General features: G+C 39.4%; 6 protein-coding genes and 3 long non-coding RNA genes across 20 annotated transcripts in view; 5 read left to right on the top strand and 4 right to left on the bottom strand.

The window, feature by feature from the left end:
* The first annotated feature begins 21 nt into the window (after window positions 1-21).
* Window positions 22-39,104, top strand: ZNF143 (zinc finger protein 143). Of its 6 annotated transcripts, XM_027700405.1 has the most exons (17): window positions 4,688-5,838; window positions 7,104-7,218; window positions 12,451-12,581; window positions 13,326-13,418; window positions 13,878-13,961; window positions 14,183-14,263; window positions 15,356-15,552; window positions 19,356-19,430; window positions 23,687-23,806; window positions 24,841-24,916; window positions 26,694-26,819; window positions 29,810-29,989; window positions 31,116-31,343; window positions 32,576-32,724; window positions 34,367-34,528; window positions 34,981-35,127; window positions 37,120-39,104. In XM_027700405.1, exons 3-17 carry the CDS (start codon window positions 12,458-12,460, stop codon window positions 37,201-37,203), a joined length of 1,926 nt encoding a protein of 641 aa, XP_027556206.1. In that variant the 5' UTR covers window positions 4,688-5,838; window positions 7,104-7,218; window positions 12,451-12,457; the 3' UTR covers window positions 37,204-39,104. The 6 variants fall into 6 exon arrangements, with proteins under 6 accessions (XP_027556219.1, XP_027556200.1, XP_027556240.1 ...); XM_027700418.1 differs by lacking the exons at window positions 4,688-5,838; window positions 7,104-7,218 and adding an exon at window positions 22-127 and having other exon boundaries at window positions 12,451-12,569; XM_027700399.1 differs by lacking the exons at window positions 4,688-5,838; window positions 7,104-7,218 and adding an exon at window positions 22-127.
* Window positions 39,105-46,047: 6,943 nt separating this feature from the next.
* WEE1 (WEE1 G2 checkpoint kinase) lies at window positions 46,048-56,636 on the top strand. Its single transcript, XM_027700381.1, has 11 exons — window positions 46,048-46,751; window positions 48,818-49,026; window positions 49,531-49,597; window positions 49,681-49,853; window positions 50,730-50,851; window positions 51,489-51,635; window positions 52,026-52,121; window positions 52,203-52,288; window positions 52,385-52,555; window positions 52,646-52,791; window positions 55,268-56,636. Exons 1-11 carry the CDS (start codon window positions 46,191-46,193, stop codon window positions 55,416-55,418), a joined length of 1,929 nt encoding a protein of 642 aa, XP_027556182.1. The 5' UTR covers window positions 46,048-46,190; the 3' UTR covers window positions 55,419-56,636.
* Window positions 56,637-68,066: 11,430 nt separating this feature from the next.
* Window positions 68,067-107,875, top strand: SWAP70 (switching B cell complex subunit SWAP70). Its single transcript, XM_027700358.1, has 12 exons — window positions 68,067-68,266; window positions 76,693-76,833; window positions 82,290-82,463; window positions 91,440-91,667; window positions 94,704-94,850; window positions 95,110-95,218; window positions 96,479-96,660; window positions 100,786-100,893; window positions 102,369-102,535; window positions 103,336-103,534; window positions 104,997-105,093; window positions 105,795-107,875. Exons 1-12 carry the CDS (start codon window positions 68,168-68,170, stop codon window positions 105,902-105,904), a joined length of 1,761 nt encoding a protein of 586 aa, XP_027556159.1. The 5' UTR covers window positions 68,067-68,167; the 3' UTR covers window positions 105,905-107,875.
* On the bottom strand, window positions 100,921-105,870 carry LOC113975843. Its single transcript, XR_003536949.1, has 3 exons — window positions 105,613-105,870; window positions 101,848-101,990; window positions 100,921-101,431 (listed from the first exon to the last, which is right to left on the bottom strand). It is a non-coding gene; the product is annotated as an uncharacterized LOC113975843 (long non-coding RNA).
* Window positions 107,876-111,658: 3,783 nt separating the features above from the next.
* Window positions 111,659-123,348, bottom strand: LOC113963265. Its single transcript, XR_003532700.1, has 4 exons — window positions 123,193-123,348; window positions 118,845-119,088; window positions 115,481-115,640; window positions 111,659-111,718 (listed from the first exon to the last, which is right to left on the bottom strand). It is a non-coding gene; the product is annotated as an uncharacterized LOC113963265 (long non-coding RNA).
* Window positions 123,349-165,027: 41,679 nt separating this feature from the next.
* On the bottom strand, window positions 165,028-421,982 carry SBF2 (SET binding factor 2). 5 transcript variants are annotated; one of them, XM_027700310.1, is made up of 42 exons: window positions 421,800-421,977; window positions 373,133-373,221; window positions 314,527-314,664; window positions 302,304-302,417; window positions 300,543-300,653; window positions 298,160-298,265; window positions 277,602-277,734; window positions 275,923-276,031; window positions 275,073-275,186; window positions 274,176-274,253; window positions 271,827-271,940; window positions 271,173-271,301; window positions 270,322-270,420; window positions 267,740-267,944; window positions 265,418-265,527; window positions 263,742-263,891; window positions 238,976-239,044; window positions 221,779-221,949; window positions 220,195-220,457; window positions 218,777-218,949; window positions 218,448-218,521; window positions 217,870-218,065; window positions 216,588-216,715; window positions 214,180-214,355; window positions 213,122-213,267; window positions 209,087-209,285; window positions 207,310-207,506; window positions 202,261-202,398; window positions 201,011-201,106; window positions 197,480-197,551; window positions 194,658-194,842; window positions 191,265-191,441; window positions 188,205-188,306; window positions 186,839-187,024; window positions 180,334-180,460; window positions 179,155-179,282; window positions 176,999-177,232; window positions 172,275-172,379; window positions 170,669-170,862; window positions 170,166-170,253; window positions 167,867-167,998; window positions 165,028-167,592 (listed from the first exon to the last, which is right to left on the bottom strand). In XM_027700310.1, exons 1-42 carry the CDS (start codon window positions 421,852-421,854, stop codon window positions 167,494-167,496), a joined length of 5,709 nt encoding a protein of 1,902 aa, XP_027556111.1. In that variant the 5' UTR covers window positions 421,855-421,977; the 3' UTR covers window positions 165,028-167,493. The 5 variants fall into 5 exon arrangements, with proteins under 5 accessions (XP_027556111.1, XP_027556121.1, XP_027556128.1 ...); XM_027700320.1 differs by having other exon boundaries at window positions 167,039-167,592; window positions 373,133-373,218; XM_027700327.1 differs by lacking the exon at window positions 197,480-197,551 and having other exon boundaries at window positions 167,039-167,592.
* Window positions 421,983-428,107: 6,125 nt separating this feature from the next.
* On the top strand, window positions 428,108-430,221 carry ADM (adrenomedullin). 2 transcript variants are annotated; one of them, XM_027674230.1, is made up of 4 exons: window positions 428,108-428,212; window positions 428,805-428,915; window positions 429,229-429,369; window positions 429,878-430,221. In XM_027674230.1, exons 2-4 carry the CDS (start codon window positions 428,818-428,820, stop codon window positions 430,188-430,190), a joined length of 552 nt encoding a protein of 183 aa, XP_027530031.1. In that variant the 5' UTR covers window positions 428,108-428,212; window positions 428,805-428,817; the 3' UTR covers window positions 430,191-430,221. The 2 variants fall into 2 exon arrangements, with proteins under 2 accessions (XP_027530031.1, XP_027530030.1); XM_027674229.1 differs by having other exon boundaries at window positions 429,875-430,221.
* Window positions 430,222-457,459: 27,238 nt separating this feature from the next.
* LOC113975817 lies at window positions 457,460-464,657 on the bottom strand. Of its 2 annotated transcripts, none has more exons than XR_003536938.1 (3): window positions 464,545-464,657; window positions 463,776-463,895; window positions 457,460-457,480 (listed from the first exon to the last, which is right to left on the bottom strand). It is a non-coding gene; the product is annotated as an uncharacterized LOC113975817 (long non-coding RNA). The 2 variants fall into 2 exon arrangements; XR_003536936.1 differs by having other exon boundaries at window positions 463,776-463,873.
* Window positions 464,658-465,028: 371 nt separating this feature from the next.
* Window positions 465,029-465,236, top strand: part of AMPD3 (adenosine monophosphate deaminase 3) — a 32,687-nt gene continuing 32,479 nt past the window's right edge. The window contains exon 1 of the mRNA XM_027700218.1: window positions 465,029-465,142. The gene's annotated coding sequence lies outside the window, so the exon portion shown is untranslated. The remainder of the gene's footprint in view (window positions 465,143-465,236) is intronic.

The raw sequence follows: 465,236 nt of genomic DNA, 5'->3' as shown, positions 1-465,236 counted from the left end.
CGCGGTCGGGCCCCGCCCGCGGGGCGCGGGGCGGTGCCGCGCGGGCGGGCGGCGCCGAGGCGGCCGTTTCCTGTCCTGGTGCATGGTGGGGTCGGACGGAGGAATTGTTGGAAAATTTCTCGGCGAGGTTCGTATATAAATGTGCTTTTACCCAGTGTGCCTTATGCTCCCTCCGCCATCTCCGGACGGGGCTGCCGCACCGCGCCGGGCCGGGCCGCGCCCGCCGGCGGCACTCGGGGAGGCGGGCAAGGGGCAGCGGCCGCGGGCGGCACCGAGCCGAGCGGCGGAGCCGTGGCGATAAAGCCGCTCCGCTCCGCGGGGCCTCTGCCGGCCCCTCCCCGCCCGCGGGGGTCCCCCAGGGCCGCCCCCCCCGGGCCCGCTCGGCGCTGCGTCACGGGCGGGGGCGGCGGGGGGCCAGGGGGGCGCGGGCCGGGGCGCGGCGGGCCCCGCGCTCGGCGGGCGTCGGTCTGGGGGCTTCGCCTATTTTTATTTTTTTCCCTTTTTTAATTTATTTTTTATTTATTTTTAATTATATTTATTTTTTAAAGAAGTGATATTTCTGGTTTTTTGTTGGCCGCTCAGCGGCAGCGGAGCAGTTGCCGTGGGAGCTCCCCGGGCCCGGCCCGGCCGGACCCGCGCACGCTCCGGGAGGGAAAATCCGCCGCTCCGGCCCCGAGTCGCTGCTGTTAAACGCGGCTGCGGTCGCGTTCGCACCGGAGAAGGCCCTGGCACCTTCTCGGCTTCTGAATTCATCTATTTTAGTGCATCTTTAGTGCAAGAGCATCTTAATTTTTTTAAATTTTTTTTTTTTTTAACAACTGCTCTTGTCGTTCCCGTCAGCTTTTCTCCTCCAGAACTTCCAATAGAACGGGATAACGAGAAGCTGCCTTCTCTAGAAAAACTGCCTGCAATAACGCAAAGATTTTTTTGTTTTATTTTCTGATAAGGTCTTAGTCGTGGTGCTTTTTTTCGTCGAGAAAAAATTGACGTGACTTCCATGGAAGTTTTAATTTTCTGTTAGGACAAGCCTGCGGTTGAGCAGGTCCAGTTCTGTATGAAGTCTCTTAGGGGTTGGTTTTGAACTATCAAAGAATTGCATTTGCCGTCATATGCAGAGTGATACCTGATGTCGTAGGGAATGTTATTCCTGTTTCCAGTGATACAGGAACTTCAGCCTTACTGTCATTCAAAAGAAACATATTTCTCTTGTCATACAGTTTTATCGAGATTCTGCTTCGGGTGCTATGAATCTGCAGTCTTAGAGGAGTATGCACCAGATATTTCTGTTGTAGCTTCAAGGTGCTAGTACCTGAAAAATTAAATTCGATTTACTTAGTAGATTTTTAAAAGAATAATGTATGCATAATACATTTTTAGCTTTATGCATTTGCCGTACGGCTTTAGAATGGCAGAGTACGATGTGGCCGTGTTTTCATGGCTTGTTTCTTTGTATTTCTGCATTAAGCTGTACACGTGTCAAAAGCGATTTGTCTGAATCAGTGTACACGAAACTCAGGAATATGTAGTCAAATAATAGATTATTGTTTTGGTAGTAGATGGCAGCTTAAATGAGATGTGAAAATAACCATTTTAAAGAGTTTTGAGAAACGTATTTCAAATTGATTTCGTAACTTATGTAAACTATTCTCATTGTTGTAATTAACATTTAATTTGTAGTACTGTATTTGAGGAAGAGTAATTTTGCTTTATATTAAAGGCTCAAATAAAGCAAATAATTAAACAAGTGTGGAAGGTTCTTTAGCTAGAAAGTCACGCGGACTCCTTTATGTCTTCATGCTGGTGTAGTATTGTGCTTTCCTCAGGAGAGGGGCATAGCAATAGCCAAGTGATGAATAGTCCTGGTAATGGGTGCCAAAATTAGTCTGTAAATTTGGGGTTTTCTCTAGAATATCTCCAGTTATGTGCAGCTTCAGTTCAGTGGACTGTTGGTGGCCCACATTTTTCTGTCCTGTGCTATCCAGGAGAAGGGAATTGGCAGGACTTGGAGCAGTGAACAGGTCTAAGCTGCAGTCTGCTGCTGGTGGCTGCTTGCTCACCTGCAGTTTTCTGTGGGATGTGCACAGGATTAGGCTAAGGGTTCCTCCGTTTAAATTTGGTCAGGATGGCGTCGCTTAAGACTGGGATGTTGATCTTCCCTTGTCATTGCATGTGAGCCTTAAGAGTTTTGGGTTAAAACGTGCTCAGCGTAGGTGGAGTCTTTGAGAAACGCTGTTAATTAAGGTATTGAGGAGTCTTTAGTTGGCACCTGTGAAACTCATTGTTTTCTAAAGTGTAGGGCTCAGCTGAATTTGGACGGGTTTCCACACAAAGGGAACAGCACATTCCAGATAATCAAGGCACTAATCAGGGCAATTCTTCCAATTTCAGGCGCTACAATGGACAGTGTAAATATTCATGAGGAAAATCGAACTGTCTCAGTGCTCTTGTTTTCCAATTCCAGTATTACTCTTTCCTGTCTGCATTTTGACTTGTATCTGCTTCCTTGATCATCCCCACGATTTCTGCTGCTTTTATAACTCCTGCAGCCTCTGACATGTGTATGTACATAGGACAGCATCGCAGGCCAGCCTTTCCTTGCCACTGGCGTTTTTTTCCTGTGTTGCCACATCTCTTGCCCATGTCTGCAGCTCACCAGTAATGATTTTCTGCTCGGCATCAATAGGGGGCAGTTTGTTTTTTCATCTCTTCTGTGCTAAAAGGAAAACTGTGCACCTGGTAAAGAGAGCATGAATTGAGTAGTCTGTTCCTGTACCTTGTGTCTCAAAAGATGGAAGGAAGGGTTTTGTGTAGCTTATGGTCCGTAAGATAGACTGTGATCTAAACAGATGGATCCTCTTCTTGAATCTGAGCACAGGTATTGTTCTGAGTCTGAGGGAGGTGCCTCTCCACGGACACAACTTCTAGGGAGGAGGGGAAGAAAGCCTTGCAACCCATCATGGCACAGTGGGTATTGTGGGGTTTTGCCTGTACCCAAATATGTAACTTGTCTGCTCTTGGTTGTATTTACTTAAGAGAGTACGATTTTGGTTCTCTCGCTCTATGCACTAGCAACTGTTGATCAGTTACTGAAAACTAGAATTGGATTAAATAAGTAAATGCTTTTAGTGATTTAATCTGTTAAAATTTTCAGGTTTACAATGCTTTTTTAATTGTATAGTGGGGTTGTACTTTGCTCCACCAAGATAATATTTGTTAAATAAGCGAAGTTCTTGGTTTGAAGGGAATTTACAGTTCCAGCAACTTTTGTGATTTTTCAAGGTTGACACCAGAGTTATACTTGAAAACTACGTAACACTTCCCTCAGTCTGTATCTTACAGACTACATAAATGTCTTCAGAATGTTTCCTTCTCTATAGACTTGAGACTTTCCACTTGAGTGGAAAATTGTGTTACCTGCCCAATGCCCTTGGACTTCATTTCTGATGACAGACTTTTCTAGAATAGGAGGATGGGTCCATATTTGCAAGTTAGTTGGTGTTACCCATATTTTAAGTATTTGCACGCTGAGCTAATGTACTACACAGACTTTCACAGAATGTATTTAGATGTACTGCTTTTCAATTTACATTTGTAATGTGGTTTTGGCAATCCAATAGACTGCCCGTTCAGTTCCTGAAATACAACCCTGGCTTAAAACACTGCCGTTAACTGTCATGGCTAATGCTGATACATCTCTAATGCAGTTATCAGATTACTAATTAACTCCTAACCACACAAAAAATCCCACTCAAAATTCCTTCTTTTGTTGGCAGTCTCAGTGGATTTGCAGGATTTGAAAGGGCATGGCCGGGATTAATTTGTTTTGGTGATGTAAATAAGTCACTTCTGTGATTTCTTGACAATTAAGAAAGAGGTCTGTTTGACATTAAAGTAAAACATGGATAGAAATAGTTGGTCTCAGTTGCTTTCAGATTTTTGGCCCTTAAGTATTCACCTATTCACCAGATGTTCCTAGTTTTATTTAAAACACTGATATAACTGGAGGGTTTATGATTTAAGAATTAAGTAACTCCCTGAAGTACTTCAGACATTAACTATATCTTTTTTTTTTTAACTGCATATAGGCATTATTGTTTCTAGGAGTAATTTGGATACAATTCTGACATGCATCACCTGGATACCTTCTTGATATAGCCAGCATTTTAGGTATATACACTTGATGTCAAGAACAAACAAACAGAAGCCAATTTTTTAAAAAACACAGTTTCATCTGTTAAGTGCTTTAAATACATTTCTCACTTCATGACTTTCAGGGTAAAACTCCACTGGAATGAAATCTTGTGCTTTCTCTCATTAGTGTGCTGAAAAATTATTTTAAGTTCGAGTGTTTTTTTCATCTTTGTCAATCACATTGTAAATTTTTTTCAGAAAATCATATAACCTACCATAGTTTCAGGCTTTTTTTCCCTGAATTTGCACTTTATAATTATTTATCCTTACTTTTTTTTACTCTTAAACTCAAGTGATTTATTACCAGTTAGTCTACAGTAAAGAAAATGAGGTTGTTTTGTTTTTTTTTTTAGTAAAGGTGTGCCTGAGCATTAATAATACAGGTTTGGCCAGGAGAGAAGAAACGTGTCTTAGCTTTGAGCAAGGAATATCAGCTGAGTTGAGAGAAACTTGATGGACTGTTTTGGTAGGTGAGTTCCATTGTTCCTGCTGCAGTAGGTCTGCAGGCCATTCCATGCACACAGCCAAGCATTCCCAATGACAGAGGTGTTTTCAGTCTCACCTGAATTGGGTGTTTTGGTACAGATTATATGGATGGCCCTTTCTCAAGCCAGACCTCTGCAGCACTGTACTACTAATAATAACTCTAATTACTGCATTACTCATTGGCCAGGTGCATTAGTACACTTTGGTACTTTATTAATAAAGTTTTCAGGATCCTGGTCTCTCTACATCTGCAAACAGTGCTGTACAGATCTCAATTGCTTGGCAGCTTCCATGCAGGATTTTTGGAATCCGTGCTGTCGGAAGACTCCTAAATTGTTCCAAACTGCTGGCTGAAGGCTGTGCTGCCCACTGGGGTAGTCACTTGGAAGCAGTGGTGCTGTAATAGTGCACCCAAGGCAGATGTGGTCATGGAACTGGGTGTCTGCTGTGAGGTGCTTGTCCCAGAGCTGCAGCAGGAGTTTAATTAGCTTTCTGCCAGCACTGCTGACAGCTCACATGCTGATGGAACTACTCTGGCCTCCTTTGATTAACCAGTAATTTCTTCTCTCGTATATCCAAGAAGCACGTGAAGTAAGCAAACATATTTGGGATCAACCTGAGTCTTTTCTACACATGTAGGACTTCTTGGTGGGTGGCTTTTGGATCTGCCTGTTTTTAAATGCCATACATTTGGAAATAATAGCAACCTTAGCACTCCCACAGTGTGAAATTACACACATATGCATCATCTCATAATATTATATATAAAATGCCTACATTGATCTCTGACAATAGGTTTAACATTCATAATTTGTAGATGGTATTTGCAGTGTAAACTGTATGGTAATGACTTTTGGGGGAAAAAGACTGCTGGAACATGAAGTAATTTTGTGAGGCTAAATATGGTTCTCACTGCCCAAGTTCTCACTTCTCTCACTGAAGTCAGACTTGTGCATTGTTATGGCAGTGATAAATTTGGTCTTGCATTTATCTGTTATTTCTGAGGAGATAGCAAACACTGTGGCAGTGAATTAGTCTTGAACTGCATTATTATCAGATTGTATCTCTTGTGGAACAGAAGAGTTGAAACTGTAAAAAGAGTAAAAAGGAGCCTTGAGTTTGACTGCAAGCCTCTGCTTTGGGCACCATGAGTCTCTGGAGGTAAGCTGTGCTGCCACCCTGAGCATGTACATTGAGCTTATGCAGTTGGCAGTGCTGTCAGTCTTGGTCAGGTTCTTTTCCAGGGCCAGGCTTAGAGCCCATGGTTTATAATTCACACACCTTTACCATGTAGAAAATTAGAAAATGATTGTGTAATTTGCTGTTAAATTACATATCTTGCCCCTTTATCTGAATCCAACTATTGTTACCAGATTCTGTAGTAGAGATTTTTATTCTGTGTTTCAGCCTTGTTTCTGTTTTATCGCGTGGATGATTAATGTGGTGGAAACTGATGTTTAATTATGTTTTGCATTTACAAAAGACTGGAGAAGGTACAGTAAAAGACACTGAGATTATATGAGAAATATTTAGAAGTGCCTGACATTAAATAGTCTGTTATATTTATTTGTTGGAAGTCAATCTGAATGATTACAGCATAAACCCCAATGTTTCAGTGCACTGGTAAAGTACTGGAAAAGGTAAGGGCTATTGATGAAAAAAGAAATCCACGTCTATTGAAGCATTTGTTCAAAGCACCCACAGGATCTAGATTTCATTTCTGACCCTGCTCCAGATTTCTCCTGTAATACTGGAAAAGATTAGCATAAAGGTACATAGGGGAACAGAAATAAGATTGTAAAGTCTTTAGTTCTCCCATGTTTGTATTTCTAAGCTTATAGGTGACAAATGACTTCATGTAATTAGTGAAAAAAAAATGCTAAAAGTCCTCTTGGGTCCTCTAAAAAAACTTTGTGTGGGCAAGCAATTTTTCAGTCCATGCCAGACATTTTTTGCATTGAGACCCAGAAGGCTGTACTGCATATGAATTATCAATTGAAGTGTATTTGACCAGATTGTTAATTGTAGGTACTAATTTTGGTTTTTCACAAATGTTTGTTACTCAGACTAGTTTTGTGAAATTACTGATATTTGCAATCATGTCAGTTGTTAAGGGCCCTAATGCAGCCAGTATCTAATTCAGAAAAAGCTTAATTACATTACTGTGCTGACATACTTGAACTGATTTTGGGATCCAACTTTGTCAAACACGAGAGTGCTGTTTTCTAAAATTTCTTAATGAAAGTTCTACTACTATGAAGTTATATGTCATTTGCTGTCTTACTTTTCTTGATTGGTTTTTATTTGCTACTTTTATGGATTTTATAAAATTACAATGGTTTTGTACATTATTTAGAAGTGTATTAAAAATAAAAGTGATGTTTCTTTTAAAATGAAATAAGTGGGTATTATTTCAAACTTCTCAGTGCTGTCTTTGCAATGGGAGTGAACAATGACAAGGTTACTGAATGTCTGGAGTAGCTTTTTTCCTGTCTGTCTTTCCCAGTTCTTTCCGCCCATTCAAGATTGTATTTTATAACAGTAAGTTTTCCATGACTGCTATTACAAACTTTATTCCATTTCCTGTTAATTATCCTCTAAGCATCATCTTTTTTTCTCTAAGGAGTTTCTGCTGCTGCAGATTTTTTCCTTTGTCCAGCAATGCAGTGATATAGTCATTCCTTAAATGATGAATTCCTGCTACTTTTCAGTTTCACTGGGGTCTTCCCATGCAGTACTTCCTCTCAGCTGCTGGAGTTCCCAAGTGCCCCAAGCCCCCTTTGTGCTCCATGGCAGCCATGCCCTCTGCCAGCTCTTCCCTCGCTTTTTAGCTGCCTGAGTCCACCTGCTGTGTCATAGTTGCTTGATTCCTGGTTTTAGTGGAGATTCCTGTTTCCAGTTGCTGAATTGAGTTTACGTGAAAACCACTCTTTTAACCTTGCGTCTTTTCTCCAAAACAAGTGATGGCACCCAGAAGATGTTATTTGAGTGTTAGTGGAGGGAAAAATAAAAGAGGTGGTCTCCAGATGGGCAACTTGATGAAGTCTTCATGAAAAATACTTTATTTTTAACCACCTCCCCTGAGTGTTGAGAATTTAACATGTACCTGAGTTCACAGTTTTTTCTGTTCAGGCGATTTGCAGGGGGGGAAAGGGGTGGTTTGGGGTTTTTTTGTGTTTTGTGGTTTTTTTCAATAAAAAATTGTCCCTGTGTACTTGATCTGTCAGTGTTGTACTGGGGTTACTGGCTGTTGCTTCCTTCTGTCAGACACTGTTTTCAGTTCAGAGATTTTTAGTCTTAACTTTTTTGTCTGGGGCTGACTTTATTTGAGAAGTGTTCTAACCACCTTAAAGAATGGTAAGATTTTCTCTGCATGAATACCATAGGAGTATTTTGGTGACTAATTGTTTCAGGAATGCAAGATGTGTTACTGTCCTTGTGAAAGTCTTCCCAAACACCATTAACGTGCCTTTGAAAATTGCAGCTTGAGTATGATCTGTGAAGATTTGCAACAGAGTTCAGGAAGTCAAGTCTCAAATTTTCACTTCAGTGAGACTTCATGACTGAGCCTGTACTTGTCTTTTCTGTAGGACAGCTCTTAAGATTAAGCAGAACACATGTGCATCAATCTTGCTGAGCTGCCACACAGGCCGCACCCCAGGGTTCCTGTCTTTTCCTAAAAATGGGTGCTTTCAGCTGTTTTTCAACTAATGAGTTGCAGTATTTGCAGTGGGTAAAGGAAGTCTTCCCAGATTTTTGCAGACAAAACTCCTGACAGGTTTAAAGAAAAATGCCTAGTGATGCAAATGCACAGAAATACAAGCAATGAGGTGGGTTAGGGGAAAAAAGCTGGTGAGATCCAGATTGGAAAAAGGATGGAGACAAATATGCTGGAAGCTCAGGAGAAAGCAGCACATAAGCCAGTTAGGGGAAAAGAGGATGGAAGAGAATGACAGAGGTGGACGTAAGGGAAGAGATTCGAGTTTGATGAAAACAGGCTGGTTTAGAAAAAAGCAAAGCAAATTAAAGTATGTTAGGAGAGTAGATTTGCAGGGTGGATGATATACCAACAGCATGGGGATACTGTTTTAAGTATGTGCATTATGAAAATTATCCTGGAGCAGTTCAAGTTGGAAGGGACTTCCAGGAGTTATCTGCCCTGATCGAGGCAGATCTCATTAGACCAGGTTGCCCAGGGCTGTGTCAAGTTGAGTCTTAAACACCTGCAAGGATGGAGAGCCCATAATCTGTTTTGGCAATCTGTTCCTGTATTTGACCACTCTTACAAAATAATGCTGTAGCAGCAATCTCTCTGATGGGATGATCGTTTCTCTACAGGCCAACTTTACATCTTTCCTTGTTCTCAGAACTCATAGCCCTGTCTGGTTAGTCTGTGTTCTCCACTGGGGAGAAGGAAGAGAGGCTGAAAGGGAGCAGCACATCCACTCTTGGCTGAGGGTTCTCCTCCCTGCACAGGAGTGACAGAGCAAAACTGCTGTCACCAAAGAGGGAGTGAGAGCTGGGCTGGGGGTTGCTGTCTGGGAGGGTTCCAGTGCTCCAACCTCTGTTATGAGGGATCTGCTTCCAAGGTGGGTGTAAACATGAAATCTCTTAAATCAGAGAGGCAGGAAGGTGATAGACAGTGGTGTGATGGGCATGTAGAACAGACCAGCAGTAAGAGAAGACTTGGAGGCTAGTGCAGAAGGAGCTGGTGTGGACATGGGAGTATTTTAGATTGTTCTGATAAGAAGGATGGGATTATATTTGGGAAGAGGGATGTCCTGGAAATTTGGTATCGTGGTAAGACTGGCTGAAGAAGGAAATTAATACTTGAAGGAGAAGGGATGGAGCTGAGGGTAAGAAACTAGTGGAAGGACAGAGGATTGGGAAAAGGATATATTGGAAGGGATCATTTAAAGTAGCTAAAACTGGGAGAAAGCAGCAATACAGTCTGTGTAAGTTACTGTGTAAGATGGTAGTGATTGTCCAGATCACGTGGAATAGAGGAAAATAGTAGACGTTGCTCTGTGTGCAGCAGTTCACTTTGGTTCTTTTCAAGTGTGTGATACTTGTTAGTCAGCAACGCTACAGTAACAAACACTGAAACAATTTAGACAAATACTATTGCTCCTTCAGCCCTTGAATTTATCTCGTATTAGATTTCTTCCAAAATAGCTACTGACCCATTAAGCCATTGGTTCTGCTCAGACTCTGTCAGAACTGTGCAGCTGTCTGTGTTGATGGGACTCCTCACTCCTGCCCCAAAGGTGAGAGAAAAGCCCTAAGCCCTGGAGGAATACTCGTCAGGCTTACCTGAGCTGAAAGGCCTTTGAGGCGCAGTCCCTGCTGGAATTGTTTCACTGTACAGTTCTAGTCAAAACCAGTGGTGGTGTAGCCTTTCTTTGCTGTGTGAAATGGTCTGGCTGTTTTGCAACCTGCTTCTGTGAGGTGTCCTGAAGATTCAGTGAATGGAAAATACTTACACCACAGACCTCTGTTAGCAGTTAAGAAGACAGACCAGACCCTCTGTGCAGCACTAGCATATAATACCATAATTACTTAATTTAACTTCCTACAAGCTGGCAGTACCTCCAGAGAAGCAGTCCTTCAGACTGGTCTGGAATAAATCTCATTTTGCTGCTAGTTGATTTTTTTTTAACTGCATCAGTTCTCTTATTTGATACATAATACATGAGTGCTGAGAGTAGGGCCACTTCAGTGCCTGGCTAGGCTGATTCTGGTTAGGCTACAGCATGTTGTCCCATTTTTAGTTTGCAAGCAAAGTGCTTCTTAAGTATTTTCTCCCTATTTTGAGATTGGGGGTCATGAGTAGTAAGGAAAGAAGTTACTTGTCGAAAGGCACTGATATGGAGATGGCAGAGGAAGAGGATCTCTTATGTCCTCATACAATTCCTTGTCCCTTAGATTATAGTATCCAAAAAAACTTTGCTATTTCATTTTCTTCAGAAACATCTAGTATAAATGCAATTTAGTCTGGATGGCTTCTCTGCACTGGCTCTTTTTTGGTTGTATTAGAACTCTTTAGTGGCCTCATTTTCTGTAAAAGCTTTTCTTGAAAAGGATGCTGGGAAGAATTACCCATCTTCTCTTGGATGTTAAAAAAAATCTCTCACACCCATTTTGAATTATATTTTGGATTTGGACTCCGCGTCCAGTTTCAGGAGGTGCTGTGGGTACTTGGTGTAACAGCACATTAAAATTTAGCGGGGTTTGGGCTGTGGGGACACACCGATTTGTGCACAGCCCTCGCTGAAGCCCTTCACGTGGCCAAAGCTGCTGCTTGTGCCTCGGCTTGTCCTCTGCTCAGACTAAGAAACTGAAGTAGCTGCCTGCAGCTCTAGGAAATAGTCTGGCTCACTATGTACACTTGGATGTATTTGGAAAACATGGCGTGGGTATAACTTTCAGCTACTAAATGAGTGTACCAACCTTTTAAATACTGTAGGCATGCTGGAGTACCTACATGGTCTAATTTTGCATTCCTTATTTACTTTCAATATAGGCATGGTTTTCTCAGTAGTCTCTGACACTGTTGATGAATTATCCAAGGGCAGATTTCCGAGAGTTGAAAATAGTTTAGTTATTTAGAAACGTAATCAAAAGTAAATTAAAAACCTTAGATTATTCTTCTCAGCCTTGAATTATAAACCAGCAGGTCATAGAACCATAGTAGGAATAAAAGCCGTGATTGTTTATCTGTAACCTTTCTGTGAGATTATCTAACTGTTTCTTACTGTAAGAAAAACTCTTGACTATCAAGAGGTTGGAAAGGGGGGAATATAATGCTCTGTAGCCTGGATTCCAGTTCCATGTGATGTTTTTTTTCCCCTCACTTTTCATCCACATCTAAGTGGATGTCATATTAACTAAAGGGCTTGCAGAACTCGGTTTTATGTGTGGTTGAGGTTTTTTTTCTCCCTGTGGTTAAAGCCAACATCTGAGTTAGCAGAATGCAATGTTGTATATTTCCTTTATAGCTTCTTAATCTAGGAATACTGAAAATTATTAATAGCCTTTCAGGTTCAGTAAACTTATAAATCTCACGTATTGAAACATGCCTGGGTAAAAAATCAGTATCCAAAGGGGTGGCTATATCTGGTTCTGTGAGATACAGCAGTCACTCCCTAGTCACTATGCTGTTGTCTAATTAACACATTTCATCATGAGATACTTCACTATTTTCAAGGACAGATTTTTTTTTTTTTAAATTTAAACAGAAACCTTTCTGGAAAATCTAGGAAAACAGCTGGATCATTCTGTTAGACTTACTAATGAAGTGTGCATTTCCCAGTGTGTGCTAGTTTCTGTCTGGCACTGGAGAAATGTTTAATTTATGCAGGTAAAGGTCCACTGTTGTCAGGGGTGACCGTGGATGAATTGTCAGCTTTATTTTAATTCTGGGGACAAACAGATATCATTACTTATACTGTCATTATGACCATTATTCTTTATACATTGGTTAAATAATTTATATTTAACTGAAATCTGAATGTGGTTGATGCGCTTTAATTTAGTAACTACTACCTGAAGTCCTTAACAGCTTAGTTAATTCAGGAAGTAATGTGTACCTATTTCAGATAACTTTTATTCCTCAGAAGTATTTTCCAAGTAAGTCAATAATTCTTTGCATCTTTTTTTATGTAAAACATAACAAAATATTTGTAGCAGCTGTATAAAAATCACATTAAACTGGGATTAACTGTTTCTGGTTCTGTATTTAAATTTTCTATTTTGTGAATGCTTTCTTTCTAGGTAGACAATGTTATTAGCTCAGATAAATCGAGACTCTCAGGGAATGACTGAATTTTCTGGAGGAGGAATGGAGGCCCAGCATGTGACTCTGTGTCTAACAGAAGCTGTAGCTGTGCAAGGTGAACCTTCAGGTTAAAATATCTCTACATTATTGTGTCTTTCCTCTTTGAAACTCAGATAAAACACTAAAATTCATGTGCATTTGAAATGAAAAATCTAACAGGCAATAGTTAACTGAGATTGGTTAAATTCACTAATTTAATTCTGAAAGGAAATTATCTCTTAATTAAGAGAATAGAAGTGTAAATGTGCCAAAATGCAAAATATAAAATCTGACTTTATTCTCAGTATAGTCTTACTGTTTTATACTTTGTAACTTTAGTTTATATCTGTGTATTAAACAAGTTTTAAAATAGATTAATGACCTGAGATTGGCTTAAACTTAATGTTTTCTGACAGCTTTATTATGATTTTACATGATTACAAACTCTTTCTCCTATTTTAATCTAAATAGTTTTGTTTATCAATGACAGCTAGTGTTGTACAAAACAAAATTATCAATAGAAGTATATATATTGTTATTTAATTGTTAACTGTTGTGACCTAATTTATAGTTAGTTATTTTGTGTCGTATATTTTTTTAGTTAAGGAAAATAAGATTTTAGCTGTCACGTTTACAGAGCAAAATCTTGAACATATGACCCAAATATGTGGTCAAGGTTCAAAAACCAGAAGGCAAGTAAGAACTACTTCCCATTATTATTTCTGAAGTCAATATGCTTTAAGGGGATGTAATAATTTATAGAGATCTCTAAGTTGAGATTTCTAGGGTTTGATGCTGGTTATAGTGAACATGAAATTTTTTTCTCTGCCAGATGGGGACAACTTAGAAAACATGGAAGGTGTAAGTTTGCAAGCAGTTACCCTGGCTGATGGCTCCACTGCTTACATACAGCACAATTCTAAAGGTACATAAAGGACTGGAAGTTGATGAGTATTCAAATGGTATCCCCATTTTTAGCCCTCTCTTTGGATTTTAAAGTCAGGCAAAATCTGTACAGTGTTTATGAAGTTCCAATTCCAGTTGGAAATTACAGGTATTACAGTAATAGTATAAAATAACTATTTATTTCTGCTACTAATAAGATGCAAAAATTAAATTCAGAACATATGTCAAACAAAAGTGAAGTGATCTTTACAGTTCAAACCGAAATACCAACATTCTACCTACTGGATAGGACAGCAGACCTTTTCCATTTTTATAATTCCAGAATTTTAAAACCTCCATACGGTCACACTGTGCTTACTCTTTACCAAACATTATTTCTTGCTAATATTTTATTTATATTTTAATCCAGAAAGTATCAACTGTGTGTTTAAACTGTGTTAGACAATTAGAATTCTTAAAAATATTCTGTATATTTCAGATGGTAAATTAATGGATGGCCAAGTGATTCAATTAGAAGATGGTTCTGCTGCTTATGTTCAACATGTACCTATGCCTAAAAGCAGTAAGTGCAATAATACAAGAAATATGTTATAAAATAACGTATTACTGATAAATATTGATATCAATTAATTAACAGTCATGATAATAGCTTGATTTCTTATTTTAATGGAAACAGTCATGAAGAGATCTTAGGTATTTTGTAATTCTAGGTATTTAGTGTTTAATCTTTCCAACTAAGGTATTCTTCAGACTATTGTTGAAGTTCTGTAATTCTGTGAACAGGGGACAGCTTGCGCCTGGAAGATGGACAGGCAGTTCAGCTGGAAGATGGAACTACGGCATTTATTCATCACACCTCGAAAGGTAACTTTCTTTTTTGAAGTGTGATTCATTACATTAGTGTTCAACAGAACTTGAGCAGTATCAAACATGATACTCTTGTAAACTATCACGTTAGGTAGTGTGATTCCCACTGTAAATGACTTGTTGCCTTTACTTTGTGACATCTGAAAATTGTTGAAATGAGACTGGTTTGGTTCCCTTTTTGGGTCTCATATAACAGTTGTAAACAGAATCCAAACCAGCATATTCCACTTTTTTTTTTAACCCAGGGTCACATTAGAGTAAGTGCATGTCATGTTAGTAGAGAATGTAAGGCCTTATACAGATGTCAGCAATAATTGCATGTGAAAATGGAAGAGAAAGAATTAGGTAAGAATCAGTCAATCCTGCTTGAGCTGAAGAATGTAGAGATTGGCTTAAATTTTAAAGATCATGCTATTGATGATTTTGCCATTTGACAGTAGGGCAGAAGATGTGACAGCTGGCAGTCAAGAATGCAAATGTATTTATTTCAAATGATAACTTATGTTTCTGTAGAAGATGATTATACTAGTCCTGGAAATAATACCACTTCTCTAGAAAAAGTGATCAAGTATATATTTTAGGTCTGTTTAAACCAGTGTGACAATACCAAGAGGAAAGAATGTAATAAAGAATTTTTTTGTTAAAAGTAATCATATAGTTTCTGTGTTTCTTTGCATATTTGCATGATTCTGTTCTTAAAATGATCAGATCTACGAATTCTAAAATCTGAAGTATTGACATCAATACATGTTACTTTAATTTTATTGTGAGTGGATATGAAATGGAAAGCACGTTTGTGTTCTTGGTTTCCTTTGTAAATAAAGACCCATATAAATTTTTGTTTGTACTTTCATAAGTGCAGAAATAAAACTATAGAAGATATTGTCTTCAAAAACATTTCCTCAGTGCTATTTGTAGTGTTGTTTTAAATGTTTATATTTCTCATATACTAGTGGCTGTATTTCTCATATATTTCATATATATTTATGACTTTAGGAGACATTTCCTAAAGAGCAGTAGTTTCCCATGTAACATGCAGACATTGCTGTTCCTTTTAGAATCCTAACACTTTGTAATACCCTTTCTCAGACAGTTATGACCAGAGTGCATTACAAGCTGTCCAGCTGGAGGATGGAACCACTGCCTACATCCACCACACGGTGCAAATGCCACAGTCAGATACCATTTTAGCCATTCAGGCTGATGGCACAGTGGCAGGTCTTCACACAGGAGATGCTGCCATCGACCCAGACACCATCAGTGCTTTGGAGCAATATGCAGCCAAGGTACACTGAGAGATGTTTTCTCCATCCGTAATGTTTTAGTGTAGCAGCAAAAGCCAACTGTCGTCTAAGAATTAAAATGATAATTAAGAGAGTCTTAGAATCGTAGAAGAGAGAACACCAAATTGTCATGACAGTGCTTCACTATAGTGAGCAGCTCCAGTGCGTAGTGTTGTGGAAAAAAGAAAGAGTGAATGCTGAAGTCAGACCAATTTGGAAAGCAATTTACATAGCTAGATAATAATCTTCTCTATAATACAGCATTGCAAAGGAGCCTCTTGAAAGGACATTGGGAAGAAGGACAAAGTTAAATTATACTTGTTAGCCACTATTGCTGGATTTCTTTTTTTTCCCGAATGGGAAGAGATTGGCCTGGTGGGCAAGGACAACATATGGTATGAAGCGTAAAACAGATAATTGACAGTTACTGAGTTTGGAAAAAACTTCTTTGATCCATATTTTCAATAGTAAAATGTAATATGATGCTCAAAATTCATGCTGTTTGCTTACTGGTCTTCTGTAAAGCATGATGTAAGTATTGTAATGGGTGACGCAACTTCAGGACTATAGTTTAGCGGTGTCCCAGTTGCTAGATAGTGACCATCAGTGCTTATATTGCTCTGGAAGAAGAGTAGAATAAATTTTAAAATCTGTCTTCTAGTGTCACTGAGAATTGTCAAATCCTGGGAGTAGGCCAGTTAGGATAATTAAATGGCTTATGCACTATTCTTTCCATTAGGCTTCTGTCTGTTACAATTGAGAGATCCTAACACAGCCAGTCAAATTGTGTTGTGTTTGACTATGCCTTAACATTTCATAAAATAAAAGATAATTCAAGGTTAGTTGAACTGTAATGACAAGCTTTTACACATTCTGTAACTACTGTTTTGTTTAGGTTTAAATCAGTCATAACTTTGCCCTTCTTAACCAGCAACTACATTAATCATAATTTCTGATAAGTTTCTGTTTTGAGAAGGTGAAAAAAAACCAGAAGAAATGCAAGTAAATTTGCATTTTTGCCCTATTTATCCCAGTATGTCTTTTTTTTAATTCTGTAATGTGAATTTGTTTTCTGTAGTGCACTTGTGTCTACGTTTAGGAAAAATTCTATTTATTTTATTTAAACTTTCATCTCAGAACTTTATTCTGAAAGGTACTGCTCGAACCTCTGGAGAAAGTCAGTAGAAGTGAGTTTCCAAGTACTACACCTGGTTTACTTACAAAAGCAAATAATAGCTCACTGGTCACAACCCCAAAAGGAGAATCGTAGTTTTGGGGTTCTACTCCATGTCTCTGTACACTTCACAGTGAGGCAATGTGCACTTTCCATAGCAGCTTTTCAATGTTATAGACACATTGAAAAAGGTATGGGAAGAAATTAAATACATGAGGTAAGTGTATGATAGAATTTTATAAAATTTTAAGTGGCACAAAGAAGAGTAGTGACTTGTCATTGTCTGTACCAGCTTCAGAACTGGAAACATCAGATGAAACTCTCAGGTGATGCGTTCAAGAAAAACAAGGGAAGAATACTTTTTCAAAAAGCACAAAATCAAGCCATGGCACTGCTTGTAGGATATTGTGGATACTAATATATCCCTGGATTCAAAGAGTAATTAGGTAAATTCATAGAAGAAAAATGTGTCCATGGCTATTAGTTGGGAACATGTGACTTCTGGTTCAGGAAGTTCATAAGCCGCAAATTGCTTGGAGGTTGGAAGAATATTTTAGGGAATGCATCACTACATGCTTGGCCTGTTCGTTTAGTATTCTCCCGCATCTGCTACTGGCTGCTGTTGGAAGTGCACTAGTATAGCCTTTAATTTGACTCACTGTAGGTGTTGTGTTTTTAATTGAAGGCAGACTAAATCTTTCTTTAGAATATAAGACAGTCTTTTAGGAGGAACTCAAAGATCTGCCTTGGAATCCTTCCAGAATTCTCACAGTATGGCAAAAGAGAGGTTAAAAATTGGGTGTCTTTTTTTTTTTTTTAAGGTTTTCTTTTCAAAACTTAAAAGGGCAAAGAAAATTTTAAAGGCAGGTTGGAGAGTGGTGGTTCTTCTGTCTCCCTGTCCTACATAACAGGCAGAAACAGCAAAGATCAGTGGGCTGCCCAGAATCAGTACAGAAACTATAAGAGAGTTCATACAAAGAGGTCCAAGGAGACTACACAGAAGCTCACTGGAAGTGGTGGAATATGTACATTTTTCATTGCCCCTCACTTCTCCTTCAGACATAGTACTACTTGCCCACATCTTGCAAAACACATGCAGACTTAACTATACTCTTAATTTTGGGCTGAGTCAATGCCACCTTCCTTCCAAAGCAGCCAAGGAAAAGAGATCCTTGCTCTTGTGAACATAAAGTCAGGAGGTATGTGATAGAACTGTGAAGAGGTTACAATACATACTATCCTTGCATAAACTCTTTTCCTGCAACATTATGGCTGCTGGCAAAGTACAGTTCCTGGGATTTGTGCATGTCTCCGCATATGCATGCACGTTCTGTTTGGATCATTTGTTTCCAGTGGCATTTATGAAGTTCTAATTTCATTTCAGCAGTTACTTTCTCAACCAACAACAGGAGGTTCACCATGAAGTAATTTAAGTCTCCTTTCTGTGAAGGTTCTCTCCCATGCCTTTAAAAATTCCACAGGAGAAGGTCCCAAAATGGCTATTGTTTCCTCTAAAAAAAACCACCCAAAAATTACCTGCTTTCAGACTGTTTGCAATCTCTTTGTAATGTAAACTTGCCTCTGCTTGGGCACTTTCCTCTTCATTGTTTTACCTTGAAGTTCCCAAGAGTTTATTGCTCACAATTGTCTGATTTAGAGAGATAGTACAGTCTGAAAACCTTCTTATGGGACAAGTTCATCTCCCATCTCCAGGCGAACTGTTGGTACCTGATGCTTTGGGCATCAGCTTTACACAACCACCAGCATTCTCAGGAGCCTGCTCTGGCCTCCTTATGGAAAGGCCATGAGCATCCCAGCTGAGGTAGGGTTCCTGCCAAACTGTTTTAGGGATTAAAAAAATCACTTAGACTAAGTTTAAGTGCATTAATCTTGGTCTTGAGTATAATGGATGCAGAGAGTATTGTGAATGCCTGTGCTTAATACAGAGGCAATTAAGGAATGGGAAACTATATAAAGTATACTTTAATTTTTTCTACAGTGACTACTAAGACTGTTCTTTGAGTTGTTGCATGTGAGAGAGTTGGGGTTTTTTTAAACTGAGTAATTATGTTTTTATTTAAATAAAAATGTCACATTAACATCTAATATTCTTTCAAATATTTTTATAATCTCCTAGGAAAGCAGCAATACCTTTCTTCTCCTGTAGAATGTTTTTAAAAACAAACCTATAGAGCACTACATAAGTCCTTGCTTAGCTGTTGTAATTTGACTAGTTCAAATTGAGATGTAATACATATTGTCTTAACTCCTTTGGAATCAAATTACCTGTGCTGTTCAAAACAAGTAATTTCTGCTTAATAGGGAGTGAGATAGATCCTTATGAAGGAATAAATGTTTTCTTTTTTTTTTCCTGTCGGAACTTAGTATTGTTAAATTCACAAAATTTATAAGACAGCTTTGATGCACTCCCTTTGCCTGTCCTGTAATGCAGGTGCTGCATGTGTTGATTTTAGCTTTATGACAGCTAATGTACTACAGGATCACCATGTTTCAAGAGGGAGCTAGAGAGCTATGAAATAATAAGCCTTCAGGATCCATCTGTAACCCTCTGTCTTTCAAATGAGTAAAAATAACCTGTAAATGTTTTTCCCATTTCAATTTTGTTTTTCAGGTGTCTATTGATGGAAATGACAGTGTCAGTGGCACAGGAATGATAGGTGAAAATGAACAAGATAAAAAAATGCAGGTATGTGCCCAATACAAAATAAGTCTATTAATTTCTTCTGTCTTCTCTGCCCAGCAAGGTGCATGATAGGTAGTCCTGTAGCCATGAATTGGGGTCTGCTGCTACTCCTCAGGAGTTTTAGATCTCAAACCTGTACAGATAGATTATATTCTCTCACTTTGCACAAGATACTGTCACAAGATTTTAAAAAGATCATCTAATACTTACTGTTTTCTAGGGGTTTTTTTGTTAAAAGGTAATTGATTTCTAAGATTTTTCAAGCTGACTTGGGTATTTCATCAGTAAGAGTGTAAGTATTTTGGAAGTTCTTTTCCAGAGAATGAACTGACTTTTGACAGTATTTAAAGCAGAAAGAATGCTGTCTCAATTAATTACTTATTTTCTTCTCAAGAGAGACCATTCCAGGCATATGTCTGGAACTGTTCTCTCTTTGATGACTTATTTTGATTCCACTTGCCCTGTTAGGGTCTCTGACTTTCATTGCAGTTTTATAAGGAATCAGTAGATAAGAATGTTGTTCCTAGTGAATGCTTAAAGAAGCAGAAAAATACTTCCATTTCTTATTCTGGATTCGTGTTGTTAGTACATAGAAATATAAAATCCTTTTGTGTAAAAAGATTATCTTAAAAGTTCAAGGGGTAATAGAAAATACAGGTGCAACTTTGTAAGTCTCAAGCTGGTTTCTTTTCCCTGGGATCCTTAAAATTATGTATTTGGCATAATATTTTATTAAAGGAAAAGACAAAGCAAAATGTATTTTGGGCTTCAAAGAGTTATGGCCAACAGCAAAAATAGTACTAAAACCTCTACACCCTCACATGTTCAGATGACAAAATCAAAACTGGAAAAGTCATTGCATTGAGAAAGGTTTGCCCAGAGAAGCCCCATCTTTCCTTTTTGTTTAATTTAAGAAATAATGAACTAGATAAGGAGGAAAAATATCTTCCAACATAAAATACAGTATCTGTGATACAAGTTAGGTTCCACAATATTTAAAGCTGCACACGCTCTACTTTTGCCTGTGTGGCACGACTGTGGAAAGAGAGAATACCTAATACATGCATTATTTACTGTATCTTACTGTATTCCAGAAAATAAAATTAAGAAATTCAGAGGGTTTGCACACTTGTAGGTTGGAATAGGGATACAACCCCAATAAAAGGTAAAATTCAAGGACGAGTAAGATAAGATCTTGGTTGGTTTTAACTGAAAGTAAGAGCCTATGAAGCAAAATTACCTGTGACTAGAATCCACTTAAATGTTGATTTTGGCCTCAGCCCCACACAAAGTAAATCTAAAGGTTGTTTTATCTTAGACATGTGTGGCAACATATGTGCCATATGGAAATGTGCCAATCTTATGGAGCATTATATGTTCCAAACAAAAAGAGATCTAGTATTTCAAAAGGTATTGAGGCTTAGTCTCAAATTCTGACCCATATAAGGTGTCTTCAGTTGGCCAACTGAAGGGGCCCAAAGCTATCAATTATGTATGAAAATACAAATAATGTTTATATCTTGATTTAAGTAGATACCTACTTGTAACTCATTCTGAATTAATATTACTTGGGATAAAATAGACTCATATTTACACGTAGAATTAAATAGATGTATATTTATAAACTTTTAAAGTCCAGAGGTAACAGCTGTAGTACTGCTAAGCAGTCATTTAGACTTGCATGTGGTTAGTGAGGTGTTTCACCAAAGAAAAAAGCATAAACCCTCTTTGTGATTTCTACATGTGGAAAAAAAAGACTCTATGTGCCCAAATGGATATCCTACACTATTTCAAGTCTGTCATACCCATCTGTTCGTAATACAGACTTTGGTTATATGATTCTGCTTTTACTTATGCAGTATAAAAATCTTACCTGAGCTCTTTGTTACCTTTGTTTTTCTCCTGTGTTACCTATCTGAACTCAGGATGCATTTGTGATCTCTTAAAAATAGGGGGTTTTTAATTCTGTGTATTTTAAAGTATTTTGAAGCACACAGTTCCTCTCAGTAAGTTTCACGTTATTATAAAGGTGCTTTATTTGCTACATTCTTCTGACTTTGTGCCTCCTAACATCAGAATTTTTTAGTTTCCCTAATGTATTGTCTTTTAAGAACAGTAATTTTAATACTATATCTGTTCTTGTTGAATGATACTAACTGAATTCTTAATAATGCTCGAGTCATAGCAACTAATGTATTGTGAAGAAAACACATACTTCTGCAAACAGTTGTTTGAACAAACCAATGCTCGTAATGTTAAACTGATTTTTTTCCTCAGTGTTCTGTTTGATACAAAGAGGGGGAGAAAGAAAACAATCTTAACACTGGTAAAATTATATCTGGTTATTTCCTTACAGATATCAGCACTATAGAATTGTTTTCATTTTCTTTTAAGCTTTGGCATACTTCAGGTTTATAGCAGATCTCCGCAAGTATTTACATATTTTACATGCTGAAACAACTAAGAAATAGTAGTAGGTTTACTGATAGAAAAAACAAATCACTGCTTCAGTGCGGATGCTTTTTGATCCTTAATATATTGAAGTGACTTCTGTGATTCATGCATCACAGGTTAAACAATAGTATTAATAATGAGTTTCTTGATTCAGTAGGTTTTGTTTTTCTCCATGTTCCAGAGAAGCTTTTCTGAAGTGATGGAGTTGAACGTTTCAGTTGATTAAAAATTTTATATATAACTTTGCTTCCTTAGTCTTAAGGACAGTCTAAAGGTAACAGGGGGTATCCCATCCTGTCTGAAGAATCTGTAGGAATATTGTTCCCAATCAAATCTCTGATCTATCTGAATGAGGAAATAGAGGTTGATGTGCAGTTGCAGGGCTGCAGTCTTGCTGAGATGAGAGGGATGTGGTGGGAGAATTCAGACAACTGAAGTGCTGTGATGGATGGATCCAGGCTCTTTAATAAGGCCAGGTGGGGAAGGAGAGAAGCGAGAGCTGCCCTTCATGTTGGAACAGCAGGACTGCAGAGGGCTCTGCTTTGGGATGGGTGATGGGTCAGAATGACCAGCATGGGTGGGTTGTGGTGGTTGTGGTCTGCTACAGAGTCCATGGTCAGGAAGAACATGAGGCCTTCTTCAGATAACTGGAAGAAACCTCATGTTCACAGGCCCACGTCTTCATGGGGAATTTTAACAACCTCAGTATCTGCCAAAGGGCATCACAACAGGGCACATGAAATCCAGGAGGATTCTGGAGTTCAGGGATGGCAACTGGCAATCTAAAGGAGGTTACAGAGCAGCTGGCAAGGTGAGAGACACTTTGCCAAGAAGAATTAGTTGGGAATGTGAAGGCTGGGGGCTGCCTTCAGGAGTCTCCATCCTTAGAGATACTTGGAACCCATTTGGATACTGCTGTGAGGAACTTGCTGCAGCTGACCATTCTTTGAGCTGAAGGTGTTGTCTCCTCATCCATTCTGTGCAATGTTCTTTTGTACAGTTCAGAATAGAATTGGATCCATAAGAAAAGGGAGGTGGTCTAATAGGGCAGACCTTTTAAAATAGTCTCAATTACTTTGCATACAGTTGTATCAAAGTGCTTACATTTGGGCTTCTGCCTCTGTTCAGCCTGTATGAAAGGTTCTTGCATGTCAGTGTAAGCCTTTAAAAGGGGTTTAAGTTGCCTCCTGAAGCTATTCTGTCTGTTTTCCTATTGTGTCATGCCAGAAGGGAGAATAGAACCTAGCTCAAATTGCTCCAATTAAGTTTGATCAAAATACAGGCATTGCGGACCAAGGACAGAATGCTTTCCTTCATTTTCAAAAAGTGCTCATTATAAGTGCATTTAATTTAAATTGACCTTTCCATGAACTTTATCTTTGAAGGTGGTCTGATTTATGGCTAATCTCCCTTAGGAACAGGTCCAGTGCCTTAGATGTAATCTAAGATTCTTCTGTCTACTCATTTGGTCATTTTGCCTCTGTCTTATTTTTTAAATTATTTTGTCTTTGCTATTTGGCTAATTAATGCAAGCATTTAAATTTGCTAGCTACAAGTATGTTTTACAGTTTCTCTCATCAGAATTTATGCTTTTCAGTTATTTATTTCTAGTTAGTTTATTTATTATGGACTAAGAAATATGTGCCACAGCAAAGAGAAACAAAAGAAACCTGTCATAATCAGCTCTGGCTTGATAGCAAAATAAAGTTGTGTGACTTCTCTGATCCATTTTGGTTGTTGGGTTTTTTTTAGTGTGTGGTTTGATTGGGGTTTTTTTGATTTCTTTTTTTTATTTTTACCTTAAGATTGTCCTGCAAGGACATGGAACAAGAGTGACTGCAAAATCTCAGCAGACTGGAGAGAAAGCCTTTCGCTGTGACTATGATGGTTGTGGCAAACTGTACACAACAGCTCATCATCTTAAGGTGAGGAGATGTACAATGGGCATTGTTACTTTGTAGACACGATTTTTTTGGAAAGCTTTTGGTTAACAGTAATGGAAATGAACAGAGAGCCAGTTGCAATGGGGCTGTTTTGTCAAATGTTTATTGGATTGATTTTACAGGTTTATTGGATTGATTTGTCTCAGGTGCTCAGCTGATTTTACTTAGTGTTCTGGGTAGATGCAGGTGTGGGATCATGTTAAGCCACTCTATTGCCATAATATAAGAAATCACTTGTTGAGATTGTTTCCACCAGCATTGTCACAATAATTCTGGAATCCAGTGTTCACTTTATCAACTTTTTTTATCATGTATGCATGATCATGCAAAAATTCTATTTTTTTAAATATTTCACCATCATAATACAAAGTCTGGCTCTTCAAAATGATCTAACATTCAAAGTGAAAAGCTGGAGCATCTTTTCTTTACAGATGGCAACTCCTTAATACTCTTCCTTTTTTAAATTAAGTAAAGGGACTACTGAAACAATAAGGGTGTAGAGCTGTTCCGGTTCCAGCTGAGGCTGAGGTAATCACTTGCTGATGAGGTAATCTCTTTGCAGTGCTGCCTTGTCTCTGACTAAATAGAGGAGCCAGTGAGTAGCTGACTCTATGGATCACGTGCTAAAATGGTGTCCTTGCTGCAGAGGTTTCATGCAATATAAGAGGATCATTGGAAGCATTCAGTGGAGGCAAAAATCAGATAGAGAGTGGGCTCTGAGGCATGTTTGCATATTGCCTTTAATGTAGATACATGATGGCAACTCTGCCTGTGTTTACAGAAGTGTTTTGTGCAAAACTGACTGGAAGGATCAGCTTAAACTTTGGAAAGAGACATCTTTAGTTTTAGGGAAAACATTGTTACCATATTTCATTATTTTTCATCACTGATATAAACAGACACTTGAATGTGAATCTTAGGAAGAAAAATAAAACATGTTGACTTTGAGAATGAACTGTTTCTGCGCTGAAGTAACCAGATACGTTTCATTAAGTCTCTGTCTTGGATGTCAACAGGTGCATGAAAGGTCACACACAGGAGACAGACCGTATCAGTGTGAACATCCTGGATGTGGCAAAGCCTTTGCAACAGGTGAACTTTTGTAGACTAGCTCCTCCTACTTGTTACTGTTTGTCTCTGAATAAACTAAGATTTTAGTATTGCCTTTTTAATCTGCTAAGTTGGTTGGCAGAACTGCAAAAAAAAGTAATCTTTTCAGCTAGTGTAGCACATAGAAATGGCAGAGAATGTAATTCTTAGTTACTGAAGGAGGAATGAGATGAAACACTCAACACTTCCCTTACTCTTCACCTGTTACATTACAGTCAAATTTTAATGTTGAAAAATAGACCTTTCTTAATGTTTAACTAATAGCAAAAGTTAAACGGGGTGATAATAGAAAGCTGTTGGCTAGAGGTAGATTCATGATCTTCTGATCTAAATTTGAAAGGGACTTTGATGGAAGATGCTGGTTTAAGTTTTCTTTACTGAATTCGTATCAGAATGACATCTCATGAAGTGAACTCTACATTTCATACAGACTGCTCTGTTCATAAATGATGCTCTTCCTGAGATTGAATTTGATCGTGCAAAATGCAATTATGAAGAAGGAAACAAGGAAGAAAGTGGGAGAGCAAGTCTTGTTTCAAATTTTATTCTTTTTCTTTGAATGTAAATTAGTATGTTGCTTAGAAAAGTTAGGCTTTTTTTTTAATAAGGTTTTTTAAAATAAATTCATGTGATCTAATACATTAATGCTGGTGAGAAAGGTCAGAAGAGAAACAACCACACTTACAGAACTGCACCTTTAATTGCATTGTGTTGGTAAAGGGATTTCAAAACTACACAATGAAATATTCTCTTTTGCAACAGACTGTATGGCTATAAACAGCTATTTTCTATAACTACCATATTTTTGGTCAGAGCTGTTGTACCACTGTAGTTCAGCAATCTTCGCCTTTGACAAAGTTCACTTGAATTACTGAATGCTCTTGGTTTAAATATGAAGCACTCTCCTGGGTTGGATCATGAAATTGAGTTCATTTTACATGTAAAGAGTCAATTAATGCTCAGCTTGGTACACATGCTTTGTGTTTTTAAGAACATCAAGAATAGGAATTTCAGTTGTTTTTGGGAGAACACGTTGTGAAATTAAAGCAAATGCCATTTTCTTACAGACTTTCTTTATTTTGTAGAAATATACACATCATTTGTGGGTACAAGTAAAATTCAGGTTTGTTTTCTAAAATGGCTGTTTCAGGCTTCTTTAGTCATTAAATTTTCAGGAAAGTGCTGAAAGGAAAATCTTGGTAAAATGCTCATTGCAAAATAATCTACAGAGGGCCTGATCCAAAGTCCACTTTCAACTGGTAGAGTTTTGGATGATGATGAGTTCCTAAAAGTTATTTTAAAGGGAATGAATGTCTGTGCTATCAGTTAGCACCTATATATGTGCTTTTACTGCTGACTTCATGAGTGGTACTGCTTTTTCTGTGAGCGAATGTCATTTTGGTGACAGTAGTGGGAAGAGGTAAAAACTAGATGGAATGCAGAGCACACAGCTTCCTCAGAAGGCAGAATAAACATTTGTCCACATTATAATGATTACAGTTTATCCTTCTGAAGGGAAGGAGAAGCATTATGGAAGTGTATTTTCTTCACAAATGAAGGATGAAAGAATTTCTAAACTGTTATCTGGAGTTTTGCTGCTCTGTATGGTAGAATGAAGAGCTTGTGAAGAATGAAAGCGCAAATTTTACTCATCATCCAGTTTCCTGATTGGAATGGCAAGCGCAGGTTTTGATGGTGATGGTTTATGAGTATCCTAATTTTGTGTTTACACCACTATAACATCCTTTCTGATCTTCAGGGTATGGGTTAAAAAGTCACGTTCGAACACACACGGGTGAAAAGCCTTATCGGTGCACAGAAGAAAATTGCACTAAATCATTCAAGACTTCAGGAGACCTGCAGAAACATATTCGAACCCACACAGGTACTATTATCACTCAGTACTTTTCTGTTAATTCACTGAGGTGAGGGGTTTTTTTCTGTTTCCTCATTTTGTGACTTTATACTTACAAAATCAGCCTGTGTGTATTCTCTTTTTGAAGCCCAGTGAGCTCAACAGCATTTCAGCATGGTAAGCATTTACTGCAAATCCAGCATGCTTTTCTTGGAAAAAGTGCCCAAGCATTCACACTGCTATTGTAAATGCACTAACTTTAGCAATGCCTCACTTAAGTTGTCACTGAGTCACTTGTTGCCTTTACAGTTTCATCTGCAGCTGTAACAGAACAAGGAACTTTCCTCAATAATATGTCTCACCTTTTTGAAATGCCATCAGTGTTCTTCAGGTTTGGTGCTTTAATACAACTTGCATGCCAGCTTCATGAAGGTTGATACTTCTGAGCTTGTTATCCTGATTTCCCTTCTCTTTATGCAGCAGAAAAATGAACAATGACATCATAGAAAACCAACTGTTAATAAAGCTTCCAAATGCATTAAAAAAAAATCTTATAGTTTTTCCAAAAAGATTCATTTGAAAGGCAAAACATAAATATAGACAGCATACACTACAACTCTGCAAAACTCTGTGGGTGCACTCATGTAAAAAAGCTTGCACAATGTCTACTTTGCTCCTGAGATCTTAAAAAAACCCAAAACAACCCTTAAATCTAGGAAGAACAATCAATCACTTGCTAGCCTATACCATGAAGTATATTTGTCTCTGCTAGAACAGTGACAAGTTTTTCCACTGCACATTCTGAATCTTAGTGAGTAAAGAAGAAAAAACAAAAGAAATAGTTGGGCTTTTTTCTCAGATTAAAAGATCAACATGGGGAGGTGGGATGTAAATGCAGGCAATAAAAATTGTAAAACCTACAGATTACATTACAATATTTCTTGTGCTTTCTTGAGCTTCTATATTCAAAGACAGTCTGTTGGGATTAATGCTGTCTTGATGTTAAATTGGTCATCAGGATGAACATCTCAGTTCTAGAAGAGAACTGTGGATCTTGTGTACTACATCAAGTACAGACTGTGGACTGAAAAGTTTCTGGAGTATGGACAACTTGATTAGCTGTAGACTTTTTTTTTTTTTACTTCTTTATGGCCACAGAAGTTGTGTGGTAATTTAATCTCTTTAATTTAATTAGTAGTTGAGGCAACACTTGAGCCAGCCTTATGTAACCTACCCACTTGAACAATATGAATAATAGAATCATAATCTCCCACCAGTCCAGGGACTAGAGTGCAGGAGTGTCTTTTTTTAGATTTCTGAATAGTTTGGGGAAGCTAAAGAATTACAAGATTTTGCGCCAAGTCCTTTGTGCAGATGGATGGAGCAGTGTATGCTCATGCCCTATGCAAGGTGCAGCAGTGCACCCGATGGAGGCAGGTCTGGGCTCTCCTACTCTCTCCCATGGCTCTGAAGCCTTTTCCTTCCTTTATCAGGCAGATTGGGGTTAGTGCTTTCTTAATTTTCTGCCTCTTTTAACCAAAAGTGATTTTTTCCCTCTCTTTGAGTAGCAGTCCTGTCTCACTTTCTGTGCCATCAAATGCTTGCCTCGAGTTCCTCGGTGACTTCCCCGGGCACACAACTCGGGGATCAGAGAAGCTGCTGTGGATGGTACCTCATGCTGCAGTGGGGTAGAGCTTGAAGGCTTCGGACTTGCTTTGCATTTCTAGTACTGCAATTCTCGGTCACCTGGAAACAGGTCGCTTTGCTAACTAGGACATTAGAAACTGAAAAGGCTGCCTTCTCTGACCGGTCGGGTGACATTCCTGCGGGCATTCTTTAAAAGCACTTTGTTTTCGTTTCTAGCGTAGGGTCTGTTGTTGGGCGGGGTTGGCTCTGCACCTCTGCTCCTTTCAGGCATGTTTGAGGTCCTGGCAGAAGCAAGGCTTAGGGGAGTCATGGTAACACAACACTGAGGCGTGTGTGCGTAATACACATGCTCTGCCTTGGCAAAAGCTTGGAAAACCTTCCCGAAACAACTGCCTGAAGGAGTGAATAGGAGTTTCCTCTGCCAAGGAGTTAACTGCTTTGGAGTTTTGTGGTATTAGTGTCTCTATCAGGACTTGTTTTTTTATTTCTGTCTCTAAGTACCTATTGTTGTATCTGCAGTGGTATTCTGCCCTCTCTTGCTCTTGGATTCTTCTCTTCGGTAAGCAGTACAGTGGGTGGAACGTACTTAGCATTAGAAGTGCTGAGGTGCACGACAGCCTGTCAGGTGGCTCGAACTTCTCCAGACTTAACCCCCTTCAGTCTCCCTCTCTGTGTCCTTTAATAGATCTGAAGGGTCAGGGGTATTGTGGTGTTAGTGGTTGGCCTTGTCTGGTGTTCACAGTGAAATGTTCTGGTGCAGGGTTGTAAGTTATTGTGCTTAAATTTATATTACATTATTAGACCTACTTTAAAAGAATCTGTATTTGTGATTGCTTTGGTTTTGGGGTTTGAAACTTGAGTTTCATGGCTGTCTCTCTTTATAAAGTTTATTCTTCTCAGTTAAAGTTAAGTGCTCTCTAGAGTTAGTTTTATTTACCCATTTTCATCTTGGTTATATGTTAAACCATGAAGGGTTTTTTTCATTTCATGAACTAACAATTGACAAATGTGCAAATGGTATGATACACTTGTTTTGGATAATATAGGTATGAATTGGGGAGGGTATTAAGTACTTGTTAGAATACAGACGATGTGGAAGCTCATCAAATCAACTGAGTCTGTTTTATACATTATAAAGTAGTAATCTAAATGCTTCATAATTTAGCTTACAGACTGTATAATTTTCCCAAATTTTGCCTGTTTTGGCTAAACCAGAATACTTCACAGTGGCGTGTTCATGGTATTTCTGACTGAGGATCTCAACGATAGAATTGGTAGCTTTGGATTCCTACATTCAGTCTAAGTGTAACTGAGTATTTTTGTTCTTTTATAACTTTTGCATATGTACCTTTTCTTGTCTTTTTTTTTTTCAGGTGAAAGGCCCTTTAAGTGTCCCTTTGAAGGATGTGGCAGGTCATTCACAACGTCTAATATTAGAAAGGTTCACATCAGGACACACACAGGCGAAAGGCCTTATTACTGTACAGAGCCGGGATGTGGGAGAGCTTTTGCCAGTGCAACTAATTATAAGAATCATGTGAGAATACACACAGGTATGTGAGTGATGCTTTGTATTTTGAAGTGGAATCTGCTTGGGAGAGGCTGTCATTCTCCTTGTGAACAATGTTTTGGTGTGTTGTAATTGGGTATAGTCATGTTCATATGACCTGGCTTGGTGCTTCTCTTTGGGTCTCCTCTCCCCTCAGCTGAGGATAGTTAAGCAGTTAGGTTTCCCACCTTGTTGTCAAGGCAGAATAATTTTGGATTGGATACAAAGTTTTTTAAAACATGCAAAACCTTGTCTTCAGTAGACATTGGGCTAAATCTTAAATGTGGTTCTGGGGCTTGCGTCACTTGTGAACTGTTTCATAAATAAATAACAGTAAAGGGCAAGTCTGAGCTTTAACTTTGGCTCACTGTTATGAGTCACTCTTTCATCCCAGCTGTGTTTTCCATGCTGCTGAAACTGTGGTCAAAACTTCCTTTTTATAGACTGGAGGTGAAAATACTTACCCAACGTGATTTTCAGGGTTAGTTGACAGAAAAAATCACCACAAATTTGAAGATTTTAAAATGTAAAAGCCTGTAATAGCCATATCATCTTGGTAGCATTATGTATTTTATAAAACACAGGCTTCCTAGATCTATGTTTTGTATCTCAATTTTTATTTTAACTTTACAATGTAATTTAGACATTTGTTTCATTGATTTTTAAATAAAAGTTGTTTCTATGTGAAACCATAATTGTTTAAACATATGCTTCCTGTAGATTTCTTCAGAGCTTCATAGACTCAAAAGTAGGTGATACTACTAGTGAATGGACATACCTGATCATTGAGGAAAAGTGTGGGGTTTCCAGTAATAAAAGAAAAAAGTTCTCAATAGAATGGCAAACTGACATGGCAGCTTTCAGCCTGTATCATTCTGTCTTCATCAGAAGGATGTTTTAGATGGGATGAAAGAGGGAAAAAAATGGGCCCAAATTGTACTGGCAGTAGTTTTTAAAAAAAGGCAGTAAGAGATTGCATTGGTAAACTTTGTGAGGATGAGCTTCACTGTTGCCTTTGAAATAAAAGTATGGTTGGTAATTAAGGTGCGTCACTAAATATCATTTGCTGGCAAATTTTTTCTGTGTATCCTGGATAAAGTTCTCTTTGTCCCTTTTGTTTTCCTGTATAGGGGAGAAGCCTTACGTCTGCACAGTTCCTGGTTGTGATAAACGTTTTACAGAGTATTCCAGTTTATACAAACATCATGTTGTACACACTCATTCCAAACCCTACAACTGTAATCACTGCGGGAAAACCTACAAGCAGATTTCTACTCTTGCTATGCACAAGCGGACAGCACACAATGACACTGAGCCCATTGAGGAAGAACAAGAGGCTTTCTTTGAGCCACCTCCAGGTTAGAATTTCAGTCTTCAGTTCTCTTGTTTTAAAAAAAATGGGCTGGATATTATTTTTCTGGGGTTTTCAATAACCAAGGAAATTAAAGCATAGATAAAAATTGGAAGTACTTAATAAAGACATCTTAATTTCTCTGTAAGACTTTAGTGTGGTAGGCAACTTGTAAACAGAAATTGAGAGAGTAATTGATCAGATAATAAACTCATTTATAGCAGTCCTGGGGATAAGAGAGAAATTTGAGTCGCAGTCTCAGCAAACCTGCAATAAACATGAATGTGGAAAAGGGACTGAGAAAATCTAAACTACATTGATTGCAACCTACTGGATTTTTCTAAGAGTATATATAATGCCATGGTCGGTGACAGTCTTTTGTGCAGGAGTAAAGGGTCTGCCTTGATGAAAAAACATTGTTTTTGCAGCAGGCTGATAGTGTGCTGGTTCTGCTGTGGTTTATAGGAGTTCTGTGAGGTGTCCTAGAGGCAGAGATGAAAATAAGCTTCTGTGCTGCAGCACCCCTCAGAGTATGTTTTTCATGGTATCATGAGTATTGAATCCTATGACTATAAAAGATGAGACCAAATAAGGTTCTCTGGCAGGAAAAATACCACTCGTCAAATGGTGATATTTAGATGAGACAGAATATCGGAAGTGTTGTTTTGGCTAGAAAAGTTGTTTTGTCATGTGTTCCTGGGAAACTGCACTGAATGCCTCAAGAAGATTTGGTATAGCCTAATTTCTTCTCTTAAAGGAATGATAAGATTCATTTGCTGAGGTTAAACATTTCTTATGATAATGAACTTACTTAAATCTCCACACAAAGGTATCTCTGTGTTCTTCTGTATGTTCGTTAATTAATAACTTTTTTTAAAAAGCTTTCAGTTGTGTTTGCATGAAGTCCCTTGTGTGGAGAAGTTAACATTTAATGATAATTAAATTAGGAATGTTTGCCACCATTTTAATATTTGCTTATAAGCTAAATGTATAGTTTCTTCATATGTAGTATTTATGTGTGTAAAAAATCATTGCTAGAAGATTACATCCCGTGTTCCCAAAATAACAGACTTTCTGACTCGTTTTTGGTCTCTTTTATTTTTCTCATCTTTCCACTAAATTTTTCCATTGGAGTGTTTAAAAACTTCAAATCAAGCTGGGACTTAATCCTTGTCATTTGCTTTCGTGGCAGCATTTAGAGTATGTAAACTGTCCTTTTACCTTCTTTGTCTCAAATAGGTCAAGGTGAAGATGTTCTCAAAGGCTCCCAGATAACCTATGTGACAGGGGTAGAGGGAGAAGATGTAATTTCTGCACAGGTTGCTACCGTTACTCAGTCAGGATTAGGTCAACAAGTGGCACTAATATCCCAGGATGGAACCCAACATGTAAGTAACCACAGTGTTTGAGGCTGACAAAAATAAACTGAGAGCTGAGGCACGTGTTTGCAGATTCTCGATAAATATGTACATGGGTTTCTTAAGGAAAGAAGCTTCTTTGGAGCTGCATCAGGATATATTTAGTGTTGTGCCTCCTGTGGGATACCTAAATGAAACCACATATTCTGATATGTGAAACTATTAATACAAAGGTAGGGGTTTTGTCTATCCTTGATATCTTTGTCACTCTTAATGAGCTGTTTTAACAATTGTCATATATACAACCTAGTTTCTGAGGTTTCTCAGAATTTCCTAATTATGCTATTAATAGATGATGGTCATCTTCTCTGTTGTCTGCACACACTTTGAGGGGCTGAAGGAGTGGGAAGTCTTTCCATTCCAGGTGCCTGCTTTAAAAGCAGTTTGGTAGTGTGCAGTTCTTGCCATTCCTAACATAAGCCAAAGGATAAGGAATGCTTTGTTACCTCCTCCACTTGAAAATTCCTATGGCTGTATTTTTGCAAGGATTCCCATGGATATATATTTTTAAGGATTTCATATGAAAGTTTATTGGGAAGGGACTTCACCACAACTCTCTTGATTCACTACAACAATATACTGAAGGCTTGTGAGGAAAAGTTTTTATCTCAGATGGTAGGGCAGCTGAAATACCAGTAGCATATGAAAGATAGATTCTGAATTCAAACTGAAAATGAAATATTCAAGGGGGCTGTTACATTGCCAGCTCTGGACATTGCAGCAGTACTGGCATTTTTACCCTCTAAAATAAATGTTGGTCTGCAGAAGCCTTGACATAGAGTTCCTACATTTATTTAAATTATCCTTCAGCTTGACTTCAGTTCTGGGATTTATTGCCTTGTAAAACAGACATCAAATCATGTATCTGATGCCCTAATGCATTTATACTGGAGACATCAGTAATTTAGATCATTTTTATGGATTTATTTTTGGTTCAAATTCTAAGCCTTCATAGGCCTCTTTAGTATTTCCATTAAGGTCAAAGTATGTCAGGTGGTACTACCTTAAATCCCATTGTCCACTGTGTAAGACACATGCATAGATAATCTATCATGCTGTTATTTGGGATATGATGTGATTAACATGGAGTTGTAGACTCTAGGTTTAAGTATGCAACCTCTTTTTTATTACTGGGAGTCAGATTTTTATTGCTGTAAACAGATAAGTGTGTCTGAAAGGTCATGAACTGTTAAATCCCAATGAAGACAAAAACAAGGGCTCTTTGTCACAGATGGGGACTTGGCCAAAGAGTGATGGTGATTCCGAAGGAATGAATGAGCACACTGGTCAGGAAGTGGAATAACGCCTACTAGATCTTTTGGCCAGTTTACTTGAGATCATGGCTTAAAATGTTTTTCCCTGCTGTTGTGAACAAGTTGCCTTTTTCTTCTGGGTTGCTACACACTGTTTCAAATAAAGAAACCGAACTAGCAGGAGTATTCCTGCTGAACCAACTAGCAGGAATTTTTGATAAATGTTGTTAAGGAATATAATTTTTTTGTTTAAACCTTACTTAAAAACATATGTTATTGCCAAAACCTTAAGACACAAGTATGACTTGAGCAGCAACCAAAGCTTCTATTTTTACTTCATGAATTATTTTGTGTTTCAGGTCAACATATCCCAGGCAGACATGCAGGCCATCGGCAATACTATCACTATGGTGACACAAGATGGCACCACCATCACTGTCCCTGCCCACGACGCCGTCATTTCTTCTGCAGGGACACATTCCGTGGCGATGGTTACTGCGGAGGGCACCGAAGGACAGCAGGTAAGAGATCATCCTGCATACATGTGTAATGTTTTCCTTTATGAACTGATATAAAATGGGCATCTAAGCCATCGCAGTTCTGGTGTTCATGTAGATTTATCTTAGTAAAGCAGTTTTCAGCACCTGGCTGTAGCATTCACCCCCTAAGTGTCTGATGTGTTCTACTCCAGTGCTAAACATCAACATATGGCAGAATGTTCATATATTCTGCCAGGACAAAATTCTGAGGTACCAGTCCGATAATTCATTTAGGTGAGTGGCAGAGCTAAGAATAGAATACAGTATGAACTGTATAATTTTATTGCTTAATATTACGGGACTGTAACTTATTTGGCAGATAAGAAAAGTTGAACAGTCACAGGTTTGAATTTAACTGTGAAGACAGTGGTTGTATGAGGTCAGTACAGTACCAGATCTGTCACCCAGCTGATTCTCTTCTTTTGGTCTTGAAGGTTGCCATTGTGGCTCAAGACTTAGCAGCATTTCACAGTGCCTCTTCAGAAATGGGACATCAGCAACATGGGCACCATTTAGTGACTACAGAAACTAGACCTGTTACATTGTTGGCTACATCCAATGGGACACAAATTGCAGTACAGGTAAGATGGGGATAATTGTTTTTGGAGTGCTTCTGCTAGAGTTAGAAGTTACTAGTCACGTAACAAAATTATTCAAGTTAGCTTGGCATTCCTGCAAAAAAATTGGCCATAACCATGTGATCTCATGTTTTAAATAATATATAGGGTTAGGAAGAGGAATAAGCAGCACCTGATTTTCCAAATCTACTTGTAGCATTTCCAAAAAGGGGGGAGGTTAGGGGTGAGTTAAACTTCAGGTCAGCTGAATTGTTCATGGAGTCACAGGTTTTCAGTGGAAATGTGCTTTCATTCATCCTTCAGCTTTACTTATAGAGCTGACACGTATAAAACCAAACTCTCCAGGGTAAATTGCTATGAACTTATAAAATTAGTGAAATTATTTTATTTGAACCTTGAAATGCTAACAGTGAAAAGGTGCAAACAGTTATATAGAAAGATTAACAATCAGAAATCTCTGGAAATAGGGACCTTCTGTGTATGTGCCAAACCAGCACAGTACAAGCAGTAGTCTCTGTAAATAATTCCTCACATTGTTCAAACACTGTAACAAAAAGGTAGTTTCTAGGTATGAAAGCGCTCTTAAGAGCTCAAATTGAAAGGAAAAGTGTTAATATCTTCAAGCAGAAAGGAGAGATTGTTATTTCCTCCTTTGTTAAATGGAAAATAGCTGGTTGAAGAGCAATGAAAATTGAGAAGTGCTGAATTCTGAGCTCTCTTTTGAGCTAAGTTGGCAGTAACTAAAACTGCTTGTAAGAGAAACCATATCAGAAGGCAATTGTTTGCCGGAAAGCAAAGTTGCACTGTCAGCAGTGTGTCCTTTGAATGAAAGGAAAATATAGGCACTCTATGCTAATGCTCCTCTTTTTTACCAAACTGGAGCATTTGGTGAAGTGTCTTTACATTTATTAAACTTAAAATATATAATACAAATAGAAGAGAGAGAATTCAAAATTAAAATATTATTGATTATTCCTGAGGTTTTGATGGGTTTTTCTTTTGTACTCTGATTCTAATAAATTAACCTGTTTTGTTTCTAAATACTGGTAAAGCCAGTAGCCTGATGGTCAGGTAAAGTCCTAACGAGGTGATAAGAGAGGTCTTCTAGATTTGAGTGGCTCCAGAATGTGATATGCAATGACTGTAAAAATAACAAGGGATACTTACAACTGTCCCATTAGGTAAAATAATCTCGTTTTATCTTTCACACTCTCATATGTGTTTCTCCCAGGCCAACAGGTAATGGCCAGCTGTATGTTTTTTTTTGTGAGGTTGAGATTGTCTTCATTGTACCAGTCATGGTTGTACATGCATAGCATCCATATTATAAAATTCCATGGATTCTTTCCCCAAATCATGTCTCCAGTTGTCTTTATTCAGGTTATGTTGCTTCTGGTAGTACCAGATACATTGATGACTTTGTAGTTGCAACAACAAGATAATTTCCTCTTTGAACTACTGTGGAATCAAACAGTGTCATCACAACAGGTTTTTTATACAGTCAGGATTCTGCAGTAAAGACACACTTTTTCTATAAATTACTGTTATACGGTCTTCCAAAGAGCTGACTTTCTGTTACAGAGTTACGAAAAATGAAGATGTTTATTTGCTTTACCAGTGTTAAAATGTAATCCAGCAGCCACCGTGACTTTAGAAAGCCTTGTTTTAGTTTCGTAATATCTGCCAACTTGAAATATCACCTACTTTGTGTGTCGTGAAGCGTGTTTACCTTGGAGCAGTTCTTTGAAGCAAATGTATTCGGTAGATACTTAGTTTAATCTCCTATCAGCAGCTATCTTAATTGTCATGCTGATTAGATAGCTGCTGGTATATATTTACCCTGGAGAGGTGTGACAATACTGATCATGCTTATTTGGGCTAAAATATTGTTTGATATCTAGATCTTTGCTTTCATATCTTTTTTTTTTAATGCATTTTTAATGCATCCATGTATAACACTTTGGATTTACCTATGTTTAAATGCATTTGTTTCAGCTTGGAGAACAACAGTCTCTGGAAGAAGCCATTAGAATAGCCTCCAGAATACAGCAGGGTGAAACACCAGGGATTGATGATTAACTTCTAAAACTGCTATCAGAACAATAGAGTGAAAGGTATTTTATTTTCAATCAGCAAAGGTCCATGCCAGCAGCAAACCATAAAAACTTTGAAGTCACCCACTCACTGATACTGTGTACACATTTTATGCAAGAGTGAAGAACATTTTCTAAGTTTTGTGTACATAACCCTTGGAATGGACTGACATCATCTACTTCCAACCGTTGTATTCAGGAATATGGAATTAGGATTATATAGTAGACTTCCTTGTTATCCTTTCATCAGATTTCAGACTGGTCTACAAGCAAGTGAAAAATAGAAGTATTGGAATTAATTTTTAATGTCATGTACAAATAATGAAGGCATTACTGAAGATTTCAGATGTTTAAATCACCATTTCAGGAACCCTTACAAATAATAAAGGCAATAAAGCCTTTTAAATTGCATTCCATCAATGGAAAAGTCTTGGATTTTGAGCCTACTACTGTAAATCTTCGTATTTTGATTTGTTTCATACAGATTTGAATACTCTTTAGATTATCTACCCCATCTCATTCATTGTAAATACAGACTGTTAATGCTGGAAATGCTAATTATATTATCTTTAAATTGGATTATGTACAAAGGACAAACTGGTTGTTCAATATTAAAGAAAGTAAATCTAATGGTTTTGTTTCTTTACATATTTTACTTAAGATGTTACTCTCAGATTATTATGCAATAAATATAGCAAGATTGTATTGTTTAGGTAGGATGATATTGTTGTGTGACGTATTGTTTTATTTCCTAATGAGACTGAAGTTCAAATTATTTATTTACGGCCTTGTATAAATTTTTCCAAAGTTTATTTATCATAAACTTAATTTTTTGACTTATTAATTTTGATCATAATCCACTACAGTGTGTTAAGTAATTAGTGGTAATAGTTATTTCAAACATTCTAAAACACTACAAGAATGATTTTGACTAAAAAGTAAAGTTGCCCGTTTTCAAGAGAAGTATTTTCAAATGGTGCATTTGCAGCACAAGTACTAATAGTCTATTTTCAACAGTTCTGAATGCCTGCTGCTACCATTCAATACCTAGGATATGCTGATAATGAGTGCTTTTGAAAATCAGGACACAAGTTACTAGAAAAAAGGGATTAATTAATGATGATGTAAGTACAATGCTCGTCTCCAATGATCATTCTGTAAAGGAACAAAAACTTTGTTGTAGATATGTCTTAACACATACAGCAAAATGTAACATTTTTTTTTTATATGAAAAGGTATTTCTACTCTTGTCTTGTTAGTAAGCTGGTTAAGCAAGTTAAAATTTTTTGACTTCCTGTAAGTTCAGTGTTTATTTTAGATGAGTGTCAAGAGCACTCCTGAAACCGAAGCCTCATTTTTTTTTTTCCTTCTCAAGGGAAGGATTAAACATCCTCTGGACAAAGTCTTTATCAAGGAATCACAAGTGTTGTGAGGTGCACATTCTACATGAAAAAATAAAGTCCATAACTCCCTACTTTGAGGTATTTGACCTCAAAAAGGCCAAATTTGAATAGAATTAAGCTGATTAATTGTGAATTACTATATCAGTGTGGGTTGCAGCCTTTTATGTTTTCTACACAGAGGCCAACTGTAAAGTACAGTGAGAGAATACTGTACTGTGGGATAGATGGGGACAAAGCAAAGACTATTCTCTGGATCCATTAGAGAGTACAACTTGGAAACAATTAGGCTGTCTGTAACTTTTGTATAGGATTGAGGCTGCTTGCTCACTTAGGTGCCAGTTTTCCTGAAGTGTTGTAAATCTTGATATCCCATGGAGATAAATGTACTATGCAAGGAGGATTAATTGCCTGTCAACTAGACCAGTTTCTTAGTACTTATCACCTTTTAGAAATTAAAGTTGTATCATTTGACATGAACGTTCAAGGTTCTTTTTTCTTTTTTTTTCCCTTAAATTTCATTGCTAATAGTTTCTGGAAACGGTGGCTGGAACAGTGGCTTTGACTTAGCAAAGAAATAACTTCAGTTCTTACTTCTTCTCATTTCCCAGGACACTTTCTGACCACTGTGCAAATGTGAGTATTCCTTCCCTTTCATACCAGTTGGTTTACTGCAAAGCGTTCATTCACAACCAGCTCAGTCAGGAAAAGCTGTAGTGTTTTTTCAATTATTTCTCTGTTATTTTACTGATTACTCTTGCAAAACTCCCAAGTCAGAGGTGGTGCTTCCATGTCTTGCTAGGTACCTCTGCAAAGGAAAACATACTGAATAAATAAGCTAGAGTTTAAAGAGAAGCTGAGGTGATTACATTTGTCTTAGCTGGGAGGCCTGCATTCATAACAGACTTGTCTTCCCCGTGGAGGGACCTGGGTGCTTTTTCCATCCTGCTTCCATTCAGGCATGAGTGGAAGGAGCTGTTTTGCTAAGATGATGCTGCATGTTGGTGTTGGAAGGTCCTGGAGTGGAGGTTAGACAGGACAAAATCGGGTTCAGTAGGAAAACTGGCAAAAAGGATTTCCGGAGGAGGAAACAAAGAATATGACCGAAAGGACTGGTCGATTGGCAGTAGAAATCTCTATGCTTTCCCCATAGATTTTACCCCTCTTGAAAATTCTTTCTCAAAGGCAGTGCTTTGGCAGACTAGAAGGAAATAACTTGTAAAAGATGATTCCTATTAAGTAAAGCAACTCAGTATACTACTTTCTGTTACAAACTGACTCCCACATTTCCAGTCACAATTTTTCTTTCAGATCTGAATTTCCAGGCCTACACCAATTCCCCTCACAAAGAAGTAAAACCAAAATCTCTGTAGACTTCGCAGTCAACTTTCCTCTTCTGTTTCTACAGTTTTTCACCACGGTGGGTTTCTCTTTACTGTGCTGCTCCTGATAGTAAAAGAGAGGATTATTTTCCTGGCTCCAAGCTGATGACCTGTTGTGCCAGACACACTGTGCATAACAATAGGACGGCTTTTACTCTAAAGAGCTAATGGTTTTCATAAGAGTAAATCCTGTTGTAAACAGCCATCATCCCTGATGGTCTAATTAACCCCAGCAACCATCAGCTGACCGATACCCACAGTGTGCGAGACAAGGCACGGGGTGCCTGCTCAGCACACAAGGGAAGGACAGAGCTGATAGTCCTGATAAACAGAACGTCTGAGCTCAGGAGGCAGTTCTCCTAAACTTTACTCTAGTTCCTGACCCTCCTAACCCCTCAGATACTGCCGGGATTTGTCTGACTGGATGCTCTGGTTTCTGTGATGATCGTGCCGTACTGGAGTACAAGAAAGCACTATGCATTGCCGTGTCCCGAGTGCAGTCAGGGAGCCTTCCCCAGGGGCAGGAAGCTATTTAATCGGTATTTAGCCACCAAGAAAAGAGGGTGTGGAGCAAGGATGTGATCAAGAGTGTTTCTGAATCTGGCAACTTCAGCTATAGAGCTGTTGAGGTTAGTCAGACTGTACACTTTACATGACCACAGCTTCTACTTACCAAGATGCAGAAGTGCCCTGTAACAAACCTATTCCACTCTTAGTTTGTCACTGAATGAAAACAAATGTTCTGTAAAATTTTCTGTGTAATTTTCAAACATAGCACAGATGAAATTTCCCTAATAGTTGGGTGGGAAGCAAACTGATTTTCTTCAGCAGAAAGGTGTTAGAGAGACTGGAAATGACGAGTAACTTGTGTCCTGTTCAGTTATTACTTTACAGGTGTTTGGAGCTTTAAAAATGTATTTATACAGCATGCATCATTCTTGTCTTGAAAAAGATGGAAATTGCCTTTGCAGATGCAGAAATTCAAACTCCGGATGGTTGTTTATAATAAGGTACTCCTATTTTTTTTTATTTGCAAAGTATATATTTAAACACCATATTTTCCAGAAGTATTTTGTGCTCTACTGATAAAAACCTTCCAAAGCTTGGACTCCAGAACAAAATCTAGAGCCACTTTCAGTTTTTTTGTTGTAAATAGTAAACTACACTCGAACTGAGGCATAGAAACAAGAGTTTTTCCTTGTTGTGTTATGTGTATTTTAAAACATCCCATTAGTTTGGCATTCCTTTGATTCTATTTTTCATGCTGCTGGTGAAGTTCACTTGGCCAAAGGAAAATCTAACAATATAATTAGGCCATCACCATTAGCAGTAAGTGCTTGACACCTTGCCCTATCAGGAGTAGGGTGATACCAGACTTTTTCAACTGAAGGTTATGTTCAAAGCAGACTTTAATTATCCCAATAAACATACAAACATATCAATTATCCCAATAAACATGTAAGCTTGTATCAACAAGGGAGCATTTTATCTTAGATAGTCTGTGTATTTATCTCTCATGGAAATGTGACCCTCCCCTTAAATCCCATCCATCTCAGGTTTTGAAACAATAAGAGATTTTGTTTGGATTATTTTTGTTCTGTTTAGATTATTTGCAGCATTTTGCTCGAAGGAATGACAAACCATTTACATTTTCAGGGCACAAGTGATTGTGTGGAATTTTTTCTGTAACAAAAACGTGTCTTATGTTACTGTCAAATCCCAGCATTTCCTTTATTTAAATCCATCACCAGCCTTTAGGTTGACTGGCTGCCAGGTTTTACTTGTTTTATTGGAGAGTTTTAGCCTCTCCATCATGTTACTGCTTGATTCTGTAGAGGGGGTCCCAAACAGCCTTCTTAGTGAGGCAAGACAAGGAAAAGAGGCTGACTTCCCAAGGTCTGGCAGGTCTGCTGGCATAACAGAAACTACCACGCGGCTGTAGAAAGCTCCTGGAGATGTGACAATGTCCCAGAGCTACATCTCCAGTGGGCTTTTTTCTTTGGTGTAGGGCTAATTCAGATTTGAATATAGTTTGTAATGACTGAAAAACCAGAAAGTACAAGAACGGTTTGTGGGACCAACAGGAATAGCTGCTTTTTGGTTTTAAACAAAACATTCAAGACAATAAGAGACAGCTTTTTGAATATATGTAGGTTCCTGAGGATGATGTTAGTGGGAAGAAAATGGCTGAGCTGCTTGAAACTCTTACTAGGCTTTTATATTTTTTTTATCTGCACATCTAAAAATGTTTGCAAAATGGCTCACCTTAAACGATATGCATAAGAGATTACTAAAAGAACAGTAGTAGATTTGAAAAAAGGCTGAGTACCTCTTTTGTGGTTTTTCATGTTCCTTGAAAGAGAAAAAGGAAACAGGTTAGTGATACAGGTAATTAGTAGTGTAGTGACTACTTAGTTTCTCTGCATTAAACATTTTGAGGTTTTTAATTGCTGGTACAATATCTTTCCATTTCGATCATTTTAACTTGACTTCAACACAGGAATGGGACATTCTGATTGTACCTGGTTTCAGTCATGGCAATCATTCTGTCTCTTCCACTTTTCAGATCTTTTGGAGGAAATTTCTTACCTGAAGACAACTCTTGGGAACAGATTTTAGGTGTTAAGAGTCAGACATGCAGACAAAAAGGGAGTCACTAAAAACTGTTATGAGTGTTTGCTCTCAGTCACAGAGAATTACTGAATTGTATGTGGCTGCTTGGCAAAACCTGTGCTTTTTTAATATACCTTGTGCATTGTAACTTCTTTTTGAGTATCTTCAGATCTTTCTTTAAATTCCCAGATTTTGAGCCCAGAAGCTGCTTTTTACTTTGGGGAGACATCCCAGGTGCTATCAAATTCCCTGTTCTATTCTCCACCTTGTTATCTTATTATTAGGAGTTCCTGGGTGAACACATCCTTGAGAAATGCTCTCTCTGCCTGCAGATTATAGGCTAAAAAGAGTGAAAGGATGCAAAGTCCATTTTTGGTGGGGAACCCATTCAACTCTGGACCTTGTAATGAAGAAAACGAGGTTGCTAGCTAACAGGAGCTGTTAGCAGCACAGCCCCAGGTAAAATAATCTTTGAACTGCTCACCTTTAAGCTGTCAGTGCCCTGGAGGCAACATGTCCCACTTAGCACCCAACCACTGAGATCTGTTGGCCTGTATATGTCAAGTCTTGGGTAAACACGGGAATGCCATCACTGGCACTGGTGACAAACACACTGGTCCCCCAGGTACCTGCTGAATGAAGCCCAAGAGAAAAGCTGGTAATAGCAAAGATCTGTCCCTCCTCTCAGTTCTCCACCAACATCTACAGATGGCTGTAGAGTTTCTGTTTTTCATTCAAGCAACTTGACCTTCCTCCTCTTCTGCTTTTTCACTCCATTTATGCCTCTCATAATAAGATGAACTCATCGTAGACTATTCTGGCTGATGTAGAATGGGTTTCATCCAGATTTTGGCAGAACTCTTCCAGTTTGAAAGTGGTCTTGGAGGACTGCAGGTGAACTTGCAAGTGCAGGAATCCCGACAAGATGTCAGTGTATCCACTGCTGTGGCAATTTTCTCTGACAGCCAGACAAATTGGCCATTGTTCCAGTTCCTCCCTATTCATCACTATTTGGGTTCCCCTGATACCCACAAAAAATGAACAACAGCTTCCCTTGAGCTTGAAAACTCCTAGTTAAAAACAGTTGTTTGTCTGTGAGTGTGTGCTGCCCCAGATAAGTGTTTCTGGTAGCAAAATCTTCAGTGCACCATATTGAGATAGATATATATAGCGAGATATATAGATATACATATAAATTTAAAAGCAAGTGTTATTAAAAGAAATCATCCAGACACCAATTTTGCAAATATATCCCGAAAACTCTTAAACCACTAAAATTTATAGGAATATCAGTCAGGCACTGCCTGGGCATCAGTTTATGTGCTGTTATATCTGTTAGGAGAATCGGGGCTTTGGTTTGCAAGATCTGTAGTGGCTCAAAGGTGCAGTTTAAGGAAACTGCAGCTTTGGCATTACGGGGGGAGGGATTTATCGAAAGCTCAAAGTCTTTAAATTTTTTTTAAAAAAAGGAAACTTCATATATTTCTAAAGCAAGCCACAGATAGTGGCTGGGAAGTTTTGAGTCACTTATTAAGAATTGATTTGCATCTCCCTCTGTGGGCTATGAACTGAGAAAGAGGGGGGTTGTAGTTTTAATAACCTTCACTTACATCATCTGTTCTAAAACTTGAATCCTTCAGTTAGTATTTGCTACACAGTGCATTTCATCTTTAAAAATGAGCATTTTTAATGGGATGTTATTGTGATTGTAAATTATTGCACACTGAGTGTGTTTGCACTTGGCTTGGTTTAGCCGTATCTCTGTAAATGCTGCCCAGTCCCATTTTCATAGGTTATGTTGGCCACTTTCAGTTTTCTGAAACTGTTTTTCAGTTGGTTTCTCCAAAATGCAAATCTCAAAAAGTATGTTCCTGAGGCTCACCACTGCTTGTCCTGAAAACAAAAACTGTCATAAGCTTTCAGACGATTGGAAATATGAGAAATACATAGGGATGTGATATTTCAGCAGAAATGTTTCTATGGAGGCCTTACAAAGGAAAGGGTAGGGAAATAATTGTCTTTTGGAGATACAAGTGTCCTGTTACAGGAGACAGCAGAAAAGGCACTCCAAGCCCTGTTCTTGACCACAGCCCTGCCTTCAGCAGTGGGAACATCTGCACATCCACTGGAGCTGGAGCTGTGTCTGAAGTTGCTGCTGAGGCCTCTCCCCATGGACATCGGGGACCAGGGACAGGAGACCAGCAAACAAAAGAAACATGGTTAAGTACAAACATCTATTTTCTATTCACCGCCCTTAGCGGTTTTAGCTCCTCACCTCTGAAGCTTTCAGGCTCCCATTCAGAGGTGCTGCTCTCCGTAGGACTGTGCCATGGGCAGCACATGAGGATTTGTCCTCCAGGTAAGGAGGGGCAGGCTTTGGGGAGGAGGCAGGAAAGGGGCTGTGCTGCAGCGTCTGAGCATCCCGGTGCCCTCAGCTCTGAGAGGTGAACCCTGGCACTATGTCCATGTCCAGGGAATCGAGTATGTTCCCAGAGAGTCTGGGGAAGCAGAGAGGAACTAAACACAGATGCACACCTGGCATTCTCTGGGACTTCTGTGGCTGGAAAAAAATCCTATTTTTTCATGACCTTTGTTACCCAAGGGGTTCGTTTTAGGGTGATTTGGTACAGGAGATTGGCAGGTTTATTTGTTGGGTGTCACGTGATGGGAAATGAAGCCAGGAGGCAAAGTGGTGGAATCTGTAGGGAGATGACCTGGCTGATAAACGGCATCGGCTGTCCATCCCATTGGCTGCGCCGGGACTTGGAAGTGTCTGGTAGGAGCGCACGGGGTGCTGTATTTGAGGCTCCAGTGCTTGACTGCATTTTAAACCACGTGAATCAAGTTATCAGAAATACTTTCTTTTTTTTTTTGGTTGAGCTTAAAAGGCGTCTTTAACAACTCCTTCTGGGCCAGTTACTGTATTACTACTATAGATTAAATAATTATTATAACGTTATTATGGAGATTTCTGCGCACCGAGTTCTAGTAACCAGAGGGGAGGAAAACCACGTTGCAGTGAAGCGGGGAGGAGCTGCATCCCGGACGGGGCGGCGCGGCGTCCCCAGAGCTCCCCGGCCTCAGGGCTGGGAAGGGCAGGGCGCTGTCTCCCGGCGGTGTTGCCGGCGCTCCCCGGCAGGGTGAGGCGGTGTCCCCGCCGTGTCTCGGCGGCATCCCGGCGGTGTCCCCGCTCCTCCCCGGGCGGGGCCGCCCCGGGATAAGATGGCGCCCGTCTCGCGCCGCCCGGGCCGACACGTCCGCGCGGCCGCCTCGGGGCGTGGCCCCGGCTCCGCCCCGCCTCCCCGCGGCCGCGCCGCTCGCGCCAAAGCTGCCCCGTGACGCGGCCGCGCGCGGCCCCGCCCCCGCGCGCCGTGTTTTCAAACCCGGTGGGCGGGCGCGATTGGCCGGCGTGCGTGTCACGTGATCAACGGTCGCGGGAAAGCCGCGGAGTCCGAACGGCGCGCGGCGGGGCCGTTCCCGGGCAGCGCGAGCCGAGCTGAGCCGGCGGCGCACGCGGGCGGAGCGCGGGCAGCGGGACCGGAGCGGAACGGAACGGGACGGGACCTCGAGCGAGCGCCATGAGCTTCCTCAGCCTGCAGCGGGCAGCGCCGCCCCGCCGCGTCTCGGCACGGCGGGCGGCCGCCCCAATCCGGCAGAAGCTGCTGTTCCTGAGCGGCCACAGCGACTGCGAGGAGGAGGAGGAGGAAGAGGAGGAAGAAGGCGGCAGTAGCAGCGCCAACAGCACCGGCGAGGACTCGGCGTTCCAGGAGGCGGACTCGCCGCTCTCGGCCGCGCGCACCCCTGCGCGGAGCGAGCCGCCCCTGATGGAAGAGGAGGAGGAGGAGATGGAGCCGGCGGCGGCGCCGCTGCCGGACGAGGGGGACTCGTGGGAGGAGGAAGGGTTCGGCTCCTCGCCGGTCAAGTCGCCCGGAGCCTATTTCCTGCTCGACTCGCCCTCGCCGCTGGCCCCGCACAAGGGCCGCCGCTGCTGCGAGCGCTCCCCGCCGCACCCGGCGGCCGGGGGATACCGGGGGCCGCGAGGCGAGGAGCCCGGCTCGCCGCTGCCCGACTACCCGGGCACGCCGCCGCACAAGACCCTGCGCAAGCTGCGCCTCTTCGACACGCCGCACACGCCCAAGGTGAGCCTGCGGGCGGGTCGGCGGCAGCACCGCCCCGGGCCCGGCCCCCCCGGCCGGCCCGTGGGTAACGGCGGGGCCGCCGCCGCTCGGGCCCCGCGCTGGGGGCACCGGCCGGGCGGGGCAGGGCCGCGCCGCCTCCCGACGGGACACGGCGGCACCCAATGAACCGCTTCTTATATATATTTTATTCATTTATAAATATACAGGTATGCTGGGTTTGGCCGTGTTTTGTGCAAAATATATTTTTAAAAAGTAAGAGAGCGTGTTGAAACTCCTCAAATAAACGCTGTAGTGTCGCGGGGGCGTTCGTACGTGTGCAACCAGAAAGTTAAAGCTTGAGTTGGGGTTTGCCCCCCGCCCCCTGCGTGTCTGTCAGTGAACCGGCACGTCCTAGGAGAAATTCCTAGGCTGATTTAGACATCGGAACGAGCTGCCTAGAGATGTGGTGGAGTCATTGTCCCTCGAGATGTTTAAGGAAAGACTGGATGTGGCACTTACTGCCATGGTCCCGTTGACATAGTGGTGATCGATCACAGGTTGGACTCGGTGGTCTCAAGGTCTTTTCCAGCCTGATCAATTCTGTGATCTTGCCTTGCTGGAGCACTGCTGCTGTTGTGCCGTGTGCCAGCGCTGGTTCAGTGCCTGCACTCCTGCATCAAATGTAAAAGGCTATTTGAGTAGCCGATACTGTTAAACTGGTGAATTCCAAAGCTTAAAGGGATAGATGGGCAGCTCTTAACTCTGTCAATAAAAGACTCTTGGAAGGCATCTCAACTTTTGAACTCGACGCTCCTGTAAAACACTGTAGAGTGCATTTAAATCTAGTGGTAATTGGCTTCCTTTCTTCATTACTTTTCGTATAGCCCTTTAGAAGTAATCCTGGGATAATCCCCGGGGATAATCTCCCAGGGGTCTATGGACTATAGATGGAAAACAACTGACTTAAGGTGCGAGGAAGGCAACCTTGTTAATTGGTTTTCTACAGCTTCCATCTCCAATGAGGTTTCACTGCTAGAAATCAGTGGTACAAGTTTGAAAATGCTAAAATTGGTGATGATTTTTATACTGAATTAGGAGCAGATGCTTCAGAGATCCAAAAGTCTTGTGGGTTGTGACACTAAAAACAGTTTTAACACAGTAGCTCAGTGGGATTCTTAAATTAGGTGCCCAGAATCTACATGGGTTATCTTTGGAATCTGGAAGAATCAGTTGGTTAAGGTATCTAGTGGAAGTACTGAAGTGTGTCCTGAGATGCTCAGTGACTTAAAGGTCTTTATGCAGTGAAGATTTGAGGAGCACAGTTGAGATTCCCAAGTATTGAGCCTTCTTCCCTATGGTGGTTTAGGCAAATGTCACATCTTTGTTTCAAAGGCTGTTGTTAGGATAAGGCAATACTCCTGCTTGTGATCCAGTCGTTGGCATCCTCACCAGGATGAAGGAGACTCAGGTGCAAACTTCCCAGTGTAACTGGGAGAGGTTTTGTCATGTGCCAGGAAAATGCCTGGTCTGGCAAATAACCAGCTATTGGTTATTGGATATTTAACTGACAATGCAGCAGAGGTATCAATTCTTGAACCTTTTTTTGTAGGCTCATGAAGATGCACCTGTGCATCAATATTAAATATTTTATTTGCTAATGTTTTAAACTTGCCACGTAAATTTGTAGTCATCAAGGATAATTTCCCATCTGATCTAACTTGACTGTCTTGTATGTGGAAATCACGGCGATGTAGTACAGGATGGTCCATGGGTTTCATCTATGTTCCCTTCATGGACAAAAAATTGTCCAAGAAGTTTAGATGATGACATGATTAAAGACAGAAGAACATTGCTTTCATCATCTTTCTGTCTTGTAAAAATTATTTCAACATTCAGTGTTTACTTGAACTATTTTTGTGTGGAGTAGAAAGCATAATAGTTTCTTTGAAATTTTTTTGATGGAAATGCAGGTATTTAAACAACTGATCCCAACTCTGATTAGAGAATATTGTAATGATGGCTTCAAGCATGATCTGATTGTTTTATGTCTAAAGCAATATCAATGTGTTTGGTTTTTTTTAATACAGAGCTTGCTTTCTAAAGCACAAGGACTAGGCTCCAGCTCAGTCAAACTTCGAGGGGGCTCACTGTTTATGAATGTTGGGAAATCTGAGAAGCAAGAAGAAGATTTTAGACAAACACCTCATGTGAACATCAATCCCTTCACTCCCGATTCCATGTTCCTTCACAACTCTGAAGGAAAATGTCGTAGGAGGAAGAGGATACACTGGAACGAGTGAGTAACTTGGAGCTTGCTTTGTTAAGCTTATATTTAGAACTACTTTTAGCTGCAAAAGTTTTGTTACAAATCGCTTCTGTGAAAGTATTTTTACTTGCAAATTGTCAGTGATGTATAATACAGCTCTTAAAGTATGTGCTTGGAGATGCATGATACCATGAAATAACCGTTTAGCACCAAGTCTGTTGATTAGTGTGCAGGAGAGGATAGACTAGGTTGTGTCCTACGATCTTTTTCTCTCATGGAATGAGTTATGCACACAGTCTTTTCTTGAGGAGGAAAAACACATTAAATACTAGTATGGAACATGAAGAATGAAATGACAAATAAATTAGCATGGTACCTTTATGGGTTTGCACTTACAGATGTCTAGCGTTCAGTTAGTTAAACTAAGGTAGAGTGGGAGAATTAGATCTTAGAAAAAAAAAAGTAGCTGTTGGACTTTAGTTTTAAGTTTGCTTAAGCCGTTATTGCTGCAAAAGTAACTGGTGTGTATTTCAGCTCTTGTGGAGAGGACATGGAACCAAGTGATGGAGAGCCTGAAGAGGAAACCATGAGACCTGCTAAGGTAATTAATCTTTAGAACTTGATACTAATTTTGGCATTTTGTGTATCTGTAGATCTAAGTGTTTCCCTTTTTAATCTTTGCAGAGGATAACAATAACAGAAAGTAATATGAAGTCACGGTATGCAACTGAATTTCATGAACTGGAGAAGATTGGATCTGGTGAATTTGGTTCTGTGTTTAAATGTGTGAAGAGGTTAGATGGCTGCATTTATGCAATAAAGCGATCCAAGAAACCCTTGGCTGGCTCAGTGGATGAGTGAGTACTTCCTGCTATTAAAAGTCTCCTCTTGGTGCTTCTTCTTCATATGTCTCTGTATGTTGGTGTCTAGAGAAGGCGTTTAAGAGAAAAGTATAAAACAAAGATAAATTAAACATAAAACAAATACAATTTTGAAGTCAACTTACTTTTCTTCCTTCCCCCTTCCCAAATACTGTGCAGTACTGTGGAGAAAAGGCTAATTGGCCTTTCTCCTAGCAGATGTTTGTCCCGATATTTTGTGTGGAAACAGGTTGTTCTCACCTGGAAAGTAAGAATAAAGCTTCCTTGCATTAGTGGCAGGAGAGACTATGTGAATAAATTCCAGTGGTGATCCTTTGAGAGGTGAAAGTAATATTCCCAACTAAGTCTGAGGACTTAGTCAGCTTGAGTGACACTCAGATGAGTCAAGTCAGTTTGGGGGTAATTTTTGACATTTGTGAATGAGCCTGTGATTCGTGACTTTTCCCCACACTGTTCTAACAGTTGTAATATAAAACTCCACAAGTTTGAGTTGCGCAGAATTGCATACCAGACTTACAGACAAGAAGTTAGGAATGCTGAGTTTAGTCAAACTCTTGACTTATGATCCTCATTATTTTTTTCTTCAGACTTCAGTGATGCGTCTCAAAGCTTGCTATTGCTACTGGTTGGCAATTACATAATGGAAGTGGTAGCTCCCTCAAGAATTATCTGTACCAAGCTGTGGGGTTTTTTGATGTTCCACATACATAGTCTTTTAATACAATGTCAATTATTTTAGCTGTTTGGATATAATTACAAATCCAGCTGAAGGTGCCACTGAACTATTATAATAAGAAATTGTACTATTTCACCTCATAATACTCATGTGCTCTTATTTTTTGTGACTAACAGGCAGAATGCTTTAAGAGAGGTCTATGCACATGCAGTTCTGGGACAGCATTCTCATGTAGTGAGGTACTACTCTGCATGGGCAGAAGATGATCATATGCTTATACAGAATGAATATTGCAATGGTAAGTGAAGTTTATGGCTTGTTCTGAACTTGCTTTCAAAAAACTTTTTGAAGATATACAGTTGTTATCTACAAATTCTCAACACTAGTTAGGAATTGATTACCGTACTCATAGCTCGTACCACCTTTCTTTCAAGTGTCTGATGTTCCTTCTGTTGGAAAAGGCATATCAGATATATGAAGCAAAGACTGTACAAAATTGCAGACCAAGTTGTAAGTGTTGAAGCATGTTGGAAGTACAGTGAGGCGTTTGCGAGCAGCAAAACTGTTCTTTCTTCAGTACAATAGTACAAGCTCGAATACAGAGAATTACTGGAGAGTTTCCATTTAAAAGGGAGATTAAACTTGATTTCTGAAGCATTTTGCTATTTTTGATGCCCTACCAGAGATTTGAAAGAGGGAGAGAGGCCTTTTCCCTTGTGTTGGTACCATGTTAGTTTGTGTGGCAACTATAGCAGAAAATAATTTTATTATATTACATGGCTATAAAGAGAGGATACAACTCTAGATTTTACACTTACTGTATATCGTCAGCAAGTTCTTGGTTATATATTAATTAAATTTTGGAAGCTATTTGTCATTACTTTGTCAACTGTTTGATGTAAAAAAATTTAATGTTTTCTTTATTGTCATTTTAGGCGGCAGTTTAGCAGATGCCATAAGTGAAAATTACAGGAATATGCGTTACTTTACTGAACCAGAACTGAAGGACCTGCTACTTCAAGTGGCTCGAGGTTTAAAATACATACATTCAATGTCACTGGTACACATGGATATCAAACCTAGTAAGTTTGTAACTGCTTTACTCTGTATTGACAATTTCCTCAGTTACTTTAATCTGCTGTAGAAAAATGAGCAGTTAACCACACCTTACTAACTGTAAATTCTTCACTGAAGTTCTGAATAGCAATACAAAGATGTCAGTTATAAAATTGGCTAGCAGACCTAAACTGTTGGGTTTATCTTGGGCCCTTTTTGTGTAATTGACTCTACTTGCATAACACTTGGCTGCCTTCCCAGCAGAGGGGTCACAACAAGACAGTTATAGTTTCTCAGTCTATGAACTGGATGTGGATACAAATAAAATTTCTGTGTTGCTAAAGCAAGCTGTAGTGAAACTAGATGAAGTAGAAATTATACAGAAGTGTTTTTTATACAATTCTATTCTTTTTCAGGTAATATTTTCATATCTAGGACATCAGTCCCGAGTATAACTTTAGAAGAAGGTGATGATGATGACTGGTCATCTGATAGAGTCATATTTAAAATAGGTGAGAAGCAGCACACTTGTGGTCAAAAGAATTGCATCATCTCGTTGTCTTCTGAAAGATAACTTTCTTTTCTTTTTGCAGGTGACCTCGGTCATGTAACTCGGGTATCCAGTCCCCAAGTGGAAGAAGGCGACAGCCGTTTTCTTGCAAATGAAGTCCTACAAGAGGTAACTGTTCTGTTTGTGGAAAACAGTGATGTTAGGTCTGCATGCTGTTTTCTTTACAAAAATTAGTAAATTTATTTTTCTTTTTTTTTTTCCAAGAACTACACTCATTTGCCTAAAGCGGATATTTTCGCTCTCGCTCTGACTGTCGTCTGTGCTGCTGGGGCTGAACCACTTCCAACTAATGGGGACCAATGGCATGAAATTCGACAAGGAAAACTACCTAGACTACCACAAGTGCTTTCTCAAGAACTACTAGACTTACTAAAAGTATGAACTCTTGTATTAGTGACTCGCTGATAACTGAAATTTATTGTGCTGTTGACTTTAACAGGAATGCCATATTTTCTTTTTTCCAAGGTTATGATTAATCCTGATCCAGAGAAAAGGCCTTCAGCTGTGGCACTAGTCAAGCATTCAGTGCTGCTCTCTGCCGCAAAAAAGAGCGCAGAGCAGCTCCGGATAGAACTGAACGCTGAGAAATTCAAAAACTCGCTCTTGCAGAAGTAAGTAGTTCCTTGGGGTCCTTGAATATGACTTAATTTCTAATAGGTTTTCACGTGATAGTGTCCTTGTTCGTGTGTGAGGTCCCCAGATCCATAGGCATGTGTGTACCTGAGAGTACAAAATGGGTCATGGAACTTTACAAGGAACTTTCTCCATAGAAGGAACTGCTGGGCACTGAGCTATTAGTATTCAAGGCATACACAAAACATTACAGTTTTAAAAAAAATGTTTGAAGCACAATGCACGCTTCTGTGACAGGGATAGCCTAACTTACATCTCTATATTATTTGAGTCTGTGTTTTCCTATGTCATCTGTACATTAAAACATGTTGGAAAATGTGACTTAAATGACCTAATTTGAATTTACATGGAATGGCACATCAGGAATGTGTTTGGATTAATTTGACTTGCACACAGCAGTGTTACTGGGTTACCAAAGAATCATGTGTATCAGGAAGTCATCTTGTTCTTCCCCCTGCTCAACACTCAACTCTGTATTAAAATTAGGAAGAAGAGATTCTCTTTCCTAAAGTCTGATTTCTGCTTAAGTTTCAGAGAAAGAGCTAGTAAATTAAGCAACAATTGTCTGAATCTTTCACTGCAATTAACTTTGCATGTGTTATGCATAATAGGCAGGCTTTTATGAGGGAACATAGAACACTGATTTCTTTGATTGGTTTGTTTTGAATGAAGACAGTAATTTCATGTCCGGGTTCACTCTGGGTTCACTCCATTGCTACAGTCTGACCAGAGCCAGACATACCAGTTTAGATAGTTATCTTTATAATCTTCTTGATGAATGAATTACACTGAAAGAATAATTTGACAGTTTGTACAGCTTAAAGGACAGATTTGCTGTGGTAAGTCGCTTGCTTGTATAAAGACAACATATTTTTTATCACATAGAAGGGAAAGCTGGCAAAGGTAGTATTTTGTGAAAATTACTTCTGGCCCGGCAACAAGAAGGATACATCCTTATAAAATAACTATAAACCCAAGAATGATTTAAAAAGAAAACTTAGCCACAGTGATTTTTAATGTGTGGCATAATGTTCCATAAAATACTTCAGGTAGTTATTTGGGGGTGGAGGTGTTCGTTTTTGTATGCTGTTGTTTTTTTTTTTAATTCCTGCATTTGACACATTTAAAATACCACTTGTATATGTAAGTTATCTTCAGTGAAAAGTATCCTTTTAAGGAAACTCAGCTTTTCTACTGTGTTCATCCTCTTCAGAGGAAGGAAGAATTCAAGATTTCTAGGGAAGAATTCAAGACTTCTAGGGAAGAATGGAAGGATATTGTAAAAATTTCCTGGTAATGGTGTGGTAGTTGGGTGGGCACACATGTGTGCATTTGTGACTGATGTTCACAACGAAGAGGACACCGAAACAGAAATTTGAGGAAAATTGGTTATATTCTGTTGCAGTGAACTGACACAGTAATAATGTGGGGATGATTAGATGGGCATGGGCTCTTAATGAATAATACTTGGGCTTACAATAATGGGAATAGCTTACTAAACTAAAACATGTAACTTAAATCTAAATACACCTACACCAGTATGCAACAAGCTTGTAAAATTTGATCTTGCTTTGCAGTCCAGATGTGAAGTGAGAATATGAATCTCTTACAGTAGAGAAAGTTCTTTGACAGATAGTTTGAGATCGGAGAAAGAAGAGAGTATGGGGGGAGGGCTTAGCTTAGCCATATGTCAGTATTTAAAAAAGGAGAAAAGCAATGTGTGGAGAAACCCTTTGTAAAGATAGATTTGCTCTCCAGTCTGACTATTTTGTACTTCTGTCCTGAGTTTTATTTAACTGTGTCCTCAGACTGAGTATTGGTAATTCTCTGAAGCAGAGCAGTTGGCAGAATGTTGCACAGGGACAATGGCCTGTGCTACCTTCAGTGACTCTGCCTTGCAGGCTTAAATTTTTATTAGGCAAAAAAAATGTAGGTGGTGCTAAGCTTTTGATGTGGGTATGCAAAAGGGAAAGGATGCTTCCTGAATTGTCTGTTGCCAGTTATGTACTTCTGTGTTCATCTAAGTGTTGTGTCTGTTTGAGTCTCCCACAGAAGTTCAGTTGTGGCTGAATATGCTTCATTTGGGCAAACCTCAGTAATTAACTCTGGTTTAGCACATGGCTCATGCGAGGAAGTAAACAGCACCCTACTGTGTTCTGGTGATTGAAGTGTTGAGCTGCTTATAACAGGCTGGGCTTCAAAATCTGAGTTGTGTGAATTTTTCATTCCCTTCCTGTGATTTTCAGAAGAAAGAACATCTAGACAAGTAATGAGCATCCCACTTCTGTCCTCTGGGTTGTGAACGGGTGGATGCAAATGATAACCATCTTAGTATGACCTAAATTGCCAAGTCTTAAGTTCTGAAATGCTGTAGTTCGTTTGAAGCACTCTTGCTGTGATCTGCCTGTATTCCCTGCGGATACTGCCGGGTGTGACACTGTCCATGTCTTGCAGAGAGCTGAAGAAGGCACAGATGGCGAAGGCTGCGGCCGAGGAGCGAGCGCTGTTCACTGACAGAATGACAACGAGATCTACAACACAAAACAGACCATCTCGACTCATTGGGAAGAAAATGAACCGCTCCCTTAGTCTTACTATCTACTAACTATGAAGTCTGAAAGAACTACTGAGATGGCTGTAGCATCTCTGCTGGACTGAAGCCTCAGGAACTGAAGGAAGCATTCAATTCCTGGTTTCTTGTCCTATCTGTGATCAGTGTCACTAGTTTTACATCTATTGCTTCTGGGTTTTCACTTGTACTATATGGCTGACTATAGCTGTATTAACCATTTGAGTTTATGGACTCGGTTACTCTCTTGTCTCTAGAGGATCCTGGATGTTGATCCATAAGCCTTTCGGTTACACTGTTAGATGTTATGTTGTCCCAGGGTTAACCACTATAGTGGTGTGCTGCTTTGTAGCGTTACAGCATTGTAATAAGAAGCAATATCCCTAATCTTTAAGAAGGAGGGAGGGGGCCTTGCTTTGATAGTTAATTTTTTTTGGAGCAGTGGGGAATAAATTTTGAAAGACAGGCTTTAAGGCCACCTACAGTCAATGTACCTGATGTCAGGTAGACTTTTGTTGTGAATTTTATTTGTGTATTCAACTGGGAGCACTTTGTAGGCATTGCATAAACCACAGCTTAGAAACCTGTGGAATTAAGTGCCATGTGGAACTGCTGCTATTTTTAGTTTGTTGTCCTTGCTGTAAACTGTAGCATTAAAACAATCATTATTGTGTTAATAGGCTTCTTGTTAAAACAATTAAGTGAAACATGTAAGCTGCATTTTAGTGAAGGCAGCATTTTTCTCTCAAAGCTAGTGCATTGTGAAATAATGCACCAATTTAATATTTGGACTCTGTATTAGTGTAGTGCAATTGTTAATGTCTTTGCTATTGACGTTTTGTAATTCTTTCTAATAAGGTTCTCAAAGTGTTCATATTTTCTTCAGTTGCCTGTTCTTGAGGCTATTGTACGTTTGTTTCTTTTATGTTGGAGTACTTGTAAATAGTTTAGTGTGTTCAGGTTGTTTTTCATTGTTTATGTACATAAATTTGATTGTGCTTATAGTGTACTATACTGAAACTGCAGTCTGGGGTGCCAACAGCTTAACTGTTCGGTTTTAAGTTCCAAAATATTGAGCAGAATGTGGCCATCAGAACCGGTGCTGATACTGAACCTAGGCTGACAGAAGAACTGTTCTAATTACTGGCTTGTCTCTTCATGCATTTTACTCTAAAAAATGTTTCCCATTTGTGCTCTATTTGTTCTTACTAGTGTTGAATTTGAATATTAAAGTTAAAAGTTTCATTTGTTTAACATTGTCTAACACTTATTTAACTTTGTAGTTGTGGAAATAAAAGATTGAGTCAGGGTTATACTATGGCAAGTCCTAATTAGATCTGCTTCCCTCTCATGCCTAGTGCTTGTGGTTCCATCTCCTGAAAGTGGGACAAAGATAACACACGGTTAGGAGAGGAGCACCCCTGTCCATGTGTAGTGTCTATAGCAGTCTGTCTCTGCAGCCTTAGGAACGGTATTGCACTGGGGAAGATGAAACCCCTGGAAGATTTGAAGTGGAACCCATGACTGAAGATGGAGGACTAAAAACTATGTGAAGAAAGACCTGGGTCTGAGGTAAGGAAGAAAACTCATGGATTGCTGGGAATGGGAAGAGAACTGCTTATTTAGAAGTTGGGAAGAAAACAGTAGGAGGAATTAGAATAGTTTCGGGAACACAATAATGGCACATTCTGTGGTATGGATGCAAACATAAAGAAGAGAGATACAGTAAATAAAGGCTTAATAGATCAGTCTGTTGTGGAAGTTTTTACATAGCTGTATTAAAGAGTTGCAGGTGACTATCAGAGAAGCTATATCTGAATTGAACAGACAGTCATAAAATTCAGCTTTGCAACTAGCAAAAAATAACTGCTAAGTATTTTTAAGAGTTCTCAGTTTGATTCATACATGACAGTGAAATCCAGAGGCTTGGTTTAGGTAACTGAATATGCAGTTATCAGTAAAATTGATACAACCTTTAAGTTTTTACTTTATATGATAGTACTGTTTTGTTTGTGAGAGAACTTGGAATATCTGGTTTTGTTACAGTGTGTTCGTCTACACTGAATGACACCTTTCTTAAAGCATACTTAACAGTCAGAAATATCAATTGGTGAGGGATCAGTGAAATTAAGTCTTTCTTACCCTCTACCATAAAAAAATTTGGTCTACCTGTGGTACTTCTGCATCACCCATTTTCAGAAGTCTGTCACAGCAGCACAAGTACTGCTGCGCAAACAACCATGTGCAGTAGTGCTGTGGGCTTATAGAGCTGTGTCTTGACTGGTTTAAGAACTGGCTGGATGGCTGGGCCTAGAGAGTGGTGGTGGATGGAGTTCTGTCCAGCTGGCAGCTGTGGTGTTCCCCAGGGGTCAGCAGTGGGACCAGTCCTGTTTAATACCTTCATTAATGATCTGGACAAGGGGATTTGAGTGCTCCCTCAGTCAGTTTGCAGGTGATGCCAAGTTGTGTTGGAGTGTCTGTCTGCTGGAGGGCAGGACGCTCTGCATAGGGACCTGGACAGACGGGATCAATGGCCTCAGCCAGTTGTATGAGGTTCAGCAAGGCCAAGTGCCAGGTCCTGCACTTGGGTCACAATAACCCCAGGCAACGCTGCAGGCTGGGGACAGAGTGGCTGGAAAGCTGCTCAGTGGAAAAGGCCCTGGTGGTGCTGGTTGACAGCAGCTGGACATGAACCAGCACGTGCCCAGGTGGCCAAGAAGGCCAATGGCCTGTATCAGAAATTGAGTGACCAGCAGGACCAGGGCAGTGATTGTCTCCCTGTACTCAGCACTGGTGAGGCCACACCTCGAGCCCTGTGTCCAGTTTTGGGCCCCTCTTTACAAAAAAAGACATTGAGATGCTGGAGTGAGTCCAGAGAAGGGCAATGGAGCTGGGGAAGGGTCTGGAGCACAAGTCTCATCAGTGGCAGAGGGAGCTGGGGGTGTTTAGCCTGGAGAAAAGGCAGCTCAGGGGAAGCTTTATTGCTCTCTACAAATATCTGAAAGGAGACTGTAGCCAGGTGGGGTTGGTCTCTTCTCCCAGGGAACCAGTGACCAGATAAGAGGATACAGCCTCAAGCTGTGCCAGGGGAAGTTGGATTGGCTATTAAACATTCCTTCACTGAAAGGGTTATCAAGCACTGGAACAGGCTGCCCAGGAAAGTGTTTGAGTTTTCATCCCTGGAGAAATTTAAAAGCTGTGTGGGTGGGGCAATTACAGACACGATCTAGTTGTGGACTTGGCAGTGCTGAGTTAAATGGTTGGACTCCATGATCTTAAGGGTATTTTCCAACCTAAAGGATTCTATGGGTCTATTCTAGTGCTGGTCACAGGTTCTGAGTACCATGGAAAGGATGCCCAGCTTTAAACCATATGACTGAAGTGACTTCAGATGTTCTTTCTCCTGTGTGCCAAGGACAATGTTTTAAAAAGGAACTTCAGCCTTAGGTAGATTATGGGGGCAGTAAGAATGATGAAATTTTATCTCAAATTTTCATGAAAGTCTTCCTGATGCCAATGATGAGGCTGCAACGATATCCAGTGGGAACAGGCAGAGAATTTGGAAAGTGTGTATTAATGCTTCCTATGAATATTCCCAGCATCCAGTGATTCATGATTCAGATGCTTGCTGAGTAAGAAGTGGTATCTATTTTTACTGATAGTGATGGGGTTTTTGTTTTTTAATGGAAACAATCTTACAGTCATTTTAATAGGTTACAAGCTTATTACAAAAACAAGACTTGGGCAAAACTTTATGTAGTTAAGCAAACCGACTTTTCAGGAGGAAGAACAAGCCACTAACCTCTCACAAAAATGTAGAAAGTCAGACATCAGTTGAAGAAATTCTACCAAGCTCGGTGTAACAAGATGAGCCTCAGGACTCTAAGAAGAAAGCTTTATCTCAATTTAAGAAGCAAGCATTAGGGTTTGGTGGCAAATGTGTTCTTCAAAATAGCTACATTTAATGTTTAACCATTCTTTTCACGAATTCATCTTGCTTAACTCTCCAATACAGATGTAGCATAGTAGCTTAACTTTTTTGATCAGTCTATGTGACTTCTTGAAGAACTCATAGAAAAGAGAATGTAAAAATACCTGAAAGCAGGTATTTCATATCCCCACCTCCACTAGACATTTGTCTGCTCCTTTATTTTCTCTATCTTCTAATTATACATTACAGTACCTGCCTAGTCTTGCTTAGTTTTGCCGCGTCTTGTGCCCGAAGAGTGGGTGGTGTGGTGGACTAAAGCTCTTACAGAATTAGTTTCCTGTAAAGACATGATACCATTTAACACTGACAAATACTGCTTTCCAAAAGAATATTCTGAAATTGTTCCATCTAAGTTATTTGTTTGTGAATGGATTGTCTTCCATTTGTACAAAAATTAATTTTTGTTGGAAACAAACAAAAATAGTATTAACAGCCCCCAGCTTCTTAATATGAATTTCAAGTATCAAGGATTGATTCACTTTTTAGACAATTCATCTTGTGAATCAAACCTTTCCATTGACTATAGAAATATTGATGGGTTTGCAGGCTAAACTATCATTAAATCATAAATGCTATATTTAAAAAAATATCGAGTCACATCTGGTGTTCAAATACCATACGAAATTCTATTTATGCCATTGCTGTCAAAATACAATTAGATTTACTTGAATACTTTTTTCAGAAACCAATACTGTGATAGTCATGCGAAATACTGGTGTATTACAGCCATGAACACCAACAGTCAGATAAGGAGTGTGTCTGCAGAGAAGATGGCACCTTCCAGCTGGAAACTGTAGCATAATTAGAAATTGTTCTACTTTCATAGATCATATATCAGATTTCCAGCAATTTTTGCCATGAATTCACACAGGGTTAGCCAGATGAAATTGTGATGGTCATCTTTGTCTCCTTTTTTTTTTGTTTCTCTTATGTTTTTGACACACAGCAGTTGTCTAGGGTCTTTTTGTGGTTTATGTTGGGTTCATTTTTCAGTTTCTAAGTATCGTGTTGTCCTATTGGCTTTCATGGATCTAAATTAGTAAAATGTAGAACCTGAAAAGCTTACTAGCAACTTGGCTTTTTTATAAAGTTATAGACAAGCTTTAGAAATGGAGTTAGGGATTGCTTATATATTCGAAAGTAGGATTTCAATGTCATAGCTTGCTTTACTTTAGACTATAACGTTGAAAAATGTCATGAGTAAAAGTATAATTAGTCACCCAATCCTTGCTGGTCTGGGGCAAGGGAGCACCGTCAGTGTTTGACACCCTCCCAAAAGCTGGCCTGCTGGACCTTGGCTGAATGTGTTTTGTAGTCTCCAGCAACACCTGCTGGACAAAACTGTTAACTGTACACTAAATTTTTGTCTTTGAAGTGTTTGTGTGCTGGTATGACACTCGACCCTGATTGTTGGAAATCGTTATCTTGTTCTGCATTACTGATTGAGTGCTCTTGCCAGCAGTAGCTCAGGTCTTTCATCCACACTCACCCCTTTGGTTCCATTGGCTTGGGAAAGGCACCCTCACGATGTCACCGTGTGTGATTTTTTTGTAACATATATGTATGTTTAACAACCCTCTGTGTCTGTGCTACCTACGAATGTCACTGGGTTTGAGGACTTGGGTCTAAAGCAAGAGTCAAAAGCAGGGCTGTTCCCTGCCTGAACCCAGAGAACTTGTGGGAACGCTCTGAGGGAGCACTGCCAGCTTTCCTGGCCACGGCAGCCAAGCTGATGCAGAGGTTCTCAGCTCAAGAAACATGGCACAGAGAAAGCAGGAAGAAGTGGCAACTGGGCAGGACAGCACATAGGAAATAGAGGTCCCGCTCCTGTCTAAACAGTTGGAATTGGATGAAGATGCTATCTTCCCAGAGTATAATGGGACTGGGCTAGGGGAAAGGGAGGTGACCCGAGGAGAGAATATTGCTGTGCCTAATTAAACAGGAAGCAATTTATTTATTACTGTTTAGCGTGTTGCTCAGAGATCTGAGGTTGTACATCCCTAAAAATGAACTGAGATTCTGGATAGTCTTGAGAAATCTGGAGAATTGGGTTTAAAGATCTTCCTTTTGCCAGTCATTTGACTCCCTTGTAATACTCAATATCAGTATTTAGTGTGACATCTGAATAATCATGCTGGTCTGAAGTGATTTCTATTTATTTCAAGATGAAAGACTAACTGGCCTGATTCTAATTAATGATCTTCTATGTATCCCTAGGGTTGCTGCCAGATAAGTGGGCGAATGGACATAAAACCTGCTGCTGTTGCTGAATTACCATTTATGCACAGGCAAAGGTGCTGCGTGTTCAGCCTGCATCCTGATGGAGAAGACCTTGCTCATCTATTGAATTACAGACAACAGAAGGCACCACTAATGAAAGTAGTTTAGGCAAGGTGTTTTGGAGGATAAGGATGGAGGGGGGGTGGGGACGACAGGAGAAATACCTCCCGTTCGCAATCTTTAGTAGTCTCATCAACCTTAAGTGATCTTTCTACCTCTGTAGCTGTTTCCTCTTGCCTCTTTTCACTCTCATCTACTTAGGTGTTAGGATGTTTAGGGCAGAATTTCCCCATATATTTGATCCTTGCCTTAGCAAATGGGATTTTAAACTCCTTTTGATCTTCTAGACATTGAGTCAAGGCTGGATCAATCAGCTAAGGCCAATTGTATGAGGTTCAGCAAGGCCTGACTTGGGTCACAACAACCCCAGGCAGCGCTGCAGGCTGGGGACAGAGTGGCTGGAAAGCTGCTCGGTTGAAAAGGCTCTGGCGGTGCTGGTTGACAACAGCTGAACATGAACCAGCACGTGCCCAGGTGGCCAAGAGGGCTAATGGCATCCTGGCTTGGATCAGGAATAGCATGGCCAGCAGGACTAGGGCAGTGATTGTCCCCCTGTACTTAGCACTGGTGAGGTCACACCTCGAGTCCTGTGTTCAGTTTTGGCCTCACTACAAGAGGGTTGGACTTGATGGACTTAGAGGTCTTTTCCAACCTTCATGGTTCTATTGTTCTAAGAAACCATAGAATCTACATTGAGGCACTGCAGTGTGTCTGAAGAAGCACAGCAGAGCTGGGGAAGGGTCTAGAGCATAAGTCCTATGATAATGGCTGAGGGAGCTGGGGTTGTTTAGCCTGGAGAAAAGGAGGCTCAGGGGTGACCTTATTGCTCTCCACAACTACCTGAAAGGAGGTTGTAACCAGCTGGAGCTTGGCCTCTTCTCCCAGGTAACAGCAATAGGACAAGAAGAAATGGCCTTAAGCTATGCCAGGGGAGGTTTAGACTGGATATTAGGAAAAATTTCTTCACTGAAAGGGTTGCTAGGCATTGGAACAGGCTGGCCAGGGAAGTGGTGGAATCACCATCCCCAGAAGTCGAGAAACATGTGGATGTAGCACTTAGGGAAATGGTTTAGTTACAAAACCAAACAAATCCTGTTCTGGCAAAATGAAATGATTTAGTGAACATGGGCAGTGCTGGGTTAGCGGCTGGACTCAGTGATATTGGAGGTGTTTTCCAACCTTAAACATTCTATGCATCTGATTGACTGCCTTCCACATTAACCCTGCTTAAATAGCCTTTTCTGTTGACCCTTTCTCTTTCCAGTTTCCATCCCAAAACATGGTATCAGATGGTTACTGCAGCACACATCGGATTTAATTTCCTCTTCCTTTCTGCAAGTAAGGTATCTGTGGTATTCTGTTCTATGGTGAGTTCTGTAACTTGGTGAGAAATACCTTATCAGCTACATGTGTAGAGTAAGATGTGTGTTACCAGGGAGGAACTGAAAGGTAACCTAATGCTTTACCCCTTCATTGTGTTTCTTTTGTCAAGTTTGAATAAAAATGCATGTGTTGTGCATATGTGTATAAATAACAGAAAACTATAATGAAGTAGCTGTGCTTTGCTGGAATCCCTTTAGAGATTGCTCTAGAACTCTTGGAAGTGAATGGAAAATTAACCTTTTTTTTTTTTTGTAGGAGAGACTGAGCTGCCATTCTGATTCAGCATCTAATGCTGCTTCCTGTTTCATCTAAAACAATTTTCATGCTTAATTTCTGCATAGTTCCAGTGAGAATGTTTAAAGCATGTGTATAAGGCCAGAGATAAAATTTTTAAAATATTTTAAAATAACAAAGAGCAAGTCCCAAGATGGCTTGAGGACTGGGTCATGGTATAATATCAAATACACTTACTGTTTTTTACACTGACCCCCAATGTTTCCTTGAGATGTTTTATGGCAATCTGTTCAGAAACTAAAATATTGATCACGAACATTAGCATTTGGTTCAGTTTTATTTTCTACTGAAACATCACTGTGAAGTGGCAGATACTGGAAAAAGAATTTGCTATGAAGTTGGCTTAATGGTCTTCAATTTCTGTTTGCTTCCATTTAGTTTTCCTACAGAGAATGAAAATGACTGGTCTAGCCACAGGTCAGGAAGATTTTCTCTGGGCAAACAATGAGCAGAAAACTGAGTTACTGGTGTGCCTGAATTCTTTCCTTGATGTCAGTTTAACTGACTCAGTGGCATAAAACAAAATTAGTAACGGTTCAAGTGCGTAATCTTTCCTCTGGTTAGAACCTCCTTTACAAATACTTATTATTTGGCTAACAAGGAGTAATTAAGCTTCTGCAAGGAGGACCAAGAGAGAAGTGATTGACCTCTTAAGGCTGAGCCTCAGCAGGGTCTAACTAAAGCTCCTTCCTGAAAGCATGAGTCACTCTGTGAGACTGTGAGCCAGTTTTCCCTCCCCGATCTTCTCAGCACCCTTCAGACATGTTTTTAACTGTGGTGAGCAAACAAAATGAGAATAAGCACAGATTTAAAATAAAGTTGCTGAGATCTCAGGCAACTTTCAAGAAAAGCAGAAGTATGTGAAGTTGCATCAGAGCTTACTTTTGTACTATGCAAGTAATTCAGAGCCTATGTAGTGCTATCAAGGGTTTCATGGTTAAGTGTGATTGCTGTTAATTAATGTTTAATGGATTACATGTCAATCTTATCTTCAAAGGTTTGGAATGTAAAGTCTTTGATAAGCAAAGATCCAGACTAGCATATCAGAACAGAAGGGTTGCTTAAAATAACTCACGCTTTGGGTGTGGATGCAGTTAGTCCTGTAACTTTGTTAAAGCTATTTTGGGTAAGTATAAAAAACAACGTTTTTTTCCACAGTGAGTTTATGTCTGCGTATGAACTTCAGTTTAACTGGTTTTGCTCAGTTAGTTCAATCCTATACAAACAATTTTAAATATGAGCATGACTATATAAAATCATGTACTAGTTTTATGCATAACTTGTAAATATCCTTTTGATTAACCTACCGAAAGCTGGAGCAGCTGAGGCTTATATAAACCACTCATTTTAATGAAACATTTAAGCGTGCACTGCTAACCTAGTGCCCTGAATGGAACTATTTATATTCTGAGTGGAAAACAAATCCTGTTCTGGCAAAGGGTTTTAGCATTTTAGCTTGTCATTTAAATCAAGAATAACAGAAGTCAGCAAAAAGAATTAAGAGCAAATGAAAAGCTGAACACAGGTTTTGGGTGTTGGTTTTCTTGTTGTTGTTTTGGCAGGTGTTTTGGTTGGGTTTTTTTGGTTGGTTGGTTTTTATGTGTGGGGTTTGGCAGTTGTTTTTTGTTGTTGTTCTTGTTGGGGTTTTTAACAATTTCTGGGGCATTTTGTTTTTATTTCATTTTTCAACTCTATTGTTTTTACAAAAATGAGCTGCCAAAAAATCACTGTACTCTATTCAAAATAGAAACTAAGTCTCTGCCATTAAGAGATTCATGTGTGAACTATATTAATTGCTTTTCTTTAGTGACATTTCAGAATCTAACTATATTTTAATGCACTTAAATAAGGATGTTCTGTGACAAGTGCTCAGCTACCAAATAAGATTTTTAGGTTATCTGCATATGCAAAAGTTGTCTCTTTCCTTCTTAAGTGGAATAGCTGTGGTCAAGTTGATGAAATGCTAATGTATTTCAAGATGTTTCTGGTAATATTAACAGCTATAATGTTAGCAAATCAGTTTCATTAGGAAATTTAATTAATATAATTTTTAATGTTAATTGTGTAGTTCACACCATCCATCTTGAGGAAGGAGCATAAATAATTTCTTGTGGATTCCAAAGTCCTGAATAAATTATGGAGAAAGACATTAAGAAAAAAGAGGGGAAAAAGGCTGCTAGGATATGTTTTGTGAATAAGGGAGATTGTGTTTGTTGACTGTGGTTCTGAGAGACTACAAAGTCTCTGCTAGACACTAAAGAATAAAAATTACTGGAAATCTGTGGATGATTCTAGTTTTCAATTCACCACATATGGAAAACTAATTTTATGAATTATCACCTATGAGAATTAAAAGTACTTCCTGCAGTGGACTTTGCTATCTGCTCATCTGTCCAGGTACCACTGTACCAGGAGGATTAGCAGTCCATGTAAGTCAGACCTGTGCCTACCCAGCTTGTGCTGAACTGTGCTGCCTGTCCAGCCTGGCCTCCAGGTCCGTGTGGGACAAATTTTACCTGGTTCATTGTCCCAGAGAAGCTTGAGAGCAGCTCTTACTTGGTACATGGGATTATATCACATGTATCCTGCCCTTTATCTGAAAATGGCAGCAAGAGGTTCTGGTGTGAACATCCTTTCTGTTTAGCAGTAGAAACAATGTATAGAGTTGTTTTCTTGTAAGACAATCTCGTAATTGTTTGAATGACCAAAATGGTATAACTTTTCCAGGGACAGGATCCGTGTGACATGCTGCACCTTGCTCAGAGATGCTGCACAGCTCTGGGTTCCAAGCACCTCAAGGAATGTAAGGTTATCCACACTGTTCTCTCCATTATAATGTTAGCTCCAATAAATGATATTCTAAGTAACACTTCAGAGTCTGAGTACCTTTCTTACTGGAATCATAAAGAAGCAGCGCCACCTGGTACAAAACAGCCATCAAACTGTACCTGCCAGAACTATTTCACTTGGAGTGCTGTTTTTGTTCTGATGATGCAGTTTATTGAAGACTAAAATTGGACAAAAGTTAATTTTCCCCTCCCTTGTTTATTTATGTGTCTTGAGTTTGGGATCTTAATGATTCTGCTCAAAATCCATGAAAGTGAAACCTTGACAACATCATGGGCTATGTACCATGAATGACAGTCACATGCAGCAGTCAAAGCAGTGTACATGTTCAACTCCTACAGGCAAAAAGATGAACAGAAAACCCTGAGCTTTGCCATCAGTTGCAAGAAATATTGCATGCAACACTCTTATTTCTCAGCCTCTGCCAGTCAGTAAAGATTAGAGTGATTTACACATTCCGATGTTTAGTCCATGCCCACCATCGCTTTCGTCATCTCACCCATTGTCCTTTACAGCAAAATAACCTCACAGAAGTCTCAATGGGTGGCTGACATTTGGGCCTAGGGCTTCAGTGCCTTTGAGGTTTGGATCCTGGCTGTGTTGCTGACATTATTTATAGTATTTGCTGTTCGGATCGAAATGCTGAAGGCATCTGTCAGGTTGTAGAAAACAGCCATTCCATCATTTCTCTCTCCAAAGTGTGTCTGAAGAAGTATTTTTGGCTAAGTATGACAACCAACACTGCTTAGCTGGAAAAATAGAGACTCTATACACAGAAAAAAGGGCTGTTGAGGTCACAGCACATACATAATAAATATTAAGTTGTTTTTCCTGCAAAATGTAACAGAAATGCCACATAAACTTATTTTATTAATCTTGGTTGAATTCTAAGCACAGCATCTGCACTTACCAGTACTAACTCCCAACCCACAGCATTAAAGAGGAGTTAACACAAAACAAACAAACAAACAAACACCCTGCCACCCTAAAAAAAACTCCCATCAACACAACTCCTTCCTTGTGATCACATTTTCTCCTGTTTCTGCTCTGGAAGTAGTGGAGAAGGAGGTTTTTTTGAATCTCCCCCTGCACTGCAATTGCACTTCACTCTCTCCAGCTGTGTGCAGCCTTCTTTCCAAGCTGCTTTTTGACAGTCTTGGGACAGGAAGATTCCAAGAGGAAAGCTGCTCTCCTCGGTGTGTATATCCTGCTGGGAACGTTGGACCCAAGACTTCAGTGAATGGAATTTATAGACTCAGTTGTATTCCTATTCTCCCAAAAGTCACAATTGCCTAGAGGGGAATTATTTGGAAAGACAAAAAAAGTATCAGGCTCATTGATACCTTCAAGACAGTTTTCAATGCCATGCAGTACTTATTTTGTCTATCTAGTGACACATTACAATGACAAGACTGTTTTATTTACTATCTCAACTGACGCGTGAAAATCCTAATCGGCATTTTAACAGTACTGGAGAACAGTGAAGTGACAAATGTTAATTTATTCACACGCGTTACAGCACGACATCAGAAAAATTGAGAAGGACAACATACGGCGAAGGACAAAATTCAAAATTGTTCATTAACTGTGTGTATCTCCTCAATTTCCTAATGAGAAAACAAGGCAGGACTGCAACAGGAAAGAGAGATTTGGAGAGCAGTAAGCCCGAGGAAAAGAAACTTAGAAGAAGGGCTGATGTGCAGTTCAACTCTGAGGGCGATCCGGGCCTCGAGGGGCGCGGGGCGGGACCACCGAGGGCTCCCCCGGCCCCGGGCTGGGCCGGCGGGGCGGGACGCGGCTCCCGGGGCGGTGCCTTCGGGGCCGGGCAGGGCCGGGCAGGGCCGGGCACCCGCCCCCGGGGCGGGCGCGGCGGGGCCGGAGGAGGCGAGGGCAGAGCGGCGCTGGGAGCGGCGCTGGGAGCGGGCCGGCCATGGTGGGGCTCAAGGAGGAGCTGCTCAAGTCCATCTGGCACGCCTTCACCGCCCTCGACCTCGACCGCAGCGGGAAGGTCTCCAAGTCCCAGCTGAAGGCAAGCGCGGGGTGGCGATCCCGGGGGACGCGGGGCGGGGGCCCGATGGGGTACGAGGGGCCGTGACACGGCCCGGGGTGTCTCCACCGCCCGCCCGCACAGCCGACATGGGGGCGCGGGGCTGAGACCTGCCCGGGCTGGGCACGGACACCCTCTTTCAGAGCTCCTTTCGGGCTGGATGTTGCGTTTTCCCCACCCGGGCTGTGCTTCATCCCACGGCATCGCCTGTCCCCGCTCCCCTGGCCGCCTCCGTCCCGCCGGAGGCTGGCCCGGATTCCCCCTGGAGCCCGAGCAGGCTGATTTTCATTCAGCCCAGGCAAGCGCTTCGTCCTCCCCGAGATGTCACTGCACAAACCCTTGTTGTGCTTCTGGTCCGCTTTCAGCCACATGTCCTTGGTACCCTTTCTGGCCAAAATCTTTTGTGGGGTAGCCACAAGGTCCCATCTATAGGGGTTGGCTGCGTCCAAGTGAAATTCACAGCTTGCCAAGGGGAGGACGAGGTTCCACAGTGCCCTCTTATTTGGATATAAACAGGAGAATTAGTCAAGAGGCTCCAACTGTGCCATTCTTTCCTTAGCTTATACGCTGAAGTAGTGTTTGTGCTCTTAAAAGAGCTCTCAGGCAGCTCGCTGAATCCAGTCCCATCTTGGCCCTGCTTTATGGGACCATCTTGGCCTGGGAATAATAGCAGGAATCTGGCTAAATAAATATTTTGAATAAGAACGCAACACCTGTTGACATTTGGGACTGTGGGTCCTTGTACTGAGTGCTGGGGTTGTGTGGGGCGCAGCAACTAGCTGAAGTTGGCGCCTTTCGTGGGATTAACTCCGTGAGTGGCCGTGCTGTGGGCGGCATTTCCAAGCGTGGCTGGTAGCTAATGAACTTTGCTTTTAGAATTATGTAATGAGTGTCCAGAACAGGCAGCATTCTGCAAGCAGCCTGTTCCTCTTCTCCTTTTCTCTTGGGGCGATCGGGCCGTGAGATAGAGCTGAACTTGGCCAGAAGTGGCTGCGGGGCAGGAGTCAGGCGAGAGGCCAGACCTGACTGAGCTCAGGCTGAAAACATGTGCAGGTCCCGGATCTTTCACAGGTGGTGTTGTGAAAGTGAGTATTTGTGTAGCAGTGTTACAGGACTAACTGAAGCAGGTTGCAGAGAGGCTTTTTTTTTCATTGTCCTGCTTTTTAAAGGAATCGTGTTTTCCTGTCACTCTGTCTTCCACACCTTGTGTGCACTGACGTGATAGGTGCGCTCAGTGCACTCACCTGGGAATGTGTCTGCAACATGTTGTGCTGACTGGTGGGAAAGCTGCAATGTGGTCCACAGGTGCTGGGCTGAATGAAATGGCCAAGGAAGCAGCCAGGATGCTGGTGGGCTGGTTCTGCTGCTTCTCCTCTGAGATCACTGACTGGCCCAGGTTGACTAAAGTAGCAGCAGTGTTTCCAAACTGAAGCACAGTGTTGTGCTCTGCTGTCTCACTAGAACCCCATGTTTTCAAATGCTTGTGTTTAAAAAAAGGTAAAAAAATGAAAAGGAGAGGGAAATTAAACTTGTCTCCTTCTTACCTGTCAGACATCTTCCTGGACAGTTTCGGTGTTTCCATCTGCCTGTGAGAGAGAAGGGATGAAAAAAATGTGGGGCTCTATGTGTCTGTGCAGTTCTGTCTGTGATATCAAGGCTCCTGAGGAAAGTGTCAAGTAGAGGATCTGGGAGTGCAGAAACAAGTCTGAAGTGAGGCTGCTGCCTTCTCCTTTGGCCACCAAGAATTAGTTTTTGGGAGACACAGGAAGGGGTTGTTTTTCCATAGATTTTTTTGTGGCAAATGATGAATGTGGTGTCAAACTGATAGTCCTGCTTGGGAGAAAAGGTGTGCACGATGGCAGCAGCCCCACATGAATGTGTTGGATGTGCTTCCAACATGAATGTGTTGGAAGGGGCAGGCAGGACAGCAAAGAGGAGTTTCTATCTGATTGAGGTAGGTCTATGTTGTACTAAGAGGGTGTTTCACAATAAAGTATTTCTCATCCACATTACCACGAGGAAGATAAGCACTCTTGTAAAATGGAGAGATGGTGCTTGGAGATAAAGAGGTTAGTATAGATCTGTGACATGAGGAAAATATGTTTAATAATTTAGTGGAATTAGTTTTTTAAAAAATATAATAAAATCATATTTTTTTTCTGAAAATGGTAGTGTTGTAGCCTGCTGAACTCTTCCCTTCTCAGTCAGAAAACTTACTGACAATGAATCTTTGGTTTGTGTAATCCAGTATAAGGTGTTACCATCATGTTGCACAGACGTTCCTAAGTATAACAGGTTTCATTGTTAAAGACAGTGATTTCTAGTTACTCTGCCTAGAAGTGATCTTTGAGCCTTCCATTAAAATAGATAATTTTCTTTAAATACTATGAGTGTGTGTGTGTTATGTAGCTAAGGCCCCACTGTGAAGGGTTTGCATCACACATTTGTTTTTAATACATCTGGAGCAAAGGATTGGAGGTGAGTCAGTTGGGTCTGGAGAAACAGCAAGTGCTTGGAGGAAAAACTAAGACTTGCTTGGAATAGTAAGGATTTAATGAGATGTCTTTTATCCCTTTGTATCTTTTGTATGTGTTCTGAGCTGCTGAGAGAAGAGACAGTCAAATCAGTCCTTTGTGTAATTTTGAATATTGTCTTCTTCCAGTATGCACTGATTTTTATTTTTTCTTTTTTACTTTTTTTGATCTGTAATCTTCAGAAATTCTACTGTTGTGCTGGCTGCAGATCTTAGCCCTTTATCTACACCAGCAGAAACATTTGTGTATTCTGTTCTTAAATTACAGCTTTAAATCTGGACACAGTCATTATTTTATCACTGTGTTTCAACACATTCAGACACTGATACAGCAAGGCTCAAGTGTCAGTTCTGTGTATGCAGGTACAGCTGCTGCTGTGGTTTGAGCATGAGCTACATGCCAATACTTCCTCTCCTATATTTAAATCCAATTTCATCGGCAATCTGCAATTTTAAAACTGACTTATTTTTAAAGTTTCTGTAATGTGCCAACATTAAATCCTCTTTTCGTCTGGATCTTGAAACACTGTGATTTTAAATATAGTTGCACTTGAGAGCCAGCAAAACTGCTTGTAGTGTGTGTGTGTGTGATTGGGTCTTGGAAAGAATACACATCAATTAGTTTTTACACTCTCTCTGGAAGCTCTTTGTACGTTGCTTTGTGGCTTGTCTCTGCTTAGGAAGTGAATTTATTTGGCTCTTCTTGTTTTATGTGCTACATTGGGGTGGATTTTCTAAGTCCTAGGGTCTTGGATTCCTGGTGTGATACCTCCAGAATGTGGATGGTGAGCCACTTGTGAAAATACTGTCTCATTTGGGCCCGTAATATGTGGGTGACCAAAGTTACTCATTAGGCTTAGAAATTTTAAACCAATCTTTTCTCATATCTGGGATGTTTATAGGGTTATTATACCTCTTATCTTTGTTTTACCTTCCTGCTAAATGTGAAGTCAGTGGCCGGTGGGAAGAGGAAGAGGAGTGTAATCAGAGGCAAGAGGGATGGTCCGAAGGGAGAGGAAGACCTCGAACAATGTAGCAAGGTAGTGGCAGGGGTGAGAACCTGTGACGAGTGGGCAGGACCCAGGCTGGACAATTGGCTTTGTGCAGCAGTGAAGGGTGGTAGGAAATTAGTCACTGTGACTCACTATGAGAGAGTCGTACTCTCGTGCTCTTAACGGGGCTCAGAAGTGTTTGTGCGAGGAATTCCATGAGGAATCATGTTGGTGAAGTGAGAGGAGGGATGCTCCTCTTCCACAGGAGGTGGCAAACCAAGGCAACTTGTAGACCAAAACAGGGGGCATTAGGAAATGAGCCATGAGACGGTGCTTAAGGGGAGCAGCTCTCAGTGGAAAAACAGGCCCGTTTAATCTTTGTTCTTGAGCCAGCAGTGGGCCCAGGTGGCCAAGAAGGCCCATGGCATCCCGACCTGTATCAAAAATAGTGTGACCAGCAGGACTAGGGAAGTGATTCTTCCCCTGTATTTGACACTGGTGAGGCCACATCTCGAGTCCTGTGTCCAGTTCTGGGCCCCTCAATTCAGGAAGGACATTGAGGTGCTGGAGTGAGTCCAGAGAAAGGCAACAAAGCTGGTGAAGGTTCTGGAATGCATGTTCAATGAGGAGCAGCTGAGGGAGCTGGGGGTGTTTAGCCTGGAGGAAAAGAGACTGAGGGAGACCTTATTGCTCTCTACAACTACCTGAAAGGAGGTTGTAGCAAGTGGGGGTCAGTCTCTTCTCCCAGGGAATCAACAACAGAACGAGAGCTTAAACTGTGCCATGGGAGGTTTAGGTTGGACATCAGGAGGAATTTCTTCACAGAAAGGGTGATCAGACATTGGAAAGGACTGCCCAGGGAGGTGGTGGTGTCACTGTCCCTGGAGGTGTTTAAGAAAAGACTGGACGTGGCACTTGGTACCGTGGTGGTGTTCAGTCAAAGGTTGGACTTAATGATCTCAGAGGTCTTTTCCAGCCTAATTGATTCTGTGATTCTGTTTTGTTCACTGGTTTCAGGGGAGATGTAGAAGAAGGGTGCAGTACACAGAGTATGTTTACAAGGAGCTTTTCCTAAGGTCTAGGAACCACAGGACAGAAAGGCAATTCCCTCGGCAACTGGACAGATGCAGGCTGGCACCAGTATATGTCTGGGGGCCAAAGGGGGCACGCTGGTAATGTTGGCAAGAGGAAGAGCGAGCCTGTTGGAAATGGTGACAAGGGGTCTGTGAGTGCCCAAAGGGCGAAGGGAGCAAAAGAAGGAACGGGAGAGGTGATGTGGGTGAACTTGAGCTGGTGGAGGCTGGGCTGGAATACGCTCGTGTGACTGCGAAAGAGGTTGTTGCACTAACCCCAGTGCTAAATAATGAGACTCCGACAAGGGGCATATACGATGCTACTTTCACACTGGTCATAAAAGGAAAAGGGAAAGCACTTGTGAGTAGCCTTATTTTGGCTGGCTGGCTGCTGACATGGATGTCAGGGAGAGATGAGCCAAGAATGTCTTGGAATGAATTCACACAAAGCCTTTGAATGGAGCTGTCGGGATCTGTGATGCCAACATTTTAAAATCTGAAAAAGAGACGGGGGAGGAGAAGACCCCCTTGACAGATGGAAAAGGAAAACAAAAAAACCACCGAATAAGCCGACAATAGCCACTGCAGGACTAGTCTGCCCTGGTAATGCTCCTACTGTCATCTGGGCCAAATTTTTGTTGCTGAGCAATAAGTTGTCCAGCAGATCTTCCCATTCCCTGTAGAAACACAGGTCACTTTTACGGACATGGTTAAATGGAACTACTCAGATGGTAACAATTCAACACGTGCTAAAGTTTTGGAAAATAGGAGCTCAGAGGGGAGCAGCTATGGCAGAGTAGAGCTGAATGTAAAGCGACATGAAATGGGCCATAAATAAAGTAAATCCAAAGTCTGTGATGACCTTTGGTGTTCAGCTGGCGTGTTTCATCTGGATATTTGTATTTAGAGCGGAACACCTTCAGTGTTCCTGGGGAAAGATGGGATGCCACTAGGCATCTTTGTTACAAAACTTCTCAGGGAAAATGAAGGAATGGCACCTGGAGTACACTGGTGTCGTGAACCCTGTGCAGGCTGCTTGTGCTGTGTCATGTACTCCAGTTTGGGGACCCTCTGTGTACCCATGTGCTGCAGCACAGAGATGAGCCCCTGGGCTGGGATAGGAGTTGGCTCTGGCATGAAGGTAGATTGTTAAATGTGGCATCTAGAGCACAGTAAGTGAGGAAAGAAAAAGCTGCCTAGCAACCCTGTGGGCATGGTGAGGGGGGGAATAATCCTTAGTGGTGGAAAACTTCTTCATGGTTCATAGAGTTTCTGCAAGACAAGGTGATTTTTGTACCCCAATTAACCTAGTGCTCATCTAGGTGTTTTTTTTTTTAGTTGTTCCTTAGAATAGAGTATCTTATGGTCCAGATAATGTGTTTTGAGAGAACAAACCAAAACAAAACGAGACCTCAGTGCAGAATTTTTCAGGCTTACCCTGCAACTGAAGAATTCAGCTGGCGCTTGGCCCCGTTGGAGAACGGCAGGCTTTGGCAGGCACCGAGGAATTTCCTCAGCTATGAAAAGAGAGCACTGGGCACAGGAGAGATCGCAGATAAGGCAGATATTAGAAAATCATTGAAAGTGGAATTCTTTCCTGGTAAATTGCTTGCTTAATGCGGAAACCACCTAGGTTTCTGACAGTCCAAGCACAGCAAGCAGGCTGAAAAAAGGAGAAGAGAAATAGGTAGAAAGGACGTGATAAGAAAGTATTTTATTGAGACTTTTAGTTTACTTTGGTAGTAAGCTTAAATGAGTTATGCTTTTAGGATATTTTTATTAGCTGGGTGTTTTTTTTGTTATAGTACTAGCAACTACAGTGTGGTTGGGAAATGGTGTTCATCTCTATCTCTCAGAAATTCAAGAATCCCTCAGGCTTCTATAAATAACAACAGAAGCCTTAAATAGAAAGGGAAACACACATGATAGTATGTTCCCCCAACCTATATGTAAATCACATGGACTCAAATACTTGATTTGATGTGGTGGTTAGAAATAAGGATAGATTGAAGGAAAATACACTGTTGATGAAGAGTAGTGTGAAATGTGATAACTTCTAAATGCTATTTTGCTGCTTTCTGAAATACAGCTTTTGTTGTAGTATGGCTGATGCTGTTGTTTTAAGTGTTTTTAAACTTTTACGCCTCGTTAGCTCCAATGCCTTAGTGCTAGCATTCATCGTACAAAATATGTGTTTCTCATGGAAATGTCTGTTCTAAAAGAAAGTTTAACTTTGGAGGTATGTAGAGAGGAATTCTCTTCTGAACTAATCATGCATTTTGGGCTATCCTTGTAGAATTTTCTGCTAACTAACTTAGATTCTGCATATCTCCTTATCATACATAAGAAAAGTAAGTGTACTTTTTTTGGGGGGGGGAGGGAGGTGGGTGGGGGAAAGCCCAGACATTTTAAGTATGTAGCATTGGTTTGATTTCCTAGGCTTTGAGAACTTCAGACTTTCACTTCTTGTTTTGCAACTAACTCCATCTTGACCACTTTATGTCTGCTCACCTAAACAGACATGCTTATAAATTTTCTTCACATTTTTTTACTGCTTTCTGTTTGCATCATTTGGGTCTGGTTTTTTTTTTTTAATGTTATGAAAAACTAAAGCATATGCCAAAATTCAGTTGCAGTCTGTTCCATGTAGTTGATGATTTAAAAAAAATAATACCACCAGCAGCACACCTTTTCAAAAGATGTGATCTGTTTTACTTCTGCTTAATTTTGTTTTACCTTTATTTTCTGCCTTTGGTACATTTTTTTCCATGCAGACCATTACAGGGCATGTAAAATTTAACAGGGAAGTTAAATCCTTAACCCAGTTCATGTAGCTGGTACATGACCTTCAGAGGCTCAGCTCTGCATCATGCCAAGGGAGAGGGCTTCCCAGTGACAGGGTGCTTCAGATGTGGTGGGCAGGACTGACCTGACTCCAGGCAGTGTGAGCAACGAAAGGGATGGTGCTTTGCCTTTTTTGGGGAAAGTGCCAGTGGCACAGGAGTCGCTGCTGCCCAAGCTCTGCCTTCCTCTTGGCACTGAGGTGTTGGTTTGAGTGTGCAAAGCTCAGCTCAAGCTGAAGAAGTTGAGGTGTGTCGGCTACCAATTAGTTTTCAGTAACTCAGCACTTCCTTAAAATTAGTCAAGTGTGTAGTCTCTTCTTGAAGGTCATTTCTCAATAACAGACACGAGTGCTGGTGGCTGTTATGCTCTTGATATAATTCATGCAAATACCTTTTTAAAATAAAAATTTGAGAAGCACGGCTAAACCCTTCCCCTTTCTGTAACATTACTTTTCATTTGCCAGCTGAAACATGGGGTGAATGTTGAGAAGCAGCCCAAAAGCAGATGACAGAAATCCATAGTTAATGCTTTAATCTGAGTGGTCGCTTCTTTGTAAACTTAAGGCACATATTGAGTTGTTTTCTCTCTTACTCATTTGCAGTAGATATAAATATTTATAATTTCAAAGGCCAGGTGTTTGTGGTTGTTTTCAATAGCTATCTGATTTCACTTTGTAAGTATTGCCTCAGTGTTTCTGCATGCCTCTCCTGGTTTTCAGCCACATGGGTATATATGTACAAAGGGGAACTTCTGTAGCTGCCTTTGCAGTGCTGTAGGACTGGACCTCTCTGTGCTTGCACTGCCTCTGGGAACGTGCAACTGTCTGAAGCCATTGAATCCATTCTTTTAGTTATGTTTTGTTTTCTGACAAAAATTCATGGGGCAGAACTTGTGCTGACATCAAAGTGTCACTTTGCACGTGGTTAAGGCTGACAGCAGTGTCACTGGTTTCTCTTCTGTCCATAGGTCCTTTCTCACAACTTGTGTACGGTGTTAAATGTCCCCCACGACCCGGTGGCCTTGGAAGAGCACTTTAGGGACGATGATGAAGGGCCGGTTTCCAATCAGGGTTACATGCCTTACCTAAACAAATTCATCTTGGAAAAGGTAAGTTTTGAATTCTTGTTGTTGTTTTTTGTTTTGTCAGTTGTTGTTGTTGGAGTGTCTTTGCAGTAAACTGGTGTGTGCAGGAAGTGTGCTGGTGTGAAGACACTGGTGGTGAGTGTATCTGTGTGGGGTCATGATGGGGTGGGTACTCTGGAGAGCCTGTGCCTAAAAATGGAAGGGTGCACTGTTTTCTACTTCTTTCTTCTCTCCTTGGTTTCTATTTCCTGTTACATCTGGCCCTTGTCTAAGCTGTGTTCATGCAGAACTGTGTTCGTATTGATAGAGCACTTCAGCTTGAATTTATCAGAAAGGGTCTTGGAGCTGTAGATTGTCCTACTTTATACTACAGCTACAATAGAATGTTGTCATAGACTCCTTTGCAAACAAAAAGGGCAAAAATATCTTCAATGTTCTTCACAAGGTACTCTAATAAGTACATCCTTTCAGATAAGTTACAGTGGGTGACATCAGGCAGCGTTGTTAAGTTTTGTCTTGTAAGTTCTTTCCTTTCGTGTCTGAGCACTCTTCACTCTTCTACTGTGCCTTGTTTTGGGGGAATCCCTACTGTAAAGCCAGCAGGGTTTCCCCTGCTCTCCTCTCCATCGTGTTCTAAGAGAGGTAGTCACGGGGTTTGAAAGTTAAAAAACCCCAAGCGACTATCTTCCTGCTCTTTTTCTGAGAGCTAATGTTGAGTTACTGCACTGGACAGTAAAAAGCAGCCCACATGATAGTGCTAACATGAGCTTCAATACCACTGGTTTGTCGTACACTTGGGGTCAACCCCAGAAACTTTCAAGCTCTGATGTTGTGGCTGCAGAGATACAGAGCTATTTGCTTGCTTTTATTATGCTAAAAAGTCCTGAACTGACACACCGTGGAAAAGCCCAAAGCAGCAATTGCAGGTGATGCAAACTCTTTAGCCTGATTTGTTGAATTTTACTCCTTCTTTACTCTATGTGTAATACTGGTGGAAAATGTGATGTATGTATATAATGCAGTCTGGCAGCTTGGAAGTAGTAGAAGCATATCTAGCTAAGACTTATCAGCTCCTCTGCCTCTCTAGTCTGTGTTTCTCTTGTACTCAGAGAGTATGAGAGACGCCCCATCCTGTTTGATGTGTGGGAGTTGTTGGCCATTAATACACAAAAATTTACCAGATTAATGTCTTGAGACATGCTGAAGACTCTTGCTATGTCCCTAAGAAGTTGTGATCTCATTTCTGCTTCATGTTGGCAGTCTGAGCTCCTGTAAGGTTCAACAGAGAGCAAGCAGTTTAGATAAAAATTCTGTGAAAAAAGAAAAGGCCTTAATTTATTTTGACCAAAGGATTACAGTGGGAGAGGCTGAACCGAGTCGGTTTCTACTGTTTGTAGGCAGTAGCAAGTCATTAGGTTAAAAAAAAAAAAAAGAGAGATGGAAGACTTTTTCAAATCTAAAAGTGCTTTATTGTTAAAGGGTGTTTATAGGAAAAATAGTTAAGGAAATGAGGAGCAATTGCATGTAAATAACATTTTAATTTGAAAATGACAGACCCGCCTATATAAGCAAGTAGGTGAGAATTTGCAGTGCTACCCCGGGGCACCTTCTTACTCCAGGATAAAAACAAAGGGGGAGCTACCTTGCTTTCTCATGAAAGGAAAGAGCATGACTGCATATAGCTTCTTGTGTTGTTTTATTCAGACACTGATCTGGCCTCCAATGGTTGCCTGATATACCCCGCCATTAGTTAATCTTGAAAGATGAAAATGTTAAGGAACAGGATTAAATTACCTGTAACTTCATGTTATTTAATCCTGGCTAAATGCTTGTAAACAGTTTAGATATGTACTATTAAGAATTAGTGGAGTTGTTTTGACAGAAGGCTGTCTTTTTGGATGGGAAAAATCTTGACTATGACATCTCTTCTTTTAGAGATGACTTTACATCAGTGCCAGAAAACATCATGCAGTGGGATGAAGTCACTGGTTCACAGCATGTCTCCTTTGTTTATAACAAACAAGCAAAAAAAGCACACAAGAAACTCCTTCTTTCTTCATTCTTCCAAGGCGTAATCTGTTCTTTTAGCTGGGGTGGTTGTAGAAGAAATGCTCTTATTCTGTGCTAGTGAGCAGAGCTACTAAAGGAGTGATGCTTTATAGCCCCAAATACAGAGGCAGTCCTCTCAATTTTCAGTCAGACATCTTGTGGTAAATTAATTGATTTGAGTAAGAGCCACCTGCTTAAGAGAGGTTTTTTTGATCTCAAGATATTTTGCTTTAAGATATTCTTAAAGTGTTTAAAGAACGAATTCTTAGAACTCTTTTAAAACTACGTATCTGTGACTTACAAATTTTATTGGGAGGACTTTGTAACCTTTGGAAATAACTTCTGTTGTACTCTTAAATGTAGTTGTAGCTTTTTATGTTTTTTGGTGCTGGCTTACGCTGTGTGTTACTCTGCACTAAAGCCTCTTTATATAGAACCAAGAAATTGTCAAGAAAGACACAATTGTCAGGAAAGACAAGGTAGTTAAATGAGGTAAATTGGTTGCAACTAGTTTCCTTCATCCACATAGGGAATTTCAATAAACAATTTGAATAATTAGTATTGCCTAATTGATGATTTCCAGTATCACACAGCTTGTTACTTAGCAGATAAATGTATCTAGAATTTTGTTGCATCTGAAACAAAATCTGCCTTGTTCTGTGAGTGTCTCTTTCAGGAGAGAGCTGTCATTTGCCAATATAATCTTTTCATGATTTGTTTTCCTTGGTTTCATGACTATATTTTAGCATGTTCTGTTATTTTCAATCTATATCTTTAAATACCTGTTGAAATGTTTCCTTTTCAACAATAGCAATGGTGGTATTTTACAGCAGGCATTATTTATAGCAAGGGAGAGTCGTAGTGGGGGGAGACAAAGAAGGACATTGTTCTAAACCTTCCAGACAACTTCATGAGTGCTAGTTACACTACCATTGCTTGTTATATTTTTGGAAAGCTGGGGCTCGTGTGCTGATGTAATCATTGTTCCTGAATAATTCCTAATCAGTGCCTCTGCTCTGGATGACATGTGGGCTCCACAAAGTCCCTTTCAGAATCAAGTCTGTAAAAAGGACTTACATGTCTAAAGTGGGACTGGTGGCAGAGAAGAACCTATTCCCCTGTGGCAAAATGGTTCTGAAACCTCCTATTTGACTGCTGCATAATCCTGACGGCAGTAACAGGTGACCTGGGCTCTGACACGAGTTCCTGAGGCAGGTGCAGTCTGACTTTGCCATGTCAGCAGGAACTGTGCACTTGCCCAGCCAGGGCCTGTGCCTTTCTCCACCCGTCTCCCTGTGGTCACTGATTGCTGCCATGCCTGAAAACATGAGCTGCTCAGAGGGCATCCCATCTTATTTACAGTGCCTAGAGCACTTGCCAGGTGGTGGCTGTAGGAAAGGAGGTTTCCCAGCCTGTTGGCGTCTTCCTCGGGAGTAGCATAACCGCTAGGACATTACCAAGGTGGAACCGCTCATCATCTGGGTGGGAGAAGCTGTTCTAGAAAAGAAGTCAGGCTTCACTGGGCAGGGTGGGGAGGACAGACAGAAAAAGCACAGGCAAGAGCAGCCAAGGGGTGAAGCACTGACAAATACAAGGAAGGAGAATGAAACATGGCTTCCAGCCCTTCTTTCAGGGAGTGTTTGTTCACTTAGTTGGTGTTTCATTCAAGACCCATGTTTCTTGCACCTCTCATATTAGGAGGGGCTGAGAGAGTTGGGATTGTTCAGCCTGGAAAAGAGAAGGCTTTGGGGTGACCTAACTGTGGCCTTCCAGTACCTGAAGGGAACTTACAGGGAAGATGGGACAAGACTATTTGCAAGAGCATGTAGTGGCAGGACAAGGGGAATGGCTTCAAACTGAAAGAGAGTAGGTTTGGATCACATATTAGGAAAAAAATTCCTTACTGCGAGGGTGGTGAGGCACTGGAACAGGTTGCCCAGACAAGTTGTGGATGTCCCATCCCTGGCAATGTTCAAGGCCAGGTTGGATGAGACTCTGAGTAACCTGGTCTAGTGGAAGGTGTCCCTGCCCACAGCATGGAAGTTGGAACTAGATGATCTTCAAGGTCCCCTTCAAACCCAAATCTTTCTATAATTCTATGATTCCTGTGTGAACAAGATGGATGCTGAAGCAGCTGTAGCAGCTGTGGCTCCTACAACTTGCACCTCATTCACAGGACAGTTCCAGCCTGGAGCTGGCCTCTTGCATCAGCACTGACATTGGTGGCCCGCTCTGCAAGCATGCAAAGTCTATGGTTTTCTTTCATAGGCTCACTTTTATGCCTGGAAACTGTTCTGTAAAGTGCTTCTTGGCATAGGGTTCTTTTCTAGTTTATTTCTGTCTTGTTTTCTTTTTTTCCCTCCACCCACATCAGTTCAGTGACTTCCTCAGTCTGTGTTTGACTTGGCCACTGTGGCTCACCCTCCACTATATCTGACCACTTACCAGAGTGGATAGGAAATCATACAGTTGGCATTGGTGTTCTCGAAGCATCTGAGATGTATTCTCTGGCCTGTCGTAAGAAAATACCACTGACCATTATTGGTGCCATTACCACAAGAGGTACAAGAACATGTTTCTCAGACACGTTTTCCAAAATCTCAAAGGGGCTTCCATTACAGTGCAAAACATACCTTTATCAGTTACATGTTGGCAAACAAATATCATTGCTAAGCTGTAGAGAGAGGACAAATAGTTTAATCTATAACATAAATGAGGGTTTAGAAAGAAAACAGAGGACATTAAAGCTCTTGCATATGCAAATAATTCACTGATCAGTATGTGCAGTTGATAGGTATAATAAAGAATAATGAAAACAGGAAGCATTTTATTATCAGTGAGGTGAAGATTTGCAAGTCTGAGAAAAGGGGAAGGTTTTAAGTGGATTAGCATTCGAGAAAAAATGACTCTATGTTTATGAATATCCTACAAGAGTTACATTTGAGTAACGTGAAGTGGAAAAACGTATTAAAGGTCTTTCCCAGCTGTTGTTCCAATATTGCCTTTAGCATATCCACATGTAGTTTTGGCTGTGCTGGTTTCCAGATTTGCTGTATACAATCTCAGTAACTCAGCGCAGTAGGAGGGCAGTTGGAACTAAGACAGTTCTGAAGATGGTTTGGAAGCTAAAGCTAATGTGCCAGAGGAAATGCAGAATGCAGTGTAGCCTCCTTCCCATGAAGGCAGGGTGTTATTAACTCGACCAGAAATTGGAGGTTGGATGTTTATTTTGCTGGAAAAAATTCCTTATTTGACTCCACACAAAAAGTCAGACTAGGCTGCTACGAGATGCTCTTTTTGGACCTTGATGGTTCTTGCAAACTAGAATTTTCTCACTGCGTTTTGTATCCTGTTAAACTTTGTCTGTCTGCTATTCTGTGTCATTCGTGCATATCAATCTTTTTTGTTGTTGTTCAATTTCTTCTTTTTAGGTTCAAGGAAACTTTGACAAAGTCGAATTCAACAGGATGTGCTGGACTCTCTGTGCTAAAAAGAACCTCTCTAAAAGTCCTTTGCTGATTAGTGATGAAGATGCATTTAAAGTGTGGGTTATTTTTAACTTCTTATCAGAGGACAAATACCCTTTAATCATTGTACCTGAGGAGGTAAGAAACAAAAACTTAAGCTGTTTAACACCAGTTTGCTTAATGTCCCAGTTGAACTATGTTAGTTTTCTATTCTTTAGATATTTAAGAGAAAATATAGTTTAATATAAAACTTTTATTCCCCTTCTTTTAATAATGTAAGGCCTTGGGTGCATTTTTCTTGTCTTCCAGGATGCATATATGGGGATTTCCACAGGATATTTTAGATATTGATAGCTCTGTGCTGCTTGTCCTCAGTAAATAGCTTATTTTGCTTTTTGTGAGGACCAACTGGTGCTGGGGACACAAGCTCCTGTACCAGCACTCAGAGCTAGTGAGGTCCTTGCTTCACTCATGAGTAGTTCATGAATGTGATCTTTAATCACTATGCTTGCTTATAGGTAGTTAAAATTTTGCACAGCCACTACATCAGTGTGATTTTGAAAAAAAAATCCCCCCCTCTTTTCCGTGTTACTCTGACTTGCAAGATGAGTCTTCAGTCTCATGTCACCCTCCTGATGAAAAGGAGACATACTGACTTTTCTGATGATGTCTGTTTCTGATCAAAAACAGCCACCACCTGAACACTTTTGCTTGAAATGGCTAAAGGAATAATAGCACAGAGATGTCTTTAAGTTCATGAACAAGTATCAGCAGTGCTAAGATAGTTATTTTAACCCTAAAGCAAGATTTCAGTATTTCTACTATTCTCCCCTTCGGGAAGGGTGGGGAAAGAAGCGGAAAGATCAGAACTGCAGGCATAAATAATCCCTTGCAAAACCATGTACAAGAATCCCAGGGGTTTGCAGTTTAGCACTGGAGTACTGAATAATAAATATTTGCAAATTGTTGAACAGCCAGAGATCAAAACAGTGTGATTACCATGCCAATAACAAAGTAACCGTTGGACTCCAAGGTGTTGTGCCAAACCATAAAGTACAGATAACTTGCCTGTCAAAATAAACTGCTCAGTTTTGCTTTCTTACTCACGTTTTAGCAGGAGACTTTCATTCTGTACAGTGTTTCTGTTTTTGCCAGTATGGCCCATGCCAGGGCTCTACCTGGCATGCTGTATTCCCATGAGAAATGGGACAGTCTTCTTGCTTGCTTTCCTGTTTTTGTTGTTGGTTCTGGGAGATAGGGATCATGGTTCTAAAAGGTAGGACAGCTCCTTTCTTAGTGTTGCCAGATTTGGCTTCGGTAGAAGGTCAGAGCCGCTAATAAATTCAAAAACTGAGACTCAAATTCAGGCCTTTGACTTGTCGGTCTGTTCCCCACTGTGCAGCCTGCCTTACCTACAGGCAGACATTTCACATCTCCTAAACTGTTGGCATGGTTAAAAGCTTCAGACCTGCCAGCTCTGGGGTGTTGCTTCTTGCTCCCCCTCCACAAGCAAGCCCCAGATTCGTGCTGCCTCCTGTAGCTGATGCCAGGTGATGACAATGTGTCTGTGTGTTGGCAGATGGGCTGCAGAGTCGGCTCTTAGCCGAGGTTTTTCAGATTTCCAGCTTTCATATCTGCTGCTGTTTACTTTCCTTACCACCCTTAATGCGCAGGGTTAACCTGTATTGCTCTTCTGCTTGGATTATTTTTCAAATTCTTAGTGTGGATCTGTGTCTGCATCTCTTTGATTGCAGCAAGATTTAAATTGTGCAATCTGTTTAAAGGGAGCTTACGGGAGCCTGACTGACAAAGAAAGGCTGCTCTGTTCTTATCATATACAATGCCTGTATTCACTCCACTTTCTGCCTCAGACCACACAGGTAATGTAATCAACCACTGGAGGAATGCTGGCTGTTGAAAGCACTCCTTTCTGGTTTGCACTGATCCTCCATCAGGTTCTCTGTGCTTCTGGAAAATTCCGCATTTACTCATCTACCCTTTACACAAAATTCCAAAAGTAAAGATGCAAAGTCTCAATTTCAGTCAGTTTTGCTTTTTCTCTGCGTGACCTTTCATGTCTGCCTTTTTTTACAAAATGGCTTGCACGTCATGTGTAAAGTGAGGGGAATTTTGCAAAGTGAAAAGAGAGGAGAAGGGCAATGGAAGCACCACTGTCATATTGATGTTTTGCTGAGGGCAATGTAAGCCACTCATGCGTGACTACAGCTTCCCACCCAGGGAGCAGGCTTTCCTTCCCTGCCTGGCTGTTGCCCTTATCGTTGGCTGAGAATATTGCAACACACAATTTACTGCAGTTTCTGGCTTGGAGTTCTTTGTGTGGTATCCAGCTGTTTCCCCTCCTCCCTCCCTTCCACCTTGTTGGCTTTTGGTTGTTTTTTTTTCCCCACTTTATAGGTAACTGAGAAACTTGCTGCATACCTTCAGGTTGGAAGGGTGATCCCTTGAAGATTTTTGCCTCCTGTGTTGTGGATGGCAAGACTTCTTAGATTTCCAGTGAATGTATTAACACAACTTCATGTAGCTAAAAGGTTGCCTTTTCTTCCTCCTTGCGGGAACTGCTCTTTGGGACATGCTCAGGAGTCTGAATTTCCTCTTTTTTTTTTTTTAAATTTTTAAAATGAGATAAGTGATTTCTGCAGTCATTTCATCTCTCATATCTGGAAAATTCTCCAGTTTGAGTGCAGTTTGCTCTTCTTTGCACTGGCCTGATGAAATGCTGAAGCTGCTATCCTTCCTTCTTGCCCACATCATGAACTTCTGCATTAGTGCTGCAGTGCTGAGCCTTTCATATTAGACAGCTGATTGTGGTGGGGCTGTCACCCCCATCAGCAAAGTGTAAAGTCATGATTCCCTGCTGAGGTGTTGAACAGGTAGTAAATTGAGAATGGCTGCAGCTCAACCAGAGAAGGGAAAGCAGGCTACCTTGGAAAGGTTTCTGAGGTGCAGGGTGAGAACAGCTTTAGAAAGAGCAAAGTGGGGAAAGGAGTTATCAAGAAAGAATTTGCAAGCAGTGGAGAGGTGACACAAGGGCCAGAAATTGCTTGTTTAGCAGAGGCCAGGCTGAAAGCCAGGAGCAGTGACTGGCCTGTGCTCTTCACCTGCCCTGGAAGGAGGGATGTCAGCCCTGCACTTGAGGGAAGTAAAGTTAGTAAAATCCAGCATGGGGTGTGCAGTTGTGGAATGTGACTTCAAGCTTGAGAGGATCCCTCCATATTATGGAGAGAAGTCAGATAACAAAGAGGCAGGAGCTGGTGGCTACGCAGGGCACTGGGCTCAGCTGGTAATGGCCTTAGACCCCAGTGTCGCTTCTGCTGGGTACTGGTGGGCAGCACTTAGGAAAGTTGGAAAGGAGCAGAGATCCATGAATGTCTGTTTTGCAAAGGTGCTCATGTGCCAAGCAAATGGTACCAAATCTGAAAGCTCCCTCCCCTTTCAAGTGAGAGGCCTTGGCATGCAAAGTGAAACACTCCTGTGAACTCTCTGTGTGGTATTTCAAAAAGATACAGGTGAACTGGAGGAAAACAATGTTGTATTTTGTTTGCTGTAGTTAAAACTAGTCCTGATGGACAGCTTTCAGTGTTGATACAATTCCTGGCTAACAGCAGAACTGCCTTCTGGTGCAGTGGGCGAAGCTCTACCAAGCAGTTATCTTGCTAACATTCCCAGAAAACAGGGAGCCAGGTGGGAGCTCCTTCCCTTCCTCACAGCTGGTCTCTTCCATTAGATCACCTGAGATGCAGACATCCAAGTGTGTGTTTCCTTCAACTCTTGCAGGCATTACCTCTTCCATGAGAAGCATTAAATAAAGATGGAGAGAACTGAAGCCATAAGAGGCAAAATACTCTATTTTGTCATGAGCTTTCCTTACAACTCGCCTCTTGGTTGTTACAGACTCATTTGTGTGTCTTGGGATTGTTTAACCAGACGTTTTCTGTTTTATAAAAAGGTTTCCGAACACTTCCCCTTTCTTATTTTTGGACATGTGACTGTAGCCTTGGGAATGCTTTATCGCCTGAAAGCTGTGGTATGTGGTTTAGCTGTGTTTCTGGGCCATCCCTCATGGTGAAACTCACAGATATGTCCACTGCAAGCTGCATGCCCTGTGTTGTAATCTAGCGTTCACACAACTGGTTTCAAATAAGCCAAACGTATTTGCTGTCTTTGCTTTTTAAGCCTGGCTTCATGAGGAAAGATTTGTACAGTCATTTTTCACTTGTCCTTCAGCCTTCAACCGTATTAACACGTGGCATTTCTAATCCTCCTAAGAGGACCAAACCTCGTGTGGCTTTCTGTGCATTGCAAAAGGAGATGATGTTTTTTAGCCTGAGAAGGTGAAAGTCTGAAGGTGTCCAGTGGTGATTCTTCTGGAAGCATTTCTTGCAGAAAAGGTTATTTTGTGACCATGTTTGCTTCCTTGTTCTGCATTCTAGTATCAGAAACTGAAACACTAATAAAGTACTGGGAATTGACCCTTGCCCCTTCAGAAATAACATCAAAACTGATACAGAAAGAATGAAAGCTACTTGTGTGGGGTTTTAATTGACCCATGATCTCTACTATTTGATATCAATGGTTAGAAAGATTTTTAGTCCCTTACAACTTGCATCAGTTCTTTCCCTTTCACTACCCTTTTCCTGGATTGCTGCAGGAAATAAGGCAGTTTTCAGCTTATGCAGCAGGTTGGTTTTTTGGATTGGCCTCTATTATACTACTTAATGCTGATTTAACTTTGAAAAAAAGAAAGAAGGTAGTGGCTTACAGTGAATAATGAACGTAGTTATGCTGGTGAAAAGGAAGAAAGAAGTATTTGACTGAAATGTAACTGATGTTCTGTTGGGATGAAAAAAAGGGGTTGTTGATGACTGTGAAAGGGGATATGATTGCTTTCATGTGTATTGCCCCATAACATATGCTTCTACAGAATTTTGTACTTTGTGAGTAGACTTTTGACATCTACTCTGTTAATATCACAAAGGTTATTTGAATATTATAAACCAGAATAGCCTCGTCTGCTGTGCTCTGCTGGGCATTAAGGCCTCCTTGGCATTATTTTTCTTATTCTGAGATACCCACTGGTATATCAGAAAAATATGTGAAACTTCTATGATACTTCATTCCCCAGGGAGGATAGTGCCAGGAATACCTGGAAAAGAAATAGGTACTGAAATATGGGGAAAAGAAAGTACCCTCTGAAAGAAGATACCAAACAGGCTGCATAGCTCATGTTAGAGCTCTGTTCTTTATATTATATTTGCTTTCTCTTGTCAAAATTCTGGCTGAAAAGTTTCTGTTGATTTGAGATGGCAGCTGTTTTTCACACTGTGGAGTCAGTTGGTCCATACTGATGTATGTACTGGTGTGTGTAACTCCCATGTATTTTTACACCTATCTCTGGAAGTAGGGTCCATTGAGAATAGCAGCAAAAGCTGCTTCACTTTTGCTTTTCAAAACTGCTTTTTAACCACAAGAGTAGGTTATATGTGAGACAAGAGACTTAATTTGTCAGTTATTTGCTGTGTTGACATGTCTGTGAAGGGGGGGAAGTGCCATTTGCCCCAAGGTTCCTCATTTGAGCACATAATGAATGGTCTCTGTTTGCTTTCACACTGATGCAACTTATTTCTGTATATTTGCCTCAGACTTCCATATTCATACTGCAGTGCAACAGGCACTGTTGGTGTTGAGCAGATATGTTAAATTTTTTGTGGGGAGACACTGGTTAGCCATGTATTTAAGTAAAGGCAAGATAAAGCTTGAAATGTAGTTGTTTGGGTATTTTTAATTTTAGAAATTGAATTGTAAGATGCAGAGGTAATTAATCAGTTTCAAAGAAGAGTTAATTTATTTTAAAATAATGAGATATTTTATGTACTTTAATGGGATTATAGAATATTTATCATCATGTTAGTGACTTGTAGGTGGGAGGTTAGCAGACTTAAGTGTTTAATTCTATGAATCAAAATAAGATAAAATGTGTACCAATTACATTAAAGGCAAGGATGTATTGGCTTATTTTTAGTGTATTATATGATAATGTGTACTAGCCAAGTTTTGCATTGCTTTATTTCCAGACCATTAGTTTGATACACATTTTATTCATATGGCTTGAGCAAAAATTGGAAAAAATTTATTCAGGTATGCTCTTTTTTTCTGTGTGTGTTCCATTGTCAGCAAGAGAGTCCTAGTACTTCGAGATAATTAACCAAAGGAATTTCAGAGCTGCATGCCTCAAGCAGTGTAAGAGGTTGTGAAATCTTGGAACAATACATTTTAAAGTTAAAAAAATCATTGAAACTTAGGAACTTTAGAAATTATTATTACTGTCTAGCATTTTGGTAGGTATAATATCTACATAATTAAGCCTGGGTTATTTTAGCTTTCCTTCCAGCTAAAGTCCAGGATTGTAGTTCAGAAATGATGCTGCTCAGAGGGAATGAGCTGAGTGGCTGGAACAAAAGTGGGTAAAAAAGTTACTCCTGCATTGATGCCAAAGCTTGTTCCAGCTCATCAGATCCAGGTTTTAGGAGGTTTGTTTTGAAACAGCTTTGCAGTGCTCCTGTTCTTGCATGCTGTGAAGGCTTTTTTGTGTTGTTTTTTTTTTTTTCTATAAAACTTGTCTGGAATAGGAAGTAAGCTGCTTCCTGCCCTTAACTGAATTCTGAGGATTTATGGTAGCTGGTGCTTGTAAGCCTTGAATTAGTTTTTTAACCTGAGGGTTTAGGTAAGTGAAAATCAGCAAAGCATATTTTAAAGATTTTGCATTTGAATATCACTTTTGCAGAGGCCTCTGTTAGACAATATCTTTGCTTGTAAGAATTGCACGAGGAGCTAAAAAATACTGAAGTGTCTTACTCGGTGAAGCTGAAATAAAAAGCAATGCTCTCCACAACCTCTGGATCCACCGTGGAGGCATGTTCTGTGCCTGGCTGGCCTGTTTTCTAAGGCAGATTTAACAAGGAGGATATAACAGCCACATCTCGGAGGTATATGCACTTCCCGCTCCTTCAGCAGAGGGGGAACTTTCCTCCTGGCAGTGCAGCAGCTTGCTGTAGCTTCTCCATTTTGCTGTAGCATGAGCCCATGTGCTACCAGAGCAGGGGCTGTGAGACCAAGAGCAGCGACTGAGCTGAAATAGTAAGAAAACCCAACTTCTCTGTAGGGTGAATTTGGTAATTTGCTGCTTCGCCAGATATGTGTTCCACTACACATTTGTGTGTTTGCTGGTCACAGATGTGAGGGAAAGGGAGGCATTTGCTTGTACCAGTTGCAAGGGAGAGAAGCAGCCACAAAATTAGTATGTGTGCTGCATCAAAACCTTGGGAGTCCTTGTGGTGAAATGTGTTGGGGGACAAAAACACTTCTTTATTTCCTTGTACTCCGAAATCTCTTGTGTAGAGACTGCTGGGTGCTCCAAAGCGTATTAGACCAGCTGAAAGGTGACTCTGAGCTGTAGCCAGAAAGTTAATGTGTTCTGTGGTGAAACATCCTCTGGCTCTCTTGGCCACGGTTTTTCTTACCTGTAGGAGAAATTACACTGGGTTTTTAAGCAGTGCCGAGGAAGAGAGGTGAACCGGCACTGGTGATTAGGAAACTGAAGTCCTGGAAATCATTTGGTTTCACCACTTTTCAGTGAGGCATGTTCATGGGATCATGATGGGATTCAGAGTCTTAAGTCACTCAGTGTTTCCAAAACCATAGCTAAAGTAGATAAACTGAAAGTGGAGCAGACTGTCCTGAAGGACTGACCATCAGAATAGCAGCACTTGAGCAAATCCATGGTTTTTCCACATGCACAGAGAGAACATGAAAGGATCCTATTGCTTTCTCTCCCCGCCTCCACTGGGCAGTGGCAGTTCCCACCCTGTCGCATCCCTCATGCCTGCAGAGCAGCAGGGCAGCCAGGAGTGAGGATGAGCCCTTCCCTGTGGCTTTGTGTACCAACCCACCAGGAGGTGGTTCTGTGTTGGGCTTGTGGTGGCTGAAGAGCCAACTCTTGGGGGACCTGCTGCTTCCCTGTCCCTGCAGTGCCTAGTGTGGGATTACTGGGCACCTTCTCCCCAGGCTTCCCCCTTGGGAGGGTTTCCTGTCTGCCTTGTCTGGTTCCCTGCAAAGCTTGGAGAGGAAATGCAGTGAGCCATCACCCAAAATAGCAAAAGGCTTGGTCTGTCTTCAAAACTGGGCTAAGTGCTGTAATTGGTATCCTGCTATTCTAAGTCACAGAAACTCAGAAGCATGACTTTTACTTTGCTGTGCAGAGGTCTTTCTAGAAAGGTCCTCACTGGTTATTTTGTTTAAAGAGCAATTAAAAGCATTTTGCATGTACTCAGAGCTGTAGATGGGCTTAATTTAAAATACTGTGAATGAACAATGATGAGTTTAAAACCAAGATAAAAACCTGGACAAAGCTAGAATCTGAGCCTTCTTTCCCTCTTTTTCATTCTTGTGTTTGTTTTGACTAGTGTTATTGGTGTTATTATCCTGTGTATGGTAGTGCTTACAGAAAGATTAAAGGAGAAGAGTTTATTTTCTAAACAATAAAAACGGACATGAAAAATTTGTATCTCTCTTGATACCTCTGCCAAGATTGTGTCCAGGGATGGAGTGCTTGAGAGCCAGAGAAGAAGGGTCAGGTGAAGACTAAGTTATATGATCATACCTTGGTAGTTTTTGATTTTTCTTCCTGTCCAAATTGCCATACTTTCTTATTTTTTTCCTACTTTATTTGCTTTTTGTCTTACAAGAATGCTTTCTGAAACTTCTTGCTTTCTCACACTTCAGTCATCACAGTTTGGAAGCTGTTGCAGGGAAGGTCCCTTGTGTTCTGTAGGAATCTGAAATATTAAGTGAGGCTGTCAGGTTCAATTCTTTGTTTTACTATGAAGAGAGTAGTTGTGGGATGGGCTTGGCAGTCAAGAGTTCAACTGAGACAGGAGCTTAAAACCTTTGATAATTAAACTACCTACGCTTAAGGGCCTACATGTGAGCGTAGGAATCTTGGTGTCATGTCTCTGGAGAAGCTTAGTTTACAGCTCTACAACACTTGACTTCCAGGCCTGCTGAAAATGATTGATTTCTGTTTGTACTTCTGCACAGATTGAATATTTACTTAAAAAAATCACCGAAGCAATGGGAGCAGGCTGGCAGCAAGAGCAGTTTGACCACTACAAGATTGCCCTCAACACCAGTCGAGAGGGTCTCTCTGCGTGGGAGCTGATTGACCTCATCGGAAGTGGGCAGTTCAGTAAAGGCATGGACCGACAGACCGTGTCCATGGCCATCAATGAAGTCTTTAATGAGCTCATATTAGATGTACTCAAACAGGTAAGAACCACAGAGAACTGGTATTTTAAAGCAACAATTTATTGGGTAATTAGAAAATGCTCAGTTTATACCGGAATTTTTTCACCCAGTGAATAATGAGCAGGAGGAAATCAGATAAATTATGTGTAAGGGTTCTTTAATATGAGTTTATTTTTATAAAGGAGAAACTGTGCTGCTGTTCAGATTGTCGTAGTTGTTGCAGTATTATGAATGAGTTGCTTGTTGGGAGAGCTTGTTTCTACAACGTGAAAGAAGTGGGCTCTGACTTGAAATATGGCCTTTTTTATGCTACTATCAGCTGCTTGTTAGTTGACAAAATAGCTGCAACATGCTTCAACTGGTGACAGCTCTTCAACCTTTGAGAATGCTTTTTTGTAGTTTCAGTTACGTTGCAGGAAACACAGTTGTGCTGGTGATAACCTCTGTGTTCAAACAGGGGGGTCTGGACAAGGATTTTGCTCCAGATGAAAGATCTGCTTTTAAGTTCCCCCACTTTGACAGGGCAAAGAGTTGTGGAAGAGCTCCAGAGCACTCTCCCTTCTTGTACTGCTTTGCAGGCTACGTGACTGACAACTTGCTTACCTGCACTCAAACACAAGAAGTCATGCTGACCTTTATATTCTTAGCAAACTTTCTTTCTTCAGATTTCCAGGGGCTGGATTATCAGTTTAGGAGTGTCTTTAAAAACTGCATTTCTTTCATAGGACGTAAAAATATCACAGGAACCTGAGGGGTCACAGCAGAGTTACCTAGAGAGCTCTTTAAAATTGACTTCTACCTGGCAGAGAATTTTTTTCATCCTTGATTTCTTGGTGAGGAGAGAAACAAAGGCTTTCTTGGCAGGCTTTCCTAAGCTGTTCTGAAGAAGTGGCACAGGAAATTCTTTCAGAATATCCACAGAACAATGCAAAAGTCTATTTTTGTTAACTGCTGGTTGCCTGTTGGAGGTGAGGGCTGGGGACACACACACACATAGTCAGTTGAGGGCAAAATGAAGTCATTCTGGTTTTTGATACCATGAAAATAAAATAACCCGTGTCAGATCAGTCCTTCTTGAAACTTGTGAGGAAGTCAGATTTCTTTTCAGTTTTGATACCGCACTGTGTGTGTTCCTTCCCCCCCATTTTCTTTTCTTTTTTTTTTTTTTTTTTTTTTAAACTGTCTCCTTTCTTTCCTCTCTTGGTGCCCGGGCCTCTTACTCAAGGATGTCTGCATGCCTTTGAATGGTTGCTTGACACTTAAAAATAGTTTGTGTCAAGGTTTGGCCCAGCATCTACTGGAGAGTCACTGGGCCAGTGGAGAACAGAGTTCCCTGTGTGACTTCTGGATGTAGTTCAGTCACAGCCTGTATCCTGATACCTTGTTGATTCACAGACCTGTCCTGTTTATTGTAGTAATCATGTGATTACTTATTGTAGCCAAGTGTTGTGCTGCCCCTTTTATTGTACACATTCTGGATCTCCAAGGCTTATGGAGGGTAACAGTGTTAATTACATTTATAATACTTAATTTTCTGAGAGATATGTCCATGTGATAGTTGGTGTGAAAAAGCTCTGGCTTTTCAGGAGCTCTCAATGGGCTTTTGGAAGACGAGAAGCAGCTGATACACTGAAATAATAGGTAAAGATTTTGCAGAAATTTGAGGGGAAAATATCAGTCTGACTTAGCTTTGAAAGGAAATCCAGTATGTCAGGAAGGGAAAAATACCTGGTTATGACTTAGACTGTGCAAAGCATGAGAGATTGAAGCTGCAAGAGTCCTTCACATGGCCTTGCACCCGCCCAGACCTCACACCCGAGTATGGAGGCGGCAAACAAAGCCATTTCTCTGTGCATTCCTGTTTTGGAGCAAGGGAGTGGGGTGGCACATGGGAATAGGCACGGCCTTGGCTCTGGACATGCTTAAGTGGCTAGAAGAGCTGAGTACAGATAAGATGTATGTGTAGGAAGTCGTTTGGTTTGGTTTGTTTTTTAAACAAAAACGCCTCTCCAATGGTACTGAATTTTTTTTCCCCTTCAGACCTGCACAGAAAGATACCTTTGGCTTAAATGTGCCACATTTGCTTGTATCAAAAATTGTTACAGATGAAAGCCATTACAGAAAACATGCCCCTTGGTCTCCTTTCCAACTTTTCCATCTCTTAATCTGGAATATTTTGATTATACTTTTTGTACGGCTTGTTCATAGCTATGTTGGTGTTTCAGTTTCATAACTGCACTTAGCATTGCTGCTTATATTTTAGATATGTTAATATTCAATAGAGGCAAACTTGTATGATTTGACCATGATACCAGCCTTATCTATTGTAATTACAGAAGGTTGTAATTTTTATTCTTTTATAAAGCTCAGTGGCAAATTATGGGCTTCTCTTTCTTCTTTTGAAGTAGTGTTGGTAAGGCTTGCAAGTGTTTTTCTCATATAAGAAGTTGAGTGGATCATCATTCAAGGACAGTAAAATACTATGAGGGAAATCTTGACATTAAGTTTCTCTGACATACTCATTGAAGTGTCCTGTATAGGATCACTTCTTCAGTGGGATGCAGCTGCAGGAGTGTATTGGCAGGGCAGAGCCCCTCCCAGGACAGAGGCGCTTCTGCTTTGTCCGTGGGAATGTCCCATACCTGGCTGGATTTACGGTGCATGGATGCAGGCCCACATCTGTCACTGGGGCGAGCACCCACGCAGGACTGACTGTTACTATCAGCTGTCATTGAAGTGTCACAGGTGAATCTTAGTGATGGCAAATGTCTCTGCTTCAATGAAGAGAATTAAATAGTGAAGGTCATCAAAGAGGACCAAAGACTCATAATAACAAATTGGTAATGACATAATAATTGTTCTGGACAGAACAATTCCCCCCTCACGGGCTAAAGAACTAGCAGTGTGCTGGTATTAGGAATGGAGTGTGTAGATGAAATGTCTGGGGCCATGAGGTGACTTTTCCATGTGCTCTATTGGGCCTTTACACCACATAACCAAAAGACCAGGTGGCTGAACAGAGGTCAGGCATTTCAGCTGATGTGTTGCTTTTAACAGGGCTATATGTTGAAAAAAGGCCACAAAAGGAAAAACTGGATGGAACGATGGTTTGTGCTAAAACCCAATATTATTTCCTACTATGTAAGTGAAGATTTAAAGGACAAGAAGGGAGACATCATACTGGATGGCAACTGTTGTGTAGAGGTAAAACCACTCCAAAAACTAAGTATGTCTCTAAAGAGAAGAATTAATCCTTTTTTTGTGGGGGGGATTGAATCCTTATATCTTTTATTAACAGAGCTTTTTAAACTTTATAGAAAAAGAGTTCATAAACACCCTTTTAATAAAGGCTCTTTTTGCTGGTGTTTACAGCTCTGTGGCTTACATAACTGCATACATGTGGCTTGACTGTATAACTTGATTTCAGTGTTTGCAAGGCTAATCCTTTTGTTACCCATTCTAGGCCTTGCCTGACAGAGATGGAAAGAAATGCCTTTTTCTCATAAAATGTCTTGATAAAACCTTTGAAATCAGTGCCTCTGATAAGAAGAAGAAGCAGGAATGGATTCAAGGTGAGGTTTCAAAAATGCTAGCTGTGTGAAAGTTAGGGTAAGTGGAATGCTTACAGCTGTGCTTTACTCAAATTTGAAATTCTTGGTCTTGTGATTTTTTGATGTCTCTGTTTTGGGCACATGGAAAGGATCTTTAAGGGGCCGGAGACTCAGGAAGAGCTAAGGATCCATGCAAGGGATATCAGTTTCTGTCATTTAGATGCCTTAATTTAGGCAGCCATAACCAAAATGAAATGGTTATTATTGTTGCTTTTTCTATAATGGCTTTACTTCTAGGGATGGGGAAAGAAAACAGCATTGTAAATTGTTGCTTTGGGAGAGAAAGGGAAAGCTTGTTCACTTCAGCATCATAGACTACTGGCTTAGCTTTTACAGTTTTGCATGAAGTAATATGGCTGGGTGAGCTGAGGATAATTAGGGCTTTTGTTTCTACTCCATGGTGAAGTCAATTCTCCTGTGAGACCTTCCCAGATACGTGCTGAGTGATGGTTACATCCATCTGCAGAGTGAGGTAGAAGCCCTTGCAAAGCTGCTGTTGCGAGTGCCATTGGAGTATGTGCAGCAATTAAATATTTGGAGCTGAGGTTTCCCTCTTTACCTGCAGCATGTGTTTCATTGCACCAAAGTCAGATGTGTGACGAATGATTATGTAGGTCCAAAAAGGAGAATTTTTTTTGCAGTTGTAGTAGGTAAATAAAATACCAAAATCATCTGCTGCTCCTCAGCTTTGCTCTCTGAATATTTCCTCTGAATATTTCACTGCATATAAGTGACCGAGAGCTACTGTCTTACTGGGAGAAAGTTTTTCCCTGGAGTGTCAGTAAAAATACAGGGTTGGTTCTAGGGAGCTAAGTAATGTGTATGTTAGATAACATCTTATTCCTTGATGAGAGTCACTGAATCTAGGTAGTAAGAAATCCTGAAACATCGGGGTTTTTTTCTTGCAGCTGCTCGTGTAAGTCCACGGCCTTTTAGAAATCAATATTGGCATTGGCATAATGCAGTGGAATTACCAGACCTTGTCCTTGTGGCACACAGCCAGTGCTGAGAGCCAAGTGTCTTTCAGTTCTGGTTTGTGTTGACAGCTAGCCTGATGAGAATTAGGGGACTGACACCAGTTATTTCTCATTTAAAAATATATTAAAAAAACCCCAGCCCAAGGAACAACACCGCAAGTATTCATTCGCAAAGTCCATCCAGAAAGCTGAGCACTTCCCTTCAATGGTGTTCGCTTCCTGTCCCTTTACCTCTCCTTTCCAGCCATCCAGACCACCGTAAACCTGCTGAGAGCAGGGAGCCCCCCACCCCACAAAGAGGCGCGGCAGAAGCGGAAGGAGTTGCGGCAGAAGCTGTTGGCTGAGCAGGAGGAGCTGGAGCGGCAGATGAAGGAACTGCAGGCGGCCAATGAGAACAAGCAGAAGGAACTGGAGGCCGTGCGAAAGGTGGGAGTGGGAGCTGCCAACCCTCAAGCCTTAAGCTCAATCCCTGTGGTTGAACTGGGCTTCTTGGAGCATGATCGGGCATCTGTTTCCTGTTCAGGTGTTTGAGGCACATTGTCGGCACCAGTGCCCTGAGCACGTGGATCTGCAGGTGGAGCCTGCAGTGATGCTCCAGCAATGACTGCAGCCCTTTCCAAGGACTGCTCAGCAGGCTCAGGGAACTCACTGGCCCAGCCCTGCCCCTGTACTTAGCAGGGTGTTGTCAAGCTACTGTAGAAGGTCATGCCAGCTCTGTGGATGGGGCTTGGTGACTGGAGAGACTAATTTTCAGTTACTTGTGGGGTTTTTGTTTTCCTTTTCTGTCAGATGTATCTGTCAAATTTAGGGCTTTCCATTAAGGTTTTTTTACAAGCTTTCCAAAGTTATGTTATGTGATTTGTATGTGTATGGGAACTGTTCTTTTCACACAGATGTAGTTTCTAGCAATATAAATTTAATTTACAAAGATTCCAAAGAGGGAAAGTGATTTTATGAGCATGTCTAGGCATAATTTTATTGGAGTAGTTTGGGAGAGATTTGTAGAGCTGAGGCACATAGTGATGTTTAAATGCACATTTCCTGTAAATGCTGGATTAACTTCTGAAAGCCTGAGAATTGGGTTAGAAATGTCCACAAATTAGAAGAAGACTTGGTGAATACATTGTCCTTGTGGACAGTCCTTTAGTCTGAAGACCGGCAGGAGACACCAAGGTACCTGTACTGTGGCTGCACACTCCAACAGCAGATTGAAGATGCTGATCCATCTTTGGACTTTGGAACAGCTGGTGCCTCTGCAATAGTTCTCCACAGACACTTGATTAGTATCCAAATGTAATTTCTATCTTTTAAAAAAAAGACTTGCAGGAACAGTTACTGTGGCTTTTATTGCCTTGATAGCTTTTAGTGTGGAGTGGGCCTTGAAAACAGCACATCAAACACCTCCCTTCCCACTGCTGTCCCACGTTTCACCTGCTGAGTCCCTGCTGCTAGAGCAGACCAGGTCTTGCTTTGTGCTTAGTCTGAAGAGTCTCTTGGACACTGCCTTCCTAAATTAAGGTCATTTTTCACATTCCCGTTCAGAACAAGTCGGCATCATTGCTTGAGTTTTTCCTAAATCAAACCCACTAATTTTAGCCCTGTTAGAAAAAACTTTAGTGATCTTTGCAATGGGGGGAAACTGTAAATATTGTGAGAGCATGTCAAAGCTTTTGAGTCTAGAAAGCAAATAAAACCATCCAAAATACATATTTTTAAAAGTCTTGTCATTAAGCCACAATTTGTGGCAGGGACAAATTTGTCTTTTTTTTTTTTAATTAACCCTGCACTGACAGTACTGTTGTGGGTATTATTCTGTTTGCCTTAAATGGAATCCAACAGCAGAAAACCATTTTTTAATTTAATTTTAGTACCTGTAATCTACCACATGTTTCAGTATGAAAAATAGACTTTAAAGGATAGCCTGTGTTACCTGCAACTGGCAAGTAATATACCTGTTAACACAAATCATAAGGCTGGATTTCTGTGTTGTTGACTCTATGGAGAAAAGGTTAGAGGGAGAGATAACATGAGAACAACCCCCAAGGAGCGGTAGGATGTTGACAGGCTTCAGGGAGTTTTATAAAAATTGCAAACTAAAGGGAGGGAGTTGTGGCCAGAAGCACCTTTTGAAGGGGACTGGATTAAAATGACTTCTCACAGAAAGCAGCTTAGGCTCGGACATGAACTACTGCATTTTGCCTAAGTGGAATTAGTGGGGAGGTACAGTGTTGTAGGAACTGAAAGTGTTTGATTAGTTAAAAAAACGTTCTTCAAGGAAAAGGCTTTGTAAATGGTTCAGGAAACTGAATTGTTCTGGAAAGCTTAGAGATTGATTTGCTCCTGATGGCAGTGAGCCACCATTTGCACACCATTTACATCTGCACTCTGAAACTGGTTTGTATTTTGATAGCTCCTGCAGTAGAAAGCTTCAAAAGAATAAGAACTTTTGTCTAAAACGGACTTTTTTTTCATATTTTTTAATGGAGTTTTGAGATGTGCACATTGAACAGACTGGAAGGTAAGTTTTTCTAACTGTGAGAGCATGCACAAGGTGTGTGCACCCTTTCTGTTTCAATTTGGGGTCTTGCATGGGCTTCAGAGATTCTGTGCTATCTAACAAACATGTGCTGGAATGGTGTGTTCTTGTTGATCCCCTCCCCAACATTTGTGACTTTTCCCTGAACTGCACAGTTCCCAGTAACCTTACAGGTTACTAACAGGAATTGATGTTCCTGAATTAAGCAGGAAGTTGCTGATATGGAGAGGACAAACAGAGTGTTTTCTTGTTGGCACCCACCCTTGGCTGGGACTCTGCACGTTCGCCCTCTTGGCTCAGTATTGGCAATGCTTGTTTAATTTGAAAGCAGGGAAGGAAATCAAAAGGAAATTTCACTTAAATAGGCATCTTGAATTTGACTACAATTACATGCTTTTGAATGTTCTGGCAGAGGAGGAATACTGCTTCTAAAGCACTGGCATCATTTAAGCCTTTCAAAGGAGAGCAATTCTGTACTATGTTCTGCGGCTTAAAAGCAGAAATTTGAGCCTTCTCCTTCACTTCTTGCATCTATTTCAGACTGGAGTGATATAACAAGCACTTATAATAATGAAAGTTTTAGCTTGGCAGTTTTAATTGCTTAGGCATCTCATTAGTTCATCTAGGTTGTGGGAGAGAGGATGCTTTAAATGTGGTGCCTTCCAAAAATACTAACGAGTATGACGGAACATAGAAAGGTTTGGTTTGGCAACGACCTTAATCATCTACTTCCAGCCTCCCTGCTGTGGACAGGGTCACCTTTCACTAGATGAGGTTACTCAAAGCCCCATCCAAACTGACCTTGAACACTTCCAGGGATGGGACATCCACAGCTTCTCTGGGCAACCTGTTCCAGTGCCTCACCACCCTCACAGCAGAGAATTTCTTCCCAATAGTCAATCTAACCCTGCCTTCCTAAAGTTACCCCTTGTATTATCACCACATGCCTTTGTCAATAGTCCCTCTCCAGCTCTCCAATAGACCCTTTAGGCACTGGAAGGTGCTCTAAGCTCTCTCTGGAGCCCTCTCTTCTCCAGGCAGAACAACCTCAACTCTCTCAGCCTGTCTTCATAGGAGAGGTGCTCCATCCCTTTGATAATCTTCTTGGCCTTCCTCTGGACTCACTCCAACAGGTCCATGTCCTTTTTGTGTTGTGTCCCACTCGTATTGAAGGTCTGTGAAAACAATTTCCCCAGCCCAGCATACTATAAAAGAAGCATCAGATAAGTTTCTTTAGAAAATTCTGTGAAAGAATTGTTTTGCTTTCACTGTTGGTAAAGCTTTGGCTGGTACTTGAAGATTTCTAACCTTATGTGCATCAAAATCCTGATGCAAGGAAAAACAGTGACAGCTGGTTTTATTTGTAAAGTGAAGATGCGACAAAAGTTTAAAAAGTTGCAAGAAGGCACGAAGGTACCAGCAACTGTTTCCTAGGCCTTAGCTCTGAGTAGGCTAATTCTCCCTCTAATTTCAAGTGATGATTATCAACCAGAATGTTATTTACCTTACTTGGCAGTTTAGGGGCTGTTAGAGGGGTGTGATTCACAGTAGCACAATCACTTATTCTAGTCAAAGTTCATGGCACTTCTGCTTTGCCATGCAATTCAGTGCTTCTCACTTCTGTTTCTGTATGAAGTCTATGCATGCTGGCATGTTTTCGCTATGGGAACTCCGATGCAATCCTACCTGAAATGTGGTTTTCCGTAACAGTTTTCTATCCCATATGAGGTAGAGAAGGAAATACAGTGATTTCTCTCACTTGTGCAAAACAGGACTCAAAGGAAACTTGGAGGTAGTTGGGATAAGTACCTTTTCATTGATAAATTTCAAATTGTCGTGCAAATAAACAAGATGGAAAATTATATTTAGACATTGAGAAGAGTGTCAGACATTAAAAAAACCCCCACATTGGCACCTTAATGCGTTTGAAGGTTTCTTCCATTTTTGTTTTAGCTTTGACAAATTGGTTTTGTCCTCCTTTTCTTCCCCCCCCACCCCACACCTTTCTCTTCCAGCAACTGGAAGCAGCAGCTGCTCGTGCTGCTGAGGAGGAGAAGAAAAGACTTCAGACTCAAGTTGAATTACAAGATCGCTTCAGTTTGGAGCTGGAGAGAGAAAAAATGGTGAGCAGAGCACGTGGGTTTTTGCTACGATTACACACAGTGAGCTGTGCCTTCAGCAAGGGCTTCCCTCACAGGAGCCACTGAAAAGATTCCACAGATTTTGCAGGAGGCTGGAGAATGCAACCTGTGTTGCATTTGCTAGAGATGTAGGACTAAAATATTTTTACTGGTGAATTCAAATACTGGCACAGCTTGGCTACAATTTGTATAGCTTTCAAGGCTTAAGTGTTACTGGAAAATTGGGAAAAAAATTGACAGTTTGAAGGATAAATGCAGGCTGAAGTTCTTGGAGTTTTCAAAGGCAGAGAACCTGAGGCTAGTATGTGCTATATGAATATGCAAAATGAATCAGGCATAATCAAAATGCATTTTATATATTCCCAGAACTATTGCTTATTTATGCTGTGTCCTCTTTTACATTTATGCACACACACAAATATAAAAAGTAAAGTTGTTATTAACCTACACTGGGAATTTCCAAAAGAGCTAGTTCTGAATCTTCAAGGGTTTTGTCAGGCATGACGAGTTTTTCTGTTATCTGGAGAAAAGAAGCAGAAATTGTTAAGTCAGTGTGATGGGACATCTCAGGACATAAATGCACACAGTGCTGCTTTATGGGTGAGTGTGAATTCCTGAATGCAATCACTTTCTGGGTCACTGGGATTTCGGTTAGCTGAGGGAAAGCAGACTGCAGACCAGTGGGGCAGGACATGCCACCCTCCGACGCGTGACTGCAGCCTGTCGGGGCTATGCAGGACATGCCATGTGTTGGTAAATGCCGAGGGCTTGGTGCTTTATCCCAGCTGCCTCCTGCTGACCCAGCACAGGAATGGGCTCAGTGGGAGTCACAATGCTCCTGGTTTAACTTTCGGGTCGGTGAAAGAGGGATGATAAGGATCAGAGACTGAGGGATTGAGGATAGGCAGCATTCCCTCACCTTCCTCTGTCCCTTACCTTTCTTTGTTGTAGTGGCTCTTCTCTTAGCAGAGCCAACCTCCTTAGCTGTTTTCCAGTCCTTTATCCATCCTGTGCTGATGTGGTGCCATCATCCAGGCACATAAGTCTGTGAGATACATTGCTGCCAATGGAGGACTTGCCTGAGGAGGGGAGTGGAAATTGTCACTAAATCAGCCTGACCTTTGTCTGGCCACTCTGCAGGCTTTCTCTTCCTTCAGTTTAGTGTGTGTCTGTAAACTAAGCAAGAAGATCAAACTAACTGAAGTTAGGTTTGAACCTCCTGTAAAAATCTTGTGCTGCAGGAAGTAGGGCAACGTAAGTAACCTGTATTATTAATTTATTTTTTTTTAATGCTCTTACTTACACATCTGCAGTTCTAGCCACAGTTTTGGCAGTTCCTGCTCTGCAGGAAAAGGTTTGTCTCTGAAAACATCATCTGAGGGAAACCTGGCAATTCCTTTAAAAATTGGAAACCTGAGTTGAATGTTAGCTCATGTGTCCCCAATTTATGCTGCTAGGTAAGGCAAAAGATGGAAGAGCAGGTTGCTCAGAAATCATCTGAACTGGAACAGTATTTACAAAGAGTACGTGAACTGGAAGAAATGTATAAACAGCTACAGGAAGCTTTGGAGGATGAGAAACAGGCACGTCAAGATGAAGAGACTGTGAGGAAACTTCAGGCCAGGTATGGCTTTGACCAGGTAGAAAAGTATTTCAGTTCCCCACCCCTCCCTTGCCAATAGTAAGTAACTGTGCCATGCTACTAATGTTTGTTTGCCTCTTGGACGTGCTGCTGGAATGGGGGAATACCTTCAAGTCAAAACACAGGATTGATTTTATTTTTCCTCAAGATATGAAGGCTGAAGCTGGTATTTAAATATGTCCGATTAGTCCTTAGTAGAGGGAGTGCTCAGCAATTTCAGAAAAGCAGGCACACTTATTTTTCCATCAGGTGGTGTGCTTGTCAGCATGTGGAAAACTGAGATCACTCTGTACAAGCTTTTCAGTTGTTTATTTTATAAAGCACTAACTGTAAATATGACGTTCTACTGTATTTTATCGCAGGTTTAAACTGTAGTGATAAAGGGTTAAGTTTCCTCTTATTCACTTGGGCTTTTTCTACTGTGGTTTCTTTCTTCATATATTTGGTACTAAGACAATGAAGATAACTTATGCATGCTTGTTTCTTCTGGGGTCTGTGTTGTGTATATGCATTATTGACTACATTTTCTGAATAGCCCTTTGTAGCAGTCAGACTGCTTGCACTGCTGGCATGATCAGCAGCTTGATGCTGAAGGCAAACCAGCAAGCAATAATTTTTTCCCTGCTTCCCAAGCTTTTTTTTAGAAAACAATATATTCCTACCCTTTAAAAAAAAAGGGGGGGAGGGGAAAATGAACAATTAACTTTGCTTCCATACATGTGTGCTAGGTAATGGATACAACTTACTTTAAAGTGCAGTTAACAAAACAATGCCCATTGCAGATTGCTGGAAGAGGAGTCAGCAAAGAGAGCTGAACTGGAAAAATGGCATTTGCAGCAGCAACAGACCATTCAGATGACAGAAGCAGAGAAGCAAGAGCTAGAAAACCAGAGAATTATAAAGGAACAGGCTCTTCAAGTTGCTATGCAGCAACTGAAACAACTTGAACTGGAAAGGAAGGAGGCCCTTGAGCAGTACGAGGTGAGCTGTTCTGTGCATCAGCCTCTCATCCACAGATTGACTGAATTTGAAGTTCATCACTGTTATGCTTCTGTAAGGATTAGTATGGCACAAAGGTTATAATGAGAGGTAGGATAGTTGGGTCAGGTTTTTTTGGTCTAGACCAGTGGATACATTTGAAGAAGAGGACCTATTTCAGACACACCACCTCCTTTATTTATTTTTGTCCCAATTTGCATACAAGCCAGCTCAGTCATATCCTGAAACACTCTGTGTGCATTTGTCTTCTACTGTAGACTCACTTCATATGCAGTCCTGTTGCCCTCATAACTGAATGCCTTTTGCTTCTGAATTAGTTATTCTTGCGGTGCTTTGATGATGTAATGGCACAATATTGTCTTCTACAGATGAAATATCAATGTGTTACTGTAGGCACTCGAAAATGTATTTAAGCACTGAATGGAAGTCAAGGATAGCTATGAATTAGCTCAGATTCTAAGTGTGTAGCAGTGCCTCCTGTCCCAAATGCCAGGCCTGTTCTCTGCTCTGCTGAGTGTTTTTGGTGAAGGTCAGTAGCTGTGTTTGTGGAAGAAATAAGAGCCAGAATCCAGCGAGTACAGAGTCTGAAGTGCGGCACAATTTCCAGGACTGGGGAGGTGTTGATCCTGCATGTATTTAGGTCAGGAAACAAAACCTGGCTGGGTTTCTGTTTAACTGGAGAGGGTGTTTATGCTGGCCTCCGTGCCATTGAGGTGAGCTCTGTGAAGGACAAGCCAATGAGCTCTCGACTGGCACAGAATACAAATGCTGCAGTGACTGTGAACAAGGGCCCACGTGGGGTAGTTGTGGACTCTTTACAAGTTCCCATGTTGATGTTACATCTCACACCATCATTGGATTGCTTTTCACTAATACTTGCCATTTCTTTAGGTGACATTTTACGTTTTTGTATGCGAAGCATCACTTAGTACTCTGAAGGAATTGCTGAATACAATAGACATAAAAAAAACCCCCAAAAATCCACAAAACAATTATTTTAGAAATAATTAAACATTCTAGCCTTGCATTTGGAATTGCCTAAAAGCCCAGTTTAGACTGAAGAATGCCTCTGTCTTGCTTGGGTGTAAGAGCAGCGGTCCTTTTCCTTTTTTTATGATTTCTCGTAGTGAGAGATACTTAGTTTGGAACAGAAAGTGTGTCTTCCTATTTTGAAACTACAGTTTACACTTCTAATCTTTGTGAAGATGAGCCCTGCTTACACAGAATCTTTTAAAACCAAGTTATTTTGGGATTCTGGTTTGACAACTTTTTTTTTTTCCAGCGATGACTAAATTACTTGGGATGGTTAGAAATGAAGCTCTCACTAAACAGAGGGCTGGCTGAATTAGCATGGTTCTGGCTTTGGGTTTAAAAGATGTTTTATCTCTTTATATGAACAGAGTTAAGTTGTTCTTGTTTTCAAGCAGGCTGTATCTTATTTCAGGAGGTTAAGAAGAAGTTGGAAACGGCAGCTAATAACACCAAGAGTTGGAAAGATAAAGTAGCTCATCATGAGGGATTAATTCGACTAATAGAGCCAGGTAAGCTATCAACAGAAAAGTTATAAAAATATGCATTCATTCTGTCTCAGGTACTTAAATCACCTGGTGATTTACTGAAACCTGCCTTTTCCTGTAACTTACTGGTTTCATGGCAGCCTATAAATATCCCAATTGTGAGAACTGCTTTCAAGTCTTTACATCTACTGGCCCTACTATAAAGATTTTATTGTCGTTATTATTGTTGTTTGTTTCTTTTATGTTTAAAACAAAGCAAGGATCAGCCTGAGCATGGCATCGTGTAGGTGCTGAATGCAGTTAGCATTCAAAACCGTGAAGTAAATATTTGATTTCTGAAAAAGTTTAATTTCTTAGCTTAATTAATAGCATGCCAGCCCAGAGGAAAGTGGCTTTGTAATGCTGTTCTGGAGAGATCACTTTTCTTCAAGGACATCTCTAAAGGCAGGAAGAAGAGGGGCTACTTAAGACAGAACTATTTGAGGGTGGGGGTTGGAAGTTGGGAGATAAAGATACAAAAGACTGCAGCAGTTGGCAACTCACACTAAGCAGCTTCAGTGACAGCAGCCCAGGCATTCCTCCCTTCTTGGACAGGCAGGTCCTTGGGTCACCTTTGAGAAGGTTTCCAGTCACAGAAGAGGCAGCATTTTCCAAATCCTCCTGTGGTGGGTGTGCAACATCCCTGTCAGAAACGCCCCTCTCAAGTATTGCACTCTGTCTTCCAGGCTCCAAGAATCCTCACTTAATCACAAACTGGGGCCCAGCTGCCTTCACTGAAGCTGAACTGGAGGAAAGACAAAAGAGCTGGAAAGGGAAAAAAGCCACTTCTGAGTGACGGCAGTGGCTGACGTGTTGTCCGTGAATGGCAGCCCACCTCCCCTCATCCTGCTTTGCACAGAGCAGCCTCTCGCTTGCAAAGTTCTTAGTTTGCTCAGCAGATTGGGCCTTTGTACAGATGAAATACTGTTTACCACATCAGAGTGTCTGCTCAGAGCTGAGCAATTACAATATGTGGCGTCTGACAGTACTCGCAGTTTGTTCTCCCTCGTGTTTCCAGAAATTCTCTTCTTTTATAAAAGACTTCTCAACTGAAGGTTTTTATTGAAATGTAGCTTGTGACGGAGTTATTTATGTACTAGCCTGTAACAATCTGACAGCAGCTAACCAATCAAGCAGCATCACTTTCCTTCCAAAAAGTGAGGGAAGCAATTGTTCCATTGGTTGAGTTAGTATAATTTAAACCCAGGATAAGTCAGTCCTGGAGGTTGTGTCCAACTCTGAGACAGAGCATTATCTTTCCTTCCACTGAGCCTCCTTCTACTCTGTCCATCTGCTGCTCTTTGCTTGGTGCTTAGTGCTCAGATACATCCTTTAGTGAGGGTGGGCTGGCAGTACCTGCTGCCTGGTTGGATTTGGTGTCCTGTTTTCCTGTTTGCAGGAATACAAACAAAAGAACTGGAAATAGACATGTAGAAAATGCTGCTGGAAGACATTTGGAAAAAAAGTAGTCGTGCAAGACTGTTTTTGTACTGTCTCACACTTGAGAAGTGCTAAATAAAGCCTTGAGAATTCTCTTAATAGTTTAAAAGATGGAGTTTTGTCTCACAGATTTGTGAGACTGGAATGGAAGGTGATAGCACAGTCCAGATACCATCTGCATCAAGGCTGTGTTTGTGCAAGAAATCTGATTAGAACATACCACCATTTTTAGATGTAGCACTTTAATCTTAATTGGAGGCCAGATTAAAAAAAAAAGTAAAAGGAAAACCAAATTTCACTTTTTTAAAATAAAAATGATAAATGTGTAAAAATAACGGCTTTAGAAAAAAAAAATCATTCCTGTCAGTAAAATAACTTCAGTGTTTCTAGTATCAGGGCTTCCCAAAGAGCCTGCTGCTCTGCCTCACAATTCTTTCCAGGGACAGAGCCAATTATTTCTGTTTCTTTAGGGAAAAGCATCAAGTCCGTGACTTTGCTCTGTAGATCTCCCACACCAGACAAGAAGTCTGTCTATTGCTCAGTAAAACAGGATTCCTGCTAACTTGTACAGAGATTTTTGAGACACCCCCCCTCAAGGAGCAGGTGCCCACTGGTGTGGCTTTGAGTCAGCTTTGACTGTACCCCAGACATCCATCCCTTAGCACCTGCTTGTTAGTTCAGCTACATGTTAAATTATTTTTCGTAAATAAGAAGTGAACTTTTCAGGCGGATAAGCAGTGCCTTTGTGTGCAGCACTGTGATACTTGGATCTTGGAAAAGCAAAAGTTGTACAGAAGTGGTGCCCAGATTTGGAAGTCAATACCATTTTATTTGCCTATTAACTAAGACTCACTCAAATACTGAATCTTCTCAGACATTTATTCTCTGGTTATATTTTTATACTAATTGAAATCTTTAATGTTTCAGTAAATGGAGTGCTGATTAGAATGGCAGGAAAATCCAGGATCTTTGTATTTGTACTTACTGTACAGGAAAACAATAGTTCCTTAAGTTTGATAACAAGGCATTTTTTTAAAAAGATTGATCACGTTTACAGAACCATTGTGAAGAAAAAAAACATCCAACTGTAATAGAAATACTAATGTGCACGTGGTTAAACTTTGCTAAAGGAGCTGGAACAGTATTTATAACTACCAACATCTTTTATGTGGAGAGCAAAAGGTGTATTGGGGCTAAACTTGTTTAATTTTTCTAACAGTCTTTATTTTGGACAACTGTTTTTTAAGAACACCAAATGATGCATGTTTTGATATTTTTTACTGTTGTTTAGAATTGGCTGTTTAATAAAGTAATATAAAGTCATTTACATTTTGGAATTAATTGGTGTCTTTTTGCCTGGGTTTCTTTTGGTTTACTGGTGTTCAAAATCCAGTAACTGTTGTGTGGAAGTATTACTTTGATGGAAGAAGGCTAATGGTCGGATCAGTGGGATGTAGATTAAAGCCATAATAGAGGCAGTGGTCACACAGATAACACAAATATAATTTAACAGCATTGCTTCTCTTACATGTTCATATTCAGTGCACCTTGGTACAGCATCATGGTGCTCAGCTCTGGCAGCCAGTCTTGCTCAGGAACAGTATTTGGAGGGTGCAGTTTAGCTGCCTCTGAAAGACAAGGCATGCCAGGAGGGAAATGAGTTGATGCAGCTGTTGTGCCTACAGCAGCACAGGAACCTTGGAGTGGGAACCTGGGACAAGGGCAGAGCAGGGCTCAGCAGGAGCTGACGGGAACACGGCTGCGGCAGGAGGCACCTGGGCACAGGCGGGGACATGTCAGCCCCATATGTCTGTCTGGAGTCAGCTCTTACTCACTTGCTAGAAGAGGAAATGAGACAAGTTTCCTTTTAGCTTTATTGGGCCTGCTTGCTCTGACAAATTAAGAAAGCTTTGTGTGAAGCGCGGCACAGTAAAGGTGGGGGAGAGGTTGGTTTAAAAATTAAACCATTTGCATTCTGAGCAAAAATACCACTTTAGACTAAGCCCCTTAAAGTGACACTGAACAGCATTCAAAGGGAGCACAGAGCTGTGAGTCAGAGTCACCACAGCTCATGGAACAGTGAGCATGGGAAGCTGCATCCCGTTGTGGTATCATTTCCAGTGAGGCCAAGGGTTCCAGCTCTGCTATTCCAACAAACCAACGAGCCTGCTAATGGTGAGGATATCCTCAGTGAACTGTGGGACTAGGGATAACTCTGTTCTGCCCCAGGAAGCCTCACCTACACCCTGGGCTTAGCCACGCAGAGGCCAGTGAAAAGCTGTGGCTGCTGTTCCTGAACCCTTGGGAATGCTCAGCCCACTTTCTTTTGTTCACCAGATTCAGGTTTAATTTACCTGCTGCTGGTGGAACAGTCCTGCAAACCAATACCACAGTACCATGCTTTTCCCTCTAAAACCAGGATGGGATGTTTTTTTTGCCCTGTGACCATTTTATGGAGTTGATCTATGAGCTGTGCGTAGTGAATCACACGTTGCCAAACTAACAGGCCAGTTTCCAGCAACTTATGTTACTTCTGTTTCAGTGTCCTGCATGAACATCCACAAAAGCAAAGCCTATGTGGAGAAAAGAAACAGTGTCTTAGGATAGAATCCATATCCTGGGGCTGATAGGGGGACCCAGCCCCGCAAAGCAGTAACTGTTTGTACCTGTTCATTGTGGGGGGTGGGAGTTGGAAAGAGATATCTTTAAGGTCCCTTCCAACCCAAGCCATTCTGTGATCCTATGGCTCACTCACACAGGCCACCTGGAACACGAGCTGCATCATCTATCTCAGTAAAAGTGAACTGAAAATAACTGCTCTGATTTTTATCTCAAATATGTGAAGCAGTTAAGTAAACAATTTTTGAGCAAACCAGTTCAGGGGCAAGAAAGGGGATATCCATAAGGTCATTCGGGGAGAGAGGTCATTATTTGTTCCCAAAGGAAAGGGCACAGAAAGGAGGCAGTAGTACACTCTACTGTGCCGCACACTTGTCCCCTCTCAGAGAATGACAAATTCCTTCAACACTTAAGATTTTCGGGACTTTCCAACTCTGCCGGCACCATGCTGATTATTTGATAATTGTGGCTCTCTTTTGTTTGCTTTTTTTAAATAAATCTTTTCGCGCCCCCCACTCCCCCCGCCTGGCTGCCCCCGGAGTTCCCAGGGCAGGAACACCAAGGGGGGCTGGGGCAGGAACACGTCGGGCCGGAGCTCCTCATCGCTTGGCTCCGGCTGCCACCTCGTGGTGACCCAGCTCAGCGTCCCCAGCCCTCGTTCCTGCGGCATTCCCTACCTGTGGAGATGTCCCGGGACAGCCACCCTTCCTCTCCTTTCCCCCGCAGCGGGGGGTGCAAGGGAAAAGCACTGTGAGCCAGGTCTCCTGTTGCACCACCATCACACACCTCCCTGTTGTCCCCGGGTTCATGAGCCAATTCGGCTCCTCTCTCAGCTCAGCTCAGCATGCCTGATCCCAGACATCCCATCAGCCTAGGAAAAAAAGATCTTATGAATGTTACCACTGGCTTAGGATAAATTTAGGCTCAAAGCCTCGAAGCTAAGTCATGCATGTTTTCCCTGAAAACCCCCACTGCAGCAGAGAAGGACAACGTGTACAGTTGCATACAGCATCCAACAATCTCACACCTGCAGGCAAAGCTTGGGCTGCCATAGAGCTTTCCGAATGGCAGTAAAGCAGAGCAAGGAAAAATGGGTAAGGAAGTTTCCTGAGCTGCAAACAGTGTTTTCCCAGGTGCCTCTTACACATGCCCCGAGGCTGCAAGACGGGGGCTGAGAGGAGGATGTGCTCAGCATCACATACTCCCCTTTTGAGAGCAGGACTCAGACTCATCCCTTCAAACCACAAACAGGGTGGGCGTTAGGAGGAGGGGATATCAGCCCATAGTTTGAAACACTTTGGGGCTCCCCACCTGGCAGGGTGAGCAGCCATACAAACATCATGTCTCGAGGACTCCTGGTAGTGCTAATGGGGCCATGAGGTCCAAAATAAAATGGAAACAGAAATTTGTGACACTACTTTAATTCAGGGGCTGTTGTGACTTCCACACACTGAGTCTCACTGTGAACTTCAACTACTTGGAAATGCCAGGAAGCAAAAGTGCAGAAAAGCACTGTTTTCTGAACTGGCTTTCTGGGTATGTCAAAAATACTCATCCTTCAGAAAAAGGAAATGCCAGTGGTTGTTTGAACACATAAGATGAAAATAGATTTGGAAAAAGGTGACTGCTTCTCACTTCCAAAAGAAATTAAAATTGGAACAGTATGATGCAAAACAGTAGATTAAAAACATCCTGAAAAGCCTTAAGAGGGAGATTTAATGAGGCAGTTTTTAACACCTATATACACAGCCCTGGAAGCCCTTCTGCTTTTTTTCCTTCTCATATTTTAGCCTATTTGACAGAGGAAATGTAAAAGGATATGAGCAGCGGGTCAGAGGAAAGCCCATGGCAGACTGGGCAGAACGCTGACCAAAAAAAAAAAAAGAAATCACAACCTCCATAACAACTGCACTCACTTCTCCCCATCAATTAATTCATTAATAAATGAAAAAAACACACAAAAAATAACCCTTTCTATCCTACTCAGTGTGCTCATTGCTCACATCGCCTACCAGAGGAGCTTGATCTAGCACCAGCTTTATTCTCTGTTATTAATATCATTGCTAATTAGTAGAGCTACTTGCCATGGCTACAGCACACAAACAGCTTTTACAGCAGCTGGGCCTAAAAATGTCTTCATGCAAACACTCGCTGTTATTCCTGTTGTTGCCTGTTTTCTGAGCACACAACAGTGATTTGCTCAGGCAACACAGATTTCACCCAGGGGAACCTGCCAGGGTGTTTGTGGGGATGTTTGAGGTGATTTGCACAGGTCTGCGTTGGCAGATCTCGCCCACGGTTGCACAAGGCGCCCGTGTCCTTTCACCTACCTTGGCCAGCAAGTCTAATTTGAACACATCAGTATCTCAGATGGGATTAAAAACTCAAGCATAGACATGAGAGAGTTTCAAAAGCAGCCTGGACTTCCTTGGTGTTGACATTGATTAGCTGTTTCAATGCCTACCAGAGCATGGGGATTTCTCTTTCCATTCTGAAGGTGTGAGTGCTGGGGAGCTGCAGGTCCTCTGGAGTGCTGGTTCCTCAGTCCTGACTAAACAAGAAAAAAAAAAACAACTTAAAAAACTTATTTACGGTCAGACTCTGCTTAGCCACCTTCAGAAAGTCCCTCTCACAGCGTAACTGGGACTGAAATTTTGCATTTGGAGCTGCCCAAAGTTGTGTTTCCTGAACCACTTCCTTTGCCAGTGATGCATTGGGCCATTTTAATCTCTCCCAGACATGCAGTCAACTACCACATATGCCTATGAGAGAGAAACATGCTGTGTTTTGCAGCCAGGCTTTCCCTCCCTGACAGAAAGATTGTGTTGGCCCTGGACTGCTTTTTCCCAGGCATAAGGTGGGAAAAGATGGAGGCAGGGTATGGCCTGCTCACACACAGGCCCCACCAAAAGCTGAGCGGTGTGGCTGCTCCCTGTGGAGATGGTGGTGGCGTCTCCTGTGTTTTCTGTTTTGCTTTAACATGGCTACTGCCTGCCTGTGAGGGTTGCACGATGCCCAAGGGGGTCGCTGCTGGCCCATGAAGCTTCCTGGGAAGATGGCTGGCCCAAAACACCCATCACCCCAAGTCTTTCTCTCTGCATAGCTGCACGTGGCCCTGCTCACAAAAGAAACTTGCCTGCCCGTGCTCCAGCATGTTCCCTTCACTGTCACCATTTCAGATGGCAAGAGCCAAACCTACAGCTGCTCTCAGACCACCTCCAGCCAGAAAATCCTCCCCGACAGCAGGAGAAAATCCAGAGCATATATTCCTTGAAATCATATTTCAAGGAACGGCTCAGACACGGGGCATGGTACAAGAACCAGCTTGGCAGAGCAGCTCACCAAAGGAAGAGGGAACAAGAAAACAACACCAGGTGCCCAACACCCTTGCTGGGCCAGGCTGCTCTCCAGCAGTTCTGCTGTCGGTGCAGAGTACAGACTGGTCCCATCAAGCTTCAAGAACAGCTCTGTGTCTGCCTCTCCCTTCACCCTGTTCTGACCAGTCCCTGCTACTGGTGTCCCTGTGCCTGCCAGCATCCCAGTTAGGGGCATTTCCCACCCAGCAAATTCGAGGTGCTGTGTTGCTGCAGGCTGGCTCAGCTACTTCAGCAGAAAGCTCTTGGGTTGGTGCTGAGCTCAGGGCAGCCTGTGCCCAGCCCAGGGAAGTGTGTGCCAGGCCCAGGGAAGCATGTGCTGAGCCCACACCACCCCTGGGAGAGCAGTGCTGCACGACCGCTCGCTGCTCTTCCAGTTTTCCATTCTTTTCTAATTTTTATCTTGCCCCTCCTGATGAGCCCCAAGTCCCTACATGCCGAAGCAGGGCAAGAAGACTGACACGATTTTTCCAAAGCCCCCGGCGAGTCGTGGAACCCGCAGCCCAGGGCCCCGCCAGCTCCTGCCCCGGCAGGCCGGCCAGGCAGCGGCAGCTGCTCCCCCAGAGACGGAGAGAACAATAAGAAATACCAGATCTGCCGCAGGAATGCGGGAGATACCGTGGCGGGGGGCCCTGGTGAGTCTGGGCAGGATTTGCTCACAGCTTGGCCTCAGCCCAGGGGATGCCACTGAGCCCGGGCTGTCCCGCGGCGGCGGGAGATGCGCGGGGGATGCGCGGGGCCCCCCCGGGCGCCGGACACCAGATGGCAGCCGGACACCGCCGCACGGCCCGGGAGAGCCCGGGGAGCACAGCCCAGCTCGGCAGGCTCCTAATGAATCACATGTGCGGATCCTGCTCCGGGAGGCGGGTTCGCGGGGATGCGGCACCGCGCGGGTGTTGCACAGCTGAGCCGGGCGCACGCCTGGAGCCGCGTCACTTTGTGTACGTGCAGCAGCACACTGCTGTTGCAGGAGGAAAAACCCACACCTAGCACCGAGCCAAAACCTCCTCCTAGGGCTGGGATGACTTATCTCACCAAAGAAAAGGAAAGAGAGGGAGGATCAGGCCGATGACGGACAAGGCTGTCAGTATAGCCATGATGACAGCTCAGGGGGCTTCACCGACCTGCGCCTCGCTCACTCCTGTGCTCTGGGCACGCTGGTCACACTGATTTATTCAGGTGACTGAAACCAGGGTCTGCACCCGCCGCTGCAAAGGCCTGACACACTAATTTGAGACTCATACAGTTACTCTGTTGGGTAACAGTTTCCCTCAATGACTTACGAACTTTAATCCAATTTTGAAATGTAGGGGAGGCTAAATTGGATTACCTTAGCTAAACTGTTCATGCCATAAGCCCTTGAGAAGTGGAACTGGAGGGTTTTTTTCCTCCAGAAAACTTTTGTTGGCCCACAAAATCCTTGGTTTTTTCTTAGCTCAGACACCAAAAGGAGGAGTTTTCGACTTCCAAAAATAAATCAAAGACACCATGATGCCTGCAGGGTATTTGTTTCTCCATAGGAACGTGAACCTGGTGGTTTAGTTTAAGAGAGGCTAAGCTACCTCTCACATTTTCTACATTCCTCTTTCTTCTGATATATCGAGATCGACAGGTTCGAACTGTTGTTTTAATGAAAACCTACTACTCCTGAGAGGGTTTCCTGCTTTAGAAAGATGATATGTCAGAGCTAGAAAATTCCAAACAATTTGACTCGCTATCACCTTCGTCAGGTCCCTTAACCTCCCTATGCCTCAGTTGTGCATTGATGAAACATGAGTGATGTTTACCCATTAAAAAAGCACAGAGACATCTGCAAAATAGGAAGCTGTCCTTGAAAAGAAGGCTCTTTAAGTGATACCCTGAAACTGTGTCCACAAGGTGCAAATCAGATTGCTGCAAGAGGCCTTGGGAAGGGCCATGTGTACCAGGGCAAATCCTGTACAACCAGAGCCCCCTGGCACCAGCCCCTGCCAGGCCCTTGCAGGGTCACCTCCACCTATATGCCTCATTCCTGGCAGTCAGAAAACCTCCTCTGAGCCTTGGGAAAGAACTGCAAATTGAAACAGCCTTCAACTCTCTAATTAACTGGAGCGAAACCCCACATAGTTTCAGGAAAATTAAGCCAGCACTCCTGCCAAGCCCCCTTTTATCACCTCTCATTCAGGCTTCTAAATCAATCCCAGGTAGGTTTTCTTCTCTTTTGTGCGTGTGGAGTTCTGGAAACATCCTGGGGTAAATCTAAACACGACCAAGCTCGACATTGCATCTCTGGAGAGTTTCCAGAGCTTAAGATCTGCAACTCGGAGCAACAAGTTTGGGGGTAGGTGCAAATCACTTGTTGAAGGCTCAAGTATTTGTGTTAAACTCACAAGTACAAGAGGACTCCCTGAACATATTTTTGGTCTTGGAAACTAATCTTTAGCTCTCAGTTTTGTTAATTCTGCAATCCAAAAATATTTTCTTTGCTGTTTTTTTTCTTGACTTCTAAAGGCAATTAGGATTTTCCAACTGTTCTAACAATTTAGAAGCTCTAATATGTGAAAACACTTTCTTGCATTACAAATGTTTCTCCAAATCATAAAATGCATTACAAAGGGGAGAGAGCCAGTCCCTTGTACACTGCTTGGGCTCTCTTCTGGCAGAAAATGACCACTGGCAGCTTGCAAGGCATGGAAAAAGGACTTATCACCCAGATCCTTCAAACACAGTCAAAACTGCCTTAGCTGGGCAAACCGGCACTGATTTCTCAGAACTAATTCCTGGAGGTACAGGTCTGCTGACGTCAAGACTGCTGTGGTTATTGCAGGACTCACAGCCTTTAAAACGTTTTATCTGCAAGCCCCAGTCCAGCCCACTGCACAGAACAGCTCTTCAAACCCTTCTGATAGGGACGGCTGGGACATGAGAATGTCGAGTGCTCTTGACGCCTCCCCACTCACCTGTTCCAACAGTGTAGCCAAATATTTTAGGGATCTCTGAAATCCACACTTTGAGGAGCCAGTTGCTCTCCTGATGGACTCAGAAATCCTCCTGGAACATTGCTGCTTCCTGTCTGAACTCTTTTAAAGCCAGGCTTTCTGCCTGCTATCTGAAAGAAGCCTGTAAAAAAGGGAAAGACAACAAAGTTCAGGAAAGCAGTTATCTGATATGTAAAAGCTCACAGGTGCAATGGGAAGGAATGCACTACTCAGGATTATGTGCCCATTAGGAAAACGGGAAAGGCACTAATGATTTTCAAAGCTAGACTCTCACTTATTATTTCTATCTGGCTATTATTTTTGAGACACTTGAAGATTCCTTTTATCAGGGGATGTTTCCTGAAAACGCCTTGCAGAAAGAGCATTTTTTTAAATTCCCTTTGCATTTCAGGTAGGTGAAGCACTTCATAAGTTGCTCCTACTCAAGGGCAGGAGTAATTGGGGTTTTGGGCGGTGAGGGGATGCTGAGACTTGTCAGCTTGCTGCAAGAGCTGGAGCAGAGCCAGCAGCCATGCAGTGGTCCTGCATGTGGTGGGATGGCATCCACAGAGCTGCCAGTCAGCTGCTTCCTTCTGGTGCAGCAGCACAAAGCTGCATGTAGGTTCATTTTCTGTTTCCCTGTGTTCTGCAGCACAAACACCCCCGGGGTCCCAAAGGCGCAGGATGAAAAACTCATCCTTCCTTTTGGCCCAGATCCTGGACAGACATGTGCACATGCTTAGTGCTGAGCATGTGAGTAGCAACACTGATCTCCATGGAGCAATCCACATGCTTGAGCCTCTGCACATTTGGGAGTGAGGGAGAGAAGGACACTCGGTTCTTTGGTTGCCTGTTTTACATACCACTGATGGAGATCCCACCCAAAAGAGAGCAGTGCAGCAGGATGGCGCTGAGCTATATAGCTATTTTTATTTCCATCATTCATGTCCTTGCTGAGACCTGCTAGGAATTATCTGGGATATTACACCCCAGTCGAGTCGAAATAACAGGTCTTGCTGCAGACAGTCTGTGTTTAGTGGGATGATTTAGTTACTGTTTTCCCCCCACCCCGTCTTCTTCCTTATTCCCATTAGTGACACGTTGGCTGCAGAGAAAAGTTATTCATGCTCCAGAAATGTAATATTTACTCAAAACAATTTTTATTTGGCTTGGCTCCTTCCCAGTGCCATAAAGTGATAGCCAACCCCAAGTGCTTACATAGACAACATGTGCATCTGAGTCATATTTATGATCCCGGTTATAAAAAGCACACAATCTTGTTGTTTGGTGCAATAGGATGGGACTGAAGGCATCAGCACGTCTTGAGCATAGCCTGTCTCTGGAATCTGCAGAAATTTGCCATGCTCCAAATTTAGAACTTGTGGGTGGAAGCTCGGGCAGGAGCCAACTTTTTATACCATTACATCACAGGAATTGAGGGCTTCGTGCCAAAGATCCAAGGAAATTAATAAAGAGCAGAGGCTGTCCAGCTGTTTGAATTTAAAGTCATGGCACAGAGGTAATGATTAATAAATACAGCTTTATTCAGAACATAGTAATCTTGCTGCTTAAATTGAACATATCCCCTCTCTTTACTGCAGCTTATTATTCTGTTAGAACTTGTAAAGATAGTAGGAAGGAATTAACATCTGTAAGAGAGAGGCCCAGTGAACTGGGATCCTTCTGGACAGAGGAGGACACGCTTCAGTGACAACTCTCCAGCTCAGTAACGTTCAGCGAGCGCACGCGTTTGCCAGGGGCATCACGGCTCCCCTGGCTGGAGGAGGTGGCTGGAACGTGGCATGCATTTTTCCAGCTAAAACACACACAGTCTCAAATGGACAGTGATCAAAGCCACATACAGCTAATTTGAAGAGAAATTTAATTTGTTTGACCTCCCTGTGCTGGGGCAGCCAGGGTAAGTTCAAATGTCACAGTCTCCAAGGAGCCGATGGTAAAGCACTGGGGGCTATTACCAAGAGGCACGGGATGACCTGACTGACCTTCCAGCCTGTTTGGGAGGCTCTGTGCATGCCCACAGCCCCAGCAGTGCTTGGCCCTGTGTGCAGTGTTTGGCCCTGGCTCAGGTAAGGGCTGTGCTGGTGCTGGGAGAGGGCCACTGCACTACTGTGCCCTGGCAGACTGTTCAGGTCTACAAGATGCTGCTTTCAGCACCTCTGAAGCACAGCACGCACAACAAGCACCTTCCCAGCTCCACCCTGCAGCCCCCAGCAGGACAGGCTCTGCAGAAACACCTAGCTCTGCACACAGAAAGGGGATGTGGGGTTGAGGTGCTGAGGCTCTCCATGCCAAGGGCCGAACGCAGGCTTGCCATGGAACACATAGCCAGGAGAACACGGCAGTGTCTTTGGAAAAGGGGCTCCCCTGATGCTTAAACCACAGAAATGCTGATATATAGCTTCAGAGATTTACAGCTTATACTCTCCTCAAGGGTATGCAAAAGCTATGAGTAATTAACAATGTAGCTCTAGGTTCTCTAGGAAGTTCTCTCTTTCCATTCTACAGATAAACAAACTGAGGTGGAAAGAAACTAAAAGCTGCTTCACTGGAGCAATATTGTCAGCAAACCAAACACTAGAGTTCCCAAGGAGATGCTCCTGTACCCACAGATATCTCATCATGTTTGCACATGTATTTCTTGCAACAGCACATACCAAACAGCCTTATACATCCATGCCTCATCAGGAGCCAGCACAGCAAAGATCAGGACCTGCAGCTTCCAACATTCCCTGCTTTAGTCTAAGCTCCCACACATGCACAATATACCTTTCTCCAGGGAGAGCACGTTAAAAAAAAAATTTAAAAAAAATCACTTCAGCCATGTGGTCACAGGGTGACAATTTCCACAATGCAAATAAGACAGTTAATAGGGATAGGGAATAGTAAGGGATAAATAGCAGAAATCAAGTCAGATCAACTTGATGACCTTAGAGGTCTTTTCCAAGCTAAGCTATTCCATGATTCTAAGCCACTCTTCATTTCTTAATGTAGTGTTTCCACCTGCAACACAGGCATGTGCATGCAGGGGGTGTTACAAGAATTCAGGCTGCTCTAGATTCAACAGGCTCTATTACTAGATAAACTTCTTGCATTTTACCTAGAAAAATACGATGCCAACCATTCATTCTTGCCAGAGAACCCACAGAGATCCTGGCTGTGCTCAAGTACAGTGCTGTGTATTTTTTTCCCAGCATGTAGCTCATCACAGTGGACTGTGTATTTTACTTTTTGTGAACAGCTGTGAACATCTAAAGATTAAGAAATCTCAGGTTTATTAACATCCCCCTTATAGTTAAGAGACACCCTCCTGCGACACATGACTCACGAGGTAAGGTGAGGGGCTGCAGTGGGTGAGAAGAGCCTTCAGCTTCTGCTTTGCTGGGGGATGGGAGGTGGCTTTCTGGGAACCTGTAGCTCCTGGAGCTGGCTTGTCCATGTGGCTGCATGCTGAAAAGCACTGACATGGCTCTGAAGCATTTCTCTGCCTCAACAAAAAATGGCACGAGGAGGCTTTGAGGAGGAACAATACACAGTTTTCCTGGAGTGCTAGAAACACCTGTATAATGGGACTGAAATGGAAAAATGGACTTTAGTAATTGGATAACTTGAAGAGAAAATAAAAAACAAAAAGTTATTATCAGGGCAGAAAGCACCCCAAAAGCTATCACCAGATGTTTGCCAGAGGAAAAAGGCAAAAGACTCCTTTTTTCCCACCTGAGTGCCCCATGGTAGGTTCAGTTTGAGGAGTGAAGCAGCCATTTTACCTGCAGTCTAATGCTGTTTGTTACTGCACAGTTTTTTTGCACGAGCTCCTCTTGCATTAGAGAGAGTCTGGAACAGCACGTTCCTGTGCCCTCGACATATGGACAGAATGTGGAAGAAAAAAGGTCAGCAAAACAAACAGTCTTAAGGGTACCAGCGTGCACCCCAGAAGCTGGGAATGCCTACCTGTCAGAGCTAGACAGGGGATGCTCCCTGTCCTCAGCCCTTCCTTTCAGGAGCTGCAGGATGGTAACCTCACCTCCTTGGAGCACTGCATCAGACAAGTAATTGCAGTGAGCAAGTCATTCTATGGAAATAGCTAAAATGCTTCAAGCTATAACCCAACAAGTTTCTAACCCATGGCTAATGTCCAGCTCTCTTCCTGCTGAAGTCAGCACCAATCTCTCCTGCCCCATCTACAGTTGTTAGAAATGCAGCAAACATTTAAAAATTTGGAGACGTTGCCCATTCTTATAACTGGACAAGAGTCAGATTTTCAAAGTGCTACTTATGCTGCATAGAAACTTCCTTCCCAGAAGTCCCCTTGTTTCCAGCAGACAATCCCTTATTTCACTGCTGGTTCTAGATGCAGCCAACCATCATCCTATTTAAAAGTCATTCTCTTGGATGTTGTCTTCCAACAATAGGAGCAATAAACATGTTTGGTCAGCTAATTTACCTTCTGCAGTCGCTAATAGACTAATGACCTGTTTTATCTTCTGGCACGTAGCTTTTGAAACCAACTCCAATTGGTAGCACAGAAATCAATACTAATATATAAAATATGGAGAAGAGTTTTATGAGAAGATGGGTTTGTGGTTCTTATTTTGACTTTTTTTCCATGAGATTCTTAAAAGTTTCAAACCCTGAAACTAAGGAACTTTGGTTGTGCCTTATTTTCCAGTAGTTTCTCTAAAAGATGAGTCGTTCGGAAAGCATGGAAAGTATTAGAGTAATTGCTTTGATGTCTTTAATAGAAATTCAGGATGGATTTGAAAGAAATGAGGACAGTGCTGTTATTTCCTTTTGGCATGGCAGTCTGACATGACTGGTACTGTTATACAACACAGCAACCAAACAGCAGTGCACACACAAACTCAGCAGTGGGTTGAGGAACTTGTCCTAATCAAGTTTATAGCTGGATGCTAATGGACTCAGCAAACAAACACCCCTGTTTATCATAACAGAATGAACAGAATGTACCACAGACAATATGACTCACTTTTCCATAGGACGCCTGTCAATTCTGCAGGTTTCAATAATGAAATATTGCACCTCTCACTTACAGTTTGTTTTACAAGGTTTTAATGAGTTCATCCCAATGAGCTGTCACTGTGCCACATAAAAACTGATTCATTTGCCTTATGAAAATAAGTGTGCCTTTTGACGGGACACTCTGCACCAGGCCCCACTAAATCAGCCGGAGAGGCTAGACTAACTCACAGGTGGTTTTAGTCTGGAGTGCTTTTTGAAACAAAAATATGCAGCCAGCTTCAGCAGCATGTCGGCTGTTTTCCCTTGGGTGACAGGCTGTCCTGCTGCATCCAAAGTACCCCTCCTCCTCCTCCACAGTACAGAGTCTGTCTTTTAAACTGGTCCTTTAAAACCATGACTTTCCGTAAGAAAAGGGTTTGTTTTAAAGCAGAGTTTGGGAAAGTGGCAATTAAGAAATGATTACATTTTTATTTCAAAACACATAAGCTGCCTATTAACTCACAGGAAATTCTGATAAAAGTAGGTGTCCTTATAAGACCCTCCTGCAAGAAATTCAAATGAAGGGAAAGGGAGGGAAAGAGATTTCTAAGTAAACAAGTGAAGAAAGCCAGGGAAAACAAGAGCAATAAGCAGAGTCTCAGGTGGCTGACTTGGCAGAGTGGGGCGTGAAGGAAGGAAGAGACTGTGGGACAACGAACTGCTGGCGTTTACAGTAGTCAAGAGGTCTCCGGAGTTTGTGACTTTAACCACAAGTTGCTTAACAATACTGTATGCTCCTTCTCTTTCAGATCTAGCCCCAGTCATGTGGGTAAGTCCCCCTTCCAGTCAAGAGGGTGGATGCACGTGCATGGGTGGTGTTGTGGATGGTGCTGTTGGACAAAGGAGGAGAAGGAGGAGGACTGACAGAAGGGATGTTTCACTGCCCCTTGAAATTACAGAGTCATGATGAGAAAAGACAGCTCCTGACTCAGGTCTCAGTCCCTGGACAGGAGAAGGCTGGTGAGTAACAAGTTTGGGACTGAGGGACTGCCCTGTGGTGTAGAGCCAGTTACAGCTGGAATGAACTTATTTTTTTCTCCCCTGAAGCCAGTGAAGGCCTTCAAGTGCCAGAAGAGAGTCACGAGAGAAGAGAAATGGTGTATTTGTCACTTCCCAGCAACAGATGCAGGAAAGCAGAGGATCCATTAGCAAAGAGGCCAATATAAGCTGGCACTTCAGAGATCAACTTCTTGCTGTGGCTTTCTATGAAGCATGGACAGTTACCACGGAAGACACACTCGATTCACGTTTGTGGTGGACATTAACCGTAGCTAAGACTCTGCAAGGTAGAAAACCATTTCAAATTAAGAAATTAAATATTCCCCAGGTTAAAGATTGCTCAGGTTATATCTCACCCCTATGGGAATTTTCAGCAAATGCATTCTTTCAAAGTTATTTAAGCACTCTTTTTTATCACGAAACACTAGCTGCAGTAATGAAGAAACTAACTGAATGACAGAGAAGCAGACCCTAAAATAGCTACCATTAACACCAGGAAGGCTGGGGGTGTGTTATCCTGTGGTTTTCTGTGCTCGGTAGTGATGTGTCACGATAAAGAACGTGCATTTAACCGCTGAACAATGCTGTGCATGGTGTCACCTTCCCAAGGGCTAACCGTGCAACAGCTTCTCCAAACTGCTGAATTTCCACTGCTGAAGCAGTTCATTAAAAAAAACCCTCATACAGCTGGGAATTATAAAACTCTGCAAGAGCCTGTGATGCCAAGGACCTTCATTTGGAGGCACACCTATGTTTCTAGTGCTTCGGAAGCTGGTCTTTTCCAGAAATCTTTCTATAGACGCTAGAGCAAGGATGAATCTGGCCACAGTCCATTCACCATGAGTGATTATATCTTAAAGGGATATTCCCTCTCTCTAAAAATTCTGATTCTTCACATGTTTCTGGTTAAAAAAACAAAAACCAAACACAAAAGAACCAACCCTTGTGCCTATGTCAGTGTCTTCACTGTATAAATTTAAACATTCCATTGTAAGCTAAGATTATCTTGCCTCTTGCCCACTGAGACATGTGGGTTTGGCTTTATAAGACTCCATAACTGGCCTGCTTGAACCCTGTCCAGCAAGTTTTCATCTAAATTGATTAGGACTTGGAACATATTTTCTTGGACAAATTGTGTTCTAATGAATAGAACACTCCCTCACAGCTGTTCTGCCAGAAAGCCAAGATTTTTTCTGTCTAAAAATCATCCCAAAGTGACCCTTAGATAAAGTTCAGAATCCATTTTCATTTTTTAATTAAGAAAAGGTTTGCTTAATTCCATTCCATACATTTCAGTGCTAGGCAGCTGACACACGATTCCCTCTAAACATTTTATTTTAAAGAATTTGGTTGTGATGTCAGGTCTGCCACAGACAATACATTTCTAAACACACTGTTTACATTAAATGCAAAGCATAAAGACGGTTTCAGCAGGAGGAGAAGCCTCTCTTATCCCAATACCTGTAAATGGCACAGAGAGCAAGCTCAAGGTCAGCTCTATTCTCCACTCAACAAATTTAAACATTAATGAAGACAAATAGGGAATATCACTATGAAGCCTCACCCAGCCACCAGAGATTTCCACAATACACTTCTCCAGGGACAAGGCTCCCCAAGAGACCCCTCCTCATGCCCAAGAGGTAGCTTCACGAGCTCACCTTCAAGTCCAAGTGTGGACTGGCTGGGAAATCCTGTCATTAATTAATGCTGGTCAAATGAAGACGGCATTTCCCTTCGGTAAGGAGCTCTGGCCACTCCGAGGTAAGAGCCATCCCCAGTTAGGATGAATGCACATTTTCTTTTTAGCATTTTGCTCTATATTGTTCTCCCAGATGTCCCAGCTTGAAACCTCAGTAAATGTGTTATGATTAGCCCATCTGGAATTTTTATTCTATGACCATTCCCATGGTACACAAGGAGGATTTCATTCAATCCAGAATACCCAGTGGACATCCATGGTTACATCATTTTCCTTATCTCCTAGCAAAAGTATTTCTAGGAACCAGGAGTACAATTTGAGACAAGATCAGATCTTTTTTTAGTCTTGCAAAAGATGGTTCTGACCCATGTGGAAATAATGCGCCTTCAGCATGTTTTCAGGACTTTATTGACACGTGGCATTCAGAAATTAAATATGTTTGCAGGAATTTAAAGGAACAGGTCTTTCAAGAAACACAACTTCCTAACTCTTTAAACACTGGCTATATCTCTAACAAGACAGGAAACTGAAGCAAAGTTTCAACTGAAGCACAGTCTCAAGTGGAATTTGACTATTTTAATTACTAACTATGCTTACAGAAGAAAAGTCAATGAGGAGAAATTACTCTGCTACAAGAGTAATTAGCATTGTGGTATTGCTTGTGCAAAATGTGTCATAAGAAGACACTAAGAATGGGAAGTTTCATCTGCTCTCAACAGCCTCTGTTTGCTCACACTTGAGAGACACACTGAGCTTCAGAAATTTACCTGGAGTCCCCTGGAGAAGATGATAGCTTCTGCAGTCATTCTCCAATGTCATTACTGAAAGTTGGTCCAGTCACATCAACATGCTTAGTCAATCTGCATAAATAGATAGAAAGATCTTATTTTAGCTTATGCTGTTTTTACAGACAGATTCAGATGGAAAAATATCTTGCACCTCGCCTAGAAACCATGTCATCTTTGGTTGTGGACTACAAAAACCAAGTATATCTGCAGTCATTGATTTCAGCCCTTTTTTTCTCTTATTTTTTTTTTCCCTGTGTGCACTTAAACCATTGGAATCTAAATATAATGACAAGGAACGAACATAAACAAGATTTGCCAACACGTTATCGCACTGTGTTCTGCAGCCTGCTATTGTCTGGAAATGTGGTTATAGTGGGCAGATTATCCAACATTAAACCCTCCTGAAAGCATACACAGAAAATAAGATATAATCATGCTCAGAGCAGTTATCTTTAAACACAAGCACGGCTTCAGCACCCAGTGGAAAGCAGCAAGCAAAGATATGGGCCCAAGGCAAAACAACGACCAACTGCCAAGAAATATCCTTGTTAGCCTTTGTTTGTCTTTTTAAAGTCATTGTGCAGTATAATTAATTTGGTAACATGCAGATGAGAAAGTGGAAAAAAATGTGAAGACATAGGGAGATGAAATGCTAAAGCACTGAAAGATGTCACCTCCTCTGTGAAATGCTTACATTGTGAAATAAAAAGAGAAGAACGAACGAGTCATTTCAGGATATGTCTGGAAGGAGAGATAAAACCAGAAGATTACAATCTTCTAGTAGTCTCACACAAAACCTCTGTATTTGCATTCTACATCATGCGGGCTGAGTATGAACACAAAGCAAGAGGGTACTAAATGCAGAACAGACAAGATGAAGTGCAGTCTAAGAAATAGGATTTCAGGACATGGTGGCACTTTCAAGATCCTGAGAACTCGATCCACATGTTCCTTGAAGATGGCAACAACATTTGTTCACAAGAGCTGAAGGTTGATCAAGCCCAAGTTATCAGATAATGATTAACTCAGAGAAAGCAGCAGAGGGAGCAGAACTCAAGTCAACCGTTGTGATCACCCCTGGTGGCCCCTGTGTGCTACCAAGTTGATTGCGGACTTTAAGTCCTTTTTTGGTTGTATTCCAGCTTGTTAAACACACGCAGCTCTTCTCCCTGTTTATCTGTTTTGCAGTGTGGGATGTGTGAGTAGTTTTGCGAACTTATTTAAAGCTTTCAAGCAGAGACAGACAAAAACATTTAGACAGAGACAGCAAACTATTTCTTGAGCTGAAGAGGAGATTTCAGGTCAGATGTCAGCTATCATGTCCAGGTTAAGTTCCCCTTGCACCATTTTCAGATTTGAGCTGTCTTTGGGAGCAGCTGGGGATTTCCTTTTCCTTAAGTGACCCATGGGTGGCATAAGGCCAGGCAAAGCCAGACTTCTGCTGTCTGCTCCCCAGCTATCTGGTGACAGGAGTGGACAACAGGCACCCAGTGTTGTGGTCCCCCAGGCAGGAGCCCAGCAGGCTGAAGTCCCACGAATCACATAAGCATTTCCTGCGTTCACCTCACCTAACAGCTGCTTCTGTGTGCCACAAGCACAGGTACTGAAACTAGAGAAAGAAGTGAGCTACTACCAGGGGGCCTGCCAGGATATTTACCCCTCACCTGTGGAGCTTTGCCCTGGCTTGTGCTCGTCTGCACGTGTGGCTGCCCTTGCCCATGACTCAAAGGCTGGCAGGTGAGCTGTCCCCCTTGCACAGGCAGACAGGTAGGAGACTATGACAGCAAGACCAGACATTACATTACCTTTAACTCTTATGTACCCAAGCAATTAATCAGCACTCCTTTCACCCAAGTCACGTGGATTGCCAACATCCCAGAGCAGTCCTGGCTCAACAATCTACCTGCAGACTGAATTTCTGCTCTGCTTAAATGACAGTTTTGTCCAGGGACTCAGTCTGCCTCCAAAAAACCAACAACAACAACAAAAACCCAAAAACCAAACCAAAACAAAAAAATCCCCCAAAACCCCCAAAAACCAAAAAAACAAACAAAAAAAAAACACAAAAGAGAAAAGCAAAAGAGGTGCTGGGCACCAAATACAAGCTCTTGGTAGTTGGTATTTTGCAAGATCCATCCTTTTTGAGAGACTGTACGTTTGTACCCTCCACTATTAAATGGAGGGACAGAAGGGCCACTTGAACTCTCTGTAGCCACTATACAGGATGGTAGGGAATGAGCCAGTGTCAGTGGTAAGGAAGCAAAACAGAGAACCGAAGAGAGATGAGAGTGGAGTAGAAAGCTCAAAGTTATGGACAAATTAATGAACCAGCAGTACTGGAAATGGGAAAAAGCTCTCAGACCATCATCCCATACAAGGGACAATGAAGAAAAATCATAATTTCTGATGCTTTTGATTGAAACAGAGTTATGCAAGACTAATATTGTTCACACTAATTTAATTAAGACTCTGTCAGCGCTATCAAGCTCAATTGACCTGGTATTTAAAATTTATAGAAGTCAGTTATAAAAATGTGCTCTGCACTAAAAATCAGCATTCTATAAATGGTCCCAGTCCTAGAAGGGTCGTCTTTTTGACACAGCAGGCTCTTGAGAGCATCCCACTCAGGTGCTAAGATATCTCTAGCTGAAAACATTGCAAGCTCAAGCTGCATTCCTTGCCCACAGAGACCTCTCTTTGCAGTTTGTGGGAATCTGGGGTGTCCAAGAAATGCAGAGTCAAGCTTTCTGGCAGCATCCCATCACCAAAATTATTTCACAGAGAATTAACCCCCAACTCTGACACTTCTTGTCACGTTAGATTCAAATCTCTGCATTTGCTGAGCTGTAACGAGCATGGAAAGGCAAAGGCTAGACAATAGACTTGTACCACTTGTGAACATTTTGGTTTCTGGGCTGGTCAATGACAGAAGCAGTTCACTATGTAGAGAAACAAGCTCGTCTGGGTGTCAGCAACAGCCTATGGGTAGAAGCATACCACAAACCTCAGCTACTGTCATGTACAGCCCTATTTACTGGGGCCACAGTATCTCTAAGCACTACCTCCTGCAGCTATGGGACATGCCTTTCTTCTTGCCTTGTGGGCAGCAAGCACCCACCAGCCTGAAGTCACTAGTGAAATCAGTTAGGTCTCTAGTGGGCTGTCTCAGGGAGTATTATAGATAAGATTCAAATAGAGGCTGCAAAATTAATATATATGCGAACAAACAACCAACACTCACAGAAAATCCCATGTTCTGCAACTGTTATTGCTTCATCGGTGACAGGAAAGAGCAGTGTTTTAAAATAGAAGTTCATTTAATTGAATTTCCCTTAAGGCACAGAAAATAAGCTTCCATGAAGTGGTATCAATTGTTCAACAATAACACGCTCTCCCGACTGAAAACTGGGTTAGGAATTTGTATTGTATTTTCACAAAACATAATTCCTAGCCCAGTTTCCACCTCCTCCTTGAGATAGGCAGGCAGATTCCACCTCAGTGGTTACTGAGTTGACTATGGGGGTCAGTCAATGTGTAACCAATGTCCAGCTTCTCCACATACTTGCTTAAGAGAGCCTGGTGGATCCACTGTAGGGCTTTAGATGCACAAAGGCATTAAAGGAGCTTGTTGTTTAAATACCTTCGTAGATATGCATCCTTATCCTCTGAGCTGGGGCCAGAGGTTCACAGCTGTGTCAAGCCCAAGTGAGGTCAGCTGAGCACAGGACCCCCATCCTTCTCCTTCCTGGGTTACAGGGCAGGTAGAACTGTGAATGTCAGGATACTAAAAAAAGGGAAATAAAGGAACACTCAAAAACTACAGAACAATGAGGACCTGTACCTCTTTCTGGTAATACAGAAAGTGTTAAGAACCAACAGTCATGTATTTATGTGTGAAACATTATTTTTCCGAAAGTTTGTCATAAACGTGGCTCACACCACAGGGATGGCCACGCTTTCCAAGTTTGTGCAGCAGGAAAGAATATTACCTGGGGAATAGGGTCAAAATATTAGTATTCAACTGAATCACTATGGGCCAAATTAATGAAGTTGCTACTCCATCATAGACTTCCATACGTGAAACCTGAGAAAGTGGTTGTATCAACAGCACATCAATCCATGGCGCTCGTCAGCGGAACAAAAAACCTAACCTTAAGTTTCACAGTTTCATTCAACCTTGGCACAGAAAGGTTAACTTGTGTTTAAACAATGCTTCTGAACAGATAATGTTAATTAAATGTTTGCATTCAAATCTTATTACACAGTGCAATAAGTTTGCTTTCTATACAAACACTGCGCATCCGGTGCGGAACAGAAAGCAGGGGGGGGCAGGCACTAATGAGTAATAGTTCAATCTCATGGATCTTTTTTTTAAAACTAAAAACAAGGAGGGGAGAACGTTTGCCATCTCCAGACTCCGTGTGTGTCCGCCTCTAAGTTTCTTCCTATTCTCCAGGGATTTGCAAAATTATGTGTTTAAATATTCATTATCCTTCTGCTCTAATACTGCTTAAAACTCCTTTTTCAAGCCCAAGAATGACATAGCCAGTGGACGAAAGTTATATTCAGTAAAAGCAGAGTCTTGTAGCAGCACTGGGTAAGTCAAACGCCAAGCTAGCCCTGATGAGAAGCAAAGCAGCTAAATCATCCATCCAGATGGGAAATGTTGACAGTCCTTTAACTGTAGCAGTTCTAGTTGCACTACAGAGAGGTGTACAATTTGGCTTTGTCAGGCAGACATCATGGAACTATTTATTCTGTCCACAAATCGAGCAGGAAGTTTATTAAACTTGCATATCGCCGGACATATCACCTGGCTGCTGCGTTTCCTATTGGAATGCAAAATTGGATGGTCCATTTCTGTACTGACGTAATCTACTGCCATGCGGCGGATTTCTCTGCGAGCCTAAGACCTATTTCTCTGACCCCAGGAGCACATTGGATGTTGTGCATCCAATTCCTGACAGGAATTTTGCTCTTGAGCAACCATTTCTGAGCAAGCCAGGAGCAGAATCCAGATTTTCTTGGCTGGAAGAATTGGGATGTCCCAAAATGGGGCTTTTTTAACAGATGAGTGAAAAAGCAGAGAGCCCAAAGGACCATCACTCTCCAAAGAAAATCATACATATCAACAAGGAAAAATTCCTCTTTGTAAGTTAGACTTTCTACGATGGTAAAACAGCTGTGTGCTGTTGAGCTTAGCTCTGCTCCAGCATACCCTGAATATCCGTTCGACTGTCTCAACAAGGCCCTGGGGGACACAACGAAGTTCCTGGTTCTGCCTTTGGCAGATGCTGGACAAATTGACTTTAAACGTGCCCTAGATTTCCTGTGGGAGACTGTCTTGGTTGGGCAACTCCTCCTTGCAGTGTCCCTTCCTGCTGCTCCAGCACACTATCACTCTCCCTCCCCACAGGCTGGAAGCTTCCCTTCTGTTGGGCTTCCCTGGGCTGTGGCTTCCCCCTGTGCCAAAGTGGTGGGTTGCAGCCAGCACGGCTGCTGGGGACACGCTTGCTGCTGCCACTAATGCAGTCACTCTGGCAGGCTGGAAAGCTGCAAATACAGCCCTGCTTCCCATGCAGGAAAGCTCTTACCTTCCTTCCCCCAGGATGGGAAGCCCAGGTCCGGGACGTTAGTGAGGTGCCAGATGATGGTTGGGAGCACAGCATTATGTACCTGAAGGCCCAAGGGAGAAAATGGGTGTGGATGATTGAGCTTTTCAGACTTCACTTGTCGAACCACCAAGTTGCCTTGAAAACGTACCAGAGAGAACAAGGGAATCCTTGTTTTGTGGCTTCTCTTTTCTGTGCAATGAGCTGAGCATGACCAGCCCCAACTTACCAATATAGGCTGTGGGGCAGAATCGATTTTTCGCCAATTGATTTGCCCTCCAGAAATAACTAACAGTTCAATATCAATCCCAAATAATTTCTCTTCACCCTGATGAAAGTTTTCTTTTAACAGCAAATAGTGTTGTTTTCAGGCTTCTCTTAACACCTCCCAATGTGCATGTAAAATTTTGCTGAATTTAGCCAGTGAACATCTTTTCAAAGTGGATAATTAGAAAGATGATTTGTTTTCAGCTAAAACAGTACAAAATATACTAGGTGTTTTGTCCAAAGAATCCCTCCCAGAGTTACAGCAGGCCAACTGGATTCATAAACTGTTCACAGGCGACTAATCAGACAGACTTAAAATAAGAAACATTTTCTCCCCTGTTTGTGCTAATTTTTTCAAAATCAGATGACAGATACAACATCAGCATGATGTATCACTTTATAAATGTATAAAGGCCCCTCCCTGGCACTTCACTCTTCACAGCAGCCTGCAGAAGGTAATTTAAGATGTAGGCATTTTTTGAAATATGAATAGAGACATACTCATCCAAAGCACACCAATCTTTTTGGCTTATTCTGAGTAGAGAAACTTTGACTGCTATAAACATTTCAAGGAGGCTGGATATCTCTTGAGATGGAGCATTAAATTTTTTCACTTCTAGCTTAATATGGTGGGAGTAGACAAACCCCAACATATGTACAGGCATGTGAACTGCCATCCCTCAGCACCCCTTTGTGTCCTGATGCTATTGTAATTATTTCTTCTATTTCTGCATCTTGCCTGCTTGCTTGGCCTTGCATTTTACTGAGTCTCAGCATCACGCCCATGAACTACCACAAAACTTGGGTTGGATGGGTGTTACTTAGCCCAACCTCCTGCTTGAAGGAGGTCTATCACCAATGCCAGAGCAGATCCCCAGCTTCAGATGTCTCACAGTCACCAGCAAGTTTTGGCATAAAACCCATAGCAATTGTCAAATTACAGCTCTACCTGAACCAGTGACCACTCCAGGGACCACTTGAATCTTTACAATCCTGACAGTGGCCAGGAATTGCCTCCTGTGAAGAACACGGTGGGGAATGAAGGTCCTCAGCTATGCAGAAGTTGGCTTTACCAAGCCTGACAACATTATGAATTTTCAGAAACCATAAAAATGACCAGATGCCAAGCTTTGAGGTGGGGGAATAAGGATAACTCTATACTATAGTTACATTTGATTTGGACTTCTCTTTCCATACGCAAGAGCTGGGGTTGAAAACACTCAGTACAAAGCAGAGAAGTTAAAGCACTCTCACTTATTTAAACCAGCTTCCAGCATTCTTGTTCAAAGTAGATGCACAACAGAGATAAATTTTAGTGTAACAGGACAATGCTTTTTAAATTGCCATCCTGTCTATTCCCTTTCCAGAGGATTAACACTCATCTGTAAGCACTCCTGTGCTTACAGGAGAGGGACTGGTAGGTTAGGACTGCATAAGACACTGCTCCTGACATGTTCATCCAGCTATCGAGGTTCCCCACTGAAGAGTGAGCAGAACTGGTACCTGTTATATTGACACTTCTCAACAGGTTCCTCATGCAGCTGCAAAAGGCCAACCAAAGAGGATACCCCCAGAGCAGCCTTCTGGGCAGGCCAGGTGCTAAGGAACAGGCTTTGACTTTGGACTTTATGACACCCTCATTTTGCTCTAAAGTTTCTTGCCATTAGTCATAAGTCCTACGCATTCCATTTACTTGCATGGTGAAAAGCTTTTTACAGTAAAAAAATTCAGATATTTTCTGCAAGTTCATCGAAGTTCAGTAAGCTGTTTTATCTCAGTGGTAGGAACATGTCTACTTCAGCTGGAAAACTTCCTGGCAAAATGCAAGTCTTTAGCAGAGGAATCAGTACTGGTCAACCATGCAGAAAACTCAAGAGGTCCTTTCTCAGCAAGCCTTACACCTTCCTCACAACTCACCATGCTTTTGCACATGCCTGCAACCACACGCCCCAGAAGAATATGCTAGTTTGAAAAGTTAAATTTTTTTTCCCCAAGTTTGAACTTTGGCTTTGTTTTGGAACCTTCCCCTTTTTTCCTGATTCATGCAGCTCATAAAAGAACGCCTCCCTCAGGCCAGAAGTGTGGAAGATGCTTGTGATGATCTGCCAAGGTTTTAACAAGGGTGTCCTCAGCACCTCGAAGCTGCACATCCGTGGAACGTGGCCCATATTAATAATACTTTAACTTCTCTCAACACGCTCAGAGACAGCCTTGATGCCAACCCACAGGTTCCCCAGGGCAGAATGACAGCATCCACACGGGCTATTAACCTGAAAGACAAACGCTTGCATTTTTTGCTAATCCCCTCAAGTACTTAGTATTTCGGAATCTCTTTCCTCATAGTCGTCCTCACAAGACCATGGAATTACTTATTTTAGGCTGAAAGAGGCTAGTCATGTGCTGGCATTAAATGTGTGAACTGTCACTTGTTTATTACCATAGTGCTACTGGCATAAAGCAAATGTACCAGATTTACAGTTGAAGGATTTTGTTCAGGAAATCGCTCAGACACATGCAAAACCTCACTCAGAAAGAGCCTTTAGGGGATATAGGTGTGAGTCGCTCACAATATGCCCAGTGAGCGTTTCTCTGCACAGCCAGGAGTTAGCCTGGAAGGTATGGACCCTGCCTCTCCACCCTGTCCCTATCCTGGAGCAAGCCAGGGAGCAGAGCAGTGCTGTAGCACTTCACTCAGTGTTACAAAGATGCTTTCAAAATACTGGACTACCCAGAGTGCAGAGTGACCATTGCAGAAAGTGGGCCAAGTCTTACAGTCTTTTCTATGGTAGATGCCACCATGGCTGTAAGAGAGATCAAGAACATCTTGATTTGGACCTATACATTTGAATTACTTAATCAGAAAGGATATTATGGGCGACACGGATTTAAGAGAGTCACGTAACCAGGGTGATTTTATACTGGTCTTATCGGAAGATGTTGCAACAAGATACTTTGTGCATTGTTTGTATTTCCAAAATGACGAAACCAGAGGACAGAACAAATGAAACTAAACCCCTGGCTGCTTCATGTAGTTTCTACACCTTGGCAAATCAAAGTCAAACTCCTAAAATGTCCCCACACCATCTTCTCCCCTCTCACAAGGGGGTAAAGAAAGATTCTAAAGTGTTGTTAAACGGCTAACTTTTAGCATCACTTCCTCATCTCAAGTTTGTTGAGAGAACACAGTAGTGACCCCTGAGTGCCTGGAGAAGAAAGCTGACATAGGAAGGTGAAGAAAATACCAACAGTACTGAGAGAAAGAACAGCAAGAAAGCAAGTTTAGTGTTACGGACTTGTTGCCAAGTGGAGGCAGATCTTTTCTTGTTGACATGACACAGGCTTTACTCTTGGGCTAGGTGTGCTGTACAGGAAAGAGCTGGGATCCCCCCCAGCTGCTCCGCTGCTCTTGGTCTGGTTAATCTCTACTAGAAAGACACTTGCCAACCCTCTCCCTTTTCCAGCCATCATAAGTATTAAGGTTAAAGATCAAAATCGGAAAACAAAACATGTTGAAAGACTTGTCTTCTCTGAAAGTGAGAAGAAAGCATGTCTAACTATCCAGACTGCATGCTTTTCAGTGTGGGCATGCTGGATTATCAGAGTTTACACGATAGCTTTCGTCAGGGGATCACACCACACCGTGCAAACAAGCCACGTGTTAACCCTGTAAGGCAAAGATACATTTTCTGTATTTCACTGAGCAGAAGACTGAAGAACTGAGAAATGTAGGGATTTGTGCACAGAAGCAGCAGCACTGTGAAGTGAGCCTCTGACCAAAATAATGTGGATGCACAGGAAAAAGTTCACACTCCACTGCACAGTTTGTCTAATTCTCATGGGATCACAGGCCCTAAGATCACAGGCCCCAGGTCAAGTAAGTCACAGCCTGCTCAAGGATATACATTCCTTTTTTATCATGTAACCACTATGTGACCCTGATAAACAGTTCAGAGAGTTCTTTTCTCTAATATAGGCTCTTACTGCCTTTTCTAAGGAGAGGAAAAAAAGGAAACAAAACCCAGGTAAGCATACAACATCAAAACAATCGCTCCAGCCTCACTTCATTTCACTCGCAAACAACAGAAGTTCTCTTCTTTTCAGGTATATACTCTTTATATATACTCTATAGGTATGTACTTTATACATACGTTTCTGTTCCGAAATAATAACAAGCTATGTCCAGGGCACAGCTCAAGCAAGAATGTCACATTAGAAGATAATTATCTTGCTACAGTCATGTACCAAGAAGCAGATACTCTAGCATGGACTGGGAGTATCTTATCTAGGAAGAGGAAACAACAACTTGGAATTGAAGATGCTGTGGGGCAGATACACAGTCATAGAAGGATCTTTAGTCCCTATCCCCAATCACCCCTTTTCACAGAGCTGTGCACTGCTATGAACAGCAGCAGCATTACACTTCCCTTTCTAGGTTACAAGGGAGGAGTGGGGGAGATGCAAGAGCCGGCCTTGTCGTTGGTTCTAGGAACACAGTAAGAAAAAAAACATGGCTGTTCAGCAGCACCTAAGAAAAATAATCTGGGCATCCCACAAAATCATCCAACAAGTCTATTCACACTCCTAGTAAGTGACAGCTTCTGCCTTTTGCAGCCAGTGGCATCAACAAATATTATGAAATTAGTGATTCAACATTTCAGTGAAGTGTAAGCAAATCATAGTGAACAAATGGTCTTGAAATCTGAACTCAGAGATACTTTCTATAACTCAGAGCTTGATAGAGTGTGCTTACAGATCTAGCAGGGAACTTCCATCCAACTCTGGAGAAGCTTACAGGGAGTGCAGTCCCCTCATTTGCAGCAGACAAACTTCTTGGGAGATTTGTTCTTCTTTAGCAAAAAGCATTTTAGACATTAAAAAAACCCTTAACTTCAGAACTAGCAGGCATTCTGACGCTGCATGCAGAAGACTAGATTCTCATTCATTTCCCAGTAGGCTTGAAGACTGCAGCCAAGCACATACGGATGCCAGAAAGATGCCTCCCACAGACTTGCAAGAACCCTTCTTGCTTTTTAAAACCTGAGAAGACCTCTAGTCCAAAGTTCTGCAGTGTGGAGTTCCCAGAAACATGAACATACAAAAAAAAAAAAAATAGCCCTGGAGAGCTAACCTTATAATAATCTGCTTCTCCCTACTTAAAGTCGGTTCGGATAGAAACACTGAATCTCAAACCCAGGAAATTATGAGTATGAAACTGTCATGCCCAAATAGGCATGGCAGAGCTCCCGGTGATTTCACACTGTCAGCTCTCAAGTTACAGAAGTTGGAGCTGGATTTACAAGTGGCATCAACCAAACCTCCAAATCCTGAGGTACCTTCAAAGTCTAGACCCATGATTTCTGCCATTAGCATGGACATACAGACATTTAAAGGATGAAGTGTTGCTCTCGGTCCACTCGGGGGACAAAGAGTGCACACACTCTGGAAAGGTCAGAGATGGAGTTTGTTCTGCGCTTTTATCATATTTGAGGAGCAGACATGGGTGGATGGAGAACTGACTGCTGCCAATAGAAACATTGTTTCTTATTCAGAGGGACATGCAGCAGCAAAACCAAAATTACTCAAAACAAATAGTACTGAAATTACTCAGGTCAAGGACAGTGGAGCCAAGAACACCCAAGAAGGGTGGGACACAGGTACCTTACATCATCTTGACATTTAAAGGGACTTTCAGGGTTTAACTCTCCTGGTCTCATGGAGAGAGTTGATGGCATGAGAAAAATCCCTCCTTTCTCTCCTGTTCTTGAGTTCTTTGAAAGGGGCAGCCAGTGTCTCTGACTACTGACAGAGGCTTTTCCTGCCGAGGAGGGCTCCAGCAAACAGCTGGTGAGGTGCCAGGAGAGCCACACGCAGCAATTGCAAGTGCAACCACCACAGCAAAGGAGTGGGTTTCATCCACCCATCAAAGCACCACAACTGGACTTTTTGGCTTTGTAGTAGCCGTAGCTGCATGAGCCACTGGTGTTCAACCAAACCACAGCAGGCTTCCGAATTTGCCCAAGTGTAGCTTTGCCTGTTACAGTGACAGCACAGCTCAAACCACATAAAGGCAGTGTGTATAGAGACATACAAACAAGTTTCAAACTACCACCCCAAGCAACACAAAAACAATGCCAGTCAAGGCCCCAAAAATTCATTCTCATTTCTGGCTGGGTTTTATAGGCTGCAGAGAACTTCTGTCTGCTGCTAGCACAGGTAGAGGAAATGGCATTACAAAATCTCCTGCTCTGGTAGCAAATAATTTATCAGATTACATAACTGCATCAGAATCTAGCTCTGCTAAGCCCATTTAGGGGGCAAGTGTTTTGCACCTGGTGAAATGCTCCTGTTCTGCTGCAGCCCCGTGGCACGGTGCTCTTCCCCACGCAGGGATCACCCAGGGCCCGGAGGAGGAGGAACTGAGCACCTCCTTGTGCAATTCACTGCCACATTGCTGGGGTGCTGCCAAAGCCCTTTCCAGAGTGGTACTGGCACAAATAGTTTTGTGTGACAGGGGTCAGGGAGCTGCTCGCCTGTCTCCAGCGCTGGTGTCCCGTGCCTCAGTGGGCCCGGCCTGGCGAGCGCAGCCACCCCTGCAAACCAAAGAGTACACAAAGCCAGCCAGTTCAGAATCCCAGATTAGAAAGTGTCACCAGTTAATATCACCTGATGGCATTGTTTAGCTAGGGATTTTTTTTTTTAACTACATGTTTATAGCGGTCTTTTGATAGAATAATCACAGTACTTAGCGTTGGCTTTCATCTCCCTCATGTGACTCACTCCTTCCATTTTCTAGTGCTCAGCTGCGATTGCTGTAGTGGTTCAGCTATCTGCACTGGTGCTAGAAACTGGCTTGTGCCACCAAGCTCAGATCTGGATCAGAAGTGCTTGGAGTCTGTGGGAGTTCAGATCAGGAGGTTTTAATCACCCTGCTGCAGGGAGACTGACTCTTATCTCTGCAGCTGGCTCTGCGGCCTGTCTGCTGACTGAAAAGGGACAGGGGCAATCTGGGGCTTAAAAGGTAGATTTGGCTTCAGTCTCATCTCTAAATATGTACGCCCGGAGATATCTTTATTTTACAGATCCATATAGCTCTAAACATACACATTAAGAGATATCTTTACTTACATATCCACATAAATACAAGGTTTTGAAAGCATCCCCTCACAAACAACGAAGGGAAAAAACCCTTGTTCTGGAAATACCAAAAATTCCCACGGGAGTTTGAAAGAAACATCTCTGCCTCCCACCTCGAAAACATCCTCAGGGTCCTTGAGGAGGTAATTCCCAGGTGCCAGGGGCTGGCAGTGCAGAGCACAGGCAACCAGAGCCCTGCCAACCCCAGCACCGCCGGCCCAGCCCTGGCACGGGGGGACGCGGGGGGGTGACAAAGTGGCTGTGCCTCCTGCCCCCTATAACGAGGTGACTGGCACAGCAGCTGCATTGAGCAACATAAAGGTGGTGGGGAAATAATTTCAGTTTCCCGAGCGTTTCATCATTGCACATATTTTTGCATAAGCCAGTATAAAAACCTATTGGCTTTTTCCAAGAGCATTAGAAGTACAGATAAATATACAGACTTCCATCAACACTTCTGAAGTTCACTTTCTTGCCAGTTTTCAGAAAAAAACTGTCCTTACATGATTTTCCAATTTTTATGGAATTTTGGCTCCAGTAATTTTTAACTACTTAATAGAGATCACATTTATTATCACCATGAGTGGAAAATATTATCTCCCCAGATTTCCTTGTATTGTAAGCAGTGGGAATAAAATTAATTCATTGTGCAGTTATACAAATATGTAAATCCATTACAAATACAACATTGAATGCATTTTCTCAAATTCCTATGCTGTTTGCAGCTTTATTTCTGGCAGCATCATTATCCTTCTGCTGATGATTGGATTACCCTTCAGCCTTAGAATAATTCCTGAAGTAAACCTATTGATTAATGCTCTTGTAACACACTAACTCATATGGCATTAGGGAACTATTTTTATTGCTGGAGCCTATTTGTCCCTCATACGTGCACATATTTTAACTTCACATTCGATGCATCTCACAAGCTGTCCTATAGTTTGATGGTATCCATCATCCCACTGCAGCTCCAACACTTCTGCTAAATTCCATTAAGCACTAGGGGTCAGTCAACTGTCTTAGAAACAAAAAGCAATTTGCTAAAATATACATTTAATGAGACTTCAGGGAGAGAAAGGGAGACTTCAGGGAGAGAAAGGATGACATGTATAAATTACTGTTTTAGAAATCAGATCCAAACTTATAGTAGATAAAGTCTGAGCTATGATTAGTCTGTGACAAATCCTCAATACAACCCCATGCCAGGATTCTATCAGCAGACTGTATGATCCACACTATAGCATCTTTTAGGACTTATCTGTAGCTGTTATTTACCATGCACTGATCAGAAAATTTTTCTACTTAAACAGCAACAACAAAACAAACATAACAAACACCTCAACCCCCCCAAAGTTGTTTGCGACTTCAAATTTTGTGACTGCTCCCTGAAGTGGGATGTACTTCCAATAAAACCCATCACAGCACTTTGTGGACATCACAGAAGAAATCTGTCCCTGCTGCAGGTGATTAGGGAGCCAAACTGGACCAATGTAACAGTGAAACCCTCAACTTCAGTACGTTCAGCTGGAGTAGAGATAGTGTGAAATCTGTGGTGCTGATCAGTAAAACAGGATGCACCACAGAACTGAAGGTTGGAATGTTTCTACTGTGTCAGAGCTCCTCTTGCCCTACCAGCTGTATCATTAAGACAGCCTGGTTGCAAGCAGCCTACAAGGGCTGCTGTATTCATCTACACTATCCCCACCTTCTGTTTTAACTAAAGGTAGTATCTCTCACTCACTCCAAGTAGAAGCCACACTGGAAAAAATATAGGCTCTTTGGATTCCTCCTAATGATGAGCAAGAATGACCACTTCACATGCTCAGTCCTGCACTGTACTGTCTGGCTGCTTACACCATCCTTTTTTTAAAACTTCCTCTTCCTCCCCACCCTACATGGTCACCTAACCGAAGGTTACAACACTACACCAAGTAACAGAGCAAAAAGACAAGCTCTAACTGTAGTGGCAAAACAGCAGCTGAGGATTAGAAAAAAGCAGCCAGAGATTGCAGAAATACAAATGATTCAAGGCACAATGAGGGTTTCACATACCTCCTTCTGGACTGTTGGGTCACTTAACTGTTGTGCAATTCATGCTGACTGCAGTTGTTGGGAAAGGTAAGAGAACCAAACAATAAGAGCAACCTTAAGGAAATCTAATTTACGGAAGGGAATTGCACAGTGGTGCAGTTCTCTCAAAGTGACTCATAACAGATGGTACCATTCAGAGCCAGTGGTGTCCTTCCAGTCCAGTGCAAAAGCTCTTTTTGCTCGATGCCTCTTAGAAAAGAGATACCTGCTTGAGTGAGGACAGCCAGTACCAATGTGCAAACAAACACTACCTCGTCTCTGCAGGCAAAATTGTTTTCCCTTTGCCACAACAAGCTCTGTAAGGACAGATGCAGACATTAGTCTGATTTGCACTGAATTTTTCTAAACTCCTCTCCTCAAGGTAGACTGATGCCCCGCCACATTCTTTAAAGGCAAAAGATTTTGAGAATGTCGTGCTGTCTCCAAGACTGGGAAGAACCAGAAAGCTAAAACAAAGGGGGAAGGGGGAGCAACCCAAGCTCTTTGTTCCAGTTGGCATGAAAGCATCATTCTTACAATAGCTCATTTTCTCCTTCCCCCCAACAGCTGACAACTCATGGCAACTAAGGACAGGGCTGCTATTGTCGTTAAGCAAATACTTGTCCAATCTACGTAGGAAAAAGAAGAGCTCCAGAGATGACGACATGTTCAAAATGCTCGCAAGGCATCCCAGGAGGCGAATAAAGAGACAGAGCAGTGGAGGAAAGGGTTCCTGAAGTGAAAACAGGGGACAGAGAAGTGGGCTCACAGATGCAGCTGCTGCAGAGGTTGAAGAGTCAGACTGCTTGACCCAGACAGGGACTCAGGCTCTAAGAGTCCGCTGCAGAGGACAGACTGCATCCTGAGCATCTTCTGTAAGCCCCTGCTTCTGCAACCACCCTTTTCTGGAGCATGCCGCACCCATCAGCGTGCATTTCTGCATGAAGTGGTGGCAAAGAGAATTCTGAGCACTTGCAGACCTTTTTCCTAAATCCTACCAATAGGACAGTTTATCTCAAGCATTCAATGACCAGTGTGCACTGAGGACACATACTTATGATTTTTCACCAATAATTGTTTTAAAAACCCGTGAACAATCAAGCAAACAAACAACTCACAACACACCCACACAAAATGTGTTTATTATTAGAAATCCTCTCTTTTGGTACAAAGCATGAACTCTCCCCCATATAAAGCATTTCTGCATGTTCACCACTCCAGCCACACACTTAAGGGGAGGATGGAGGTTATACATCACAACGTTAAACATGCAGGATGAGTTCCAAACAAAGCACAACACACATTTTTCCATGAGCAGCCCTAATCCTCAAAGCAGGAGCATGAATGACTATAGCCCTGTCGTGACAGCATTTGTTTAGGGCTTTGAATTGCTATAGGATGAGTCTGCCTTCAAGGTCTATCAGCCTCCCCCCTCCCAATCTATTGCATGAGGCTGCAGCACTTTCTTTCATGAAAAGTTGTGCAGAAGAGTTTGTGCAGTCACTATAAAGATGGGTGGTGAGATGCTTGACATGGAGACAACAGGAAAACAAACCAGTCTCTGCAGTAGCAGCGAGGGACACAACCAGAGGCCACAAGGCCAAGGATCCTAAGTGTGGCCATGGGAAGCCTGGCACAAGGGACTTTTCAAAACCCTTATGCCTTAACACAGGTGAACCTTCAATTGCAGGCTTTGTGGACCCTTCTTTATGGAATTATTCCAGGGGCTCCAAGAGTAAGTAACAGGGTCATCCAAATCAAACAACCTGGGGACTCACAAATGCACAGACGTGCAAGTATCTATTATGGACTGTTCAGCTTACCACATGTCCATGATAGCAGCACGTGGCTCCTGTGCAGCAATCATCCAGCTTGGCACAGATGGTCAGCAGCTAACTCACAGTGGAGAAGCACGAGTGAGAGGCAGAACTGCATTTACATAAGGAATCCCCTGTTACTCCTGCAGAGGGCTTTGGCCAAAAGGGATTTTACCCATCTGCAATCCCAGATCTACAAAACTAACCTGCTGCCAGCCATCACTGACCGCCCAAGGCGGACCACACTCCACCGAGCAAGGCTGTCTGGTAGGGGTGAGGTTCTCTGTGCCTGGTGCCAGACTCCTCCTTGGCTGCCCTTATTGCCCTGGTCCTGACAACTTTGCATGTCTTCAGACACGTTTGCAACAGCCTGTTTATATTCATCACCATGAACATCTTGATGCTTGCCAATGCTTTTAAACTGGTGCTGGCTGGGTTGCAAAAAACAAGATGGATGTGAGGATAAGAAGAATCATGGTAATTTAAATTTCACTCCAAGCCTCAAAATTCCGTCTTCTTGCAGTTGAATGCCACAATGCACACTATGTAAAGTCCCAGGATTTTACACAGCAGTGGCAATGCCTGGCTAAAGAGCCCAGCACTTGTTTGGTAACAACACTGCAACACTGGACAGTTGTAGTGATACATAGCTAAAACTACTTTGGTTGTGGAATGGCAGTGCTCCCAGCACAATGTTCGTGGTTGAACAAGTCAACTATACAAAACTGCTGCATGTATCTTGTTACCAGCCTCATACAAAGCCTTAAGCAAAACGTTGGTTACACACATCTGTGCTCTGGCAGCAATGAAGTGAGGCATGTAGCACCATAAGACAGCACAGTCACAAAAAATGGCTATTATTATGCTGGCCCTCAGCAACGCTTTCACAGAAGGAGAAAAAACTGTAGTTTCAGTCTGACAGTTCTTCTGAGAACATTGTGGTTCGGTTCTCTTATCAATTTGAAAACTACTAAAGAGTTTTGAGCTTCTCAGATTGTGAAATACCTAAGAAGCCACAGCAGACAGGCACTATGCAGATAAACAATCTCAGTACAACAGCAGCTGCAGAAAGGCAGTAAACATGGCCTTCTGCAGCTAAACATTGTAAGACAAAAACAAGAAAGCATCCATGATTAGGGCGATTTATAGCCTAAAATAAACCTGAAGATTGATGAAGAACACGAGACCGAGAGAAACCATTCCTTCCATTTCACCAGTTTTGTAATTGCTTTGGAACGGGAGAGGAGAAGAATTTAAGAGATTAGGGGAAAGTCATTCTTCATTCCCCATGGGTCTGATCCAGAGCTTATTGAAGTCAATTAAATGAATCCCATTCCAGCTCCACTGGATTTTTTCGATCAGGCCACATGAGATGATTACTAAAGCGGCTGTGCAAGAAGGATCAAGTTTGTTTCAGAAAAATATATTTAATCGGCATTTTCCTTTAAGGTAATCACAGACCCCCATGAGGCAGTAAAAACTCAATGCATCTAACCTCAGCACTCAAAGGTGAATTGCTGTGAATAGCATCAATTTAGGAAAACAACATTTGTTTTCGACATTTTTTCCACCCATTTACTGCTTGCATACCCAGGATGACTGGAGGTGATAATAGAAAATAGTGTTGCTCTGCTCCTTCTCTCCAGCCCAGTGAACTTGCACATTTGAACTTGTGCAGTCCAGCTCATTGTTTCCTCAAATTTTTGTGTAGCTCTTTTACAACAGCAAGGAGAACCTGCAAATGTGAAAAGCTGATAGCATATGACAAAAATGGGAGAATCCACATGCAGATTTGACTTAAACTGCTCTTAATTCATCATTTACAGTTGTTTGGCTTGAGAGTCAATGATGACTCTTTAAGTTGGAGTTTCCCCTGAAATTCTGCCTTTATATGCGAGTTTTTTTCAGGCCTCTGTCCAGAAGGGGAAAACTAATGATTCTTGGAATCATTACCACTTTTTTGGTCAAGTTTTTCTTTCTTTTTTTTTTTTTTTCCCCTGATATGAACTTTCTGAAACAAGGGGCCAGTACTGGTTTCTGAGCTTCCATTGTGGTAAAATGGAATGTTGTTCTTTAAGAAAACAAACCCACAAAAACATAAGCAAAAGAATCCCTCAGAGCCACACTGTATGCAGTGAAGCAATGTTCAGCAGTTCCATCCAGGTGACTTCACTGGGTCAGTAGCTGCCCGTGCTCTGGAGCTCCTGTACAAACATTCCTGTCTTCAACCTTTCCAAGACTGAACTAACTTGTTGATGTCTGTTTTATCAGGGTACATTGTTAAACTGCCTGCAAATTTAAAGTCGGTCAGCCACCAGAGAACTAGTTAAAAGTTGCAGTTCTTAGCTCTTCATGATGCAGAGAAGCAGCTGAACAATCAAAAGAATCAGCTAATTATGTTCATAGGGACAAAGAGGGAAACCTGACACATTTCCAGGGCAGTGTCCACAGAACATCTCCATGCCAGGGCTGTGCCTGGGTAGGGATTAGGCTAAATCTGTAAGCAGAATCACAGCCTGTGGAACAGCAAGGTAAGGCCTCTGGAAAGATACTGCTCTCTCCTTTCTCTGAACTACTTCTGAAGGTAATCCATTCCCTGGTTTTGGATATAGAGATGTAGAAGGGAGGCACGTCCTGTGGCCCCTGCCACATAGATATTTTGGTAAAGTGGTCAGAAAGGCTGACCACCCCTTCACTAAGGAATTAGAGTCTGTGGACTCTCACACCTTAATCCCAAGTTTATAAAAGTCCTTAGCAAACCCACAGACAATTTACATGGCCTAAAGGAACAGAGTATTCAATCCTTGTCTTAGCAGGTCACCACTGACCAAGAACCAGGCTATTATGGCTTTTGTCCCTGTATGACTGCTCTAAATCAAGTTACTGAGATGAGGTTCTGTGTCTCTTCCCATCTCTTCCTCTAGCAATGAATTGGTGGTCCTCCACTTGCTTCATTCTCACTTCAGTGTGCTTAAGCCAAGCTTCAGTCTCGTTGCCTTCATCATACTTCACATGAGTCCACCTACAGATGAATACAAGTCAACTTTTCAATTTCCTTAACGAGAAGGATATGATATTAAAGGAATTAGGTAGAAGCATTTTGTTAATTAAGATGATTTTGACAATTTTGTTATTTTGGCGAATAAATATTCATCCTCATTGGATGGCTGGAAAAGATGCTCTTCCAGATATGTCCAGTCTTACTACAGAGACATGTTACAACTCCATTATTGCTGTACTAGCAGACACTTTTATTTCCTCATAACCTAAATGGAATGAAACACATTCATAATGAATGTGGGGCACAAATTGCCTCCTGTGTCTGTACTCAAAACAGGCCTTAGAAATAATGATGTTTATGGGAGGAAATCTTTTAATTAGGCCCACGTCAACAAGGTATCTTTCAGCAATTAAAAAAAAGAAAAAAATTCCATGTTCTATTCTGATTCTAAAGTCAGTACTGACTCCTGCTGCTAAGGTTGGTCTCATGTTTCATCTCATCTAGAAAAATACTAAACATGGTTGGTTTCCTGAGGCATGTCATGTGCACACTTACTCCACTATCAGTGTGCCTAATCCCTACCCACGTTGCCCAAAAACTTCTCATCTTGCATATCCTAAACACATCTCTCCTGATGCACTGACAGCATCACCAACCATTGTTACACCACAGAAAACAATAGAGGCTCATAAATATCTAAAAGTGAGTGATTCTTCGTGCCCACATGTCCTCTACTCTGAATACTCAGTTGTGGCATGTGAGTACTTGGATCCCATGTGAGTTTGAGCTGCCACTTTGCATCCCTGGAAGTGTGGAGGTTTTACCTGAGGGGTCATGTAGTCATGGGACTGCTGCCGCATTTGGGAGCAAGGAGGTGCACAGAGTGTTCCCGCTAAGGAGCTTGTTCACTGTTTCTAAGTTCAAGAGCTCTGATGGGAAACCATGCAGCCTGTTATAGCTCCTGCATCGACAGCAAGGGAACTTGCTGTTTTTAGGGAAGGAACTTGCAAAAGGATCAGACTGTTGGAGCATTGATGGCCCCTTTCCAGCTATTACCCAGAAAACCCTGACTGTATCCTATGAGGAGGAGGTCCTGAGCAATGAGTTTCAGCTTCTTCAACTGCTTTGGCATTATCTGTGCTGTTCACGACCCATCCTACTTACCCATACTCACAGCAGACATTGCAGTAGAAAGTAATATGATAGTTTTGCTGTGTTTCCACTCTTTATTTAAACGAGAGCTCCTGTTAAGACAGAAGTAGCTCCTCTCAAATAATGCAGCCAAGAACAGGCAGCAGGACTTTTAAGAACCCTTAAGAAAGACAAGGAGACCAGAAAAATTTCAAGTCAGAATCCCACTTGTTATAATTCCTGGCTTTTCCATTCTATAGAGTGCTGTACATACATAGTGCTGAAGCAAACAGTATATCTTATTGTTGCTCAGTGCTACTAAGTCTGGCAATCACACCATTGGATCAGAGGGTTGCTGTTCAGGTCTGCATTAATAATAGACTGGCCTGCACAATAATTTTTAAACTGGGGCAGGAACCACAAATGATTGGGGTTGAAGTAGTTGTTATCCATGAATGATAGGTCTTTTGAGCTTGCAAGCCTGTTTCAGTTGTTGGTCAAGATTTTTGGAAGACTTTTCACCAGTTAAACTAAGAAGTCAAAATAATGGTACATTTGTGTATTCTATGTGTCTGTTTTTTGTCAGCGTATTTGCACACATTTAGTTTTCCAGGACACGCTGATTCTGGAGAGAGAGCAGATATCTGAGAAGGCTGAACTGAAGTGCAAACTGACCAATATATTAAAGCAGCAAAAGCTGCAGATGAGCCAAATTCCTACAGAAGCGAACACATGAGAGAGAAATAAAAAGACGCTAAAAAATGCAGTGATATAGCCAGTTAGTCCTACCTATTTTTTGTTATTTTAATCTCATCTCCTCAAGTAATTTTGCAAGAACCCCTAACCTTCTTGGGCAGGAGGAAGAGGAGGGGAAAAGCAAGCCTACTGGGTTGGAAGTAGAGGGTCTCTGCAAGGATTATTCTCTAGACACGTCCCTCTACAAGATAACAAACAAAGTTGCAGAACTTCTCTTGGAAAAAGAACACTCTCAAAGCAGGTGATCAAGAGTACTTCTGCTGCAGCTTTTAATTTGCAATATTCCTGCCAGCACAGCTCCATAGCTTCCCTGCTGTCCTGATCTGGTCTGTCTGCCTCGATATTTTTAATTTGGAAAGTGATTTCTAAATCAGAAACATAGTGAAGAAAGAGGGACATGCCATCAGTCTCCATGGCCTATTTGAACTTCGTACTAGTCTGAAAAACACTGACTTGCCAATAGGATTCCAAGAAAGTATGGAGGCTGCTTTATTTTTAAATTTGCTTGGGAATATACTTCTCAGCTGCTACACAGGAAACAGTCAGCCCATCCACTAAAATTGCTTTCTTGAGACCAGGTTTGAGGTATTTTATGAAGTTTTAATATTAATTATGCAAGATCTGGGTTTCTTTGAGATCCCACAGATGGGCACATAAAGGACAAACAAAATAAGTGCTGCAAAAGACAAACATAAACATGCCTGCAAACACAATTGTTCACTCTGCCTTGAATTACAAAACAGCATTTTTCACATGGCTGGAGTCTTAGGTCATAACAAGTGTCAGTGGAGAAGAATTCAGAGAGGCGAGGATGCAATATGCGAGCAATACGTCTGGTAGGACCTGGCTTTGGAAGTAACTTTTCTCAGAGAAAAGGCTTTAATAATAAGCAAGTGTATCAGATTTCTGCAAACACACTGTTAAGGTCGGCAGAGCAGCTGGCAGCAAGGCGAGTTCTGTGACCTGCTCCTGAACCCTTCAAACTCATTTCCTGTCAAACATCAGACCCAAGAGGACAAGCAAAAAGCTGTTAAGCTCTTTTCTAGAAGAGTCTGAGATTAGAATTCCAGTAATGGCTCAAATTCCTTTCCAGTTGTCCTGAACTGGCCACTTCCAGCGCTGAGGATTGCTATGCCGTATGGCAGCACTGTCCTCCTCTGGGTGAAGGAGGAGAGAGTGGGGGTGGAAGGAGGAGTAAGGCCATGGAAATTAGGATCCAGCTTTTCCGACAGCAAACAGGAAAGTTAGATGTGCCATTGATTTAAATAAATTAGAGCTACTTCCTGAAGATCAAAGCAGTTGGTGGGAATTGCTTAGCTTGTCCTGGAGAGCAAAGGTGAGTCTGGATGCCATGTGCCTCTGCAGTGCTCTCCTGGAACTGCACATGAGGAGGCCAGGAGGAGGCCGGCCCTGCCCCAGCTGGAGCTGGTGCACACAGCCAGAGCCAGCCACCCCTTCCCGGCACGTGGCACGGGAGACGATAAAAGGGAGAGTCACTCTGCTCATTTCAGAGGGTTGGAAGAGAGAGAGCTGCTCATTTCCACATCAGCCACTGTGAAAGCACAACAGTGGGCAGATCAGAAGCTCTAAAGAGCTGGGCATTTTTCCCAAGGCAAGCAACCAACAGTCAACGGGCTTATTTTGGTACATGAAACATACAACTGCACAAATTTTGTGAAAACAACTCATAAGATCAAGTAATACCATTTTAGATTTTCCTCTGTCCCAAACTAGATCCAACAGTCCAGAACACACAAATTAAAAATGCCTAGCAAGGAATATCTATCGATTTGCTTCTGCACAGAACCTTCCCAGTTCTCTGCACCAGTTCTGCAAGGGAGTCCAAGTTCACAAGGAATTACAGCATGAAACCAAACATCTCAAATCCCACTTGGGTTTATGTGGCAAAACCATTCTGGAGGCAAACGTTTCCATCTGGTACCACATCTATGGACAGAAAGTTATAGTACAACACCAGGAGAAATCCCCTTTCATTCCATCCTAAGAAATCACAAGTATTTCCCTCTTTCTCTCTCTCTGTTTTTTTTTTTGATTAAATTTAATCAGCCATCATCAACCTTTCTGTCAGCACCACCATCTCTACAAGGATAAATTATGATGAAATGTTGGGTTTCTACCTTTCACAGTTAAGATCTTTCACAGCAAGGATCTGAAAACAAATCTGATAAACTTTAATTTATTGGATCTCAGTTGCTATCTTCAATTTCATCTCCCTTTCCAATTATATTGTTATAAGCTAAACAATATACCTAAATATATAGCAGACTATTTGTATTAAGATGTAAATCCAATAATAAAGAAAAATGTTAAGGAAAACAAGAGAAGTAAACTGGCAGCAAATTAATCAAAACATTTGCCTTCCATGTGAATGAAAATGTGAATAAATGATTATGGACAGATGCTTGTGATTTTGTTTTTGTTTCTCTATTATTCTGTCTATTACTGGCCAGAGGCTTATAGTCTTTTCTGGAAATGAGCCAACTTCCGACAAAAAGCACTTCTACAGCAGGTGTATAAACTGAACAAATTCTACCATCAACAAAAAGTTAATATTTGGCAGGATTTTTGGATTTTGGGTCTGTTTCCTCTGCTCAGTACATTAATATAAAGTTTAACTGCCTTCCTTCCCAAACCCAGAAATAGCAAACAACCTCTCCCCTTTCCCTGCAAATCACACAGCTCCTAATCACTGGTTTGTGTCCCAGGGACTCCACTGCTGCACACAAATCACAACGGTCACCACACAATCCTTCATGTCAAAAAAGTTGGAGAATGCTTCAGTGGGATTAGATGCATTTTCCAGATTTACTGCTGAAAATCCTGGGAAGCCTAGGGATGAACAGACAAGCCGATGTTTTAGTTCAGTTTAGCGACTCTGAATTGGCCAGTACAGCTGCTGGCTGAGCAATGACTGACCTGCAGCCAGCATGTAAAAATGCAGGGCTAAACAAAGAACAAATAAATAAGAAAAATGCCACCCTCTGAGAACAAGGCTTGAGCTCCTCTAGACAAACCACAGCTTAACAAGATCAGCTCCCTTGCCAAGGGCACAGCCAGACTGTGCTTTCCCCTCGCAAGCTTCCTTTCCTGAAAGGAAATGTTCTGTTTCACAAATCAAGGTGGGATTCCTATATTAATGTGATCTGATGAACAACTACAGCCATTAACAGTGAGCTTCACGAGGCTCCAGCTGGATACCTCCCCTTCTCTGCAGTATTTATTATAGGGCTTATGACTGGTGTCTGCTCTTTCCAAACATTTGGGTCTGAATTCGAACTTCACAAGTTCTTCCCCTTGAAGTCATAGACGTGCTCAGAAGTATTCCCGAACTTTGAAAAAGCTGGGATCCAACCGAGGTACATTTCTAACATTCACTTGAATGAGATCAATTAAAAGCAGTTCTAACCTCTCTTAAGCTGAGGAGATATGCATAAGCAGAAGTTTTTACCTATCAGGCTAGTTTGAAGAAGTTTAGAAGGACAGAGATTTATAACTAATATACACTATTAGAGTGTACTGAAAACTATATTCCCAAGAAACTAATCAGAGAGTGTCGAGAGGCAAAGGCTTCCAGACAAAAACAAGTTTTTCTTTCACCTATATAAATCATTTTGTAGCAACCAAATCAAAAACTAAACTTGACAGTGCCAGGTCTTAGTGACCTCAGTCCAGGACAGCAGTAAATACATGTCTACCCTAATTAAGTTCCATTTGAGCTAACAAGTTAAAAACATACTTACTGCTGTTTTGAACAAGAACATTTGCATTTTCATCTGTTCTTACAATTAGGACCCTGTGGAGAGGTAAAAACAATTCCAAATTCATTATCAAAGTATAAATAGATCAGAGCAGAAGAACACACACTTCCCCATGCTGATATGTATGGTCATGGGATTTATGCTCAATAAACCACAAAATGCTATCTGAGGTTTATCCTTGAGGAAGGATATTGCAATAAAACTAGAAGTAAACTTCGTACTGCAGCTGCATTTCAGATTGTAGTAGTGAATATTCTTGAAAATCACCACTCTATATTGGGTAAGTTTTTTTTTAGAAGATATTACATACACTGTGTAAAGCTGGTACCAACTGACGGAGATCAATCCTTTTCAGACATGGGGGTTACTTATACCTTTGTGAGCCCCAAGTGAGCCCCAAACGAGTGACACAGCTGAGGACGGGAGCAGAAGCGGCTCAGGAGATCAGGATGGAACTGTGCACTGATCAAACCCAACCAAGACAGTACTTGAAGGCTTTACACATGCTTAGGTAGTCCTGTACCAATGTGATTAATTTGACATCCTTTTTTACTGCTTAGTAGACTTCAAGGAAAAGTAACACTAGAGGAGGCACAGCAGGGCACATTAAAGCTGGGTTTAATAGAAAGCACTGGAGTATTCTCAGTATTATACAGCTTTGTAACTTCCTGGATTACTCTGGAAACCTCCTCTGGAATATGGACAGATTTAAAGACAGATGGTACATCTTAGGGTTTTGCTTGTTCTGGTTGACCACCACAGGAAAGAACCGTACAAAGCTAAATAAGAATAGGAATATATGCAGGGTGACTGAAATTTAAAGGCTGCCTTCCTGCCAGAAGCAGTAGAAAGAAAGTGGAGCATGGTTGTGCTCCTACCCTTTCTGCTTTTGGGCAGAGTAGGTGCCAGCTGCCCATAGAACAGAGAGGAAGCTGGGCTGCAGGTAGAGGCTGTGAAAGAAGACTGTCTCTGTCATGAAAACTAAGGCAATCAATGTGGATAACCCCTGAAGAAAGAGGAAGCTACAGCTAATCACATATCCCAGCAAGCAACATAGTTCATTAAATGAGGTTACTAAAAGAGGCAAAAAGAGGACAGGGTTAGAACACTGCAAAAGCCAATGCCTATTTCCACATTGAAGAGTTTATAATAATAGTTCCCGAACAAATTGAAAACAAGAAACTGAATTAGGTTCAGATAGTTTGCTCCTAAATAAACCACACTGTGCAAGATTTCACAAGGCACTGCTGAAGCATAAATATCCATACTCAGTATGACAATCCATTTAATCTTTGGGGATGGGGATGGAGTGGGGAGAAAAAAAACCCTTACAGGTCTAGACAAGGTTAGATCAGCATTATTTAGTATCAGTGAGAGCTAAACTCTATTTATTACCAAAGGCTAATGAAACATGACCTCAAGTCTGTCCCAGGCCACATGAGTATGTGGAGTCCTTTGAAAACAAACTAGGTCCATCCAGTAACTCCTCTCCACTCTCCTTCCCCCCTGCCCAAATTTGATATAAACTCTATAATAGCATTGGCATTTTGGAATCCAATCTTACAGATATCTCAGTGTCTGACATAAGAACAAACTGTTGTCATCTGGAATAAAGTATGTAAGAAACTTGAGCAAGTTAAATAGGAACTGGTCTGAGTCCTCATAAAATCTATATTTTTAGGAATTAAAAAGGTAGAAATTAAGATTAGTTGTTTGTTGAACAGCATGAAGTGAATTTCACTCAGCATGAAAGATATACTTGTGCTTGAATATTTTGCAAAAGTTTCTGAAAGACAGTGCCTAACAATCTGAAGTCATATCGAGGAATTCTCTCGAAAGCATTAAGAAACATACTGTATAGTCCTAGGATTCACTCAAGAGTAAGAGTTTGGTTGCAAACCAAATATTGCAGCACTTTCATAAATGCTCTATAATAGAGATACTATTAACAGTAAAAGGAATTTTTAGTGTCTCTCTAATAAGATTCCTAAAGACAAAACCCCCACATCAACGAAAACAAGCAAAAATTACCAAACCCCTCTCATCCAAGCACTTATCTCCTATAATCCATAAGGTCATATTTTCAGTCCAGAAGCTGTTCCATATTAAGAAGGGAAAGAAAGTCTCAAAAAGAATCACAAACCCAAAGTGGAAGCCACCTTCATTGTAAATTAGGAGATGCCCTCTGTATTTTAAACTACAGCACACAAAAAATAACTGTGCACAGAGCTACATACAGAAAAATAAACTACACTGTCTGATCTCTTGGTTTTGCTGCACAAAGGACTAGAAGATCTAGAATAAGGGTACATAAATAATTTTGATACATGCCATAATTTTGGAAATGCCCACCCAGAAAAACTACAGAATGTAAGTTTTTGCTTTAGTCAAGCCAAGAATTTCCCTAGATAATGACAACAAGATGAGGAACTCAGGATAATCAGGGTAAGTAGAACATCTGGATGACTATGAAAAAAATGTAGGAGTAAACGATCACATTGCAAGACTGAAAGTCTGACCCTGGTGCATAATTTTGTAGGACATCAGAGACTGCAAATACTCTCTGGTATTATCAACAACAGTATTTTTTTAATGGAATAGGCAGAAACCCAGTGTATTTGCCCCCATGGCCAAACAGCAGGCGTAGAACACTCTCACTTGAAATTTCTCTGCATCAATGGACAGTTGCAGGCCATCATGTAATGTTCCTCATTTATAAGCACCCATTACACTGTTTCAGCTTCCTCAAATCTGATGTTGGGATACAGATGGGATTGGTTTCTGTTTCTGAGATAAATGACTGCTAAGATAAAAAGCAAAGGATATTCAAGTACAATTCTCTGCTGTTTCTGCTTCTTGATTCACAAGATCTATCTGTTCCATTACAGAACAGAGTTTTTGGTTAGCACTTCCAGAATTAGTTGCATTCTTCATGGGTTAAATACACAAGTACTTCATATTCAGCTTGAGATCATCTGGGCTTGAGCAAATTCCTTATAGAAGACTAACGTTTTATTATTTTGCTACGTGTCTATGCTTTGGTTTAGTTTCTTTTTAAATCATGAAGCTGACCTCATGATGACTCTGAATTTGTGTCTTTGGAAAAATGAAAGTAATATCAAACCAGTGTCATCTACCTGGACTTGTGCAAAGCTTTTGACACTGTCCCACATGACATCCTTGTCTCCAAACAGGAGACACATGGATTTTACAGGAAATAATGAACTGACTGGATGGCTACACTCAGAGTTGTGGTCAATGACTCGAGGTCCAGGTGGAGACCAGAGATGAGTGGCATTCCCCAGAGCTGGTACTGGGACTGGTACTGTTTAACATCTTTGTTGGGAACAAGGACAGTGGGACTGCGAGCACCCTCAGTAAGTTTGCAGACAACACCAAGCTGTGTGGTGTGGTCAATATGCTGGAGGGAAGGGAGGCCATCCAGAGGGTCCTGGACAGGCTGGGGAAGTGAGCCTGAGCAGACTCCATGAAGTTCAGCAAGGCCAAGTGCAAGATTCTGCACCTGTGTTGGGGCAATCCCAAGCACAAGTAAGGGGTTGGGTGGAGAATGGATTGAAAGCAGCCCTGAGGAGAAGGACTTGGGGCGTAGGTTGATGAGTAGCTCAACATGACCTGGCAATGTGAGCTCTCAGTTGTGAAAAACAGCCCAGCCAAACATATGCTGGGCTGCAACAAAAGCAGCCGGGCCAGCAGGTCGAAAGAGGGGATTCTGCTCCTCTACTCAGCTCTCCTGAGACCCCACCTGGAGCGCTGCATCCAGCTCTGGAGCCCCCAGCATAAGAAGGACGTGGATCTGCTCGTCCAAGTTCAGAAGAGCCCAAGATGATGATAACAGGGCTGGAGCACCCATCTCCTACAAAGGTAGGCTGAGAGAGTTGGGGCTGTTCAGCCTGGAGAAGTGAAGGCTCCAGGGAGACCTTACAGTCCCTTCCAGTATCTAGAGGGGCTACAAGAGGGCTGGAGAGGGACTTTTACAAGGGCTTGTGGTGATAGGACAAGGGAGAACAGCTTCAAACTGAAGGAGGGCATGGTTAAATTAGATATTAGAAGAAATTCTTTACTGTGAGGGTGGTGAGGCACTGGCACAGGTTGCCCAGAGAGGCTGTGGATGCCTTATCCTGGGAAGTGTTCAAGACCAGGTTGAATGGGGGGCTCTGAGCAACCTGGTTGAGTGGAAGGTGTCTCTGTCTATAGCAAAGGGGTTGGAAATAAATGATCTTTAAGGTCCCTCCCAGCCCAAACCATTCTAGGATTCCTTCCAATGAACAGAGCCGCAGACCCTTCAGAATGAATGTTTCTAACTATATCAAAGCCAGAGTTAAAAGGAAGATGTGCTACTGTTTCCACATTCTAAATAGTGGATATTCAAAAGGAAAAAGATGTAAATTAAATAAATAGTTCCAGCATGCAGAGCACAGATGCCAAAGACACAGAAGCATTTTTGTGGTGTCTTGACACACTGTAATGATAGTCTAGGAAACTTAAATGCAACCCTAGGACTGACCAATACAAAGCCATGTTTAAACAGAGAGCAATGCAGGATATGCATTGCAAACCATATGAAGTGCAATGTAAATAGTTTTTCAATGCAAACCATATGAAAAATCTCCATCTGAAGGGTCTGAGGTAGCGAAATACTGGCAAAGCTGAGTTTGAAAGGATTGCATGTCTTGCTCCCCCAGTAAAAATGTCATTGGCAAACCATGTTGGCAACCAGGTTAGAACAGGACATACGTCACATGGCATCAAACTTATGTAAACATCAACTAGCTTCATAAAATATCAGGAATGCTGAGTTTTTTTGCCATAAAACAGTGTAAGTTACATCACATGACTTCACTGAAGTTTGGTTTGAACCAGAACAACAGCTCTGAGTTTCCCTGTGCTTTTAAAGAATTTCTTGGATTCAAACTGCTCAGTTGGTCTGTAACTTGACTGGAGTGATCCATCAAGTCTGGCCCCGCACTGAATCATGACAAAGAAATGTTTCCAAGTTGTGTTACTTATCCAGGTAGATCTCTCTCAGCACAGGACATCAGGAGAGCAAACAGCCCACCTCACTCTTCTCTTTAGCTATAAACAATTATGCTCACTCTAAGAGGCTGTACCAAAGAGCTGCCTTGCACATCACTTCAGGAACAGGTTTCTGTCCTATCCACTGGACCAACCTCCATTTTCTAATCGTAGAGCTGGCCATTTTAAAATGTTCAGTGACACTGAGAGCAATACTAACATGCTACAGTAGTTTTTTTCCGGGAAACTGAGCACAACTGGATGTCTCCTTTAAGTGCCTGTGCACTCACATCCAGCTCAGCCTCTTAGAGGGGTCCCTTCATCTCCACAGCCCCATGTCTACAGACCTGAATCCCTCCTTGGCAACTTGGCCTGTGTCAAAGCCTGTGCTGATCCAGGGGCAATTGCTCGTTATATATAGTGATGAATTTTATATACCTCATACCATCAGGCATTGACCTGACAGCCAGGAATATATGCTTTACTTATAAATAGTTCCAGAGATAACTGGGAAAAATTCTGTAGCCAATATTATAAATTATGACTCTGCACCAGTTTATTTTGAACTCTGTAAGTGTTGAAGGACTGAGTCCCATTTAACACAGCAAACGTAACCAACCTGAGCAAGATCTCAGGGTCACTCCTGATCACTATCACACTATCTCATCATTTGTGAAATCATAAATCCACAGAATTAAAAGCAATTTATGGTGTCACTCTCAAACCCATTTGAAGTTTCCCTTCATCCCATGGTTATTAACATGTATTATTTTTGTTCTTTATCCAAAATGCAGTATTTTGGAAATTATGATGGTAAATCCAGAGAGGACAGAAACATGGTTCCAATGTATACTGCTGAGAGAAAAGCAACTTTAATAATAACAGCAAATATTGGTTTCCATGTGACTAGACCTCAAACTCAATTTAACAGATATGATAACATTCATACGGGATGGAACCTCTTCTTTGCTGAACTCAGGGCGAGCTTTGCCAAATAGTTAAGCAGGCCATAAATTCACCCCCCAAAAAAGAATTCAGGAATAACAGTAAAAAAACAAGTGAACTAAGAATAGCCCTTTTCCTGGTCCCACATATATGACAGCTGTTCAGCTGCATGTTTTCCTGAATTTTGCTACCTATGACAGCAAAGAAACAGGCCTGTCAAAAAACGTGCCAAGAAAATGGAGAGCTCCAAGTATTTTTATTGTTGACAATACTATTCAGGAAGTTAGTTATAAGTCAAACTAAGAGCTGTAATATCCTCTATATGCTGTTTATATTCATGTAACCACAGAGAAATGCTCTAGGTGGCTATAATATCACTTAGGAACAGAGCAATTGATCCCTTCTGAGAGTTAGCTACACCCAGAAGTACTGCAGTAAAGCAAAGGAAGATCCACCTACCTCACTTAAGATGGTAGGCTGTGATTTGAAGTTACTGCTATAGCCATTACAATACAGTAGCTGAGGGATCTTTAACAAGTGTTTTAAGATGATGTACTCATCCTATTGTGCAGAGAAAGAGGGCTAACTGCAGGTTTTATCCTATTCCATGACTCCTAAACCAGTCGTCTATATGGAATTAACCTATACCATTCACCTGCAACTTATAGGGAATTTCTTCAGTTAGCCCCTTACTAAGTCATATCATGGTTTCCAGCCTGAGCTGTTTGGATGGGCAATGTCATGTAAAAAGATTCTGCCTCACCTGGCATGCCATACACATGTCAATAACATATGTAATTGCACAAAATGCAAAGTATGCAAGTATACCTCTCCCTTGATCAGAATATCTTATCCCTTCTGAGCACAGGAGATTTCTTGTTGTTCATAATGGTAACAGAAATAAAAAAAAATTAAAATATTTTCTAAGTAAGCAGAAGCCTGAAAATTTTTCAGATAAAACATAAGACATAGTTAACAATGGGAAAAAGCTGAGTACCTATGAGTGCTTTCTAACACACTGTAATGCAAAATGAATCGAGAATCCTTGTTTGGGAGATGGAAACATTTACATCTGTGAACAGTCAGTCTGATTTCAGTGCCTCATACAGCAATTACTTACACATGCTTTTAAAGCAAATTACAACATCAAAATATTCTCCATCACATTAACAGAATGTCCAAACTTTTATTCTACACAACTTCAACACGTTCAGCACATGTGCAGATTTGGTATTTTATTTTGCTGTGGAAGAACTCCACTGGTGTGATTAGGCTCAGAGGTATTTCTGATCTATACTGAGTCCTTTGGGGAGTTGGGATTGGACACAGAAAGGCTCTGCTGTAACGTAGAAATTAGATGCTGAAGGTGGGTTAGCTGCACTTATCTTCTCCAATTTGTATAATTCTTATTTGCTTATTCTGAAGCATTTCTTTTCCACAGAGGCACATATGGAACCAAACTGTGTACTAATGCAGTAAACAACAGCTGCAGCCACCTTTTGCCTTGTTTCTATTTCTATAGCATATTAGCAGTTTTTGCTAGGACTTGGCAAAGCTCCAGAAGTTACCACTGAAAGGAAGAGAAAACACCTCTGAATTTACCTCAAAGTTGACAGAGATCAGCTCAAGCAGGATGTGCTCTAACAATTTTGCATAAAGTGTACTGTAAGAAACCAGTGCAACACAACCCAAACTCCAACCAGCAAGTCATGCAGCTGGTCATTGAACAATTATTTGAATAGCATGTAGAAACTTCTCACGGCCAAGTTCATCACTTTCAGTCTTACACCACACACTTCAGAGCTCCCTATGAAGCTAAATGGCACACAAAAAGATCACCAGGGAATTCCTCATTTCAGATAGTAGGTCCTTTAATACAAGAGACATCTGTGACTATCTGCCCAACACAGGCTGCAGACAAACCATCCAGAGCAGAACATACCCTCAAGCACAGCAACACCATATTCCCAAAATACCACACTAAAATACTGCTGCATCCTGAACTGTTACTGTTCGAAAGCCCTTTGTTCTAGCAGTTTCTAGAGGACAGCAATTACTCAAATTACACCAAGATATCAAAACTTCCAACACTTCCCTTCAAACTCCACATGCCCTCCACTTACCTTTTGGAGCCTGGGGAGTAGTTTCTCTTTTTCCCTGGCCACCAAGTTCTGCCCCGCAGCCTCCACTTTTCTCTAGGTACCGAGGACTACTCTTGCCAGAGCCTTCCATGTGCCCAGGCAGGAACAAAGTAAGACCATGGACATGACCATTGCTGTAGGTCTCTCCCTGCCCAACCAGCCCTGCCCCAGAGCCAGGCACAGGTGTCCCTTGTCTGGGTCTGCAGCTCCAGCTGGGCTGTGCACCAGAGGCACCCAGGCTCTGCACCCCTTTCCCTTCTACAGGACACGTAGGAGTAAACCCCACTTGGTATGGACAGAGTGTTTCAGGATGCATTAGGCATGTTTCTCTTCTAACATGTTTGCTCTGTTTATGGCATATCCTTTTTTAAGGATTTAAGTTTAAAAACAGATCTTTGTGGAGATGAAGCACCACACTCCTCCCCCTTCTCCCCACTACTAGGCACAGCTGAGCAGAGCCATGTGCAGCTGCCAACACTTTCAGGCTGATTAACCATTTCCAAGGATTTCTATGGTGTTGCCCACTTTCAGCTGTTCTAGGCCACCATCCCAGGGCAGGTGTCTCATGCACAAGCTGTCATTTTGTCCATCCAGAATGTGTTTCTGGCAAGGGCTTTAAACAATCTCATGGCAGTCCTCTTTTCCCATTCGGAGTATCAAAGTATTAATTTAAATAATATCTACTAAAATGGTAAAATTAATGCAAATCACAAGTGTTTCTACCCGATTTTGTTCTCAGTCTTTTCCTTTGGAAGAAAAGATTGCCATGCTCCTGCAACATATTTCAAACACATTGACCCTAGAAAAAAAGGCAGTTAGCAATTTCTGTCCATCCCAGGCTTGAGATTTTTAGTCTTTCATTCTCCTAAGCTCTCTGCCAGCCTGTGCAATACCAAGCAATAGGGCAGCCTTCTACAAGTTCTGTATGTAAAAAACAATTTCCCATTTTCTCCATTTGCCTGGCTGCTGTTCTGCCCACTCCAGATCAGTTCCTCCTCGCTTAATGCTACCTTGTGTAACAAGGCAAGGACTAACAGTTTTAGGATTTACTTTATACTTTTCTTATTATGCATGTGTTGTATTTGTAAATGCCCTCTCATAAAGGCCTGGACTTTGCACTTTATATAGAAATTCAGGATAACACTATAATTTAAGAGAAAAGTATTTTGTACCATATTAGCATTAATTTTTTTTAATTCAGCGGTGACTAATTCAGATGTTGGCCCATATGAGGGTTTGTTTCATAAGTACACATCTCCCTTTGTAACTACTATCCATGTTTGTTGTCAAAAAAAGTCTACAGGTTTCTCTCTCCTTTCCCATTCCCTTCAAGCCTTGCAAATCAGTGTTTGATAATGTTCACTTCTGATTTTGCAAGAAATTCTGCATATTGTTTTTATTGTAAACTTTCTCAAGGGCTGTACAACTATTTCTTGTTAAAGTGTCTACTACACAGTGTCACTGTGCTTGTGTCTTTAAAGGAACAGCTTTACCTTACGCACCAGAAGCTCAGGTTTGTTTGTGGTTATGTTACCTACCAAGTTCCTTTAAGAGGAGCAAAGGTAACAGTTCTAAGTAGCACTACTTTCCTCAAGTATTTACTAGCACCAATGACTGATATTTGGGCCCACTTTTACTGCCCTAACATATGTTTTGCTTCTTCCCTTTGCACGTGTTTATTATTATTTTATTTCCACAGGCGTGTTTGCTGTGAGGTTTCTGGCTGAAAAACATTCAGTTTACATACCAAAGGATATTTCACTTTAGGTGTGCTGTTTGTGTTTCAAACTGCTGGGAATTCTGTCCTACAGGAAATAACAATATTAATGACATATCTTAATATGCATATATTAGCAATAATTAGTAATGCATATATTAGCATATATGCATATATTAGCAATAATTAGTAATAAGACACGGCATTGTATTAGCAATTTTCGGTCAGCCCACTGGTCCATTTTGTCTTCTGTGCTGCCTCTGACAGTAGCTCATGCTCAGCTACGCTGAAGAAACGCCAAGAAAATTTATAACCAAATTGTTTTGGTTAAAGCAAAAAACATAAAGCAAAGACATCAATATTCTCCTATACACATAAAATCCTATATTATTAATTATTGCACATTTGAGAATATCCATTTAACAGATAAGTATGTTACATCATGGAAAGAATGGCCCAAATTTGGAAATTCAAGTAGAGACTTGACAGTGCATCCTTTGTACCCATCTCCAGCAGCTGATAATAATTTGGCTAAGTCTGCGCTTGATAAACAAAGCTGTGATGTTCTACTGGAAATACACTTATAGTAATATTAGCAATGGTATTTTCAATGACCAGAGTTCAGCATACTTGACGTTGGCTTCACGTTAACCTCTTTCCCCAGTGCTGTTAAATCTAATTCCAAAGAGCGATAATCACATGTCAAATGCTGAGAGTGTCTGAAATCCAGGCTCAGATCCAGTTTTACAAACTGGCCCCTTATCCCTTATGACACACCACGCTCAATCACCAACCTTGTTCTCCCTGCTCCCCAAAACTGCAAAATATAGATGTACAACTTGAATTAGCCACTAATTTCAGAGCACTTGGAAAAACAAAGACTTTTTTCCTTTTGGCTTTAAGCATATCACAGCACCTGCAAGTATTCGAGGCATCTCCAGGGAACAAGTTAACATGGATCATCTTTGCTTCTCAAGAATTTCTCATCTAAATTTAGACACAATCAGACAAGTAAAGGTCAAACCCACAAAACAGGGAGTGAGACAAGTATGGAGGGAGATTCTGGTGAACAGATAATGCAACTGCTCAGAGGAAAGCAAAGGAGACGGGAAGTCTTCCTTTGCTACTGGAGATGTGGGTGTATGGAATCGACTTCCAGGGCCTGCTTACCTGCAATTCTTCCCATTTGCACTGTAAGCTTTCCAACACTCCACTCTGTCACAGACACCTTTTTCCTTTCTAATTTTTTGATCCTCTGTTTAATGGATATGCACTCACAGCTGCTTACATCTGCTGTTTTGATCTCTGCTTTACACTGGCACCAACTCATTCCTATGTCAGCCACCAACTACCAGCCGGGTAGTTGCTTTTCCCCTCACTTCTCTACTTTTTGACATCCATAGTCTTCCTAATCTCTGTTCATCCTGGCTTGGTGAGAACAAAATATATACAAAGGTTAATCTAAAATGTTAACTTCTAATAAAAACCAGTGAGAGCAGTAATACAATAACTTGTAATTTCAGGTGTCACTGGAGGCCTCATCACACTTTCATGTAACTCAGACTGATAATGAAAATTTACAGAAATCATTGGGCAGGAATTTCAAGATAAACGGAAGGATCTCTGCCTCTTTTAGATGTACATACTCATTTTTCAAATAAAGTTAGCAAGTTGTCTTTAGAGACATCATCAAATAAGGAAAGCTGTCCTTATCTCAAGTATTATATGAATTTAATTTAAAACAACGTAAACGCGCAGTGTTTCACTGTGGAATGGTGAGCAGGTCTGAGAAAACAAAAAGCAGGAAAGTTTCACAGAATTGTGTTTCCATGAAATACCTGAACACATAAAGGCAACATGCATGCAGTGGCCTAGGACAGGGGAGAAATATTTTTAAATTGAGGCCTTTCAGAAAACAGCTAAAAAATTTGGTGGTAGTCCTTAGCAAGTTGCTAGAGTATACATGACCTTATTGACAGCAAAAATGGAAAATCTGCTTGCATGACAAAAATCTGTGTGCAGTAGTCTTTGAACTAAAACACATTCAGTACCATAGGAAATAGCTCCAGGTTTGTTTTTTGTTCTTAGGTTGAGAAACCTGTCACTGTGTGGTCAGCTGTGTGGTTTTAACAACTGAAATAATAATTGATAAAAATGAGTTTAGCTGTAAAATTATTTTCTCTCCAGAAATTTGTGCCACTAAAGAGACAAAGTCTCAGAAGCCTATAAATGCAGGGAGCACACAAATCTTAGATATTTCAGGGTTAAAAACAGATGCCATAGCAACAGCATGATACTTTCTGAGGTTGTCACAAGACCTACAGCCTGTCCTGACACTGCTAACATACATCATACACACAGTGGTCAACGACACGATTCTACATACCAAAACCAGCTCCTCAATTTATTCCTGGCTCTGGTTCATTATCACTTGATGGGATATTTTCCAGGTTTTCAGGCATTGCTACATACTCATACCCGAAAAAGGGACTTACTGCGAGCTTTCCTTTCAGTCAGGAGCCTGAAGTGGAAGAAACCAAGTTAATTTTGACTTAAATTTTGACTGGTTTTTAGTCAGAAAACAGTTCTAAAGATGAAGAAAACTAGTTCTTATGAGTAAAGTAAGAAAAGCAGAAGGGACACTTGAACTTAATTTCATTTCACTCTAAAGAAAATACAGGAACTGCACAAATTCAGAAGGCACTGAAAATGAAATTTCTTCAAAAGTTTTAAAAGAAGTATAATAAAGAAAAATACCTTAGAGGCATCTCAGAGAAAAAGGCTGCTCAACTTCACCAAAGTTCAATTGTAATTCCAGCACTAACTCTCCAATGTTTTTTTCAAAGTTCCAATCCTAAATCATTTGCCTGGATGAAATGTTACAAAGATACTACACAATATAAGCATTTTTGATTAGTTAGCATAAGCAATTGCTTCAACTACTCCATTAAAATATTTAATGTGAGGGACAATGTGAGCACAGAAGAAATAAAAGTCAGTTTTAACTATTGTGATGGCACAAAACCAATGCAACATATGCAAAACCTGTGCATGCAAGTATTTAAACTTGAGAGTGACTTTACCTGTACTCTAACTTATATTGAGCTTCATTCATAATTATACACAACTTTATAAAGTTATCATTTTGAACTAAATTCAAAGCAGTCTCATCTGTCCATCATTAAACAGGGATGTTGTACCTAGTATAAAACTTGGACAATTAATTGAGATTTTTAACACAAATGGACACTACCAAGTTTTTGAGGTCCTGTTTGGTGACGGGCTTGAAATACAAGAATCCTCATTGAATTGAACAGTGAGAGAAAGTCATTAAACAACAAGGTATTCATTGATATACTCTGATAAATAATCATCAATAAATAAATCTTCAAGTAAATCAAGACTATGCCTCAGGTTCTTCTAGGTGATTAAGAGGGTAAGGAAGGAGTACTACTTAATACCTTAAACAACTGCTACCTTTGTATAGCATAGCATATGTATAACATATCCTTTCAGCATAGTATTGTGCTCCTTTTAGCCTAACTATTTCCATCTTCTACTATTGCCTATTTTAGAGATAAAAATACAGGCTCTCCATGAGTCCCTTAGAAGATACTTAAACAAAACATTGTTACCAAAGAGTAGACAATGAAAAAACAGCAAACATACACAAATCAAGCAACATTTCTGACATCTAAGCAAAATTTGAAGAGAAAGCAAGAATATTGAATTGTATGCTGCAACCTTCAACTGGACAAAACGCAATTTCCCACTGACAGTGACAACAAGCAATATTTGAGAGAAGCAGAGATCAGATTAGACCATCACAAATAAAGTAAGAGAGCATTTTGGCTAGATACGACTAACAATCTGGAATTATAATTCAGCTGCCACTAGTACATAAATCTCCTGGTTTGTAGGGTCTGCACAGAGATCAAGGTATAAACAAAAAAATATGTTGGGGTGTCTGCCTTTAAAATGGCTTTTACCTTTCGTTCCAAGATGGGGCTTTGAGAACTTTCTAAGAAACAACATATGGAGTCTATGTAAGAAATCAAGTATGTCAGTTTAAGAAAGACTCTTTGTCTTCTCAGGAGTGATTCAGATGAGCATTATGACAATCTCAAGTCATTAAGAGCTGTGTTATTTCACAGGTGTTTGCTAAATTGGAAAGAACATCAGTGTTAGTCCCTTTGGCTCCCAAAGGCAGCTTTGTGATGAAGGAGAAACTTCCATAACTGTCAGTAGTAAGAAGAGGAGTTATTTAATTATTTTAATATGATTGTGGATAAAGATGGTAGCTTTCATTGATTACATTTAATTGATTTGAAGATTCTGTATTACAGAAAAAGAAACACAAAACCAATTCTCATCAGCAGCACTTGTATTAGCAATCCACTCCTTCGAGAGGCTGGTTGGACTAGTAAGTGAAGAGAGGAAACAATGCAGCATCTTCATTTGACAGTCAATTAAGAAAAAGTTGTATGTGAAAAAACTCAAAGATGAAAATTTCCCAAATGAGAGCATGGATGCTGACACTGCCCTTGGCTTGCCCAGTAGGCAAAATCTGGGAAGCAACTGATCAAGTGCAGACAATACCCCAGAAAGTAGGGGCGACAGTGATACTCAGCATGAACTTTAGCATAACTGGGGAATGGGTAGATTAATTTCAGTTTTCTGACTCCCCAAAGCAACCACAGGATAATCATGAACAGACAAAATATTTGGATGATCACAAATATGAAAAATGAGAAATGTGGTGCAGCCACTTACACATACTCCAAGAATATTACAGGATGAAAAGGCGAAATGACAGTATTTGGACAAGATCACCACATTTTTGTTATGTCTGAAATTCACAAAATATCAGATACAAATAATGTGTGTGGGATGTGATACAAAATTCTGAACATTTGTTCTTGAGTCTGTTAGCTGTTTGTGTATCATTACATAACCACTGACCCACACTTGTGGCATGCTAAGTATTTTATTTTTTAGTGTACTAATTCTAAGGTTCCTTGAAAAGTAAGAATTTTTATAGAAAACACTTGTTTTTTAGATAGGAAAAAGAAATCACTAATATAATATCCCAGTAACAACTCTTCAAAGCTTAAACTTGGTTCATTCCATCGCCTACTATGTGGATGTTTTGTTACTGAGCACAGAAGGGCAAACAATCTTCTTCTCTTATGTAAGGCCCACTGTAATTCTCTTTTCTACAGCAGGAACGTTATGATTCACAGCACAGGAATAGTGATATGACACACCAGAGGAAGCACGTTTGCCTCATCCCCAACTCCTGGATGGGTTCCTTTTTTCTGGAAAATTTTCATTGAATAGGAAGATGAATCCCTTTGTACACAGAATTTTTCCCAAAGAAATTCTCAGTTTCTAATGCTCTACTGCTGCTGCCACAACTTAAACACACAGGCAAACCTTGCAGCTCATGCTATGAAAACCTCCACATTTTTATTTAAGTCTTTGTTTGAATGTTCATTTACCAAAGAAGAGACCCTCAGGGACACTGCAAACCTTGTGTCTTCACACCAAGAGCCTATTTCTACTATTCCCTTGCAAATTCCTTATACAAACACCACAAATATAATTTATCTCATTTCAGCTTTTATTTGGATATTTTTAAGTTAAGTTGCTCAAGTCCATTTTCCATCAATACAGACACTAAAAATTGAGATCAACATTTAAGGCAACATTAGCATCCATGCCAAGCTCAATATGCAAACCGTATCATCTAAGCACCACAGCATCCCAGAATTGTCACAGGTCCCCTACCTCCGTCACACGTTCCCTTTCCATTTTACCTCTGCTACCCCACACTGCACTCAGTTACTCAATTTAGATGCACATTCTCAAGCAAGACCTTGCCATTTTTCAGATTTTATTTCTTATGAACTAGATCATTGTTGCATAAAGTGATATGAGTGAGAGACGTTTCAGGGTGAAAGTATGCAGTTGACTTATGTTGCAACACAACAGAGAATCTTCTTTTAAAAATATATTTAACGTCATTTTTCAATGACTTAGTACAAACACTATATGTATTTTTTAGCCTTTTAGTAAAGGCTATACATTGAGACTTGTTAGAATGATAATTTTGCTTTAAATTCTGATTTCTTTAGTGTTACTGTTGACAAGTGTTTGAGTTAAGGATGCTCAAGTGCAACTTTGATGTAAGAATATTTACAAGTATACAAAAGACCACATAGTTTTTAATACACCCACTATTCTCAATACAGAGTAAATAAGGATTTGTCTTGTGCCCATGGAATATTTCAACATGTGGGTTTTGCTTTTTTCTCTTTTACAGTAAAAGGAAAGGTTTTACTTTTCCTTAAGAAGTGTATTTATTACAAGATGGTTAGCATACATATATCACATAACATACAAGAGTTAAAATTAACTAGTTACAAAATAAGCAGTGGTATGTATATTTTCATATAACCTAAGAACACGATCAGTATTTTACAAAGTACATATAAAAGTACTTCATATACAAAGAAAAATACAAATGTGCAAACACCATTGTCACAGGTGGAAATTTGTCAATTGAAAAATGCTAGAAAAATCCTTCATATTTTTGTTTTGAAATTGCAAAGGCATTAAAAACAGCTGCATTTCCTATTGTGTGTGGTGAGAAATCTAGGTTCCTTTCTGACAAAATACATTAGTTATAAAAAAACCCACAAAATTTAATAACTGAAAAATCTTGTAAGTATAGTCAGTTTGGTTAGGCTGACATTAAATTACAAGCAGAACGTCTGGAAAAATGAGAAAATAGTGAATCATATATACAGACCTTTTGTAATATTAGTGTGCTATTTAACATATTAACATTTCAAAGTAAAAACAATGGCTTTATTACCTACATATTCTACTCAATGTCCTCACTATTTGTAGACTGTAAAATTTCTACTAATTTGGGGCTATTAAAAATGTTTTGCCAGGATCTTAAGCAGAACAAACACAATTTCATCAAAAGTAAAAATCTATAAACAGTCTTCCAATTAATGTGCAAAAAAATGTTTAAAAAGTATCAAATCACAACACATCAAACTGGATTATGTACATATTTAATATCTGTAAATGTTGTTAACTAGCTAGTATTGTTCTGCTACAAATAACTTACCTCTGTCCTGCAAAATGTCTGCATTTTAAAGATTTCAGTGCAAGTGCTTGCTTCATTGTTTAGTGCATTATCATGTTCGTTATTTTTTATTTTACAATGAGCAGAACAGCATATAAATTAACATATACAACTCACACATAAGAGATCTTTCTTCTACTGAATTCCTAGTTTGTTGTTTTCCATTTCTCCTGGATCGTGTTGGCCAGTTTTCTTTCATTTATCCCATTGTAATTGCAAACAGGATCCAAAATAAAAGTGCTATGGTCTTCAGATAATCCCTAGAATTTGAAATTCCATAACGACATTGCAGAAGCACTCAGCAGAGCACAAGATTAGAGAATGACCAGCACACTGAGAAGACACTTGAAAGTCACTTTTTGGTCTTTAAAAAATATCAACTGTCTATAAACATTGGCAACCTGATATGTATGTCACTGGACCCACAAGCTTTATTTTTTTATTTGTTCGGAGGAATTGTAGACATGTTCCCTCTTACTTTTGACTAGCTTGGAAATAAGGACATTCTGCTTAAAAATCTAAATAAAGTAAAAATACACTTCTTCTTGGAGGGAAAATTTCTACAAATTCCTTTAGACAAGTTTCCTAATAGAATAGCTCTGAAATGAGAAAACCGGGATTGGATGATAGTGCAAGTACAGCTCATTTTTATAGCTAGGAATTGTACTGAAGAAAGAGGAAATTCAGGATAAATGGATTATTATTTTTCCAAGTCCTCCCTGCAGGAAAAAAAATAGCAGTTACAGTGGTTATAATCATTAAACAGAAAAGGAACTTTAGCATATTTTGAACTTTAATGGCTGAAATGTAAGGAAGGCGGGTTGTCTGTCAGTAACATTCCAGAACTTAGCTTCTTCCAGGAAGAGGTGCTTTAAACGTGACTTTATCATGGAACGCTTTTCCTTCCTAAGCATCTGAAATGCAGCTCTGGATCCTATCCATCCATTGTTGAGCACTCTGTGCATCTTGGGCACAAAAATTATACACACGTTTATTTGTCTTCAACTGCAAAGGAAAAACAAGAACACGAAGACAGACAAGTCAACACACAGAAAAGGAAACTCTGAACTGTAATAATCAATGTGCTAATTGGGTGTGAATGTCACATTTTTGAACTGCTGCTGTTGAGAGTGATGCTAGCTATGTAAAATCTGGTCTAGAGATGGTATGACAGCTCCTTCCCAGCTCACACCTTTCAAAAGGGCTGAAAGCAGTAGGTTAAACACACCAAGGGAAGAAAGTTTCACATAAAGATCAAGTAAAGACCAGATGTACTTACATCAAAAAATGCTTTTTCACTTGCATGTTTCGGGGCTCCAATTGTTGGAGAAGCAGGAATCACAGTTTCTACTTCTGCAAGGTCTATGTGTCCCTTGCAGCTTGTATCCTCCCCAGAGTCATAGTATCGCAGCTGGAACACAAGAGATAAAGAAATCCAAATATGTTATTTAGATGGACCTTTCACTTTTCTTCCCTTTTCCTGGGTACAGTCTGGGGGCATGGAGTGGTAAGGGTGGAAGCCACAAACATTAGGACCCGAGGAGATGGGGGAAAAAGTATTTTGTCACCAGGGTTTCATGGCAGAGAAGCAAGTAGTCATGGATTGCTTTTGGGCAGAGGACATGTGAAGCATGAAAGTAGAACCTGGTCTTTAGGATTCAGCATTCCTTTTTAGTTTTTGTAACAGAACCAGCTCTTCACTGTCCATTACATTCAAACTAACTCAAAAGCTTTACTTCTTTAGGGCATTAACAGAACACTTTGCCGCTGTATTTCAAGAATTTAAAATGATCAGCAAAAATTCAAGTGTAATTTTATGTAATTATAAATTACATAGAAAACTCACATTTTCCTATACTGCACATATTGGTTGAATGAAGTTTGCTTTTTCTTTTTTTCCTTGCAAAGATACTTTGATATGAATATTATTCACTCTGTAAACTGAGTTTCAACATGCAAACAAGTTCCAAAAAAACCCCAAACCAAAAACCTGACAAAACCCCAATAAATTCCCAAAAACCAATGCAAAACAGTAACACAAATCTTCACAGCAAAGGTCAAACAACAGAATTCCAACTAAGATTGACCCGTATTACTTGTACATTTATGATACTCAGAAGGATATTTGGTTATACAAAAAATGAAAGTATTTTTTTCTCCTGCAAAATGAACCTTCTCTCCTGAGTATCAGGAGGAATAATTACAATCAGCACTTTTTGCTGATATTTTACCACACTAATCTAAAAATTCTCAATCAGCATTTCAAAAGATGACTGTCTTTATCTATATTACATATTTTTAAGTGTATTGACTACAATAAATTAATATTTTTTAAACAAAAGCATGACACGAGTCTCAAAGGTTACAACCCCCATTGTGTGGAATATTTGGCTCAATGAAGATTACTGCCTCATGACCCACCATTATTTGAAGTACCCGAGGCCAAAAATTTCTACTGCAGAATTCTGGCATACATTGTAAATTGGATAAAAAGCTTAGACCAACAGATCTTTTCTGGTTTTGGTGCTCTTTGCTGTAACAATGATTAGGTGTAATATAAATGAATAATTTTGCTACTAAATTTATGTGACTATGACTAATCTAAAGTACGCCTGAAATGATTGTGCAATCAGGAACATGGCATTTCAGGATTTTTAGAAATAAAGGTTTGAGATGAAATTTTAACCCATTTTAAGCAATTCACGAAATGCAAACTCATTTCAGAGATATCTGTGTTCCTGCTCTCCACACTAGACACTCATACAGAGTTTCCAGGTCAGGTTTCTCAAATATAGGCTACAGAAAGCCACTAAAAAGTCAAGTGAGGTAAATGGATTTTTCTGCTAAAGTAATTCAGATTATGGTTTTCCAGAGTAGATAATGTCCTTTTATTGGCAAAGAAAAATGCTCATGTTAAAGTGCTTGAGGAGTAAAGAGGCTACAAAATACACACTGAGCGTACAATAACTACTGCAGATTCAACACGAACGCCTGAATTAAACTTGCTCAGTTATGATATTAGCTCTCAGCAGCCCAACTGCACTCCAGGATATACCTTCTAAGTTTTTCCCCCTAGTTCAAAAAAGAGTTTTCAGTTCTTTTGGAAACTAAAGAGGTCATGTTAAAGGGCAAATTATGTTCACCACTTAATTGCTTAATTATATTCTAGAGTTAGTAGTGCTTAAAAAAATTGCTTGTAGTGCTTGTATACCACAAATCCCAGAAAATGTCCTCAGGCACTACATGGTTTTTTTTCCCCTTAGCTGTGAAGTAGGTAAAAAATGTTTGGGTCTAAACACAAATGCATGACTACCAGTCCAAAAAGTCTTTCAATGATTACATGCTAAATAGTTATCACTCTTTCAAAAAAAGCAAAATACTAAAACCCCTCTGCCCACGCAGAGTGCTGTATCAGCTACTCAAGATAAACATAGATAGGTCTAGGATGATGTGACACACATCACATCTGAAAATAATCATTATTAGTATTGTTTGTAAAATCAATCCATACAAACCCAGTAAATAAAAAAGGAGCAAACTAATAATAAAAGAAGTCCATTATCTGAAAAGGTTTTTACCTGGTGTTTTGTCACATCCAGCACAAACCAGCGAGGTTTCCAACCTTTTAGCAATGCCCCTCTTTTGTACAGCGTACCTTCAAAAGACCTGAAAGGTACAGAAAATATGAGTGGCACGTGATTCCATAATATGAATATGCTGATATACAAAGGCCCCAAAGTGGCTATATACATATTCAAACACCTCTTTTACTGCAGTAAAACTAATCAGTTTTAAACCTGTAGTTTAGTTATTGGTAACTGTGATACACTGATAAATACTGCTTCAGTACTTTGCATGCATTAAATGTACACCTATTTGCTTGTGCACCTACTAAAAGGGAAGATGGAAAGATGATGCTAAAAGATAGAAGCCGAGACAATTAAATGTAATCAAAACCACAAAGAAGGAATAAGGTAGTCACAAAGCACTCTGTGCCTATAAAAATTTCATTTTTTCCTAAGGTGGAGATTTTACCAATCTAATAAAATATTCATAAATACTCCATGATTATTTGGTTTACCTATTTTCATCATTCTTTGATGTGAAATGATTGTACAGCGTTGTTGTTCTTCTGTCTACTCCATTAGAGGGAGAGATGCTTGCACTCTGCTCCTCACCCAGCCCACTGTCAGGTATTTCCAACAAAGACCTCTTTTGATAGGAATGTAGATTAGCTGGCATCATCCCTGAGGAGCCAGAAGGATGTTTCTGGAGCTAAAAGAGATGAAAATAAAAGAAAAAAGGTAATGCAATGTGTCTTGCGTTGTGAGACTGTCTCAACATTATAATGACAATACGTGGTACAACATGTAAGTTCTGAATTATTACGAGGCCAAAAAAAAAGATCTTAATGCAAGTCAGTGCTGCCTCAGAGAAGAAGCCAGAGGGATGGCAATCCCATGTTTTTCTTAAGCAGAAGGGTTCACAAGGTGTGGGAAATTAGTATTTCAGAAAAGCCTCATGTATTGCAGTGACGGAACGTTGAACGATATTTCCCTTGCTTTCTCAGAAGCACCTAGAACTAATCAGATATTTGGATACAATAAATTTACCTAATTTCATGGTGAAGGAAGGGAGGAAAGAAAAAGACTGCAGTTTCCAAGGGCTACTTTATAGATTCATATCATTTTACTAGAATCTCAGTAACCTGGAAAAAGGGGGATCCTGAATTTGGTCTTAATCTAAATGACAGCATTCTAGAGATAGAGTTCCTTTGGAGTTCACCCTTAGCTGTTGTATGTATCTGAGCATCCTTAAATAACAGCTAGGACAGGAGACTGACATCAGATATATTTCTACTTGCATTTTATTTTCTGCTTCCAACTCAATCGAAAAATATCCTCTGCTTTGCTAGGATGAAACTTTTTTCATCTTGAATTTGTCCAGGATATGAAGTGAATGTGAATGACTGACAGACATAAAGCATATTGCTTTCCTGACAGCAAAGGACAGATAACAAAGCAGTGCTGTGGACTAACCACTGCATGGAGTGGGGCAAATCTGAACAAGCACAGGAAGCTGAAGAGTTAGGGTACAGTCCTGAGCTGGTAATTACTGTGACAAGTTCATAGGGAAAGCTCACCAAAAAAAAAAAATCTAACATTATTCCTAGTGCACACAGATAGAAAAGAAGCAGCCTTTGACTTAGGAAATATCTATATTGTCAACTATTCTTTTTACCACAGCCAAGAACTGGAAACACAAGCATGAGTACTTCCTACCTTTATTTAGAAACTGATAATTCCATTTACTCATGGGAATATCTTTACTTATCTCTGAAACTCTGTGATGTCCTTTTGGCTACTTTCAGTAAGTGAGCTTTTTTTGTACTTAAAAAATCTTTTAGATAGATAAAATCATATTTTTGTGTATTAGTAAAATGCTCAAGCTCGTTTTATCCATATGCCTTCATCTACTCTGGAAAAGCAATTAGATAAATAGCACAAGCATAAATATATTTTTCTACACTAAGAAATACAAAGCCAGTATCATGGGTTAGAACAACATATTCAATTTTTCAAAAGCAGTATTTTACTCCAAGAAATACAGTGATTTTGTCAGTGCCCCAGGTAGCCTATATAGCAGGAACGGAATCATTCTATTGGACGAGCTCTTTTACTACTTACATTGTCTTGTCTGGTGTCATCCTTTAGATTCATTTTGACCCTTTCCCACAAGAGCTGCCACCTTTCTGGGCTCTGATTTAATTTACTTTCCAACCTTTCGATTTCCTGAAACAAATAACAAGGGTTTTCTTAAGGATAAACATTTCTAACTGATCACTTCCTGGCAATCGTTTTTATACAACCATCTTTATACAACCATCTTCTAGCCAATGTTTTTACACAGTGACCCTTCAGGCCATGTTGTCCAATAAAGTTCAAAAACCTCTGTCAAATGAGCTATAAAATGAAATCCACCGGACTCAGGAGTCAAAGGCAACCAAGTACAGCATCAGCCACATCATTCTTCCTGGATGTCCCAGGTTGGGGGAGCCATTACGCTTTCAATTCTCTGCTAGTTCTCCTGAACACACAAAATTAAACACCAATTGTCCCAACAGAAACACAACAATGATAAGGACAGGCTGTATTTTATGAAAATATTTACAAAGAACAAATTCTGCGCCGTGACGCCAACATTGCACATTGCCAATGTTAACATTTACCCTGGTTTATAAAATGTGATACAAAGCTGTAATAAAAGAAGGAAATGAAACAGAAAGATTTATTCAATTTGGATGCCAAACTGTAACAACATGTTCTTGTTGTGGACCTTGGGAATATGACCTATGTTGATAACCTCTAGTTAGGGTTATTTCCTGCTAATAAGATAGTGCAAAGTTAAGTAAAAAGAAGCAATTTTATTAGTTTATGTTTACTTGTGAACACTCATTGATACATTTGTCATGACTTTGATGTGTGGTCCATATTCCTTGCCATGCTTCCTTTCTGCATTTTTACTTTCAACAACTGTATTGCTATGAAAATCTGATTTTTAATAAAATAAAATTAAAAATTCAATTTTGCAAATGCAACTAAGAATTGATGATGGAATGAAAAATTGCCATAGGGCAGAGACTTCCCATACTATACAGAAGCCAACTAAACCCCAAGACATTTATTTTCAAAGTAGAGAAAGTAGGTCTCTACTCATTAGGTAGTAAGTCTCTACTCTACCTAATAATTAAAGTAGATTTCATAATATTCTCCAAGTCCTATTGTCTTTTTGATTGAAAAATTCTTTAGGAAATTGCTATTGATTGAAAGACAGAAAATTATTATATTTTTAAAGTAAGAAAACATTTTGACCATGAAATTAACTTCCAAACTATATTTTGAACTCATAAGTGAAAATAAAAAAGCCAAACTCTTCCTTGCTGAAGGTAAATTAGAAAACTCGAAAGTGAAATTAAATATAAGAAATGTGGTTTAACAGCAAGAATCAAACCAGAAGTTTTAAATTCTGGTAGTCAAAAGCCACACAAGCCACATAGGCTCTCTTCCTGTTACAAAATAAAACCAGAATAGTTTTGTTTGGAGTATCTTCACAGGTAGATACAAAAATAAGGAATGATGAACACAAGCCAGACTAAAGCCTTCTCTAGATTACTTGTTTCTCTTTCAAAGTGCTGAACGTAAAATGCTTCTGGATGGGAGACATAAAAAGGAATCAATTTACCACAAGACTTCTTATGTTCAAAGGCTTTCCAAATTGCTGCAAAAGGATACAAGCTCTTTATTGCTAAAAGTTAGTCAGGTTTTAATCTGATCATTCTCTTTCTGCCCTAGTCTTGACTTCTGAGCACGAGTCTTTCTCTGCAGAATCTGGAAGTAACTGAAACTTGTTACTTAGCAACTGGGTCACATTCCTTCTTTTTTGGCTCCACAGTGAGTAGTGCTTCCAGAACTTAAAATGAAAAACTTTCAACAATCTCCTATATATAACTGGAAAAGTTAGGAATAAATTCTCATTTAATAAACTCCATGTAAAAAAATATACATGTCAGTAAATCACTAAGATTTACTCTTGCCCCTTCAGTTTTAAATTTTACTGAAAACCTCAGATTTTTTTTTCTTCCATGTGTGGAATGGACTATGAATAGATGCATTTCCTCAAAAGAAAAAAAATCCTTAAATTTATCTCTCTGGTTCCTCTTCTGTTGCAGGTTTACAGAAGCATAAAGAAAGGTTACAACAAATACAATTGTAAGAATATCCACTTCCTGCAATTAGCAACTATAAGCAATTAGCATTACTGTGCCTTTCAAAAGATCTGCTAAGTAACCTGCTTTGTAATATTTGAATGGTAAAGACAGGAGTTAACTCTGCAGAAGCTCCAGAACTATGGAGACTGATCACCTTCTTTGTATCCACAGCGTTTTCGTGCACACACAAACCAACCTGGACAAAGTCCTACACAGTGAAATGTCCTGAGTGTGACAGAGAATTCTATTTTGGAAGTCCTTCCTTGTCAGTACAGTCTCTTCAGCTCCTGGGCTAAAAGGCTTCTGAGACCACAAATGGGGAGATGCTGAATGTGCATCCTGTGATCCAGATGCTGCCTCTGTCAAGTGTTCAGACTTGCGAGTGCAACAAGTTGCACGTGGCCAGTTGTTCAATATTTGGAATAAACTTTTTGGTTCATGGTCTTGTTGGACAGATCAGCTTTTTTGGCACATAACTGGAAGTCATAAAACAGCACACAATCAGAAGTGCCATTTTTATTGTTCTGCTGGTTATTCATTGACCCCTTACACAGCTTTATTTCTTTACAGTGTATATTTACAGCACAGCTAATTTCAGGACTGGCACCCAGAAGTGGCATCTCTGCCAGCCCTGCTCGAAGCAATCACCATGTAATGATCAGTGATGTAAGTGACACACAGGTTCATCTCTCACAATTCTTAAAACTACTGGAATCTGATCCACTCTTAACAGAAGAGCATCACATTGTACCATGAAAATGCTGAATTAAGCCACTCAATAACTCCTCTGTTTCAGCTTTACATCCTGAAGAGCATTGTCTAGTTTTTGATTGAAAAAAAGCTTTAGAACAAACAAATTTGGGCTTATCATTATAAACTAAGTGAGAATCAATCTTCCCCAGTAATTTACGATGCTAAATATGGTCTCAGTTCAAACATTTTTTGGATACCAACACATTCTCAGTGGATTTATGATTAAAGAGAGGTCTTTCTCTCGCATCAGCAATAGCCCTAAATTAACAACTTGTTTTAAAAGAAAGTTCTCTTTGCTTTTTAAACTTAGAAGAATATTTTTGTAACCTTTATACAACCTCTCCAGAGTTTTCCAAATGTTCTTTCCATCGCTATCTTTTATTACTATAATCTAATTCACAAATAACATTTAAACTCTATAAAACCTGACCCACATATCTTTAGAATATAATATGGCTAATTTCCCTGCTATATGGCAGTTTCTCACAGTTGTGTATATGGATAGTTTGGCATCTACCCCAGGAAGAAATGCAGAACATCATTGTTGCTGTATTCCTGATGTACTTGTGGCCTCCAGTTACCTGATAGGAAAGTTCTCTGTACTATGCTGAACAATCCCTGATATGACCCCTGCTGACAGACTGTTCTTTCTTTGTATTTGTGAAGTTACAAGTGCTAAGAAGTCAAAGGGAGTTTTATAAGAAATTATTTTTTTAATTGGGCATTGTTCCTGTGTTTGATCGATTAGGATTGGAAGGAATAGACCAAAGGAAATTTGAGGAATGTGCCAGAATAAAGCTAACTTTCTTTTAAAAGCAAGTCTATCCTCAAGGACTCACTTCCATTCACAAACTTCCTGCATTAAGACTTTGCCAAAAATCATTGATTCAGGGGAATTTGGGGTCCCACAGCATATCCCAATTTTCCAAGCATTGCAATATCAAGCTCCATAAACCCAGCTTTAATACAAGGTAAAGTCTTCAAAGAGTTTTCAAAATAAAAAACTGCATACTGATGTGTATCTGGATATATATGTGGCTTGAAACATTGGCTCCAGGAAGTGAATAATGCCCTTGTCATTTTCCTGCACCATCAATTAAGATGATAACCAAATGTTAGGACTGTTAATTAATTACAATCAACAAACAAACATTTAAGAGAAGACAGATGTTAAATCACTCCAAATAACTACAACAACTATCATGATACTGGGATCATTTTTCATCTGTTGATGAAGAAAGGACAAAACCTAAGCAGCCTAAATGAGCCCAAACAAGAAAAATCCAAAATCGAGCATCTATTTCAAGTACCAAAATATTTTGAAGAATCTAAATTTACCAGTTTGGTTCTAGTAAACATGAATAAAATAAGAACAATCATGGAAAGGTTTTCTGAGAAATGTGGGCCAAGTTGTTCAGTTTATATTTGTGTATCTGCCTCCCACTTGTTTAAAAATCAACAAGTGTCAGATTCTATTCTGATCTGTCTGGAAACCCGCGGCTCTGTTATTTTACCACACACCTAGAGAGGTCAAGAAAGCAAGATGCAACATTTGCCCAAAAGAAAACAGTTTCTTACAAAAGACAATCTAAAATTTTATTTTTTAAAACAGACAGGGAATAAATGAATCCATGACTAGTTAGTAACTACAACTGAAGCATACTCCTAGAAAAGTGTTCATTCAGAACAACATAAACTTTGCAGGAAGTCTCATTAATTCCCAGAAAAACCATAATTTCTCAAGCTCAACCAGTCAGTTTTACTACACACCAGTTTTGGCATCTATCATGATCCTTTTAATACAGTATATCTATAAGGTAACAACTTAAATAAAAAGCAAAATTCACGAGCATAAGAGAACTTACTGTTCTGTGTAACACGTGTACTTACATTTAAAAGGCTGGTGATGGCATCAGGTTGTATTTTTTTAACATCATCATAACATGGCCATACTATTTTCCTCTTAGTCTGAGAGAGTGAACCATCTGTTTGGTCCGTTTCCTCTGAAACACTGCACTTTGCAGGTACCATGGTCCAATCATAAGAAGGACCCGTAGCCAAAATCTCTTCTACATAATAATCCCACTTTTTGAGGCTGGACATATTTACATTTGGTTTCAGCGCCTATTTGAAACAAAGTGTTATTATAATGACAGAAAGGAAGCTTTTGAATTTCAGACTTAGAATATCATACATGCATTTTTCAGATTATTCTAAATTGGACAGCATATTGCACTGGGTGAGTAGTGCTGCAGTTCACTAATCTGCTAATTGGCTAATTGGCTCAGTCACATCAAACCCTAAAATTAATAGGTTTGGGAATATACCCAAGCTTTGGGAATATACCACTCAATTTTACCCTTTATTAAACCAGGTGCCTTCCAAGAACTCTAATTCAGCACATGTAGTTACCATCCTCACAGTCCACATGCCTCCTGTTAAAGACACAAAAGGCACCCAACAGCAATCACCCTTCAGTTTTTCTCAGCAGAAAATCCAAGACTCTCTACCATCAGAGAAAGGAGACAGGCTGTGTAATGGAGGTGGACGTGCCACTTGGAAAAAACACAGTAATATAAAGTAGGCAGCCAGAGACTTAGGGTCTTTCAGAGCAGTTTAAAACAGATTGTTGTATTAAAAATGTGGGGGTTTCTTTTCTGTCAAAAAAAGGGTAAGAATTTCAGTTTGCATGCACCTTACTTGAAAGGAATGACTGACTCAGGTGAATGGGCAATTTTGAAGTCTGAAGACTGATGCTCATTCGTAATGACTGATTCTGTTATTATGACTAATTATGCAACTATGACACCATTTCATATGAGGAAAAATGTTTTCTTCATAAAAAAGAGAAAGAAAACACTACTAAAGTATTGAAAGCTACTCCTGACTGCTTACAGCAAAATGGATAGAGCACACAGTGAACAAGCACCCAGCAAGCTTCAAATTCATCAGTGATGGTCCTACAGAAAAAATGGATGTTTCTCTAAAACAGAGAGAACTGAAGCACTTTCTATCCACTTTCTATCTACTGATTGACATCCTCCTGTTTTCTCCCTGTTCCCTCTTGCACCACCACATCATTAGGTGAGTATAAATGTTGTGTGTGGGCTGAAAGTGGCTGCACTGTTGACTGCAATAATGATCTGATGCAGATTCAAGACACCTTAAGGAAAATAATCTTATTTTTTCTTCTTTTTAAATAAGTTTGGTCTATATAGCAGATTTGAGTGCAAAGTATGTTAAGATAAAATGTGGTGAACAACTGGAGGAAAAAGGAAAACCAACGAACACCAACAAAAACATCAGTGGTGCCATGGCCTCAGAGGCAGTGGAGATGTCTTGTCATTATGTTTTCTAGTGGACAGACACACAGACAAATGATTTATTAGGGTGAATCTCACTGCCAAAGCAGGAGAGAACAGCACAGGAATGAATATCTGTGGGACAGTGGATGGTAGGGACACCTTAAATCAGTCTTGTCTCCAGAACTACATTAAGAACAGCACCTTTTTCTCGCAGCTCTTGAGATATCTTGACTTCTTACCTGGCTATTGCAGAATTCTACAATGGTGAGTGTACTGTGAATTTTACCTAATTACTCAAGACAGTCCAATCTAGTGGGCATACATTGTCACATGAGACAGCAATATAGATCATGTGATTCAATCAGATTGTTATGAAAAGTTGTTATGACTCTAAGCTCAGTTTCCCTTAACTGTGGTTTGCACTATGCAATTTTTTTTTAACAATATGTGTAAACTTTAAGACAATTTTTAAATAATTCATATAATTAATGAAATCAAACAATGATCCTTATTTAGATCACCAGGATGCATAAATGCACGTTCCAGAGTTTGGCCCTTTAAATGATATTTCCATGACTAAGATGACTGAGATTATCAACCTATGAGACATTGCTGAGTCAGTCAAGTAGGGTCAATTTTGTCCACCAAATGTTTAATTCAGGTCAGAACAATTAAGACATCAAAATATACTCAAGGAATCACTCAGAATAATAAAACACTTGTACTTAGAAAAAATCATACCTCCATCTCAGCAGGGGCATAGAGGTAATTGAAGAAAATAGGGCTCCTTTTGTGCATCTTTTCAATACATTCCCAAATACAAATTCCTTTTTTGGCATGTTTATCTCCTTTATCTTCAAACAGTGTCCCTAGGGAAAATAAGAGCAGCTAAAAGATAACTTTATGATATCACAAAACAAATGCTAAAGCACAGCCTAGAGGAATTTCAGAGAGTAAAGGTACAGTCAAATCTATATTAAAGGCCACTGCAACAAGAAGTCGTATTTGATGAAATAACTGCTGTGATTTGCAACTGCAACTATTCAGTATGGTTATATCTATAAGCCTGTTACAAAATTTACTGAGATACTTGAGCATGTTTCTGAATGTCCCTCTCTGCCTGCAGCTCTGCTGACTCAGCAGAGCACCAACTCCACAATCCACACTGGAAGGAACCACAGGAGGTCATTGACTCCAACTCCTTGCTTTTGTTAAAATGAAGGTAAGTAACAGAAATTAACTTTTTTGTCGAAATAAAAAGGTCGCTCAAATCTAGTCTGTCCCCAGGTACAACAGGTTCTAAGAAAAGTGTTACAATTGACCAGCTGACCATGAGAACCAGCCCACAAAGCAAAGGAATTCAGAGCAGGTGTTTAGTGAACGAGTTCCAAGAACAGCCTCGACTGTGGTTGTGTAGGCTTATTACTATGGTAGGTAAGGCCTTGGAACCAGTAAGGTTGCACGTGACAGATGGAGTAAAAAAGAAAATACAAAAAGAGAAACACTGAAGAGGATGCAAGAGAAAGAAGTGAGAGATAATAGGTTGAAAGGCTTTTCTTTCTTGAAACTTCATGCACACTCTGAAGGATTCCCAAGGACTCTGTTTCTGTTAAAAGAAGGTATTTAGTAGGGGAAACAGAACTATGTGGATAAATTGCTAAAAACCACTGAGGCAAGGCACTAATTTCTTTCACTTTCTCTTAGTCCCATCAATGGCACGGCTCAGGAATCACTGATGCAGAAAATTCTACATGTTCTTCACCTCCATTTTGATTTTTTATACCTGAAATGCAATTCATTACATCATCACCATGAAATTACTGGACCACCTTAAACCAGGTAAACTTTTGTAAACCAAACAGAGGAGAAAAATACCAAAAACTACAAAAGCAATATGCAATAAACAAACATCACACATACCATGTTCTAGTCTTTCATAGTCTGAATCCAGAAGAAATGTTTTAAATCGATTTGATATGTGATGAAAAGCCAGAAACTTCAGATAATATTGATTGAACTCAAACTCTGTCGGGTATTGGTTATGAATCTAAAAAAAATTAAAAAAAGAAAAAAAAGGAAAAAATGTATATTGAGGTATAATACAAATAGATATGTAAGAAATAATAAAGTGAAATGACAGCAAAATAATTCCACTGTGAATGCTGAAAAAGAATGGATCCATAAGCATTTTGTCTAAAAATATTTTAAAGTTAAATAAATTCATGTATTGTCTATGCTGCAGAAACATTTCAGAACAGAGTGTACTTTATAATAAGCAGTATTATACTCTGTACAAACCCCAGGATTCTTCAAAGGAATCAAACTGGATATAAATCTTCTGTGATGACTCTTGAGACACCATGTAACTTCACAGGCAAAGATGCTACTCCTTGGATGTGGCTGGAAATCAAGCTTTAATTGGAAGGTTTTGCAGTGGATTTCTTGCTATTGCTCAGAACCCCACATAGCAAACATGTACAGAGACAATGCTGCAAATGATATTCCATCTACCACCCCTGAAGCAGCTAATTTCTCAAGTACTTTCTAGTCTACACATATTTCTTCCATTTCAAAATTTGACCCAAAATATTACAATATGAAAAACCTCTCACACTGATCAGGTGCCTTGCCATTATTCTTTTAAAACAGTGAAATGTATGTAACACCTTAAATGGTTATCCTTATTAGGCTGGGTATCTATCTAATTCAGTGAATGTCTCCAACAGGAGTCAGGAGCAAATACTTAAGAAAACTATACAAGATCATCAGAGTACAGCACTGTGGGATAGCTGATTCTTCACAATTGCTTCCTCTTTAACATCATCCTAAAGACCCTGGTGTAAGATTTTACACATGAAGTTTAACATTCATGGCAAAAGTTTTGAGCACTAGTTATTGATACTCATACTTGATATCCACATAAAATGAACGATTCTAAAAATATTGATGAGATATTGCTCAGAGAAATTTCATGTTGATTTAAAATTTTAAAATTACTCTTCAAATAAATTTATGACTCATGATTGTTATTTTCAGAATTAATCACGGTAATTAACTGAAAATTCCTAAGTACAGTGGAAATATGTACAGCTTGCAATTGAAAAAGAAATTGCTGATTGAATTTCACAGTTCAAATATGTCCCACTGTGCTTTATTTAGCTTCACATCAACCCTGTAAAATACCTTTAGTTCTAAAATCTTACCCTGCCTTATCTTTTTCATTTTCACCACTCATTTTCCCAATCCATGTTTTCAATCTAGTCTCTACTTATCAGTTACTCAGTGGAGAAATGGGGCTTTTTTCAGTACTTATGGGACTTGTACAAGACTACTTGAAGCTCCTTATGTTTAGATTTTGTCATATACCAACTGAAAAAACCCCAACCAGCTAAATAAAGGGAAAAAAAGTGTTTAGCAAGGAAAGGTTGTCTACCAAACAGTGACGGGAAAATCCCTTGAAAGGGGCTAAAAACACATCCACAGCATTTCAGTCAGAGAATTTGTTGCTCTCATATCTCACCATTAGCTTGGGGCTAGGCATTTAAAATGCTAAAATACTTTAAGACGTCTCAGTGCAATATAACCACACTGATTTTATCCCCATTTCTCTCCTCATACAAATTACTACATTCCTGCACTGATTTGTAAGAACAAAGTTAAGTAGAATTTTTTCTATAATAAATTCAAGGCTCCAACCTCATAGACTAAGCAACATTGTAGTTCTCTTTATAAAAAACCCCATTTTTTTCTGCCACATATTAAATTAAAATATAATTCAAGTACACTAATTCTGTTCAAAAATTACCATTGAGCAGAAATCCAAAAAAGCTCTGCATGTGTGTGCATCTGGACACACACATACAAGTACTTCAGTACACATTTTCTCCTTGTGTTAGGGGAAGTTTTCTTTAATATACTGTAAGAAGGAAAGGTGATATTCTGCTAGTTTACATGATTTATACAGGGTCTAATTTCTACTTAATTTCTACTTATGGTCCAATAATTATTTTAATACATACAAGAATTACAAGAATAAGCTGCTTGTAAAATCCTGTCATGGATCTAAGTGTTGTGGGTGATCGCATTTATGAGATTTCTGGAACTAGAAGCAATTAGAAGTTACTATAATAAAATTTACTTTTTAAGAGAAAACAACTATATGACATTTCTTTGATAAAGGTTAATAATGTAGTCATTGATATTGTCTGTGTTTTAATGGTTGTGGCTGATTTCAGAACAATTGGAGATTGGGAAAGATTCCACAGTTAGGTGAAGTGAATACTATTACTGCTGATTTATTTAGCAGTTAAACTAAGCTATCAGGGATAAAAGCTGCTGATAAAATAAAGCTCCAGCATCAGAAATGATAAATTAGAAATTTAACATAGGAGAAAATAATTGTGTTAATTTAAGCAATTAAAAATAACTACAAAAGAGATATTTTTATTACTGTAGGCAAAATAGCCACTTAGGTTGAGGTTAATAAGAGCTGATTTTTCTCTGATAATCCTTTGGTGGTATTTCAGTTAATTTATTGATTTTAAGGGTTATGCTCAAATTTTACATGTAAATTACAAGCAATGTTTTATACTTTATAATTTCAACACTTACCACCTAGAAAGATAAGTCTACAGGGACAAGGTAACTGCATTATTTTTTAAAATGCTTAATCGCCATAACATATGAACATTTAAAACCTGATTAGACCTATAGGTGTTTCTAATATTATGATTAAAGAAACTCAATGTTTTAGAATTCTTTTCAAAATTACTGTTCCCACAGAAGTATTTTCCAAATGTATTTAATAATCTTGCACATTTATCAGCCTTCTTTAGTTTTCCAATACTTCTATCAGCCTTAGTTTTCTAAAACATTCTGTTTTTAATAAATTCCATTATATATCAATATTTACTTAGCATGAATGAGAAATATAGTACTCCAAACGTCCTGTGCTAGTAATTACTACTAGGCTACTCCTGCAAACACTGGAAAATCTGAATATATCTACCATGGGAGTAGCACACTCACCTCCTCTTACACAGGGTGCTGTAACAGAGCTCCTTATTGAGCTTAAAAGAAGTCAGCTCTAGAAAATCATCCTGTTTTAATTATATTTAATAAATTACCAAATAGATACAGAAGAAAAATAAGAGAAGCTCCCTCACTGACATCACTTGCATAAACTCCGTCTCCTTAGAAGCAGAGAAAGTATGTGCCAGATGCTGCTATTGTGAAAGACTGATTTTGCATTAATAATTCAGCTGACACCTGGAGATATTGGCATAAACAATGACTTTTTATAAGATGATGCAGTTCTAATTTAGGAATCACTGCTTCATTTGTTTTCTCTGTATCTTTAGTTTAACCCATGACACTTAATGCATGCAATGGCTCTGTGGTAACTTTCTGACTGTACCTCCTATACGGACACTAATGGTTAAAAATATTTTGAAAGGACCAAACGTCTATTTCCAGTTAATAGGCAATTTTAAAAAACTGATCATAATATATTACACTTCAAGGTCAAATTGCAATCTAGCTGGATTCTGTAGTTGTCTAACAAGTTGTATAGAAACCAATGAAGCTTAACAAAAATTTTCAAGTACAAATGTTTAGTAAATTTATTTTTTACAGTAAATTCCTAGGAAATTTCCATTAATTTGACTCCAAAATAATTTCCCTAGAATTTACAACCATACTGTTACAATTTGATAAGTCAATAGTATGCCATCATGAGTTAGAAGACTAATCTTCATAAATTTGGTTCTAGAAAACTTACTCAGAGTTGCATTCTCAATGGGATTCTAAGTCATTTATCTTACAGATTTTTTTCTGATAGTAAACTAGTCTAAATTATCTATATTACACTGATTATGCAATAAAGCTGTGTTCCCATGCCATGTCTTGGATAAAGACAACACTGGGTAAAAAGATTATAACCCCTACACAGCCCTATCTTTCCTCACATGAAGTTACTGCCTCCTTCAGATTGAGCTGCTGAACTGCTTCTAATGGTCTTTTCTACCAAATCTCTTCTATCATTTTGGCTGGAAAAGGCAGGCAGGGTCACGTGAACAGCTACAGACTGGAAGGGTGCTGACTCCAGTGGAGGAGCAGTAATGAACAGCTGCAGATGGCCTGCAAGAGGTAATCCTCCTGCTGACACTGCTGCAGGCAGGGCACGTGGACACAGCCCAAACTCACAGACCAGAAAATACAGACCTTTCGTAAAATGTATCTGTTAATAACCTGTACACTTCATAATGCCTCGGAAGGATAGAGAAGAGTCAGATATCCGTGACACGCATCAAAGCCGCTGTCTGAGATGAACTACAAAGGCAAAGCTCTTCCGTTTCCCTGACACATTCACATTTCAAGTAGCAATATTTTAGGCACCTTGCAGCCTGAGGTAAAATCATACCTGACAGTTGTTAACATCAGGGATTCATCCCACTTTACATTTCATCCTAACCTCTAAAGGTGGGATGATTATAACCCACTCTTACACATTCCTAGAGCTGCAGACTGCGTTAAACATAACTTAAAAGAAACACCAAGAGTTCTGCCATGAAGAAAACATGGTAAATTCTGTTTCACGACAATAAACCAAAATCGTTGAATTTAAATTTTAACTTTGTTCTGGATAACCCATTTGTTTCAAAGTTTGTGTGATCTCTGGACTCAAGAAAAAAACACCATAGAGGTATGCGTGGATAATTTCCTTGCTTCTCTTTATGTCAACTTTCTAAGATTTATTACAGTAGAACTGGAGCAAAGTGTTTCCAGGGTCAGAAAGAGGATGTAGGCATCAACAAATGGTAAGGGGAGATGTTGGAGGGATTCACTTCGAAATTATACTACTGCTTAAAATCAAATGTTGGTTCACTCCATTTTACTAATAGACAGAGCTATCCAATCAGCTAATTTAAGCTTAGAGAAGACTCCTGACAGCAGAGAGAATACAGCACCATGACCAAAATGTATGATTTACACGCAGAATTGAACCAACCACCAGGCAGATGGGTTTCAGTATTGAAGATGGGTTTCAGTATTGAATTGCCATTGCAATCAAGAATATTTTTTTCTACTTCAGAAAAGGAGCAACAACCCTATGCCTATTTTAAGAAATAGTTAGTGTGACAATTGGGCAGATTAGGAATGAAAGATGCAGTACTGATTCTTTTTAGAGAAATCTCCCTATTTCAAATAAAACAAACCTGAGGACCACAACCATTGGGAAAGAGTACCATTGGGAAAGAATATGATGGAACAGGAGATGTGACAAACACTTCTAAGGTTTCCTTAAGGGCAATGCTGTAGGAATCAATCCAAATTCCAAGGATATGATTCATTAACTTCCAAGACAGCAATAATGATGACTGTTGGTGTTTAACATTGGGATGCAAATAAAGTTTTTCTTTTCAGTAACATGTTCTTCTGTAAGTCTTTACTTATCTTCTTATAAGCTCATTCATTATCAATCTGACTCATATCTGAAGATTGTTTTTCATTGGTTTAGCAAGTTATTTAATCTGTGGAGTTTGCTTCAGGTAGCAGAGTAAGTCTACTTACTGACTTCTCTTTCAGGGTCTACTTCATGCAAGTATTCACTATGAATGTGTCTTCCCAGTAAGAAGGCTGGTGCTTCAACAGTTACCTTCTGTGAGACACAGTCATCCATAAATTTTAATACAGGTTAATAATGTCAAGGAGACTTTCAGCTTTTCCAGCGAGAAAAATGAGAGAATTGGGACAAGAAGGACACGTACAAAGGAACTGTGCAAGTGCCTATCATGTATTTATATACACAGAAACTCTGCAAAGAATTTACACTGACTGGTTTCAAATGAAGTAAAGGATAGACTTCAGAATCAACCTGAAATGAGTATAATATTCTTAACCTAACCTCTTCCTACACAACACAATTGCTGGTGTCCCTCTTCTTCCAAACATGTACTACATAAAAAAATCAGAACATCTCAGGACCCCTGGTTTATGGCTATCATTGTTTCCAGAATTAATGAAGTACAAGGCCTCTTCGAGGCTCATCATCAGCACAAGACATTAAAAAATGTCACTGTAAAAATCAGTCAATTCCTTCTTCTGAACAAAGATGTTTTTAAGCTAAGACTGCCAAAAGCCAGTCTTTGCCTAAAAAACTTCTATTTGAAATCTCCACATAAATGACCTTAATAGATCCATTCTGCCAATCATCCTTCTTAGTCTGCTTTGTGTGGATGGGTCAGTCTCCTCTAGACAGCCACTCCTCTTCTTGAGGTGCAATCCATTCACTTCAATAAAAACTAGAGAAGGACATTACTAGCCTTCTCAAACCCTTATCCACAACGTCTAAAATACTGGCAAATACACATTTCTTTATGAATCCTTCCTGTAAATAAAGTTAGATAGATAGAGGTTGACTTACCTGATGCACACAGTCTAAGAACTGTAAGAAAACAGGAGCAAATCCACTACCCTGACAATTGAGAGTCAGATTACTACGCTGACTGAATTTATGACCAAAAGAGAGCCATTCTTTTTCCACCAGCATTCGGAAGCCTTCAAGTGTCCTATAGAAGGGATCACTGAGTAACTGCACCAGAGATACCACCTGGATCACAAGACAGGATATATTGTGTTAAGAGTGACAGAAGCTAGGAGAACCCTTTAGTAAATGAATATAAACATTCAGTAATCTGTTTATTGTTCAAGAAAACAAAAGCTTTCATATAAACTCAATGACAAGTATTTTATCACACAAATTAAGTATTTTTATAAAACAAGTCAAATAATATCTCACATGAAAAAGCTTCAATTAAACTGAGGCTTTACGATATCAGTAAAAGTCAAACCTAAGCAACTACAGACTGGGGAAGTCATCACAATGATTACTACATTTAGTGACATTTGAAATAAAACCACTTTTATCATAAACATTTTTAAGGCAGTATCTGCTACCTCAGCAAAGAAAGCATTAAAGAATTGGTCCTGAGCTTGACTTTAGATTTCCTGCAGCATTGCCATGCTGTGGTGATTACCAGCCAACTTCAGTCTGTTTTTACAAGCAGCATCTCAGGAGACTTGAAAATACAGCACAGACTGCTTCCACTTCCAGCTATGCATGTCCTGTTCTCTATTTTTCACTGTTTGACAATGATTCCAATAATTATGTTAACATTCTTTTGTGGGTTTGTTTACCTGGTATTAGGATGCTGGCTGCACATGAAGTTTTTATTTACAGACTTATTGATATCTGTGTTTATCTTTTGAGTTATGAAACAACTACATGGACACAATGCCTCTATAAGATGAGGCACCGGGTCTTCATTCACTTAATTTACAGTTTGTGGTGATCTGTCCTTGCAGCAGGAGCTACAGTCACTTTGGCACAAATTTAGTTTTCTCCCTGTGTGTGGTCTCCTAACTCCATTTATGGAGTGAATGGAAGAGAATGAATTTCTTTTGTGTTTAGAGTGTAGTATGTTTAAAAAGATAAATCAACAGTTGTGGCAACTTTTAGCTTTCTGGTCAGGTGCAGGAATGTCGATTTTATATCTAAGCCTTAGAATTGTTAAGTACATCATGACCTTTGGAACAAATTAATTTTAAGGGACTATTTCATGGTGTAAATTGCAAATGAATACAAGGATTCATGCATTCTAGTTTCGTCTCTGCTGCCACAACACAAATTTATCAATATTATAGCAAATTATCTGTCACTTGTGTAAAACAGTAATGCCTGGTGTTTTTTCTTAATATTTAGCTATTTCAAGGTTTTAATAGCATCTTACTTGTGCAGTTATATCCCAGCCATCTTCCAAACAAACCATAACAGAAGAACCATTTTCCAGGAGTTCAGAGATGATCACACCCAGTTGCATTATCCTGTGAAGCTATAAAGGATTATGAATGAGTAATGTACTCAAGCATAAGATAAATTTCTAGGTAATATCAATAACTAGAATATTTTAGCACTTAATATTTAAAAAGGTGTTCTGAGATTAACACATAGCACAGAGAAACACATTGATGCAACCGATTAGACAACAATAATGTGTAGCCGTCTAAGAATTTCCATCTGAACTACAATAAAACTAGGGGAATTTTTGAAGATAGGAACTTAAACTATTAAAGCCAATGAGTACTGTAATAAAATAGCTGTCATAAAAAGGAGAATGCCTGACAGATTTACTGTACAGAAATTCCATCCTGGGCTTAACACTAAAATAATTTCCTGTGAAATGTTAAGGTTCCATAAAGTCACTAAGTACTTTGATGGAGAACCTATGTAAGATATTTACAAGATAATACTTTTAATGCTTAGTTCTCATGGAAGTTGGAAATTAATGAATTGAAGAATAATAACATTACTTATAATCAAACCACAAATGCAAAAACAGACCCAGAAACAGTTCAGATAGTTGGGCAGACAGGCTAAAACATATGGAAAGAGGATACATTAATTATTTGAACTTGATACTCATTATGCAGTGATGCTAAAATTCCTTGAGCAGGTGGGTTAGTTAATTTCTCTGAAAGAGGTATTGACTTGAATGATGCCATTTCAAATGTGATAGGTATAAGCAGGTTAAAAAAATTCAGGCGAATCTGAGCAACTTTATCTTACAGTGAGACTTCACATTGTTATTACTAAAAGGAAAAACTATATGATGTTTCCACTGTTTTTGTTGTACTATGACAGCACTCTTGGTAAACAACATGAGATAACAGAATATATAAGCAATTCAGCTTTTTACAGTATTGCTGTTCGTAGAGCACTGAACATAACCAACCAATAGAAGCAGCAGGAAAGATGAAAGCCAGAAAGAAGGAAGAAAACAGTATAGGAAGACAAATAAAAGATGGCAAGAAACATCTAAGATCATTTATGCAAGGAAAAAAGTAAGTTCAGAAAGGACAGAAGACACAGGAAAGTGGGAAGAAAATTAAACTGAAGAAAATAAGAGGAAAAAAGGTCAACCAAACAAATAGCGAAACACTAGAAAATTCATCGTTGTTTCGGGCAATCTGATTTTTTCCTCTTAAAAAACCACCAATCTGATGAATATTACCATGGAAATTATGATGGAAAAACCTTGTCTCCTCTGAGCATTCAAACAGCCATTAATTAGGAAAAAAAACCCTAAACAAAGTTTCCTTCAATTTGTTATAGAAAACCATTGAAAAAAGCACCACTTTTACAACCACAAGCAGCTAGTTTATTGTTCTATACTTTCTCAGGCAGTAGAATAGAAGAAAGGTTGTTTTTTTTCCCATTCTTAATGAAGAAACTTATATGCAATCTGGTTATACAGATTCAGTCTTAAAAATGCAAACCACACATTTTTATAATTTGCATTCAGAATATAGGGCAGCACTTCAAATTTCTTCTTATGTATTCACATTCTTATAAAGAGAGAGTTAGTCCTTACAGTGTTAAAATCAATAACATTAAACTTCTATTGCCCAGAAGAGGAAGCATAATACAATAAAAACACATTTCCTAAATGGCAGATCTGTGTTCTTTCACGGGAATAGTAGAAAATGTGCCAGATCATAAATTAACTTTATCACATAAGTCACATATGACATGATTTAAAGCACAGAGATGTGGTTTAAATGTCACACAGCTATTGTGTGACATTATGATCTAATCCTGAGCAAAGAGTGACACACTCAATGCAAAGAGTGATCCTCTGAAATATGCCAAAAGGGAGTAACTCCAGTGTTATCTCCCCTTAATCTCTGTGCTGCTATAGGGACATGTTTATTTCCTCAAAGTGACATTCAATTCGTTTATCTACACTTATCAACTCGCTCAACTCCACTGCATCTGAAAATGTTCACATAAGGGAGTCACCTCCTCACGCTCTTCCCACTTTTCCCCTTTCTGAAAAACATGTTGGCCAGACACAGCCATGACCAGTTCCTTGCTCTCTATGGAGTGGCCAAGCCTCAGGGAAGAAGTTAAGCCACTTGTCGCACTGCAGCACATTTCAATCAGGAGTGTATTTTCAAATGTGGAATTACTGAAATGACTGTGTTACTCACATGTATTTCCTCTCTGGGAAATCAGCATAAAAAATTCTGTTTTGTATGATTAATTGCATTTGAGAAGAATATATACAGCAGCAGATTCCAAACACAACAAGCAACTGTTAAAAAACATTCACTATAATTAAAATGGTTTTAGATTTACAAAGAGCTGGCTTTCCCATATCCTTCTTCATCTGAATCTTGCAAGGTGTGTTCCAGTCTTGCCTTTGTTTGGTTAATATTTATGTAAGGGAATATGGGATAGGGAAATAAAGATACAGATTCAAAGAGATCAGATTAACACACATACAAATCCTCTCTTCTCAACAAGCACTTCCCCATTTCCCACAACAGGCAATAGATGTTTGCTTTATTTGTTAACTTGTGCATATCAAAATTCAGGGTGGGAACACATAAGAAGAGTAGAATATTGGTTTTAAAATAAAAAAACTTATTTATTGCTCTACATTTTTTTCCTGATTTTTAAAATACATAAAATAAGAAAAACCAGTTAAAACCAAGACCATAAATTTATATAGACAGAAAAACCAGTGATCTCTACTTGTGTATGAGTTCCATGTTACAAAACATAAATTATGCTATAAAAAATGCCTCCCAGATTAGTAAATGTTATGATTGTATTAAAATAATAATGCTTAGGTAATGACAGAATTGATAGTATGTGAAGTAATTGAAATGAGCAAAGAAGAACAGCTGGTTAGAACACAATAGTTCTCTGTCAGAAGAGCCTGAAATTTATTTTGTGTGAGCAGTACTGCATATAGATTATCAGAAGTATCTGTCATATAAATTACCTGTGGGAACCACTCTGACTCCCCAAGTGCTTTAAGGAATGTTGCCTCAGAATCAGTAGGAATTGTGCTGGGAACACAAGCTCTCATCAGCTTTTTAAAGCTTGCCTTTGTCTGTCGGATGTCACTGAATTCAACAGGAACAAATTCACAATTCAAAGCAAAATCAAGTTTGAACCCCTGTATGAAAAGGACAACAGCAGATGTAATTTAAAAGGGAAGCATATTTTTCACTGACAGACTCCTTAAATCCCAAAGTGTTGTCTGCTTTATTGCTAAATAATTTAATTCCTAATTCACCTGCCCAGGATAATAAAAATCCTTACACCACTTGGAAAATGTACCATAACAAAGTATTCTTCTACTACTCATAACAGCAGAATTATCTGCACAGCAGTCATATTTTAATAATAAATTTAGTTGTAATACTAGTGAAAAACTAGAGTTGAGTGACAAATCTGTTGAGTTCTTTATACACAACATAATGTGCTTCCTTTAGCATTTTTAAAGCAAATTAGCAATAAATAAATAAAAATTAAAATAACTATGGATGACATACCAACAGTGCAGGACAGATTCTGGGAGTTCAATAAAGCAGAAAACCTCTCAAACACAAAAAGAACCATCGCAACTGCAAACTAGCTGACTCATCTAAGCAGTCACTGTACACTGAGACAGCTGTTTGTCTGAAGTACCTAGCTCAGCACAGAACAGCAGTCAGAGAATACCAGATGGTTTTCCTAGCAGAATTCCTCTTGTTTTATTTAACTTACTACATTTAGAGAACCAGGAGTAACAGAGAAGCACCAAATTAAGAAAACAAGTTAGTTAACTGGAAAAAAACCCCAAAACAATGGACTATGATGAAAAGGATAATATGGAGAACATTAATAGGAAAAACAATTCTCATGTATGAAGCATCACTGAAGATGTTAATGCCAAACTTTTTGAGTTTTCTTCAGAAATTGCTCTTTCATTGAATTAAACTTGGCCTGCAAATAATCTTCATTAAGCTCCTTCATAGAATGCCAAGTGAAAATGCGGTAAAGTGAAAGCCCAGGTTTAATTCTGTTTGTATTTTGTCATGGTTCAACCCCAAATTTAATAACTCAACTAGCAAACTTGCTTTCTTAGAATGTAAGTTGTAATAATGTATGACAAAAGCAATGAGAAAAGTACCACCATTTCCTTAAAATGTTGTACACTTCTGTTTGTATCATCAATTTATGTGACATGATATTTAGCAGAATAAAGCAGGTTTTTATAGGAGTCTATATCAGTAATGCATGCCCTTTACAAAGCTAAAAATTTCCAAGTTAGCAGGATGCTAACAAAAACTAGGAAAGTACTTCACAATCAAAAATCAACAAGATTTCTTTACACTAAAACAAAACTCGGATGAATTTACAGAATAGATACAAATCATTAATAGAAGGTTTAAAACACTTAATCATTATGTAATTTTATTCTTACATTTGCTAACACAATACACTCTTTTTTAGAGATGCCCAAAGGTGACTAATCTTCTGCAAAACTGTGTTGTTAAACAAAACAAACAAACAAAAAAGTGAAAACCCCATGAGCTCTAAATCAGCAAGGAAATCATCCAGCATAATATAATGATCCTTGAAGTTTCCAAATTATATACATCCTACTGTACTTCAGAATAATTCATGCTGATTTTGTCCAATGCTTGTTGCTTGTACATCCAACAGTCAGCTCTTTCAATATTTTGCATAATAATACACACCTGTATGGTAATAGATTAAAAATGTTTTAATCTATACCAAGCACTAACATATTATCCTCAACTGTTTGTGACCACTGATACATTAAACAGCTTCTGTTGTTTGCACAAGTGGCCTAAAGGGTCACTTCAAAGCAGCAGACTGAAGTACAACTTTAGATTCATGATTGAACTCCTCATCAATCATTCATTAAGAAATCAAATAAATAGAAATGTGAATAGTTGTTATTATTGGATTATGGCAATTCAATTCTGTGTAATTGATGCATTATTCTGGCACAGCATGATTCCTCCACCTCCCAACAGAACATAATTTCACAAAGAATTGAATACTGATGTATTTTCCTACTACCAGTAACTGTTTTTGAAGGTTATGTATTTAAAAAAATACGTATCATTTTATGTATGTTCACATTTCTATTGAGAAAGTAGAAAACAATTGATTTTTCAATCTTTGAATGCAGAGGCTTAAAAAAAAAATCTGCAATCGTTTTCGGAAAACAAGTAAAACTACCAAAAATTCATGTAGAGGACACTTGTTTCTTAAATAACTGCCTATAAAATATTAAAATCTATCCAAAAAGGTGTATGAAACTGCAGACACCATGGTCCTCTTCATGTAATCAAATCAGGATGCTCAGAGTCCTATCACCATCAATTTGGCTTAATGCGAGTTTAAGCACTGCCCACAGTAACGAAGGTTTCCTTCTCTGGTAATCGCTTTCCTGATTTACAACATTCCATTTCCTTCATAGCGTATTTCATCACATCGGGAAAAATAAAACTGCACTTTGAACTACCAAATAAGCTTGCTTTCCTATTTCACCAAATAGCAATCCCTGAGATGATGACTCAGCTGAACATCAGACAAGCAGTCAGCAGATTCAGAGTACAGTAGTATGTACTTAGGTGTAATTAAGTGTGGCTCTGAAAGAAAGAACTTGTAAATGCAGAGCTCCAGCACTTCCCTTGGAATATGAATGGTATGTGGAAGGGGCAGCAAGCTCCACTGCCACCAGCCCCACTCCATCTGCCTACAGTCCCATTGTTCAGCTTTATCCCAGCAGTGACAGAGCAGAGCCCAACCGTGCTGCCCTTGCTCCCTGCAAAGCCAAGGCAGGACAGCAGTTGAGACAGTGAAGACACAGTGACTTCTGAATATGAAGGCTTTTCTGGATGCTCTGTTGCCTAGTAAGGTATTTCTTTCCTAGCCATGCTTTTCCCAGTTTGAATGCTCTTAATTTGTACAAAAGCTATTCCATTCCTCTCCAGTCATCTGTTGCCCATCTTTGCATCTCTTAGTTCAACTGTACATTAATATTTGACCAAAATAGAGTGCTACACACAGAACTTTTGTAGGTTTGAGCCTGATCTTTAACTGCCCTTCAAGATAATTTAGTATATTTTATGTTAACTTTGTTGTATTACATGACTACAGAGCTTGATTTTTACCACCCTAGTCCCCACTAAGTTATACAGCATTAATTGCTATTCTGCATATAGAAATACTTCTCATAAGACTTTACACCTTTAGGAGAGTTATCCATCTGCCTTATCTAGAGTATTATTTACTGATTTGTAACATTACAGTTATTAAACTCAAACCAAATAAAAACTGTGTTAACACAAAAAAAAAAAATTGCCATTACCCGTAACTGAGATTTTTCTCCAAATATATAGAGGGCTGCTTGTCTTCTCAAAAGCTGACTTTGCAGAAAACTGCTGCTACTGTAGGAAGGGGTGTTATCTTTCCCTGCAAGTCTTGCACCAACATCAATGAATGGAGTCTGAGTGTTGATAAATCGGTTGCTTGAACGAAGACTCGCCCATACACCTTCGCATAAGGATGAGAAATATTTAAAAATCTCTTTGTGTGAGGCACTGGAGACCATAATTATTAAGGCATATGCTTAACATAATTTAGAAAGTAGAGTGCTTAAACATGTCACGTGCACCCCTCACAGGACATAATTAACAGCACATACTGGAAAGAAATATTTTCGTAACAAAACTTGTCGAAACCATCCTACTGCATTATCATGTAACCTAAAACACTAATCAAGCTCTGCACCAGCACTTTCTATTGTAGAGAAAATAGTTGCTATGATATCAGTAATACAATGATAAAATGAATCAGACCTTGCAAATAACGTCTATTTAAGTGTACAGAAATGAAATTACTAGTGTTGTTCTTTTCAGAAAGTGAGACAAAAGTTTGAAGTATTTCCTTGTCAGGTATATTATTTTGGAAGTCTAACTATTAAGAATATTATATAATTGCTTTCTTCAAAAATGGAAATACTATCACTTAAAATTCCCTATTACCTAGAATTCTTATGTTCTTTTCACCCTACACAATGTAATAGTATCAACCATATCATACTCTAATGAAAATGTATGTGAGGATGATCAGTTCAAATATTACATTTCAGGATAAAGCATTCCATATTGACTCTTGAAATGCCATGATTAAAATGCAGAATGCCACAAACTTTAGTTTTTAATTGTCCTTTCTAATAGACAATTAGAAATCAAAATGAATTTAAGAAAGTTCTTCTTTTAATCACATTGTAGCAGATGGGACAGTGGTACAGCTGTGTGAGCAGAAGGACGTCTAGAAGATCACAGCCCTACAGTTCAAATCACTGCTCTGGCAGCAGGGCATGGTACAGAAATCCCAAAACTAGCAACAGCATGAGCTTGAAACAGTGCAGTGTGATGTGGAAATGTGGAACCACGGACTTGCATCTGAAAGCAGCACAGCAATATTTGAATGGCTTCACATCAACCTCTCAGCAGCACTTTTAGTTTGCACATTGTGCCTTGCTGCTGCAGCTGTACTGTCATTTCCAGAGGAGGAAATTTTTACAGCACACAGACATGCTCTGATCTGATCATGCTTAAACAAGTTTTGTGATTTTATCATGATAAAGCAGCAATAAATCAGATTGCCAAGGCCTGTTTAGCACTAGCAGAAGAAAAGACAAGCAGTAAATACTTTTCTGTTTCTTGTGCCTAAGTTAATAACCATGATTTTGTGAGATTGTCTTTCTGTGTCCACTGTGAGGTAGCTGAAAGGTACTCGGTTTTCAGAATATAAACAGCACTACTTGAAAAATCAAATTCCTTAAAGTATACTAAATTTGGTGTTCAAATGGCAGTGTGAAATTCTGTAACCCGATATGCACTAAATCAGATTATCAGAAGAGACTCTTGTCCATAAATCTGCAAAGAAAGATATCGAAAAGAGGCACCAGAAATATCTCACAGTAGTAGAAATTTAGATACTGTAGGACCAACACCCCACACTCTTCAGGAAAATCTAATAATATGCATAGTTAACATTTCTTGCATAGAAGAAAAAGCTGCAGATAACAGTAAATTCCACTGAGATAGCTCAACCAAGAAAATAATTTTATTCTGTATTTTAGAAGCAGGATTACATTTTTATTGAAAAAATAATTCTGTACAATAATCCTCAACAGGGACTTGTCTGTAGAGTTTAGCTTGTCTGTTTGTCTGTCTGTTAGCCTGAGAGGTGAGCAAAGGAACTGGAGTAACTGGGAATGGCTGGCAGGAGCTCATGAATCAGTAACAGCTCTAAAGAAGCTTCCACTTCACAGCCAGCCAGTTTTATAAACACCTCACCTAGTAAACTAGTGTGTTTAGTATAAACTTTTATTCCACGTCTCAGCTACTGCAGATGAAATATATAATAAATACTTCAGCAAGCAGAATTCACAGCAAACATTCAATAAGAGAAGTAACTTCTCGTTCATTTGGTATGAAAAATGCTAGCTCCAACACAGACTGCTGTCCCCAAAGACGACATACACAGAAATACACAGTGACACTTGGGAGCATTTCACAAAAGCAGCCATCATTAGCATCTGTAGCACACCAAAAGCAACAGAACTGGTTACAAATACATGCAGATGAACATGTTTACCAGCGATGGATAGCACGGATTAAAAGGAACAATTATGTTTCTATCCTAATTTTGCCTAGTAGCTTATTTTTTGTTAGCAGTATGTAGCATTCATTATTTAGCATATTCTGCATTATTTTGACTTTCTGATGTGACAGAAATCAATTTTTCCCTGTTCACTAACATTGACAATAATTATGGAAAGAAACTAATTGACTAGGTAACAGTATTTCTTAGCTATTTTATTAAAGCAGCAGGAATACTAAATACTCTTTTCCAGAATTATTTTTTTGCTGTTTAAAATTTTCACACCGAAAATTTTCTATGTATCACTCTGTGTTAGATCATTGTCACTGCATCATACATTCAATGGCCAAAAAATTCCAAAACAAAACAAAATCACAACGCTGAGCTAAAAATTAAAAATTTTGTTAATGCAGAATCAAGGTTGTCTGTCAGTATGACTTTAGAGTGTATTAGGATATTGTAGCAGCTATGAAGATGGTAGAAAAGAATGTGCTTTTAGGACACAGAATACAGTACCTTGATGGACTCTTTCCTTAGTTGCTGATTTGGAATTTGAATGAGTGAAACATTTATCTCTGTACCCAAGCACTGGTAGATAACAGTTAAGACAGAGGGAGGAGGAATGGAATGCACATTGCAGCGAAACACATTGCAGGAGAAAAGAAAAGGGTTACTTATTAATTTTCAAAGATCTAGTATATATTGCATTTCTTTAAAGTACATGATTTATCAGACAGCACAAATCTTAGTCATCACAAGACAAAACATCAATCAAGCCACAAAACCAATATAAAATGGGAAGGAAGCATTCATTTATCAAAAAGGAATAATTTTCATTGTCATTGCAATAGCTTCAAACATGTAGCACAGCCATCATATGCTTTTCCATAACTACAATACCAAAGGAAATGCAGCAATTAAATCATTCTTATTGAAAGCTTCTACCCAGCTGAAAGTTAGCTTAATTAAAAATCCCAAACTTAATGCCTTTTTAAAAAAAACTGTTTTCATCTAGGTGCATTAAATGCATAATTTGTTGGACCTCAAAATCAAAGCAGAGTGAAAGACATTTGTTCTACGCACCTACAAACATTTTTAAAGGACTGTGTACAAGTATATAATTTAGAAAACATGTAATATCTACCACACAAAGAGATATCCTCTCCCCTTGCAAAAATTCTCATTTTCTGTGGGAGTCTTATATGTTTATCAGTGCATATATCTTTGGCTCAAAAAACACATCAACACAACCAAGTTCTTTTAAATCAAATATTCTGTTGAATCATACTCAAAATGTTAATGTCACCTGCTATTAATTCTCTGAGCTGGGTCTGTATTTATTAGTTATAAATATCATAGTATTTTGCCAATAACAGCAAATCATACTCAGAAAACTTTTTATTCTACTAAATTACACAACAATGCCAGGTAAGAAGTGCTGCTCTGTAGAGCCACACTATATTTATGAAGTAATATAAGAAGAAAAACTATGGATTTTGAGTGAACTTGCAATTCTTATGAAAGATATCACCCAAGGTATTGCCAAAAAAAGGTCCAAGAATGAAATATAAGGAAATATAATATTATGAAATATAAATATTTGAACAAATATTTCAGATCAAAACCAACCTGACTGGGCTTTGGGCAGATACTTTGTTACAATGTTCCAGATAAAGTAAAAAACCACATTGACACAGACACAAATATTCAGAACAATTGATGAGTATTCAGAACAATGATGATTTAAAAAAATGCGAAATACTGCTCAAGCACTGGAATGTATCTTTTAACTTAAATTTTAAAATAATGTGCACTAAAAATACATTGTCTATAGCACAAAAAACAGAAAATGTAATTTTCAGCTGGTGTATCATAGCTGAACCTGGCTTTTGAGCCCTGGTATGTGTGATAATTTAAACAAGGAAAGAAAGAGTGATCCAGAATCCAAACCACAAAAATACTGCTATTGTATTTTGTACAGTGTAATACATAATCCATGGCTGCTTGCTACTTCACATATGAAATATAACTAGCTATGAAAAAGTAACAAAAAACTTTGCAATAATGAATTTGAGAACAATTTTAAAGATTTCATATACTTTGTGTATTTTATAATTTCTTTTAAAAGAATTGTGTCAACTAATCTAAAAAACCTAGTGTTTACTTCTCTGCAGGGAGATACTCCCTCTCTCTGTTCCCTCTTACCCTGTCAGCTTCTCACCTTCACTAGGGCTCCCATTGTACTTGTCAAACATTCTTATGTTTCAGCAAAGTCCTCACGTATCCTGCTGAACTGTGAATAGACACCTTTCAGATATAGAGAGCAGGTGTGGCATCAATCCAGCAAGACACAAGATAACTTCTCTGCCCTCTTCCAGATTACTGCTCAAATTTAGCCAAGAGACTTTAAAGTCCAGCAAAACAACACGCCTGTGACCTACTACTGCCTTGAGGCTCCTTTTTTCTTTGCTGAGTAGCAACAAACTCATCCTATCACACTTAACACAAACTCTAATCCTAGAAACCAGCAATAGTTATTTCAGTAATCCTTTTATCTTCAAAAGACAACTTCCATGCAGTCAACCAGAAAGCTTTCTTTTACTTATCTGGAGCACCTCCTCTGCCCCTCAGCACCACTTCACTGTTGGCACTTTTGTCCCAGCACAAGGGGATGGAATCCAACCAAACATCTCCTGTCAGCTACCCAGCATTTTCACTATTTCAGTACTAAGTCAGGCTGGGCACAGCCATCACTTTATCTTAACAACTGCAGGCACTTTCTCCCCTGCTCTCTTTGGTCCCTAATCATTTTACCTAGCCAGTTAAAATCACTTGGTTTTTTCATCTCCAACTACAATACAACACAGTAACAAGACAGTGAGCAGGGAACATACACAAAACTTTTATATATGAAATATGTATATACTATGATTAATGAAGATGCACAGAATTTTCTGGTTTTTGATGACCACCATTTCTTCTCCTGCCCTTCTTCTCTTCCCTTCTGCTACAATTCTCACATCACTTCTCTATACAGCTCTAAGCATTTTCCTTTCTTTTTCCCTTTCCCCTCCCTCTCACATTCTTCCTTCTTTCATTTCCTTAATCCCATCCATCTCTTTTGGAGGTTTTTCTCTACAGAATTGTTTTATCCTTCCCCCTATGAAGCTACCTGTTTTGTATAACACAGTAAGATTTAGGCTGGAATAGACCTCAGCAGGTCAACGTAGGTCTAACTAATTTTAGATGAGGTATCAAAAAGGAAGAAAAACAACTGTTAGATGCTAAGAAATAATTGTAAGAGGAGCCTTCAGGGCTAAAAGGTAATAAATCAAATATAAAATGTTCCCTTTTAGGAAATAGATGATTTCCTATATTAACAAACATGTATTTAAGGAATTTGGTGCACTAACTTATGCATATATTGCAGATAGAAAAATCATAATAATTTCATCAGACTAGAAGTATAAAAGTAGTGTAAAAGTATTTGGAATCCACTTAACAGAATGAAATGTTCTTGTAGAAATGACACTGATGAGCCCCTGTATCTAAGAATAATTATTTCCAAAGAATGCACTGTATCTCCCTTCTTATTATGCCTGGCCAAAAAATTAACTGCTACCTAGAGTAAAATTATTCAGATGGATTATTTGCAACTTCATGAAGCATCAGCTAAGCTTCAGCCAACATATGATCTGCAACTGGAGACTCTAAAGTGTATTAAATGATAAAATAAAATATGCATTTTCAGGCACCACATTTTAGACAAATTAAAAACATAGATGAATCCTAAAGTATTTAGAAACATAATTCCTCATCGAATGCTTAATTTTTCACTAATTCCAACATGAAACAAACTTTATTTCAATTGTAAAGGTTTTGTACAAAAATTTCATACTTAGATAATGTTGTGGGTTAATTTGTAATTTCTGTTTTGTTGTTTCACAGAGCAATGAATCAGCAAGAAGTATAATTATTTTTATTTCATGAACACTTTTTTTATCATTTAATACTTTAAATAATAGACTTTGAGCTAGTCTTACTAACCTCCTCGAGAAAAGCTATTGGATAGATTTACATCCAAATGTCCTGGCACTACCTGCTTAAACACAGTAGACATTCTTGAAGCCCTCGTTTCAGTGCCTAAAGTCAGCCAAAAAAAGAATAGGAGATTAAAAAACTACAGCGTTAACCAGACTAACACTTATCATAACTGATAAAATGCCCCTTTTTCACACAATAGAGCTAATTCTTGCCAATTTTGTACTTGAGATTTATTTTTTAAGACAAATATGTACATTGGCAGCAGTATGGAGGTGTTAGATACAGTTGAGCAATCAACATATTTTATAATAAATGAAGCAAAGCATGCACACTTTGGTAATGGTGTTACTTTACATGAAAAGCCACTGTTTGGCAGTATTAGGCCAATTACAACCGAGTAAGACGAGACAGACACAATTTCAAGTTACATGGTCCTTTATGACACCTTGGGTTTACCTTCACATAAACCTTATCAGGTTTCATCACAAAATAACTGAAATAAAACATGGATTAATTTCTTCGTGGTTCCTCCTAGGCATAACTCAAATAGGGTATTTTGAAAGAGTTTTCACTGCAAGAAAAGCTCTATTGGGAAATTGCATTAGAAACCCACTATGAGTATGCAACACATAAAAATGCCTATATGCCTTCCATTGCTGCTGCAGCTAAATAGTCCATCTGTTCATATAAAATCTGAGCTTGCAATCACATTACTGCTTCATTACATGAAATAGAGCAGTATTTTGTGTTCTTTTCAATCTGGCAGCCTCTTATTCAATATGTAGTTTACAATACGCTTAATTTGCTGTAAAAGACTTTACTTTTTAGTTTTGCTTCTTTATATAATGTAATTGTTGTATCTGATATCGTAAAAAAACAAACAAAAAAACTAACTGGAAAGTTTTGGCATCTTGACATTCTGGAGAACTTTATTTTATTTGTTCCAGAATTGTAATAAATGACTAATGCCTCAAGACTGACCATCATACTCAAGTGAATTCCACCAAAAACTATGACCCACAGGTGGATGATTGTTTACTGTCAGACTAATACCAAAAATATTTTGGGAAGGATTATAAACATCCTTTACATACAGAAAACACATTCACTGAAGCTAAGAGTGAATAGGCTATCTGTAAAGTCTAACAATAAAGAAACAACAGAATTCATATGGGACATTGAAATAACATCCTATCAGAGAAAACTCGTTCTTCAACTTAATCACAGAAAAGCACTATACAAACCAATTTTACCTGGAGACAGAGCAATTGTTGGGCTAACAGTTAGAGTATTACTGCCATTCATTTTGCAGTGGACGGATATCACATTGAGTAAGGCTTGTAGGTATTTTTCCTGTTCTATACTGCTTGAAGATTCTAAAGAAGCAGGAGCTAGAGGCACAAGAAGAATGGAATACATTAAAATACAAAAATATAATTTAGAAATACACAGAATAGTAAAGTAAAAGGCTTCTTGTGTAAAGCAGAGCATTGAATATGTCATAGTTTGTCTCTCAAAGGTTCAAAAAGCCTTCAGCTGTTCACCACCTGGCTGCAGAGCAGGAATCAGCAATGTTCTCTTCCACACAGAGCTGAACTTCTGAAACCTCATGGTCACTACTTAAAATCCACTTAAAATCCACCATTAGCCAGAGATGAAAACAAACAGTGAAAATAATGTAGCACTCCCTTCACTCTCCAAAGGAAAAATAACATTTCTAAGTTTGTGCTACTTGTCAGCAAATTTCAGCCTTTGAAAACAATGTGCAGACAACAACAGACAGAACTGTTTCTTTGACAAAAGTAAGTTGAAACCACACTCAAGAAGCTCTTCCTCATTCCAGAAAAGGAAGGTTAGTTACCAGTACCTGGAGGTTCCCTGAGATGCAGTGCCCATTCACTGGAGTTCATGTGTACCAGACACTGGTGTTCATACACTCTGCTGTATTTAGAGACATCAAGGGACACAGTCCACATGTCCTTCAGCTACCCTATGCCCAGAATCTGATGATTTCAATGGATTACAGAAGAGAGGACAGAGGATGGCCAGAGCATGCACACCTGGACTATACACCTTAAGGGATCTCCAATGAGGAAAAGTAACAGTGACAGTCCACCAGCTCACCAGCAGGTAACTTCAGGAAGTGTCTTCCCACATGTTTGGGTAACTTGTAGGAGGGGGGGATGCACTGTTGAGAGCACCACAATTCCTTCTCTGAAAACCCCTGAACAATCCTTTACAAGAATGTTGTTTCAGATGACCATAGATCTCAGAAACAGAATCATTCTCCAACTGTTACCAATGTTCCTTAATTTGCTGGAGACATGGAAAAGGACCACTTCAGAGAAAGAGAAGTGGCTCCAAAAGACTGGATGAAAGTAAAGCCATAGAGGAAACAGAGAGTTTAAAAACAGAGGGCAGAGAAACAAAAAGCAAGATAAGAAGGTATGATGCCTTGAGAAAGTGCTGAAGTTAAGCAGACAGTTCACTTAAGACCATCTTAAAACTTAAGAAACTATCATAGAAACACAGAACCAAGGAAAAAAACCCTTGAAAATAAGAAAAATTAAAAAACCACACCCATTATGCCCAGATGCAAGGACTTTAAGGAAGGAAAGGAGATGAAGGTCAGGTCTTGTACCACACTACAATGACAAAAAAAGTATCCAGTATCAGCAAGTCAGGGTTTTTTTCAAATGACTAACAAAATTTTTGGAATTCTTGTTTATTGCAGCCAGCTCTGGACTTACTAAAGGACAAAAATTTCATAGCCGCTTAAACAGAATTTTGTAGCTTGACCACAAGAGCCAAGATTTAGAATAAGAGATAGAGTCAAAGAATTTGACTGAACACATTTTGACAAACAAACATGGTAACTTGTAAATCGTGTTCTCCTATGATGATCCAATCATACTCTACGCTGGAGACTAATAGACAGTAACCTAATTAGCTGGAGGTGGCAAAGGAAATTTCATGATAGCCCTGTTAAAATTACTGTCTGAATTGAAAGTACAATTAGGAAGTGATTAGATAACATACATGCTGTTTCTGCCTGACCAAGTGGAAACAGCCTGAAGAGGAACATTATTTTCTCTTCAACTCCTAAGTCTGGAATGATCTCTGGGCCTCCTAGTCCTTGAAACAATGCCACAAAAAGTCAATTTAGGTCTAAACAATTTAGTTAAATGAAAGGAAATGAAATGTCTAAATGAAAGGATGATGTCCATACCACTTGCACTTACAAAGTTTTCTTCTCTGAAGAGTGTTGCATGTGTTTTAGGAAAAAGAGTCAGAAGACAAACAGTTTGACTTATATGAAAGTCTGTCATTGAACTAGGCAGATATCAGAATTAAAGATTGAGGGCAAAAATGTCCTTGTGAAAGATCAGAGACGGAAAATTTGCCCTTCATCCTTACCACCAGTCATCCCATCACACAGGGCTTAACAGTAGTATAAAGAGATGAAAGACTCCAGGTGACTCAAAAGCATGAACCCCCTACTGCACAGGTGAACTGGGTTTTCTACAAATGACTAATCTTTTAAGTGTTGTATCACGAAGGTCATTACAGCAAAATGGATTTAAGCATTCTTCATTTTCCAGGAAAGAAATGCATTGCTTAGCAATGCACTAAGATTGCCTCTCTGCTAACATGTGCTCTATTATGCCTGGTTGCAGGTTGCTCCTAATACAGTCAATAATCCAGCCTGCACCAAGATAACTGTTCTCTTGGATAGTGTACTACATACAAGAAACATAAATGGTTTTCCTACAGGGCAGCTGACCAAGACATTGTAATTCAGGTGTAGAATATTTAGAACAACATTAGAAATTTCAGAACTACAATGTTCTGCAACGAAATTCCCAGAAAGGTCAAAGTGTATTTCAGAAACCAACTTTCATGTATGAAAGGAACTTTTCAAAAGACCTGTATACTCTCCATTCCATATTCAAACATCTGTTAATAATCCTTTTAAATACAATTCTGTTGCACACATAGTTTAGTTCCAGACAGAAATCCAGTGCTGTGCATAATTTCTCTACAAAATATGTTCTGTGCTTCTTATATAACATATGGATCTCCAACTACGCTTTGAAAACGTAAGCTTAACTAACCACGTAACAGGAAATCACAAAAATGTTCATTGAATTCCAGCAGGTCCTCTTTGTTTCCGTGTATCAATCCAGATAAAAATCCATCCTAATAAAAATCTACTCCCATGAAATCTCTGCTTAGGAAGGTATGAATCTATCAGCTTGAATTTAACTTCAGATTATCGCTGCTCTCTTAGCTTGCATCATAATGCATTTTTCAATATAAACTTTCCTTCATTCTGCACAACTCCTACTGAGGCAAACACATGCACCTGTGTATAACTACTTTTGTTGATCAGTTTTGTTTCACCAGGCTTCAACTTCATTTTGAATAAAATAATTATCCTATAAATATATTCAATTTTCCTTGCAGTACATTCCTGAGGAGAGTCTCCATTTTTTTCCACATTTGAAAACAAACTAACTCCAGAAGCGAGTATCTCTGTCAGATATAGTTACTGTCAGTCAGTTTACCTACTGCCTAATATTCTGCTGGAAGTGTGGCAATGGCAATATAAAAGACCATAAAAATATTAAAAAAGAAATCACCTACAAAAGCAATAAGATCACACACACAGGAAACACATTTTATTGGGTCAGGCTTTGAAGATCTTGTTTTGGAAGGCTCTCCTACTCCCATGCATTTAGAAATGATAGCTACTACAGAAAACATGGAAGTGTTTGTATTTATATAATTTCAAGACTATTCCTGCACATTTTTTTCAACTTATTATATCTATACCAGGTTAAAGATGCCTAGTCAGTATTTCAGCTAAGACAACTGGTATTAAATCAGTGTAAGATTAACATTTGAATTGCCATGCTTAAGATTCACACCATAAGCCTGTGGAAGAACCGGTGTAGCCATTAGCTTTGGGAGCTGCTGGTAGTGCTGATACATTTCATTAATCCTTTCAACATAAATGCCATATATAAATTTAAATTCATTACCTTGCTCACCACTCCAACTGAAAAATGTCCCCACAAAACATGGAAGAGGTACACTGAATCAATGCTATAGCAATGAATATTCAGTAGATAATTAGTGATTCACAAATTACTGTTAATAGCCAGTTCAGATGCTGTCTAATGTAACAAGCATTTTTCTAATAGCTCTGAAATCATGAGATTTTAAAGCTGCATTTGATACAGATACAAAACCTCATTATGTCTGATATAAACTGCTCTTTACAAGTAAGAAAAATGTGGTTTTCATAAAGCAACTGTGAAGGAAAAATTCAGGAGGACTATGTAGAAAATATTTAAATCATGTAATCTTCAAACTACTTTTATGTGACTTGCATATAAGTGTAGAGTATGCCTACTATAGGTTTTGAAAAACTCTATAGAATAAACTTCAGTAAAGTCAGACCTTTTAATTATGCTTTAGTCAATATTAACAGGACAGAGGAATTCCTTTGCTCCCTTAATGAGTTCCTGGACTCAAAAAAGAAAAATTATGGCCTAATCTTTGAAAAATTTCTAAAAAACTATTGGTTTGATTACAGAAAATACTGACTCTCCTTCTTGGCATGAAATTAACTCTGAAAAAATTATCAGCATATGACATGAAAATCCAGGCAGTCATAATAAGCATCCTAAACACTGCCTGTGAATAATGAAACTCAAATAATGTTCCTTCTAAAATTAATGCTGCCCTAATATTATATTCTGAAAAACTAACTATTCTGATAAATCTTGTGTTGGTCCAGTCTTGATCACACAAAGGAAGAGATTTCCTTAATGCAAAGACTCCAACTAGAATCTTTCAAGTCTATGTTTTATAAAAGAAAGAAATTAAACTAGTATTACAATGAAAAACATGAGAAAAATCAAATAGGCAATGATATCTATAACATTTTCTGTAGTCCTCTATTAAAAGGGACACCATACACTCGTTACATAAACCATGTAATGGAAAAAGTCAATTTAAGGGAAACAGGAGAAGTTTGCATTGTACTTAAGAGATATCAGATTTTGCTGAAGACTTTTGGTATGTCTGTAATCTCTGTCCAAATTATTCACTGACATTTTTGAACCACTTTCATACCACTCAGAATCTGCTTCTTGACATACAGTAATTAATAATATCGGATAACCACTCATATCCTAAGACTTCTGATTCAATCAAATCACTGATTTCCTCCAGAAAAGTAAGTATTTCCACGTACAATTCCTTGTAGAGAAAGCCTAGCTGCATCAACTCACCTGTAGGATGTGTGTTTTGTGATTTGAAGAGGCCCACAACACTTTTCCCGTGAAAGCCCCCCGACCTTAGCAGAAGAGTGCTGTTTTTAGTGTTCTTCCAACAGACCACGGGCAGGCGGTTGTGTCGGTAACAGCGAGCCACTCTCTGCAGGCTGCTGTCCTGGACAGACTGGGGGACCACCAGCAGCCCAGGGTAACTGCAGGGACAAGAAGGAGGGAAAAAAAATTGAAAAACAATTAAAACTGCTCAATGATGAAAAAAAAAACCCAACCCAAAATTACAAGCTGAAAATACTTCTTAAAGAAAAGACGCCTTAACTGTTGGAATGATTTTTATTTACTATGTAATTTTTAGTTCAATCCCAGTAAATACCTTAATTTGTAAAGAAAACTGCATTTTAAATAGAACTTGAATTATGAACAAATTGCAAGTCTATCACTATTAGTCATTTTCCATTTAAGGTTACATTTTATTTGGCAGTATTTTTCTTCTTAGTGTATCTCTTATCTGTCACTGCAATGAATTTTGAAGCATGACAGAAAACAGAATTTTGAGGCATGCAAATGATGCAGTAGTTTTGTTTTGACAAATGAAATATGAGAATTGAAAGGAAAGAATGTTAGATTGCCTAAAGTATCACAATGAAAACAATAGTTTTTGGTTTATGGCAAAATACATTTAAATTTTACAGTCAGATTCCTTAGAACACTGCTTGAAACTGTGTACTTTTAAAAACACTACAATACAGGGAGAGATTAGGAAATTCACTGATATAATACCTTTAAAGGTGGAAATCCCAGCAAGACTGTAGTTGTGTTCACGTATGTGAAAGAAGGATTCAAGGAATATGAAATATTATTTTCTACCTCCTCCTCAAAAAAAATCAACTTAAGTGCCAATTTCATATGCTAAGAAGAAGCTAAGATGAGACACAGGGAACAGTTACTGCTTACTAAACAACTTTGTTTCTCTATAATATACATTGTTCCTGTAAATTCAATTCTTTAACATTTGTTGAACTTCACTCAGACAAAATAAATGTACGTGACATTTACAGTCAAACTTCTTAAAACGCAGTAATCAAACTAATATAGCAGTAGATTAGTATTTATATCCTGAGATTTTTAATCTGCTCAGACATTAATTACCTTTTAAAAAAAAGCACCCTGTAGAATATTAAAACCCAGTGGTTTTAGGGGAGGAAAGAGTTGTCTGCATAATATTCAATGCATAATGAAAATGCATAGATTTAATGCATTCATCTGCGTTGTACTCAATGGTGATTAAACAAAAACAGTACTTTAGATAAGTCATAAAACAAGAAAGGATCTAGAATTTTTCTTCTGTGCTCTTCTTCCACAAAGAATTGGTGATTCCATTGTCCATAATGAAAGCAATGACTAGTCAAAACTGGCTTTAGAGAATGCAAATGTCTTTTGATATGACTCATGCAGATATGCTTTTGTATTAAAAAGAATGTTTGTGGGCCACGGTAGTAAACTACATCAGCTTTCACAACAAAAAGAGGAGTTAGTGACATTCATGTGCTAAAACAGAGTACGTGACTTTCAGCACATGACAAACTTTGAAAGTAGATACTTTCACGAATTTAATTTTAACACACTTTTTAATTTGAAGAAAATATTTATTTATAATTCTTTCTGAGGCTTGCTTCTTTATTTCGGAACAGAATAGATTTTAAATGCAAATATATTTATGCAAATATACATATACGTGCCTCTACTTTCAACTCCTTAACCGAGTTGGTAAACTCACCTCCTGCAAAGTGAATACATCCTGTTCAGTGCAGTTATTCTTAAGTACTCTGTTTTTGAGCGAGAAGAGTTAGTGCTGATGGTCCCCAGTCCCAAACGCTGGTAGTCTCTGAAACAGGCTCTTTCTACTAATTGCTCCATTGTTGATTTTTCTGATGCTTTCAGAGTACCTCCTGTGTGCATTTCGCTGTCGTCTGAAACTAAAGTCAAAAATCTTCAGGAGTTTGTGACTGGAGGCCGGAAGGTACACAGAAAACAGTGCTACTTTCTTCTAAACAAAATATTGTTCTGTCTTACTCTCAGTGACAAGTGGCAAGAACTAAGGCATACAAACCACAGTTTATAAAATTTATAAACAATAAAATAGTATCTTAGGAAACCTGACTCTATCGCGCAGTTACCTCCAGCACTTGTGGCTGGCATGGCTGACATCTCTCTTGCTAAAATCCTGGGAAAAGTCATCTCACATATTCATTTGAACCAAAGACAGATAATATTTTTTACAAATTTACAAATTATTTACGAATTCTTTACAAATTCATTACACATTCAAGACAAAAATGGACCACACAATTCTGTTATTTTTAAACTATCTTCAAAAGAGGTATGATCTCTTAAAGGCTTGGTTCAACTTAAAAAAAGTTTCAGTGTTCTAATTTCACAACAGATGACTGTTGGTTTCTTAATGTCTCTGTTTTGATGTCAAACAGCGTCAAACAGCATCAAACAGCAGCTTTCTTCAGCCGTGCACATCAGCTGCACTTCCCAAAGCAGAAAAACCTTCAACTATGAGAGATAAAAAACTATGTCACAAGTTCAAACTACTCTGAAATTCAAGTCAAGCAAGGTCTTCGTACAAAACCTGCCACCTGCCTGTTAGTGACACTTCTAGCTATTTCCAAATACTTCTGAAAGTAGATTTACTGCTCACAGCATGTATCAGTTACTTGCTACCACCTCAAGCATTGAAATATGTGTGTATGAGAAGTATTTCTTCAAGAATGATGCCCTGGAAAGTACATAAGGATTTAAATTTAAAACAGCACTTCATAACACTGGAAATTAAAATTATTTTAAAAAATTAAAATTATGATATAATTAAAATTTTACTGGCAGTAAACAACATTCAGAATTTACAGTAGTACCTATACAGATTTTTTTTTTCTGTGCATCTTAGCATAAAAGCTGAATGAGTCATGTTTTTTGCCCTTTCAGCTCATCAAACAAAATAAAAAATTCTCTATTTGATCTAAATAACAGAGTTTAATACTGTGGATATCTCCTCTTTTTCCTGTGTTTTCATATTTGTCATGGTAAAAAAGAAGTTACACAACATTTAAAGTATGAAGTGTACTAATGAGAAAAAAAATTAAATGAGTTTTAGAATTAATTTTATTTTTGGTCATACAGAAACTTGGTATTTAACAGATTTCAATGGAAAACTGTAACTGACCCAGGTAAGATGAGGTTGCATTTTTCGAAATACTTTTTTCTAAATGTACTTTTCTCTCATGAAAGCAGGTATACTGGTGATCAGCATTTGCAAAACACTTTCCTGTGCATAAAAAGCTAGAGATAAGAGCTCATATCAATGTCCTTAACCTGGAGAGACAACACAATATCTTCAACTTGATTTATTTGATTTTGAAAAGATGAGGGATAAACCCCCTATTTTACTGTTCTTGAGACATGACTATTTGCAAAAGCAGGTTTTGCAGTCTCTTGTTTTATTAAACACACCAATATGATCACCTATAAGAAACGGAATTTATTAGTGATTTAGAGATTATAAACTCTGAAAATAAAATGATGAGGAGGAATTGGAGAGAAGTTAGGTGTTCACTGGCAACAAATAATAACTACAGTGTCTAGTTTTGGAAATCACATTGTAAGTTACACGTGGACTAGTTTAAGAAGTCTGAGAAAAGAGCAATGAAGATGATCATAAGCCTATCAAGACTAATAAACAAAGAACTGAAAAAAAGAACTGTGGATATTTAATATCCAGAAAAGAACACAGAAATATTACAATAGGCCATAAATACATTAAACTGCAATCAGAATGAAGGAATTCATCTCTTCTATATGTATACAGAGGCAGAGTAAGAAATGAAGGCATCAAATTGCAGCAAGATGATGTTTAGTCCTGAATATTAGAAAGTTGCTTGTTTTCCTCCAGCATTAAGGATGGTTGTATGATCTGCCTAGAGTTGTGAAACCCTCATCTTTGAAAGCTTCTAAGAAAAAGTTAGGTAAACACCTACAAGGAACAGTTTACATATGTTGATCTTGCCCTGGGGCAGAGAGATGGACTAGTTGACCTCTTGAAGTTCCTTCCAACCCCATCTTTAACATTTCTTTTTTAAGACAATGCATTACCTGCTGCAGATAGTTCCTGTTTGACTCATTGTTGGTAAAGCTGCATAGTTTCCCATACTTCAGTTTTTGAGACTTGCAAACAAGTCAAAAACACAGCAGTCAAGATAAAAGAAATTGCAGTGATTACTTCCTATGGCTATTTGTACTCTGTCTGAAACAGAGTCACTCACCACTGTTGTCAGCTGACTATACCTGATGTGCTAGTGCTGCATGAAGAGAAAAGCAAACTGTTAGCTCTTGGTCACCTTACACATTCCCAGCCAAAACATCTGTAGAACAGCAGGCCTGAAGACTCACCATAATTTATATTTTTATATTTTTGTTAGGGGAGGAACAAATATATATTCACTAATGTTTATATAACACCTGTGTTCACGGAAGAACACAGTTGTTTTGTGTATCAGCAATGCAAAAACTTAAAATTTCTTCATCATCAAGGGCAGTATGACTACACAGGTATGACTGTGCTTTGTGTCTCTGGGTGAAGGACACAAAATCACCCCCAAATCACCCAGGTACAGCCTGCAGAATTGCTTCTGACCCAAAGAATCTGAACAGAACATCAGAACACATGCTAACTCAGCCCTTAAGGAAGATGCTGGAAATTCAATTAAGAAAGTAATTTTTCAGTACTCTAAAGACATTCTGTATTTTCTAAATCTTTGGTTTTGCCTTTTTCTCACCACTTTACCTGGAATGAAAGAAGAGAATCAATATTTTTCAGCTCAACTGGAATGGCTTTCTTCCATTTTGGAGAGATCAGAGACAGTGCTTTAGTCCTGCTTTGGACAACTTTCACACATCTGCTCATAAGTCACATAAGTTGCCCTGCTCAATGACCAAATATTCAAAAAGAAAATTTGGCTCGTTTGATGTTTTGAAGAAATTATCAGTGTTTGATAAACACTCAATTATCTGAGATGCTTATGTTTTTTTAAAAAGAAAGAATGGTATGACAAAACAACACCTGTTTATGTACAGGAGAATCTGGTTCCCTCTAGTGGTTTATTATAAATTAGCAGTGGTCCAGATAAGGATATATTGACAGCACCACACGGAAAGAAAAGAAGATTTTCGGAGAAAGTCAAACTCCACACCATAACACAAACAGCACAAAGTGCCCAAATCCCCTTTACCTTCTGCCCCAAATCCTTCCAACCAAAATTTTGGAAAGTGGTATATTCAATAGTAATGACATCTGCTGCTTTCAGAAATCATTTGTCAGTTCCACATCCACAAAAGCCTCCAATAATGTTTGCTCATTCTTGCATCTCACCAGTTACTGCTTTCTCATCATAGACTAATTGCAGATGTCAGATGTACAAAGATAAATGGAGGTTACAGCATGCTTCTGTGCTGTTTCATCTATGCTAGTGTGATGTAAAAAAAATGATCTAAAAGATACGATATCTAAATAGTTTGATAATAAAAATTAATCTCATACTTCACCATACCACTCAATTAAGTCAACTTCCTCTTCTGCCTTGTCATGGCAGAAGAAAACACTCACTAAACGTACAGATTTGAAACCCTTCTCTTTCCTGTCCAGGAAGACTCTTCGATTTCATTTTGAAAACATTTCTTATTCAATAGACTGGAAAGGAAGCATAATAGGACAGACTTATTAAAAACATGGAAAAAAGTATTTTACTATTACCAGAGATATCATCATCTTCATTCCAGCCTGGGCGATTCCCTCTTTCTTCCACTATTGTGCCTGTCTTCTTCTTTAATAAATACTGGCGTCCAATTGTCATCTTCCCGGCACGTTTTGCTCCTTTCACAATGCTTTTTGAGAAGGTACTATAAATTCAAAGCAAGAAAAATATTTAGAAAGATGCATATTATTCTCCCTAATAGCATTTACAGATTTCTATGATGAACACAAATAAAATGTATTTGATAATTTTTCACTTAATACAAAGTCGATAATTGTAAACTTCAGAAAAATTACTTCCTATATTAATTTTTAAACACAAATTTTATTACTTTGAGATAAATTTATGTCTATAATGTCTAATGGCAATGAATAAGCAGAAATGATCTTTCTTTAGGTATTTTTATTTTGCTGGCAATGTGATAGATCTAGAAAGTTGACAAAGTAAAGGCAGGAAAGATAAAAATTACCTTAAACTTTTAGAATTTCATGACTACCTTGGGATTCTACTTTTCTGTGTCAACAATGCAATAATCAACAGAAAATCACAGGAGCTATCACTCTGGAATAGACTAATGATGCTGCTGGTCCAGTAAAATTAATGTATAATATAAAACTTAAAAGTAGAGCTAAAGTTCAAACTCTAAATTAAAAACCACTAGAGCAAATGCACAGAGTAAAATTAATTCTAATCCAGATTAGGTTGTTAACCTATAATACACTATGAATCTTGTTTCCATGTTGTCACAGGTTGCACAGCTCAAGATGCTACTTATATTTTCAAAACATAAGTATATTTCAAAATGTAATAAGATGCCTGTCCAAACCTACTGCGTCAAGAAATTTAGATAAATAATATAATTTCCATATCAAGTAAACATCTGTATCATACTAATCTACCTCTTGTTCAGGAAATATAAAGAGATGCAGAATAGCAATCACTTATTTTGACATTTCTGAAAAGTGATCTACATTTGTGCAAAGCTCTCAGACTGTTCAATCTGCTTGACTAATACAAAACAAGAACATCAGCAATAAAAGAAGAAGAAAGTCTATACCGGAATGAAGTGTTCTTTTCTTTCTGTTTTGGTAAAATTATCTGTGGTGCTGTTTGCCCAGCTGCGAATGCAAAAGTGCTGAAGATAGACTGGGGATAACGGAACTTCATTAACTGTTTCTTAAATATTTCCACCACTTCGGGACTTACTTCTTCATCAAATGCTACTTTAATTAACTGCATATTAAAGACATGACATGTTAGAAACTGAAAAAAAATAAACTACAGAATTACAGAAATTAAAAGATTCTAAAATTCATTAGCAAAATTTTCATACTTACGCAGTACTATGCCTGTCAGAAAATACAAATATATTTACATATATCTTATTTATTTTGAGGGATATTACACATTTTAATAATTTTTTTTATTTACTTTTTAAATTTATGCCCTAATACTAAGGTATTTTCACTAAGAAGCATCTGGAATTCTCATAATATCAAATACAAAATATTTTGGTAAATCCAAGTAGTAGTGCTGGCACTAAGATGTCTCCAACAGTTCAAATACTGGTCACATGGGACAGCTTAGTTTGGAAATATTCTGCCAGCTCTGCCACTATACTGGGAACTAAGGTTGGTAATGCACTTCAAAGACTCTCACCAAAGCAATGATTCCAGCATTCATATGTCACAACCATTATATTTCTATTACTTAGACAGTCCAATTTTTGCCTTACCTTGCAAACTATAGAAAACTGGTCATAACAAAAATGTGATCATGAAATCTGGTCCTTAGAAAGGAAATAACCTTATGCTATTCAACGCTGATCCCTCCACTTGACTAAAAACATTTTTTTTAAAAATTTGGGGAGAAAAGAAAATCCCATCCAATCATTCTCATCCAAAAGGAAGACAGTCAATAATTCAGGGAAAAAAAAAAGAGACAGAAAGTACGGAATCCATAAAAAGGCCCAAAAGAACTTCAAGAATGTGGAAAAAGCAAACAAAGAAATATCCTAGAGCTTTACTCTTGAGCGCATACCTAGACACCTTTTGAATGTATTTTGCTTGCCATCCAGAAGGTGGATTTCATCCTTGCTTTTCTAATTCAACTTATTTTGTAAATACTTTCCAAATGACTAATAACTTTGTTGTTCTAGGACCTCCTTGAAAAGAGCTCTTCACTCTTTCGGGGTAATGCTGATCTGAAGTTTTAGAGATTAAATAGCATAACTGCACACAAAACCATCTGAAAAATCATTATTAATAAACAAAGAGGAGGGGCTATTTCATACTGCACTGAACTCTGGCTGTTACATAGGGAACAGAGAGTAAACTGTTTGCTGATTGTTTTTGTTCTCATAACCTAATACAAAACTATGCTAAACAAAAGCAAAGATGATGTTTGACCTGAATCCAGCACTAAAAACACTGTGTCTGTATTTACCACATCGCTGAAGCATGCTAACTATTCTGGTAAAAAGATTCCCGGAAAATAAGAGTCCTCTCACAAGTCCACAAGAACAACACTTCTTTGCTTATTTTACTCACTTGTATTCCTAATCTTATGCTCTTGAAGAGGATATTGAAGGATGATTAGCTAAATAATGTCGGTTATTGTAAGGAATTAGTAAAATGCTGATGATCCAGGTTGTTATGTTTTCAAATGTTAAGAGTTATTGTTCTCAATGAAAATATACTTCTTCAGTCAGTCAACCCAACAAAGTATTTCATATCTTAAGCACTGCATTCTACTTTCAGTCCATGATATAAAATTCTTTGCTTTCAACTTTCAATCTCTTATAGTTTGACCACAGCCAATATCCCCATCAAGGGGAAGAATTCAGGGAAGACTTCAGGATTCCTAATTCTTAGAAGCCCATCTCTGTCAACTGCCCTGCAGTGCATGCTTCTGTTGAACACACTGAGGAGGATCCTACAGATAGGAAAATTCCAGGATCTGTGCCAGTCATATAGAGGCTCACTGGTTCTGGTCCATGGTGGCTACTCTAAAGACTCCTGGAAGTGCAGCTTCCACATGCGACATACCATGACTTTGTCATGGATTTTAACAGAAAGCTGGTAAAGTGTCAAGTGTTGAGAAGAAACCAACACTTATAGCTTTTCCATATTCATTCCATGTAGCTGGAGGAGAGAGAAAGCATGTTTCCATTGGTCTGCATAGGCCTTTACTTACATGAAGATATTCTGGATCCAAAGCAGCCCCTTACTGGATCCAAAACAGACAGGTGAGGAAAGCAGTGAAAGAAATCCAGTGTGAAAATGGTAACCCTCTGTAAATATTCACTGGGTCAAGAAAGGTCAGGGTTTCTATGAGAACTGCATTCTCTGTCGACTTTGCAGGGCAGAAAACTGGACTCTTCACAAACAGCAGGACAAAGAGCTGCTCATAAGTGTATTGAGCTGACTGTGCAGTCACATAAATTTTTCAAAAACTTCCTTTTACCTGAAAGGTAGCTGAACTGATCTGCAGTCCTTCCTGCATACTCTGCTGCAGCTGGTTCTGGATACTGATCTTCTTCTCCTTCGTAACAGATGCAATAGGGAAGCTCCGGATCACTGTCTGCTCTCCAACTGAGGACCACAACACACAGACACTTGTTAGATCACAGAGTCAGATCTGCTTCGGTGATGTTGTCATTTGAAAGGATAGGAATGAGTAAGTACAAAGCAACATGAACATAATGGTAGAGAATTAATTTCAGGCAAAATACCTGAAAAGGTGGTTAATTTCTAAAGCATTATTTGTAATCTGAATTTCTGCTTAATTTCAGCTGGGATGAAAATAGTCTCCTTCCTTCTTTCTACATGATGGAAGTGCACCCCCAAAATTTGGGTTGGTAGGGGGTAAAGAAACGATTTCAAGCTTATTCAAATTTCATATTGCATCATACAACTTATAAACAAGAAATGGTATATATTGATATCTTTACATATGACCACAAACTTTCCACAATAAATTTATACTTTTGAATGGCAATCTGCTTAGAAATGGCAGATGTCAAAATATGAAAATTTATCATTTAGAAGAGCTATTTCCATTACATATTAAAAAAATACTGCATTTACAAACAATAATTTTAGGTAGACTACTAACACAGGAATATTTTTCCTTTAACTTACTTCCAATGTCTGAAAAAAAAAATTATGGGAACCTATGAGTAGTGGAAGCTGCAGATCTCACGTGGATTTTATGTTCTCTCTTAGTGGTGAAGAAGCTTACCAACATTGCTGTGCAAAGCAGCAATATTAAACCAACCTTACAGGTGGAACAGAGATATAAAGATACCAAGCATTTTATTCCATTCTAAAGTCTATGAAAATTACTGAAGTATGATCAGGAATGTCCCTGTTTTCTGTCTCCAGTTTTAGGTAGTCCATAAAAGTCCATGGTGCCATGTGACAGCTACTGAACTTTTCTTTAAGACATGCATATATGATTTTATATTACATAAGTTACTGAAGACAGAACTCTAAATATCTACCAATACATAGGAATAAACAAACCTTTAGCATCTGAAGAAGCAAGCTGCAGTTAAGTGCAAAATCAAAATCAATCATATTCAGTGATAAAAGCTTGTATTAAGAGATTATTTTTATGTAACAAACGAAAAATTATACTGTGAGGTATGTGCATTTTGATGTTGATACTTGAATAGGTGGACAGGCCAGCTCAAAATCCTACCTATCCTGAAGGATCACAATTATAATTGTTTGGATTTTCTTACCCAGTTGGTCATGAGGAGTGCCTTTAAATATAATTCTGTAAGTGGTAAGGAACAAAGCTCCTTCAGCAGGGAGGATATGAGGACCTCCAAGCAGTCCTCCTGTAGCTTCCTCTCTGCCATCAGGATCCAGCAGCACACGGAGACCTTCACAAACAAATTCTTCTCCTGGCAGTAAAATTGGTCGTAGAATTTTGGGCTGATGCAAATAAATGAAATGTGTAAGTGTAATGGCAATATCAGTGTCATACCTCAGTCTAGTTACAATATTTGGTTTTAAAAGCTTCAAAACAAAATTATTATGAGACTGAGTCCAAAGAAGGGAGATGGGGTTTGGACTCAACTAAGAGAAATGGGTCTCAAAAAGCAGTGGGCATGCAATGGCTTGTTTATGATCAGAGGTTTGGCTCTAGTAGTTTCATATTTCATGAGACCAAAGCCAAGCACTTTATTTATCACTGCTGGAAATTTTCTTTTAATGTTTTGATGTTTCCTCCTAACATTATGAGAGGAAAAAAAGATTACTAAATTGCATGATTCTAATACTTGTAAGGAATACAAATATGTTTCATAATACTTGCCTTCTGTATTGGTGGAAGCCGCCTACTCTCACGATGGACAGCCTCCAGAGTCTCTATGTGCATTGCTACAATGCCTGGAAAGCAGGAATACCATAAGTGAAGTCTCACACAATGTGAAAAAGAAAGCTGTAATCTAATTAAAATTCTTGATGCTCTGAAATTCTCAAATTTAAGCATCAAGGGAATAATTATCTAAAATTCAACAGCAATTACAGCCTGGAAAAGAAATCTAACCTTCTGATATAACTGAAAGTAACTGAAACTAAAAAGTGCATTTGTCTCACTAGGAAAAAAAAAGAGTACAAACCACCTTTTGGCACAATTCCTACCTGGTATCATGCAATGCAGCCCCTTGATGTGATCCTGGGTAACTCCACTTTCTGTGCAGACCTTGTCAATAAATCTGGTGATGAAGCGCACAACTGCATTGGCAACGTCATTGTTCTCCGAGTCCTCAAATCCACTCTCAGTGTCATAACTCTCTGCAACACTGCCTGCAATACTACAGGCATAAATAAAAGCAATGTCAAGTGTGAAAAATTCAGCTGTTCATGCACATATGATACCTGGCTAGACAAAGACAAGCTGTGGGGTTTTTCCTCTAGTTACAATTCACAAACCTTGCTAAAAGCATACGGTGGTACCACAGGTACATTGTACTTTCACTGCATTAACACTGGCAAAACTTCATGGATGATGACAGAGAACTTTCCCTTCATGAGCCCAGTGCAGAGAGGCCCACAAGAGAAAAAAGCTCTTTTGAAGTGAGCTCTATGTCTTCTCTTCATAAAGTCAAGTACAGTATTTACAACCCATGGTAAACAAATATCCAGTTATATAGAGAAAGACACATTAAATGCATATTTTGGTTGCAGAGCAAAGGAATCAAAATCTAAAAAGACATAGGAAAAGCTTTTTTGTGCATCAGATAAATGAGCAACTCAGTGATAGATGTACTTTGAACATCTAAAAATGCCTCCCATAATATTAAGGGCCAGATTCATAGATTGCAACATACACCACCAACCACATACAACTCACAGGCATACTGAGCATGCCTGAGATTAGAGGTGTTTAGTCAGAAGAAATCAGTAACAGCATGGGGAGTTTTGTCCTGATAGCCTTTTACTTGATATCAGGGTTTTCACATGGTGTTCTATGATTTTATCAGGTGGGAATTTTGTACAGATTAGTGATAATGAAGACAACAAACAGAGAGGGAGGAAGGTTTGTTATGAAATGTTCTGGATTTGCATGCTAGGGAACATAACTGATGTTATACTCCTCCTGCTTCCTTAGTAATTTAACCTTTGCCATTGTGGTTTAGCCCTCTTGCTTTTTGTGGCCTCAATGCCTTTCCTCCTTGCAGCTGTTGCACAGAAATTGTGATTTTATGGATACTATACAAATGGTTTCTTGATTTTAGGTTCATACACAGGGTTTTTTTCAAGTTACATAAAAACTAACAGAGTGGTTTTCGGGCTGCTGTTTTCTTTCTCACCATATCCTGTGTTTGTCTTCAACATCCATACAACTTTTACGTTCTTTTAAATGGTGGTAAATTACTCGAGATTAAGTTCTGTTATTCAAGAGGAACGATATCGGACTTCTGCTCTCCTTAACTAATGAACTTGAAAAGAAGTGAAGAAACTGAAATAATCCGGTATTTAGAATAAGCCCTAAAAGGTAAGACCACTCTGCAAACCCTGCAAAACCTGACTGATGAGCACTGACCTCGCAGACCCACCTGTTTGTGACAATGCTGTTGCTTCCGCTCTCCCAGTCACCAGTGGCTGAAGTTCTCAGCAGCTTGTTCTTACTCGTGTCCAGTGGTACCAGCAGATAGACCATGAGGTTGGCAAAATGAATTGCCTGACTGAAAACTGTGCTTTCCTCATTCTGGACTAGCTCCTGCTGCGTCTGTTTATTAAGAGTTGGCCACAATCGCAGCTGCTCGGCAGCCAGGTCCATTGCTGTCTTATCCTGGTCTGAGCTTGCAGAATTCTTCTCCTAGAAGACATACAGAAAGAAATATAAAGACACAGAAGAAATAATAAAGCTAAACTTAAAGAATGATGTTTAGTCAAAACTTCATTTATTAAATTTCTTAATAAAATTCTTCAGTTATTTAAATGATATAGTCATTTAAAAAGAAAAAGCAAATAACTACACTCAGTAGGGTCTAGGGAGAGTTATGATTATGGGAACTGAGCTTTGAAAGTGGTTTACTGAAATACACAAGTAGCACAACGTAGACAGATCTAAATAACATAATTTCTTTTGAGATCTTTTCTATGTCGTACAATGTTCCCTGTTTCTTCAGAGTGGTTTACTGACTTTAATATAGCTCCCCTCCTGAGCTTATCCACTTAGCTCACATATGAACAAGCATAAATCAGATTGAGAATCAACATGCAGCTCATTGCCTGATCCAGGCGATATTCTCCAAATTCCTAGGATGCTCAGGTGAGAGAAGCTTGCCTATAAATAGTTTCCAGACCAGCTGAAACATTCATGTTTTAATATGTTGGAGTCCAATTCTAGCATTAGCTTGAAGCAAACTAGGTAGATGGCACACAATCAAACTACAATAAAGGAATCTGGCAGCCAATATTAGCGACCTAATGCCTGATGTTAAATTAATTAAGGACTAGATATCTTGCAAATGCTTTTTCCATACTAAGTTGAGCTAATTTTCCATATAAACACATGTGAGAGTTTAAAGGAGATGCTTCCCTGTAAGTGCTACTGTTCTTCACATTTTTCTTTACATAGTGTCAGATTGTAGGAGGTTCCCTGTACACAAACCCACAGTCCTTTTCTCTTTATCCCTGAAATGTCTTTGCAGTTCTTCATTCTGACTACTATTTCTAGGAATAGCTCTGTCTGTTTTACTTCCTCTCTTTACAACACTGTATACTTTGGGTAGCATATACTTTTCAGTCACATAGTTGATAGTGATATTTTCATAAAAGAAGAGAGATTACAAGTGGCTGTTTTCTATGTGTATGTGCTCCTTAAAAAAACCCCATAATCTAATTTTAGCATGCTGCAAGGCATCCCATTATACTACTCTCGGGAAAAATATACACATTAGAGTGTGGAAAATTCTACAAAAGGTCTTTGTTTGAAAAATCGTAAATGCAATATCAGATTATAATGCTTTGCAAATAAATGTACATTTTTATTATTTCTCATGTTATTGTATGCTGCGTAATATGGGGAAATGAAAGAAAAATACGCAGAATAACTTGGTTCTCTGCAACTTAGGAGACAATTAAAATGTGAATAAAAATACTCCTTTAACATTTACTTTCATGTATTTTCCTACCTTTTGTTTTAACTGTACTGCATGGTTGTCATCTTTGGCTGTAAGGTAAAGGGCACGAACTTGATTTTGCACGTTGCTGTAAAAGGTTGTTTCCCAAAACTGTTGGTTAGTCCAGATAGGATGATCTTGTACACAGGTGTAAGCAAACTGACTAACTCCAGGTGCTAATTTCTGAAAGTAAAAAATGTGCAAAGTTAACAAATAAGTCCTATTTTTTAATTTCTTTCAAAGGCTATGACTTGAGTACTGAAATATAAATACATATATTTTTATATAGGTATAGATATAGATATACATAAAATTAATTGTATAGACTGAAATATGCCACTGAGTTCTTCCAAAAAACTTCATTTGTTGCAACAGCAGAAGATTAGATAAATTGTTATCTTCAGTGTTATTTACTGTACTCTATGACCCAAATCCAGCTTCTGAAAGTGTGCTAAATTGGGTATGTTCTTTGAAGTCACAAGGGTCTGGATCACTGTAAGGTCTCAAACAAACCCAGGATTGTTACAGCATTAGTCATTATGAATGAACCATTTTTTTCAAGTAGATTTATTTATTTAGGTTGCAGTAGTCTCCCAGTGAGTTGTTTAATATTCCTGATAACAATATACAATGAAAGGAAATTCATTTCAATAATCTGAATCATGAAGAATGAAATCCTTTATCATATATTCTTACTTTTTGAAAAGAAGAAGGTCACAAAAAAACCCCCTGTGTTGTATACTGCATGTAGCAAAGAAGGAGGTAATCTAAATATCTGCTTTGATTATTTCTGCAGTAGAACTGAAGAATAAAGTATATTACTGGGTGCCTCATTTAATGAATTTCAGTCACAATACTACCCATACCTGAAATACACACTATATCTAGAACTTAAATTTCATTTTGGTATTATGTTGTAAACCGCTTTCCTGGAGAGCATGACTACTACTCAATTTAATATTTGCAGTTGTACAACTGTTCACAACAGCCAGTACATATAAAACTCTCTTAGCAGGCACTTGGGCATCCAAATGGAAGGCTAGGAAATTACAACTGAAAATTTTAGAGTCTGGTTTACAGATTTCTGGTTTTGCAATTCTTCAAACTGTGTTTTCCACACTATGCTCTTCCAAGTACATCATGAACTAAAAGTCCTGATCATGTGCCATGTATTCATTCCTTATCAAAGGACCTTATTCCAAAGTCCTTTCAAATTGTATGTTGAGAAAATGCTATGTGACATGCTAATAAAATTTACCCAATCAAAACGCCTCCTTGTGATTGACCATCAAAAAGTGAGCAATAAATTGTTTATTTAATCATGCAGAATATCATCAAAATTTCTTGGTAAACTGTTACAAAATCTAAACATGTAGAAGATTCAAAATGTGATTTTGTTTATTAAATACAGATTGAAAGAGAAGATAGTTGGTTTGTTTAACAGATGCCCAAGTTTCAGTTGTGGTGATGTTTTATGGCAGCTCACAGGAAACAATAACTGATCACACATTAACAGCTCCCACACCTGATCCAGCTGTTAAATCACAGAACAGGTCTGCACAAACACTACAGACCTTTGTAGTGACTGCTGAACATCCCTTAAAAAAACCTAAGGCATACAAAATATACACTAACTCTTTCATATTTTTATATATAAAAATATATAAATATTATACAATTATCTTACTATATATAATAAATATTTTATATATATAAAATGCACTATGTCAAGCCTATTAATTAGCAGGACAACTAACTGTATATGAAAATGAGTCTTCTAATACTAAAAAAAAATTGAGAAAAATGTTACAAAATATAAAGGAGGACTACCTCCTTCCTCCTCTAAAGCCACCTCCTTTACAGCAATCTTACTTCTGCAAGAGCAGGACACGTCATGAATCTTTCATTGTTGGAAGATGTGGTAGCTCAAAATGGCCTCATTTGTTCAGCTGTGGTAATTACCACAGGCCCCACAGCAGGGATTTGCCCCAATCATTCACCTAATTAAAAATCCAGATGCACAAAAGCCTGTGTTACAGAGGAATGGGGATGATGGGTAAATCGTGGAATATAAATATGGACAACATATCTTGAAAGCCATATCATGACTTTTACTTTGATTTATTCTTCGTTTTTTTTCACCAGCAGTAATTCTCAGTCACAACAGATTTGCAAAAAGGGAGTATGATGTGTCAGGAAAAGGGGAAAGGAACAAAAGGGGAAAGGGGAAAAAAGGGGGAAATGAAAAAGGAGAAGGGAGAAAGAAAGGGGAAAGGAAAACACTTGTTGAAGCCCAGCTAGCTGGTAGTTAGCTCATGCCAATTTGTGTAGTAAATGCCACACAAAGGAGTGAATTGACTATCAGCCTCTTCAGTCGCCTTTGATGCCTCGGCCCAAATCAGGCAATTGTGTAAACTAGGTGAAGAGGGGGTGATCTTTGACACAAAAGCAAAAGAAAGTTCAAGTTCATAACTCTGGGTCCACAGCAACAGTGTTGCAGATATAAAAATGAAATAAATGATTTTCACACAGGGACAAACATGACAGGAAAGCTGAGGGGCTTTTAGATGCTCTTCCTGTGCTCATAATTTAAAAACATGAACAGCCATTTCAATAGATAATTTTTAAACAAGGGAGATTTATGTTCAAATGTAACAACATAAATCAACGCTGACAATAAGTCCTAGACAAACTAAAAACATTTTGTTTAAGGAAGGATGAAAAAAACCACATCAAAAAGCTCAGCGATCATAAATGTTATCCTTCTCATCACCTGCATGTGTCGAAACAAATGGCAAAACCTGATATTGGCCAGAGCACAGAATCAAAATCAGGACTTCTAGTTCCTGGCTCTACCAGTTATTTTGGGCAAAATCACTTTGGATTCTCAGTTTGTTTCAGTCAGTTTGTCTGCAAAAGAGGAATATGAATACCAGCCTCAAGAAGCACACTGTTGTTCCATGGACTAAAAATACTCTTGGTACAAATATAAGCATTCCATAAAGCTTGCAGTGTCTATATTCTTTATCCTGGGAGTGCTTAGTCAGCCCACTTGACTAGAATGGAAGCTAATCTAACACATCAAAAGGACCCCAATGTTGTATTCAAAACAATTGGCTCAGAAATTCTCCAATTTAATTAAAACAGTAGTTCGGTGTTTTCCATCAAGAAATACTATACATATAAGACATATATTCACCCAGCTTTCCATAGGACAGCTAAACTACATTGGTATTTATGCTCTTCCTCTCTGTCCTGATAATTCACTTCTGCCAGACAGAATGAACGTAGGAGGCAGCAAAAGAATTTCCTACTTGTAAGGGAGGATTTAGAGACTGACAGCTTAAAAAAGACCCCAGAAGAAAATTATAAAAATAGTTCTGAACTGCTGAAGTCCTCGTTCTGACAGCTTAAAGGAGCATTGAGGTGTAAACTGTAACAACCAACAGGAAATTGGTTAACTTCTGCAAAGGACATTGAATACTTCCAATAGACTAACAGAACTTAAAAAAGTCCAAACAGCTCCCTCCCAAATTATGTATGAAACAGATGTTACCCATATCAAAACGATGCATTACATTCTATAGTTTGTGAAACACAACGTAGATTTGGGACTTGCTACATGTGGCTATAATATAGGCAACTTCTTGAATTCAGGAATTATCTTTCCATTATTTCCACCTTACTGAGGGGTACTGGATAACACCTGCCTAGAATTTTTTCCCTGCTTCCCTACATTGGATGCTTCTGATTCTGACTGATACTCATGGTTCAGTAAAAAACGTGCACCAGCTGTAAGACTCCCAAACTTACTGTGAGGTGTAGGCTCTCAAAGAGCTTCTCTATGACATTATATTATCTAGACTGCTTGTTTCTGAAAAAAGAAAAGCATGTATTGTGCTGATCACTTATCAGTTACTATCCTTTACACCACAGAAGCTTAAAGAAGATAGTAAGTTTATTCTAGTAAAACAAAGGATGCAGTTATTGATTGTGAAGTTGGAAAAAGATTTTCAAAACAAAAAGAGTAAAAACCAGAATATAATACCTGAAACTGCTCTTTTATCACACAATTTTGCTGCATGCCTCTCAGCTAGGGAAATGAAGAGGCAAACTCAACAGGACTCTTTTCTAGAGAAATCCAGTTTATTTCAGAAATAAAGTAGATTTCTGTCTCCAACTTACAGCCCAAGTTATTGGTTTGGGTATATTTGGTGAGAAAAGGAAGGAAAAGAAGTGAGGAGGAGGTTGCTGCTCAATGCAAAAAATAGCTTCCTCCTCAGCTCCTTGAGGAATCACTGGCTGTGGGTTATCCCTTTGACCTCTGTGAGAGCGCTATTGCGACACCTTTGCATACCAAAGGAGATCACAGCACTTCCCCTCCTGCATTGGTTAAGGCTATCCCTGGAAGCTGGTAAGTGTAAGCTTATGGGTCATCCAGGACACAGTGCATTGCTAATTTAAAGGGTCACTCCCTATCCAGGAGCTGTTTTATACAGACATTCAGTCAAATACCACCTATTGCATATCATGAATTGGCACCACTTCCTGCAGGCAACACGCTGCCCTTGCCTGAGACAGTGTAAACTAAGTTTTGCACATGAACACACTCTATGAGCCAGTCCTGCATTCAGATCTATGTTGCGCCCACACAGACACCTGGTAAGTCCAAAAAGGCTTCAAAGTTGTCCCACAGGATCAACCTACATCTATTGACCTTATCTATATATTACTTGCAGACAACACTGCATCACACTGTACATATACCACAGAATCATAGAATGCTTTGGGTTGGAAGAGACCTTAAAGATCATCTAGTTCCAACCCTCTTGCCATGGACAGGGACACCTTCCACTAGACCAGGTTGCTCAGAGCCCCATCCAGCCTGGCCTTGAACACTTCCAGGGATGGAGTATCCACAACTTCTCTGGGTAACCTCCTCCAGAGTCTCATCACCCCTACAATAAATAATTAATTCTTAATATCTATTCCAAAATCTATCCTCTTTCACTTTAAAGCCATTACATGCACATAAACAAGTGTTAAGTGTATATGTTTCCAAGTCTGACTGTGTGCTGCATAGATAACATCTGCAAAAAATGCAACTCAACGAATGGTTTTCTCATTTGGTGTAAAGTATAAAATTATACCCACATGTATTGTACACGCAAATGTGGAGAAAGGTCATAAAAGCATAAAGTAAGAATTGTGAAGCTTCTGTTTATTTTTTTTAAAGTTTTTATTTTTACTGTTTAAGAAAAAAAAAGTGAAATACTAAATCAAACTTATTCTCCAACCAAAAATCCCAGCAAAAAAAAAAAAAACAAAAAACACAAAACAATTTGCCACCTCTTCTACCTTCAGAAAGCCACCAAACCAGACAGGACCCAAGATCGATTTGTATTTTAAAATAAAGTTAGTTGCAAACCAGTTCATTAAACTTTTTATCTATTATTATTTCACCATGAAAAATAAAAGGAATAATTCAGTGCTACCAAACCACAGACAGGTACATTAAACCAGCAGAGGGCAATAGAATTCTAGAATTTTGCAAAAATGGGATGTAATTCTGGATGGAGCTTTATTTACTGTATACATTTTCTGGCAAAAGTCACTTAAACATCTAATTACTCATGGTCTCTAACCCTAGATTCCTGAAGTTCATGTAATTACTTAAAGCCAAGCAGAATATCTCACATTTCTATATAGATGTATCAAGATAGACAGATACACGCTAACACAAAGTTCCATGTAACATTAAATAATGTGCATAGAAGCAAACCTTTTCTCCAAAGAGATACCAAAGATATTTTAAAAGGTCTGTTACACACAGAAGGAAAGGAAACTAAAATCATCTAGAATGAAGTATGTTCAGATCCCACAAAAAAAAGAGAGAAGACATCTTCATACCACAACTTCACAATTCTCAATATGGTTAGGTTCCAAGAAATGCATAAGAAATAGGTTGATTTTTTCCCCAGTATACAGTACATTAAAGTGTGGGTTTTTTTAAAATGTAATTTCATTATAGAGATTACCATTACACTATTCACCACTGTTTAAATCCATTAGCTAAGTTACAGATGTCACAAATTCTCAGTTGCAGTGTTGAATCCATCTGAGGAGTATTTTAAATAGTGACACAGCTATTTTGAAAATCTTCTAAAATGTCATTGTATTCCTTTGGCATCAGGTGGCTCAGCAGTGAGCGTGTGCACTTGTGACTGCATTGGAATGATGGTATTGGAGCAACAAAGCTGTTACCCATGTCTGTGCTCAGAACCAAACAAACCCTGTAAATCTCACAAGTTTATGGGTTTTTATTTATATTCAGATAGTGGTTCTTAGAATTATTGATGATCTGATATGTAAGCCCAGCTAAATAGAGCATCTAAGTAATCCCCCAACGTATTTCTTTAATTACTATTTTCCTTCTTCTATGGCAGCTTTCTCTGTCTTCAGTGGTAGAATTCTCTCTGAAGTTCTCTTGATATACAGGATTCCCCTATCTGAAGAAACTATTAAAACAATAGTCCTCAAGTAGCTCTCAAGAACAGGGTGAGCAAATTAAAAATATGTAACAGTACAATACTGAATATAAACTGCAAATTAATAAAATTAGAACAGTTGTACATCTCACCTTGGCAAGTCAAATTATATATACTACATGGTTCAGAAAGTGAGAGAGAGAGGATGGGCAAAATGGAGAATATTATGGAGAATTCTGAAAGTAAGGAGAAGAAAACTGAACTTATTGCACTCTGAGCTAAGTCATTTGGGAGATTTGAAGATCTAGTCTGACCAACAGGCAAAGAAAATGATTGTGGAGGTGCTAAATGCAAGTGCCTTACAGAGCAGGGTACTGTAAGGAACAATTCTGCCAAATGATAAGATCCAGTTATGGCATGTGCAGTGCATGAGGAAGAGGAGAGCTGCACATCTACCCAATAAATTCCTATTGGTAGAGTGTTATGAACTAATGACAAAGAGCTGATGTGGTATTCAGAAAGCCAGTAACAAATCAGAGGAAGCAAAGAAGAGGATCCTACCAAGAATTTCAACTGGAGGTACTATCATAAAGGATGTAGAAGCAGCAAATGCATAAAAGGACAAAAACAAGAGTAGGAGATACAAACTGCGATTATGGGCTTGAATTACTGGGATGATAATGTGTAAGGAAAAAGTGTAAGACAGGAAAGCATTTGTGACAGCTCAATTCTCTGGTCACATCCAGTTCAAATTGTTGATGAGATATCTAGGACAGCAACACAGAAATTCACACAAAAGCAGGTAATATACACAAATATATCAGCAACTTCTCTCCCTTGCCATCTGTAAGCATTTGCTGTCTCTTGGAAATGTAAAATAATGCTGCTCAGATCATGACAGATAATAATGCTACAATGAAACTGAATTCAATGAAAGAAATTGTATTTTCATTCAGAAAATTAAGTTCCATTCTACTGGGACAGGGACATAGTGATCAGGAGAAGTCGAACTTACGCATATGGAAAATGCACAGGACTCTGTTACTTCATTTACATTCCTACAGCTTAAGGTCAGAAGTTTTACCAAAAATTTTAATTAAACCACCAGAAATTCTTTCATGGTGAAAATTCTAAGTGAATCAGAATTTCTGTAACACTGTAATCCCTCCTAGAAGTAACAACGTAAAGAGATGAGTTATAAGTAAATTAAAATTGTTACATTTAAACCAGAGTTCCGTATCATGGCTAGAAAATGAGCTCAAGTGAAATCAGGGATAGTCACAAATGATGTGATCCAATAACAGCGGAAATACAACGAAAAAGTTTCTGTTTATTCTAGGAGATAGTGGATCAGTTCCTCAGTTACAGAACTAAGTATTTACTATAAAATTTATCATTACATCTTATTTTAATTGTTTGGGGTTTTTTTCCTGCCCAAGCACTTCCTCCCACAAACCACGAAGGAAAGGAATTACAGATTGCAAAGTTCTCTTCCATGTTTCCCATGATGTTATCATTCTGGGAAAGCCAGCTTCTTCAACAGAGCAAAGTTACCACAGTAATTGATTCCCAAAATTCCTTGTAGAGAAACATGTTTTAAAAAATCCTCTAGTTAGTCTCTCCTACTAATATGCCATATACTGTCATATTATACTTTCCTGTTTAACTTCTTCCAGGTTTGATTTCCCTGCCACACACAAATCTAAAAATAGTTAGGCAACTGGGATATTCTCTACCTGCACAGACATAAGATCTGTTCTACTGAATGTATTATGTATGCATTCAAACCAAAGTGCACAAATTAAAATTGTAAGGATCAAAGATGACATTTCAGCATCTATGTTTGCAAGTGATACTGCAGAACCACTCAGTCATAGCTAATAAGAATCCTCAGATTCCTATTTTAACTTAGTATGTTTGCTTTTACAAAGATAATTTACTGAACTATAATATTTATAAGAAAATAACTTCTAATGGATGTAATAAAAACCCTTGACTGGAAGAGTGTTTGGAAATATTGACAGAACTTTGGCCATTGCCTTACAAATTCTCATCCATGACCCCACTCGTATTCATAAGCACCTGCCAAGTAACCACATTATCCTCTCTCAAAATTCAATAAAATACTGCTTTTAGATCATGTCTACAAAAACTTCAGCCATAATTAATTTACTGGTGGACAGAATCACCAATAATAATGATGACTATTATGAATAATGATAACTATTATGAATCATGAACAATGATGACTCCACAGCTTCCTTCCAATGATTCAAACTTGGCTTCAAGTATTATTACTAATTTCAAATACATATTGTAAGCTCTTGAGGATAAGTATCATCATCTTTCTGTTCTTTTGAACAAAATCAAGCCCAGCAGTTCCGGTCCACAATTAGGGCTCCTGGATTTTCCAGGAATGCAAATAATGCCAATATACACAACTTGATAATATTGTAAAATGTCCTTAATCAAATTTTTGTCTGTCAACTTGAATATGTGCAAAATGAGCAAGATGTCTGAATGAAGAATTGTTAAACAAGATGATATATGGAAAAGCATTAAATTAAGATTTAATAATCCATCTTATATTTTAAACATACTGCATGGTGTTTTTAATTGCACTAGTGCCAGAAGTCTAGGAACTGACCACAAGCTGAAGAACAAACACATACTTTTTTCCCTTAGAAAACATGAATAACCTGAAAGAATTAACACCCAACCCTACCCCTGCTAAACAGGGCAGGCGTATCATGCCCTTTTACACTTTCCACTCACATTACCATCCACTTTCTCCTAACAAACCAGGCTGGTATCTGCAGTTGAAACGTTACAGACTATGCTGACATAAAGAAGCATTAGGGCTCTGATAGTTAAAGAACAGCAAAATCCAATGAGGAAGGCTGATATATGTTCTTTTGATACTTATTCCTTCATTTGAAGTCCTGCAGAAAAAGCTTTCTTCTCTCCTGTGTGATGGCCTTCAATTCACTGTTGTCTGTTTTAGAAGAGTTATGTAAAGGATAGAAACCACAAAGTGTGCCTACATACATTTTCTTTTGTGGTTCAGCTTGTTTCCGATTATCTACTGTATGATACAGGCATGCTCTTGCTGTTTTTTAAGCAGGCAACTTAATGTATTTCTATATTGAAGGGATTAGCATTCTGAGAATGGATAAATACAAATAAATTTAGTACTAAAAATAATGGTGCTTAATACTATTTCAGTCACAAAAACAATTCCATAGACTAAGATAGTATCAGAACTGGCAGGATAGAGATACAAGAAGAAAATTAATGGAAGCAGACAAAACTTCTTGCCAAGACAATAAAGGAAGTCTTTCATGATGGGAGTTTCCTAAATTAAAGCCAGCAATTCAAGAGTGGAGAATTTTAAAGCAGAAGTGACTTCAATGCAAGCACACCAGAGTAGAACAGGAACTTTTAGAAGGAAATATAGTAACTAGGTGTAAGAATGAAAATATTTCAGTATAGAAAGCTAACATATTACAGAAAGTCCTTCTGGCTTTCTAGAAGGCTGATCATGCTGATGGTTATGAGAATTACTTGGGCCAATCATAGTCTTGCAGAAATAGAAGTTAAGAATCAAAACTCATGGTAAAGGCAGAAAACTGCACTAATTTTGCTCTTCAAAATCAACTGTATCATCCAATAACATTATGCATTTCCCTGGTATTTACAGAGATTCTAAAACAATTGCTAATATAATATTGTTATAAAGTAACAGAGGTAACATTAGTACCAAAATTTTCACTGTTTTCCACAGTACAGTTGGACCAATATTCCACTGATTCCAGCTGGTATTAATTGTAAAATCTGCCTGACAAAGACATAAAAATGGAATCCTCTCTTCACCCATCATCATAGATTTCCACATAAGCCTTTCATTGGGTAACTTCCCTGTGGCTTTGTAGCTGGTGCTCCACAACAGCTGGTGCTGCACATTTCAGCTAATGATGCTTCTGTTACATAATTAACCTTGAACTGGGTCTCTCTTGGAAAAGTGGTTGATGACATTAGTTAAAATATTATAAACTATTCTGAATTTCTCTAGTCCTGCCTTCAATCTTCAGAGAAATGCCTTATCCTTGTAACTGGGAATTCTTCCCACACCTAACAGGCTCTGAAGCAAAGTGGTCATTATTCAGGTATTTCAAGGAGTAAAGACTATCTTTCATTGAGCATCTGATGTAACTGTTACTGAAACTTGGTAATCCATTTCAGCTAGAAAAGTATACACTCAAATTACTTTCATTTTATTATTATGCAAAAGAACATAATATATTTCACTATGGAAAACAGAATTATTTTTATTTATGTCTTAACATGGAATGATTACAGTTTCATGTTTTATTATTAACTTCAATTCTTTTACTTAAATCATAATTTTGTACTTCCCTGGAAGATTATAAAAAAAATGAAACAAAACCCAATTTCCATAAACCTGGACTAAAATCCTTTTCACCTCAAAAATGCTACCAGGATAATTTGTAAGATGACATGAATAAATGTTCTGTCTAATAACAAAAGTTTTAAGTAAAATGATTTACCAAATTTTGGTAATCTTTTAAAAACACTGAATAAAGGAAGCCTCCTATTTTATGAAATTTTATTTCATTCTCAATAAAGAAAGGTATAGGCATATGGAGTGATGAACACAGATGAACAGCCAAAAGATAGCATATCCTAAGGATTTCTGTTAGCCCCAATCTGCAAAATATTTCTCTCATGTTTCATTTCAAGTTCTAGGATAAAATCAGCATCAGTATCCAATTGAACTTTTATTGGAAATCTTATGGCTTAGAAGCATTAAAATGAAAGAAAATTAAAAAAATACCTCCCCCTAATCTTTCCCTCCATCCTTCACAAGAGTTATGTAATTTAATAACATAAAAATTATGAAGCACTTTCCAGTGTATCTCACTGCATTATGCTAAATGACAAATGTCAATTTTAATGTAATACACCTAAACTGAGAAACAGGTTACTTTATTTGGGTTATTTTTGATGAAACCAGATCAGCACTACACAAATGTACAACAAGCCATCCAAAACAACAAGTGGTTCAGAAATTTAAATTAAATATCTGTGATTCTATAGTACCATACTGCTCTGGCTACTGCAATTCAAAGAAATGTTTGTATATACAATATGGAAGCCCATTCATCCTATTTCATTCACCACAGAGCAAACTTTACTGTCAGAATAGTATATTTTTATTATGCCACTTCCTTTACTCAAACACTTCTGAATGCCAAGTAACAAAAATTTGCAACTTTGTTACTATGTACTATGTAATGTGGTAGAATATACTTAGAAAGGTATGGAAACAAAGATGATTATTTACAGTTCGACCATAAAATTTTATTTATAAAATTTTCAAAAACACCACTGAAACTTAAGAAATGGTATTATAACCTGCACATTCAGGTTCTACAGTGGTTGAGGGATTGAAGAAAAATGTTTGATCATACTGTCAAACATCACCTTAGCTGCAAAGGGAGGGAAGGTGAAGAAGCGGCCTCTGGCTGTGACTTGCCATGGGACAGCAGTGAGGACACAGGTTTTGCTCCCTCTGCCTGTTGTCCAGCAGCTGGAACTGGTGCCTGCCACTGATCATCCCTCTGGCTGCACACTGAACCTTCCAGAAACGCAGCATGCTGTACACCACATCTTGCCACCTTGGCAGAGACTCTTAACTGAAGCAGGGAATCCAAACCCTGGGAATTTGATGATGCCAATTATACAATTGTAAAATTGTCTTCCTTGATGAGGTAATAAAATGAAAACACGATTAAAATATGCCCTTTTCATCTTGTCCTTTCCTCCAACATGTAGAAAAAGACCTTTTTTTCCGCAGCACCAAGGAATACTACATTTGTATTTTATACACAGAAGAAATGACTGCATACCGAATAGGCATGGGTCATCCGTACCGAGAAAACATGGAAAAATTCTTTTATCTTCATGTATAAATACTTTTTATTTATATTGTTTCAATTTTAAACAAAATTCCAGTAGTATTACTAACGGTAAACTAAAACCTTTTTCTAACCCAGAAGCAAAAACTTGTTTGTTTTTGTGACATTAACAGTACACACCAAAGTCCACTGTCACTGATGAGTCACATTTTGCTAACAGCTTGTGTCCAATATTGAAAATTTTTAAAAAGCATTGTGACTATTTTTTCAAGAAAAATTCAATTATTACTCCAGGCCACAAATATGCAACCAGTGCTGACTTCCTGTCTATGAATATAATCCCATCAGCTATGAGTTAAGAGTGCGATCAAATCCTGCCTGATCAGGTTTCACAATAGATCACTCACCAGACTTCAGGGAGAATTCTGAAATTTCACCAGCCATCCCAAGAGCTCATAGCGTGCTGTACACAGCGTGATGTTTCTTGTAATTTTAATGGGATCTGTAGAAATACCCTAGCCTAGTTTTTACATAAGCAAAGTCTTTAAGACAAGACCAGTTACATCATGCAAGCTTGTTCTTTTCTATAAATTTTTTGCTGTTTTCCCAAGAATATTTTAAAATACCTCAACGATAGTGCATTGACTACTTTGTGAGACAACCGTTCCAGAATCTTACTAATATCACCTCTAGGAGTATGGTTCTCTTACTACTCAGTTCCTTGGTTTATCTGCTGAACTCAAACAAAACCACATCTTTCTCATTATTTATATGCCTCAAACACTTGGTGGGTGCACTACATGTGGTCACATATAGTAAAGTTATATAGGAAGAAGAGTTAAGTGTTTCTTTGTGCTCTGCTTTGTCTTAGATAAATAAAATGAAACTTAACATTTCATATAAACAACAGTCCTTTCGCAAAGGGACTGCCATGTTGTGTAACTTTTTATTACTTCACTTGGAGCAACACGAGTTATATTAACAATAAAATGCTGTAACACAAAATCCCATATAATTTCCCATCAAAATTCTATAGCAAATATTCATGGTAAATTACCTATTTCACAGAATCAACTACGTTGGAAAAGATCTCTGAGAACATTGAGTCCACCCTTTGACCCAACACCACCTTGTCAACTAGGCCCACATCCAGTCTCTTCTTAAATACCTCCAGGGATGGTGACTCCACCACCTACCTGGGCAGCCCATTCCAATGCCAAATCACTCTCTCTGTAAAGACCTTCTGGGTCACCTGGGCACACTGCTGGTTCCTGTTCAGCCTGAAGTCAATCAGTACCCCCAGGTCCTTTTCTGCCTGGCTGCTCTCCACTCACTCTGTGCCCAGCCTGTAGCACTGCATGGGGTTGCTGTGGTCAAGGACCCAGCACTTGGCCTTGTTAAACATCATACCACTGGATTCAGCCCATCTATCCAGCCTGTCTAGGTCCCTCTGCAGAGCCCTCCTATCCTCCAGCAGATCGACACTCCCCCCCCAACTTGGTGTCATCTGCAAATCTGCTAATGGTAGATTCAATCTCCTTGTCCAGATCATCAGTAAAGATATTAAACAGGACTGGGCCCAACACTGATCCCTGGGGGACACCACTAATGACTGGCTGCCAACTGGATGCAGCCCCGTTCCCCACCACTCTCTGGGCCCGGCCCTACAGCCAGTTCCTAACCCAGCACAGAGTGCCCCTGTCCAAGCCGTGGGCTGCAGTTTTTCCAGGAGTGTGCTGTGGGAGATGGTGTCAAAGGGTTTGCTGAAGTCCAGGTAGACACATCCACAGTCATCCCCTCATCCCACCAAGAGGGTCATAAAAGGAGATCAGGTTGGTCAGGCAGGACCTGCCCCCTCCTAAATCCATGCTGGCTGGGTCTGATTGCCCATCCATCCTGTAGGTGCCATGTGGTCGCACTCAAGATGATCTGTTCCATAACCTTGCCACTTGACTGATATAACTCTACAACACTTTTAGATTTACTGAAGATTTTTTCACTGATAACTTGACTTGGAATATCGTTTGTGCAATAACACCAATGCACACACAAATAAAAACGTGTGCTGCTATTAGACTCAAAATTCCTATCTACTCCTGGCTATCAAGAACATTGTGCAGTCTCAACAGGGTTAAGTGAAATGAGGTTTAATATGCTGCCGGCATTAAACACGGTATTATGGTAACAGAAACATCAATAAAACAAGTACACATCGCCAAAAACTACTTCATCTTTGGAAAGCATGAACACAATCACACAGCAAAGGTAAGACAGTTGTGCACGCTGAAGCACAGGTTCATGCCAGGTAGAACATTTTCACTCTACTCTATGAAACAGTTTTGAAAACCTCTAGAGAAGTTGAAAAAATGCTCTAAAAAGTGTAATTTTTAACTCAAATTCCAAACTGAACCTTAAAATGTTAATCTTAATTTTAACTAATCACTGTGAAGTTTTTCTAATGATCTTATGTTCTGAACAACATGTCAGTTTGTGTTTAGTATGAATAGTTTCATACCAAAATAAGTACTTTTGCCAAAGAATTGTATCTAATGGGACATACCAAAGGGGACCATCACTGAACCTGAGGATTAGATCTGGGAAAAACAAAATTCTTTTTCTATTATGCATTAACAGCTGGCTTTTGCAAGTTAATAGTCAGGTTACATTAATTTTTAATTCAGGTCAGGAAACATTAAAAGACCTCATCATGCTTCTTCCATTCGGGGACTCACAGATTCCTCAGTGTAAAGCTTTAGAGTTAAATAGTAAGTATGGGGTTAGGACATTAAACAGAGATTTCAGAGAACTTTTTGTGAGAGAAATGCTGTGAGATATTGGTACCTCTACCAAAAAATACAAGCGTACAGAAGAAATCATTAAATATACTCTATATTCAATTCAGCTTTTTGCTCTTCTTGATGGTGAAATCAAAACTTATTTAAGCTTATTTCAACACTCATGATATGTCATTAAAAAAAAAGAAAGCTTTTTTCACTGTCTTCTTTTTTTTCCCCCCCTCCTTGTTCAAACTTTACCAAATGTGGAATCTAACCAAACTGCTACAACACCCCAAAATACCCTCTGTACCTCTCAAGGTAAAGAGCTATGTGGACTCTCTTGGTTATTTTTATTAGCAGAACTAAAAATCAGAAAATGAAACAAAACTGAAGTTTCTTCATAACGTAGGATTAATGAGGTAGTAAGGATAAAACAGGGAAATGGGAAATCTCTATAGCTCATTAGCTCTTTCTCCAAATTAAGTATTAGTAGCAGCAACAAATGGGAAACAACTCACAATTCTGCTCCTCAGGGCCTCAAAAGAGAGGGAGCAAAGATGAACTCATAATTAAAGATGGGAGAAAGTTTATTTGCTGGGATTGAAAAATTTAACATCTCACCATGCTAACTTACATAAGAGAATGAAAATATTTTGTAGACTCTTTCCCAAAAGCAGTCTTGAGGTATTATGTACAGCTCTAAAATAAAACCCATTTAAATAAAATTTTTTTCAATTTAAATGATTAGAAGAGAAAAACAAATCTACCACTTTATGCTCCATATATGTTGCTAAGTACTAGTTTAAAGAGGAAATTTCAAAATATTTTCTGTACATTTAACTTTGTCAAAATTGCTCTCGTCCTCAGCAGATGTTTCTGTGTTCTTTGACTGGTAAAATTCCACATTTTTTGGTTCTAAAAACTACATGTCAGAATCTATTTTTAATTTAAAACAACCAGAAATTGTTGATTAGGATGTATAATTTAAATTTAAAATAACTGATTTATTTCTCAGCTTACTGTTGCACAAAATCTTAGTTTCTATTCAGCTAAAATAGGAAACTTTTTGCATTTTATTTATGGCTACTCATAAATGCCTCACACACCATCTGAAGGAAGGAAGGTTGTATTTTTCAATTTCTATAATTTTATTAATGTCTAGCTAAACTGTCACAGTAACTACTGTAGTAGTATCATAACGTATCAATTACCAAAGATTTACCACGTACTTCTCAAGCTGGGTTGTATGACAATATTCACATTAAACAAGGATTATTTAATACTGCAAGCAAGCAAGTCCACATTCTGAATTTATCTCCTCAGAGATGTACATCCTAAAAAGCAGGACTTGAACTACACAAAAGCGGTGAAAACACTACTGTATTGGGACACTGAAATAAATACAGTCATACTACAAGAGGTATGCTTTTGAAATAGTTACTTGAAGACTTTGCATTATCTGCATTCTCATATTTACTATATTATATTTTGCCACCATGAAACACTGTGTATTCTCCCCCTCCAAACCAAACAACAATACAAGAAATTGAAAACAAATATACAGTTAAAACAAGCCACTCATAATATTCTCTGGAGTTAGCAACTACCGGACAGACTGAAAACTTAACATGTACGTTTTGGCCAATGTTTTAACATGCCAAATTGAAGAAAACAGTACTCCAATAAACAGTTTTGACACAGTAACATGAGAAATTATTATTTTCAATTATTTTAGTGACTAAATATAATTCAATGATAATTCTCTAACTGATCACATGAGCCTGCATTTATTTCTGGGTGCCTGCATCACAATCATCACGGGCCAACATCAGTAAGTGTAGTTCTGGAGCAATGTCCATAATAGTCCGGTCAACTTCCATTCAGTCAATTTTAGAATGAATCTTCCTACCTGTGATGCATCTCACGTCATCCCTTTCTCTATCTCAACAATGTATGTAATGAAAAAAAATATACAAAAGAGCAGTGGTTTTCAATACAAACTTACCCTATAGAAAGCAGTCGTCAGGGGCAGTAATGCTGCAGCAATGCTGTATTCTTCTGAAGATGAACAATCCTGCAAGAAAAACATACAAAGAAAATAAGCAAAACCATTTTCTACGTTATGCTTTATAATTTCATCTCTGCCTTATGGAGTCCCTCTAACGTCCTTCTGAGACGTAATTTTTAACACCTCGATATCATGCAAGAATAACATATATTTATGTGTGTGTACACATACGTATCTCCTCACGATTTCTCCCAGACAGGTATTGCTATGATTTTTTAAGACATTTATTAGCAGATTCCTCACTCCCATGTCTGAAATACAATTTCACTTCTGTAGCTTACACATAAAAATGAAAGAATTCCTCATTTAGGAAAGAATAAAAAGATAGCTTGCTTCCATTTGGGTCAACAGAAAATCTGACTAAAATGGAAGTGATGTGATGACCAAAGAATGTACTTTCGAAACGTTTACATGAAGGAAGTGACATTTATGTAATATGAAATAATCACCTCCACAGCCTGTACAAAAGTTTGGCACAAGGTTAACTTTAAAAGAAGATGAAAACCCATTCTCTTCACAATCTGAATGCCTCATTCAACAGTCAATTGTGTCATTCGTGTCTCTCTAGGCTGAGAAGGGTATGCCAAAGTAAATCAACTCATAATTGCACTGATGAAAGTAGTGATTTTATTACTGAAGTCTTTTAAAAGAAACCAGAATTGGAATGTAACTTAATATTTAAAAAACAAACTACTTGAATTTTTAAGACTTTAAAAAAAAAAAAGAACAAAAAAATATCCAACAAGAGTTAAAATTCATATTTTTCATAAAAGTGATTAGGTGCTTTTTCACTAGCTCTTTCTGCCAACACTAAAGAACACAATAATGCAGATAGTTCTACTAGACAAATGTATCACCATTGTGCCCCTCCATGATGAATGCTAAAACAACATTTCCAGTTGTACAATTCATTTCAGTATTTTTAACATCCATTCTTACAGTGGGCACCCTCCAGCCGAAACCACATCCCTATCAACTATTACATCTGACCAAATGCCAGATCTCAGGTGTTCCTCTGCCAGATTTTTCATTTGTATCTTTATCTTGTATCAAGAGTTCTCTAAAAGAAAGCAACTAGCAAAAACCTGGCATAGAGTTACTAAAGGTTTTACCATGTCTATCCCTGCATGAATACATGTGTGCTACCTACACGTGGGCAACAAGGGGTGTGCAAGTGTTCACGCTTCATAACACATTCCAGTCTGGTAGAGGAAAATGGCAAGAAAAGTGGACACTGAGAAACTCAATATACGTTTCAATGACGCCTCTTAGTTTGTGATATATATATATATAAAACCCCCAAATTAGTTTGTAAGATGGCAGAAACATAAGACTAAGGGACAGAGCTGTTTTTAATTTTCAATTTCTGCATTATTTCCTATTGTTATCCATATTCTTAATCCCCATTTGGAATTTAGCACATGTATTTTTAGTTTAATATAAATATATGACAAATATTGTTAGTGCTTTTTCACTTAATAAGAAAACTTCCCATTTAAAATGAGACTTTACAACCTTTGGGAATCAGCAACAGCTTTCAAAGAAATAAATATCTTATTTCTGTACATGCTTATTTATAACCAGGTATAAAATTATCCATCCTCAATTTCAAGTTATCTACTTAATCCCTCAGCTCAAATTATTTGTAAGAGTTTGGGCTTTTACCCAAAATATACATAAAAATATCTTTATAAAAACTGAGCAATGTAACTTCACCTAGAGAGCATTCAGTATTCCGAGAGCTAACATATGTCTTGAAGATATATATCATCACCATATAAACAACACAAATTATTTTTCCATTCTTTCTTGCAAGTATGAAATTCTCCACATATTCTATGTCAGCAGTACCCCCTGGACTTGTAGTATGGAAGTATTATCTATCTATATTTTTTCTTCTCTAGTATATGACAAGGAATGGAAAGTGATCTCAGTCAGGAATAAATGCTGCATTAAGAGTAGTGGAAGTAATTACCTGTTCATCTGCTTTGTAGCTGCAAGACAGAATGCCATAGTTAAAAGAGATGTTGCACTGAAATCTCACCTTCTTGATTTTACAAGCAAACCAGAGTACTGCAAATGTCATATATGTGTTGTAGGCAATTAATTTAGACGCCTGAAACAAAGCAATCCAGCTGCCTGATATATAATGTCTTTACCAATTGTGAAAAATATCTCTTACAGCTGCTACAGAAGTACACAAATCAAACACCATAAAATAATTAAAGCTGTTCCCCCTAATTTGCACAAAATGAAGCTGAAACACATCTGGGGAAGAGGAATTATTTTCAGCAAATTAATCTCCTAAAAACAACGTCTTGTGACAGTGAAATAGAGACTTCCATCATGCCACGTGCAGAGCACTGCTTTGAATCCACGCCTAATTGAGTGAAATCCTGGCACGCTGTTCTGGCCATACTGATCATATATCCAGACAGTTGCTGAACTCTGTAGCAGATTGGAAGTGTTACAGGAATTCATGTACATTTAAAATAGCTTTGCTGTACTGAATTGACAAGTGAATAATAAAAGGAGAATGTTTTTCCTTACATCACTTACTTTAATAGCACATGTGATTTACTTCTACATTTCGGTCAGTTTAAATATGCAGCAAAACTCTGGTGGTTAGATATTGTCATTAGATTGCAGAGCTGACAGATTGGAAGTTACAGATTTTGACTGCTTGGATGGACACATGGGGCTGCCAGTTTATGGTGACTGGCTTTTGGAACCTGGTAGGTGGCTTAGGCTTCTGGTACTGGAGAGGAGAGGCAACTCTTCTCCTCACTCTTGACTTAAGAACAAGTACTGTCCTGAACTTTTGTTTGGAAAACAAGGCATTACATACCATCATTAAGTTGAGATGCCCTGTGCAACCTGGTAATAGCAGAGAACAGTTAAGAAAAGTCACCCCAGGTAAAGGTGCCTCCTTGTGAATGTGCAGGCCCAGACTCAAGAAAGCCCTTAGGTCCCTTTGATGTCCAAGTGGCTACAAGAACAAGCCCAAGTCGGTGAAGCACAGTGACAGTAAAGCACAAGTTTATCCATCTTCCAGCAATAAACAACAACTTAGGAGTTCTGCTTTCTCTTAATCACACAATAGAAATCTAGACGAGACATATGAAATACCTCATAACATTTGAAGTGCAATTTTCTTTTTATATCCATCTTGATAGCCTCTCATTAATTGTTCCCTGCTACGGTGTGCTTCGGTGTTAAACCCCATTCTGCTTTGGGCACTAAGTTTTTTAAGCAGGCACCACATTTTTAATAACTACAGAAATCCGAGTATGCTGAAAACTTGGGACCCAATTTTGCCTTAGATTCAGCAACACCATAAATATACGGAATTCCCCACAGGTCTGACTCACATGAAATCAACGCAGTGTGCAGTGAAAAAGTTCAACATGGCAACTCTTGATCCATACCTTTTTGGCAGTACAGTGTGATGCCTGCATGCTCTATTAAAAATACTGCTCAATTAACCTGCATTGTCCCTCTTGAGAATGACTGAACGTTGTCAATTTTCATGCTCACTAAGAGCATTCACCACCCTGCAGGACTAAGCTCCTAATGAATCTAGAAAAAAACCCGCCAGAAACTTCAGGGTCATATAGGTTTTTAAAGCACTAACACAAGAATTGTTAAGTCAGCATGTGTAACTACATTCAGTACATTGGCTACAAATTACAGGTGAGATACTGGTTCCAAATTCAACAGATGATTTCACTGCTGTCAGGATTTAATCCTTATTGTTACAGATATATTACCTGGACAGAGTTTTACTGAATCACTGAATTTTTACTGCTGATGCAGTTCTATATTTTGGAAATAAAAACTCTCAATCCTAATGCACAACACTATTCCTTTTGTCTAAAGTAGTAAGAGAATTCAGCAGTCCAGTTTAGGAAAAATGTTTTGTTTGTTAAAGGGATAGGAATTCATCATATAGAACTGCAATGTTATTCAAAATTATAATTTAATTTTAATGAGAGGATTTTTCATTTTCACTAGAGAAGCTGAATAAAGTATATTCATTCATACATAAATACAATATTAATGCAATTGAACTATTAAAAATTATAGTTTTGATCAAAGAAAATCTAATCCATGCTAATTGATGTTACAACCAATGTCTTTGCAGAGGTAAAAATCCAAGTAAATAAACTGACAATTTCACAAAAACTAATTATAGCTAATATAATCATATCCTGTCTTGAACGAAAGGTGAAAAAACACAGTCCCATTTTGAATTTTCAAAGTAACTTTTAAAAGTATTTCAACTACAAGTTTTATAACTTCACAGTTAAAGCCATCATCTAAAGCAATAGTCAAGATGACATATTTTGTTAGAATAAATGCCAATATGACAATAATCATCTATATTACTTGTTACTAACAGCATACAGTTAACTTCTAAAGAAAGTTTGTAATCTTATTGGATTCATGCGCAAAATTATTTTTTTCAGTGAAAACTAGTGTGTACTTACTTTCTTGCTAACATTCATATAGAGTTTTTCCCAGTGAAGTTAACATCAATGGTAGGTGCTGTTCTGCTTTATAATGGGATCAAACTTTTCCTTTTTTTTTTCACCAAAGATGAAATCAAAACTTATTGAGACAGCTACAGTTTTGTTAAATGTAACCCTTCTGGGACCTGAGAAACAGGATGGAAAACAGACGTGCCCAGGCTGACTACCTGGCACCTTATCTTTCAGCAGAACTACAAGAACACACTCAAAACTTGGAAGATACTACCTTACATAATTCTCATTTTTAAAAATTCTCATTTTGGTAAGAATATAGACACTCTTTCAAAATTATTAATTCACAAAACCAACTTCATAAATGACCTTAACACATTTTATGTGTTACTCATTAACACATTTTATGCGTTACTCATTAACACAAGCTTTTAATTTAATTTTTGTTCTACTTAAACACCGTTCCAGCGATTCAGTTAATAAAACCAAAAAAAGTACACTCTTATTGTCTACTGTTTACAGGTTTAACATCAGTAAGAATCACACTTTGAGCTTTTGAGGAGCACACTCTCAGACTGCTCTCTGGTTACTATCTGACAGCAGTAACTGAACACAAAGTTCATATCACAGACTTCACCTGTGCTCTGAATTGTGCCAGCTGTAATACTTCCTTCATCCTCTATGGCCATCACATCTATCTGATTGCCAACACAGAAGACAAAGGAACTGAACCCAACCCAGAAGAATCTTCACCAATTTGTTCTGACTTTGTGGCCTGACTAGAAGCCTTTGTAATGACCATTTAATTAAGGAGCTTGTCAGGTCAGCTATAGGATGCAAGATATTGTAGGCCTGCCATTCCAGGTAGCAGGAGAACCAATTCCATTTTAGATGGATTTTACTTCCTGAAGAACTTCATATTTGTCTTCACCTGACCCTAAATTCTCTTGGGTTTGCCTGTCCTTAAAACATAGTGATATAAGGAACAGAATTCGATCGATGCAATTTAGATGGAATTACACAAGCAGAGTGTTCACTGATTTTTAAGTTTCCTCTTGCTTTACTCCACACATTCAGGACCTAACAAACACAACACATTTATTTTCTCTATGCAGCTCCGTTGTACTCCTGATCTCACAGCAAGACAGCTCACTCAAAGAAGAGCTGTCAAGGCTCCCCCCCGCCACCCCAGCTCTTTCTCAACACATTTCCGTCCAGGTTTGAGATTAGTCATTTCCTTCTTCTCGTAACAAATTATGTTTAGGAAATCAGGAACCTCAATTTTTATGTGCATAAATGACACATTTGTCACTGTATTTTTACTGTACCCCAAAAGCCTAAAAACATTTAACTTTTTTTGCAAGATACTGATAAAAACAAGAATGCCATCCCTTGCGTCTAAGCACATCTGAGTTTCTTTAACAGAAATGCCATGCATGTTTCTGAATACTGTCATGAGGCCCATGGCAATAAAGTTCAACATACTCAGGCTGTAATCTTCTCCCAAGGAAATGGTTGGGATGCCAAGATGCCTTTTGACTTTTATTTCACAGCAGGGCTTCATTCACAGCGACTCTGTCCAAACCTTAAACTACACCAGCTGTGATACAAGGTCCTGCACAGTAATTTGTAAAAAGTATTTGACAAACAACACTCAAATGACAGAATACACTGCGATTCATGACAAAACAGCGATCAATATCCATTAACTGCTCAGTTGGAGAGGGGCAATTATTTCATAATATATCTACAAACTGCAGTGTACTCCTGAAGCCCTGGTAGACACTTCTGCTGTGATTGCAAAACATTAATACAGGATACTCTATAACCTGCTGTACAGACAGTCTGTTTGAGTTAAGGAACAACAGAAAAACACTTTGAATATTAGAACTATTAAAATAGATGTAATACTACAGTATAGTCCAGTTATCTATTAGTGAATCAGTTCACAAGTACATAGCACACATTCTTATGCATTCTAGCATTCATTCGGTGCAAAGCAGCATTTCCTCTCCTAAACTATAAGCAAAGTCTTAAACCTTTAAACATGTATGAATACATTCACATTGCTTAACTTAATTTTACTGTTCTTCTCTAAGTTTCATGCAATTTTCCAATTTCACATACTTATAATAAAAATACATCACATCATCAGTGCACATTCTATACAATTTTTACAACTTAACAGGAATGAACTCCTAAAAAAACCCCATCAGATTTATATGGGTATGTAAAGTGATTCACTGAAAAATCACTTTTTCACTTTAAAAGAATAACGTTTGGATAGAAGTGGAATTTTACATCCATCTTCTGAAATTCAAAGAGTCTACACTCAGTTCAAACCAGTTACCAAAAGATTTTGGGTTTAGTTCACTATGGAGAAACTGAACAAACAATGTCTGATGAAATGTGACTTGGAAGTAGGGCTCACTGAAAATTTTCCACTGAATAGCATGTGATAGCAAAATAATTTTTTATTTATGCTAAAAACCCTCAATGACATCATCTCAGAAAAGAGAACTTCTAATCCCCAAAGTTTTCCCCTTGAGAGACTTAGTCTCTTGTCAACTGATTTTCTGGGGAACCAGAAATAAAATCTTGGACAACAATTCAAAGAAGGCAAGGACAGGTTTGGAGGAGCAGTAGAGACTGTGGAGAGGAAATCCTTACAGAGGGCATTTCCAGACACAGGAAGAACAAGAAAGTGATTGAGAACAGAAAGCACTGGCTGACCAAGGGAAAATGGATGATCTTCTACAATGAAATAACAAGCTCTGTAGCTGAGGAAAGAACTGACTGTCTCATTTACCTTGGCTTTAACTGGGCTTCTGACACAGGCTCCTTTGGTACCCTTGTGGGTAAGCTGGGAGATATGGTCTGGACGAAAGAGTGGAAAACTAATTACACTGTCAGGCTCAAAAGACAGTGGTGAATGGCTCCAAGTTTAACAGCAGGTGGTTCTGAGTCACACTTTCAGGGTTTGATACTGTGGCAAATGCCACCTAATGTTTTCATTAAAAACCTGGAAAATGGCATGAAATGCATCTTCATCCCATTTCCAAATGACATCAAATTTGAGAGAGTGGAAAATTTCCTTTCAACATGAAAGGAAAGGGGAATATTGTGAAGTACCTTGATATCAGAAAAAAACTAAATCACGTTAAAAGAATAGCAACAGACAGAAGCGGTGAACAAATCTGCAGTAGTGATACTAAGTTTCTCAAAGAAATCCATGAGGTACAGAGTAAATACTTGGAAACAATGCATCAGACTGATGGGAGACAGAAGGGGGAATAATATCTTGTACGAAGTCAAAAATGTTAAAACATTAGTCTCACCAAGAGTTATACTCACAGCGGGGGCAAAAGAACAAAATAATCAGAAAGTTTATGGATCTGATCCAAGAGACTGAAACTGTCGGGAGAGCGCACAACTGAAAGAATCCCAAAAGAACTCAGTAAGTATAGAAAGGGAAAATAGTGTTCACAACCAGTACAGACAGAAATTATTGGAGAGAAAGGTGATGCCTGTTCCATATATCTATATCTGTATCTATCTCAAATGCATCCACAGGGTTCTGGCAGGTGCTCCTGGGAACTAAAGTACATGTTTGCATGGCTGTAACACTGCCTCTGGGAGACGCATTTTCCACAAACTGCCGACGTGGGGTCTCTTTTCAATACCTATTTGGCATCTTGCTGCCTGACAGCTTCGCTTTTTTTAAGCCAACCTTGATAGTACTGAAAAGTTGTGCTACAGTTTTGGCAGAGGCATCAGCTAGTCTGTGTACAGCTGCAACACAGGACAACACGAACGACAATGACCAGCTGCTTCTGGAAGAAGTTTTTTTGGATCAGCCTTGTTGGTGCAGCTCCATTTCTGGATTCATGAAACAAGTGTCAGCTGCTGGAAGAGGAATTTCTGGGATGACCTGCAGAATTTCAAGGATGACAAAGGGGGGTTTTGTGGGTTTTTTTGAGGTAATTCTGATTATAATGTTGTGAATCTTGAATTCATCCAGCAAGGGCTCTTCCACGCTCAGGCACGGATGACGCATTGTATTAGTTGCGCTGGTGAATTTGACAGAACCTGAAATCCCATGTTGCCAACCCTGCTGCCAGACCTCTCTGTTCCTTAATAGACTGGAATGTAAATTTTCTACTATGTTTCAAAGAGCAGTTGCAGTTTTAACAACATTAATGGAAGCTGTTGTAGAAGTCGCTTAATCCAAAAATCAACCTTGCAACAACACCAGAACAGGCTCATTCCACATCATGAAAAAAATCATGTTACTAAAGCCGTTATCAGAAATATCCCATTTTTCTGGAGAAAAAACTGCCAGCAATAAAGACTTTTAAAGGATAAATGGTTCATAGAAAAGAATACCTAGAGTAAATTTGGGAAACAGAAGGACATATGTTGTGTGTGATTAGGTAGCATGTTGTAGAGCAGTGTCCACCTTGACTAACACATCAAATCTCTGTCATCAAGGAAGAATGTTGTTACAAAGCCTGAAAAGCCCAAGAGATTCAGAGATTTCAAGCCTGCTTGATTTAGTAAAGTGCTCCCTCCAAGATAACATCCATCAATGAAATACATATTCTAATGAAAATATTTAAACTATGAAAAAGAAAACATAGAAAAGTATAGTCCTTTTATTTAACTAAATGTTAAGTATTTTAAGTTTTCAGACTGTGCTTTTCAGTGCATGGGCAACAGCCTCTTTCATATGGACAGAGATTTTATTTCAAATCTTACACTTTCTGGTGGTTCAATAACACAAGTATGATAAATGCATGGGAGATGTGAGAACTGTTTCTTATGAAACTTTTATTAAAAATTCCTTTCTTGACTATTAATAAAATATTTGTTTTTCTAAGAATCCTAGTGAAAACAAGTGTGAAGCATTTTTTAAAGAGGTAAATAAAGACAATGGAAGAAACAGTAAACCAATTTTGAACTGGCAATTGTAAAACTACCCTCTGAATCCTTCAGTCTTAAAGCTCGCTAAATTGATACTTTTCTCTGGGATTTTCAAATGGCTTCAGGAAATAAAAAGGTTAGAATTCAATGAAGTAACTTCTCCAACGTTGGCTACAGAAGTGAAAAAGTAAGCTCCCAAAACATATTAGTTTGTCTTCTAGTTGAAGAGGCATGCCTGGGTGTCCTTGAAGCAAATTCCTGTAAAAACCTTTCAGCAGGACAAAGACTACCAGAGGAGAGAAGAAATCCTTGAGCTTGCTGTGTGGACCAAAGAAGTAGAAGTGCAGTAGGGAACTTGGCTGTAGCACTGTCTTCCAGCAAAATTGTTTCTTTCATACAAATTCTAGGAAATCTTGGTATGACCCTTTTCTGTTCCATAGCCTTCTAAATCACTGCTAGTAGCAACATTTGGCTATCCAGCCAGAGAGAAAGCCTTCTTTGCCAGCTTTTGGGTTTCCAGTTAATCCATCTTAAAACCCTGACAGATCTTCTTCTAGGCTATCTCATCTTCCTTCCTGAAGGTTTTGTTACAAACACCTTTCTGTTACAAACACCTTTCTGTTTTCTTCTTATGTTGTTGCAATTATAGGAAAAAATGGAGAAAGGGTAGTTCTGCTACGTAACCACAGTAAATGGCAATAAACACATTAATAAAAGGCATCTTGGGGTACAATGAAATATTAGTGAAGCACTAAGTCCCAACTATACTCATGCTGTTTGAAATTTTTTCCACACAATTCATGTTTGGAGCTTTCAGAAGGATGAGCCAGAAAAAAAAGAGAGGGCAGCAAAAACAAAAAGTGAGAAGTTTAAACATTAGCAATGGCTTTGGCATCCTAAAAACAGCATGACTCCAGTTCCAGAGAACAAACTAGCAAATCACTAAATGAGTGCAGAACAGAATTCTGAGAATCAATAGCCAATTTCAGGACAGCATGGCATTATTCAGTGGGTATACTGAACAAAACACTGTATCAGCATGACCTGTCAGCCATGCACAATAAACGTGATGACTCAAATGATAAATATTTCTAATCTGTGTCTCTTTATAACAATAAATATGACCAGATATCCTGATATATTTGACGATCTTCTCATTCCTTTTATTTTACCTCAGTTTTAAGTAGCAAAGAAATCCTTAAGCTTTCAGGAAGACCTTCACTATGAGTTGACATGAATTCCACATTGCCTTCTCTTTCAATACCATGCTAGTGTCCCAAGGCCACATTTTGTCCAAGCTCCTTATGCTGCAAAAATTTTGGAACTTGTTCTTTGCTGTTTTGCAAGGACATTTAACTGGGTAGCTTGTGATTCAGTACTGTGAGACATCCTGCTAGGTGAGACATCCTTCTACGTGTTGCCAATCAAGGATTTAATACAAATTTCAAATACTCTTGTTTACCATCCTTCTTCTTTTTCTTTGAACCTTCTCCTCTGCACAGAAACTAAAATAATAAATAATAAAGACCCAGACTTTCTATATTAATGCACAGGGCGAGAGCTGGATGCACAAGCACAGCACAATGCTACTATGTAGTCCACTGGAGCCTGTTTGTGGAGCAAGATGTGACTGCAATGATGCAGTGGTGCATAGGAAGGGCAGTGACATCCAGGCCAAGATGTTCCTGAGAGCACACAGCATGTAAATGGATGAAGTCAGGGTGGAAAGGTGCCAAACAGCATGGCACTTGCAACAGTACCACTGGATCCACCGGAAGGAGGGGACATGAACTGAGCAGCAAACGGTGCATTTTCAGAGAGATGCAGAAAACAAGCTATCTTGTCAGGTAATGTATTCCAAGGATTTGACTGTGTGAATGGAAACACTTTTTACACCACAGCTAAGTAAAGGACTAATAATACCTTCCTCCCTCTGAGAAGAGAAAGTTCCTCTGTCACTGTAGACAAACATTGCATATACTATATATCATCAAAAATTATCTTATGATTTTGCATTCACAGTTCAATCTGCAACTGATCTTATCTGTTATATTTAATTCACCCTAATGAATTAATAAATTAAATTCATAAATACATTAGCCTGACTCTTGTCCAAAACAACCTCTCTCCTCTCCCCATCCCCTTGCCTATCCCTGAAGTTTAGACCACATTATAGTATTTTTACAAATTAAAAGAATGCAAAGACAAAAAAGATCTTACTTTTTTGTGATAATTTACAAAGCATCTGGTATGCAACTAAAAAAATATTTTACCAAGTTTTTAAAAGAATTCACCATTGCCTTCAAAGTACATGATTTTTTTCTGACCTTAAATATGACAGCTCAGTGTCAGCCAAAATTCACCATTGCTGTAACAATAACATGGAGGTGCTGCATACCTGATTTTGATGAAAATCTCTAGAAAATACCTTGTCATTAAATGTTCGACCCAAATCTTTTATCTTCATCCTGAATGAGTTACATACACAGACATACTACGTGCTGCATTTTAATGTAGTTAGTTTTTTAATAATGGCATCACTGGAGTCAGTACACAACAAAATAAGGATTAACTTATTTAATCTTGTAACAGCAATGAACTTAGCAAGATCAACATATGAATGGAAGCTTTTGAATACCTAAAATAATATTACTTCATCTGGGCAAAGAGAGAATTAAATAAAAATTAAAGGTATATATAAAGATTACCTGGCAACTTTTAGTAGCACACCAGTAACCACAGAAGTGAGATAAAGAAAATCTGTATGGCAATCCTATAAGCATCACAGAGACCACAGTACTGCAACAATTTCTGGAATAGGTAGAAGTCCCATAAGCAAGATATGAAAAAATCTTAAATTAAGGAAACGCTTCTCAGCTGAATTGCAGAAAGTTTCAAAATATCAGGTTTCCAGATCTGTCTTTTACTGACATATGATTTCCTAAACAGAATCAACAGGTTCAGCTATTTTGCAAAAGTGATTAGTAAAGTTGGTAGTCTGTCATAAGGAAAAAAAGTTGGAGTGATGATAAAATAAATGCAAGAAATTCGATATTAGCTAAAAAATGACGGCCAAAGGATGACTACAAACACAGTGAAAAGAATGCAGAAAACAATGAAAAGGAGACAGAAAGCATAGAGAACATGGCTTTAGCTGCATTCGAGGGCACCTGTTCTGAACGGAAAGCTTCATGCTGACTAAGAAAAGAAATATAGCAACATTTTTTGTTAATAATACAGATTTTTAAATGCTTCTAACCACTATAGTTCAAGCATATGGTGTTAAGCAAAATTCCTTTCTGAATAAGTACTTCAGCCTTTATTTCTAAAAAAAGCTACATATTTATTCAAAATTGTGACAGAACCAAGCTTTATTTGTGGTATGTTAAAAACTGAAGGTTTCTGCACTAAATTATATTTTTAGACTTTTCAGTAAGTTTTTTAAAGTTCTCCGGGAAAACTTTTACTGGAGAATTTTGAAAGTATTTAGGTTATGACTTAATATGACTTCATTGAAAATTAACTTTTCATCATTTCTTTCCTATTAGATTGTCGCCTGAGTAGCCAAAGATATTTCATCGCACTAACGTGGCTCCACCAGAACTTCAACTACGCCCAAGGACCTCTAAGGTCAGCTTTGTTTTACTGACTAGAAAACTGAGCTACCCTCTTGTTCATTTCAGGTTTTTTAAGTGCATAATTTTGTTTCAAAGTATGAAAATTAGATAGGACATTTTAATTTTTCGTTAAGACGGAAAAAATGTAACATAGTCCGTTTAGTAAGACAAGAAACAGGGGAACATTCCTGTAACAGGGAACACAGGACATTCCCTGTAATACTCCCTCTCTCTCTTAGCAAGCATTTTTGTTTCTCTTGGTACTCCCAGGAGCATGTAGTACCAGTAACTGAAACAAAAAAATTTCAAACTATCATAGAAACAACATGCACCAGGAAAATATGTTGACTTAGGTAAATCTGTTAAACTTCATTTGGTTCAAAATGACTTGGAAAAAAAAATCACTTCGCTCCTAACAAATCCTAATCCCCTTCTCCACAAACAGTATTAATGGAGGTCAATAAAACCTGAATGGACAACAAGTAACTCCCAAAATGTTTGTGGAATATTCAGAAAATTTCTGCCTGCAGAAACAATCTTCGTGAAAAACACAGTCAAGAATCAGAAATTCTTCCTACAATTTTGATTACTCCTATGTGATCTCAGATAAGATTAATTCATAGTAGGCTACTGAGAAAAGTAAATGTTTATATAAAAGAAATAATCAGAATGCTCATGTATTTTAGTATACCTGTGCTTACCTTTAAGCACAGAATGCCTCCAAACTTGAATCACTGAATGTTTTGGGTTGGAAGGGACCTTTAAAGCTCATCTAGTCCAACCCTTCTGCAATGAGCAGGGCCATTTTCAACTACAGCAGGTTGCTCAGAGCCCTGGCCAACCTGATCTTGAATCTTTCCATGGATGGGGCATCCACCACCTATCTCTTGGCAACCTTTTCCAGTGTTTTACCATCCACATTGTAAAAAAACTTTTCCTTATATCTAATCTAAATCGACTCTTTTTTAGTTTAAAAACATTACCCCCCGAACACCAACAATGGCACTCTGAGTAGACTTCAGGTATGATCTTCCATCTTTCATAAGTCCATTTTTCATTATTAGATAATTATGGTTCGGAATAGTTACTTGTAGTTGGCTGGATTGATTTTAAATGAATCAGTTCCAATGCCTACTGTTTTAATATGCAGGTTGTACCTTCAACTTGAAATAAGAAATGAGACAAGACCAAAGGAATTAAAATCTTCATGATATGGTACTTTATAGCCATTTATTTCTGAAGGGTTTCTTAGCAATGAGCATGTGTAAAATGCCTGTGGCAGCTTCAGTCCCATTGATAAAGCTGAGCTGAACTATGGTAATCAAAAATATGAATCTCATTTAACCTCTGAGCATCCCGGTTTGGATTTTCTCTGTAGTTATGATTTCCATGGTTTGATCCATACAACATTCTCAGTCTATGACTCTGCCTGAGAGGTCATGAAAGGAACTGAAAAATCCCAAGCCTGCCATCAGTTTTCTTCACAAGGACTTTGTTACACGGTAACAAGCTCTGTCAAGGTGGAGGCTAAATGGAAAGGGAACTGGGATTAACAGCCATCAATCACAATCCAGTCAGGATCACAGTCTATGACTTTCTTACATGTGCAATTCAGAGGCTGAGCAGCAAATTGTGTTACCATAACTGCAGTTGTGGCCTGTGGCTTTCAGACAGAACCACGTATGGTTAGTATTTCAGCTGTTTCCAAATGACAAAGGCAAGGCTCCAAAATTGTCCATTAAACTAAATATTTTCCTTTATATTATTTTTCAGAAAAGCAATCGTACCTTTTAATTTCATAAATATAACAGGTCAAATTCCAATGAAATCAATAGTCTAGAATCTTAAATCTGGCATCAGAACATTAAATTAAAGGCCACTTTAGTCCACTGTCTTTGCCTGGATTAATATTTTTTCTCTTCTTATGAAGAAAAAAATATCCAAACTAACAACTTCTTTTGCCTCTGTTCTAATAAAAAAAAAAAACAAACCAAAAAACAGTAAAGACTTTACTTGGTTTCAGGGTGTGAATGTGTCTACTGGCACATAAAACGCTGATCAAGAAATGTTGTGGGTAGTATCTTATTTGCTATCTGTGAATTTAGACTGTCCTAATGCTAATGTTCTTGCACAAGTGGAAAATATTATCAGAGCATGGATGATATTTACAGAAGCAAGTCTTGCAGGACTTGAAAATACAGGAAAACATATAAAATATTAGCAATTACATTAATGTACTAAAGTGAAGAAAAATATAAACTTGTTGAGAATTAAAATCATCAGTGCTGTAGTGCTGTTGAAGGTGTATGTGTGATACATAAAATTCAGATGTCTATGGTTCAGAGGCAGACAGAATATTTTAATGCAGATAAGTAAAAATTTACAGTTTCTAAAGAAGTGCTGAAAATCATGGCATCCTCATAATCCAAGCTGATTTTAAGTGTATTATTGTTACTGCAGTTAGAGTAAGATATTTCATTCCATATACCTGGAGGGCATAGAGAATACTCTATGCCAATTGAATGCAACTTATTTAGGTATAACAAAGGATATGTATCCTCTAAAGTGATATTTAATCAATTAAGATTCAAAGCACCTTTTACAAAGGTGTTCAACTGACTAAAGGAGTTAATTTCATCAAAATAAGTTGTTCTCAGAAGTCAAATAATCTAGACAGAAGATTTAATCAATTTGTACGCCTACAAACATTGTGGGATTTCAGACTGTTAAATGTGTAATTCCAATTTGAATTCCTAGCTGTCAAGCAGAAATTTGGACTTCGAAGTGGAAGAACTGGGGGCAGAGGTGGGAAAGGGGGTTGGTGGGATTTGTTTGTTTGTTTGTTTTGTCTATAGACATTAGGTGAAGTAATTTTTAAATACTTCGTTGGATGACTAGATACCAAATCCTACCCCTGACTGTGTACAGGGAGGGAATTACTAAAAGTAATTCCCATTAAAGCATGTTTACATGGCATTTTCCATGCATCCCAAAAAACAATTAATTTCAGTCATAATTCTGGGCTAGAATATTGAAAAAGAATGTCAACAGCTGCAAGAATTTTTTACAACAAATGTAGATTGTAAATTTTTTTTTTACACCTTTATTTTCCATTTCTGTTTTCTAACTGCACATACTTTTAATGTAACAGTAGAGGTGGGTCTTTTACTGTAAAGAAATTGATTCTCATGCTTTTTTTCCTTAAAAATCATTCTAAAATATCAAATATTTCACTATTGTTTGTTTGTCATATTAAAATATTTGTCAAAGTTTACACAAAATACTGATAAAACCCAGAACTGGTTTTTGTTTTATGGTATTTTTCTCACAATCACACTTCAGTTTTTGAATACAAGCTGTAAAGATCTCAATTGTTTAAACCAAAGGTCATACAAACACGACAGCAACCAAATTCTTAGAAGATATTCAATTTTCTTTCTGTTTTAGAAGTGACTGTATGTGAAAAAGAAATAATGAGGACCATACAGGCACCCATCAGTACCTTTTATGCAAATTCCTGCAAAACAAAACACTTAAGAACAGAAGCTTCAAAAAATTCCTCATAGAAACAACAAACCAGTCGTCTCTATGGCACATTTCTTCTGGTAAGTGCTATCAGTGGTCAAGGTAGCGTCCCACTGCAGCTGCTCTAGCTCAGCTTGGAGGGTGAAGTGCAAGGGAAGGAAGATCAGAGACTACATTACACAGGCATTTACTTTCCTCATAAAAGACTGCACTACAGCTAAATACACCTGTGCATATGGGTGGTCACAGAAGTATGTTCATTGAATAGGTACAGTAAATCAATACTGTGCAATATTCTGTTATTTACTGCATACATAAAGTGACAGTACAGATTAAGTGCATGTACACACACCTAACACATTATCTATAGGGAATTATGGACCTGTACTGAAATACACATTATATACATACACAAAATCTAAAATAAAACCAAAACTTCATGTTACTTCCTTATTTTTATATATATAAAAAATGGAAAAACAGAAGACACTGATTTCACATAACTTATGATCCTAGCAAAAACCCTATTATTTCCAACACCAAGGACTTTCATTTTGTTTTGTTTTTTAATACCTTTCATCAGTCCACCTCTTTCCAAGGCAGGCTGGAGAGCAACTACACAGCAGTACAACACAACTCCTAACCCAGACTTGTTTTATTTACAGCAGGGAGTAGCATACAAGCACATGTCTGCTTTTCATCAAGACAACCAAAACTATTTAGAACACAGAGTTATTAGGAACACTTGGCAACCACAAGGCCACAATTAGCAGCAATGAACACTTGAGAACAGTCAGAGCCTCCCATGTCAACACTCCAAGGAGCTACATGGTTTCAGTGAGATACCCACGTGTGAGCATGCCCTGCATCAACAGCAAACGTAAGAGGATTGAAGAGAGGCCAGCAACAGGAGACATCCCTTAAGAGCAAAGCCTGAGTAAAGCCTGCTCCAGCTGACCAACGGCCCAGAGACACATCCTGGATGGGTGGGTTTGTACCACCCTCCTTATCCATGCCAGGGAGCTGCTGTGAGCCCCAAAGCTGCAACAAGCCAGAGGAGCTGCTGGTGCTGCTCTGCTTGTTCTTGTATTAAAACCAATACACTGTTATCATCTGATATATTTATAAAATATTAAACAGAGACCCTTAAAACAAGGCTGAACCTGCTCTGATAACTGCACAGAAATATAATGAAGGCATAATCAGTATCCTCACACAGTGTGGTCTAGAAATCAAGTTATATCTATGGCAAGTTATATCAACAGAATGTAGGATGCTATCACATTTATTCTAGCATTTTTCATCCATTTTCATGTTAGCAGCAACAGACCTGGGGCAAACCAGGGGATTCCCTGCAACCAGAGCCCTCCAGAGACACATGATCCTTCACACCCTGAACAGGCTGCTCTGATTGTAGCGGGACTGGGGGATTATTTTAACTTCTTTTTACTACTGAGTTTATATTTATGTGTATACATGTGCATATATTTCTCTGCACAGCAGACATGGATCACCCACGTGCACATGTGTGTACATGGAGGGGAGGAGGAAGTGTGTGAACACCACATGTTTTGGTGAGAAGCCGAGAGGCTAAAGGCAGATGCAGGTATGGACAACAGACTATGGGACTCTCAGTTCTGCTAATCCTTCTCATTTCCTTTCTTTAAGTAACAGTCTTGTGCAATAGTTACGGAGGGCAGGTCCACACAGAGGTCAGAAATGCTTTCAGGTTAACAGAAACAGGGTCACGGAAGTTTTCAGGGAAACAGCAATTTAGGAAGTTCCCTGCCACACACAAGCTCATTCCTGAACAGCTCTGCTGGCACAGCCCCAGTGTGCAAAGCAGCCACGGTTTTCTGCTGCCTGGTCATCAAGAAAACTCCTCACTAAAACCACAGAGGCACTTTTAACTGGAAGCAACCACCTTGGTACACGGACAGACATGGAGAAGCAGCCAGACACCTCGCTGCAGAGACCATGGCACACACAGATGTCCCGAAGTGATGCCACAAGGAATTACCGAGACACTGTCACCTACACCAGGAGAGTCCTGGCCCAGCGAAGGATGGGTATGGCTATGTCAAAGTGGCCACCTCCCCTCACACCTGCAGTGTAGGTGGCTCTGACTGACTTGACAGCAGCAGCAGTGAAGCTGGGAAGTCACAACGCTGAATGACAGCAGCACACACATACCTACTGCATGAATACACACACACACAGGCAACCCCGCAAAGAAAGGAACTCTGTTTTCTGGATTTCATAAACAGATGCCTGTGAATGGAATTTTCCTGGACTCTGTGGCCGTCCAATGAGATGGGATGAGTGCAACAGTATGTTCTTCAAAGCGAAAAAAGGAAAAATAAAAACAGATCAACAATATGATTTTCTACAGGGTATTTCCATTTTTTTTTCCCTAGAGAAATTTTGTGAGCACCATCAGTTCAACATCAATGCAATGGTATTTTTGTACTGTGCAATCTCTTGGGAAAGAGACATCAGTAGAAAGATTCTGGAACAGCAGTTTCTTTTATTAAGTCCAGAACATTACAGGTGGACCCCTAAAAAGCCAACAGAATAAAAAAGCTGTTATTTCTACTTTTTGGGTATTAAATCATGGACCAGAGGAACTATATGATGTGACTAGAAAAAAAAATTAAAATATCATCTGCAGCACAATACAGAATTAAATCTGGAATTTTCAAGGCCAAGCCTTAAACCCTCTAATCTCCTTTCTTTTACATAATTAATACCATGACTATGTCTAACACAAGGAGAAAGATTAAACTGTTAATAACTGATGAATTAATAAAATTAAAGGTGGCCCTGTTAAACTCCCATGATTTCTCTTCATGATAGATATTCTGTGCTTTGAAGTACCTTAAAATATGTTCAAATACTGTTATTCAAACGTGAATTCTGAAACTCTGCTTCCAGGAATGTAAGTCAAACTGAGTAACAAAAGGCAGGTCATGAAATAAAAATCTGAGAGAAACCTACTATAACCCTCCAAAATAAAAATGTTTAGCAACATGGTTTTCAACATAAAATACAAGAAATGGTAGTTCATTTAACCTTCACATTGCCAAGAATTTGAATCATATGACACACGTACACAGATTATTTTCTCTCAGGAGCATTAAAATCTTTCTTGTTATTAGACAGTATTTGCAAACCTCTGAATTCTGAGACCTGACTGAAAATTTTAAAACTTTATGTGGGGGCAGAACATAATACAAAAGTTCTTTGCATAAGAAAAATAAATTTAATATTATTTATAGAATGCTATTTTTTTAATTTTGCATATTGAAGTTTCTTTCACAACAGACTGCATAAGAAGTGGTAGAAAGAGGCACTTATGACACCAAAGCAACATAGAAGAATCAAAAGTAAAGTTATAGGCAAGATTAATCAATACAATCTCTCATCTGCTTTTGACCAATGCTGGAGAACAGACGATGGCCCAGATATACCTTTGTTGTAACCTAAGACAGGTTAAGCTTTTAATTTTGCCCTGGTTGCTTCTAAGGCTTCCTACAGTTGTGTTTCATACTGTATACTGTAACTATACTTTTAGAAGATTCAGTACAATCTATTTGAAAGATAACTATCTGGTTATTGCTACTATGGAAAGCCATAGTGATCGATCGGAAATTATCTAAAGCACTAAAACAATTACTAATTTGTCTATTATTAAAGATATCCTCTCAGTTACACTGGTCCAACACATGCCTCTTCACACAGATGTGACGTTGGAGCAAAGTAGGTCCTAAACCAACATCAATGACTTTGTAAACTGTCAGCTTACAGAAGATCCCACTCCTTTCCTACACCTAAACCCCAGGATTTCGAAAGTATTTCTGTATTGAGCAGTTTTATGCCCCTTTTTCCCACTCCAACCACATTTAGATTAAGAATCCAGATGTCTAGGGCACATATGTTTTCCAGTTTGACTCATATTTACCAAACAAACGCATTAATACGCAGTTAGGCAATATCTCTGACCAACATCTTACAGAGGCAGTGTTATATCGCAACATCGTAATTTTGGAGCTTTTGTTTTTAAACGAAAATTTTCATCTGCTCCATCTACCTAAGGAAGCTATCTCGCAGTCCTGCATTATCTGAAGAGAATCCTTCCACAGATATAAATTTTTTTAAGCCTTATTGTTCCTGTTAAATATTTTATGCAAATTGTTTGGAATGTCTTTTTAATATGAAAATTGTTCCCAATTATCAAATACCATGCCCACAGTATCTTGAGGCCTCTTCTTGCCTTTTCTACCATTTTATCAAATTAAGTACTACTGTATTTCAAAATACAATGTTCACTTGCTGCTTCCTGAGGAAAGTCAGAGAGACAACTGAAACTCTGGACAAGTCATGTATGCAATAAATTAATGGAGAAGTATGTAAATTGAGCCTTGAGATGGTTTCTGACATGATTTCTTAATAAGCATTAAAAGTACAATGTGTTGCTGAAAACATAACTACATAGAAGTGTTTCTCTGGTAAAAAACAGGCTTTTTTAGTTGCAAAAAAAGTTAAGTAGTCTTTTCTGAAATGTCAGCAAACTTCATTACAGAAAATTAAAAGGGAAGAGAAAAACTTTTGAAATCATAATTTATGTGTAACTGCAAATTATTCTGAGATGACAGCAGAGGAGAGCAAACATGACTGAAATAGTGTCTAGAGCTATAATTTCACATTTTTAGCTGTAATCGTATCTGTATGAATAAAATGAATTGTTGATCAGTATACTGAGCTTTCACAACACTGGAGATGTTTTTTAACAGTAATTTAGTCATCTAACATATAGAACAGAATACAATGTTCCTGCTTTGCTATCATAGATATTAATCACTACTGCAAGACAGGCTGATTTAAATGTTTGTCACAGTATATGATTTGTCAGGGGAAAAAGTCTTACTTAGGGCATGACAATAAAGTTTTTAGCAAGTGGCCAATGACAACTCCTTCCAGAGATAAAAGCTGGGAATTTACCTGCCCTCATCAGAAGGTATCTGCTTTAATCAATGAACAATACAATCTCCATGTAATTTTGATCCTCCTCCTACTAAAAATGATCAGAAATATTTCTTTCATTTCCATTTCAGCAGCAGTAGATTGTCAATACAGCAGACACAGTAAAGGACGTTTTTACCACTTCAGTACTCGCTACATCATGCCTTACCTTAACTGTAAAGTCACCTAAAGCCTACCACAGCTGCCTGCCTGCTAAATAAGGTAGATTAATATGAAATTCTATTGTACTGCTACACGTCATAGACCTATTAGTTTTTGCAGGTCCTACCCATTACCTTCAGACTGTAAACAGTAGAAAGAGGAATAGTTCAAAAGAATGCCCCTCTTGGACTGAGAGGCTCAAGCTGACAAACACCAGAGATGTGTCAAGCCCAAGTTTTGTAATCTCTAGAGAAATGGGCAAAATACCATCCTGCCTTCCTCCCACTTGCGAAACGTCTGGATTGGACACTTGGGGAAATACAGGCTAAGTAATTTTTCACTAAAATAAAATAGATATTAACTTGAAGCAATGGTAGGAATATTTTGTTTCTCTTCCTTAATCTGTTCTCAGGCACTGTGGTAGCAGACATGTCACACCCTATATAATAAGACCAGCAACAATATACATGGTGGTATTATGACTAAGTTTTATTTAGGTACTGCTCTTCCTGCACAAAACGGGCATGGAGGAGCTCCAAAAAGCATCTCCCCTTTATTTTTATGGACTCCAGCAAAACAAGATAATAGATTCTATTAAAAGAAAAAACCTAACACTAAACAATCAGAATATTCTATCTTGACTAGTAACAGAGGGATCTGCACTAGATTTGCAGAATGCACACACATCCCCACTTAACCAGTGTGTCCAGCAGGGAGCCAGGGCTCTGCCCAACCTGTTAGCTGTGCCCAGGGCCTTCCCTTCCTCTCAGCCTTTGGATCAACTGCTTTATTCCTCATGGCCACAGCAATATTTGAGTTTGTATCTTACAGCAGCCAATGGAAACATGCAATAGTGTCAACAGAAAATTCCGGGATGAGATGTTTGGTGGTAAGACTGAGACAGTTACTACAATTCCAGTAGTTCAGTGAGGTCTTAAAGCATCTTGGTAATGTACTTTTTTCTTGAACTGATACAGGGGAGCTCCAAAATGTCACAGTATACACATTGTTTCAAATAACACATTTGAATAAAGAGCACAGAGAAATTATAAATCATGTTTTCATCTTAATAAATAATATAATATATGTCATAAAAGTAGATGTACTAAATACTTGTTTCTAACTACATGCCCAGTGTCAGGAGTTCAGATGTTTTCACGTTGGCCAGGCTTATTCCTGAGAAATGAAAATTTCCATCTCATATTTTCAAAGATATGAAAATACAGTTGAGGGGCAAAGAAAAGCATAAAACTGTGCCTCCTTATTTGACCTGTTTCCTCTGCATGACTTGAGTCAATAGCTTTTTTAAGGAAAAAAAAATAAATTCTACTTTAACTTCAGTAACACTCCAGACACATTCATTTTCTTCAACACTAAGGTCCTTCTTGGGCCTTCAAACCATTGGGAAGAAAAAATCTATGTTTTTCTTCTAGAGCAAAATTGGATTTTACTATTTTATTAAAAGGTGATGTCAGTATTTCTTTCCTCAACAAAGGAAATTTCATCAACTTCTCATTTTCTTTTGCTATGTTTTCTATTAAGACACAAAAATAAAGGGGATTTGTATTTTGTCCCTATTGTCTAAAAACATCTTGATGATTTTTTTTTTAACCCCGGGAACAATCAAAAAAGTAGAAACAAAATGTACAGCACATCTAGACAATCCTGTTTTCTGATTTGAAAGAAAATTTCTAACTCTAGAATACACAGCAGGTGCAGTATTCCATTAGTCATGATTTTGGGCAGAGAAACACAGTTTCACAGATAACTTCAATTTTATTTTCCTACTCTAAGGCTAGACTTTGGGCTTGGAAAAGGACAATGCCTGTGTCAAAAAAGCACACTGTACATGCTGTGCAATTTTAGCCAGTCGACTTCAGTTTTCAGCTGCTAACTGCAGGTAATTTTTCTCCTAAGATTGCTCAGGCAAAGTTGAACTCTGTTTGCAACAGTAGAAAAATATCTTACCGTGAACAAACAAGAAATGCAACAGACAACAAAACTTGCATTTGACGGTGAGTTGAGGTACCATTTGTTCAGTCAACGTTAATTTATTTCTACACTTAAGTGAAAGCTGGATTTAGCACTCACCTTTTAAAAAGTGTGGGTCAACAAACTGCTGCAAAACAATTTCAGTGGGTTTTAGGTTAGATGAGAGTGGGATTAAAATACTAATGCCTCAATCAAATCCCTAATTTGATACAATAACTCAGACAGGGTCAACAAAGGACAAATTATAACCAAATGTGATCACATTACAAATGAAGAAAAATACTACTACATTCTCAGACAACAGACTGAAAACATGTAAGTCTATAAAATATTTCAGATAATTAACTGAGATCAAGGAAAGGTAAACCAGAACAATTATTGAAATGAAAAGAAGTTATCCACATATTATGCTCTCATCGGTAGCTGCTGCCGTGTGTTGATGTTTATTCAGCACAAAGTAATTTATCAGCAGAATAACTTAGATGAACTGCAAACACTTGCAGTGTCACCATGACAAGTAGAACTACCACCATGAACCATGGAAGCAGAAAGTGGGCCACCTTCTTGAACTATGTGATGACAAAGAGGACAAACTTTTGGGTGACACACATTTTAGGAGCTCAGAGTTGAAAATGACCTGGAAAAGCTAAGAACCACTCATTAAAGAAAGTACTTCAAGCCATTAAGTTAAATAATTTCAATACCTACCAAAACTAAATTGTATCTAAATTATTAATAATGGGAAGTTTTCTTTCTGTTTGTCATATCAGGCAGATCTGTACAGATCTGAGTGTTTTGTCCTTTATCCTTTCAACAACAAAATATCGTACATCCACCATCAAGTAGTATCTGCTACATCACTGTAGGATACAGTCCTATAATTTAATTATTTTGCTTCTCCACATCACTCTAAGCAATTTTGCTTATCATTATAACAAAAGAAAGACAATCAAAGAACGAAGCCTTGCCATACTGTACCTGCAAAGCACAGTTCATCATTCGCACAATGTAGTCAAACTGCTGATGATCCAGTATTGCTCGGTTCTGTTTAACATGCTGGCCCAGTTCCTGGGTCAGGCAGTGCCGAGCTGCCTTCCCTTTTAGGGCTCTCAGAGCTGCAGGCAGGGTCTGGAGAGAAGAACACCTGGCTTTATGAAAACGAAATTAAATGGCACTGTTCACACTGAATATCGTTCCTCCTTTATCAAGAAACTGCAAGTGACAGTAAAGAATAATTTGGAAATTACCCATCAGCTTGAATATCAGACTTTCACATAATGATTGGTTTAGCTTGAGTTATCAAGTATTAAATTTTTCCTATGTTTTTTTCAGATGCACTAAAGAGGATTTCTCGCCTACATGTGGAAATAGAAATCATTTAATACAGACAGTCATTGAATGGATGCGAAATCAGAAATGGATTATCGTGCATGAAAGCAAGTGCTCTGTTCAGTACCAGCCAGGCCAGGTCGAGAGTTCGCCTGCCAAGGCCAACCAGCATGTTTTCTGATAAGCAATGAATGACAAATGGTTTTAGAAGTGGCATACCTCTCATAGCAATGAGGACACAAGATTGTCATGCAGTTTATCCTAAAACAGTGCCAATAGAATATTTATGTCAACATTTTAAAGATGCAGCAAGTACTACATCAATGATTCTCAACAGTGGCCCTTTAGACTAGAGTTAATTGTGGTAACAGGGAAGTAACAAAAGGCAGCCTATTGGCTAAGGACAAATTTACCATGCAGAGGGACAGAAAAACTACTGAACTTTCTCAAGTGCCTGGAAGTTGAAAGACGTTAAAAACTACTGAGCTATACTTGGATCAAAACTCATACAAAGAGTTACATATTTTATTAGGACTTTTCCCATGTGCATTTTGAAACTATAATTTGTAAATCAGGCAAAGTTCATTTTCTATCTTGAGTTGCACAGCCTCAGAGATATACAGGTTATACTTCCATGAGAAATCAAAAAATTGCTTTAAATAATTTTACAGTCATTTTCACATGCAGAATTTGGTCTGAATGTAAGTTTGAGTGACTGTTCTGGAATCAATAACCGAAAGCTCTATGGACAGAATCTACAAAAGTTGGCAACTTCTTAATGTGGAAAAAATAAGAATGTCAAGGGTAACAACTCACTAGTACATTGTAGTGAAGGCAGATGTGCCAAATATTTACATTCCTCTCTGAGTCCTATCAAATTATTGATTTTTACAACCAGCAAAATTTACTGTACTGAAAATTTAAAAAGAGCACTGGTCGTTCAACACTGAATCATATATGTATGCCTTTTGTTTGCCTTCTTTCTAATTAATACCGCTACAGCAATATAAAATTAATAAATATATAAATTGTTTTTAAAAATTTATGTGGACAATATTATTTATAACGGTAATAAATTAGCAGAAAGGGCTTCAATGCACCCATGTAGTATAAGAAACAGGTTTTCAAATTCATTAGCCTCATACTACACACAGTACTGCATTTAGATGATTAGTTTATTGCTTACTTCATTCATTTAAATGGTCAAAACAATCCTCAGTGTTTGAAACATGACTTCAAAGTGTACTTTGTGACTAGGTCAGTCTCCATTTGCTCATTAACAGAACAGAGGGTTATTTGGGAAAGTTACAATTTCATTTTATTACCTTTTCAGTCTCCAAAAATTTGTTTTCAAAAATGAACGAGATGCAGTTTCTAACAACTTCCAGCCTTTGAGCACTGTTGAAAACTGTGCTTCCTTTTTCCATTATGGAAACTAACAAAGAGAAAGAAGAATATACATCTGTAAAATGTCTCCTGCAAGAGCCACGAAGAATACCAAAAAGTTCTTTAAAAAAAAGTTAAAAATTAGTGTGCCCTCCATTTTACTCTGTTAAGCAAATACCTTTAGTAGGCATATACAGACGGGAACATAAGATCCTAAATCTTTGGTTTTCCTATACTATCTAAAGGAGAGAGTGGTCTGAATTTTAACTGGATTCTCTTAACTATTTGTTCTATTTGATTCCTATGGGCCCAAAGAGACTACAAACTCTAACACACAAATGAAATATAAAAATATATTTTTGAAAATATATATTTTGAACTATGCAATCTTGCACACTTTGTAGCAGTAGATTTTTAGTTGGCCACAAGAATTCTGCAACATGGAATAACACCTGACAAACCTATTCTCTTACGTAGATTCCAATTTGCTGACATCTAAAGATTATTTTCTTAATGCATTATTTAGCTATCATTTTTCAAGAAAATTCAGAAGACAAGAACTAACATCCTCTTTTTCTCTATAGTATCAAATAAATAGAATCTAAATGTAGAATATGCCTTTCTTGTAGATAATAATGAGCTACTAATATCCAAAGATTTTGAGACATGGGATAGCAGGGAGTGTAAGTGTGAAAGCTGTTCCTCGAAAAAAAACACAAAACCCCCTTGATATAAGAATTAACTTATTAAAAATAAAATGTTCTGTTGCATCAAGCCTTTCAAAGAAAGACGATAGAACACAAGCACACATCCTTTTTCTATAAGAAACACATTCAATGACACAGTCCACAGCAAAGGCAGGTGAAGAGAGTTCATCCTCTTCTTACATAAACCCAAAGAGGAACGGGCCCCAAAAGGGCCTCAAGAGGCCATCTAGTTCATCCTGCTGTCCCTAGACAGGATCAACTCTATTTATGTTATTTCTCATGTTTGTCTAATATGTTCCCAATGTTCTGTGATAACAGAGACTCCATGGCTTGACAAAAAATCCACTCAACTGCCTCACAATCCTCATTTTACCACATCTTGCTGACAAATAACTCTGGTTCTGTGCTGCAATTAAACCCATTATTTCTTATCATTACAGATTATTCCCCTTCTTTTTCTAACTGCCTCTTATTTAATTGAAGACTGCTATTATGTGTTCATTCAGTCTTCTGTTTTTCAGTCTAAACAACTCCCCATCTTTCCTTGTAGGTCACATTCTCCGGACCACTGGTCATTCTTGTTGCTTTCTTATGGACTCCCTCCAACAGAACCAAAAATGGAGACAGTCTTCCAGTGTCCAAAAATGGATACAAACACTCCAGCTGAGGCCTTACCAAGCACAATGAAAAGATTTCTCCATGGGGTTCACTGACTGCACTCCTGTTTATACATCCTACTAAGATGTTTGTCTTTTTTGCAGTAGCTTGATATAGTTGGGTCATGTTTGCCTTACGGTCATTAAAATCCCCAAATTAATTTCTGAAGCACTGCTGCCTAGTCAGCTGATCATGTCTATGCAAGTGCAATACCTTATTTGAAGAAAAACAGTAGAGAAGGACAAAATTCAACAGAGACCAGTGGTAAGATCTCTACTTTTTTTGAAAGACTTGATCCCATCCTTCAAAAGTTTTGCAAGCTCTGCCAGCCTCCCATGTCCTGCAAGGTTACTAAACGTACTGGTTTATGCCATCATTCACATTGATGACTAGGACTAATAGAATTTTTCTGTCACTAAAATTAAATCTGTTCTTTATATTTAAATATAGATATATTAATTTTGAGACAGATGCTATGTTTGCCCTTTGCCTTTTTCCAGTAATTTACATGCCTTCCACCAGTATCAAAGGAGAAACTCTTAACAGTTCAAAGCTAGTTTGCGCCAGTCCTACAAGTAACCTGTGGTGATATTCAACAGACCTAGGTGAGCAGACAATATGTAGTTTAATAGTTCAACTCAAAATCTAACTCAGATCAAAACCTTTTTTGTTGTTAGCAATTATGCCCCTCATACTATGGATGTTTGACTTCTTAGTAAAGGCAGATACAAAACTGCGAAGGCCAACATGCAAGTCTATGTACCAGAGTTTACTACGATCACTAAAAATACCGTATTAATACAAAATTTGGAGCAACACATTGTAGTCATGCTAATTATACATTCAACTCATGAGATAGGATGAGAAATGGGTAAGCTGGGGAGCAAATGAACTTACCAACGGGGGGACCCGCTGGGACAACACACTTCTTGTCCCCCCGGGTGGCAGGGGGGGCCCCCTGACTCCTCGCCAGGCCTTCCTGGAGCAGCTCCTGCACCCGGCACTCGTTGATCCGGGGGAAAGGCAGGATGTGAACACGCAGGTGGGAGCCCTCCGTGGGCCGTGGCACTTTCTGGAATGCTATGTGGGGATTGGGATTCTCCTGCAGGTCAAAAGCAAAAGGTTATACAGGAATTGTATTACACAGTGCTACCACTGGTCTACTCTAATTTTACTGCTGGTTTGTGTATCTCTCATACCTGAAAGATTAGGAAGCCAAATATCTAATGCAGATGACTAATAAAACATTTCATGTTGATATCACCCTTAACTCATTATCTGTAATACATCCAACTTTGTTAAAGGCTTTTATAAAATCATTATTGTCAACATGCAAAATTCAAAAAGCAAGATGGCAAAAGCAAATCACTGCTTAACTTGGGTTGATTTATGCAGCTTAATGAGTATTTAGGACATGAACAGAAATTAATTTGACAATCAATCTCTTCATTAGAGAGAGGGTTGAAGACTACCTACCAACATTCACAGGATCACATATCTTTAGGAGTATAACAATCAGTCAAACAAACCAGAATATTTTCATCTCTTCATTCATATGTACCAGGGGCTATCATTAGTAGTCAGTAGTATGGCCAGTCTTTGCGAACGAAGATTTTGGAAAAGGTCTTTTACCTTTCCAGCCTGCGCAATGGATTTTTTAGGTGAGACACAGCCTGCGCTGAACTGAGCCCACCCTTTAATCCTAAGGTTCATCTGCTGGGGCCAAGCGAGCTCGGACAATGGCAGTGAGGTCCTCAGGACGTCATGTCTGAATTTACTGTTGTCCAATTTGACTCCATGCTATTACTTATTACTGGCTACATACCACTGCCAAAGAGTGATACTCCATCCATTAGTTTCTGTTGCAAATGCACAACTGGCTTGGAAGTAAACTTGTAAACAGCAGTTTAATACCTTCATTTATGGGAGCAAAAGGCAACAAGGAAGAACAAATGCATCAACTTCAGAAATAGCACTCAAAACAGGCCAGCTACTCGGCCATATGTATTCTCTGCAAAGAAAAGTTTAATGGAAAAAGCCAAAAATCTAGCTGAGGGGATGAGAGCAGCAGTTTCCAGAAGCAAGGCAGAGGAAGGGAACACAGTCTCAGCAGGGGTAACAGAGGGCACAGAGCAGAAAATGCCAGAAAAGGAGAATAACTATTCCACAATCCATTTCACTGAGAAGAGAGATTCAGAGGAAATAAACAGTTACTTCAACCTTGGACAGCACAAACATCATGTCAGACATACATGTTATTAGGCATATAGGTCTAATGTCTTGAACTACTGAAGTGGTATATGCCAAAAACTTGTCTAGATTTTCCACTTGTACCACCTAGACTAATACAAACATTATCTCTCCATAACAGACCACATCTCTCACATGTATCTAAACTGCCACAGCTACAATATGATGCCTACTAAAACTGTGAACAAGATGTTAAAATATGTCATGCAGTCAGATTAAAATCAGGCAGCTCTAGGCATAACTTCAAGAAGCAATGTTACTCATCACCTATATTTAGTCAAAGACAGATGTATGCATAACTACTAGAAATCTGACTTCTAAATGCCCCAAGTCACTGACTTAGTGAATATAAGTGTATACTCCTGTTAAGTCATTGACTTAGTGATGGTGAAGTAGCAAGTCAATCACAGTGGTATAAATAAATCTCATCATCAGACAAGACAAACAGAACCCCAAAAAAACCTCCAAACACCCCGTAATTCTTGTGCTTTTTTAATAGAAGTGTATTTGTAAACCATAGTTTTGGGGAAGTGGGACATAGGAAAGAAAGGGTGACAAAGGTGTCAATTGACTGTGTAATAGATAATGCTCTGTGGAGTCTGAACAACCACAGGAAGTGTGAGAAGGAGGGATAGTAGTCGATGCCAAAAAACAACTGCAAAAGATCCCCAAGACCCACAAACAAAAAAAAAAACAAAACCCAAAACTTGCTAATGGAAGAGTAAGAGATTTTACAAAAGCACTATGTAACACAAACACACGATAGGAAGGCAAGAATGAAACCGGGAGGAACTGTAGGAAACCTAAAGGGTACAAGAAAAAGGCTGTAAAATAGTAAGTAGTGCCTGCTGAGCACACAAACCATGGGGACTGGGTCACACAGCAGGAAAGATCTGCTGCAAGTATACATTATGCCAAACTAGATGTATAGCTTTCATAGGAAAAACTATTGAGAGGCAAGAAAAGATGTATTTGGCATGGACAGGTTACAGCAGAGAAAAAAATAGTTTGTACACATTATGTGAATACACACTAAGAAAATAGAGTGATAAGTAGCAGTAGCTACATGTAAACCAGTATTATTAAAGTTCAAAGTCTTTTGCCATAATGTAGATGATGACTACCACAAGCTGTCATTTCTATTTTCAGATACCGGATCAATCTCAGAAATAAGAATTTTCAATGTTACCAACTCAACTCTACAAGTGCAGCACATATAGTAAACTTACATTTTTGAAGAGCTGTTCTGCAAGTTCTCTAACATGCTTTATTATTTTTGGTGGATTGCCCTCTTCGGCTTTAATTCTTTCAACTTCAAAGGCTACCAACTTTTTTTGAAAAAAGAAAGAATAAAAATGTTTATAATTCAACTAAAAAAATGTTATTTCCTCTTAAGTTATGAAAAGTTAATCTTAAATTGAAACAAAGGAAAGAAAGCTGAACACCAAAAAATGTGCAACGTCATGTTGCTCTGGAACATGAGACATTTTCAGTTTCATACAGTGTTTTTGTTACCAGATGCTTTAGTCCTACCTAATATAGAAAATCCTACATACTTAAAACATTCCTATCAGGTTTCTATAACAAATCCAAATTTCTCGTATGTACTACTACTACCACTACACAGAATTAATACCAAACTCTGTTTTTACTCTACATTCAACTAAAAGCCAACATAGTAAAAATATGGCATTACTTTTTAAAATTTTAAACTGTTCGTCTCAGTTTATATTGTTGGATACATATTTAATATTTCTCAATGAGTTTATTAATGTTTCACACAATTAAAATAAAATAATTCTGTACTAGTACACATGATGTATTATGAAGCTACAAACCTGACAAGAGGAACAGCATTACCCAGATTTATACAACTATTTAATTTCACACATATAAGCAGGGCACAATTTTATGGATGTAAGGTAGAAATATCTGCTTAGTATAAAACGAGAACTGAGAAGATTAGTATAAACTCGATTTAATAAACAGTGAGGATTCAGAAGCATTTCAGTAGTTTTTCACATGCTGATAAATCATAGGTACATCATAATTTACTTGAGAACACAGAAACAGTTTTCACCTCATCAAAAAGATCACAGGCTCTGAAGGGAGGACCCCTCTCCGACACAAAACCAGCAAATGCCATTCCATTGAGGACTTTGGTTAGAAAGTCATTCTCAATTAAGCCTCGCTGGCCCAAGAAGGCTGCCTGCAGCAAAGACAGAAAAAAATTCATGTATTTTATAAGTATCAAAACCACAACCATTTACGTACTAGCAGTTAAACATTTTCACCACCTTATCAGCTTATACGAGTATGTGGTATTTTCTAATTAAATCTTTTATTATACATAGTATCTTCTTACACCTAAATTCAGAACTAGAAGTTAGATGCACACATTTTTTAAATCTCACAGGCAATAAAACAGAAAACTAGTACCTTCAAGCAATGCCTTCTTGTTGCATTCATATGTTTTCAAAATTCGACAACTGATTCCTCAAATGTTTATTTGTATTAAATTTAAATGTTAACTTTGTTTTACATTTCCTCACTGTCCCTGCAATTAGTCCCACTAAAACACATTGATATACTGCTATGTCAAAATGATATGCTTATCACATGCAGATAATTTTATTTATTTTTTTTTTAAACCACTTGTTCAAAAGGCAGGCTTGTGGGAATAACATGGTGCAAGCGAATACTAACTAAATACATGTGTCTGCTTCTCTTTTACCTTGTGGAAATGAATTACTGGTTCAGCATGAATCCTGATCAGTTGAAGACATGACCGGTATCCTTGGAAAAGTTGTGCAAATAGCCTAAGGAAGATTGCTCGCACCTCTTTATCCTGTAAGCAGTAATCAAATATGCTGTCAAAACATTTTTGTATTGTAAGCTTTTCCACACTTTGTATTAAACTATATGAAGAATGCCTACAAATTCATCAGGTAGCAGTGAAGCACATGAAGCAGAGATACTTGTACACATATAAGGTTGTCTCATGGCACGGTTAGGGTTGGAAGGGACCTTTAAGGTCATCTAGTTCCCCTGCCCTGTCCTCAGATGGCAATGACAAATTCAGCACATGGTCACCCCTCCACTCCTGCTGATCCTTCCCACACCAGAGGCTCTGGGCAATGCCGGTGTAACAGAGGGGTGGTCATGTGCTGAACCACATGAATGAACTGCCATGAGAGAAAGCTGATGTTGAATAAAGGAAAGATGGTATTTTAGCCTGGGTTTGTTCCTTAAAGTAAGCAGGGCTTTGCAGCACTACACAAGCAGTGCCATTGGAGTGGGTAGGGACAGAAGGGAACCATGGGACCCTAAGGTGGAACTGCTGCTGCTGGAGGAACCAGGCTCAGAGCATCCCAGGCATCACCAGAGCCATCAGCTGTGACTCTGCCAGATGAGGCAGAGCTCTAAGTTTGCTCAGCTACTTGACCAGGACTCTTCCAACTCACATCTTCACTTGCCAATCTACAGCTGCCAAAATAAGCCAGAGTTACTTTAAAAAGTTTTAAATAGTAGATCTTTAAAGTCCTGGTTTGTTTTATTTAAGTAAGAGAGCGCTTACATACATGCTACCAGGATAGTGGAATTGATGTGAACAGCTGGGGGCAGACTTGGGGCAGTGACATCTCCATCTGGCCCAGATGCCATTAAAGACTGACATCAAACCCTGTGTCACCCTGTTATTTCATCTCAGCTCAGGTACCTACTCACACTGCAGCCATGTCGAAAACCTAAGGTCCTAAAAATTGTTTTATGACCTCAGGTTTTATGGTGTCTCAAAGGACGTTTTAAACAAACTAACTTTATACATTATACACAGCAAAGAATATTATATTTACTATCAGGTAACCACCTGATCAGATAATTAACAAGTAAATACAACCTAAATAAGTTAAAACTTGTAATGGCTTCTTAAAGAGATAAGGTATATATAAGATTCTATAATACTGTCTTATTGGAATATTTTACTAGATGTCTTTTAATTCTTCACTGGAATATTATTGATGTTATTTTATTTTTAACTTCATTTTGTAAGGGCTCCCTTTTACTCCTTATAAAATAGGCCCATTTTCTGCTGCTGTGCAGAATTTTAACAGGTACATTTTTACCCTGACTTGAACACATAGTTGCGCTTCTTTCACACTTAACAAAATACTTATTTTGATACAAATTATATTCATTTGTAACTTCCCTATTCAAAGTAAGATTTTAGGTGAATTCTGTCATTAGTTTAAATGAAATCTGGATAATATTCCTTGTCTTCAGTAATTAAAAAAGAACAATCTTAAAGTAACAAATAAGTACAACAAATACATTGTACCACGTTAGAGTTTTACATTTTCAAATATACCTACTCAAATGTGTTCTTAAACTGAACTGGCTTTTGGATTTTAGTTTGGACTACCAACTAAAGCTCAGCTCTAAACACTCCTAACAAGCTATAGACTAAACTACAGACACACAGTTTCACTCAGGTCAAAGTTCATTAAAGGCAATTAACTATATGTGGTTAAAACCCATATAACTCCTTTCCCAATACATCCAACCATACCATGTATAATAATTATCATTATTATTGTAAAATCAGTGACTTACATTTTGCTCACACAGCTACCACTCCTATCTTTACCCATATTTACTCTAAAAATCTAGATAAATGACATTTTTAATGTTTCTGAAGCTTTTTTTCTGTGGAGGGGGGAGTGTGTTTATAAGAGAACATTTTTGTGTAATTTTAACATTTACACAAACACAGAAAAAGACCAGTTTCTCCACTTATGTAAAATTCTGCAGCTTTACTGGTCTGTGAAACAGAGACACAGATTTAACTCAACAGACAGCAGTATTAAAACAAAATTAGGTGCTCCCATAGTAATAAAAATATATTTATAAAACTTCTAACCCATTAGAATGCTATTAGAGGGCAAGATGAATTTCTTTGCTACACCAATAATACCATAAAGTATATGGAAAAGAAAACACAAAGTAGAAATCCTTAAAAGAAAGTCAGTCTTAAATTTCAACAGTTTTCCACTTAAGAAAGTCAGATATAACACAGAAATCTTACCAGCATTTTTGAGTGTGATAAAGCTGTTCGTGGGGGAGGGAACGCATAATCTGCTGTTTCCAAATCAGGATGCAAAACCTAGGAAATTAAAAAAAACAACAAATTTTTCCCCTCATTTTGCTGATAAAAAGATAAATTACTTTTATTCTTCTTTCTCAAAGTAATATTCACTGATATTAGGTATCTCAAGTAAGAGACAGAGTTAAACTATGAAGACTATATGGAAATAAAGGTGGCATTACTTTCTCAGCTTCAGGTTTCTCAAAATGAGCAAGTTATCAAAAACTGTGATTGCAGCCCATGAAGGTAACCAATACCATTAGGGATTTTAGAGTCAATTCATCTGAAACAGATAACAGACAGATAATTCTTCTCTTTAAGATAAAAAGATATGCTGAGAAGCCTCCAAAGAAGGTGATTTCTAACTTACTACAATGACAGTAAAAAACCAAACTGAACTACATTTTTTTGTGATTCCCTAATGTAGAATCCATCATTCTTGAACAGTGAAAAAGGGGTATCACACAAATAAACTTTAAGACTAAATGGTAATTAATTTGTTAAATTTCAAGACAATGTACAGTTGAAATGAATTTATAAAAACAGAAAAGCAGCAAAACTGAATGGTAACAATTCTGCTCCAATACTCTTATTAAAAAGCATTATTAAGAAGGAAAAATAACTACCTATCTCCTGAATAGTGAAAAATACATTTTAGTATTAAATTATTGACTATAGTAACTCTAAGCTCAGATAATAAACTCTTCTAAAACCAGGAATGTTGGCATGAATCATAGTTTTAAATCTCATGTGTTTGAAAGCTTAATACTGAAATTTATATTTCGTTTTTTACAAAGAGGTGAGAGGTTGGAAAATGGGGTTTGTATCAAAACATACTAGAGAAAGTGCCATTTGAGTCTGATGCAGCAGTGGCTCTGGCAGCTGAGACAGATGAATACATTCAGGAATTTTAATTGTTCCTCCGTCCAGGTCAGCTATGATTACATCTAACTGTAAGGGACAAACACATTATTGGAAGTGCATACTGGGAGCATAGTTTAAAAACACAACAGTTCAAATTTCATGATCTGCACATAAGTTAAAATAAACAAATTAAAACCAGCACTAACTTCAATGTACAGAATGCTTTTGATAAAGGAAATACTCCAAATGCTTCCTATTACTGAATCTAGCCACGAAAAACAAATGTAAACCAAAGAAAGTGAAATGAGGCCAAACTTTCAAAAATTATTTTTGTTTCTGGATGTTCCAGGTCTGTGTTCAGAGATTTGTGATATCTAATCAGCTGTTTGCAAAAGAACACAGGGAGGGTAACTATAAGTAAAATTATGTATTTCTAAGCACTCGTAGCCCTGCTTCAGTTTCTCCAAGCAGATGCTTAAAAAGGACAAAATAAAACCATTGAAAATACACTTCAAAATCCTAAGTGAAATGCTCAAACTCACAACAAATAGATGACGAAGCTGGAAATGGATGCATTCCTTCCCATCCTGCACTAGAACCAAATAGGTTCCCTCCTCTGCTTTATAGTCTTAATGTATTTACCAAAGAATTGATGCTTTTTCCCTTTTTTCTTCTCCCGATTGTCTTGCCTTGCTTTCTACAATAATATTTTGAACATATATATGAATTTCTCATACAAACATCTCTGAAGCACAGAAAATCTCTGCAGCTGAGCACCACAAAAGACACTGTGACTATGAATGAGCTGGCCAGACATACTTACAAGCTCATGAATGTCATTGCGAAAGACAGAATGTACACCAATGATGAAAGGTGTTGGTGAGCTGAGAACTTCCAACAGCTGTGCAGGAAGAATTGGAATATAGGGATAACTGTGAAAAGAATAAATAAAATAAAATAAAAGCTTCTGGCTATCCTTCTACATAGGGCAACCTTTTTCTTAAAAAAAAAAAATCTTCCTGTTATGTGCTAAATTTACTAGAAATAACTATTCCAAAAATACAAAAGATGAAAGTATTAATTAAATACTTCTTTATCAAGTAGCATGCTGTTAAAATAACATGTCATTAAAGCTCCATAATTTATTATAAGGTCCACAATTTATTGCAAACCAGTGTATTTTTCAAAAAAAGAGAAGCCTATTTATATCTGTAACATTTATGTTATGTGTACATTATATTTGTCCACAACTTTTAAGTAGCCAGGGACACTAAAGTTATGGATAATACCTTCATTTTAGAAACATGGCTAGTTTTTGGCCAGACACCTACAATTCAGCCTTTTGTAAAATATCATTAGTAAGAAATCTTTAAATGAAATATTTTGCTTTGAAATTGAAATGACAACTAAATATTACGTACAGAACACTATTTCAGATATTGTTTACTTGATTGCACGATTTAAAAAAAACAAAACAGTGTTTTCAGTAGAGCAACATGAAAATCTGGATCTAAATTGATCAATGCGTTTCAACATCTAATTTATAGTTATTAAAGTTCACATTCATTACTACTTTAGCATGAAGAAACACATTCCAAAACTAATTTTCCATTTTCTTCCTATCTATTCTATATTAAAATGAAGCCCATCTCTGAAATACTTTAAATAAAACAAGCTATTAAAATATGACATGATTTGAAACAGGTGAGTCAGGATTAGATGTCTTCTTCCTAAAAAAACCAAACAGCTTGACATTAAGTTTTCCACTTCAAAATCCTGCATCCACATGTAGCTTTTTAGAGAGCATCAATTTGTTGACTTAAACTCATTCTCCGGTGGACATTTGTCAGTGACTTAAAACTGTGACATACATCAATGCAGCTGTTATTTTTGAGCCACAGAATCTTTCAGGTTACAAAGGGCCTCAGGACATCATTTCATCCAACCTACTGCTCTAAGCAGGGTCAAGACTGAATCCAGATTAAGTTGTCCTGGGCTCTGTCCAGCTGCTCCTGAAAGCCTACAGGGATAGAAGTTCCATAGGTTGTCTGTTTCACTCCTTAATTATCCTCATAACAAAACACATTTTCCCTGTGTACAGTCAGAAACTTCCCTCTCCCCTGTTTCAGTTTATGACCCCACTGTTTCTGCCACACACCTGCTCTTTCTTTTTGGCAGGTTGTTATTAGATCTCCTCCATATCTTTTCCATGATTTACTTATGGGCCATCGCTGTCAAGTTTTACCACCCAACTGATGTTGTGAGCAGGGTTTCTACTGTATTTGTAGGTGGGATGTTTCCCCCTTAATTTTTTCCATTGCCATGATGCAATCAGACTTTTATTAATGATATGTACAGACTAGGAATTCATGTATGATCATGAAAATCTCTGCTTATTTGAACAACATAGCACAACTCATTTTGTACAGGACAATGTAACAGAAGTTATAAAATGTGTTATAAAATTAGTTAACGAGTAAAAAGAATCAAAACTCAACTCACCTGTATTTGAGGGGAAACATCAAAGACTCCAGAGCCCTACAGGCATCACTGAGCCTCTGAAAACTTGCTGAGTGAAAGAGAACCTTATTTTCTGTAAGCACGGCACAGAACAAGCTGAGTACATTTTGGATTCCTTAAAAAAAATAAAATAATAATAAAGAACTGTAACAACATGCCAAAAGAATCAAAATGACATTAAAAGGAATTTTCAAAAAGCCTATGATAACTGCATAAATTGTCAAGTACCAAGTTTTTCTACCTTTTATTTAACTAGTGCAGCTTCCTTCTGTTTTTCAGGTTGCTAAAATACTATCTGAATGTATTTCTACATTTCAAATATATTGTGTTACATCTCCCTTTCAATACCACTTTCAAGGATTTCCACTTCTCAGCACAAATCCCAGCAATGCTCAATAATGACTTCAAACAGTATTATGTGTATCTTCTGCATAGCCTTCTCTGTATCCAGTATTCAATTCTGGTCACTGATCCAGGCTTAACTTCTAAATCTTTCTGTATCTCCAAGCAGGGAAAAAATAATAAAATCATACTGCTAAGCTCAAAAGAAAATGACAAAGTCTTCCTAGTAAATACATTCATACTTCATCCACGAAGAGCATTCAAGGAGTCACAAGGTTATAAAAGGGCAGTAAGAGAATACGTGTCACTAAGAAGGTCTGACTGTTTAAACAAGCCCCACTAGATTTAGGGTAAGACTCATGAATCAGATGATGGGGAGCTTTGGAGGATTTTTTAAGACAGTATAATTTACCTAGGAGACAAAGCCATGTGCTCTCAGGGAAAACCAAAAATATATTTCCTTTAAAACAAAGTCCCATCCTGAGAAGCAGACATGCCTGAGATGTGAGATATGCTGAAATTTATGAAATTTCCTGAAATACGCTGGAATGTATGATGTTTCCCTGAGGACATGGCTTGTGTTATCAGTAAGACAGCCTGTATTACCTTCACAAAGCTACTGCTTACTTACAATAACCTTCCCAATAAGAAGTGTGACTATGTAGAGCCACTCTACTCACATGACAATTAACACTTTGTTTTGTTTACGTAATTTTTATGACATGTTTGAATAAATATTTTTTTCTTTTATGATGCATGCAAATTTTCTTCTCTGGAATGAACCTTAGTTCATAAACATAAAGGGACAAGGATTCAGAGAGGGCTGTTGGACAAAAAAGACTTAATTCTTAGGATGAACATTGACCAGCGACATAATACTGTGTTGAAAGCTTGTGCTTTCAAACTCCATTCTCCAGGATTCCTGCAGACACTTGCACAACCAAAGGCAGAGGCTTGAGAGGACTCGAGGACAGAAGGCTTTGTTATAAGGCTGAGTGAGTTACTGTTGCAAACGACTGCTGTTGTTTTCAGTGGTATAATTAATATTGTGCTAGTAGAAAACAAACTGCTTTGTAACACACAACGTGAGGATGGTGTTAAAGAACAAAATTCCTACAAGTTTCCTCAAGTGAATGAAATAGCACTCAGCAGTGAATGGCTAGAAGGTAACTGGACATACTGTCCTTCCTTGTGTGCATGTACTTATTTTAACACAAAGTTAGAATCTGCTGCCTGTTTAAAAATGTCTCTCTAAGAGTCTAAGAACTCAAACTGCCCCTTTTATGCAAAACTGCCCCTGTTCCTTTCCCAGAACATTTTAAAGACTGTTTTGGAGTATACTTTTTATTTTAAATCAAGTTTTTGTTTTTAAGCTAAGTGGACTTTTTACACCATTTCATTCCACATCGAATATCTTCTTAAGATATTTAGGAATACATATTTTTAAAACATTTGACAATTTCTTCCTACAATCAGATACAAAAATTCTCAAACAATCCTCTATAAACCTATAATGTTTTGGCAGCTATTACTGAGGAAAATAATACCAAAAATCCTCACAAATATTCACAACATTTTGTACAATCAAATGCTCTAAAAAAGCTCGTCCTGTGATAAAAATAGCAATAACTAAAAATTCTTGAAAGAGATGATTTTCCATTCTTCACATCCTAAAAGTCGAATCTAGGCTGAGAGGTAAAAGTTCTAAAATATTTTCTGGATGTTACTGACGTTGAACTCTTTTTTGCAAAGAATTAAAGAGCATTCCTGTACTGAGGATATTCAACTGAAATCAAGTTGTGTAAAAAAATAGCATTTTTAGCTATATTACTTTGCTGTGAATTATAAGGATTCAAGAGTCAATTCTAATACCTTTACAAGTCCCATAACTTATCCAGTATCAGCATTTTTCACTTGAAATCTCTTGTGAATATAGGCCTCCTCATCAGATACCAAAACAATACACAATTCTCAAGAGTACACAATAACTGAGCACTTTTGCAAAAATTTTACTAACAAAAAACATGAATGAAGTGTAAATCAGGATTTTGCTTATGTACAAGGAGCTCACCTGCAAGTACTTCATAGTATTTGAACATAGTGGCTGTAGATCACACTGCCTCCTAGGGACTACTAAAATGATACAATATTGTATGGATAATATAGGTAATCTTCATGCTCATATGTAGTGTTAAACTGTATGTCTGTCCAATTTTTATCTTTACCACTGTGAGAAATGGATTTTTTGAATGTCTTCAATTTACAGAAAATTCCGGACGTCTTGTCAATGGAGTACAAAGTTCATTTAAATTACTAAGCAGTGATGATACAGTTTGTGAGGTTTTCATAGTTTCACTGGGGAAATTAGTCTGGTTTTGCTGCATGTTAGTGGCTACAGATAAAGATTCATTTTGTACTCTACAAAGGCATTTTTCAGTGCAGCCTAATCAGCACCAACATAATTTGATATTTAAGATGACTACTCTTAGCAGCTATTTCCCATAGATAAGCTTTGATGCCACACAGCAGAATATGTACTGCAAATGTTTTTACCACTCTCTGCAAGTTGGTCTCCCAGATATTCACTGCATTTTAACAGGCCATGGAAGACGAATTTGAAATGTTTACTGCAATATGAACGCACCTGATGTAGCCCCAGTTTTGCTGAGCTGGACAAAAGCGTTGCTTTATTTGCAGCGCTTACGGAATAGACCAAAATCGAGGGCACCTAAACACACCTCTCATAAATCTGCAGAGGAAGTTCAACTGGCCAACTGCTCATGTGGCAGAAGGGAAAGAAGCATCGTCTCTCCAGTCTGGCAAACCCTGTCACACGTCCAAGTTATCAGGTCCATTCCAGGTTTCAAGCTGAACCTGGAATTTTCAATTTCCATTTAAGTTTTTTCTACACTCTCTTGACCCTTTCCTGCACTCTGAATGCATTAAAAGCAGCAAGTCACCTCACAAAAAATGGCTTTATCTTGGCAGAAACAGAAAAAAAGACATTTGTCTTTTGTGCATGCATTGGAAACAAAACTGTTTTCATTTTAACAAGGTACCTACAATACAAATGAATATACCACAATGAGAGTATTTGACTTGGTTTGTGTAATCAGTTCTTCTAAAAATGCCTAAATAACAAGAAATAACATGACTATATAAAAAACAACACCAAACCCATAACCAGGGTCATTTCTTTTGGTATCTTGCCCAAAAGCCAGTTTAAAGGGAGAACGTCTCTGGCTCTTACCCTTTTCTTTCCCAAATGTCTAAGAAATACTAAATTTATATTTAAGGAGAGGTTCTGAAATCTTGGTGGGCTTTGTTTTAGGGCTTTTATCTGCATAGTAGGAATGTTGTCCCATTGCAAATCTAATCACCAACATTGACCAACTTCTTGAAAACAGGCTATTCAGTTTGAAAACACATCTGGACAGTGAAATCCAGGCCAACCACTTCCACTGACTGGAAAGCTTGTACAGTGCAGATAGTCTCTTTGGTACCAGTATTTTCATTCTCTCCCCTTTTCTTTCTTTCTTCTTCATCTTTTTTTTTTTTTAATGCTCTGTATACAATACAGAAAAATATAAAATAAAGTGTACAATATAGACACCTAATCTGGAACTTTCTTAATTTCAAGATGATAGCCACTAGCTCAATACAAAATTATTGCTCCACACATACTTTGAAATGTTTTCAGGAATACCAGCATTATGACTGTGAAGGAAACTTTTACCTGATAGAATCCAACAAATTATACACAGTACGACTTTTCATTACTTTCCTTTTCTAAACCACTTAAACAATTGATTAAATTATTTGACCAAGCCACCAAGGTGTTGTTTCAAGCCGTGCAAGTTGTTTACTGAAAACAAACCATTCCAAATAACAGCCTGAGCCCAGTTTCCTCATGCTACAAGACACAATCGTGTCTGTCTGTAACCTTGAACCCTACACTGGTCTGCAGACTCCGCAGTACATCCGATGCTCATTTGTCAGGGCATAAATAGACAACACGAAAAACAACAAACAAGTTGATTTTTACAGATTGCTCTTTTGCAGTCTACAGACAGACATCCTGTAAAATATTATACATACGCTGGAAAATTTTGAATGGAGGCTTCCTGACCTTCACTGTTTTCAAGTATTTAAAGAATCTGTAATTTGTACTAAATTATCTGACATCCTACATCAACAAATGTATCATTCTGCCTGCTTCCTGTTGTTCTAGAATTTAAGCATTTATTTAAGCATGATTAAAAAAAAAAACCCAAACCCAAAGTGTACTTGACAAACTATTAACTGCTCTCTATATTGCGTGAAATCAAAATACTATCACTTCAGACTTTTGTAAAGAGTTATAAACATGGATTTGGAAACTGAACTAGTGGAACACATTATTATGCCAATATGCCATTCTTGAATTACTGGACACAAGAAAAAGCTTAATAGACAAAATAATCCATAACTTAGCCAGACTAATCCAGGAAACGGGTCAACAAAGCCTGAAAAGCCTTTCTGAAAGGCCACTGGAGACTGCATAGTACAAGTTCTGTGCCAGGCAGTGTCAAGCTCTAAAGATAGCTAGGAAAAAAGTAGAGAAAAACAAAACTCTTTTCATTTTTATTTTTAGATGTGGCTGCATAGCACTGCTAATGAACAAAATACAAGCTTAATTAATAATAAGAGGCAGCAATTGTACTCAATACTCTTATAGGTAATTCCTGCCAAATGGCATTCGTTTGTCCACCCAAAAATTACACAGTATCTCCAATCAGCTACACAGAGTTAAACCCAAAAGATTGTTATGTCACTCAGTTCAGGATCAATTAATACTTAGAAAAGTATGCAGGTCAGTTATAGGAGCAGGACTGCACACTACACCATTAAATCATAGCCAAGCTTGCTCACAAATGGGAAGCAATGTAGCTGTGCCAGCAGAGAGCTTTGTGAGGGTTAATTTATCCTGCTTTCTGGCTGAGCACCAGAGAACATGAGTCAGACAAGTACCCCAAGAGATTAAATTATGTGGTCGTTGTCAGACTCAGGAGGAAGAGAAGCAGCCTCTACACCACAGACCCTTCAGCTGAGACTCCCTCAAAGAATTAAACATTTCATGAATAACACATTCATACTGATTTCTGAGCCCATAGAAGCAAACACGGGTGTGACACTCAGTGCTGAAACCAACTTCCATTTCTAGAGAAACACTTTTGATTTTGGAACTGACATGAAGGCAATTCAGAATCTGAACCACGAATGCTCCATGTAAGAAAGGGCAGAAAGAAGTTTTCTCTACAAACCAGCCTTTGGGGGGTGGTGGGAAGAGGTAAGGAAAAGGAGAACCAGGCAGAAAGATTCTGGTATAAAAGCCATAAACTCCAACTGACCATTGAACAGAATATCAAAGAAACTGCAAAACCAGGGATATATATATATATATATATATATATATAAAAAAGATGTCTTCATCTGATGAATAAATATTCCAACAGCTATCACGCCCCCAAGTTCAACAGTATCCACTGTGTTCTGTCTACACTGTGTCAAGCAGATGATTGTCCTGCAAATCCTAAATTACACAGGCACAAGGAGAAAGGGATTAAGCACAGTGCATGATCTACTTAGGACGACACTCAGTGATGCCTGTCATTTGCATGTTGATATGACTTCATTATTGCTAATTTAATTAAATCCCTCTGCAGACCTACTTAAAGAAGCTGCAAAAGCCCTTTGGATTTCTTGAGCTTTCAAATACAAGTCTGCCAATACACTGAGTGAACACGATTACCAGCTTTTTCAGAGACAACGATAAAACTAAGGACAATTATTAATAGAAGATTTAGGTAATAAGGTTTTCATCCCTGAAAATAAGAAGCACAATAACATTTCTTATGCACATTTTAAAGCTATACATATCCAAAGGTAGACCTATTAGCTCAAGATAACTGTGACTGCATTAAGTGAATTTTCTCAACAAATTAGAAAAGACAAAGGAAGATAAAACAGACATATAATTGTTTCATATACAGAAAGTATTCACATGGCAGGGAGGCAAATGCCAAATTTACATGAAAGCAGTAAGTTGAATTACACAAACATAACCTGCATCACCAATTAGAGTCTTGTTACTGATTGTATGTCTGGTCGATACAGACAGGTTAGGTTTGATAGGTGCTACAAAAAATAGATTTAGTTACTTTATTTTCAATGTTGGGTTTGTATTTTTTCTTTGTTGTTTTTTTTTTTTTACTGAAGACACATCAAAACCACACTCCAGTAAAGAATAAATGCCTAAAGATGTCAAAGTAAGTTTGCACAAAAAATATGCTGTTAAGGGGAAGACAATCTTCTCTTATGCAAAGAGGGTGGCAAGCAATACTTCTCAATATTGAATTGTTAACTATGAGGTTAAACCAGAAGTTTTTGTTCTCTTTCTGTCTGTCTGTATATGTATGCAGGTGTTAACATTCCAGTAACAGTCTACTCTGTCGAAATGTGATTTATGATTTCACATCTCATCTTCTGCTCAGTTATTTAGTTATCTAGTAAGGTAACTAAACAGGACATTATTTGTTTTGGATGTTTATCCCATAAATATCCACTATTCAAGCCCTGAGAAAAATACTAAATAGAGGTAAACAGTAATCCTGTACAAAACTAATATCAGCGTACAGAATTTCTGTGTAACCCTCACAGGCCCACACTAACCAAAACTCAATTAAATAATTCTGAAAAAGAATTTTGAGTGGACTGGGATAATGCATACATACCAATGACTTGAAATGCTGCCCAATTTCCCTGAGTAGAGGTGGAAGAGTGCTACATATTTCCATATTTCATAGGTGACTTTCCTTCTTTTATTCTTTAGAACTGCCCTTTCAAGAAACATGAATTTATTGTTTGTACCAATTATTTTGTGAAACCTTTTCTACCACATACATCAAGAGATATGTTGGGAAAAAAAAGCACATTATAAAAAATACTTATAGCAGTTTGATTAGCCAAAATTATCTATCTTTATTCTAAAATTGTAATTTGTTAAATTATTTGCAACTGCTGATGTATTTAAGTAATCAAAAATAGATAGAGCAATTTTCCAGCTCTCCAAATTGATTCATATATGGTAAACTGTCTGAAAGTTAAGGAGGATTTCTGTTCTGCCATCAACAGACATTTTAAAGTTCAGAAGTTTCAACTTCAAAAGAAGCATTAAAAGCTTTTGAACAACCCACTTTGCTTTTAAGACTTCATGTCAGAAATCAGGAAAAACACCACAACAAAGAAATATAAATTCTTTGACCATAGATTCAAAGCTGTGGTAGGATGAATAAGAAAGTAAAGTCATAGCCATGACTTTTTAGAGACTACTGGAAACGATTCTGCACATAAGCTAATTGGCAAAGTATGCATGGTGATGTGTGCTGGCACATCATAGAGCCTGATCTGCACACCCTAATCTTTATTTACTCATAGGCACAATGTGAAAATCAGAATTTCTGAAAATACAAAAGCATATGTTATATGTATGGAATCAGTACATTTAGCTTTCACCAACCTATGAAGTGTATGAAACACTTAGTGACTTTTTACTTTGATAAATATTTTTGTCATCTTCACAGCTACATAAAACAGTCTCACGTGATCTGAATTAAACTGCAATGATTAATTTCAGTTTAATATTTATGTACATAAAATATTTATGTTCATAAAGTTTCAAAAGCAAGTATTTCACCTATAGGTAAGAATAAGGAAGAACTGATAGGCAAAATATAGAATTAAACCCACAAAATTATGGGTAGCTGCAATATGAAAAAGAATTGTATAACACATGGGAAAGACTGCCATGTGTTATGGATTGTAAGATATTCTTAGTAGAAATTCTGCAAATTAAATCCTGATGGAGCAAATGGATACTTGTAATTTGACTGGATTCATTTAAAGCAGAAAAATGTCCTTCAACAAAACAATGTCCTGCAAGAGTAATATCATCAGGATCCTTAGAAAGACAATATCTAAGAATGAGGAGAGTGTTGTCATTCTTGAACTGTACACAGGAAAAATGGTCAAGGATACACAAGGAACTGCAAACATACCTGTTTCCTGCCAAAGGACTACAAAGTCTTTCTCAAGGAACTCATAGCCACTGAAGCATTATATTAACGGAACCAAATAAATGCAAAGACAACAAGAACGGACGTGGCTGATCAGGATATTCTGTTAGAGCCGCCTTCAGCCACTGCTGGCTGATATTCATGGAGCATAAAATGACAAATATTCCATTGAGGAAACTGTGAAACCCCATAAACATCAAAAAAAATTTAAATCACTTTATTTTCTTTAAAGATCGCGCTTGGATTCTCTGCAAAACATTTAGCAATCTTTAAAAATTCTTTCTTTCTGAAATTGTCTGAGATTCTCCTGACCTCCTGTGATACTTCAGCCCAAACTAAAGAGCAATACTTTAAACATGATTTTACAAGAACAAATACATAGAAGTAAATGTCTACATAACTGTTTTTCTTTTCTTCTCACCACAAGCATTAATACTAAAGTTTTGAAAATTATAGTTTTGCAAGCTCTTATGATTTAACAGCTACCAAGTTTGCTTTAGAATAGTGAGAAGTTATACCAGCATTCATACCAGCAAAAGCAGGAAAAAAAGCAATGTGTTCCCAGTAGGATCTTTTTCAGTATTTTCTATAAGCAGAGGTAAGCTTTTTTGGCCTTTTTGAAATTTGCTTGTTTATTTATTAGACATTTGCTTTTTGGAGTTTACATTTTGCTCATTTCTGGAAAACAGTAATTTGTTTACACTCTTCCGAGAGGTGTTTTCTGAAGTCCTGCTGTAAATAGAAAATTACTCTCTTCTCAAATATCTCAAAACAAATTTTCACTTAATAGTTGAAATAAATTTCACCAAATTGTTATACAGCAAACAGCAGTCTATAATTTTATTATTTTTCTGCTTATTTGAAATGTTTCCTTTAAAAAACCAGCTCATTAACTATAGCACTTTATCAAATACACAGCTTCCAGTTTATTCACTTGTCAGATAACTTTTCTTTCTCAGATTTATAATTTGCTTAAAATAAACTACCGCACATTTTGTCTCATTAAAAGAGTATTACAAGTTCGGACTGGATAAAAAGTAAGCGAGCATCTTAGACGCGTGCCTTGTTTTTCTGCAAAACAGTGAATGCTGCAAGAAATACTGGACACTGCCTTGAACCCTTTTCAGGATCCTGCCTACTGACAGCTGCCACCACAGCACCAGCACTACAGGGGTCGCTCACACAGCTCTCCGTGTACCCACACATGACAAACAAACAAAAAACTGAGCAGCACCTCCTGAAGGGATAGTTTTGACATTATCTGACTGGAATCTGCTCTAATGGCTGCCACTGAAAGAGATGGTCTTATCCCACCCACACACCACTGCAGCTTTCCTTACACCTGCAGCAAAGCTCACAAGAGTGAGTGAGTTCAGACTGGAAGAGGGATGGATCTGTTCCTGTTGCAACACTTGGTCATTAGAATGATTTAACCGCAGCATCAAACCACAACCTGAGAAACAGATGTGACTCTCCCTCCTTCCACCCTCCAAATACTTTCTGTTAACTTGGTGAGATAAAATAGCTCAGCACGGCTCAGTCAAGCACCACTTTGGCACAGGAGATGGGGCAGCACTGTGCAACTGGAAATGGACATTCCAAACAGGACCATCTGCCCGGCACTTTATGCTGTTGGGGAAATGAAGCCTCAGTGACTGTCTACAAAGTGCTGCGACTGGGAAATGCAGAACATTCCCTGTACAAAATTCACTATGACAATATACCTTTATTTCCTACAGCATCTAAAAGAATACTTTCCCTTTGTTCTGTTGTTGCAGCAGTAAGGGCCCATTAGCAGCAAATGCCACATCAAATCCCTTGGTAATCTATTTGTTCTTTGACAGACTACACAAATCTACTTGGAAAGGACTACACAAATCTACTTGGAAAGCTCAAATGGCAAATTCTCTTTTGCTGGGTTATAGAGCTAATTGCAGCTCGCTGCCCAGTGGGATTTTGACTGAAACTACAACATAAGCCAGCAGTATCCACTCATGGAGCACATGATGCCAGGTTCCATAGTCTGGAGACTATACAAATTTATTAAGGTCAGAGACTGATTAGAAGTTTATATACTTCAATAAACCAGTCTTAATTTAATCACACATGCTTCTAAGATCCCAAAAGGTCATATATGTTCCCATCACATGATACATGAAGTTTCATGGAAAGAAAAGAAATTCAGTGAGTTGGGTAACAAGTTTGAAAACAACCTGACAGAGGTAAAAAACGTTCTGGTTTGTATAGCTGAAATCTCATAACAAACATAAGAAGTGGAAAGGGTACCACATCAATGCTTAGTGCATCTGCCAGTTAAAGGTATTACTGTACTGAAAATGCTGCATTTGGTCACTTTGTATGCTCTGCAGATTAAATTTCTCATTGCTTCGCTGCCTTACATAATGAAATATTAGAACATAAACCACTCTTGCTCTGTGTCAAAGACACCAGGATTTTCTTAGTCAACAAGTATAAGCCAGCTCACGTGCTGACTGTGCAGTGACCCTTCCATAATATCTCCCAGCCATATAAATACACATATATATTTATCAGGAATGTCTTTTCCCATTTATACAGTAATTTGGTGTTGTCATCTGTTGGCATAAAGTACACTACGAGAGACTGAACATTGTATCTCCCTTAAACCAGAATTAAAATAAAGAGAAACTATTATATGACAGAAAACATTCCTCAAAGTGTCAACAAATGTAGCCAAAAGCAAAAATTCTGGGTATTTTAATATATATTGGATTTAGAAATGTGGGACTGAAGGGTCTATAAACAGTGAAAGAGTCCAGCCTTTTGCCATCAGGCAAACCCCAAATTGATCAAGCTTCATCTTAAATGTAGTGATAGTGCTTTCCATTACTAGTCAAAACAGAAGGTGTTCCAGAATTTTTCTTGTGCTACAATTAGAAATCATCTTTTAACCTCCAGCCTTAATTGATTCATGACCTTTTTTATGAGCCTGTTCTTGGTGCTCCCTTTTTTCTGTAACTTATGAATTCTCTCTGAACAATACTGATGGTAAAAGCAGTACATGGTAATGCATATGGTCTATGATACAGAGCAAAACAGAAAGATAAAATACAGCAGAAAAACCTAACACCGTTCAAAAAGCAGCCTCTAAAAGCCTGTAATATCTATATTATATATCTATCATCTATAATATGACCAAAAATTTTAAATATTTCTTTCAGGCTCTAAGTTATTTTGGGATTTAGGTTTTCTAAAGGAAGCTACATTTTTTAAGCAGTAGAATTACTTTAAATTTCATTCAGAATAAAAATGTAAAGCATAGCATGTCCTACAAGTATAGTGAATTTAAAAATTAGCTACCACAAAAATAAGTTAATTTTAGGAACACCATAATTCATTTTTTTGCCTTTTGATTTAATAGGTATTTTCTAATAATAATGGAAAAATTGTGTTTTCATGTTGTTATATAATCTTATAAAATTTATATGAAATGTATTTGAAAACACTATACAAAGAGTCATTGGTTGTTTTTCCATTAAGTATAAAATGACAACTATTACCAAAAAAATTTTAACCACAAAAGTAGTAAGTTCTGGCTTCCTATTGTTTTTTGAACATGGTTCAATATAAGATCCACCTATCTTAGGAACTATTTGAGATGTATCTGAACAAGAATTGGCTGAGCAATATATTCAAAGTGGACTGCTAAAGATGAAATCATGTGCCAAAATTTTACATTTACAAACAACTAAAAAGTTAATTAAATTAAAAGTGTCTCCTACTTATGCCCACAGCCTGAAGAAATACTCAAACTCCCAATATGCTTTAGTTGTTCCACAATCTGTGTCTACAAGACCAACCTGATTTATCTCTAAAGTAGGCCTTCTTAGAGTATGGAACAGGACCTTTTGACTTTCAGAGATCTGCTTCAGTCCAGATTATTTACAGTTCTATACAAACTCCTTCATCATGGTAAGAACCAAGGAACTCAGGCACATAATCACTGTGAAGGAGCAACTGCCACATCATTCAAGACAACTAGCTTTGCTTTCCCAAAGTGCAAATCACTGCAGATAATCTTGCATAGATCACAACTACCAGCTGTTACTGCTGCAAGTTCACACCTAAATGCCCAGCCTTGCTGTGTATGGGTAACAGGAGAAATTTCTTGGTTTCATCATTCTTTAAAAAAAAAAAAGGTAAAGTTTAAGTTATTAATAATAATACAATCAGAAGTAATTAACAGTTAAACAAACATTATGATCTGTCACTTACTAATGCTTTTTTATGACTAATTATCTCAATGTTTAACTATGGACCTATTGGAAAAATAAACTAGAAGAAAGTATCATTCCTCTATCATGCCACTAGCCAACATGTATCCTTTGACTTACAGTCAAGCCAGCATTGCATATGTTGCACTCTACTGTCCTCTGAAACTGAAGAATTATTTAAGTAGTTCCATTCACAGTAGTGAAAGTGAAATACTTTTAATACAATTGGGTTCTTTCTCAAACAACACTGCATAGTCCAGAACGCAGTTCCTCTACTTGACTTACACATCCTAAAAAGCTAAAAGATCCAACAACAGTGAAAGTTAAAGACTATCAGTGAAGGAGCAGCAAGGCAGTTTATGCTAGCTCAGCAGTAGGAAAGTCATGTTCCAGGGTCACTGAAAACAGAGACTGAAACCAATATCCACAAGCACAAAACTGCACGATTGCATTGTGCTTCTGGGAAGTCAAAATACCTGTGTCCTGCTTGCTGCTGACTATCAGAAATGCAAACCAGTGCTCAGATACGAGTATTCTAGAAAACCTCCACCCTTCTTTATCATAAAAGAATAAGGTAAGGACTGACGATGGAAGGCACTTGGAGCAGTGTCTTATGATCTCACACGAGAGTGCACTCTCTTCCCAAGCATTCAGGTTCTCTTGTTCTTAGGCTACATATGACATTCAACTAAACACTTCACTCTCTCCCTATACAGGATGCAGTTTAACAACCTTGCAAACCTGTCATCTTCGACAGCACTGCTAATATTGCTCTCTTTTGGTACATCTGTGTCTAATAATTTGCAACAGCGAGTACAGATTACAAGATCTTCCTCTTCTTTACCAAAGCAAAATATCTCACACCTGAACTTCCCTTCTGTCTAATGATGTTGAGGTCTGACTCAGCACAGTGATTCTTTGTAGTTAGGACTGAAACAAAAGATTACAGATCATCTCCACCAGATCACTTCTCTGCATTCTCCACAGGTCAGCAGTTACTGAACTGTGGTATATTTAGCATCTTGGTACATAAACAATTGTACTCCAGGAGCTCAGGTCTTAATATCTGAGGCAGGGTGTTGGGAAAAAGTAAAAAGTCAGAAAGGTTGTTAATAGATGAAGTCAGCTTTATTGCAGAATCCTGAAATTCTGGCCAGAGTGCATATTTTAAGATCAAGAAAATCTTAAAATCTTGATTTCTTCCTCAGGATCAAACTACAGCAGGAAGAAGTGGTGCACAACTATATCTCTTGTAGGACCCGCAAAGCTTGATTTTTAGCATCAAAGGGATCAAAACTTACTGTGAAGAACTAATACCAAAATACCAACTCAAGACTTTTAGAAGGTAAGCAGAGAAAACTGAAGAACCACCAGCTGCCAGGGATCAGCACTGGCACACTGCTCCATAAGAGAAAGCAAAGCAGGTGCCAAGTAAGGAACAAGGTGGGAAGGGGCAGTGCCACAGTACCCAGAGAAAGACGAGTTGGGTAGGTCTGTTAACAGCAGCAAGGTTCAGCCAAAAGTTGAGATAGCCAGACAAAGCCACAGTGATGAGGAAGGTCTGAGGTCAAGCCAGGAAGTCAAGTGGGACCGGCAAGGCGAGGACCAGGTCCAGCGAAGGCAGCCAGGTCAGTAACAGTGATCCCCAGGCAGGTCCACGGTGACGAAGAAGAGCTGAGACCAAGCCAGGATGTCGAGTCCATGGGTGAGGATCCGGTTGTGTTGCCTGGCACAAGTATCGCTGCAACATGGCTTGGGCAAGGACCAAGGGCACGGCCTGAGTTTAAGTACAGCCCCCTGCATTTCCCATCCCTCACGCAGCTCTTTCCTCAAAAGCCTGAGGCAAGGTCATACAGCTGTGCCACATCAGGGCTGACCTTAAGCACAGGCAGCTCATCTCAGCAAGGAGGGCTCTGGGGGGCTGGCCGTGTGCTCAGGGCCCTGACATGAGCTTTCAAAGGAAATACTTGTAAGAACCAAGGACAGAGCCTGCTAAACTATCAGCCTATTTCATGTCTTCTGAGAGCAGAACATATGCTGAATGATATTGGCACAACTACAGAACCATTTTAAAAAGTGTAGGTTTCAGCTAGTTAACCAAAACCACGAAGTGCAAGTCTGTCAGTTTAAAATCCCTCTAAAGAAAACAAATATCTACTTCCAAACAGAGTTGGAGCAGTGTACTTTTAATAAAAATCAATTAAAATAATGCTGCTGTAATTAAGACCTTTCCCCCAAACAAATTTTTGAACACAAAGCAACTTTGGTAAATTTATTATATGAAAAAAAACCCAACCAAAACCCTCCATCATTCTTCATTAGTTTCTAACAAATCTGAGAAATGAGAATTTCTTTTACTTCTGTACACTTTGATATACAACCTCAAAAAATTACAAATGGGTATGACAGTTAATATATGATCCCATCACTACGTTTTGACTGGATTTATCACCACAGAGTTTTGGCTCCATGACTCTTTAAAACAATAAAAATCATCACTGTCAGTGTCACCCCATGGAAATACATGGAAAACGATTCACTTCTATTTGCTTGCTCTATTTGCTTTGCTTGTTGATTAATTATTTATTTTTAAGCACCAATCTATGGTATCAGAGAAGTATCTGCTCTGATGCAAAAGGAAAGGTAAGAACATGCAAGCAGGGAGAAAGATAACACTCCAAAATTCTTAAGTCTCAAGTCACAGTGCTCAAATCTGGAACTGAATAGTCACATTAAAATACCACTACACTAATAGTGGAGTGGAGCATTTTAAAGTGTTTGTATTGAAGTACTTCCCTGCTTAGCAACTCTGCCATCATCAAAAACATTTGCCCTAGTATTTATATTTTGTGCAACTTTAGTAATCTCTAGAAGTTTAATCAGTCGATCACTTCTGATATCTGGAATTACATATATTTAATGACACAGCAGTCTTCAACTATATTATATTATTTTTGAAGTACTTGTTTTTAGAGGTTTCATACACCGCCTCATGATGCACACACAATTTCTAGTTACAAATATTTTAAGATCCACAAAAAGGCTGAAGGATAACAATGTTTAACACTTTAAGTTACATCGTAGTTTGGACAAATCAAAGACAAGCTTGCCAAGTAACCTGGCTCAACCTGGCATTACCATTCATCTTCATGCCATTCCATCTATTGAATCTCTGTTCCATACAGCCCTGGATTCCAAAAGGCCCTTACCTTGTGTCTTCATCCAGAAGATTCAAAGTAGAATTTACTTCAAAGTTTCATTTTTGCCACTCAAAATATTACTTTATTTTTAACACAAAGTCAGTCTGAGTTCTACTGAAAATACTTGAGTGGTGAATTTAAGATAGGAGGAGGAAGACAAGCACAGACAAATTGAATGGAACAGAGGAAATAAGGGGATAGGAAAACAGTCCTGATATGAGACTAAACAAGAAGGAAAGGAAGGAAAACTCTTTTGTCTTTGATTAAGTGTTTGGAAAGGAGAGAGAAACATTAATTCTTCTGGAAAGTAAATTTTCATAATTGTTCTGCTCAGCTTAGCAGTGTGAATTATGCTACTAGTCCTTGAAAAGTGCAAAACTTAAAAGTGCTGGTTAAACCTTAGGTTCTTGCTCTGCTGCTTAGGTCCCTAATATAATTTGTGTCTTGGGTTCTTTGGAAAAAACCTGCCTCTTGGGGAGATGGAGGTGTATGTCTCAGATTCAAATGACTGAATGCGTCAGTGCCGAATTACCATATGGAGAAGGCAAATAGGGGTGGAGTTTGGAGAAAAGAGTTTAAGGCAGAAGGAATGTACTGTTAATACAGTGATAGAGAAATATAACCTAAATCTCCTGTGAGCCTGAAGAAAGCTCCTGCATTTGAAACTTCTATAGATACCTGCCATCTTACTAACAGATAAGAAGAGTATTGGAAGTCTTCTATCTACCACAGATAATTTTTAAAAGTAACTTTATAATTCCTATTTTTTTCCATCTAATCCTTTGTTGATTAAATAATTTCTAGTGATCCAGCTAAAGGCCTGGCTTTTGTCACATTATTCCTATATATTACCTTTTTTTAATGAAAAGAAAAAAAAGAATGTATGATTTAAAATGTCAGACGCTGCTGTTCCTTATTACCAAGCTTAAAACCTTTGGGGATGTTTTTCCCAACTGCAGTTTAACGCCTAAATAAAAATAAGGTCTGTTTCCAGATCTGCTGTGGACTCGGTAATACAGGGAGGGTCATCTGCTGACACGGTATTATCCTGCCAAGCAGAAAAAGCGTGATGAGAATACTATTGCACAATACTTCTCAAAATAAATGTTGACATTACTTTTGTATCTATTCATAGTGATAAATTTTGTCTTGCTGCCCATCTTCCTCAAAGAAAGAGCTATTTTTAAAAAGGTGATTTATGCAGTTCACAAATATTTTTCTAGCTACTCTTCACTTTTCTATTAGTAATTTAGATAGGACTAAGTGACTTGTACCAGAAGAGAAATAACTGAACGTGTTGTTACTTGACAAAAGGTCTAGTCAATATTTGTGTCCTATTTGATGGGATAACAGCTGTCACTGAAGTTACAAACACCACATTGGACAATAGGAGTAGAATGTTTATGCCCAGGTTGTAGAGACAAATACACATTAAGCTCTTGTTCAAACGGGACAAGAGAAGTAGAGCAAGTGTGAATATTGTTACAAAAAGCACAAAAACTTCTGACAATTTCAACTGTGATCTCCAGCAGAAAAGATTAGGACTTATCTTAGGAAAATAAACTTTTTCAAAGGGATGAACCAATAGGTTCTACCACATTCTTCTGGACTCACTGTCTTTAACTCTTCCTAAGACTACAGGAAAAGTGAGAATTTATTTAAAACACTGCGTTCATATTTCCTGGTCCTCTTTTTATATTCAACAACCATTGCAAACAGACATATGCAGCTGTATCAACAAATTATTTTTTTTAGTAAATCCAAACAGAAATTTAGCATTAACAAGCCTTGGCATTAAGAACACAATGACAGCTCACCACCTACATGGGAAAGGAACTTTGTGTTATTCTGTAAAGTGTGGTACACTATGGAAACACAAACATTTTCTAATCTGTGTCCTTAGAGATACAAGGCAATTCTACCGTTGTACTATATCCCCAGATACTTAGATATATCTGCTGGGAACGGAGGCACATTTGGGGAAAAAAACCCAAACTGCCCAAAACCCAAAGAAACAAAAAAAACAGTGGTCAAAAATAGGAAGTGGGAAAAGTAGCCTTCTGCAAAGCATTCAAGTAGCTGCTTTAAAAAAAAATCTACCTGCAAACTTACTTGCCTATTCCTTAACTACTATCAGGCCCATTCCCAAGCAACTACTACCATCTTTGTCACACCAAAGAATAGGGAGACACAGGAAGACCATCTACACAAGGCCACTAGACAAGCTCTTCCTAATAGTTCCTATAGTCTTGTAAAAGAGAAAATTCTGCCACAACAGAAAAGAAGGGGTACTGAGACAATTTTTTTTTCTATGAACTTGAATGATCCCCTTCAAAGAAACAGGATGTAAGCCTATAAGTTTGTCTTTGGGAAGATTTGCCAAGTTTTATAACCACATACTTTCTTCAGTCTCTCTCTTCTTCAGGCCAGTTGAAGCATCACTAACCAGAAGAGTGAGCAACGAGCACGTTTTCCTTCCGTTTCTCCCTTTCTCTCCCCCTCCTTCTGCTGATCTTCATATCCTTCTGTGCACTGTAACTGCAAAGGGCCTCTGATAGGCGTGGGCTCACTGACTCATACTTCTTACAAGCCACCAAAAAGCAAGAAAGACAGAACTCCAAACATTTACTGGAAGTCGGGGAAAAAAGGCAGAAGAGCAGCAAAACCACAGAAACCAGACAGCAAAAAGGCTAAAGGAGTATAGAAAAAGAAAGATGAGATGGTAGATAAAGAGTAAATCAGGGGTATAGGTACTGGCAAGTGTATATGAGCTAATATGGAATGACACAAATTCAAAATGTAAAGGTAAAGGATCTTTGATTGGTAGCACAACAGTCTAGGAGTTCTGGTTACAGGACTCTCCAAACTCTTCAGTACTCTGCTACAGTAGATTTAGGGAGTTACATGACATCCATCTGCATGCATTAACCCAGTAATAAAATGTGGTTAATAATATTAACTTAAACCCTATGTGTGTGAAAGAAATTTTAAATTCTCATATGAAAGTTTTACAGTTCATTTTTATACACAATGACAGGAATTTTAAAAAACTTGACTTGCAAAAAACACTCTAAGAAACCATGAGGAAGAGTTGGTCCTCCCTCAGTTTTCTCTTCCACATATTTACATTCCACTCCATCTTTACACAGTTTCCCTGTATAAATCTGATGCTTACAATGACTTTTCAGATTATTTGCCTTTGTTGCCTTCCTCAGACTGATCCAGTGACAAAATGCTACAATCACAATTTACCATACAAAAGCCAAGTGCCACAAGACAGGGCAGTTAACCTACCCAAGCACTAGCTGACAGCCTCACTTTCTTTGACATTTTTGAAACTGTGGATTTATAGCAACTTTCATCTACAAGTGCCTAAAACAAACTGCCTCAACTTAGTTATTACATGCCATACTTACCAAACAAAACATACTGTACTTATGGTACCTCACACCACATTCTATGTCTTCAGAAAAGGGGGAAAGTTGTTGGGCCTACCCACGTTTAAAACATTGCCTGCAATCTGATCAGAGTAATCCTAATGAATCTTGACATGATAAGTCAAGTAAAAACCTCAGGGACTGTGGTGAAGCTAAGTAACATCTATACGCCACGTTAGCCACATTTTTTTAATTTAAACTACTACCAGCAAAATTATAACATTCCTCTTGGAATAATGTTCTTCTTGGAAGGATACAATTAAATCTTCTTAGTAGCAGATGGCTTTGGGCTCATCAGATCTGAGACTGATTTCTGTGACATAAACTCCTCCTGTTCTTCACTACTCTTTTTCTGGTTTCCATCCATTCTTACTGTTCATTTATGAAAAGAATGGATGACCAAAACATATTCTGAGGTCATTTGATTACTTGAGATTAAACATGAGGTCCACAGGTTCAGAAAAGATTATTAATTGTGCCCTTATCCATGGCTGCTACAAGTTTGTGCTTCGAAGTCGCTTTACAAACCAACGGAATGAAGACTAACAGAGCATTAAAATTTAATGAATTTAATGACAGACACGAGATTAGTATTGAGGTACCCAGGCAACAGTGACACAACATTGTAATTGTGATGAACAAGTAAGCATTTGATAAGGATTGTGTTAGATCATCTTCTTGAAAGATAAGGAATAAGAGATAACAACAGAAGTATATGAATTCCACAGTTACCCAAACCTGTACATGGTGTCCTTTCCACTAACCTTTTCAGTTACACCAGCTTCACTACCAACCTCCTTGGTTTTCTTTGGAGTTTGTACAGTACCAAAAGGGGGGGAATCTTTTTACATTAATGCTTTTGTAATTAAATAGAGGCCAGGCTCACTTCTGATCCCAGTACATCTGCAGATATTAGATGGTGGGGTTGGACTAAATGGCTAAAGGTCTCTTCCAACCCAAACTATTCCATGATTCTTTAATACTGGAAATAACTTACCACAGGCAGGATCTACAAAAAGATTCTATGAATGTCTCATTAAGGGATAAAAGCCCTATTAGTCATTTTTTCATTCAAAAGAAATTAATATTTACCATGTAGCTTTCTTGGCACATGATTAGAACTGAATTAGAACAGAAAATACCTCATTCTGTACTTCAAAAAAATATTTTTTTTCAAAGCAGACATACACATACCCAGTTGCTGAAAGAGAAGAGCCACACTGGTGCCTGTAACAGGAAGGCTATCGTGTAGAGGAGTCTGTATCAGTTGTCGGTCTCCAGCTCCCAAAGAAAACAGTTTCTGTAGAAACAATTTTTAAAAAAATTTAATTTAATTTATATAGAATAAACAAGCTGTCATCATACAGATAAGTGATTAATACTGCAAAAATTATCTGTTTTGTATACAGAAATTTAAAGTCCATAAGAATAATTGAATTGACAAAAAGAGATCTGAAATATAATTTGAGAACAGTGATATGTCTCCTTGAATGTATAACATCATGGTGTTTCCCTTGCATTTACACTGAAATAGTTAAATATTTATGGTTTTGAGGGCAGTTAATAGCACATTTCTAATAATACAAAAGGTTTAAAACCCATTTAAATCAGAAAAAATGTATATTATTACTAAATGAATTTCTTTGCTATCTACTGTCTGAATCCATGCACTAACTATGAACATACTTGTGATATGTGGGTATTGAAGAGGACAGTTTTGCTATTCCTGTGTTCCTGCTCTGCACATTAAAATAGAATTAAAACCTCAGTTACCTTTCCAGAACAAGAACATACCTCCCTTGAGGGAGGCAGGAAATGGGAGTGAAAGGAATGCACTGGTGTATCACATCCCAAACAGCATTGTAATTGCAAAATAACCTTGCTTTCCTCTGGGTAAACCCACATGACAGTCAAGCAGTGAGTGATTTCAAGCAGTTACCTCTAAGCACTAACTCCCATGGGCTGGGGGGCATTTCTGTACAAACACTAAGTGTGGTACATCCCCACTCTGTGAGGCAGCAAAGATGTTGAATGTATGAAGGCAGCAAGCTCTAGTTGCTGCACAGCAGGTATTTGAAACCACAATGCTTCCCAGAAAAACCAAACAAGTCCCTGAGCTGAACAGAGATGCTCTTCCTCAGCACACCTGGATGCAGGTCAGTCAAAGTTGATTATTCAATGTGGAGGACACATGAATAACCTGGGAGGCTCCTCGAGGACTTCTGAAAATAAACATCAGAATGTGCCCATTCTAATTCAGACTTAGCCCTAGAAGCCTGAGGCTTAAGAAAGAAAGGAGAAACCTCAATTTCTGATTAAAATGATAGTTTGACCCCAGTTTGAACTGAAAGTGCATGTTATGTGAAGAGAGAAAGCAGAAAGAAGAACAACCAGAGGAATATGACTTTTCTTCCTCTTCTAGCAGAGGAAACAATCATTGAGAAAAGCTGTATTTATGGATGGGGGAAAAAAATTAGAAATAAAAAAGAGGATAGAAGTGGAGCCAGAAGTTCCAAGTGCATCACCAAAACCTGTAATCTGAGGCTCAAATACCATTGAAGAAGAAGGTTTCTGATGAGGAGATACAATCTAATTACTCCCCTTCAAAACCAAAAGGCAGAGAGGTGGCTGCCTGCAGAGCAATAAGGTAGACCTTGACTAAGCTGACAGGACATTCTGACACAACAACACTAAAAGAAATTCCAAAGCAGTCAGGGAAAAACAGAAAAGAATTAGGGATTTGTAGGATTTCAAGACTGTTGAGAATCCATAGGCTGAGTGGAAGCTGTGTATGTACCTGACTTTCAAATGTTGCCATTTGTGTATACAGTTTCCAGGTACATTTCATGATAAGGACCATAATTTCCCAGCAGTGTCACAGCACAAAGTGAAGGCCCAGCACATAAGACCCACCTGGTTTATCAGAAACCCACAAATGTATAGCAATAATTTATATAAAGGAAATCAACACACAAACCTGACTTTCTGCTTACAAAAGGCATAGGTAAAAAGCAGAAAGAAGTGTATTCTCTGGAAAACTTTATTCTTACTTTTGGGCTACCAGCAATATTTAATTATACCTGAGAAAAGCACATTCGAGTTAATTTTTTTTAGCATTTAAAAAAAAATTATGAAAATAAGACATTTAAACAAGTTACTTATGAAACAAACAATGGAGTCCTGAACTTCATCAAGGAGAAGACATGCATAAATGAACTGAAGTGAAGGTTATGTTAAAAAACGGCACAGAAAAAAAGCCTTTAAAAAAATTCCTGTAGCAAGCAGAAATATTCCTGAACACATTACTATTAAAAACTAAACTTACACAAACTACTTGATTTGTTAATGTGCCCTGTAAAAAGCCAACTCAGTGACAAAATTAACCCTTTGACCTTATCCTGGAATGGAATTTTTGCTGTCTTTAGAAGACAGGCCACAGGGAAAGCACTCACAGGCCACAGGGAAAGCACTCAGCTGAACTATGATCTTTTTTTCTTCAAAAATATTTCAAGAATTTATTTTTTGTTTTCTTCATAAATTAAATTAACTGGAAAAATACCCTTTTTTCCCTATTTACCTGAGACCCTCCAGAAGCAGGGACAAGGCATGAGCACAGATTTGCAATGAGAGTCTCCAGTGACACGTTCAGGCTGTCCACATACACGGTGTAGATCAGGCCAAGGCAAGCCTATGAAGGTAGACAAAATACATCAGTCTGCTATAAGGGGAAGGCAGATGTCAAATTATTCAAAGATCTACGTATATAATTTTTAAAACATACGTTCTTCTTAATAGTTATTAATGTAGTAAAGTACTTTCCAACTGAAGCAGAGTAATTTGCTATGGAAGCAATCCTTCATTTAAAAAAATTAGTTTGGCTATTTAGAGGGATTGCATATGCTGGCAGGTGTAGATATACCTATATTTTTAGAGAAATTTTATGTACATTTTTGCTTTGTTTATTACACAAAAAGTGTTTTACTAGAAGTTACTTCTAAAAGTTATAAAAATCAACACAGCTTCAGTGCTTTGAACTCTGTGGATCTAAACCTGACTGGTTTCTAGGGTAGAACACTGATGAATCAATGAGCTTTTGAGGCTCATTTTAAGATTAGTATCAACGTTCAACAATTCCATGTGTTATTTAATTTACATTCTTTATTTTATTATATCGATATAAATATATTTTTGAATTAACAGTATATTAACATTTCAGCATTTCCTTTTTCTTCAATGGATCCAGTTTTGATTGAGAAATCACAGATACAGCTCTAGCATTTTTCCTAATAATTTAATGAAGACCATTCAACATGACATTCTAAGAAGCCTTTGGAAGAAAGGAAATAACTTTGTTCCACAGAATCCTTTTGGTGCCTTTTAACTGCTGTACCTTTGATGAATCAGCAAATATTTTAGTAATTCTCTTCTTAGAAATAATCCCAAGAGTAATTGTTCATAAAACACTTAATTAAACAGCAAAACTCCTTGCCATGGGTTGTTGTAAAATCTGAATGTTAAGAAAGTGGACAAATTATAGAAAAAAATCCACATAACCGACACCTCGGGTTCAGGATGTAATTTAACTATTATTCACACTGAATTAGTAAAGTATTTTGTAGAATTGTTTCTACAGCCAGCCCTATTCTTACATGTTTTGCTTTGCATTTGCTACAGGCCACTATCAGAGAAAAATACTGGGCTACATGGACTTTTAATCTTACTTGGTACTGTCATTCTTAATGTCTGATGACAATTGCTGAATGATTTCCTCCTTTGATCTATAAACTGAACTTTATTTGTTTGTGTTACTATATATTAGCTTAATAAAAACTTAAGCTTTTCATTTATCTCTGATAAGTCATATTTCATCAGCTGAGAGTAATCCAAGATTCTAAATCTCTGTCATGCATCTTAATTTGATCTGGAAGAGGTTTGGACATTTTGCCTTACATATGAAAGAAAACTAGAATGCCACTATTAATTTACCATTATATAGTTAATCAAATATTGTTAATGTCTTGGTTTTACCTGAGCAAGTCTGATTTTGTCCTAATAATTCACTTCATTATACAGTAAACTGAGCCCAGAAAAAGCTCTATCACATCTTCTATATAGTTTTAAAGCTGCCTGAAGGGTAAAAAAGCACTGCTTTAATCTACAGGGGTTACTTACTGCCACAGACATTGAATTATATCTAGTTCAGTCTTAATCAACTTTTGCTTTCAAATTCCCAAATCAACCCTGAGACACTTTAATTCAAAAGTACTGCCACAGCTACTCATTAAGAACAGATCTGTCTGCTGACATATATTATAAATGGCAATTGCAAGTTCTTTACCCGGAAAATTTCTGGATAATCTAGTCTGGACACCAAGACCAGACTTTTAGGAGCGAATACTTCTGCAGGCGGAATTAAACCAGACTCCTCTTCACCTTCAATTTCTTTTGTTCCCTTGAGAGAAGAAACACTTCAATTAATAGGCAGAAAGAAACCTCAAACGTTAGCATTCTTACAGTTCTAGAAAATAACTGCATTATTTGAAACCGGCAATGAAGTCAACTAACAAGAGCACATTCCAGGGGTTGCCTGAACTCCCAGGAAGTTTCTAGATGTAGTTCAACTTACTGAAACTCACCTGGGAAGTCATGCACCAATGTACCTGAAATACAGTTCTCTGAGACAGCAGTTTAACAGGACAATGTTTCACATTAAATACCCCGTTTCACATTTTAGATACTGAAGTAGACCATAGAAAGGATCCTTTCACATCAAAGTGTTAGCTGATTTACAATCAACCATGCTCCAAATACCGAAATCACGTATTTCACAAAAGAATGTTTGGTTGGCCTCCTCATATTAATATAATCCAGTTTCTTTCAGAATTTCCAATAACATTATAGCTAAAATTATCTATAAAGTCATCTCCAGCCTGACCTAGTGAATTTGGAATCTAAAGGAATTTCTTCACAAGAAGACTAGTTCAGATTTCTCAAAAAGATTCCTCACACTTAGGAATCACTAAGGTTAAAAAAAAAAAAAGAGAAAGGCACAGAGCAGATAAACTTGCAGTTGTTCATGGTATTGTGCAAGTCGCTACAACCTCCTTGCCAGCGCTTATTATTCAATCGCAAATAGTTTATTATTATTCATAGCCAACACTAAAGATGTCACCAAATATTTTCATTTTTAAAATTCCACACAATCTTTGAAAAATTCATTAACTGAGTAAGTTTTCAAATGACAGAATGTCTGTGCTTTCCAATTTTTGCATGTAATTCTCTCCACTCCCACACCACCCACCATATTTTTTTTATTTGTTCCTCTGACCGAGCATTCTTCCAAGCAAAAATCACTATATTAATTAGGAATATGAGAGGAATTACTTCCATTTCCATATGACAGCACGAAATATCTGCCTTCTATTTCTGGCATGTTACTAGCCATCGTTTCAGTTTATTAAAAAAAAAAAAGTCCAACATCACTTTTCTATTAAATGGAAGAAATCTGATAGAAATGCCCTTAAGTGCCAGGAATGCTGTGAGTTCGTGAGCTTTATTTCACAACCTCAACTCAGAACGCACAGTTTCTTTAGGTGAACTCTAACCCATGCTCAGCATTCAAGTAAAAGTTACTTAAAAAGAGAGTAATTAAGTTTTAATCAAAATAACTTGGTTGATACAGTATAACATTTTCATACCAAAATAAAATCAATTGGCACAACAGTATATATACACACATGGGAAAACACTTGTCTTTGTATGTTAAATTTACCTCAATGGCAACCAATACATTAGCAATGCATGCATTTAGTCTACTTCACATCTCATTTCTAGGTTAAAATTGTGATGCACAAATTCACAGAGAAACACAATAACTCAGTAGTTGCACATCCCACACATTCATTTATTTTCATCCATTTTAATGCTGACAGGGAGAGAGCTTTTACAGGAATTACAGTTCCCTCCCGCTGCCCCCAAAAGTCCAAGAATTGTTAAATTACCAACAGAAGTTTACTGTATCAATTGCTCTACAGAGAAATTATGAATTCTAGGCATAAAGGCAATAGATTCTGGATATCTGACAAATCGTGGACCCTGAAATTAGGAAAAATGAAATTAAAACACATTCCACATTACTAAAGGCAAGGGAACATGGAAGCTCCTCTATATTCACATGGTACTGAGATAATGAAAACTCAGGTTGCATAGACAGGGAGGAGTTTCTATAAAAGACCATTTTCATAAAAATCTACTCAACTTCAGGTCAAGTCTTGAATTAATTCATAACTAGATTTAATTTAAAACTTTCAGGGCACAACAGCAGCACAATATTAATTGATAGATCTTTTACAGTATAAAGTCACTCTCTCTTACTTCATAGATTTACAGAACATGCAGTGTGACTGGCCATATTTCTTCCCCAGCTCAACGTTCTGACAGGCACGCAGGCACATTATTAGGAGTCAGTAGACTAAGTAGATAATCATTTCAAACACATGACTTTTAACCTACTTTTCAAGCAAAGTATTAACAGCACAAGCATTATGTAGCAATACTAATTACAAAGCAGTAAAGCCACAAACGTAATTCTCTCTATTTCCACTTCTGCTCAGACCCATGCACATTTCATCTTTCTTTATCCCTTTGCTCATCCAAGGAAAAAATATTCTCTAATAAAAATTAACAAAATAAAGGAGTTGTTTATGTCTTTTTTTTCCACAATAACTTTTTATTTTATAAATGTAGCCTTCAGTTTACAACTTAGTTCAGAGTAAATGGATGTTGAGGAAAACCTTGCTAAAAATACATAGACTGAAAGATGAATTTAAATTACAGACTCACAGAACCACAGAACCATTTAGGTTGGAAAAGACCTCCAAGATCAATCTTTGAGAATCACCACTTTGTCAACTAAAGCATGGCACTAAGTATCACGTCCAATTGTTTCTTGAGCACTTCCAGGTACACTGACTCCACCACCACCCTGGGCAGCCCATTCCAATGTTTAACAACCCCTTCCATGAAGAAATTCTTCCTGATGTCCAACTTGAAGCTTCCCTAGCACAGCTTGAGGCCAACTCCTCTTGTCCTGTCGCTGTCGCTTGGGAGAAGAGCCTGACTCCCACCTGGCTACATCCTCCTTTCAGGTAGCTGTAGAGAGCAATAAGGTCCCCCTGAGCCTCCTTTTCTCCAGGGTGAATATCCCCAGCTCCCTCAGCCACTCCTCACAGGACTTATTCTCTAGAATCTTCACCAGCTTCATTGCCCTTGTCTGGATGTGAACTGGTTAATTAAGAAGTAAAATATTGCTAGTTTCTTTTTCTTTTTTTTGTTTTTAATCTAGTTGATTACTATAGTTTTCCTTTTGCGCTTTTACTGGTTGGAAGAAGATGACAATGGTATTTGGTTTAATGCTATGGGGCTTCCCTGATAGCTCTCATCTATATTGCTGACTATTGCTGCCTGCATCCCACCATAGAACAGATATAGAATGTTCTTAATTTCAACTAAATATTGAAAGAGATTCCTTTCTTTTTCTATTTTTCTGTTTTTATTTGTACAAAAAGGCAGACTTTGAAGACAGCTGAGATTAGAAAAATGTACCACTAGAGTGCAAAACAGTTTATTGTATAGGTAGGATATGGTTGAGGATATATCATAAGTTTAAACAGAAAACCTTATCTGGCTTTCAGCAGAGTGTTTGATTTGTTTACTTGCCCTCTTTTTTCCCCTCTCTTTTTCTGCATAAATAATATATGATAAACAAACTCAGAAAATGGTGAAACTTCTTTTGAAGGACATATGATGCAACTTCATTTTGCTCAACTTGTTTGCTATAGCTATAAAGTGGCCTCTTAAGAGACTGGCCAAAAAATGTGTGTGTTTGTGCGTTCTGTACATTTAAAGTAGACCAATATATACTTAAACTCAATTGCTTTCATGTATTTTAACAAATGTTCACACCCACAGCTACACTAGAATATATATACAACTGCTTAATTGGTGTCCTTTGGCTTTAAAAGTCCCTCCACATTTATAAACAAGTGTAAAGCTGGGCACAGTTTGCACATTTTATCAAGTAACAAGATAAGATTTTGAAAGCTTGATATTAGAAGAAAAATTATAAAACAAAGGATAATTTTAATAATAAAATACGGCATATTTTCCTCAAATAAATGGGTGTCAGCCAAGAGCAAAAAACTTTCTTAAAACTGAGATGTATATTAAATATTTTCTTCTTATGCTACACACAGGGTCCTGTGGAAAAATGATTTACACACTGTAATGGAGCAAGTGTTGAGCAGTCACACATCTCTCCAGTTCCGTACCTGTGCCCATCTGTTCTGGGAGATGTTACAGGGAATGCAACGAACACTGCAAATCTATGATATTAGGCAATGCAGAGTGCACAGGCTTAGCTTAACAACATATGATTGATACCATTTCAAAACTTCACCACAGTCTCAAGTTAAAATATTTGTGGATTACTTGATGCCTTACGAAGGTTGACCCCGCACTCCAAGTTTTCCCCCAGGTGGCAGTGGACTACGAAACATCTTTCTGCTTCCCACCCACCCACTTCCATAAAAGCCATTGCAAGTACAAGATCTCTCCTGTCAGTCACATTTGGCTGACACTCGATGTGCTTTCATGTTGCATGTGGTAAAACAGCACATAAACAGACATTTTCATGTAAGTCTCAGTTTGTGCTTAAGAAATTATGTTAAAACTTTTAGAAGAAAAAAGTGACTGATTTTGTGCTACTTCAGTGAAAAACTGCAACTCATGTGACAGCCAAGAAAACTTTACTCATATTAAACTTATCATTTTTTATTTAACAGAGATATTAATTGCTGTGGTGTAGCCTTCAAAATTTCAGGCTTCCTCTTGAACTTTAATAAATCTGATTTTGCCACAGCAATCATATTATTTAAACATGTCAGCTCTGCTTCCAGATGCTGGCATTTAACTTAAAAATAACAATGTAGCCAAAATCTACATTAAAAACTAATGTAAATTTTTTAAGATGAAAATGACCTACCAACAGAGCCCAAAAAAATTCTCACTACTCCTGAATGTAGCTGGTGTTAAGGGACTTAGACAGCTTGAGAACACATTAAAATCACAGAATCATAGAATGGCCTGGGTTGGAAGAGGCCTTAAGAGTCGTCTAGTTCCAACCCCTCTGCCATGGGCACGGACACCTTTCACCAGTCCAGGTTGTTCAAAGCCTCATCCAGCCTTGCCTTGAACACTTCCAGGGATGGGTCAGCATTTGCTCCATCAACATGCAGCTGAATTACATACAAACCATAACCATCCTTATTCTCCCATCTTTTCATCCCCATCTCCAGACCCTGGAGACGGCCATCTTCATACTTGAACACATATGCCCAAATTTGCCATTGAGCAAACCTCCAACACTGAAGGCTCCTAGATAAAGCAACTCTGACCTGTTAGCAAACTCCCCAAGACTATCAGTGGTCTATCCAGTCTTCACTTACTGGCTCTGCCTCCACTATGTCCCTCTGGGTCCTTGAACTCCCTTTGTCAGAGATGCCACTCACATTCAGACAGGAGGACAAGCCAGGAATGTTGACCCTACATCTCCATTCCAGGGGAATATGCTACTGAAGCCAGTGCAATTTCGTTCTGACTAATGTTGCGTGGAGAAAAATTAGGTTTATCTTCATGTCAGAGGAAGGCAAATCAATTTAAACTGAGGAACTAGTAGAAAAGTCAGAAAACACAAAGCATTAGATGCAGCTTTACTGTTCTGAAGCTGACTGGCATTATTTGAAACTCAAAGGAAATCAAATGTGAACAGAAAATGAAATTAGAACTGTACTTTCATTCAGCCCCAGAAAGAGAACAAACATCTTTCATTACAAAACTTGCACTCTAGTACTTCATTATGTCAAAAACAGTTTGCCCTATGCAAAATTTTGCATTGAAACTATGCCAAGTTCAGCAGGCCTGTTGTTTTTCTACTAACTGCCCAGCAAAGATTTAGAGACCATGCATGATTTCTTATTTTAAGAAAAATTATTTGAAGTTTACTTTAGTAATCTTATGCCAATTGCTCATTTGGGACAGATCCCTTTCTCCTCATGTGACTTGGTCTCTGCTGGTCTTACTTGCAGCCAAATACACTCTTAGCTGGTTTATTAACAATCAAAGGCCAAAAAACATTCAGCATCAATTAATTTTATTTACTTTCCAGATTATAAAAATGCATGTATCCAATAAATTCTAACACATGTATGAAAGTTAAAATAAACTTAGCTGAGTGCTTCCAGAAGACAAATCTGCACCCTGCCTACAATATGCTATATTGAACTAAAACCACAGGTGAACATATCTGTTTCATGGCTTGTCTACACACTCAGAGTCATAACACTGCAGCTAAACTTATACTGGAAAAATTAAACCAGCATAAAAGCCATTATCTTGATTTAATAATTTCAAAATGGGACAATAAACTGTAGTAATGCACAGTAGGCAGTCTATCAACTAAAAACGATAAGGATCAAAGATAGAAAACTATGTGAAGATCAGAACTTCTCAAATAGAGCAACCTCAAGTCGCTATTGCAGACCAGCTCGCTCACTCCCTAAAAATTAGTGACACTTCAGAGTACATACTAAGTCATAATAAGTCATAATAAGGAGTTTGCAATGCACCTTCCAGCATTACACAAAATTGACACCACCACCATCTATTAGATGTTTACCATTCAATGCACCTCACTTTGAAAACTCCAGAAGGTGCTGATATTCATTATTATCTAAATACATCGAAAGAACTTAGGAACAAAAGTAACCTCATACCCACACTCTCCCCCTTTCAGTCCAGCTTTCACAGCCATCGGCCAAAGCATCCCTCTGGAGGAGGCCATTAGGATGTCCAGCCCCAGAAGACCTGGGAAGTCCCTGCAAATGCTGAAATTCCATGGGCAATAATCAATAGCATTCGGTAACTGCTTTTAACATGTTAACCTTAGCACTGAGGAATTCCAAGAACTACAGCACCAAGTCCTTAGCAAGAACATGGACATAACTTCAGAGCTTGGAGTTTACTAAATCTTCCTGAATTTACCCAAAGGCAGCAAACTTGATCCATGAATTCCACCCTTTCAAGCTTTACACACTAAACTGAGAAGACTGCAGAGATCTACGAAACATAAGCAGAACAAATGACAAAACTCAAATTAACTGAAGAAAGCTGGTAATTCGTACCCTGTTTTAATTCAGCATAATGGTTTTTAAATAATATAGAACAGTATATGTAGAAGTACACCAAGGCAAAATTTTACACACACAGATTATTGGTTTGTTTAATTAAGACCCAGTTAATTCCTTTAAATTACATATGGGGAAATGTATTAAAAAGACTTCCAATGAATTGCTGAACTAGTATTACTGCTGTTTGAAAGTCAGATGAATTATCTGAACTCTACTGACAAAGAAATGTCTCTGCTTAAAAGACATCTCCTCGTCCTGTGGGCTGAGACTTGGGGCTGCTATATAGACACGGTGCAGGAGTTAAGAGGAAAAGGTGACCTTTCCCCAACACAGGTTTTTGTACCCTGCAACAGCATGAGTTCAAACTGGGGATGTGTGTGTGAAGGCACGAGCCAGAGGATAAACAAGACAGGAGAAATTATTGCCAGAGTTATTAGGAAGATGGAAATATGCTTTCCTTTGTACAGCTGTTCTTAACTTTAAATTCTGGTCTAAAGAGGACCTTAAATGTATAAAAGGACATTAAAATACAAGTCTGTTTCTTATATAGAACATTATCTGCAGCCTTCTGTTTATGCCACCATAGAAAGGAAATAAGGCATTACTTAAATCCCTCTATGATTTCATACCAGCCATTTTTCAGTAGGTTCAGAAAGATGATGATGCAATATACCAAACACTATTTTTTAAATCGGGTTTTTTTAACACAAATTGTGATTTTGGGGCATTGACTGTAAAAAGTAATTCTCTGAATAAATTTAACATTTGGTATATTCACAAAAACTTCAACTTAAGAATAACATGCTAATCTAATATCCAGAGGGGAGTCAGATTTCACGCACAAAATGGGTACAACTGAACTGAGGGTTCTCATCCTCTGCCAAAAACCAAACATCAGTGACTCATGGAGCAGCATATGCTTGAGCACAGCAGGATCACCAACTCTCCAGTCCAAGCAGAAAAATTATAACTTTATGAAGCAAAGTCATTTTGTTGGCAGTTTTTCCCTTGACTCAGGAAATATCTGTGAATGTTGTGAATCTGCCATTTTATGGTTTGGGATTTTTACAAGTTCTTTTTCCTCTTTTTGCAGGGGAGGGCAGACAGAGGAAGACAATGTGAATGGCAGGAAGCAGGAGACTTGTGAATTATTACTTATGTCCATTTTCCAGAATGATATATTTAATCTTACTAACTTTGTGATCACAATGTTTTAACATACATACGCTTAAGACAACACACAAGAATGATACAATCTTATAATGGGATTGTTATAAACAAATGTTTGGGGGTTTGTGCTGATCTCGTCGAGCAGATTTGCTGTAATGCAAGAAATGCAGTTGCACAGGCTCAATTACTGGTATAAATCATTCTCTAATTTGTTGATGGTGGGGTTGGGAAGAGAGGGCAAATTTCTTTCCAAGTGCGAAGCGATGTACAAATTGACCATTAAGTTCCCAAATTATGCGAGTCAACATTTTTTAAAAAGATTCTATCTGTGGTGCCCTTCCAAGCATTGTCAGTATAAATTCTAACTGCGCAACTGGTAAGAAGCACAGCTGAGGTCAGTAGAAGTATCTGCTGAGTCAAAAGCATTAAATCAAGTCTTTGTCTTCTAAGTGGCAACATCCAGAAACTGCTGTTAGAAATAAGTGCCTCAATTTAGCAAGCAGTGTGTACACCACACAGAACTACACATACTAATAAATTAACGTATGCATGTGTGTGTATACATATATGCTTCTTTGTCTTGTTTCTTTTGATGACTAATAAAGCTACAAACAGTGTTTTATGGGTGTATATATAAGTTATGATTCTTCTCAATACCCACTGGTTGCTCAGCAGCTTCTGGCTTCAGTTGCCAGAAAAATAAACTGGCTAGACAGGACAAGGTTTTCTCCAAAACAATGACATTTCAAGTGGATTTCAAACCAATGAAATTTGAAGTCCACAGAAATGATCAAAATACAGCAATGGGACACGACACAACTCCACATCCATCCCCACTCCCCTAGCACCCCGAAAAAAACCTCAACCAGCTTTCAAGGCACCGTGAGGGAAGAGAAAATAGAGATGTTTCAACTTACTCTCCTCCTGCAGATACATGCAAGTCAATACTGCATCCAGTTCTATTTGCTAGAGCATCTAAACAGCACCTTAAGCCAGACAGCAACATGGATAAGACAAAGCATGTGCTGAAAACAAAAAAAGCTGGAAGGAGAAACCAGTTCTGTATTTCAGATTTCTTTACACTCAAGTAAGAACTTGAGGTGGGAGAGAAATCTTGCACATAGAACTGCTCTGCAACACGCTAGAGATGCCTTTAAATGACACCAGCTTTACCATTTTTCATTCAGTATTAGACTGCCCCTACCAGTGCACCCACATTCCGAAATTTAGACTGCTGTTAAGGTCAAACTTTTTAAACCCAGATGTATAGGGAACATAACCTTATACAGCTTTAGCAAATGTTGCTGGGACAATTAAGTGAGACTAGCATCATAAAACAGAACAATTCATGAAGGATTATATGGCAAAGCTGTATCACCTGAAATCACATAGCACCAAGTGAGTTCTATTCCCCTATTTAATGGAATATCCTGTGTGCATCTTCCTCGTGAGCACAGATAGGGAGAATTAACCAAACTAAAGGTAACATCAATCCTTTTTATATATTACCACAACTTTATGAGAGTTGATTGCTAATCAAACTGACCAGCACCCATGCAGATAATAAGCTCTGGGTCACTTCATCACTATGATTCATAGACACCAACTAATAAAACAACATTTTATTTTCTATCCAGGAGTACAAAGTTGAAAATAGGCCATCAGCTGACACCTAGAGCCTGTGCTTTCCTCTGAAAAACTTGTTATGACATGCAACTGCCAAGAGATTAAACTGAATCCAGGGCTTGCAGAAATAGCCTTTCAGGGAGGGTATCTTTTTCCTGCAGACTATATAGCTTTTACAGTTGCTACCTTAATCTTGCACCCTAGGTTATCATGGGTATCAACTAGGTATTCCATGTGAGTACAAACTCCTTACTTTTCAGGTGGCATTTATTTACAAATCATCTTGTAACAAACAATTGAAGCAGGAATGAAGGGAATCAAAGCTACAGAAGGAGTCTTCTCAGACCCCATTGTGTCTAAAAGGTTCTTGTATTATTATGCAGAAGGCTCAAAAAAGGTTTGATTGCTCTCTTCTAGCATTCACCAGCGAAGAAATCAGTTTGTTTTCAATTCCCACTTTAATTAACCACAGAAACTTCCAAGTGGTTGACTTCACTCTTTTTGTGAAGATGATTCTGCCAAGCCAAATATCTGATCTGCTCTGGCTGAATTCCGACCAGTCTCGTGTATCAGCAAGGTTCACCTGGTGAAACCTACTGGGAAAGAAGTGGTTCTGTGGGGGTTTTTTTGAAATTTAATCTTACTTTTGTCTTAGCAAGTTATATCATTCGGTTAAAAAAAAAGAATGAACTGTATTTAACTGTGAAAAGTACTGCCCATATTTCATTTCAAGTCCTGTACCCTATGTTTCATGGACTGTTTAATGAGGCATGAATCTGAATGGTTAAATCAATATTACTGTCATAGTCCAATGCTTCACAAGCTTATGTTTCATTACAGATTGTACATGTGCTGAATTCTTGCCTAATGACCATGTAACAGGGCACGTTCAATTATTCTCTTTGGGTTTCAGAAAGAAACAGGAAGTTTGGCTATAAACAATGCAGTCATAGAATAAATTTCACCACAGCAAGTTCATCTGAAAAATATGCATTCTTTACAACACAGCCAGGAATGGCATTATGAGAACCAACATCCTGCTGCACTCAGTTTTTTATTGTTTTTTTTTTTTTAACTTTGGGTTTTTTTGTATTAATACTTAGGCAATATAAGAAAAAAAATCCCTTTTAGTTAATACTGGATGTTTTGTGATGACCATTACTTCAAAGATGTGCACAGGGAATCAAAAGCAGCTGCTAGAAACCACAGGATAAATAACAAGTTTGCAAAATTTAGTATATGTTATGAAATACATCGAGTGGAGGAAGAGTCGACCATTGTAAATTTTTATCAGCTGGGAAAGAATTACTATAGAATATTTCACTCTCTACTTATAAAATAAAGGAAATTAGACATTCGAATTCTAGACATTAGAATTTTTAATAGGAATGTGTCAGTTGATCTACACTAAAATTTAAGACTAAAATACGTCTAATTTTTGGGTACATTTCTGCTTTTAACTCCTTCTAATAATCTACAAAAAATATCCACCTAAACTGTAGTGCTAATGAAATAAGAACAACTATTATTCTCTGGCTTCCAATTGTGCCTAGAAAAAGCACAACATTATTATTACTGCACCACGTCTTTCAATTATTCTACAAATAAAATTTCAACTCCAGTATTAAATGAAAGAGTACTCTTGTTTTATTAAAACCCACTTTCTTAAAATAATCAATAATGTTACAGTTCTCCACTAAAAGAACAAAAAAATACTTTACTTAGCTGTCTATTTAATCTTAACTAATTCTATTATGCTTAGTGCCAAAGTCTTACTTATTTTTTAATTTTTATGTAGGAAAGAAAATATTTCAAAACATAACAATGAGAGTCTGCAATTACAGATTGGGTTAGGTTTTCCCTAGGTTATAGATTCTAAAGATTCCAAGTATTAAGTCACAGCAGAGATTCTGTGGAGGACTTTACATTAAATGGGAAACAAAATGTCTATTTTTGAAAGAACAAGGTTGCCAAAAGAAAAATTAAATACATGCTTAAAAACAAATACTGCCAAGTGGCTGACACCTAAAATCTGACCTAACTAACAACTGAATAATTACTCTATCAGTTTTAAAATCTTGCCATTTACCCCCACACAAACCTTGCCAATAAATGCATTTACAGAAATATGTATATCCATGGAGCAGGCCAGCAGAGGGAGCATAAGTTAATAAACTTTTTGCTAGAACAAGGCTTAGAATCATCCATGCTATGTGAAACACGAAGGGAAATAAAAGTAACACCATATTGCCTGCCTCACTAAAAAAAACAACAAAAAACCAAAAGCAAAACAAACAAAAGAAAAACCACCACAAGAAATTCTGTGAGATGTTTTTGGTTGCTTTTTTTATTGCAAAACAGATAAAACCCGCAAACCCACAAAGAAGTACAACGAGCTCACCTTTGTGCAAATACATGGATTTCTGTATGAGAGGAACAGCATAATATTTTCCAGAGTTGCCCTCTATTGTTTCTAGACACCTTTTTCTGCATTTTTGTTACTTGTTGTAAAGTTTTTACCTGGAGGTTAATCTCTGCTTCATAGAAAGTTAAGCAGGAACAGTAGTGCCTCTCTGAGTCTATGTCAGTCAGAACCACCACAAAGAACGTTGGCTGTTTCCTCTCTTTCGAAAGCTGCCATCCTCCAGGCTGGCAAAACTAAGGAAACAAGAAAAGAGACATAGAGTTAAGCAGTAACACCAATTGTTTTATGAAATATGGAAAATATTTTTAAACAATGTAACAGATCATTATCAAGAAGCTCATTTCATTTGAAGTGAAAATATGCAAGGCTGCAAAATTTGAAGAAAATGAGGAAAATCCAGCAGGTCTTGGAGTTGGCCAGATATAAATCCACTTCTATAAACATCAAGGGAGACATAATTAACTCCACAAAGTGAAGATGAGTTCCTTTGAATTCAGTATTCAGGATCATCTTTGCAGTGTTTAACAGGCAACAACAGGAAAAGATCGATACATTATGCAGCTTTTGCTTGGATAACAGGTTTCAATTTGAAGTTGCAATTCTTGTGACTTGGAATGTGTCTACATTTCTCATTTCTCTCCTTACTTCTTCGTTAATTTACCTAATCAAACATAAGATATTGCACTTGCACCTACTTGCAAAATTATTCAATACTTGCTCTTACAAAAGACTACTCATAGAGCAATATTTTTCATCTATTTATTGATTACCTCTATAAACTTCATTGTGAACATTTGAAATTTTATAAGAAGTCATACTACAGCAGGGATACAAGTTTTGCCACCACTGTGAAAAATACATTTAAGTTCTTGACTTCATAACTCTCAGGGACAAAGAAAATCACTTGCTGCAGCTCTCCAGATACTTCATATGCACGTTTCCAAGCCCTTGTCCCAGTGAGCAGACTAAATCTGTTCAGAACTTAAAACACATGTCAAATAAGCCTAAGTCCTTTCAGTACTTGTTCCTTCAGGCTGACCAGGGCCATGGCAGTAGAAGCCACCAGCACCAAGGCAGCAATTCTGATCTTGAAAGAGAAGTGCACAAGCAGCATGAACAAAAGGAGAAATACAGTTCAACAGCAACGTAGAAAGTGTATGTTTTTTCTTCTTGTTTTTAGATGACTAGAGTACAACACCACTTAATAACTTGTCCTCTATAATGGAAGAATGTGCTGAAGTTCAGAAATCAGCCTGTTGAACATTCTTGAGATGCCCTTTATGGAATACTGTATTCTCCCTTTCTTTTACTGAAGGCTAAATTCACATACACTAAGAATTCACTAGCACATTTTTAATAGCAAAATTATAAACCTAGAATTTACATGAAGCAAAAGTAATAGCCCCTGGACATATTAGGAATAAAAAAATAAATAAAATAAATAAATAAATAAAAAACCCAAACAAACAAACAACCAAAAAACAAACAACCAAAAAAACCCCACCACACAAAAAATTTCTAAGATTGTCAAACAATGCAGATACCAAAGGAACAAAAGAGCTAGGTCAAAATCTCATGTTTCCAGAAATTGCTTCATTTCCCTAGACAGATGTTGAAAACTGAAAGAGCACAAAGAGTAAGTTGCAAACAAACATCTACTACAGATTCATCTTTAGAGCCTCTACAATAAAACCTGGGTAGTCTTAGGTGAACAGCAGTTAAATCTCTGCCTCTGATATACAGTTTCTTTTATGATCATGGGAAAATCTTCAAAATCAAAGTTTTCTCATGTTACATTCTTCAAATTCTAGATAGTCAGCTTAACACTTCTGAGTCTGTATCCTTATGAGTGCTAAGCACTCCCTTCTGCATCTGAAAATAACTGCTCTGAACATCAAAAAGTACTCTGAGAAAAGAAATCCTAGTCATTCCAAGCTAAGCATCCAGCATTAGTCCATGATTTTGATAATACTGGCCTAATCTCCCTTTGTTTTTCATCTCATGTCAGTTAAAAATAAGAAGATACTGCTATTAATCTTGCAGGACTGCTATAAAGATAATGTAATATGGTCAACATATACAGATACTATAACAAAAACATCACTAGAAACTTTGACAATAAAATCATTAGAGTTCTGTCTGTATTTCAGAGTTTAGAGGGGGTCTGTGTAGTAAATGAAGCCTGGAATCCACAGTTCAATAAGATAACCCCCAAAACTCTGAATTTGTTCAACAAGTATGAGCCAAAATGCAAAGAATGCAGTAAGATTTTGTTAATAAATAAAACCTATGACATTAGAACCAAATCATCCATACAAGGTAGGTCAAATTAAGGCTATTCAAGCAGTCCCAGCTTGAGCTTCTTAAGGAGTTTACAATCTTAACACTCTTTCAAATCTGCCAAGTCTACCAGCTCTGACATGAGCTCCCTGCTGCTGCCACTGCCCTTCAGCTTTACAGGTGATGTCCCATCTCGTTCCTGTAAATGGCAATCTATCAGATTTTGGAGTGGTTAGAATTCCTCGACAAAGGGTCATTCTGCACGCATCAAACACTCTCAGAAGAGCTCGTATATCCAAATAATCCACAGGCTATTCTGCACCCAAATGGCAAACGAGGGAGCTGGATTATGCAGAGCTGGTTTCCACACGATACACTCACAGTCCACCGATTTTGAACTTGGAGGTATTGGTAAGTTAATTTTGAATATAATTTTTGTATTTATTTTGAAATAAGATAAATTTTAAAATAATTATTTTTATTTTAATAATGCATTATTAGCAGGTTTCTGCATAAAATTTAGACCAACATCTGCCTGGTAACACTGGGAAATGCAAAGGGAAACCAAACAGCTAAACTTTTAACTATCAGAAGAGACTGTGGACCTGGGCAGGCTGATGACAACAGCAATCTCTCAATCTTTATGCGTGTCTAAAACCTACTCATGTCTCAGTGAGAATCCTTCCCAATTTCCAAGTGCTCTTGTGTATAACATATGCTTTATAGTTTTAAGTATTTTACTACAAAACAACAATTAACGATTGTTGAAAAAAACCAGCTGAAGTAGAGTACATTCAATGGCTACACAGAGAATCTGTGTTTTCAAATAAACTGGAAGGAATTTATAAATACAGAGATTGAGGATAAAGACAACATGCTCCTCCAAGAGATTAAACAATGAGTGATTCTCAGTTTCCTTAAAATAAGGTAATAAATACTAGTGCAATATCTGAAATGCAAACAGCATTGAGAAGTATTTTCCAAATTAGTATAAATACAAGCTACTATCCAGTATGATTACCAGCACGCTCTGGCTACTAAGAACAGAAAAATGTTTCCTTACCAAACCAGATGCTATACCAAAACACACAAAATCACCACTGTGAATGTAATTCAAAGGTCATGTGCTTCTTCAGTAAACAAGAAAAAACCCAGAAGAACGAACGTGTTCCCATATTGTTTCACTTATTTGCCAGAATTCTTGGAACCAGACTGTAACTTCTAACAAAGACCATGAAAATTAGGATCAATCAGATTCTCCAACTCACTATTCATAGGAATAAGGTTCTAATGGTGGTGAGTGCTTCAGACCAACTCCACATTACAACTGATTACCTTGTGAAATCTGCTGCAGATATCCAGAAATTGCACTGAAAAATATGCAACAGATATTTTACTCAAGGTGCTGAAATTACATTTTACGTATTTTTTGAAACTGCAGGGGACCACTAAAGCAAAGAACTTTCTCTTAATTATTCCCACAAATGCTTTCAGACTAAACAAGAGACCAGACAGATTTAAAAATGAAGCAGTGTTTTGTAACAGTGTAGTTGGGTTTGTTACCTTTAAAAAATTTGTATGTCATCACCACAAGCCTCTCTAAAGTCTAGACATGATTAATTGTTTAAAAGTGACATTTCTTTCTTCCAATTTTTATGAGCTAAAAACATCATCTTTGCTTGATTCATAGGTTTGTTCTTTCTCTCCAACCTAGAGTCATAGCTGTATTCCTACTGCTTGCCTTGTCCTTCTCTATTAAAAGAAAAAATTTGCATAAAGCAGCATAACCCTTAGTTATACCGTATACAGATTTGGTGTCTAGAATTACAGAATCCAGAAAATTCTGAATTGAAAGGGACAGGTCATGGACTAGATCATCCTGAGTGCCATCACACAGAGTGTGCTGGACAACCAGGGGATCAGGCCCAGTCAGCACGGGTTTAGGAAAGGCAGGGCCTGTTTGACCAACCTGATCTCCATCTATGACAAGATGACACCTTTAGTGGATGAGGGAAAGATGTGGCTGTTGTCTACCTAAACTTCAGTAAAGCCATTGACACCATTTCCCCCAGCCTTCTCCTGCAGAAGCTGGATGCTCATGGCTTGGACAGGGGCACCCTTCACTGGGTTAAAAACTGTTTCGATGGCCAGGCCCAGAGAGTGGTGGTGGATGGAGTTACACCCGGCTGGTGACCAGGCACAAGTGGTGTTCCCCGGGGCTGTATCGGGGACAGTTCTGTTTAACACCCTGATCAATGATCAGGATGAGGGGATTGGGTGCACCCTCAGTAAGTTTGCAGGTGGGTGGGAGTGTTGATCTGCTGGAGGGTAAGAACGCTCTGCTTGAGGGTAGGAGGGCTCTGCAGAGCGACCTGGCCAGGCTGGATCGATGGGCTGAGGACAAACTACATGAGAGCCAACAAAGCCAAGTGCCAGGTGCTGCACTTGGATCACAACAACCCCCTGCAGTGCTACAGGCTGGAGGAGGAGAGGCTTGAGAGTTGTTCGGCAGAAAGGGACATGGAGGTGCTGGTTGACAGTGGCTGAACATGATCCAGCAGTGTGCCCAGGTGGCCAAGAAGGCCAGGGGCATCCTGGCTTGGATCAGGAACAGTGTGGCCAGCAGGACCAAGGAAGTGAAGTCCCTCTGTACTCAGCACTGGTGAGGTCACACCTCGAGTGCTGTGTCCAGTTCTGGGTCCCTCACTTCAAAACCGACATGGAGATAGCAGAGAAGGGCTTGTCCAGAGAAGGGCTTGAACACCCACAAGCCTGAGGCCATGACCATTCCCCTGGGGCACCCAGTCTGTTGAAAAATTGAAGAAAATGTCAAAACAGTCACAATTTCTATTAAAGCACTGGAGGAATTGGGATGTAGGTAGAAGGCTTACTGGATACTGTGAATGTGAAGATTAAGTACTATTATTATAATGAATAGTAATTATATAGTATTCAAGTCTCATTAAAGAAAAATTTTAGTTCTTTCTTATCCCTATCATGGCAGAACTATAATACATTCTGATCTGTTGATCAGAAATTACTCAGTTGCTGAATTGTACGTTAGGTATTTATGTTCTCCTGGGCTTGTACCCTGAGCACAACCAAATCCACAACAAAAACTTGAACCAATATTCTAGTTCGGTCTGTGTAGCTACAGACTGCTCTCTCTGCACTTTACATTGTTTTCTGTGTCAACGATCCGGTCAGTTTTCCATCAGAAATTCACTATCTTCGATGGCACTACCAACGTAGAAACGGGAAAGAGCTTGTTCAGAAAGTTTAAGACATGATACATTCTTAGCAAGTCATCCATTGAAAGCATTTTGTGAAGAGTTCACACAGAACAGTAGACAAGGTCTGTGACACAGCATTACAGAATCCTGCACTAATATAGTTATATTTAAAATATATTCTCACACTAATTTTTTTCTTCAAAATACATTTGTGCATTTCTTTCTTGTAATATAAAAGCCAAAGCTATCTAGATGCACATAAAATAGAAAACATGAACTCCATTCACAAGACTTGAATTAGAAGATCCCAAAATGATCTTAGAATTTAAAACATCTGACAGAGTTATCTACCTTCATTTCTAATTTTACTTTTTCACCAAACATCTGATGCTCCCTTGAACCATCCTGGGTGCAAAGACTAATTTTATTAAGCCTGCTTCTGTAGGCTTTCTTTTACTTTAACCATGTTTTGTTTCTAACATGTATCATCATCATCTTTTCTACAAGCCTCCCTACAAATAAAGGGCCATGTTCTGGACATTATGTGAAGGAAGTTTGTTCCATCTGGACTTGCATGACCTAGCACCAGCTGCTGAGTATTTCACCATTTCTCCATTCACTTATGTATGGAATTTTGGCACAGGGAATTTTCTTTTTCAGATGCATACCTCTATTTAAAACAAAACAAAACAATTACAATGCTCACTGGCATAATAAAAAAACAATGTTATGAAGCTGTAAATATGAAGAAACGCTTGGAGCTTTTGGATATCTCTGAATGTAAACAGAACACAAAATATACACCGATCTTTGTAACAGCTTCCTGCCTTTCAACATCTTGTAGCTAAGAAACCTCGTATTTATCCTCAGACTTGTCTAAAATAAAACCAGTGCACTTAAAGTATACTCCAGATTATTTCCAGGTAAAAGCCCATTTCAAGTGTTGTAGAATATTCTGATGATCAACTGCAAACAATTAAACCCACTCATAAAGAAAAAAATAGCTTTTAATCTTAAAAAAATAGAAAAGAAAGGCCTTTTTTTCTACCTTGGAATCAATTGAAATGCAGAGTTCTCTGAGATGAACCTTTACACACTCATCTTGTGGCACTTGCGAACCTGCCTGCACTCCTGAACCGTGAACCTGCTGCCAGGATCTCCCACAAAGGTGCCTGGCAAACCAGCTGCCCACCTCTCCCACCCAGTCCAGAGGCTACTGGGGTGCTGAAGCCAGAAAAGAGGTTAAGAAGCCAACATTAACATATTTCATTAATTTCACACTTTCTAACCTATGACACTGGAGACAGGGGAAAGCCAAAATGAGTGTGAATAGGCAGTGTTCATGTGAAAAAATCAAAGGACTGCTTTTCTCCCCTTGGCAAACTGAAAAAACACACTTAGATGCCTGCATGGGCTGGTGTTATTGGATACTACCTGTCCTTAGCCTCTCACCCTGAAATTATTTGCAGTACTTCGGGGAAATCACATGAGAAGCACAGGAGGGTTGTTTGTGACTACAGGTGACATTACTGTCCAAGAATATCAGAGGTGAATTATCTTTCCCCTCCTTGCCTGGGACAGACTCTCCCCAGGCACTGTGGACATTTCCACCTCAGCAGTCAGCTCCTCATTCAAACATTTAAAACCATGTGAAAACAGACACTAAGAAACACTTCCCCGCAGAGAAAAGATCCTCGACCGCATTCTTGAGCTTCCTAAGGCTGAAAGTTGCTGAAAGATCTCTCAGTGGCACTAATCCTGCACAAGTGACAGACGAGGTATTCTCTAACTGGAGCTACAGATTAAAGTGATCCTCAATAACCAGATGCTCAAGCTTGTCACAGACACTCTGCAGCAAAGTTCGACAAACCAAGAAAAGTTAAAATATTTGGGAACATCTCAACTAAAACCAGTTAATTCATCCTCCAGTCACAGAGCCAGAGAAGTCTTTTACTGAAGCACTTGGTTAACCTCCCCCACATACTAGTAAATATATAACATTTGCACATGCACATGAAAATAAAAATCAGTTTTGAGTGCATTGCTTTGTCTTTTTAAAACCTCATAACACTATATCATTTTAAACACCTTTCCACAATGAATTGCTATGATGAAAACCCAAACTTGTAAAAAGCATTTGTACAACAACTGCGTTCCTAGTTTATCTTCTGACAAAAATAGTTGCACTGGCTTTTAGGAAGTAAACTACATCCACTGGGAAAACAGTTTCTTCTTGTGTTTTCAGAACACTTAGTATTGCCATCCCAGTGGCTTATTTAAAACAACAACAACAAAATCTGTCAAATCATCCTCTGACCATTTCTGAACAAAACCAAGCTAGACTACAGATATGGTGATTTATGAGTAAGTACTGCATGCTAATGCCGTTATTTTAGAAATAGCACAGGATTAATGATTACATTAAATGGGGTTTTATTCAGGAAATGAACTTCCTACACCTCTATTCTAATCAATTTATTTAGACTATAAACTTAGTGGGCTCGTGCAAATAATTAAGTTTGGACTTTTTAATCTATTTAAACCATGGCCCCTCTTCTTGATTTCAGCCAAGTGCTATGAAGAAAATCTTATGGAAATTTAAAAATGCTGACATCTTTGGACTCTGAATATTTTTTTACCATATCCACCCCCAACAAAAGCCAACACCATGCTCTGGGCTACCTCAGGCAAAGAAAACACTGTGGACAGTAACCAGGAATTCTCAGATGTACATCAGTATGTCATACCAAGTATCAGTATGTTAGGTGTCTGAAGCACATATTTTATGCCAGAGAATTTAATATATATTTTCTAAAACATACACTTTAAACTTCATCAAAGATGTAAGAAGTCAAAAATTTAAACTCAGGTCTTGCAACTGAAATTCAGGAACACAGAGCTCCATCTTCAAAATTTCTTTTATGAAGCAATATTTACCAGTCAGCAATAATTGCTGCCAACAACACCGTTGTCAAAAAAATAATGAGAAGTCTGGAAACTAAGTATTCAACTATGTATGAAAGCACAAAACACAATTTCAATGCAGCAATAAATTAAAGTGAGACATGACTAGCAAATTATACTTCAGTCTGACGAATACAGGTCTATAGTGAATGCACTGTGTTTGATTATGAGACAAAAAAGACAGTATGGCTGGAAAATTTCTGATATTTAGAATATTCCTGAGGCAACACTGAAGGACTATGAAAGAATACCACTATCAAAGAAACTGATTCTCTTTATTAAATACTTGTGTTTCAATTTGCAGCACTAAATAGATAAAGAGGCATCTTTGTCCCTCAACCTTTTCAACAACCACTGTTCAGGAGTGGTTTCCAAAATGCATTGCAACACTGAGACAATGGTTAATTTGTTTTGGGGGATTTTGCTTGTTTTTTTATTTTGGGGTTTGGGATTTGTCCTATTTTTAATGACCACTGTCTATACCCTTGGAAAGATTGGTAAGTCATCTGAGCTATAGGAGCCTAGAAAAAAAGTTTCCATTTAGAAACATAAATGAGCATTTTATACACAATTATCAGTCAAGCATGAAATATTAACCTTGCCTAATGCACTCTTTTTCCTCTTCTTGTCTCTCTCCTTCCTTCTTTCTTTTGCTCTTTTGGCAGTAGTAGCACTGTGTTGCAACAGCAGCCATAAATTTTTTCAGTTTGTAGTGACTTCCCAACTCATTTACTAGATAACACTATAAACTAGCTTTCAAAATACATACAGCATGTACAAGTACCATTATTGCATTGGTTGAAGGTCCAAAAAAAAAAGGACAGCAGGGTAATTAACATACATCACTCAACCATTACAACTGCCAAACAGTAAGCTACTCAGACAAACATAAATTTTGATTTATGTTAATGATTAATACTGCTCCAGAGAACTGGTCAATGTTATATAAAATACTACTGTAATACACAAAGTCCTCCTTATCTTATTTTTGTAGCTTACACCTCTACAATCAGATATTGAACCACACCATTAATACGATGATGTTACAACTTGAAGATTCCTTCTGTTGCTCTCTAGTAATTGTAAAAAGAGCTCAGGCAGCCTTGTGTTAGGATTTTTGTATTCATCATCTTACAACTCCTCAGAATATATCTGCCAGAGACAAGTTTGAAGTCTCAACACTTAGAAAAAAGCACATGGGTGCTGGGGGTAGTGTGTGTAAGTATGTGGCAATGCAGTGTGCACTGAAAAGAACATTGATCTGACCTGACAGAGGCCCAGCAACTAAAAGGCCTGTGACTGCTGCAGCAAAATAGACTTAAGAGCTTCAAAAGAGATGCCAACAGCCTCAAGATGACAAAATACAGAACAGGAAGTCTTGAAATAGGCAAATTAATTTGATGTCAGAATTCGCTCTTAAAATAGAGAGCAGAAATTGTACTGGAACATAAACTTATAGAACAAACCACAAAAAGGATAATATATACCTAAAACTCCCTGAATAAAATGCACTTGGTCCAAAGTGATAATCGATTTCTTTTTGAAATATACTCCTTCACAACACAACTCTCAAGCTCACTTGAGTTCCAAAAAGTGCCTGGTGCAGTAGAACACGATAGGAACCCAGATCAATACAAGAGGCAGGCTGCAAGCTAGTGAATATAATAGCGTGAAGGGATATATAGATCTGGCTTTCAGGGAGTTTGTTCCAAAGCTCACATGTTTTACATAAAATCTCCATGCTTTTGGGTAGGTCATACTCAACCTGCACAAGATTCAACCAACCTCTGAATCTCACCTTGGCTGAAATCTCCCTTCCATGGACTGAAACAAATGGGTTTCCTGAGAACAGATCTAAGTCTTCTGGTCTAACCATCCTCTAGAAATAATGCCAGGGAAATAGTGGTGCCATCTACCCCTGTGAATTATCAATATCTCTTTTAATTGTTTTGGATGCCACACATCAAGTTAAAATACATAATCTACCTTGCCCTGTCCTACTCCTTTATTTTCAAATCCAAATACTGTCATAATCCAGGGTGCCTCCAAGATCTGGAACACAGGCTACACCCCGAGCACTTTTTTGCCAATTTATTCCAGAGAGAGTATGTCCATCCCAACATCACTGCTTGCATCCAGTTAGAGAAAATCAAGGAAAGGAGAAGGGGATGGTTGATATGGAGAAGGGGCTTTTGGAAGGCCTGGGGAAGTTTAAGTGGGTTGGCAGTCTCCTAGCCCAGCATGAGCCCTCTAGCCATGTAAAAGCTGACTCCCTCAAAGGTAGGGAGGCCCTTCAGAGAGACCTTGACAAATTATAGGACGGGGCAATCACCAAACACATGAAGTTCAACAAGGGAAAGTACCAGATTCTGCACCTGGGATGTTCAAAGGAGGGCCGTGAAGATGGCGAAGGACCTTGAGGGGAAGCCGTGTGAGGAGCGGCTGAGGGCACTTGGTCTGTTCAGCTGGAGGAGACTGAGGGGAGACCTCACTGCAGTTACAACTTCCCCATGAGGGGAAGAGGAGGGGCAGGCACTGATCTCTGCTCTGTGGTGACCAGTGACAGGACCAAGGGAATGGCCTGAAGTTGTGTCAGGGGAGGTTTAGGTTGGATATTAGAAAAAGGTTCTTCACCCAGAGAGTGGCTGGGTACTATAACAGGCTCCTCAGGGAAATGGTCACAGTACCAAGCCTGACAGAGTTCAAGAAGTGTTTGGATGATACTCTCAGGCCCATGGTGTGACTCCTGGGGATGGTCCTGTGCAGGGCCAGGAACTGGACTTGATGATCCTTGTGGGTCCCTTCCAACTCAGCATAATTTGTGATTCTGTGAAGTGGTGGAAGGTCTGAAAGGAGAGCATGTCCAGATCCACATCCTAAAACCTGCCACCTTGTCAAATGTGCAGTGGCAGCAACCACTCCCACCAGCACCACACCTCACACTGCCTGCTCCACACTGCCCTCAGATGTCTCTGTTCCCTGCATCTCTGGTTGAACAACAGCAGTTCACTGCACAAAAAGCTTGATTCAGTTAGGAGAACTTAAATTAAAAATAAGCAAAGGAAACTATAGAAAGGACAGTATATTTCTGGTCTGTTGATCTGGGGAATGTAACAGTACTTCTTATATGCTTTGTGTTATTTTTTCCCCACTTACAGTCACAATCGTTTTCCTCTTTTGCAAGTCTGAGTTTCTACGAAGAAACAGAAGAGTAAGTACGTAAACACAGAAAAATTAAATGTGACTAAAAATCTCACAAAGAAACATCTTATGTAAGTGAAAGACAGGCTGGGAGCTAAAATAAAAAACCACAAACAACTGGATTGTGATATGAATGTATCCCACTAACGCAGTTCTGTACATTGGCTGCTACTACTCAATTCTACATTTCCACAGCATGAACTAAGTAAAATATGAAATGTATTTCCTGTCAGCACTCTCACCAAGAAGAGAGTAAAATAAGTAACATGAAAAGACAGCTGAAAAGTTTGGTGCTTTCCACCGAGTTTCAGTTTCCTGTGCAGAAAACTGGGACCAACAATACGAGACATACTTGTCCTCTCTTCCCATAAAACTGAGGCTTGTATTATAACCAGTGGGCATTACTACTGGACTACATTACAGGATATCTTTAATGGGTGTGGTAAGTGAGCGTGCCTGGCAAAAGCTCCACTATAAACAAAAAGGCTTTGTGCCACTGCAGATGTTCTCATGCACTGCTGGTATGCCAGGAAACAGCCATTCTGATGAAGAGACTGTATTTCCTCCAGGTAGGTTTGCAGAATTTAGCAGTTTCTGAATTGAGATCATAGGAGATTCCAAAACTTGTCAAAAACTTCAGGGAGGTTTGTCATTGAGGAAGTTTGTACTTGCAAGTTCCTATCTAACCATGGTTGTCGCCTTTTCCTCCCTTTCGGCTTCCCTCCAGTGTACTCTGTGTTTGGACGACATCCTAAACTTGAATTGTGCACAATCACCAGAAAACTTCAACTTGTATGTTTTCTGTTCTCCACCACATGATAATTAAAACAGAGCAAAACAAAGTATTAGAAGGTTTTATGGCTTCTGTCGTAAGATGTTACTGGAACAAAAAAAAAAAAAATGTAGAAGACAAAATGTGAGAACCTCAGATAAAAGTCAACATTTTCCAACAAACTGGTTCAAGTAACTTGCATGCAATGGGAAGGGCTGAGGAGCTCTTCACCAATAAACTTAGTATTCTAAAAGGTTTCAAAAATGGAGAAATCCCAGAGGCCTAGAGACACAGACATTATTCTTATGCTTTAAGAGAGTAAAAAAGAACATTCACAGGAAATTAATTACTAGTTCAGCACAACAGTAAATTCAGGTAAATTAACAGGAGGTAATTTAAAGCTGTATCAGAGACAAAACTTAAAGATACAAATAGAATGGCTGGTATTAAACCAAGGCATTAAAATAATTTTGGGGGGTGAGGTAATAGCAATAAATGCAGCTGATAAATGCAGTCACAACCACATAGTATATATCTGGACTTTTTCTTTTTGTCTTCTTAAAAGTATTTGATTTGATCCTTTGTGGCAATTATATTTTAAAAGTATACTGGATGTCATTAGCACAGCACATATTCCATAGATTAAAATATGAGCTTGCTGACAGACTGGAAAAGATAATCCTTACCAGAGACACACATCAGTGAAGCCACCTCTATTGAAGAAGCATTCTCTAATTCCCCACCCTGTCCCCAGCTAAAAATCCTCATCCTGTCCCATGTGTCATAATTGGGCAGTCACAGAACTGGCAAAAATATCACTTTAGAACACGGTGTAGAGAATACAAAAGGGTTTTCCAAGTAAGACAGAAAAAACCCCCAACACTGGGACTTGAAAACAAGTGTCATACCATGAGTTTAAAAGAGCTCAGCTTTTGGAGTTCATTGCAGACAACTGAGAAGCACATTATAAAGTGGTTATATGTAGATAAGGTGTTAGCTAGTAGGAAGATTTCAGATTAAATCCTTTAGATCCAGAAGTCATTATCATAAAAATTCAAATCTCAAAGTAAGATGTCACTCTCTAGTCAGTTAAGGGGACAGAAAACTGTACCAGGTTATCAGACAAGTAAGCATTGTAAGACAGTGAACATTAGGCTCCCCTCAGTCGGAGCTGGAGTCCTTCAAGCAGAATTGAACAGCTTTTGGAAAATAGTGTTTAGTCCATGTGTGTTGGCACAAGTCAGCTCAGACCGGTGTGGGACCTGGAAATCCGTATATGAAACCCCTTGTTCTTTCCTTTTCAGGGTCTGAATGTGCTCTTAGCGCTTGAAGCCCTATATTATAATACGATTATAATCAGATCTCATAGTTCAGAGCTTCAACCATTCAAGCATAGGGATTTAGACAGAATTTCCACCTGGATACATAATTGGACATCCAGGTTTTTGCAAGAGAGCCAGCGGCAGCGATCCAGCACTTCACGGGGCTGGCAGGTACTTGCAGAGGAGTCTGGCTGGTCTGTCTTGCTTATGTGACTGTAAGTTGTATGCCAAATCGAGGGCTGAGAAGGAATTTTCTACCAAATCATCTGAGAGGGATTCAGGGATTTATTTTACTTGTTTCTTCGCCTTTGTAACATATGGCACGTTAGTATCATCAGCATAATCAATTCCCTTAAACTCAGGAGATGCTCTGGTTTCATCCTAATCTCAAGAATACTATCAATTTGGACAGAACTGAAACTAGCTGGAATAACTAGGATTGCTGAACATCGTATCACAAATCAGTGTTGCTAATCAATAGACTCTAGTCAGACTAAATAAACTGATGTATCACATATGGTCTCCCCTGTGAAGCCAAAAAGAGGGAAAAAAGTTTTTTAAAATAAACTGAAATGTTTAAAAAAGAAAGTAAAATTTATTGTTTCTGAGCAACATACTTAAATCATTATATCATTTCATACCATAAAATTTGGTTCTTGGAAAGTTCTGAGTAGGACTGGATATGAAGGGATAAACATTTTTCAAGTGGATTGGTAGGGATTATATAATTCTATCTTGTCTTGATAATTTAATGCAAAATAATTGGTCAGACTCAATACTTGTAAAAGAGTTTACTGCTTATAAATGCCAGCTATTGGTAATTAATTAAAACAACGCAATGTTAAGAGAGTTGAAAAATGTAAGCTGGTAACTTTACTGTTCAGAAAAAACACGCATTTCCCCCTGTGTCCCAAGAGAGTTGACAAGTGCAGACAAAATATCCCCTGGAAGCACTGCACATTCCAGCTGCATACAAGTGCCCTCTGCAGGGACAGCACGCCCAGAAAGGGTCTGCTCTTAGTTCTTTACCGGTGGGATAATTCCAGCCTCTTATATCCAAAGGGACTTGGGCTGCCCTTACAGTTCTTTGAAGCTGAATATCATTGAACATCATCACTTATAGATCATCTCATAAGATGCAGGGAGCAGAAAGAGAAAGCACATGTAAACTTCACAAGAAATGGGGAGAATATAATATTATTATTATTATTATTATCATATGGGTCAAATTATTGCCAAATAATTATTACACAATAGAGGAGGCTATTGAATAGTAGGAATTAATAGATGGAAAATTACATTGTAAAGATCACATTCTCATTGAAAACATTAAATAAGTAACACGTTTCCTTCCCCAAATTAATCAAATGTTAGTGGTACTCCTATATATAAAAATAGAAACACTAGTCAACCATGGGGGGTTCCCTTCTATTGTCCCATAAGCATACAGAGGAAATAGAAATATTTCAAGGCATCTGTAATGTCTTACATACTTTGAATAAACTAAAGAGCCAAAACACTTAACAGTACTGATTTTCATTCCAAATTATACCCAAGAGGAAGCCATCTGCAGGAAAAATAAAAAGTAAAACAACAACAAAAAAATCATACTTTTGCCTTGGACATCACTTGTGCAATACAGCTATCCAGAAGGACAGCATGTTCTTTTAAAAGAATGACTACTTATTCTTTCATGATACAGGCAACATAAAATTACCTGAAAACTTTAAGGGGGCTTTTTTATCAACTAAAAATAAATCATACGCTGTTCCAGTGAAACACTGAACTACTTCTCGTTCTTTTATTTTTATCCTGCATCTAAAATAAAATATTACTATATTGGCAAAAGCCACCTCTAGAAGACTCTGAAACTTATTGAAGTTACCCACAGCCAAGCAAATCACTGCTGCTATGGTCTATTTTGAAAGGATAGTGAAACCTAAGGTTTCAAATGCATTAGTAGTTCAACACTGACACATACAAGGCCATGAAAGGTTTGAAGCCTTTGCTCCAGACAATAAAAAATGCCTGGTTGACACAGCCGGACCTGGTAACATTTCAATAGAGAAATAATTACATACAGCTTAGATACTGAGTGATACACTCAGAGTAAAACTACAATTCAACTTGGCAGGAAGATATTTATAAAATGGTACTACAAGACACAGCCTAGGGTTGGTAAGATGACGACTACGTCGTAAGCGCCGCCGATGACAACATCTCAGACATGATGGTCTCGTCTGAGCAGCAAGGACTGCAAAGCTGACTGCAAATATATTAGCACAGTCATCCATTTGTCTCAGGAGAAATGATACAAGATGAGCAGAAATACCCTACTGCATGCAGCGTTTCCTGATGCATCAATGTTTCCTATTCCTAAGTCTCCAAAATATGAAACAGATCATAGAAAAGAGAAAAAAACCCAAAATATTTGCTGTAAACTCCAAACAAATTAAGTGAAAATTTGAAAATAACTATGTAGTACTGGACAAACATTAGAAGAATAATAGATGAGCTTTGACAATGTGTGTATGGATTACATTAGAAAAAAAGGACCAAAAAACAAGCAGAAAAACCCCCTTTCAACAGTTGCATACCAGGAAACATGTGTTGACCTACGACACTTGAACAGTGTCCTACGCACAACCTCCAAAGGCACAGAAGAAAAGCAACCTTTCAGAGTATTTGGGGATTCAGGGACCCTCTAAAACATTACAAAAATTTCCTGCCATTTCCATATTTCCTAGTCAACACCGTGCAACTTGAGAAACTATTCCTTTTTCTTACAAAAAGGCGTAACAGGCAGTAGATACTACCTAATGGTTTTGGCCCACACAGATAAACTCAGAGTAGATTGCCAAAGTGATGTTTTGATTATGCACAGATTTGTACTAAAATAGAAAACAACAGACTATTCTTCATGAAATAGTATTCCCTACCCCCCAGATATTTAGAATACTAACTGTGTCCTTAAAAATCTAAGCCGCTACAACTTGAAAACACTGCTTGGTATGGAGACCAAGTCATAAACACAGGTCTACACATTTCTGCAAGTGGTCAGAAGGTCACTGTACTTCATTTTGTAAACTACACTTCACCCAGAACAAAAAGAACTCCCCACGTAAAGCCAGAACTATGTTCTAATTTCTTTTTAATTGAGCTCAAATATTGAATATGTTAAAGTAAGCCTGAAAGTCAAACGTCCTAATGATTTTCCTTTTTCACAAAATTATACCCAGAGCTAGGAACCAGCTCCTCTAGTATTATTGTTAAAAATACTCACACTGGCACTGCTGGCTTGAAAGAGTGAAATTTGTCTTTTCAGAGATAGTCCATACTGGAACAACAAAACGCTCTAGTATGCGTATACTGAAAATGCCAGCTCGATGACACTAGTTATAGTTCTGACTTTTATAAATCTTGAACCTGGATTCAAGTAACTTACATCCAAGAATTCTCCTAGATTCACATGTAAAGAAGATCTCATTAAGTTCAGCAAAGAGAAATGCGAAGTCCTGCACTTGCGCAGGAAGTTCTCAAAAGAAAACCACACAAGTGCATTGACCTACTTGTTACTGCGCAGTGATTTTTAAAGACTTGGTTTAACTTCCAGTTCCCTGCAGATATGGAAAGCCATGCAATACAGCAAACACAGACAGGCTGACATACAAGCCTACTCAAAATGTCTGCAATTACCGCAATCTACTAAAACATCCAAAATTCTGAACTCTCTTCTCATCACTTAACCTCTCATAGCTAAACTTGAAAAACTTTTGTTGGTATTACCATGGAACAACTGACGCATTTTAAAAACGTTGCCCCATAAGTCCCTTTCTTTTTTTTTAATGAAATAAAATAAACAAGTGAATGAAAAAGAAAAGTGACTTGAGCAGATGAGTGGCAGATATGGGAAATAAAAACATACCACAATACCAGATCAAAATGAGGCAGAGGGAACAGGAAGTACAGTTCTGCCAGGATCTAGACAATGTTTTCTGAAACATGTAGGTTATGAGAGACCTCACAGACTGCTGTTCTTCATTTGTAAACCACAGCTTAGCAGTACTTCCAAGTCACAGAAGTTGCCCCCAAATGTCACATAAAATAGCAAAGCTGTCAAACAGACCCCTCCATACTGCCAGTAACAGAACTGACAACACCCTGCCCTCAATTCACCAACTGATTCAAATATTTTTATGGTTCAAAACCAATGAGATAAAAAGCAACACTAGGGAAAAAGGGAAAGGTCAAAGAGATGTCACCTATTTAATTTCCGTTAAGCCAAAAGAAATTAGCAATATACAAAGATCCATCAGCACTTCAGAGTAAGAACTGGGTATACAAACGTTTACAGACTGAGTGGCAGACCAAAATTTGAGTCATTATCCACAAAGTCTGTTTCATTTGATATTCCCACCAGCATCCAAGAAAACATAATTTTCTGCCATAGCTGACTACCTTCTCTTCCTGTCACCCAGTGACTCAGATCTTTTTGACCCATTCTTCACTTACCTCTGACTCTAATATTACTTTACCTTACACCATTTCCTTTATAATCTCTAAGAAATATCTTCCCTTCACATTCTATTTATAAGTACACGATAAGTTCTTTACTCAAGAACTAAAGCATTGTAATTTCAACTGTTTTTTTTAATTCTGCTCAGCAACTGCTTTATCTTTGCTCCAAATGCATCAGCTCCTTTGCAGAACCCCTTCTTGTGTTATCTCTCACATAGCAACATCAAGATTTTAAAAACCAAACATTTATTTTCCCCTTTCACAAACCCTTACGCATGTTCACACTTAGGAATAACGTACTTTTTTTCATGCAGGTATTCATTTTCTTCAAAGCTTCCCAAAATAATTATACACTGGAAAGCCTTCAAATGTGCCTTAAACCTTCTCATGTCTGAGCTGTCCTTCTGTGAAAGGTTTGGTTAAATTAAGACTTCCGGACATGAATTCTTGCAGCAGCATTTACTTCTAAATCCTCAGTTTATTCAGTCAGCCACCTACAGCACTGTAATGAATCTTAAAATCAAATCTCTGCTAGTAGTGAGGTATGAGATGTAATGCTACTTTCCAATTCTTTTCTCATTAGTTGTTTTGCCTTTGGACCCACGTACCAGACAGTTTCATGTGGGACTGTGCAAAGATCTTTCACTGTAATCCAAACTTCACAGTGTAACAGAGTCCTGCTATTTCTTTTTGTAGCCATTTGTACAGCTCAAGAACTCTCTCTTTAATACCTTTTCCAATTCAATTCAGCTTGACTTTCAACAGTGCTCACTTTGATCTGACACTTTGGTGGTGTCCCGTTAAAGAAGAGCAACTAATATGCCCTTTTTGAAACTTTTTCCTCCATTCAGGAATTTCAAAACTCTTTTAAAGCTGGACACAACACAACTCACAGGAGAGCAGCTGGAGAAATGTAGGCAGAACGTCATTACTTAAGGAAGAAGTTTAAGGAAAACAAAGTGGATAACACTCCCACCTTTGCATGGACAGATCTCCAGTGCTTAAAGTGGGCAGACCTCAATTTTATGCCTGACTGAAAGCTGCCATTCCAAAAAATATTCCCTCAAAAGCACAAAGAGACAGCAGTGCTACAGTCATAACTCAGTCCTGAGAGAACTGTCTCCTTCTCCCTGTACCACTGTGAATTGTATTTGATGTTTCTTTGCATATATTGAGCATCCTACCCCAAAGAGTCTTGGGGATGAACAATTCCTTGACAGAATTCACATTTTGTAAAAATGAAATTGGTATGCTGCAGAAAGACAATCTCAGACCTTGCCTCACAAACAAAGTAACCCATCGTCTTTCTCCTAAAGACAAAATCACAGTTCTTTAGTTGTCGATTACAAGACAAAGATCTTCCAACACACATTAATAAGAAAATGATGTCCAATTTAAACTGCCTAACGCTGTACACTTCCGCCAACCCATCTTCAGAAAACTGGCACAGCACTCCATGACTCGTGACCTCTTGCCTGAAGCACTGACCGCACCCTCTGACAGTAATAATGGTGATTACAATTTCTGGAATGATATGATGGCACTGGAACAATCCGGGCGTTCTTCCACTGCTATGGTGACTGTGCATTTAGTAAGGTGCACTTGTGCTTAGCTAAATGATTTAAGACTCTTCTAGTTTTAAGAACACTTGCTTAATATTCTTGGATGAAATAACTCAGATCTTCACTAACATCTTTAATTCCAGTTGCTAAAGACTTTTCCTTACTTCTCTGATTTACTTGGTGGTAAAAACATAACAGAAGAACACTCCAAAACTGAGAATGTGGCATTGCTCCACCAGGTGTGTTCACAGCTACCAGTGCAATGTCAGCAACATACACGAGAACACACAGGTCTTCCTTTCTCTAAACCAAAACACATCTATTTCTGCAGGATTTAATGTAAATCCCTAGATACAGTGATGTTTAAAGCATGACAGCCAATAAATGTGGTTACAATCAAAACTAGAGTTATTCTTCCGATCTTAATAGTCTTTAGGTCCACTTGTTCCTCAAAACTATCATTCCACTATCCATTTTCTCTTTTTGTTTCCAAGTGCTCAACGTCAGCCGCCAAGACAACTTACTCAGAAAATTAAGCTGTGCTTGTGGGGTGAAGAAAAAGTACAGCACAAAGATAGAGAACAGTGTCTTGCTTATAATATAGTAAAAAAAGAGAATATTGCACAACTAACTACTTTGGTTTTCAAAAGATTTAAATTAGGAATGAAACAAAAAAGTTGGGAATCTTTACACTGCTGACACTCTTCCAAGTCTCTAACAGTTTACATTCTGTCCACGGTGAAGTAGAAACTATAGCCAAGAAAGAAAACTATTTCTAAAATTATACATATTTTCATACTGTGAATTACACGTGCCTCAAAAAAGTGTCCAGCATGAATTACAGCTTGCAACTCAAGATTTTGCAAAACAACTTACTAGAAGGAAAAGAAATGCTAAACACAAAGCCTGGATCATATCCTTGTCTCTCTAAGACCCATGACTTGCTAACAGCGGTGTGGTTACCAGACACATTTCATGAGTGAATGCAGATTTAATGATACACTTTGTGATCTGATGCCAATATTCTTAGGATTAAAAAGCTATAAACCTTCAAGTAACATTAAATGCACCTTCAATATGCATTTAAAAGTTGCACCATAACATTTTTCCTTCACTTAACATTTTTGCTAATCATCTTCGCATGCAAAGTGTCATCGACCTCTTGCGCTACTTAAATGCAACAAGAATTGTTTTCAACTGCTCCAATGGCTTGCACTTCTCTAAAACCATTACAGAACCATAAAATGTTCCCCCTCGCCTTTTTTTTTTTTTTACATTTCACAACTGTACTTCAGAACAAGTTTAAGGAGACAAGATGATGCTCAACTACATACTTTGCATCTTTCAGCACATCAGAAAGCCACACGTAACTAGAAAATTATTTCAAATCCAGTATTTCCACACTGATTTGGAAACTGTTCCAAACTCCAGAAAGTAGGGCATAAACTGATACTACTACTTCCCGGTAATAGAAAGCTGGGAGTGGAGAATTACTCAACTCCCCGAACAACTGACTACAGCCACTTGCTAATTAGTTTACTAGAAACATTTTATAGAAATGAGCAAATTCAGATAGAATATAAAGATGACTTCACAGTTCCTTGTTGCACAGCAAGCCAATTTTAGATACAAATTCTGCACCTGCAAATGTATCACTTGTGAGCAAAAGAAACTTCAGACTAGTGAAGGAGCAGGCAAAAGCTGTGCTTATCATCTGATAAAAGAAGTGAGGTGATTTGGATAGAAAACACTGGCAGTATAATGCACACTGAGATTCCTGTACATCAGTGAAGCTTAGACAACCCTGTTGTGGCAGAACCATGCTCTTGTGCACCCCAGACCACTGAAGGACACGTTCTACAACCTACATAATGAAACCAAGATTGCCTACAGCCAAGACTATGAAACAAGGACCGCCCTGAAAGCCAACAGGTAAATGGCCACTCTATCTTATGCCACAACACACAGAATTAAAAGCAAAAAAAACCACCTAAAACTCAACAAAAACAAAAAGGCAAAAATATCCAAACACATCTCATGACAACCCTTGCTCTAGAAGCATTTGTGAGCAACTTGTAAAATAAGGGAGAAAAACGCATAATTCTGTATTTGACATTGCTGAAACTTAAAGGCAGTTTCTTAATTCCAGTGGTAATCATGCAAATGTTCCAAAGAACATTCATTGCTGCTAAGAGAGGAAGAGAACAGCTGCAACAGGTGGGCAATCATAAGCAGAAAAGAAATCAAGGGAAGTGTTGTATGGTAAAACAATCCATGTGTTTCATCAGCCACACAGGTGACCAATTGCTACCACAGGGACTAGCACATAACCTTGTGCCTCTGCCACCAATTTTCTGTGTGATGTTGAAAAGACACTTTTTTACAGGTATTCCCTAATTGCTACAACTGAACACCACGGTCACAGAGCCAGACTTTTCGAAATGCTGAGCAGACACAATTTTTAACATGTGGCATTTTAACCTTTGGCAGGAAACTCGGCAATATTACTTGTATGGAAAAACTGGGTCATAGATATTTGAGATTTGGCAAAGTTGCTGCAGACTTAGAATTGTCAAATCTCAACAAAAACGAAATGTCCCTGTGTCAGGAACAACAATTTACAGGAAAGAAAGTGACTTTCCCCAATGGCCTTCAACACATCAGAGGCTGGAGTAGGAGATGAAGATCTAGATTTACTTAGAATTTTAAGTGATCTTACTCATTTCTGATCACCTCTAAGGGATTCACTACTTCAGTCTGAGTGTTGAACTAAAATTTATTCTAATTTATAAAAAGTTAAGACTTTCTAATACTTACCTTAGGGGGGAAAAAAAACATTAAAAAACGTCCTTCTAAAGAGAGAAGTGCAGGACAATGTGATGACAACCATTTCTAGAACAAACAGCATTAGTCAAGCCACAACACCCCATTCATTTCATCAACTGTGACAGCTAAATGGTGACAATACTTTAGGGACACGAGACCAACACCAGAGAATTTGACAACATAGACTTGATAATTAACCCAGAACAGCATCATTCCATTGGTATTCTCTTCTTTGAACCGATTCAAGGTCTAAACAAATCTGGAGATGTTCTTGCTCAACACAGGGTAGAAATTAAAATGAAATTAGAAGGACAGCGCACTGAGTGACTGTTTGGTGCAGTTCTGTCTCTAGATTAACATATTGTAACAAAAACCTCGGGAGGGTGTTTCTGTTTTGTCAGGGCTAACTAGAGACAGATTTCTAGAAAAATGCCTCCTACATCGACTGTGTAAAGTGCAGGGAGGACCGGGGGAAAAGCCCCAGAAATATTATAGTAATTAAACCTCCTCAAGTCTTCCTTATAGAAATATCTGGCACTTGGCAGCGAAAGTTTTTCTTGAACTTAGTCTTTAGATTTCAGGTCCCCAGATGTCTTGCAACAAGCTGTTGACAATATTCAAGTTCCTGCTGAAACTGAAGATAACAGAGTTTGAAAAAAAACCAATATATTGTCAGGCCTCTTTAGGAAATGAACTTCCAATACAAACGTGTATCCTCTTTAAGAGGACAAGAGGCAACAGGCAGAAACTGATGCACTGAAGTTCCACCTGAACATGAGGAAGAACTTCTTTGCTTTGTGGGAGACCATGCACTGGAACAGATTGCCCAGAGCGGGTGTGGAATCTCCCTCACTGGAGATATTCCAGAACCATCTGGACGCAATCCTGTGCCATGTGCTCTAGGATGACCCTGCCTGAGCAGGGAAGTTGGACCAGATGACCCACTGTGGTCCCTTCCAAACTCATCCTTTCTGTGATTCTGTGATTCTTCTGCCAGAATAAACAACGTATCTTCAACCAACCAATTCAAATCTCAAATATGACCACATGGTCATTTTACCTTGATGGCATTTGCATCACAACCTATCAAAATGAGTAATTAAGTACTTTACTAATATGTGCATCCCACTCTTGCATATCCTTAACATAAAACTGTTTTATTTATAGTCAAGTAATATACTTACAACATTTTTATCAGCCTGATGGCTCAAATGGCTGCTCTTTAATATGAAATACTGTAGCCTAACTGGTCTGCCGGCATGACATAGCACCAAGGTTCAAACACAGTTTTTGACTATCGTATAAGCAGAGAGATGCACAGACCAGACAACAACTTCTATACAATCTTACACTTTAGAAAACAACAGACATCTAAAACACAAAGAACAAGAAAATCTGAAGCATTAGTTTGAATTAATTATAATCAAGGAAAACTTTCATTTTTCAGAGAGGATCAAGAAGAGTTTACTGGGAGATTCCACTTTTTGAGCTTCCTGGAAAACAGTACACTTATAGGAAATAGACATGAATAAATATGTAGAGATATGCCAGAAACGAGCCAATAATGTCCAGCCAAAAATTGGGGAAAACTCTAAAGTTTTGCAATGCTGGACATTCAAAAAGTCCAGAGGAATTTGTACCAAAAAAACCTACATAATTCATAATTTATGAATTTAAATGCAAAAGAGGGGATTCATAAAGCTTGAGAGGAAAGACTTTTTTAGCTGGCAAGCACTTTCTACAGGCTAACCATTTTTTCTTTATCTTGCTCATGAGACCTCTTTCAGATACATTTGTTAACCATTATGATGAGGAAAATAAGGCAACAGTATGATAGCGTGTTTGTACTCTTTTAAAGCAAATCGTGCATATTAACACAGTCATCAATTTTTTATGATTTGCAAATTCCACTCTCATTAATAAACAGCTTATTTTGATAAATATGTTGATTCCAACTAACTTGGCAACAATTTTTAGATGAGAACTTTTTGTCATGAGGAACTTCCAATGAATTTGTGTGCATTTTTGCAAAAAGAGTGAGCACATTATGAAATCCCAAGACAAAACATGAAGTATAAAAAAAAAATTTAAAATTAGAAAGTAGACAAAGAAATGCCAAAATTAGAACATGAACAAATACCTATGAGAAAACTGATTTGTCCACTGCTTGAAAACACAATACTTCAAATTCCATTCAAAATCCTGAAAACCCATAAACGCTTACTCTAATCTTCACAATGAATTTGGAGTTTCTCCATGAAGAAAATCAGCCAACCAGATGTGAATTCAATCGACTACGTTCCTTTCTAAGCCCAGAAACAAAGAGAAAAAAACCAAACCAACAAAAAAACAACCCTTCTTCAGCTCTACTCAGAGACTCAAGTTTTCTGCTTTTCGCTCTGTTAGGTTAGAAATTGATAACAAAATTGCTTATAGATCAATAACACTAACAACAACATCGCCATTTGGGAAGAACTTTTACACAGTCTCTGGGGTGGAACTTACTGATTTCACTCCAGATGACCATGACAACCCCAATTCTAGACAGCTTGCCTGAGTCTGAGTGAATATTGTGGGAATAGTCTCACAGGGACTGAGCTCATATCTGAAGCTAACAAACCCGGTGAGACTCCAGCTGACAATGCAGAAACCGCTGAAATAATTTCTTCATTGCACGTGCCACTGCTCCAGATTTAGACACACAACGCTTCCCAGTGGATTCCAGGCAGAATCAGCCCCAGGCCAGTATCACTTCCCCTGCACACAGGCAGAGAAGGGTGATGCTGTTTCCTAAAGTAAGCTAACATGGAAGCTGGAAAGTGACCACTTTACGGGAACTGCATCAAGGCCACGGTTAATCTGTAACTCAGTTGCCCCAAGCAGGGACAGCTCTGGAGGGCTATGGTTGCCTCATGTCAGAGCAGCTGTGCAGCCCAGAGAAGGACTTGTACTCTGCTTTCCTCGGAAGCACATCAAAGGTCCTGCCATAGTAAGAAATTTGTATGCGAATAGAGAGATACGTATCTTTTTTATATATCTTAGGCAGCATTATTAAGTTTTATTGAATATAAACCTAGTTTTATCAGCTGTATTTTTAATTACTATAAGAAACTGACCAAACATACCTTCTAGTGGTTTTTTTTCCCCCCTTATCATACGGAACCTTCCACATTATTTGCATTAAATTCTTTTGCACTTACCCTAAATTCCTTTCCTCCAGCAGATGCAACAATTCTGTTCCTAAAGAAAACTTACCACCAACCACCAAAGCTCTGCAGAGCAGCAGCTGTGGCTTAAAATTCTAAGAAATGAAATGCGGATGTAAGAACACAAAGAGAAGAAATCTCTACTTCTCAGTGATGAGCTGGTCTAACTCCATTTACAGTCACTGGAATTAGAATCTCTTCTGTTGAAAATAAAAAGAGCATAAGCAGGACAAAACCCCTGAAGATGCAAATTTGGCCCCCTTACCATATTTTCGTATGGAATGCAGAATAAAACTGGCATGCCTTATTCTTCAGGTCCCCAGCACAGTTCAAATCTACAATTTCACTACCAACTACCTTTTCATTATTGAAATTACAATTTTGGAAAGCCATCTATCTTTGGTGATGCAAACAGCTTAGTGCAGCCCTAAAGCTGATGACAGGATTCATGGTGGCCCAGCAAGGACATGGGTAAGTCTCCAACCTCACACACCAGGAGAAAGAGCAAGAATACCCTAATATCTGGAGTTCCAAACAGCAAGTGATCTCAGGAATGAACACTCTCCCTGTCACAGCCCCAATCTCTGTTAGACAATAGAGGACAGCAGACCAGCCCAAAAGAAGAATCATTCCAGTATGGTCCAATTTCCCAAAATAGTCCATCTCTGCCACCTCCCACCCTCTCAAGTGATCCTAGACATACCACTGCAAAGTCCTCCAGGCACAAGTCCTGAAACCAACAGCTTTTCCCTAAAATATGCTTCTCTTTAAGAATTGAGAAAATGCCTATATAAAAATAATCTCATGAACCAGGCATAGTTTAAGGGCTGCCAGAGAGGCCAGAGCCATGTTATGCCTTCCCCAATAAAGCACTCTTGGTGCTCTACAGGGGGTAGCCCACTAAGGAATCCTGGAAAAATGGCAGTGATGGGAAACTTTCCTGTTAAGGTTTAGAAAACACCAAACAGTCAGATGAGTAGAAGAGACAACAGAGAGATTACCCAGTTTGCTCTGGAATTTCCCCTGAGCTGGAGGAACATGCATTCCTACACTTTTTTTTGATTTGCACTCAGTTGGAGCTGCGTTTGCAGATCTCTCTGGAACACACACCTATCCTGAGTGTACTGATGAAGGAAGTTATTTTTATTGAGCCCAGTACCAGCAAACACAGAGACAAACACTGAAAAGGACAGCAATCTTTCCACATAAAGAGCTATTTTTTCCCAAGCAGTTATCTTGATCAGCTAAATCTGAACCATTATTCATCTAAATAAACCTCAAGAAGGAGTATGTTTGCTAAGATTATAAAAATTGTTTGGATAAGTGTAATGAAAATTCACTCTGGATGATTCTCAATACGCTGCTGAAGGCTTAGCAGACTTTACTAAAGCATAAAACCATCACGATGCATATTTATACTGACCAGGCACGTCATAATCTTGCTGCAATCTTTACTACATTCCACAACTTTCAAGTTCAGTATATCTAAATGAAAAATTAACTTCCTTTTTTTTTAGTACTAACAGAAAGGCATTACAAACACAAAAATTACACTACCACTATAAATTCTGCATATCAGACAGCTATTTTTAGTCAGTCAAACCCAACAGATACGAAAGTCCTTCTGTTTAATAGGAACCATTCATGGCTACAGGGAAATCTCTACTCATATCAGCATTAACAGAGTCTTCATCACTTAAAAATATTTTATCAGTGATGAAGCACGCAACACCAGGCATGCTGGTCAGCGGTTCTCACATTTCTGAAGTGAAAGAATAAGCTCAGACCCAACAGAGGAAAAGGAGAAATTGAGTCTCTATGAAGAATTACACAGGGACACAGCACACCTATCAGTCAATAGTTTATAAAAGTTCACAGAATAATAAGAATGGCTTGGGTTGGAAGGGACCTTAAAGATCAACTAGTTCCAAACCTCTGCTGCAGGCAGGAACACGGTCCACCACACCAGGTTGCTCAGAGCCCCATCCGACTTGGTCTTGAGCTCTTCCAGGGATGAGGCAGCCACAGTTTCTCTGGGCAACCTGTTCCAGTGCCTCACAGTAAAGCATTTCTTCCTAATATCTCATCTAAACCTACCCTCTTTCAGTTTGAAGTAATTTACGCTTGTCCTGTCACTGCATGTTCTTTTAAATAGTCTCTCTTCATCTTCCTTGTAGGTACTTCATCTTCCTTTCAGGTACTGGAAGGTCACAGTTAGGTCACCCTGAACACTTCTCTTTTCCAGGCTGAACAATCCCAATCCTCTCCACCTTTCCTCATAGGAGAGGTGCTCCATCCCCCTAATCAACTTCATGGCCTCCTCTGGACTCATTCCAACAGATTAATGTCCTTCTTGTGCTGGGGACCCAGAGATGGATGAAGCACTCCAGGTGGGGCCTCATGAAAGTGGAGTAGAGGGGGAGAATCCCCTCCCTTGACCTGCTCATCACGGTGCTTTTGATGCAGCAACCCTTCTTTTGACTCAGTTGAGTGGAGAGCTCAAAGAAGCCAAAGGGTTTGCACCTTCAGCTGTTTGTCCTCTGTCTGGGAACTGCTGATCAGTGAAGCAGGGCTGTTTTGAAGGACAGCAGCTCAGCAGGACACTTCTATGGGTTTGCATAACCCAGAATAGAGAAACAGAGATGAGCTGCTCCAAAAACTTTACCTGTGTCACGGAACTGGTGATTGAACTGGGTGTCAGAGTATAACATTGAGGGGTTTGGGACCTGAATGGTAGCTTCATTTAGCTCTATAAACTTACACAGATGAAGATGACCTGTACAAAAGTTTTTACACATGATCTTGCTGAATTTCACAGGGTTCCTGTCAGTGCATTCCTTCAGCCTGTCCAGGTTCATCTGAATGACATCTTTGCATCAAACTGCACCCCTCGGTTTCGTATCATCTGCAAACCTGACTGTGCTGCAGTCTGCCTCATCCAGACACTGTTTTTCAGTTTTTGATGATGGACTCAACATATATCTTTCTGCAGTCAAGAAGGTTCTTCCCTGACAAGCTTCAGCATCAAAAACAGAGACACATGGTACAATTCACTAAATTACAATTTTTACTAGCTTTTACCATGTAATGTCAGATTTTTAAAAGCATAGTTCTAATGTTTCTACATATCTTTAGTTTCTTCTCTTTCAAAAGGACAAATAATTGGGTTATACTTATAAAACAAATAAATTGAAAACAAAAGTTGAAATTAACCACCATACATTCCTCTGACTAAAAAAGCACAATGCATAAGCAGTTGCATAAGTAGTACAGAGACAAATAGGCAATGTGATACTAGAGACTACATTCCAAACCTTGGAGTTTGTTTGTTTGTTTTATGAAGAGCTCCATGATATAGGGAACACTTAATCCTCCAAGCAATATATGTGCTTAGAAATTTGCCACTGGCATGAATATGTTAATATGACCACCTCAGTGCAAATCACTAGTCTGTACAAGATAAAGTACTATAAGCATTTAAACAGAGAGGCCATTTTTAATTAGCAGAGCACTTTTCATATCAGTCACTTCTGCCTGAAATTGATAAAACACAGAAAGGATGAATGGGTTTTTAAATGTAATTATGATGCTTAAAAGTATTAGCATTAATAAGGGTTAATAACATTTGCATTAAAGAGGCAGACATAAGGGAAATTACACACGGAGATATATTCTCATATCCTAAATCTGTCAATTGAGTCAAAGTTAGTATGTGATACTCTCATTTGAACACAATTCAAAAATCAATATTCTAGATGACAGAACTGCAATGTACATATTCACAACAGCACAGAGACATTAACCAGCCATGCAGAGAAATATAGTTAATCTTCTAATGAAGACTGAAAAGTTCTGCTATGCAGTTAAATACAACGTATACAAGAATTTAAGAAGGTGCCTAAATGTAACCAGTCAGTATTCCTAGGACAGAAGAATATGCATCTCCAGCCTGCATTTTTGCCAAAGGAAATGAGGCCTGAAAATATGTACCTTCAGACAACCTTAGATTTCCTCTAACTAAAAACAGGTGGCAATGCACAAAGGCTGATCATTTCTGCATGACTTAAACACACATAAGCATATATAGATTGAATTCAGCTTAATAAGCAAAAGAATTTCTTTATCACACAAACAAACAGAGCTCCTTGTACACTCTTCGCCAAATGCTTTTAGCCAATACCAAAATCCAGGAGACAATCCAACTGAGCTAACCTGTCATCTATGGCTTCCCAACGCTTTTGTACTGCCCAAGAGAGAATGGTAAATGCTTCACATGTATTTGTGCATACCTGTTCCTATTCTGGCACCAGCTCTACATATATAACCTTAAGCTCTCCTACTGTTGCCAAGCCTAATGAGCCTTGGAAAAGCCTTGCAGATTTTTAAGGGTTTTCTGGCTGGTGACGGTAGGATTTTCTGGTTTGTTCCATTTTTAACTTGCAGCCTCTGGAATAGTCACATGCTGACATAACTTCCTCCCTTCTTACAGAAAAAATTCCCTTGTTACAGCTATTGCCAACTTTAAAAGGATTGATGTTTTAGAGGTATCAAGCTTTAGGCAGACCAGTATCTCCTTCAGGAAACCAATGACAACCTGAGCAGGGGAAGCTATTGAAGGAGGAGCATAGGAAGCTGCTCAGAGGAGTTGCTTCCTTGAGACACGGAGTGTCAGACAGTTCAACTGCAGAATGAAAAGCTGAGATAACTGATGGGGCATCCAGGGATCTCAGAAAAAGGCCATAGCTCTTGGAAAGGGAAGGTGATAAACTACACCTGCTGAGCACTGTGTAAACACTGGGAACGTGAAGTCCTAACTGCAAATCTCTGCACTTGCTACTTGGTTGGTGCTTTCTATCCAGGACAAGGAAGCTTTGCCTTTCAGAAAAACGTGTTCTAGACATGTCAGTAAGCCATATGTTAATCCATGCTGTGGAATGCAGAAAAGACATTTTGAAAAGTAACCTGAATTTGTGGGTATCAAATACAGTTTTATAGCACTCAATAGAAGGATTCACCAAGCCTGAGAACTTCAATAGTCGTATTCATTAAATATTACCCTCCCTGGCATCCTGGGTTTCTTAGGATAACATGAGGATAATGGAACTGGAAGAACAACCCAATGGCCAGGACAGCAGAACTATGACAGATATCACCAGCTACCAACCACTCTTCTTCCACAGACAGATAGTCTTGTACAACAATATCCTGCAATCACCACTTACCTTCACTTGCCAAATACAGAGCAACAGCATTTTGTAATTATCAGAACCATCTGATGATTGACTGAATATTCCATGATGTGCTCCTTCCCGTTCCTTTTCTTGACTTCAGAACAGAAAGGTCTATTACACCTTGGTCTGTATTTTAGGATGATCATTCTGTCCAGTTTTATGTGAAATTGTTTCTCTGTCTTCTGTCACACACTGCTAGATTAATTCCTGGAAAAATTAAAGTGATCACTCTGCTCCTTACATATCCACTCATTATATTGCTAAAGGATTTGAACATCCTTAATGCTAAGTGTGCAAGAGCTGCACTCCCAGCAATTCCCAGAACCAAAGACTTTGAGTTCTAACAACTTCTTTAGGAGAGATACACATAGAAGAAATACTAGTATAATGGAAATTATAATTAACCAGCAAAGTGAAACACACTAGATGAAAAAAAAAAACACATTCAGAAATGAAAGTTGGCAAACATTATATTAGCCTTGGACCAAAATCAAGAAGTAGTGGCTTTTCCAAGCTTTTATTTCACTAGTTATACCTTTGAGCATAAGAACGTCACCAACACACACACTAAATATGAAAAGTTTCCATTTAGGACACCAATTTTTAGAATCCAAATGGTAAAATCCTGTATCAGCTACAAAAATATGAAGAACATTTATTTTTAATAATGAGAAATTATTCTCAAAAAGGTAGTCATTAGTACTTATCTAATGTATCACAGAGCCACACTGCTTCCAGAGTACTTTCCTACAGACACAGTTGTAAAGTCAGTCTCTCCTCCAAAACATAAAGTTTCTAGAAAACAAACCAATGCTTAATCCATCTATGCCTTAATAATGCATACAATACAATTATCAGTAACAGATACCTGGATCTCAGTTACCTGCTTTATCTGTACAATTGTTACATCACTTAGCAAAGCAAGACAGCATGATGTGCATCTTTGCAATGGTTTGTTTTTTTTGGCAATGGTGCCAAGCAAGAACCTAGAATCAGAAAGGTGTGCAGTGGCCGTGGCAGTCAGCACATTTCTTTATAACAATCATTCTCAGCATTGAGAAGGCGACAGAAAAACACCTGTTGGCAGAAATTTGGTTGAACCACAAAGCTTTTTTAAAATAGTTCTCCTGCTGCTCAGAAATGGTACCAGTGTATTTGCTGCGTTTTGCTGTTTTCCTAAAATTCACTGTGAAGCCCAAATTTAACTTTATGCATCTAACAAGATTGTTTAGTATTACAAAGGATTTACTCATAGATATGATTTAAATCAAAAGCACCTCATTGATTAGCACCATAATTTTTAATAGGATTTCTGCTTCACTTGTTCCAAGCATTTATTATTCAGATGAGATGCTCAGATATAATTCCTCTAATAAACTGTGAGTTATAAATTAAAAGGCCACCACCAGTTTTTAAACCACAAAGATGAGGACTGAGTAAGAAAGTGAGAAGTCAGGCTAACAGTGTACCTACATAATGCTCAGCTCCAGCCTGGTTGCCATACAGGTACCTCACTGCAAATATATAATCACACAGGTTGTTACAATAGTACAGAAAATACAAAAAAAATCCCTCCCCTACTTATGGAATTTCTATCCAAAGTTAAATGTTTGTGAGTTAAAGGATTTGCAAAAACTTACTACAGCTGAATTAAAAAGGTTTTGTTCACTGACCTGCAAATCCTTAAAACTACTCTGAATGTTTCTCTATAAACATGGAAATGCAAGCATCCATTGGTGAAAAGAAGGAACTTGTTCTTCTCCTACACACATAACAGGATCTTACAATTACTACTTCTTGTTGAAAAAATGTTTTTCTGAGCATTTAACATTGCTTCCAATTTTTGTCTTCTGACTTTTGTCTTCTTTAGGAACATAAATCTTTGCTACACAAGAGATAAAAATGTACCAGGTTCCAGAAAATGGAGAAAGATATACCCAACGTATTTTCAAATTTTTCAAGTATTACTTTTCTGTAAAACAGTCAAGGGGAAAAAAAAAGTGATTTGATGGAGAAAGTACACTATCTGTAATTTGAAACAAATTGGCTACTCCTGATTCATATTTTAAACCTGAAGAGTGTTTGAGTGTCACTTTGGAAAGAAAAAGTCCAGCTAGTGTGTGTTGCAATGGAATAACGTCTTAATAAATGCTTCCTTCCACCTATTATGGATTAGGTGTTGAAGTTCTTGCACAGCGCAGAAATCATAATCTTTTCAAACTCTCTTCTCTTGAGCCATTACTATTGTCTACATTCATGCATCTACCAAGGAATCATTTTAAAATCTAATTAAACTCTTCACCTCCAGAATAAACCCCTGGGAGCGGCTGTCAGAGCACAGCTGAGCATTACCCAGAGCAGAAGCTTTTGCAGGGTCTGCATTCACAAGCTGTGTGTTCTAGTGACTGGCTGTGCTCATCATGAGCAGAAAGGTCTTCGTGCTGTTTCAGAGCTTTGCAATCAAAATTTTCACTTTTCCCAAATTTGTAACAGCTATTCTTCAAGGCAAAATGGTCCAAATGTTCAGATTCCCTCCAACACACACCTCCATGAACTTTTCATCTACCTTGTCATTGTAGTAAACATACTCAAATTTCTTGTTTCTGTGGTTCCACAAACTATTGGTTTATGCATTTTATTACCATAGTTCTATTCTTAGCAGATCTTAGCTTTTGCTTTTCTACCACAAACTGTTGCTTGCCAAGCCAGAGATCTTCAATTCTGCTGTCCAAAACACTGCTCAGATATCTTCTAAATTTGTAAAATTAATTCCTAACACAGCAAAGCTTATGCACAGTTCAAATTACTTCCTTCACTATGCATGCTTTTGCATTCATCAGCATTGAATTTCATCTGCCATCTTGTTAATTATCCAACTAACTTGCTCTCACAAAATTCCCCTGAGGGCTTTCTCTGATCTCAACTAAACATATAATTCTAATATCTGCAATTTTGTTAATCCCATACCTGATATTTATGGCATATAAACATTCTCATCTCTAACAAGGAACACTTCTGCTGTGATGAACACTTTTGTTTTGCACTTTTCAGCTCTCCTGGTCCTGACTGCCCCTTGCCTTGTAATTTTCTCAACCTGTTTTGAAGGGGTTTGGCAAAGGACTTGGAATCTTCAAATAAACTATGTCGGCGACTTCAGCTGTATCCACTGTTTGGTTTATGCACTCAGAGAATATTAACAGACTAGCAAGCCATAGTTTTGCACTGTGGAACCAAGAGAACTTTGCCCTGTATTTTGTTCAGCTACAGTTTTTTAAAACTGCATATTTTAATTAGCAGTCTAATCACAAAATAAAACAACTTCTGAGACTGTAGCTGACGTCACTCACCAAATTCCCACACATTGCAGTCCCCCTCCCTTTTTATTTTATTTTATTTCGCACAACTATTAAAAACTTAATATCCCTTGCGTTTGTCACTCAATGTGAAGAGAACGTCAGTTCCTGGAAAAGGAAGAACATGTCAGCAGGATGCATCCTTCTGTACGCGGACGCCGTTTCTGGGCTTTCCCTAAATAACTTCAAAACCGACAAAAAAAAAAAAACCACAACTGCTTCAGATGAGGTGATGGGGATGGAAGTATTTACTGAAATGGAATGCAGGAGAGAGGGATGAATCCCTTATCCGCTGTGTCACACACTTCAGGTCACAAGACAAAGGGATCAGCTGCATGGACTGAACAGCCTCTCCATCTACTGTACAGCTGAATCCAGTTCGGAATGTGCACCCAAACGTGAACAGATTCACCAGGCAGTTTCATTTGTGGAACCATTAACTTTTTCTTCTTTGATATCTTCTTCCTCTTTATTTAAAAGGAAAAAAAAAGTAAATCTGCTGTTTGATCAGTTCCATTAGTTGTTCTGGTAAAGTTCTACCATCGTTTCAGGGCACACACTTCAAAGATTTGATGCTTTCAGCTTTGTTAGCACAAAAGGAATGCATTAGACAGTCTCTAAGAAAAAGTGCCCATTTCATTCTCCATACAGAGTTCTAATCACCTGTGCAATTAAGGCCCAACATGTACAGTACTTATTAAATCATTAAATCATTCAGCATGTTTTATGTAGTAATGATGTCTTTCCTGCAGGATTTGGTGTTCTTAATTACTAGAAATATGTAAGCATTAAGTGTATTACTAGAAGCATGTAGGCAGCTAGTACACACAGCTATAAACTTTTCTGTGTCATGAAAATATTACTACTCGCCTAAATAAAAGACTTCATTTACCATCTGCAAGGTACAGCTATGAACTACAATGAATTTTAACTCTAACACACCACCATCAGTAAAACAGTGCAAAAAAACTTCTCTCAAGGTGCAAAGAAAAATAATGGGTACCTCTTTTCACATGAAAGATCTTAAAATAAAGGAAAAAACAAAGTGAACTTCCAAACCTTTACTACAATGTGAGCAAATATTGCAACTATAAGTAGTATATAGTGCAGTAACAAAAAAACATGTAAGATACTGAATTTTACAACAGTACACAAACAATCTTCTGATTACAATCACACTATCCTCCTACACTAAGATGTTAAACCACAGTTTCAAAAACGCTGGGTTCTCTTGTTCTAAGATGAGCTTTCTAAGTAGTAACACGATGCTTCTGGTCAAAAGCTTTTTTTCTGGAATATGCTGTAAATGAAAGGAATCTTGGCAGGTCAGTATCTCGCTAGAACGTGCAATTCTGCATGTCATTGCCGCCTGCTTATTCACTGAAACAACAGATTTCATTACCAAACAAGAAAGAGAAACAAACACAGCCTCCTACAGTTCCTGCTTTAGGAGCAGTGTTCACCTTTCCTTTCCTTTATCACAACACCCATTGCCAAGACCACGTCTCACGGCAGGACAGGAAAACAAAAGAAATAAAGAATTGCTAAGCTGAGCTCAGTTGCCCTTAGTCACCAACTGATGATACTCCTATTTAGGCGTTTTCTAAAGCAGTGTTCGAGTGCTTCCCGGAAGCTCGTGCTGCATTCCACATTGCAGCTGGGACTGTGCTGAACAATGAGAAGAGTTTAAAAAGTCAAGCAGTCTCTGCCAGATAAATACCTCCATGCATAACTATCTGCTGAACCCCCAGTCAGGTCTGCCCCGCAAGCCTCACATGAAATAAAACACAGATACGCGACAGATTTTTTAAAAAAATATTTACATGAACTGTAGATTACCCATAAAGCTGCCTTTATCTGTATCACATTCTTGTTTGAGGTAGGGGGGTACACGTCTAAGTTTCATTTTCATTTTCCTCATGGAACCTCTTCACTGAAATTATTGAAACTCAAATTGGACTGGAAAAGCATCTCAGCCTGAAGCTGAGCACTCCCTTTCTATAGTAAAAGAAATCTTCCAGTACTAATAAATGGAATATAAACATTGAGATATTTTCACTTTCCTGTTTTTAATAACACTTTTTCAGGATGGCACATTAAAAAGCCTCTTATTTTCAACTGAAAGAAAACATTAGATTTCTGCTATGAGATGGAAAACCACACTTTCACAATTTACATCTTCAAGGTATCTAGATGTCTTTCAAAGCAATTCCCACAGAACTTTTAATAGGCATTTTGTGAATGCAAAACATATTGATATGGAAGATGAAAAGAGCAACCATTTAATACTTTTAAAGAAGATATAAGAAAATTAGCAAGTTGAGACACTGACAATGAAACAAATTTCTACTTATGGTTTCTTTTCCTGAAAATCAAATCACTGTGTAATAAGGCAGAGGAATTAATTTCCTCAGTTTTCACAGCTGCTGTTTCTCACATGTAAGTGCCACAGCTATAAGCAATGCATGTGTGATGAAGAGAAGGACCACACTACACACAACAACCTCCCTCACCTCCCATGGAAAACACACACTCTTTCTAGAGCAAAATGTGAAAACATATTCAGACCAACTGCGGGTTAAGTTTGCCGGTTTTACCTTCATGTTACCTTTTCAGTAGACAACCACGCTCACCTAAGAAACACACAATCCACCAGTGAATCAAAGTGATTTATCATAAGGACAGTTATCTCGAGTTAATGAACCATGTATTCTGTTTCTAGATATGGCTGATAGCAGGCCTGTTGGGAAGAACTTCCAGGCCTTTAATAACTTTTGACTGAGGGATGTGATAAACTACAAGTGGCATCTTCTGCTTCTGCAGGTTTCTAGGAACACTGCACGTTATAAAAGAGATGCTGTTTTATACCACAAATTGAAGCACAGCAATTACTAAAACAATACCTTAGATATCTGCTTCTACACATGAAGAAGTGACAGAAACCAAGTGACTGGATGGAGTAATGAAAGCCATACCACAACCCATCAATAACTTGATGGGTTAATAATATTAAGAAGGAAAAATAGTTGCTCTCTTCTTCACATTTTTTCACCTGCAGAGTTGTCAAGTAGGCCAACAGTTAGATGAAAACATTGGAGATCTTGCAATAAATAGGTCTACCTCCTCTGTTTTTAAAAAAATACTTATTTCCAACAAGGTCTTTTACAAGGTGGAATATGCACTTTGGTTTTGTTAGCAGGTCACAGCAGCAAATGCAGCTGTTGTTTGTTCTGTACCACTGATGGAAATCTGCTGGTACTGATGGTCAGACTGATGAACAGCATCCAGAACCAGTTCCCAGACTAAGTACCCTTAGGATCTTGGGCAAGGAGAACAAGGAGAGCTGGAAAACAATTCTACACTGTTATTCATAAGAGACCCACTACAAAGTTAATCATATGATGTGTGTGACCTAACTAGCCATTCAGTAAGCTACGTGCTGGGATTCCTCTCTGCCCCTCTTGCTCAGTAGCAGGACCATTTTGCAATGCAGTAGTTGCTTTAACTCAGATGTAATCTCACTGCACAGTTCTTCCTTCTCCTCATCAGCCTCTGCACATGTATGACACACAAGACTGTGCTGACAGCAGGAGGTCTCAGGGAAGGCACTTCAGAAGGTACAGTCCAATCTCCTGTTCAAAGTATGATAAACACCGAATTCAGACCAGATTGCTCACGGATTTACCAAGTCAGTCTTGAAAACTTTCAAGGATGGAGACCATAAAGTTTCTTGAACAACTTATTCCAATGCTTGACTCTCCTTATGATGAAAACTTTTCCCTTACTTGGCTAGAAGCTCTCCTACTTCAACTTACACCTGTAGCCTCTAGTTCTCCTATCATGTGCCACCGAGAAGAGCCTGGGTCCATCTTCGTGATGGCCTCCATGTAGGTATTGGAAGGCTGCTCTTAGGTCATCCCAAAGATGTCCCTTTTCCAGCCTGAAGAGGCCCAGGTCCTGCAGGCTCTCCTCATGGAGCAAGTCATCTGGTCCCTGATCAGACCATCTTGGCTGCCCTCCTCTAGAACAGCTCCAGTTGATGGACATCCTTCTTGCACTGGGGAGCCCAAAACTGGATGCAGCTTTTCAGATGGGATCTATCAGGTGCTGAGTTAAGGACTGGAATAATCACTTCCCTCAGGTTCCTGGCTGTGATCCTCTTAATGCCATTTGGGATGCTGCTGGTCACCTTTGCTGCCAGGGCACGCTGCTGGCTCACGTTTAGGTTGCTATCTAGCAAGACCTCCAGGTCCTTCCAGCAGAGATGTTTCCCAGCCAGTCAGTCTCCAAGGTGAAGCACTACAGATGGTTCCTCCCTCCCAAACACAAGCTTTGCCTTTCTCCCTGATTCATTTCATAATGCTTTCACTGGCTCATTGCTCCGGCCTATACAAGCTCCTCTGGATGGCAGCCCTGCCCTTGAGTGTATCGACTCACGTATCTTCCAGTACCAGATTCCAGTATCTGCTGGAAGCCAGATACTTGTGGTTTCTTCCTGTAACCGGTACTAACCAACTTCTACTGGTTCCTCCAACAGAGGGGTTCCTAAAGGTCAATTCACTTCAACAAAGACGCACTTTGGAGCACTGAGGGTCAGATATTTGAAAAAGACAGTGAAAATATCCATAAATGCTAAATGCCTGACTAAATATATTCTTTTAATGCCAGCACCAGAACCAGAAAAAGCACAAGATAAAATATTACACTCATGCAAATTTGCACTTCATGCTGTACAGAAAAGTGCAAACAGAACTCATGAACTACTTCCCTAAGGCCTGCTAGTCTGTTTTGCAAAACTAATGTTAATAATGATGCTATAAAGAGTAAATTATCATATCAAAAGTAATGAGTAAATTTACTTTTCAAAATACACAAGGAGTAAATTATCAAGTCTTCAAAGTTAAGAAAAAATTGGAGTGTCAATATTTATTGATAATTCCAATCACTCATCTGAGATAATTGTTTCCAGAGACAGCAGGTTTTTGGGTTTGTAATATAAAAATAGTATCCTCAGAAAAGAACAATCTTAAAAAAACCCCAAACTTAGAAGGAAATACTGGCAACTGAAAGGGAAAACAATTCTAAGAAAAATATCCTGTCTGGTCATTTCCAACGAATCTACATGAAAGTGTTCACAAAGCCCAGTGGAAATGTACATCAATATTCAACAACCTTTAAAAAGCTTCTCCCTGCTGCTCCAAACAAAGTATTGCACAAATTTTTATCTTAAACAGAATTTAAGACCAGGATCAATTTAATTCAAAATAAAACTAAACTAAATATAAAATACCAGCTACTGAATAGTGAATAAATTATTGTATCCCTTGAAAACAACATATTGAGATGTGAGACAATACATGTGAGACAAAAATTGTAAACAGCACTTCATGCATTTATGTTGTTTCCATTTAAAGTATGCAGTTACTTATTCACATGCCTTTTAAAAGCCATGGTAAAAACACAATAAAACTCTCAAAGTCACCCTTTCTTTCACTACCCAGAAATTCTAAAAAATAAGGAATATATGAAAAATACTATCAGATTTTTATGTCACATATATTCATACATGTATTCATTCAGTCACACTGACTGAAGTCAAATCTAAGTCAAATCTAGGTTCATGACCTCCGGCATTTTAATTCTTTTCTAGATGAGGTTATTAATAATGTTTACTGTAGTAGAAAACATTGCATGTAAATTGCAGTCTTGTGCAAAATTTATGGGATGTGGCAGTGAAACTAGAGCCCAAAATCTTAAAAGAAAAAAAAAACAAGCAAAAAACCTAAGACTCCAAGGCCCCCAACAACAGTACTCTGTGCCACAATACTGCTACAGCTTTTAAGTGAAATCTTTGTTTTCCCACCTCAGTAAAGTCCACATGTGTGGCACAGCTGCATCTCAAAAAAGATGTATAAGTAAGTCAAGACAAGTACTCAAGTTTAACAGTACCATGTAGAGTCTTCCCACTCCGGTATGAAAATACCTGCAATATTCCTTTGTTGAAGAGATCTTTACTACAATACCTGAAATACATGTCTAAGCAAGAAAAAATTAACATCATTTTCATCACTTCAGATATTTTCAGGAAAGGTACATTATTTTGAAGTAAAACTTGAAGAAAATGTAAACACAGTATAAATATACAATATGCAGTGAAAACATACACAAACTAATTTCAGGAAGGATAACCACAGGAGGTTGAGTATGGGAATTTCAAAACTGTTCCTACTGAGGAAAATTCAGGCAGTGACAAGCATCCCAAGCTCCAGAGTTCTGTTCCAAATGAACACAACTGAGCTGGCCACAGGCTTTTATGGAAGCATACTTTTGCCAGCTTGGTTGAAAAGTTTAGAGAGAAATTTTCCTGCTTGGGAAAATTCATTAAAACTCACTCTTTTCAACATTTAAACACTTTTTAATTACACTTTCCTGTATCAAACAGAAATTGAAAAGTTAAGAAAAAAATTGATAGTAAGTACACAAAAGCTGAAAGATCAACATCCAGAATAACCATTTTATCTTCCCTCCTCCTCCTGCCACATCCCAGTGGTGGTCCGCATAGTTCCCTTGGCAAGCTGTGTCCAGGCACTGCTCCTTGGAACACGATGCAGCTGCTGCTGTGCCAGGAAAGCAGCAGGTCAGTCAGGTCGTGCTGGGCCGGCAAGGCCACACAACACAGTCCCACTTCAAGCCTCTCTTTCTTTCTCAGTACAGAAAAGTCTCACATTAAGAGAGCACTACGCTAAGACAGGACCCTACGCACCACAGGCCTTGGACCTCTTTCAACAGAGGACACTCTCACAGTAGCAACGAACACAATTTGTAAGGAAAAGCCTGTTCTAAAGGCAGGGGAGTAGGAACGTAACTGATACCAGCAAGAACTGTAGCAATTGGTTTATTGGATGTCAATGCGACAAACCTCACGTAGACTTGACTGTTCCTAAAGAAGTGGTGATGAGTTTGAAGTCTGCTGAGGTCAGAGTGCACCACACAGTAGCCATAATTATTTTTTGAAAACAATCATTTAAGCATCGGAGGGAAAAAAAGTCTTGTCCAAGATAAGGAAAATCAAAATGTGCATAAACTCCAGCAAGTTAACACTAGCCCTGAAACTAATGGAGAAATTTGATGGAGAAACCTCCTAAGAAATAAAAATTAGAATCATAGAATCATAGAGTATCCTGAGTTGGAAGGGACCACAAGGATCATTGAGTTCATCTCCTGGCCCTGCACAGGACCACCCCCAAGAGTCACACCATGTGCCCAAGAGTGTTGTCCAAATGCTTCTTGAACTCTGTCATGCTTGGTGCTGTGACCACTGCCCTGGGGAGCCTGTTGCAGTGCCCCACCACCCTCTGAGGCAAGAGCCTCTTTCTAATATCCAACCTAAACCTCCCCTGACACGACTTCAGGCCATTCCCTCGGGTCCTGTCACTGGTCACCACAGAGCAGAGATCAGTGCCTGCCCCTCCTCTTCCCCTCATGGGGAAGTTGTAGCTGCAGTGAGGTCTCCCCTCAGTCTCCTCCGGCTGAACAGACCAAGTGCCCTCAGTGTCCTCACACGGCTTCCCCTCAAGGCCCTTCACCATCCTTGTTGTTCTCCTTTGGACACTCTCTAATGGCCTAATGTCTTTTTCATATTGTGGTGCCCAAAACTGCACACAGGACTCAAGGTGAGGTTGGACCAGCTCAGAGTAGAGCAGGACAATCACCTCAATTATCTAAGATATGTTTCAACATGCATCAGAAGTAGAAAGCTTATAAAAACTGATGATGACAATGGCTAAAATAAGTACAAAGGTAAAATGATCACTCAAAGACAACTAATCTAGAGCTCAAAAAACCTGCACTAGGAATTCCTTCTATATCTCTCCCTAGAGAGATGTCTGAGGAAGTCCCCAGAACAAAACTGTATTTTGGAGGGGAAGATATAGAAGATTTCAGAAAACGAAAATGAAAGTATCAGACAGTATGACTCCAAGTGTTCTGTGTAATCAAAATATAAAGTTTGAGAGTTAAAAACTGTGGGTCTCACTTTCTACTTCTGGAGACGAGAGAGGGTTATTGGAAGATTGGCAAATGTTTCGTCCATTTTTAAAGAGCATTGAAGTTATCCAGAATCTTTGCTTAGATGTAGCAAACTTGCAGAAAATTTCAAGTTAGAGAACTAGTAAACCTACAGATAAAAAAATTACACTGGAAAAAATCAGAAAGGCTTCTCTACAGCAAGATCGTAAGTCATTCATCTATTAACATGGATGTACTAAACAGAACTACAGAGTCACTTAATAAAAAATCTTTTAGCAAGAACATTCTCAACAAAAATTTCTCAATTAAACTAAGTTGTCATGGTATAGGAGAACAGTTTTCTTTTGAAGTACTAACCCATTTTTAAGAGTAGGAATAATGGTTAGTTTTCCCCAAGGGAGGCAGATCAGATCTCTGCTGGGCTCTGTGTATGTATAGCAAGGGCTGACTGACTTTGAGTTTTTTGTTTTGTTTTCTACAGACAATTTCTGAACATATCAAAGAAGTTCAACAATAAATTTGTCAGGTCTATGGACAATAAAAGTATTTGGAACAGTCAACGCTCAAGTATTTTGTGATAGTATACGAAAGGGTCTCCCAATACCAGGCAATTGGGTAAAAAAGCATTACATGTTTCCTAACTTAGTAGAGGAAACTAAAGCACATTAAAAAATAAAAAAAATCCTAAAGATGCACATGCAATAACAGACTAAACACGTTGTTACCACTCAGGAAAGGGAACCTGACATGTGGTTCACTTTAACCTGCAGTAACCATGGGAAAAAAAATTCAAACGCTCAAAATCATCAGGAAAGGAACTGGGAAGTACATGCATACTGTAAGACTCGCCATTTTGCTACCTGCATTTCAAAAAGATACATTTGAACTAAAAGTCACAGAGAAAAACAACACTATCCAGAGCCTTGAAAGGTCTCTACAAGGAAAGACTGTATCAGAGGGGTTTCTCCACCTTGGAAAAAACACACTCTAAGACAGGAATACAAGAAGATATCTTGTACTTATGAACAGAATCAACAATATAAATACATAATAATTCATGATTTTTCATGAAAATTAAATAGATATCATTACATAAAATGATTGTGCATTGGTATAAAACGCATGGAAGTCTTTCACAAAACACAGTAAAACTGCAAATTGTTATGAAGGACAAATGTAAAGGGCTTAAAAACTTTCAGACAGAGAAATGGGGGAGAAGCTCCTGAGGAACTCACATATTTGTTGGCCAAAAAGTATCCACTATTGCTGAAGCCTCTTAAACCTGGAGCAGCACATGCCAGTGTATTTAGCAAAACAAGCAATAGTGTCTCACCTCATGATACCTTACACTCGTTCCCAAACTATCCACTGCTGATTCTCGTTCAATTCTGGACAATAAGCTTGATCCACTTTTATTCTGACCTTGGTATCAATATTTCTATTGCTATTTAATGTAATTATCACAAGAGTTTCAGGAAGCCAAGACTTGGTTTTCAGCATCTTCCCATGAGCCTTTTGCATGACCACGGAACGAGTTCATCAGTCGACAGCATAGTATCTCTAGTTGTGGCAGAATGAGCAGATCTAAATCTATTTATCCGTTACACAGCTAAAATTACTGTTTAATACATAGCCTTCCAAAATTCATATGGTTCCTATAGCAGTAAAGCAGACAATTTAGGAAGGGGAAGGTAACACATACAGACTAGTAAGACAACCTTGCAGAAACTGCACCATCAGTGTTTTGCCACTAGGTTGAAATTTAAACAGCAATTCAAAGAAACAGAAGGGTTTGGGTTGGAAGGGACCTTAGAGATCCTCTAGGTCCAACCCTCCTGCCATGGGCAGGGACACCTTCCACTAGACCAGGTTGCTCAGAGCCGCATCCAACCTTGCCTTGAACACTTCCAGAGATGGGTCATCCACAGCTTCTCTGGGCAACCTGTGCCAGTGCCTCACGACACAGTAAAGATTTTCTGCCACATATCTAATCCAAACCTACTGTCTTTCAGTTTGAAGCCATTCCCCCTTGTCCTGTCACTCCCTGCCTTTGTAAATGTCCCTCTCCAGCTCTCTTGTAACACCACTTCAGGCACTAGAAGATGCTAGAAGGTTTCCCCTGAACCTTCTCTTCTCCCAGCTCAACAACCCCAACTCTCTCGGCCTTTCCTCACAGGAGAGGTACTCCATCCCTCTAATCATCTTGATATCCCTCCTCTGGACTCACTCCCACAGGTCTACCTCCTTCCTGTGCCCGGGATCACAGAGCTGGATGCAGCACTGCAGGTGGGGTCCCAGAAGAGCCGAGTAGAGGGAGAATCAACTCCCTCCACCTGCTTCTCACAATACTTCCGCTGTCTCAGCAGAAAGCACACACCCTGTCTGCACTGCCTCTCTTACTGGGGTCTGAAATATTAAGTTCACTTTGCAAGTCTCATTTACGCATTTCTAGATTGCAGCTTACATGAGGCAATTTGTTTTCTCCCCTCACTCTGGATCAGTGCCGGCACAGAGATCCTCACACTGAGACAAGAAAACCTGAAGAAGCATTAACTCATACTAAAACAAAATGGTAGATGACTCAGGACCACTACATTCTTACTTCATTCAGTGTGAGACATAAAATACTCTGAAACTAAAACTGAAAAGGTGCATTCTTTTCTGCCACACTTAAAATCAGCAATCTGAAGAGCAGGAGTCATTAAGTTTCTTTCTTTGAACGCCCTTCAGAAACCACCACTAAATTCAATGCCTAATTTAAATATGGTTTCCACTCTAGTGTTGCTCTTGCAACAGACAGGTAAGGTATTATCCATAATAGGTAAAACAGTGTACATAAATATGCTGTTACCCAACTCATCATAGTAAATTAATACTTAAAAAGGAAAGCTTATAAGCATTATCATATTTAAGCAGTAACACATAAGAGGGTGTGCATATGCTGTAATAATGACACACCTTAAGAAGTATGTCACCATTATCCCATACTACACACCCTAAACTGCTTCAGCATAGATCACATCTATGTATTTAACAAATGCAATTAGGATATCCAGAAAAGATGTCTATTTAGTGGCTGATAATATCAAAATGTTTCATAGAAATAACCCAAACAAACTGCCCTCCCCCCCTCCAAAAAAACCCAACAACATCGCCCCGCAGGAAAATCCCATAAAACATACCACCAAATATTCCAGCTCAAGTGATCACTTCCAACCACTTTTTTTATCATCAAATTACAAACGCAGACTGTTAAAAAATACTTGCATCATTGAATGCACTCAGTTCCTACAAAAAGAGTTTTAAAAAGGAAGGACAGTCACTGAGAAGAATCTCTTGTTTTGCGCAATTTTGAAGTGTTCTTGAAAGCTCAGTGATGAGTTTTGAAAGACAAGGTGCAGATAAAACTTTTAAATAAGTTCTTAAGTTTTTTGGTTAAAGTGGTTCCCCCTTTCCATTTCAACAGCCCAAGAAACGGCCCAATAAAAACATCCCACTTTGGTTATCTCTGCTAATTCTCAGTCTGAACTCAGGGGCTGAGGAGTTTAGTGGCTTTAGCTGAACTCTTCCACACTATACTACTTAGAGTCTAAAGCCAAAGTCAGCACAAAAATCTGACATTTAATTAATTTTCCGTAATTATATCACTGTTCACCTTGGAAGTAACGTTTTGGAAAATGTATTATAGAACACTTAAACAAATAGTATCTACTTGGACTTTGCCACACAAAATACAAACAAAATTATGTTTGTGGTAGCCAGAATAAACAAAATTTAACATTGATATGCTTTTATCTTAAACCAAACTGAAATATATTTAAATATTTATTAATGACATACAATTCCACAGAATTCATTATTGCAAAATGCCTTTCTCAACTCAGCTACTCAACTACTTACTTCTTCAGCTAAGGCATACTATTACAAAAAACTAACATCAACAATCTTTCAAGCCTAATCAAACTTGACAAAACTACTGTTATTCAATGTCTTTCCATTCACTTAACTGCTCTTTGGTTACATACAATGGAAACAGTTTCCCAAATCACGTGAAGTTCTCACAACTGCATTACCCAAAACCAAAGAAAACTGTAGATGTTCATTTATTACAATATTTCCAAACAGTTTTTCAGCTACACAGCTGGAAATGCTGCTAATCTTTCAGATGAAAGACATTCAGACACAAAATGACCCAAATACATCTTTTTAAGCAACAGTATTGATCAAAGTGTAACAAGAATCAAATCTTGAATTTCAAAACCGAAAACTTGAAGACATTCTTATATAAATGATTCAGCCACAACCAAAACCAGTAAGTGATTTTTTTTCCAAGTAATTTTTGCTACTCAGTGCAAATATGACAACTCGCTGTGGGTACTGAAAGCCTCCTACAGAAGTGGCTGCTGCTAACACGCATTGGACATATGAGCAAAATATTGAAACTGGGGGGGCAGAAAGGGGGAATGTACTCTCCACCCACTTTTTGAGAGGTCTTGCCAGTTCCTCTGCTTTTTGGGAGATCAAATTCAATATACAAGACACAAAACAGATATGAAAATGGTCCAACAACAAATCTTCGAAATTGCAAATGCCAACAAGTCTCTACAAGTATATTACTGGGCCAGAATGCAGGAAAATCCTTGTGAAATAAGCTTTTCTGGTATGCAGTTATAGCAAATAATCATGAGGTGATGCCGAGAACTAGACAAATCTGGTATTCAAAGAATGTTAAAAACACTAAGGTCACGAATGCACGCTGTAACTTTAGTACTCACTTCTTATCCCGCTATTTTGACATTAAATCTAATTCATTCTTCATTCTAAGCTTATAAGCCATGATTTTAATGAACATCTCTCTTGTCCACATGCTATAATACATGTCAAAAAGGAAACAATATGGTTAAAAAATGAAGTGAGGTTGATTTTGTATATGCCACATACAGAAGGGGAATATTGCTTGTTTTTAAAATACTACATTATACCACAGATTTTTCAGTAAACTACAAAAACAGATATTCTCTCTTGGATCAAAATTTTGAATTTATTTATATTTTTTTAGAATAATCCTCCCTCCACTCCTAGCTCACAGGTGAGCCTAAGATAAAGCACCAAAATCATAACTGCACTGTGCATTTTATTACTAAAAACATATCTGGTTGATTATAATACTGCATCAATCTATAAAAACTAATTACATAATCTGACCTTGTCCCACCAGTTTGTTTTACAGACACTGTAGAATGGATTTGTGTTGAACTGCCTTTATTTAGATAATGAGCTAAAACTGTGAGTTCTGAAGGCACAGAGACCAGAGGAGGGGGGGATGGGGTGTACTGAGACATGACCAGAAAGTTAAAGCCAGTTCTTATATTAAATTCCTCACAATTTATGGCAGACTGACAACAGGAATACTAGCAGCACCATAACACAGTATATAATTTTATTTTGAGGTGGGGAGTGTGACTACCCACTATTTATCACATTAAAATTGCTTTATTCTTAATTTTATATAGATACTAGTTGCTTTAGTCCAAGTAACTTGGCAGAGATTCAAATCAGAATATATACTTTCAACAAAAAAAAGAATAAAGACATTTTTTACTTGAGGATAACTGATACCTTTCAGCATCTGAGTGTGATCTCCTTTTCCAATCTCCTTTCAGTGACATAAATAAAAGATCATCTCTCATCAAGGTTAAGCAACCAGAGAGTGCAAGCAAAGATGAGCAAGTAATTTGGGTACCTTAGTTAGATATATAAATCTAAAAAAGATGGAGGGAAGTAGGGGAATTTGCTTTATGCTTGGGAAACATACAGAGTGCAGGTGACACTTCAAATGCTGCAAGACTTGTGTTGTCTGGTCAGGGAATCTCTTGAGAACAAGTTCCAAACGCCATTCAAAGGAAGACTTGGGTGTCAGGGCTCTCCCTCTCTGCCCAGGTTCCCTCTGCAGCCCGGATAAATGAGCTGCAGGCTGAGCAAGAACTACAAACTGTAAAAGGATCACCATACAAGCAGCATTATCCACAACTGAAGACTGAACTGCCTCATCTCCAAATCTGCAAGTTGGAGCTTTAGAGACTCATACTAGAAGCCAGTTCAAATGCTTAATTTACTACTCTATTACTGATAAAATAATAAAAATCCTTTTCAGTTTATCCTGGTATCCATGACAGCTAAATAAAAGCACCTGTTCAAGTGATCCCTTGACAGTACGTCCTTGAAAAACATAAAGACACTGCAACCAAACATCCCCAGGAGAGGTCTCTCTTAGCAACATTAAATAAAGTTTTTGCACTTCATGGATCAGCTGCACCATTAACACTCTCATCTCAGAAATCTGCCACTTCTAAAGGTCTTGGCCTGCATCACTTTATTTCTGACATTCACAGAGCAACAAAGACAGAGAAAGAAGAAAACGTTTTGATAGGACCAGTCCAGGTAAACTGCTGGCAAAACTACTGATTTCACAATCCTGGTTCCATACTCGGAATTCATTACAAAAAGCCATGCTCATGGCAGATCCCCACTCAGGAGAGCTTCAATCAAAGACAAAAAGTTTCATCGGTTACTAGTCCTAAAATAAGCACTTACAAAACAGATCTAGTATACTTATATTTTTCTTCTTCCTCTTAATACATACAGGTACATTACTTCTTTACTTTTTTACATTATTATGACCATAAAGCAAACACCTATTATAACAAATATATAGCAAATTACTATTTGTTGACTTTTACTTAAAATCAGGTTTCTTCAGTAAAATTCTTGTAGTCTTTTGCCAAATACATATAGAAATCAGGACCAGAACTATAACAGAAATTATGAAATACCACATTATTAAAGAATAATACAGGAGGAAGAGGGCCATCTAAATAGCCAGCTCCCTTATACATCTTCTAACCTGCAAGTTCATTCGTAAACTTCTCCTTTTTCCATCTACAAATCCCAGGTTTTGTACAAAAGAAAACCATTTGTTATATGTTACTGGGAAATAGACAAGAGCCTAAAAGTGCTGTACAAGAAAACCTGAAAGATCTGAAAGTGGTTTTTCCAATTCCATGCAGTTAGTGAAAAGAGAGCACCAACATGCGGTACTGAAACAATATTAAGTAGTCTTTGCTTTATAAACAAAAAAATCAACATCCCAACCTCAGGATTAATAAATTGAGCTCCTTTTGAGACTTCAGTTAGTGATGGTGCTGGAGGCCAACAAGCTACTTTTGAAAAAAAAATTTGGTAGTAATCCTCCAAGTCCTCTCCCAAGGATTCTAAAAGGCACAGTCCCAGTCAGACACTGAACCGCTGGAATCAGCTGCTTTCTCCCCAAGCCTGTGTAGGTTTTGTGCCAGGTGTATGCTCAGAGCACACACCCACTCTGCCCCGTGCAGAGTCCTGAAATCAGGAGTTATATGAACTGAAAACAGCAAAAAGTCTCTGCACTGATGTTTCTGCTTGGCTTCTAACTAGATAATACAATGATAAAATGAGCACACAGAATATGCAAAATTGTGAGGGATCATCATAAGATTTATTAATGTTCTTTTTTGCTTTGATGCACACAACCAGGACACACCTTTTATAAACTATTATGAATAAGGACTTAAACTGTATAAAGGCTTCAAAGAAGTTTTCAAGTTTAGCAAGTCAAGCTTTAAAACCACTGAGATGATTTAAGCCAGCAGAAGAAACCTGCATCAAAATGCTACAAAATTTACATGAAGAGTACAAATTAAAAGGTCAATCAAATTAGGGGCTGGGGCAATATAATCACTTACAAGTACTATTAGAAATTCTTAGCATGGAAAGCATCGGCTTTAACAAAACACAAACCATTAGTAAATTTGTTCAGAAAAAATGTAAAACAACCATTATTTTCCATTAGTCTGTTTTCTTGAACTATTAGAAAACATTCCAAACTGATTTACAGTCACAGCAATCAACTTCACAGATAAATTATTTCTGGATTCCCAGAACACATTCAACGACCCAGTTCAAGTTTCACAATCTTGTATTCAGCCCAATAGACTGTGTTTGATTAGATGCACATTATCTGCCTTTCTGCTCCTTCGCACAACCCAAGAAAGGATTGCTTTGTGACAACTGGATATATAGTTATAAACTGAATACACAATGGTCTTGCTTTCTGGCTCTCTCCAAACCCACACAAATTCTCAGTTCCCTGCACAAACACACGGAAAAACCAAACCAACCAAACAAAAAAAACCCAGAAGCGCCAGTCAAAAAATTGTCTAAATTACAACACGTCAAGCGTAAAAGAAGTTCCAACTTCTTGGAGAAAGCTGACAGATAATCTGTAATAATGAGCTGGAACAAAACATAAGAATTTTAAACAACAAACTGCTAAGTGGTTCTGAGGTACTTCAGTGCTTTACTGGATTGTTACATTTGTCCAGTTTTCTCTCCTCCTCTCTGGTAGTTACAGGGACCTGATTCAACAGTGACATAAAGCTTGCTGGAGTTAACAGCAAGGATAAACACCTGACAATCCCATCTAAAGACCAGGTCTCATCTCTCATGGCAACCCACAGAGATTTCTTCATTCATCACCATTCTGATGTCTCAGTTTGGTACCTTCCCTATGAGTTATAGGGTCCCTCTCTGCAGAGAAGCAAACAAGCAGGCACATAGAGAGCAAATCTAAAAAGAACCTCAGGAGATTATCCAGGTTATACCCCTTTCCATCTGATTCTATTAGCCTCACACAGGTCATTCCTCCTAGGTATCAAAAATTAAAAACAAAATTTGCTCAAAATTTTCATTCTAAGTAGCATGAGCTCCATCTGTTTAAACGTTTCTTCCTGTTTACACCAAACTTTTGCTAGTGAATCCATTCACAATCACTCACTCTAGGACAAGGAGAACAGTTTATTCTCTTCACTTTATTTATCTGAAGTCTTCTCATGTCTAACTCCTGGCCATCTCAGAACAGTGCTTACCTTTTTTTCAAAAGCTTAACTGCTTTGATTCACGCTTAGCTTAAGATGCACAACGCTCTTGCTTGTGGGGACATCGGATGGAGAAGTGCTGGCACCTGCACACGACTAACTTGGACAGGTACAGTCAACTGCACCTGGCACAAGGAACAATTGGAAAACAGAAGTTTTGTACAACAGCAGGTCTAGATGTTGTAGTGCACAAAAATACGGCTCAATCTCTGTGCGTTTGGGTCAACATAAAAAGAGTGCTGTAAATTCAGAAGGTGGAGCACCTACAGTACTTTTAACTGACTTAAAGGTGTACATTGGTTTGTGTTTTTCTGGACAAATGCTGCTTGCGTTTCAAACTTATATGATTTGTCTTCACACAGAATTATTCTGAAATAATTTTCATTGATGATTAGTCCAAAGTGGAATAGGTCACTTAGGCTAAAGAACCTCCTCTGATGTTAAGGACATGTTCAGCTATTCAAAAACATGTCTATACTGTCATACATTGCACTCATCCAGTTAACTTTCAAGTATAAATGAACATTTTTGGAAAAAGACAAAGCACATCCACAAACAGGCTACACATAAAGCTGAAAATAATTAAAACCATCAATTTTTCCTATAATTTTTCTTCTCATATATAATACAATAGGATTCCTCCTCTTCACTTTTAGTTTCTGGAGATATAGTCCACTTTCATATCGTGTGTTTGACACATATGTTGCCCTCCCTTTTTAGTCAAGAAAATTTCTTAGCTCCTCTCAATAAGGATGTAAAATATTCAAAAATGTTTACATGTTCACACTGAGTACACAGAGATAACAAGACAAACTGATAGGGAAAAAATTCCTACAGAAACATATTAGTCACAAAACCATATATTCCAAGGGTATTATACAGTCTAGTCTTGTAGCCTGAGAAACTTAAAAGCATAAAGAACGTTCCGTAATCCTGCAGACTCAAATCTCAGCAAAGCACAGAGTGAGAGAAAATCACCACACCTATGTGAGAAACCCAGACTGGCTGGTCACAGGCACACAGGACTGTGGAGTGGAAGAACTACAGATCAATCTCAAACACCTGCAGGAGAGGGAACTCAAAGAGGAAGAACGATGATACTGATACAGACTCATCAAGGTAACACTATTTAAATGAAGCACAACTGCATTTGCATCACTACCTTTAGTGAGTACCTCCATCATGTCCCTCATTACATACGAAGAGGGTTTTTTTTTTAACAAGGAACATCAAAAAACATTTAATACTCAAAATTTCAGAACGTTTAGAAAAAACAGGGTCTCCAGAACACTTCTCACAGACAAGTCTATTAGTTATGAGGTGGAAATACCAAGACAGGCACAGAGTTTTGTTTCATACAACACCACTTGAACTCAGGTTAACTGAGGTCTCAGAATCTCCTTTGCTGACTGTTACACAAAAAACCCACAACCACAGACTTACAGAGAAGTCCACGCTGTAGTCTTTCCTCTAATTTTTAAAGAAGATGAGAAAAATTAAGGAGAGGTAATAAAGACACTGAATCAAATGCAAAGCTTAGGTGGACAAGACCGCCTTACGCAGTCAAGTATTATTTGTGGAGATGACAGCTACAAAGTTTGAAGAAAACCAATCCAAATAAATCATTCTATGATTCTAAAAACATCTGCACTTCTTAAGAAAGCTTATAAAAATGGCTTTCTCCTCCAGAAGATCTGAAAATAATTCAACTGAAAATGGGGGGGCAATGTATCTTAAAACACCTTGATAATTACAAAAAAAGGTTACACTTCAATGTACTTCATGGAAAGATTAGAGTGTTGAAATTCCAAACAGGTGTCACTTCAGTATTTCACCATTTTTACTAAAAACATTGACTGTAATACAAAGTGCTCTGGGGGTTTTTTCCCAACTCAAAACAAAACAAAAAGGAATTGATAAAACATATTAATTGCACCCTTTCACAGCTCTTAGTCAAGTATGATGAAGTTTTGCTAAGCAAGGACTACTTGCGAGTCCTTAGATACCAATATCAAATTATTTTATCCCACTAGTCTACAAAATCCAGAAGCTAACAACCATTCAATAAAAGCAGTGGGATTCTAAAACCAGAATATAACTGTTTTACAGCACAGCAGAAACATTACTGTACAATTCATCACATTTATGGTGCTCCAGGATTTCTAGTGGAGGCAAGTACAGACAAGTTAAAGAAATACAAGTTGAGTCCAGAAACACTGATAAAAAAACCCCCACACTGTACTTTTGCTATTATCTGTTTTCTACTAATGCTGAAAGAACCTGCACTGCAACAGAATGAGAATTAAAACAACAAAATGCACTTATAAGTGCTACACTGAGCTCTGCCATGCAGTTGTTCATTAAAGAATTACATCCGTAATGACTCTTGAGAGGTAAAAAAGTTTGAGGGGAAAGAGGGGGGGAAAAAAACCCCAACAAATTCAAAATCTCTGCAGCTGACCTAGTGCACTGAAGGTTAAATGGATGCTGTAGACAACTCTTTATTCAGGTCCTTAAAAGCATTAATGTTGCAGGAAAATTGGCTTACAGATCAGCTAGCTAAGACTGAAGCATTTAAAGATTAACTCCCTTAAAACTTTAATCACTTCAGGCCTTAACTGTCTAATCTGCAACCCAGTTTGTCTTTCATGTCTTAAAATAAGTAGTAAAATGTTCAAGCATCAGATTTTTTTCTCAGAAAAGATGCCTTATACCAAAGTGGCAAAACAAAAACAGCACTAAGTGATTAGCACTTGAATATTAGAAGTATTGATTTTGACTGCATGTGTAATGATTTCCAGAGACCCTGCATTGGGAATCTCCAAAAGCTCAGGAGTTCTTTAAAACTTTTCTACTTTAAATTCTGGCTTACTTTTAAATGTCTTCAATTGACTGCAAGCCTGAAGACAAACAAGCTGGGGTTTGGTGGGGAATTTTTGATACCTTTCTTCTCCCCAGTCCAACTGGGGATTGCTAGTGAAGCTCTAGCAGGAGCGAATATCAGTTAAGGTCTCAGAGATATAGCTCTCACTCATAATTTATGTATGTCAGAATGAAGGGGATATCTGTACAAGACTCACAAGGTAAATCAAAATATAAATATACTTTGAAAATATATAAATACCGCTCCTTACTCTAATTCGTTTGGTTTTTTCATACCTCGGGTTAGTTAGAACTTGAAAGTTGAGTCCATTTTTCCATAAAAGACATCCTTCACATCAATTTAAGAGTTCATATCTGAAGCTACTCAAAGGTGCAGAAACACTAAGCTCTGCAGCAATGGCTCTACACAAAGGAGTAATAAGCTGATTCCAACAGCACCAACTCCTCCTCCTCTAGGAGGAAGCAGGCATCCTACCAGATCTCAAAGGGACAACGTGCAGCCTTTCTTTCTCCAGAAGCACTTCTCTTAGTATCATAACACAGGTAAGCTGTCTTCAAATGGGTGTGTTAAATAGCCGTTTTTACAAATTACATTTTCTAATTTAAATAATTATTTGGATAAGTGATTAGCTTGTCTAGAAATGTATGTTAACTTCCATACTTGCATGCAATTTAAATGCAAATTACTAATTCATGACACTACTACTGTTACCATCACTGAGTGCAGCGGGAAATTTTCTTCCCTACTACTCACAAACTGCACAAACACATTTTATCTAGTTTAAACTTCAGACATGGTACCTATTTCTAGGTATGACTTTCATTGGCGTCATTAATATCAGCCTCCCAACGCTGAGTAATGCAGATGACATTCAGTTTAGCTAATTTAGCCCTGAGACAAAAATGAGTTTACGGTGTAACATTACATACCAAAGCTTCCTTCTTTGATGTATAACTAATTATGATGTCTAGAAAGGCATACAATGGAATAAAAACTGGATTATAAATATGGAAAATATGCAGAAATGTAGAGCTAACTCATTCACCCAACATACTCTCTCATGTGTTCTTTCTACAAGCAAGAACAAGAAGTTTGGTTATCCTGATTTTAAACTGCTCTATATGTCTCAGCTGACTTTAGAGGGTTATTTTTAAACTTAAGCTGAACCTGAAACAAATTCTTTGAAAAGACTATGGAGAAGGACACCCAAAGACGTTCATTTCAAAATCAGGAGGGGCAGCTATTAGATTGGTACATTCTAAATGCATTCTTTTGAAAACCAATGACTTAAAATGCTTTTCTGAGCCAAATGCTTTATTAAGAATAAGTATAAATCTCTTTACTCCTTGAAGTCAACTTACTTCCATGAAACTTGAGGAAATCACTGTAATTATCAATAATCCATTACAAAAGACTTCAGGCACCTTTTGCAGCAATTTGCAGGTGGCTCACTTATCAAATTCAGTTATAAGCAGAACAAAACTAAAAGCTGTGAAGCCTTTAGAGAAATGGCAAATGCAAAGAGTGCAAGATTAAGGACAATCTCTTTAGGTCATTTGAGGAGATGTAGACAAGCAGAAGGTCTAAGAAGACACACTGACTGAGACCTACTGACAGTATCGTTCCCTCAACAGGGACTCACGGCTTTGCTCATTTATCACTGACAACCAGAAGACGCAACACTTGTTTAACAAGACAAATTAAAGTACATGACTGCAATAAAATGTCATGAAGTATATTTCTGTTGAATTTTGGATAATATGTTTGTTCCCTAACTTCATGTGATTGTGACCAGAACATAGTTATCGTGCTGCACACGCAAAAATAGAAACAGTTTAAGTAATTCTTAATCCTTTAATACAGAATACATATACACCAAATATAACATTCTCCAGTAGAGTTCAAACTGCTATTACATTTTATAATGGGAGAACTAACTCTGACGGAAGACAAGATTCAAGCACTGAATCTCCCTTCAGTGCTATCGCTAAGCATGAAAAGCTTTGGTATTTTTCCTTCCTGAGAAGATAGAGAAGGGAGCTTCATGTGTTTTTCAGATATAAACCATTGCTTTTTTTTCTCATTTAACAGAAACCATATAATTCCACATAGAACCTTCACTCAAAGGAAAGGAAGTACATTTAGGAGGATTTTAATTCAAACTACTCATAGAACTAAGTGCAATTAATAAATATGTCTATCTTCAGTCTCATACACATTTGTCAGCTATTCTATTCTTACCTTTTTTTCATTTTCTTTTTCCTCAAGGTTTGCCTGTTACCACCTTAATGATATTAAAGTTGCCCTTAAGGTGACAAACAGAAAATGGTAACGCAGATTTTTTCCTTTCCATGAATTAATGTTGATTCATGTTACACTAATCCAAAATTTTAAATAAAACATCCTGCCAAAATCTGACTTTCATAAGTGACTTGCTTTAGTACTTGGATCTTTGAAATATCTCTAACTCTTCAATCTTAATTAACTAAAATTTTATTACCACACTTGGAAAGCAGATCAAAATTTGGCTGATTTTGCCAATTGGCTGAATCAATGTCCTTAACTTTTAAGTCATCAGATTTCATTTTACTTGGAAAGTTTAAAATCTTAATGGCTTTGCCTAACGAGTCATTTGAGAACTGATACAGAAATAATGTTTTGTCCCATCAAAAAAAGAAAAAAAATCTTCCTTTAGAAAGGTATTTCTTGTAGTGCTAACATCCTAGAATTAAAATTAAGTGGGAGATAACAATAGGGTACAGATATATCCCTTAAGCTTGACTGTTTTAAGAGAAGCTGTGCTTATTTACTTCACATTATCGCTGGAAGTCAGACACATTGCTTTCTTTGAAATAGGTAAGGGAGATTTGTGTGACAGTATAAATGTTACTATGACTCAAACTCTTGCAGTTGTTTAAGGCAAGATCAAACCACCTAATTCGACCTCAAGAGAGTTGTTAAAAAAAGAAAACATCTCTAAGCTTTGGTATCCAAGTTTACTTCTCTTCTAATGAACTACAACTGTGTGTACTTATCTGAACTCGGGCAGCAGTCAGCAAGCATATGCTGGCCAGGAATGTATTAAGTAGAGAATTACCAGCTAGAGCAACCAGCAATTGCTATAGAGAGTGGTATAATGTTGTAAAGTAATAGAAACACTTCAGAGAAGGCAGGAGCTTCCCCTGTTTCAGCACAGCAGGGCATTGCCAAATGCAGTTATGCAAGTGTACCACAAATGCTGTAACCATCCATCACGTGTGTGGGAAGCAGAGTTCACCCCGGCAAGTCCTGCCTGACATCCCCCTGAAACACGGGGCTTGGCCTTGGCCGTGAAGAAACAAAACCACACTGCTGAAGGAAACGAGCACCCAGTCATGTACACAGCACAGGGAACAACACAGCCCTCTGCTGTGCCAGGGAGCAGCCAGGGAGCTGAGCACTGGCTGGGAGGGATCGTACTGGTAAGAGCTCGCTTTGCTTGCTCTTTCACCAACTCAGTGAAGAGACAGGGTCTTTGTCCTCTGCTGCTGATTTTGCCCCACTGTACAGACTTCTACTGCAACATTTTCTACTGGCCATCTCCTTCTCTAGCTCATCCTGTCCCAGAAGTTACTAAGTTGGCAGCAGTGAAAGCTTCACTCTGACTTCTCAGAAACCTAATTTGTAGAATATGGCCACAGTCCTTCATTCCTCTTCAGGATTTTTAGAACCAGATGTTTAGTGAATCCTTGATCCAGATAAGTAAGATACACCTTTTCATTGCATCTCACAATATGAGACCAAGGAAGGGAAAGAAGTGGCACCTTGAGAATTGTCTATTTAAAATGGATCCCTGCTCACCAGCCTTGCTCAGTGTACTGCTTGTGGAAGCAGCTCTTACGGCATCTGTCAAGGACAGAACACTGGGTAAAAAGTGACCACTTTAATAAATTCAGTTTATATGGGAAACTATTTTTATTTTTTTTTAAAGCTACAATATACAAATGCACATTTGTAATTATTTGAACATGACAATGAAAAGTCATCTGCCGTCTGAGGGATGCTCCTAAAATGTAGACAACTATACACCTACTGACACAAACAAACATTTCTTTTAAATGTGCTGTTTCTAAATTTGCAGCAGACATTTTCTACACTCTAGGAATGTTTACTGAGTGGTACAGACCAGAATAAACTAGCTTCCGTTAGCCAAAACTATTATTCTTTATGCTATTACCTATCCCCTCTACGTGCATAACTTCTACCCATTCCCTGCTGGGTAAGATAAGACAGATCATTACATGAAGGCAGATGTATCTCCCAACTGGATGTGAAAGAAATTCTAAAAATTACAAAATGTAATGCAAACTTACCAACTCTATTCCCTGTGGAAAAGGAGTGTCTTCCCAGTCCTTCTGAGGAAACCGTTGTATTATTTTCCCCAAACCTTCTGTTGGTCCTGCTGAAAGATAAAATTCTATTACTTAAAGGTAAAGCAGTGGAATTTAAATCACCATACATTTAAGAAAATATTTAGAATATACCCAATATTAGGAAATTTTTCACCACAAGAGGCAGAACAGGATCCTCAAATATGTCTTGCATGTCACATAATAAACAGTCTTAAGGTTCTCCATCAGTAACATGAGGAGTCATTACATGAAACGAAGCCGGGAGCTGCATCCAGCCTCTGCCCATCATGTGTCTTTTCAAAATGACAGATGATTACTGACAATTCTAGTCTCTCTCTACAAACAGTAGTAAGTTAAAAACTAATAAAACAGATCATGTGATATTTAGAAAAGAAAGCACACAGTTGTCAACCAGCGGTCTTCCAAAAGAAGCCTACAGACTGAAAGAAGATTAAAAACCAACATGATTCATCTAGGACACACTAGCTCCTTGCCAGTATTTGTCGTTGGTTTCCTTGGACAAGTCAGCAGTGGTTTTCCAGACAGAAAGATGTAAAGAAAGTTGCTAATTTCTGATAACTTCTCTGATGCAATTGTCTTCTTTTTTTACCCATTCCTTTTCAGGAAGGCACAGTGGTATAGATAGAAAGCCCCTTGGAAATACCGCAAATACACCACAACTGTAGCATTGCATCATCCTGGATGGTACAGGAATGCACATACAAACATGAATTCTGTTCTTCACTTTCTGAAGTCAAGAGTAAGTACTGAAAAAATTATAACTTTCTTTTCTTTTTTTTTTTTTACTGGATTTTAGCTCTGGGATGCACCAACAAATAACCATGGCAAAGTGAAAGCCATTTTGACATTAATCAATACTATCCTGAAGGAATGCTGAAAACTAGGACCAATTAGAACTGAGCAGTGCGCAAGATAAAGTTTGCAATCAATAGCCACCAACTTATGTTTTCCACATTTCAAGCATGACTCTCTGGGTGAAGAACCTTTTCCTGACACCCAGCCTAAACCTCCCCTGACACAACCTCAGGCCATTCCCTCGGGTCCTGTCACTGGTCACCACAGAGCAGAGATCAGTGCCTGCCCCTCCTCTTCCCCTACGGAGAAGTTGTAACTGCAGTGAGGTCTCCCCTCAGTCTCCTCTTCTCCAGCTGAACAGACCAAGTGCCCTCACCTGCCCCTCACACGGCTTGCCCTCAAGGCCTTTCACCATCTTCACAGCCCTTTGAACACTCTCTAATGGCTTAATGTCTTTTTTATATTGTGGTGCCCAAAACTGCCACAATATTCCAGTTGAGGACGCCCCAGTGCAGAGCAGAGCGGGACAATCCCCTCCCTTGACTGGCTGACGATGCTTTGCCTGATGCCCCCCAGGACAGGGTTGGCCCTCCTGGCTGCCAGGGCACTGCTGACCCACTTTCAACTTGCCATTGACCAGGACCCCCAGGTCCCTTTCCGTGGCACTGCTTTCCAGTCTCTCATTCCCCAGTCTGTAAGTACATCTACGGCAAAGCTGAAATTTGCAACCATTTAAAACATCTTTTAATAGCTGACCCATCACATTCAATTGGATCACCTTTTCTCTAAAATCATACAACAATTAAAATTGAGATTAAACATTAAAATTTTTAAACATTTTCTTATAAATTCTCAAAGCTATACTTTGATATTATGAGGCAGTACAAATTATGCATTAGTAGTAGCAGTCCATGTGCTGCTTCCTCCGCAGACACCCATGCAGCAGCAATGAATACATTATTCTCCTGACTTTACCACAGAAAACAATTTTCAGTCTGACACAACTCAAGTCTGCCAGCACAAATCAGTGTTACGGTGCAAAAAAAATAGGCTTCCCTTAAGCTGCCTGCTAATTTACAGTTTGAGTTTGCTGCTATCTTAAAACCCACCATAATTTTTGCAAGATATTTAGGTAAACCAATCTTATGGTTTAATTAAGAAGCATTTTCTCCAGTTTATGAATATTTACACTTAACCTTCTCTGATTGTCTCTTGAAAATAATTTAGGAACAGATGTTCTTGGCACAACAGGCATATCAACTACAAAGAGCAAACTCCCAAGAGCAATCTTACCCCCACAAAAGCACACACTGATTGTGATTCCCAAGGGCAGCCCGCTGAAGAACTGCAATCAGACTGGGTTAGCTATGAGATCTAAGTAGCAGTAAAAGATAAAATCAGCAAGTTAAAAGCCAAAGGAGACATCCCATTACAGAGAAGCTGCAGAGATGCCCAGAAAGCAGAGCTAGGATGTACCAGAAACCAAGGAACAATACAGACATGGTTACAGCCTCAGTTTTCGTAGGGAAAAAGAGCTCCATATCTATTAGACCACAGGAACTGAATAGGGTCACCAGTCACTCATTTCACTTGTTTTAAGATCAAGTGTTCCCCTTATGTACTCTTTCACAGCATCTTCTACTGAATTAGCATTCTTCTCCCCTCCACCATTTCATCTCAACATCCTTCCAAAATGAGGAGGCATAAATGGAAAGGCTTTACCATTCCCTCCCTAAACAGCTCTGGGAAGAGCAGAGAGCCGCACACCTTCCCTCCTAAGGCAGGCAAACATGCTCCAGCATTCCTTCTTTCTTCTACAGACATCCAGTCTCTGTTTCCTTCTTTCGTGTAAAAAAATAACAGAACAGTTATATTTTCAACTAGATATGGCAGGAATTGATATGTATTTTATTGCCAGCATGCAATAAACAGCCTTCAGCCTTCTGTGTTTTCCTCTTAGCCTTCATCTTTGGTACCCCTCTCAGAGAACTTGTCTTTCCTTTATGCAGTCATCTACTTGATAGGTGCAACTACTCCCTTTTTCACTCCAGGAGGGATGTCCCCTCACGGACTCAGTATCAGAACTTCTTTTTTTTTTGAGTTAGAAGTCTCAAATTATCATGTTATCTACTTTTCTAAGTCATATCCTTATCAAATCTCTTCTTCCTATAGTTGTTCTAGTGCTGGCAGGTGGCACAAAGGAGATACAACAAACAAATGCCTCCAAGGCATCAGTGAGCATCAACACCTTCCAGGCAGAGCAGGACTTGTGGTTGAGAAGCAAATAGCAAGAGAAGGCAGAAGGCACAAGGTGAACCGAGATATCCAGACTTCCTAGAAAAGGAAGTATCAAAGAATGACAGCAGCAAACAGTCCCTAAGGCCCCTAAGTTTCTCTGTGGGAACCCAGACAACTTTTTCTTTTACTCTGAATGCAGATCTCAAAAGACTGAGACCTCTGACACTACCAACTACACTTATAAATAATGAAATCATATTTTGAAGCTATCAGTCCTTCCAATTCTCTTTTTATTTGACTGCTACAAAGACCCTCCCTACATTACAGTATAGGAACTTCTTTCAATTCAGAATGAAGAGATGCACAATTTTTTTTTTTTTTAATTTTTAATAGTCTCTCCTTTATGTCAAAAGGTTATCAGATTTTTTAGGTTACTTTCCTTAGAAGGCCACCAACGCTGGCCACCAATGTTAGACCATTTCGCTTTCAAGAAGGATTCTAAACCTCCATAGGAATTTACTTGAAGGAAATGCACTTTTGAACATTTTCTGAAAGCCAGAATGAACTTCTTATGCCACCTGAACTTGCACTTCAGTTCACTTCTGGGATCAAATGTCTTGGAGGTCACTGTTGGGAAAACACACTTGAAAAACAGGAACATGTTCTATCTCCCTCTAGTTCAAGTGCAACTGATTTGGTATCCAAGTTCTCAAAAACTTTAGAAAAGGATCCTTTTCCAAACAGCTCACAGGATTCTCAAAAACTTTCCAGTTATTAAACGGTCAAAGTTAAGGCCCACAGCAGTAAAGATGAATATTCAGGAAAGTTCAAAGTTTAAAAAAAGAGTTCATGGAAGGGTGCACATAGAATATATCATAGAAATGCAACATTTTAAAGGAAAAAAAAATCAATGGTTCTGTATCCAAGATATGAGCATTAGAAGAGAAAAATAAGTACTCACTTCCATCAGATGTGAGTAAAAAAATAAAACCAAAACAAAACACCAACAGAAAAAGCACAGTTAATCCTTCCACAGAAAAGTCCTGTGATAGAGATTTACAAATCTACTAATAATCCATAAAATCTAACTATTTCACATGATTTTTTAAATTTTATACAACACAGATAGATGGGAAACACTCTTTCCATCCCACTAAACTTCGGTTTGGTTTGGGGGGATTGTTGTGTTTCTTTTTTTTTTTAATGAATCTGCAATCTTCCAAAATCAAGGCAATTCTTCAAAATATCAGAGTTTTGTATGTTTGCAATTATGAAACAGAATTCATTGTAATTTGGTAAACTTGGAAAATAAATAGAATTATTTTTTTCAATTACAGAAATTACTTGGTGAGAAGTTCAGACTCAGGATCACTTGAAAGAATCTCCATGCTACAGGCAGCGAAGACCTGGCCCGCTCTTGCCACAAGAAGCTTCTAACTTGGATTGGAAGTGTACTTTACTCAAATACAGAAATTTCCATTTATTCCTTATACAGAAGCAAAAAGATAAGCAGAAGAGGTCTGTCTGATAGACTGACTGTACTCCTTTCCATGAATGCAAGTAAAGTTAATTCCCTTAAAGCTGCTACACAAGGTAAAAACCTGTGCAAGAGAAGACCCGGTAGCTGCACTTCTATTTAATAGTAACACCAATTCAGTACAGTCTCCTCACCACATTTTCCCAATGCTTTATAGTTCAATTACTGTTGATTCTCTGTTGGCATTTTTCAATCCAACTAGTTGTATAACAGCAGAATTGTACTAAGTCCCTAAATCCCATGGTTTGGGGTGAGGGGGTGTGAAAGATAGCTGCCTTCAGCTGACTTTTATTAAATAGTCCAACTTGCAGCAGACAAGTTATGTTTGAAGATAACAGGTCATTCAAGAGATGACTGCAACTCAACACCTAAGTGAATTTGCATTCTCAACTGCTTTAGCACAACAGGCAGAAACAGAAAAAAAACCAGATCATGGGATTTCAACAACTATCGTTCATTTCAATATATGCTGCTGGTAACTACTGACAACTTTGCACAAATATCAAGGCCACATGATGACAAAATAAAAAAAAAAGGTGATGAAAATTTTCTCATGAATAAGTTTCATATTTCAACCACATTCCCTCCACTCTGTGTCCAGTCTTCTTTCAAGCACTTTTTATTAATTAACACTAGAAGGACATTCCTTCAATATCCAAGTGAAACTGCTATTAACTAAAGCTAATTAAACAAATGTGACATCACATTAAAAACACACACACAGTGAACAGCCAGTGAACACCAGCAGCAACTTCCTCAGTTAGTGCCTGCTCGTATCTGCTTTACAGATCACAGATCTACCAAGATTTCAGAGGTTTTAAGAACATTAGGAAGAATTTCTTCACAGAAAGGGTGGTTAAACATTGGAATTGGCTGCCCAGGGAGGTGGTGGAGTGACTGTCCCTGGAGGTTTTAAGGAAGGACTGGATGTGGCACTTAGTGCCACGGTCTGGTTGACATGGTGATGATCGGTCAAAGGTTGGACTTGATGATCTCAGAGGTCTTTTCCAGCCTAATTGATTCTGTGACTCTGTGAACTGGCACTCATTAATACTGACACCTTGTTTTTAAATTAGAAAATAGGTTATTCCAGTGTCAATGACTTCAGATAACCACAGCCAGCAAGAAGGACCTTTGCATCACCAACAAAAGGATTCCTGTCTTTCGGTATCCTTTCAAATAATGTACAGGCTGCCCCAAAAACATGGTGGAAAGCCCATACCTAGCACTGCTCACTGAATTCAAATCAATTAGACAGAAGTTTTTGGAGGTTTTTGAAACCACTTAAACTCATATATACTATACACACCACTCAGACAACAAACTACTTAATACAGTACATGTGTGTGAGTATAGCATGAACAACCTGCATATTAACAATGTGTTCCATGTAAACTAGGAATTGCTTTCTTTATTTATTATATTTACAAAACATGCCTGGAAGTAACATGAATTCAAAAGACATATTTCCAACAAAACTACTGCCATTATTATCATTAAAACCATAAATAGACCCACATTGTTATCTTAATAAAGTTATTCCTACAAAAACAAAACTATCCCTATAATTCAAGCACTTTGCATTTTCTTTCTTTCATTTTGTAGTAGAGTATTTTTTTGTCATATAAAGTGACAATGTAAAGGTATTGCAGCAATTTTCAAAGTTGTAATTTTGCGCCTAAGGCAAAAAAAATCATATTTTCATTTTCACTAAAGGTGCCAGGTAATAATAATCACCATCATCACCCCCACCCTACCTTTAAGATGGTTTAACTCTTTAATCCATTAAGAATCAAAGTTGACTAGAAAATAAATCAGGTTTCAAATTTTTAGACCTTTCATTCTTGTCCCTGTACAATACACACACACAGTGAATTGCCCAAGTCCAAAACCCAAATTTCAGCCTGTAAGAATTCTGAACAAGTACTCTATAACTTAAGCTAGTAAGGAAGAGGCAACTTTTCTCCCCAGCTAACTTCTTCTGATCTGCCCTTTTTCTCCTTCTCCTTTTTCCATCTTTTTCTTTAAACAATACAAGCATGCAACACATTAAAATTCTGGCATAATTTGCTGGTTCCTGAACCCTAGTCCCCTAAACTCCCTTCTTATATAAATCTTTCCCTATGAAAGGTCACATGCCATCTCTTGCTTGCCCTTGAAATTCCAGAAGCGAGCTGTTAATGCAACTTACATTCCAAATTAATGAGAACTGTGATAAACTCTGTCTTTTCACTTACAAACCCCTGATAAAAATGCATTTGAGAACTAAGTATTGTTAGCCATACACACAGAGCTTTGAATGGAAGCACTTCGGTGATCTGATAAAAAAGGCATCATTTTCAGGTGTGAGAAGAACATTACAGATCACAGAGAAAGAACATCAGTAGCTATGCTACAGAAAATACTTTAATAGATCCTACATGTAAAGGTTAACAAATAATTTCAGTATTCACAAGTACAACTTTACATGTTGGGAGTTAGAAACAGTGTGTGAAAGATGCAGAGATGCAGGTGGCAGAGCACAGTACCATCTATCCTTCTCAAAATGGTACTTAGTGCTAAAGACATCACTAAAATCTGCTGTGAGGTAAAATCCTTTTCATATCAAAGTTCTTAATTTGAAAACAGCAGAAGTTTTAAACTATCGAGGATTCTTGTCACTTTTAGGAGTTCTGGAAAAGCTCCTCGCGGAAGCATGAAGACAACTCATGTTCCATCTTGTATCTCCGTTTGTAAAAGGGAATAAAAATGTACCAGAGATCTCCCCCTACCTTTAACAACATCACTAAAATCTTGATGCCAGAAGACAGAAAATACCACAGAAGATAGAAAATATCCCATTTTAACTCAGCCCCTTTACAGAAGTCAGAGCTGAAACCGAAGTGAACAAGAGGCCAAAGGAGAACTAACATTAAACACCTAGAAAGGAAAATATTTCTTTGATAGGCCTAAAACACATGGCATGGCATTCTAAAAAAATCTGTCCAACCTCATTACAACACAGGCCATGTGCATCCTAAAGTCTGAAGTAGCCTGGACATGGACATTTACATAAAAGAGTGTTTAACTCAGACGTATTCTAGAGAATAAAGACTTTATTGCAGCCTAATAGCCACAGAAGGTTAAACAAAATGCTGGCACGTTTGGGAAGATGGAACGAAGACAGGCTTTGCACAGTGACCACAGACACTATTTGTACAACTGGCACAACTCATAGTCAGTTCATCTTAATCAGGTCAAAGAAACGCATGCAACAATCCCGGGAATTTGAACGACAGACGTTCTGGAGGCTTGCCATGTTATCAAGGATGCAACAAATAATAGGATAAGACGATCCTCAGGCCCTTTTCTTTGTAAACAGGAAAAATTTGTTGAACTTAGCAGGGAGAAAAAAAAAGTAGCATTTCAATCTTCTCCCAAAGTGTACTGGCATTGCTAGTCAGAACTACCTGAAATACTTGGATGGTCCAAAATCCTGAATAACTCAATATTTATTTGACTATGGTAGTTTTGTAATTTGCAGAGCCATTAACCTATCTTATACACGAGGGAAGGAAGCACAGAAAAAGGGTTCTACACCCCAAGGATGTACAAAAAGCAGGTTCAACTGACCTCACCTGAATCTCAGATTAGCACCCTATTCACAGGATCATCCTTCCCACTATTGCAATAGATATTCTCCTATGCAGGTCAACAATAATCTTCATTACTCCTAGGTAACAGAATTCATTTCTATGCTTTGTAAATAAAGGAGGAAAACTATTCTAGCTTTTAACTAAGTTAAAGCAGGTGGCAGAAGGAATGGCAATACATGCCACATCTCATTCCACTAAATCAACTGCTGTTTCTGCTGAAAGGAGGTTAGTGGTAACTACTCAGTTAGGAAACCTCTAAAGGAAGTTTGAAAAGTCTAGGGAAAATTCACATTGATGGATGAACTTCATCCACTGAAGTTGTACCAATGCCAAGTGAAATGAAAGTGGATAAATACCATAAAAGCAGAAGAGGAAGTAAATACAGAAAATTGAAGCATGGGCAGAAGGAAGAGGAAGAACAGGGGATGTCATAACCATCACCATAGGTTAGATGCATATTTAGCTACAGCAGTAGTGTCCCTTTTGCTGGGTGGACAGTAACAGGGCTTTCCAAAAGTCTTAAAAGAAAACATCAGACAAGAAAGCAACAATTAATGTTAAATCATTTTCAAGTAATTCCCTACCTAGTGGTGGGCACCATATTCAAGAAATTGGGAAGAAGCTTGGGCAGCTGTCAGGGAGAAAGTTTCCTGCTCCCTGACAATTCCCCTTCTTGTTTGCAAACAAATCACTTTTGCCAGCTTCTGCATAGGAAGGGAAGAACAGACTTCAAAATAAACATGCTTTGTTAAACAAACAGTCTTTTGAACACACCGGACTGAAAAAGACTTCCCAGCTGTCCTGGAGAAAATATTTTTTATTTATTTTCAAGGAAGGTATAAAAAACAGGATGCCAAAACCACACTCAGCTTTGTACTCTGAATCAATGTCTTAAGTTTCTCAGACTGCTCACACAAAAAAAAAAAAAAAAAAGAAAATTTAGGCAGCTTCTCAGTTCTAACAAATTACGTATACTGCTCTAACAAATTATATATACTGCTCAGCTTTAAAAATAACCCTGCCTTATCTACTAAATATGATCTCTGTTTTCAGCGAGTTATCTTCCTTCTACAACCATCATTTGGAGTTATCTTTAACTGAGATATCCAATAAATAAAAATTAAGCTCCACTTTGAAATTTCCTAAACATAACTGTAACATTCTAGTTTTACCAAAACAGTGTTACCTTTTCAATATTATTATTTCAACATATTAATCAACACCCATTTCAGCACAGAAAATTTGAATGCATTAAAAAAAAACAGCGTGAGTAAATACTTCTACCTTTTTTACTTTTTGCATGGTTGTTTTATTAACCAAACACACATGGCAAGGTTACAATAAGTTTACAGATATTTACAGTCCAGAGATGTAAGCTGCTGTAACTGTAATCTGATTTTGCTGAGTACAAAGAAAGCTATTCATATTCTAAAATTCAGCAAAGACAAGATTTCACAAAAAGGCTTTCTACATTTAACTCTTAAAGAAGTATGTTCCTATGCTGAAACTTATTTTTCTAAATCACTTTAGAGGAGAATAATAGGTAAGGAAGACTATCTACAACAGTTCTCTGTATCAGTATTCATTTACAGGATTCCTGAATATGAATATTCAGGTCAAAATGCAATAATTAAAACAGACCCTAAATTAAAAAATAAATGAAGTGTTTCAGCATATTTAAGCAAATCAAGCTTTAACCTCTATTATGTGGAGTTTTTTTCCTATTACATTTTTTTTTCCTAGGAGCAGAGTGGAAACAAAGCTAAATTGATGCTGGAGGGAAGGAATCCCACATTTTTAATTTCACTGACTATATGCTACTTGTTCAGATATATAAAATAACTTCTGCAAGCATGTTTGGTCATATTCAGAAAAAGTCATAATTAGGTCTATGAATGACATAATATAGATAAAAATCCTAAATAATATTCAGAATATCAAACTGAACACGGGAAAATGTTACTATGCTCTACTGAAAATATTAAGAATACAGTTTAGGGGTTTTTTGAAATCATTTATACTTGCGTGAACATTGATAAACAAGGTTATAAAGCCAATACAAAGAGAGATTCCTTCTGTGACATTATGTGGGAATAGGAGAGAGTCACGTGACAAAGATAAAATGCTGCTCAAAGTAATTTCATTTTAAGAGCCATCTACAGTATCATAATAAATTACTGATTTTGAAAACCCATATTTATATCATCATGAAATTAAAATTTTAGTAAGTCCTTTCAAGCCCTACAGAATCTAGGCAAGTTGCAGCCTAAATCCTAAGCAAAAACTCTGAAGAAGCTTCCTAAGATTGCAATTCTATTTCCATTTTAAAAACTGCTCAATAAAAAATAAAGGGAAAAAACAAACAAACAAAAAAATCCACAAAACTTCACTACAGAAACACACTAAAAATCTGGATGAGGTGAGGAAGAACAAGCTACTGAAGGCTGAATTCCTGAAAGCCTTGATCCCGCACAGAATCTCGGTCTAAGGCTCTGATAAACTTCTCTGGCATCTGTAACACCTGCTCCACACAGCCTGGTGTGCAGCACCACTGTTACTGCACTGTGAGCTTTTGCTAACTTTAAATACTTGTACAGTTCTCCTATTGGTCCACCAACTTCCCAGAAACTTGTCCGAACTCAGCGCTTTCAGTATCCCCCGAGCTGCTCTTTGGCTCTCGCAGGATATCTTCACCCTCCCCCAGTTGGTTTCCTAAGGAAATGAGGTTTCTACAGTGCACACTGTGCTGTCTATCAGCTTCTCTCCACCCCCTTCAGCTCGCAGCTATAAACATACTTACAACAAAAAAGCAGAATGCAAACCCTGAAGTACATCAATAAGATAAAGTTACTTTTAAATTCAACCCGTCATCACACTTATTTTTGTGTTGCTTATTCCAAGATCCAATTATTTTACAGAAACAGTGTCTTGAGTTCAACAAATGCTTCCCAAACTGATGCATATGGTAACAGAATATTATTAGATCTAGTCTGTTTGGGAGAGTAAGATCAGTAGTAGCTGGATACACAGGGTAGAATAAGCATACACAAAGTCTGAGGTTGGGTCTTCTTTTATAAAAGATGTGTAAACTCTTGGACAAAGACATTCTCAGGCAAACAATGAGACTTCCCTTGAAGCTCACATTTGTATCCAATGGTCTGAACAAGTGGTTTTGTTTGAGGGAAGGAGCCAAAGAGCTCATATTCAGTCATAAAGAGCTCTGAAACAAAATGTCTCATAAAAATGGTGATTCAAAAGAGTGTTCCCCAACGAAAGACAAAGATTTCATGCCTACTGCATGTCGAAATAAAAAGCGGAAACAATGAAAAGCAAATGGGTTCTCAAAATGTACATAAAACTACATACTTGCCCTGTTAGAGAGATGCATAAACAACCACCAAAAGGAACACAAATACTTTTTGCTCAAAAATTATAATGGTTTAAGTAACACCATTTAAACCTGCTGTCAGAAGGACTTTGAGTAAATACTCAGATTGCAAGAGGAATCTTGTCCCTACCACAGTCTGTCTTTGAAAAAAAGATAAAATTAGATTGCCAGTGTGAATTATCACCTGAAAATTCTGCTGATGAGAAAAACTGTCACTGCACAAGACCAAATGTGTCTTCTCAAGCATTGACTTGTTTCAAAGGCACCACGGAGTCGGATGTATCTAATTAACAGGGAATGCAATGTTGCAAAAGAGTAAGCAAAATACTTCCCAGAGCTGGCTGATAACTGCATTTCAGTGTAGGGCTCCCCAACACACAGACCCATGATAAGTAAGCAGAGAGACACACACATTCTTTGAGAGACACAAAGAAGATTCTGGAAAGATTTTCCATCGCATGAAGAAGAGCAAACACAGCATTAGAAGACAGTTCTAGCTACACCAACCTCACATATTTGAATTAGAAGATTTGGACTCTATATTTAAAGACTAATCTTTGCTACAAATCAGACATCTTTTTTCCCCTTTTAAACTGAACACATTCTATCTTCCCTTAAATCTTCATATACCTTTTAAAGTTAACTGGCTTATGGAAAGAACACAGCTGTGGTAGGAAAAGAAACATGAAGTTATAGGTTTCATAGCTTCATGTATCTGACCTCCAAGCAAAAATACTGAGATAAATGGCCACAGCATTTCAAGTTACCCTTGTGAATGTTTTTTAAAATATCTTGACAGCCAAACATTTGCAGCTATCTGTAACACATAAAAAGCTAATAAGAAATGGATTTTTCCTTTAAAAGTAAAAAATTAACAAAATTCACAAATTGAGATTTTAAAGCCAAGCCATCGGTCACTACTTAGATGTCTCATTTTTATGTAAATCACCTGAAAGATTACTCATACATTAAAAAATGCTGGCTCTTTCTACAGAGTTAAGTTATATTAGTTAATCTCCTTGAATATCAGCTTGCTAATGAGGTAGACCTGCAGAATCTCTTTTTTAACATTTTTATTGGTTTGATGCCAATGTCAAATCTAGCTGAGCAAATAAATTAAGCTTACTACAGTAGCAGAAAACCAAAGAGCTTCCTCTAACTCTTCTACCAGGTACACAGGTGTTACTTGAGTTACCAGCTGTAACCATTCTCTCTTTGGTCAACACACTGCAGAGAATCCATGACACTGTTCCATTCCCACACAAAGATCTCAGCTGAAAACTGTATTACCCTGCTCTCCATAGAAATAATCTTATCCATCACTTACAAGTTCCTGTGGCGTGCCGAGGTGTGGTCAACACACTCGGATGGCCTCCAGAGGGACTGTGACAGGCTGGGGAGGTGGGGCTGTGCAAACCTCAGGGAGTTCAACAAGGCCAAGTGCAAGTTCCTCCAGCTGGGTCGGAGCAATTCCAAGCACAAATACAGGCTGGGTGGAGAATGGATTGAGAGCAGCCCTGAGGAGAAGGACTTCGGGTTGTTGGTCAATGAGAAGCCCAACATGACTCAGCAATGGGAGCTCTCAGTCCATAAAGCCAAATGTATCCTGGGCTGCATCAAAGGGACTGTGGCCAGCAGGTCAAGGGAGGGGATTCTGCCCCTCTGCTCTAGTGAGATCCCAGCTGGACCTGTTTGAGCAAATCCAGAGGGCCACAAAGATGATCAGAGGGCTGGAGCACCTCTCCTATGAAGACAGTGTAGGAGAGTTGGAGCTGCTGAGCCTGGAGAAGAGAAGGATCCAGGGAGACCTTGGAGCACCTAAAGGGGCTATAAGAGAGCTAGAGAGAGACCTTTTGTATGGGCATGTAGTGACAGAACAAGGGGAGATGTCTTCAAACTGAAAGAGAACGAGTTTAGATCAGATATTAGGAAGAAGTTCTTCACTGTGAGGGTGGTGAGGCACTGGAACAGGTTGCCCAGAGAAGCTGTGGCTGCCCCATCCCTGGAAGTGTCCAAGGCCAGGTTGGATGGGGCTTTGAGAAACCTTGTCTAGCGGGAGGTGTCCCTGCCCATGGCAGGAGTGTTGAAAGTAGGTGACCTTTAAGGTCTCTTCCAACTCAAACACTCTATGATTCTTAAGGGAGTCAAGGGGAAGGAATGCAAGAGCACACTATTCTAAACATGGAAAGCAAAGGAAGTAAAAATGTAAGGTTCCAATTCAATATGCAGTGCTTAAATAGTCATAAATAAGGAGGAACTACAACCTAACATCCTTCAGCTTTTCCCTAAATTAACTTGACCTTACAAACTTTAATAGGTGGGATCCCATTAGTTAAAACACACCAGCACACGCACACACAGATCCAATAGTGGTTACTGAATTTTTTCTTCAGAGGAACAAAATCATGCCAGCTTCAGATTTGAAACTTTTTATTTCTAGTAACCCTGCTTCATATAAAGGAGAAGCATCTGCATCATTTTAGAAACTTTATTTCAAAATCTCATAATGAGTGCTGCTGAGTTCATTGAGCTGCTTCATTAGTGTGATATAAAATACCTATCCCCACCCCAGCTGCAGATGCAGCCCTGAACCTCAGTGCAGCAAACTGGGTATAATCCAGCAGTGGCCACAGAGTGGGAGGTAAGAAAATGTGTACCATGAGGCTGTGTTGCCTTGGGTGACTCACAGAGATGGAAGCTAATTGCTCATTCCTCACACTTTTTCCTTTTTTGCCTGCTAAATACATCATTATCTTGGACCATCCCATCTAAAGAGAAACTGTTTGGTTTTCAAAGATTTTGCCTACTAATTTCTCTTCAGCTTAACAGCTGCTCTCAGAAGACATCTTTCTTGTGCCAGATGTCAGAACACAAAATTAATGTCACAACTTACAAGACACTTTCCATTATAATATCACAACACTTCTAACAAAAGACAGATGACCTGTCAAAACAGGGACATCCCCCCCCTTTTTACACTCAGTGAAAGATTAATTGCGTAAAACCACAAGTGACAACGCTACAGCTACTTATGTCCAATGTCTCTAATAAGGGGTTTAAGTCCCTGTGTCCCCACACAGTTAAACTCTTACAAAAGCCATTTTTATTAATTAGTACTATTGCCATAGAAAACAATTCTTACCACAACCTTTTCTCAGCTCTGGCCTAATAACAGGGATTCTTTAAAGTTTAATAAATAATTCTCTTTCGTTTTGTGGCATTCTTATGTAGGCCACCTATAGAACATTTTCTTAATGTAATAGTGAGAAGAATTCGGTGGTATGACAGGCACTAGACAGTGATTCTCCAAGAGCATTTTTGGTTATGCAGTAGTTCTGAAGAAAACATCAGCCAAGAACCCTCTTACATGCTTCTGAAGTCCTGCCAGGATGTAAATTAAATGACCTAATATGAATTCTAAGTCATAGAAAGCCTCACAATTCAGTTACTTGACAGATAACAAGGCAAATTACTGTGATTGAAAGAGACTTCTACACTCCACACAAAATATCAGGAAACAACAGAGGTGCAATAACTCTATAGGAAGTTTACTCATCAAGAACTAGAGCCTGAGCAGTGCTCATGCAGTGCTGAATACCTTGTCACATGAGTCTGGAGAACATTCTAACACACAGTAAGAAATGCATTCAACCAGTCTTGAAAAATAAGGTGCATAAACACATGTGAAAGACCGCAAGGCTAATTAAGCAAGACCTTGAATTTTCTCAACTCTTTCACACAAAACAAAACTAGCAGGAGGTCCAAAAATCAGAATTTTCTCACCTATATGGATTATCAGTGACATACCTTGTCTTTCTTTGGGCTATAAAGATTTTCAACAGTGGAGCGCTAAGTATGGCCAGACACTGATTTAATTGGGAGCATATCCAAGAAAATTTGGCTACAAACTCATTAAGGAGCAGAAGAGCTTCCAGTTGCTGTAGGAGAGAAAACAGATTGATAGCCCACTTTCAACATTGTAATTAGAATCTGCTGCTCATGGTCTAGAAGCAAGATATTTTTATTTACATATCACAGTTTGAAGCTCCACGTGGGTTAGCTGCTGGCAGGCACATTTCCACGTCCTTATCCCAAAAACCAATTTGCTTATTAAAAGATAAATGACTGCATTATGTTACCTGTCAATCTAGTAATAGGCAGTTGAGGTTGACCATCTTATCTAAGTTTTCACTTATTTCCAAGAGTGCAGAGCCCTACAGAATTGATGTAAAATGCCTTTTCTAACGAAGACCACAGACCTTGCACAACGTGACAGTGAAAACGAGCTTCCCAACTGTCATTTAAAACCGTCAGTTGAAACACAACTGATGTCACTTTTTTTGGAGGATTCAGGGAAGTTCAAGTGCTGAACAATATTATCACAACAAGTCGGAACAATGTTGACCCACTGACCAAAGGAATCCTTGCCAGAAGAACTCAGAGTAATTCCAGATAGTTCAAGTCATCTGAGGTAACATTTGGTGCAATGAGTCATGTAAGATAAATGGGTCTTCTGTTTTAAACAGAAGACATACCAATTTACCATAGTGGTTAGTCAAGTATGCAATCCCAGAACCAAACTTAAAGAATGGGATCAGTTTTATAGGAAGGAAATCTCTCCTGACTCCGGATTCAAGAATACATCCAGTTACTCCACAACTTGTACAGTGTTTAAGCTTTTGCACAACAGCTAACTCCAGAGACCAGTATCATCTAGGTCTCCTTTAACAATTCCTGAAGAAATGTCCTGAAGGCAACTTGGAACAAGAATTAATTCTGTCTGGTTTCAGTGGGCAATAATTCAAAGAAGAACAGCTTGGTCACTTCAGGAAAGCAGTGTTAAACAATGTGACAGCCTCACTGCACTGAGCCAAAGGAACAAATGCCTTCGCTGAAATCGGCCTCGTGCTGCAAATGCTGCTGAACCTGGAAGGTTTAGCTAAGAAGAAGGATTAAAGCAAGTGTCCACTTCCTTGAAAATCAGGTATTCCCCATTACTCTGTGAGCAGTGAAGTAACATAATTTGGAGGCTTTCTGGGACAGAGCGTGCTGGATATAGTTGCAATGAAGTTCATTTCCTTCACAGCAGCCTGTACAGTGCTGTGTTTTAGGTAGGTGAGTGAAACAGTGTTGATAATAAACCAAAGTTTCAGCTGTCACTCAGCAGAGCTTGCAGAGCATCACTCTGTCCCCTCAGCGAGCAGGGCTGGAGGCTGGCAAGATGTGTGGAGGAGAGACAGCTGGCACAGTTGGCCCAAATTGGCCAAAGAGATATTCCAACACCATGTAACATCATTCTCATTAATTAAACTGGGGGAGTTTTTCCAGTCCAAGTAGATGTTGCTTGGAGATAGGCTGGGCTTTGATCTGCTGGTGGGACATGGAGACTGATTACTTTTGCATTGCCCTCCTTTCTTTCCTTGCTTCCTTTCCTTCCTTCCCACACCTTCGGTTACTGAACTTTATCTCTACCCACAAGTTCTTCTCACTCCTGCCCTTCTGATTCTCTCCTCAGTATCTCTGTAGAGAAGTGAACAAGCACCTGGGTGAGAGCTTAGCCCCCGGCCAGGGTCAACACACCACTGAGAGGATTCAGGAGACTAATCAGATTTCCTTCACAGGCAATGACATCCAGGCTGCAGGTAGATGATACACCATGACCATAAAACATGGTTCCACTTCCACAGTGAAGGACTCCTTCAGTGTAGGATCCTGCATTTATTTAAGCAAGTTTAATTACTGTAGTACATCTTTTCCAAGACAAAAATAACAGTTCCAACAGACATTGCCCACTAGAAAGGTTCTGAGACACTAATTCCATGGAGGTGAGGAATTTTCATTGAAAAAGTAAAGATAAACCTGCTTAAAAAGAAGCAAATTTATACTATTTTTCTCTGTGATAGTGTATTGTAACCACTAAACACTGGCTGAATGGCTGGTCTGTAGCCACAGAAAAGGAACACGGGTCTCATGGAGGCAAATCTAGAACTCACAGGGAAGGAGGACGAGTGCCACTGTCACAGTTCCAGCTTCCTGGTTTCACTTCCTTGCCACAAGTAGCCGTGCCCTCCAAGGTATGTGAACACAGCACCTCAAGCATACATTAACTTTTTCTTCCTGGGTTTTACTGAACAGCCTCATGCTGAAGAAGTTGTCAAATTTGTCATGTAGTCAGAGGGGTAATACCCTTAAAATGGACTTGTTAGGATGGCAGCACCCAATGAGTTTGCTGACAAAAGCTGCCTGCCACTAAAGATAGTGCTAAATGCTCTGACTTCAGGTGATGTCAACTCGTGACACCCACAGGCCCTCAGATCCAGGGAGATGTTCAGACCCCTTCCAAGAAGACAACCTTCCGATGTAAAGATCTCGGTCATTCTTGTTTTGACTAAAGATGAATAGTGGAGCATCTTAAGATTTCCATCTCTGTGGTAATAGGGACACAACACATGTGGAGGACAAGATGGAGTCAGCTCTCAAGTTGCAAAAGAAGAATTCAGGGAGCCAGAATATCTTGGAAAAAGAACAAATATGGAACAACTTTCTGCCACTCCGAAAAGAAAACAACTCACAGCTATGGAACACTCCATCTCCCCAAGGAAGAGACGTGCCAGATGCATTCCAGTTAATGTGTCCATGTGTTTTCTCATTCTCCACGCATGGAGCATGAATGTTCCATCTACAGAGTCTGTACGAGGAAAAAATTCCCTTTTCTCAAGTTTGCAAGTGTAAGTGGTGTGTTCAAATTCATGCAGGCTACATTCAAATATAAAACTACAAATTCTGTAGTACTTTATAGGAAAAAGGCATTATAAAAGAAATACTATTATTAAAGATCTCAGGAAGCCTTCCTTCTGTAACTGCAGGAAAATTGTATCAACCAAAAGGATTTTTACCCCTCTGGAATAAAGGACAAAAAAACTATAATCAGGGACAACTGTTTGGTACTGGTGTTCTCTGTTACCTCTTGTTCTTATTTTTGAACCCTACAAGAATTTCAATAGTGAAACAGAACCAGATGTATCAGAATAAGTCTTTTCATTCTGGCACACTCCAGCAAAATCTGCTTTACGTGACCAAAAATGACTAAGCTTTAAATATTTAATCTGGGAGAGTTGCCTACCTATCAGTGACAAGCTGCAGTCACTCAGAGAGTACATTTAAAAAAAAAATTAAAAAACCCCCAAAACTAAACCCCGAGGGGAAAAACCTAGTCTAGGAAAGAAACTGAAGCCAACATGTCACTCTTACCTCCAAAAAGAAATTAAATGAAAATTGCAACTGTTTCAAAGGAAAATCACCGGACAGGATTTTCTGTGGAAAGACTATCCGAAAATTTTTCCAGAAATAAGTATCACCTGTATATAAAGAATATTGACTTAGGCTAGAATCATCTTAAACTCCGTTAGCCCAAACATGCTGAAAAAGCCACAAGAGTGATTAATCACAGAATACTCTGAGCTGGAGGGCACCTACAAGGATTATCGAGTCCAAATAAAAAGCGAATAGCCCATACACGGATCAAACCCATGAACCTGGTGTTTTTAGCTTCAATCAACTGAGCTAACCTCAGAGACAATAAATTACTAGGAAAATCAAGGATTGCTTCACTTTTGTATCTCATCCATATGCACATATTGCAAAATGGTGAAGGACTGTGGCACACCAGATTTGTTACTATTAAAATTATGCTATCTACAAACAAAAAAACCACAGCATTCATGTATTCATATAAACTACCATATTTCAATCCCAGCTACTGTCTATGACTCTGGCATGCCTTCTGTTTGATCTACAGGCCATTTACAAGTGTCTAAATGTCCAAGTCAAAAATAATTGTAATTTACTGGATTCGGCATATACCACAATCACAGCACTCAACAGAAATGTTAAGGAAGTATTCAGAATCATTACCCAGCACCACAGACATTAGAGTGTATTCATCTGCTTTTATTGTTATGCTCATAACTTCACTGTAAATCCTCAATTATAAGTGGTACTTCTATTTTTAAAACACTAAAACCAAAACAAGAACAAACTGTTATGGCATTGTTTCCCAGATTCCCAGCCTAGAAGGTTATCACTGAAGAACTCCTGGGGCTACAGGCACCACTGCAACCTCCAAACTAAAGTACTACACTACTATTCAGCCCTCCCACTACATACAAAAGGATATTAAAGTGCAAAAGCCCTACAAACTATGAAATCCTGTGGGAATTGCACGTGTAATACAGTCTGTGCATCAAATTGCCAAATTGCTTCCAACTGTTCTTAAATGTATCCTTCCAGATCAACACCACCACAAAGAGACAAGAATTTCTGTGCATGCTGCAAGTGCCACATAGAAAAGATATCCCATCACACTATTTCAAGATATCCTTCCTCACACGTGTTGTCACCTTAATTCAGAATAGATTTTTTTCAGGGTTGTCCAAAACCTACCAAATGCTGTCAAATAGTACAGCATAGCAACTTGAGTTAAACAAGACGTTACCTAGCTTTACTTTTAAAACTTTCCAAAACTCTTACCTTCAAGAACGAGTTTTGATGCAAATTAGACTCAGGAAATTAGAGTCAACTGGTGTGCACTAGACACCCAACTAATTACTCAATGCCTACTGTAGAATACATAGTCTTCCCAAACCCTTTAGTGAAGTCCACATCACCTGCAGCACAGAGGAGAAGGAACTTGTCTCAGCTGTGGGAAGAATATGATTTTGTGATCTCAGCCTGCTCATTCAAGCACGTGCCAGCAGCCACTGATAATATCATAAATGCACCTACAATGTTCCCCAGAGGAGAGATAACAGCTTACATGGTATTTTTATTTTCAGGATTGTCAGACCAATCTCCACACGAGACACATGCCTTGTGAATTAGCAAAGTGCTGAAGTCTCTTGTACCATAACTTGAAAGCCAAAAGTATGCTGAACAAATAAAACATATTTTGTAATATAGCTAGAGAGAACAAATACGTAAAAATGACCAAACAGATACTCGCCACCTCAGATTAATACCTTCAGAAAAGTTTTACTAGCAATTAGATTCTAGTAGCATCTTCGCATAAGCAGATTTTTATAACAGAAATTTACACCAGTTAAACTTTATTTATCAAGCTGACAGACCATACTTTCTGCAGTAAACATCACTTTTCCCACAGAGGTCTGCACTTTAAGTACTCTTTGTCCTGTACAATGTCATCCAAGTCCCAGTTGTCTTCAGTGCATATTTATACAACACTCAATTAAGTGAGTTTTCAAACACTCTCTCTAAACTGTGTTTCTATTTGTTATCCAAAACAGGAGCCCTTAAAAATACTGTTAAACCATTTAACAGCATACACATAAAACCCCAAATGGCTCTTACTCCACAACATGCTTTTAATCCCTTCCTTAGTGATCCCACCAACTATCCTCAGAGCAATTAATTCCTGAGAAGGAATTATCATAGAAGTTTTTGTGTCTTAATACATATTTTTTACACAGAATTTTCATTTTCAAACCTTTCAATAATATTTTCCTCTTTTTAAACAGATATGCAAACATTTTATGAAATGAGAGATTAGGCCTTTTTGGAGAGGAAAGTAAACTGTTATTCCAGCTTGCATCTGGTCAAACACTGCCTAGATCAGCCAAATTACATACAAAGTGTTCACTCACTCAGTATCTTCTTTTCTTGTACCACTAAAAGACTTAAGGTGATTTTCCTACTACTTTAGGAATAGTCACCCAGGAATATGAAAAACTGTATTACCAGTTCCTGAACATGCAAGATTAGCCTACTACTTGAAATGTAAGGAATTATGCCACCATCACAACTACCATGAGACTTTCACATGGTTTTTATTCACCTTCACATTAATCTAAGTCATGTGTTTGTGGTCTTTCTCCCCAGCCCATAACTAACACTGATGAGGAGGAAGGGGAATCTGTACTAAGCTATAAATATCTCCATTTCATAGAAGAGCACCAGGGTGCATGGAACCCTCTACCCTTTCACTTTCCAAAGCCAATTCCTGGCTCCATCCTGGAAGTTACTCACTTTTCCAAGCACACAAGCCAGAAAGCACAGCAGGAGAGGGCAGCAGAGGCTGCTGCATGCCTTGACATCCTCAAGAAAGAGCAAACCCAAATATCACACATATAGAGAAACAGATCTACATCTCAATGGCTGGATCCTGAACATCCTGACAAATGGATGGAGAAACAGAAGGCAGGGTATGAACATGGAAAAAGGTACACATCCTGATTGCCTATTGTTTACCTCACAGGTTTTCAGGGGAAAAAATGCCTATACAGACACAAACAGTGTCAAGACATACAGTAAATAAAAATTGAATGCCTGTGACTATAATACATATACACACTTGGGTTTTCTGCTCACCCATAACTTCTACATTGTGTTGAAAGTTTTCTGTTATTCTATTTTGATTTTTAAAGGTTTTCCTCTTCTGAAAATAAAAAAACCAAACAATCACACAAAATCCAAACCAAATTCAAGCAAATACCATAGCAAAGAAAGATTTTGCAGTTCTTCTAAGGCTGAATTATTAGCACTAAATCCCCACTGCTCCACAAAGAACATCCTCCAGCCAAATAGCCAGACCGTTATGAACCATACAAAATGAAGTAGGATAAACTAAAATCTCAGCACATTATGAACTTCACAGTTGTTACTTCACAGCAGTTTACCTTTACTCACTTTTCTTGCATCAAGAATCAAGGACATTCAGAAACAGCCAGAGATGCTGAACTGATCAGGCATACCTATAGCAGAAAAGATGTTTTTGGGGTTTACTGACTGGACCAACACGTTCAGAATGCTGTTTTCTCAGAGGTGTCATGTGTTGTTAATGCCACCTAAGATGCCATCTGTGATACTGTTACGACAGAGACACACTACTGCAAGTCTGAAGAACAGAAAAAAAGCTCTTGAAGATAGCACAGACTTTATGGAAGATCAAAGTACACCTGTAAATAAAATCTGACTCACATAAAAAAATACCAAAAAAAATGTACTATCAGAAACTACCAATGATTTAACTCCTAAACTTGAATAATACACCTCCACAGACAACACAGAAATGTAGACTACTTCCAGGCACCAGCAGTTCATATTCTTTTTAACATGACCTAGAAGATAATATCTACATTCTTGGCAAATTTTATGCCACAAAATTCTGCTTTTAATAGATTTCTGAACGTCTACTCAGGTAATTTCAGTGCAATAAAAATATTTTTACATCTAATCTTGTAAGAAATACTGTATTAGTATATGATGCACTTTACAGCCAGGGCAGATTCTTATCTACAGAAGTGATGGGTTGGCAAATTATCACTTTAAAGCAATAGAAAAGAAAATGCAAGGGCTATCAGAGGCAAGAAGTTTGAATTCAAGCAGTCTTTTCAGAGAATGAGATAATATTGAGGCAGGGTGGGGAGAAAGAAGCTGCAGAGAAAAACAGGATCAGTAACTCTATGAAACCAAATGAATATATGTTGCAGCATTTGTGATGCAAATTTGATAATAATACACTCCTCAATAAGCTTCATTCAAACCTGCTTTGTGATTCATTGTCAAACAAATAACTCTAGTGATTCATTAACAAAAGAATGAATGATCTAATGCGGCTTTGAGGTAGACAATGCACAATCTAGAGGAAGGTTGCCATAGGTTTAAAAGTAAACATTACCTTAAGAAACGAGACTTTTGAGTTCACCAAAAAAAGGAATGACCTAACTCTAAATAATTTTAAGCTTTAAATAACTTTTTTAAAAAATTCTCATCTTTTTCACACTACTGTTAGTTTCAGAGATGATGCAATTACTCCATTTTAAATTAAATACAGCACATTTATTTCAGCATCTACCTCAAGGATTCCTGTACTGGAACAACTCCAATTTGCACAGTAACTGCAACAAAAAGATTCAACTTCAGCAGTCCTTCTGGAGTTCTTCTGCTTGAGTAAAAGCATCAGAATATTTTAAATCACACAGCATTTTACAAAAGCAAGAAAACAAAGCCGTAAAAGCTGGGTTATTACATAAATATGGTATATATTTTAAACCAATGCATACCAGCACAGAGTTTTATTGTTTTCAGTAAAAGTAAAAAAAGCCTTCAAATATAAGTCAGGTCTGAAGAGAAAAAACACAGAAATATCTGTAAACATCTCCATACATACCAACAAGTTTCATGATTAAAGTTTAAGCATTTGACCTAGACATTTTATAAGAATAGCCTGAGGCTATTTATCCTATTTGGCTTGAATTGTTATAATGTTTTATTTCTGGATGAACAGTAGATGCTTTCTCTCCCTTAGCAGCAATAACTTCCAATCATTTAATTATGTTTTGGAGAACAGCTAATGCTGTAGCTTAGCATGCCAAAGACAGAACACACTTAAAAACTGGCTTCAAATGACACAAATATCATTAATAAAGGCAACATTAGGTCCTGATACACTGAAAATGATACTCCACTTGTAACAAACTGAGTCCTGCACAGAAAAGGAAGGAGAGAGAACACAGACCTGCAAACAGTCTTAGTTGAACAACTTTAGCCTCACCTGTACCAAGAACACTGGTGTGCCATGAGAGAATAACAACATTCAAGGGGGTAGGGAAGGACAGGCAGGTGTTGGAGGTGCTTCCCTTACAGGGGTGAGTCATTTGGGGGTTTTTTGCAGAAGAGGACATTCTAGATCTTGGAATAGCAGAGATGTCCAAGATAAAAAACTGAAACCAGTAGGAAAATGATGCATGTAATATGTATAGAACAACCAGAATGACAGAATCCGCGTTAACTACAAATCATACTAAAATATTGTTTTGTTCTTCAGTCAAGTTTAAACATTTAAACAGTGGAGGTAAACACTTTCTCTGAGTACAAAAGAATTTACTTTAAGAAATACCTTTCACATTCTTTAGAATGTACAATGCCTTTGGGATGAGGGGAGTACAGAGGAGCTACTACTTTCTAGTGGGGGAAAAGAAAGGTAAGATTTTAACTCCTGATGAATGAAGAGTCTGTCACATGAGACTAACATGTCTGGAAGTACTTTGATTATTTTTTTTTAGAATACCAAGATGCAAACTGCACATTATTATTAAATACTCACATACTTAAACGAGTCTCTAACATAATCTTGTTTCTTAGCTGCTTATTAAATGCAACCTTCTCCATAATATGTACAAATTGTTGCAAATTGCATATATTCTCTATCTTCAAATACTGTGGTTTACTAGCAAGCCTTTCACATTATGCATGTTTGGCCCAGAGCCCCAGAACAGCAGCACAGGACCAGAGGGCAAGTGGATGTTGGTTATAAGCCACCTTTCCACTTCCCTTACCCTTGGCCTGGTAGGAATAACACCAATCCTGAGTGTTGTGCTCAAAAAGCCTAAGGGCTGTTCTTAAACATGCCCTTCAAGAGGCTGTTTCACAAGCTGGAAACTGCCAGGACAGCATGAGCACAGTAGTTTCTTTCAGTGACGATTCATCAGCTATAAAATTACTGAGCATCACCACAGTTCTAGGTCTCTGCATTCCTTAGCCCAACAAATGAAGTATGAAACTCTCCCACCATTATACTACAAGCAAACACATCAGTAGTAACAGCCAACCTGAAATCTCTCCTTTTTAAGTTAATGAATCCACTGAAAACCAGAGTATTCTACGTCACATCTATTTCTGACGTAATGTGAAAGCTTCCAGCTTTATAATTCCATAATAATATTAATCATCATCATCATCAACTCTGAATTTCTCTTCACTTGACCTGGAAGATCTTGTTTAACTGCATTATTCACTAAGGAAATTATTTTTACAACGTAAGAAAAATGCCCTACACTTTCAGGTTTATCCTTTCCTCGTTTTTCCAACCTTCCCTACGTAACCAGTGGTTACTGGAGGGCTGGAGGGAGGAGAAAAAAAATCCCTCCACAACATAGACAAATTACACAAGCTACATCTCCCACTGGAACATCTGATACAAGCACCATGAAAGGAGAAAAATATAAAACAAACAAACAAAGAAACCCCAACAAAACAAACAAACAAACAAAGCTATGGCTAGTAGTTTGTTCAGGATGACAATATTTGCAGATGTTACCCCAAAAATACATCCATACATAGCAAATATTTTAGAAATATATATCTTGGTACATCTTATTTTAGAAATAAGAAACTACTGTAAACTTAAAATTCAGGAAATATGCCACATAATACACTGAAAATTGTTTCCCCGGACCTTCTATAAAGGACACTTTAACACTGGGCCACAAGAACAAAGGATTAACAGGTATTCTATGTGATAAATATCGCCAGCAAAACCTAAAACTCTATTTTGCAAACAATGTGTTTGCGAAAGGAAAAAGTTTTAGCACTCTGCTATCAGCAAAAGCACTGGCTTTTTGAAATTTACCTCTCTGATTTTCTGATTTAGTATGCCAAACAACTGAAACACAGATGAGAGCTGCTCTCTAAATGTATAAGCTGCAAGCTTCTTTACTAATCTAACCAGTGTTTGGCATCAGTCAGAACCCTGACATCATAAAAGAGTGTGGCAGAAACACACTGCCCAAGACAAACAGCCGCCTTCTTTCTAACATGTCTTCTCTTACGTACAGCATCACAATCCAGCCATCACCCACTTAACAAATGCTTGGGATTAGTTTAGAGAACCAAGAAGTTATGGATGACAAGACAACGCTGTGTGTACATAACCTCTCCTAACTTCAACTCCAAAAAGTCTCCATGGAGACTTAAGAGGAAAAACAGAACCTCTCTGTCAGAGTGAAAAAGAGTCTGAGGAGCATCAATACTAATAAAACAGCAAGAGCTACCTGCAGGTACAACATCTACTTTATTTCAGCTATTAAGGTAACAGCACAGCCCCTGCCCACCTTGCTCAGCCAGGCACACACGCTCCCTACATACCTCTATTTTTCACTCCTCTTTGCTTCTCAGTTACCCCAGTCTCAAATTTATGGAAGGAAACCTTCTCAAATCCACCTCATTACTCATCTTTTACTTTCTTGCACCCATGATGACAAGTGTTAACAATTAGTGTACTGCAACAGAAAAGTCTGAGTTACAACTTCAGACCTGTTTTTCAGTATGTCAAAAAGGTATGGCACTGAATAAAAATAACTTTAAATTAATCAGGAAAAAAACCTGCTAGATTAGGTTCTTCATTTACTTGTTAGTGTTCTCATGTACTGTGAAAGAACGTAAGAGGTGAAAAAAATCCACCAATGACTTCTGAAGGTTTTTCTTTAAATCATGAAGACACTGTGGATAGCCAGTATGCTGGCCCTCAACGGACTTACTATGTCACACTTCATCAATTACTATGACAAAAACACAATTAATATGGCAACACAAATATTCTAAGGTGTAACTCATAAAGAAATCATTTGTCTTTAAACCAAAGCAATTTTCCATGTATTCCAGCCAGGTTTCAGGTTGTGTCCTACTTACGCACAATACAACCATAAAATACATTAACTTGAGATTAAGAGAAGTGGGAAAGATTTAAATGCAGAGCTACAATGAAATAAAAGAGAAACATATCCAAAACAATCCCTAAAAGGCAGCTCACACACATTTAAAAAAAGATATCAAAATATTGTCCCTACTGCTTTCTTCCTTCCCCCATCCTGGAAACTGGAAACGCACAAGTATTTTAATTTGCATGCAGAGTACACAGCACCAAGTGAGGCACATACTTTCATTATGCTTCAGTTAGAGCACCAGCTTGCAGAACAGAAGTTCAACAAGGCACAATGCTCCACATGTCATTACCCTATCACTGAACAGCATCTCAGCCACACAGAGGTTGACATAATTCAACAAAAAAGCCTTCCTGACATAGAGGTAAAAACCCTCTTGTGTGGCAGAAGCAGGTCTTATCTTTTCATTCTCCTGCTTTCAGTGTATTACCTCCTCAAGTGGCTGAACACATACACTATCAAACCCATTGCTAGCCATTACTTAAATGAATTAAATTACAGGATCCACTTGTGGATCTGAAGGCCCTAAAGCTCTATAGAACACGTATGTGGAAAATGAAAGAAGTTATTGCCGGGGTTTTTTTTTTTAGTTTATGGTTTGGGGTTTGGGTTTTTCTGTTTGGTTTTGGGGGGGGGGGTTGTGTGGTAGTGGTTTGAGAGTTTTTCTTTGGTTAGTTTCCTGTGGTGGTACTTCACATAATCACAAAATATGCTGAGTTGAAAAGCACCCATGAGGATCATCAAGTCCAACACTTAGCCCTGAACAGGAACATCCCCAAGAGTCACACCATGTGCTTGAGAGCATTGTCCAAATCCTTCTTGAACTCTGCCAGAATTGGTGCTGTGACCACTGCCCTGGGGAGCCTGTTCAGTGCCCAACCCCTCTCTGGGGGAAGAATCTCTTTCTAACATCCAACCTAAACCTCCCCTGACGCAACCTCAGGCCATTCCCTCAGGTCCTGTCACTGGTCACCACAGAGCAGACATCAGTGCCTGTCCCTTCTCTTCCCCTCATGGGGAAGTTGTAACTGCAGTGAGGTCTCCCCTCAGTCTCCTCCAGCTGCACAGACCAAGTGACTTCCTTGCCTTCAAGCGAGTCGACAGCTCCTCTCACTTTTGTGTGATCTGCAAACTTGCTCAGTATCCCTTCCAGTCCTGTGCCCAAGTCCTTTATGAAGATGTTGAAGAGCACAGGGCCCAAGATGGAGTCCTGGGGAACCCCACTAGTGACAGGTCACCAGTCTGATGTCACCCCACTCACTATTACCCTCTGTGCTCGACCCGTGAGCCAGTTGCTCACCCAGCACATGATGTGTTTATCCAGCTGTGGGCTGGACATTTTGTCCAGAAGGATCCTGTGAGACAGTATCGAAAGCTTTGCTGAAATCCAAAAAGATTACATCAACTGGCTTCCCCTGATCAACTAGAGAGGTTACCTTGCCATAAAAGGAAATCAGGTTTGATAAGCAGGACTTTCCCCTCATGAAGCCGTGCTGGCTGTGACCAATGACTCTGTTGTCTTTTGGGTGTTTTTCAATACTTCCCAGAATAAACTTCTCCATATCTTTACCAGGCACTGAAGCGAGACTTTCAAGGTCTCCCTTGTTTTTGTCTAGCTTATGGATTTTGGGGGTGACTTTTGTTCAAGTGGCAGCTGAGCAAAGTTACTCAAAGCTTTCTAACAGGAATAAAAATATTTTTACAATTATTGAGAAAACCTGCAGATAGAGAAGATACAGACGTTCTACTACTGAACAGTTGTAATTTATTGCCATTCTCTTGCTTTAGCAAAACAGTAATACAGAAATAATTTATCAGCAGCTGGTAAAAACTGAAGTCTTTCAAGAGGAGTTGTTTTTCAGAAATCTCAACAGATAATACACTGAAAACTCAGCAGTCATGAAACAGTACCCCTGGCTTTACAGTACATTCTGTGCCCAGTTATACAGTGAAAACAGTGTTAATTTTTAGTAGGAACTTCCAGTATTCTTTGCCATAACCATGACTTTCGAGTGTTGTATGCACATCTCACACACAATAGGCCTCTGAGGACTTGTATTACTTAATAACTACGCAATTTAATAGACATGTACAAAAAAGGAGTTATAGGGTTTGCACACGTCATCCTATTACCCTTATCCTGTATTTGTACCTGTCATTATTTATTTAGCCTCATGGACTTTTTTCTTAAGTTTATTGTCAACGGAAAAGCAGAGGAGAAGAGAATTTGCTAGAGATTGAAAGTACTGAAGTTTGAGTACTCAAAGTTAAGGGTTGACTTCTAAAAGTAAAAAAAAAATCCAAGGCTTTGCATTAAAGAAAATTTAGAATGTTTAGCCATTGCTTTGGAAACAACAAATCTCACTACAGGTAACTAAAATGGCAACCTCCCAATTTTTCTGATGCAGGTACATTAAATGCTATAGAAAACAGAAAGGAAGTAATGAACTTACTAGAATAACTACTGTAATTTTTAAAGAAGAAATAAAAGTTGTGCTAAGTCTATGGATCCTGACTTATTTTTGTAAGCATCTTTCCCCTCCAGGGGAAAAAAAGGAGAAAAAAAATTCCCAATGTATCTCCAACTAGAATTTTTCTTGCCTTACTAATCCTACTAGACCCAACTCTATTGTGTCCACCAGAATAAATGAAAAAAGGCAACTCAGCAACTCCTTCATGACTCAAACCAGAACATAACCAAACAGAACAACTATTGAAAAAAGTTTAATTATGACCTTCAGTCTAAACTGAAGAGGCCAAAGTCACTCCTCTTGTGTTCCCCACCAGGACAAAACAGCAGTTCAGTGCTGCAAGATCTGAACCCAGAATATGCCCATAGTCACACGATCTGTATTTTGGCAGCATGAATGTCCAACTTCACACCACCTTACTTGATGAGCTGATCCACAGAGCAAACGTACCAGCAGAACTCTGAACAGCCCCAGCAACCTGCCTGTGCACCCCAACATCCTCACCTACAACAGCACACTTGCAATGCACACCTGGAATTTCTACACTCTCCCTTTGCCCCTGCATGCACATTCCATCTGCTGCCTCAGAGCTGAGCATTTAGAGGCAGAGTATGAACCGATCATCATTTTACTCAAGATTTTCCAGGTCTTTCTGGAGATCCTTACATATGCAAACTGTATTCCCTCATGGCAACACCCACAGTGGAGACCCTAGGCAGGGATATCCTCCAGGGCAAGTTCCTTCAGCTGTTTCTCTGTACTATACCACTGGCAGAGTGGGATTTGCCTTGGACTGCGCTGACAAGCTCTACAGACCTCTCCATATCAGAATGACAAGTTCTGTTGGGACAGAGCAGTGTTTTTTCCCTGAATTTGAGGATTTGGGCTTCATGTCTGGTTAATGACTGAAAAGGCAAAGGCTTGTATTCTGTTTTTTTCAAAAATTGTACATCTTTTCCCACAGAATAAGGAAAGATTGCCATGAAGAATATCTCCATATTATCCTCGAGATAATCTAGAATATTTTGTGATGTTTCTTTAGAAGTTCTTTATACCTCCTTACCAAATAATACAAACTGTAAATAAGTAATCATAAACACCGGAGTAAAGTAGAACATGGAGCATTATGATAGTGTTTACATCAAATAAAAAGTGCTTTGCATCTTCTCACACATAGTATTTACATATTTCATGTTCCAAAATACTATCTTTGCACAGAGCAGCTGAAAATGCAGAATGTTTATACTCAAACCCAATTCTGACATGATTGGAACTCAGCTGTTTCATTAAACTCATTTTTTTCCACAGAGTTCAAAGTGATGATTTGGTACAGAGTAAAGCATCCAACTGCTTTGTAAGGAGGCTCTTTTACTTCTTTGTCATCAATGTGTACATGAAGGATTAAAGTGAAATGAAGCAAAATGCACATCTATGTAAAAGATACAGCAGCAAAATAGTGGTCCTCTCTTCGAGCCAAGAAACCAGAAACCAAAATAAGCATGTGTTAAATACGCATCTTGCTTTAAAATACATGGAAAAATCCTTCATAAATAACATTCTTTATACCAAAGGTAGTGAACTTTCTGAAGTTCAAGGTGAAGGTTAACAAAGCTCTAAGTCTACTGGACATTTAGATATAGTGTGGGTTGATGTTTTCAATGCCACAAAGATACTCCACATAAACAGCAAAGTGTAACTCATTTCCAGGTTGGGTAGTTGACCAATAAAAGGAATATTTCCATAATATCAAAAATATACACATTGATGTTTAGCAAAAAGCACTTGCTTGGAATCAAAGGAAATACATACTTGACCCAAATCTTATTTGAAAGATCTCCATTTCCTGCTAAATTGCAACATCAGTGTAACTTAACGGTGCTTTACACTGGACATGCTGTCACTCTACAGATAGGGAACTATTATGACCTCCAAAAATTTAAAATCACTTTTGAATACTATTTGCCAACTATGTTAAAAATTAACATCTCTGTGAGTTCAAGATATTCTTGCAATACAAGATCAAGCCAAATTTCAAATTTTCAACACAGGGCCTATGAACGACAACATAGTTGAGACAGTAAAGACAGATAAATCCCTTCTGTCTTCCCTTCCTTCTTCTGAAAGCAGTATATTCACACACATCTCTCTTTCTTCTGCCCCAAATCAAAACAGTCCTCCCCAAATCTGAAATTTGTAAAGAAGGAATCATCTTCACAGAGGCTTTTTTGACAGCCCACACCGTGACAGTGCCACAGAGATACCATGCAACTCATTTCTCCAACTGCCCCACATTAGCCTTAAATCCAGTCTTTATTTGTAGTTCCATATCACACATCACTGCAAATTCCCATTTCACAGATTGCTCAAGCTACCCACATGTAAACCCAACCTGTAAATATTTTTTAGCAAATCTCAACATGAAAGATGTTTGCTCTGAAATTCACTTCCTCCTGATCTTCTTTCCAATCCTCTGCAATAAGAAGCTGCCTCAACTTCCAAGTCCTTTAGTTATCTCTCCACTACCTTCACAGGATTCTTCCTCTGTACACTTGCTCTCTAAAAGACAATGTTCATAATCTCTCAGTCCCTCTTCCACTGCTCTTTTTCATTCCTTATTGTTATTTAAAATACCATTTTTCTATTACGCTTTCTGTCTCCAAGCATTTACAGAGCCACGGTCCCTGAGTGAGAGGACCTGGCACACAGAGCCACACACGTTCATGCCCCAGCAGACATCATTCACACATCCGTACATCCTGATGTCATACTTAATTTAAAATTTGTTCAAAACCTACAGAATTTTGTGACTGGAAGGTCTACTACAACATTATTTTGCCCTTAACTTCCTAGCAGTTGCTGCAGACCTTTGGCTGCTGAGATGCACACTGAAAGTCCATAGGGAATTTCAGCCAGTGCCCTCCTCAGCTGCATTCACATGCATTAGTTTCTTTTAAAACCAGACTACAAAGACAAGCCCCCACACAAGTCAATCTGTTCACTCAAGCCTTAACAACAGTTTTGTGCTGCACATTTACTTTTGCATCGATCAAGGGAATTTTAAAGCTCTTCTTCTACTCAATGCACATTGGCAACACATAAAGGACGAAGGAGCAACTTTTCTCTTTTTTCCCAGAACTAACCAGCTGCTAAGATTTGTTTATTTAAGTCTGCGTGTCATTGCTCACCTACAGGTGATGAGGAGTGACAGGTCATTTGGGAGTTTCCCACCCTGTATATTTCCTGTGATTCCAGTAGGCTAAAACAATTAAATAATATTTTGATCTTACCAAAGCAAGATTTTTACACAGCAGCTGTAAAAACGCACGTTAACAATAAAATTTCTGAGTGCATTCAATGTTTTCCTCATACTGAACACTTTCAGAGCACAGATGATAAATGATGATTTACAAAGAAGAATGATTCACATATCCTGGTAGGCCAAATATTTTGTCTGGACTGACTATAGACTAAAAACAGAGCAAAAACAAAGAGTTTCCAGTAAGTTGAGCATATCTTATGGTCCATATGTATTTAGCAAAAAGTAGCTCCTTACCCACCTGCCAGAATGTCATTAATGCTGACACTCAGGCTGGTCATCCTATCTACCAGTCAAGCCCCAAACTGGTATGTGCAATCCAATATTGTAAAGCAATAGGAGATGATTTCAAGAGAATTTGGCCCCAAGTGCTTAAGCACGTTTTGCTCTGCATTCTCCAGTGCTCCATAAGCCAGGGATATGGGGGGGTGAGCAAGGCTCCAAGGCACTGGCCTTCTGTCATGCCAGAATTCCAAAGAGCTGGTGTGTCTCCATGCAAACACCCCCGAGTTACCCACTGACAGCCCCACGGAGCCTTACGGGAATGCTCTGCTGCCTAAAGTAAGAGGACTTACCTCGAGAACAAACCGGAACCGAGATGCAGTGGAATGGTTGTCAGGTCAAAACAACAACAGCCCAGAACAAGGGATCAAGTAAATAGCCACAGAATGCAATTCCACCAGTGCCTGCTTGATTTACACCAAAGGAAACCCACGCATGCCACGGATCACACTCACACAAGGGTAAACCCAAGCAGATTGCCACAGGAGTCAAAATCATCTCATGATGTCACCTTGCTCAACTACTGCATGACAAACTTTGTTCTTCACAGCTGCAGAGAAGTTACAAACAACACGTTCTTCCGAACCAAGAACAAAAAGAAAGGGTCTACTTCAAACAGGCAATCAAAATTAACACCATTGTTTGAAATACCCACAACTGCCCCCAAGTTAAATGCTATTTGTTTGTGTTCTGACTCTCAAAGGTTAACAGTTTATTTCATTCCCTCCTCGCCCAAAAACACGGCTTTCCAGTGACTTAAATTAAGTGGGGATCAACACAAAGAATGTGAATGCTGAAAAATAACATCTTGTATGCAAATTTATTTTAAATCTGCAGACATGAACTACGAAACATTACAAGGGTTACTATGTATTTGTATTTCTTTTAACACCAGCAGTCCTCACCATAGCTGACCTTTGGATAATGTGAATTGTATTTTGTCCATGTAGCATAACACTATTTCACCTGATCCCCAAGCATAGCTAAACAAGTACTGCAAAAGTTGCTAAATACTTACCTGACTAAAACAAACAAAAAAAAAATCAAATTGAAGGACCTATAATAATTGTTTTAAATGACAAATTTATTTTGTTATTTCAGGTTTTTTGACAGTTCTTCTAAAACTGTAATGCAAGGAAAAAGTGTGATTCTGTGCTTATGTGCTAAATCACCTTATTGCCATCTCCTACCCCATAAATAAGCTACAGTGCCAAGATTTTTACACATCCAAATGCGCTTCCAGTGCGCACACCTCAGCAGTGAAAATATTTTTTTTTTAATCCTCAACCCATACTTTGCAATTGTAAGAAACTGAAGGAACGGGTTGTTTGAAATTAGAGCACAAATGAAGAAAACAGAGCCGAATCCATGTCCTAGCAAACAATTAAATGCCACTTGACTACAAGCCCGTAATTAATTAATAGAACATAACCTCTCCCTTCTGAGGCTGTGGCAGGCCCAGAATATTAACTGGAGCATACTGTAATGTGTCTGTCAAAAAGGAAGGCAAATATTCTCCCAAGTGACAGTAAACCATGTTCTCTCAAGTAAGATTGCTACTTTCAGAGAGGTTTTCTACAGAAATGAGGTTTGTGTGACCAACTGCCTTTAACCCAAATAAATAAACATCCAACGACCCTGATGTGAAGAAAAGTTAGTATTCAAGACACCCTGTTCCTTGTCTGTAGCAGCACTACCAGGGCCATTCCAGACAAAAGACAAAAATGTGCAGGAATACGTCACTAATTCTGCTGTTTAGGAAATAATTTGCTAAGTTGTTTCTGAAACTCTCTCACTCTTAAAATATAATCCTATTTAGATATATCACAAAGCACCTCAAATTTAATATGCCCAGGAACACTGACTGAATATACTTTCTGCAAATTTACTCACTATACAGTCAATGATATTTAATAATAATAATGGCCCATCTTCGCGAACGAAGATTTGGGGAAAGGTCTTTTTACCTTTCCAGCCTGCGCAATGGATTTTTAGGTGAGACACAGCCTGCGCTGAACTGAGCCCACCCTTTAATCCTAAGGTTCATCTGCCGGGGCCAAGCAAGCTTGGACAATGGCAGTGAGGTCCTCAGGACGTAGGTTTGTTTAGAGTGACCTTCTCATAGATGGATGGCCTCACAGGGCTAACGACCTCCATCAGGCCAGGAGACCGGGGACTTGAACCCGTGGTCGCAGCAGTGAAAGTCCTGCACGCTAACCACTAGGCCACCAGGGGTCTCAGTCAATGATATTTACAGCAGCATTAATTCCATCTCCCAGACATGATAAGTGAGTCAATGATATTTACAGCAGCATTAATTCCATCTCCCAGACATGATAAGTGAGTTATTATGGGCTTCGATGCTCAAGTTATGGTTTGGAGTGGGTTTTGTTTTGTTTTTGATTAAAGTGACTGCAGGTACACGGTGCAGATCTGAAGTTGTTCTTTTAATATATATATAAGCATATATACATTCAAATATTTTATATATCTATATATACACATAAATTATTTATTAATCTCTGAAAATGCAGATAATAAGCACAGTAGAGGACAAGATAAGAATTCAAAGTGATCCTGAAAGACTGGAAAAAGTTATGAAAAAACATTAAGAGTATGACTAAGGAGAACTGCAAGGCTGCGAAGTTAGGTCAGAACACCTGATTGCACATGTATGGGATGGCCAAGTAGTGGTTTACTTACAAGGTTAAAGTGGACCACAAAGTGACCCTCAGTGTTGTGATGTTGAGAAACAAAAATAATTTTAAAAAAATGAGAGTGATGTCTATGTACAGAACTGCCTGAAAAACCAGCAAATAAGTGTCTCACTCTTGGTTTGGGTACAATTTCATGTAAATTACCACATCCAGTTTGGTCACCACACTTCAAGGAGAACAGAAATAACAGGCTTAAAACTATACCAAAACCCACATGACTCAAACACTACAAAAACCCTTCTAAAAAGTCAGCCAGAGGAGCACTGGAATAGACTGACAAAGCAGGCTGTGGAAGTGCTGTTATTGAGGGGTTCTGAGAATGAGTTAAACAAAGGTCCCCCCCAACCAGCAAAGGCTACAGCTGCTAATTGTGCCTTGGGAGAGAAGAACGGATCAGGCAACTCCCAGAGGTCCTGTCCAGATTTTCTTAAGAGCTAGGACTGCAGAAACCAGGGCCGAACAGGACCTCGAGGATTCACCCAACCCATTCAGGTCCCCTAGGCTGCAAAACCACAATATTTCGGGCGGGTTCTTTTCCACAATTCCAAACTGTTTATTTCTGAGTTTACTGATGCCACACCAGATACTAAGCTGAATTTTACAGAGAACTGTCCCAACAAATTCCAAGAACTTTTCCACTAAGTGACAACAGCTAAATTGGAGACCATTGCTGTGAATCCTTTCTCACCACTGATTGTATTTGCATTTATTAAAACTGCATTTCATCCAAAATTTTAACATCTAGTCACTCGGTATCATGAGCTTTTTCTGGAGCCCTTCACCACAAGCTTTAGATTCAGCTGTTACTTCAATTATTTCTTTTAATCATCTCTAAGTCTCATCCACTAACCATTCCACTTCCCTTCTTACTAGATATTTACAAGTCGAACAAAAAAGGACTGCAAAACTAATTTTGAGATCCATGCTACCAATTTTGCCTAATGACCACTTGGATCTATCACTTACTAACAGGTCAAGGGAAGTGATTCTCTCCCTCTACTCCACTCTCCTGAGACCCCACCTGGAATGTTGCATCCAGCTCTGGGAGCCCCAATATCAGAAGGATGTGGACCTGTTGGAGTCCAAAGAAGGCCATGAAGATCAGAGGGTTGAAACACCTTTGCTATGAGAACAGGCTGAGAGAGCTGGAGCTCTTCTTCCTGGAGAAGACTCCGGGGACACCTTAGAGCAGACTTTCGGTACTTAAAGAGGACTTACAAGAAATGTGGAGACAGACTTTTTAACAGGGCCTGTAGCAATAGGACAAGCAGTGGCTTTAAACTAAAAGAGGGACAATTTAGGTCAGATATTAGGAAGAAGTTCTTTGCTGTGAGGGTGGTGGGGCACTGGAACAGGTTGTCCAGAGAAGCTGTGAATGCCCAATCCCTGGGATTGTTCAAAGCCAGGTTGGATGGGGCTCTGAGTAACCCGACCTACTGGAAGGTGTCCTTGCCCAAGACAGGGGGGTTGAAACCAGATGGGTCTTTAAGGTCCAACCCAAACCATCCCATGATTCTACGATCCTTTCACCTATATGTAACTCTTGAGACTCTCACCATTAAACCAGGAACAGCTTAGATTCAGATATGAAAATGTGCTGCCAATTAAGTTTGGCAAGACCATGTTGAGAAACATATTTGTCCATCTGCTGTAAAAAATGTAGAAAGCATACGGTGCTTTGTACAGCTACATTAAGATCACTGCAGTCCAAATCTCTTCTTGGTAATTGTCAAATGCATTAGAATTAAAAAAGATTCAGTCTTGATAAAATCATAAATCTAATAAAACACAGAATTTATATTTTGGTCTTTGCAAATCTGTTTTCAAACCTTTAAGAAAACACATTAGGTAGGGAGTACGTACCAGTCAGTAAGTAATGAGGGTTTCCTACTGCTCAACAACTACTGCTGATTTCTAGACTTCATAAGGGGATTTTTAAAACAGTTAGACACCTCTATCAGATTTTTCACAGAAGCCACATGCTTGTCCTTTCAGGGTTGACAGAGTTTTGCAGAATAATAACTTTTGCTACAAAACCTGTGTAGTTTGACAGAAAAAAAGTGGAAAATCAGATAGCTGGAAGACAAAGATGATTATCAAACGTGAGGATACATCACAGAAACTCATCAGAATATCTTTATAGTCTAAGTTTTTACCCTTGAGATTTTTCAACCCAAAGATGAATCAGTAAAAATGCTCTTCATAAAACAGGAACTGGTTTTTAATTCAGAACTATATCCTGAGTCTTCTGCTTCAGGATTTCAAGGTATTTTATTAGTAGCCATGACCTAAGTTTTATAAGAAACCTAAAACAAGAAAAATTACTGATTTTTGTGGCATCAGGGAGGAGAAGGAAGAAAGAAGTTAGTAATGGGAGACAATGCAACCCACAAATCTTACTAGAACTTTAGAAACACTGGCTGAGAATAAACAGAACACACACAACTCAGTTGCAGAGGAAGATAGGAGTTGCATGGGTTTATTTTTCAGCATCCTATCCTTAACCATCACAACTCTGTAAAACAGAACATCTCCAAGGTCACTCCCATAAGACAGAAACGATGGGTGCAGTCTTTTTTTAAAAAAAAATTATTACTGTTATTATTGCTTTTATATAAATCTCACCTCTGGGATTTCTAACTTCAAATAATGGTAAACATATTCTGAAGAAAACAACAGTTTTCTGAGTCAAGCCTCTAAAATCCTACTTCATTGTAAGGGAGAACAATCCTCATTTTTGTTAGAATTAAGTATGGATGTAAATTGTTACCTTCTGTCTTCTGCTGGGCTACCAGCAAGAAGAGCAGCTATGGTTATCAATGACCATGTCTACAGACTAGGCAAGTGAAGCCACGTTCTTGAACTGCAGTTTTCTAAAAATGGCCATTTACTAAAAAAACTAAACCACATTTTCTTAAAATTAAAAACAAACAAAGAAAGAAACCCATCAGTATGCACGTAAACAATTTTTTTTAAATGCCAAAACATCTCACGAGGTCAGAAAGGCAGCAAGCCTGTTTTCTGGGTACTTTTCAAGACCACTCTCTCACAAAAAAAATAAAAAGCTTCAGCGACAGTCTTGTTTCTTCCAAAAAGATGCCATGTGGCAAAAGAGAACAAAATAATAAAAAGCAGCCTCCACAAGAATATTTTGTTAAATATGTATGATCTCATCTCTCTTAATAATAAACACTATAAACAAAATATTTGGAAAACACAGTACTGAAACAACAACCTCACAAAAGTATCACTACTTGAATCAACACTGTTTACTCAGTGGCAAACCTGGTATCATTATTTATGCACACTAATCAAACAGGAAAGAGAATCTTTTGAAAGAAGAGTTTTGAATTCCAAATCACAAACATGTGGCTCTCTATGGCTTTGTTTTCTTTTCTGTTGCCTGTAACTGAAACAACATGCCACTTGCTTTGGCTGTCCCGCTGAATCACGGTGCCACCTCAGCTCACACACCACAGCTCGGCCACTCCGGCCCCAGGGCAGCTCACTGAGGGGCTTTGGGATGCTCTAGTCCTCTTTGCTGTTAACAACTAATCCCTCTGAGCTGTAAAAGGGAGTGTATGCCCCACGCCTCAATCATTCCAGGTATCCCGGCTTAAGGCACGTTTACTGGCAGCTTGAGTCAAAACCTCAGCTCATTAGTGGAAGCGGCACCGAACTGGCACCAGCGCCTAAAATCGCTGTAGGGGCAGCTGCCTCCAGCTAAAGGGCACATCTGAGACTTTCACAGGCATTATCTTAACTCACTTTAGCAAAGTGGACCAGAATTTACTACTGAAAATAAGCATTTAAGTTTTAGCTACTATAAAATATCTAGGGAAGAAACATTTCTCTGCAGCCCCTTGAACCCTCAGACCTTGCAAGGATTTCTGAACGCAATTTCTGACTATTTATTACCACAGAAAACATCCTTTTCTTCTGTGTATATGCCTTATTATCTTATTTGTTTCGGAAACACCATCCATTCCAAATCTTGGGCTTTCTACCACTGCTGAATCTATTGAATTAAGAATAATTCAATAATTGCATTTCTAAGAAACGTGGGGTGAATCCCAAAGGCAGCACTCAGCCAGCAGCCCTTCCCTCCCTTAGCAGAGAATTCCAGATAGTTCCTCAGCTGCAGCCAGGCACAATCTATGGCTCAGGCAGAGGCCCCGGGGCAAGATACCCTCAAAAAGCAAATTGTGCCTGGCAGCCTGGCAGCAGCCACAGCAGCAGGAACTCCAAAAGGCCCCACTGCTCCACCAAATGAGCACTGAGCCTCCCAACTGCACAAAGCCAGCTCCAGGATTTACCAGTACTGTGAGCTTTCAAAGCTGGGATAGAAGACAATATCAAGGCCAAATCCAGACACTTCTACTAGGCACAATTAATTCAGTAACAATTTTCCATCAGCCACATTAGGATCCACTACCAGCTCTTAAAGATCAGTATTGAGAGCTATGTCCATCACTAAACAAAATACAGTGAAGAGAAAAAATTCTCACAGACTGAAGGTTTTAAGAAATCTCTCTAGAAGAGAGAGCCTAGAAATAGATTAAATTACCTATATGGGAAAAAAATGTGGGTTTAAATCTGTGTTTTAGGAAGGAAAAGTATGATCAATTTTTGTTTGATATCTTCTTAAAAAAATTCTACGTTCTTAAAAAATATGAAACCTACTAGTTGTCTCTTCACAAATTATCAAAAAAGGAAGAAAATGGAAATCCTCCTGTAACTTCTACTAGAATGATTTGTGTTAGTTTAAAAATAGCGTACACAAACAATATAGACCACTAACAGCCTAGTCATCACACAAGCTTCACAAAACTACTATATATTTTTCTGGGAAAACACACTATTTATGAAGAAACAGCTCTGCAGGAGCAAAGCGTGTGGCTTTCTTCTTCTTTTTTTATGCAATTGCAATTTGCGTGTTTATGAAAAGCAGTCTGTGTAAGAGAATGAAAAAGCACATATTTCCTAATTTAACCTTTCTTAAAAAGTACAGTATGCCCATTCAAGAGTATTCTAAGAATTAAAAGTCCATTACAGTTGTATTCATGACAAGATCACAACCTTATCCTTTGAGCCTTGAGTATTCTGTTAGTCACACAGTCAGCTTATGCTTACTGCCACTTAGGAACTAGATTTATAGTTCACAGAACAATAGTGACAAAAAAGGATGAGTGTCTGCATTTCTTTGTCCAAAGCAAAAATACACATGTTAAACGTACAAACTTAAGCTGTGAAAGAGTTTAACAACACAGTGGTCAAGTTAAAAGTTTTACTGTGCTGCAACTGGTGCAGTTACAAGAAACTGAGAAACACGAGTGTGATGTTTTTTAGACACACACATAGCTCACAGCCATAAGCATCACTAATGGTGGTCTAACCCCTTATTCTATAGCTATTTTCAATTATTTTTTATATAGCCAAACTAAATGTACCATCTAAAGTCCCAATGCTTAACATCTGTCTCTAGCTCCATTACTTCAATAAAACTTCACACCACATACTTTTTCTGCTTCTAAGAAATAAGACTGGAGGGAAAAGCACAATTTTTGCCTTAACTAAAATTCTACCAAATACTCTTTTAGGCCCAAAATTTACAGCAGGGACAAAACCTGGCCTTGTTGTTTATGTGATGAATTGACATTTCTTTATTTAAAGATCAAAACCATAAGAAATCAGACTGACTGGCCAAGAGGACTTCATCTCAGAAAAACAGAGTAGATAAAAAGGGTTAAACAGATATTAAGAGTGAGAGAAGGAAGGAGAAAGCAAAAGAGACTGTAGGAGATTCTTCTGGGGTAAACTTAGAAAACCAAATTAGAAGACAGAAAGAATTTCCAAACACCAGAATGTGTCAAACAGAGTAATCAGAGGGAGTGGCCAGTTTTATGGAGAAGGGTTCCCAAACCACATGGAAGCGACGTGCAGCCCACTACGGAGTGTGAAGGGGACACTGCCAACAACACTCAATACTCTTGGCACTGTTATTTATGGCATCTGGCAAAAGTAGCTCGACAAAACCCATCTTCCAAATGCACAATATTCCACAACTGAAGTCAAGGTTCTAGAAAAAAGAGTTGTCACCCTTTGCATCCACAAGTATCTGAGAAATCCTCCGCTAGAATGTCTCATCTTCCTTCCAGTTGCTATTCCAGTAGACTCAATGTGTGAGTACAACATTTAAAAAGATGTTTTCAATATTGCTGAAGATCTATCCAAGGGTCAGATAGGGAATTTTCTAAGGTTCTAAATCCTAGGCAACAACATATGAACCACAGTAAAAGGACATTATTCCCACCTTCTTTTTCCCCCCCCTTGAATTTCTGAGTGATTAATTTTGTAAGCCCAGTAACATTCCTTTTGTCTCTTTTTATCCATTGAGGTTTCCCATGGTCCAATGGGGTTTTGGATGACACTCTTCTGAATTTGTATCCAAAATTATGATGATTTTTGTTTTTCCTGTATATTAGCATTCCTCTAGGGCAGCTACACAAAACCCCAGACCGTACTGTCACCAACTACTGGTTTTGGCTGCAGTACTGAGAGCCTGTCACTTATGTCCAGCTTAGTGGAAATTTTGTGATTAGTTACTTTGTCACCTTGAGCACAAGACTACTACAAAGCGAAGAATTCAAACTGTGTTCAATGACTTCATTTTTTCACAGTATTCAACTTGCAGAAGATTGAAAACTGATAACTGTAAACATTAGAGACATGAAATCATTATCTATCTAGTCACTAACAGATAAGCAATAACCAGCATGTTCTTGGCTCAATGAGCAGGGATTTAGCTGCCAAATCCCAATCAACACTAATTGGATTGTCCTTGACTTCAGAATATACCACTGACACCACAGGAGTAATTTATTTCAACAAATACATATAACTGCAATACAATTCTCAAGCACCAAGCAGAAGAAAATTAATCTCATCAAGACTGATAGTGTTATTGCTAGAAATAATTTTTTTTTCACTATATAAGCAAGGAGCTTAAAAGTCTCATGTTACTGCCACGGAGGAGTAAAAGGAGAGATGAATCAAAGGAAAGCTTCCTACTTATCAGTATATATTTGTATGATACCACTTTCACTGACATTTATCAAGGTTGAACAGTGACTCTGCTGTTACACATTTTAAAAATGATTCCACAGTGACTGTGAGGTTTCCTTCATTTTTTATTTTTTAAGTACCAGCAGCTGGGAAGGTTGGTACTTTAAATTCATGTCAGTGAATTACCACAGCAGTATAATTATCATCCTCACTGTTATAAGACAAGACTATTATGTTTGTGATGTTGCAGAAATTAAATGTCAGTCTCATTGTCCCTCCACTAAAAAATATGCTTGTGGTCATAGAAGGCCAGTGCTTAACTAACTTGCATAACAAACTGTTTTCCATGAACAGGCTGCAGGAAAGGTGTCTTTTGTCTAATAATCCACAAAGCTAATCCAGGACAGAAAAGGGGAGCGAGTTCCTTGACTGCAATTTGGTCAAAAAGATATGAAAGGCTACTTCCCTGAACATAGTCTGTGTCCTCGTATTTGAGAACAAATGAAGACAACTCAGAGAAAAAAATCAGCCTCCATGAATGTCTTGGTTTAAAATGAAAGGCTGAAAAAAATGTATTTTTATTGCTGTTATTTTAAGTTCTTTAGAAATATTCATTTGTATTCATTCATTTGAGGGAAAGAAAAGGTACATGATCTGTATTGATTTTAAGATTTCTCTAAAATGAAAACAAATCCATGAATCAAAATAACAATATTTTTTGAGTCAACATTATGTATCAGAAGAAACTGCTCAAACACCTTTTTATGAAGACATCCTACCAAAAAATACTGGGAGGGAGGTTTCCTCCAAGCAGACTTTCAAGACAGCCTTAACTCACGCAAAAAAAAAAATATATAACAAACAAACATCACCACAAAAAAACCCTCACAAACAAACAAAACCACAAGCAATGGAAATATTCTTTTCTCATTTCGTTTCAGCATAGCATTGTGGAATCTGTTGTATTTGAAAACAAGAGGAGGAGGTTTGTAGGAAGAGATAATTTCATTTACTAGGGCAACTCATTTGTTTGACGAAGTTTTCGGGCAGCCATGCCCTACCCAGCCACAGCCAACTACAGTCATCTCTCACCAACACGCACTTACATTCTGCTCCAGTCCTGATACTACACTGTAATGGAAGGAAACATCAATTAAATTTGATGTTTCATCCCATTACAGCTACAAGAGCCTCCTGCCACAAGAAGAAGGATTTGTTGGGTTTTTTAATCCCTTTCAGATTTCTGTGGATTGTATTTGAATCAAATTAAGCCACAGCACAGATAAGAAAGTCACTGAAGTAACACCTTTATTCTCTTATTTTTCTACATTTTCTGTTTTACAGAGGTTGCATATCAAGACAGCAAGAAATCATCTGCTCCTTTTACATACACTAGCCCAAGGGAATGCCCAACTATGAACATATAACAAATACACCAAAAAAAAATCTTCATGATATTCTATTCTCCACAGGTAAAATCTGCTCACAGAAAAAAAAAAAAAGGAATCAGACAACTCCATTTAGGAACTTCTCCCCCTCTATCAAGAATCACTTGTCTAGTTTCAAAATCCACCAAGATACGAAGCTATGTTAGACAACAAAGGCTTCCCTGAAAAGAAGTTGATAAAAATCAGAACAGAAACAACCACAACAGAGCCTACACATGTTATACCAGCATTTATCAGTTATGACAACAGCCAAATAAAACTGCTATACTGTTGCAAGCCTTCTGTCATACACATTGCAACTGTATGCACAAGAAAGAACAAAACATCCCTCTGTCTTCTTACAGCGACCAAGCCTCACCGAAAATATCCTGTCCCACCTCACAGGTTTTCTCAGTGAACTGCTGGGTACACAACAGCACCCTACAGGAAAGCTGCTATGGGTGTATGGGCAAGTTAATCCAGTATTTGGATCCTCTCTTCTTACTCCTTACCTTTCAGCTGCTGAGTTAAGAAAGACACAAAATGTTCTTTTACCTTTTCCAAGTATCACCATACGTAAATTCTAGGGAGAGATTTATGGTTGGGGCTTATACCAGCAAAACCAAAACCAAGCAAAACAAAAAGGCATTTTCTCATGCCCTTCTGTGATCTTTGCAAACATCTGTGTTCTTCCTAAATCCCATCCACATTCCATTATTCAAACATATTAAATGGGAATGTTTTGGTGAAGCACATCAAACACACTTCAAAAATCCATGCAAAAATAAAATGGATACACAGCAAGGCCTTCTGGGGTTTCTTCTAGCTGTTAACCCAGAATGCCTACATTTTCTAGCACCTTTGTTCCCTTCAGAGACTTCTGTAAGTGCCTTCTGTAGCCATAATAGTTACATAATAGTTTTATAGTGTGCTGGTATGTTTGGGGAAAATGTGGTTATCTACCCTAGACAAGGTTCAGCTGAAGGCAAAATAAACACAGAAAAGCAATCAACCTTAGTGTATGACTGAAATCCTTCATATTCCCACTGTTCAGACAAAAAAATGGGGTTTTATTAAATTTGGGGGATTTATCTAATCTGGTTTCTCAGGACAATGAACATGAACTTCTGACAGGAGCTACTGCTCTTGCAGTTCCTTGTAGAGGCTCAGAACGAGTTCTCAAAATACAGAGCAGCAATTAAAACTGTGATATATCTCAGCTCAGTTTTGTGGTGAAAGACACAGACTTAAGCAGGAACACAGACAAATGCACCTGAAAAACATAAAAAGCTGGGCGAATCAGGTCATCCTCTACAACACAAAGCCTTCTCAACTTCCTACGTGCCTGCAACTCTACTGACATTTGTCACCAGCAAAGCTCATTCTCCGCTCGGGCGGAGTCTGTGCGTCCTGCCAAGCGTGAATAAACTGCCTGCTAGGCAAACTATCCAGAGGCCTCCATTACTTTCTCCGGAGCATGTAGGAGACTAAGGCACCTCACTAACATTGTCCATGGTTCCATGACCACTTAAGCTGCTATACGTTCAGGGTGGACTGATCTGTCTTCTGGAATGCTCCTGATCATCCTTTACGCCAATCCTGACATTCATCTGACATCCCGGTGAGCCAGCTCTGCTTGAAAAATTAGCAGAAAAGTAACCCAGCAACAAAATAATACAGCAACACAGGCAAAATGCTCAGCAAGAAAGGCCTTTTTGACAGGTCACCATACTAAAGCAAGCTGAAAATGAAAGGAAGATTTAACACAATGGGAATGACAGCACTAGGACTGCTGTAACATCATTTTACACAGGCCTAGATCAGACCAGGAATGGACATTCGTATGTTTGACTCCCAAAGGATACACTCTTTGGTTTATACGAGGACAAAAAAACCGCTCACTTCCCCTTAAGACTATGTTGTAGTACCTCAATAACAAAGTTGTTCTGCAACAAGAAAAATGTAGAAATCTGCTCTTAAATTGCACAAGTGCACGGACGCTGCATTTTAGACATTTACAGCAAACTGGCTTTGAATAAAGCCAGATAATCTGCGCAGGAAAGCAATAAATTTACCACATTTTCAGTGGTATTGCAGATATTGGCACATGTAAATAAATCCATATAACCAGCCAGAGCAGATGATGGCTCCTACAGAGAGACTGCAGACACAGTGGGGCTTCTCTGGGAGAACAGTCACTGCCATAAACCTCCTTCCATATTAACCACAAGCGCACATTATCCCAACTGCTGCTGACATACAGGTTGGGGAAAAGGGGGAAGGTTACAGGATTTTTGTTTGCTTGTTTACACAAAGACACTCCACAGATTATGCCTGAAATAAAACCACAACACTATAAAATGTAATTACACCCAACATTAAAATCAAACACGTTAAATCCAAGCCAGAATGTTGCTGAAGATGAAAAAAAAAAAAAAAGAGAGAACATACTTAAAAATATAAAAGCTTCAAGAGCAGCAAGTCTATAATCCTAGAAATGTTTGTCCATGCTTTTCATATGGGAGGAAGCATAATAAATGCATCAAGAAACTACCATTTTATAAGAAAAATAAAGGTCAGTACTCTATGTATTATGGGATTGCATGTGGGGGTAAAGGAATTTGGAAAACAATGCATGCCTAGTCTTCAACAGAATGTTGTTCCTTCAAGCATTTTTATTATGAAGCATTAAAGTAGCAACAAGTAATTTAAATAATGAAGTCTAAATAGTTACTTTCTGGGCATGACCTTTTCAAATTAAGGTTTGGGATTTATTTCTGAATCTGCTCAATTTCATCCATGCAAGCAGTTCTACTAACCTTCACGAGACAATTTATGTACAGGAAGTTAAACACATACTTAAACCTACAGATGAAGACATTTTACAAATACAAAGCTTTCCAATGCAATCTGTAATTTTATTTCACATACTGGCTACGTCAGATTGATCATACCCTGGAAGTAAGCAGCCTACTCGCTTTGTCTTCTTAAAAGCACACCTCGATTTTTTGGTTGCTTCTTTGTTTTGATTTGGGCCTCTTTGCCTTGTCGGGGAAAAGTTCCAAACAGGAGAGGGACAAAAAGGGAGATCTTTATTTTAAATATAAAATACTCTCCATTTCACATGTCTTAATTTTGACAGTACAATTAGGACAAGCCAAATGGGGTGGGAGAGGGAACCAGGCCACAATTGAAGGAATAATAATACGGGTATAGTAAAATTCAAGAGACCCTTAGCAGAACTTTGCAAGACGCTGTATCTTTAAACACACAGATACAACGGTTTCTCTAAAAATTACATTTCTTTAAAAGAAAAATAATTCTTAGTCCGAATTTATTAGCTACGCTTTTAGAACGAACAAATACAGATTACACGCAATTGCTACTTCAAAGAACTACTCTGAGTAACAAACTTGAGGGTTGCTTGGTTTATGCACAGACAAATAAATCAGAGGACATTAAAATGTTTAAAATATTGTTTATTAACAACATACATTCAAAGGATCGCTCTGAAACACCCGGACAAGCGCACACCAGTTGACAATCACTTCATTTTCGAATCAGTTCGCGCACTGATTTAAGGTCTCTCTGGTATCACAACGGCCAGTTACGTAACACAAACCACTCTCTCTTTCCCCACAAAGCGACAGCCGATAACACCACTTCCCTTTCCCCCCGGGCAGACAGAACGCATCCCGAGCCTTAAGGAAAAGCAGCCATTCCCGGGGAGCCATTCCCGAGAGCCTCCCCGGGGTTCCCGCAGCACAGCTCAACAGGCGGCAGTTAATCAATGAGACGGGGCAAACACCCCGCTGCTCCCCGGCCCCCCCCGGCCTTTGTTCTCCCGGGAGCCGCGGGTGTCCGCGGCTCAGCCCCGGGACACAGGTGGGGACCGATTTAACCTGCCCGCGCTCTCGGGAAGGATCCGCCGCCGCTCCCGGCGGGCGGGGCAGGGCCGGGGGGCGCCCCGGCCGGGCGGTGCGGGAGCCCCTCCGCTTCCCCGCCGGCCCCGCTCCGCCTCGGGAAAGGGGCATTAATCCTCCCCTGGCCCCGCTGCCCTCGCCCCCTCCTCCCGCGGCCGGACGCGCTCCCCGTGTGCGCCGCAGTCTCCTCCTCCCGCGGCCCGGCCGGAGGCGGGCGGGGGCCGGGGCCGGGCAGGAGCGCGGAGCAGGGGGGAGCGGCCAGGCGCGGCGGGGCAGCGCTGCGCGCAGCCACACCTACCTGTCTTCTCGTGGTCATAGCCCACCACGATGAAGTAGTCGGCCAGCCTGGCCATGGCTGCGCGGGGCGCGCCTCGGCCTCACCACCCCTGCGGCTGCGGCGGCGGCTCCGGGCGGGCTCAGCATCCTCCGCTCCGCGCCCGCCGCAGGAGGAGCGGCAGCACCTCAGCCATGTTGGAGGCGCGGGCGCGCCGTGCGCCTGCGCGCCGCCCGGACCGCTCGCCGTGACCCCGCGGGCTGGGCGGGGGCTGGGGCGGCCCGGCCGCGCTGTCCCGGGATCTCCCGAGCTCCCGCTATCCTGGGCTGTCCCGCTATCCCAGGCCGCCCGCTGCCCCGGCACGAACCGGTGCCAGCGCCAGTGCCTCCCTTCGGAGCCCCCCGCGGGCGGGGAGGGCCCAGCGGGGGAGGTCCGTGCCCCGCCCGCGGTGGGCTTTGTGTGCCGGCAGCCGCCCTGCGCGGTGCCCGCCCGGGGGGCGGCGGGACCGGGCCGCGCTCCCCGTTACTGAAGACAAACGCGGCGGAGCCGAGCGCTCCGCACGCCCGGACAGAGCCGGGTGCCTGGGCAGGACCGCACCTCACCGCTCCCGAGAGGAGCTGCCGGGGCCGGGCATCGCTCCCGCCGAGGCTCCGCGAAAATGGAACCCGGCTAATGCGAGCTTGTGCCATCCCCGCCAGCCCGGCCTCGGGAACCGGGACTGGCGCTTCCAGGATGTTTCCTGTTTACGTTTCGTCCGGGATGTGCGGGACGTGCCGCCGCGGGGGGAGCCGTCCCGCGGCTCGGCCGGGCTCTGTGGCTGTGCCGAGGGACAGGGAGGTCTCGGCCCCGGTCCCCTCTCACAGCAGCGGCCGCGGCCCCGGAGAGGGGTCTCAGGCGGGGGATGAGCCTGGCGGGGCAGTGGCCGGAGGTGCCTCGGCCTGACCCGCCTAGTCCCGGACACGCTGGCCGGGCACGGGCTGTGGCAGCGCCGGAGGTGCCGTGTTACTGCTTATAATGTACAGACGAGGCCGACACCTTTGGGACTGTCGCCCCCGAGACCCTGGTGGGCTCTGCCAGCAGTGGCAGAGATGCTGGTGATGAACGAACGTGGTGTCTGACAGCACAGCGTTTGAGTAGCGGGTCACATTGATCTTCATCGCTGGTCTACTCTGGCCTCCAATCGGGAGGCCTGGAGACACACCATCTATAACGCTGCTGCTTCCTTTGAGAGCGCACGCAGGATCACCATTGAAGAGAAAAGACAATGCAGAAAGAATTGTGTCTTGCTGATACCATCCAAGGAGTCTGTCTGCTGTGCCTTTTGCAACAACCAGTCTTGTCTATCTCACATTGACCTCTTTAACCACCAGCGCGCCTGTAGCAAATGTGGGTAGAGCCCTTCCCAAATCTTCGTTTGTGAAGCCTAGCCACGATGATGATGGGGAGCTGGTGGAGTCTGCAAAAACGTTCTGATGAGCTCCCATGTACGTCCCATTTGACAGCATGGAGAGAACGAACAGCACTAAGGACATCAGTTGCACTGCAGTGAGGAGCTGCAGCAGCCGTGGGTACCGGGATGCATGTGGAACTGCAGCAAACTCACTGGATTTGCTCCTGACCACTCATCATGACAAGGGACCCAGCAGACAGTCATTAGTGGTCTCAGAGATATTTCTGTTTCAAACACGCAAGTCTTACACCTCTTAGCTGGGACACACCGATGCAATGTCTTGCTGATAAGCCAGATGCAAATTGGTTGGTAAGCTTTGACAATCCGGCAGAATTCCCGCTTGTGCCTTCCCAGTGGATCGAAGTGGTCGACATCTCCTCGGAGTAATCAACTTCGAGGCATAGCTGTTTTGAAGCAAATGACATGTATAAAGATCTAATCTTAGTACATTTGCCTGTTAACTTTAGGAGTAAAGAAAAATTTGTAATATATGCATTGAAAAGACTGACTTCACTCTTTGAGGAAGAGCTGCACTCTGTGGGGTCAGTCACACTAGGTAGGAGTTCAGAATACCTTTGTTAAATCATGCATAGGCATTTTGGTTGCAGGACATGCAACAGTTTACAAAAGCAAGGGATAATGTTCTGTACAGCTAAACCTGGAGGGAAGGTTTAATTTGGAGCTGAAATGGGACCTTAGGGTTATCATATCTGCACTCATAAAAAGATTCAATATGTAATAAAAACTCTCCATAGTTAAGTCTCACTGCTCTTTTAACACAGCACCTCTAGCAGGAGAATATTGTCTCGCAGCTCACACCTTTTCCGGAGCATTTACAAATGCTGGCTCAAGAGGAAGTTGTTTATTTATTGATTCCCCAATACTGCTTGTGCCCACTTTACAGCCTTGCTCCTTCTTCTGTCTAGACCAATACAGCCAAAGTTTATAAATCATGCCATAAGAGGTAGTGCATCTTAAATAAGAAATAGGAAGTTCAGTTGAGCTCATTTATTTCATAGAATCACATGAAATGTGATTTTGGGTCAGAAGGGACCTTAAAGACCCCCTGCCATGGGTAGGGACACCTTCCGCTACACTAGGTTGCTTAAAACCCCATCCAGCCTGGCCTTGAACACTTCCAGGGATGGGGCAGCCACAACTTCTCCGAGCAATTTCCCTTAAGTATAGAGAAATCTTATGTTCTTATAGGACAAAAGAAGAAGTGGAACAGACACAGTATTTTTTCACCTAAAGCCTAATGCAAAATAAACTGAATACTCATCCAAACCGTAGAAAGCTGAATCCCCTCTGTGAGCCAGAGGCTCACAGACCATCTGCTTGCTCTGAGAGGACACCAAGGCCTAGTTCTCCAGAAGCACCCAGTAAACAGTCATGTACTTACCCCAGGGGAAGAACTGTGGGGCTGCAGCCTCCCCAAGAGTCTGAAAGCACTCAAGGGACACTGTTGCCACACTCAAACTGTGCACTTAATAACAAACAGTTGTGAAGGTTCACAATGCCTTCTACAGTCAGCTCCTCCGGGAAACATAAAAGTCACACTCTGCTGCAGTCTCTTAATCCAGTGTCACCTCACCCCCTGCCAGAACAGGGAAGCAGCCATGATCCTGAACAGGTTTTCCCACCCTCATTTAGGAGGCTTTGTTTGGTGTACCCAATCCTATCAGACATAAGGCTCACCAAAATGACCTCCAATGGCACTACCAGAAACTGTGCTTCTTGATGCTGTGCCCTCGGCATAGAGAAAACAGGCTGAGTGCATACACTAACAGTGTGGCTTTTCTGTGTGGAGCTTGAGTGAGGTTTTATATCCTTAACAGGGTGCCATTCTTCTGTTAGTATTGTCTTTCTGCTGACTTCATACAGCCTGAAATACAATCAAGTCTATGGCATATGAATTCAGTAAATTTGTTTAAACCCAAAGTGAAACATGCAAAAGCACTTCCACTGGCTTCAAACAACAGCTTTCTTCCATAATCAGCACAGAATATTTGCCTCAAACTGATTCCCCATCGATACCTGGAGATTTTAGACCTTTTCTTTTGGAATAAATCTCAGCCTGAATAAAATGCTCTATAAATAGCAACTAATCATCACAATCTCCCTGCCAGAAGAGATACATGTTGTAAAGTCTTCTGTACATATGGCAACACCAAGAGGTTCAAAGACACACCCGAGTAAACAAGTACAAGAGCTGGATGTTCCTCCAGGATAACTTTCCTGCAATGGATGAGGCAGCATCCAGAGGAGATCCTGAGGATATCAGAGCCCAGTCTTGCTGAACTGCACGGCATTGCCTCAGACTGATAGTTTGTGAATATTTCCGTGGAACATTGCATGTAACTTTTTTTTTCAAATGGAAATAACTCACTACTTATTATATATATTTTTAGAAGTGATCACTGTTACCTCATAGTACAAATTCTGTGACTATTGCTCATTTCCAAACTGCAGGGTAATGCAAGTTCTTAGGAAGAACAAAATGAGCATCTGAACAAAGAACATAATGTTTTGTGTCAGATTTGAACCAGCTTTACCTGCTGAAACCCTTTCAAAAATCACATCAGCAACAAACTGATAATTTATGTGCCAAAGTTTGGTACCTCATGAATTTGAATGAGCTGATTTCCATCAGTAAGATGAGATTTGTAGTCAGTATGGAAGTCATATGTGAGTTGTGTTACTACTGTTCTTACTATTCCTAAAGCAATTCCTAAAGTAGGATTCTTTCTGCATTGTTTGGCTAAGAGTATACAAAATACACTTCCCGTTTAGACAAGGACTTTAATGAGGGATTTTCCAGCATTTGAGGAAATGTGTGATTTTTTTTTTTACTGGAACATGAGACCTAATTTGAGTCAAAGCAATGCTTATCACACCAAATCCTGCCTTCCCATTCGGAAAAAGTTAGATTCAGTTTCAGCTTCTGCTGATCAAGGAAACGCTTGAACTCGCTCGAGCCTGAGCTGCCTCATGAGGTCTCTAAAACCCAGCCATCGCGGGCTGATGCAGTCGGGCAGCTCTGGTCACGACACGGTCCCGTTCTACACCACCTATTTTCCCACTCCTTCCTCCCCGAGTTTCCAGCCCAAGCCCTCGCTCTGAGCGTCCCTGCTCCGGAGCACGGGGGGCTCTGGCTCCGCGGAGCTGCCCGAGCCGGCGGGCGGGAGGGACGCGGGGGAGCCCCGGCGCTGCCCCCGCGCTGCCCCGGCGGCTCCCGGCGCTCCGGAGCCGCCGCCGGTCCCGCCCCGCGCTCCGGCCGGGCAGGTGCGGCCGAGGAGCCGATCTGGGCTCGCCCGGCGGCCTCTCACGGCCGGGGAACCCGCCTCGCCCCCCAGGACCGCGCCGGGGGCTCGGGGGAGAAGGGCGGCCGGCCGGGGGATGCGATGGGGAGCAGCGACAGGCAGTGCTGGGAGCGTGTGAGGGACGGCGGGGTGGCGGCTGCCGCGCCAGCCTGACCCGCACAGGTAGATGCCGGAGACGGAAGCCTCCAGATGCCTGGACGCTGCTGAAGAGCGGGGGGAGGGAGGGAGCACCTTAGACCGAGTCAGCCGCGCGCACAGGAAAGTTTCCGTCATCCCCCTGCACATACCTCTCCAGGGTGTTGTTATCCACCGTGGTTATCTGCAAAAGGCAGAGTCACCAGCACATACTCACCTGATTTTTGAAACACTTTGCTTGGGGCAAAACAAAGTGTTTTTGTGTGAGAGAAACATCTCACCGGCTCATTCCTTCCTCCCGAGTGTCTCTTGCTGGGAAGGGTACCTTGACGCCCCAGGGCACAGATCTCCCGAGGCATTTCGCTCGGTCCTGCCGAATTTGCATCGTGACATGCAAGCAGAGACACGGTCCATCTGGCGATGGCTTCCAGCACCCCCTGCGAAGCCGGACCTCTGCATTTCTGAAGCGTCACGGAGCAAAGACTTCAAAAACTGTAAAAAAACCCCAAACAACAAGGTGATCTGACTAAGGTTTTGCTGCTGGCCAGCCAGGAGAATGCTGTTAGAGACCCCGATCCTGAGCTGGTTTAGCTTGATGTCCGGGGAAGTAAGCGCACTCACGTCTGTGAAGGTTTGGGAATAGCACAAGGCACGGCAGGTCTTCCCGGCGCCCCTAATCCCAAGCGTTTCAGTGACCCTGTGTTTGCCCCAAAGCAATACCGCCTCCTCTGTTCCAAGGTACAGAACCGGGCTCTAACTTTCATCTTCCAAAACCATTTGAATTGTGATTTATTTGAATCGATCAAGTAAATCAAATACATTTTGTTAGATAAAAAGTGCACCCAAGCTAGGTCATAAATATTAATTATGTCTGATATTCCTTAATTATGTAAAGAAGGCTGGCGCTCATTACAGTTACTCATTATAATTCACTTTGTCCAAATATGGGTTTATTTTTGGAACTTTGGTATTTGATGGATTTTCATGGCTTTTGAAATGGATCGAGTCTGGTTCCCACTCCTCTGCTTCCATCCACCTGAAGTTAAGATGTCTAGAATGAGAAATTATGCTATAGACCATGTAAATATAATTATATATCAGCAGTTACAAAGCCTCTCCCCAGTAAAACAGACTGAGGGGCTTATCAGATTTTGCAAGTTATGCCATTACTCGGAATCCACACCTAAAAGCTGCCGTTATAATTAACAAAATACCAAGAGGGTTGTTTAAGATAATTTTCAATAATCCTCTTATTTTTACCCTAGTATATGTTGCCCCCAATCCAGGCTAGAATGCTTAAGGAGTGCTTGAAATGTGGGGGTGGGGGTAAGTGTCAAAGAAAAATTGCCCAGCCACGCCAAGGTCCACCCACTTCCCCCGCGCTGCTCTATAAGAGGGAGCAGTGGAGCGCAGCTCGGCAGTGGTTACTTCAGACACACAAAGGAGGAGTTCTCGCTCCTCAGGAAACCCTGCAAGCTCGGATCGCTACTACAAAAACATTTGTCTCAGTGGATTATCCTCACTGTCAGGTAAGAACTATTTTTTTCCCCCCCTCCTTAACAGCAACAACAACAAAAAGATTCAGGGGAGGTGGAGAGGAACTAAGAATCTACTAAATCTGGACTGTTTTGAAGAGCTTGGAGTTATGCTGCGAAGTCTTGCACTGGCTCTTGGCATCAGCTGCAGTTTACAACATGAGATCCAGAACTAGCTGGTTCTGCGTGTGAAGTGGGAAGAGGAGCTATCGGGGGATAAACTTCCAGGCAGCAAAACACTTGCTGGAGTTTGGAAACGATGCGTCCGATAGCCAGCTCTCTAATCTCATGGGCTTGCTAAATCCTAGTGCAAGCCGCTGGGGGTACTCTGGAAATCCTGCTGGTTTTCAGCCGCCTCTGCAAGTAAAACTCTCCGCAAACGTAAACTTTGGAGGCTCTGTTATTTACTCTGTGATAAGTTGTTGAGCAAATATTAGCTTCTGGTTCATATCAGACACAAAGTCCCCAGTAGCCTGGGGGCTCTGCGGGGGAAGGAGCTCTCTGGAATCACCAGAAATAAAGGACAGTCCTTAGCTGACTTTTATTAGCAAGCATGCTTACGGTTCTTCACTTTTCCCTCCACCAGGAGCCCAGCCAGAATGAAACTAGTTCACGTCGCCCTACTCTATCTCGGTTCTGTGACCTTCTTCGGGGTGGATGCTGCAAGGGTGGACGTAGCGACAGAGTTCAAAAGAAAGTGAGTATCGGAGCGCGCCCTCCTGCCAGCGCCCAGTACCGCGCGTGGAGCTGCGGAGCCTCCGCGCCCCCGCGCCGGGCTCCGGCCGCGATCGGAGGGACCGGACTCCCTATGGGAATTGCACAGCTCCTTGAAGGCCTTATGCCCTTTCAGGAAACACTGGAGGGGGGGGGGGAATTAAAAAAAAAAAAGTAAAAAGGGGGGGGAAATCTCGGCGCTGGCAAAGATTTTCGCCCCTCGAATCTATTTGGTTTGGCTCCCGCCCTGCAGGCTTGCGCTAACAGGCTGTCCTCTTCCCTTGTGCTCCTTTCAGATGGACAAAATGGGCACTGAGCCGAGCCAAGCGGGACGTGAAGCCTGCGGGCGTGCTCCTAGGGCTGGGGGCAGCCGCCGACGTGCTGCCTCTCGTACGAACCCAGGACGTGAAGGAGGATCCCCGAGTCTCGCATCCCAGGTAAATCCCAGCCCCTTCTGGGCTCGGGCACTTGCTCGAGGCGGTGCAAAGTTTCAGGGTCCCTCGTTTCCGGGTGTTTCGGGTTATTCTCCCCATAGGTCCCCCCCAGACCCGGAGGCAGGTCCTGCCCGGGCTGCACATCGCGCTGAAAGCAGCCTCCCGCCTCCCTTTCCCCGCGCTCTTTAGCCGGCGGGAGATAGTAGCGCCTTTACTGCGAAAGTCAGATATAAATAGTAACTTGAGCTCTGGATCCATAGATAAAGTAACAGCCATAAACCGGCGGGGCCTCTCCCCCCATGGGCAGCAAGCTCTGCTCCGCGCTGCCGCCGCTCGCCGGAGGGCAGAGCCGGGGGTGGTGGGAGGCACTTGGGCACCTTCGGGACAAGCCCGTCTCCAGCCTGGGGGGCTCCCTGCCCTCCCCTCCCCTTCCCGCGTCCGCCGGGTCCCCTCCTCCGGGGCCCACTGCGCTGTTCTCATGCCTGTTCTCTCTCTTCCTGCCTCGCAGCAGCCGGGAGGATGCTCACATCCGCGTCAAGCGCTACCGCCAGAGCATTAACAGATTCCCCCACTTCCAAGCCATCCGCATGGGGTGCCGCTTCGGGACGTGCACGGTGCAGAGGCTGGTCGACGAGATCCACAGGACGACCGGCAATAAGGATAAGGACGACACCGCGCCGCCCAACAAGATCAGCCCGCAGGGCTACGGGCGGCGGCGGCGGCGGTCCCTGCCCGAGCGCCGCAGCCCAGCGCGCTCCCCCCGCGCCGGGCGGCGCCCACGGACGCACCGGGCGCAGCCCCTCGACCCCGTCCTGGAGGTGTGAGCGCCGCACGCCCCGGCCGAGGCCGCCCCGACGCATGGACTGAGGCGCGGACTGAGATCCGGCAGGATCCGCGGAGTTCGCCCGCCCGGGCGGGACCCGGCGCGCCCTCCGCGGGGGAGCTGTGAAGGGCCGGGCCCGCCGGGGCTGCGCCCCCCGCACGCCGCCCACTCCGACCCTCCCCGGGCGAGGCCCCGCCGGCTCCCGCACCCGCCGCCCGGGGCTGGAAGGCGCCGCCGAGCCCCCCCCCCGCCCGCCGCTGCACCCGGGGGGCCGGGCGGTCCCTCCCGAGCGCTGCCCCGGGGAGGGGATGCTCAGGGGAGCCCCGCCGCCGGGGGGGACCCGCTGGCGGGCGACTGGCCCCGGCCTCGCCCTCTGCCTCCGGGAGTTTGAGGGTGCCCGTCAGCCCCGGGCAAGGACAGGCTGCCCACATCTGCTCTACCCTCTGCGTTATCTGCACCCGGCAGGGAATCGGACACTCACTAGTCCCTGCGGGGACTGCGATATACTTGAACGTCACAGAGAGGAAAAGTGCAATTGTACGTGGTTTTTGTTAATTATAAGTGCGGTGTGTGTGGATCACGAGATACGTATCAGTATTTAAGGTTGTTCTGTGTCATGTCATGTTTGTATCTTTTTTTTTTTGAAAAATATATTTTATTTTTATACGTTTTATATATATATATATATATATTGCATACGGGCATTTTAAAACATTGTATCCCCTCTATTTTTCATATCGTGAATGTCAAACGTTAAACTCTTTTTCCATACCTTTTTTTATCTTGCATTCCAGACTGGTGAAAGATGTAGAGAATGTATCAGCTGTTCTCCATGGGTAATATGTGAAATAAAATAAACACAATTACATAAAACAGTTCTGTTATGTTGTCTTTAGTGGGGGCAGTGGTGAAGATGAATCATTTCTTACTGTGTTCAGTCCTACCCGTGCTAACCTAGCGTGGCAGTTCTGGGACAGATCAAAACTCTTCTACTGTGGACTTTGTTAGCAGCCACCTTATCTCATCAAATGGAGTAAACTCCAAACCAGCATGCATCCTAAAATCCCAGGGCAGGTCTGCCGAGAGGGCTCTAAGGCTCTTTTCTGCCCACATGTTCCAGCCAGGGCTGAAACGTGTCACAGCTTGGATTGATCGTGCAAGTTTATTTTTTGCCCTAATTAATCAGAGAAACAACTGCACACTTCAACATTGCACAACAAAGTAACAGATTTATTGAGGGAGCACGTTCCAAAAATGGTCATGGCAGCTTCCAAGGTTATTTATGTTGAAGGATTTCCTGGGCCACAGTTCAGGTTAAAGTTAAACGGTGACCGGTTCAGTGCGGGGAGAACATTTTGGATAAAAGCTTAGCATTGGGGATTTTGTTGTTTTGTTCTTTTTTCTTTTTTTTTTCGGGTTTCGTTTTGTTCTCTCTCTTTATTTTTTTTAAACAAATTCCAACCACAGACCAGAAAACAAATGTGAAACTGAACCCAATTAATGCACCAACAGCACCATCTATTGGTACGTACTCCTTGCACTCCAACAGAACAAACCTAAAAACAAGTGTATTTAAATAACTTCTTGGGTGACACATACAATTTCCCCTATTTTACCATATCTCTGAGCACAGTTAACATACACAGGAGAGGACTGGGGAACAGCAGAACTAAATGCTGCTAGAATAAATGAAGTGGGAATTTACTTTTTTTTTCACCTAATAGTAAATGCCTCAGGAACATATATTTACAAGAAAAATTTGAAAGAACTGGCAATGATGCCTTTCCAGGAAGACTGCTGCAAAAAAGCTTGGGTAAGGATGGAGTGACTACATACCTGGCATGTATTCATAATTTTTCTCCCCAAACTTTGAAGTTCTGCTCAGAATTGCCTATTTTTAGTTACTTTCCTAAACCTTTTCAACTAAGAATTTCGAAATCTTGAGAGGCACGTTTTCCACTTGAAATGTTATTAAAAGAAATAAAAAGCAAGTATAATGACACTTGCCTATTTTAATTACCATCTCTTTGTTAACAGCTGGAAGAGAATTTACCTCTCTACTGGTGATGGCCTTTCTGATCCAGATTTTGTAAGATGTAAGGGGTGACAGCAAATGCATGATCTTCAGTGCAGAGTGTGGCTGCCAGCTGAGAAACAAGCAAGTGGCTGTTCTCAAATCCTGGAACACCTTGACACTGGAAGAGTTGCCGTTACAAGTTTTGGGGTGCCTGCAGTGGGAAATTACAATGTGGAGGTGAGAGCAGGATGCTACTTAAAGCACAACAGCACAATGGAAAGGACCTCAACGAATCATTCAATTTAATAGCTACAATGTTTTCCTTATGGGTTACACATCTAAATTTGGGACAGAAGGCTGGATTGGGCTATAGTGTGGTAATTAAGGATGTACTTGCCAACTAGTTATTTTTGTTTGTATTGATCTTTTCTTCATTTACTGCCAACATCCAGTCCTTACTCAAGTACCTTTTCTTCTCTTCTTTCCCCTTCACTGGTAGAAAACACTTCACTCAAAGCTGAAAGATCCTGCCCTTATGTGAGAGGGCTAAAACCAGCCAGCTGGTGCAGGATGGCACAATTCTGACTTGACTGGAGTTTAGGAAGTGCTGCTCGTGTTTGGAAGGACCAAGAGCACCACCTGCCGCGCTTGTAGGGAGAAGCAAAACTCTGCAGTTGCAATAAACAGCAACTAAAGAAAAGAAAGATTTTTTTTTTAATTCCCTCCATTCCTCCCACCAGTCTTTGAAACCATGTTTTAGAAAGCATAAAGAGCAACACTGCTGAACTAGACATGCCAAAAAGTAGTGAGGAGCCCCGTGCCTGGAAGATGGCACATTCTTTGAATGTACAGAGCAGGAAAGGAAACCCTGGAAACAGCATAACAGAGTATTTTGGCTAACCTAGGCTAGATAAGGAGAAGGAGGATGACAGAGCAGGCAGGCAGGGACTCCTTCCCATTGCACAGCTAACCCCATATCACAACTGAGTTCCAGGTTTCAGGGCATGGGTTTATAAGGGCTAAAATATATCGAGACAGCATTCTTCCTTCTCATCCATTTCCGCACCAGCCCCAGGTGCAAGCTGTCCAGGTGAAAGCTCTTCCTCCTGCCCAAGCAGGAGATGATACTGAAGATCTCTGGCTAAGCATCTTTTCACTACAAACACCCCACAAAGCAAAATATGGGGTAGGAATGCTCCAGCAGTAGTTGAAATCCCTACATGAACTAGATAAAAATCTCTGAAAAGTATGAGGATCTCAGGTTTCAGGGAGAACAAGGCTGTGAAACAGCCTATGAAAGTAAGCATCCTCCTGTAGTCATAGAAGTTCAAGAAGAGCCGTGTGCTTAAGTCAAGGCCAGTTGATGCTCTAATGTGACAAATGAGAAGTGGAAGATGTCACCAAATGCCTCCAAAATGAGAAGCATCTGTTTATACACGACTTTAGTTAAAATACTGATTTCTAAGAACAGTCTGGTGTCCCACAGGACAGTATTTCAAAGGGTGCTAAAACTATGACTTGAAGTTCGTTTCAAACAAGGTTCTAAATTAAAATTAAGTTTTGCAATGGTAAATATGTATTGGAGCAGGAATTCATCCTTGTCCACTGGTCTGTTTGAGAGTGGATGCCAAAGGAGTGGTCACCATTCTCAGCACAGCCTCCACAGTGAAGTGTCAGAAGAGTTCATGGAATATTCTCTATGAGGGATTATTTTGTTCCGTACCTATCCAAGAGACATCCCATGGCAGAGAAAAAAGTACTTCACTATAGACAATTTTTCATTACCAAAATGAATTCCAAAGGCTATTTTTATTTCAGAAAGATTTTTGTGGCTTCATTATTAAGTCTATACGGAACTGTGGCAAGGGACCTAAAATGATGATATACAAGAACTTTCCCAAAAAATCATAGTGCAGGTCCCCTAACCTGGAAAAGGGAAACAAGGAATTACTTTTATTTCTCCAGTTGGTACCACGAAACTAACTTTAAGCAGCCATGTCACTGGACGACTGCAAAAAGTGTTTGTTCTCCAGTTACATCAGAAAGTGGTCAGAGTTGTGCCACTGTTACCTAGGAACAACTTCTACTGTATCCAAAAAGTAGAGACGCTGGTGTGCTTTTAGATGATTATCAAAATCTGCAAAGCATCTTGGTCCATGCTAGGAAGAACTGCAGTCAGGTGCCAGACTAAAACTTTTCCTGCAAGTACAATGACAGAAAGGGGAATACTAATGAATACTTTGGCACATATGAAGCCTTTTCTGGCTCATTTAGTACCCAAAGGACAGCAAGTCATAATTAAAGCCAATAATGGCAACTCCAGACAGCCATCCAAATAGTTTCCTTGTGCCGTCAATACACCGTTTCACATTATCTCACATCATACTTAAGTAGTGTAGAGTACACAGGCATCAGGAGGAAAAATTCCAGCATGACTGAGTACAACCAATAACTAATCCACTTATGCCTAACTAAAATTTGTTTATTGTGTTCACAAGAGCTTGCTTTTATCATCCAAATATTTTTTAAAGAACAGTTGTTTACTTTTCACCAAATAATCTGTGTCAGCTTTGAAATTGTTTTAATTTTAAAATACTTAATTCTTTGGAGCGAGGCCATGTATCCTTCATGAGGAGAAGGAGCATAATTTTTTCATGAGGTAAAGAACTTTGCTACGTAAAAGCCTTTTTACTACACGCTATATACACCAGTCAAAATGCTTGATAATGTCTCCAAATGAAAAACAAATGGTCCCATTAAGACTAGAATCAATGTTAATGATTTGATAAGACTGGAGTGTTTTGCTTGCAACATTCCTTGCAAATGCAACAGCAGTGAGGAGGCCAAATGAAATCTTTTGACTTTTTTTTATTCTGTGATAACTTTTACAAAACATTTAACTAGACCTCCTCGAGTCTCCCATCCACTTACAAAATCCTGGGGTTTTCCAAAGACAGGAAAGATCAACCCACTGAAGGCACATATTTTGTAATAAATTCTGACTCTCAGAATAGGTTTGCAAAATAAATATTTTTCCAATACTTTCAGTCAATTGTCACTTCTTGTGAATTACATGCGACTTTTCCATCAATTATAAAAAGGTTTATATTTTCTTCATACTTTGCATGGTGTAAAAATAAACAAACAAGTGTCTGGGTCTTAATCTCTGATGTCCAGTAGTATTGGCAGAAACGGCAGAACAAACAAACCGGATCTTATCTGTTAGTTCAGGAGCAAACCAAGCAGTTCATCAAACAAACATGCTTATTGTCCTTTTAATAGGTGGGTACTGTAACGGGGGTTACCACGAGACTGAATCACTCAAAGACTAAAAGGGCACCGTGCAATTCATCCCAGCGCTGTCACAGCAGAGGACAGGAGGGCGTGTGGGTTCCTCACTTCCCCTTACGTGACCCAAGTCTGTTGTGGTTCTCTGCTAGAAAGCAGCAAACTCTCAGATCTGGGCCACCACACTTCCCTGCCTGTGTATGAGGGCCCTGGATCTCAGATCTGAGGCTGCACACTGGGAGAAGACAGCTGCACCTTGTAAAGTAGGTTTGTTCTCTTTGGAGACAAGGAAAAAGTGATGGATTTTTAAATCACTTTTTCGAAGTCATTTTTTTCCCGAGGCTGTGCAGCTCTGCATCTCATTCTGCATAAGGAACACATTCATAGTCTGGCCCTTTATTGATAAACAACATGAAAAATATGCAACTGGCATATATCATTAGTCTCCTTACTGCCTACAGACATCAGGCATTCTGGTGTGATGAACTGGTGAGCCAGATAGGAATCTCAACACCAAATCCCAGGCCTGAGACTGATCCCATCTAATTGAAACAAAACTTCTACTGACTTCAGCAGGAAGAAAATCTAAGCCCCAGCCTTCTTTCAAAAACACGTCTATTTTTATACCAAAAGATTGCATTGTAAATTTTGCTTTATACTTCACTTATTCTCACAATTTCTGGTTTTGAACACTGAAGAAACTACCAAAAGATAGAAGTAAGGGATGGGATCTGTGTCAAAAAGAAGTAACTCAAATCCAGACTCTCAGTTCAGTCTGAAATGAGTTCAGCAATGTATGCTTATTGCTGCTGCTCTTAAGTGGATGTGGTGCTGCTGGCAATGACAACTTCAACAAACATACATGTGTCAAGTGCGTCACTAAATGTGTTCGTGAGTAGGGATGGAATCCCAGAAACTTCCAGTGTTCTTGTCCAAAACCCAGACTTCATTTTTTTATTTAATGCAGTAGGACTTTGTGAAGTGTTTTAAACACTAAGACTTTATACAGTAGCATTTCCTTCCTCCTCTCTTTCTTCTCTTTATGTCTCAAAAAAAGTCTCACTACCTGTTTTGGAGCACAGGAAAAGGATGTATCCAGACAACCCGAATCAGAGTGAGTGGTTACACAGCTCACAGCAGAGATTGGCAGTCAAAGCTCCTGCATCCCTCAGGGTGCACACACTAGCACTTTGTGATAATATTTGCGTGAGGCAATCAGTATCTGTTTAACGAAGGATACAAAAAGATTTGCACAAAGAAGTGAGTCCTACAGTGATGATTTGCTGAACGATAATTCACATCCTTTCACCCCAATCTGGTTTCATTAACTCCTGGTAATGGGGGAAAAACAACCCCTCACGTTACAAGTGCATGAGGGCCATTAAACCTGATTTATTGTCTTAACCACACTGCAAGACAGACAGAAACAAATGAGACGATTTTTCCATGGAATGTTGTTAGAGTGTGTGCACGAAGATATTTTTCTTCTTCAACTGGTCTGGCGCATCTGTACAACTTTGCTGCCATCTGCTGCCTCCTGAAGACAAACAAATCACTCTCTAAAATGAGAGCTGGATGCCAGTGGCAGGCGCTGCTGCCAGAATCGGGGGGAGGCCTGGCTTTAAAAGCACTTTATAGCTGGCCTGGGCTGGTTACTCAATATGCTGAGTAAGGCAGAGACTGACATTTTTCATTCCTCCTGAGCTTTACTCAGAAAAAGCAGGAACAGCACAATACCTTTCCTTATTTCAAGGAGATGAAGAAAGGAACTGTTCTGTTCCTTCTGTTGTTCTGAGCAAGCCCAGGGGTTACACTTTGCCCAGTGGATGCCTGGATGCTTCTGTCCGGATACCACTTTTGCCACTGTGGGCTACCAAGAGAACACTGAACACAGCAGCATTTTTTGAGAAAATACTCTTTTCAAGGTATTACATGAAGGGATCAAAGGGGAACATTGGCTCCTGTGTTACAGGAATGACCTATTTACTGATGAGTAAAGAAGGCTGAAGTTAGAAAAGACCACTATTGCCTTTTCATGAGAACTCATGATCAGAGAGATGTGCACATGCTCTTCATTTCTAGACACAGAGCTCTTTAAAAGGCAGGAACCAGAACAGTGTGCTGAGTCAGACTGAACTGCTTCTCCCATCTCCCTAAGGCATAAACAACACACCATCTCAGTAGTTAGGTGTGAGCTGTCAGCTTCTGTGATCACAGAACTGAAGGGATTATTTTCTAAAAAAAAAAAATAAATAATTTTTGTGCTGGTTTGAAATCACTCTACGTAATTGTGTAAGTTACACACAGCACAATACAAGGATTCTTATTTTAATAATGATGTACCACAAAATACTTTCATTATAACACATAATCCAATGATACTTACACAAGAAGAAAGCAGTATATCTGGTATGAAAGACTGCTTTAGATTCTACCTGAGGAAGCTAAAGACAGAGATGACTTGTAAAAGATTGTAGAGATTTCTTGGCTTATGTGAAGGATTTTAAAATTTTATTTTTAATCCTGCTGAGTAACTCAACCAGGCATTGAAAAATGGCCTTTCATCAATGTATTTCTTTTGATCTGTATGACTACAGAGATTCTTCAAAAATTATATTCTATCTGATGCTGACATACAACATTCAGCCTTTTACTCAAAACGGGTTTAAAACAAGTAGTTGAAATGGTACATTTTTATTTACATCTGGTTTGGAATCAGTGCTGGTTAAATTTGCTCTCTGCTGGATATACAGTGATTCACTAGTTGGTTCATTCAGCCCACCCAGTTTACAGTCACAAACAGGAAAATGGAAATGTTGTAGGAATGGTTGTAGGGGCACACCTGGAGCATGGACCTTCAGCCAGGAGATCACTTCAGCCCACATCTTTGTTTCCTTCCCTCAGGACAGGCATCAGTCCTGTTCCCAGGCCAGAAAAACAATATTCCTTGGCCTAAGGCTGCAAATATGGTGGAGCACCACAATTAACTATTGCCAGTTCAGGGAGAGGAGTGGGAGACAGGACTGATGGACAGGGTGAACCACCACTACCCAAGAGATGAACGCACTCACATATTGACCATGGAAGCCCAGAAACACAGGCATGAAAACACACCTGCCCAGTGAGGCACAGGCATGAGAGATTTAGGCCTGCCACCTATACACCATCAGTAATAACCACACAGCTGAAAGACCGGGAAGACAGGAATCAAAGCTGCTGTCAGCCCTCTTCCATGAAAGGCTGTTTACTGGACATCCCTGGAAGATGCCCCTGTGTGAACAAGCCCAGTAAGAACCTAAAGAACAGCACTGAGCAGCCAGGACACCCTTCCTCCAATCTAGAAACAAAGGCTTGTGCAAAACCTAGTCTAAACAACCCTTCTACTGCACAAATACCTGCTAGGGGATGTCAGATCTCAGTCAAACTGATATTTTGAAACAGTAAATTGTATATGTGTGTACGTGTGTACGTTCGGAAAGGGTTTCAAAATGGTCTTTCAAATTCTTTCCTAGATCCAGTTTTGGTTTCCAGTTAGGATTCCTTTCTGCTTTCTGGTTAAAAACACAGCAGTCTGAAACCACCAGTTGCTAAATTAGATTGCTTTTTAACTCTGGCAGCTCTCATGTACTCAAAGTACATGAGACTGGAGAAAAAAAATATCTATGATGGAGAAAGGGACCGGAAAAGCCCAGTTCTTTTAGAAAGAACAGGTGTTATAGGCCAAATCAGAGATGCAGCTCAGTGTCCAGCAGCAGCAAGAAATCAGTGTGTTGGACATCATTGGGAAGGTTACTGAGAACCATTAAGGTGGTTGGTAAGGTGAATGCAGAAGTGTCATTCATCAAATCTTGTAATATTACAGCTGGGGGAGGGGGTCACTCACTGAAAGTAGCAGGGAAATGATTTAAAACTGATAAAAGAAAATATTTTTTTTTTACACAGCAGTTAGTGGATTCCTGGAATTCTTTGTCCTGAGAGGCCGTGGAGGTAGATGGCATTAGCAAGTCAAAAAAAAAAAAAAAAGAAGAAGAGAGAGAAGAAGAGAGAAGATAAGAAGGTATCTCAGATAACAGTACCAAAGCAAATACTATAGGCAACAGGCAGGAGTGTGCTCCTTAATTCAATGATGCTGGAAGAGTATGAGGAGAATAGGCCATGGGAAGTGGCACACAATGTCCCTAAACAGTATCTCCTTTCACTGCAGGAGACAGTGGGGGCAGCACACTGACCTTGAGAGACTGCTGCTCTAACCCAGCCAGGCACTTCTATGTTATCATGGATAAAGCTTCTGTGCTGAGCATCCTCTCCCTGCAAGAAAAGCCTCTCTGTTGTGCTGTACTGGAAATGTGAATGGTGCCTGCAGCAGATGACTGGGAAACTGGCTCATGAGAGCACACAGGCTTAGAAACACACGTTTACACTGTAACACACACCAACAGGATTGTTCCTTCTCTGTGTCCACACACCCTCCAGCAGCAGCTCGGAACTCTTTAGTACAAAAAGGTCAGAAGAAAGTTGCCTTTTCTCTGTGAGCCCTTGCAGTGTAGGTAGCAAAAGAGAAACACACAGAAAATCTCTGGACAGGAGGCAGAACAACTTGCACTGAAGAGTCAGTAATGATTACTACTATCACAAACACTTGGGAGGATTATAGAAGCAACTCACCAGTTTAATTACTTCAACAGTACTTCAGAGTGGAATAAAACATGTTAATAGGAACTACTTTAACCATGTTCTGCTTTCTCTTAATTGCTGCTCGTTTATGAACGGTGTTTTAATGCTTTCTTCTTGTCAACCACTGTAGCAAGAGAGAAACCACTTCTTTTGGCTTCAGTTGAGAACAGCAGAGGTCTGTGATGTGCTCTATGAGCAAAACTGAACTGAATGACATTCAATGAAAGAAAAAATGCATGGGTAAGAACCTTATTCTTTGCTTTCATGTGTCTTGCATATTTTTGAAGGCACAAGTTTTTGTTGATTAGGGAGTTTTATTTTTACCCTGCTTTTTCACCAGCCTCTCTGCTGATGAAGGATGAATAGGGAAAGTGTTGACCTTTCTCTGTATGTTCCAGTTAATAAATACAAATAACACTTTTTTGTATCTGTGCCCAGTTTGGATAAAACACAGTCTGATAGATACTGTATCCCAGATGTTACATCTGATAATTAGGCAGCTTTAAAATGTAACATAGCTGCATGTTATTAAAACCACTAGAATAAAATTAAACCTTCATCCCTGTCATATTTTTCTTTCTGCAGGAAAACACAGGTTTTGCCTTGAAAAGGTCAGTGTAAAGAAGAAGCATAATGATTTAGAGGAAGGTAACTTTCAATTCCAGCCTGTCTGTCTTAAATACTTTGCAATAGAGTGCTCAACATATGCTTATCGTAGTCAGTTGGTAAGCTCTCTTGCTTTTGTGTATTCTAACACACTTCTAGTATGATCCAAAAAATCCAGGCGAGAGGTAATATATGTGATCACATGACTTGTTATCTTAAATGGTTTCATATGTGGTATTTGCTCCAGTTATTTGACATGACTCAAGTTGACCTCATTGTTTGTATGCTTGAAAGGGAACAATTATGCAACTACTAAATGGTATGGAAGACAGTAATGCCACATGAGACAGGAAAGAAAATAGGAATGCAATGTCTACCAAGCTGTCAAAACGTCTGACACCAGCATAATAAGTTTATTTTCTTTGCGTGGTCCTATACTACGGAACAATGAAAAAGCTAACATTCATGCTGTAAATCTGGATTAATCATGACATCTTGTAGTTCTTGTAGTCATTTGGAACCTACAATTTTTGTGGTTCTCTGTGTATTTTCAGGCAAGTTTCGCATCTGCCAGAATAACAAACTCTAAAATGATTAAAGGAGACAACAGTGGCACTAAAAATAGCATTTTATGACAATGCTGTCAAATGATAGCATACATAAAATGATGCATATGTATCCTTAGTTATAAAATCTTTGTACATACTTAACATGAGTTTGGCAACATCTCAAGGAGGATGTTGAAGCAAGTACATCTTTAGTTTTATCAGTGGTTTATTAAAAACACTGATGAAATAACACAGCATTAATTAAAACTGAACAAGACCCAAACACTATAACTTTCTTGTTAGTACTGACCTCCTTCTTGTGAAGCATTTGTATGAATAAGTTAGAAAATGAAGGATTGAAGAGTCCTGGAAAATTTACTGGTATCTATTTAATCTGATTTTCAAGTTCTTTATTTTAGTTTTCCTGGCACCTATTTCAAGTTTTTTTAAGTGAAAACATGTAATACCCTAAGAAACTGCAAGGCATCCTCTGAAAACTATTTTGCTAGATTTCAAATCACCTTACAGTCTTTACAGAGGTAACAAAACAAGGACATCCTCTTGTTCTGAGGCCTCTGATTCCAATCTTATCAAACATCAGTAGCCAGTGAGTGGCTGACTGGCCCCCACCCAGCTGAAGCAGCACAACACAGCGCTGATGCTTCACAAGGGTGAGTGCTTCCTGCTGATTCCATAAGGAACCAACTTAACGAGGATGGCCACAGACCGCTGAAGGTCCTCCAAGACATTGTTAAATCATGCCACAATTAAAGAGTTTATTAGGCATTTTGTACTGATCCCAGTGTCCTGACTAAAACCCACACCTGAGGAATTGCACACTATGCTCCCTAGTCCTTCCCCCGTTTCAGTATTTTCTAATCCCCATTCTACAGGTCTCTGGCCATGGTATGCATGCTCAAGAAAGTGCTCCAGTGAAGTGCTGGAGAAAGGAAACCCCAGAAAAATGGTAAATATCTTTGGCTATCACACAAATGCCCAACAGACAGAATAAGCTTTCCTTGTCCTACTAGTAGAATCACTGATGCACAGTTAGAGGACAAGAGCCTAGAGAATATGTGTGGTGGTTTGGGGCTGAGGTAGTTCTCCTCACAGTGGCTGGTGTAGGGCCATGTTTTGGATTTGTGCTGAACACAGGGCTGATAATGTAGAGATGTTTTTGTTGTTGCTGAGCTGTGCTTGCACAGAGCCAAGGCCTCTTCTGCTTTTTGTGCCACCCTGCTGGTGAGGAGGCTGTGGGGGAGGAGACATATGTGGGGGAGGTTGGGAGGAGTCACATCCAGGACAGGTGACCCAAACTGACTAAAGGATATCCCAGACCATATGACATCATGCTCAGTATATGAAGTAGGGGGAAGAAAGGAGGAAGAGGGGCATGTTTGGAGTGACACTGTTTGTCTTCTCAAGTCACCGATAGATGTGATGGGGCCCTGCTCTCCTGGGGAGGGCTGAACACCTGCCTGCCCATGGGAAGTGGTGAATTCATTCCTTGTTTTGCTTTGCTGGTGAGCACCGCTTTTGCTTCCCCTATTAAACTGTCTTTATCTCAACCCACAAGTTTTCCAGCTTTTACCTTTCCCATTCTCCCCCTGATCCCTTGGGGGATTGAGGAAGTGGCTGTGTGGTGCTGGTTGCTGGCTGGGGTTAAACCATGACAATATGACAAGATGTCCTTTTGGAGCATGAAAGCTACTGCTGTCGGCTCTGAGGGAGGCAGACTTTGGTGCCTGAGGATTTATTCAAGTTTTCCCTGGACAACATGATCTTGCCTCCAGGTACTGGTTCCCTTCAATGTGTGAGCAGGAAGATCAGTTTTAATTAGCATGACTTTAAATCTGACCAAAGCAAATACCAACTGCTGTCAGCCGGCGTGGTGATTACAGCTACCTCAGACACACTGCAACAGAAGACTTGTTGCTTTACTTGTGTGTTGGAAGTGGATGGCAAAGGAAAGCAAACACCATGATTTAGCTCACAGCCTCTGAATCAAGATGAAGAGAGAAATATTTTTGCTTATCATGACACATTTAGTGTTTTGTTCTGGATTTCTTGGGACTTCTCTCAAACATTTAGTGTCACAGAAATGAGAGGGAAAAATCTCAGAGGGCTTTTGTCCCCCAAATAGGTGGGATGGAACCATACCAAACTGCAGTTTTCAGGCCATGGCATAGCTTTAGAGCCTTCTGTTCTGTTCAGCACAGTCTGGTAGTAACTTCTCAGTCATACTGCTCACAGCTGCTCTTTCCCAGCCTGAAAGGGATACAGCACTTTGGAACCACAGCGTTTCCCACTGAGCCCAAAAGCCCACACTGGTCCCCTGAGATGCTGCCTGACAGAATTATCCTGAGCCAGTAAGCAACTCTGGTTCCAGGCACAGGCTGCCAGGCCTTTCCACTTACGCAGCACTCAGCCCTTCAGGGCTCTTTCTCTGTGGTAGCACTGATGAGAGTATCAACACTTCTGCCTGTTTGCAGCACTCCTAGGCCCAGGTGTTCTGTCCTCAGTTCACTGCTACGACACGATCCGCTCCTTGCTGTAGGTTTCACAATTATCATCCCAAGCAGAATGCCTTGAGATGGTTTTCCTGGATGTGTCTAGGTCATTCTGACCTAACCCCTTTCCTGTAATATTGTCAGGCAACTGGCTAACTGCCAACGTGCTCAGCGAATTTTAAATGCCATTACAAAGATTATGGTCTGTGTTCAGTACAGATTTTCTGCAACTCCAACTGTTGTGAAAATGCCTGGACTATTTAAATATTGCTTGTACTGTGCAGAGGTAGAGTAGGATTTTTGTTTCTGCTGATTCCTGTCTGAAAAGCTCCTCCAACCTTTGAGTTATTTTCACCCATGTCTAACTTGGAAGAGTTTTGAAACAGCATTCAGCTAAAAAGGGAAGCTGACATAAAAGTGTACGCCAACTTTCCAAATGCTAAATTACAATTACTTTCTTGACTCACTGCCACCTTTGAAGAATGTGGCTACACAGATAACCTAGGAATTGAGGTAACAGTCTTCAATGCAGCTAAACAGTTCAGAAATTACAGAATTAGAAAGCTGAGCCGGTATGATGGCACAGCTGGTATGATGAGCTTGTGGGGATGTTTCTCTCCCTGACTTGTTAAGATAAATTACCTCTTTTAGCAAAACCTTACTCTTCCTGGGCTTGGAAACAGATTGTTTGTTTATTGTTTCTTGTACTACTGTGTACCTGACACTCATTTTGTAAAGCAATGGAACTCACTGGGCAAGGAAATAGTTACCACAAATTATATTAAGGTGAGAACAGGAAACAAGGATACTCTGGGGAACGTGTGAGCCAAGTGGACACGAAGCAGCTGCACCTTCATGAATTAAGACATCTCCTCCAAGGAGCAATCTCTGGTGCCTGAGCCAAGATAACAAGAATTAAATAAATGTATCCAAGAAGTTATAAAATATATAGAACACATAGAATCCAAGAATACCATAATATTTAATATTAAATGTATTTAGTTGTGAACTTCTCTGTAAGTTTGTGGAATGTTCAGCTAGAGGCATAAATGTCCATCTTCACTTGTTTACTGTCCAAGAATAGTATCTGTGCCCCTAAATGGATTTCCAAAGTACATAGTTACTCTGAACTGACCTTTGAAAATTCTAAATGAAATCTGCATGTGTATGGCAGTGTTTATGTGTTACTGTTTAGCTTTGGAAAAGGCTGGTTGGAAGTTTAAGAAAATGGGAAATGCATCAATCTAGAACCTGTTGTATTAAAGTTTCAGGACTATCTGTTTTTATTACTTTGGTTATTTTCCCTCTATGTACAATTCTTAAAAAAACCGTACATATACATGGTTAAAGAGGTGGTGCATGCAGATATGTCCTTGCTTGGACAGCAGACTTGGACAGCACACAAAGTGGTAAGAGAGTTCATAAAGACTGTTTTGTATTACAACAGAGAGTATTATTTTTAAAAGTTATAGGCTTGTGGTTTATGTTGCTGAACTTACAATTAACAAAATCAAGCTCAGTTTATGTCCCACAATCTTCAGTTTTCCATCAGCAAAGTGACTTTTTCTGACCCATATTTCTCTTTTGTCCTTCATATGCTGTTTGATGGATCCCTTGCCTGTCTTTTTGTTACTAGAAGGCACTGAAAAGAATACAGATAATAAAGAGAAGCACTCCCTTGTCTCATGGCAATCTCAAGGCACACTTTAGCCTGTATCTGCTGTGCCAGGGAAGATGTAAACCCTTCACTTCACCTTGAGAGCTGTAAAGTCTGCTCCCCTTGTCGCTGGCCACTGGAAAAAGCCCCCGGCTGACACTCCTTCTTTAGGCAGCATCACAGTTTGTCTCATTACATTTTGCCACGATGGACATTTTTACTGAAGCAGTAGAGAGAAATGTCTAGTGCCTGCAAGCACCTTCCAATGACATGTTTTCAAACAGTCAGGAAAAAAAGTATTGGGGAAGATGTGGGTTTTCAGGGGCTGCCAGGCAAGACAAACCACCCGCTTCCTGTGGCTCCAGTGACATGCTTGTGTCCTGCTTCTGGAAGCTCTGCAGGAAACGAGGAGACAGAAACCAGTCTCTTCTGGCAGAGAGCAGTTAACCTTTGCAAGTTTAACTGGTGTATTACAGCAGAGGCTTTGACTAATGTGGTATTTTGAGGGAATCTTTGTGAGCACAGGCACAGTGCAGTCAGTTAACTGTCTTCAACAACAACACTGACACACTCCTCTTGGCCATGGACTGATGTCCCATCTGGGCTCCTGAAGCAGCAACAGAGCTCTCTCTGTCCTTACTCTAGGACAGAGTTTCAGATATGTAGCTTTCCCCATGTGGGTGTTTCTGGTAATGAAATTGTTGCTCCTGCAGGAGTGGAAATGGGAAAACCTGGAGTCAGGAGGACTCTTCCAACAGTCTGCCAGCTGGACCAAGAATAACGAAGTTCCAAGGTTTAAACAGTGGTTTGCTCTGGCCATTCTTGATGTAAAAAGATACTTTTACTCTCTGCTCCTCCTGTTGAGTCCTCCCACTCTTTAATTTTTTTGGTTCCCTTCCTTGGACTCCTACAGCTTAAAATCAGAAAACAAACAGCATCCCTTCCCCCACTTCTAAAGAATACTTTTTCCTGCTTTTCTTGGCTGAGTGCTCCTTTCCTATTCAGTGGGCATCCTTGGGATATCTCCCAAGGCAGGCTCTGCAGAACAGGCCAGCACCAAGAAGCGTGGCTGTCTAGTGCCTGGCAACGCTGACATGACCTCGAGTGGCTTAATTTTATAATTGCTGTCTCTGAGATAGTGTGTGAACTCAAACCCATCTCCAAGACTCGTAACCACATCACAACCTCCTGAAAGGAGCAGACACTTTCACTGGCCTCAGTTCCCCTTCTGAAGGTTCCAAGATACAGAGCCCGTTTTCTTTGGTTTTCATTCATGCAATTACAGGAAATCCCAGAGAGCAGAACAAAAGGGTTCGTTGTTTTACAGAACTGGTAACACCTTGATGGCTAATTTGCCTCAGGTCCAAAACAACTACAAAACACAGAGAAACACCCCTTCCATTCAGCTGTGTGTTCTTACTATTAAGCAGCTACTGCAAGCTTGCACTGATCTGCATGGAGCCAAGATTTCACCCCAAGCACATTGTCAGAGCAGGTGACCATCCACCAGCCACTGCAGATCTGGGATCCACATTCTCAAATTCACAACCATCTCCTGAGTAACATCAGTGAGGGGCCACAGTGTTCTAAGGTTGTCCTCCTTCACAGTAACTGGTTAGATTCACAGTGTAGGTAATTTCTGGATCATACCAGAGATTTACATACCTCAGCACTGTTTCAAAAACTGGCAACATGATACTTGAAATCATGTAATTCATAAGTATTAGAGGAGCATAATCTGGTAGCTCCTCCAACTTCTGATCAGCAACTGAACCTCGTTCAGTCCTTCAGACAGAGGAAAAGCACAGAATTTGGAAAAGAGTACACCTCCATTTCTGGGCCTTATCACAACCTTTACAAGTATAAAAATGCATCCAACCTGAATAAAGTTCATCACAACATCTCTGTAACATCTATGAGATAGTGAAGGGGGTTGACCTTATCTGGCAGCCAGGCTCTATCACTCCTCAGCAGAATAGAGGAGGAGGAAATAAGATGGAAAAGAACTCATGGATCGAGAAAAAGGCAGTTTAATAAAGCAAAACCAAAGGCTGTGTATAAAGGAAACTAAAAGATTTATTCTCTCCTTCCTATCAGCAAGTGATGTCCAGGCACTTCCTGGAAAGTAAGGGTCTCTTCCAACCTTGGTGATTCTATGATTAGGCAACGTGTGTGCTTGATTAACATTCCAGCTTAATAAAAGCCCAGTGAGTTCCCAACAAATTATATAAGAATAGTTTTAAAGTATTTCATGAAATAAATTATTTTCCAGTAAAGAAACTGGGACAATTCTAAGTGCTTCCATATGCTAAGCAGCTAAAAATATTTTATCATAGGAACCACATAACTTATATCTAACATTCAGAAATCCATCATTATTTCCTCAGTAAAACATGTCATTCCAAATAATTCCACATTAATTGAATGTACTATTAATTTTCATAATAAACAAGTACACAATTGGAAGTAAGCTGTAATTACATTGTGTTCTTTAGCATTTTGTGAAGGTGGACTATTTTACTGCTTTCATTGTTCATGAGGTTATTTTAACTCAATTTTCCTAACACATACAAATGTATCACTTCTTTTTTTCTATTCAGATGTTGAAGCCATTGAGCCTGGTCCACCCCAGCCATGTGGTTTTTGGCTTCAGAAGTAGGAATGGCTGAATTGAAAGCATATCCACTCCCTCAGCAGCCTCAAATTGAAGACTGATCCTTTCAAAGATAAAACCAGAAGCAGCTCTTGCTAGTACCCTCACCTGTAGCTGAAGTAGAGAACACTACCTGCATTGGGCACTTTCTGCTCTAGGGGCTGTAAACTTCCCCAGGGGAAGTGCATGTGAACAGACCATCCCTCCAGAGTTCTTACAAGCAACATAGGGGAATTCTGACAACTGAGGTACACCTATAAATTCCTGTCACTGTTTGTGGCAGAAGATAAACACCAGTAACTCAATTCTAGATCCCTGTCTTGGTTTGCCCACCTCTCTGAATTCCTGTCAGCATCAGCTTAGAAACGCCTCCCTTTAAGTGATGTTATGTTCTGAGTGATCTTTGCTGCTCTCCTGGCAGCCTTGTCATCCCCTACAGCTCACTCCTTTTCCCTCTGCTCCAGAATCACTATCCAGGTTAAATCTTTTCTTGCTGAATGCAGCTTGAAAACTGCCTACACCACACCGTGACAACTAAATCCCCTTAGGACCATGAGCCAGATACATCCCACAATATGCAGTTCCAGTATTGCTTCATGCATCAGACATGTCTCTCCTCAACTGTAAAAGCCAGAGACTTAACTGATTCAATTTTAATTTGGAATTTTCTTTCTAATCTAATTTCAAAAGGTCATATTAAAAAAATCAAAGATATGTCTGGTGTTACGTAATACTGTAAGTTTGCTTCCCTCCCCTAAGTAGCCCTTTAATTTCATTGGAATTAGTTCACAAAGCAAGCTGGATGTAGCTCAAGTTCTTTCTGTGGATTTTTAGCTTTAGATTAGGTATCTTGTGATTTTTTTTCCAGTAAGTATGAATATGAGAGGTGACAAGTACGAGTTATTGAAGATACTTCAGCAAGATCAGTGAGATGGCAGGTAAAGAACAGGAATAACTTACTGTGAGGTGATAGGCTGAGGAATTGTTTGCCAGAGGATGGAGCAGAGCTCAGTTCCTGGGATTTCTAGAAGTAATTTCAATGCAGGAGCATGAGATTAGGTGGGTCTCAGTAGTTAGGAGAACACATCACACATTTTTTGGAGCCAAGTCCTAGCATATTTTGTTACTTATATCAACTGCTATTTGCTGTCTTAGCTTCATGCTAATTAATTGTATTTAATGGCAAATAAGATGATCTATGTTGCTTTGTTTGTTTTGCCATAGTTCTGTGCTTGATCTGTTTGCTAAAATGGTGTTATGTTCAGGTGTCAGTGAGATGTGAACTGGGTTGCTTCAAACAGAAGGGGAACTGCTCATCCTCCCATGGTGTGGTTTGTGTTACAAAGAAAATTAATTTGGGGGGGATAAGATGACCCTGCCTGCTCTATTTTTAGAGGCCTATTCTATTTTTATTTTCCTTGTTATTTTTATTTTCCTTGTTATTTTTATTTACCTTTTTTTTTTTGGTAATGTGTTCTCTCCTACAAATAGATTTGGATTTGGACCTACATTTAGCACTCATGGACCTTATCCCCTTTACTTTCTCTGGTGAGATCAATGTCCTAACATGACCTGTGGAGCTACATGGGTATGAAAGCAGCTTGAGAGGTGTCTCACAGGAGCTGAAGGAAGGAAAATGCCTAAATCTCATCAAAACTCTATGAGAGCTAAGGCCCAGCCTTTGGTCCTGCTGTTGTTTATTTTTTGTTTTATTCCTTTAGAAAGGAGTGGCCCCATGGTGGATGGGAAGCAGAAGGATTAAGATATGACCTCTACCTCACACAGTGATGATTACTGGAATTTGGGAAGATATGCAGAGAAAGGGTGACTCAATACCTGCCTTGTCCTTATGCACTTTATGTAAGCTTAGTTTTGCTTTAGTCACTGTGATGCACACTAACTATATAATAATACTGTTCAAAGCTAATGAGACCAGCTCACTAGTTTTTATGATACAACACTTTGATATTAACTTAAAACTGGAGTATAAATCCATAAATAATGTAAAATTCACAATCATTTTCATTTGCAGAAGTATTCACCGGAGAACAGAAACCAATGTGAAACCCTTAGGCAGGACCTTCCTGAAGTGATTTTGCAGGACAACAGAAGAAAAAAACCCCAAACCAGCACATAGAACAGTTAGAATCTTGGAGATACATCATATGGACCCACACAGACCTCGGGAATATATTTGTGTGCAGAACCCCTGTACCTGTGCACAGCACAGGGCCCTACAACCTGAATTTTGGAAGCCTGGATCTGAGGCACGTGATTTGCTCAGCAAATAACAGTTGAGCTGCTATTTTTAAGAGAGATTTTCCCTGTACTGAGGATGCCTCAGGAGAATCTAAGCACTGGGCTCATCAGTGTTTTTGCAGGGCTGGTAGAGGCCACGTTAGTCTCCCGCAGAGCTGGAGCGATTAGTGGAAGGAATCACTGTTTCTCTTGGGTAAAAGAGTCACCAGATATCTAAGTCCTCTGTTCCACCCCCTCTGAGACCATCTCTTTCCTTCACCATTCCCTCCAAATCATTATTTTTCTCTTCAAGGACTGAATCATGGCGCCCTGCCTGTGTCCTTGTTAAGATCTCAGCTAGAAAAATGCTTTTGCTTAAGAAAATAACATCATGGGAAAGGCCATGGCAACACAAACACTTGTTTTGCCAGAACACATTTATACTGGATGGGTGGGTAGTTCAGATGGCCATGAACACTCCATAAAGATCATTTTTCTAGTAATTCCCCAAGGCACTTCTTCAGTAAAACTATTATAGAGAGACAGGCATTTCAGTGGAAACTGCCAGATTTAAAACAAATACAATTACCTTCCTTTCATATTTTTTTTTCCTGTCACCTTAGCAATCTAGGGAAGGCAATTTCTAGTCGAAATAAATTGGATTGTATTATGCCTTTTCAAATCTTCAGTCTTTTCTAAGTTTTACTTTTGCATCCAAAATCCTAATAACAGCCTGTAACACATTTACATTCCTGCATTCTTGCATTCTTGCCTCTGTTTTGTTGGGTACACAGTATTCCTTCTTTTTTTTTTTTTCCCCTCTCTCCCCTTGGTAATATGACCATTCTGAGTTTTTCCAGATTTGGAAAAACAGGGATGTTTTCAGCCTTCAGTTAGTGTTTAAAGAACAAGAAAAAAAAGGCACCTCTGGCCTTCAGGCATGAATTTAAAACATTAAGCTGCATGCAGAAAGAAGCAACATGAAATCTAGGATGAGGAAGTCAAAACTGTCTAAGAAATTTCACAGATTGAGAGAATTTCAGGCCAGGATGAAACAATAGCTCTCTTAGCTTGACCTCTGTTTGTCAAGGCAATTACATTTTACCCATTTATTACTATGCTGAGATCCACAACTCTGTTCAGCCAAAGCACTGCTTCCAGAAAATTACACTGCTTTGAAGTGAGAACACCAAGAGGTAGAAAACAGTAACTTAATTGACACTTAAGATCATCCACACCGTTAAAAAGCACGTGCAGCTTTTCATTTGAATGGGTTGGTTTCCCCCTACTGCCCTTGGTTCTCATTTTTCCCTCTTTCTGCAACATTAAAGATGCCAGAATGTCTTTATGTTGTGATAACTTCACACAAAGAAATTGTTTGTGAACTCCTCTACTCACCTTTGGTCCACAGATCTGTTCAAACTGCACCGACGTGCGCTCCCCAAACCGCTGCGCTGGATTTCACACCACTGGCGGTACCAGACTCTTCTTAGGGGCCTACAGCATCACCTCTTCCATCAATCTTCACCATCACACATTTCCTGGGCTCAGGTGCTCTGCTCCCCTTCCCAGGCCCAACAACTGATCTGTTTCCAGTTTTTCAGAATCCCAAGGGAACTCCAAGGTGCTTCCTGCAAAGCAACAGTTGAAATTACATTTTACACCTCAGGGAGTATCCAAGGTGGAAAATATACACACATTGCATGGGTTTTTAAAACATTACTGCTCTTCCCCTGGATAACCTAAGAGACACAGTGTGTATTTTTCTGACACATCCTAAATGACTTGTTATACGTAGATGCCATGTTGTCTGGAGTTATCCAGAACCCTGCTCTGAAAGCTGCAGCCAAAGTCTCTCCTGCCCAGCTCACTTGCTCAAGTCTCACTTCCTGCAGGTAATTCAGACCTCCTGTCCCCTGTTTTTAGTTCCACCTCATATAAAGCCCTTCCATCTCTTTCTCCAGTACTTTTATGTGCTTGAGACTTTTCCACTTTATATATCCATTTACACCACTTGGCTTCTTTGGTTTTTCATTAAAGTTTCATTCCCCTGCAGAAACATTTGGAGTAAAGCGTTCATCCAACTTCCCCACTTGGTCAAACCGTAAGGTTTCAAACAAAGGACTCCCTTTCATTCCTAATCTCAGATAGAAAAGCTTTCTTAGCAGATGTGGGTGCACGTTCACGCGCAGGAATTTAAAACACACCTAAACATTAAAAACCGGGCACAAAATTTCCATTACGTAGATAACATTCCCTCAAATATCACAACTCTGATTATATTTTTTGATCAAGGTAACCTTTTATCAGCTCCTTTTCCTTCAATCTGTCACGGTATTTAAGTCTGCTAGGGAGACAGAAGTGTCTGCCATTGGGATGGAAACAAACAGCAAGTTGCTCTGTCCTGTTCAAAACAGATCAAAAACCCCCAGTTCTTTTAAAAGATACTCAGATTGAAATGTCCCAGAGTTGGGCTTGGACATACTGTGAGTAAAAGAGGTAAGCAATGAAAAGGCTGGCAGAACAAACATGGGCATGCAGTGGAAAAAATACTGTCTTGGCATTGGGGATGTGAAAAGCCATTCTGCAGAGAAGGCCAAATGCCACGTTTAGTGACTGCTTGCCTGAATTCAAGACTATCTGATGCACTTCATGAAGAGCACAAGGCACACTGGTACCAGCGGGGCCCAGGCACTAAGCTCTAGAGGAATCCTGTCCCTTTGTGCTGTGGGAGCTTACTCAGGCTTACAACCACGATTATTTCTCAGTTGAGGAAACATTCCCATCTTGACTTCCACTGTTATTTCTGCACTTGGATTTTCTTTACAGTTTTCCTCCTGTTGCTATTCATTCATTCCATTTGCTTTTCTGTCTTTCTCTTCCTTTCCCTTGGAGTTTTTCTCCCTGTAATAATTCCTCTTTCTTCTTATGCTTAATCCTAATTGCCTCCAATCAAAGTTTTGCTAAGCATTCCAAGTCATGCCATTAGACTTTAGAGTTAACTGGTTGAGGACAACTGATGTCATTCAGAATATTAGTTCAAGTTGCCTATTTGTAAAGTCCTGAAGAAAACGCTGCAAAAGTTTACAATGAGTTCACGTTTAGAATATTGCAATGGATTTTCTTCTCTCCAGGGAAAGTGATGGGTGTAACCAGTGTAGCATAAGCTACTCCACAATAGTTGCTCTTAAATAACTAGCTGCAGCTTTTAGAATAGCTCAGAAGTAGCTTATGCCATGTATCCATCCATTTCCTAATGTGGATAAAAGCTTTGTAAACGGGACAGCTTGGCACAGGATCTGCTTTAATGTAAACTTCACCTCTGGAGAAACTGGATTTATGATGGGTTTGTGCAGCACATCAGCTGGGGAAAATGGAAACACTCCACAGACTCAGATAGCTCTTTTCTGGTCTCTGTTTTCTATGAACCACATTGTTGGCTCTCCTCTGTCTTTAATGGTTGTATTATGATCTTTCTGGCCTCCAGCTCTTTGTTCTAATGATTAAACAAGACTAACATTTTTTTGAGGTCACGGTGATAATATGATAGTCCCTTTGAAGGGATTCAGTAAACATAACACAGCAGCAATGCTCTGTGATATTATCAGAACCTTAATTTTGACTTTTGGCAATATTACCACTGACAAAACTCCCAATGTTTTAAAAACCTTTAAATATATAGTGGGCAGAAGAACCACCAGTGATAACCAAAACAGGTTTATAAAGCACAAGACTCACTCAGTTTTCTTTCTTGACCACACTGGGCAACTCCTTAAAGGAGTCCAGCTGTTAAATGATTCTTAGAATTATAGTCCCTCTTGTCTAAAATGGCCATCCAGAAGTAGCTTCCAAAAGAACTCAGATAATTCTGACTCACTCTGAGATTCCTGGTAAGCAACTGATTTTCAGTAATTCTTGCTGGCCATGTGGGATTGACTCCAGCATCCTTAGGCACCTATGCAGAGACCAAAATAAACTATTTTTTTGACAGTGTTTGCTTGAACTCATGGACTACAAAGAATTTTAGAACACCAGCTTAGATTTAGTCAGCTGTCTTTCAAACATCTAAAGTTGGGTCAGACCAGTTCTTGTCTCCCAGAGCCTGCCCTACCTTTGAGTTACACATATGCTGGATGGTTAGACAGACATTGGGATTTAAGTGACTCACTGCATGCTGCCTGGGTAATCCATATGGTTAGACCAGACTTGGACAGGAAAAACAAAAAAGAAAGACAGAAAGGAAAAAAAGGAGAATGATTCTGGGACAGTGATTTCTGACATGGACCCAGGAAGAGGTGCTTTGCCTCAGAAACATCAGTGGTTTTTCCTTCTGTCCTGTGTCCTGCACCTCCCGTGCCAGCAGAAGGTTGGGTTGGCTCAGTCATGGTCCCAGCTCTGCTTTGACCCCCTTGTTTTAATCCATAGGGCTGCAAAATTCTGGTTTGCCTGTTTGTGGTCATTGGTTCATTTGCACTCACCTTCTCCATCAGGAGAACAAAGCCAGCCCAAGTCTTTAAAAAATAACTATAAAAATCATGTTTCTTTTTCTCTAAAAGTTGTCCTCAGATGCAGGAAATGACAACGTGAACATGTAACAGGGGGAAATGACTGTGGGTGACAAATGTGGAGCAGTTATATCTGAGCTCAGCATGAGAAATGACGAGGAAAAAACCTAGTGCAACCCACGTGCACGTCTCCTGTGCCTGCCTGCATGCTGACTGCTGGGGAGGGAGATGAGAGCCTCCGAAGCTTGGTGCTGAATTTTGAGGAAAAAAGTATGAAACGTTTCATATGGCCTCTTCCCAGCTTTCTGACCAACTCCAGAGCGTGTGAGAGGCTAGACTGCGAAAAGGACAGTTCACAGAAGGAAAGGTCAAGCTACGGAAACCAACTGACCAAGTCCATGCCCTGAAGCGGCAGGAGACAAGGCAGCACAGGCGTGGGGAGGATTGAAAAGCCGAGCAGAAACGAAAACGTGTAACTGAAAATGAGAATATGAAAGGATAAACACCAGAAAAATCTTTTTTCTCATCTTAAGTGTCTCTAATGAATTAATAGAAATCTTCATGTACAATTTAACACTGTTAATTTCAGCACGATAACTGTATGGTTTGTAATGATCAAGAGCTGTCAGGGATTAATATGAAACTCTATGAGCTGCTTTCTCTCTCTGACTGCTGAGATTGCACCTGGATCTTGCTCCTGCACACAGAAGTCCAAAACACATGGAACTGCAAATTTTAAATTTAAACACTAGATGGCTCCGTTGGCTTTTTAAATACAGCATTTCCCAAGCCTGCAAGAGTTTTGAAAAGTAAATACCATTCAGAGTTGCGTTGCATTGACAGTCACTATGGGTGAGTAACTTTTCACAGAACCACACAATCACAGACTATGCCGAGCTGGAAGGGATCCACGAGGATCTTTGAGTCCAGCTCCTGTCCCTGCACAGGACCACCCCCAAGAGTCACACCACTGCCCTGAGAGTATTGTCCAAATGCTTCTTGAACTCTGCCAGGCTTGGTGCTGTGACCACTGCCCTGGGGAGCCTGTTCCAGTATCCAGCCACTCTCTGGGTGAAGAACCTTTTCCTAATATCCAACCGAAACCTGCCCTGACACAACTTCCCTTGGTCCTGTCACTGGTCACCACAGAGCAGAGATCAGTGCCTGCCCCTCCTCTCCCCCTCACAAGGAAGTTGTAACTGCAGTGAGGTCTCCCCTCAGTCTCCTCTTCTCCAGCTGAACAGACCAAGTGCCCTCAGCTGCTCCTCACACGGCTTCCCCTCAAGGTCCTTCCCCATCCTCGTTGTCCTCCTTTGGACACTCTCTAATGGCTTAATGTCTTTTTTATATTGTGGTGCCCAAAACTGCCACAATATTCCAGGTGAGGCCACCCCAGTGCAGAGCAGAGCTGGACAATCCCTTCGCCTGAGACCCCCTGAGACCCACCGGGGTTGGCCACACCCTCTCACCTGGAGGAGCTCACAGGCCGTGCCCACTCACCCGGGACAGCCAAGAGGCCCCTCCCCCCTTCTAAACCCCACCCATCGTCTTCAAACCCCTCAAAAGTTATGCTCACCTCACCAGAGACACCCTCAAACTCACCTGGGTGACAAAAGATGACCCCAGGTGACCCCTGGATGACCCCAGGTGACCCCTGGACATAAGGTAACCTGTGAATGACCCCAAGTGACCCCAGGATGACCTCAGGTGACCCCGAATGACCCCTGGATGACCCCAGGTGACCCCTGGATGACCTCAGGTGATCCCTGAGTGACATCAGGTGACCCCAAATGATTCCTGGATGACCCCAGGTGACCCCTGGATGATCCCAGGCAACCCCAAATGACTCCTGGATGACCCTAGGTGACCCCTGGATGACCTAAGGTGACCCTAAGGGACTCCTAAATGACTTCAGGTGACCCCTGGATGACCTCAGGTGACCCCAGGAGACTCCTGGATGACCCCAGGTGACCCCTGGATGACTTCAGGTGACCCCAAATAACTCCTGGATGATGTCAAGTGACCCCAAATGACTCCTAGATGACCCCTGGATGACCCCAGGTGACCCATGAATGACCCCAAGTGACCTCAGGTGACTCCTGGATGACCCAGATGACTCCTAGATGACCTCAGGTCACCTGTGTATGACTCTGAGTGACCCCAGGTGACCCTTGGATGACCTAAGGTGACCCCAAGTGACTTCTGCCTGACCTCAGGTGACCCCTGAATGACCTAATGTGTCCCCAAATGACTCCTGGATGACCCCAGGTGACTCCTGGTGACCTGTGCATGACCCCAAGATGACCCCAAATGACCCCAGCTGACTGCTGGATGACCCCAGGTGATCCCTGGTGACCCCAGGCGATGCTTTGCCTGATTCCCCCAGGACAGGGTTGGCCTTCCTGGCTGCCAGGACATTGCTGACTCACCTTCAATTTGCCATCGACCAGGACCCCCAGGTCCCTTTCTGCAGCACTGCTTTCCAGCCTCTCATTCCCCAGGCTGGCTGTACATCCGGGGTTGCCCCATCCCAGGTGCAGAATCCAGCACTTCCCCTTGATGAAATTCATGTGCTTCTGGATTCCTTTGATATTCCTGTTTTGGAAACAAAAAGTTCATTGAAACTCAGAAATGCAATAACAGGGAAGGCAGGCACTGAGTTTAAAAGCTCTTTTTTTCTCCCACTTCTATCTGGATCTGAACAGACTGGCTGTTTCCCTACTCTCTGCTTATCCCACTGGATTGTACAGGAGATAACAGGAATAAGCCACTCAAACAGCTGACTAACCCAGCAGGTCACCTTCCACTTCATACCTGCTTTCACCTACTCGGGTCTCTCTTGGCTACCTGAGTCTCCAAGAGATTAGTCCAGGTTGGAGCTGTTCTTAACCAGCAAAAGCACAAAGCTCCAAGAGCTGTGCTGTGTCTGGTCACACAACTGTTGGATCACGGCTGGCTCACGCCCACCCCCCTGCTCACAGCACACAGGGAAGCTGGAGAATGAGCTCACCAGCACAGGATGGTTGGGACACCAAAACACACAGAGTTGAAAACGGAACTGGGCTCATTTTTGGAAGACGTCCACTGACTGATAACAATCAGGACAGTCCAGATTCCACCTCCAGTTCGTAAAGATTATAAAGCAATACAGGTGAGGCACAACAGGAAAAGGGTTGCTCTGTCTTTGACACTGTCTATTGACTTGTTGTTTCTGTTCATCCAGGATTTTCCTGATGGGGCTGGCTGGGCACCGGCAACAAGTGAAAAAGGGAAGGGGTATGAAGGTGTGTGGTCAAAAATGTCCAAGAAGAGAACCAGAGCAAAGCCCTGAGCTGAGCACTCCTGTACATCAATCCTTCAAGGTGCCTATGGAATTCAAGGCCTTTCCATGAAGAAAAAAGGCTAAAGAAAGGGAAAACCCCAAACCCAAACCGACATAAACCCAACCAACTTAAACACCCCAAACAAAGCACACACCCACCCTAACTTATCAGTCACTAAATCAGGAAGGAAAGAAGTGTAAAGCTGCAGGATCAGAAATTAGTACAGAGAGAACTGAGTGAGGCATTGAGCACAAAAGCCCTGGCAGCATCTACTAGTCCATGAAAGTATCCCAAGTGTTCAGCACCTGATGATGCTCTGCCCGCACACAAGAGGGCAAACAAACAGCAACAGCCCCCCCCCTCCGGAATCTCTCTGAATATCTCCTAGAGACAGAGTTCTGAGCTATGAGGGTCTTTTTTCTAGCCCTTAAGACACTTAAGTGACTTGGAAATCTGCCTTTGGACACAGGTATTGGAATCAGGTCCTCTGATTGTGGCAGCAGCTGAAACATAGCGCTCGAGATGCCCAGGACTTTGCAATTTCCCTTTGTCCACACTGGATTAACTTCACTTCGTGCAATAACTATGAACCAGTAAAGTCTTCCTTAGAGCCCCAGGGAAGGGCACCAATATGACTCAGGTATGTACGTGTGCTGTTTATTTTCACCGAAGGGAATGTCCCCCAAGGCTAAGGAAGAGGCGGGAGTTACAGGAAACCGCACGAGCGAGAAGAGCCACAGCAGCAAACAGGTCACTCCGGAGCCGGACGGAGCGATCTCTGACAGCGCCAACACCGCTCTTCCCTCTAATGTCTTGCGCTGGTGGCACGCACAGAGGAGGCTCCGGCAGGCACGGGCTGTTACGTAAGGTAAATCTGCATTCCTTGCGTAACGCGGCTCTTTACATAACCCCGGCCCCGGCCCCGGCCGCGGGGAGGGCGCCGAGCGGCCCCCGCGGGAGCGGAGCGGAGCGCATGGAGCATCCCGGCGGGGCCCTCCCGGAGAACCGCCCCCAGGAACAAACCGTGCCGCGCTCTGCCTACGGGCTAGGGAACAGGAAAGATGGGAAGTGTCACAGGCTGCGGACCCCCACGGCTGACAGCTTATGGGCTTTATGGAAAGAGGACAGGGGCTCTGTAAGTCATTTCGCATCTAAAATCACAGAACCGGAGAATCATCGAGGCTGGAAGAGACCTCTGAGATCACCCAGTCCCACCATCAGCCCAACAGCACCAGTATGAGCCCTACACCACTAAACCACATTGCCCAGAAATGGGTCCAGACACCTCCTGAACATCTCCAGGGGCGGTGACTCCACCACCGCCCTGGGCAACCTATTCCAGTGCCTGACCACCCTAACAGCGAAAACATAAATATAAGCACAGGCCTGGCTACTCAGCCAGATTGATTTTTACACAGACAGACTGGATAAAATAATAAAGCAATTCCCACTCCCAGGTGAAAGTCTAGGTTCTTACATGAGAATATGACAATTTTGTGTTGGGTTTCTTGCCAACTCTGCCTGCTGAGTGCTACACAAGCAACACAGAGAAGGTTTATTTGGGCTGTAAATGGTCAGCAGGAATCCCCATGTACAAATGAACACCCGGGTTGGAGGCTGCAGAGTTTCACTCACTCTTATGAAAGGAGAGACTTGAAAAATATACTTGTAAAACAAAGGGAAGAGGGGGGATACAGTGGGAACAGGGAAGATTGCAGTTCAACACACAGCCCAGAGTTCATTTAAGGATATGTGACCTTTGCGTAAAGTCACATCTGAACCATATCTCGCATTTCCTGGTTTTTGGGCAGTTATGCGCTCCATCTGCACCACACAGATACCTGTTAGTTGGGAAGGAAGCTTACAACAGGAGGGCCAAAGAACCCAGATGCAAACCCTTAGCACAAATTATCACAAAAAAATTCAGTGGTCACCTAAAAGTAATACCAATGCAGAAAAGAGTAGCACTTAGTGGAACTATTTGCATTTCCACTGCAAACATAATATGTAAAACCGATTCTAAACATATGGGTTAGATTCCAGCACCGACTTTTGCAGAAATGACCTAATTCGGAATATTCTTTATTTTAGGGATTTCCAAAATAGACCAAAGGGTTCCCCTCTGTGAGCTGTAATTACACTGTTTCATTATTTATCATGCCCTGGCAGTGTCTAATTTATTAGACCGTTGCATGCTGAATATTTTATTTTATGCGCATTCCAAGCAAACAAAATTCCTCTTAAAACAAAGCTGAGCAAAACAGCATTATACACCAGAGGGGTGGTTAAAAACTATTTCTACTGCGTTGCACATAACTGGGGTGAAATGTAACTTTCTGAAAATTCTCCGTTTTATGAATCAGATTTAAGGTCGTTCAGCTACACACACAGGTTTGGCTACTGCAGTCAGATCTCTCCTTCTTTGAACAGTTCCAGAATTTCAGATAAATTATGTATAAAGTCAGAGCAAGGCAGTCTTCCATCAAGGGTAACTACTTGCAAAGTCCAAGCTAAGTAGGCAAGCTGGTTTTAAATCAGTGTTTTATATGGCTGTTGTGACAAGGCAAGGCAGTTGATGCCAGAAAAGAATGCGCCAAGTGGCTGGAAAGAAAGCTTTCCAAATATCCAAATGGCAGCTTACAATTCCAAACACACCAAAATGTCCCATCTTGCTTGTAAAGCTTTCTTGTGCGGCAAAGTATTACAGTATATTCCATTTATAAAGTCACGGAAAACTTCAGTTATGTTGTTTCAGAGTCCTATTATTCGGACTGTACAGACACTTTCCCAGTTTAGTTTTAAAGCAGTGGCTGAACAGTCACATCCTTTTACGATGTCTATGGCTCCCACTTCCATTTCTGGTTCTAAACAGACTTATATTTGCATACTATATGCATTTTATTTCATAATAACATACTACAGGACAATTATACTCACAGGTATCCTTTCAGAAGGGAGAATGTCACTTGACTGAAAAAGCCCAAGAAACTGGATTCCAAACCTAATCTCAGTCCTAATGTCAGTGCAAGTGATTTTAAAAACATTTTGCACTTTCTGTAAGTGTAGCTGTACCTTATATGGTTGTATTCCGAACACTATGCAAGATGGAGTTTATGAAAAACTGGCCTAATCAAGGTTTCTCCTCCTTGTTCTGCTCTCACATACCTTCTGGAGTGGCCTTGGGCAATCCCCAAAACACAGAAAATTTGCTGCTTATATTTAGAATAGGAACCAAGCTTCTGGATTTTCAAATTCCTCTTTAACTCAATACTGAGAAAGACCCAAACATCTGTATCAAGAGCTCTTAACTGCTCTAATTCAATTACAGCACTGAATACACATGTGCCCAAATAATTTCTGCAAGCTTTATGAAAAGCAGTGGATAAGAAAGATGATGCTTTTTGATTTTTTGGCTTTGTAAAAAGGACATATATGATTTGCTTTGTATCATTTCAATAACTGAGTGGAGTAATTTTCTGTCTTTTTGAATGATTACAATTTTCTATATTATTTAATTTAAAAAGTTGAATGATTCTTCCTTTATAGTGGAGAGTATTTGATAATGCCATTCATCTACATTTCACGTTTGGCACAAACCTCCCCTTTGGCTTTTGGAGATAACTTCATTTAACCATGGGTTTTTTTGCTGTTGGAATATCACTAAGTCTTCAATAAGTAAATGCATGTGCTCCAAGCATATCATTAACTGAACTGACTGAATATCAGAAAAGCAAGTACCAGGTCCAATATTGCTTGGGTGCCACTAATGGCTACGTTATAGATTGAAATATTTCATTTGATCCATTAGTTGTTTTGTTGTTATCAACATCACAGTCAGTTATGTGAAACTATTCACAAAATGAATTCTGATTCCATTAGCTTTTAAGGCACCGTTCAAATGAAAGCAGTATGTTATTACAGCTGAAACAATCTCAAGTGAAAATGAGAGACCATTTGGATGAGTATTCATTCCAGCTTTAATCATCTCCCAGACAAGATTTGTCTGTTTCTAAAAATAATTGTTAATAATGTAATATTGTATGTTTAGGGGTTTTTTATTATTTTATTCCATTCCTCAGTAAATGCTGGCATTTAAAACTTTTATTGCATTTTCCTTTGTTAAAATAGACTGACTGCAAAAGAGCAGTCCAATACCACATGTGCTGGAACAATCATAGTGTCACCTCAAGAGTAATCTCTAAATAAGGCTTAAAACAAGCTGAAGACACAAAAAAACACAGACTTTTTTAAAAAAAATCATATAAATAAATGTGATCAGCTGTAACTTTGTGGTAAAAGGAAGTGGATAACTTTTTTTCTTGTACAGCAAAGTTTACCTGAGAGAACTAGTGCTTGCTACACAAAAGAAGTGAACTAACACCCAAATGGCTTCAGAAAGTACTGACATTTTGCAACGGGAATCACAACATTTAAAATAATTATGGAGACGCACTACTTTCAGTGTGGTGCATAAAAGTATAGCCTACTCAGAAACTGGACTGGCAGAAAGACTCCTTCATGGGGCAGAGGGCACGTGTTTAACAAGGTGTTGACTGTAATCATGAGGTGTTCTAAGTCTGGATGCAAAGTTTAATGCTTCATGGTTTGCAGGTGCCACTGGAAGAGTACAACAACATTTGTGTTGAAAATACGCTATTTCATTGCTGTCAGCCTAATGTTACTTCCATTCCCCAAAGATATATATGAATTGTTTGTTATGAGAGCAGAGATGGGACAGGAAACTGGACCCACCAGTCAAATGTCTGTTTGGAACACACCTTGTAAAATTACTGATCACAGTAATTGCTGCTGCAAAATGTGGGAGGACTTGAAGTATTTTCTCGTTAATTTATTACCATTAGCCTATTCTTACAATCCATCCTGCTCTTATTATAAATCTTGCAATAGTATCTTTTTAATGCTTCAATTACTACAGATGCATTTACTAAATTATGATCTCAGTTTGCCTTTAAGAGCTTCCAACTTGTTACAAAAAGGAAAGTTCATTTAAATACTCATGGTTACCTAGAAAAAGTGTCCTATATCCTTATGGCTTTGCACCTCAGTGCCCATAGAAGCTTTTTTTTTTAATTAGGGCATTTCTAAGGTCTCATTTCTGTGTTAATTCTCTGGCTTCTGTAATATGTGAACTCAAACTGCAAGGTTTTCTTCACTAGGGGCATACGAAGCTGTCCCTTTTCATGAAAGAAAACTGCAGAGACACAGTTATCTCCGAGTCCGTTATTTTTTCCACTGCAGTTGGCAGGAAGTCAGCCCAAGAGGGAACTATTCCAGGCTCTTGCATCCCACAGAAGGCAGATTAAATCAAGCGTGGAGGCAAGCCCCATTTGCCAAGCTGAGAAGAGAAGCCGTGGGATACCTGAGTCCAGCAGGCAGGGCACAGTTACGATTAGAGGGACAGCAAGGAGCCCAGACTGCCGGCAAACGACAAGCAGGCAAGTTCGGGCAAGTTCAGGCAGGCGCTTGGGAGAGAGGATGCAGCACAAACAGCTCAGCAATCAAGGGGAGCACTGAATGGGCAGCAGCAACAGGTGTTCTTTACTCACACGTCTAATGGGCAGGGCAGCCGTGAGTCACACACAGACACTTACAGAATGCAGTTTTCCGGGTGGTGTTTGGCTTGTCTGGGTGTAGCCGGCAGCAGCTGATGAAGACATTCAGAGTGACTGTGGGAGAAACACGTACACACAGCATAAGTCTTTTTTCCCAAGCTAAGAAACAATGCCTATTTTTGTAGTATAAATGCTATTCTAAAAATTTTTATTATTATTACGGCTGACTCATTTTCGAATGCTTTGAATTGGTGCATGTCTCATACAACAGCTGGGGCCATAATCCTTAGCCTTTTTTACGAGCATATGATGGTGATTGTGCTGATACCAGCGTGAAGGGTCAAAATATCCGGTCTTCTTTGCAACTCAGACTTGGTATGGTCACCTCCTTTCTTTTCATTTCCGTGTTTTCACCAGCTGTGTGAAGTAAAGGAGTTTCTGAAGCCAAACCCCCCTGAGGATTATGAAAGGTGCATTTCTATGCTTACCAAGCTGAGGGGACACAGAACTACCTGATTCCTCACATTTTGAGAGATCTACCTTTACCCTGATTATCTTTTTACACAAAGTACCTTGTTCTTCACTCGCTTCATTCCCAGTGCCTCCCTGCATCATAAAGATACTTTTATACCTAAATGTCTTCAGACTGCACTCCAAGTATTGTAACCCAAATTTATCAAAAACATCCCTAAAGTTTTCAGCTTCGGGGCCCAAAACCTCTCAAAATAAGGTCAAAATACTTCACATATTAATATCCTCATACCTGCTGAGTCACGCTTGTTTTGAGCTTCAGTTATTTGCCTTGGGTTATTTAACCAATAAGTTTTTCGAGGTTTGGCGTTTTCTTTTTTTTTTTTCTTATTTTTTAAATATAGACGAGCGCCCGTACCGGGTTGCTCCGCTGAAGGGCGGACACTGCCGAAAACACTTCTTGTGGGGACACATGGCCAGCACATCCCTCGGCTGTCACCTCCGCACCAGCCTCGCGACCTTCTGCTCTCGAACCGAAGTTTTTCTGCATTAAAGCGCCTTTTGAGGAGTTTTGAAAGAGGCGCCCGGGAAGGCGGCACCGCTGAGGCGAGCCCAGGCGGGCTGAGGTGGGCCGGGCCGCAGCTCCCTCCCTCTCTCCTTCCCCTCCCGCCCTCCTTCCCCGCCGCGCCGGTCAGGGGACATGTGACAGAGCCGCTTCTGCCTTGAAGCCACCGAAGGGGAAGGGGCCGGGGAGGGGAACAAGCAGACTTCCCTTCCCTCCTCCGGCTCCCGCCGAGGCCGCGGCCCCGCGGGGGAGGCACCGTCCCTGCCCCGCCACAGGTGCAGCCGGAGCTCAAAGCGCCGCGTCCTCACGGACACCCCGCACCGAGGTAGGGACGGGGCGCCCCGCCCGCCGCTCGCCCCCCGCGCCGGGGCGGGGCCGGGCAGCGCAGCCCCCCCGGGGCCGCGGGCAGGGCGCGGGGG

The sequence above is a fragment of the Neopelma chrysocephalum genome, unplaced genomic scaffold (assembly GCF_003984885.1).
Source record: "Neopelma chrysocephalum unplaced genomic scaffold, ASM398488v2 Primary Assembly neopelma1_24, whole genome shotgun sequence".
Lineage (NCBI taxonomy): Eukaryota > Metazoa > Chordata > Aves > Passeriformes > Pipridae > Neopelma > Neopelma chrysocephalum.
This window is presented reverse-complemented; position numbering and strand designations above follow the sequence as displayed.

What these genes read in the sequence shown, in the direction of transcription:
- ZNF143 (XM_027700399.1), top strand. Translation starts at nt 12,458, where the DNA reads ATGTTATTAGCTCAGATAAATCGAGACTCTCAGGGAATGACTGAATTT. An exon ending in TGGCAAAGCCTTTGCAACAG is followed by an intron (nt 24,917 to 26,693) that starts GTGAACTTTTGT and finishes TCTGATCTTCAG; the next exon opens with GGTATGGGTTAAAAAGTCAC. An exon ending in AGGGCACCGAAGGACAGCAG is followed by an intron (nt 34,529 to 34,980) that starts GTAAGAGATCAT and finishes TTGGTCTTGAAG; the next exon opens with GTTGCCATTGTGGCTCAAGA.
- WEE1 (XM_027700381.1), top strand. Translation starts at nt 46,191, where the DNA reads ATGAGCTTCCTCAGCCTGCAGCGGGCAGCGCCGCCCCGCCGCGTCTCG. An exon ending in ACACGCCGCACACGCCCAAG is followed by an intron (nt 46,752 to 48,817) that starts GTGAGCCTGCGG and finishes TTTTTAATACAG; the next exon opens with AGCTTGCTTTCTAAAGCACA. An exon ending in TTGGCTGGCTCAGTGGATGA is followed by an intron (nt 49,854 to 50,729) that starts GTGAGTACTTCC and finishes TGTGACTAACAG; the next exon opens with GCAGAATGCTTTAAGAGAGG.
- SWAP70 (XM_027700358.1), top strand. Translation starts at nt 68,168, where the DNA reads ATGGTGGGGCTCAAGGAGGAGCTGCTCAAGTCCATCTGGCACGCCTTC. An exon ending in TAATCATTGTACCTGAGGAG is followed by an intron (nt 82,464 to 91,439) that starts GTAAGAAACAAA and finishes ACTTCTGCACAG; the next exon opens with ATTGAATATTTACTTAAAAA. An exon ending in GAAGCAGGAATGGATTCAAG is followed by an intron (nt 95,219 to 96,478) that starts GTGAGGTTTCAA and finishes TCTCCTTTCCAG; the next exon opens with CCATCCAGACCACCGTAAAC.
- SBF2 (XM_027700310.1), bottom strand. Translation starts at nt 421,854, where the DNA reads ATGGCCAGGCTGGCCGACTACTTCATCGTGGTGGGCTATGACCACGAG. An exon ending in TCAGTTCAGCTACCTTTCAG is followed by an intron (nt 214,356 to 216,587) that starts GTAAAAGGAAGT and finishes TTTAATATGCAG; the next exon opens with TTAATTAAAGTAGCATTTGA. An exon ending in TCAAAGAATGATGAAAATAG is followed by an intron (nt 170,254 to 170,668) that starts GTAAACCAAATA and finishes TGTACCTTTCAG; the next exon opens with GTCTTTTGAAGGTACGCTGT.
- ADM (XM_027674229.1), top strand. Translation starts at nt 428,818, where the DNA reads ATGAAACTAGTTCACGTCGCCCTACTCTATCTCGGTTCTGTGACCTTC. An exon ending in GCGACAGAGTTCAAAAGAAA is followed by an intron (nt 428,916 to 429,228) that starts GTGAGTATCGGA and finishes TGCTCCTTTCAG; the next exon opens with ATGGACAAAATGGGCACTGA. An exon ending in CCCCGAGTCTCGCATCCCAG is followed by an intron (nt 429,370 to 429,874) that starts GTAAATCCCAGC and finishes CCTGCCTCGCAG; the next exon opens with CAGCCGGGAGGATGCTCACA.